A 576716-nucleotide genomic window follows, 5' to 3' on the forward strand; every position below is an offset into this window, starting at 1 on the left:
GGCCCCTGCGCTTTGGAGATCCTGCTGGTAATGGGGCAGGTTCTAGCCATTGAATGCTGATTTTGGGCCCGGGAAACAAGCACAGACTGGTGGGACCGCATAGTTTTGCAGGTGTGGGACGATTCCCAGTGGCTGCAAAACTTTCGCATGCGTAAGGGCACTTTCATGGAACTTTGTGACTTGCTTTCCCCTGCCCTGAAACGCCATAATACCAAGATGAGAGCAGCCATGACAGTGGAGAAGCGAGTGGCAATAGCCCTCTGGAAGCTTGCAACGCCAGACAGCTACCGGTCAGTCGGGAATCAATTTGGAGTGGGCAAATCTACTGTGGGGGCTGCTGTGATGCAAGTAGCCAAAGCAATCATTAAGCTGCTGCTACGAAAGGTTGTGACTCTGGGAAACGTGCAGGTCATAGTGGATGGCTTTGCTGCAATGGGATTCCCTAACTGTGGGGGGGCGATAGATGGAACCCATATCCCTATCTTGGCACCGGAGCACCAGGGCACCCAGTACATAAACCGCAAGGGGTACTTTTCAATGGTGCTGGAAGCACTGGTGGATCACAAGGACGTTTCACCAACATCCACGTGGGATGGCCAGGAAGGATTCATGACGCTTGCGTCTTCAGAAGCACTGCTCTGTTTAAACGGCTGCAGCTGTTTAATTACTTCCCAGACCAGAAAATAACAGTTGGGGATGTTGAAATGCCTATAGTTATCCTGGGGGACCCAGCCTACCCCTTAATGCCATGGCTCATGAAGCCATACACAGGCAGCCTGGACAGTGGTCAGGAGCTGTTCAACTGCAGGCTGAGCAAGTGCAGGATGGTGGTAGAATGTGCATTTGGCCGTTTAAAGGTGCGCTGGCGCACATTGCTGACTCACTCAGACCTCAGCCAAACCAATGTCCCCTTTGTTACTGCTGCTTGCTGTGTGCTCCACAATCTCTGTGAGAGTAAGGGGGAGCCCTTTATGGCGGGGTGGGAGGCTGAGGCAAATCACCTGGCCGCTGATTACGCGCAGCCAGACACCAGGGCGATTAGAAGAGCACACCAGGAAGCGGTGTGCATCAGAGAAGCTTTGAAAACGAGCTTCATCACAGGCCAGGGTATGGTGTGACTGCTGTGTGTGTTTCCCCTTCATGAACCCCGCCCCTTTATTGACTCCTTCCCTGTAAGCAACCCCCCCCCCGATTACAGCTTGCTTAAGGAAATAAAGTCACTATTGTTTAAAAATCATGTATTCTTTATTAAAAGTCATTCCCTGTAAGCAACCCACCCTCCCCCTTCAATTACAGCTTGCTTAAGGAAATAAAGTCTCTATCGTTTAAAAATCATATATTCATTATTAAAAAGTAATTATAAAAAGAGGCAGAGAACTGACAAGGTATCCCGGGTGTGGTTTGGGAGGAGGATAGGAGGGAAGGAAAAGGCCATTAAACACATTTCAAAGTAATGACAGCCTTTTGGTTGGACTGTCCACAGGGGTGGAGTGGGCGGGTGCACAAAGCCTTCCCCCACACGTTCTTACACCTCTGGGTGAGGAAGATATGGAACATGGTGAGTGGTGAGGGTGGTTACACAGGGCCTGCAACGGCACTCTGTGACCCCGCTGCTCTTCCTGAAGATCCACCAGACGTCAGAGGATATCAGTGTGATTACGCAGCAGCTCCAGCTTTGCATCCCGCCACCGCTGATCTTCCTGCCGCCACCTCTGATCTTCCTGCCGCCACCTCTCATCTTGAGTGTCTCTCCTGTCCTCACGTTCATCCCTCCTATCCTCACGTTGGTCCGTCCTGCCCTCACGTTCACTAGCATCTTTCCTGTACTTTGCTACCACGTCCTTCCACTCATTCAAATGAGCTCTTTCATTGTGGGTTACTTCCATGATTTCTGAGAACATTTCGTCTCGCTTCTTTTTCCTCCGCCTTATCTGAGAGCGCCTTCGGGATGTAGTAGGGAAGCTTGAAAAATGTGCAGCTGCATGAGGGAGGGAACAAAGGGAGAGAAGTATTTAAAAAGATAAATTTTACAGAACAATGGTTATACTCTTTCTCAGTGAACAACACTATTCACCTTACATTGCACATGTGATTTCACTACAAGGTCGCATTTTGCATCTTAATATTGAGTTCCAGCGGCTCTGGTATTACAGATCTCACAGATGCAGGTCCAGGCATCAGAATTCAGCCTGCATGCAGCCATGGTAAGCCATTGTCTTTCGGCTTCTCCAGCCTTCATATACACAGTGCCCTCTGATGCTTCTTTCCTGTTAACATGCAGCAGCAGAAGCCAACCCCCCCATCCAATCTCTAGGATGATTGCTTTACCCCTCCCCCCATCGCATGGCTGGTATCATGGAAGATCACTGCTAATCATCCCCCTTTCCGCCCCCCACCGCGTGGCTGGTAGCTGGGAAGATTCCTGCTAGCCAAACGCAAAAAAGCTCAGCACTATCCTTCCTCCTCTCCCCCCGCTTGGCTATGTGCAAGGAAGGATTTCTTTTAAGCAACAGCCAAGTAGGAAAATGGCCATCTCTGTCCCCTTAATTAAATTCCTGAATTTCAACCAGGTTACCATGAACGATATCACTCTCCTGAGGATAACACAGCGAGATAAAGAACGGATGTTGCTTGAATGCCAGCAATCACCGGGACCATACGCAGCTATGCTTTGTCATGCAATGATACCCGATTACTTGCTACATGCATGGCATGGTAAAGTGTCCTACCATGGTGTATGGAACAAGGCTGCCTTGCTCAGAACCCTTCTGCAAAGGCTTTTGGAGTACCTCCAGGAGTGCTTCATGGAGATGTCCCTGGAGGATTTCCGCTCCATCCCCAGACATGTTAACCAATTTTTCCAGTAACTTTACTGGCTGTGAATGCATCCCAAGTCCTCATGGCAAATCAATCATTAAAAAATGCTTGCTTTTAAACCATGTTTTATATTTACAAAGGTACACTCACCAGAAGTCACTTCCATGGCTTCACTGTCTGGGCTAGTGGCTTGGGAGGGTAATTCCGTCTGGGTCACAAAAAGCTCCTGGCTGTTGGGGCTAACGGAGTGCTGTGTGCTCGCTGCAAGGTCGTCGTCCTCTTCCTCCTCCTCCTCCTCATCTTCCCCCTCCGCAGAATCCTCAGCCATGGTTGAGATTACAACCCCCACCTCAGAATCCACGGACAGGGTGAGGTAGTGGTGGCGCAGCCCCCTAAAATTGCATGCAGCTCAGCGTAGAAGCGGCATGTTTTCGGCCCTGACCCGGACCTTCCGTTTGCTGCTTTGGTTTTCTGGTAGGCTTGTCTGAGCTCCTTAACTTTCACTCTGCACTGCACTGAGTCCCTGGTGTGGCCTTTTTCCATCATAGCCTTGGAAATTTTTTCAAATATTTTTTCATTTCATCTTTTGGAACGGAGTTCTGTTAGCACTGAATCCTCTCCCCATATAGCGATCAGATCCAGTACTTCCCGTGCGGTCCATGCTGGAGCTCTTTTTCGATTCTCAGGAGACTGCATTGCTACCTGTGCTGATGAGCTCTGTGTGGTTACCTGTGCTGATCAGAGCTCCACGCTGGCCAAACAGGAAATGAAATTCAAAAGTTCGCGGGGCTTTTCCTGTATACCTGGCCAGTGCATCCGAGTTCACATTGCTGTCCAGAGTGGTCACAGTGGTGCACTGTGGGATACCGCCCGGAGGCCAATACTGTCTATTTGCAGCCACACTAACCCTAATCCGATATGGTAATATCGATTTTAGCACTACTACTCTTGTCGGGGAGGAGTACAGAAACCGATTTAAAGAGCCCTTTATATCGATATAAAGGGCCTCGTAGTGTGGACAGGTACAGCGTTAAATCAGTTTAACGCTGCTAAAATCGGTTTATACGCGTAGTGTAGACCAGGCCTAAGTGATGCTCTCTGTTGATCTGCTCAAAAGCTTCAGGCACACCAGGGAGCTGTGTCTCCCTACTTAATCTGTATCTTTCAGTCTTTCCCCAGATTTCAGACATCAGAATACACTGGTTTGCTTGTTTTTGATTCAGCCACAAGACCAATTGCTCTCAGCCTTACCACTTCAGATTGTGATTTTGTCAGAACTCAAACTAAATAAGGTTGTTTGCTCAGAACCAGGATGTGCGATCTCTAGGAAAAAAACAGGGTACTGCTGTTTAGAGCACAATGGGGTCTTTTTGCAAATGGTAAAGAACAGGACAGAGTCAGAAGACCTAGGTTCGCTTTCCATCTCTGTCACAGACTTCAGGCAACTCACTTAGGCTTTTGGCCCTCAGTTTCCTCATCTATAATATGAGGAAAAGTAAAACTCACATACCTCAGGAAAGAAGTAGTGTGAGATTTAATTCATTACTATTTTAAAAGTGTTTTGGAGATCCTCAGGTGGAACGCACTTGACAAATGCAAGTGCATCATTTAGGAAGTGACACACTCACCTGAGTCATTACTGAACTAATACTTTGGCATAGTGTTTTCTAGCTGGGACTAGCAAATGAGCACTGAAGTGACTCCATCTGTTATTTGTCGATCAGTTTGTCTAGTACCTGAAGAGTATTGGATTTAACGGGCTTTTATGACCTGAATGCATTTAGCAAGCAAAGCTAAAAAGACATTTAAAATGCATAGTATCCCCCTACAAAATGAATAATAATTTCTAGATTTTTAGCTTTACCTGCAATTATTTAGATTTTACTGAATGCAGAAAGCAAAGACATTATGTACTAGAAAATGCAACGTGTAGCAAGTGTTCTTCAATGTAGATTAGGTGACAGTTAGAAACAGCCATAATAAAGCTACCTCAATTTACAGATGAAGTTTCCTCTTTTTATTGGGAGTGATATTAAAACAATTATTTCCAAAGGACTTGTTTTTCTCATTAATTATGCCTGTGCTTGGCCAGTCAAGATCTACAATAAAGCCGTGCTGCTTCTTTAAAATGTTGATAACCACCATACTGTGGGCCTAAATCTATCATTACACTTCGTTTCTTCCACGCATGTGGTCTTTCACATCACTGTTCACTCTCATCACAGACAATAGTATGTTTTAACAATTATATCAGTAAAACAGGTGTGTGTGATTAGCAGTCTAAATTTTGAAAAGATCCAATTATTTCTTAAAACAGCTTTTCTATTCATTGCTTGTAATACATTTCTGAAAGCTTGAGAACATGAGGTCAAAAAGGGGTGCAGACTTTCCTAGCATCTAGGGGACTTTAGCCAATGCTAGCAACGTGGGATAGTCTGATGTGGCGGGGCATCATGCTGAGAATGGTGGATCAGCAGTTGATTCTTAGTGCTGTTCCCACCTTTGGGTGGTCCCAACCGCTTTTCCTCATCTCCCTGTGTTGAAGTTAAAACCAAACAGATTTCACTGATCCATTTGAGCAGAGGCCAACTGCACTGAGATGGTAGGCACTTCTGCAGTATAGGTCAGTGCTCCGCATCTGGACCAGGTTCTGGATCACGAGGGAGGGTCCTCTTGCTCAAAGCCTGAAGCCAAATTCATGCATTGTTCAGCAGGTGAAAATAGTCACGTGGCTGTCTGTATCACATCAGATCTGGCTGAAGAAGGATCAGCAGGTTGGGAATATGCTGGAGATATGGCCTTTCCAAGGCAGAAAAGATTACTTTGTGTGATCCTCCACACTGCGCCTCAGTCTGTCACGTGGGCAGAGTTTTAACCCTAAAGATTTTCCTCAGCCATATGGTGGGGAAGTGGTCTTTGTGTTAATCAGTCAGCTGGCAGGTCAAAATGTATCTAAAAGCTGCCAAAAGGACAACCACCCCCCGCCCCGCAAACCCTAACTACTATGAGAATTATTAATTTTCTCAGCTCTAACATTTTTAAAATAAGTCACTGTGGTCACTGCTGAATTGTGACTCTTCCACAGGCACTAAGGAGGAACAGGCGCAGTTGGTGCTGCATTCCCTTATCTGCCCACAGGTAGGGAAGCCGTGAAGACACTGAGGATGCATGTACAGCCCCAATGGAAGTGTTGACCAAACATTTTTGGACTCATGGCATGAGTCCATACATACTAGAAGAGGGTATCTGCAGAGCTTTAATTAAAAGTAAATACAAACCAATTAAAAATTAGTCTTCCAGAATATTACTGTGAAGCCTTCAGGAACTGCTTATCAACCTGTACATCAATTCAAATATACCACATATACTCGATCATAAGCCAGTTCACTTATAAGCCGACCCCTCCAAGATGGATAAGTAAATATGGAAAATTTTTATAACTCGTTCATAAGCCGATCCTATAATTCAGGGGTCAGCAAACTTTGGTTCCCGGGCCATCAGGATAAGCCACTGGATGGCTGAGATGGTTTGTTTACCTCGAGCTTCTGCAGGCATGAAGGTAAACTTAAGAAAACAAAGTGTCCTGGCATGCCAGCTGCTTACCCTGATGGGCCGGGAAAGCAACTTGTGGGGAAATTTTTTTGGGGGGCGGGGGAGAAGCTGGGGGTCAAGGGAGTAACCCCTGTGACCACCCCCACACTCTCCCCATCCCATCCTTTCCCATCTTATCTGGGGAGGGCCAGGGGAGGATGTCTGTGGCCTGACTGGAGCTGCTCCGGCAGGCTGGGCAGTGCAGCCATAGCCTGCTCCGGCGGGGCAGACCGGGCGGCACAGCCACAGCATGTTCCAGTGGGCTGGGCCATTCTCCAGCAGGCCAAGTGACATGGCCACAGCCTGCTCTGGGGGATGGGGCCAAGCGGCACGGTTGCAGTCTACCAGCCCTGGAGCTGGAGCTGCAACTGCTTCGGAGGCTGGGAGGACAGCAGCATGGCCAGAAGTGGAGAGATTCTGGCCCCGCCTCTTCCCTTCTGTCTCTGCTGGCTGTGCTGCCCCTCCTTGCTCCCTCTGTTGTGGGGAGGGGCTCCTTGCTCCCTCTCTATACTTGTTCATAAGCTGACTCCCTTCTCTGGTGCTTCCCTTTTTTACTAAAAAATTCAGCTTATGAACGAGTATATACGGTAATACTTTATGTGAAGTTTAGTAAGATTACCCAACTTTTCTTAAAGGATGTTCAAGCAAACTTTGTCTATCTAATAAATAGTACCATAAGCAACTTTATCATACCCAATAGTACCATAAAGCAATTTACCAGCTGGTTTTGAATTTAGTTCTTTAAAAAAAGAATACATTTTATTTGTGAAATGAAATGATTTGGTTCTGAGCCATTCTAAAATAAAGTCTTACACGTTCATTAGACTTTCACTGTATAAAAATGTACAGTGGTTTTATTGACATGTACATTCCATTATGTTTACAGCTGCAAGATATGAGGCACACTCAGTATTGCACTTCATTAAAATTTCAGGCTCAAACATAACTCAGAAGTTTAAATGAAACTGCTGTTGTAATTTAGTAATTCTTATACAGGACAAACATTGATATTCTTTATATACAGCGTGATACTTGTTACGTTTATGCCTTCCTAACACAATTTTTTTTTGTAACAGTCTAGGAAATAAACGAGAATACTCCTCTTTCCCACCCCCACCCATGATGCAGTTACAATTGTACAGGATTACAAAAAGTCAGTATACAATAATCCGTTTTTTCTTTCTTCGTCTGAAAATCAGCATCATTCATAGTCCACAGACACAGAGATCCTTTAATAGCAATTATTTATTTGTATATGTCCAATGCTTCATAGCCGATGACTGTAATAGCCACATGCAACCATCTCACAATTTTTGATGTCTTAGTTCAAAAGAATGTCAATTTCTCACAGCATGGTAAATGGTATTTGGCATCTTTCTTGCACTGTTAATTGTTCCTTTTAGCTGGGTTATGAAATGGTCCCATCCTCATCCTGACTGGACTTTATATTCTGTTTAGGACACTTGTGGGATGAGGACAACTGTTTTGCTCTGGTAAAAAAATCACTAGTCTAAAAAGTGTGTGCATTTCTGCAAACCCCACATCCCAGAGCAAATTCCTCACCAGTGGGTGGATGGACAACATGAAGTGGACACTCTGTTCCTTCAAGTTGTTTGCCTTTTGGACCTGCAATCAGATTAAAGGGAAAAAGGCAGTTTCAAAACGTCCAAATCGTATGTGAATAAAACTGTACAAGTATTGAAAAACACAGTATTAAATAGAGAAATCTGTTTGAATTTAAAGGACACCAATAAAAAAAGATTTGGGAAAAATGCAGTTAGTATAGGAAAAAGTAGTAACAGGCCTTTCACTTGACCAACTTCTATCAGGCATTTAAAAATAAGAACTTTTATAGGATGAAGAATGAATAATTGTGAGCAGTTTGATTAAGTATAACAAAAAGGGCCAGAACTGTTGGCTTCTACAGGTCAAGGATTAAACACAAATTTGAAGAAACCCCCCCCCCAGACTATTAGACTGCTATTTAGTCATTGTAAATTTTCCATAATTAATTTGGTCTACTGTCAAAATTTTATTGAAAGAAAATTAAAATTTCTTTAAATGGATCTTCAATACAGTGAAAAAAGTTTCAGCCCAATGTGGAACAAAAACCTTTACATCTGAATAACATATACTTGTTAAATGAAATTTCACCTGAAGAACAATTTAGGAGTTAGGCCAACAATTACTTCCCTGGCATATAAATGAAACATTAAGCAACGTAATAAAGTATTTATTGCCCTTTCCCCTCAAATTATCTAAGTAATCTTCTAACACTATTTGAAAAGCTATAGGGAGCACATGAAACATAATATTAAAATTCATAGTTCTGGTGAGACCATCAGATCCAGTGGCACATGATGAAGCCAGGAACTAAGGGATCAGTACAGTTCAAAGTGCTTTCCTTTATAGTTGCAGGATAAGGACTCAGGTTATGTTAGGAAGTTTGTTTATTATCTCTTTGGTCCATGTGGTAAGCATGCAACTCCAGTAGTGTGTGGAGGCAATTTGCTGAAGAAAGGAAGTTTCAAAGTATCTAATGATGTGTTGATTTTACTGTGATAATAGCATTGCCCATTTTGGAAACCAATATTTCCAGAAAGAAATGGATCACAGAACAAAGTAATCCATATTATGAAGATTATCTCAAATGTTGATCTGAAGACATCACATGATTAATTTTGCTATATTTCTAAAAATTAGCAAGATCAATTGTAATAGAATAACTGGCAGACTAAATAATTTTCTCATCATTTAGATTGTTAAAACTATTCTGTAAAAAAACATTACCTGCAGGACAATGTGGAAGTTCTTCTTTACTGATGCTTGTCATTCTTTGGAAATCATCATGGCAAGCATTGCAAAAATGTGTTGTCCCAAAGCAGAAAAACACAGCTACTGAGCAGCAGTACCGACATTTGTACTCCAAGAAATCTGTACCATGTTTGGGACACATCTGCATAGAAAGAAAACAAAAAAGTGCTGTTAACATTAGAAACCAAACTGTAACATTTAAGCAACATATTTACGTATGTGAAACATCTGTCAAAAATTAAACAAATGTGTATTTTACTATTAATAAACCTAATTGCTGTATAGCTCAGATAACTATTTAAAAGTCTTCAAAAGAAAACAAAACTAGTCTGCTTACCTGTGCCCTTGAAACATCAGAGCATGCACCACAAATGAGCTCTCTTGGATCATAATCATCTCCTTGTCCAGCCTCAGCATCACAACGAGCTTCACCACCAAAATATGCCTAAATGTGACACACAAATGACTGAAGATTAAAACTGAAGAAATTGGGGACAGTTTATATTCCTGTTATCAAATTCATACGCATGGAGATGATGATGATAAAGGCTCTTAGTACAATCTCTTTATTAGGCTCTATAAGGTTAAACGCTTAAAAAAAAATCCTTTTTCGCCATGACCCTCAAAATGGCCAAAAATTATCCAGCAATCCAACATATCCCACATACACGTCTTTAATATGTGCAAAAGATTGCAGGGTTTGGATCATGGGACGATTTTTTGGCCATTCTATGAGTGCATATCAAGAAGGCGGGGGCAGGGTGGTGCTGCTGAGGTGTTGTTGGAGCTGAAGGGAAGCTTCTCCCTCCTTTCTACTTTACCACCTGCCAGCACAGTACTCAGATCCAAGGGAGGGGAAAATCCTGCCCCAAGGGGCTGTGAAGCTGGCCTGAAGTGCCACTCCCTCTGCCTTAGCCCTTGCAGCCAAGTCCTAAATGGGCAAGGTAGCAGAGAAACTGCTCTCCAATTGGGCGGAAAGCCACAGGGCGGGCAAAGATAGCAGAAGTGACCAGTAGGAAATGAGCTGCTCCTTCCTTTCCATGCTCAGGCTCCTGCTGGCCAAGGCATTTTGCTGCTCTCAGGTTTTGGTTTTATGGCACAAAAGCACACTGGGAAGCCATAACACACACACTAAGCAGGGCTGCCTCCTCTGTGGAATTTCCTTAAGTGTTTTCAGACACTGCCATTGATTGGTGGGTGGGTACCCCCATCTTATTAGCTGCCCTTTCCCCATTTTGCAGCCTCCAGGGGAAAGAGCTAATCAGAGCTACTGGATATACTGAATTATAGGACTCTTAAGTAAAACAGCAGTTGTTTCCTGCTATCTCTGCACTGCCTGAAATTCACCCTCTTTCTGCCTAGGGGGATGTGGGTGGACTGACAGTGATATTTTCCTCCCCTCCCCCTGAAAGAGAGAGTCTGGAAAGAGATAAGGAAAGGAGTCTCCAGGCCACTGTCCAGGAAGGAAAACTCTTTTGGAGCCCTAACCCTGCAGACCAGAGAGAGGAGACTAAACTGTGTGCTCAGGTGTTAAACATTAGGAGTGAATGAGAGTTCAGGAATTAAATAAAATCACAGGTGTCAGTAGCCTGAGGATAACCAAATGACAGATTAGGGGTGATTACTAACCTACTGGAGTGGAGTCAATACAGAATAATACAGAGGGGATGCATATCTGGGAGAGCACAGAATGAAATATGAGAGCGTACAGCATGCTGAAAAGAACACATGACATGTAATGGGAGCAGAAGGTGTGACGGGGGAGGAGGAGAGGGAGAGGCAGAAAAAGAAAATACCTTTATTGGGAGGGGAGCCAAAAACTGAATTGGTTGAGTTGCAATAGGGAAGTGAGCATTGATTAATTGTGGGAGGTGGGAACAAAACTGAACAGGGTGGATGGCAAGGGGAGTTTTCTAACAAAATAGGATGCCCACATTCTTTTGACATGGCGCCATCCTCTGTTCAGCTAAGGTATCTGATTTCTGAACCACTCTCTTTCCACGGTAGGTTTCACAGGGCCAGGGGCGTCTCTTTTTCTATATTATTTTTTAGTGCTTTTTGGATTTTACAGTGCAGCTTTTCTAGTTTTCATACTCTATGAACAAAGAAGTGATGTTTTGGCAACATTACATCAATTTAATCTGAGAAAGTGCTAGCAGTCATACCTTTTTGCATTTGTAGCAAACATAATAAGCATATCTGTTCATGGCATAGCTAGCTGGGTCATTATAAAATCTAACGCCAGGTGTTGTGATGGCCTCACTCTTGTGCAATCCTTCATACTCCAACCTCATTAGAGCTTTCCTCTTCACGTCTTCATAGAGTTCTTTGATTGGATCAAGCAAGTCCTTTAATACCGTATGATTAATTTTTTTCTAAAATAAAGAACAACTGATAAGAAACTTGGAATACTGTACTACTTTCATTATAACAATAGTAGTATTTGTTTGTATCACGGTAGTGCCAAAAGGCTCCATTGTGCTGGATGCTGAACAATCATAGAAAAGAATACAGAATATATATTTCAAGGAAGGGTAGCTACATTAGATGATTGTTCTTTTCAGCTACTGCACTCATGGCAAACAGGAATACCCTATTACCTCAATTTTTTGAAACTCAGATCCATAAGCTTGAGGGTTGGTCTAGCTTACATTGGGCTGTAGCAGCCACAGGGGGCTAAAACACACAGCAGAGGATCAGTGTAGCATAGGAGTACCTCAGTCACACACTATTTCTCTATCCATGCTCCCTTTTCCCTTCTTCATCAGCAACAAGTAGGGTATGTGACATAAGAACCCTTATATTGGATCCATGCCACTGGAAGATCACCCCCTACACAAGCTCCTATCATGACTGCAAGTATAGAAGTCCAGCACAGTGGAGTTGCTAAAGGCCAATACATTCAATGTACTTATATTCTAATATGCCCCCTTTTCTGGCAGCTTCATAGAGGTGACTGAGCCATATGCACACATGCTATTCATTACCATTCTTCTGTGGTATTAAAAGACAGGTTAAAAAGGCAGTCCTGCTGCTTGAGATAATTTAGGCTACACTGAGGGAAGTGTGGAGTGTAGAGACTTAAAGGTCTTCACTTACGTTGTAATGGCTACATTGCATCAACTCTTGGATTATTACAAACTGATAGATCTAAGTATATAAAAATAATTAAAAAGGACTTCTGCATTATTTTCATTTTTTATGAGAAACCATGTTTCTAGGCACATTGGGCAAAAAAAATTAAAAAAAGGACCCTCTCACCCACAATTTATGGTTCTTTCCTTTCAGCTATGTTGGAAAGGATGGGTTATTCATTTTGCAGTAACTTGAGTTCCTTGAGATGTGTAGTGCAGGGAATCTCCCGTTGTGCACGTACTCCAGGCAGAGCAGAGATTTTTTCCCTAGCAATGTTTGTCTGGTCTGTGCATGTGCCCCTGCTCTCCTCATTCTCATACTCTGCAGAGTAGATAAAGGGACTGCTGGACCACCACCATTTTAGTTTCTTCTCTACTGCCAATTCCCAGTAGGGGGAAATCAGGCAGAGGGTAAGGAGGGTGAATAGTGCACTACACACAGGGACAACGTACCTTGAAGAACTCAAGTTACTAGAAAATGACAATTCGAGTCATTGTCCCTATGTGTAATGCACTTCAGATGATTCAGAAGCAATATCTCTATTGAGGAGGTGGGTGTCTGGAGTCCTACGACACAATGATTGCAGAAATGCCCTGCCCAAAGAGGCATCTGAGATAGCTGCCTGCACCCGTTCAGTGTCTAGCCAAAGTGTGTACAGAGCTCCAAGTTGCTGCTTTGCAGATGCCAGAAGCAGGACATCTGTAAGGGAAGCTACTGATGTTGTCAGAGCTCTTGTGTGTGATCTTACACGTCCTTCAAGGGGAACAATGTTCAGTTCATAGCAGAGTAGGATGCACCCAGAGACCCATTTGGACAGCCTCGGGGCTGGGGAGGGGGAAGAGGAGGGGAGACAGAATGGCCTCTCATTTCATTTGTTCTGCAAATGTTATAAGGAGTCTTGGAGACCTTTTCAATGATTTTGTACTCTATAGGTAAGAAGCAAGAGCCCTACATACATCCAGTGAATGCCCTTTGAAGAAGTCCCAGTCCAGTCCTTCCTGATACTGGATGCCTCTGATGGTTGGTGTAAGAGGGGGGAACTTCTGCCTCTTTTTAAAGGGCTTGGGCAGGGATCTTTCCCTGTTGTCCTTACGAGAGGACTTAAGTCTCCCTTCCCTCTGTCTGCTCTACTGAGTCTCTTATAGCTGACGGGTTGTCAGTGGTCTTGGAACTGGCGGGGACAGAAGAGGAGGGGCTAGCTAGTTTTATCTTCTTCAGGTTGATGTACAGCAGGGTCTTGCCAGCCTCAGGTTGTTCCTGCCTTTATGGACTCCTCCATGAGAGAATTTTGGGGTTGAAACTCCCTCAACTGCTTGATCCTATTTGGGAACAACATACAGATACTGCAGCTGGAAGGATGCACGTTTCCCGCAGGCAGTACAGACAGAGTCTGTGGTACTCTGTGCCCTAGAAGGGTTTGTGGCACTTGATGCAACTTTTAAAGGTTGGGGATTCTTGGCATACTTCCCCAACTGTAGGAGAACTGGGATTGGGCGGGCAAAAGAGGGGAGAGTTTAGAAATCTCTGTCCATCCCAGATGGAGGGTTCCAAGAATTAAGGAACCAAACCTATAAAAACTATAATATATTTCAACTTTTTACAGAGTGAAGCTGAAGAAGTTAGAACAAATACTGAAGCTCTGTCCTAGACCATGAACAGTAAGACTGAACTAAACTGGTGTTTGTCCAATATGCCCTTTATTCCTTTGATGCGGAGCATAAGGAGATGTGGGGTGCATACCTGAGGGACACTGCTAGGGAAAAGTCTCTGCTCCTGGGTGCATGTGCAACCGGAAAGGCAGTCCATAGAGGGACAAGCACTCGAAGAAGAACTGAGGGCTTGTCTACAAAGGCGTTTAATGCATGGCTAGCTAGGATGTGAGCATACAGCTCTCCAGCCTGCTGTGCACTAAAACTGGCCATGTGGGCCCTGCTGCTGCATACTAAAAATTCCAGTGTGTTTTGACATACAGCTGCTTGAAATGGAAGTATGTCAAAGCACACTACAGAACTTCTAGTGTACAGCCGTAAGATCTACACAGTCACTTAGCATGTGACAAGCTAGTGCATTGTAGATTTAAAGCCTGGCTTGCTGCACACTAAGTCTCTGCATAGACAAGTTCTGGGAATGAAGATGAGCACTATCTAATGTCCATCATAAGTAACATTAAAGTAAGCCCTTGTAGATACTCTGCGTTACAAATAGTAAACACATCACCCTTACCTTGCAAATAGGACAAGACATAAACCCAAAAGTTATCCTGGGCCCAAGCCATCTGTTTTCTAGTACGCGACGACAGCACTGCAAGTGGAATACATGACTGCAGTCCAACTTTAAGAAAAAAGGAAGATGTATGAGTAACTACTGTATTGTAAATTCAAAAGTTGCAACAGCTACTGTAATGAGACACCATTACATTTGAGTTTTTGATTTTAACTAACACTAGGTGTCAAATTACAAATGCATTTAAAATCTTAACATCAGAAAAGTCTTTCCACCGATGAAAAGAAAGAATATTAATGGCCTTTAAAATCAGTTATGCAAAAGTTTCAGTTTTGTAATACTAACCACTGGACATATGAAATCATCAAAAGTGACCAAAGTAGCATACTAACTTAAGTGAAATCTTCAGACATACAATGTACAACCTCTACAAGGTCTATGCATATGTCCTTTTTTGGAATATGTTACAAATTGCTTGTATAAGAAATGGGCACAATTTTAATATGATCTGTCCCTTGCATACAAAGAGTGGTACATAAGGAAGGAAAGGGTGGTGATTTAAAATGCTTTAAAAAATACTTCTAAATGAGGTAGATTTTCAGTTACAAACACAATATTCAAAATAGAGGAAATGTACACACCAAGATGATCCTACTTGCAATTTCAATCAGTTGAGAGAGCAGTAGTGCTAGACATATAATGAGCAAAAAGTCCTGTGGCACCTTATAAACTAACAGACAATTTGGAGCATGAGCTTTTGTGGGTGAATACCCACTTCGTCAGATGCATGTAGTGGAAATTTCCAGGGGCAGGTATATATATGCAAGCAAGCTAGGGATAATGAGGTTAGTTCAATCAGGGGGGATGAGGCCCTGTTTTAGCAGTTGAGGTGTGAAAACCAAGGGAGGAGAAACTGGTTCTGTAGTTGGCAAGCCATTCGGTCTTTGTTTAATCCTGAGCTGATGGGGTCAAATTTGCAGATAAACTGAAGCTCAGCAGTTTCTCTTTGAAGTCTGGTCCTGAAGTTTTTTTGCTGCAGGACTGCCACCTTAAGATCTGCTATAGTGTGGCCAGGGAGGTTGAAGTGTTCTCTTACAGGTTTTTGCATATTGCCATTCTTAATATCCGATTTGTGTCCATTTATCCTTTTCCGTAGAGACTGTCCAGTTTGGCCGATGTACATAGCAGAGGGGCATTGCTGGCATATGATGACGTATATTACATTGGTGGACGTGCAGGTGAATGAACTGGTGATGGTGTGGCTAATCTGGTTAGGTCCTGTGATGGTGTCGCTGGTGTTGATATGTGGGCAGAGTTGGCATCGAGGTTTGTTGCATGGACTGGTTCCTGAGCTAGAGTTACTATGGTGCGGTGTGCAGTTACTGGTGAGGATATGTTTCAGGTTGGCAGGTTGTCTGTGGGTGAGGACCGGCCTGCCACCCAAGGCCTGTGAAAGTGTGGGGTCATTGTCCAGACTGTGAATGGCTTACCAACTACAGAACCAGTTCCTTCTCCCTTGGTTTTCACACCTCAACTGCTAGAACAGGGCCTCATCCTCCCTGATTGAACTAACCTCATTATCCCTAGCTTGCTTGCATATAAATACTTGCCCCTGGAAATTTCCACTACATGCATCTGACGAAGTGGGTATTCACCCACGAAAGCTCATGCTCCAAAACGTCTATAAGTCTATAAGGTGCCACAGGATTCTTTGCTGCTTTTACAGATCCAGACTAACACGGCTACCCCTCTGATACTAGACATACAATGTGATCCTCTGCACACTGACATTATGTATTCTTTGAAGCTTATAAAAATGTATCCCTTCAAAGGAAATTGTAAACTCTTAAAAATTTAACAATGTTGTATAGAATTCATGTATTAAATAACAAAGGCAAACCTGGATAGCTGGTGCCGCTGAAAGTGCTTCAGTAAAACAAATCATGCACATGTCATCAGCGTCTTGTTTAAGAGCTGTGGCGTTCTTATCACAACCATGCAGGCATGGCAAACAGTGCTCTTCATTCTTAACACCTCCACATGGATGACCACAAGGATGAGTCTTGCTACAAGCTATCTTAGCATACTCCTAATAAAAAAGGAATTCTTAAATTAACATTTTTTCTAATCAAAGAATCATTTTGTACACTACAATATATTTATTCTGTTGCTTCTTGAAGTAGTCTTTCTACCTGCAATGAAAACTCAGGTTAGGGAGCAGTGACAGTAATTGTCTAAGTATAATACAGACATCAGTATAGTTAGGAATACATCAAGTTCTAGGACTTTGAAGCGAAACAGATGTTTTAATTTGCTTTTGCTATGTGACACCTGAATAGTAGAACCCTAATGAAACTTTAAATAAAGAAAAATTATTTTTGATCACACACTTTACAGAACCTTAAACTATTTTTCTCTGTTCTTCCTGTGTACATATTTTGTGCATTTGTTAGCAGTTTTTATATGGTTAGATTCACGGTTTACCCTGTATAATCAGTCCCTTAGTTATTTTCCCATTCACAGTAACGGAGGTGAGAAGAAACATTTAAAAAATAAGAAAAATGGGAACAGAAGGCCACATAAATGGCAGGGAGAGTAACTATTATTCACAATTCAAAATTATCTGGATAACAGGGCCTTTAGCTTTTATCTTGTACTGCTGGTTGTAGACTCAACTATATACTAATATTTCATTTTCATGAGATAAAGTGAGGTTTGTATACCATACCTGGCAATCTGCATCAGAACAGACACTGCCTACTGCTGATAACTCTGTTCCACTCCTACAACCACAGAAACGACATGCTTCAGAGCTGCTGGTAGTTGGTTTGCCTAAGCCCACAAAACAAACGAAAAATCAGAATTTTCCAAAATGAAGCGTTTATCAACCAACATACTAATAATAGCCTTAACTATTCCATGAAATCGGCAGAAAAAACGTAATTACTAAGGAAATTCAATGAATCTAGACTAAACTGTCTCATGCACGGGCTAGAAGAACTCTGTGCTCGTGGGATTTTCACAAGTAACCATAGAATCACCTCTCTAAAGACCACTAAACACAACACAAGGATATGAAAAATACTGCAAATTTTTGGCAGAAATACATTATTTATGTGATAACACCTAAAAAAAAGTGTGCCAGCCACCTTATGTACATGTAAAAAAAGATGGTTTCTTGTCTTGAAGACCTTACAACTTAAGAAAAATTAGAGCCAAAGTGGAGAGAGGAAGGCTTTGTTTTTTTTTTAAAAATTACCTCACACTGAACACTTTATTTACTTGATCTCATACCTAGCTAGAACTGTCTTGATTACAAAAATTATTAATCCTAGCTTGATTCACTCTTATTTGGAATTTCAACTAATTTACTTTCTTTCTTACATTACTAAATGTTTTGTATTCTTATGAAATGACATATCAAGATATTTCCCCTTCAAAAGGGGAGTTTGTCAAGTACTTGTCATGTCAGTTACATGAGAAATAAAGCAGGATATCTTCCAAGTCATGCTTAATTTATATATGTTTGCATTCCTAAAGCTTAAACTAGTGTATGGGGAATTACATTTTACAAGTAAAAAACTGTTACCCACCTTTTAGTAACTTGTTCTTCGAGATGTGTTGTTCGTGTCCATTCAGAGTAGGTGTGTGTGTGCCGCATGCACGCCAGCTGGAAGATTTTCCCCTTGCAGGGCCCGTAGGGTCGGCCCTGGCGCCCCCTGGAGTGGCGCCACTACGGTGCCCTATAAAGGGGCCCGCTGACCCTCCACCCCCTCAGTTCCTTCTTGCCGACACTCCGACAGAGGGGCAGGAGGGTGAGTATTGGAATGGACATGAACAACACATCTCAAAGAACAACAGTTACTAAAATGGTGGGTAACTGTTTTTCTTCTTCGAGTGGTTGTTCATGTCCATTCAAAGTAGGTGACTCACAAGCCTAACCTTAGGTGGTGGGGTCAGAGGTCACTGCCAACTGAAGCACTGCACGACCGAAGGTGGCATCATTCCTAGCCTGGTGCGTGATGGCATAGTGCGACGTGAACGTGTGGATGGAGGACCATGTGGCAGCTCTACAAATCTCCTGAGTCAGGATCTGAGCCAGGAACGCCTGTGCCCTGGTAGAGTGGGCCGTAACCAGAGGGATAGGGGCTCTAGCTATATGATAGTATTCCCGTATGCAGGCTGCGATCCACGAAGAGATCCTCTGAGAGGAGACTGGGAGCCCCTTCATTCTATCTGCCACCGCGATGAAGAGCTGGGTCGACCGTCTAAACAGCTTTGTCTGTTCAACATAAAAGGCTAGGACCCTGCGGACATCCAGGGAATGCAGCCTCTGCTCCTTACTGGAAGAGTGTGGCTTTGGATAAAACACCGGTAGGAAGATATCTTGTCCCATGTGGAATTGGGAGATGACCTTGGGGAGGAAAGCCGGATGAGGTCTAAGTTGGACCTCGTCCTTATAGAAGGCTGTGTACGGGGGTTCGGATGTCAGCGCCCTGAGCTCCGATTCCCTCCTGGCAGAGGTGATCGCTACAAGAAAAGTGACCTTGTATGACAGGTACAGCAGCGAGCAGGAAGTCAGGGGATCGAAGGGAGGCCTCGTGAGGGCGGAGAGGACCAGGTTGAGGTCCCAGGTAGGAGCTGGTTGATGGACATGCAGAAACAGCCTGTCCAAGCCCTTGAGGAAATGACCAACCAGCGGGTTTGCGAACACTGAGGTACCCCTTTCTCCCGGGTGGAAAAGCCGAGATGGCCACTAAGTGAACTCGAACCGAGGAGAGGGAAAGGCCCAACTGCCTCAGGTGGAGCAGATAGTCTAAGATAACGGGAATCGAGGCCCACAACGGTTCCTGCCCTTGCTGAATGGACCAGATGGAGAAGCGCTTCCATTTGGCCAGGTAGGTGGCCCTGGTCGAAGGTTTTCTACTACTGAAAAGCACTTGTCTGACCTGTTGAGAGCATTGCATCTCCACCATGTTCAACCATGGAGCATCCAGGCTGTGAGGTGGAGTGACTGCAAATTCAGGTGGCGGAGGTAGCCCTGGTCCTGCATGATCAGGTCCAGCAGCAGGGGCAGCGTCAGGGGCGCTCAGGTGGACATGTGCAGGAGCGACGTGTATCAATGTTGGCGCGGCCACGCTGGTGCTATCAGGTTTTCATGGGCGTGATCCCTGCGGATCTTGAGAATTACCCTGTGTATCAAGGGAATTGCAGGAAAGGCGTAGAGTAGCCCTTCCTTCCACGACAGGAGGAAGGCGTCCGACAGAGACCCCGGGCTGTGACCCTGGAGGGAGCAAAACTGCCGACACTTCCTGTTTTCCCTTGAAGCAAACAGGTCTAACTGGGGACGATCCCAGAGTCAGAAGATTGAGCGCACTACATCCCGACAAAGTGACCACTTGTGACCCCGGAAAGAATGGCTGAGGGCGTCCGCCAGGCTGTTCTGTTCCCCTGGGAGGTAGAACGCCATCAGGTGGGTAGCATTCTGAATGCAAAAGTGCCACAGCACGAAGGCTTCCCTGCACAGGGGAGAGGAGTGTGTACCCCCATGTTTATTGATATAGAAGACCGCTGATGCGTTCGTTGTTCATGAGGACTGAGACACATCTGCCGGCCAGGTGGGATTGGAAGGTAAGACAAGCCAGGTGAACAGCTCTCAGCTCCCTGACGTTGATATGTAACTTGAGGTCCTCTTGCGACCACAAGCCCTGTGTCCCGAGATCCCCCAAGTGTGCTCCCCATCCCCGATCTGAGGCATTCGTCACTAGGGAGAGGGAGGGTTGAGGGGTGGCAAAGGGAACACCCAAGCACTCCTTCAGCAGGTCAAGCCACCATTGGAGAGAGCTCAGCACCACCTGAGGAAGAGTCACCACTAAGTCCAGGGGATCCCTGGCTGGGCGGTATACCATCGCCAACCAGGATTGTAGTGGGCGGAGCCGGAGTCTGGTATGGCTCGCCACATAGGTGCATGCCGCCATGAGGCCCAACAGCTTGAGGCAGTTTCTTGCCATGGTGGTCGGGGCACGGTGCAGACCGAGAATGATTTCGGACGTGGACCGGAACCTGGACTCGGGAAGATACGCTCTGGTGTGTGTTGAGTCTAGAACCGCCCCTATAAATTCTATCCTTTGGGTAGGAGACAGGGTGGACTTGGCCTTGTTTAAGAGGAGGCCTAGCTCGAGGAAGGTCCGCCTGATGAAAAGCATCTGAGCTTCCACTTGCTCCTTGGAGCAGCTCTTTATAAGCCAATCGTCCAAGTAGGGGAATATCTGGATACCCCACCTGTGCAGAAAGGCTGCCACGACTGCCATGCACTTCGTGAAGACCCTCGGTGCTGCTGATAGGCCAAATGGGAGCACTGTGAACTGCAGATGGGCGTCGGCAACGACAAACCTGAGGTACCGACGGTGTCGGGGGATTATGGCAATATAGAAATATGCCTCCTTTAAGTAGAGGGCAGCAGACCAATCTCCCGGATCCAAGGAGGGAATGATCGAAGACAGGGAGACCATGCGGAACCTGAGCTTTTTCACAAACTTGTTCAGCCGCCGCAAGTCCAGGATGGGTCTGAGGCCCCCTTTTTCTTTCGGTATTAGAAAATACCGGGAGTAGAAGTCTCTGCCCCAAGGAACTTCCTCCACTGCCCTCGCTGTGAGGAGCGACCGCACTTCCTGAATCAGAAGTTGCTCGTCAGAGGGGTCCCTGAAGAGGGACGGGGAGGGGGACTGGTGGGGCGGGAGGGAGGGAGAACTGGATAGAATATCCCCTCTCTACCGTGCGAAGCACCCAACTGTCCGACATGATTCGGGACCAGGCACGGTAGAAGGGGGACAGACGTGACCCAAAGGTAGGGAAAGAACGATCCGGAGTCCTGATTGGTAGGCCGTCCTCGACTGTACCATCAAATACGGGGTCTAGGCCCCGACGTCGGTCTTGATTGGCCAGATGCCTGGCCGGAGGGGTGGTGTTGGTGGCGCCTCCTGTCCTTCCTGCCCTGTCTGCGCCCAACCTCTGGACGATTCTGAGGCTAGTAAGGGTGCAGGGCCGCTTGCGGCCTAATCTGTCTACGCTGGGTTGCTGAGGTATGCAGGCCCAGCGAGCGAAGCGTAGCCCTCAAGTCCTTTAGACTGTGCAGATGCTTATCCGTTTTGTCCGAAAACAGTGTCTGCCCTTTGAAAAGGAGGTCCTGGATAGTCTGCTGGACCTCTTGGGGGAGGCCCGAGATCTGGAGCCAGGCTCCCTGCCTCATGACCAGGCCTGTTGCCATGGAGCATGAGGCTGAGTCCGTTGCATCTAGGGCAGCCTGGAGGGAGGCTCGGGAGATGAGCTTTCCCTCTTCCACCAAGGCTGAAAACTCTGCCCTCGAATCCTGGGGAAGGAGCTTGGTAAACTTTGACATGGCCGAACATGTGTTATGACCATATCGGCTTACGATAGCCTGTTGGTTGGCTATTCGTAGTAGAAGGCCCGCCCTGGAGTACACCTTTCTACCGAAGAGGTCGAGCCTTTTGGCGTCCCTGTTCTTTGATGTCGACCCTTGAAACCCTTGACGCTCCCTTTGGTTGGCCGCGTTTACCACCAGGGAGTCCGGGGAAGGGTGGGTGTACAAACGCTCATGTCCCTTAGAGGGCACAAAATAACGCCTCTCTGTTTTCTTGGCAGTAGGGGCCAATGAGGCTGGCGTTTGCCATAAGGTGCAGGACGTGTCCTCTATGGTCTTGATCAACGGTAGGGCCATCCTGGATGGTCCCGATGGAGCCAGGATGTCCACTACCGGATCTACGTCCACCTCAATTTCCTCGGCCTGGATTGTGAGGCTCTGAGCCGCTCGCCTGAGCAGTTGCTGAAGGATCCTAGTGTCTTCCAGGGCCGGTGCTGGGCCATGCCTGCAACTGCCTCATCTGGGGAAGAAGAGGAGGAAATCACTTGGATCGGACTGTCCTTCGGCGGTTCCAGCCCTTCGGGGTCTGGTGGCACACAGTACCGAGGTTGCGGGGCCGGTATCGGTTCCAAATGTGGCACCACGGCCGGTACCGGAGGCGCCAATGAACAGCTTGGCATCTCTGGCGGCACCTGTTGAGCCCGTACCTTGGTTGCCGCCAGTGCTGATGCCCGGCTAGGGGGTGCTAAACTTAGATGCGGCACACCCCTGCCCGGCGACGGTGCTGGTGGAGGAGGCAACTGCGCTGGGGCCATCGATGCAAATGCTCTGGCCCACCGACTGGTGGTAGGCCCAGGGGGTCCAAAACGGCCACTGGGAGGGTGGTTGCCATTGCTGCTGCCACTTTGGTGGGTACCACTGGTGGCTCACCCCCGAAGTCAACCTCCTGCTCCGCGACCAGCTGGAGCAATAGGAGTCCGCTTCTGAGTCTGAGGTCTCTGAATAAGAGGACCTGGGAGGAGCGGCACCCGTTGTTGCCGGAGAGCAGCGCAGAGGCAGGGAGCTGTCTCTCTGGTCCGGTGCCACCCAGGTGGCACGGGACAGAGAGAGAGGCGACAGCATGGCCCGCTTGTCCCTAGACTGTACTGGGGGACGAGCTATGGTCTGCAACTTCCTGCCACAGTGTGGGGAGGCCGGTACCGGGAATCTCAGCAGGTCTGAGGCCGCTTCGAATGCCTCTGGTGTCGAGGGGGGACGCAGGTCTCTGCTAAGGCCCAGGGATCTTGGTCGCTCCGGACTCGACCGCCCTTTCTCCGGTGCAGGAGTCAACAGAGCAGCCGGAGGCTGGAGCCCAGCCTGTCCACTTGTACCAGCAGACGGCGTCGGTCTCTGGAGGGGCGATCAGTCCCTCACCGACCTCTTCTTCTTAGCGGGCACTGGGGAAGCAAGCGGTGCCGCACTGAGGCCGACTTCTTATGACTCGATTCTCTCCGGTGCTGGGTTTTAAAGGATGTTGGCTGGGCCCTAAGTCCTGATGCTGGTGCTGGGGTGCTCCGCACCTACGATGACATGCTGGGCATGGCGTCGGCTGGCTCCGGGTCCGAAGGTGGCTGCAAGGCAGCCTCCATCAGAAGAACTTTAAGTCTTTATGCTCTGCCTTTGAGAGTTCTGGGATGGAAGCCCCTGCAAATAGTGCACTGGTCCCTTTGGTGGCTCTCCTCGAGGCACCGCAGACAAGCAGAGTGAGAGTCACTCTTAGGCATGAACTTTCCGCAGTCCTTGCAGAGTTTAAACCCTGGAGACCCGGGCATGCCCCGGCGGGGCAACGAGTAGGTGGGGGGGGGAACTCCTAACAGCAAAGAACTATGTACAACTAATCTAGATAGACTAACTAAATACATGAACTATATACACAAGGTTTATGGACACTGCTAAACTTGCTATCAGCAAGCGAAGTTCCAGCTAGCCATCACCGGCAGTAAGAAGGAACTGAGGGGGTGGAGGGTCGGCGGGCCCCTTTATAGGGCGCCAGGGTCGACCCTACGGGTGCTGCTAGGGGAAAATCTTCCGGCTGGCGTGCACGTGGCGCGCGCACACCTACTTTGAATGGACATGAACAACTACTCAAAGAAAAATATCAGTTTCATCTTTAAAGACCACTAAACACAATGAAAGGAACAGCATCCCTTGAGGAGGGAAGGGGGAAATGGAACAACATGAAATATATATTTTTCTTTGTTTCACTAAATCTAATTAAAGATAAAGTACTTCTGATTCTTGGGACACCCCACCCACCAACCCCATGCTATCAAAGTTAAAATTCAGCTGTTCCGCACACCACTTAAGGGTAAGATAACAGAGCACCTTTCCTATTAATTTGTGACCATAAAAGGAATAAGCAAGCAGGTACGCAGCTGGCTTCTCTTATTATTATAGATGTTGCACAGGGGCCAACGTATCTGAACAATCTGATCACTGTGAAAAGGGTTGTAATTAAGGGCTATGGGATGGCTGTATTTTTACCACTCAAATGCTCTGTAAATGTAACATAATACTTGGAATGTAATGACTATCCAAATGCCAAGCTGGACACTGTCCACAGCTCCACATTGTTGTGGTCTTTTCTTTCTAGTAGTAGTTATTGCAGTACTATGTATATGGGTAATTTAGAAGTGTTTATATTTTAGTGCAGTGGAAAAAGTTTGTTTTTGGAGAAATTAGCATTAACACTGTTCAAGGGCACTGAAACTATTATTTAGATTTTTTTTCTAATTACCCAACTCAATTTTGTTCATGATAGATTAGTTTCTTTTCTATATGGTGTGCCCACCTTCCCCAAAAGAAAATAAAAGCATTTTATAAATCATTTAAATGTAAGTACAGGTAACAATTATTTATGGGTTACTGCTCTCAATTTGTAATACCCCCTTTGATGGAAGTGGAAGTTGCACGAATGGATAAAGAGTGGTAATATCAACTCAAGAATCCCCCATTTAAAAAAATTCTAGCATTTCAAAGAGCTAAATATCCAATTATTATTATTATTCTTGTTTACTTTACTGTAGCACCTAGGAGTCCTAATCTTGATCCCATTGTTTCAGGCACTGTACATAAACAGAACAAAAACATAGTACCTGCCCCAAAGAGCTTAAAATGTTTCTAAACTCAAGCATCCACTTGGTGTTGCAAAGCACCATCATCATGCTACCACCAAGGCAATGTATAATTTGCCAGGATTTAGTGTTTTGTTTTAAATAATAAAACTAATAAAGCATTAATGTAAAAATTCAGAGAGTAGCATTTTCAGAAACTGATCTTTTGGGGAAGTTTAAGAAAAAGTAATCAGGATGAGTAAGGAACAAGAAATATCTGATTTTTACCTGTTTGTTCTCTAAATTCCACCATAGCCTTCATAGTTTTAGAGTCTGCTAGTGCCATGAGCCAGAAAAGTTTGGTCCTACCACAGCCTTCATGAAGATCAACTTTGATAGCTTCTTCCTCTTCTTTAAATACCTATCCGTTTAACCATATGGGTATTATATAGTACTATTATAAAAAGCTGAATCAGTAAGCAATTATAAGAAACTTTAGTTTTGGCATCACCTGTAAATTTACATTTTTTGTCGCAATTCTCATGGATGCTATGGAGTCTGTATTGCAAGTTTTAAAAATACAACTTTTATACATTTTGTAATTTGTGTGCATGCAAGGAGTGGGATATATGATATGATGATTTGGAACACACACTGAAGGGTAAAAGCTACAAATTAAAACCTGGATTGGCCAAAGAGTCAACAAAGAAAAACAAGAACACTGAAAAGCAATGCACCTATGCTAAGAATCAGAATGGTGTGAAGACTCCCAGAGAAAGCTTTAAACTTCAGGAGGCCTTAAATTACCCTACAACCTCTTGTGTGAAGTAAAATTGTTTACATCTAAAAAATCAGTATAGGTTTATAAAAGGTATGCTCTGGTATGGCAACAAATATGTTGAAAACTGTTCTGTCTTAAGGTTTCTTATAATGCCCATCACTGTAGTAACTAAACACTTTCCAGGTAAGTTACAATTAGATAGCGAGCCCCCAAAAGGACTTCATGCAGTTTTCTGCCTTTCCTGGTTAAGAAGGCTCTGCTTGAATTGATTTTACATATATTATTGTAATGAAAGTGAGCGCGCCTGCCTGTGTGTATATATAAGATCTCTCACTATCACAGAATACATACTGTTCTTGTTTGCAACAGAAGTAGAAAAATAATATTTTTGGGTACAGATTTTTTTTTAAACTTTTGTCTCTTTGTTAAATAAAAGTATTCCCATGTTGTTTGCCCTGTTCACCATGATCATCTGTGACCTACTAAAAACTGGCCATGACAAATTATTATTTGTTAAAACTGACTATGACAGTGATGTAAAGTAAATATTTCAAAATAATCCCTGCCTTAAGAGTCTCCAATCTAGAACAAAAAGTAAACCGTGGGCAATGATTTAAAAATATTTTGTTTTCCAGTTGTGGGGGCTCATGGAAGAAAATCCAAAATTTCCAAATCCAGGAGGTCCAAAGTTAGGTTATTAAATCCATAGTTATGTAAATAAATTCAAGTGAGCACCTCTACTTCCATTTTATTTCAGTGGGACTCTAAAGATCAGGATGCTTTTACTGGTGTCAAAACAAGAGTTTAGGAACCAAATTCTAGGCCTGAAAATGCTGGAATGTGTTGGAGAGGGATATTCAGGAGGAGAAGGTGATAATAACTGGGAGGTTGTTCCTTTCATGATAGAAGGCACAAAAGACAGCAGTGGGTGAATGAAAAATGAGGTGCTGAGGCTCTCATAGTAAGTAGAGAGAAGGGGGAGTGGTAGAACGTGAAAGATCTTAGATCCACAATATAGAGGCCAGAGTGTAGTTCTGCAGGGATTTGAAGATGAGAATTAGAAATTTAAACATGAATTTAGATGTAACATGGTCTGATTGGCAGGCATTTTGGACAAATTGGAAAAGAAGCAATATGGCACCAATGAGGCTAAAGAGGTGGTGATTACAATCACCAAGGAAGGAGCTGACATGGGTAAATTGGTACAGAAATTAGGGTTAGTTTTTGAAACGAAGAAAGATATGGCATGATTTATTGACATCATAGGTGTGTGGAGAACAGGAAAAGGAATCAAAGGTGACACTAAGATTGCAAACCTGAAAAACAGGAAGGAGGCGATGTCAACAGCGGTGGAGAAAGGAGAACAAAGGGAGGGCACAGAAAGAAAAAGAAGGAACTATATTTTGGCCAAGTGAAATGTGAACTGGCAAGATAAGTCAGACAGATATACAAAGGATCAGGGGATACAACGAGAATTTTTTTTTTTTTAAGGTTCTTGGTGGTGCAGTATGAATATTACAGCACACTTGTATCTGAAGAAAAGGCGCTTGAAAGAAGGGGATGAGGGCAGGGCAAATGGTGCTCACAAATCAGGATGGGATGGAGAGATCTGTGGTGAAGAATAGGTGAGTAGCCTTTGAGTGAGTGATTGGGGTAAAGGAAAAGAAGGAAATAGGGCAAGGGAAATGGAAGTGAGGAATTGGAGGGGGAGGGGGAGAGGGAGAGGGAGCTATAACAAAGTCATGAAAAGTATGGAAGGCCTTAAACTGAGAAGGAAAGGATTGAGGAGCAGAAAGGGCATCAAAGAGGGCAAACAATTCATTGTGTTCACAGGCATGGACTCTATGTGAAAGGAGAAGTAAACATAACATTTCTGAGGGAGTAATGGATGGATTTTTATAGTTAAGGAAGTCTGAATGGTTCTTGGATTTTTCCAGAGAAATTCAATGAAGTTAGAATAGGAAAGAAGGAAACGGGGATTATGAGCCAGGTTTGTGGGATTAGGAGCTGACATTACAGTCCTATTCATAACAATGTTCTTTAAAGGACAAGAAAATCAAGTAGAATCAAATGCAAAATTAAATGCAAAGTTATCCATCCCTTTTAGAAAGCACAGAGAACAGTTTGTAGATCGCTTGTTCTCTACAGCAACAACAACAAAAAGCTATTGAAATGCACACTACTTGGTGTGCTTATTTACTCTACCTGTCTCTGATGAGTTTTCGTTCGCCGATGGAGATGAAGGAATCTGTCACAGTCTGTACACAAATTCCCACAGGCATTACATAGAATGATTGCAGCGGTTTCACCATCATCATGGTTATCGCACATCGGCTGAATAAAGAAGAAAAATAGTGGAATAATTCCCTATACGTTAAACCTGCTTCCCTCAACTCCCCTCTCTCTGTGGGCATCCCATAAAGGAAGGTAGAAAATTAAAACAGGACAATTTGAACTTGTTTTAGACTATAAATTGTCAACTTTGAAATGATCAATATCTAAAAACAGTTATGCCTGGCAGAAATATAAGAAACAAAAGTGCAGTAATGCATCCAATCCCAGATTTGCTTTGTTTAATAAAAATTAGCTCATATTCATCACTAAAATGTCTGAGAATCTATTTTCAAAAAGAGTGAGACAAAAGTCTTGCTGTGCTGTTTGACGTGTTACTCATATTTTGGGAGCATGCTATACTTGATAGAAAAAAATTATGAAAACTGATGATGGGGAACCCTCAAAGATCCATCAAAATGGCAAGATATCTACCTTTAACTTCCCTGATATGTTGCCTTTTCTGTTAAGATAAATAATCAAGGCTAAGTTATTCCACAGTACAATGTGAACAAATTCCACGGCAACAAACCCTAAATTCCACTGTAACATTAATTTATTCTACTGCTATAAAACACTCTCCATTTCCATCGCTACTGCAACACAAATACATCCTCCTTCCAGCTAGGTATGCAAGGGAGTGGGGAACTGGAAGCAGACTTCAGCAGCTATTCTCCCTGACTGCTGAACTAGTTCTTCATCTGCCTAGTTCACAAGCCTGACTTCTGACTTTCCTTACTTCCTAGCTGCAAGATGGATTCCAGCTCTGGCTCCCCAAGCCCTGTTGTCTGTCTCCATTGAACAGTGCGAAGAGCCTGCACTGTAATTCAATTAACTTCCCCTTGGGGGAAAACAGGGGAAAAGAGACAGCTGCAGTCAAGTTCTGGAAAGACAGAAAGCAATCCTTTTTTGTGTCCTTGAACAAATGTTTGTGCCATGTCCACATTAACATTTACAAATATGTAACCGCCTTGCATTAAGTGACGACTAGTTAATCTCCTCTGCTGAAGCTGTTCCACTTTGTATAATACACTTAGTTATTAGAACAAGGACTTGAACTTGGGTCTCCCACTTTCCATGTGAGTGCCCTAATCACCAGGCAATAGGGTCATTCTCACTCTCTCTCTGACTCCCAATGACTGTTCAGGTATTTTATACAAAGTGGAACAGCTTTAGCAGGATAGAAATAAACCAACCTTCAATTACCCTATAGCCCAGTGCTTAGGGCACTAATCTGGGAGTGGGGATACCCAAATTCAATTCTTGTTCCATTATCTATTTAATTATTTATGCAAAGTGGAACAGCTTCAACAGAAGACACTAAGAGAGACTACGACAAGATATAAAGGGGAACACCATCACTTCTTCCTCCTTCTCTTTTGTGAATCTGGCCCTTTAAAATGCATAGAAATAAAAACATTTCAGGTTGAACAAAACATTCTGCTCAACCTGAAATGGACTTTTTGCCCACTTTTTTGATCGGCCAAACATCCGGAAAAAGTTCAGATGTGGCTCAAACCCGTAAACTGAAATATCATTCACGCAGCTTTAACAATACCTCATTATTATTACCAGAAAAGAGTAGGTCCAGGGTAGGTGCCTCCACTAACATCTTCTCCAGTGAAGACTGGTGCAAAAAAAATAATTTAACGTCTTTGCAATGTCCTTATTCTCCTTAATTGCTCTCTTTAATCATTGATGGGCCAATCGAACCACCAGTTCTCTTGAAGGCTTTTCTATTTCTGATATATTTAAAGAATATATATTTTTTCACCTTTTGCTATTTGATCTTACCATATTATATGTTTGATCTGCCATATTACATGTTCCTTTTTCCTGGATTTCCCCCAGGTTTCATTTTCTGAACACTGTCTGGCTAGTATCACCTCGTGAGGAAATCTGAGAATGTTTGTTCTACATATCATGTGCTCTCTTCAAACAAGCAATAACGATGACAAAAAGTAAATTCAATGTGATCCAAGTTTAAAAGAGAAAAAAAAATCTTGAATTTGAAGTCTTACCATCTGTTTTTGCTGCCCATCCTTTCCCATCCATCTTCCAGAAGACAGTCTATCTACATGGTCCTGATCAAGCACGCACAGGGATGCTAGGGCTAACCAGAGCTGTTGAAAGAGAGGGTTGTATTATATAAATATTCCAAGTAGACACAAAAGACTAAAATAAAGGTAATTCTCATGGTTAGAAATAAATACCATTTTCAACTGCCTTCTTTTCACGTCAATCCACTTAGTATGGATTCTTCTACCACATCACATAAAGAGAGTCAGGCACATGAATAAAAGTTACTGACTTCTGGGTGAAAATCTCAGGACTAACCCATCTCTCCCCAGTTTTCCCACCTTAAAATTATATTAACATATTAATTAACTATACAACAGAGAGGCAGAGAAGGCAAACTAATCATAGTACACTGTAGAGAAACATGGCAGATAAGGCACAACCACTGCCAAACTGAACAAGCTTTGTCAATACACTTAAGGAATAATACAGAAATAAACAGAGAATGTCAATATACACTGCTGATAAAGAATACCAATAGAAAAAAGCTAGTTACAGCAGGAATTCACAGAACAGCTGGGTGGTCTGTGTGAATTGTCCTAATCGAGAGAAATACCATTGGCAGATAAAAAGTTGTTTTTTATGACTGATTCAAGTTACTTCACACTTTAATATATCTAAGTGGCAGCCTCAAAAGTAAGTGATGGTTTCAAACAGGCAGAACTCTCTGAGAACTCTGGCTCCTACTACCGTTTTCTTTGTTCACCTGAATCTTACACAAAGTACCTGTAACAGGGACTGGAGATGGCAAATGTGGGATGACCTTTCATTTGGAGATAAAATGGCATCTTTCGGGCTGCTCGCGAATCACTTATCAAGATTCCTGGGAAACAGCATTGCCCTAATGAGGTACATTTTTTAATCCATTGAATTTTACTTTTGACGCCAGGAACTATAACTTTGCTTTATTATCTTTCAATTCATGGATTTTATTGCACACTTGCCAGGAGAAGAAATCTGGTGTTTGAAGCTACTCTATAAGTCCTAACGGAAGTATGAAGGTGATGGCATTATCTCGTATCTTTTCCATGATAGGGGACTAGGACTCAGTGACACTCAAAAATCAGAGAACGGATAAGGAAGGAGATGAAAAAGGGAATTAGCTTAATGTTTTAATATAGACCTTGATAGCAAAATACCTGCAGCTGCTGGGGACTTCCCTCTTCACACAACTATTCTATGAGAAGAAAGAATTTGCATCTTCTGGAAGAGTAGAAATGCCAGCCACTACAGCCAAAAATATTTGACTAGGGCTCTGAGACCAATCTTCCACCAAGAACACTAAATCCCCAACTGTTTAGTCAAAAAGTATAAAATACTTTTGCTACATGAATTATGATGATGAAGTTACGTCAATCTTAAAAGATGGGGCTGGAAGAAGTTTTAAAAGACGTCACTTAGCAGTACTTACTACTTAATCTAACTTTTTTATTTTTAAGTGAGAGGAGCAATCCTGGAAACTGTATCATGGGGCCAGGTTTCAACAAATGATTTTAATTTTATTTATTTATTTTTAAAATGAAAGAGGACTACAGAAGAAGAAAAGGCTCAGAAACATAGTATGTCCCAGGGTGAAGTTGAACACAGACAAAGTTTGGTTTAGCTCTCCAGAGGCTTTTTGCTGCTGAGTAGTGTTCTTCACAGCATAAAAATATGGAGATTTGTGGCCTATGAATATTAGGAACCAGACACAAGCATAAAAAAATAGTTTGGAGTGTTGAAAGCCCAAGGGACAGAATAAATGAATTTCCTCTAACCATGGATAATTTAGTTGAGGATTCGTCCCGCTCTGAGCAGGGGGTTGGACTAGATGACCTCCTGGGGTACTTTCCAACCCTGATTTTCTATGATGCTAAGAGTAGCATTTTTTCTGCTGAAAGTCTCTCAAACCAAGCTTCAGAGATTAGTTTAACTGAAGGCAAACATTTCTAGAAAGGAAAAATGAAAGGAAGAAGGTAACTCTTGTTCATTCTGTGGAGGATGCTTAGAATTGCTCCAGAAAAATTCTTCAGTTTGACTAATGTGCTATATTTCTTTCATACAGAAGAAAATTGAAATATGTGGACAATCTTGAATCTGAACAAACAAGATATATGGAAAATCCTTTGTTGACTAAAATGTTGAATATTTTTACTACCAACAATTTCACAAAATATTTTATGTAAATTGTTTTAACATATCTGGTGTTGATAATAAAAGAAAATTATCTTCTTATTCTGTATAAATATTTGGCATGCATTATACATATTTACCATTTTATGTATTAAACACTTTCTAAGAAGTATATTAAACACATCTATGTTCATTTACACAGTTTTCAAAACAAAAAATAATAACACTAAATTGAAAATGTCAGCCTGAGACCACCAGCATTCTTTAGCCCCCCCAAAAAACAAAAAAACTCCCACATACTTTCCTCTTGCAGATAAAAAGCCTGAATTAACAGAAGCCTTGCAATGTGCCTTGAAATAAAAAAATGTAGGTGCTCTCAGATCAAAGAGTTTTTTAGGTCTCTCTGCATCCAGTTCCAGACATACAGTTCTAGATACTGTCAAATAAGATGGCCTTGATTAGATATCACAGTATGACCTTGAAGATTTAACCTGTAAAAAATTCCTTCCTTCTCTCTGTGAAATCTCTTGGTGCCTTCCTGGTTCAGCAATGATCTCTCAGTGTGCATCACTCTGTGACATCAAATATCATAGATTACCATGAGACTCAGATATCTATAATGTTGCAATCTTCAGTGAACCAGAACCAGAATATTTCAGAATTGGGGGGAAAAAAAGATTAAAAAAAAGAGTTTTGCACATGTATTTAACTTTACTACATATCTAACTTCTTGGGCTTACAAATCTCAGTGGCAAATGCATTCCTATTTAATAAGTTTTAAATAGTAGGCATTTTCAACATCATCTAAAATTTACAAAGTTCTCTTCCAAACAGTACACATCGATGCTAATTTTTAGTGGAGTTCAGTGTGACAGAAATTTTCAAAATATTATTTGTTCTGAACAATGGGAAATATTTCTATTTAGCAGATAGACCTCTGTGTGTTTACTTTTCACTGCACGAATGCCAAGTGGAACAGTATTATTTCTCCACACTGTAGGAACACACACAACTTAAGAATTAAATGTTACATGTTCTGTGATTTCATACAATGATATAAAGGTTTTGCTCTGCTATTATCGGGTTTTTGAGGTATTTTATCCATGTTGCAGAGAAAATATAGAATCTTCAACTTTGTTCATGGCAGATAAATAAATGAAGGAGAAACATTTAAAACTGTATTTAAGTTTAAATGTTCATTATGTTACTAATCTTCTTAAAAAGTGTTGCTGTTTACCTTTATTAAAAACTGTACATACATTAGTGTTACATAAACCATACTACTTGTACATAATTAGTTATAAATCAGAGCTTCAAAATGGAGGTACACAGTACCCTGAAACTGTTACATACAAAATAATACATATTTACTGGCTCTGTCAACCACCACCCTGCACACAATACGCAGGATACACATCATAGAACATATCCTCAGCATAATACAGAGCAGGACTTAGCAATTGTAATTTCTGTTCCCTGTATATAAAATTTACTACTGTGAGGACCTATGGAACCTAACATTATGCTAACCTTTGGAAGTGCCATTAGTAGGACGCTGCTGTTATCAAAAGTGTGCAACAAATTGATGTATATCTGACAAAGTCCTTACCCTGGTTGTTGCAATGCATCGCACTGGTGATCTGTATTCATCTTCCATTTTGGTTAGAGCAATGATGGTTTCAGCAATAGCATTTTTTGTCACACGGGACCAAGCTTCGGACAGGTGACCCTGTTAAAGAGACAATTGTAGATAATTGTTCTAAAACTCATTAACATATTACCACTTTCCTCATTAAAGTATCAAGTAGAAATGAAACTGCAACTAAAGGAACTCAACTGGAAGCTAGAAATATGGGAATTTAAAGTAAAGTACAGTGGTAACAATTAGAAAGTCAGCATTCTCGAGCAAATGCTATTCAGTTATCAGCTATTTCTTTTTCTAAGCACACAGAAAAATGGTTAGTCTCAGATATCTATGTGGTAATTATTGGCAAATGCCAACTTTGGCCTTGTCCACACTTGCGACGGCATGTAGGATACATGTAGCTCCATGCTGCAGTGAAAGGCGTCCAAAATCACACGGCAGTGAAAGGTTCCAGCAGGGGGAGGCAGAGGGGAAAGGCTTCAGCAGTGGCAAGGCTCCTGGAGCCTTTCCCTGCTGCCAGAGTGTTTCATTATGGTGGGAAAAGTCTCCAAGAGTTGGAGACTATGTGGCCAGAAGCAGCAGTGTAGACATGGGACGCACTGTTTGGGCTTGTAGAAAGCTGTGTATGGTATGTACCCTAGGGTTCAGGCATGTAAGGCACTCTACTCTACTCTACCCACCTAAAGAGTGGCTCACTGTCTACACCAATATTTATGCCTGAGCTAGCTGGGCATCCAGTGTCTGTATTCTACACATTGCCACAAGTGTAGACCTACTCTTTATGTAGTACCTCAGCAGATTATGTTCCCAAGGGTATCAGTGACATGAACTAAGAATCATCTAGAAAGCATGACAACTGGGGGAGGGGTAGATAACCCTCACTGATCTAAGAACTTGCTTTGGGAGCACAGAAGGAACTGCGATAACATTCCATCTTAGCAATAAGAGAAAGGGAAAATACAACAGGAATACTTACTAGAGGGAAGGGAGGAAAATGTAGAACGCAGCAGCCAGTGTCAAATGATCACCTTAGGGCTGACTGCTGCATTACTTGTCACTCATCCCTAACATTAACTATTTTCACTGATGGATTCCTCCTCTCTATCAAGAAAAGTGCTGCCACCTCCCAGAGAGAAACATAGAACACCATAAAACATTCCTGTAACTCACACTGTACTGCACTCTCTTAACTCCGACCTCATACTTTCAGTAAAAACAGAACAACATGAATTTAAAGAGTAAACCATGTGAATAGCACAAACACACATGCATTCTGCAGAGATTGGAGTTCAATGTTTGCATTACAGTGCAAGTTCAGTTTTAGGGACAATCCTCCAAGCCTGTCCCTTGAGGGCTGGGAAAAAGGCAACTTGTTTCAAGAGTCCATGAAAGAGCAGGCCCCTCACACACACAGCTCTCTCTCTGTCCAGCATAGCTGAAGGTCACAAAGAGAATAAGTGTATATATGAAACTAATACATAAAACCACAATTATAAACACTCTTTAGAACTGTCTGTGTCCCATGTACAGGTGAAAGTAAAACAGTGGTTGTCATAACATTTTTCCCAGATCTGGACCTTAGCGTCCAAAATATGGGTGTTAGCATGAAAACCTCCAAGCTTAGTTACCAGCTTGGACCTGGTAAAGCTGCCACCAGCCAGGAATCTATACAGTGCCTGGCGCACTGTGGTCTCCCCAAAACCTTCCCTGGGGGACCCCCAGACTCAGATTCCTTGAGTCTCACAACAAAGGGGAAAAAATCATTTCCCTTCCCTGTCATCCCCTCCAGGTGTTTCCTCCCTGGGTTCCTGGAGAGATATACAGAAGCAAGCTCCGTGAATCTAAACAGAGGGACTCCACCCTCCCTGTTTCCAGTCCTGAAAAACAGAAGTACCGAGAGCTAATCTCTCTTCCCCCCTCACCCAGAGGGTATGCAAAGTCAGGCTTAGTAAAATCTAACACAAAGAGATTTTCCCCTTGACTTCTTCCTCCCACCAATTCCCTGGTGAGCTGCAGACTTAATTCCCTGGAGTCCCCACTAAAGAAAAACTCCAACAGGTCTTAAAAAGAAAGCTTTATATAAAAAGAAAGAAAAGGACAAAAAAATGGTCTCTCTGTATTAAGGTGACAAATACAGGGTCAATTGCTTAAAAGAAAAATGAATAAACAGCCTTATTCAAAAAGAATACAATTCAAAACATTCCAGCAACTACACACATGTAAATACAAAAGAAAACAATATAAACCTTATTGCCTTACTATTTTTGTACTTACAACTTGGAAACAGAAGATTAGAAAGCTGGAGATAGAAAAATCACTCTCATAGCCGAGAGGGTCAGACCCAAGACAAAGAACAAAGAACTCACACACAAACTTCCCTCCACCCAGATTTGAAAAAGTCTTGTTTCCTGATTGGTCCTCTGGTCAGGTGTTTCAGGTTACTGGTGTTACCCCTTTACAGGTAAAAGAACATTAACCCTTAGCTATCTGTTTATGACAGTGGTGTTCGGTTATTAACATTTTAAAAATTGAAAATAATACTGATGCATAAAATTATGTAATCAATGTTGTCATACGTAATGTGGACATTTACAAATCCAGTGGCTTAAAACTGATGTACTTACTTTTCATTAACAGGGAAATCACGAATTTTTGTAAAAATATAGTAACTAACACACATTCTTCCCATCCTTAGGTACCCATTAACTAATAAAACGAATCCTATGCATTTCTATATTATAATTTATGTGCTGGAGGAGGTCTGAAAAAAGGTGAAAATCTGACTTGAAAGAAATAGATTTTTGAGCTATCCTTAGGAAATAAAAAAGTAATTTCACTAACCTCCTAAACTCCAATCTCAATACACTAGAAATGTGAATACACCAAACTTCCCTATCTGTAATTTATATTTCTTATTTCTCTCTAAACACCATAGACTGACCAGGTAATTTTAATTATTTGTACTGTCAAAATGAAATCTGTAATGCAATCTTAACTATGGTTCTGTAATCAGCTCAACTTCAGTAAAAGGACTGACTTTATTCAGGAAAGTTCCATTAGTGACTAAATTGGTGTACAGAAAAATGCTGAAAGTGATAAAGATTAATTCCCAATATTTTAAGGCAAGTCAGAAGACTGAAAGACAGCCCCAGTTCTAGGTGAAAGCCTGTTTGAAATAGCTCTCTCTTTCTTATATGTGTTTTACATACAGAAAATTATATTAAAAGAACATTATTTAGGGTGTAAAGTCACACAGTTAAAAGTTAGAAAATACCAGAAATAAAGCTTCCTCTGCAAATATACATGTTCAAAACACAGCACCCATTGACTTCAGTTGCAGCTCTGAGTGCTCAACACTTCTGCAAATCACACCCAAGGCTGCTGAGAGCGGGTTTGGGGCCCAGTGAAAAATTTTTTTAGGCCCTCCAGCAAGGACAGACTGACTAAACAGGGCCAACAAAGCTGGGCCCCGGGCCCCCTTCTGGACTGCCAGGCCCTGGTAATTTGTACCGGCTTCCCCACACCCTCGTCAGCCCTGATCACGCCCCAGGGTCTCAAGTCAGGCACCCAAAAATGAACATCACAAAATTAGTGATCACTTTTAAAAAGTTTGGTGCAAGTGACTTTCCCAAGATCACACAGGAGCTCTTTGACAGAGACAGGAGTAGAATCCAATTCTCCAGGGCAGCATTCAACTGCCTTACCCATAAGGCCATCCCATCTCTTCCTGCATTACCCTGAGTCATTCACTACACAATCCACACCTTAATGTGCAGGTGGCAGAATCTCCCTTGGCACCCTGGAGGTTGGTCCTAGCTGGCACCACCAGAATTGTAGAAATCCTGGACTACAAATGCAAAGATTGGGTGGATCCTATAGTGCTCAGCCAGTGCTAGGGGCTGTCCACCCCATGTGTCCCCTATCATGTGCTCCAGGAGGTGAGGGCAGCCTTACATCCTGCTTCTTTCGCTTTCCTAGAGCAGATCCTGTGGGAAGGTGCTCCCTGCCTGCCTCCCCTCCATGTCCTTTGGAATTTGTTATGAGGCCCCTGTCCAGCGAGTCTCCCTGGCCTCCCCGACATGCCACCTGAGTTGGCTGCAAGGTATCCAGCTGGTCCACCTCTGAACCATACCCAAAACCATCTGTATGTGCTCATGTTGAATCTCAAGGGTCTGGAATGGATCATGACTCTGAGTCCTGACCCTGAGATCCACAGGAAGAATCAAATGCACCCAGCACAGAGGAGTTATTTTTTTCTTCTCTCTCAGCAAAAATGGTGACACCCTCTTCTAACAGATGGAATCATTTCCACAGTAAGTCAGACAAAGAAGGACCTGTATTTTTCAAGTACTGCTTAATGAAATATGTATTTCCAAATGCTATCAGAGTGATCAAATGCATTGTTGTATATATGAAATGTCCTGTAGACATTAAAAGTCTTTCTTGAGTAGAAATAAAGTTTAAAAAAAAAAAAGAGTGAGACACAGGACACTGAAAGTGGTTGCACTTGCAACAAATGTTCTCTATCCAGAAGTCCTCCTTCTGTGACATCAGAATCTGGAAGACTTGTACATTCAATTCCAGTTCTTCAGCCATCAGGAACACAACAGATATTTCAACCTACTTGTGATTTTATCTGATCAGAATATGACCATATAGATCACATTTGCAACCACTGTTATATATTTGCAACAAATCTTATACAAAGATTGTCAAGTAAGGTGTCTATGGAAAGGTTATGATTTGCTGAATATGATTATGCTATTTGTATGCATGTTATCATTTTTGTATTTGAAGCTATGACTACTGGCTCTGTACCTGGATTTCAAATGTTTGCTCCTGGGTTAACATCCACAAGGTAATTAGCCTGCAAATCTTGGAAGGACTATTCAAATTGAGTGGGTTACCAAATGAACATTTAACTCACAATGGCAGACGCCCATCTACCCTGAATGGACTTTCCTGTGAACGTGCTGTTTGAGGTTTAGGCAATGGCTTATACTATGTCTAGGCAGAATCATGCATTGACATGTGACTTGCCCAAGTGACTGCAAACACTAATCTTGTCACCTGTTATTTTCCACTAGCTGTGCTGAAGGCTTTGTTTAAAACAATGGGTTTCCCTCCACATGGAAGAAGCTACAAAAGGCCCTGGAAACACCTCCATTTTGCCTCTTTCCTGCTCAAACCTCTGGACCATGGACTTATACTAATGGGAGCATTTTAACCAAGGGACTGAGGTCCTTCCAATAATTTGGAAGCAACCAGAGACTTGACTGAAGCCAGTGATTTATTCCATCGTTGATACAAGCCTGAAACAACAACTTTGCAATTATTGTATGTATTTGATTCCTTTAACCAGTTTTTAACTCTCACTTTTCTTTCTTTTTATAAATAAACCTTCAGGTTTCAGATACTAAAGGATTGGCAACAGTGTGATTTTTGGGTAAGATCTGAGTTGTATATTGGCCTGGGCATGTGGCTGGTCCTTTGGGATCAGAAGAATCTTTATTTGATTAAATTGGTTTTAAAGTCTCTCTAAGTCTATTGTTTTTGGTGGTGATAGAGGACTGGAATGCCTAAGGAAACTGCTGCTCTGACTTCTTGCAAGTATGGTGAAAGAAGTTTACTTTTGTTGTTGGTTTGGTATATCTCATGGAAGAATAACCTCCAGTTCTGGGGTGTGTCTGCCCTATTTCTCAGCAGTTTGTCCTGAATTTGGTATTCGCAGTTGTGACCAAACGAGGCACGGTTACACTATTATATCCAAGGACTCCCAACAATAACTTAATTTATGGACAAGATGATACCTGAATATCAACACAAAGTTGACCAAGCTCTCACAAGAGCCAAAGAAGCTTTTGGTATTCCATTATAAGTCACTGAAACAGTTATTGGCAGGCAGCATTTAAACTATTAGGCCCATCATACCAGTCACCCAGAGACATTCTTTGAGCCAGCTTTTTCTATAGTCAAAAGTCATACATGTAATAGTTTGCCAAACTAATAAGCAACTGGCAATAGGGTCTTAGAGTGGGAAGTGTTGGGCAACCTCAGCAATAGGTGGCTCTACCATCTTTACCTAAAATAATTACATACAAATATATAAAAATAACATTACATTTGCAAAGTCAAACAATCAAAAACTAAAAATTCAATAATTAAACTTGCCAGTGACAGTTCAGAGGTGCTGTGCAACTAACAACTTCCTTTGAGTTCAAATGGAGTTTGAATGCTCAGCACTCCTGAAAAATCAGATTCTGTGTATCTCACATTGGCCATCTAACAAATGAAGAACAAAGTGAGCTACTACTTCCGAAATTTTTGTCTAAGTGACTTATTCAACAATATACAGAAAACGTGGGCAAAGCCAGAGATAGAATCCAGTTCTTACTGGTTCCAGTTCAATGCCTTAACCTAAAGACCGTCCTCTCTCTTCCTGAGACCTCTACCTCATTCACAGTGCACTGAATGAAGGAGGGTTCCTCTGGAAAAACACAGTATATGAACTGTTCAGTAATCAGAAGTGTTTCAACATCAAAGTAACACTCAGAACATGGAAACTTACTGCTGCCATGTCCTTAATCAGCTTAATAATGATTTCTGAAATCTGTGTAGGAGTTGAGCCCTTCATCCACCAATGACTTTCACCTCGGCGAATATAGCTGCAAAAAATAATAAATAAAAAGATAAATGAAATTAATAAAGGTAATGCTATAGTGCAGGGGTCCCCATCGCGGTGCCTGTGGGTGTCATGGATGCCACGCACTGGCCAGTGGACAAGCATCCGCCTAAATGCCGCCGAAATTTGGCAGCGATGCTGCTGGATGACACTACTTGCCGCTGACAAACAGCCTCACCCAGAGGTGTTGCCGTCGAACTTCAGCAGCATTTCAGCGGATGCTTGTCCACTGCCACGGTCCTCAGTGGCTCATCATCTGGCGCCTGCCAGACAAAAAAGGTTGGGGACCACTGCTTTAGTATATTTCAAAAGTAATTAAAGGAACATTATACTTATTCAGTACCTTGCTTTTTATATCAACATAGTAACATTTTGTGTCAAATTCAATAGTTCAATATTTGCGCCCTACTATTAGATTTTCAGATTATAAAAGGGAGAGATAAATAGTGTATTTTCCTTTAAAATCTCTGGCTTTTGTTTTATCTTTAGCTTGACAAAATATAGCTTTTACCAACCTGGAATTGAAAATCATTGGAAGTGTAACTGTAGTAACTCCTTTCCCTGCAGCAGTGCCAGCAGTTCCAGTTATAGCAGTTCCTTTGGCTTTTAGCTGTACAGTGAGTGCTTTGGCAATGCATCCCAGGAACATGTCCAAGATACCCAGTTTATTCCAGTCTCCTTTTTCCGTTGAGTGAATAATATCACTTATGTCTGCTGGTGGCAGAGACTTCACTCCTATGATACTAGCCAAGCGACTAGGGGTCACCTCTGGCAAAACACGTCTTAATAATGATGTGACCTAAGCAGAACCAAATAAACATAAATTTAAAGGAGATAGCTTTGAAAATTCAGCTATATTCAAAAGAACCTTTTACTTCTTTCTAAGCTATTTTAATATGCCATTTTCATATGAAGAGTTAATCTTTTTAACTCCTAAACCATCTTTCGCAGGAATTTGTTTACTTTGTTACTTTGTTTCTCAGGAATGTGTACTTTGTAAATTTTAATGTGCCATATAAATTTCAAGCATAATTATTACTAATGCAGTTACTTATAGGAAAATTGCAATATAAAGGAGTATCCAAGCAGCTTATGCAAATACAACTAAAAGCTGCTATACTGAAAATCTGATTACTTACACTGGAATACAGAATGCAACATAGCATATAAATTCATAATTAAGGCTTGAGACTTTCAAAAGCACTATGTGGTATAATAAGAATACTTACTAACAAGAACGTAGGGAGATGTAAGAAGCAAAGCCAGGCACTAAATGGTCATCTTAGGGCTGACTGATGCTTGTCTGTGCAAAATGTGAAAAGCTAGCTATCAGAAACATTTGCTGAGAAACACCTCTCTTAGAGTTGGTCTAAATTTGCTCCATCTAAGTATTGAGCAGACATAAAACTGCTATTACAGGAACTCAAAGGAAGGAAACCTGATCTGCAATTTTTGGTTGCAATTAAATTCAACATTTTCCAGTAGAGGGCATTCAGCCGCCACAATTAGTTGTTATACTAAACAATATCTCTGCCCTCCCCCAATATCTTACCTTTCATTAATTTTGTAAGTCTCTTGCCTTTGGAAAACATTCAAACCTAGACAAACTTCTATCATCAATAGTACAATAAATTTCCCTATTCTAATACAACACTGGTTTGTCTGGTTAAAATAAAAAAAACAGTGAAATTAAAAAACAAAACAAAACACCAGGTTAAAATTGTAATGTTAACTTGGTCACACTGCATACATACTAGTACAATATTTATCTGTTTCTATTTTAATATATTTCTGTTTATGTTGTTAAATGTAAAGATAAAGTACAAACGATTTGCAATGTGACCAGGTTAACATTACTTCTGGAAACTTAACTCCTCCATTTCCTGATTTTCAAATTTTAAGCTATAAACTGTAGAGCCTTAACATTGCACTGACCTAGTTTTCAGTTTTTAATTTATATTTGAACATAAAAATTAAAATATAGTGTTAATATTAGATGCTAAATTGTGCTTAATATTAGACGTCAATTAATTTTTAAATCTCTGAAATCAATGGAAGTACTATTTCTGGCTGAAGATAGTTTCTGCAAGGGTGGATTAAGTGGGCAACATACATTTGTTTACACATGAAGGTATCATCTTCGCAGAAACAGATGATTTTATTTTAAATAAAGGCTTGTAATATGCAGTATGATGTATTACACAGTGTAGCAAAACCAGAGAAGAGACTCCAAAAATACCAGTATCTACGTTTTCTCCTATTGCTTATAACCAGGTAATTTTTTTTGCTTGTATTTCAGTGATACAATAAAATAAAATTAACATTAAATCACAAATTGTTCCAGCAGCAGACATGTTACTTGTGGGTCTTGGCAGAAAGAAAGCGTAGTGATGATGTAAAGGGAGCAGTAATTCTGTAGGCTTTCCTAAAATCGTACAAATACTCAGACGCAACCAGCCAATCTCTTATTCCCCTCCAAACCTAACAATGACTATGATGGGGTGTACCACCCCTGCACTGGAGAGGTGAGGATTAAACTGCTCTGGACCCAAGAAGCCATGCCCACTCACCCCTGCCGGGCATGCGCCCAGTGGAGAGAGCATTCAAAAGGGAACAGCACAACTCAGTTTGGGCTGATTAAGGAGAAGAGTGGTTGCAGCAACCTCTTGCCAGGAAGCTGCCAGGGCTCCAAGCTGCCAGCGTCGAGCCTCCCAGCTGTACCATTGGAAGCCAGCTGTCTGTGGGAACTGAAGGGGACGACTTGCTGTTGTCAGTGGAGGAAACTCCAGAGATGAATCAGAGGGAAGACAAGAACTATCCTGTGTCCAACCCAAAGACGACATTAGAGGGACTGGAATAAAGGTAGGAAGGGACCCAGGGAACATGCTTGGGGGTATCAGGACTTGAACCCTGTGTCAGGGTACACAGTTTCAAAGGGCCTTGGGGCGAAAGCTGGTAGAGTAGGGTGGGCCCGGGTTCCTCTACCTGCCCCATGCTTGCTAGTGGGCCCTGTGATATTGCCACCAGGCAGGGTGGCCTTTGGACTCCTGCCAGTGGGTGACATTACTGTGTAATATTGCCACTAGTACAAGTGGCCCTGGGACTCTCTCCAGTAGGCAATTCTACCCTGTGATAATGCCAGTAGGCAAAGTGACCTTTGGCGTCTGACCATGAGCAGTATACCCTGCAGTGTCTCCATTAGGCAGCACTCTTGACCTGGCGCACTCAACCACTCCACGGCGACACTGTTCTTCATTAACAGCTGCTTACATACAGAATTTCAATTTCCAAACTACAATCATTTTTGCTGTAGCTATGTCTAAAGAAGTATGGCTAGACTTTTTTGAAATAGGAAAAGTAATGGCTCTCAGATTTTAAAGAAAAAATTCTGCTTTCTGTATTTGAATAATTTTGTAATAGTGCTATGTAATAGCATTCTTTGCAAGTAACAACAAGCAATTGAAACAGCTATTTTGTAAATGGATTTTACTTGTTTTACATTCACTAACAGGACCAGATAAAGGTATAGGCACTAAGAAAATACCATATTGTAATAATTTCAGAATCGGAGCGTCAACGTTTTCTTTTTAATTAAGCTTCTAGCACTTATGATTTTGGAGAAAAGCTTGAAAAAGTGACAAGTACAACTTACGTCTGCCTGAATCTGCAAACAATCTGAAAGAATTGGCTCAGAATGGTATGAATTCCTCTATGAATATCATGGGGTGTTAATTTCAACACCCACTGCTTCTTGCCAACACCATCTAAACAGAGTTGTGCGTGTGGCAGGAAAAGTGCCACTATCTCAACCAGCCCTCCACCCCCCTGAACAGGTACACTCAGACACCTGAGGGGTTCCCCTGCTGCACCTTTGCCAATCTAGGAGAAAGAGGTGAAGTCTGCTGCCACTCATGTTATCCATGAGGGGAAGAGGGACCCCATTATCACTTCTGTAGCAGAAAAAAGGAGCCTCATTCTGCTGCCCTAGCCTCTCTAGAATAGGGCAATGTGCTGTCTGTCACTAGGACTCCAAGTTGGTGGAGGAGGTTGATGCCACAGGATCACTTCATGAGGGTCAGAGCAAAGGGGGTGCAGCTGAAGGCGCTCCCTCTAATGGTGGATGTAGGGCCCCAGACTGTCTTAATCCAATCTTGTTCACAATTTAAAGGTTGTGTTGAACTGATGATTGTTAGGACTGACGATTAGTTTGGGGACTTTCTTTACATAACACTGCACTTTTCTTCATGTTATTTACACATATTTCCTGTGTGTCTTTTCTTGGTAAAATACTACCTAAGTAATATATCTGAAAAAAAATGAATGGAGAAAATAATTCTCTTCATATTAAAAGGGCTATTGCACTGTATTAATCTGTACTGCATATATTTTTTGTATTTAAAACAAGTAATTCTCCCCCTCCTCTATGGGCCTGTCACATAACCATGCAACAAGACCATTAGATCCCTGTGCTAATCTGGGAAGAATTTCCACTGGTGTAGATTTTGTAGAAGGCAGTTCACATTGCCATAAAAGACTCGCATCGCAAACCTTTTGGGATGAGATGGGTGGGGATGCAGAGTGAGATCCTGAGTGGGTGATACCATCCACAGACATCTGGGAATATATACTGAGTGGTCAACAAATGTCATAGTTCTGATTGCAAAACCAAATTCTATTATACTCTCTGTTTTCAGACGCTCATAACTTTTTGAATAATTTTCTAGTAAGGCTAACTGTCTTCCATATGTAGTCACACTACAAAAGTCTGCTTTTATTTTATTTGAGAATATTTCATATCTCATATTTGAGGACATTTTGAATTTGACAATGAAAATTATACACACATTTTGTTTAATGAAAATCAGAAATGAGGCAAACTACTAAACTGAATAAAAAATCAGTTCACATACATTCTGTACTGTCAAGCATATTATGATCTAATTTTTAGCACTGGATTATTTTGCTGTAAGCACTGCAAGAGATAAAGAGTAGTTAGCACACTCACCTGTCTCTGTACCCTGGGAGAGGCAGTGTGCAGTAGTGAGAAGAGATCCTGGAGTAGAGTCAGCTGCTGAGCCAGGTACTGACGACCTACATTGGAACCACTCAGTGCCAGAACCATGGACAGCAGCTCAAAGCAATAAGCATCAGAAGAGGCATCTTCATCATTAGGCTGTGAGTTGGCATTCTCCTTGCTAGAGATTGCATGCTCCCATTCCTCACGTACACGGGTTGCTTCCATTCGGATGGCCTGGACTATATGAGCACATACCTAACCAAACAAATGCCACACACAGAGTAACTTAGTAAGAACTAAAAAAAGGCAAAAACACCTACATGACTGCAATATAAACCAAAAAAAAAAAAAAGCCCATAAAATTTTGCTGATTTTTTCTATTACTCCCCATTATAAATGCAAATTAGGGATAAAGATGTACCTATAATACTGAATTTGCTGCCTCAGTTTTTCACAATATCACTGAACTGTGTTTTTATTTAAAATCCAGGAACACACATTACTAGAAGTCAAAAGATATCTATATCTTCCCAAAAGAGAATACCTCCTTAAAACCACTTTATAATCACTTTTCTAACCACATATTTAAGAAATCTTAGAGACCATAAAAAACCCTTATTGTTATGTACAGTAGAGTCGCATCATACACGCATTTAACTTATGTGAATTCAACTATATACGCTCGGCAAAAAAATAAAAAAGGAAAAGTAATAATTTAAATACAGTAGTGCAGCCGAGATTCTGCCCAGCATTCCACTTAATGAGCGTATGCCCCAGAGTGAGCGTGAGATGGGAGATGTGAATCTGCTGTTCCCTCAGTCAATCTCAGTTCCTGCGTGCCTCTAATAGTGTGAGCATCTCACGACGTTGAGTGTGATTCTAGTATTTAAAGATACGTATTTTTCATACAACATGGCCACTAAACGCAAGCCAACTACTTCATCTGGTGCTCAACCGAAGAAACAAGATCTGTTCCAATGCTGGAGAAAAAACTGGCTGTGTTGGACTTACTGAGAGACGGTATGTCAGTCTCCAACGTGGCATGTAAATATGGCTGCAACGAATCTAGCATCTGAGCCATCAAGATTCGACAAAGAGAAATTCGTAAAGCTGTGACATCAAGTGCTCCAATAACTGCTAAGATGATGAGCCAGGTGCGTGAGAAAGACTGAAAAGGCATTAAACTTATGGCTGGAAGACATGAACCGTAAATGTGTGCCTATTGATGGCAACACATTGCGAGAATAGGCTCTTAGCCTCTATGCGCTGTTCAAACCTCTCGCCGAAGAGCGACAGCCTTCTGATGAAAAGGAATTCAAAACCTGCCAAGGTTGGCTTAACAGTTTAGGAATCGCTTCAACCTCAAAAATGTGCAGACTACTGGTGAAGCTGCATCTGCCAATGAAGAGGCAGCAAAAGCCTACCGTGGACAATTAAAGAAAATCATAGAAGAAAAGGGCTATCTTCTGGAACAAGTTCTTAATGCTGATGAGACTGGGCTCTTCTGGAAAAATTGCCCAACTCCACTTACAGTTCGAAATAAAAAAGACAAGCCCCTGGCTTCAAAGCAGCTAAATACCGTGTGACTGTGTTGTTTTGCGGCAATGCAGCTGGGCATTTAATAAAGCCAGGCTTGTTCTACAAGGCTGTAAATCTCCGTGCCCTAAAAGGCAAGAACAAAGATCTCCTGCCTGTGTTCTGGCAATCAAATAAAAAGGTTTGGGTGACAGCAGCATTATTTCTGGATTGGTTCCAAAAGTCTTTCATTCCATAGGTCAAGTGGTACCTTGAAGAGAAAGGACTTGACTTTAAAGTGTTGCTGATTTTAGAAAATGCTCCTGGTCACCCTAATGCACTCCGGTTTGCGCATAATGACGTTGAAGTTGTCTTTCTCCCTTCCCAATACCACTTCCATCCTCCAACCTCTTGACCAAGGCATGATTTGCTGTTTCAAGGCCATGTACACGAGGCTTATGTTCTCACGGATACGTAGCGCTATGGACGCTGATCCCAATCATAATGTGATGGAGTGCTGGAAGTCCTTCAACATTGCCAAACTTATATTAAACAGGTTAATGAATGCAATCAAGCCTGAAACAGTCAATGCAAGTTGACAAAACCTATGGAAAGAATGTGTGAATGATTCTAAGGGTTTCCCGATCATTGACAAAGAAGTGAAATGTATTGTTCAGGTGGCCAGGCAAGCGGGTGGTGATGGCTTCGTCGACATCCTTGAGGAAGAAATTGAAGAATTAATTGAGAGCCACAGAGAAACATTGACTAATGAAGAGTTAGAGGAACTGACAAAATCGTCTACAGAAGATGAAGATGACGACGATGAATAGGAAGAGCCAGCAAGTTGGAATCTTCACACATTTGCTGAAGTGTTCCAAGCAGTGAAACACTTGAATGATTTAATTTCTGAATACGATCCTCCTATGGAATGACGCCTCAAAATCACACGTACTATTACGGACTATTTGAGATCGTATCAAGAAATGTTTAAGCAGCTCAAGAAACAACAGCGAATGTACTTTATGGGCAATTTAAGGGATTTTCAAGGGTAATTTTGACTATACACAATTTTCACCTTACGCGCTGACTTTAGAGCCTAACCCCCGCGTAAGATGCGACTCCCCTGTATACATACACATTATTAAATGCCTATAATTTACCCAATAATGTGTTAAAAAAAGTAAACTTATTTAAAAGATTTTCAAGCCTGTAAGGCTTGGCTTTTCAAAGGTGCAAAAGGGAAACAGGCACTAAATCTTGTTGAAATTAAATGGGAGATGGGTACTTAGTTCCTCTCAAGCTCCTTTGAAAATCTCTGCTATAACATTTATCCCACAGAAAATGGCTAATCTTACTGTGTGAAAGGAGAATTTAGTTAAATGAAAAATATTAAGAAATTTCTTAAGGTTATCTCAGATGCACAGTAGCCATCTTTCTATGTCTGAGTAAAAAAAATAAATTAAAAAACAAATGAAGCTAAACAAAACCCCGATCCAAACATCTGAAGATACTGTGGGTGGGATAGTTTCCGAATCCAAATCCTGATCTCCTTGCTGGTCCCTGCCCATAATCTAAGAATTCTAAACTTATTTTTTGGTGGGGAAAGGGGAAAGAGTGTAAATAAGTACCTAAAACTGGCAGCTGAGACTCATCTGAAATATTGAACGAGGTATGCCAGCATTAACTATTAGTAGTAAATATTAGGACAACTTGATTCCACTTAACTATAATTTTAAAAGAAGGTTCACAGGATAAGGTTTTATTTTTAGTTACAGTTCACTGCTAAATTTTAAAGCCAAATTATAAATCTTTAAACATGTAATTTATAATAGAAACAGAGACTTAAGTATGAAAAATACTATAAGGATGAAAAATACTCAAGCAAAAAAATGTTAAGCAACAAAAGATTTATAATTATGCTCTTTTCCAGTAGTTACAATTTAAGGTAAACATTTAACACCTCAAGAACTTTATTACACAAACCTGTTTTTGTAAATTTGTTAGTTTGCTCCTGCTGAATATGATTCCAACCATGTGCTCTTTCAGATCTGCATCTGAAGTTGCCTTTAATAAAAAGCAGAAATAACATTAGATTAAGACTTTCTAAAGCATTTTTAAACTGTTGCACCAATGAATGTGGAATATTAAACTTTGTATGCTAAAAGTGAGCAGATTTTTGTAACATACTGATGTGTAGCAAAATGTTATGTAGCCGAGATAAAGCAATTAGGAAAATTGATACAGGCCAGCGGTGCTTATTTCCATCCTGTTATGTATGTAAAATATCAGTGCACAGATACATCTCCAGAAAGCTCAGACAAATGAAATTCAGTCTTCTAAGACCCACCCTTACGAATTCAACTTAATACTGATCACCAATGATCAAGTCTTTAGAAACTAATGTAACATGGACCAATTTTACAATCTTTAATGTATTTTAAATTAAATGTCTCCAGAAGGAGAAACTCAACAAAAATAAAAAAATATTCCATGATTTATAACAGGGATCGGCAACCTTTGGGGCCACAGCCCGCCAGGGTAAGCATTCTGGCAGTCCGGCCGGTTTGTTTACCTGCCGCATCTGCAGGTTCGGCCGATTGTGGCTTCCATTGGCCACGGTTCATGGGGCGGGCTGAGGGATGTGCTGGCTGCCGCTTCCTGCAGCCCCCATTGGCCTGGAGCCGCAAACTGCAGCCAGGGGAAGCCGCAATCAGCTGAACCTGTGGAACTGGTCGATAAACAAACCAGCCCAGCCTGCCAGGGTGCTTACCCTGATGTGCCGTGTGCCAAACGTTGCCGATCTCTGATTTATAATATGTAACTTATGACCAAGGCAACAAAAATCAGACAGACAATGTACTTTTCAGGATCTACCATAAATCATCTGCAGTTAATTTAGCACTTGTGAAATGTGACGAACTGACAACACTGGAAACAGAAGTCCTGCCTTGTCACTGGGCCTTAATTGCGCTGCCACTGGACCTTAACCCCGTTCTGGATTAACTATTTTAAGCAGTCATAAAAAATAACTTGCTCATTGGACTAAGGGCACATCTTTCCAAGTGGGCCTGGACCACTTAAGAACCATCCAATGAAAACTATATTTGTAAGTTACTAGTATTGTTAGTATGATTTGTACCAGTGATACTCAGACCTCAGTGGTTCAGGAGCCAAATTAGCAATCAACATTACCCAAAAGAACCACAATAGCATGAATTAATTTCATTTACACACAATCTCTCTCTCTATAGTATATTATTCTCACAGCAAAATGACTGACAGAGTATTCTACAACTGGTTATTAACATAGTAAAGCATCCTGATTGATTAATAATTAAATCACACCATTTTTTAATATCATGTGCTGCGAAGAGCCATAGGAGACACATTAAAGAGCCACTTGTGGCTCCTGAGCCTGTCTGATATCACCGATTTGTACCATTATTACTATGACTCCTTAATGAAAACCTATAGCCCCAATTATGATCTGTTCATCAAAAATATTAATTACACAAAAATCCATCTAATTATGTCTTTTTTTTAAAATAGGCAATGGCAGCAGTATAATATTGCTGGGATATGAAGAATATCTAAAGTAAGAGGATCAAAAAAGACTGAAAAACATCTGGGACAACTTATTTCAGTAAAATAATAATTGTAGAACATAAATAATACATTGTGTACTTTTTCTTCTCCTTCCGGGGAAGACAGCAGTGTTTTTTCTTCTTGTTCTGGGGTTGGCTCAGCATCTCCAGAGATGAGTTTTCCAAATACCTGTGAGAAGTTACAACAAAGGTTAAACAAAAGTTCAAAACTAGGCTCATATGGACATAAAACTCGAGCTGACAAATAAGGAGGGTCATATCGTCATTCTTTGTAGTTTAAAACAGATCAACATTGCTTAGTTTTGTACGCCATGTATCAGATTTTCTGATTGCTGACAACAATATAGTAAAGGGGAGTCTGAACTGGCAGTCAGCACCAGAGAAATTTCAGCCACTAATAACATTTGATTAAAATATGTCACTGTTTTAAAAAGCCTGTCATTCTACATTTACAATGTCTAGCTTGCTCTCCAATTTCTGTGATATCTATCACCAACACACATGATGGAGATTCAAAATCTCTGAATTTATATTATTTATATTCCATTAGCACTGAAAGGCCCTGATCAGGATCTTTATGCTATGTACTGTATGAACACAAATAAAGACACTCTCTCCCCTGAAAAGTTTACAGTCTAAAATGACAAGACAAACAAGAGAGAGAGATCTAGCATACTTTTTAAATGGAGGGTACTAATGACGTAGCAGGTGTGGACAAAAGGAAGGAATGGGAAAACCATGAGAGAGGAAGGATATAAAGTAGTATGTTGTTGTTAGTGTAAAGAAATGAGGTTCTGCAGCACAGTGGAGTGGTTAAATCAAAGAAAGGTAAAAGAAACAAACCAACTATAAGTCAGTACAATGGAGAAGCTCCAGAAGGAAATTTAGTTCATTAATATGTTTAATCACTGTATGAAGTAGTAATTCTTCAAGTCCTTTTCTACCCTAGCTTACTATCACTATCACCACCCACACACACAGGGGAAAAAAAAACAGCCTTCTTTTTAAAAGGAGTAATTAAATCTCAGCAGCTTTCATGTTCTCCAATGTTTCACCATATGAGATAGTTCCAATGTCCTACCTGGGATGTAATAAGGCGGAATACTCGCAGTGTCTCAGCTTCGCAGTTTCTTTGCTGAGCTACACTTGCTGAGATCTGGCCTGCAATTTTAATGCTTTCACCATCTTTCCATCCCAGTACTTTCACTTGTCGAACTCTTAGCGTGTTCTCTGGGCCCTTCAATTCAATTTTGATGATGTGATTATCTCCACCAGGAAGTTCACTTGTTACCCAACCAATGTGTCTTGAATCCAAATCAACCTGATGAACAGGAATATAAAGATGTGAATTTGAAACACAGTATCAGGCTCACCGAGTCACCTACTCTCGGTGAATTACTGGTACAAATTATCCAGCACACATTATAGAAACCAATTATAGCTTACATGACACACAAATGTCTGTTCTGAATAACAAGATTACAAATCTTTTTTATTATAAAACTATCAATCTTCACAGGTTAAGATTTCAAAGTCTCAAATTATAAATAAAAAAAACCATGTAATTATTCATTTTCTTCTCACTTTTAAAGCCCAGTTTAAAAGAAATCAATAAAAAGTAATTTTTGTTGGTTATCCAATTGAACCACAGAGTCTATTTCATGCTCTCATCAGCAAGTTATAAATGTGTAAATCACTGATGTAAATAAAGTACTTTCACCTCCTGTAAGAAAAGTAGTTGTCTAAAATATAAAACATGGTTAAAAGCACTTAATTTTTCAAATTCTGTGTCAGACCAAAAAAAAATACAGAAATACGGGTTGAAATTCTGATCCTATTGAAGTCAGTGGCTAATCTCCCATTTATTTTAATGGAGCCAAGATTTCATCTCAATTTTTTTTTTTTTAAATCACAGAAAACAGTATTTAGATTCAATTTAAAACAAGATTCAGTATTCTCTGGAGAAAAAAGTTAATGAAAAGCAATTATCATTATACTGTTCGGATAAGTCATCCCACAAAAAGAAACTAACCCGACAGTAATTATAATTCTTTGAGACGTGTAGAGTGAATAACTGTTTCTTCTTCTGAGTGCTTATCCATATATGTATTCATTATGCCTATCAAGCAGTGATCTAGATTGTAGGAGATAAGTGCTAGGAGTCTATCTACATAGTCTGCATCTGACAAAGTGGGTATTCACCTAAGAAAGCTCATGCTCCAGTATGTCTGTTAGTCTATAAGGTGCCACAGGACTCTCTCTCTTGCTTTTTACAGATCCAGACTAATATGGCTACACCTCTGATACTATCTACAAAGTGAATGTTGCACGTCCCTGTAAAAATTAGCATCCAATTTGGATGTCTCCACAATAGAATAGTGCTGGGAAAATGTATGTATTGAGGACCAGGTAACTGCCCTACACATGTTCTAAATGGGGGCACGTTTCAAGAAAGCAACTGTTTTTGCCTATGCTCCAGTCGAGTGCCCTGTTGCCTGGGCCCTCCCTAGTTGAGTGAGCTGTGACCACTTAGTGAGGTAACTGTCTCACTTTACTTGGCACTGATGAGACCTCAGCAGGAATAGTGTCCAATTCTGGGTGCCACACTTTAGGAAAGATGTGTTAACAAGATATGTCATTTTTATATGCAGCAACATTTGTAATTAGTTACCTGCTTTATTCTGCAAAGATCTTCTACTGCCTTGCCAGTCAAAAAAGTAATTGAAGTCACTTTGTTCTGCGACAGACAAACAAAATAAAAAAGACAAATAAAAAATTAATTCTGAAAGTGAGTAGCATTATGGTAATTTCTTCCATATTAACATTATGGAGTGCCTTTTCAGAGACACAGAATTAATGGAGTTGCACATATCTGTATGTCTAAGGCAATCTAAAGTTCTCATTACATACAAAAGTAGAAACAAGAAAGTGTATAAATAAAAAAATGAAAGTGATTTTATATTGAAAACTTAGGACAAAGAAAAATTACAGAAACGTTCCAATTAAATCTGCAAACTGTTCTTTTTGCATCACTATGTGCACTTGAAATGAGGACGTATACGAAACACTGCAGACTTACAGATCTAGCACTATGTTACACACTACATGCAAACACCCTGTGTACTCCAGGGCAATGCTGCTGGATTCTGGGGTACTTCATACACCAGACTAGAGCTACCGTAGCAGCTTCAGATATATAAAAAAGTTGAGGTTTTAAATTAAATAAATCAGTGTAGTATTCATTGTGTCATTTAATTTTATATTAAGTTCAACGTATTTTACACAGCCCCTAAATTTAAACTTTCTGTGTGTTACAAATAATGTGGCATTTTTCAGGAGAAAAAGTAGAAATTGTAGCAATAGGACAGGAGACAGTCATGCTCTTCTGATATTTGGGGAGGCAAAGGATGCCATTTGAGATTGTCGGAACAAACTCTCCAAGTGGATGTTTTTGCAAAAAACAATTAGGAGGAAAACAGTTAATAACGTGGATAGTTAAATTCTAATCCTTAGGTTTCAGAGTTAACAACCCACTGAGAATGAGGCTTACAGAATCACTTTACATTCCGTTTATGTTTGGAACGTTTTCTTCATAACCAAAAAAGTTAGAAACTTAATTTCTCAAAATGAGATGAAGATTCTGGAGTAAAATTCTGAACCAAACAGGATGCCAAAAGTGGTGGGCACGAGGAGGACTCTGTAATAAAAATCTGTAAGTGAATAATACACAAGGCCCTGGGTATGCCCTTTAAATAAAGACAGAATTTTTCTCTTACCCCAAGATCTCGGGAGTTGTCTACATGAACAGACACATAGCGAGCGTTGATTCCTTTTACACAATTAATTGTGATGTTCTTAGTTTTATTTTTATCTTCATCTCCTGACTCCCAGAAGGTTTCTGTGGACCCATCTGTCAAACTGCCAATCATGGCAGGTCGGCTTGATGTTTTGATGTCAACAATGCTGGTTAGATCTTTTAGGCAAATTACTATACACAATTCCTGTAACAAAAAGATGGATTTAAAACTTCAGAAATGAAGCCCAAGTAAAAAAATGTCTAACACACTTTTTAAAAAGAATACTTACTAAGATGAATACATTCTCTAAATTAAAAGAAGAAACCTGTGTACAACGAGTAAGTTATATGATCAAAGCTCCTGGGTTATTGAGCTCTAGCCACCAGGGGAGATACTATGGAAAACAGTTTCAGTTGCCAAAAAGTGTATTAAGAATTGGAAACAATGCTCAGCTTACTCTCTCCTACTCAATTCCCATATCCTCTCTTTACTGTACTTTCCTTTGTAGTTGCTCATTAAAGAGCAGCAATGTGCGCCTTCAAAAGAACAAAAGAAGAGAAGAAATGTGAGAAAGAAGTGGAGGTAGGAAAAACATGAGTTTGAAAAGCAATTTTTGAATGAATTTAAATTCAAACATAAAAGGCCCTCCGACTCCTGACTCAGGCAACCAGTAACAGAAAGTAAGGATGGTCACTACTCCAAAATACCAATTTGAATAAGATTCAGGTTGAGGGGTAATATTTGAATCTTTAAATCTAAATATAACAATCTGAATATCATCCACAAAGGCCCTGATTGTGATAGATATTTGTTACTGAAATAAAATATTTAAATAAACTGCAATTTTATTAATACATTTTATGTAATAAAGTATTATTGCTAAAAACTAGAAAACTGAAATAGCTCGACTATAGTGCTGAAGGTTATCTACTAATTCATTTTCATCTACAACTTGTGATATTTACTGATATAAAACTTGCCTGACTCATGGCTTCAAAGCCAGACTGTATACTGATACTAAAGCTCTCCTCACTATCTCCATCATCAGATTTGGACAAAATGTTGTTAATATGGTGAAAGACATTGCTCTGATGCAGGAACTGGTGATCAGACTGTTTGAATTTGAGGCTCCAACATCTGAAAACACATTAAAAATAAGTTTATTAAAGGTTTTTTCAATATTAGTGCACTTTTGCAAACACCATTAGTATTTACATTATTTTAATTACTGCATAATTTTTAAAATTTAAGCTTATATAAACATTTTGAAAGGAAACATCTGGATCAGAAACATATTGTACATCATTTTGAAGAAGGCAAGAAGAAATATTCGTTAGCACTGCAAAAAGTCTGAAGCAGGAGTATTTGTTATAGCCACACGAGAGTTGAGTTCAATAATAATTATTCCATATATTCCTTTATGGTAGTTATAACAGCAAAATGAAGAATACAGAAAATTTTGTGGAACAGCTAAATGTGAGATTTTTCAAACAAAAGGTATTAAACTATATACGGCTTATGTATGTACACTAAAGAACAGAGTAATGTAATTATTTTTACACTAAAAGTAATGGATATGGTACAAAATTTAAAATCAAATATATTTTTCCTCTACAAACCCCTTGTTAATGTCGGAGTTAAAGAAATATCTTTTTTCTCCTTTTAAAAATAGCATATCCTGGCACTTCAGACTTCTAAAATACATTGCAAAATCTTCTAAGGAGTTAGTTTACAATGCTTGGATGTCTTGGGCCTTTCATAGTTTTCCCCTATTTTGTACCTACCTTAGGGCCATTTGTTGCAATGAACTACCGCTGGGGAGAGACATCATAAGATCAGAGATGGTCTGCAGCAAACGATGGAAAGTGTGGGGCAACGGATGAGCTGCTTCACCAGCAATCACTATATCTGACAGTGGATGTTCACATACTCTTGTGTCTTTCTCCTAAGAGTCAAAGGAAATATGTTACACTGGTTCTGTTAACAAGAGGCTTTCATAAAATTATATATATATATATGCATATTTAGACAAAAACAATGTTAAAACAAGAGTTCAGGTTAAGAGTTCATATAAATAATTTAAAATAAAATATATCCCAGGGATGTTGGAATTATCCCCAAATGAATTGTTCTAAACTGCCGGAAGGACAGAGGTAAAGTTAACATTAAACAAAATCTAAAGAGGATAAAATATAGAAATGCACAATTAGGATTGACAACATGCAATAAACATATGACTAAGCATTTTAGAGTTTGTGGTCCCTCATTAGTTTAAACTGATATTTTAAAGTTCCATTAGATTTTTTCTTTCCATCCCCCCGTGTCCCTACCAAGCAGAGTTAAAGCTGTTTGGGTGCCCTAAATCTGCAATGCTATACCTTACCATACTTAATTTCTTTTTTAAACTTAACTCTGAATTTCCTAGGTTTATTTAAAAAAACCCTTGATTTTGAGATAATTACAACAGTCTTAAAATGTATTTTATCCTAAAATTACTGAAACATTTTAAAACCTTCATACCAACTTAATGTAGTTTCTGTCTGGAAATTTCCCAGGGTTTTTTTAAAACAAAAAATTTCACATATGAACACTGAACAAGAAACTGAAAAGAGAATGTTAACATGTGATATTTCTAATTATTTTTACATATGAAATATCAACCTTAACTTTTTTTGAAAAATTAAACAGGTTATGGCCCTATTCATCCATATGTACCAGCTGTTCTATGCCACTCTGGAGCAGTAAAAAGCAGCAGCCCACTGGCCCATTAAGCTGTTTTTACAGATGCCTTTTTCCCCCTTTTTCTCGTCAGTGTAGCATAAACCAGCTGGAGTCTACACTCATTTCTCCCCTCCCTGTCTACCAAACTACTCATGCTTCTTGTACCTCTTTACAACCCCTTCAACACATCATCCTAATCTATGCCCTACTTCCCATCCCCCATATTCTGCCTGCATGCATTCCCCTGCATGTTCCTATTCCCTCCTGTGCCTCACAATTTGCTACACACCCTACTTTCCCCCATGATTCCCCTGCTCACATATACACTAGTGTTCCCTTCCCTCGTCTCCTTCCTGTTGAATACATCTGGTGCAACAGATAGCTTTTGGAAACAAATATTTAGGATTTCTGGACATTATTTGACATTTTTCATAACCAAATATTGATCTGTCAGTAGAGGCTGATGTATAGGATCTTCTATTTTAGAGAAATTAACAAAAAGCATCCTATTTCAAAATGGTCACCACTTCCCACTATTTCCCATGAGAATGAAACTACTGAAGATGGTAGCTTCCTATGCAGCCAGGAGGTGAAAAGGAACACATTGGCCTGATCCACACATAAAGGCTTTACCAGTATGTCAGCTGGAGTGATTTTTTTTGCTGACAGTTATGCAGTAAAAGCCCTATTGCAGATGCAGTTATACCTATATGAGAGCTCCCTTATACCTTATAGCAGGGGCTGGCAACCTCTGGCATGTGGCTTGCCAGGGTAAGCACCCTGGCAGGCCGAGACAGTTTGTTTACCTGCCGCGTCAGCAGGTTCGGCGGACCGTGGCTCCCACTGGCCGTGGTTCGCCGTCCCAGGCCAATGGGGGCAGCAGGAAGTGCTGCGGGCAAGGGATGTGCTGGCCGCGGCTTCCCGAGAAAATGACCTCTCCTTTCATACGTTCTGCCAATGATGAAAAAAATCTAGGCGACTTTCTAAATGATTTTGTCCTATGCAGGTAAAAGGCAAGAGTCCTACATATGTTCAGTGAATGCCACATCACTTCCTCTCTGCTAGACTGAGGTTTAGGTTAGAGCACATGTAAACAGATATCCTGATTGATGTGAAAAGTCTGATACCACGTTAGGGACAAAACTTGAAATATAGTTTTATGGACACCTTATCTTTGTGAAAAACTGTAGTGAGATTGTCAGCCATGAGCATCTCTGGCTCCCCAAATCCTATGGCTGATGTGATAGTGACAAAAATGCTACCTTCATAGAGAGATGTAGTAGATAACAGAATGCCAGGGGCTTGAACAGTGACATGGGTTCACAGTTTTATCAGACTGGAACAGGTTTTGCCAGAAGGGAAGATTCTAGTCAGACCCTTCAGTAACTGGGCAGAAACTGCGTAGGAAAATACAGAGTAGGTGTCACTGGTTAGTGAAACATGCTGATGGCTGCCAGGTCTATCCTGAGAAAGTTAACAGACCGCTCTGAGGATCGTAAGGATAAGTGGTAGTCCAGCATATCTGAAATCTTTCCTTACAAGGGAAAAATCCCTTGTTGGTTACATTCAAAATTAACATCTTTTCCACTTTGCTTTGTAACATTTTCTGGTAGAGTCCTTTCTATTACTTCTCAGGAGGGAGGGCCTGGACAACAGCCAGACAGGCTTTTTTTAATTCCATCCAAATATTCAGTCTTCAGGTAAAACATGGCTCGATTAGGATGCCAAATCCATCCTTTGTCCTGGTAATTAACAGTTGACATACCAAGGTAAGGCAGAGAGGTGGTCAGGTGAAGAGTTGCAAAGAATGGTTGAGCCCAACCTGGTGCAATGGAGATAACTTTTGTCTTGCACCTGAGGTAGGAGGGGAATTGAGGGGAATCTATATTGTTCCTGACCATTATATGCGAAATGTGTCGCCCAGAGAGCCTGGACTTTAACCCAATTTGGACCAAAACTCCTTGAACTTGTTCCCATGGGACACAAAGGGAACCATGAATGGGAGACCCAGATGTGAAACACTGCCAGGAGCATCAGGTTGTGTAGTTTTCACTTATATTCTGTGGATAAATGTCTGTTTAGAAAGTCTATCAGAGTATTCTGGATTCCAGGCAAACAGACGACAGTCCAGGTAACCTACATGGGAGTGACCAGTTCCTGAGGGTGATGACCTCCACACAAAGCTGTGAAGAGCATGCTCCACCCTGCTTGCAAATGTAATGGAGCACCCTCAAGCTGACAGATAACACCTGGACTGATTTGCCACAGATGTGAGGAAGGAATTGTTCACAGATTACTCTGACTGCTCTTAGCTTCCACACATAGACATGAAGCATAGACTCCTGAAGAGAGCACATCCCTTGCTTTATCCGTCATTCCGTGTATACTCTACAACCTAAGAGGGATGCGCCTGGGGTTACAGTCTTTGTTGGAAGTGGGGACTTGAACTGCATCTCCACCCCCCAGCTTTCCTCTGTTCTACCCCCATAAGGGAGATGTCATAAACAGATAGCTAAGGGTTAACATCTCTTTCACCTGGAAAGAAGTAATCTGAACCACCTGACCAGAGGACCAATCAGGAAACAGTATTTTTTTCAACTCTGGGTGGAGGGAATTGTGTATCTGAGTTCTTTGTCTGTCTGCCTGTATGCTCTCTCAGATGAGGAGTGATTTCTATTTCCTGCTTTCTAATCTTCTGTTTCCCAGTTGTAAGTACAAAAAGATCAGAAAGGATTTATATGTTTTTTTTGTATTTACATGAATATAGTTGCCGGAGTGTTTTAAATTGTATTCTGTTTGAACAAGGCTGTTTATTCAATATTCTTTTAAGCAATTGACCCTGTATTTGTCACCTTAATACAGAGAGACCATTTTTATGTATTTTTCTTTCTTTTTATATAAAGCTTTCTTTTAAGACCTGTTAGAGTTTTTCTTTAGTGGGAAATTCCAGGGAATTGAGTCTGTACTCACCAGGGAATTGGTGGGAGGAAGAAGTCAGAGGGAACTCTGTGTGTGTTAGATTTACTAGCTTGATTTTGCATTCTTTCTGGGTGAAGAGGGAGGTAATTCTGTTCTCCAGGACTGGGAACGGGGAGGGTGGAGTCCCTCTGCTTAGATTCACGGAGGTTGCTTCTGTGTATCTCTCCAGGAGCACCTCGAGGGGGGAAGGGAAAAGATTTCTTTCCCTTTGTTGTGAGACTCAAGGGTTTGGGTCTTGGGGTCCTCAGGGAAGGTTTTTGGGGGGACCAGAGTGCCCCAAAACATTCTAATTTTTTGGGTGGTGGCAGCCGTACCAGGTCCAAGCTGGTAACTAAGCTTGGAGGTTTTCATGCTAACCCCCATATTTTGGACGCTAAGGTCCAAATCTGGGACTAGGTTATGACATGAGTGGCAGCGTTTATGGGAAAGATAGAATCCAGAAGCCAGTAGGAATATTATATTTTTCTTTTCTCTGCTAGGGGCTTTTTAGCAGAGAGAAAGTTTGGTTTTAAAAGGGAACCAGAGAGAATTTTTTTTTCTACTCTCTCTGGCAGTTTTTGGCTTGCATATTAAGCAAGGAACCATTAAGCTGTGACAAACAGGTCTTTTGTGACAATAGCACTCCCATTGAGAGTCATTACCAGCACTATATAAATGCAAATAAAGTGGTTTTTCTGGTTTACTTTACATTGAAAACAATTAGCTAGGAAGAAAGGGAAAAAGGCTCTGTTGCTAGGCAGACCCCAGGAGGCAACAGAGCCTGCAGTTCAGAAGATAAACACTGGAGGGCACCCCAACACAAGAAAACAGGAACCATGCCTACCAAGGGAAAAATTGAGGCCGAAGAACAATTCAAAGAAGCTGAACACAGGCGACAACTGGAAATAAAACAAAAACAGATGGAACTAAGAGAAAGAGAAAGAGAGGCAGCCTACCAAAGAGAACAAGCAGCCAGAGAGGCAGCCTACAAAAGAGAGCAAGCAGCCAAAGATGCAGACCACCAAAACCAGCTGGAACTCCAGAGGGAAGCCCACCGACAGGCCATGGAATTAGAAAAGGCTAAGCAAAACACAGCCAACCCTAACAACCCTGCACCAATGATTATTCCACAGCACAGGAAATTTCCCACCTACAAGGCAGGTGATGACACTGAGGCCTTCTTGGAAAATTTTGAAAGAGCCTGTCTTGGGTACAGCATCCCTGAAGACCAGTACATGGTAGAACTGAGGCCACAGCTCAGTGGACATTTAGCAGAGGTGGCAGCTGAAATGCCTAAGGGGAACATGAACGACTATAAACTTTTTCAAACCAAGGCCAGATACAGAATGGGGATAACCCCGGATCATGCTCGTCGGCGTTTCAGAACCCAAAAGTGGAAACCAGATGTGTCATTTCCCAAACACGCCTACTACGTCGGGAAAAATTATGAGGCCTGGATATCAGGACACAATGTTAAAACCTTGGAAGAACTGCACCTCCTCATACAAATGGAGCAGTTGGTGTTCCTGAGGACATAACACAGTACATACAAGATGGAAAACCCAAAAATCTCGCTGAGGCGGGGGAGATTGGAGCCAGATGGATGGAAGTGGCAGAAAGCAAGAAAGCTATTGTCAAGAGGAACGAATACCCCAGGGGGCACACCGACCATAAACCCTACAACCGAGGACAGCCAAAGACCCCACATACAACCCAAGTAAAGCCACAGACGCCCTATTCTTCCACCTCACCAGTCTCCAGTAACTCACCTCGGCCCAGTGACCCATCAGATGGAAGATGCTTTAAGTGTAATGAACTGGGACATATCAAGGCCAACTGTCAAAGAACGCCATCCGAGTGCAGTTCATTACACCACCATCACCCAAAAGATTCCCAGGCCCAGATGCCTCTCAAATACCCTTGGAGCGAAGGGAAAATTTGAGAGTGGGCGGAAAGAAGGTTACTGCATGGAGAGACATGGGGGCACAAGTGTCAGCTATCCACCAATCCTTCGTAGACCCCAAATTCATCAACCCAAAGGCCAAAGTGACAATTTACCCCTTCATGTCACAAGCTGTAGACTTGCCTACAGCTGAACTGCCTGTCCAGTACAAAGGGTGGTCAGGAATGTGGACTTTTGCAGTCTATGACAATTATCCTATCCCCATGCTACTGGGGGAAGACTTGGCCAACCAGGTGAAGCGGGCCAAGAGAGTGGGAATGGTTACATGTAGCCAAACCAGGCAAGCTTCCAGACCCATTCCTGTTCCTGAGCCGTCCACAGGCACCCCGTCTGTGTTACCAGAGACCCAGACAGAGGTAATGGACCCGGATTCCATGCCAACCACTGAAACAGCCACAGCACCTCCAGTCCCAGGCCCGGAACTGGAACAGCAACCAGCACCAGCAATTGCAACCACATCTTCAAAGTCAACGCCAGAGGGCACCAACGAGCCAGAACTGGCAGAAGCAACAGACAGCCATACCCAAAAGGCTCAGCCAGAGCCTGAAATACCCACAGGTGCACCAGCGGAGAGCGGTTCACCAGCAACGGAAACAACCCCATCACCTACATCGCTTCCAGAGGGACCAAGCCCAAGTCCACAGTCTGAGGAAGAACTGGTGACCCCAGCCTCAAGGGAACAGTTCCAGACTGAGCAGGAAGCAGATGACAGCCTTCAGAAAGCTTGGGCGGCGGCACGGAGCACCCCACCGCCTCTCAACTCTTCTAATCGATCCCGGTTTGTTATAGACCAAGGACTTTTATACAAGGAAATTCTTTCTGGTGGACACCGGGAAGAATGGCAGCCGCAAAAACAGTTGGTGGTTCCAACTAAGTACCGGGGGAAGCTCTTAGGCTTAGCCCATGATCATCCCAGTGGCCATGCTGGGGTGAACAGAACCAAGGACCGGTTGGGGAAGTCCTTCCACTGGGAGGGGATGGGCAAGGATGTTGCCAAGTATGTCCGGTCTTGTGAGGTATGCCAAAGAGTGGGAAAACCCCAAGACCAGGTCAAGGCCCCTCTCCAGCCACTCCCCATAATTGAGGTCCCATTTCAGCGAGTAGCTGTGGATATTCTGGGTCCTTTCCCACAAAAGACACCCAGAGGAAAGCAGTACGTACTGACTTTCGTGGACTTTGCTACCCGATGGCCGGAAGCAGTAGCTCTAGGCAACACCAGGGCTAACACTGTGTGCCTGGCCCTAACAGACATTTTTGCCAGGGTAGGTTGGCCCTCCGACATCCTTACAGATTCAGGGTCTAATTTCCTGGCAGGGACCATGGAAAAACTGTGGGAAACTCATGGGGTGAACCACTTGGTTGCCACCCCGTACCACCATCAAACCAATGGCCTGGTGGAAAGGTTTAATGGAACTTTGAGGGCCATGATACGTAAATTCGTCAACGAATTCTCCAATAATTGGGACCTAGTGTTGCAGCAGCTGCTATTTGCCTACAGGGCTGTACCACATCCTAGTTTAGGGTTTTCACCGTTTGAACTTGTGTATGGTCATGAGGTTAAGGGGCCATTATAGTTGGTGAAGCAGCAATGGGAGGGGTTTACGCCTTCTCTAGGAACTAATATTCTGGACTTTGTAAGCAACCTACAAAGCACCCTCCGACACTCTTTAGCCCTTGCTAGAGAGAACCTAAAGGATGCTCAGGAAGAGCAAAAGGCCTGGTATGACAGACATGCCAGAAAACGTTCCTTCAAGGTAGGAGACCAGGTTATGGTCTTGAAGGCGCAACAGGCCCATAAGATGGAAACATCATGGGAAGGGCCATTCACGGTCCAAGAGCACCTGGGAACTGTGAATTACCTCATAGCATTTCCCAATTCCTCACTAAAACCTAGAGTTTACCATGTTAATTCTCTCAAGCCTTTCTATTCCAGAGACTTACAGGTTTGTCAGTTTACAGTCCAGGGAGATGATGCTGAGTGGCCTGACGGTGTCTACTACGACGGGAAAAAAGACGGTGGCGTGGAAGAGGTGAACCTCTCAACCACCCTGGAACGTCTGCAGCGGCGACAAATCAAGGAGCTGTGCACTAGCTTCGCCCCATTGTTCTCAGCCACCCCAGGACGGACTGAACGGGCATACCACTCCATTGACACAGGTAATGCTCACCCCATTAGAACCCCACCCTACCGGGTGTCTCCTCATGCCCAAGCTGGTATAGAACGGGAGATCCAGAACATGCTACAGATGGGTATAATCCGCTCATCTACCAGTGCATGGGCATCTCCAGTGGTTCTGGTACCCAAGCCAGATGGGGAAATACGCTTTTGCGTGGACTACCGTAAGCTAAATGCGGTAACTCGTCCGGACAACTATCCAATGCCACGCACCGATGAGCTATTGGAGAAGTTGGGACGTGCCCAGTTCATCTCTACAATAGACTTAACCAAGGGGTACTGGCAAGTACCGCTAGATGAACGTGCCAAGGAGAGGTCAGCATTCGTCACCCATGCGGGGGTGTATGAATTCAATGTCCTTCCTTTCGGCCTTCGAAATGCACCCGCCACCTTCCAGAGGCTGGTAGATGGTCTACTAGCAGGACTGGGAGAATATGCGGTTGCCTACCTCGATGATGTGGCCATTTTTTCAGACTCCTGGCCCGAACACCTATTACACCTGGAAAAGGTCTTTGAGTGCATCAGGCAGGCTGGACTAACTGTTAAGGCCAAAAAGTGTCAAATAGGCCAAAACAGAGTGACTTACCTTGGGCACCAGGTGGGTCGAGGAACCATAAACCCCCTACAGGCCAAGGTGGATGCTATCCAAAAGTGGCCTGTCCCAAGGTCACAGAAACAGGTCCAATCCTTCTTAGGCTTGGCCGGGTACTACAGGCGATTTGTACCACACTACAGCCAAATCGCTGCCCCACTGACCGACCTGACCAAAAAGACCCAGCCAAATGCAGTTAAGTGGACTGATGAGTGTCAAAAGGCCTTTACCCAGCTTAAGGCGATGCTCATGTCTGACCCTGTGCTCAGGGCCCCGGATTTTGACAAGCCATTCCTAGTAACCACGGATGCATCTGAGCGTGGTATAGGAGCAGTTCTCATGCAGGAAGCAACAGATCACAACTTCCATCCTGTCGTGTTTCTCAGCAAGAAACTGTCTGAGAGGGAAAGTCACTGGTCAGTCAGTGAAAAGGAATGCTATGCCATTGTGTACGCCCTGGAAAAGCTACGCCCATATGTTTGGGGACGGCGGTTCCAACTACAAACTGACCATGCTGCACTAAAGTGGCTCCATACTGCCAAGGGGAACAACAAGAAACTTCTTCGTTGTAGTTTAGCTCTCCAAGATTTTGATTTTGAAATTCAGCACGTCACAGGAGCTTCTAACAAAGTAGTGGATGCACTCTCCCGTGAGAGTTTCCCAGAATCTAGTAGTTAAAAAGTGTTCTTAAAATGTAGAAGTCTGTTAGTTATATACTTAGTAGTATATGTAAAGGTGCATGTGTTGTAGTAATCTGTTTATTTTAAAGTTCTAGAAGGAAATCGCCGCCAGTGAGCTTCCCCACTGTCTGCAATTTGGGGGGCGTGTCATAAACAGATAGCTAAGGGTTAATGTCTCTTTCACCTGAAAAAAAAAGTAACCTGAAGCACCTGATCAGAGGACCAATCAGGAAACCAGATTTTTTCAACTCTGGGTGGAGGGAAGGTTGTGTCTGAGTCTTTGTCTTCTGCCTGTCCCTCTCAGCTTTGGGAAGGATTTTCTATTTCCTGCTTTCTAATCTTCTGTTTTCAAGTTGTAAGTACAAAATTTAGTAAGGCAGTAAGGTTTCTATTGTTTTTCTTTTGTATTTACATGAATATAGTTGCTGGAGTGCTTGGATTTGTATTCTTTTTGAATAAGGCTGTTTATTCAATATTCTTTTAAGCAATTGACCCTGTATTTGTCACCTTAATACAGAGAGACCATTTTTATGTATTTTTCTTTCTTTTTATATAAAGCTTTCTTTTTAAGACCTGTTGGAGTTTTTCTTTACTGGGAAACTTCAGGGAAATTGAGTCTGTACTCACCAGGGAATTGGTGGGAGGAAGAAGTCAGAGGGAGATCTGTGTGTGTTAGATTTATTCGCCTGACTTTGCATACCCTCTGGGTGAGGGGGGAAAGAGAGATTAACTCTCGGTAATTCTGTTCTCCAGGACTGGGAACGGGGAGGGGGGGAGTCCCTCTGTTTAGATTCACAGAGCTTGTGTCTGTGTATCTCTCCAGGAGCACCTGGAGGGGGGAAGGGAAAAAGGATTATTTCCCTTTGTTGTGAGACTCAAGGGATTTGGGTCTTGGGGTCCCCAGGGAAGGTTTTTGTGGGGACCAGAGTGCCCCAAAACACTCTAATTTTTTGGGTGGTGGCAGCCGTACCAGGTCCAAGCTGGTAACTAAGCTTGGAGGTTTTCATGCTAAACCCCATATTTTGGATGCTAAGGTCCAAATCTGGGACTAGGTTATATGACAACCCACAATTTCTGTAAGATACTTTATGAGTAGCATGCTAAAATCTCACATACTTGCTCTGCATTTTCTTTATTCGCTTTGTTCTCCTCATCCTCATCTTCTTCAGGTTCCACAGGGGCAGGAGTCAGCGAAGCCACGAAATGCCATAAAATATCATGAAGAGAAGTTGTTTGAATGACATTACAGAGAAGCCAATTAAAAGCCTAAAACAAATGTAGATACAAAATTATAGTTTAGGTTAGGAAAGTTGGAGGTATGGACAGAGTTCAACAAAAAGATTCATTTTAAACATTTCACACTAGGAGAGGCACCAGTATTTTGAAAAGTTATAAAAAACACTGCTGCATAAGCCCTTTTATTAAGCTATAAACTATTTCTTACAATTATGTAAATATATAATAGGGAATACACCACACTGATGGCTTGTACATAAGACAATGTGCAGCAAGCTGGGGGGTAACTCTACAGTGCTCTAGCCTGTCACACAGTAATTGATCATGTGGACTCTGTTACAGCACAGTACTTTAAAACAAAGCTTGGAGAGAAAAAAAAAAGTCCCTTGGATACATTTAAAGATTAGAGAGATACTGCTGACCAACCAAACTAGCACATTTACAGTTAACATTCTATTTTTATCATTCAGATTTTGCAGACATTGTTATGGCTACTTAGACTTGTTTTAAAACTTGCTGGAAGTCTCAGTTTAGGATTAGTAAAAGAGCATTATCTTTTTTGTATTAGTATTTAATTTAATATAAAAATTTGTTTCAAAACTTCTCTGGAATTAGGACAAGTAACTGATGTGTCATTTTTATTACAGTTAGATCCATTAATGCATTAATACCTCCATAGCAAAGACTCGGCAAGCAGATTTCCGTAAGGCTTGTTTCATTGCTATTTCAAGCCCTTCCAGATCATGGTGCTGGATTACAAATGCCAGAACTGGCCACTGGAAATTTCTCTCTCCTTTAGAAAGAGAGCTGTGGGCGGAGATTAACCGAGAAAGTTCAGGAGATGGATGTCTCAGGAGAGATGATCCCACTTCTATTTAAAAGTATAAAAATATATACATATTAGATTCTTTGTGTAATTGTTTTTACTGCAGCTATAAAAATCAAAGTACTAGTTTGCTAGTATTTATAAAATAGCAACTTTATTAAGGATGTTCTATTGTAGAACAATATGATACAATCCTTGAAGTGAAAAAATTGTGCTTTACTTCAGGGTAAGCAGACATTAAAAATCTGCAAGAATTCTTCCTGAGCTTTAAAACCAAGCAGAGAACTCCCAGGAATTCATTTCAGACCTGAATTAAATCCTGAGCCACTCTTAACGCTCTGCATATTTCTCATAACTTACATGTGGTTAATATTTGACAAGCTATTAGTATTTGGAACTGGGTGAATAATGGAATTTTTAGTTCACTGTCAATTCCAAAATATCAAAAAAATGTTTAATTTCAGATTGAAACTAAAACAACATTTTGAAAGCTTTTCAGTGAATAGAAAAAGTTTTGAACTAGGTCAAACCAAAACATTTCATTTTGGGGCATTTGACAAAAGCAAAGGAGGACTAGATTCACAAAGTGACCAGAGACTGAGAAGGAGGAGGTTTTTTTAGCCCAGCAGTTAGGGTACCCACCAGCGAAGTGGAAACCCAGATTCAATTCTCCTCTTTGCCTGATGTGGAAAAGGGACTTGAATAAACTATTCACTGAAAAAAGTCTGCCCAGCTCTATTAATTACATATATTTGTAACAAATGGTAATTTTTTTTCTTACAGTCTTTCACTAAGGAACTGTAACCCTATGATCTATCCTTAAACTCCATTTACTTTTTTAAAAACTAAAATAGACATTTTAGAAAAGTATAAATACTTTTTCTGCTTTAAGATGTCTATTTTTACCTGCGTCACCACTGTTGACTCTTCTTCTGGGAATGGCCTTAACCCGTGCAGGTAAAATCGAGTGCTGTTTGTCATATTCCGATGCAACAACTGAGTATGATCTTTGAAAAACTGTGCGCTTTGCCAGATCTGTATCTGTTATTGGACTGGTCTCCAAACTGCAAAGAAAAGAAATCAGTGAGGTCATAAAAACTTTTTTTAAAGTTTCACTGATGACATAACTCAGACAAAATTGAGACTACAGTATTACTATTAAAAAACTAAGCTTTAAAGACTGGAAATGAAGCAGACGAGAAAGCAGCATACATTTGAATAATGGCAATACTATCGCTGTATGAAAATTTACCTTACGCAACATAATAGTAATAACTATATGAACTCATAGTTGTTCATATAGTATGGCCAAAGAGAAATCTTGCAAATTCTTTCAACATAAACATTGCTAATATGCGTATCTTGTATTTCTTACAATATATAATTGTGATATAGCAAGGTAAATCCTCACAATCCAAATATCTCATGGGGGGAGGGGCAAGGAGAGGCATCCAAAGTATTCAGATGACAATTTCAGATAAATATATGATGTAGACAGATTTATAAACTCTATGGGCCTCATACATGAAATTTTAAAGTTTGTTTAGTGGGGGAAATAACGTTTCCCAGCCAGTTCTGATCTGCTGTTGCCAATCCACCGGAATGTTTCACTCCCTCCTACTTTGTGTGAACTTTCTTATGGTCTACAGAAGAGCTCCCACTTCCCACTCTTCCTACAGGGTTTGGGAGAGCCCCATTACCCCAAGTCTGAAAAGGAGAAAGGTGGCTACACCAAGGTGATCCTGAGGATCCCTGTTAGAGCAGAGATTTGAGATCAGTTGACCAGATATCTCATTCTCTTTCCAGAAGATGATCATGGTTAAATGTTGAGATTCAAATTTATTTTTATATGTCAAGCTTCATGACATAGAAATAAATATATAAAAATGTTGTGGCTGATTATGTCCTCCTGATATACGAAATATCCCAGATTTTGTTTCCATTTTGTTTGCTTCAGTGTCAAAGTTCAGACTTGAGGCAATTCTGTGTTAAATCAAGTCATATAAATTAGTTTAAAGTTTTTAACAGAATTGGAGCTCGTGTTTGAAAAGATATGAGAGACCGTTGTCTTTCTGGAAACAAATACAATTTCTGGTCGCCGATAAGCCAAACATATACACAAGTTATGGCTATAATTCAAGGGTTGAGCTGACTTGGTATTTTGGCTACCTATTGCAGCAACAATTCCCATTACCCTTGTGTTCACTTCAGTGCTGTGCTAGTATGTTAGCTAACAGTTATCAAGAACTACACTAGCATACCTTGGTGGCATGGATTTCATGTTACTCTCTGGTTCCTCAAAGACATTAGGACATGCATCAGGAGTGACTGATATGTATGGTGCAGGTACTGAAGTTGAACGCAGGTATCTCATCTCATCTTGGAAGAGGTTGTCATCCTGATAGCTAACAAAGTTTTCATGATGATGCCTGCATTAAAGCAGATATTTAAACTGATGATGATGATTTGTATTATCATAGTGCTCAAGAATCCTACTGGACCAGAACCCCATTGTGCTGGGCTTTGTACAAACCCAGAACCAAAAGACAGTTTTCAAAACCAACCAACCAACCAACCGACCCTTTCCAGTCCAATTAGCTAGCAATTACTGTCACTTACCATGTCTGTATACCTACTGCATTTGAGCCTAACCTGGTTGTGGCCTTTAGGAACTGAAGCAACGTAAATGTTAATATGATGCTGAAGTAGTGAGCTAAAGAATAGCCTATCTGGATGTGTTTATCATTTGCTAATGTTTCGCAAACAGCAGGGCTTCTCAAGATGATGTTACTTATTGTAGAACCAAATTTCCTCCTTCATCCTGAACCACTTTAGAACTCATGAACATTATATATTAAATTGAAATATACTGGGAAATACAAAGGGGCACATGCTTAAATGCTCTGAATTGAGAGGAGAAGGTAGGAGGGGGACTATGTATACGAGGCTCAAGTCATAATATGAGTCTTATTATGGAGTTCTGCTACCAAGTTCTTAAATCACTGAAATTTAAGTTTTAAGATATATTCATCAAGCATTCAAAAGTGTGTAAGGGCATTTCCCATATTCAGTAGCTCTGATCCCTGGAGCAACTGCAATCTAAACAGACATGACAAAACCATGGAAGATGGAGAGAAAGTCAGGGGACAAGATAATAAAGAAGCATGAGAATGCTTCTCGAGAGCAGCATACTTTTATATATACATTTTAGTTTAGTATATCAAATACACATTTTATTTTTATTCAAACATTATGAATAAATGGATTTATGAACTCATGAGTAGCTTTCATTACCTTGCTAAAGTTTGCAGATAGAGGCACGACATTTTAATGGGAAAGTCCTCAGAAATTCCTTCTTTAACACTGGGAAGCTGAGACTGGAATGGTTTTGCAGGATGATAGCACAAAATACTGGGCTCAGCAGCACTGCTCAGGGACAGCAAGAACAGAGCATTGGCTTTAATCACTTGATGAGCTTCCATGGTTGGCAAGGCACGAGGAGTCTTAACTTGCATTGGCTTTCTCCTGTATTGTTTAACCTAGAATACAAAAATGTTATATGTTTACATATTATTTTATTATAAGTAAGGTTAAGACTTAGTCATCGGTATTTTTAGTAAAAGTCATGGACAAGTCACGGGCAATAAAGAAAAATTCACGGCCCATGACCTGTCCACGAACTTTTACTATAAATACCTATGATGACTAAATCTTTAAATCTCTGCTCCTAGGGCCCCAGTGCTCGGGCGGAGGGGGCTACTCAAGTGCTGGGGGCTGACTGCCCCCGGTAGCATGCTGCTCTAAGGCCCCCAGGAACCTCTCTCCCCAGGGACTGCTGTTAGGTGTTGATTATTCACTAACTGGGGGCTCGCTGTCTTGCTGGATCCTCTGTTCATTTGGGTCAGTTTCAATCAGTTAATTAACGACCCAGTCATTCCACCCAGACTGCTATGTGACACACACGCACACACTTCCTGTCTCATCTCCCTGTTTTGGGAGCAGTGTTAAACATTTTGCATCCACTTAGAAGCAATGCAACACACAGAGGGAAACTGACACATGCTTAGGATTCATAAAGCTGTTACAGAACATTCCCACTTTGACACACATGTTCACATACAATTTTTTCCACAGGGCTGCCTTGTTCAGTGGATAGCATAGACCATGCTTTGGGAGTGAATACGGGTTGTATAGTGAAGGACACCGTTGTGACTGTAAGACCCCTTGCTCATTCATTCAAGAAATTGGAAGGTGTGTAACGAATAAAGCAGGGGATGCAGGAAGAGAAAAGATGGTTTCATGGTTAAGGCAGTTAAATGCCCTGGAGAACTGAATTCTATCCCTGCCTCTGTCACAGAGTTCCTTTGTGATGCTAGGCAAGTCACTTAAACCAAACTTTTCAGAGGTGTCCCCTTAGCATGCTCATTTTCTGGGTTCCCAATGTGAGGCCCTGTGGTCTGATTTGCACAGCGCACTCTCAGCTACAAGTGAAGTCAATGTGAGCTATGCTATGAAGATATTAAGGCTATATCATTTGAAGTAGTCTGAAAAATTAGACCTTATGCATACCAAACTGGGCATCCCAAATTAGTGATCACTTTTGATTATAAAATCCCTGTGCCTCAATTTCAAACAACTCACATCAGTAAACTGAATTCTAGCAATTCCTAACTTGCAAGTGCTTGATTTTGAAACCTTTACATTCTTTGAATGTAATTTTTTGTTGCAATTTTATTCACATAGCACTTAAAACGACAAAACACAGAGGGGGATTACAAAGGAAATAAAAATGATACAACAGACAGGCTAGAGAAAAAGTTTCCTTACCCATTAATATTCTTTCTCCAAGATTTTCTATATCAGGCCATATACTTGGATTATAGTTCCTCCCAACCACCAGATGGAGGACAAGAATTTAGATAATGCCATATCTTCCCTTATAAGAGTCTAGCTATCTCAGCTTTCAGTTGAATATTTCAGAAGCAGTATCAAGTACGAATGTAACCAATTTATCAATAACCATTAAAAAAATGTTAAACAATTTCAGTTTGTCAGGAACTCTATCAAAGTTCTTAATGAGTTAGGCACTCAGATCTTACAAGGTGGTGGATGGGACTGGTATAAAAAGGCTTTAATGAAGGAAAATAAACAGATAAAGATAATTTCCCCCTCTCTCTTTGATCTTCTATAACAGATGATATGCATGGGATCTTCCAAAGCATCTGATAAGCCAGTCTTCTTTGGTCTTGTACACACAATAGCAAAGTCATGACTACCAACTGTACTGGGTTCACATGAATTAAGGACCTTGCATACCCAGGTTCAGACTAAACAGGAGCCTGAATGGGGGTGGACATGGACATGTTCACCAGTTCCAGGGTACCATGATCTCAGTCAGCCTGGAGTTATAAGAAAAAAAGCTCCTCTTGATTTGGCTAGCCTTCTATAAGACTATGTTGATCATGGGCTGGGGTAGGAGGGGAATGTACATTTGGCTGAGGTCTACTGACACTCAAGGTAATTTGTTCTGCTTGCTCCTGCTTTCTTGAATCTGAAGTATTTTTTTCCTGGGTATAATGAGATTTCATTCTCCTGATTCAGTCTCATCCAGTCAGGTGTGCTGGTTCTCATCCTCAGACTCTGATTGCCAACTGACTGGTAGGGTTCTTTTTGGCTTAAGCCATCAACAGGTCTGTTTCCCTGAATACATCTTGACTTCTTATGCCTCTCTGGTGACAGATGTATATTACAGATCATGGCGATGTCCAACTGAACTTTTATGGATTAATATATTAGCTTTCCCTGGAAGTGTAACATAGTGATCCTCACAACCTTGGACTCTAACTTGTTTATGGAAGACTTCTTTGAACCAGTGATGAATATTGCAGCAATGTTCAAAATTTTTTTTCCACCTCAGTGGATGGTTCATTGAAATTTTCCTCAGTTAACTATTAACTCCATGACTCTTGAAGATATTTGCAGGATCTTTGAGGTTCTCTCTTAACTCCACTTCCAACAGGAAGACACACTAAAGAGAGTGTAATGTAGAAGCATATTCAAGGCATACATTGAAGCTCACTGCCATTGACCCTAGCACCTGCTGACAGTTCTATACTGTGCTCTTTGAGTGGTGAATTAAAAGTTTTGACTTGGTTCTGCAGCTTATTCATAGAGTCCTACACAATAAATGCCCATTTAGTATATCGTGAATTCTTCAGATACGCAAGGTTGGGCCTGAAGGAGGTCGTCTTGTTTATCACCAACCCCTGCCTTCCCAAATAAGCCCTACTGTCTTCCACTGATGAACTGGCTGAAGCGTCTGAACCAGCTCAGAGCTGCCAGTTGTCCAGATATAGGCTATAGCTTGGTCCAGGATAGCAAATCACAGTTATTTCTAGTGAGACTGCAACACTGGCATATGCAGGAACATATCCTAGAGATCCAATTGGCAAAAGAATTTGCCTTAGTCTCCTCCTTGAATAATTGTTTTAAGTGATTCCATCTGCTTACATTGGCTTTGACCCAACTGTGCAATAAGAGCATGTTATTTGCCAAATAATGACTTATTCCAAAGACATTTACCTACATTGCTTGCAAGATATTAGCTTCTACATTAAAATATGTTAGCATAAAAAGAAAAACTAAATTTATAAATTTGAATCTGAAAAGAAATAAATACACTGTAAAATAATTTGGATTAACAACAACTAATCAGTTATGACTTCTTCCCCTTCTCCCACAAGGAATAAATTGGATCTTAAGAACAAAACCAGAAGTGTTCAATTTTTTTTATCACAGTATATTAAAACTACTTCTAATATAAAAGAACATTTAATGACATTGAAATATCTTGAAATTCTAAAATTACCAAGATAACCTGAACTGATAATACTAACACTGGAGAAACAAATAAATATACCTTCTCTCTTGCTGCTGCTTGCTTTTCACGGAGGTATTTTTCTCTGCATCGATCACAAACCAGATACCAAGTGCTTCCTCCTATACCACCATCACCACAATTACCAGCCCATCCTCCGCAGAAGTGTCCAATGCTATTATAACCTTGACCACCTGCATACCGGCCACAACCTTGAAATAATGAAGACAAGATCCATAAACAGTAACTTTACTTTTAGGAATAACAATTAATGCTTCTTTTCCTATCTGTAAAATAGGAAGGAGGAGACTCATTTCCTTTCCCTTAGCCTGGCTTTATTCTCTCTAAATTTCTTGAAAGCTATATTCTGAAAGCAAATGGTGGTGTCCAATACATGGAAAGTTTTTGCTTTTTAAAATCTGTTGATCAGAACAGCTTTTTAAAAGCTCGAGATGTATATTCATTACTTATTAATATCACAGTAGTGCCCCAAAGTCAAGAGACTGTGCAGACACACTGGAAGACAGTCCCTGATGCAAAAGGCTCAAATCTGAAAATTGGAAATGTTGTGCAATCTTCATGATAGGTGGTGCTACCACCCTGCCAATAATTTTCTCTCTCTTCATTTGCCAAATACATTTTTAATGTAAGTGAAAACTAAGTAGCTTTGTTTCTTTTTGTGTTCAAAGGATATCAGTCAAATGCCTGCAATGTATGCTAACTGCTCCACAGCTAAAAGAGGGAGCATAAATTTCAACCAGATTCTATATTTTTGCTTCCCGCAGCTCCCATTGGCAGAGAACGGCAAACTACAGCCACTGGGAGTTGCGGGTGGCCATGCCTGTGGACTGATCAACATAAACAAAATGTCTCACGGCCCGCCAGCGGATTACCCTGATGGGCCGTGTGCCAAAGATTGCCGACCTCTGCTTTAAAATAAAATTTTAAGGAATTCTAAAAAATAAAAATCCAACCCTAGATGTAATAAAACTTTAAGGTTGAAAAATTAAGCTCTTAAAAGTTAGGAAATGTCAGAAAATAAAATGGATATTTTCAGCTTTAAAAAAATTACTTTTCTGTATGAAAATTATGTACATACTATAGCTACTGGAGAACCTAAGATTACTGTAACTGAAGTAAGTTAGTAAAAAACCAGTATTTTCAGTTTGATGACTTTGTGTTGTTGATGTTTCTTTGTGTATGGCCAGTTTCACCCTTGGTGAGAAGGCCCTTATAAAAACATCAACAATGAAGCAAAAATATTTATTTTCAAGAAGAGGATTTCTTTTAAAGTTCTTTTAAAGTTCAGAAAGGGTGTTCTATCAGAAACTAACCTTTTTTTAAATGCCCATGCTGCTTTTTGTAGAGTCCTAGTCTGAAATAGCATGCACATGTAAAGATATGTAGGTGATAACATGCACTGAACGCTTCAGGATTCCCTTGGTGATCACAGTGAATGAAACAGGACTTCTATGGAGCCCTGTCTCCTTCATACACGTCTTAGTATAGAAGCATATTTACTATGAAGTAAAGTAAGCCAGGCATGCATATATGACATAATTTTCTAAGTGAAGGAAGGCTATTTAAAAAGTGCTAAAAATTACACAAGTAGTATTATGAATGCACAATGTGCAGTTTTCAAACCTCTGTAACCTCTTCCAACGAAAAGTTTCATCAGAGCACTCCAGGATACTTCACATAGAGGATTATTTCTCTGTCAAATTTTAACTTTCTACCCCTCCCCGCAACCCCATTTTAGAACAAGTGCTGCTTGACAAACATTACAAAAATAGCGGCAAAAGTAAACTTTTCCCCCCCACTCTTCTCCCATTTGCAAGAGGCTGAATAGTTTTTACTCAAAGTTGTCAAAAATCTTCACTCTTGTCCAGAGAACAGGTCTGGAAAATTTTAGTCTAAAGTTTCAGAAAGTTATCGATGACTGAAAACATGGAAATGGAAATGTTTGGCAACCTAGAGCTCCTTCTAAAGTTAGGCTTTAATTTTTTTAATTGTGATCTCCTCTTATTTTCCCCACACAGTCACAAACTAAGATTAAAATTGTGTTGCCAAATAGGTACTGTAAATTCAGCTTTTTAACTGCTTTTAGGTTCTGATTCAGCAAAGCACTTAAATACGCCTATAACTTTAAATGTGAGTGCTTAAAACTACTCATATGCTTAATCCCTTGCTGAATCAAGGTCTTCCATTTCTTTATTGTTTTAATTAACACAATTCCCAATATAGGTAAGGAGGCCTGATTTATTTTCATAACAATAATGACTGTCAAAATACAAACTATGTAAAAATAAACTTTGAGTGAGGACTGGGTTATGGAAAAAAAATAGTCTTACCCGGATGAGCTTGTCTCATGTGGTAAGTCACTGGATATGGATGGGATTCTCCACATAGCTCACAGATGGTATCTTTCTCAGGTCCTCCCACTGCAAGTTGGGCCATCTCACCAAAAAGATTTCCCCTTGGCCTGGCCTCAGCCTTTTCTTTTTTCTTTTTTTCCTTTTTGGTTTTCTTGTTGTCTTTGTCGCTTTCTTTCTTCTTTAACACTGCACAGGAACCAGGGCTTGGGAAAATCATATTCTGGGATGCTGCTTTGATAGTTGCTAAGGAAATATCTTCCCAGAAAGCTACCAAATGCTGCAGTGTTAAGGGAAGAGGAGATTTAGATTTCATAGTATAATGACTGGTTGTTTCAAAAGAGGTAATTTCAGTTTTTCCATCCTCGCATTTCTCATGCAGAGGTGGTTCTTTAAGCATAGATAGGACCTTGTTTTTGTTGATGCTGCCCATTTTAGATATGTCTGGACCATGAGGTGCAATGTTAAACATATTAAGAGCAGATGATATTTCCAGTGAGTGTCTATTTTTCAATTTGATTTCTTTTTCCTCTATAGGTTGATGATTAAGACTGTTTCTTATTGGTGCATGCTCTTTGGTAAGCTCTGGATTAAACTTCAAAAAAGATGAACAAGCCATAGCATCATGGACTATTCCTTCATGCCACAGGAAAGAAGCAAAGACAGCTCTGGCACATTCTGCAACAGATGGCGACATTGCTTGCTTGGCTGGCTCTACAGATTTGGATCCATCTCCTTTGAAAAGTAAGCCAGATTTTTCCTTTTTGGATCGTGTGTGCCTACTGGCACACTTACGGCTCACTTTTGGAGAAGCTCTCATATCTTGCTCATCTTTCAGTGGTGCTTTTCCTATGCTAAAGTGAATTTTATTAGAACTATCATCCACAATTTTGAATTCTGTGTTATCATCACATGTGCTATCTGTAATGCTATTAGTCTTTAAAGTACTTGAAGTGCAAACTTCAACAACTTCACTGTGAAGGTTTTCTTGTACAACGTGAGGGGAAGGAGCTCTATTTTCAGTTTCAGTCACAGGTTTTGCATCTTTTGATAGAGTTTTTGGTTTGGGTGAAGTGGACCGTCCCCTTAATGGCTCTGTTAACGGTACTTTTTTTTTGCGAAGTGTGTCTGGGTCTAGTGTGTAAGAATCTGATTTGGATCGTTCCCGAGGAGGATCAAGCTTTGTTTTCACAGGAACTGAGGCTTTTTGAGGTAGAGTCTTATCATGCGGAGATGATGATCGTGGTGAACTAGCAACAGAAGTGCTGGATCTTCCTGCTGTGAGTGGCTGTGGCTTTGGCTTTGGTGAGGAAGACCGTGTTCCGGGGCCTGGAGATTCAGGTCTTAGACCAGAAGTTGTCCTCCCATCAGATTTTAGTGTCTGCAAAGTGTTATGGTTTGGAGATAATGATCTGCTATGAGAATCTGACCTCAACTTTGCAGCATCTGATTTCAACATAAGAGACTCACTGGCAGATAAGCCTTCTGTGTTCCTTGGTTTTTTCTGGTCAGCAACAGTTCTCATCACACGTCCATCAGGTTTGGGTGACTTGCTCTCAGCCCTGTGTTTTGATATGTCTGATTTTCCAGCTGGAGAAACTGGTCTAGCAGCTGCTGTGAAATTCACTCTGTCACCTGTATGGTACATTTTATAGGGAAATTATTAGTACATTTTGTAACTCATACCCATTACAACACAAATTAAAAGATACAGAATTGAACACAAAGATAGAATTCAACCAGGTGCTTCTGTTAACATCCCAAAGTGCTAACAGAGCTGGAAAAAAGGATTTTCTTGAAATAATTATAATGCAACCATCAATTACTTAAAACTACTTTGCAAAGGATGCGCAAATCTATACATGAGTATGCATTTAAAACATGTACAAGAAAATATTTAATAGAAAATGCACTACTTGTGAAATTACCTAGAGATCAAAAGCACTACTACACTACATGGAGAATTTGAGTTCACACCTTCCACTGACCACCGATAAGAGAAAGTAATTTGTTTACTTGGAAGCTAGAATATAAAGCATTATTAGCTAAGTTTACCATAGCTAAGATTACCAAAGTCACAACAGAATTATTATTTATTAGCTTTACATATGTTAGACTGACAACAACTATGGAACTTGCTGGATGGTCTCTTGGCTACTTGTTTACTTATCTTCCATGCTTAAAAGACAAAAAGTGCATATAGAAAGTAATTGAAACTACACAAAAAAATTAGGAAAAGAGGCATGTTCCTGACATGTTGCAAAAGAGTCAGGCTCAAGTTGGAGTTGCCATATTATTAAGGTCAGTTGAGAATACATATATGTAACGACTCTTGTCTACTAATTCATCTTTTTTGTTTTGGTGCAGACTCAGTAATTGGTTGTATTTACACCAACTCATTGCCAATCCCTTATCTGATAGAACTATGTAATTGCTTTTTATAAATGTATGGAAAATACACGCATACAAGGCTGAATAGTGTAGCTCACAAGAAGAAAGTAATTTGTGTTCATATTGTTTTCTATGAATGGATGCAGTTAGTCCATTCTGCAGGATGGCATTTGTAAACAGTGCTGGCAAGCTATTGAGTAATCATGAATAAATCTAGAATACTGCCTCGTTCCTTGGCCTTATACAGCAATTTCCTTGCTCATGTGATTAATTCCACTGATTTCAATGATTGTAACACTTGTGATATACAGCATGATACAGTCAGTCCCATAAATAATGGCTCAGCATTTTGAATTCAACCAGCACAAAATTGACTAATTAATACTGTATTAAATGTTATTTTTCCATTAGTTTATTTATAGACTAACTAACATGAAAATGACGCTCTACCTGTCTCCCAAATTTCACTAGTTTGTTGTCTGAATATTCATACATGTATGACAGTACTCTGGTTTATAGTATCTTAACTGGTTGTAAACCAACACTCCATCTTCAACACACAAGTCATGAAACCATTACAGTTAAATGAGCAATAATGAGTTGTTATATTATATGAACACTCACATATATCAAACTTTAACATTAATTTTGAAAAAGTGTTTTATCAAGTGAATGGAATGAAAATGAACGGAAGAAAAACAAACCACTTTTCCAATGTAAAATTTGAATAACCTGTCTGTGTTTGCATGCATACCCACCCTTTAGTTTGTGAGAGAGAGATGAAATAGCAGAGGCAGGCCCAGCTACATCACTACTTTTGTAAATGCGCTCACGAGAAGCAAGGCAGCGGGATGGAGTTTCTATAGTGGAAAACAGTGGCACAGAAGCAGCATAGATTCAATGGAAAAGATTAGCAAAGATAAAAACAAGCAAAACAAGCATTTCAAATGATGTGTATCTACTCTGCTAAATATATTGTATTTCACTGCTAAAATACATTCTCCTAAACATGTTTTATATGAGAATGTTATTTAAATTTGGAACATATTTTTTAAAAGGTTTACATTAATTTTTTAAAGAGTAAAAATGAAATGTTTCATGATTTAAATACATAGTATGAAAAACTGATAACCAAGTATCTGTGGGACAGACAGTAGGGTTTATAGTTTATTATAATAACAATGAAGATTGATATAATAATGACTATCTTAATTGTGTTGCAATTTAAGATCTTTTTTATAATCTATAAATTTACATGCACGCATGATTTAGAATTGTAATATGGCATTTCTGCGTAGCAATAATCAAACTGTTCTTAAATGAAACTAAAAAGAATATGTGGGAAATTCACCTCTGAAAATCCCAATTACAAAAACAAAATAAAGTTACATTTTTAAAGGCAGTTTTAGTGCTTTTATTGGAATTATTTTTCCTTTTATCTATGCAAAAAAATACAACAACTCAGTGATGGTGTTTATTTTGTATAACCTAACATGCATAACATGAACTTAACTGATCAGTATTGCAGAATGACATGACTAGGATTATAGAAGATTCTAATAAACAAATTATGGATTTAAAATTGTATCCATATATAGTCTTTATTTATAAAAACAGAAGAGGAGTTTGGCACGTCAACTCTCACACTTCTATAAGAAAAGTCCTTTATTAATAATGCTGTCAAAATTGTGACGGGCAAGAATTATGCCTTTAAAAACACTGGGTGAGATGCATTCATGGTATAACTCCACGCTTAACTTCACTGAAGTTATATCAAGGATGAATTTGCTCCACTGAATCAAAGTAGCCTGAACTATCTAAAATAAATCCATAAAACCAAGGAAATATTTCCATACATATTAAGTGTGCCAAAATTTAAAAAAAATATAACAAAGCTCTAGACTTGTGAAATGTAAGTGACATGGAAATGTTAGCATGGAATTTTAGCACTAACTCTACTACTGTCTTGCAGTAAAATTCAATTTTTAACCTTAACTCTTAGCTTGTTCCTTCAGTAAAATTAAATCAAAGTTATTGTACTAACAGTCTTTAGAGATTTAATTTGCATATGCAGCAGAAAACAGCATGTTTTAGAAAAGCTTTTTTGCAGAAGCTCAAGAGGCAAATGTAATTTGAGGAACTGTGGTTCCAACCCACGTATTTCATAAAAGATTTGTTGCCTGTGTCTCTGGTGTTCTAGTTACTAAGGTATACAAAAAGGTTAAGTATAAGTATCTCCCAACTTAAGTTTTTAGGGTAGTTGTTGTAGTGGTTAAGAATGATGGAGTTCACATGTACTTTGAACACTTGAAATAACAATCCCCTTCTTCAAGACAGAACAATAAAACAGAAATGATTACATTCACCTTCCCAATCAAACATTAGCATAAACTCGAGATCAGTGAATGGAAGTTCCCCTCATAAAGCTTATTATTTCTTATTTGAAAACTATTTTTCCAGGCTATTAACAAAGATGCCAGATCTTGGGTACTCTGACAGTTTATTTTACAAAGATAAAATAAACACTAATTTAAAAAAAAAAATCACACTAGGAAAAAAGCATACGTGTATGCTTAGAAACAAACTTTTTACAGTAATGGATATCAAAATAAAGAAGGATTAACAAAGATTAGAGGAACAGTATTGTCAATAAAAATTAAAACATTTTAATTTGATATGTAAGCATTATGCTTTTCTTACCAGAACATGATTTTCTGTTCCTAATATTTGTGTCTGTACTGGTAACTTTTCATCCTATATAATTACAAGTACTGTATTTACTTTTCATTAAGATTTAGATCGTCAGTTTCTGATTAAGCTGTGTTGCCCCTGGATCAGTGCAGGAAGGAAATTATAGCTCAAAGAGTCAATCTTCATCCCAGTCTCCCTGTTGCCTTTGGGATAGGAATAAAATGCAACTGATCTATACTTGCCACAGCATATGCTCCAAGACACACTGGCGTAACTACACATCCAGGTACACCTCTACCTCGATATAACGTGACCTGACATAACACAGATTTGGACGTAACGCGGTAAAGCAGTGCTCCGGGGGTGGGGTGCGGCTGCAAACTCTGGTGTATCAAAGCAAGTTCAATATAATGTGGTTTCACCTGTAATGCAGTAAAATTTTTTGGCTCCCGAGGACAGTGTTATATTGAGGTAGAGGTGTATATTGGGGGGCGAAGTCAAGCATGATGGTGGGAGGTAGTGGCTCTGAACAAGCACCCTACGTATGGTTCCCCTGCACATGGGCTGTCTTATGCCCATTTTACTCCCTTACACTAGCATGGAGAACAGGCCACAATATGACTGCATATTCTGAAATATTATAATATATTTATATTTCTATAGATCCCAAAAAGAACAGAATGCAGTGGTAGTAGAACACGGAGCCTCCTTCTTCACTAATTCATGATTAAGAAGAATATACTGAATTTTACAAAATAAATGAATGTTAAAATATTAAAAAAGGAGAGAAGAATTAGTCTCTGACAGTCGTCGTAAAGGGATTAATCTCAACACAGGAAAGTTGAGGCGTAGTACCAGTGGGAAATATATCTTATTACCGAGGGGTAATAGTGGGAACTATATCACTCAAGCTATTTAAATCTGGACAAAGAACTTGAATATATTCAAGAAGGCTGCACAAAATGACCTAACAGTTCTTAACCAACTGTAACATTTGAGTAAATTATTATTCAAACTGTTAAGATATATCCAAAAATCAAGCTTAATGCAATTTATGCCCTTCTTCCAAACTTTATACCACGGTTCATGTTTTGGAATTTACAAAATTTGCCACAGAGAAAATAAGCTTCACATTCAGATATTCTAGAATAATAAAGCTGTAAAAGCCCAATGCCACATTTACTGTTCCCCACAAAAATATTTGATGTGTCAAAAATATTTGATGGCTATTACATGCCACAGTTCCAGATCTTGGAAAACAGTTTGTGAATTTCCCTCACTGGGGCATACTCAACGCTCTTAAAATATTTTAAGTTCTCTAGGAAAGGGATCATTTCTTATTTGTACTGTGAGCACTAGTACAAAGGGTGTATGTGAAAAATATTAATAATGCAGCTGCCTCTGATGCAGAAAAGAGTCAAAGTTCCAGAGTTGTAGCCACCCCGTATCTATTTCCAGTATGCCCACTTCTAATTCCCCTTCAAATTTCCTTTATGAAGTAGTATTTTTGATTTAAAAAAATACTCCAGCATAGATGTTAATTGTTTTCTGTGATAAGAGAACATGCCTGGATATTCCAGTTTACAAATATCCTTTTTTTAAAAAAAAATACCTAAATCTAGCTGGGTCCATTACATTAGTGAGCTCACTTCTTCCAACCAAAAGACTTGATGGTATAGTCTGACTGGCTGCTTCCTCCAACCCCCATTACCCATCTCTTCATTTTGGTGTCATTCTGCCTGTCCTCTCCATATGTCACATTCTCTTAATATCTTCTCTGCACTCTTCCTTCCATATCTCATCTCCATTCATTAATCCCCTTATGCCTTCCTTCTTTCACCACCTATTTAGTTTGGGATTTTCAGAGGAGCCTAAGTGTTGTTATTAAATACTTATTATGATGCTAGCACGCAAAGGTCCCAATTAGGATTAGGACTGGGATTAGTGTGCTGTACAGTCAAAGAAGAGATGATCTCTGTGCTGAAAGGCTTACAGTCTACAGACAAACAGGCAAAAGATGAGAATACAATATACAAGCAAACGAAACTGGTGAAGAATTAATACAGCTTTGTTAGTTACATGTACTGTATTTTTTTAACAGGGTGTACAGGTAAGACGGAATGGAAAAGAAAAGGAAAAGAAGAGTAGTCACAATTTGTCATGATCACCAGGCTGGGTTTTGTAGGCATTATGAAAGAGGTGAACCTTAAGGAGGGATTTGAAGGAGGATAGGGTAGTGTTTGTTTGGATTTTATCAGGGAGTTTTCCCTATGCTTAGGGGCAGCATGGGGGGAAAGCATGGAGTGTTTATGGGAGAAGTTGACTGATGGACAGTAAAGGTTAGAAATACTGGTGAAGCAAAGGTGGGGATCAATGTTATGATACATTACTAGATCAGGTAGCAAAGGCTTTGACTAAGTAATGAAAAGATAAAGACAAGAAGTTTACCTTTAATGTAGAGCTGAAGAGGAAGCCAGTGGAGGCACTCAAAAAGAGCATCCACATAATCAGAACAACGAGCCAAGATGATTTTAGCAGTAACAATCTGAAAAGTCTAGAAGGGACTAAGGCTGCAGTAGTAAAGGCCAAAAATGAAGAGGCTCTTGTAGTAAAGATGTGAATGATGAATACTTGGATAAGAATTTTGGCTATGTAATCAGAGGAATGGCTGGATTGTGGCAACTCCAGCTGGTAGGTGCAGAAGCATCCAAAGCAGGGACTGCTGCACTGAGAGGGGAGAAGGTAAAAAGGGGCACAGCCATGGCCACTCCTTCCCCTCCAGCAACTCTTTAGACCCAAAACTGTGCAGGGGAGATCACTCCCCATTCTGGGGACACTAGGACTTGGGTTGTGCCTCCTTCCCCCTTTGTGGGCTTGGGAGATAACTATAAGGAGGAGCCATCCAGTAGCAACAGGAGCAGCCAAACCAGGAACCTTTGGTTCTTTAAACATTCAGACAATTGTCCACAGTTTTGACTGGACTTTCTCTGTCCTGTGCTGACTGGCTGTTTGCTCCAACTCACGCAGCTTCCATTTCCCCTAATAGTCTCGTCTCCTCAGCTGCACCCCACACTTGCCCCTCTTCTTCATCAGGGCTGAAAAATGTTCTGCTACAAAAAAGTCCACTGAGAACTGCACTCTTTCAAATTGGCTATCATCTCCCATGTTCTTAGGCCACAGGCAGCTATTATAAATGGCTGCTGACTTCACTCACAACGGAAACAATGGGAGGTAGTGGCCATTTTGAAAAACAAGGCACATTAACTGAAAGCTGCTATGGCCTCAGTTCCCTTGGGAACAACAGAAGATGGCGACTATTTGGAAAAAGAGCAATTCTCTATTAATTTCTCTGAAGGAGGCCATTTTAATGTACCAGGTTCTATTGAGAGGAACTTTTGGCTATGAAAATTAATAGCAAAAATGGCCATTAATCCTAAATGATTATTTTCAAAAGCTACCCATTTGACCCTACCGAAAGGTGTGTATGTGAGGGAGGTGGAGTGAAAAAGGGAGGAAAAAATTTGAGGACTGATAGGAAATTCAAATATACACTCCAACTTCTTTGTGCTCCTCTGGCAATGCAAAGCAACTAAAAAAAAGCTTAACTGGACAGTATGCTCTGGTTTCTTCGTGCTACTCCGAAGTAATACCATACAATAATCATATGATTAAGGCACTTCATCATCTGTGGTCCCAAATTAGGTTGGAATGATTTCTGAAGGCATTACATTTCCCCATGTCCATTGTGTCCCTATAGGGCAGAGTTATGGATGTTTGGGTGCCATAACCATGAACTGTCTGCAGCAATTAGTCCTTCATGCCCCTCTCCACAATTTAAAGAAATGCTGATTAAATCTACGGCGGTAAAGCATGTGGACTCCAACACACTGTAATTCAATATTCTTATTTGTTTATGGTAGTGCTCACAATGTTCTAGATTTAAGGAAGGGGTGGGCAAACTTTTTGGGCTGAGGGCCTCATCTGGGGGGAAACTGTATTCTGGGCCGGATCAGGGGGTTGGGGTGCAAGAAGGAGTGCAAGAAGGAGTGCAGGGTGTGGGATGGAGTGCAGTGTGCAGGAAGGGGCTCAAGGCAAGGGATTGGGGCAGAGGAGGGTTGCAGGGTGTATGAGAGGGCTCAGGGAAGGAGGTTGGGTGCAGGAGCGGTGTGGGGTGCAGGAGGGAGCTGAGGGCAGGGGTGCAGACTGCGGGAGGGAGCTCAGGGTAGGGAGTTGGGGTGCAGGAGGGGTGCAGGGGTGGCAGGGGGCTCAGGGCAGGGGTGCAGGGTGCAGCAAGGAACTGGGGTGCAGGATGGGTGCGAGGTGCAGGCAGGGGGCTTAGGGCAAAGAGTTGGGATGCAGGAGGGGTGTGAGGTGCAGGCAGGGGGCTTAGGGCAGGGAGTTGGGGGGTGGGGTGCAGAAGGAGTTCAGGCTCTGGCCTGGTACCACCTACCTAAAAGCAGCTCTGGGGTGGCAGCTGTGCACATCAGGGCCAGGGCAGGCTCCCTGCATGCCTGCCCTGGCCCTGGCCCCAGCCCCGCGCCGTGGCCTCTTGGAGGGGAGGCGGGGGGGTTGTGCATACGCAGCCCTTGCCATGCCTCCAGGTACCTCCCCCAAAGCTCCCATTGACCAGGGTTCCCCATTCCCGGCCAAAGGGAGCTGCGGGGGGTGGTGCCTGGAGGCAAGGGCAACGCAGATGGAGCCCTCTGCCCCCCCACCCAAGAGAGCAGCGCGGGGCCCATGGCGCCATGGGGGGCAATCCCATGGGCCGGATCAAAAGGCCCTAGGGGCCAGATCCGGCCCGCAGTCTGTAGTTTGCCCACCTCTGATTTAAGGTGTACCTGATTTAAGGTTCTAGATTTAAGGTGAGCTTAAAAGTGCCTCGGGAGCAAGTACACTGATGCAGGTTGTGCGTTGGACTGATTGCTGGGTTGCCATTTGCGTGGTTAGGAGACAAGTGTTGTGTGAGGTGTGGCAGGGAAAATGTTTGCCATAATTCCAAGTTCAGCTATTTCTAAACTCCATCAGGGACCATATAGAGTTTATATTATCCATTAGACTGTTTCTAGAGTTCAAGCTACATAAGAGTCCCTGTACAAACTAAAGGATTATCAAGAGAGTGTCCCTTTACTCATTGTGTGCGCAAGTCCGACAGAAAGGACTGTTCTTGTGCAAGGGAGGAGAAAGAATTTTGGAGCGCATGGAAAGAAATCAGTTTGGTCACACCGACCGTCCCCTAGTACTGCCAGAACACTGAGCTCTTAGCAAATATGAACAACATGAAAACTAAACATATATAAAATTAAAAATTGAGGAAGAAGAGTAAGTATAAGTAGATGTGTGGAAGCCCCAAAGCACTTATACATAATATTAAATTAAATTAAAAACCATCTAGGATTAATGCAATGTTTAGGGCCATGAAAATCTAAAAGTTTAATATGGTAGCAACCTCACCTGTCACACCACAAGTTTTTATAGCATATGTTAACAGATATATAAAGCTTTACATTTTAATAGGGAAGAGACTACAAAGTACTACGTAACAGGCAGTGTTACCAATGGGAACAAAACAACCTCGGCATTTGGAATATACTGATTTTTCTATGCTTGACTTCTCAACATCAACACTGTTAACTATAGTTTGGGGCAGAATTTATGCATGAACATTTATCAAGAGGAAAAACCACACTACCACAAAACCATGTCTTTTCAACCGGTACCTATACTAGAGTACAGTTCTGGGTTAATTCTAATGGTTCTTTCTCCTCACCCAGCGAAACACTGGATCTCAAATTGCATAGGCTGTCATATACCTACCTATAACTCAGCATGCAAGTACTCTGAATCTAAGATATTTTGCATGTGGTATTTACAAGCTTTGCCACTGCAGTAAAGCACCCTTAAAAAGAGTGAACAAACACATTCTAATCCATATGGACAAAACTCAAGATTTTAAACTAAGTTTAAAACCATGGAAGCTTGCATTTAAATGTCACTGATATCTACAGAAATATAAGTCAGAAGATTCTAACAGCTTCAGCTGTTTTAAATGATCAAGTCACTGACTCCTTTTGATGCCTAAACTCTACCTGAATATAATTATTGATTTCAATTTTGTAATGCATTGCTGCAGGAAGTGCTTACTGGCTAGAGCACAAGATTTAAAAGCAGAACTCCTGGATTCACTGTTCCTAGATCTGCAAATGGCATGGCTGTGAAAGTCTAGGAAGCATCTCTTAACCAATCTTATCTGTAAAATGGGTTTGATACTTAACTACATCACAGAGGAGTTGTGAGGCTTAATTATCTGTAAGGACTTTTGGATCCTTGGATGAAAACACACACCCCGTTATTACTCATGCTGAATACATGGATTTTGGAGGTTTCAAATAGAAAGAGGTGGAAGGAGAGAGATAGTTTCCATGAGAATAATGAAAGGCACAGAGCTGGTGAATACCCTATTTCATAATGAAATTAGGTGATGAAATATTTATTGCATTGTATACTACAATATCTTGATATGAGTGAGAGACATTTTAGCCTTTACATATGTTGTCTAGAAAATACCCTATATTGGAGTTGTAGACTGGGATTTTTTAAAGGCTAAGCAAATTAGATTTTAACAGGATTTCTTTGTCTAAATCTGTCAGGATTCTAAAAATCTCAACTGTGTTATTTAATTCTGGGTGTTAAAACTGAAAACCCAGATCTCTGAAAAACATGACAATTTGGTATTTTAATAGACACAGTTGGCCTAACAAAAATAAGTTAATTAAATAATTGTTGATAGAAGTAATGCTTAATTTCAAAAACTTTAAATTACTTGTAAAATAAATGAGATATTTTCCTTCACTCTTGAATGAATGACAATATGAATGTAGCTTTAAAAGCCTCCAGATAGTATATTGAGATAGATCTTTAGGTGAACTGAGTGCAAACAAATCAACACACAGTTCCAAAAATTGAGAAAGTTCTCAAGCGAGAGAAAATTACTTGCATACAGTTCTTAATTTCTGAAGGTAACTTTTATAATATATTAAGTCTTTTCAGTTTCACTCACCGCTGCTGCATCTTGTCTTAAATTAGACTGTACGCTCCTCTTTGGGGGAGGGGCCATGCTTTCCTATGTATTTGTACAGTATCTTGCAGAATAGGGATCCAAACCCAACTGTGGACTCTGGACTCCACTGGATTAAATAATATAAAATCAGGGCAACTGAGCAAAATGGTTTGAAGGGTTGCACTAAACAGGGATTCCAGATCAGGCACTAACACCTTAGGGACATTTTATCTTCGCTGTTTCTTTGGGAAATTGTGGTATATGTGGGTGGTCTACCAGTGGCCACTTCACCTGACAGGAAAGGATTCATCGTAGAATCAAAGTGTAAACCCATAAGGTGCTAAAGGAACTGAAAGATCAACTGTATAGATTACCATTTAGCCCACTCCACATACTTACATCAATTGGTTATGCAGATCTTTTAAAAAGGATCCAGTTGGGCAGCAAGTAAGGAACTGATGACTGTTTTTGGAATAGCCACCTCTCTTCTTACTGTGTTCAACAATCACAGTGCTAGATCCAAGTTTCATTTGATTTCTCTGGTTGACTGTTCCTTGAGGAAGCGGGTCTAGTCACATTAAAGGACAAGTCATTTTCAGCATGAGATGGAAGGACCAATGTGTCTGATGCAGATAGAACCTGATAGGCCCCGGCTCTCCCACCTTGATCTTCAGAATGACTCCTTGGAAGTGTTATGGAAGATAAGATGTACAGCAGATCCTCTGACCTGTCCAATTATAGAGCATTTGATGTCCCTATTCTCCAGTCTTTTATCCTAGAACCCTTCTGCCTTGTGGTTGTCTGCCATTCCAGGCACGATGAAGGGAGAATGTTATTCAGCAGATGATTGCAAAGATACTTCAACTGCATAAAGAAAGTGTCTTCTGATTTAACTAGTTGTCATTTAGCATGCTCTTTAAGTGCATTAATGGATATCATATGTTCCTCTGCCCATCAGAACAGAAGTACTGACACCTCATTAAATCCTTGGATGTCTTTTAGGCACATTGCCTGCTGCTGTAAGCCACTGTGGTGATGACAACATCACAAGCATATGCTGATCCTCCAGCAAGGACTGCAGTTGTAGAAGGTCAACTAGATAACTTGAAATTCAAGTAAGTTTAAAGAGCATTATTTTTCTTCACTGATGACAATCTTTTGGCCTATTGCAAAGCAACATCTACCTTCAACCCAAGGCTGGTATTGGCTGTTAGTTCTCTTTTTTGTATCTGACTGAATAATTCCTGGGAAATACACCAGTGTAGGAAGTCCTAAATTTTCTCAACCCCTAGCGATTCTCTGCCATTCTGGTGTTGTGTTTTGCACATTTGGAAAGGATGATATGTGAGGAGGGATCTCATTTACCAACACAGCAATTTAACATGACTAGCTACAATGCTAACGAGACTTTGTGATTACTTAAAACTATAAATGTCTGTAGTTTCTTATATCTGCTGTCAGGTATGTGATGTCTTCTGACCTGTTTATGATCACTACCCATATGGAAAAGATAGTGTAAGGGACAAATTGTTATTTTGGATGTTCATGAAAGACCTATTTTCCTGCAGGGCTCTCAGTGTTGTTTCCATGGTCTGTAACGTACTACAGAAATCCACATCCTGAATGTGGATGCCACCTTAGAACAGATATAAAGGTATTCCTTTTCACTTAAAATTAGCAATAACTGTGACATGCACTTTGGTGAATATTCACAAAATGGTCATGAGGTTGCACAGGAGAGCTTTAAATTGATATTAGGAGAGGTACAAAGAAACATCTGGAATTATCTGTTATGTATCAAAGAGGTTTTTTCAGGTTTGCCTTTAAGATCAGTGGACAATCTGGCCAGTAGAACTGTCAGAACTGCACCTGGAATCATATGCATCTTTAGTGTGCTTGAGGGTCTTAAAGACCAGTGGTCTCCCCATTACTCCAAATTTATCTCAACAACATAAAAAAAGAATATACTACAGATAATCTGAAACTGGTTATGGTGCAGATAGGCAACAGGTATTATTGTGTACAGCCTATCAACTTCCTGAAATAATTTTGCTATTTATGACTGAATTACGTGATTTCCCAGGAATTTCTCCAGTTCAACTGAATTCCCTCTTGATGAGCACACAAAGGATCATTTGTCTATATAGAAAGATCTGCTAAATTATGCTGAAATGAGAAGACTCTTCCAATAAGAAGGGATTCTCAATCTCTCCCAAGTAGCCAATGGGATGGCTTGGAGCTGAAGGAAGGGTAAGCAGGGTCGTGGTGAGACTTTCAACCCCTGAAACTCCTGTTTCCACACCTCCCACTATTGATTTCCTAGTCTCTACTGATTTTGGAATATCTTCAGGAAAGAAAGGAACTGGGATACATACTGAACTATCTTAACTCTCCTCTACTGCTAAAGGGGGAAGACACGAGTGATTGCTTTTACTTTTCAAAATTGTGTGTCACACCACTTTGTGCAGGCCAGTGCCATGAGATGCTCTTCTTGTTGGTCTGCTTTACAGATAGAGACAGATATTTCCTAGTGATGGTACTGGATGCAATATAGAAGGATTATCTTATTTAATCAATTATAGTTCCTGTTATGAAGGATAATGCAATTGTAATTTTGTTCACAATCCTTAGACTCATTTGGCCTTAAGTGGGAGCAGCATTTTGTTTCCCTGTGTAATACTAAGGAGGTCTGAACAAACTAATAGGCTTCACTGTAGTTTCAAAGTACTGATAGAAGCCTGCCCTGCACGGGTGCCTCTGAGTTTTCAGATGCTGACAAATTCTATTCCTCAAGTGAGAAGCAATCTGAAATGTTTGGTTTTAACTTAAAGTTTTTTCCTACTTGCACTCTTTATAGTATTTTGATATACAAGATTTCCTGTATATCATGGGGACTGAGAAGGGAGACATTCCCTCAGACATTCTTTTTGATTTCATGAGGATAGTTTTAGTGTTCTTTTATGCAGTTGTGGTCCAAAGAGCCACTGGCATATCCTCACTATGCTTTATAGGGATTTGTGGGGGCCAGTGTAGTAAAGGTGAAGGCAGCCCAATTTCCCACTATGATCAGTCAAAATTTTCATATTGGGAAGAACCACTATGAGAACAAGGTGGTTGAGAGATAAGTGCACTATAAATATTTAAGTAGATTAAAGAAAATACTGACTCCTATATCCACCAGAGAAGAGGATTCCTTGGTAACATACTTTTTGTGAGGTATTTTACTTTGTAAGTCTTCTGTCTTCTTGCAGTCTCCCATCTTGAAGCTGTTGTCCTGTGCTCTCAGAGAAAGGGATAATACTTCACTGATTGTGAATAATGGTGGACAGAAGGGAAAAGAGGTAGAAGACGGTTTATTAGAAAAGTGGAGAGTTGAAGAAGTAAAGAAAATCTGGAGAGAGGGAAAATAGGACAGTCCTCAATAGATATTAAGAAGTTTGTCTGACATGGAAATGGGATCCCTTTTCTGCCATGTAGTGGCAAGCACATACAGCAGAAAGATGGTGAGAGGCATCAAGTTCATAGAAATGCACAGCTCTAGCTGCTTCCTGTCTGATCAACAGAGGAGTCTTGACATAACAAGGTGAATCAGAAGACATGGCCCATTCAAAGAAGAAAAAAGAGTATGACAGCTGAAGTATCATCCCAGAACTATGGGGGATGATATAATTTGAAAAGGCAACAGTAGATACTCCACCCACCCATATTCAGAGATACCTGGAATATTAGATGACTTCATCTTTGACAGGAAAGGGTCAATGGTCATTTTTAAATGCAATTTGACAAATGAGTTAAAAAAGCAAACCACCACCCTAGAAGATTTTTGTTTTTTAAAGAAAAGTTTAAATTTCCTTTTACTGATTGGAGGGTGGGGGGTGGGGATGGGGGAAGAGGGATGGTAGAAATGAAGAGTGACACAAATGAAGAGAGATCATTGTGGTCTAGCTCCCCATGATGAAAGATGTGGAAAAAAAAAAGAGCAACTTACTCAGGAAAGCAAAGCCCAACAAAAAATTCAGCCTTTCTAAAAAGTGTTTTTAGGCAACACTTTGTGTAGACAGACATGCCCCAAGTCCTCCAATTCACTGTGCCACTGTGGCAGTCCAGTGACTTCAACAGGGCTCTATGCTGATGCAGCAGTGCACCTGTTTGCAGAGACTTGCAGGATCCAGGCAACAGAAATTACCCATATTTTAAATAATGTGATTTACTTTACCATACACAAGGACAGATCAACTAAAGGAAGGTATGTATCAGTAAAGACAGAAGGGAGGCTCACTTCCATTAAAGAAAAATATTTTCAAAATGATAAAGAAAAGTTTTATTCAGTTATAAAATTGCCAATTTTATAGTTAAATTCCTCCCTGATACTAGATGACTCAGAGGATGTCTAAATGGCTTAGTATTTCACTTCCAGGTTATTCTTTTGACTCTGGCATAATCAAAAAGTTATTGTTCTTGAAGGCCTTTTGGTGAAGGGTTTTTTAAATGACCTGGAGATCTCAGTCTAGTTCTCACTGTATAAGTACACACATTACAGACCACTATCACAATTTACATTCTTGATTTATTCTCAGTGAGGACACCAACAAATGAAGAGGAAGAAACTGAACGGACTGAAATGGTTTCTATAAGGAAGTAATAATAAAGGCACCTCTGAAGGACAGTGTGTGTGGGAGGCTTGTATTACTGCTACCCCTACTACACTTGTTCTGTAGATAAAGATAAATACCTCTCCAGGGTGATCAAATCTGCCATCCATAATGATCTCTAAATTGACTAAAAGCTTAACAGTTTCTCCTCCATCCCATCAGCAGTTAATGTTTAACAATTTTTGGTCCCAATGGTCATGAGCATGCCAGTGGCTATCTATGCTAGACAGAAATGCTTTTCTTATTAAAGTTTCTAATTAATCAATTAAGTTGTCCCAATTCCAAGTTTCAAGTGTGTTAACGAAAAATTATGACAAAGTAAGGAATGTAGGAGGCAAACAAACATTTTAAAATAGAAAACTGAAATGTTTATCTGCTGTAATCAAAATTTCTTCAGATGTTACAGGAATTACAATATTTTGCATTGTATGCAATATTTACCTTTATTATCCTACTGCAATACACTATATTAGAGACACACTTTCATAAATATACTGTCTACACTGCAGAAAATATATACACAATCAATACAGTAATTTTAATACTGAAATAAAAATAGCACAAGTATGCTTCTCTGGGAGCATTAACTCGTGTTTCTGAATAAAAAAAATTAATTCAAAAGAACAAAACCAGACAGATGCACTGATGGATGATTAGTAGCTGGTAAGCAACTAAGACTGTTATAGCAATGACAAAGCTTCAGAAATGGACAGATGAGGCAGGTAAGGCTGACAGACTTACTCTGAAGCTGAGGCTGCTGGAAGGAAAGGGGCTGTCCGAACACAAATGGACTGTGGATTAGGGAAGAGGGAGGTTTTGCAGCTTGATCAAAGATGGAAGAAGCTGGGAGATTAGGCCGTGACTGAATGGAATTCAGTATGGCACTCAGTTGGTCACCTGCAGTGAGCAAAACAGTCAAAACTACAACCTGTTATTTTTCATCCTCCACAAAGGCAGAGTAAATGGTGCTGAATGAAGTTTAGATGAAGATAATTGATAAAAAGTGCACTAATCTCTGACATCATAGTGAGTTTTGATTCCAAAACTCAAGATACGGCACAAACGTTTACACAATTGAAGAAAAAATCCCTTAGAACCATAAAACAAACATGGCTAAATGTAGAGACCTCACCCCATGAATGGTGATGCAAATACTGAAGAATATGAACAAGGTTTGTAAGAATCATGACTTCTTTATCCTTGTTATTTAAAACATTACAAAGTGCATCTCAAATCACCCATATCTTGCTAAAAACAAACAAAAGCAGCCAAACACAAAAAAATCAGCTACCATTCACAGAAATACACAGAAGTACAAACAAAACTCTGAGATGAGTATAGCCAGATGAGAGGGTTAAGATAATAAAATATAATTAAGCTTTGGCAGGTATCTCTCTCTCTCTCTATGTATGTGTGTGTGTCAAGTTTAGGAAAGTACTTGCTTGCTTTTCCACGTATCTTAAAAGAACACTGTCAAGGTATTTTTCACAGTTAAAAAAAAAGCTCCCCATTATTTACAACCATGTTTTGATTTTAAACTGAAATGCGTTTCCTTAAGAGAACTCTATCTGCATATTGGATTGGCCACTGGAGGGTATCTCAGGAAAGTTGTGATTTTTTTTGTTTTGTTTTGAAGAAAGAGCATGTGTTTGGAAAAAGGAAAAGAAAGAATTACAAGCATGTTGCAAACATAAGGTGCATACAATAATAAATCATTAAAGGTCAAATCTTGAGATGTTAGCAGCAATAATTTTGGCCCCTATCATCTACCACACTCTAACAGTGTTCCTTTAAATACAGATTTTGATATCCCATATCACTTTTGACAATACTACAGAAGCACTAGCGGAAAAATAATTTTAACAAACAGGAAACAGATAAACAACTCACTTTAAAACTGAAGTTTTTTAGATTTTTTAAATAAATTCTCCAAAGGAAAAAAAGACTAGAGGATTCTAATAATTCCTACAAGATCCAAAACACCAAAATTAAATATTTTCCTTATTCTGTCTAATACTATATGTTTGTTTTACAAATTAGAAACCAAAATTACTATGAAAGAAGAGCTGGAACTGAAGCATCTATATCCAAACGATTACCTGTGGGTAACAGTAACCATTTTTATTTCAGTGTTACAACAAAAACCTTAAGAATCACTACTTCTGCAACTACTGCCCCATCCCACATTACATTAAAGACAACTGATACGTTTAGTGCAGAATTCATAAATTCAAAATGCCCATCTTCAGAACAACGAATTCTAGGTCAAGAGTTGTATTATACTTTTTCTGTATATAAAAATATCAATGAAAGAAAGTTATGTCAACTAGTAATTTTTAATTTATTTATTTATTTTAAATAAAACTACCACCTCCATGTTCGCTTTAGGGGGGAAAAAAACTATTTAAGAATGTGTACATTTTTAGAATTCCAAAATAACTCAAGATCCATTATCTTTGCTTGGCACATATTTTCAGCAGATGAGATGGTTACTCACCTTGTGCAGTAACTGAGGTTCTTCAAATGGTTGTCCCTGTGGGTGCTCCACTTTAGGTAATTGGCGCCCTGTGCTTATAATCAGAGATTTGCAGTAGCAGTGCCTAGTTGGGCCACACATATGCCATAGCTGTCTTGTGCTGCTCCATGCAGTTATATAGCTGTGCGCAGCCAACCGTCCCCCAGTTCCTTCTCCAACTCAGAGAATCAGCATGACATTCCGAAGTAGAGGGGAGGAGGGAGGTTAGTTGAGCACCCACAGGGACACCCATCAGTTACTGCACAAGGTTAGTAACCTTCTTCTTCTTCTTCTTCTTCTTCAAGGAGTGTCCCTGTGAGTGCTCCACGTTAGGTGACTATTGGGCAGGATCTGTCAGTGGACAGAAGGGGCTTTGGAGTTGGTCTACTGATGGTGAACAACACTAGAGTCCAAACTGAGCATTTGCTGTTGATTGTTGTTCTAAAGCATAGTAGTTAGTGAAAGGATGGGCTGATGCCCAGGTAGCTGCTTTTCAAATGACGATAGGTACATTACTCAGAAAGGCTACAGATGCTGTTAACAGTCTGGTGGAGTGTGCGGACTCCCGGTGGGGGTTGCAGATTGTTGCTTTGATAGCACAAATATATACATCCAGTTATCCATTTGAATAGCCTCTGTTTTGAGATGGTTTGGCTCCTTGATCATTCTGTTATGGAAACAAACAGTCTAGGCGATTTTCTGAATGTTTTTGTTCTTTCTATGTAGAAAGCTAATGCTCTGTGAATGTCTAGCGTGGAGTGAGGCCTTCCTCCCATCAGCATGTGGCTTCGGGAAAAATATAGTTAAGTAAATGGGATGATTTAACTGAAAAGGGGAGGCAACTTTGGGTATGAACTTAGGGTGCGGTCATAGGATTATTTTATCCTTAAAGAATGTTGTATAAAGTGGGTGTGCCATTAGGACACCGAATTGTCCCACCCGTCTTGCGGATTTGAGGGCAATGAGGAAAGCCACCTTAATTGATAAGTGCAACAAGGGGCAAGTTGCAAGGAATTCAAGCAGTTTTCCCATGAGACTACATAGAATAAGATTGAAGTCCCACACAGGTATAGGGTTTCTTAGTGTGGGATAAGTGTTTTCTATGTCTTTAATGAAGCATTTAATCATCGGGTGAGCAAACACAGTGACTCCGTCCATCTTGTCGTAGAAGGAGGTGATGGTAGCTGAGTGTACTCTGATGGAGCATGTGGATACCTCCAATTTTTTAAGCCCCAGTATATAGTCGAGGATTCCCGGCAGTAGGGCTGACTGTGGACAGATCTGTTTGTCCTGGCACCAAGTGCAGAATCGTTTCCATTTATGGATATATGTCTTTCTTGTGCTTAGTCTCTGAGTGTTCAGTAGTACATCTTCACTTCAGAACAGTCCTTCTCAACCTGTCAGCCATGAAGTAACCAGGCCTTGAGGTGCAGTACTGCAAGGTTGGGGTGACAGACGTGTCCTGCATCTTGTGATAGAAGGTGAGGCACTAAGGGAAGGGCTCAAGGCGGTTTCACTGCTATCTGACGCAAGTATGGGAACTACGTTTGTCTGGCCCACGTGGGTGCAATGAGAATGACCCTGGATTTGTCCTGCCTGATCTTGTGAAAGACTTGGCTTAGGAGTGGAGTTAGAGGAAATGCACTCATCAGTGGTGCCTCTCATTTTAGGAGGAGAGCATCGCCGAGGGAGTGGTGTCCCAATCTGGCCTGGGAGCAATATTGTGAGCGCTTGGCGCTCTGAGCTATTGAAAAGAGATCAATGGTGAGGAACCCTCATAGTTTGAATATGGCTTTGAGAATTCTGGGATCAATCTCTCACTCATGAGTTTGTGAAAAATCCTTGCTTAGTTGATCTGCTGTTGTATTCAGACATCCCGGAAGATAGGATACTTATATCTCTATGTTGTTGGCGATGCACTAATTCCAAAGACGTATTGCCTCTGTACACAGGAAGTATGAACTTGCTCCCCTTTGGCGATTTATATAGAACATGATGCTATATTGTCCTTAAGGATCTTGATGGCATTGTTCTTGATTAAAGGGAGAAGGTGCTTGCATGCATTTAGGACTGCCCTTAGCGCCAATAAATTTATGTGCAGGTTGGACTCCGCTGGAAATCAGCAGCCTTGGATCGTATTGTCACGTAGATGTGCCCTCCAACTAACTAGGGAAGCATCTGTCGTGATTTTCATGGTTGGAGCTTTTTATTGGAAAAGGACTCCTGAGCAGACATTGTATGGTTGTGACCACTATGTTAGCGAGTCTTTTATCCTGCATGACATTGTGAGTAGTCTGTTGAGAGAGTGTCTGTGCAGTATATACACTGTTCGAAGCCAGGCCTGTAAGCATCTCATGTGGAGTCTGGCATATTTTACAACAAATAATGTTGTTGCCAACGTGAGCCCCAAGAGTTGGAAGCATGTTCTGGTAGATGCTTGTGGGCTGTCCATCGCCACTGAAATTAGGTTGACTAGAGTGAGAAAGCTTTGTTTGTGTAACATTGCTATTGCTGTGAGACAACTGAGGAAGGCCCCTATGAATTCCAACTTTTGGACAGGAACCAGTGTGGACTTTTGTACCTTTATTTGCAATCCTACATCCATGAACAGGGTTATCATCATCTATGTGGCGTTTATTGCTCCTTGCTGCATTGGTGCCTTTATCAGGCTTTCGTCTAAGTATGGAAATATCATCACTCCTTGTGTGCGGAGGTGAGCTGCAATGACAGTGAGAACCTTGGAAAAACCTCTTGGGGCAATGGACAGGCCGAAGGTTAGTACTCTGTATTGGAAATGCTGTTTCCCAAGAGTGAATCTCAGGAATCCTCTGTGTGACAGGTGAATGGTAATATGAAAATAAGCGTTCTGGAGGCCAAGGGCTGAGAGCCAATCTCCTTTTTCTAATGCCAGAATTATTAGAAACGTGTTCTCACAAATTCTGAAATGTGTTCTCACAAATTTGTTGAGTTTTTGTAAATCCAGGATGGGTCTCCACCTGCCATTTTTTTCTGAGTTAGAAAGTAATGGGAATAAAAACCTCTCCCCCGTGTGTGGCTAGTATGAGTTCCACGGCACCTAATTGTATGAAGTGATTTATTTCCTATTGTAACAGGTGGTCATGAGAGGAGTCCCTGAAGAGGAATGGGGAAGGGGGTATGGGTAGGTGGGCTAAAAATAAATGAGATGGAGTAGCTCTTCTGGATAATCTCTAGAACCCATTTGGTCTGTCGTGAGGGTGTTCCAGACTGGTAGTATGCTAACAGACGGTCTCCGAATGGGCAGGGGGTGTATGTGGTTCAGAAATCAGAGTGTGGGGAGGTCTTGTCCCTCAACTACACATTCAAAATGATTGTCGGGAGGTGGATGGTTGAGACATCGAAGATTCATCTTGGTTCTGCCAACTTGTTCTGTTTTTGTTTACACCATTGGTTGTACTGTCTTTGTGACTGGGAGTATGGTGTAGACCGGAAACTCTGGTTATAAAACATGCTCCATTTCTTTTTATTTGTAGGTATGTATATGCCCAGGGTATTTAAGGTTGCCCTTAAGTTCTTTAAGGTGTGTAGAAAGTCATTGGTTTTTCAGCAAATAAGATTTTTGCCCTTCAAAGGGTAAATCCTCAACAGTTGCTTGAACCTCTCTTGGGAAACCAGACAGGTGGAGCCAGGATGCACAGTCCCTGACCATGGAGGTAGTGATGGACCATCCTGCCGTCTCTGCAGAGTCAAGAGAGGCCTGTAGGACCATCCTGGCAATGGGAGACCCTTCAGAAACATTTGCCTAATACTGGTTTTCTGTCCTCAGGTAAACTTTCAATACATTCTGACATTTTAGCAAACAGATTGTGTGTGTATTTTGCTAGTAGGGCCACATAATTGGCTATGCAGAACTGGAGTGTGGCAGAGGAGCAAGCTTTCCGTCTGAAGAAGTATAGCCTTTTCCAGTCTTTAACATATGGGTGTCGCTCTGGACTGGTGTAGTTTTCCCCTTTGGTTGACTGCACAAGAGAGCTTGGTGCTGGATGGGTGAATAAAAATTCAGCTCCTTTTGCTGGCACGTAATACTTTTTGTCAGACCTCCTACATGAGAGAGGGGCTGTAGCAGGTGTCTGCCAGATTATTTCTGCAGGCTCCATGATAGCATCATTAATTGGTAGGGCAATCTTTGCTGCTGGGGATGCCTCGAGTGAACCTGTGTTGGGTCTCTGGTAGTTGTGCGAGCAAAATGTCCAGGGATTCAGCTACCCACGGGGTGGGGAGAGAGGTAGCATTATTGTTTCGTCTCTTGACGAAGATCAGATGTGAGTGGGTGGCAGAGTGTCACCTTCAGCTGTGTTCTCAGGCTCCTCAGTCTCTTCCTCTTGTGTCTCTGAGGGTCCTGGGACAATTGGTGAAGGAGACCGTGTTGCTCTGGTTCTAGGCGGATTAGGGGGGCTAAGGTATTTGGCCCTATACATTGCCCAAGGATCCAGTATGGGTGGGAATGCTATAGGAGGTGTTGATCATGCCAGCTCCGCATGTCTGTAGATGTTTGTGATGATAAGGTCCATGTTTTGGTGAGGAATGGAAAGGAGTGTATATTACTGCCTCATCCTCTTCTTCCTCATCACTGGAGATAGGAGGGGCCGATCCATAGGAAGTGGTTACTAGGCTTGGTCCCAGTCTAGAGGGGTACTGTTGGTATCAAGTAGAGGAGATTCCCACTGGGAAGTTTGATTTTGTTGCATGCAACTCCATTAGAGCTTGCCCACATAGGATCTTTAGCTCCTCGGAAAGTTTTGGTACTGGATGTCCCTGGTGCCCCGTGGGCCTGTGCTCTGGGTGCCGTCGGTATTGGGGCAGATTTTTCATTTGGGATCTCATTATTTTAGGTGATTCTCTGTGTGGGGGTGAGTGTGGCCGCCTTTTGGTAGCCTTTCTAGGAGCAGGCTACTTAGCAGCTGTTGTTGAAGCCAATCCCATCAGACGCTGCTGCTGGTGAACATTGACCAGGAGGCATCCTGGACTCAAGGTCGGAGGCTGGTATGAGGGATCTCTCTATCATAAGGAGCTTCAATTGGAGATCCCTGGCATTCTTTGTCCAGGCTGCCAGTTTTCTGCTGCCAGTTTTGGATAATGTGTGTCTCACCAAGGCAATGGTGTGTGTGGCCATCAAAGACTGGTATGGAGAGTTTGCAAGTCAGGCAGCATTTAAAGCCAGGTGAGCTGGGTGTGCCCCAGAGAGAAAGTTTTCTGGAGAAAGAACAGGAATAAATCCTGTTTTTATTTCTTTCTTCTTTTTTTTTTTTTTTAAAGTAATAGCTGAGTATCTGCCGAGGAGGCAGAGGTAAAAGAGAGAAGGAACATATATATATATTTTAGAAGAAAAAATAAAGTAAAATATAAGATATGAAGAGCAAGGGGATAGGGTAGCTAACTACAACTAAGTTAACACTATCAGGAACAACTATGAACTATTAAGTTTATCTGAGGTAAGAGAGGCTGTCACTCTGATTCAACCAAAGGAGGTAGAAAAGGAACTGCGGGACGGTCGACTGTGCACTGCTATGTAACTGCACAGAACGATGTGAGATGGCTACGGCGTGTGCACAGCCCAACCGGGCACTGCTACTAAAAATCTCTAATTACAATTACCAATTACAAGGTGACAAGTGGAGCACCCGCAGGGACACTCCTCAAAGAAGGATTTATGATGTTCTTAGCTGACATTGGAGATATTAGACTAGTTATTCTTTCTGGGTCATTATTGTTTTTTTGATAGTTGATATATCAAGTACTTCGCTATAACAAATCTCGCAAACAAGCCTCATTCTCTCCTATATGTAAACAACTTTGTGGAAGCCAGTCAGTCTTTTTTCTCAGCCCATTTTTATAAGTATGTTTTATCTCTTTTAAAAATGTCTAGAGTAAAATGTTTTAGATGTTACATTCAGTATGACTTATAAATTGGGTACTTTTAAAAAAATCCATTAGTGCATTCATCTTTTCATGCTGGAATATCTAAACTGGCCAGGTGTGTACCATATATTTTGCTGAAGGGCAAAAAAAACAAAGCTAATGTGTCTCTTTTGACAATTGGATTGGAGGACAGAATGAGATTTAAGAGATTTTTGTCACCTGTAAATTTATTTTTTCCAATTAACATATAACTCTAATCTGTCACTGATTGTTTCTTCTGGGTGAAGAACATAAGCTTTTCAAGTGTGTGATACAATGCTTGGGATGTAAGGCTCATCCATTCCATTTATTTTCAGAAGAGTATTTTTAAAATTGTAAGAAAGAAAGGTTACTCATCTATAACTGGAGTTTTGAATAGTTTACTAGTACAGAACTAAGCTCTGGGTACATCTACACACTAACACCAAAGCCCTTTGGAAAGTGGGCAATTGTGGGCCCACACAGACTCATCAAGACATGACAGTGTTCAGGTTGAGATTATATATAAACACATAGCTCTAACACACTTATTTTTTTGACCCCTTGGAATTCAAAACAAACTCTACAGAACTGGGGATGTATGGCAGAAGATGTGGTCTGTTCTAACAAGTAACTTGAACTCCAGTTAATGGAAGTAACCTTTCTGCTCCTTCAAGTATAGTAATTACAGATTCTGCGCTCTTGGGAAATGCACAAACAGTACAAGATAAGAAGGTAAATGAAGATACCTATCTATTTAAAACAATGATTCAGAGCTGCTCACTCAAACTGTGCATTAGATTTTGAAGCTAAATAAAAACTCTAATGTTGCATAAAAGGGTTTGGGAGCTAGTAACAGAATGAAGATCTAACTTTTCCATAGCTCGAATATTCCAGTGGCATGCCATAGAAACCACCATGGAGCTAGTCAAATGAATCACAACACATTCATGTATACCAGGGAACTTAGCAAGTTTCTCTTCAGGATTTTATTCATTCTGACAGACCTTGAGAGGAAACTTCCTTTCCTTTAATCTTATCACAGAAAATTACCGTTAATGTTTTATTCTTATTATACAATTCCTGTGCTCAGTGGCAATCTGTAATACTGCCCCACAAATTGACCATCTCTTGCATTTTTGTGTGCTTCAGGACCGAGTCACCATTTTGAAATGAGGATTGCTAGGCTGGGGAAAAAGAGTACTTCACAGAGTGATCTCAGAGGGGAAATTACTCCGCCATGGGCTAAATAATACCGAAAACATCAGAAAAAGATTTAATAGTAGAGGCAAAGAAAATAATGACTTCTTACATCGTACACTGTGAAAACAATTAAAAACAAAAAAAAAAGAGGGAAAAACTACCCTGGAGTGGGCAAAGCTTAATTTTCTAACTATGAAAATGCATGAATTTTCTCTAATCTTCATCCAGAAAAAGGGATCCCATTAGGGATAGATTGAGTTATAATAAAGAATAGACAAACATTCACATATTAAAATTTTAGTAAAATTATGTAAATCCTGTATTTCAATGTAAACAGTTTTACACAAGATTGTATGAACAGTGAAAAATAGTTAATTTAAAAAGTTTAGAGAAAGCCCTCTTCTGTCCTCCTTTTTAAAAAAAATTCTAATTACTAAAAGCATCTTGAAGACCAAAACTAAGTTACCCTACTCCTGAAGTGTGCCCTCAGCTCTAGTTAGCTTTAAACGGAGGTTCACCCCGTACCCAAAAGCACGTGTCACCAAGACCAGTGGTTCTCAACCTTTTGGGACTCAGGCCTTATTTGTAAATATTTATGGCCTGTTGCAACCCAGTAAATAGCCTGGAGGCTCTGGAGCAGAGGCATTTTAGCACCTGGGATGAGCAAGCATATTTGTCCCCCTACCAGAGGCGACATAGGAGGTGCTGGGTCACCCCCCCAATTTTTTGGTTGTGCCTCCCCCAACCAAGACAGACTGGATGACCAGCTGAGGTGAGTCCACAGGTGGAAGTGGCGCTCCCTCCACGAGCTCCGCCCCTGGGTCTGGCCCGAACCATTTCCCGCCACCTGGGTCTGGCCTGAGACATGTGGCATCACCAGCTGCCCCACTTGCCCTGCCCTGGTTATGATCCTGCCCTGGATGGGTTGGGTCCAGCCCGGCACCCCCCTCCCCTACAGGTGCATCTCCTGCTACTCCTGTGCTGTGAGGCTAGCTGGGCTTGGCTCTCCGCTCTGGGTGCTGCAACCCCTGGAGTTGCAGTGCCACTCAGATTTGGCCCAGCCCCCGACTGGACCAAATTTGTGAGAGTGGAGTTGTGACCTGGCTCATGGGACTGCAGTGCCCCTCACTCAAATTTGGCCTCCCCAGACTCCCATCATCATGACTGCTAGGCCAAACCTGAGTGGCACTGGGACCCTAGAGGTTGCAGTGCCTGGAGCAGAGAGGCGAGCCCAGCCAGATCTGCGGGACAGGAGCCACAGGAACTGCCACATGACACTCTGAAACGTTCTGGTGACCCAATTTTAGATCCCAACCCATGAACTGAGAAACCCTGACCTAGACCACAGAAACAGAAGATTAGAACAGCAAAGCTCCATGTTTCAATGATATTCCTCAAGAACCAAGAGTTTGCTGCAGATACAAGGTGATTTGCCCTACTGTTATTGCCCAAACATGAAGCTGCATTTTTTGTTTTGTTTTGTATGTTGCTGTGATTTATTGTACAATACCATCTGGATAAGCTATTTGGGTCATATATTTATCAACCTAAACTCTAAAAGTCTACATATACAAAGCAATAATCCAATTTAACAACTACTAGCATTATACTCCATATTAATATTCTACTTTAATGTGAGCTCTCCAAGCATAAACTAGACAGAGCAATTTTGTACTATTAAAATAATAATAATAATAATAATAATAATAATAATAATAATAATAATAATAGGAGATATACCAATCTCCTAGAACTGGAAGGGACCTTGAAAGGTCATCAAGTCCAGCCCCCTGCCTTCACTAGCAGGACCAAGAACTGATTTTTGCCCCAGATCCCTAAGTGGCCCCCTCAAGGATTGAACTCACAACCCTGGGTTTAGCAGGCCAATGCTCAAACCACTGAGCTATCCCTCCCCCCATGCTTAGCGTGATGCTTCGTATTATAACGATCTATAATCAAAACATCAAACCTAATCTTCTATCTAGTCATCAAATGTAAAAGCCCTTTTTAAAAATTAAGCTTATTTAAAGCAGATGGCCAGAATCCTCATGGCTTTCTTAAAAGAATTTTCCAAACTAATGGTTTTGAAGCCTAATTTGAACAATACTGGATGTTATCACTCTTTCTGGTTCAATGCATAAGAATCTGTAATTCTTGTATTATCGTTCTGTGGATAACACAGTAGGAATTTACAGGACATTAACTTATCAATGAAGCTATTCAATAGTGCAATTAAAGGGACCAACATAAAACTCCCAGTAAGTCTAAAAGCCTTCCCTTAACATCTATGTAAAGCATAAATTTACATGAGTTACAACATTACTAACTGCATAAAATACAGTAGAAAATGCCATTGCAATTCTCAGCAACTCGTTTCACCATAATGATGGATGGTTTTGTGGGGGCACATCTGTGGGTGTCTCCAATGTCACTGATATCTACTCAAGTCCTGGAAAACGAGTAGCAAAAAATAAATAGGCAAAAGTTTGAAAAGATACTATTTTGTAAAATGTTTGTAGCTATAAACTTACCTTTGTTATTTGCAAGACCATAATCAAATCCTTGTCCATTGCTACAAGCAGACCCCTTACTGAAAGCTTGTATTGAAAAAGGGCTTGGAGGAGGTGTCTGAGCATTCTGATCTAGCAGAACTTGCTCTGTAAAACAAGTCATCACTTCAATGTTAGTATTTCTTTTATCACTGATTTGCAGTGGAACAATGAGTCAAGACAAAAGAATGATTGCTTTTAATGTTATTTTTCTGTTAGGCCCCAAACATACAGCATAAGTGTAAAATCTTTTGTCACTTATGTCATAAGCTAGCTTATACACTACTGAAAAAGGGCACCACATTTATGCTGCGTGTTCAGGAATATAATGAAATCCAGTTGTTCATTATGCTTTACTTAATATTCTTAACAGACTGATGGAGCTGTGAGGCAATTACTGTAAAGGAGAAAATACTCAGCTGGTTCATCATCATCTCTTTCAACAACCATTTCTCTTATCCCCATTCTGGAGAGTCAGTAATACAAACGATTATTTTTGTTAAAACATACTAAATTCAAATTTATTGGTTTGCAAATATGTCTACACTCTTTGGGGAAGGGACTGTCCATGCTCAAACATCTGTAAGCTATCTGACGCATTGTACGAACTAGCATAAACAAATAACTAATATTACTACAAATAATCATTGAAAATATGTGCGTAGTGTTGATACACTAATATGCATAACAGCACATATCAGCCATTCTTTTGCACAACCAGGTAAGACATCTACTGTCTGCAACAGCTATATTTTGGAAAATCTGACTTACTGAGGAAGGGAGGAGGATCAAATTATTTCCCAGTAGCTAGACAGAAAATTCCCCTAATTCATTTGCATGTCTTACCATCATTTAAAGGATCTCATTCATTTTAAATTGCAGGTGTCAGGAATTAAAAATATTTTAAATGTTATAATGTTAATATAGCGGTTTCTGATAACCAAATTATTAAAACAGATGGGAAATGAGTTTCCAGTTGCTTTAACTGGTATCCTCTGGCTGCTAACACATCTAACAGTACTACATTTTAGTAAAATGGCTCAAAAAGTCAATTTTAATTAAAAATATTAACTATAATTGGTGCTTCTTATGTAAATTGTCAGAATACAGAACTGAGCAAAATGAATATAACAAATTCAAAGCTGTTTGAACATGTATGACAAAGCAAGACATAACACTAAATAAAAATGTAGTAGCAAAATCAAAAGCAGACATATAATTTTAGCTCAGTTGAAAAAGGAAAGAAAATATCAGCCAAATGAAAATTATGCAATTATTAGGAGAAAATGTACCGTTCTTTTAAAAACATAAAGAGATGAAATGTTAAAACATGAAAAAGTGTCTTTTGAAGACAACGAAACTTGAAAGAAACACATTTTTCCTACCTGTCAATTGATCTTCTTTGAATTCTTCTGAATCAGTCTGGTATTGTAGGATTTACCTCCTCCCGTCCTTACTCCCCCCCCAAAACCAAAACAAAAACCAAGAAAACCCAACTCCAACAGTTCCTTTGGGCAATCTGAGTCATATTTAGAATAATAGATTTTAAGGTTCAAAGGGAGCATCATGATCATCTAATCCAACATCCTGCATATTGCAGGCCACAGAACCTTACCCACTCACTCTTGTAATAGACCTCTCACTTCTGTTTGAGTTACTGAAGTCCTCAAATCATGGTTTAAAGATTTCAAGTTCACAGAATCCATCATTCACACTAATTTAAACCTGCAAAGGAAGGGGGAAAACCCCAGGGTCTCTGCCTATCTGACTCTGGGGAAAAATCCTTCCTGACCCAAAATATAGCCATCAGTTAGACTCTGAGCATATGGGCAAGAAAGCAGCAGTAAGTTTCTGGTAGCTAACATCTGAACAGGAAGCAAAGCATCATCCCACACCCTTAAATTCATGTGTTCTAGACCCAACCTCACAGAGCATAGGTGAGTATCGGACTGATAGAAAAGTAATTAAAGAAACTAAATTTACAGGTAGAAAAGTTTTCCTAAAGGCTTCACTTCCTCTGCATAAATTCAGGACTGACAAAGAGCAAAAAAACAAACAAGGGAATTGATGTAATCATCTAGTGCTGAGACTCAAGGAGCTCAATATATTTAGTTTAACAAAGAGAAAATTAAAGACTGACTTGATCACAGTTTGTAAGTACCTACATGGGGAACAAGTATTTGATAATCAGCTCTTCAATCTAACAGACAAAGGTAGAGTAAGATCCAGCAGCTGAACATTGAAGCTAGACAAATTCAGACTGGGGGAAAAAAAAAAACTGTGTACATTTTTGAGGTAATTAACCATAGGAAAATTACTTGGGGTTCTGGTGGATTCTTAATCTTTGGCAATTCTAAAATCAAGATTAGATGTTTTTCTAACACTTATGCTCAAATTAAAACACAAATTATTTTGGGAAGTTGAGTGCTCTGTATTATGCAGGAGGTCAGACTAAATGATCACAGCGGTCACCTCTGGCTTTAGAATCTATGATATAGTAGTGTTCGTGGAAGCGGGGGGGGGGGGGGAGGGGGAGGGAAGGGAATGCATGGGCCCATCCCTGAGGGGAAGGGGCATGCTGGCAGCACAGGGCTGGGCGGGCCACTGTGCATCTGGCAACTTCCAGTTTGTAAATAGTGCCCTGTATTGGGCTGGGCAGAGCAGGGAGGCCCCTGCCTGTACCAAAAGGAGCCATAAATTTAGAATTAATATACTGTTTATTTTCCAATAAGTATACAATTTGTTTGTTAAATCATTTAAATAATTTGAAATAGATACAGGAAATTGTGACAGTCTGTATCTCTACAGTCATTCATTTTATAAAACTATGATCAAACTTATACAAAGTATGCCTTGGGAGGTATCATTTAAAAACTCAATCCGCTGATCATTATTATCCAACGTGTGGCAACACTGTATGTAAAGTTGTAAGAGTTGACTGTATGACTTTACTGAGACATGCTCCAAAGTTAGAAAAGCAGGCACAAACCAACGAGGAGTCCTTGTGACACCTTAGAGATTAACAAATTTATTTGGGCAAAGCTTTCACGGGCTAAAACCACTTCTTCAAATGCACAAACCAGTTTCTCAAAGATAAAAGGCAAACTGTGGCCTCAGCTAGGTGTCAGCATAACCAAGTGGACTATCACTTGGTTAAATGGCCATTCTTTGGCAGAAAGAAAGGAGTGAGTGAGAAATTTACATCTTGGCAAACAGACTTGCTGTTGCCTGAACCCCAGGTGGAGACGAGAAATGCTATGGAGAACAGAGGACACAAATCTCCTCTCTCCCCTTATCTTTACTCCCAGCATCAATAATGGTTGAAAGACAAAAGCAGCATCGCTAGATTAGAAGAGGAGTCTTGGCTGAGAAATCCAGCCAGACTGTTGTAAGCATAGGGGGGAGAGAAACATTTTTGCTTCAAATTCACTTAGCTTGTTAAGTTAGGTATTAGACCTAAAATAGGCACGTGACCCTGTTTTGCCTTCAGGGTCAGGAAGTATCAGGAGTAAAAGCCCTTTCCCCTGAATGAGGGAGGGACCTCTTCTATATCTCCTACAAGGAGGAGTGATTGTATATCTTGCAGTAGCACAGCCTTGGGAGTGAGGTTCCTGAAGAGGGACAGAGAAGGGGAAGAGGCAGAAATAAACTGCATATATATCCCACTTCCACCATGCTTAGAAACCAGCTATCTTATGATGTGGACTGAAGTGGGAGAGGCAGTTAGTAAAACTGGGGAAAAAAAACATTATGCCACTCTTAGAACTGACAGACTGCTCTCAACCATCAAAGTGAGCTCTTGAAAGATGCGACCTGCCTTGAACAAGCAGCTGCCCAAGCAGAGGGTGGTGGTGGACGTCTTTTCTGCTCCTTCCCCTTGGCAGGTCTTAAGCTTGTGTGGCAATCCCCTAAAAATACTGGGACTGATGAGAATGGAATGCCTTCAGCTTCACTGCTGGGGTTAAATGCTTAGGGATTTTAGGGGTGCTCGAGTCTTTGAGACTATGCAGAGTCTCATTTATGTTTTCTGAGAAGAATGATGGCCCTTCAAAAGGTAAGTCCAGAACTATCTGTTGCATCTCTGAAGTAAAGCCAGAAGAGTGCGCCAGGACAAGTACTTCATTGTGATAGCAGAGGCCATGATGCAAGCTGTAGAAACTGATGCATTCAGACCTGCCTTCAGAGTTGTTCTGGCATACAACTTGCCCATCTCCATTAAAGACTGGAACTTTTGTTTTACCTCATCTGGGAGCTTCTCTTTGAATTCTGAAACTGTAACCACAGGATGAAATCATAATGCTGCAGCAAAATTTGCTGGTCTGCAATGCGAAGTTGTAATCCACCTTTGGAATAAAGCTACTTCTCAAGTAAGTCCAGCTTCCTGTCCTCTATTTTTTGGGGTTGATACCTGGTGCCCTTGTCTTTCTCTCTCATAGTCTGCCACCCCTACAAGGGAGCTTGGAGGGGCATGATTATATAGGTGCTTGAACCTCTGAGAGGAGATATCCATTCTTCCTGAAGTTCGAGGCAGGGAAGCTGGAGACCGCCAGAGGACCTTGATAGGACTAAGATTAGCTCTCAGTACAAATGAGGCTTTCTAGCTGGATCTGCAGATACCAAAATGTCCATCAGCTTGTAGGTGGATGTCTAGGATAACAGCCATCCTCCTCAACAATTCCTGACGAGTCTTAAATCATCAGAAGATAGACAAATAGACTCCATCACAATTGCTTCGTTAGGGGATGAGGAAGAGGATGTCAAACAGTACTGGAGGATGGTTCAGTTCCTGCTCCTTTTGTGGCTGCTTGTGAGAGGGATCCTGAATCTGTTCGGTGATGGGCTCAATACTGCCGCTAGGGTGTCTGTGGCGTTAATACTCCTGAAGACCAGTAGATGGAGTCAGCTAAGGTGACTATAGGGACACTCTTGACTGAAGGAAGAAGCCCCACTGGTTCCAAAAGGGCCATTCAGACAGTCCTGGTCCCCGTCTGTGTGTAACCCAAGTATACCTTCTATAAACCACTTGTGGTACTTAGGCTGATACCAGGGCTGACAGGTGCCATACTCCAGATGACAGAACTGGTCAGGTTGAGACACATAAGATCCCACTTCACAGTCTGCTGAAGAAACTGTTTCTTTTTGTGACCATGGTGGTGCCAGCCATCAGTACTGGTGAAGAAGGTTCAGACTTTGAAGAAAGGGGAGCTAGGGAGACAGAGCCGGTGCTGGGCATAAGCAGACTAAGCAATTGCTTAGGGCCCCAAGCAGCTTAAAGAACCCCCTATTCATTATTAATATGTGTTGTGTGTGAGGAAATCCCCAAAATATTCCTGCTTAGGGCTCTCAATGGGCTAGCACAGGGGTGGGCAAACTATGGCCTGGGGGCTGAATCCGGCCTTTCAGATGTTTTAATCTGGCCCTCGAGCTCCTGCCAGGGAGCGGGGTCTCGGACTTGCTCTGCTCCATTTGTGCTGTGGCTCTGTGCACCTACGGAAGCAGCAGCATGTCCCCCCTCCGACTGCTAAAAGTGGGGCAGCCAGGGGACTCTGCATGCTGCCCCGCAGCTCCATTGGCCAGCAACTGTGGCTAATGGGAGCTGCACGGGCGGCGCCTGTGGATGGGCCAATGCACAGAGCCACCTGGTTGCGTCTCCACGGAGAGGGGACATGTTGCTGCTTCCAGAAGCTGCTTGAGGTAAGCGCCGCCCGGAGCTTGCACCCGATTCCCTCCAGCACCCAAACCGCCTACCCCAGCCTTGATCCCCCTCCTGCCCTCTGAACCCCTCGGTCCCACCCTCCTTCAACCCAGAGCCCACACCCTCAGCCAGAGCCCTCACCCCCTACCCGCCCCAACCCCCCCGCCCCCAAATTCCTCATTTCTGTCCACACCCAAGAGCCCTCGTGCCAAAAAGTTTGCCCACTCCTGGGGTCCCACAACATCTGTGGCAAGATCATCTGTGGCTTCCCCCTAGACAATATCACCTTCAGAGGTACTCTGATGGCTGCATTTGAAGGAATTGCCCAGTATGGAGGTGAAGGCGCTGGGTGCCAGTGCCGAATGAGTCTCTTGAACTGTTGGTGATGGTGGCACAGAGGAGTTTAACAACTCTCTTGCAGCCACAAACACCTCAGGAGTAGAAATGACCAAGAAGCAGCTATGGTACCAGGGCATGCAGCCAGCAAAGGTGCTTCGGGAACTGTTCTCAACAGCACCATGCAGTTCTCTGAAGCCAGTGAACTCCCCTGCTTAGAGGCGTGCTCTGGTGTATGTTTCTTCTTTGAATGTCCTCCAAAGTCAATTTCAGCAGCATGTATTTTAATCTGGCTGCCTCCCCCTGTCTCCTCCCCGCTCTTTTTTTGAATGGGGCTTTAAGCCCTTACAAATGCCACATCTGTCACCGATTTGAACCTCTCACAAGCACTTAAGACAACAGGGGTGAGGGTAACTATTAGGTGTTGCCTTATCACAAGAATGGCAGGGCTTGAAAGCTGGAGCATGGGGTGGGTACCCAGACTAGGCATCAGAACCACGCAAAAAGAACAAACATTTATTTTAAACTAACCAACCAAATGCTAAACTAAACTAAACATAACAGGTGCTATTTATAGATTTTGACTAAAAACTTGCAGAGAGCTGGGACACCTACAACAACCTTCATGGGTGGTAGAAAGGAATGGGGGGGGGCAAGGGGGTGTCAAGGCAGCTTGATCCTTTAGGCCTGTATGTGGTGCACATAGCAGCAGGGGCACTTGTGCTGCCCTGACTAGTGCCACTAAGGGAAAAACTCAATTGTGCACTGAGCATACAAACACCTGCAGTGGAATGCACATGTGCAATCAGTCAAAGAAGCACAGTTGTTAAATATTTTCTATCTTTACTGTTCCTTTATTTGCTCACTACACATTATCCAGCTCTTCACAGAATTGGGCAGGCCTGCTATACAACAGTATAAGTTTGTTTTCTGCCTATCATAACAAAATAAGACAAGGTTACTTTGGAATGCCCACAGATGACAAAGGACAACATTACAGGATACCAGAATAAATACAAAAAGGATTACAGAAGATCAAGGCTACTTTCATGCAAATACGAGATAAAATTCCATAACAGAGCTTGTAGCAAACATTACAATTCTATCACATTTAAATCTAAGTACAATGATCAAAAGTAGTCCAGTTGACTCCTTAGATCCAAAGAAAGCCCCAGTATTACTATTCTAAGTATAGTGTCCTCAAAATGGAGGAAATAAACTGATTTTAAGCAGATGTAGCTGTAGTGTGCTTAGATCCTAAATTAGGTTAAATAAATGGCACATTAAAGATCTATTTTGGTTGGGGTACATACAAAAACACATCTTTCTGAGAAAATATCCCACTCTACTCGCGAATTGATCATGGAGGTAATCAAGCTAGCATTTTCACAGGAATTGACATTGATAAGGAAAAATATTGTTCTAGCCAAGAACACAAGCTCAGAGACCTCTATCAAAATCCACAGAACTTGCTCAAAATATGCTGGTTGTAATGACCTTAAACATGATTGTATTTACTGCATTTTCTGGAAGCCATCTTGCCGGTCCTAAATTAACATTCACCACTCCTTTATTAGAATAGGTAAAACAGGAAGCACTGAACAAAAGAACAATAGGTTACCAACTACAGATTTTTCCTCATTTCATATATGGAGTTCAAAATTTGTTAGCAGTTTTCAGCAGGGTACTCTTGTGGCCCCAATCCAATGGTTGGGATTATATGTTAAACTCAAAATAAAAAATTCTAAGATGCTGTACAAATTCATTCAGTCCATTTTTTCCCCCTCTTTCAGGTGGAGACAAAAGTAGATTGAAAAAAGTTGCCTCAGGAAGTTCAGGATTGGTTGTCTGAAAACTGAATCCCCATAAACAGAAGAAAGGACAACACTCTAGTTGAGGGGTTGGCAACCTCTGGCACGTGGCTCACCAGGGTAAGCACGCTGGTGGGCCGGGCCAGTTTGTTTACCTGCTGCAATAGCAGGTTCGGCGGACCGTGACTCCCACTGGCTGCGGTTCGCTGTCCTAGGCCAATGGGGGCGGCGGGAAGTGGCGCAGGTGAACGATGTGCTGGCCACGGCTTCCCACAATCCCCATTGGCCTGGGACAGTGAACCATGGCCAGCGAGAGCCGCGGTCTGCTGAACCAGCGGACGTGGCACGTAAACAAACTGGCCCAGCCTGCCAGGGTGCTTACCCTGGTGAGCCGCATGCCAGAGGTTGCTGACCCCTGCTCTAGTTCATAATTGGTAGAGAAGAATGACTCAGAAAACACTTATAAAAATGTCATGTTTGCAAAATCTAAATGTCTGAAGATTGTACTGTAAAATTTAATTAAAAAAAGTCTGCCTTCATATTTTCTCCAATTGAGTTACATCTGAAAGACGTAAAACAGTAACTTATTGGGTTATTTTATAAGTTACTGTTTTACGTCTTTCAAACTCAGTTCTTAAAACTTCCCCTCCCCGCACTTTATTTTGGCAAACACTTTAAGTAGTTAATTTTAAAAAAAATTAAAACAACTTGCCATCTTCGTGTCGCAGATACTGGTTTCCACCTCTGTCTCTAGCTAAGGACCACGCCTCGCCTTCATCACTCTCACAGAACTCTACCATGCTGTTCTTATCCATTTGTACCCATGTACCTTCAGAATTAGTCACCTGGTGCACACACACAAAAAAGAAGTTTATTCACTTTTCAAATAATCTAGTGCTCAGATCCAGCAACATGCTTCAGTATATGAAAAAATATGCTCATTTCCATCATGATATTACAAAAAACATGTTTCTGAAATTAAGGCCACAGCCTGAGGTAGAACAAAAACCAATTCCATGTATGGCAAGTTTAAAATTATAAATACTTTCACAATATTAGGCCAGTTTATATTTGGAAAAAAAAAGTTCAATATTTGACCAACCACACAAACCCAAATAAGCTCTTAGAAGGTGTTATCCAACAACTTCCATGCTTTTTTGAAACACCAAAACAAATTGTATTGTCTAGTTATGTATGAAATATCTGTAAATTTGCTAATTATGCTCCTGATGTTTTTTGAGAAAAATAGCATGACACACTACATCCTCAAGCCCATCTCAATAGGAAAATTCCAAAGCATGACAGCAAGTACAACAACAATTGAATAAATACAGTGAAATGGGATCATTTTTGAACTGATCACAGCTCTGGAAATGATTTCTCCAACAAGGTGAATTCACTTTGATACCTATGATCAATAAGTGAAACAGATAACCTTATTTTGCAATGAATCAACCATACTGTAACAGAAATATATAAATAAGTATAGGTAACTGTGGTATTAGAAAATTCAAGTTTAATGTAACTCCAATTAATGAACACTTTTCTACAAAACAAAACACATAATTGAATTAGTATTTATAATATAAACCAAGTTCAAATGTTAACATTTAATCACCAGGGTTGGAAAAGCAAACCTTGTGTAGGGGAAGATGCTTTTGTTGTGTTTACTACTGATATAAACTGGTATCTATGAAGACATGAACTGAAGCTACAAGGATCCATACCTCGCCTACTGCCTTGACTTTGTTTCCCAGAACTAACATTCCAATTGGGATACCTCTAAGGTTAGGGCAGCTTCTGATGTTGTGACCTGAAGGGCCAGTCTTCACTACCTTGTACACTCCAGGTCCACCTCGAAGGAATGGCATATCTTGCTCTTGCATCACTGCTTCCTGTGTGCAACGTGAATTTATGTCTTTGAAAAAGTCATCAGTATTAGACCTAGGCTCCTGAAAAATTTAAAAAAGCAAAAGAAAAACAGAATAGAACCTGTTAATAATGCATTTGCACTTTTTAGATGAGAAACACCTCTTCCCTAAATCTGGAACAGTTAACTTCCTAACCTAGAAAGAGAAAAAAAACTGGTCATAATGCCAGTTGAACTGTAACTTTCCTTTCCAACTGATTGTTTTAGCTTGCAGAGGTACACACATCTCAACTACTGCAGTACCTGAAATGAACAGGCACTTCAGTGGAATATAAATTGTTTAAATTTGGGCCACTAAATATATAGATATTTTCATATGTGCATTTTGACATAAAATTATTTTCATGAAGTATGTTTTGTTTAGTACTGTCATTTATCAGCACAGAGAATCCAAATATGAGATTGAGTATCTTGGAAATATAACAGCTAAAAGTAATCAGTGATTAATCTGGGCATGTGTAACAGAGACATATATGCTATCTGGTTTCCAATTCATATGTGCTTCTTTCTCTGAACTCAATTTCAGGAATATATTGTAAACACTGAATAAAGGTAAAATTATTACTACTAAGGCCAAGTGGAGCAGTAACCCCATGTTTCTTGTATGCACATAATAAAATACTAGTGTGTATTCATTATTATTATATTTTTACTGTGACAATCAGAGTAGCATTGCAGACTTATTTTGCTTAGAATCAAGCACGGATGAAGGACAAATCCAGGCCTGATCTGATGTTATACTTCTGAGGTATGGACAATTCCATATGTTTAGAGTTCCTAGACAACCCTCCAACCCTCACTGTAGATGAAGAATACTGGCAGGGCGCTTCCACTGGCTGTAATTTAATAAAAATTCCAGTATACATGAAGATAATGGGGAGGAACACTAATACACACTTTTTATCACAAAGAAACAAATATGAAGCAGTAGCAATGACCGATGTACTTTAAAAACCAAGAGGTGTGACCTGCATACAAAGATCATTTGCAAGTGTGGTTAATTTCTTTATTAAAATCACAATTTTTGCACTGTTCAGTTTTCAGCTCTATTTGGTGTTGTTTCCTGTGTTTTGTGCCCACAATGTTATAACACCCCTCATAACATGTTATAATAGCTTTCCCAAGAAAACTACTGCAACTGAGCCATTATACAGTATAAAGTTGTTCTGCAAAGAAGGGAATTTTCAATCCAAGTTGTGGCATTTTCTAACGTAAATTGTTTCAAGGAGAAAAAAAGGCTAATGTTCTACAACTAGAAGCTAAGCAATTTTGTCAATTAAAGTTTCTATATATCTACAGAGCAGCAAAGCAGTTCAGTGTTGCTGCAGTGAAATGTGTATTTTTAAGTTGCTAAACCAATATGCGTAATTATTTGAGAATAATTTCCATTAAAAAGATTCTATGGAAACTGTTGCCTAAAAAGCAACAATAGCCTTCCAAATAATTTACAAAAGCATCTGAGAGATATTTAAAACACTTAGTCATGTATAATGCAACTGGATATTTTTCTACGAATTACGACACTTCTGAAATAGATTAGTAAAGAAGTTAGTGTAGCGTTCATCGGCATGGGTATTTTTAGTAGAAGTCATGGACAGGTCACGGTCAGTAAACAAAAATTCATGACCTGTGACCTGTTCATGAGTTTTACTATATATCTTAACTAAAACTTGGGCCGGGGGTGCTCTGGGGATGATGGTCTGGGGTGCTGGGCGGGGTGGTTCGGGACCCCCTCTGGTGCTGTGTGTGGGGGTCGGTGGAGGGGGATAGTCGGGTGCCAGGCAGTGGTACGTGGCCCAGGACCCCACTGACACTGGGGGAGGGTTGGTGGACCAGGCTCTAGGCAGCCCCTGAGCCAGCTGCACTGGCCGCTACAGAAGTCACGGAGGTCACAGATTCTGGTCTCTTCCGTGACCTCTGTGACAGACACGCAGCCTTATTCATCAACTGTGTTTATTAACATTTTTGAGCTGGCCCAGTTCATAAGGCAGCCTATTATGTTCAATTTACTGATTTTTGCAATGGACTAAAAGCAGGGAAAGAAAAGTTTAGCAGTATACCTTCCTTATCTATAAACATAAGTGACTGGAAGGTTCTCTTCTTAATGTTAAATGGCCAATGCTTGTGAATACAATATTGTAATTAGGATGTACTATATTTAAAAGAAAATGGATATTTTTGTGTTGCTAGAGGTTCACAGTAACCATCATTAGCATTTTGAACTAAATTTTTCAATCTAGAGTACAGTGAGATTAAAAGAGTAGATACACAATTCTAGAGTATGGTATTAACATACCTAGCATTTCCTGCGAAAATACGTCAGAATACAGCAGACTTTAAAAGGTTATTTAATATAAATGTATTTATTAATGTAAAACATCAGGATATAATGTGACTGTTCTTGAGAGTTAACTCACCTGGGGGGGGAAAGCTTTAGAAGTCCTTGAAAAAAAGTCCAAATCCCTGACTCCTTGGCTAGCATTAAAGACATTCTGAGCAACAAAGTTTAAAAAAAGACAAATATCAACAAGGAAATGGGAACAAGAGAACACTGGAAGAAGATGCTAGAGACATTGTAATTCAAATTGTCTGCATTCTAACATCAATATTAAAATAAATTGACTTTTTTAAATGAAGTCACTTGAGTCCATTGCTCATCATTGCAAATAATCTGTTAAACAAAAACAGATTCGTATGTCAAAAGCTCTAAACGGATGTAGTGTGTCATGCCATTTACTGAAATAAGAGCCAGACATCTGTTAAAGCTTGAGACTTGTGCAAGACAAACCCCACACTCCTGTCACAGTGAAACAACGTATGTTCCAGTGCAAGCCAGATTTGTTTTATGACAAGAGAGTCTGCTGCTTTCTAAAGATTATTTGAGTGAATTAATGTGACATGGTTGAATGTGGACTTTCAGCCACCCAGTGCGTAACAGGAAAGATATATAAAGTATTAAGCTGTCTTCAAAAAAGTTGGAAAACAAATTGCTACACAGTACAACCTCACTAGTGGGCATACTTAAAATTTGCATACAAAAATAGTACCCTCTCCCCTTTATACCAGAAGAAAACCGAAAATACAGTGCGATAGGAGGGATTATCACTAAGAATTTATTAGTAGTACAAAATATACATTTACTAGTACATTATAAAATACAATAAAATAAATGCATTCTAAAATAAATGAACGAGTTTTAGCAAGCTGCAATTGCTGTCCCATTCAGTAGGTATTAGTGAGGTTCTACTGTACATTTTAAATAACTTTCACAACGCAGCTAGGAAAATATTCATTAATCTTCGGGAAGAAAACATAAAACAACCTATTCTCTCACATTAATATACAAACTATTTCTTTCCACTTCAAAGAAACTCTCCCTGCTTCTGTCATATGCAAGCAAAATTTCATCTCTATTTAATGCAGAGTGTTAATTAACTATCATGAAAATGAATCTATTCTGCAGCATCTCTTTGGAATAGCAACACTTATCTAGACTAACAAAACATGCTTATTATTAAAATCACGTTTCCTAGGCCTATTTTGACAAGGAAATTAAATGAAATCCTTGAACAGCAGTCATATTACAGTTTAACAATGATATATAAGAGAGGTAATGAACTGTCAGAGTTTAAAAAAAAGTCATACAGAAAGCTTCTGACAGGTTTTTCCAAACATTGCTTTTCCAAGGTTGTACATATGTTAAAAACAATGTAAGCAAAAAATCAACTAAAATAAACCATCTCAAACAGAGATCAAGTTTTACTAACATGAAAAATCTGCAATTTTAAAACACTAGAACAGAACAATACCAACTCTGACACCTTTTTAGAATATATTATATTCATGTAGTGCTGGAACAGGCACAACATTTATACACAAAAAAGGTGGCTGATGTCCTTCCTGTTAAGGCAGAAAGATGAAATATAGACCCAGACATTTGGCATAAATCTAAGAGAACTATTAAAGCCTATATTTGTCTGATCAGTTTATTTTTTAATTCAATTTATTTTAACAGATTGAACGTCTAATTTTGCCATTTATTCTCAATGTCTATTCTTAACAGAGAAATGCAGACTCTCCGTACATAAAACAACATCAGAAATGATTTTTCTGGTGCTCTCTTTCAAGTTGCATATTATTATTATTGTGTTATAAAGCTGTATGCGAATGCATTGAACACAAAATTATCAGCAGGAAAAAAAGCAATATAATTGCTGTGCAACAATGAATATACCAAACTTATGGCTTATAATATGCTGAATGCCAGTTTAAAGGAATGTACATGCATGTGTATGTTGGTTTAAAAATGCCTAATAAAATTCTGCCAGAGTGAAAACGTTTCCATATTGAAGAAAAAAATTCAATTGACAGACCAAACGTGTCACATTTTAGCCCTTCTGCTGCCATTTGTAGACTCTTAATTCCTATCTTTTCCTTTGCAAACCAATTTTGAACAAAAAATCTCATTCTTAATGAAAAAATTGTGTGTAAAGATTTGAAAATATTTACATGAAAATTACTTAAAGAACAACATTTTAGCAGAGAATTTGGGGAGAGTTTAATTTTAATTCATTTGAATTTTCTGAAGCACTGCAATCATTTGTCTATCTTAGACTGTGCTTTTATTGTGAAAACAACTCTAAAATGACATACTGGGAATCAATTTTTATTGTGCTTCAATGATTTGATATCAAATTCCCTCAGATTACAAGATACTTTTTCCCCCCCAATAAACTCTGCCAATTAAACCTGTGATCTGGAAGTTATACCGGATTCTTTTCTTCTTATGCCCTGCCACTACAGTAAAGGTTCAGGAGGCCAAATTCTTCCTGCAGACACACCTATACGAACCTGTTGACTTACAACGGGCACAAGTGTAACAGAGCAATGTCTGGCTTGCAGAAGACAGTTTTTCTCGTTAACGAATGAAATTTAAAATTAAGTAATTGAGAGATACACAAACACAGAATACCATTTTCACAGTATCACTCTTTAAAGCAGAACCACACTTGAAAATTATATTAACCTAATCTCTAAGAAGAGAAACCTAAATTTCTCCCCATTACATATTGGTCTATGGTTCATATATCTTTTTGTTATTAGTAATACTTTGTATTTATATAGCATCTTCTATAAGAGGGCCTCCAAATCCTTTCTGTACATAAACTAAACTTCACAACATCCATACGAATTAGGTATTATAACCATTTTACAATGAGAAAACCAATATATAGGGAAATTAAGTAATTTGTCCAAGACCACAATCCACTTGGGCCAGAGCCAGGAATAGAACCATGGCCTCATGAATTCCAGATTCTCTGCTTTAACTACTTCTGACACTAAACTGAATCTTTTAATTGAAATGTGCAACATAATAGTGTCAGCAATTACAATACTGTTCTTCAACCAAATGTGTTGTTGTTTCTAGTCCAAACCCCATTTTCTATGTTTTGAAGATGTATGAAAATTCTCTACAAACTGAAATTTGGCATAAATAAATCTTAGCCCAGAATGACTTATCTCCCAATCGTCAAAACATATTAATTACATTTTTAAAATATACCTGTACAGATTTTTAAACTTTACAGAATTTTTCTCTATATATAATTTTAAAATGGTATTTTAAAAAATAAAATTTCATAAATCAGTATCCCACAGCATGCAGTAGCTAGATATTATTGTATGGCATGAGTAGCCCTGAGCAAGAAATGTTAAGATCAGTAAAATCATGGGAGCTAAAGTCTAATCCAAGTCTTTTAATTGCATAACAGAGTCAAACCCTAGGGTGGGGATGAATTTTCACTCTAAGTAGTGAATGAGGACTGTCTTCGAGCACACAGGAAAGGAATCTTTTCACAAATACAGTTACATCATCAAAGAATTTAAACATAAAAGGATTTCAGAAGTAAAGGTTCACCCAGCATCAACTTGGCTATACTGAACTTACAACATGCAGTACAGAATTAACTGTCCATTAAATAGGTAGTATGTAAAAATTCATTCTTAAATTTAGTCATGTTCACAAAGAAGCTGAAAATAGTATATCATGGGCCAACCAAGCATGAAAAGGCTAAGAGAAAATTATCCCAGTGCTCTGCATTCCTTTGCTCTGCATTCAGTAGTACATAAGAATGTACATAGTGATCTAGAATTTGGTCTTCTGATACTATAAAGTTTAAATGACAAGTTTCAGAGTAGTAGCCGTGTTAATCTGTATCCGCAAAAAGGAAAGGAGTACTTGTGGCACCTTAGAAACTAACAAATTTATTTGAGAATAAGCTTTCGTGGGCTACAGTCCACATCATCGGATGCATGCAGTGGAAAATACACTAGGTCTTACTGTATTTTCCACTGACTGTATTCTCCACTGCATGCACCTGATGAAGTGAGCTGTAGCCCAATAAAGCTTATGCTCAAATAAATTTGTTAATCTCTAAGGTGTGTGGCAAATTGCCGGTACTGTTATGCTGGGTCTCGCGCTTTCTCTTCTTTGGGGAAGGTTCAGGGCGCCATTGCTTGCCTCTGAACCGGCATTTTAATTACCCTACTAGTGTCCTTGAGGAGGGGAGTGGAGAGGGGGGGACCTGGGCCCGCCTTCTTCTCCAGGTCCCAACCCAGGGGCCCTGAGGTTTGTGGTGAACCACTTGAACTAGTGGTTCCTTCCCCTGGGCTACTTCCCTCTCCTGCCCTTCAGCTTGGGAAGGGGCTTCTTGCCCTCCTTTTACACAAGCCTGGTGCCCCTTACCTAGGGTTTCTTTTGGATTTCTCAGCCCACCGCAGCACTCCTCCAAACTTCCCTTTTGTCTCTCTTCAATACTGTTCTCTTCTCCAACTCCTTCAAACTGCTCTCTGCTCCAACCAAACGTTCCTGCTCCAACTCCCACACTGTCTGACTGAAGCAGGGGTTTTTATCACATGACTGACTGCTGGTGCTCTATTTAATCTATAACAAACCTTCCTCCCCTTGCAGGGAATAAGGCTCCCTGCTAACACTCTCCTGCTGCCCTCTGGCCACGCTGTATCACAGGTGCCACAAGTACTCCTGTTCTTTTTATAAAGTTTAAATGTGTCTCCAAACTGCGAGCCTTTCCAAAGTCTGCCATGACTGCTACAATAATCCAGTTCACTGTGATTTAACAAAAAACACACACACACAAACTCAAAGGAATGGAAGGATAGAACCTTCTTAAAATAGTCCTTTGTCTCTGGAACAATCCCACAAAGAAAATTAAGAAGAGTCCTACACTATCAAGTGATGATGCATGATTCAACTTTTCACCAAAACACTTCAAATAACCAACCAGAGGAAAATATCAGTTTCATGTTTAAAAGTATTAAAAAATTTAAAAAACCAGTAATTCCCTTAACATCAGAGCTCAAATGGCATCAAAATGAGTCCACAGTCCTCTATCATAGAAAGTTTACCAAATATATTTCATCTCAACTTTCAATTGCATGAATGTTTCTATTTGCCATGAATTTTATAAGCAAGTAGCCTTAAACGTAATTTGATAGTCCTTAATTTTTCATGTTCCATTGTTTTTGACATGTCCATTCAACTTTGAATATTTTATTGTGATAGCAGTGACATTAATTCTCTTTGGCGAATCACTTCATTTGAGAGTGAACACAATTTACATTCTACAAAGGAAGGAAAACACTTTGCTGTAAGAGAAAATGGTCTTGAACTATCTACAAATACTGACAAGCTGAAACTTGCTGATATAAATACCTGCTTTTCCAGTGATGCAAAATAACTTATAAACTGAAGACTGTCTTTTACAGAGAAATAGAAACACTATTAATTAATAGTAAATAAGACCCTATTTGAATCACGTGATGATTGTCCAAAATTTGTGGTTGTAAACCAGCCACGGAAAGTCACAGAAAAGTAATAATGTACCTTATTATTTGTCATAATAAGGTCCATTATTACTTTTCCATGATTTTCTGCTGTGGGCTGACCTGGGCTGAGAGTGGAAGTTCCCGCTATTGGCAGCCCATTGTCAGCCACCTGGGGGCTGAAAGGGGGGCTCCCGCTGTTTGCCGCCTGGGGCTGACAGCAGCTGCCTAGTGCTGACAGTCGTGGCAGCCAGGGCTCCGTCAGCACTGGTCACAGCAGGATTCCCACTGTCAAAATTGCAGTGGAAGCCTAATATTGCAGGGTCTGCAATATTGTGAATTAAGTAGGGCCTCAATAATAAATTATAAATATCATCATCAACTATCTCACTATGGGTGATTAACATGAAATCCTGTGGAGATAGTTGTATTCCATAGTATTAAGTACTGCAATAATTGAGCAGAAGTGTAGAGCCACTTTTTAAGGTTAAAAAAATAATGTGGGTTAGCTTTTGAATAAGTCTTAAAATGATTGTTTCCACATATTTTACTTCCATGGATTCTGAATCAAGGTAATTCACTATGCCTGTTACCATAGTATCAGGCAGTGGACTGTGGGGAGAGAACAAGTTACTTACCTGCACAGTAACTTGAGTTCTTTGAGATGTTTTGTCCCTATGGGTGTGCAGCTGTAGAATGTGGGTGCCCCTGTGTGCTCTCAGCTGGAAATTTAGATTAGCAGTATCTATGGGTTCCCACCTGTGTACTATTCAACCCTGTCCTCTAGAGCAAGGGTGTACAAAGAGGAGTGGACCCAACTAATGCTCCAGTTTCTTCTCAACTATAGAGCCTAGAATACTCTGCAGCAGAGGAAAAGGAATGATGGAGATGGAACACTCAACATCTCAAAAAAACTCAAGTTACTGTGCAGGTAAGTAATCTCTCATCCTTCTTCAAGTATATATCCTTATGGTTGCTAAAATGTAGGTGACTCCCAAGCAAGAACGCAAATGGAGTTGGATGTTGAGGAGGCAGATCCAACATGGCTCAGACGATAGCATTATCAAAAATGGCTTCTATCTTTGATGCAGATAGAATAGCATAAAGTTTGGAGAAAGTATGAACTGAGGACCAGGTTGCAGCTCTTTACATTTCCAGTATGGGATCGTCCTTAAGAATGACTACAGATGTGGACTGAGCTCTGATAGAGTGGGCTGTCACTCTGGCAGAGGGGACACATTCCAGCAGTTTTATAGTAGGCCAGGGTGCAACCCGAAATCCACGCTGATAGTCTCTGTGTGGAAACTGACTGTCCCTTCATTCTTTCAGCAAAGGATATAAATAGTCTGGGTAAAGCCCTAAGGTTCTTTGCCTGTCCAGATCAAAGGCAAGTGATCTTGTAATATCTAAGTGTGGACACTAGCCTGTTTTCCTGAGACACTGGACTTAGGGTAAAACAACAGCAAATGGTATCCTGATTGATAGGAAAATCTGATGAGACCTTCAGCAGAAACTGAGGATGGTGGCACAGCAGAAGACAGTACATGGTGGCTTGGTCACCAACTCCCCGAGTTCTCCCATCCTTCTGACTGAGGTGATAGCTACCAGGAATGAAGTCTTCAGGGAGAGATGAAGGAATAAACGGGTACTAATAGGCTTGACTAGGGGGTTTCTTAACACGTTGAGAATTAGACAGACGTCCCATTGAGGTATGGGGTTCCAGACACAAGAAAATAAATTAGATAAGTCCTTAATAAATCTTGCTGTGGTAGGGTGGGCAAAGCCAAAAGGCCCTCAATAGGGAAATGGAAGGCATACAGCTACCAGTATGCCTTAACAAAGCTCACTGACAGTCTGTGTTTTTTTAATTTCAGCAGGTAATCAAGGATCTTCAAGAAACTTCAGAAACAGCTACAGCATGGCAGGAGCACCAGAAAGTAAGTGTTTCCACTTCTACCATAAATTTTATATGTGGGAGTCATCTGACTGCTCAAAAGTACAGCCTGGATTTCTGCCAAGCAGCCTAACTCTAAACGAGAAAACTATTAAGGAGCCAGGCCTTAAGGCTCAGTGACATGAGGCTGGGATGGCTCATGGTGCCTGAGTTCTGTGTCAGGACATCTGATCTCACAGGTAGGTGTTGAGGCATCGCCAAAGATAAATGAACTAGATCCGAATACCACACGTGTCTTGGCCATGAAGGTGCTATTAACATGGCCCTTGCCAGCTCCTGCCTCAATTTGATTAAGGTCCTGACAATTAGTGGGTATTGGATGGTAAGGGTAGAGAAGGAGGAGGAGCCAGGGGAGTAGGAGAAGGTCCGTCCCCTAAAGAACCAGAGCTGCATACCCCAATGGTGCAGAAGATTTGGTATTTCATATTTGTTGGATTTGCAAAGAGATCCACTCTGAGGTGGCCCCATGTTTAGCAGATGCTGTGAAAAAACAAGTATCAGAGGGGTAGCCGTGTTAGTCTGGATCTGTAAAAGCAGTAAAGAGTTCTGTGGCACCTTACAGACTAACAGACGTATTGGAGTATGAGCTTTTGTGGGTGAATACCCACTTTGGCGGATGGAACCGACGAAGTGGGGCATGCACCCATGAAAGCTCATGCTCCAATACTTCTGTCAGTCTATAAGGTGCCACAGGACTCTTTGCTGTGAAAAAACAATTTTTTGAGCTCCCTCAAGTGGTTCTGATGGAAGTTCCTGCTCAAGGAATCTGCCACAGTGTTTTGAGGTCTGGTAGGCTAACTGGAGATCTCTATGTGGTGGGTAGTCTATGATTTCCATAGTTTTAGTGACAATGCATAAGGACTGGGATCTGTTGTATCAATTTAGATGGAATATATGGGCTAAAGATAGCCCATATATTCCAAATATAGCCAGTCACACTGTCCAACAGTAAACAGTGTTAAGTAAGGTTCAGAGTTTGTCATACAGAGACCTCAGCCTGCTTAACAAAATGGCAAATGCATAATTAAACATCCTGTTAACGTTTTATTAAAGATAAAGAAAGAAAAACAGTTACCGCATTTGAAATGTACAGTATAAAATGAGCTTTCATTTTACCATCCCTTGTTCCCTTTCCCTTTAGTGGAGAGAATTCTTAGAAGGAAAACCCCCTTATCTGACAGTCTCTTAGACAGAATTAAAGATGGTAATAAATATCCTTCTGGGGAAAAGAGAAGACATTAGTTAAGATGAGCTGGAGCTGTTATTGTTAAGTTAAATTCTATTTTATCCCAGATGGTGTTGGGAATTCAGCTGGAGGTAGCAGAGATGGTGATGATATTTGCTTACCTCTCTCTGGCCTGATCAGACCATCTCAAAATTAGAATGACAAATGCTGGGGTCCCAGGAGATGGTGGGGGTGGCAGACATGATGGTGAAGCATGCTTCAGGAGCCTCTATCTTTATGTCCTATTTCCTTCCTGAAGTCTCTTTAAGGACCCCAAAAGGGACTGGTGACTGGAATTCATCCCATCATAATTTTGTCAACCAGCTGGGCTAATATAAGAACCTAAGAATGTCCATACTGCGTCAGACCAATGGTCCCTCCTGCCCAGTTTCCTGTCTTCGAACAGTAATGCCAGATACTTTAAAGGGAATGAACAAAACAGGGCAATAGTCAAGTAATCCATCCCTTATCAACAACTGGCAGTCAGAGGCTTAGGGGAACCTGGAGCATGGGGTTGCATCCCTGAACATCTTGGCTAATAGCCATTGATGGATCCATCCTCCATGAACTTACCTAGTTCTTTTCAGAACCCAGTTATACTTTTGGCCTTCACAGCATCCCCCGGCAATAAATTCCACAGTTTGACTATGCACTGTGTGAAGAAATACTTCCTTACATTTGTGTTAAACCTGCAGCCTATTAATTTCATTGATGATCCCCGATTCTTACGTTACATGAAGGAGTAAACAACACGTCATTCACTTTCTCCATACCATTCATGATTTTATAAACTTCTGTCATATATGCCCTTAGTCATCTCTTTTCCAGACTGAACAGTCCCAGTCTTTTCAATCTCTCCTCAAACAGAAGTTGTTTCATAACCCTTCTCATTTCTGTGGCCCTTCTTTGTACCTTTTCCATTTCTAATATATCTTTTTTAGCTTTTTTGACTGCTGCTGCACATTGAACGGATATTGTCAGAGAACTATTCACAGTAACTCCAAGATCTCTTTCTTGAGTGTAACAGCTAATTTAAATCTCGCAGTTTTGTATGTATAGCTGGGATTATGTTTTCCAATATTCATTACTTTACATTTATCAGAACTGAATTTCATCTGCTATTTTGTTGCCCACTCACCCAGTTTTGTGAGATCCCTTTGTAACTTTTTGCAGTCTTCTTGGACTTAACTATCTGACACTCCAATTTCACCTAATTTCCAGTTCCACAGTTTCTAATTTTACCAAGCACGATTTTAATCGAGTCCTTGAATTCTATTAGCATGACTTTTTTTTGTTTAGACTAATTTACTCTCTCTCTGGTTTCTTTACACCTGTTTAAAATATTCATTATTCAAAAAATTAAAAATTCTGCACCAAAAAATAGTTCTGTCTATAATATTTTAAAATTCTGCAAATTTTGTCAAATAAATGCGGAGGCTCCAGCATGGCACTGGGGAGCACAGGCCACTGGTTGCACAGAGGTGGGAGATCACTGTGCAGCTCTCCCCAGGGACACGTGCTCAGTGGTGAGGCTGCACCCAACCCTGACACAGTGCAAGGACTTGCCCCAGAAACACCCCAGGGCCCTGCCCATCCGTGCCAGGTGCAGGCAGGCAGGCTCAGCAAGGCAGGACCCAAGTGTGGAGGATTCAGGCGTGGGTTGAGAGGATTCTGTGTGGGGCAATCTGGGTGCGGGCGGCTCAACGGGGGATCTGGATGCAAAGGGGGATCTTGATGCACAGGGGCTTGTTGGGGACAGTTCTGGGTGCAATGGTAATGGGACTCTGCTGGGGGGGTCCAGGTAAAGGTGGCTGGGGCTCAGTGGGGTGTGTGTGTCTGGGTGTGGAGGGGGATAGAGCTTGGCAGGGGGGTATGGGCGTAAGAGGCTCAGTGGGGAGGGGGTCCAGATGTAGCTGGTTGGGACTCATCAGGAAGGTCCAAGAGTGGGGTGGGTGGGGATGAGACTCAGTGGGAGAGTCTGGGTATGAGGAGGTCTGGATACACAGGGATTGGGCAGATGGGGGAGAAGCTCCCTGTACAGGGATTGCTCCTGCTGCTCAGGATCGATGGGTGCAGGAAGCTGGGGGAGGGAGTGAGAGGAGGGAAGGGGAGAGTTTGCAGAGCTTCCTTCAGTGGGGGAGAATATCTGGGGGTGGGTCTGACCCAGCCCCAGATGCTGTGCAAGGGAAAAGGAAGTCCTGTCCCTTTTGGTTTTTAGATAGCTAAAAAAGCTCCTTGTGCAGTCATACTGGCCTCCTGTGGCTCTTCTTATCTTTCCATAGCTTGATGTTGAGCTTCTAGTATTACATCTTTATGGGAATGCCAGCCGCCTTTGACTCCTTTTCTTCATAACTGGTTTTTCCATGGGACCTTGCCTACTATTTCTGAGTTGGTTGAAATCTGCCTTTATGAAATCTAGTGCCCTTATTTTGGTGTTCTCATATCCTCCTTTCCATAAGATCTTGAATTCTATCAGATCACAATCAATTCCTCCCAAGTTCCCAACCACCTTCATATCTGCAACTAATTCACCTCTGTTGGTCAAGACCAGATCCAAAACGGATGACAATCTAGTTGTTTCCTCAAATTTCTGAATCAAAGTTGTCCCCTACACATGCTAAGATACTATGTTTTGCTGTAACAGTATTCCAACAGATATCAGGGAAGTTAAAATCCCCCATTAGTACTAGCTTATGTGTGTTAGCTATTCTTGTTACTTGCTTGTAGAATGCCTCATTCACTTCCTATTCCCACCATAGCATCGCTACTGTTCTTTCCCTTTTATTCCTCACCCAGAGACTCTCAGCAGGTCTGTCGCTCCCTCAGAGCGAGCGTATACATTCTTGAAGTACAGCGCATAACCACCTCCTTTTCCCTCATACCTATTCTTTTGAAACAAACTATATCCCTCAGTGCTGGTACTCCAGTCATGGGAGTTGTCCCAGCAAGTGTCTGTAATGCCAATTAATTCATAATTTTCTTCATATACCATGACTTCCAATTCATCCTGCTTATTCCCCATACTCCTTGCATTTGTATATAAGAACATAAGAACGGCCATACTGAGTCAGACCAAAGGACCATCTAAGCCCAGTATCCTGTCTTCCAACAGTGGTCAGTGCCAGATGCCTCAGAAGGAATGAACAGAACAGGTAATCATCAAGTGATCCATCCCCTGTCACCCAATCCCAGTTTCTGGCAAAACAAAGCCTAGGGACACCATCCCTGCCCATCAAAGCTAATAGCCACTGATGGACCTATCATTCATGAACTAATCTAGTTCTTTTTTGAACCCTGTTATAGTCTTGGCCTTGACAACATCCTCTGGCAAAGAGTTCCACAGATTGACTGTGCGTTGTGTGAAAAAAAATATTTTGTTTGTTTTAAATCTGCTGCCTATTAATTTCATTAGGTGACCCCTAGTTCTTCTGTTACAAGAAGGAGTAAATAATATTTCCTTATTTACTTTCTCCTCACCAGTAATGATTTTATAGACCTCAATCATATCCCCCTTAGTTGTCTCTTTTCCAAGCTGAAAAGTCCCAGTCTTATTAATCTCTCCCCATACAGAAGCCATTCCATACCCCTAATAATTTTTGTTGCCTTTTTCTGAACCTTTTCCAATTTCAAAATATATTTTCAGAGAAGGGGCGACCACATCTGCATGCAGTATACAAGATGTGATTGTACCATGGATTTACAAAGAGGCAATATGATATTTTCTGTCTTATTATCTATCCCTTTCTTAATGATTCCCAACATTGTTAGCTTTTTTGACTGCTGCTGCACACTGAGAGGGTGTTTTCAGAGAGTTATCCACAATGACTCCAAGATCATCATACTGAGTAGTAACAGCTAATTTAGACCCCATGATTTTAGATGTATAGTTGGAATTGTTTTCCAATGCTCATTACTTTGCATTTATCAACATTGAATTTCATCTGCCATTTTGATAGGTTTCAGAGTGGTAGCCGTGTTAGTCTGCAACAGCAAAAACAACAAGGAGTCCTTGTGATGTCTTAGAGTCTAACATTTATTTGGGCACAAGCTTTGGTGGGCTAGAGTCTACTTCATTAGATGAATGAAGTGAAAAATAAAGATGAAGTGGGCTCTAGCCCACGAAAGCTTATGCCCAAATAAATTTGTTAGTCTCTAGACTCCTTGTTGTATCTGCCATTTTGTTGCCCAGTCACCCAGTTTTGAGAGATCCTTTCGTAGCTATTCGCAGACTGCCTGGGATGTAACTATCTTGAGTAGTTTTGTATCATCTGCGCATTTTGCCACCTCACTGTTTACCCATTTTTCCAGATGAATATGTTGAACAGTACTGGTCCCAGTACTGACCCCTCAAGAATACCACTATTTATCTCTCTCCATTCTGAAAACTGATAATTTATTCCTACCTTTTGTTTCCGATCTTTTAACCAGTTACTGATCCATGAGAAGACTTCCCTCTTATCTAATGATGGCTTACTTTTCAAAAATCTGGGGAAAGAACGGAGACCTCCCTACCTGTGACTTTCTTTTGACAACTTAGACAAGTGCCACAAACACCCCCCTCCTGTGGATCTGCTGATCAAACCCACCATCCCACCCCATCTCCCTTCGGGTGCCACTATACACTTTATTTTTTGAGAACTTATCAGGCATGCATATCCTAAAGATGGTGTCTACAAGATTAAAATCGACTGCATAGGAAAGTGGTGGCGTGGTATTAACACTTCATCATGGGAAGAGGAGGACTTGTGTGATGGAAACATCTCTTCCATTGGCAGCTGTTGTTCCTCCTATTCTACTACTTGTGTTAGGGAGACATGATACCAGTGACTGTGGTGCCAGCGGTGGTTACGGCACCGACAGATATACCAAAAATGGTCTCTTCCGGTCCCCATAAGAGGCTAAAATTCCAGTAGCCTCATAGTGCTGCCAGGTAAGGGAAGGGACCCCGGGGTATTCATGTTCTGAATGCCTGGGGCATCTTCTGGATTCTAATGAGTCCTCCTTGGGGTACACTTGAAGAGGCATAGGGTGGTAAGGTAGTGTGTTAAAGCTTTGCAACAAAATTTCTGAGTCCAAAGGCAAGACCCCTAGGTATTGGCCCCAGCATCAGTAACGGAGGCCAAGAAGGTGATAGACAAACGGAAGGATGGATTGGTACTGGAAGGTTGGCTCCTTCTGTCAGGTGTAAGGGGTTGATGACTGAAAGCGTAGCAGTACTGGAGGGAAGAGTCTCTTCGTGGCCCTTCGGGGAGGACTCTGGGTCCTCGGAGATGAACTGATTCTCATGAGACAGGAGTCTCATGAGGGTATTAGAGGGTTATGGTAGTGAATAGTCAGGACTGGGAGTGGTACTGGACCCTAGGTGGGGACAGTAACCAAGCTGGCATTGAAGATGTCACCAAAGCAGCCATTAAAGCCATATCTCTGTGCTCTGAATGCATACAACCCAAAGAGAATAGTACTGGAGAGGGAGCAGAGGTTCAGTAAGAGCTCCAAGGGAATGTCAATATGAGTGCTTTAGGCTTTTTGAAGCCTTTCATTTTAGCACAGTCTCAACGCCTGGAAGATGTCACAGACAATACTGGGGATGGTACCCCATGGTGCTTCTTACTGGTAGACTTACTGGGGTGGATCATCATCTTAGGTGGTATTGATGCCTTGGCATTGGGGTTTGTTGAAATCTTAATGGTATCTATTACTCGACATGACATCTCCCTGCAGTCAATTCTAAGGGGTGACTTATACTTTCTTCTGAACTTGCTTTCAGGGGAATGAGGCACTCTTTTCTTATAGTGCGGTGTCTGAGGCAGCCTTGGTCACATGTACAGCCTGAGAGGATGAGGCCAAAGTAGGGGGGAACTGGGACCCTGTGGCCCTTAGGGAACATTCCAACATCACTCTTCTTTCTTTGAGAAAACTGCTTTTAAACCTCATGCCAACCTTGCACATGGACGGGATGTTTGAATGTCTGAGATACCAGTGACAGCTGGAGTGTCTGTTTCTCCAGGGGAAACATCTAAAGCAAGTCTGGAAAGGTCTGAATCCTGGGGCCTTTGGCATACCCCAAAGTTATGCCACTGAGCAAAATGACTGAGGAATCTGTCCTAGCTGGACATTAGGGGGAGAAGTGGCAACATACCCCGCCCCCCCAAGCCAAAACTATATTAACAAAGTAAAAACTAAATAGTAAAGTAAAATAAAGGCAAGAAAAGAAGCTTCTAGGAAGCAGTGGACACCACAGTTGCTTCGTCTCAAGCTGCAGGCATCTGAGAAAGTACAAAAGTGGCAGCAGGGCCTCTCTTCCCTATAAACTCTTGCTCTGGAGCTCAAGGTTGTATGCACAGGAACGGATACTGCTAATTTAAATCTCCAACTGAGAGCACCCAGGCGAGTGTACATTCTACAGTGGCACCCACAGGGACATATACTCGAAGAAGACAATGTGTTTCCAGATACTTCCATTGATGTGATTTCTATTCGGAAAGATCCCAAAATAAAGGTGGTGTTCTGTCATCCTATGATTTTATTGGCAAGAAGGAAAAATCTAAAGGTTTTGGTTTCATGATGTAACTGATGTATACATTTAGATACTATGAAGCAAGAGAAGGCATTATCTACTTTCAAGTTCTAGTGCTTGTGACTTTCTTCTTAAAGCTACACATCCACATTTTGCTTATTACTATTATAAATTCATTAGCATTAATTTTTTCCTCAAACTCTGGGAAAACTCTTTTGATGGCAAGAAATTGCTGGCTACTGTGAAGACAACTGTGAAATCCACAGAGACTGATCAATGAAAAATTAGTAGAACCTAAAGAGCATTCTAACAGTGCAAAATTTTTACTTCCAGTAACACCACTATTTCACCTGAGATGGCTTATCAATTGTATGTATTGCCATAAAATGGGTGTAATAATATTCTGAAAAAGATTAAAAGGACCCAAACATGAAATGAGAAACTCCTCTCTCCATCTATAACACAAATAAATATTAAGCTAATGTGTGCAAATCAGAGCCTCAATGGGCAGTGTTATGAATCATTAAGTTTAAGACTTGTATAAAAAACAATTGGTGCAGACCACATACTCTCTAATATGATTGCTCTTCTGTGCACAATTATAGTCATGGTCCCTGCTTTGTTGTTTTTTTCTTTTTTTGGTGGGGGGAGGGAGGAGGGAGAATGGGGGGGGAGGGGGCTGAGAATGTTTAGCATAAAGGGCCTTAACCTTTCTACACTCCACCCTCATTACACAATAGCCCTGAAGAATTCAAACAAATATAAAGGCAATATGTAGTACAGTGTGGTTTACCTCAGGACTGAACAGTTGCAGCCTTAATTAAAGAAAACCTTGTAATGAGGACAGAGTGTACTGCTAGTATTCTTCAAAGGCACCTTTTACTTACATCAACAGGGACCAGAAGGCTCTTGCCAAGATGCTGGTTAAAAGAGAGGCACCAGGCTTCAGTGTAACCATTCATGTTAGGAACATACTTCTTTATTGTTTCATCATTCAGTCTCAGCCATACACCATCATCATTGTGGATCTATGGGAAATAAGCAACAAAAACGAGCCATGCCTTCCTGCAACTAATACATAGCTAGCAAGGACTAAAAGATTTTAGACCAGGCAGACAATGGTAACATTAGAGATAAGCTCTTTGCTATTATGGTAGGAGACATGGAAAGATAGGGAAGCGTGTTGGAGAATTTAAAGCAGCAAAGAATGCCAAAGCAGTATGAAGAATATGTTTTAAAAAGCTAAGCTGTGAAAGTCACTTGTACTTGGCAGTGAAAGTAAAAAAAAATACTAGAAAAATTCATTAAGAATTAACATCAGGTCTTGCTTCATAAAAATTCTCGCCACCTTTCACTTTTATGTTTCATTAGCACCACCTTGGCTTTTATAACTTCAGTTAAACATGAAGTTACATTAGAAGGACGGTACATGCACAATTACTCACAATGTGATAATCTTTCAGAAATGTAAATGAAAGATTCATGAAAATACTTTCTACAACTTCAAAATTTTAATGTAGTGTTTAATATATAGATTAAATGTTAGAACAGCCAATCTCTAGAGATACCATAGCAAACGTTTAACATGAGCTTTTACTATTACTACTCCACTTCTTCAGACTGCAGTCTCAAAGTTTGTTGTAGGAGTCTTAAAAAAAGTAAATAAATAAAAATAAGTAAAATGACATCCTGAAAAACTGGACTGATGTAAAATACAAAAATGTAAATATTTGATGCACATTTGTTTAAATTACAGATAAGTCAACGTCTATACATGAAAATTAGATAATTTATTTACATAGATTATTTACATCTTCACCCCCTTTTTTTCTTTTTTCCCAAACAGCAGTTTCTTATGAATTACCTCGTCAATAAAAGTGATGGCTCCATTGACTTTCACTATGCCTATTTGCTCACTCTGAAGGGAAGGGTGGCTACGGATACGAAGCCCTGCACTGTCCTTGGCCACAAATTTGCGAACCTAAGAAAGGCAAAGGCAGACAGTAAGGCAGAAAAAAATTGGAAGAGAATTCTCAAGAGTATACAGAAATAGGTTCAACAGATTCTGAAATGTTACAGTGATGAGATGGCAGTCTCAAGAGTTTGTTGCTAGTTTCCCATGGCTGCTGTATAAATTTTCTGGTTTTATTTATAATGGATAAAAAAAAATCTTATAGCAAAACTATGCTCAACTAAAAATATCTATTATATGAACATAAGAACATCAGAAATTTCTATGAAATATCTTCACTTTTATTTTTTTAACGTTTCAATGTTAGTTTTGTTTTGTTTTTTTTAACAGGTCCATAAACAGCAATAACTGTACAGCACAAGATCACCGTAGTTTCTATTTGGTGGAGCATCTCAACATTACAGCTTTGGTGAAATATTGTTTCTAATTGATCTCTGTCAAAATCTGACTAGATAATGTTTCAAACATCAATCTGAAGCCAGTAGCTACCCCTCGTTGTATCTGTGCAGTAACCATCCAGTTGCTTAGCCCTTCCTGATAGCAAGTTTACATCAGGCCTTCCTTATTGCTGCTTTGATTTGCAATAGTACCTATTGCACCCAAATCTTCATACTGCCATTCTTCTCCCACCCTACCCCACTATCAGATTTCTGCCCTATGCTGGGTGAATTTAAACTCTTGAAGCTTAGTGGTTTAAGATATACATACATAGTCTAAGGAGTATGTGTTCTTCCTCACTCTTGCAATCTATATTTTAAAACTACGTTTTCCAGCATAAACAAACTTTTCATGTAAAAACTGACAATACTGTAACACAAAATCTTTACTGGACCTTTGAATCATGTTGATATGAAAAAAAAGTATTCAAGCTATTGAAGCCTTCTGAAGTGCATTAATCCTCTTTGTAAAAGAAACTATATTAAGTTCCTAAAAGAATTTGTAACGCTTTTTACAAACATTTTCATTTGAAAAAATCCTTATAGAAAATAGTAATAAATTAAATTAAAGCAAAATATGATCTTTACATCATCTTTTCTGTACATCTATTTACTTCAAGATACTATATTTAGCATTTTGTTCATATTAGCAATCCTCTCCCTCAAGGGATCTAAAAAAAGATCTCTCTTCCAGCAGGCAGCACAAAGGCCATGTCTACACTACTAGCTAAATTGGCACTGCTGCACAGTGGTGTCAATTTGGCGAGTCTGGTGAAGACATGCTAAGTCAATGGGAGAGCGCTCTCCTGTTGATGTCTGTACTCCACCTCCCCAAGGGACCGAACCTATGTCGACAGGAGACACTTGGTGTAGACACTGCTGTAAGTTGACCTGAGTTGTATTTATCTTACCACCACTGATCTTCATAAAATGCACAGTGTTAATTCACTACTGACAGCATCCCCAACTTGTTGCCAAAGCTATGGGAACTAGGATTGCTGTATTAGCACCCAAAAAGTGAAGAAGTGCAACAATTCAAATGGTGGAAGGGTAATATCTTGGAATTACAGATTTTAGTTCCAGGTAGACACAATCTATGATGGATTTAACACTATGGCTCAGAGATATGCAGATGACTGAGGAGAGGTTGTTTTCCCTGCAGCAGCCAATTTCAGGGTTTCTAACTGTAGTTAGAAGTAGATGAGGTTTAGAACTGTTGACAGACTAAAGGAACTACAATATACTACAGATTAGAAGGCTCCACTGATTCAGCAATGACCTCCTCTTTGCCCATGATGCCAGCCACAATGCTCTGTTAGTCTCCTTATTCCCCACTCTGGCCCCTATGTACTTGTCATAAACAGAGAGTTAAGAGTTAATGCCTCTTTTACCTGTAAAGGGTTAAGAAGTTCACCTAGCCTAACTGACACATGACCAGAGGAACCAATGGGGAAACAAGATGTTTCAAAAGGAAGGATGGAAGTTTTCCTTTGTTGAGAGTTTCAGTTTCAGCCGGAGTGAAAGAAATCAAGGAACCAGCCTCTTATCAGAGTAGTAAGTTTTAGAAAGGGATAAATAGGTTTATGTTTATTTTTTTTTGTACTTGTCTTGGTGCAAATTAAGGGAATTATCAAATTGGGTATTCTTGTGTTTAGTAGATTTTTGCCCAGGGGAACATCCTCTGTATTTGGAATCTGTTGTCTGTGAGAGTAGCTGGTATACTAAACTCTCCCAGAGAGTTTTCTTTTCTGGTGAACACAGATCCAAACCCCCTGGATCTTAAAACAAGGAGAAATTAACCATCCCCCCCTCCTTTCTCACACCAACTCCTGCTGGATCCAGATCCAACCCACTTGGATCTAAAAACAAGGAAAAATCAATCAGGTATTAAGAAAACCCTCTGGGAGAGTTTAGCATACCAGCTACTCTCACAGACAACAGATTCCAAACACAGAGGATGTTCCCCTGGGCAAAAATCTACTACACACAAGAATACCCAATTTAATAATTCCCTTAATTTGCACCAAGACAAGTACAAAAGAAAACAAACATAAACCTATTTATCCCTTTCTAAAACTTACTACTCTGATAAGAAGCTGGTTCCTTGATCTTTTTCACTCGGCTGAAACTGAAACTCTCAACAAAGGAAAATTCCCCTCCTTCCTTTTGAAATGTCTTGTTTCCCCATTGGTTCCTCTGGTCAGGTGTCAGCTAGGCTAGGTGAACTTCTTAACCCTTTACAGGTAAAAGAGGCATTAATCCTTAACTATCTGTTTATAACAGTACTGAATGTCCTCTATATCAACCAGTGGTCAAGCCACAGCTCTTCTCTTAATTTAAAAAAAGTTATTTCTGACCAGTCACTTCTTCCATGGAGCCCACAAGAAGTGAACCAAATAAAACATTCCAATAATCCCTTCTTCCCTCCATCCACAAAATCCTAAAATTATTTATTCCTTCGATTTACTGTGGCGTCTACTCTCCCATTTACTTACCTTATACTTCTCCTTCTGGTGCAGTCTCAGAGTCGATGGGAGAGCCATCTGCGATTGATTTAGTGGGTCTTCAATAGACCCACTAAATCAACCCCTGCAGCATCGATACCTGGGTAAGTGTAGACATCCCCTGAGCTTCCAAATGGAGCCCACCATCTGTCTGTTTCCATTATATCATCTCCATTTTGTGTCTAGTACAGTGTCAGGCACATTGTCGATTCACTGAGTTTTGTTCCATATTGATTCCAAGCCATATCCTCAAGTATGACAGTTTTTGCTTGTTTTGTAAAAAAGTGTTAGAAATATTTTTATGTTTTGTCCAAAACAGCTCTAGGTCTTCTAAGCCAAAGACGCTTATGTGCTCATGAAAAACAGGTCTGGACTGCAAATCAATCCCTATCTACAAGTATGTTCTGATCATCAAGTTTAACTGTTCTCAAACTAATATCTGGACTATTTTTGGAGAACCATGGCCTCCTACTCAAGTATGTGGCAACGAATATCAATATGTTTATATGACCTTTGAAAATAAATGAGTTTGGGGGCAAAAAGCAGTTGAGGTGTCCACACCTGTCACAGTGTACCATCCACTGCCAGAGCCCTGCTGTTACTCATTCTAGAAAAGTATTTTCCTGACTTTCTGTTTGGGGCTGATACAAACAGGTCTACCAGAGGTTTCTGCAGCATGGAGGATATCCAGTAGAAGGTCTTATTGTTCAGGCTACAATTCCCCTTAACTTATGGGCTCCCTCTAGGTATGACACAGTTAGCATAAGAAGTTTTTCTGCTGATGAGGAGAATTTCTTTGCTTCCAATATTAGAGACTGACTTCTTATTCCTCTTTTCTGGTATCCTACATGAGTGCACAATCATCAAAATATGTTACTGTACCAGTTTTGCTGCCCTCAGATGCAGTTAGTTACTGATACTGGTCTTCTCATGGTTGCGCCAAACACACTGAAGCAGGATCTACAGGTTGCATCTGTCCTTACGGATTCCCTTGATGGAATGTAGTGGGGAATTTCTTGCCTATTCAATTACTCTGATTACCAACACAATCATAGAAAAAAGAGGTACTTGTTTTGAGTATCCATACGGTCCAGAACTGGATGAAACGGACACAACCTTCACTAACGAAGATTTAGAATAGAAATCTGGACCTTCCATTTTAAATACTGGAAAAGGAAAAATGAATTCAGAATCATGTTCTTTCACCCATGTTTCAACCTCTTTGGGGTTCAAGTACCTTTAGGATTAGTCATGTTGGCTAAGAAACTGGAAGATTTCATAGCTTTTCTGCAAAATATTTTGTTTTAATCTTTTCTGATTCCAGTTCTTTACTGTTAATTAGACCAAGCAAGATTCCACTGACAATGGAATGTTTTGTCCAAAATAAATGTTCAGGTTTCCTCAGCCCAAAAGGGTGATATGCTCACGAAAAACAAGTCTGGACTGTGAATCAATCCCTATACAGAAGGGATGCATCCCTATATAGATTAGTATGCTTTACTACTGTCAGCACCCTGTAATCAGTCCTTTCCTTCTGCAACCTCTTGCAGTCTTTTTTAAGTTTTATTCCTTTCTAAAGAAACCCTTGACTCTGTCTAAATGAGAGACAAGTGTCTCTCTTCAGCTGAAATGAAGTAATTAAATTCTCCCAGTGGCAGGGTCATGAAGACTGATAAAAGGGTCTGCATTTGCAACTAAAGATGTTTCATGTACTTGTTGAACGCTTGGCAAACCATTACTTTGGTCAGATTGCCTAATATCTTTAGAACCATGAAAAAGATGGAGGACACCGCAAAACAAAATGCTAAAATGAAGATGTATAAAGGCTTCTCTCTGTGGCACACAAAATGTGAGGAGGAGCACATACGTAAATTTCTGGGGCTGTTTTGGTGGCTTTTAATTCTGCAGAATCTGCCTCTCTGGATCCAAGATGAAGTCCAGAGCAAGTTCTTTTGATATTAGTTTGAGCAACCCTTTGTTAAAAATGATCCATGACAACAGCAAGGGTCATTCTCTACCCCATTGGGTATCTAGAACAGTTGCTTTTTTCCACTCACTCTTCTCTCTCTGAATTGCTTATATCCAGTGCACTTCACAACATGGCAGATGCTGGAATTTCTTTAGCTAGATTGGTAGCCAGATTTGTATTTGCAGCCACAAGTATAACATTACACCAGAAATAATGGAATACTTGAGAGTTCATGGATGTGATGGCAGTGGCAGGTCCGGGTGCGTGCCTGGGGCAGCAAGCTGTGGGGTGTGCGCGCGCGCGTGCGTGCCCTGCTGGTCCCTGTGAGGGCGGCAGTCAGGGAGCCTTCGGCGGCATGCCTGCGAGAGGTCCACTGGTCCTGTGGATTTGGCGGCAGGTACACCGAATCTGTGGGACCGGCGGACCTCCTGCAGACATGCCGCCGAATCTGCGGGACCGGGGACCTCCCGTAGGCAAGCCGCCAAAGGCAGCCTGCCTGCCGTGCTTGGGGCGGCAAAAAAGCTAGAGCTGCCCCTGTGTGATGGGGAGGAAAATAAGGGGGACAGGGGGAAAGAAGGAGAGGAGCATGGTAGGCAGGTGAAATGACAGAGAAGACACTGAAGCAAGAAGGATAGAGAAGTAGCAAACAACCAATTAGCATAGGAGAAAGAACATTTGGGTAAAAGCTGTAGAGCAGTCTGAGGACATCAGTGGATATAGGTTCCTGCTGAAACTGCTTCTGCAGATGCACTGGCTGACTCACATCTCTGGCCAGTTTCAACCTGAAGTTCTCTTTTTCCCTAGCTCACAAGGCTGAGGGGTGTGTGTGTGTGAGAGAAGAGGGGTGTGTGTGGGGGAAGCGGCTACATTTCCAAATCTTATGTGAGCACGTGTAGAGGGTTGGCCAGTAAGGGAAAGTTAAAAATTGCAGATAGGGTAAGTTTAAAAGTGGGGCTTGGGGAAGAAATAATTTAGAGGAGAAGGAATAGAGAAAATGTGAGAGGAGGTAGAGAACACAATTCAGGGAGAGGGAAACAGACAAATATAAGATTTTATTTCCAGTGACAGAGAAGAGAGGATTACTAAAAAATAAATGTGGTAGTCTCTCTACATTCTTTCGTGTCTCATATAAATCATAGTGCTGAATAAAAAAAATTACCATTCCTTTGGTAAACTGTCTCAGTGCTGTGTAATGACAGGCGTGGAGTCAAACCACATGGAAGCCAGTTACTGCATGAGTTTGCAATTTGAGAAAAGAGGTTAACTAGAAACACATTGAAATTCCCCTCCTTTTTTATGTGCGGGCATTCAGTACATAAAGGTGACCTGCAAATAATTTAGTTTAGAATTACCATTTTAACACACCAAAATGTACAAAGAACCCAAGTTATTTGGATTCTTAGTTCTCCAAACCTTGTTTGGTTGAGGTTCTGCTTTTGGTTTTACAAGCTGTGTTCCAGGTGGTATCATCCCTTTTGGAGGGTCTTTTACTTTTACTTCTAATCCAGCATCTGTAAATAAACAAGAGTTAAAAATGAAAAAGTTAAACAAAGAAAAAAAGACCATTTTTAAGGGCATAGAGTTCCACAAGAGATTAATTATCCATCATTATTGGCATGGTTAGGTACTATACTATTAAATGTTATGTTGCTCAGTCAGCATAAAATTACTACTGAAGGTACAATGCAGCATAGGCTGCCTCAGGATATGAATACTTAGTGTGCTCAATTGGCTAAAATAAACCAGATGAAATTTTTTTTTTTTATTCCTTGGCTGAGAGGAAGGGGGAAAAAAGGGGGAACGGAGGGGCCGGGGTGGAGGGCGCGAAGAGAAATGTTTCTCAGAACTAAAGTTAATAGACACAGTATATCTGGCAGTCCCACCCTGCAGATTGGTCTTCCCCATGTAGTTCTGAGATTAATTCAGCAGGGCCCACCTCCTGTCATAACTACCAGACCAGTGAAAGCCTACCAAAACAGGCTATCCTGAAGCTGTACTAATATTAAAAACAAGTATACTAAGACACTACAAATATAATTATCTACAAGCAAGGAAAGAGAATTTGCAATCTATCACAGGGTGACTAGCTCCTTTAAGTAGTAATAGTTCCAGGCCCACCTATGATTCCCTCTTTTCTCCTCCCAGATGGGGAAAATCATCAGATATAGGACAGGCATGTCATGTGGCTAAATCAAGATGGAGATAACAGAGAAGCCTCTAGAGATTGAGAGCCAGAGGGGGAGGAGAGAGGGCAGACAGCTTGGAAAGGAAATCTATCAGCATAGCCCCTGTAGGAAGGCTGTGGGCTGCTGAACCAAGAGGAGATCGGTTAAACAGGGCTGGAACCAGGCTACTGATGGGCTGGGGGAAGCTGGCCTTAAATCACAGTATAGGCCCCAAGAAGGAAGTGGGACTCCTGAACCAAGGAGAAGAGACTTTGCCCAAGTCATAACACAGGCTCCCAAAAAGAAGAATTTGGAACTGAAGGGACAAACAGTCTGTATTCTGAAAAAGACAAAATAAATAAGACCCCACAAAGAATATTTGAGTACTTAAGTATTCTGGCCTGTGAACAAGTTATTTCAAGAACATCAGTAGCTGAGGGTGAGGTGCCTGCAGGACCATACCATGGCACAAGGTGTGCGCGCCATGGGATGGCACCAGGCCAGACAATCTGAATGAGATTCCATCTGCAGATTAGTAATTAAATTAGAGTAAGCTTGAAGGCTATGCTTTTAAGAATCCATTAATATGAGGATCTTCTGAGAGGAATTATCTGGGTTGCAGCCCAACGGAAGGCTCTCACAGACACCTTGTGCAGAGGCCAGTCCCTAGACTACCTTGCAGAAACTGGAGCAATTGGTAAATATCAGATTTCTGATGGTTAATCTCTTTATATTTGGTACTTATCTGGCTCACATTATGTCAGTACCCAGCCCGGGCAAGCTAATGATCCAACCAGCAAATTTGGGTGATACATTCTGGTCATGTGCCACCTGAGGCATGTTGTGCATACACTAAGAAAAAGAAGATTGCTCTCAAGAATCTGAATGCATCATAATTTAGAATGTATTTATCCTCATCACCCCTGAGAGTTAGAGAAGTATTATCATACCCATTATATAGATGGGCAGCTGAGGCACAGATTGACTAAGTAAATTGCCCAAAATCACACAGAAAAATCTACTGATTCCCAGGTACTTACTACCTTCTCCATATATCATTTACATCTTAGCATTGACCTCTCTCATCAACAATCTGCCAAATTCAGTTTTGGATTAATTTAGATGCATTATAAGTCCTTGATTTATGAGAGTGGTTCTAAACCGGGGGGGGGGGGTGTACCCCTGGGGATATGCAGAAGTCTTCTAGGGGGTACATCAACTCAGCTAGATATTTGCCCTTACCTTTACAACAGGCTACATAAAAAGCACTGGCGAAGTCAGTGAAAACTAAAATTTCATACAATGAGTTGTTTTATACTGTTCTACATATGCTGAAATAAGAGTACATTATTTATAATATTTATTTTTAATTATGTATTTATTTTATAATGATATGGTAAAAATGAAAAAGTAAGCATTTTTTCAGTAATAGTGTGTTGTAACACTTTTGTATTTTTATGTCTGATTTTGTAAGCCAGCAGTTTTTACGTGAGGTGAAACTTCGGGGTACACAAGACATATCATACTCCTGAAAGAGATACAGTAGTCTGGAAAGATAGGGACCCACTGGTTTAGGACATCTGGGCTTTACCAGGACCCGTGTTTTTATTTTAATTAGATTTTAAAACTGCGCCTTGTTGGTCAGCTTGGTACAGTTAGTATTACTGAAAACTGCTGAGATTTATTTATTGCGATAATCTTGGTAGCAGTAGATTAAAGGAAATGGATACAGAAACAAAACATTATTCCTGGATTAGCATGTCCAGACTCAAGTGACCTGAATTCTGAGTTCCCAGAGTAGAATTTCTTACTCTTTGTCTAGAATATGACAGAGTTTTATCTGATATTTCCATGGCATACATTATCTCATCATATACATGCTCTTCTTGGTATACAGTAGCATTCCTAAGTGCACTGAAGACTGAGGACCCCAAGAAACTTCTTGTAAACTGTGTTATCACGGTTGATTTTAGTGGGCTGTTCCTGGACCTTGCTTTAATTAAGGAGAGAATACTTCCGGTCCAGAAGAGCACTATCTGGGTCATCAGCACTTGCATGAAAACTCTGGAGGTAGAGAAGAACACAAACTAAAGTACCTTGCATTGATACTACATCATATTTAGATAGGCTTCATCCAGTCTCCTGATATGAACTCCTTTAAGCAAATTTGTTGCCACTATGTCATCCAGTGAGGCCATGTGAAACTTCACGTTTCACATGTTTATTAGGAATTTAAGAATAGAGCATTCTTGTGCTGTGGAACAACTTGGAGGACCAGGAGTCATTCTGATTACCTGCTATTGATTTACCTCCTTGTAGTTCTGATATATCTCCTTGTTCTCACTCCTGTCTCAAAGCAGAGAGAGAGACAGAGAAGCTCGCTAGGACTCTGATGCCCAACTACCAGTTCGAGGTCTCCATTACAGAAGAGGAGCCAAGAGCCCATAGCTCCTTCGCGGGTCTTGTAATTTGTCTAGTTCTGCATGGCCTTGCCTGAGCTGGGATAGACACAGAAGGTCACTTCTACCTCTATCATATCCTTGTCTCCTTTTCTGCTTCAGAGAAGGAAAAGGAAAATATGAATAGCTTAGGAGGCTCAGGTGAAGAAGCAGGAAGAACAGAAGTAGTGAGGGGAAAAAAAAGAAAAAAACTGAGTGGGGTAGAAAGGCTTGTGATCCCAAGATAAGCTAAAAAGGGGCAGAAAGCTCAGAGAAGCACTCTAAGGGGTTGTTTCTAATATGGAGGCACAACATTTTGGTGGGCTAGCAGTGACCCTGAAAGGTTCAACTGTGAATTCCTGTCTCTCCAAAGGCCCATACACTGTGAAGAATTGGCCACACATGCTTTGGCTTAAGAAAATAGTTGCTGACTGTACAAACTATTGCTAAGGTCTTCATTAGTGGGAGAGACACTGTTCTCAGAAGTCATATAACCTGCATTTCTTTTAGTGTAATTGACATTTTTTTTAAAAAAGAGATCAGTTTGGAATCTCAGATCCGCAAAAGAATCTCTTTAAACAGACACAAAAAATAACAATTACATTTTAAAAAGAGTTCATGTACATACTAAGTCTCCATGACTGTGCACATCTTCAATGAATCAATTTGCTGATTCCCACTCTCAAACTCAAGCCTCTCCTCATTTTCATGGTTCTCCATAACGTCATCCGTGTTTACATTTCTACACTTATCTTCTCCTACAACTCCTCTCTTTCCTGCCTGTTTTCTTCCCCCAATCCCACTTCCACACTTCTTTTTTGCTGTACTTTTGAGCCTGAAATAACATATTCACGATTATGTACCAACCAACTACTCTCCCCCTAAACAGACTACTAAATTCACCTATTATGAGAAGTATTCAGGTTCTAATGGCTAAGACTTTATTTTTTCCTTGAAAATGTGCAACTTCCCCAAAAAATTGATCAAAACATCAAGTTTAATAGGGCAGCGTGAAATTTTAGACACATTTTAATGAGCAGGATCCACCTAACAGTGCTTTATCAAGTTCTAGCAGTGTTTCAGTTCATACTTGTAGAAACAGGGCATTTCTATTCTCATTTTAGTTTGTTGGGTCACTTTTTAAATCTCCAAGCATTAAAACACAACCAATTTTAATTATAAAAAACTTCTTCGAAATTCTACAATAGTATTTCATTTAGTTGTACTAGGCTGTATAGATCTGATTCTCTAAATACTAATGTAGGAAGTACTGAAAGGTTATTTTACACTACTTTAAAGAGTTTTGCAATTGGTTGGCTGATAAAAACAACCATTCTGCTCCATGCAGTCAGGCAACTCCTAGGGACAACTCACTTTGGTGTTTTTCAAGCTCCATGCTTCTAGTACAATGGCAAAAACCAGTCATATGCAAGATGAGCATTCACTTGGTCTATCTCAGATAAGCATTTACAATGATGCTTAATGGTTGCACAATATATTTCCTTCTTAATGTTGTACTTGATATTTTGTGATAAATTTACATAGTCACATGCAGATCTCTTAAAAAAATATGTTGCAGTTGAAATATTCTGCATGATCGAAAACACAAAAAACCAAAGTTCAACCTGTGATTATACCAAGAGAAGAAATTCTGAAGACTGGCCCTGAGCCTGCCAGATGTTGCATCATAAATATCTACCAAATTAATTTACATAATTACTTAATAAATACCCCCCCCAAGGTTCTTATACCAGTAGAAACATGACGATTTGCCATTTTTAACAGATACACTCCATACGCAATCCTAGATATATGAATATGAAACCAGTAGAGTTCACACTGGTGGTAATGAAAAACTTGCAAGTTTTATCTAATATAGACATATTCCCTTCAAATTCTGTAGTATTCCCATGTAGACTCCCCTATGCTTTAGCTACAAGACATAACTAAATAAAAATTATAGTAGTATTCAAGGTATCTAAGACAACTGGTAAGTACTTTTTAAGTACTACCAACAAGTACGTGTCCAGGTACATGAGAATTCAAAAGTTTTGAGTGGCGTATTACCATATGTAAATATTTCCACCAAATAAATAAAACTTTTTTTAATCTTGTTGCATACCATTTTACAACCATAAAACAGGTTGCAGCAGACTCAAGACATTTCTTCTCACACACTACTAGTGACTACATGTAGCTTTTACAATCACCTGGAAATCATACTACAGGTAATGCAGCACATATATCCAGAGACAAATATTTTACTTTTATACTTCAGATATGGAAATATGCTAAATTCCCAGATACAGCCACTTTTTTTGGTCTTCCTCATTTATGCTCCATGTACCATAACTCACACAGTCGTTCTCTAGAGCCAGTAAAGTAGCGAAGGGTTTGCAGGTCATGAAGGAAACCAAGCCATTCAGAAGTGGGGGCAAAATTAAAAACTTCAACTATTTGAAAAGATTGAGACTTGCCCCCTCAACTTTCAAACAGAGGAAACAAGAGTATTTGTAAGGAGGGTTGAGACTCCTGGTTTCTTAAGATTTTTTCCTCTCCTACACTTCTGTTAGGTACTCCTCAAGCAGCGTAAACAATAAACCTTCCTTGCACACAAGACCACTAAAAGCAACATGAAAAAGAAGAAAAAAGAAAGCAAGAAAACCAGGCCTTCTGTCCGAGAAAACAGTATTATTCTTAGCATTCAGATGTGTGGAATCAACCTCAAAGAACTCAGGAGCATAGCAGTTGACCACCTCCGGCACATTCACAATTACTCTCACATTTCTCAAGTGAGTGTCTGAGGGTTTTCATTGCACATGTGCAGCAAGAGAAACTGGTAAGTGAATTTCTTTTCCCCAGGTTTTTAGTTTTTCATGGCAGTCAGTGTCACGTTTTCCATAAAATCAGGAATTTCAGTGAAAATATTAGTTTAACACAGGGTTACACTTCTCTTTTCTGTCTTGTTTGTTCCATGCATCTTCACTTGAGCTTCAGACCGTATGCCCTTTGGCTCAGTGATCTGATTGGTACTGACCAATCTGACTGGTACTATCTAGTGCCCTGTACATTTACAACACTATATAAGTGATTAAATTACCTACTAGGATCCAAATTCTGATTCTCTTTTCTTTTCCTCTGCAACAGTTAATCTCAAACACCTATAAGGAGTGCAGAAAAATCATTTGCTTTAAAAAGATTTGTGAGGTCATTAACTTTTGCAGTGAAAAAAGAATCCTGAGCGCTAGTTGTCTTCAGTAAAATCTATACAGATATTCTACTACTGAAACGAAAGCTTAACTTAAGAAAAACTATTTAAAGGTGAATTAAATTAGTATTTTATGAGAGTTCCATACAGTTGGTTTAAGCTCCTTCTGAAGGTACACTTCTGTCAGTCATGTCTTTACTTTCAGCTTTTTGATAACAGTATGCGGGGGAGGGGGAGAAGGGAAGAGAGAGGGAAACTAGATAGAATGCTCTTGGATCCCCCAAAGCAGTGTGCTAATTTTCATGGACATGTTACTTACACAAATCTTTGCACACCATTGTGGATACATACATGTTTAAGCACTTGTGGTTACTATACAAGATTAATGAAAATTAGATACCTATTTCAATACCATCTATGGTAACATGAATGGTGTAAAGACCAACAGCTCCCGGGGTCCAATTTGCACAGTAAGTGCCATCGTTATTGACTCGGATCAACATGTTTTCACTGGGTCTAGACAAAAACAAAATAGACATTGAAATAATTAACCAAATGTTAATATATTTAAAAGCTGCTGAAGCATTCTATTTAGAAGGCATTCTGCTAATTTATTTCTGCTTTTTCCCCTCCATATGCTCCCAAACTACACTGACTTTTGTGGTCTACCAGGGACATTTCTATGGAAACAGGATCTTTGATCCACAGGAATTCATCTACTCAAGCTTATGCTCTTTGAGTTGTTTATTATGAAATCATAAACTTCTACAGTAATTGAATGAGATATATTCAGAAAGTGAATTTAGGTGAGGAATAAGCAATTGACGCAAACAAACTAAATATAAAAAAGATTGATTTTATGGAAGCATCCCAGTAATTTTAAGAAAAACGTGCTAGATTTTCACTGTTTTCCCCTACACAGAATATTTTTCAGAGTGTTGAAGTCTGAAGAGTTCTTTAAACAGAAATTACAATAACTACTGTAATAATAAGCCTATTCACATAAAGCTCTGATATTAACATGATTTTTAAAAAGTTGGTATAACATTTACTTTTAATTCCAGTCAATATGTAATTGTCTGCAAGACTGTTTTTTTTTACCTTTTAGGTGTTGGTGAGGCAAAGCGTAATTCTTCAAATGAATAATTTTCATATACCTACAAAGCAGAGAATTAAAAAAAATGTTCAGCTAAAACAAAATCAAAACTCAGTCAATGCTATTATACTACTACTGTAAACATTTTAAAATAAAAAAAATAATTTCTCAAAACATGTTACTCTAATTGCTCACATAATATAAGTGTGGAATAAGGAACCAGCAATAGATACACAGTGTACACAAAGATACACATTTTTAAAGTGACCTTTTTAGGTGAGAAAGGTAATTATTGATCATGAAAGGTGCTGATTAATAGCACTTGGGGCAGGGAGGGAAGAATAAAAGTATGCCCAGTTTCCACATTGCTAATGTACCTGACCCCAATTCTGACGGGACCACTCTCAAGTGGTAAGAAGGTAGCTAATCCTCTATCCTCAATCCATTCTTGATTCTCCTACTAAATCTGCCAGCAAGGGTTTGAATGAGTTGCATTTATATGAGGTGGACACCTGTCAACTGTGATCTGGAATGTGTATGAAGGCTCATTTCTCCTCTGGAAGAGTGAGGGCTAGGATAAAACACAAGCAGCTGAATCTCTTGGTTGACATCAAATTCTGAGGAAACCTTAGGAAGAAAGCAAGACTATGGATATAGTGTCACTTTGTCATGCTAGAATACTAGGTACAGAGGGTCAGCCATCAAGGCTTCAAGCTCCCTCACTCAGTCCTACATCTTGTTCAGCCAATCACGGAGACAAACAAGTTTGTTTACATTTATGGGAGATAACGCTGCCTGCTTCTTATTTACAATGTCACCTGAAAATGAGAACAGGCGTTTGCTTGGTACTTTTGTAGCCAGTGTTGCAAGGTATTTACATGCAAGATATGCTAAACATTTGTAAACCCCTTTGTGCTTCGGCCATCATTCCAGAGGCCATGATTCCATGCTGATGATGGGTTCTGCTCGATAACAATCCAAAGCAGTGTGGACTGATGCATGTTCATTTTCATCATTTGAGTCAGATGCCACCAACAGAAGGTTGATTTTCTTCTTTGTTGGTTTGGGTTCTTAAGTTTCTGCATTGGAGTGTTGCTCTTTTAAGATTTCTGACAGCATGTTCCATACCTTGTCCCTTTCAGATTTTGGAGGGTCCTTCAGATTCTTAAACCTTGGGTCGAGTGCTCTAGCAATCTTTAGAAATCTCACATTGGTACCTTCTTTGCGTTTTGTTAATTCTGCAGTAAAAGTGTTCTTAAATCGAACAACATACTGGGTCATCATTTGAGACTGCCGTAACATGAAACATATGGCAGAATGTGGGTAAAACCACAGAGCAGGAGACATACAATTCTCCCCCAAGGAGTTCAGTCTCAAATAAACAACACATGTTTTTAATGAGCATCATCAGCATGTCCTCTGGAATGGTGGCCAAAGTCTGAAGGGGAATACAAATGTTTAACATAGCTGCCACGTAAATATCTTGCAACGCCGGCTACAAAAGTGCATTTTGAATGCCTGTTCTCACTTTCAGGTGACATTGTAAATAGGAAGCAGGCAGCATTACCTTCCATAAATGTAGACAAATTTGTTTGTCTTAGTGATTGGCTGGACAAGAACAAGGACTGAGTGGATTTGAAGGCTCTAAAGTTTTACACGGTTTTGTTTTTGAGTGCAGTTATGTAAATTAAAAAAATCTACATTTGTAAGTTGAACTTTCACGACAGATTGAACTATAGTACTTGTATGAGGTGAACAGAAAAATACTATTTCTTTTATCTTTTTTACAGTGCAAATATTTGTAATAAAAATAATATAAAACGAGCATTGTTCACTTTGTATTCTGTGTTGTAATTGAAATCAATATATATGAAAATTTAGAAAAACATCTAAAATATAATAAATTTCAATTGGTATTTTATTATTGTTTAATGGTGCAATTAAAACTGTGATTAATCGCAAATAATTTTTTTTAATCAAGTTAATTTGTTTTGAGTTAATTGCTTGAGTTAGCTGCGACTGACAGCCCAACTATCAATCCAAGCATAAGACATGAGACAAGGTGAATACAGGCAGGCAGGCGAGCACCAGGAAACCGTGAGAGAATATTGGTCAGCATGACAGGCAATGGCGTTAGCTCACCAGCTGTCTAACCACTGTCAATTTTTTTTTATAGGTATCATGGCAAAGAAGAGTTTTATGTAACTGTTGTTCTTCGAGATGTGTTGCTCATATCCATTCCAGTTAGGTGTGTGCGCGCCGCGTGCACATTCGTCGGAAGACTTTTTACCCTAGCAACACTCGGTGGGTCAGCTGGGTGACCCCTGGAGTGGCGCCGCTATGGCACCGGATATAAACCCCGGCCGACCCAGCCACCCTTCTGTTCCTTCTTGCTGGTTACTCCGATAGTGAGGAAGGAGGGTGGGTTTGGAATGGATATGAGCAACACATCTCGAAGAACAACAGTTACAAAGGTGAGTAACCGTCTTTTCTTCGAGTGATTGCTCATATCCATTCCAGTTAGGTGATTCTCAAGCCTTACCAAGGTGGTGGGGTCGGAGTGAGACGTGGCACAGTGCAAAACCGCTGAGTCAAAGGTTGCATCATCTCTAGACTGTTGGACCAGAGCATAGTGCGAAGCAAAGGTGTGGATCGAGGACCAGGTAGCTGCACGACATATCTCCTGGATTGGTACATGGTCCAGGAAGGCAGCTGATGAAGCCTGAGCTCTGGTAGAATGTGCAGTGAGATGGCCCGAGGGAACATGAGCCAGGTCATAGCACGTGCGGATGCACGCCATCACCCAAGAGGAGATCCTCTGGGAGGAGACAGGTAGGCCTTTCATCCGGTCAGCCACAGCAACGAAGAGTTGGGGCGATTTCCGGAAGGGCTTCGTCCAGTCGATATAAAAAGCGAGCGCCCTACGGACATCTAAGGAGTGTAACTGCTGTTCCCGCCGAGACGAGTGAGGCTTCGGGAAGAAGACCGGAAGGAAGATGTCCTGATTGGTATGAAAGGCCGACACCACCTTAGGGAGGAACGCTGACTGCGGTTGCAACTGTACCTTGTCCTTGTGAAAGATAGTATACGGTGGGTCCACTGTTAGCGCTCGAAGCTCGGAGGAGACTCGTCTGGCCGATGTAATGGCTACTAAGAAAACTGTCTTCCAGGACAGGTATAGCAGCAAGAAAGTTGCCAACGGCTTGAACGGTGGAAGCATAAGCCTGCTCAGGACTAGACTGAGGTCTCAGATAGGGGCAGGGCGGCGTACCTGGGGGCAGAGGCGCTCCAGGCCCTTGAGAAATCTAGTAACTGAAGGATGGGAAAACACGGAGTATCCACTCTCCCCTGGATGGAATGTGGAGATGGCCGCCAAGTGTACCCTCAGAGACAATATCGCCAGGCCCTGCTGCTTAAGGGACCAGAGGTAGTCCAAGATAGTGGGGATCGAGACCTGAGAGGGAGTAGTATTCTGCGTTTCACACCAGCAGGAGAAATGTTTCTACTTGGCCAGATATGTGGACCGAGTGGAAGGCTTTCTGCTACTCAGGAGTATATGTTGTACCAGAGCGGAGCAGCGTAACTCCGAACTGTTTAGCCACGCAGAAGCCACGCCGTGAGGTGGAGGGCTTGCAGGTCCGGGTGGCGAAGATTGCCGTGGTCTTGCGTTATGAGGTCCGGGTGGAGAGGCAGGGTAATTGGGCTGGCTATGGACAGGTTGAGCAGTGTGGTGTACCAGTGTTGTCTGGGCCACGCTGGCGCGATCATGATTAGGTGCGCTCTGTCCCTGTGGAGTTTTATCAGGACCTTGTGAACCAGTGGGAACGGAGGGAAGGCATAAAGCAGCCAGTGCTTCCACGACATGAGGAATGCATCCGAGCTTGATCTCGGTGAAAGACCCTGGAAGGAGCAGAACACTTGGCATTTCCTGTTCGTGCGAGAGGCGAACAGGTCTACGTGGGGAAAGCCCCACTTCTGGAAGACCGAATGAACAACAACATCTGGTCTTATCGACCATTCGTGGCAGAGGAAGGATCTGCTCAGCTGATCCGCTAGAGTGTTTCGAACCCCTGGGAGAAAGGATGCTACCAGGTCTATCGAGCGGGCTATGAAGAAGTCCCAGAGTCGGATAGTCTCCTGACAGAGGGGGGAAGATCAAGTCCCTCCCTGTTTGTTGACATAATACATGGCCGTTGTGTTGTCTATAAACACTGAGACAACGGCCGTGTAGATGCTGCTGGAATGTCTGGCACGCCAGGCATATCGCTCTCAGCTCTTGAACATTTATGTGAAGCGTCAGCTCCTGTGGTGACCAAGGGCCCTGGGTACGAAGGTGTCCGAGGTGAGCCTCCCATCCGAGATATGACACGTCCATTGTTAGGGACAGTGAAGGTTGTGGCGGATGGAACGATAACCCTGCACATACCAGGGAGGGTGTTAGCCACCAGTCGAGGGAGAGTAGGTTGCTCGGGGAAATGGTGACTATTGTGTCAATCGGGTCCCTGCCTGGACGGTAGACCGAGTTGAGCCATGTTGGAGGGGTCGGAGGCAAAGCCTGGAATATATGGTCACATAAGTACAGGCAGCCATGTGACCTAGGAGACCGAGACAGGTGCGAGCCGAGATCGTCGGGAAGTTCTGCAGACCTCGAATGATCGTTGCCATTGCCTGGAATCGCGGCTGGGGTAGGTAGGCCTTGGCTAGATTGGAGTCCAGGGTAGCTCCTATGAAGTCTAGCCTTTGTGGGGGGACCAGTGTTGATTTCTCCACATTGAGCATCAAGCCCAAGCGTGTGAATAGGTCCCTGACAATGTCTATATGCTGTCTGACCTGTGTCTCGGAGGTCCCTCTGATGAGCCAGTCGTCCAGATACGGGAATACGTGTATCCAACGTCGGCGGAGGTGTGCGGCGACTACGGCCATACACTTTGTAAACACCCTTGGGGCCGTGGAGAGGCCAAAGGGGAGGACCGTGAACTGGAAGTGCTGGTGGTTGGCTACAAAGCGAAGGTACCTCCTGTGTGGAGGAAAAATGGCAATGTGAAAGTACGCGTCCTACATATCGAGGGCAGCATACCAGTCTCCAGGATCCAAGGACGGGATAATGGTCCCTAGGGAGACCAGGTGGAACTTCAACTTTATCATGAACTTGTTGAGGCTTCACAGGTCTAGGATGGGCCTGAGGCCTCCTTTCGACTTGGGGATCAGAAAGTACCAGGCGCAAAACCCTTTGCCCTTCTCGTTTTGCGGCACCTCCTCTATTGCTCCTACGGTGAGGAGCATCTGCACCTCTTGTAGGAAGAACTGCTCGTGAGAGGGGTCCCTGAAGAGGGACTGGGTGGGAGAGTGGGAAGGCGGGATGAAACAAATTGGAGGTGGTATCCTTGTTTCACAGTGCGTAGGACCCACAGGTCTGAGGTCAATTGGGACCACGCCAGGAGGAAGTAGGAGAGGCGGTTGGAGAAGGGAGGAAAAGGATCCTGTCCTGAAACTGATACGACGTCCTTGGTCGTACCTTCAAAAGGTAGACTTAGGCCCTGCTAGTGGTTTTGAGGAGCAGTGGTTTTGGGCCCCTTGGGGTCCAGACTGGCGTCTACAGCCACCCTGCCCGCGCTGTCTACTAAAGTCTTGCCTGTGTCTGGGCACAAAGTACGGGCGGTGAGTCTGGGGACAGAAAGATGTGTGTTGCGTCACGGGTGTATGCATACCTAAGGAGCGCATGATGACCCTGTTGTCTTTCAGGCTTTGTAGCCTGGGGTCAGTCTTCTCCAAGAACAGACCCTTACTGTCGAAGGGTAAGTCCTGGAGGGTATATTGTAGTTCAGGCAGCAAGTTGGACACCTGTAGCCATGAGATGCTCTCATGGTGATACCGGAGGCCAGAGTTCTGTTTGCAGAGTCGGCCGCATCTAGAGAAGCCTGGAGGGAGGTTCTGGCCACCTTTTTCCCCTCCTCTAGGAATGCAACGAATTCCTGTCGGGAGTCCGGGGGGAGTAGGTCTGTATATCTACTCACCTCTGCCCAGGTGCTGTAGCTACAACGGCTCAGTAGAGCCTGCTGATTTGCCACCCGGAGCTGTAGGGCGCCTGCTGAATACACCCTGCGGCCAAGTAGGTCCATTCGCCTAGCCTCCTTTGACTTTGGGGCTGGCGCCTGTTGGCCATGGCACTCCCTCTCGTTGACCGATTGGGACAACCACCAAGGGGGGTGGACATATAGATACTCGTGCCCCCAAGAGGGTACCATGTATTTGCGCTCGACCCCCTTTGCCGTACGGGAGATGGAGGCTGGGGACTGCCATAAGGTGTCTGCATTAGCCTGGATGGTCCTGATAAAGGGCAAAGCCACCCTAGTGGGGGCATCTGCTGACAGGATGCTCACTACAGGGTCCTTGACTTCCGGGACCTCCTCCACCTGGAGGTTCATGTTGAGCGCCACTCTCCTGAGGAGATCCTGATGGGCTCTTTGGTCTATTGGAGGCGGCCTCGAGGAGGAAGTCTCTGCCACTGCCTCATCTGGAGAGGAAGAAGATGTAACGCAGGGTACGAGCGGGTCTTGTGTGGCCTCTTGCTCCTGCGGTGGTTCCTGCTCCAGTGGCACCGGGGAACCCAGTGGGTGTAGTAGTCCCGGGTGGAGGACGACGAGTAACTGTGGCCTCTGGTGCTCGGTGCTCTGATGAAGTGGAGCAGGCTGGAACTAGAGGGGCACCTTGGGCCTGGTGGTACGCCCAAGGTGTCCAAAAGGACCACTGGTGAGGTCCTGGGTCCTGAGACTGGGCTTCTTGAAACACTCCGGTGGGCACATCGGAATCGCGGTCTTGGCCATAGTAGCTGTCCGCGTGGGAGGACACCGACGTATGCCTGGATGGCCATGGAGGAGTGGAGAAGCCTTGTGCGGATGTTCCAACGGACATGGCTCCCCTCGGTATCGGGGACCAGTGCCGGGATGCATATCGGTACCAGGATCGAGAGCGGAACCTGTGACCAAATCGGTGCTGGGAGGTCGACCGAGATCTCTAATCTCGGCATCGTGAATGGCTTCGGGAGGCACAGTACCTGGAGCGGTGCCGTGAACTGGAGCGGTGCCGCGGGTAATGAGCCGGTGAACGAGAGTCCAGCTGGTGCCATGAGTCTGACCGGTGCCATGTGGTAGAACGGTGCCGGGACTGCGAACGGCATCAAGAGCGGGAGCGCCGTCTGGACCTGGAGTGTCTGCGGGACCATGATCGTGAGCGGTGCCGGTCAGCTGCGCCGACAGAGGGTGGTCTAATCAAGGTCGGTTTGCCTAGGGATTGGATTACCCTCACCGGCGGTGCCGGGGGTAGAGGCAGTGCCGAGTCTGTCAGGGTGATCAGGTCCCTCGCCGCTGAGAACGCCTCTGGCGTGGACGGCATGGTGAGCTCTACTGCGGCATGCGCCGGAGAGCTAACAGGCGCCAGACTCGACGGCCCTTGTGGGACCAGAATCGACAGTGCCGATTTAGTCGGTGCCGCAGTGGGTGTCGCAGCCAGGCGGTCCGACTTAGGCGTACACTCTGGCTGCGGTGCGGTCGGTGCCGAAGCAGCAGGAGTCTTGGCCTCTCTCAACCTCGGGGAGAGGGAGCGTCGTTGAGCTGACTTCGGTGCTGGCAACGTTCGGTGCCATGAGTCCTTGGGCGTACTGGTGCAGTCTGGTGCCACGGACGCGCTTCTGCTCACCGACTGACCAGCGTTCGGTGCCAAAAGTGGAAGGGTGAGGGCCGCCTCCATGAGGAGCTGCTTAAGCCTGATGTCCCGCTCCTTTTTTATTCTTGGCTTGAAAGCCTTGCAAATGGGGCACTTAGCTGTCAAGTGCAATTTCCCGAGGCACTTCGAACAGGAGTTGTGCGGATCTCCTGTCGGCATCGGCCTGTGGCAGGCCGAGCACGGTTTGAAACCAGGTGAGCCAGGCATGGGCTCCAGCACCGGGTGCAGGGAAGGGGCTAGTCCCCGAACCCCACTAACTATTACTAAACTAACTATGCTAGTAAAGAAAAAACGTATAACTATATATATAAAGAATTATAACTATATAACTATATACACGATAACGAACGAGAACTACGAGTAGCTAGGGAAGTGGAGGTCAGCTAAGCCGCGCTCCACTGTTCCAAACGACCGACACAGGCGGTAAGAAGGAACTGAAGGGTGGCTGGGTCGGCTGGGGTATATATCCAGTGCCATAGCGGCGCCACTCCAGGGGGTGCCCAGCCGACCCACTGAGTGTTGCTAGGGTAAAAAGTCTTCCGACGAACATGCACATGGCGTGCGCACACCTAACTGGAATGGATATGAGCAATCACTCAAAGAAGAACAGAAAGTTAGCTTTGCAGATGTTTATGGAAAGCTCCTCCCAAGTGTGAGGGGCTGTATGGGAAAAAACAACAAGGCGCTTATTTGAAAATTTAACAAGTGGATGATGAAGACTGGCATCATGAGCCAACTGGAGACAGGAGTTGACATTTTGATAGCATGTGAGAGATGATAGGTAGGGTGGAGACAGGCCATGAAATGGCTGGAAAGTGAAGATAAGTAGCTATGCTGGAAGTTTCCATGAAAAAAACCCTAGAATAAGACGGTTACTCACCTTTGTAACTGTTGTTCTTCGAGATGTGTTGCTCATATCCATTCCAGTCAGGTGTGCGCGCGCCGCGTGCACGTTCGGAGACTTTTTACCCTAGCAACACTCGGTGGGCCAGCAGGTCGCCCCCTGGAGTGGCGCCGGCATGGCGCCTGATATATACCCCTGCTGGCCCGCCCGCTCCTCAGTTCCTTCTTGCCGGCTACTCCGACAGTGGGGAAGGAGGGCGGGTGTGGAATGGATATGCGCAACACATCTCGAAGAACAACAGTTACAAAGGTGAGTAACCGTCTTTTCTTCTTCGAGTGCTTGCTCATATCCATTCCAGTTAGGTGATTCCCAAGCCTTACCTAAGCGGTGGGGTCGGAGTGAGACGTTGCGGACTGCAAAACCGCTGCGCCAAAAGCGGCATCGTCTCTAGCTTGCTGTACCAGTGCATAGTGTGATGCAAAGGTGTGCACAGAAGACCATGTGGCCGCACGGCAGATATCCTGTATGGGGACATGAGCCAAAAACGCGGCTGATGAAGCCTGAGCCCTGGTAGAATGGGCGGTCAGGGGTCCCGTTGGCACACTGGCCAAGTCGTAACATGTCCTGATACAGGACGTGACCCAGGATGCGATACGCTGGGAGGAGATTGCCATGCCTCTCATGCGTTCTGCTACTGCCACAAACAATTGTGTTGAACGCCGGAAGGGTTTTGTTCTCTCAATGTAGAATGCGAGAGCTCTTCGGACATCCAAGGAGTGGAGCTGTTGCTCTCTTCGGGATGAATGCGGCTTTGGGTAAAAGACTGGCAGGAAAACGTCTTGGTTAATATGGAAGGCGGAAACGACCTTAGGGAGGAACGCCGGGTGCGGTCGCAGCTGTACCTTGTCCTTATGGAACACCATGTACGGAGGGTCCACGGTCAGAGCCCGAAGCTCGGAGACTCGCCGGGCCAATGTAATAGCGACTAGGAAGGCCACCTTCCAGGATAGGTACAGCAGCGAGCATGTGGCTAAGGGCTCGAAGGGGGGCGCCATGAGCCTGGTTAGAACCAGGTTCAGGTCCCAAGTAGGGGTAGGCCGTCTGACCTGGGGGTAGAGCCGCTCCAGGCCCTTGATAAATCTTGACACCATTGGGTGAGAAAAGACGGACTTGCCAGCCTCGCCTGGGTGGAAGGTGGATATAGCCGCGAGGTGGACGCGTAGAGAGGAGATCGCCAAGCCGTGCTGCTTGAGAGACCACACGTAGTCCAAGATGGTGGGGACTAGTACGGCGAGTGGATCGTGGTTGTGCTGACTGCACCAGCAGCAAAAGCGTTTCCATTTCGCTAGGTAGGTTGAACGCGTGGAAGGCTTCCTGCTGCCCAACAACACTTGTTGTACTGCATCGGAACAGCGCAACTCGGATTGGCTTAACCAGCCAGGAGACATGCAGACAGATGGAGGGATTGTAGATCCGGATGGCGCATCCTGCCGAAGTCCTGTGTGATCAGGTCCAGCCAAAGAGGTAGGGCAATCGGATTTGCCAGGGAGAGATCGAGCAGCATGGTGTACAAAGGTTGCCACGGCCACGCCGGAGTGATCAGGATGAGGCGGGCCTTGTCTCTCCGGGCCTTGATCAGGACTCGATGGACGAGAGGGAAGGGTGGGAAGGCATAGCAAAGGCGACCCGCCCACGGTATGAGAAACGCGTCCGACAGGGAGCCCGGGGAGCGACCCTGCAGAGAGCAGAACACCTGGCATTTCCTGTTCGATCTGGAGGCGAACAGGTCTATCTGGGGAAACCCCCACCTCTGGAAAATGACATAGAGGACGTCCGGACGGATGGACCATTCGTGGGACAGGAAGGATCTGCTCAGGTGATCCGCCAGGGTGTTCCGCACTCCTGGGAGAAAGGAGGCCACTAGATGAATAGAGTGGGCTATGCAAAAGTCCCACAGACGTATTGCTTCCTGACACAGCGGGGAGGACCGGGTCCCGCCCTGCTTGTTGATGTAATACATGGCCGTTGTGTTGTCCGTGAATACCGCAACACAACGACCGTGCAAATGGCGTTGGAATGTCTGGCATGCTAGGCGAACAGCCCGTAGCTCCCGCACATTGATGTGAAGAGTCAACTCTCTCTGTGACCACAGGCCCTGTGTACGCAGGGTCCCCAGGTGCGCCCCCCAGCCCAGCGATGATGCGTCCGTTGTCAGGGACGCTGATGGCTGTGGGGCGTGAAACGGGAGGCCCGCACACACTTGGGAGGGCATTGTCCACCAGCCTAGGGAGCCTAGAACATTCGGTGGAATCGTTACAATTGTGCCTATGGCATCCCTGCGTGGTCGATAGACCGACGTTAGCCAGGTCTGCAACGGGCGCATGCGGAGTTTTGCGTGTCTGGTGACGAAGGTGCATGCGGCCATGTGCCCCAGGAGAGCGAGGCACGTTCGAGCAGATGTGGTCGGGAAGGCCCGCAGGCTTGTGACCATGGACACTATGGCTTGGAATCGGTGCCGGGGGAGGCTGGCCGTCGCGAGGTTGGAGTCCAGCACTGCCCCTATGAATTCTATGCTCCGCGTAGGCACCAGAGTGGACTTGCCCGGATTGATGGTCAGGCCTAGGCTCGCAAACAGCTCCGTGATGATGGCGATGTGTCCGGTCACCTGCTCTTCCGACGTGCCTCGGATGAGCCAGTCGTCGAGGTAAGGGAAGACATGGATACGACGATGTCGCAGGGCAGCAGCGACGACCGCCATACATTTGGTGAACACCCGGGGGGCCGAGGAGAGCCCAAAGGGGAGGACCGTGAACTGGTAGTGGTCCTGATGCACCACAAAGCGGAGATACCGTCTGTGCGGGGGGAAGATCCCAATGTGGAAGTACGCATCCTTCATGTCGAGAGCGGCGTACCAATCTCCTGAATCCAAGGAAGGAATGATGGTTCCTAATGTTACCATGCGGAACTTGAACTTTTTGATGAATTTGTTCAGGCCTCGCAGGTCCAGGATGGGTCGTAGGCCCCCTTTTGATTTGGGGATTAAGAAGTACTGGGAATAAAACCCCTTGCCCCTTAGCTCCCTTGGCACTTCCTCTATAGCCCCAATGGACAGGAGCTTGTGAACCTCCTGGACGATAAGTTGCTCGTGAGAGGGGTCCCTGAAGAGGGACGAGGAGGGAGGATGGGAGGGGGGTGGAGAAACAAACTGAAGATGGTAACCAAACTGCACCGTGCTCAGGACCCACGATCCGAAGTCAGCTGGGACCATGACGGTAGGAAGTGGCGGAGATGGTTGAGGAAATGAAGTGGATCCAGAGAGGGGATTGGTAAGCTGCTCTCGGGCGCACCTTCAAAAGTTTGCCTTGGGTCCCTGCGGTGGCTTTTCGGACCTGACTGTCGTCTGCGATTTGGCCGGCCTCGCCTCCGGTTGAAGTCTTGTCTGGGGCGAGGCGGGGGGTAAGTGTGCTGATGGTAGGGGCGGAATGGCCTTCTCTGAGTCTGGGGCGTGTGCATTCCCAGAGAACGCATGATGACCCGGTTATCCTTTAGGCTCTGTAGCCTGGGATCCGTCTTTTCAGAGAAGAGGCCCTGCTGATCGAATGGCAGGTCCTGGATCGTGTATTGCAGCTCCGGCGGTAGTCCGGAAGACTGCAGCCACGATATACGGCGCATGGCTACACCCGACGCCAGAGTCCTCGCTGCTGAATCTGCGGCATCTAAGGACGCCTGTAGCGAGGTTCTGGCGACCCTCCTGCCCTCTTCCAGGAGAGATGAAAATTCCTGGCGTGAGTCCTGAGGGAGCAGCTCTGCAAATTTGCCGACAGCCTCCCAGGTGTTGTGGCTGTAACGGCTCAGGAGGGCCTGCTGGTTCGCCACACGGAACTGAAGGCCTCCAGCAGAATAAATTTTACGTCCCAGCAAGTCCATGCATCTGGCTTCCCTGGATTTTGGAGCAGGAGCCTGTTGGCCGTGGCGTTCCCGGTCATTGACTGACTGTACCACCAAGGAGCAGGGAGCGGGGTGTACGTAGAGGTACTCATACCCCTTGGATGGTACCATATACTTTCTTTCCACGCTGCGGGCAGTGGGTGGAATGGAGGCCGGAGACTGCCAGATGGTGTCCGCCTTTGCCTGGATCGACTTAATGAAGGGGAGGGCTACCCTAGTCGGTGCCTCCGCCGAGAGGATGCTTACTACCGGGTCCTCTACTTCCGGGACTTCCTCTACAGGAAGGTTTATGTTTTGGGCCACTCGCCTCAACAGGTCCTGATGTGCCCGGAGATCGATCGGCGGGGGCCCTGATGAAGACGTGCCCGCTACCGCCTCATCCGGGGACGAGGACGAAGATACCCCAGGGAGAAGCGGTTCTTGTACTGAAGCCTCCTCCAGAGGGGCCTCCGTTTCCCGGGAATCCTGCTGCCCCATGGTATCCATGGGGTCTTCCTCCGTACCTGAGGGGGGGGGGCCGACTGATTGTGGCCTCTGGTGCACGACGCTCCGGTGGGTTGGAGCGAGCTTGTCCCGAAGGTTCGCCCTGGGCTTGGTGGTATGCCCAGGGCGTCCAAAAGGACCATTGAGGTGGACCCTGGTCCGTGCAGGTGTGCACATCTGAACCCCCGTAAGAGGAGCTGTCCATATGGGACGAAGCGGACGAGTGCCTCGAAGGCCAGGGAGGAGCCGCCGATGACTGTGGCAGGCCTCTGCGCATCCCGACGTCGCTGCGCGGTGCCGGTGAATGGTACCGGGAGTCATGGAGGTACCGTGATCTAGACCGGGACCTGCTACCAGCTCGGTGCCGGGAGGTCGACCGGTGCCGGCCGCTGCCGTGCCGGGATCGGCTGTGGTATGAACGTCGGTGCCGCGATCTAGACCGGTGCCGAGAGTAGTACGACGGCGACCTGGATCTCGAACGGTGCCGCGAGTACGACCGGTGCCGCAGGTAGCGGTCTCGGGACTGCGAGCGGCGTCTAGATCTCGAGCGGCAGCGCTGTGAGTGGTCCCTCGATTTAGATCGGGACCGCCGCTCGGTAGTGCCTGGCGAATGCGGCCGTACCATGGCGGGCTTGCCCAGCGATTGTATAACCCACACCGGCGGTGCCGGGGGTTGGGGCAGCTCGGGCTCTGTCAACGCAATGATGTCGCGTGCCGCTGAGAAGGTCTCCGGCGTGGAGGGCGCGACGAGCTCGACCCCTGTCCTCACCGGGGAGCTGAATGGCACCGGACTCAACTGCCTCTGAGGGGCCGGAGTCGACGGTGCGGCGATGCTCGGTGCCGCGGCAGATGACGGTGCGGGGTGGTCAGATTTTGAGCCACGCTCTGACTGTGGTGCAGTTGCAGGCACCGCAGGAGCCCTGTGATTTTTGCTCCTCGGGGAGAGGGAGCGGTGCCGGCTAGGGTGCCGGGCCGGTGCCGAGCGGGAAGTTGGAGCCCTCGCCGGCGCCGGGCGGTCCGGAGCGGAGGCGACACTTGGTCCCGGTGCCGGAGTCGGTGCAGACGGTGGGGGAGTCAGCGCTGCCTCCATCAGGATCTGCTTCAGGCGACTGTCCCGCTCCTTCTTAGTTCGGGGCTTGAACGCCTTGCAGATCCGACACTTGTCCACAAGGTGGGACTCGCCTAGGCACCTCAGACAGGAGTCGTGCGGGTCTCCTGTTGGCATCGGCTGATGACAGGCCGCACAAAGCTTAAAGCCGGGTGAACCGGGCATGGGCCCCAGCACCGCGGGGAGGAAAAAGGGGCGAACCCCCGATCCTCAGTATAACTATTTACAACTATACTTACTTAACTTTATAACTACAACTAACACTATAATAACTAAACTATATACACTAGACTACAGAAGAGTGAAACGCTAGGGAGGTGGAGAACGGCTAGGCGTGCTCCACAGTTCCAACGACCGACACGGGCGGTAAGAAGGAACTGAGGAGCGGGCGGGCCAGCAGGGGTATATATCAGGCGCCATGCCGGCACCACTCCAGGGGGCGACCTGCTGGCCCACCGAGTGTTGCTAGGGTAAAAAGTCTCCAACAAACGTGCACGCAGCGCGTGCACACCTGACTGGAATGGATATGAGCAAGCACTCGAAGAAGAACTGAGACTTCCTGATCTCTTTATGTCTGAGGAATTTGACGAGGAATTACATAAATTATGTGAAGTAGCAGGATGACAGCTCCTCTAGCCAATGCCAAGAATACTGTCCAGTGCCATGTTTCCTCCTCCTTTTCAGGAAAGCCAAAAGAGGGTCCTGACGTCTAAGAGTGATGCCGGTAAACGAGGTGCCAGCTCTGGCCAAGTCTGTAGGCATCAACTGAGCACTGACAAATTTATAGCTGGAAAGCACACCGGCTCACTTATATGTCAATATCGTTCAAGACAGGTGTTAGACTTACAAGGAGATGTTTAGACCAGTGGTTCTCAGCCTATAACCATTGTGGGCCACATATGCAGCTCTCTGTGTGTTGTGTGGGCAGCATCCATACAATTTTTATTTATTTTTTATATATATTATATATATAACCTGTATGGCCCTGAGCATATCACATGGGCCGCATCTGTGTGCTGACTGGGCCACAACTAGTACACGGGCCACAAGTTGACAACCACTGGTTCAGACTATAAAATGCTCATAAATTTTTGTATTAGCTTACTTGTAACGTCTGTATTCCATGCTACAAAGTAAAATATAAGTTTGTTTTATAATTGTAAAAATGCCTTTTCTGAATTTGTGAACTCAGATGGGAAGCGTCTTCCCCTGCCCATCCAGGAGAACTATCGAAATAAAGTGGGCCATCGTAGGACAAAAGCTTTGTTGACTGCCTTGTCCACCCATTGAAAGTGCATGCGGAAGGGCCTTGTCCCATTGGTTTGAATATTGGAAGAGGGAAATAAAGATAGTTGACATGAAAGCTTTTAATCTCTTTGCTGTTGGACTCTCATAAGGGCTAGAACTAAGAAACAAAAAGCAGAGATCTGCAATGTCAACCTTAGCCCTGAAAAGACATTCATTGCTGACTGATTACTACATCTCTGTCACCTTTTGGAACCATATGCTGAACTCATTTGTGCATACATATTGCCTGCTTTAACCTGTAAATAACTCATTTCTTCTTTCTAGTTAATAATCCTTAATTAATTTACTATACGGTTGGCTACAAGAGTTGTCTTTGGTGTCAAATCTAAGCGATCAATTGATTGGGGTTCTTAGGACTGAGAGCAACCTGAATATTTTGTGACTTTTGGGGTGACCATTTATCTCTATGACCAGCTTGCCTGCGTGGCAAAATAGACTGAAGTGCCCAAGGGGACTGCCTGTGACTCCATGGTAAAGTCTGTTATAGTGATCCAGAGTTCATATTTGTTTCTGACTTGGTGAAATTTAATTAAACAATATACTACCAGTTCTGGGTGCCTGTCCTGTTTTTGACAGTCTGGAATAGGCACCCTCAGTCATAAACCACTCCAGACAGCCTGACACTAAAAATAAGATGTCCCTGATTGAACTGAAAGACTGAAGCAAAGGAACCTCTAAACCAGTGCTGGAAGCGGTGCCCATTGGCCTGGAGCAGCGTACCGTGGCCAGTGAGAGCCGCGATTGGCTGTACCTGCGGACGAGGCAGGTAAACAAGCCAGCCTGGCCCGACAGGGGCTTTCCCTATACAAGCAGCATCCCAAGTTTGGGAAACACTGATCTAAACTGATGACATTCTTCTAAAAATATTGCTCTTAAAGTTCCACCATTGCCAAGAAAATCTTGAAATGAATGGGAGGGTTTTTTTTGTTTGTCTGAAAGAATGCCCTGAAAACTAAAGCTGACTTCTGCTCCACAGAATTCAGACACTTAGTAGGTAAGCCCAATTTCCTTGGAATGTAGGCAGGACTAGAAATATACATGTCTCGTTTTCAAGATGATGAATCTGAAAGACAAAGTGGCTTCAAGGCTTCTTACAAAAGGAAAACCTTCATATAGATCTCTGACCTTATGAGCTTTAGACATAAAGGCCCCAAATACAGTCCACCTTACTACTGAGGAGTGTCCTCCTTCAAGAATGCAGCAGCATTGAGCACTTTAGACTAGAGAGGGGTGGGAAACTGTTTTCTGTCTCATCAATATCTTCAAGTTGAAATTTTGTCCTATTATAATGGCAAAATCTTGTAAAATATTAAACTGAAAAATTGATTTTTTTGGGGGGGGAGGGGTCAAGTGAAAAGGTTTTTTTGGATTTTTACCTTTTCTTCCTTTCTTCCCCAGGCTAATCAGCTCAAATTTCTAAATGGAAAGTTCTTTCAAACAAACAAATAAAACAAAAAAGAACATTTTCCATTTAGAAAATGTCAAAACAAAAATGTTTAGATCATTTCAAAGCTTTTTTCTTGACGTTGAGCCAGGAAACCAGTCAAATTCAACCCTGTTTCTTGAACCCTTTTGGTTTAAACAAATTCACATTTTTTGATGACAAGTGATTTGTCAAAATATTCCTGACCAGCTCTACTTTGGTTCACAGCAGACAACTTAATGTCACTCCACAACATTTTAAAAATCATTTTGATTTTTGTAAAAAATCAAAAATCTCTAGAAAGAGCAATTATATGTGATTACATAAATCCAGATACCCCAAAATAGAAAGAGAGGTATAATGAATAAAATGAGATTTGTAGATCTTGTATTCACTTGTATATAGTCTCTTTCTTTTCCTCATGGAGAACAGAATAACTGTCATTGCTGAAATGACAGTAATTTACCTTCATCATTGTAATAGCAATGTAGCGAGCTTCTTTCACTATCATAGGTTCATATGAAGCATCAAGTTTTGGTGAAGGGTGTCCTCCAAAAGTCATATCGGTGCCAGAGGAAGTGGATGCTGCAGGACTGCCTGGTATCCGTTGGAGCTTTTTCAGTTGTTCTTGTTGCAAAGATGTTTTTTTCTGCGAAACAGGAATAGCCTTGACCTCCACCTGCCAAAATGCAATAAGAAGTGAAAAGATGAACATTTTTTTGGTCCCTCATTTCCATTTTCATATTATTTTTAAACTACTTACCATCTCACCCCTACTTTCCCACTACCACTTTCCCGAAATGCCTTTATTTCCTCCTCCACAAACTTTACAACTCTTATTGAATAACTCTTCCACTCTGCGTATTAATGATTGGAGCAACCTGTTCAGCAACCTCATTTGGGTCTAAAAAGCCTCTCACCCCAATAGGATCTCAGCCCTACCTCACCCCACTCCACGTACCTGAATTTCTGACAAGTACTATTTGCTATGCAACTTTCAGATGAAGAGTAGACAAATAATCTCGAAGATTAGTTTATTTTTTAGTATTTAAGCTCTAAAATGATTGAGTCCAGCCCAGCACTGATTATAGTGCAATTAATCAGAACTTGAATCTATTAAATGGGAGTTTGGCTTGAACGGGGAGTGCTGAATAAATGAATACCCATGGACACCTGCAGTCAAGTTAATTTAAAACATCACTGATTTTAATACACTCAGTAAGGAAATCATAATGAAATTAAAAATCCAGAAATTACTTTTGCAGCAGAGATCAACATTTTCTTATCACTGGTCTAGGACACTGCTTTCAGACAAGTTTCCTAAAGTGTTTTTAAGACTCACTTCCAGGAGTCTACAACCACGAACTATAGATTGATTCGACAGATATAAACTTTCAACTGTGCCATCAAGTTATGCACATGGCTAATCTGAATCTCATGTGGTCTTTCTGTTATGGCCTTACCTTCCCATCATCCATCTCTCTTTATTTTATGATACCCTCACTTGTCATATCACATACAAGTTTAGATTGTAAACTCTTCAGTAAAGACCCATGTATTTCTGTTCCTTTCTGAGCCATGTTGTTTCTGTTCTGTACCTAGAACACTTTAGAGTTCAGTAAATAAAAGTCCTGAAAAAGTTTGTACTAGTCCAAAGTGATACTGGGACATTAAAATGTAGATGAAACCTGACTTGAATTATTTTTATTTTTTTTGGTTAATTTTGAATTTCTTTGAATAAATTCTATTACACTTAAGTAAAAGTTAATATTTGAACAATTTCTCTAGCTCCCTTTCACAGGAATTCTGGGAAGAAACTGGGTTCCAAATGGTGCTCTCACAAGTAGTTTTGTATGCCAGGATTTTTAGGCACTGCAAAGGCCAATTATTAATTGGATGGTGGGAAAAATAAAAAAACTAATAGTGCCAGCCAGGCACTTTCTCCACCTAATTTAACTGAGTGACTATAGGTTCTCTGAATATGGGATCCTCTATTTAAAGTATGGGTCTAGTCTCAAAAGCAAGTCTAAAAATGGCATGCTCATATCTTGCTGATTTTATATCACATGTATTCACTTTATATGTAAAATCCTGTTTTAAGAACATAAATACATAACAATGACAATCAAGTGATCAGTCCCATCTTCCAGTCTCAGCATCTAGCAGTCAGAGGCTTAAGGATACCTGCATCCCTGACCATCTTGGCTAATAGCTATTCATGGACCTATCCTCTATGAATTTATCTCATTCTTTTTTAATCCAGTTATAGTTTTGGCCTTCACAAAATCCGTGGCAACGAGTCTCACAAGTTGAATGTGTATTATGTTAAGAAGTATTAATTTCATTTGGTGACCCCTAGTTCTTGTGTTATGTAGAGGGGTAAATAACACTTCCATAGTCACTTTCTCCACATCAGTCAAGATTTTATATCTCTCTTCCAAACTGAACAGTCAGTCTTTTTAATCTCTCCTCAGATGTAAACTGGTCCATACCCTTAATCATTTTTTTTGTTCTTCTCTGTACCTTTTCCATTTCTAACGTATCTTCTTTGTGATGGGGAGACCAGAGCTGCACGCCAGTATTCAAGATATGGTCATTCCATGATTTATATACTGGCATTATGATACTTAGTGTCATCTTATCTATCCCTTTCCTAATGGTTTCTACATTTTGCCAGCTTTTTAGACTGTCACTGCACACTGAGGGGATATTTTCAGAAAACTACCCACAGTGACTCAGAGATCTTTTTCTTGAATGGTAACAGCTAATTTAGACACAATCATTTTGTATGTATAGTTGGGATTATGTTTTCCAATGCATATTACACTTTGCATTTATCAACATTGAATTTCATCTGCCATTTTGTTACCCAGTTTTGAGAGATCTCTTTGCGACACTTTGCTGGCAGCTTTGGACTTGCCTATTTTGAGTAATTTGTCCCTTTTTCCAAATCATGCATGAGTATGTTGATCATCCCCGGTCCCAGCATAGATCCTTTGGAACACTGCTATCTACCTCCCATTCTGAAAACTGATCATTTATTCTTACCTGTTGTTTCCTGTCTTTTGAAGGAACTTCCCTCTTATCCCATGATTGCATATTTTGCTTAAGAGCCTTTGGTGAGGGACCTTGTCAAAGGCTAACTCCCTAACTTTCCTAACTTGCATGCTGAAAGTTGGTTCTTTTCTTCTCACGCATCACCATCAATAATAAAGATCATACAGGCCAAATTAGGTCCTTAGCCATACCTGCATAAATCCATTACAGACTAGAATGATTTAATCTGGAGAAAATGGGGTTGAGCAAGTGCAATTAACAGCATAATCGAGACACAGTGGTGTTGCACAGATGTAAGAAAGTGCCACAGAGTGTACTCAAATTTCAGAATGCCACTTTCTGCACTAATCAAGTATTTTGAGTGTGATGTCAACCAGAAATGCTGACAAATTTACTGCAGGATGAAAACAGCCAAGACTATTCTAGTTCATACACAATTACCTTCATACTGGGAACATGAACAATATCTCCATATTGGTCTTTTGTTTGCACGGTAATAACAGTTGGCCAACCACATCGTATATCATCCTTGTTTAGAATTAAAGATGTCTTCTGAGGATCAGCATATGAATCTGGCTGAAGCCATCTAGAACAGAGTAAAGTTAAAAAACATTTAACATAACAGTAGAATATTTTGTACTACCTTATAATCATAATAAAGAAACACAAAGACATAACAAAAAGCCCTATAGTCAGACTTGTTATTAAGGAGCAAAAAATAGAGTAAAGTCTGAAGGAATTAAATATTTTTCATAATGACCATATTAATAAAAACCCAAGGGCCCAGTTAACAAGGCCTTTATAATATACAGATACTAATAAATGGCATAGTTATAAAAATGTATTACTACAGGATAAGCAAGAGGGCTAAAACATGTAGTTTTCAAATTCCAGTACATAATTAAAAACATGATCCTAAGCAAAACAATGCCTAGAAATGGCTTAAGTTCTATATTTTATTACAGTGGTTAAAAATGAAAATAATGCAATAATAGGCTCGTTCATATAGCACACAAATTACCTTGCAAGCCGTCCACCACTAGACCCTGGTACACAGACTATGAAATCATCCAAAAATGACTGTTCGTTGCTTTGCATTTGAAGTGGAAGGTTTCCTTCAAGAGCTTCTAAGATGGTTGGCGAGTGCGACAGTGCCAAACCTTTTCCAAGAATGCCTGAGTGAGATTTACACACCTGTTTAAAAAAAAAATTATTTCCAGCTAAACAAATCTCTTACATGTTGATGTTTTCCATTATGTGACAACACTGGTAAAACACAGATTTTTGGGGCAGGATTCCACTTCACCTGGAAAGCAGGACACCATTGCCATACTCTCAGTGACAGTAGAGTGATCACGGAAAACCTCTTCTCCTTTGTATAAAAGGAGGAAGGCCTTTTCCTAACAGAAAAGAGGGGCTGCAGCAGTGCCAGTGTGGACCCAGGGCTTGCAGCAGAGTCAGTCACCAGGCAACCTAACTAGTACAGCTGGCCTGCAGTAGGGCTGTCTAATTGGCTACATCGCCAGAAGACTGACTCAAACCCAGAAGTAGCAGTAGTTCAGTGATTGCTCACAGCATTTACTCATGGCTGTGAAAGATCCTGTGCCTACCTATTCCCAGCCTGGGACCCAGCCCTGCTCCTGCCTTGCCTCACAGCAAGTAACCCAGTTCTGACCCTGGGCTCTGGTTCTTCGCTCCTGACTCCAGCTCCAACCCTTGGCTCTAGAACCTAGCCACTGACTCTAGATCTGATCCTGGGCTCCAATTCCTGGCTACTGTTTGCTGCTCTAGCCACTAGACCTTATTCCTGCTCTAAGCGCTGGGCACAACTGCCCATGGGCTTGTTACTGACACCTCCTCTGATATCTTCCGTTTTATAAGGGAAATCTTGATACTTTGTGTCATCTCACAAAAGATAAATCCATTTCAGGGTCTGGGGGAGGAGTGCTGAGAGGGAAAAAAAAAAAGGTAGATTTGACTCTCCTAGCAGAAGAGTCCTCTTCACTTCCAGGAGAATATTGCAAGTAGGTCTTCTACTTGCATCAGTAAAAATGTCTCAAAACAAATTAAGTAAGGGGCTGGAGATACAGCCAATTGAGAAGAATCCATCTTAAGGAACTTATTTTTGATGGGGTACAATATAAAAGATCCCTTCTAGGGGGAGGAGAGAAGCTGGATAGGCCAGGGAATTGCCTGGATCCAATGTCTCACCTCAGAAAGTGGCTCACCTCCTCCCATCTGAATTCCTTGTCCTTTAACTGCTCTCTTCCTTCCTCCCATGCGGGGTGGGGAGAAAGAGGAGAGTCTAAAGAATGGCAAGAGTACCCAGTTCAACTGTACTCTCCTTTGTGCTAGTGACTAAGTGAGGAAGGAGCTCAGAGCAGTGGAGTGCCACAGTACTGTTGCATATCATTCGCCAGCAGTGTGCTAATACAGGTTCCCTCTGTCCTGCTTTAGTGGCCCATTCAAGGGAGTACTGAAAAAAAAAAATGCTGCAGCCAAGGCACGGTGTCATGATCCTGAGGGTCATCATGATCCAAACCTCCATCCAACTGCTTACGAGAATCAGCTAGAACTGGAACTCCCTGAAGCCCTGCTCAGATAGAAGGTTCCAACCCTGGGCCCCAACTGGTCAAACACGGGAGCTCCTGAATGGCTGGCTCACTCTACTTAAGTTGGAAGGAGGAAGTAGTCATTCATATAACTAGGCTCCATCCTGCTTTGGAATGTTCACCCAGTGCTACCCACAACTGTTTCCTAACCCTGACCTCCTGGTTTCCTGATTCAACATGATTCTTGGTATCTGATTCTTGCTTCCTGACCTCCTCATTTTGAACCCCAGCTTGCAAGAGCACCTGGCCTCTGGTCCTAGGCTTGGCCATCTACATCCCAGCACTGAAAGGCATGGCTTGTTGTTCCTGAACAGGTTTTTCTCTTCTAGATTTTCCCCTATTTTACCATCTTGGTAGCTGAGGCAGATTCAAGGCCCCCTAAATGGTGTTAAACTATGGCACTAGCTACTTCACTGTAAACTTGGAAGCAATGGGGGCATCTGCCTTCAAAAAACTCAGAAGGGAGGGAGATGATCATTTATCCTGACTTGCCATCAGCTGTTAGCTACACAGAAGGTAAGCACACAACTCAGCCACCTGTATGAGTTACAGTCACACCAACAATACTCAAAGAAAAATAACAATTTTATAACATCAAAAATATATTTAATAAAAACATATAAATAAGCCACAGCTCCATTCTGTAATATTTATGTTTGAATATATGTTCTGAGACTCTTTACTATAATGAGTTTAATGTAAATATTAAACAGATCATAAACACTTCCATAAAATCCTTTTACCTTTCTTCTAAATACTATCGCACAAGTACTAGGATGCCCTCCTTTTGTCCATATTCTCATATTCACTCCTCCCCCGGTTTAGGAAAACATTCCAATCAATGAGAGCATCCAACAAGATAATTTACTTCCACATAATATGACAGTTTAAAATCAATTGGTAATAAATACTGCTTTTTATGAAAATGAGACCCCAGTTCTAACAAGTAAATAGATGCATGGCTCCATGTAAGACACTATGGTTATGTCTACACTGCAATTAAACGCCCACGGCTGGCTTGTGTCAGTGGACTTGGACTCACAGGGTTTAGGCTACGGGGCTGTTTAATTGTGGTGTACACATTCAGGCTCAGGCTACAGCCCAGGTTCTGGGACCTGACAAGCAGGGAGGGTCCCAGAGCCCAGCCTTCAGCCCAAACCTGAACACCTACAATACAGTTAAACAGCTTCGTTGCCTGAGTCCTGCAAGCCCAAGTCGACTGACACAGGCCAGCCAGGGGTGTTTAATTGCAGTGTACACATACCCAAAATAAACCAAGAGTGGACAATGGACCTATCTAATGGCTGTCAAATGATAATTTGGGCTCATTATTGACCTATGCTGTGTTCCAATGTAGACCCTAAAAGGCTTTGTATCCCACTGTAGTGGGGTGGCTGCCCCACTCCCACAGAACAGAAGTTAAAAGCAGCCCTGGAGAGGGCTGCAACTGGGAAAAAGGAGTGAAAGTAGTTGAGGGAGTAGCTGACCACAGGTGTGGCCAGCTCAGTCAGGCCACAGCTAGCCCTATAAAAGGGCTGTGAACCATGAGCTGAGTCTCTCTCTAGCCTGAAGAGAGAAGGACTTGGCTGCCTGGGAAAGAAGGGTACCGGAGGTAGAGTAGTGCTGGAGAAAGGCAAGAGGAGCTGGGGAGCTCCAGCCTGGTAACTCCCCAGGCTGCAGGCCTTGCAAGGCCTAAAGAAGGTACTGGGGCTGCAGAGGTACAGTCTGGGGTTAGGCAGAGGAAGCTGGTCCAAACCTCCTTGCCAATGATGAGTGGCCATGACAGTCTGGCAGTTTGCCTCAGTGATCGGGGGCTAGATGATGACTGGCAGTAGACACTGAGGCAAGGTGGGTGTAGAGGGTTGGGGTTCCCCTGGGAGGGGAGACCCAGCATGTGGGGGTACTGCAGTGGGCAGAACACCAAGGTAAAGGGGCACCGGGGTAAGGGAGAGACACGGGGGCCTAAGGCAGGCAAGGCACCAGCCTGTAGAGGGCGTGCGGTGCTGGATAAGAGCTAATTTCCAAGATGACCAGCAGGAGGTGCCGCACCAGTGAGTCTCGCTCCACTACACCCACTTATAGGTCAAATTCCTTCACCCCATTCCTGTCTTTCAGTGAGACTGTATTTCATTTCAGATTACCTCCCTCTTAAAACAGAGAACTAACAATCAAAAATAAGATAATACAGAAGAATCTCTAGGCTAAGTCAATCAGCTATTAAGAACTACCAAAGGATGATTTTAGTAAAGCGCTTTTGATACTGTCTCACACAACATTCCCACAAACAAACTAGGGAAAAGCAATCTAGATGGAGCTACTATAAGGTGGGTGCATAACTGGTTGGAAAACCGTTCCCAGAGAGTAGTTATCAGTGGTTCACCGTCATGCTGGAAGGTCATAACGAGCAGGGTCCCACAAGGATCAGTTCTGGGTCTGGGTCAGGTTCTGTTCAGTATCTTCATCAATGATTTAAATAATGGCATAGAGAGTACACTTCTAAAGTTTGTGGACAATACCACGCTAAGAGGGGTTACAAGTGCTTTGGAGGATAGGATTATAATTCAAAATGAGCTGGACAAACTCGAGAAATGGTCTGAAGTAAATAGGACGACACTGAATAAGTACAAATGCAAAGTATTCCACTTAGGAAGGAACAATCAGTTGCACATATACAAAATGGGAAGAGACTACCTAGGAAGGAGTACTGCGGAAAGGGATCTGGAGGGTCACAGTGGATCACAAGATAAATATGAGTCAATAGTGTAACACCGCTGCAAAAAAAAAAAAAAAAAAAAGCGAACATCATTCTGGGATGTATTAGCAGAAGTGTTGTAATCAAGACATGAGAAGTAATTCTTCCACTTTACTCCGTGCTGATTAGGCCTCAACTGGAGTATTGTGTCCAGTTTTGGGCACCACATTTCAGGAAAGATGTGGACAAATTGGAGAAAGTCTAGAGAAGAGCAACAAAAATTATTTAAGGTCTAGAAAACACGATCTATGAGGGAAGCCTGAAAAAAATTGGGTTTGTTTCGTCTGGAAAAGAGAAGACCGAGATGGGACATGATAATAGTTTTCAAGTATATAAAAGGTTGTTACAAGGAGGAGGGAGGAAAAATTGTTGTTCTTAACCTCTGAGGATTAGGACAAGAAACAATGGGCTTAAATTGCAGCAAGGGAGGTTTAGGTTGTATATTAGGAAAAACTTCCTGTCAGAGTGGTTAAGCCCTGAAATAAATTGCCCAGGGAGGCTGTGGAATCTCCATCATTGGAAACTTTTAGGAGCAGGTTAGACAAACACTTGTCAGGGATAGTCTAGATAATACTGAGCCTTGCCATGACTGCAGGGGACTGGACTAGATGACCTCTTGAGGTCCCTTCCAGCCCTATCATTCCATGATGACAAGATGTATGCCTTCCTACTCTTCCTCCACCAAGAGGCAATGTCTCCAAAATATGTCTTGGGAGAAGTCACTTTCAAAAATGATGAGTGCTTTCGGGTGCTCAATGAGACAACTTAAAGGGGCATATTTTTCAGAGGTTGTGTGTTTAGCATATTTTTTTTGAAAAATCAGACCCCTCTGAAGTGTCAAGTTGGGCACATAATTGAAATATACAAAATTACTATTCACTTTTGAAAATCTTAGCCAGAGCTATCCACTCAATCATGTTTATACTAGTAAATAATGAAACACTATGACCCACTAGCTTGATTTAAGAGCCTTTTCTTTGAAGGTTTCAACGCAGTTTTACTGTATTTACTAATAATGAATTAGCTTCCTTCATACTGCCAACATCTTCCAAACAGGTTTCTTCTCTGGCAATCAGCAAAAAGAAAGTGACAATGGAAGTTAGCACCAAAATGCCTTGCGATGTTTAAAGCAATGCTATACCTGCAATGCAGCCTCTTCAAGAATCTCAAGATCTTCTTCAAATTCATTAGCTGTTGTACAAATAAATAGAAATGCATATATGGTTAATATAAACATCAAGATAAATCTACATACTTTTAGTATTTAAAATTTGGATCTAATTCCATTTAGCAATGCATTTTATATGAGAACCTTGTTATGAACTTAAAAAATTTTACTCATTTTGCTCAGCTCAGCAGTGTGAAAATGTTCTAAGGTTACGCAGCACTTCTTAATGAACAGATAAAATAATACTTTCATGCAACACTGTAAACATGCAGTATGGTATAAATCAGTGTACAAACAAATATGACACTAATTTATATAAAGAAAAATTATTCTTATATCTTTAAATGTATGTTCTCCAAAACAGTATGTCTGGCAATTCTGTATATATGAGTAGGTGGTCTACCTTCCAGGGATTTTGGAGGCAGTTAGATCTGACTTCCAGATGGCAGTAGTTAGAACCTATCCACCAAATACTACTCAGAGGAGCTTATACAAATAACTGTTTTAAAAAACATAATAACGATAATGCTAGCCAATTATTAATTCTTTTGTAAAATTAAATCCAAATGTGTTCAAAGTAACAGTATTCCATACTTCTTTCTCAGAAACATAATTCTAAACTTTGATTCCAGGGTGGTCAGAATTCACAAACATGCTGTTTTAGAGAAAAGAAATGTACAGGTAAGGACAATATTCTTCGGCCCTTTCAAAAACGTCAGGCAATTCTGCACACACACGATATGAGATAAGAGAGGAACAGAAAAGAAGGACTCAAGTTCTAATGCATTAAAAATGTCCACAAATATAGACATCTGTATCAGAAGCTAAATCCACTCAGTATAATCAAATAACAAAGAACGTCCATTAAATATATTGATCCAGGCAACTGTAGCTGTTTGGTATGCTACTTTGCTTTTTCATTCTCTTTAATTAATATAGGCGCTGTGTCTGTAGAGTATGGTATCATCAATCTTGTGGAGTGTGCCATCTTGATACCTGCTGCAAGATCCTAATACAATGGTGGGCAAACTGTGGTCCGCCAGGGTAATCCACTGGCAGGTCACGAGACAGTTTGTTTACACTGACCGCCCCCAGGCATGGCTGTCTGCATCTCCCATTGACCAGGAACAGGGAACCGTGCTCACTGGGAGCTGCGGGCAGCTGTGCCTGCGGAGGGTAAACAAACTGTCTCGCGGCCTGCCAGCAGGTTACCCTGGCAGGCTGCGTGCGGCCCATGGGTCACAGGTTGCCCACCACTGTCCTTATAGTGTTTCTCGAATGCTTCAGATAGGCAAATGAAAAGTGACCTGCAAAAAGGGTCATTAGCCACTTCTTCCTTGTGTGTTCCTTAATGATTGATGTGGAGTGTGCTGAGAAAGAACAGTGATAATAAAAACAAATAGTAAGATACCTGAACATTTGTGAAGTACCATTAAAAAAATGGAGAACATAGCTCATACCCTGGTACTCTACCTGTAAATGGGGTGAGTTGGTCAGATTTAAATACTAGATTTCCTTACTCCCTATACATAAGGGAGTAGAGCGGGCAGCAAAACAGCACTATTTATCTGTGTTGATTAATTTTTAGTCTTAAAGTGAAAACAAATTTTATCTCCAACTGGAAGCAATCTTAAAACTCACAGAACATTAGTAATTCACAAAATATAATATAAATTCACAAAATATAATATAAATCAATTATCATGGAAAAAATTATCTTCTTTAAGAGAGACTTACCAATGGGAAGTGCCAGATCTTTTTTCATCAAAGCAGCTGCACATGCTCCTCCCAGATTGGCCAACTCTTTCTCAAGCTGTATAATACCCTTCAAAAATAAGAGAAGAATTTAAAGTCAAAGGTAGTTTCAGAAAAGAAAACCTGAATAGCTGTATTAATAGAATGCCCACACACTACTGAAGATTGCGAGACACAAAAATACTGTGCTCTAGTTCAGGGGTGCTCATCCTTGGGTCCTAAACAGGTTTCACGGAATTACAATCACATTCCTTGCTTTACCGATATAAGAGAGGAGAGTCCTGACCCTTTTTTTTTGTTGTAACATGGAATCACAGTAGAAAAAAGGTTGAAAACAATTTCTCTGATTAACAGGATTTATTAAATGTAGGTGGTTGCTAGGCTTTTACACTCAGCAGAATCACTCTTACCAGAAGATAACTGTTTTCTTTAGCCTGTAGCATTCACTTAAAAGAGTGGGAACTTGGAAACATACTACTAGATAAACCAACTGTAGATACATGCATTAATACTTTAAAGCTATGTTCCCTCTAAGATGTGTTCATGTATGCAGCATCCATGAACTCACTCACGTATGCAACTTAGAGGTACCATTACTCAAAGGGCTTCTCCCTTTCTTACCCTACTGGGTGAGGGGGACTCCAGACTCTCCTACCACCCTGCTGCTGGTCCTCAGGAGAAGCCCCTTACAGCCTCTTCCCTGTACATTGGCCCTCAGAGAGGGTAAAAAGCTCTGGGGCTCTTCTCCTCGTTGATGTTGCTGCTCTGCAGGTGGGTTGGAAATGAGAACCCCTCTTCCCTCTTGCTGGTCCTTGTATGTGGCAAGATCCCCTTCTTCCGGGCTGAGAAAGGAAGTATGGTCTCAACCTCCTTCTGCTGTGCTCCTGAGGGAGTCCCAAATTTCTTCCCCACACTAGTTTCCCCAGATGCTAGGCTCCCTTTCCTCCCAGCTGCTCCTCTTCTAAGGTGGGAAGGGGAGCATTGTTCCTCCTCAGTCAGAGGAAAGGGGACTATTGTGCTCCATTCCAGTTTCTCCATTTCTCTGTCTGTGGGACACAAAAGCATCTGAGCTCATGTTTTATACTTAAGAGTGCAGTCTTTTCCATTGTGTTCAAAGGGTCTGTTTTTTTAAGTGCTGAGTACAATGCCAATTTAAGTTAGAGCGTGCTGCGGGTTGACTCAGCACTTCTGAAAATTGGGTGCACGGGTTCTAAACTCAGGAAGTTATTCATTCCACATACAGGAAAAGGAAACAAATAAGTGGGAACAGTTAACTAGAGGAGCTTCCAGGGTAGTGATTTCCTTCAGAGATAGATAATATACAAAGAAAGACCAAAATTTCTTGGCCCAAAGAGCCCTCCAATCTAGAATCTTGATTATGCCACACCTTCCATAGATGCAGGCTAACTCATCTGTAACTAGAGGGTGTGTCTTGGACTCAAGTCCTTATGCAACTGAGATCAAGTGGACTCCGATTACAGATTCTGAAATGTGGAGCATACAAGTGGACTGACCAACCAACTGCTGCTTCCTACATCACCTTCACAGAATCATATTCTCTTTCTGCCCATGTACTAGTCTTGACACTAAAATAATGTGTTTATGTCTAAACGGCAAGGATACCCTTCTGCTTTGTACATTTTTTTTTAAATTAGAGACTACTTGTTGATACCCTTATTTGCATTGAATAGCACCATACTCTCTGAGTATTCCCATGAACTTCAATGGGATTGCTTGTTGAGTAAGTTTCTATTCAGTGTGATCAAGGATATCAGAATCTTGTCCTATGGGAGAAAAGAGAAAAAAACAAGACGAGATGAATACATTGACCCCTTTGAAAAATACAGCCAGATCAACCTGTGCGCCCTGGCCAGCTTAACTAAGTCCCCAGGTGGTAGACAATCAGCTCCGCAGATCTGTGCAACATTCCTGAATCCTTGGCATAGGGGATTCCTGGGGGGAAAGGTGTGGAGCTATGGATAGCTGGGTGAGTTAGAGCAGTATGAAAGATGCTCTAATTTACATTGAGGACAGCAAAGAATGTGGCTAATAACTAAGGTTAAGATTTTGTCATGGTTATTTTAGTAAAAGTCATGGACAGGTTATGGACAATAAACAAAAATTCATGGAAGCCCTTGACCTGCCCCTGATTTTTACCAAGAATAACTGACAAAATGGGGAGGGAGGGATCCAGCACCCACTACTGCTGAGGCTCTGGGGTCCCCCAGGTAGTTGTGGCGGCTTGGAGATCCAGAGTCCTCCCACTGCCCATAGGGGCTGAAAGTGCCAGGGTCCCTCCCATTGCAAGCAGCAGCTCAGAGCTGTGGGGTCCCTCCATCACACATGGTGGCTGGGAACTCCAAGTGGTGCCCCTCCCCACAGCTCAGAGCTCTGGAGGGCCACCCATGCAACTGGGAACTGCAACTGGCGAATCAAAATTGAGTAATTATCTGACGGTGGATGGCACACACTGATTGCTGCCAGGTGGTCTTGTATAGAACTGAGGGAGAGGCCAGTCATTTTGACAGAATGCAGATAGTCCAAAATAAGGGGAATATTTGCTGACGTGGGATTTGTGTTCCAGCTGCATACAGATGGAAAAAACTCTTCCACTCAGCTGAATAATGTTACCTAGTGAACTCCTTTCTGCTGTTATTAAGGATGGTTTGTACGGCTTCAGAGCAGGAATGCTGTAAGTCTGACACCCATCCAAAAACCAAGCAATGAGATGAAGTGCTTCAGGGATGGTGTGACTGATACTGCATTTCTCCTGGGTCAAGAGATAAAGAAAGGAAAGGATACTGATTGAATGATGAGATGACACTAAATGGAGATTTGGGAAACAAATTTATTTGAGCCAGTTGGGGGTGAGGATGACGACTCCTGCAATGCCCTGTCCTGTTGAAGTTTCCACAGGATTTGAGGTAGGAATGCTAGAGAGGAAAGGCATAGTTCAGGTTTCCTGACCAGGTCAGAAGATAGCATCGCCCTAAGAGTGTAGACCTAGAGCTCCCCTAGAACAGTAGATGTTGCATTTCCTGTTCATTTGGGAGGCAAACAGATTCCAGGTGGGGTTCCCCATTGAGTGAAGATACTGTTCACTACCGAATCACGCAGCTCCCACTAACTATCAATAGCAAAATGCCTAATGGGGGTGTCTGCCAACACATTCTGAGTTCACAGAAGGTAAGATGAGGACAGAGTGATTCAATTCCTAATACACAAATTCCATAAGGCAACTACTTCTATACACAAGAGAATGGATCTTACCCCTCCTTGCTTGTTGATGTAAAAGTTGATTATGCTGTTTAACGTTATGAAAACATGATGGAACTGGATAAACTGAAGAAAGGCATTGCAAGCCTATCAGACTGCACTAAATTCCAAAAGACTGATGTGCATCCTCGTTTCTCGGGGTGTCCAAGTGCATTGTGCTGTATGTCTGTGTGGGGCCCCCCTCAGCTCAACATGGAGGCATGTGTAATTACTATATTGTCCGGTAAGGGGGATAGCAAGGGAACACTCACATGTAGTTGATGGGATGACTTTACATTACAGATTATATTACATTAGCGATTACGTTACTTTGGAAGGAAGCATCACTGTGGTATTCATGCTGTGTTTGGTCAGCGAATGAACGGTTTGGAGGCACGGCTCTAGGCAATCTAAGAAGAGTCTGGCGAATGGGGTAACAAGTGCATGAAGCCACACGTCCCAGAAGGAAAACAAGTTCTGACTGGTACTTGAGGGTTGCAAATAACCTGGTCTATCAGGTTGTTCTGGCATGAAACCTGTCCCTTGGTAGATAAGCTCTTGCTGTGACTGAGTCCAAAGTCACTTCATGAAGTCTGTGGTCTGTATCAGAGTGAGGATATACTTTTCAAAGTTTACACTGGCTTCAAGAGAGAAAAGGAGCTGAAGTATTAATGAGGTCAATATGCAGGCCTCTTGAAATGTCCTGGAAACAAGAAGCCAGTTGGTGAAATAAGGGATGACTGTCAGACTTTTCTATCTGAAATGAATTGCTATTACCATGATGACTTAGGTAAAGAGCTTGGGATCAGTGGCAAAGCCAAATGGAAGCATCCTTTACTGGAAGTGGTCTGGGCCCACCATGAAATTGAGAAACTGCTTGTGAGGGGAGATGAATTCCACGTCAACGTACGTGTCTGTCACAGAGAGAGCTGTAAATGGAAATATCTTTTTATGGGGTGGGATTATGGAAGCAAGTGTGATTATATGAAATTTCAGCTTGCAAATAAAGTGGTTGTGATTACAGAGTTGGAGAATGGGTCTCTAACCACTCTTCTTTCTGGGTACTAGGAAGTACATCAAGTAAAAGCCTGTTCCCTGGTGTTGGAGAGGTTTCCACTCTATTGCTCCTCATTGGAGGAGGAACTCTACCTCCTGCCTAAGAATCCCCTCATGAGAATGGTCCCTGAAGAGGAATGGGAATGCGGGCTTTGGAGGAGATAGGGAAGTAAACTATCACATAGCCAGATTGGATGATGTCTAATACCCACTCACCATTGTTATAGCACTGCAGCTGTAGAAACAGAGTGCTAAATGACTGTTGAAGAATATGTGGGTATAGGGTAGTGGTAGCATAACTGATGGTGTGCAGTTTTTGAACTGCCATTATAGATGTAACACGAAAATTTTAATAAGTGCACAAGAGAGACTTGAGCAAAATACTCGTAAGTAGGACCAAGCAGGTTTGTTAGGACAAAAGTAAAGTTCTATGACAGCAGAGGCTCCGTAATAGGAGAAACCTAGAGAACATAGGGGAGAGAAGTCCTTGTTCTTAACAGAATTGCGTTGAGCAGATATTACAATCATACGTCAGAGTGGCACCTTTCCTGGGTTACAAAAGGATGACTTGAACCATTCAAAAACAGAAACAGTCCACTTTAGTCAGTAGGCTATCTTCCACATTGTAAGGTGAGTATTTCTAGGTTGGAACGCAGAATCCTCCCTTGTGATTAAGACAGGACCTCTGGACAGACAGGTAGTGATTATGGTGGCTCTCTGGCAATCTGAAGATACCAGTGCTAACAAGGTCACATTGAGACTATTAATATGTTAACTCTATCCTAGGGGTTGGCAACCTTTCATAAGTGGTGTGCCGAGTCTTCATTTATTCACTCTAATTTAAGGTTTCACATGCCAGTAACACATGTTAACGTTTTTAGAAGGTCTCTTTCTATAAGTCTATAATATATAACTAAACTAGTGTTGTATGTAAAGTAAATAAGGTTTTTAAAATGTTTAAGAAGCTTCATTTAAAATTAAATTAAAATGCAGAGCCCCCCGGACCAGTGGCCAGGACGCAGGCAGTGTGGATACCGCTGAAAATCAGCTCATGTGCCGCCTTCGGCACGTGTGCCATAGGTTACCTACCCCTGCTATATCCAAACTGCTATTCCTTATGACCTTGGGTAATGGGGGAGAAGGTATACAGAAAAGTGTTGGATTGAGTCCTGCCGCATCACATCTAAGAGGGAGCTTTTGCTCCTGTATACTCTTCTGTGATAAACTTGGCATCTGGTAGTTTTGTTGGGCACAGAGACGTCTATTACTGCATGGCCCCAAACGTCAAACAGTGCTACAGTCACCACTGGTTTCAAGGACCACTTCTGTTGATCATTGTATGGCCTGCTGAGCAAATCTACCTCCATCTAATCCACGCCTGCAAGGTGAAATGCAATGAGGTTTAGCTTTAGATGAAGCACAGCCATAGTTTTATTGCCTCCACAGATAAGAGCTGGGAATGCACTTCTCCATGTTTATTGATATAGCACACAGTTATAGTGTTGTCTCTAAGCAACTGTATTATATAATTCTGCAGGGATCCTCAATAGGCTTTAAGGCCCCACTGCACTGTTCTGAGCTCTAGCATGCTGATATAGAACCTGGACTAAGGTGTTTCAACGATCATGTACCTAGAGGTCTTGGTACTGTGGACCCCAGGCCAAACTGGAGGTAACAGTGGTGACTGTGATGGTAGGTGATGGGCAATGAAGATTTTTCCTCCTCCCCAGATGATGTTTTCCCTGTTCTCCCACCAGTGAAGCTATTGGAGCACTCAAGGTTGGATGGCCACTTTCCTTTGAAGGCCGTGTACATGCAGTGTATAGTGGATCACTGTGATGGAATGCACCCCTGTATTCCCACCGTTTATACTACAGTAATCACCTTTGTATAAAATAGCCTTCTAATGTATCATTTGATAAAGAATAACTCACTAGTCAATAATATCATGATGAAGTGTGTGTAGCATCACTATATATAAAGTTATAAACAAATTGAAATTGGGTCTCAAATGCATTTACCAGACAAGTCTGGGGAGTGGGTAAACCAGTTTCTCAAAGACAAAGGAGAAGCTTACACCTCTAGCCAGGTGTCAAAGCTGATGGGCAATCACCTGTCAAGTGGCAGTTCTTTTGCAAGCAAGGGGGGCAGAAACAAATAGATCTGCACCTTAGCAAACAAAAGAACACTTTCACCACCATATTCCTTGTCTCTACCCTCACAATGGGAATGAACTTTATCTAGGAGTAACCCTAAAGAAAATATATTTCAAAGAGTGACTAACTATAAAAGTGAGGGGAAAAAAACCATGCCAAGTTACATCTCCCTATCCATCTCTTGCTCTTTCACCTAAGACCACAATAGAAACCCCGCCATTTGATTTTGGGAGAAATGCTGACCTGAAAATTGGTCAGCCATGTTGCTGGGAGCATGTGGTAAGAATTTTATCTTGAACCAAGTCTAGCTGGTTAAGTTTTAGTCCTAGGAAGCATTTTACTTTTATTTCTCTAGTCATTTCTGACTTTAATGGCTTATACTTGTACTCACTTAAATCCTATCTCTTTGTAGATAAATAAACTTGTTTTATTTTTAATCAAAACTAATTCAGTGTTGTGAACTTCATGGGTACTCCTTTTCAAGTACCAAACTGTTGCATACTGATCCCCTTAGAGGGGCAATGGACCTAATATATTTGGACTGTCCAGGAGAGGGTTGAACAGTGCAGAACATACATTTTGGGGGGAAATTTGGGAGTGGGATTGTGTTGGAGTCACCCTGCAACTAGCAACCAAAGGCTGCTGGAAGCAAAAGTGTGTCTGGTGGGATCCTGAAGTCACAAAGGATTTCTGTTTATTCTCTGTGGCAGCAAACAAACTGAAGTGGGTGGGGTGGGGCCTCTCTTAAGAGTGTGGTGATGCCAACATTACACAAGAACAATTGAAATGGGCCATCCTGCTTACCACTACAAGAGAGATTTTTTTCTCATGCTGGTAATAGCCCACTTTAATTGATTTGTCTCGTTAGAGTCGGTAAGGCAACTCCTACCTTTTCATGTTTTCTGTGTACATATCTTCCTACTGTATTTTCAAGTCCGCGCATCTGATGAAGTGGGGTTTCGCCCACGAAAGCTTATGCTCAAATAAATTTTTTAGTCTCTAAAGTGCCACAAGTACTCCTTGTTCTTTTCACTTCTATAGGTATTACTGAGGCAACATATTCAGGAGGATTTGAGAGAATATTAGATGTTCAGAGGTTTAAAGTATCTGTAATTACACTAAGAAAAACGTATAAGGAATATTAATCCCCATTCTTCATAACATCAGACAACACCTAGTGTTTGAAAGAAACTTCTCTCAATAAGCAAATTACTGCATTATTTTCTATTTTAGGGGTTTGTATACCATCTTCTGAAGAGTCTGGTATAGTACAATGATGGGGAAAAAGAATAGAAGACACTGTTCCTACAATGACCTAAGCCAGAGACGGGCAAACTACGGCCCACGGGCCACATCTGGCCCAGCCCCTGAGCTCCTGGCCCGGGAGGCTACCCCCAGGCCCTTCCCTGCTGTTCCACCTTCCCCGCAACCTCAGCTCACTGCACCACTGGCGCAATGCTCTGGGTGGCGGACTGTGATCTCCTGGAGCAGTGCAGTTGCAGACCCGGTGTTCTGTGCGGTGCTGTGGCGACAGGATGGCTGGCTCCACCAGTGCTCCAGGCAGCGTGGTAAGGGGATAGGGAGTAGGGGGGTTGGTTAGAAGACAGGGGAGTTTGGGGTGGTGGTCAGGGGATGGGGGTGTGGATAGGGGTTGGGGCGGTCAGAGGGCGGGGAACAGAGGGGTTGAATGGGGGCAGGGGTACCAGGGAGCAGTCAGAAATGTGAGGAGAGATTGGATGGGGCGGCAGGGGGCAGTCAGCAGCAGGGATTCCAGGGGCGTTCAGGGGACAGGGAGCGGGTGAGGTAGATGGGGCAGAGGTCCCGGGGATGTGTGCACGTCCATAAGGGAACGAGGAGGGGTTGGATGGGGAAGGGGTTCTGGGCGGGGGGTGTTCATAAGGGAACGGGGAGAGGTTGGATGGGGCAGGGGTCGGGGGGGGGAGGGCAGATAGGGGGTGGGGGCTGGGCCACGACCTCCTCCCCAACCGGCCCTTCATACTATTTCCAAAACCCGATGTGGCCGTCAGGTCAAAAAGTTTGCCCGCCCCGATGTAAGCTAATAAAATGTACTTATAGATTTATAATTATTACAGAGCATTCCTAGATTTTTGATCTCTCAGCATAATGGAACTGGGGTACATGTCTTGAGCAGAATTACAGGAGATACAGAGTAGTTTTGATGCAATGAATAGATGATTTTTTAATCAATAATAGAACTTCACAGTGCCTTACAAGTCCACAGACTGTTCCACCTGTTAAAGTTTGAGAACCCTTGTACCGTAGGATAATGCACATGTAGCGGAACAAAAAGGTATGAAACAACAAATCTCCATACAACTACAGTTCAAAAGATACGTTGAGACCATTTTAAAATATCATTTTGCTAATATGTTGGCAAAAATGTGACTAAAGAAGGGAGGAATAAAATAAGTTGCCTGTAGAAAAGCAATTTTATTTAGTGTAATTTTAGTAGCTTCGCTTATTCTCACCTCATCAGATCCTGGACTAAATTCATATCCAATTGCAAAACACTTGAAGCCATAGAAACAGGCCTTTTCATCTTTCACGTAGTCTGATGCAGTCTCCAGTGAAAAGAGTGCTTCATTTCCTAACATGAAACAATGAAATTAACATAAAATAAATAAATCTATGTGAATTCCTCCTTTTTCATCCACTTTTATATCTCAAAAATAAATATGAATATTAGCCTTTAAAACATAACAGGTAGAAGAAACACCTGCGCAAGCTGCATATCTATACCATATAAAAGAAAGCAAATAATTACTCCATGATATCCAACCAATTGCTATAATTGGCCCACCTTTCTAATCTGAGTCCTGGCTTCTCTTCAGCTTTACATTCTAAAAGCTAAACTGGATAATTCAGTCTCATTATTTAAGATAGTCAAACTTAGACTTTTGATGACTAAGTTAAGTTTACTTCTCTGGAAATTACTAAAATTTAAGTTGACTTTTGTTAATTATACTCCAGAACCCTCCATTTTATTTAAACAGGCAGTTTATAAAAACTCTCATTACCTGGCAACACTAAAACCATGGTAGGCCATCCAGATGTGCCTGAAAATTTCTTTAGTTCAATCCATGAATTAAGATTTTCATGAACAGGAGTTTGCTTTTGTCCAAATCCTGAGTTCTGGACAATTCTGACAGGAATTAGCAAGCGAAGGACATCTTCTGATTGAGCTGTGCCACACTGAGCATCAAACTCTATTGTCATCCACCTGACGCATTCTGGGAAAGTCACCTAAAACAAAAACAGTTGGAAAATAAACACAAAAATCATTGTACACTTCTAATTAATTTTGGTTTAAGTATCTTTCTTTAAACTTAATATTTAAAAATGGTCAAGTATTGAAAGATAAAGGAAAGTTACTTATCTCTACAGTAACTGGAGTTCAAGATGTGTTGCCTATGAGTGTTCCGCTTCTGGTATACATAGACCATAATTCAGAACATGTTAGCCAGCAGTGTCAGTTAGATCAGGACTATGCCCATCATATCTTAGAGCCCCAAGCTGCTCTCCCATAAGGGCATACAAGGGAGGAGCAAACAACTGATGCTCAGTTCCTTCACCAATGCAAAATCAAGATGTAATTAGACTCGGTAGCAGGGGAAAAAGGAGGGTGAGTCATGAAACATATATAAGTCACATTTTGAAGGTACTGTCGGGATAAGCAGTTTTCCTTTCTTTGAATGCTTGTCTGTGTGTTCCACTTATGGTGACTCACAAGCAGGTAACAATTATTGGAGAAGAGAAGAAGGATTCTAATTAAATAATGACTTAGGCATGGCTCTGTCAAAACAAGCATCAGATGTAAATTTCTCTATGATGGAAAAGTGCCTGGAATAGCTGCTCTATGTACAACAGCTATGGAAATACCCCTAAAAGATGCAGATGCTCTAGTCAAGTGCACTCTAATTTACCCTGGAGGCTCTAATTTAGCTAATTTAGAACGCATTAATACTGTCTGACACCACCTACATGTGGTTCAGATTGCTTGCACTTTAAAGCTTTCAGCAAAGGCAATGAACAACCTAGGGGATACTCTAGATGACTTTGTTCTGTGTAAATAAAATACTAGGACCTGGACAACATCTAAACCGTGCAGCCTGGCTTCCCCTTTTGATGACTATGGGTTTTTGTTTTTTGGGGGTGGGGGCGCACAGGCAAATGAATGTATTGGGTCATATCAAAATGAGAGTTACAGAGAAACTTAGATGACACCTTAATTATCTCTGAAAAAGATCAGATAAGGAGGACCAGCTATAAGGTCTTGAAGTTGACCCACTCATGACAAGGTTATTGTTACAAGGAAAGCCATCTTCAGGGAAAGATGAGCTAACAAATGTGTGATTATAGGTTCCAATGCAGAGCCTACTGAACATTTAAGGATGATATTAAGATTCTAGGACAGGGGTGGTCCTAGGATTGTAGGAAATAGCTGAAGGAGTCTTCAAAAGAAATATGATCATGAGATGAGGAGAAAAAAAACATGACTCAATCAGCTGATGATGAGCAAAAATGGATGCCAAAGAAACACAGAGAATATATAGATAATCCAGCTATTTTCAAAAAGATAGTCAATATTCAAGGATATGAGGAATCTCTGTCTTTGATGGGGAGAGGCTAGGCTAGGCTAACCACATAGAAAAGCACTTTCATTTTAGGATCTTTTCTATTCTGAATCAAGATATTCTGCACATCCATACAGCAAGTTTTCTCCACATCTTTTAACTAGAGAGCTTCCAGGCCATGAGATAAAGAGAGGCAAGAGATGGATGAAGTTGGTCTGACTGACCAAATCTGGCAAGAGAGGAAATGATATTTGGATAAAGTCTGAAGATCTGGAAATGAATACTGCCTTGGCCAGGCCGGAGTTAGGAGAATGACTAATGCAGAATCCTGGCTGATTTTCCTCAAATCGCAAGGGATTAATAGGATTACAGGATAGGCATAATAGAGACTGTCATTCCATGGAATCAGAAAAGCATCTGTCTTCCAACTGGGGCTCTAACATCTTCCGGAGCAGAAACCTGCATTTCTTATTTCCTCTGATTGTAAACAAATCTGCATGGGGAACACCCCAATGCCTGAACATTGACTTGATGACAGAGTCTTTGATCAACCACTTGATGTCCTGTATAAAGTGGTTCTTTGTGCAAGTGTCTGCTCAGATGATCTAGCAATATGTCATGAAGACCCGTCAGATTAATTACTGATTATCCAGTGGTGGATACACCAGTTCCACAGCACAACAGTTTCTCTGCATAAGGGAGTAGATCTGGCATCTCCTTGTTTCTTGACATAGAACATTGAAGTGGTATTGACCATCACTATTTGGTTGTTTTGGGCCTTGATGTAAGTCAGACAAGCCAGACATACAGCTCTGAGCTCTAGGATGTTGCTATGCAGACAAACCACCTCTCTGGATTACCAGCCTTGTACTGTGAGGGCATCCAAATGCTCTCCCCATTTGAACATAAAGGCATGGGGCACTATACACTTTACAGGAAATGGCAGGGAGAAAGGAACACCTTGACATATTTGCTGAGTGTCCTTCTACCAGTCTGGATCTGAATGTCTAAGCTGTGCAAACTGGAATGATAAAAAGACTTCAGCTATCCTCGGGCAACAACTTAGATGAAGCTGGGACAGGGAATCACAAGCGTCCATGAGGCTATATGGCCTAGCAAATGCATGTGTGTCCTTATGGTCATCTCAGAAGTCTGCCGGCCCTGGATGATCAGTAGACACTTGTTGAATCTCGTTTGAGACAGATACACCTCCACCATAAAGGAGTCTATGAGGGGCTACAATAGATTCTATTTTCTTTGTAGAAATTAGATGTTATTTGTTTTGTTTATTTTTAGTCCCAACCTCAATAACAGGTACAGTAAATATTGATTGTGACCTGCTGAGGAGATTTTCCATGAGCTAGCCAATTCCGAGGTGGGCTGCTGCTACCACTATACACTTTGAAAAAATTCTTGGAGATGTTGATAATCCAAAGTGGAGCACTTTGTATTGCTAATGTGAGTTACAAAGTACAAAACGCAGATTTCCTGTGTGCTTGCTGAATGGGCATATATATCATGTAGATCAAAAGCAGGATTTTGAGGTATGAAAGCAAGACCTATTACTCTACTCATATCTCAACAATCTCACCAATGGCCTGAAACATCTGTACAAAATGTATGGGCAGATGGTTATTGCTGTTGATGGCCTGTAGGTGGTGTCGCAGGGATGCAGGTCTGACTTGTGATACTTCAGGTAGATTACTGTCTTCTAGTGTGCTGAACAGACCACAGTGCCTAATAAGGCCAGGAGGAGGATATATAGGGATAAAGAGTGGGAGGAGGATATAGCAGGCAGGGGGTCTGAAATATATGGGTCATAAAAAAGGGACCTTTGGAGGGTGGAACCACTCCCACTTATGTCCACAGCAGAACAGATAAAGGAATGATCTCCCTCAAATTGAGCAGCAGACCTGATTGGGGTCTGAGAATTATGTTGTGCTGGAAGCTTTTTAGATGATGCTGGAGATAAACCCAATATGAACAAAGAAAGCAAAAGGACAGACAGAGGCAAATCTCTGATATAAAAAACATCAGTACTAAATTCAATGGTGCCAATATAGTCAGTACCAAAACTATTGGTGCTGAAGTGTAAGTGCTACTTACTAGTATGAGGAGGCCTTATTAGCAGAAACAGAGAGATCTGTCCCCTGTTTTGGTCCTCTCAAAAAACTTTTAGTGGGAGACTCCTCTTTTGCTCCTTACAGAAGTTGAGCAGGGGTTTCTCTCTCTCAACATGTGAGGAAGGAGCAGCCACAAAACATGCAAGAAAATGCCTCAGAGGGATAGAGATAGTCCTGGAAGACGAGGACATAACAAAGCATTCTAACCGAAGATTACTCCAAATCAGATGGATCCTGTCTCTGTGGACCAGAGGCAGGTCTCATGGATTTATCCAGGAGATAAGTTTTTAATCTTGCCTCCTTGGATTCAGCAGTTTATTACTAGTACATTACAAAGTACATTTGTTCTTTGTACAAAGTACATTTTGCCCTCCCCAGGGCAAAATAAGCACGTAGAATGTCTATGGTTGGGGTAGAGCTGCCTCATACAATGAACAATATTTAAAGCCAAGAGATTTTGACCATTTTGGGGGGAGGGATAGCTCAGTGGTTTGAGCATTGGCCTGCTAAACCCAGGGTTGAGAGTTCAATCCTTGAGGGGGCCATTTGGGGGACTGGTCCTGCTTTGAGCAGGGAGTTGGACTAGACGATCTCTTGAGGTCCCTTCCAACCTTAATAATCTATGATTCTATGACTTCTAAGGCTGACTCCTGGTACTGGCTGAATGAAACAAAGAAAACTTGCCTGAACTGAAGCCTACGCTAAGACACAATATGATTCCTATCAACTGTCAAACTATATTAGAACTATCCTATCCTGAGAGAAGATATTTACAATAAATTGGAAAAAGTGGGAGCAGAAGTGCAAGAGGCCAGAAACTAAGTCAATGCTATGTCTCAGGCATAAGCAGTGTAAAGGAAGGAAGTTGTGCCACCTCCTTTATGTCCTTCTGCGGAGAGAGGGTGCTAAAAGGCATAAAAGGCACAGGCATGGCCCCACGGACATCACTGGCTAAAACATTCTGATCTCTGGCACATGCACACCAGAAATGACACACACGTAGATAAATACTCAAAGAAAAACAGGTTATTTTTATCTAAAATCAAACAATTGAATCAAATGACTGACTTCTGGGGACCGTAGGAAGCTAGTCTGTAATCTCGGTTATCCTTATTAGATTCCAATCATCCTTGAAAAGAAATCCAAAAGAAGGTGGCATGAGAATAATCTTTTGTACACAGATTCATCTTATTTGCCCATTTTCCAGACCATTTCCCCCTTCTTTTTGCATTGCTCTAAGGGCTCCACCATTCTCTACCAAATCAAGCATAAGATTCTTGTCATCATTTTAAGCCCCTCTGCCACTTATTCCTGCTTTACCATGCATATTCCACGCAATAACCACACAATAATGATTAATGGATTTAATGTTTTTTGTCTCAGAGTAATCTCTTTAAAAATCAGGCTAATCTTTACTTTGTGAGATGGCCTTACCTAGACTTTACTTCATGTGAGTGCCTTATCTATGCAATTCCATGCCTAGTTCTTTGGACTTCTTTTCATCTTAACCTTGAAGTCTGAATTTCCTAGGTTTCTAATGTTTGCTTTGGGATAATTACAACACCAACAGAATGTTTTTTCCCCCCTAAATTACTGATCCGGACTGTCAATATTAACACCAGTTTAAATGGTTTCTGTCCAGGATTTATTTTTCAATTTTCAATTTCATATATAAACACTAAACAAGAGACCCAAAGAGAATGCCTCCAAAGTTGAACATATACAGCATCAATCTTAGATAACTTTTTGAATACTAACTTTTAAGGACAGATTCAGTGGTATGCTTTGGCTGTTTTGTGCTCTCCTAAAACAGTACAAAGTAGCTGAAGCACCCTGGTGAATCTGACGCTTAGTATGTCAGCAGGTAGCTACAGAACTTTGAGACAAGAGAGAGATAGTATTTTACCAAGGAACTCTTTACACATATGTACAGTCTTCCTCATCAAGTCATTTCAATCAACAGAAATAAGCATGCAAATTAACTGGAGAGGAAAGATGATGATTGGTTGAGTTGCCTCTAATGTTACAACAGCCCCATTTAAGATCAACCTAATCTACTGACTTGGAACTGTACTGCTATAACAATTACTAGTAAGTTAAATTTCAATGTCATTTCCTGAAATGTAACCTATGCATAAAGTCATCTATTGGCAACATTTGAAATAGTATGCCAAAATATTATTGAGATCATAGTCACATAGTGTGCTAAGTTTCTTAAATGAACCTTTTTATATTAATTTTAATGCAAACTAATTACAAGATTTATTTGTATGTTGTCTGGAACTTCAGGGGTTCCATGTATGGAGAAAATATTACAGAGTCAGAAACTCAACTCCTGTAGGAAGCCCAGACAGTTTAAAGCTCATGTGATTATTTCTATTTTCTGCATCAGCTGCTCTGCTCTCTAAACAGAACATCTTATTTTCAAGAGCGGCAGATATGACTGAATTGCAGCTTGTTGTTTCAGTACTTGTAATCTTCTGCTTCATAGTTTTGACTTCATTATGAAACACATCACTTCTAGAAATGAAAATGTTTTATTGAAAACTACAGACAGGACTTAATCTCTGAGAATTCTGCATCCTAAATGGTGGTCAGATTCAAGGCAACTTCAGGAATAATTTTAATTGCCACATCTACCAGCCAACAAAACAAACTAGAGGTGCTATAGCATCGGGGGTCTCCCCTTGCTCAGAGCTAACATTACTTATATTCAAAGCTCTGATATTAGATTTCATAAGAGTACATTTTTACACTCAATAAGAATGTTGGGGATATGCATTTGGACTATCTTTCCCTATGAGAAACAAACTTGTGGAGTATTATCCACTAGGTTCATGAATAGGCAGGAGTTTGCCAGAAGCTCACAAGGAAGGTGTTTCAGTCGAAGCAAAGCATTGCACGACTCCCTAGCTTTGTTCCTTTAAACTTTGAAAATGTGACACGTATTAAACTAGCCTTTGTCTGTTTTGATTCATAAACAAGAAATAAAACCTTACATTGTTAAAGAAAGCATCTAAACACTCACTCACTGCTGAACAGAAAATAAATCAGATAGTATGTTACAACAGTGAAAAAATCAGGAAACTGAGTTGCAGCAACTGTTAAAAATGTGTATACAAAATGAGAATTTAACTAAAAGATTTAGGTTATGTATAGCTTTGCATCGGCTGCCTCAGAACAAGTACATGACTCGTAGCATGAGATTCATATATATATATAATCAAATAACAGTGCAAACGCCGTATGCTCACATCATAGAGACAAACTAGGTAACAACTTTAGAAGTGTTTTAAAAATCTATGCATACTTCCAGTTTATGATATGTATTAAAAATCGCATACAGACATAGAAATGGTCCTTACCTTATAGTGGGTAACACAAGCTGGTTTATAAGGGTGTTCACTTTCTATGACAGCATAGTGATTAGAGGTAGTACCAGCTGAGAGCCCTTGTTCAGGTTGGTTTCCTGTGGTGCTGTCTGTAGACTGATTGGGGTTAAAGGAAGGAGGGGCATACTTCTGATTCAAAACTGCTACAGAGGGAAGTAACTGCTGTACTAGGCCAAAGACTTCAACAGCAACCTATAGAATATAAATTATTATATGATATTGGAAGGAAAAAGTCAAAAAGCGTATAGTTCTCTACAGTACTTTTTTTGAATAGTCTCAAAATTAACACTATCATAGTTCAGTCATGTCATTTGATTTACTTTAAAAAAAAAAAAAACCTCAAAACGCCCTCCTCCTCCCCTTCGTGCTTCGCCCACCATCCCAGAGGACATGCTTCCATGCTGATGATGGGTTCTTCTTGATAAGGATCCCAAAGCATGCAGGCAGATGAACATTCATTTTCATCATCTGAGTCAGATGCCACCAACAGAAGATTGATTTTCTTTTTTGGTGGCTGAGGTTCTGTAGTTTCTGCATCAGTGTTGTTCTTCTACGATTTCTAACAGCATGTTCCACACCTCATTCCTCTCAGATTTTAGAAGGCACTTCAGATTCTTAAACCTTGGATCAAATGCTATAGCTATCTTTAGAAATCGCACATTGGTACCTTCTTTGTGTTTTGTCAAATCTGCAGTGAAAGTGTTCTTAAATCGATCAACATGTACTGGGTCATCATCCGAGACTGCCGTAACATGAACTACATGGTAGAATGCGGATAAAACCACTGAGCAGGAGACATACAATTCTCTCCCAAGCAGTTCAGTCACAAATTTAATTAATGCACTATTTTTTTTTAATAAGCATCATCAGCATGGAAGCATGTCCTCTGGAATTGTAGCCAAAGCATGAAGGGGCATACGAACATTTAGCATATCTGGCACATAAATACCTTGCAACACGGGCTAAAAAAGTGTCATGCGAACACCTGTTGTCATTCTCAGATGACACTGTAAATCAGTAGCAGGCATCATTACATTATCTCCCATAAATGTAAACAAATTTGTTTGTCTTAGGGATTGGCTGAACAAGAAGTAGGACTAAGTGGACTTGTAGGCTCTAAAGTTTTACATTGCTTTGTTTTTGAGTGCAGTTGTGTAAAAATAATCCACATTTCTAAATTGCACTCTCACTATAAAGAGATTGCACAACAGTACTTGTATGAGGTGAATTGAAAAAATACCATTTTCTTTTGTTTGCCTTTTTTACAGTGCAAATATTTGTAATAAAAATGATAATATAAAGTGAGCATTATACACTTTATATTCTGTGTTGTAACTGAAATCAATATATTTGAAAAGGTAGAAAAACACCCAAAAATATTTATTATAAATTTCAATTGGTATTCTATAATCGTTCAACAGTGCGATTAACCGTGAATAATTTTTTGAGTTAATTTGTTTTGAGTTAATTAACCGTGACTGACAGCCCTAGAAAATGAGATACTGAATAAATAATAAATAAAAGTGTAGTTACTATATAAATGCAGTATTTTCCCCTTAAACCATATGCAAATCTCCTACAGACATTAACTATTGTGAACTTAGGCATATACAGTCTTGAATTTGCATCCCTGCCACTGAGCATAATTAAACATGAAATATGTCCCTCTCCTCCAACTGGGTTTAATTAACATCTCTATAAACATTGTAAAATTTACTTCATACATATGTTTCTAGATTTTAAGCCTATTTCAGAGAAGGGCCATATACATTTGCCATTGACCTTCCAAAGTATAATGCATGTACAGTCACAGCCATATGCAGATGATTAATCATCATCATAGGCCATAAAAGTTATCAACTGGGGGGGAACCCCCCCCAAATGGATGAACAGAGAATCAACCTCACATATGAATTTGCTAGAGAGGGGCACAGATTTCACCAAGCCAGAAGCAAAGTTATTTTCATATGAAAAAAGCAGGAAAGTAAGTCTTAAAATGTGATTTCTTTGTTTTAAAGATCCAGAATCACAGCAATGTTAAAATTTTAAAGTAAACAATGAAATCCCATGAGGTTATTGCTTAATCTGTGAATGATGAAATAATATCAAATTGTATCAATAAGCCTCAGATTTTTGTTACTATGGGGTGACCAATGCATTGCAGAAGATGGAAAGCGTCCATCTTAAAGAATCTTTCATTATTTTTTGGTAAAATTAGTTTTGAGGCTACAAGTTACAGCCATGTGGACTGAAGATGTTATAACAGCAGAAATTAAATAGAGTATTCAAGTAGTCAGGGCCTGATGCAATTTATCATAGGGTACTTAAAGAATTAGCTGAGGCAATCTTGGAACCATTAGCAATTATCTTTGAGAACTCATGGAGGACAGTTGAGGTCCCAGAGGACTAGAGAAAGGCAAACATAGTACCTATTTTTAAAAAGGGGGAACAAAGAGGACCTGGAGAATTACAGACCATTCAGCCTATCTTCAATATCTGGAAAGATTATTTATTAATTATTAAACAATCAATTTGTAAGCACTTACAGCAGGGGTTCTCAAACTTCACTGCACTGTGACCTCCTTTGGACAATAAAAATTACTACACAACCCCAGGAGGGGGGACTGAAGCCTGAGCCAGCCCGAGACCCCTGTAGGGGGGAGCCAAAGCTAAAGCTCAAGGGCTTCAGCCCCAGGCAGGGGGTCTCTAACCTGAGTTCCAATGCCGAGGGCTAAAGCCCTTGGGTTTTCGTCCTGGGACACAGCAAGTCTAAGCCAGCCCTGTTGACCCCATTAAAATGGGGTTGCAAACCACAGTTTGAGAACCGCTGACTAGAGCATAATAGGGCTATAAGAAATAGCGAACAGAGATTTGTCAAGAACAAATCATGCCAAACCAATCATAATTTCTTTCTTTGATAGGGTTACTGGCCTAGTAGGCTGGGAGAAGCAGTAGATCTGGAGAAAGAGGTAAACAGTGAGGATGCAAAGTCTGCAGACGATACTAAACTGCTCATGATTAGTAAAGACCAAAGCAGACTGTGAAGAACTTCAAAAATATCTCACAAAACGAAGTGATTGGGCAATAAAATGGCAAATAAAATTTAATGTGGATAAATGTAAAGTAATGCACATTGGAAAAAATAAACCCAACTATACATACAATATGATATGAGCTAATTTAGCTACAAGTAATCAGGAAAGAGATCTTGGAATCATCGTGGATAGTTCTCTGAAGACGTCCATGCAGTGTGAAATGGCAGTCAAAAAAGCAAACAGCATGTTAGGAATCATTAAAAAAGGGATAGAGAATAAGATGGAGAATACAGGATCTCCTCGCTTAACGTTCTAGTTATGTTCCTGAAAAATGCCACTTTTAAGTGGGATATTTCCCAGGGAATGCCTTACTGCTAAATGAACTAGCAATTGACTGAGCCCTCAAGGGTTAACTCTCACAACACTCTACAAGGCAGCAGGAAAGGAGGGAGGGCAGACAGAGACACATACCCTGTGTGTGAGAGAAAAAAATGTGCATTTCCCTTTAAGTAGCTGACTCCAGGCTTAAGTACACTGCCTTGTTAATTAAATCAGCTTGCTGAGACCTGAGATGGCAGCTACTTCTGAGAAGCTCCCTCCCTCCGTCCTGTGTCCCCCCTGCTCTATGGACGATGGGGTAAGGAGGGTGTAGGAGCAGGGGGGAGGGGGAGACTCCCTGACATTAGCTCCTCTTTTTCCCCCTCTCCCCATGCAGCAAGGAGTCGTCTCTGGGATCAGCTCAAAGGCAGAGAGCAGGAGCAGCACATGGCAGTGGCGGGAGGGACAGCTGCTGCACAGGGAATTTGGGGAGTGGGGAGCTGATAGGGGGAGCTGATGGGGGGCTGCTGGTCCGTCCTGGTTCCAACCACCCACCAGCTAACTGCAATGGGCTGCTCTTCCTGCAAGCAGTGGACAAAACAGGTGGCTGCCAAATGACATTAGAAGGCAGCATTTCATAACTTTAAACGAGCATGTTCCCTAATTGATCAGCAACTTAACATCGAAACAACCTTAACCGGGACGACTTTAAGTGAGGAGTTCCTGTATCTTATTGCCCTTATATAAATCCATAGTACGCCCACATCTTGAATATTGCGTACAGATGTGGTCTCCTCATCTCAAAAAAAGATATACTGGCATTAGAAAAGGTTCAGAGAAGGGCAACTAAAATGATTAGGGGTTTGGAACGGGTCCCATATGAGGATAGATTGAAGAGGCTAGGACTTCTCAGCTTGGAAAAGAGGAGATTAATGGGGGATATGATAGAGGTATATAAAATCATGAGTGGTGTGGAGAAAGTGAATAAGTTATTTACTTCTTCCCATAAGAACTAGGAGCCAAATGAAATTAATGGGCAGCAGGTTTAAAACAAATAAAAGGAAGTTGTTCTTCACACAGCGCACAGTCAACCTGTGGAATTTCTTGCCTGAGGAGGTTGTGAAGGCTAGGACTATAACAGGGTTTAAAAGAGAACTAGATAAATTCATGGAGGTTAAGTCCATTAATGGCTATTAGCCAGGATGGGTAAGGAATAGTGTCCCTAGCCTCTGTTTGTCAGAGCATGGAGAAGGATGGCAGGAGAGAGATCACTTGATCATTACCTGTTAGGTTCACTCCCTCTCGGACACCTGGCATTGGTCACTGTCAGTAGACAGAATACTGGGCTGGATGGACCTCTGGTCTGACCCAGTATGGCCATTCTTATGTTCTCATGAAATGCAGTCTAGATGAAATTATTATAAGGTGCATGCAGAACTGGGTGAACGACTGTAGTCGGAGAGTAGTTATCAATGGTTCACTGTGTAGTAACTATGGCCAGAGCACTAGCAACTGCTGCAGGTTTGAGTTACTGACATGCTATTAGGGCCTGCAGCTGTGATGCAGCAGCATGGAATGTTGACCTGGGAAGGGAACAGCTCACTGGAGAGTAGGTCAAGCTGGGGAAGGGGCTTGAATGACTTCAGAAGGGGAGGCAGTTGGAAAAAGTTGTTAGGGAAGAAGAATAATCTAGATGCTGAGTTAGTGGATGAACTGGGGCTAGGGTACAAAGTGAGGTTAAAAAAACTGGATATATTTAGTTTTGAGACTACGGGGGAACCTGAAAGTATGACAAGAAGTAATGGGCTTAATTAGCGGCAAGGGTGATTTAGGTTAGATATGAGGAAAACCTTTCTAACTATAAGGGTAGTTAAGCTCTGGAATAAGCTTCAAAGGGAGACTGTGGAATCCTCATCAATGGAGATTTTTAAGAACACAATGAACACACACTTGTGAGGGATGGTCTAAGTTTATTTAGCTGGTCCTGCCTCAGTACAGGGGGATGGATTTACTGACTTCTCAAGGTCCCTTCCAGCACTACATTTCTATAAATCTATGAAAAAGTGGCTAAGAAAATACTGCTATAAATTGGTCTTTTAGATCATAAGTAATATTGTGAGACAACAGCAGAAAAGGATAAGGGTAGAGAAAGGGCCTACAGACAATTCTTGTTACCATGGCTGAAAAATCCTAGCAATTTGGGGCAGCTTTTAATGTGTCAAGTGTTCTAAGGTTAATCAGGAATTCAAAAGAATAAACAAACACAAAAGTGCCTTTCAGACCACAGCCATCTCTTATACAGCATTTTAAAAATATATCTGTACAGGCTACCGAAGAACATACCTTGGGAATAGCTGCAGCTACTGGTCCTATGTAGGCAATTATAAGGGGAAGCAGCATTGAAAACAGACTGGAAGAGCTGAGCAATTCTGGAATGTCTTCAGCTAAACAAAGATTATTACAATAATTAGATATTCTTTACAATGAATGTACTATAGCTCTGACAAAATTATTTTTTTCTGTTTTGCCTACTGTATAGAAATGGTTCATAAAATAAAAACTTATGTTTACACTGATGCATTTTCAGTATAAATTCTTTTTATCATAAAGTGCACCTTGTTTCAGAGTCAACTTAAGAGACTGCAAAATTCATTTTAAGGTAAAATTCTCATTTAAAACATTCACGTTATAAAAAGCTTCATTTGTTAGAGCAGAAATAAATTATTCCGTCGACTGATTACTAAAGGTATAAAAACTGTTTAAGTTAACAAAATCTGCAACAAATTTCTAAAATATGGTCTAATATTTTAGAGTTAATTAATCCTTATTCTGAAGCAGTAGCCCAAACACCACTTTAATTATTTAAGACCAACAGATAATCTCCTCAAAATGGAGATTTATTGCGAAAATGCTCAAACACATTATCTTCAACAGTTTTTCTGATAAGCACAGTAATGAAAAACACGCTGTAATTTATACAGTAGACAGTGGTACCAGATCGGGGGGCGGGGGAATGAAAGGGGGCCAGGGCCCCTCTCACTTTTTGAAAATGGAGGTTGTGGTCCGTCTATTTTTCACTGGGGCAGACCTTGCCCTCTTCCCCTCCTCTTCCCTGTGAGGTCCTAACCGCTAGCCAGGCCAGTGTGGAGCCCAGCTGGGAAGCCTGGGCAGCTATCGGGAACCGTCGCATAACCTCAACTTGTCCTAGGTGGGGGACCAGAGAACACGGACACAGGTCGCGGTTCCCCACAGCTGCCTGTCCGGCTCTTATCATGGCCAGGCTTCGGCTCTGCAGCTCCCTACAGCCGAAGTCAGGTTGAGCAGTGCTGACAGCTGCAGGAAGTGGGTCCCTCCCCACCTGTCCTGGACAGCAGCTCCATGGGGAGAGCAGGGGACTGCTTTCAGCCCTCCACTCCCTGGGCGGGAAGTGGATGGGCTCCCCAACCCTGTTCTGGCTTGGCCAGGGAAAGGGTGTTGGAGGGAGGCCCCCTCACTTTTGGGAAGGCTCTGGCACCCTTGACAATAGATTAATATTCCTGAGGGGCAGGAGGGGAAGAATTATATGTTAATACTATCTATATTGTAGAGACACTGATCTCACTACCATTAATTCGTGTTGCCAAAGAATAAAATTAAGTTTCAATTAGAAAAAAAGTCTTACCATCTACAGCAAGAGCTCTGTGTAACAGGTCTTTGGCAGCTCGTACCACAGCACTCACAACAGAAATAGCTCTGCTACAGTTTTTATCTTCTTCATTAGCTTTACTTAAAAGCTGTGACTGTAGATCTCCATCATACTCACTCCTGGATAGCAGATTAAGTTCAAATGAGCTCATAATACACAAAATTTTACCTTTAAAAGATATTACATACACTTGACTTTTAAAGTGAATCTTGACAGAGGCTTATTTTAAATTACACAAAGAAAAACAGCAAAAAAATTAACAAAATAAATAATACCGCATGTAGTGAGAGATCATGGAAGAAATATTGGGAGTGACAGCTACATAAAAATCTTCCCAAATCAATTTATTTTGATTTGAAGAGAAAACATATCAAGTTGAAATATATTGCTCTATTTAGATGCTTTCTTCAAATCTTCATATCACAGAAACATTCTAATTGCTATGCTGGACTAAGTCAATTGTCCATCTACTCCAACAAAAGATTCTATCAGATTCACTACAGGAATTTATAAAAAACTTCTATAATGGAAATTTTAGTGATATAACTTTCTTAGGAAATGTTTTTCCCTCCTAACAAAAGGAATGATTTTATGATGAACAGCCCTGGATGGGCAAATTTCCCTACAAGATCTAATCTTTTTCAAAGAAAAAAATTATGCTAGGACATAGTGCCTCCCTATGAATTAATGGAGCAGTACACAAAACCTTTCCAGTCATGCACATAAGGTGCTAGACAGCTCAGTAGACACTTTGAAAGCAGTCATTTGATTTTTTTTTAAACACACATTTTATTTTAAACCCAAACTGAAACTATATCCAGATTCTGAACAGGTGGAAGGTCTCGACTGTCAAACTGAAGAGAAGTCATCAGGTAAGGAAAATGTCCCATTCTCTCCTAGACTCTCTATGCTAGCCCAAAACACTTGAGACTTTCCAAAGTAAGTCTAGACCATTAAGTGGAACAAGCATCCCACAATGCCCCACATAATGCTCCTTCTGAATACTGCTTCGCAAGAGGCCTGGGCATCCATTCAATAGTCTTTGAAAAAGGCATGGAGTGATGCCCAAGTGACCTCTTTACACCAGCAAAAGACGTTTACGCCAATAATTCTGACAAGGAGTTCTTGAGTGATTCTGGGACTTCCTTCCTGCTACTGATGTAACCCTCACTGGGGAGTTATTTTATCCAATAAGACAGGGTAGATTTGGCTGTTGCTTTTTCCCTTCTTAAATTCTTTTTTCATGAAGGAAAGCCTCCTTGACTCCCTGAACTTCTGAGTTCTCTGGGACACTCAATGTTCTGATCAATCACAAACTAACAGTATAATCTTGGTTCCTTACTGTTCCTTGGATTAGGACACAAAGGAGGAATATTTATAATTGGGGTTAAAATAAAGAGAGACACTTCAGCCAAATCTCTGGCACTGTCTTAAGCACTTCCTCCTACTAATGAAACACAATGAAAGAGGCTGAATTTTTGGCAGCCAAGGACAGGAATTTAAGTGAGAGAGACCATAGAAAATTCTATGTAATGACTCAAATGGCAGTTTGGCAAGAGTGTTCAGGATCAAGCCTAGTTATGACAGGGGTTCTCAAACTGGGGGTCGTTCCCTCTGAAGCACCTGGAATGGCCATTGTCAGAAGACAGGATACTGAGCTAGATGGACCACTAGGCTGAGCCAGTATGGACATTTTTATGTAACATCACTTACTGCCATTTAAAAATTAGATACATTTACTACCCTCCAGTCTCTCAGTGTAGTAGCTGATTTTTAACAGAAGTATATCATTTTGTTAGCAGCTTAGTTTCTTCAAAATCTTGGATAAATATCTGTTCCTAAAGACTTGTTGCTATTTTATTTATCAGTTTGTTTTAGTACCACCTCTCTTGATTTTTGACAGTGTCTCATTTTTATTAATTGATAAGAACACATGTCCAGACTAGGTATCTCCCCAGCATACTCTGTGGTGAACGATAACAGAAAGAAATTATTTAGCTTTGATACACTGTTCTTATCCTCAGCTTCTCCCTTTACTCCCTGAAAGTGCAGACCTGTCAACTATCTCACAGGATTCCTGATTCTGATGCAGAGAATTTAAAAGTATTCCTTTATCACAGAGGGAATGACAACAATTCCTATATTGAGATGTTATCAAAATGAGGCCCTAGGTGTCTGAAGTTGGACACCCAGAAAATGAGAAACAGAGTTAGTGGCGACCTGCAAAAAAAATAATTTAAGTGACGCTCCCAGTATTACACAGAAGTCTGTGGCAGAGCCTTCTCTTGGGTGGCATTCAATGGACTTAACCACTTTCTCTTCCTGTAGTCCCCTGCCTCATTCTTAACACACCTTTCAACGTCTAAAGCAAATGAGGCAGAAATTCTATAAACAACAGAGTCATTTCACTATGCAATCTGATTCTTTGAGGGGTGGGGAGAGTACAGGATAGAGGAATAGTTCTCAGAGAGTGATCTCATTCCAGGAATGATCCCCCTCAAAATGTTGTACCCTGCATGAAAAGATAGAGGGAAGAACAAATGCCACTTGCTGATGCTCCAGAATCTGGCTTTAAAAGCCAGGATAACAATGGACAAAGCAGAAGAGCTAAGTTACCACAACATTTGCCAGACTGGAGCACAGAATCTGAAATGAGGGCAGAAGAAGTGTAGCCTTGCACCCGAGCCTCATGGACAAGTCTAAACTGCCTCCAAGATTTGATAGCAGAGAGGAACAACCCAAATATCCTGGATCAGAGGGACAGATTATGATCCAGAAAGCCAGCTGTTTTCAATAAAACAAAAGCTAAAAACAACATAATTGAGTTGGAAGAGCGAGATTGTTCTAACCAAAGCTGCTATCTCTACAAAATTAACTTAGATTTGTCAGTTCCAGTGAATTCTCATAAATGGATTTATGTTAAGTTTTTATGAAAAAACATGTTTTAATCAAGCATGAGCACTCACAAACCTGTAATAAAGAATCTGTGGAATCTGTCCTCGTGTCTGGTTTGTGCCATTACTGCTCAGACTACATGTACTGAATGTAAATGTCACACCATCTGGACACTGGACTGTGGTCATTCCCCCATCTCCATTGGCAGTGCGGCTTCCATAGTTCCTCAGACGGACTGCATATTTCACATTTTCCTTCAACACAAAAGCCAGAAACAGCATACAATATAAGACTGGTACACAAAATTTGTTTCATAATAGTTTGTAGTATTCATGTTGAAAGCACATTTCTACTTAATATAATTTTATTCAATTATATAAAAACAGTACATGGTCAAAAAGTATTTTCTACACATTAACTTTCAACTTAAGGGAATACTCTAAAAATAAAAAGTAAGTGGAAAAAAGCGTGGCATCTAGTAAAAGTCAGAAATTGTCTGCCCTTAAAGTTTTTGTTCACAGTGATGTAAACTGTATTATTTCTGGTTTCTTTAAAAATAACTAAAAGACAACATACCCCATTGACTAGAAACTCCAGAAAATTAGCTGCCAGTATATATCTAAAAAGATTTTAACTAGTACACAAGTTACATTCTACTGAACAGTAACATTCAAAAATAAGATTTAATTCATTTTAGAATTTGAACTTGATACTTATTGGGTAGCTAATGAAATGACAGTTTTTTCTAGATATGTTGTGTTTTTTATTTCTCAACAAAACAATACAAATTTAAATGAAGCATGTATTTTTCACATCTATATAAGAAAGAGAACTACGGCTATTTTTCAATACTAATTTAACTCTAATATTTAATTTTTTAAGAATAAAAATCCAGCATTTACTGACAATAAATGAGGAATTACACAGCTTTTCCTTTTATTTACCTTCAGAGGCACAACTTTGTCAAGTCTAATTTCAGATATGTCACTGGGGGAATCATCTGTGGTATATGTTCCTTTTACTAACTCTAAGGATGTCCATCTATGGGAATGAGTCAAATCTCCAGCATGATCACTCTAGTTTGAGGAAATATAAAATCAATTTTTAATTTGTATAAAAGGTAACTATCTATTCAGATTATGCACTTACTCTGATAATTATACTTTCAAAGTTACTATGTCAGAACGCTGTGTACCACAAATACCACTGTTTCTAAAGAGCTAAAAACCCTTCAGCAAATAAGAGCTTAGGTCAACCTAGCTACGTCACTTAGGGCTATGAAAAATGTCTCACCCTCTGCGACAGAAAAAACCCCTTCTGTCACTGTAGCAAGTGTATATATCACAGTGCTGCTGCAGCTCCACAGTTGTACCGCTACAGTTTGTAAAGTAGATCTAACCTAAGGCTCTCCTCATAAAAAGTGATGTCTAAAACAGAGAATTTATTTTCCCACAACTGCATGCTCCTACCATTCAGAACCCAAGTTCTGTGCCCAAAAGTGAACAATTAGGACTACAGGTGCACCAAATCACACTTTGTGTCTTCACTAGAATGAAGGTATCACCACGATACTTCTGCAGAATGTGTTTTCTTGGGAGCAAAAGACTTTATTCCAGTTGCAAACAGATTTCTGCATAGCAGCACTTTGAATTACCTCTGGCTGTAGTCTATGGCTTTTCTTTTTGGTACAGTATTTTCTGTGATAGATTGGTAGGTGAGCCCTCCATAGCATGTTGCACCCCAGACCAAACTCTCGTATATTGTTTGCCTTTTTTTGGTCAATTTTCTGTCTATGATATTTTATATCCTCCTTCGTTTTTTCTTTTCTGTATATGTTGCTTTCAGAAAGATTTCCTCCTCTATTCCCATCCCCCATTATTTTGTTTCCCTTCTTCTGGGGGGTTCCCTCTGGTTTCTCCTGTCCTACAGAACCCAAAATCTCCTAGGTGTTTTCCTCCCTTTTCTCACTCATCAGAAGGCTACATGCCACATAGGAACTGATTATCTATGGACAGATTCAGAGGCCAGAATACATGTGTTTTGCATCTGAGATGAGTGCCACAAAAACAAAGAACAAAAATTTGGGGTGATTTACTGATTAATTTTTTGTAGTACAGTAAGGCTCCGAGGCCATAAAATACCAGGGACCCACTCTGCAAAGAGCTAGTACAAACACATGGTAAGAGACAAGCCCTGTCCTGAACATCTGAGAATCTAAATCAAAGGATGAAAGGAAATATTACCCCTCATTATATAGATGGTGATCTGAGTCAGAGATTAAGAGCCTGATCCAAAGCCTATTGCAGGGGTCAGCAACCTCTGGCACGTGACTTGCCAGGGTAAGCACCCTGGCGGGCTGGGCCAGTTTGTTTACCTGCCACGTCAGCAGGTTCGGCCGATCACTGCAACCACTGGCTGCAGTTCGCCATCCCAGGCCAATGGGAGCGGTACGAAGCAGCGCAGGCAAGGGATGTGCTGGCTGCTGCTTCCTGCCACTCCCATTGGCCTGAGACAGCGAATCGCAGCCAGTGGGAGCTGCGGTTGGCTGAACCTGCCGACGCGGCAGGTAAACAAACAACCCCGCCCTGTCAAGGTGCTTACCCTGGCGAGCCGTGTGCCAGAGCTTGCTGAACCCTGGCCTATTGAAACATATAGTAGGACTTCTATTTATTTCAGTGGGCTTTGGATAAAGCTGTAAGTGACTTCTGAAGGTCACAAAAGAAGTCTATGTTACAGATGGGAATTAACGCAATACTCCTGAGTCCCAGTGCATCATTGTAATAAAAAAAAAAATCCTCTCACTCTCAAGAGAATATCTGACCCACAATTGTGCACACATGAGCATCTTCCAAGTATGGTTCTATTAGGGTTAATGGAGAAAGCAGGGGAAGATGGACAGCTTTCAGAAGCCAACTGCTGCTTTACTCATAGTTAAAGGAGCACATTTGCAAGGAGGAAGGGAAACAACTTTACTCTCACTACGATTCTGTTTCAGATTTCCCTCTGCCACACTTCCCCTCCCCGAATAGGCTGGCATTCCCACCCCTCAGGCTGGAAAACAACATATCTATATACTGATAAAACTCAGCTGAAAGGATATGACCTCCCTTTACCACAGCTTCTCTTTTTCTATGCTTTAGTGCTATAATTGTATTTATGAAATCCAAATAATTTTAAGATTTTATTTGGAATAATGCTACTAATATTAATACTAAGTTGTAACATACTGTATTGGTGCACTGATATCTTGGAGAGTAAAAATATACGTGTCCTACTTTACCATATATTATTTTTGTTTGGATTTTTTTTTTAAAGTGCAATACTTACATCATCAACTAACACCTCCAGCTCATATTCATGAATTCCTCCTCCTCCATAAACAGAAAACCCTACAACAACTACACCAGGTTTGTCCACAGAGAAACAGATTGCATCTGGGGACCCATTACCAGTATTCCAACTTCTTCCCTGACTTGTTTTAGTGAATCGGTTTGTGCTGGATTTGACAGAATGAAGGGAATTAAGCCCATCAACCTGTAAAGAAAGAAATATAAGCAACAACTAGAATATACTTTGTTTTAATGGAAGAAAGCAAAATTATCTCAATTATATAAATATTTTTAACTTAGTAAATTTAGGAAGCAGGTGTTAGAACGTCAGAGACTATCACAAAAGAGGACTTTATTGCGACTTTAGTTAAAAATAAGAAGATTTATAGCAACCATCTTTTTCTCAATTTGTCTAAAATATCTGACTAAATATTTTTAACAAAACTAAGCAGGAAATATTTTAGAAACTTTAAAATGGCAAATTTGCTTGAAATTTCTTTTTAAGGAAAGATATACAATATGGTAATACCATGTATCACTTCTGTCACTCTTAGCAGATCAAATGAATCACTTTATTCATTCTTAAGGGGTCAAAAAGTTCAGCTGATTTTTGCAGCTTTTGTGTTAAGAATGGATATGGCAAAATTCTGCAAGTACTGTTGTACTACTAAATGGAAAATAACTTACCTGTAACTGGAGTTTCTTTGAGTGTGTGATCCCTATCTGTACTCCACACACTGTATTCATGCTCTCTATGTGCATGAGAAAGGAGAATTTGCAAGTAGTGTCTGATGGTCTGCATCCGTGCCCCAGTGTACCAAGATTACAAGGGAAGGTGCAGATCAACTCCCTCCCCAGTTCCTTCTCTATCGTGAACCCGGACATAATCCCAAGCAGAGGGGAAGGAGGATGAGTAGTGGAATATAGATATGGACTACATATCCCAAAGACCCTCCAGTTACAAGTAAGTAACCTCCATTTCTTCCTGAATACTGGTCCCTATGTGTATTGCACATGTGGGTGACTGCTAAGCGGTATTCAACTAGGAGGGTGTAAGGAGGCGCCCTGGCTCCCCGCTGCGCCTGAGAGGGACGAGCCAGAGCAGGTGCCTCAGTGGGCGGAGTCAGCACGGCCTGTCCCCGCCCCCCGGAAGTCAAGGGGCGGGACAGGAAGTATAAAAGCCCAGCCCCAGTGCTCAGTTGGGTGCAGGCTGCCGGAGAGGACAGACGCTGGTGCCTGGGCTCCCGCCGGGCCGGACCTGCCCCGCGCCCACTACCCAGAGGAGCGCTGGCCTGACCTGCCTCGCGCCCACTACCTGGAGGAACGCTGGCCGGACCTGCCCCGCGCCCACTACCCAGAGGAGCGTTGGCTGGACTTGCCTCAGACCCGGTACCCGGAGGAATGTCGGCCTGACCTGCCGTGTGCCCGATACCCCGAGGAGTGGCCTGAGCTTCCCCACGACCGGTACCCGGAGGAACCCATGGTCTGGGACCCACCAGACGACGCTGGCAAGGACCAGGTACCCAGAGAGGGAGAGGTTGGAAGTAGCCCAGGGATAGCCGACCCTGGTTTGGCTCCTGAAGAGCCCGAACCCATGTCAGTGTGTTGCGGCCAGGATCCCCACTGACCGCAGCGGGTCTTGACCTTTGCTAGGGTCCCGGGCTGGAATGCAGTGGAGTGAGAGGGCCTGCGTTCCCCCGGGTGGCAGACTCCCCCTCTTCCCGCCTATTGCCACTGCTCTGCCCTGACCCAAAGGGCCAGAGCTAATTAGACTTGTGTTTGGTGCCCCGCTCGGACCAAGGGCTGGGCCCCTTTGACTTTGCCACCGCTCTGCCCTGACCCAAAGGGCCAGAGCTAATTAGACTTGTGTTTGGTGCCCCACCCAGACCAAGGGCTGGGCCCCTTTGACTTTGCCACTGCGCTGCCCTGACCCAGAGGGCCAGAGCGAACTAGACTTGCGTTTGGTGCCCCGCCTGAGCCAAGGGCCCGGGCTGATACTGTGTTTGCTCAGCCCCTGCTAGAGGCCTGAGCCTGAACTATTACTGCCCGTCCTGTCCAAGGGCCCGGGCTGATACTGTGTTTGCTCAGCCCCTGCTAGAGGCCTGAGCCTGGACTATTACTGCCCGCCCTGTCCAAGGACTGGAGCTTCTCTACTTTGAGAGCCCCGACCCCGCCTAGAGGGCCAGGGCTCTACCTTGTTTACAGACCTTGTACCCCGCTCAACACCTACCGAGGGGCTAAGCCTACCCGGACTGCAGTGCGTAAGGAGGCGCCCTGGCTCGCCGCCGCGCCTGAGGGGGATGAGCCCCGACACGACCGGCTTACAGAGGGGGTACAAGGATGCAGCAGTATAGATGTATAATACTACTGTCCCAATGACTGGGTCTGCAGAAGAGGCTGGGACTAAAGCATAATACTTCATTAAGTTGTGGATGAAACCAGGGCCGGTGCAACCATTTAGGCAAACTAGGCGGCCGCCTAGGGCACCTAGTGGTTGGGGGCACCTAAAAGTCTCCTCAGGCGAGGAGGTGGAGTGGAGGTGAGCTGGGTGGGGGGATGCACGGGGGGGCACGTGGGGAGGGCTACCTGCAGTAATGGGGGAGGGGGCGCACAGGGGAACAGCTCCCGTCCCAGCTTACCTCCACTCTGCCTCCTCCACTGAACACACAGCCCAGCTCTAAGTCTCCTCCAATCAGCACCGCAAGCCTGAACGATGAGGGGAATTAGAGCAGCGCCGGCATGCTCAGTGGAGGAGGCGGTGCTGAGGTGAGCTACCCAGGCAGGGTTAGCTTCCACGGGGGGGAGATTCCCCAGGCAGAGTTAGCTGCCGTGGCGGGGAGGGGGAGGGGGGAAGTCTCCCCAGGCAGGGTTAGCTGCCACAGCGGGGGGGGGGGGGTAGCTGCTGTGAGGGGCTCCCCGGGCGGGGGACTGAGTTAGCTGCTGTGGGGGGGGGGGCGGGGTTAGCTGGGTGAGGAGGTGAAAGGTGGAAGTTTCGCCTAGGGCGCAAAACTCCCTTGCACCGGCCCTGGATGGAACACAAAGGCTGCCCCACCAATGTCCAATGTAAGTACTTCCTGTAGAGACGCTAATGAAGTTGCCTGTGCTCTAGTGGAATGGGACCTCACTAGGTCTGGAGAAGGAAGATGTGCTAACTGATAGCAAAGGATGATACAGCCAGAGATCCACTTAGAGAGTCTTTGAGCACACAATGCTTGCCCCGATCACTCGCTATAGTGACAAATAGTCTAGACAACTTCCTAATTGATTTCATTCTTTGCAGATAAAATGTAAAAAGCTCTTCGGAGATCAAGGGAATGAAATTTCCCCCCCGCAGTGGAAGCACAAGGTTTTGGAAAGAATACTAGTAGGCGAATTCATGTGATACTTGGTGATTACCTTAGGGATGAATTTCAGGTGGAGGCAAAAGGAAACCTTTTCCTTATGAAACATGGTGTATTGCAGATTAACCATGTGAGTTCCCAGTTCACTCACCCTCCTGCCTGACATGATGGTAAGGAGAAAGGTGATCTTCATAGACAGGTGGGGCATTGAGCATGCAGCTAACAGTCCAAATGACAGTATGGTAAGTACTGAGAATACAAGAGTAAGGTCCCATTGGTGTGTTGGCTTCATTACTGCTTGGAAGGTCCTCATGAGGCCCTTTAGGAATCTGGTTTAAGCAGGTGAATAAAAACAATAGTCCTCCTCCAGAGGGTGGAAGGCACTGATTGCTGTTGAGTGGACCCGCTGCAAGCCAGTAGAAAGGCCTGATTGTCTTGAGAGTGAGGAGGCAGTCAATACTAGGGATACCTGCACAGTCTCTGGAGAGAAGAGATTTTGTTGTGCCCAGCTAGAGAAATGTCTTGATTAAGCCAGATAACATTTTCTGGTGGAGTCTTTTCTGCTGTGGTTGAGAATACTCCGACTGGACTCTGAAAATGAACACTGTAGGTCTGATGCCTATCCAAATACCAGGCTGTGATGTGGAGCTAGTCTGGGTTGTCATATCTGATCCCACTATTCTCCTGATTCAGCAGATCTGGGAAGGGCTAGATGCCGATGGGAAGATTGGTGAACATTTGAAGGAGGTACAGAAACCAGAATTGCCTGGGCCACTTGAGTGCTATCAGGATTGAGCAACTTCAGCTGAGCCCAAGGACTAGTCAGGCCAGCCTCCAGGCTGATTAAAGAGCTCAACTGAGTTGTGATAGGATTGCCTGATTGACAGGTCCATTTGATTGGCTGAAGAGAGCCAGCAGGCCTGCTGTTAAGCTCAGCAGCATCTGGTCACCAACTACTCAATGCTTTTTGCCCATAGCTGTGATCACTCTTGCCTGTGCCTGCTATTGTCTTTCTCTAGCCCTGATCCTATCCTGCTCCAGCCCTGCGTTCCCTTTCCAGCTCCTGGCTCTGACCCTTGGTCCCCAGCTCCAGTCTCTGATGCCCTCAATCCAGTTCTAACTATTCAGTAAGACTGCTGACACCTGCCCCTGCCAGGTGCAATGAAAATGAATTGTGAATCACCCACTTGTGGTCTATGGAGATGTGTCTGCTGAAATTGTCTGCCAGAGAGTTTTGTGCATGAAGGAGGTACATCACTGAAAGGGTGGAGTAATTCCAGATCCACCAGTTCCATAATTGGACCATGTCTATACAGAAAGAGATTTTGCTCCTTGTTTGTTTGTTTATAGAGAAGACAGTCATCATATTGTCTGACATTATTCAGACTGGGCAGGACCATGGATGTGGGAAGAAAGCACTTCAGGTCCTTTGTATTTCCCGTAGTTCTAGGTGATTGATATGTGATCAGAAAATTTAGGCAGATCCAAGTCTTTAGAGCCCAAGCATAAGAACTCAACTTATTTGGAGGGAGTTAGAGAGGGATCCCTTCTTTTGGGATCAGATCTAGAAGGGGATCTGATCCTGCATTTGTGAAAGTGCCCCTCACTCTCATGAAAAGCCTGAGAGCTCATGCTTGGAGGGGCACTGCTTGCAGACGGAGGCCTGCGTACGGGTGGGGGGAGCGGGGTACTCCTGGTCTAGATCTGATTGGGGTCTCACGGCTTTTTCCATGAGGTGCTTCCTCTGTTGAAGCTCTCGTCCCTCTCAAGCTTGGGGTCGGAAAAAAGTGGCAGATGCTGCACATGGCAGAAACATGAGCCCCTCTAAGGCAACAAAGGCAATGTTAGTGGTGACTGCTGACCAAGAAGGAGCCAGTTCTTAAGCCTCAGAACTCTGTGCACAGTCCTTCTTCCAAGGGGAGAAAATACGGAGAGTCCCCAAGGCAGGGAAAAAACACTCTATACAACTTAAAAAGTCTACTAGAAAAACGCTAAGAAAGGACAGTTACCTGTTCTGTAACAGGCGTTCTTCGAGATGTGTTACTCAGGTGTATTCCACAGTAGGTGTGCGTGCTCACCATGTGCACCCGTGCTGGAAGTTTTTCCCTTAGCAGTACCCGTAGTGGGGGAGCCCCGCTGCGACCCCTGGAGTGGTGTCTCTATATCGTGCTATAAAGGGGGCTGCGCGCTACGCCCAACCCTCAGTTCCTTCTTGCCAGACAACTCCAACAGAGGGGAAGGAGGGCAGGATGTGGAATACACCTGAGCAACACATCTCGAAGAATGCCAGTTACGGAACAGGTAACTGTCCTTTCTTCTTCGAGTGACTGCTCATGTGTATTCCACAGTAGGTGACTCCAGTTATACCTGATGGAGACGGGTAAGAGTTTAAGAGTTACCGGGGTGGAGCACCGCCCTACTAAACCTGGCATCACCCTGTGTTTGGGAGACGATTGCCTAGGGCGATGAAATGGTATGGACAGAGGATCATGTAGCAGTCCTGCAGATGTCCTGAATAGGGACATGAGCCACGGAGGCAGCGGACGAGGCCTGATGTCTCGTCGAATTAGCCATCACTATAGGAGGCGGGGGAACCCCTGCCAGGTCGTAACAGGTGCATATGCACGAGGTGATTCAGCGGGAGATCTGCTGGGTGGATAACCGGTTGCCCCCTCATGCCCTCAATAGAAGCAATGAAAAGTTGAGGGGATTTACGGAATGGCCTGGTTAGGTCTAAGTAAAAAGCCAGCGCTCTACGCACATCTAGCATGTGCAGGCGTTGTTCCTCATTGGAGGAATGGGGCTTATGGCAGAGGACTAGGAGAAAGATGTCCTGATCCATGTGGAAAAGCCGAGACTACCTTCGGCAGAAAAGCTGGGTGCGGGCGGAGCTGGAACTTATCCCTGTGGAAGACAGTTTACGGGGTTTGGAGGTCAGGGCCCTAAGCTCCGAGACCCGGCGAGCTGAGCTGATAGCTACCAGGAATGGCACTTTACATGATAAGTGGGACCAAGAACTTGTGGCCAAGGGCTCAAATGAAGGTCCTGTGAGGTGGGAGAGCACTAGGTTCAGGTCCCAGAGCGGGACCAGGGGGTCTGGCATAAGGGAATGCCCGATCCAGCCCTTTTGGGAATTGGGAGGTCATGTGGTATGAAAACACCGAGTAGCCCTGCACTAGGGAGTGGAAAGCCGAAATGGTCGCCAGGTGCACCCTGACGAAGGAAGGCACCAGCCCTTGGGTCCTAAGGGACAGGAGGTAATCAAGGATAAGCTGGATAGACGCAGAGGAGGGGGAAGAACCCCTCTCCCTCGCCCACCTGGAGAACCGATACCATATGGCCATGTAGATTTGACATGTGGATGGTTTCCTGCTCTCGAGCAGGACCTGTCTAACATTCTCAGAATACCTCCCCTCCTCCTCATTCAACCACGGAGCAGCCACGCTGTCAGTGGAGCACAGCCAGGTTGCGGTGGAGGAAACATCTTCCTTCCTGGGAGAGGTCTGGTCGGAGTGGCAGCCTGCACGGGGGAGCCACTAAAAGCTGCAGGAGGGACCCGTACCAATGTTGACGGGCCCAATCCGGGGCTATGAGGATAATCCAAGCCCCATCTGCCTTTACCTTCTGTAGGACTCTGCCTATCGGGGGAAGGGTGGGAAGACGTAGAACAGGTGGCCTGACCATGGGATTAGGAACGCGTCCAATATCACCCCTTCGCCCTCTCCCGCCCTGGAGCCGAATCGTGGGCATAGGCGATTCTGGATGGTGGCAAACAGATCTACCTGGGGAGTGCCCCACTCTAGGAAGAACTGCCTGGCCACCTCCCTGTTTAGAGACTACTCGTGCTGTTGGGAGAAGAACCTGCTTAGGCGATCTGCGAGTGTATTGCGCCTGCCGGGCAGGTGAAAAGCCCTGAGAAGGATGTTGCGGGTTATACAGAACTCCCACAGGAGCTGGGCTTCCTGGCACAAGGCCACGGAATGCGTGCCCCCTTGCCTGTTGACATTATATATAGCAGTCGTATTGTCCGTGAGGACTCTGACCATCTTCCTCCGCAGGTGCTGGCTGAAGGCTACGCACCCCAGGCGTACCGCCCTGAGCTCCCTGACTTTTATGTGCAGATGCAATTCCAAGGGTGACCATCTGCCCTGGGTTTTGAAGCTCCCCACATGGGCTCCCCATCCCAGGTCCAAGGCATTCGACACCAGATCTACTGAGGGAGGGGGTTCCCGGAAGGGGATATCCTGAAGCATGTTGCTTGCATGGGACCACCATTGCAGGTCGGCTACTACATTGGGTGGCAACATGACAACCTTGTCCAGGTCGTCCCTGGCCTGGGAATACTGGGAGGCCAGCCAGAGTTGGAGAGGCCTCACCCTGAGCCTGCCATGTCGCACCATGGAGGGGCATTCTGCCATATGGCCTAGGATTTGAAGGCACACCCGCGTTGCTGTCACCAGAAAGGCCATGACCAAGGTGATGAGACCTTTAAGCGTCTCGAACCTGTCCCAGGGGAGGGAGGCCATGGCTACCAGGGAGTCTAACAGCACCCCTATGAAGTGTATGCGCTGAACTGGGACTAACATGGACCTTTCCCTGTTCACCACTAGGCCTAGACTCATGCAGGTATTTAGCAGGAATTCCATCTGCACCTGCACCTGGGACAGAGACTTGCCCTGAGCAGCCAGTCATCCAGGTAGGGGAAGATCTGCAGCCCGTTCCTCCTGGGGTGGGCTGCCACCACCGCCATGCATTTGGTAAAAACCCTGGGAGCCATGGAAAGGCCAAAGGGAAGGACTGTAAACTGGTAATGGTCTGTCCCTACCAGGAAGCGGAAGAAGTGCCTGTGACCCTCGAAAATGTGGATATGGAAGTATGCATCCCGGAGGTCCAGGGATGCGAACCAATCCCCCAGGTCCAGGGACAGAATAATAGAGGTCAGGGACACCATACGGAATTTGCAGCGAACCAGAAACTGGTTGAGATTCTGCAGGCAGAGGATGGGCCTGAGCCTGCCTTTCACCTTCGGGATCAGGAAATACCAGGATAAAACCCTTTGCCCCGGAATTCCCGAGGTACCCTCTCCACCGTGCCTAGGGCAAGCAGGCACATCACCTCCTGATTTAAAAGGAGGGCGTGTTCTGGGTCCCCAGGGACACCCAAGGATGGAGGATGATGTGGTGGGGTTGCATTGAACTGCAGCTTGTACCCCTCAGAGATGGTATGGAGGACTCACTGGTCTGACGTTATATGGGACCAAGGCATTCTGAAGGCCGATAAACCATTGCCAAAAACCAGCTTTATTAACTGGGGGGTTTCCCGGGCAACAGGCCAGGTGCCCCCCGCAAAGTCAAAAACGCCTCTTCTCTTGCCTTTTGCCCTTCAAGGGGCTGGGGCGTGGGGCAGAATGGGACTGGCGCTGTGACCTGCGCCTCTGATCCCTAGGCCTTTTAGGTGGGGGCTCGTATCTGTCCCTTACGAGGGGAGCTGAGGGCTGCGGGGCCTGGGTTTGTCCTTGGCTGGCAGGACATACAGGCTGAGAGTCTGCAGGGTGGTGCGGGAGTCTTTCATCCTGCGCAGACGCATATCCGTTTGGTCCGCAAATAACGCTTTGCCATCAAACTGCATCAGGGCTGGGATTCCACGGACAGCCCTGACAGCGAAACCCACGACGCCCGTTGCATGGAGATAGCCTAAGCCATTGAACGTGCCACTGTGTCAGCTGCATCTGAAGCCGCCTGGAGAGCTGCTTTCGCCGCTGCCGCACCCTTGTCAACTAGAGCCTTGAATTCCTTCCTGTCCTTCTCTTAGGAGGAGAGCTCGAATTTAGGCAGAGACCCCAACAAGTTAAAGCCATACCTGCTCAGGAGTGCCTGATGGTTTGCCACCCTGAACTGGAAACTTGCAGAGGAATAAACCTTTTTCCCAAAAGGTGTCCAGCCTCCTCGCATCCTTGTCCTTGGGGGTGGGTGCAGGCTGGCCGTGTCTTTCATGGTGGTTGACCAACTACACCACCAGTGAGTTCGGGGTAGGGTCAGTGTACAGATACTCATGCTCCCTTGTTGGCAACAAGAAGGAACTGAGGGTGGGGGTGAGCGCGCAGCCCCCTTTATGGTGTGATATAGAGGTGCCACTCCAGGGGTTGCAGCGGGTCTCTCCCACAACGGGTACTGCTAAGGGAAAAACTTCTGGCACCGGTGCTCGTGGCGAGCATGCACACTTATTGTGGAATATACATGAGCAATCACTCAAAGAAGAACTATAAAAACACTCTTTACAGAATTATTTACAATATATGTACACAGATAAGACGACTGAAACAGCTTTGGACACAGAAGATTCTTCTAAGTCAGGCCATACAGTGGAAAGAAGGAATTGGAGAGGAGGTTAATCCACACCTTCCCTCACACCCTTGGTGTAGTATATACTGCCATTCGAGACATGGCTGGGAGGAGAGTAGGTTGATGAAAGTTTAAAAAGATTTCAGTCAAGCTGCCCACTGGATGAACTTTGTGGGCTAGAGCATGTGCAAAAGGGACTCCTCAGGTGAGGAGCTGTAACAATGTTGCATCCATGAAAGGCTACATGGGATAATGATTGAAATGCCACATGTAGTCATGAGGTAATCAAAAGGCACTTGTTAACCCATCATATCAATGGTCATCTGATCGTTCATGTAAATGTTATCTGAACCTTCCTTGATTAATAAGGTTCAACTATTAGTGAATATAATCTGTAAACTCCTGGCCATGAGTTGAGAGTTATCTGCTGGCCAGGTTGCTCCACTGTGAGGTCCAAGGGGCCCCGGATGGGTGGGTCCATCAAAATGGAGGAAACCCAAAAGTGCCTCAACACTCCTCATCAGACTGAGGTGAAACTGAACAGTTCCTTATGAATACTGTGCAGGACAGGAAGCAAAAGACAATTAGGAGAGTCCTTCTGCAAGGCTTGATATAGGTAGTTAGAAACTCAGTTTGAGAAAATAATGCCCTTGTGGCAGAGGTGACTAAATTAAAAGACCAACTGGTGGAGGCCGGTGAAGGGAAGGAGGATGTATGCCTTAATAGCCAATAACAGTTATCTGGCTTGTGTTCAGGAACAGGAATAAACAGTGGTCAAATTGTCTTTTAAATGAGATGACATTTAATTTTAACTCTATCTGAACAGTATTATTTGTAAATTCTCAAAAAATTCATTCTGTACACAAAGGGTAATTGCTGTAATTTTGGGGAAAATGCACTGTATTCTTCAGCCATAACAAAAGAGAAAGTTACTCACCTTGCAGTACCTGAGGTTCTTCGAGATTGGTGTCCCTGTGGGTGCTCCACTCTAGGTGACGGTGTGTCCCGGCGCCATTGATCGGAGATTTTTGGTAGCAGTGCCTGGTTGGGACGCGCACACTCAGTTGGTATCTCCCGTCTCGCTGGAATCTTCCTGAGTGCATGCGCCCCACACCCTCTTCAGTTCCTTCTCTACCATGGAGAATCATACTAGTACTCCAAAAGTAGAAGGGAGGAGGGCAGGGAGTGGAGCACCCACAGGGGGACACATCTCAAAGAACCTCAGTTACTGCAAGGCGAGTAACTTTCTCCTCTTCTTCGAGTGCTGTCCCTGCGGGTGCTCCACTCTAGGTGAATGTGTAGCAGTAGCCACTATGATTGGTGGGACTTTGGAGATGCGGCAGTGAGTACTGTAGATAGTACTGTATGGTCTACTATGGTGTCTGCCGTGGTGTCTTGCGTGAGGGCATAGCGTTTTGCAAACTTGTGTTCAGATGGCCCGTAGCTGCTTTGCAGATGTCAGGAATGGGAATATTGTGTAGGAAGGCAACGGATGTCGACATGGCTCGAGTGGAATGAGTTCTGATGCCTTCGGGCGGTTGAAGATTTTGCGCATGGTACATGATCTGATGCAGTCAGAGATCCACTTGGATAGACATTGTTTAGAGATAGCCATATCTTTTGATCTTTCGGTAATGGAAACAAAGAGTCGTGGGGACTTACGAAATGGTTTAGTCCTGTCTAAATAAAAGGCGATTGCTCGCCTGACGTTGAGAGTATGCAGGGTTGCCTCTTGCGGAGTCTTGTGAGGTTTGGGATAGAAAGTAGATAAGTATATAGGTTGGTTGAGGTGGAAGGTCGATACCACCTTAGGAAGAAATTTAGGATGTGGTCTCAAAAAGTTACTTTGTCTTTGGAGAAGATTGTGTAGGGAGGGTGGGTCATTAGGGCGCTCATTTCACCAACTTCCCTGCTGATGTTATGGCAACTAAGAAAGCCACCTTCACGGACATACGGAGATGAAAGGAGATAGCCAAGGCCTAAAATGGAGGTTTCATGACAGCATGAAGAAAGAGGTTAAGATTCCATGCAGCCGCTGTTGGGTAAATTTCAGGGTAGAGATTTTGCAGGTCTGTGAAAAAGCATTTTATGGTGGGGTGGGTAAAGAATAAATAACCGTCTAATAAGTCATGGAAGGTGGTAAGCGCCGCCAGGTGCACTTTGATGGAGCTGAGCAAAAGTCCATCCTGTTTTAATTTCAGGAGGTAGTCTAGAATGTTAGGGAGGGTAACATTATTGGGTGCTAAGTGATTACGTGAGCACCAGAGGGCGAAATGCTTCCACTTCTGCTGGTAGGTTTTACGAGTGGAGTCTTTCCTACTGTGCAGGAGGACATATTGGACTTGCTCAGAACAGGCTAGTTCATGGGTTTGGAACCATGAAGGAGGCAGGCTGTGAGGTGGAGCTTTTGGAGCTGGGGGGTGAAGAACCTGTCCATTATCCTGGGAAACGTGGTCTGGCCTGTTGGGAAGAGCCCGTGGATGACGGGAGGACATGCAGAGTAGGTAGGGATACCACATCTGTCTTGGCCAAGCCGGGGCAATAAGGATGACCCAGGTCTTGTCGTCTGCAATCTTCCGAAGAACGCTGTGTAACAGAGGGATTGGTGGAAGGCATACAGGAGGGAGTTGTTCCATAGGATGAGGAATGCATCTCCTAGGGATGCAGTCCTGAGTCCCGCTCTGGAGCGAAATGGAACATTTTCGATTCTGGGTCATGGCAAAGAGATCTATTGACAGTGTGCCCCAGAGGGAGAAGAGCTGTTGGAGTACTGCGGGGTGCAGTTCCCATTCGCGTTGTGTCAAGAAGTGCCTGCTGAGTGCGTCGGCAGTAGTGTTGTGGCAGCCTGGTAGGTAGGAAGTGACGATTTGTATTCGATGTCGTATGCACCAATTCCACAGTTGAATGGCTTCCATGCAAAGGGAAGGTGATTGGGCTCCCCCTTGTCTGTTTATGTAGTACATGCATGCTATGTTGTCTTTTAAGGCCCGAAGAGATTTGTTCTTTATGAGGGGAAGAAAGTGAAGGCATGCTCACCTCACTGCTCTGAGCTTTAGGAGATTTATGTGTAGGTGCGTCTCCGATGCGGACCACCGGCCTTCTGCCCTGTGCCGCCCTAGGTGTGCTCCCCAACCGATTAGGGAAGCGTCTGTGGTGAGCATGAGCGTTGGGGAACATTGCTGGAAGGAAATCCCCGTGCAGAGGTTTTCTGGACTTGTTTACCAATGTTGGGAAGCTATAACATTGGGAGGAGGAGTTAGGAGCATCCCTAAGGTGTGTCTGTTGGGTTTGAAATTGGAATTGAGCCAGTCTGGAGACATCTCATGTGTAGCCTGGTGTGGTGAACCACGAAGGTGGTGGCTGCCATGTGACCAAGGAGCTGTTGGCAGAGTCTTGCCTGTGTCCTGGGACGAATAGAGGGCGTGCATTTGAGCTGCGTGATAGCGAGGATTCTGTGATATGGGAGCAAGGCCCTGCTCTTGATTGAGTCGAGATAAGCTCTGATGAACTCTATCTGTTGTTTAGGTGTCAGGGTGGATTTTTGGATGTTTATTTGGAGGCCTAGGCTGTGAAAGAGGGAGATGGCAAAACGGGTAGCTTGAAGTGTCTCGCCACAGGAGTTGCCCTTGATGAGGCAATCGTCCAGATAGGGGAACAGTGTGACCCCGTGTTTGCAGAGGTGAGCCACGACCACAGCTAGAGTCTTGGAAAAAAAAACTCTCGGTTCTGTGGCGGGTCCGAAGGGAAGAACTCTGTATTGAAAATGTGAATCATAGGAAGCGTCTGTGAGCTGGATGAATTGATATATGAAAGTAAGCATTCTGTAGGTTGAGAGGTGTAAACCAGTCCCCTTGATCCAGTGCAGGTATTATTGTGCCCAGTGTGACCATCTTGAATCTTTGTATTCTCACGAATTTGTTCAGTCGGTGTTGATAGAGTACAGGTCTCCATCCTCCGGTCTTTTTCTGAGTTAGAAAGTAATGGGAGTAGAAACCTGTCCCTTGATTTTGCATTGACACAGATTCCACTGCACCTAGTTGTAGAAGATGCACCACTTCTGTGCGAAGCAAGTGGTCGTGAGAAGGGTCCTTGAAGAGGGACGGGGAAGGGAGAAGGGTAGGAGGGTAGGAGAAAGTTTGTCCTTATCAAAAGAGAGATCCTCCACTTTGGTCTGCAGTTCTCTGGGGATGCCAGATGCAGAGAGCCATGAGGATCTGTACATAACCACAGCAGTTGGTTACAGACTCGAGGTCCCTTCCAGCCCTAGAGTCTATGAGTTGCAGTTGTATGGGCTGCTGTGTCTGTCGTGTCTAGAGATGCCTGTAGGGCCGTTCTGGAAATCAGTTGGCCCTCAGTCAGGATTGATTTGAAGTCTGCTCTCCTATCCTCTGGGATGTAGGAGGCAAATTCAAAAATTTATTGTAATTATCAAAGTCATAACTGGCAAGGGGAGCGGAATAGCTTGCAATTCTGAATTGTAGTGTGGAGGACATATAAACCTTGTGGCACAAGATGTCAGGCGTCTAAGGTCCTTGTCTTGCGGGGTGGGTCGATATTTGACTGTTTCGTCCTCTGTGCAACTGCATCCATGACAAGGAGGTTCGGTGGTGGATGAGAAAATAGGAAGTCAGCGTCCTTAGCAGGGACATAGTATTTACGTTCAGCCTTTTTGCAAGTTGGTACTAAAGACGCTGGGGTTTGCCAGAGAGTGTCAGCCGGCTCCAGGAGTGCTTCGTTTACAGGGAGCGTGATTTTTGAGAGCGCAGATGGTTGAAGGATTCTGAGGAGTCTGTGTTGCGTCTCCTGAACCTCTTGAAAGGGGGTATCTTGACTGAGTGCCACCCTCCTGAAAAGTTCTTGAAATTGTTTACAGTCGTCCACGGCCATGGAGGCAGAGGGAGGAGGGCTCCATCCAGGGCTAATGGAGAGTTAGGAGTCCGTGAGTCAGGATATGGTGCGTAACTTGCATACTCAGGAGGGGGCTCAGGCACCTTAGAAGTGGACGGAGAAGGAGATTGAGGCACAGAAGGAGGATGATTGGTAGGAAGATGTTGCCAAGGGTACCACCGAGGCCAAGGCATAGGGTAGGAGAACCCAGGTGTCACCCATGGGGGGGGCGAAGTAGGGAAACTGAGGCTGGTGGCCTTGAGCCGTGACCTGAGGTGGCAGAGGTGCCTGTGGAGGAGAAGCAGGAGGGGAGATCTCCACTTGCTGTTGCAAATCAAGTTCACCATCAGTGAAAACCAGTTCAGGTGGAGAGAGCGGTGGTTCAAAAAAATGAGCCCTCTGTATCTAGGAGCGGAGAGTGAGGCTCAGGGGGCACTGAAAGGCCATATTGAGTGAGAAACTGTTGCTCCTGCTCCCTGGGCTGAGCTGAGCCTGCTCTCTGGTCTAGCTCATTAGCAGGAGAAAGTGAAAGTGACAGTAGTGCTGCACACTGCTTGGAGGTGCCCTGCAGGGGGTCTGCTACTGGTGCCCGGGTGGAAGATAGGCTCAGTGCCAATGTTCTTCTCCCTGAAGGGGAGGATTGCGCTGCCGGCACCGCGGCCGTTTGCGGTGCCCAGGAGCAGCGCGTTGCTGGCACCACGGCCACTTGCGGTGCCGAGGGGCCTGGAGCCACAAGGACCTTCCTGACACGAGAGGTTGGGTTCCTGCCTCTGCGCTCTGTTGAAGCCACGGCTCAGGCACTAGAAAAAGCTGAGGCACCTGCCTTTGGTGCTGTCAGCACAGAGGGTAGAGATCTTGCGGGAGACTCCCTACCCTTGTTAAAGTCTCACCTGTGAGACTGTTTTGCTTCTTGCCTCCGCTCCAGGGAGGGTGAAGCAATGCTGCCCACTGGTTCCGCTCTGGCTGGGGAGCGTGTGGGAGCAGGTTTAACCTCTCTCGTCTCCAAAAGTGGCTGTAAGGATTTTTCCATCATCAGCATTTTGAGCCGCAGATCCCTGTCACGACGAGCTCTTGACTTGAGACTCGCGCAATGGAGGCACTTCACAGAGACGTGGGTGTCCCTAAGGTACTTCACACAGTATGAGCGCCCATCTGTCCATGGCATGGATTCCTGACAGGAAATACATCTTTTGAATCTTGAAGCTCCTAGCATTATGAATTAGAGATGGCTGAGGAGAGTGTCTCAACGGGAGACAAGCCTGAGGGATTTTTTTTTTTTTTAAACTAAGTAACTAACTATGTAACTACACTAAAGGAAGGGAAACAACTGGGACGTAACTAATAACTATTTCTATGTTCTTTGTTACTGTTTCCTATAGAGACCAGGGAAGAAAAGGCAGCACTGCCCCGAGTTCCGTCTTCGGCCGAGGACTGTTGAGAAGGAACTGAGGAGGGTGTGGGGTACACGCACTCAGGAAGATTCCAACGAGACAGGAGATACCAACTGAGTGCGTGCGTCCCAACCAGGCACTGCTACCAAAAATCTCCGATCAACGGCGCCGGGACACACCGTCACCTAGAGTGGAGCACCCACAGGGACAGCACTCGAAGAAGAATGGCTAATTGTGAACAGCACTTCAATAACAGAGAGTGATTACACAATTTAAAAAGAAATATTTTGGTGGTTTGAGAGAGAGACTTCCTACACATATAATGAGGAACAGCAGTAAAACCAGTAAAAATTTCCACACAGGTAGAAACATTAAGTGTGATCACAGTAAATATTACATTCATAATGTACAAATACTGTAAAACACCTATATCAAAGATAATTTTACAGAATCATTATTACCTCAGATCCCAGTGCAGAAGCTGTAAGTTCACATACAATACTAGCAAGAAGTCCACAGGTATTGGAAACCAGGTGTGAAGAGAAGAGTTCATTTTCTCGTCTAAGACTGTTTCTGACTGGTAATACAACAATAACCAGCATTTTTTCTAGCACTTCCCGAAAGCTTGTCATCCCTGAGATACTTTCCTCATTCTGTGGTATGAAAAAAAAATTAGAAATGACAAGCTGTATCTCTATATATAAATCAGCTTGTAATAAAATAAATTACCTGTAATAATAATTGAGGCACCCCTGCCTTTCTAAATTAGAACCTCAGATCACTTTAAAATAAAACCTTAAGAAAAAATTTTGATGCTAAATTCACATTCCTACATTTTGCATGAGCTGTGAATAAGATGATTAGCAGATTTATCTGGTAAAACTTCACACACATCAACATACAAAATATCCTTTATACATCACTGCATTTTTTGCATTGACTGTGACATTTCTCAGAACTACAATGGTAATGCACGTTTTAAATTTTGATTCCTTAAAAAAAGATATTCAAAACAGTACACTATCTCAGCAATGCTCATATGTAGTAGGAAGTACAAACCAGTTACAAAAAGAATCCCAATCTAAAAATTGCACTGATACTCTGCAATCCAAGGTAAACACCCACCCCCTACTCAAAAAACTCCAACGTCTATCTGAAACGTGGGTCTACTTTAACAGAAAAAACCTTCAATTTTTCTGAGAATAAGATTTTACCAGTTCAACCCCCCATACCTCTACATAAAAGTCAACTTGTAATGAAAGAATTTAATTATCTTGCAATAATTGAGGTATCAGTGCCTTTTTAAAATTAGAAAATCATAACTTAAAAATCAGGACTTAAGGAAAATGCTGACTAATTCATGTTTAGTGTACAATCGTAGCAATTCAACAATTCATTCAGCCAGACATAGATTTACGTTTTTGTCTTCTCAAATACAATAAAAACCAAGTTTTATTAAGAATATTATGCTATAACCGGAAAGAGAATTCCTAGATAGGCTTGTGCATAGTCACAATGGTCATAACAGACCCTTATAGTCCACTACCTCATCAATAGCTATATCCCAGCAATGAAAGCTCTCTCTACTGGAGGAGAATGTCTCAGCTTTTTTCATATAACATTCATCATGAACCATACAACGAAAGTCAATGCAGAGATTAACCAGATATGTATCAAACAGTCTGCATGTCTTCTCTGTCCCAGAAGCTTCTGCTTTTTGTAAAGGTATGTCTACATTGCAAAGTCAACCCAGGCTCTGAATCAGCTTTACACCCAACCCCTCGTACCATCCATACACACAGTCTTCTGAGAGGTGCCAGAAGCCTCTCAAGATGCAAGCCTGCTGACTAGCTCAGGGGCATGAGTATGAGTCCGAGTCCATATCCCACTGTGGCTAAAGTCCAAGCCTGCTAGCTTTGCGGTGTGGATGTAGGCAAAGCCCAGGTCACCAGGCTTGTGTTTGGAAAGACCATCAGTGCTATCCCACAATCCCATAGGCCTGTGTGTTCTGAACCTTTAATCCCCAGACTTTCCCACCTGACTTCCAGGAACTGGAAGCAACCTCCGGGTTAAAACACAACTGCCTGGCATTTAACCCTTCCTTCTTCTGAGCTCCTCAGGTAACTTTATTGTACGTTAGCTATTCCCACAACTAAGCAGCAGACTAACACTCAGCATACCGTTAGCTGGACAGAGGAACACAGCAAGATTCTGATGAATCTGTGGTGTGAAGAGAACAAGAGCCATTGTTTCAGCAAGAACACAAGAAATGAGAATGGGTACATAAGCATCTTGGAGAGACTGGCAGTACCTGCACTCCCCCAGAACTCCTCCCAGAACTCAATGCTGGGAGCGAGTTAAATACTTCAAGAATGCCTATCACAAACCCAGGGATAGGAACCACACACCTCATGGAACTCCCTTTCTACCTGCCCTTTCTACAATGAATTTGATCAGGCGCTGGGGACCACACCAAGAGGCCTGAGCAGGGATGGCATGCTTATAACCACAGAGGCAGAACCAGAGGAGTGCCTGCAGTTGCTGGATCAACCCCTCAAAGTAACCCTGTTGATGCCAGTCCCAGATCAGGATATGCTGACAGAGCAGCTGCAGCACATCATGGGCCCATATTCAGAGGATCTCTTTGGGGATGGCCCTGGAGAGCACCCATTTCTGGCTGGTGATGCACGTGAACTTCTCACAGAGTATGTATACACAGTTCCTGGCAGCAAGCCTCCCAGCTCAGGTCAACAGACTCAGGCTTGCACTACAGCTAAAACATATCTGTGGGTATTGTGGGTTGGGCTGGAGCTCTGGCTCTGAAGCCTACAGATGTGGGTTGACTTCAGAATCCAACCTTTAGCCAAAGCCAAAACTTCAAAAGCCCTGCCTACACATCTAGAGTACTAGCCTGAGTCCAGCAACTCAGGCTGGGAAGCTCACTACCATGGGCTGTGTAGACATACCCACAGAGTAGGAACTCTAGACGGTTGGTTAAATTCCGGAGCCAGGCATAGTTATTATGGCTCTTCTGTAGCTCAGAAGCCCACTGCATTCATAGATGTGATCAGACACCAGAAGCTAAAAAATCTCCTTAGAATAGATGGATGGCGCTCCTCTGCTGCTCTGTAATAAAAGTTCTTGTTTCTATCCAGGCATTTCTAGGACAACAATGTCTTCCAGACTGTGTCTTGCCTTAAAGGACTGTAAAATGATCGTAACAGGGTCCTCTTCATAGGAAACCTCAGCATCAATGGGAAAAAATAGGAAGACTTGTTCACTGTTTTTACTGATTTTGGATGTCAATTTATCATGTCTCTTGGCTTAAAGCATGGCTTGCAGGAGCTTCTAAACCGGCCAGTGAATGAAAGATGAATAAAATAAAACCAGTCCATATAAAATATCATATCATGTGACCTTGAAGTACTGCAGCCCTGGAAAAAGAGCAATAGTGTCTTCCCCACCCCACACCTGGGTCAGACAATGTGCTCTTATTTTTCTTAGCACATCCTTTCACTTCGGCTGGATAGAGACAAGGAACCAGGTGCTGGGGGAAGCAGATTCTCAACTAACATGCAAGAAGAGTCCGGAATGAAATGATGCAGGAATTCTGGCCAGGGCTGACGAACAGCTTGATTACGAGAGAGAGAGAGAGAAGGCTACAGACAGAGACAGGCAACCTACCGGAGGAGAGACTGGTGGTGCAGTTCATGCAATATTGCCAGAGATTGAGGAAGGAGGACAGGGTGCAGCACCAGGAGCTTTTTGAGCAGTGTCATGCCACCAGGCTACAAGTTCTAGCTCCACGTGCTGAGTCCCCCTCCATGCTACCACATCCTGCAGCCTATGCAGTCAATGAACAATTCTGGGGTTGTCTGGTTCATGATCCGAGCAATAAACAGTTCATGGAACAATAAAATGTATCCTGTACATTAGTCTGCATCTGTTCATCCACAGCTTATGCATGCAAAGCACACCAGAATGGGCAAGGAGAAAAGGAGAACATGGGAGAACTGCTGTGATGCCACTGTATATAGCTTGGCCATTTTGCACTTTTTTTCCCACTTTCTTTCTGACTGTTCCCATTTACTGTCTCTTTCACCTTGATGGCACCTGGTACGCCTGTAAGGTTTTAAAATTATTTACATGCTTGTTTTAAATAAAGAATTCTATTTGCAAACAAGAACATGTTCCAAGGTTCTATGATAAGGTTCCTTTTAATGAATGTATTAAAACACCGTAATAGTCCATAAGATACACGAACAGTTGTATTAAATTTATAAAAATAAACTCCACTGCAGCAGTCCATAAACTGTATGTGGAGGCACATGAAAGGGGGGTTACTTACCTGTATTTTAACTGGAGTTCTTCAAAATGTGTGATCCCTATCTGAATTCCACTATGAGGGTACACATGTGCCTGAGACCGGAAGATTTTTGCTACCAGCGTTTGTTGGTCTGTGCCTGCATTGTTCACCCCCTTGAGCTCTGGATTGAGAGCAGTGCAGACCAACCACCTTCTCCAGTTCCTTCTCTAGCACAAATCAACGATTAAGTCTGCAGCAGAGGAAGGAGGATGGACAGTGGAATACAAATAAGGACCACATATCTCAAAGAACTCCAGCCAGAGCACAGGTAAGCAATCTCCCCATTTCTTTTGTATATTCCATTGTGGGTGATCAATGAGCAGTGTCTATTGCGTTGGTGGGTGTGAGGAAGACTAGAACACTGCAGACGGGAGCACAGGAAGTGTCAGCTTTCAAGGCTCGTACTAAGGCCTAATATCCGGAGAAGGTATGCGCTGACTTACAGGTTACATTAATAGAGACATCTCTCAAAAGCTATTGAAGCTGTCTGAGCTCTGGTAAAGTGGACTTTCAAATCTTGTAGTGGAGCAGTGTTAGTTCATAACACAGTAGGATGTACCCTCAGATAAATTTGAGATGTCTTTTCAGACAATATGGCTTCCCTGCCATCCATTCTGCAAATGATATGAACAACCTAGGCCATTTTCTAAATGGTTTTTATCCTCTGCTGATAGAATACCACTGCTCTATAAACATCCAGGAAATGCTGATGTCTGTATTTGCTAGGTGTATGAAATTTCAGGAAAAAGTTAGGTGATGGGCTGATGGAGATGGAAGTCTGAAATCACTTTAGGAATAAACTTAGGATGCAGTCTCAGCATAATCTTAACTTTGTGAAAGACAGTGTATTGTGGGTTTGCCATAAAGTCTCCCAGTTCATTCATCCATCCAGTGGAGTTGATGGCTTCCAAGCAGATGACGTTTATGGAGAAATGATATAAGCAGCCAGACACCAATGGTTCAAAAGGAGGCCTTGTTAGCACTGAGAGGACCAGACTGAAGTCCCAAGACAGAAGAGATTTGCTTACAGCTGAGAAAGTTCTAACTTTAGTCTTTCAAAAAATGAATTGTTAAAGCATGGACAAAAATAAAGCAGCCATTGATCAGAGGATGGCAGGCACTGATAGCTCCCAAGTGGACACCTATTGAACTAAGTGAAAGACCTGAGATCTTCAGGGAGAAGTAGTAGTCCAGGATAGTAGGGATGTTGATTTCTCCTGGAATTATGTCATAACTATTGGCCCAGATGGAAAACCGTTGACACTTGGATGTGTAGTATTTTCTCATGGACTTTTTCCAACTGTTGAGAATAGCATAAACTGCCTCTGAACAAGCTTTTTCTAGGCTAAATGCCAATCAAAAAAAACAAGCTCCTATTCTCTCACAGGGCTAGAAAGGCTAGTGGAGGGAGTCTACCTCCTCTTGTGTGGGAGGGAGACTAACTTGCTTATACTGTTTCTGTTTGGTGAGTAAACTGTGTGAAGTCAGTCATGCAGTCAACCATGTCTCACAAATGTAGGATGCCCCATGACACAGGAGGATGAAACAGGAGCACACCTCCATCTGTGGGCTTAGTCTGAGTTGCACAGCAAGCTCTGCTGTGGCCTGGAACCTGTACTACTGAAGATACACTTTTGGCTGTGATCAAGTCTAGGCTCACTTCTACAAACACTATGGACTGGGTTGTGTGTGATTAGGGTGATTAACCACGGGAACAGACAACCAAGGCAGGTGATGCATCCTCCATTTCTTGATGTCCTCAAAATCAAGACTGGATGCCTTTATGGAAGATGTACATTAGACAAACAGAACACAAGTTACTAGGTTTAATGCACAGGTAACTGGGTCAAATGTAAAGGTCTGTGATATACAGAAGTCAAGCTAAATGATCCCTTCTGGACTTAAACTCTATGAATCTATGAAAATCTGTCAGTATAAGAGAGTATGAGAACACCATGCAATTTTGCAACTTTAACTATCACAACTGCATGAAGTTATTTGTATTAAGGAAAACTGGAGTCACATTGCATTATATAAATACTTATCTATAGGTATCTATATTATGCATGTACTATCTAGCCAGCCTTGCTGCTTTTCGGTACTATGGACAGCAAAATTACTTAAAGGTAAAAATTCTTTACTGAAGATATTTCTTGATATATTCATCGTTTCAGGTTTGTGCTTCTACTATAAAACTGGTGGGTATTTTTAGCTAAAAAACTATTAGTTTGCACTAGGAATGTTGCACACTACCTTTTCTCTTCAAATATGGCTAAGTTTATAAAACATCCTTGATCTTAGTGACTCCAACCTCTACAGAGTCTTTACTGTAGGTAATGAAAGTCATTACAAACATTTTAAAAAGCGAAAACAGAGGGCTATGAAAACAATCAAGATGGGGAAGTCTCTCACGTGACAGAAATATATACATATTGCATATACAAAGGCACAAACAATAACTTACTGGAGAAATCATTACCAACACCACAATATCATTCCATAAAACATAATCCATCTTGCAAAAAATGATCTTGATTCCACCCCCACCCCCCCAGTTTAATACCTTGTTTTATTGTCAACAGGAAATTGAGAAATTGCACAATTGCACTTTTTCAATTTTGAGCAGTATATGGATTTTGCAGGAGAGTTTCATTTATAACTGCTTTTCTTTCAAGGATATAAACCTTTAGTTTGAGAAATATTCCCCTCCTGATGAGAGTACTCATAATGCGAACAAACATGAACAGCAGTTACAACCACTCATCAAGAAACTATTTATCAAATCATCTCTTTTTACATGCAAGTCATTAACACCCTTTTTGAAAAATCATTGAGTTAACATGGGTTTAACCTTCCTTTTCCATTCATAACTGATTTTACTAAATATGGAGCTCACAACAAGCATGATAATTTAAGCACCTTAACATTTCTCCTTTGCATCACAAAAATAGTGATTGAAGACAGATTTCCAAATAAATGCACCACAAAAGACAAAAGTGATAAATTAGATTAATCTGATATCTCCAGAGTGGTGTCATGAGTGAGCTAATCATCCATTTAGGGGAACATGTGAACTCCCAAACTGTGCAAGAAAGCCACAACCATTACCCAGCATTTTGTGAAAACAATTGGGACTGATGCCAGCCTCAAGTCCTAAACGTACTCATGATGTTCCTCCTACAATTAATCTATAATTAATCTTCCCTGTGGTGATAGGGAAGTTTCCCTATAGGTAAGCATCAACAGCATCCAGGGCAAGAAAGAGAAAAGATGTGACCATCTTGAATTGATTCAAGTCCATAGCACCAGAATGGGTTGGAGTTTGCCTGTCTTTCATTATCAGGAAGAAACTGGAATAAAAGGCTCTCTTTGCCAGAAGGAATTTACTTTCTGCTGTGCCCATTCTTGATAAGGCCATACCCAAGAGTGTACCCAGCGGCCAGGGGCAATCAGCAGAGGTTGGGCTTTTTAAAAAATTTCATCTTGCAGGTAAACCATAATACTCAAGACCCATGTGTTCTAAATAGCTAAGGACCACAAATAGGCATGGTAAAAGGCCCCAATTTCTCCTCCCCCCCCCAATAGGGTGGTTTGGCAAGCTAAAGCAAGAAGCTGACTGTCTAGATGTTCTGGACCCCTTAAAAAGCCCGTGTTAGGTGCCTGTGGACAGGGGATCTAGAATCCTTTCATTTCTGCTGCTAGTGAACTGATTTGTCTATGTAAGGAGGTACTGGACACTTTGAAAGCCAATTATTAATGTAGAAAAACATATCACCACCCCCACAAATAGTGGTGAGGAAAGTGAAATACACCCAGAACCAACTCGGGTAAACATCTACTCTGCCTTCCACAGAGAGATTTCTGCTGTTTCCCAAAGCAGTTCTCCCCAGTGAAGGGTAGTTCTTCAGGTTTCTTCTTGAACTTTTGGTGGAACCCAGACAACTGCAGCGAAGCATATTTTCAGGTTTCCAACTGAGAGATGAGGCAGCAGCTCTCTTAATCCTATCACCCATATGAAAGGCTTCTTATACAAGATTCTGGGCCTGGGCCAAGTCCATGTCTTCCTGACCAATCCTTCAAAACATCTAGCATCTGTCATGTTACTAGTGGACGAGAAGCTGGATATAAGTCAGCAGTGTGCCCTTGTTGCCAAGATGGCTTTTCAACATTGGTGAGGCCTCATCTGGAGTAGTGTGTCCAGTTTTGGGCCCCACACTACAAGAAGGATGTGAAAAAATTCAAAAGAGTCTAGCGGAGGGCAACAAAAATGATTGGGGGCCTGGAGCACAAGGCCTACGAGGAGAGGCTGAGGGAACTGGGATTGTTTAGTCTGCAGAAGAAAAAAGAATGAGGGGGGATTTGATAGCTGCTTTCAACTACCTGAAAGGGGGTTCCAAAGAGGATGGATCTAGACTGTTCTCAGTGGTACCTGATGACAGAACAAGGAGTAATGGTCTCAAGTTGCAGTGGTGGAGGTTTAGGTTGAATATTAGGAAAAACTTTTTCACTGGGAGGGTGGTGAAGCACTGGAATGGGTTATCTAGGGAGGTGGTGGAATCTCCTTCCTTAGAGGTTTTTAAGGTCAGGCTTGACAAAGCCCTGGCTGGGATGATTTAGTTGGGAATTGGTCCTGCTTTGAACAGGGGGTTGGGCTAGATGACCTCCTGAGGTCCCTTCCAACCCTGATATTTTATGATTCTCTGCTGATTCATTAAACTACAGTACTGGTTTTGAACATATACTATTATTGCTTCAGGACCCTGCTTCATTCATTGTGGAGGCTGGGTGGCTTGTTTTCTTTAAATCCTTGCTTATATGAGGTCCTCTGACTCATTCATTGCACATCTTTCAATCTCTGTACAAAGCTGGGATCTCCCAGGTACCAGTCTCAATCACTTCTCACTCCTGCTTTATTTATGATCCAAAAGTGGTATGAGATCATTCATTAAAGCCTATCAGTCTCACCAATCATGGGGACACATTAAAAAAAAGCCTTACTTAGCTTACGTGGTCATATGTGCAAAGTCAATAAAAAACTGATTATGAATGAAAAATATATAGTAAAACTAATAGCAACAAAAGGGTATTTTTTTCCCAATGAACTCAAATGACTAAACTACTTTTGATTCAACTTTCCAACATTTAATTTTCTCTCCAGTTGAGAACAAATGTGGGAAGTTTCAGCCTAAAAGATGAATGTTTGACAAAGTTGTAAGCATCTGAAATAAGCCACTTAGACTGGAAACACGTAGGCAATCTTGGCTACAATCCTATAAAGCAGACCCAAATTACCTTTCCATTCTATTGGTTTGCTGTTACAAAAAAATTAGATAGATAGATTTCAGAAAATTTCCTAACCTGACTAAGTTTTTCCATATGGGCTACCAAGAGAGGGAAACGGTGGGCCAGTGCAGAGTCATTCTCGGTGCTGACTTGTTTGACCATGGATCGCAGCAACACCTCTCCATCATAAGTGATAGGAAAGATAGAGGTCAGCTTTACGGAAGTATGACACAGGGCTGACATTACAGCTGCAAGAAGCCGGCTACTTGATGTTTTGAAGTTTGCTTCCTGGATGTCCTTTATTTAAAAAAAAAAAAAAAAAATTAAATAGTAAGTGAAGTATAGGTTTTCCAATTCATACTATTATTTTGTGCACATTCTACAGTACATACTTACATGGCCCCCATCACAATAGTATCAGAGAACCTCACAATGCCTCTGTGAAGTAGGGAAGTACTATTATCCCCATTTTACAGATGGAAACTGAGGAGCAGAGAGACTAAGTAACTTGCCCAAGGTATCACAGGATATATTTCAGGCAGAACTGGGAACTGAATCCAGATCTCTTGAGCTATAGTCTAGTTCTTTAAAAAAAGGACCATCCTTCCATTCTCACAGTAGTTTCCTCTCTCTTAGGCCTGGTCCACACTACAGCGTTAAATCGATTTAAACAGCGTTAAATCGATTTAACGCTGTACCCGTCCACACAACAAGGTACTTAAAATCGATTTTAAGGGGTCTTAAAATCGATTTCTGTACTCCTGCTCAACGAGAGGAGTAACCCTAAAATTGATATTACTATATCGATTTAGGGTTAGTGTGGACGGAAATTGAAGTTATTGGTCCCATTCTTTTACTGAGCTACCCAGAGTGCACCGCTCCGGAAATTGATGGTAGCCTGGGACCATGGACGCACACCACCGAAGTAATGTGCCCTAGTGTGGACGCGTAAAATCGATTTTATAAAACCTGTTTTATAAAATCGATTTTATTAATTTCGATTTTACTCTGTAGTGTGGACGTGGCCTCAGTAACATTCAGGTTACTGCGCCACTGAATATTAATTTTTGTGCAAGAAGCTTCTAAATCACAGTAAAAGGCTTTTTCCAGTGGCACTTTAGTTATTAAATCTATTTTTAAAATGTTTGCTATAAGTAGCAAAGCATAAAAATGTCAATTCTCTCGCATATTTTACATTACCTTCACTCTTTGGATCTCAAACAGTTTTTAACTTAAGTTAAATGTTATTTTATTTCCCCAAATTCATGATGTCATCAAATTGGAATTTTTAAACTTGAAAATTATGTCCTCAGCTGAGCAATAAACTTAAGCATATGAATAATTTTAACCATAAAAGTTGGCCTTAGTAGGTTTAAAAAAATCAGTTTCATTTACAGCTATTCACATTAGTTGATAGCTTCAATAGGGACCTACTGGGACTGTGACACTCCCATTTATTTCAATGAGAGTTAGTCGCTTAATGAACTCCCATTGAAATAAATGGGAGTTAGGCAATTAACCTGCATAGACACTTCAGAAAATCCCACTAGGTGACCATTTGCATCTTCAGAAATCTAAATACCTCTGAAAAACCAGCCTGTGGTGACCAGAAACAATCTGCCAATTCACGAACTACAGTTAATACTTCCTTTGTTCATTGAGTTTTCAAAAGCAAAGCCGGTGCTTATTTTTTCGTATGTATCCAGCACTTAAGATATTTTAATTTAATGAATAACAATATTTTGTGCATTTTCAACTACATATTTCCATCCAAAGACAAATCCCACAAACACATATACCAAATAAAAAATCATATAGTAAATAAATGCATCCTACACATTTTCCAAAATATTGTGTCTAAAAGGTTATCTATAAAAGCCCTAAGAATTTGTTTGTCTTCCTCCTTTTCTATTACACCTTCTATCTGAGACTACACTTACGTCAGTGTCAATTCATAAGATAAGCCCCACCCAGAACACTGTACCTTAGATCATAAAACAGAGGTTATAGGATTTATAGTATATTTATAGAAGTGAATAGCAACTCAAATTGTAAAAGCAGGATAAAAATTAATATAACTAAGAAAAGTGAAAAAGAAAGTAGAATAGGAATCTTATTTTTGTGTCTCTTTAGAGCATAGCATTGTAAGAACTACTGTTCAGTGATGTTATTTAATGTATACCTGATCTAAACAATTCAGCAAGTCACAGAGGCAAGCCCATTGTAGAGCTGGTGTTGGACAGAAAGAGTGAAAGCAGGCTGTGAAAGTGTTATGACATTCTTGAAGAACAGCTTCTAGAAGACTCAGGGGCTGACTGAGATATCCTTGGGGGTCATTGTCCAGCTTCACCATACAGTGATCAACTCCTTCAGATAGAATTCTTCTCAGCAAGGTTCTTGTTTTTCCAATGCAGTCTGCTAACTTGGTAGTTTCCTCTACAACAGCCTTAGCACTAGCTAGAAGGTGATAAGAAGGAGGACATTAAATTTACAATTAACAAAATATCTGTGTATATTCTTGCCTATTAAAATGTAAATTATATTCAGTAGCTAAACACAAAAGTTACACAGGAAGTTAAAAATAGTATACACATTTTTAACAAGAGAATTTAAAAATAGTTTAGTAATTGTATATATCAACACAAAGCAAGACAAATCAAAATTAAGCAACATTAAATATACAAAAGAACTTGAATCTTTTCAGACCTAGATTCTAATGAACCAAAACAAGGATACACAGATGCTACTAAATTTTAATAAAGATGCACTTAGCCTGCAAGAGTGAAAACAGTAGACACATCTGCTTTCAAATTTTAACTGATTATGCTTACTAGCAAAGCAAATACTATGCACAGAAACTGGATAACAAACCACAGGGTAGTCCTGAAGGCATAGCTGTCTACTTAGTCATGAAAATATATTTTGACATAATTAGGAGATTAATCAAACATGTGCAGTTATATATTCCATTAGGCATATAATTGATAGTGCAAAAGTTTTCTATTTCTGAATGTATCAATCCCCGCTCTCTTAAATTGCTCTACTAAAAATATTTCAAACTGTGATACAGCTGCTAAAAATCAATTAATTGAAAATTAAGCTTATTACTCAAGTTATTTCCATATTGTATGTTACCTGTCTGCTGATAAATGAGAATTACATGCAAAAGACCAAAAATATTACCTGACATGGGGTATATCTCACACGTGTAGACTCTCAGCAACCTAAGACAACAAGTGCCCACAAAACGCAACCGCTCTAGATCGAGAAGGGTAGCTGTATACTGGAATCCCTTCAATCCCCGAAGCTCCTCAACTCCTAGCACTAGGGTTGTCCAACTCCAATGAAGAATGCTCAGCAATGACTCAAAGCATTCCTATTTCAGGAAAGGAAAAAAAGTCAAGTTCAACTTTCTAAGGAAGATTACAAACTAATGGCACCTATCCACATCGGTAATATAAAAACTTAAAACTTCTTACATCAATACCCACACACACACACACACACACACACACACACACTCTAAACCTTACTAACCACATTAAAGAGTGTTTGTAATTTAAGGATGAGAAAAGAAAGAAATGCAGGAGGTAATTCACTATAACAACACAGATAAACCCCCAGCAGCCTGCATTGTATATAACAATGTCTGTGAGTGGAAACTGAAAACTGAAGATAAGCCCCTCTATCATACATAAAATATTCAGGTGGTCAACATAGATGATAGCCCTAATTAATTTATAATGAATTAAAATAAGCTTTCAAAAATTGTTTTCAGTTGCTGAATAAGTACCATGGACAATTTTCAAAAAATACTTATTTTCAACTGAGCACATCCTTGTCTTAATGAAAAAGAATCTATAACTACATGCCTGGTGCTGTCAAAGCCAGAGCTTACAAGCTAACCAGGTTTGAAACTATGTCAGTACTTGCATGGGATACCACCTAGGAATACTTAAGATCTCTGGGGGGGGGGAAAGTGTTGGTTATTTATAAAGTGCCCTAACCAGAAAGGATGTTCCCATCCCAAATAGTTTACAATTCAGGTTAAGACATGATATGAGAAGGGATGACAAACACTGGCAAAATAAGGAAGGAGAACATCCAATAAAAATCATGTGATTGCTTTGCTTAGTAAAGCAGCTATCTTGAAATATACATAGATTTGGTGGAGAGTGATTGTTAGTTTGTTTTAATGCTATTATTAAAAGAAAGCAACAAGGGTTTTCTGGCCACATGGAAAGTTTTAAGGAGAAACTGAAAGGAGGACAGCAGATAACAGACTGCGTAATTAAAGGAGTTCCAAACACAGATGGCCACATAAAAAGAGGACATTAAAAAAAAGGCAGCAAATGTAACAGGGTGGGCTGCCTCCCTAGTGCCCCTTGTGGCCAGTGGTGCCCTGCCTCTTTTTCCCCTTCACTCAGGCTCCTCAATAATTCCATTAAGGCTTCTGCCCAATAAAAAATCCTCTTCTTGAGGTCTGACTTATTAGCATAAAATAAACTCAAAACAAAGTATCTTCAGCCTCAGTCTCACACTGGACACAGCAACTCCTTGAGGACTGTCTTCCTTACAGAATTCAAACACTTTTCTGCTCCAGTTCCACCCTAGGCACAGCCCCTTCTCTTGACAGTCTGACTTTTTGCTCTCCCACGACTTCTTGCCTGGAGTTTGGCTCTCTCTGCCTTCTCCAAAGCCTTCTTCCCCATTAGTGCCTTCCCTCTGCTGAATCAGGGCACTGTAGGAACCTTCTAACTCTCTGCAGCGCTTTCAGGCATCTGTCAACATCAAGCTGCAGTCTCTTTTCTCTTTAGGCCCTCTCCTTATCGACCCCAAGACTGATCTGGGTCACCTGGCCTCATTCTCCCCACCTAGAGAGGAGAGTTGGGTCATGGCACAGATGGGACTGGGCTCATTTCCCCTTAAAGGGGCCAGAAACTCTGTAACAGTGAAGAAAATTAAGATGTGGAAGTATACTCCTGGAGGCTGAACCTTTCAGACGATTATTAGTTGCCAAGTGCTGATCGTATGCTCGGTGCTGTACAAAACAAGATGTAAAGTCGTGTGATGAAATTCAAAACTAAACTCACCATTTACAACCAATAAAGATCCCATGGCACTTTTTGTAAGAGAAGGAGTGAAATGGCCACATTTTGACTCCCAAATATTTTGTTTATGTAAGGGTCTCCTTGGGCATTTCAACTATTCTTTATTCTGTCTTAAACTGTTCTGCTGTGCTGATATGCAGTATTCAACAGATGGGGTCTTCCACTCCAGAGGTGGCTGCATTTAAGTGCCCCTATGTATATTCCTCACCTCACAGAGTGTAATGAGGCTTAAGTAAGAGCTTTGAGATCCACAAACAGTATGTGCTCTGGAAGTGCAAAGTAATTAATTTATTCAGGAGAAAAACTAATCAGTAACTACTTAGGAATCAGTTATATTCTGAAGGCAGCACAAGATAAAAAATAGTACTAAGTGCCTCAGAACTGTGTGGCATCATTAACAACTTATTAGCTGGTGAAGACAATGATTTGTGATATCATCAATACACATGAATATTTAAACATCAAAAGTGAAGGCAATTTTCCAAACTAGCTTACTCATTAAAAGGTAAAAACATACTGCAATAAATATGCTATTATATGATCTGGACAACCACAATGATAATCAAAGTTTACTCGGACACGAGTTTGTATTGGAATGTTGAGGGAGAAGTGAAAAAAATCGCCTAATACACTAATACATCAGGCTTCCTCTCAATGTATGTGAATTTTTATTAAGTTATAGCTGAAAATACAGTAAAATTGCAATTTTTTTCTTGAAATCTTTAGATTTTGCAATCAGAAAAGAACACATAGAAAATGAAGACTGTAACTAGTACTCACCACTGATACAGTTCTTGCAAATGACCTCTTTAAAATATGCACAGGCTCACTGGTTTGCTGTTTTCCTTTTGATGCACTGCCATCACTTGTTGGCAGCCTGCAAGCAGAAGTTGAGAAATGAGATAAGAAAACCTGATTGTGTTTTTAAGCATGTTTTGTTTTAATATACTGGTTAGCAATGATGCAGTAAAGGGCTTACCTAGAAATATTGACTTCACTTCATTTCTAAAGTAACAATTCTTCTCATATGAATATATCTGCCAATTTGGATTCTGCACTACTAGGAAAAAGGGCTGTCCTTCAAGCAAGCACTGAGGAGTTAGGCTGCAATTATGTCATGGAAGTTACAGAATCTGTGACTTCCAGAGACCTCTGTGACATTTTCTGCTCTGGGGCTGGAGCTGTCAGCAAGCAGCCTCACAGCTCTCAGCCGCTTCTGGTGGTGGTCCCCCAGCAGGTCCTGGCCACCAGGCAGCAGGGGGGCCCAGAGCTGTCCAGTTGCTGTGGGTACTGGACCCTCCTTATTTGTCAGGGATATTTTTAGGAAAAATCAGACACGTCATGTGCTTCCATGAATTTTTGTTTATTGCTCATGACAGGTCTGCGATTTTTACTGAAAATATCCATGACAAAATCTGAGTTTTACTAATGAATTTTTCTGTTTTTATTATTGAAAAGTTTTTCTGCTGGCCTTGAGAACACAGAAAAATACAGGACAAGGCACATGACCTCAGGAGCAATATCCAAAGATTTGCTTAATTCAGGATCCTTTTGTGGTGAAACAGAATTGAGATGAAAAATTAACACGGGGCGGGGGGGAAATTGCTCAGTGGTTTGAGCATTGGCCTGCTAAACCCAGGGTTGTGAGTCCAATCCTTGAGGGGGCCATTTAGGGATCTGGGGCAAAAACCTGTCTGGGGATTGGTCCTGCTTTGAGCAGTGGGGTTGGACTAGATGACCTCCTGTGGTTTTTTTCAACCCCGACATATTCTATGAAACAGAGGGAACTATGGATTGGCAGATACATTCCTATGAGACCCAAATTACAGGTAGAATAATGTTGCCCGGTTCTCCAGCAGTGCATTTGATAATCCAGATTCAAGACTACTGAGACATAGGCCCAAAGTAGTGTCACACAAAAGAAGGAAGCAGATGAACACAGAGAGAGAGAAATGATGATTTAGGAAAGAAGAATCATCTGCAGGCCTTTGCATCCCAAGGCTGCAGACTTGGCTATCTAGATGGCAATCCTTAATAAAGGTGAAATAGTGAGGATTAGGTGGCAGGTTTGCAGAACTTTGATTCTGACCTGCTTACATATTAATTATACAACAAGATTAATCAATTCAAACAAACATCTAAACTGTCAACACAAAGGCCCTATATGCTCTCTCTTCTAGCATCTGAACAGGTCATCCAAATTATTGCATTTATCGAAGGGAGCCCTGCTAGACAGAAAATTCTCTGAGTCTGTGGAATAAAGAATACAGAGGTTTTTTGGATTGAGGCACAGACATGGTAAAGATACATCTTTGCTGAAGTGAAAAGGGAAATTCATCCCAGAGAAAAATCAGGAGAAGATTGTCAAGGCTATTACACTTAAGTGAGATTCCAGGCTGGAAGGTAAACCTTGACATGGGATTTAAGATTAGAAAGAAATGGAAAATATGAGGGTGCATCACAAGAGGATCCTGTCTCCCAGTAAATCCCAAAGTGAAGACTTGTCCATTAACTCAGTGACCTAAAGATGATAATTTTAGTGTTTAATGACCTAAAGACCCTTTCCTTAAGCTGCCAAGCACTGTTTTCCAGGATATTTGGAGAAGATTAAATTATTTGCACAAATGGGGAAAAATGCACCTTACTAGTGCTTCCTATAAAGTTTCAGGTTTGTATCAGAAAGACCAGTGAAGCATGTCCAAGGAGAGTGATATTTTCACTTGTGGAATGGAGAAGTAACTATCTAAAGAGGCCTCAGGAAAATGGCTTCATGATCAAGATGGGCAAAATTAGAACCAATATGGGGTAATCCTTCACAGACTTCCTGGAAACACAAGGAGTCACAGAAGGAAGAGGTGTATATATAAGAAAGCGATTCCCCATGCTTGATTGGAAAACAAGATAAGAACTTCTGAAGTTTTGACAGGAGGGAAAGTCAAAGAAATGCTGTTGAGAAGTGGTATTTGATGGTTCACCCAGTCTACAGAAGTGTTTTAGTCCCTACTATTTAATTGAATCAGTTATTGGATTCTACAAGGAAATGGCCTTGGCTTCTCCTCCCTCCCTGACCATGCTGGCAATGTACAGCCATCCTGTTGTTCAACCCCGATTACGATGGAATTGCTAAGAAAGCAAGGAGGGGGAATGGCAAATTTAAAGTTCAATGGCTTTAGGCTGTAAAAGGCTGATACAGAAAAAAAAAATTTCTTAAGGCCACTTGTCCTCATAGGAAGTGTTCTATATCTGGTATCCCAGATAGGAAAGCAATTTTTGAGTTACTAGGGTTCTTGGTTTTATGTGACCCCACAACCTGCACTTTGGATCCATGCTCTTCCCACTGCTGAAGAGTGGGGTCCATTGTTGGTTGAGCTTGTCAATTCCTCCTGTGCAGAGGGCAGGTTGCCAGCTTCCCTTTAGGAAGCTACTGTACAATCTTAACTCAAGAAACCAAACACTGGACATTGACAAACAACCAACTATTGGCCAGCAACAAACCTATTTCTGGCTAAAATTATTATAGTGAAATAACTGAGCATTTAGCTGCCTTCGAACTCCACAATCTGTGTCAATCTGGATACCTTTTTGGATAAATTTGGTTGTACTGCTAGATCTCCTAGTCACACAAAGATCAGGTGTCCAGGAAAATCTTATTAAATTTGTCAAAAACAACGAGGAGTCCTTGTGGCACCTTTGAGACCAACACATTTATTTGGGCACAAGCTTTTGTGGGCTAGAACCCACTTCATCAGATGCATGGAGCGGAAAATACAGGGAGCAGGTATAAATACATGAAAAGATGTGAGTTGCCTTACCAAGTGTGGGTCAGTCTAACGAGACATTTCAATTGACAGCAGGATACCAAGGGAGGGAAAATAACTTTTGAAGTGGTAATGAGAGTGGCCCATTTCAGACAGATGACAACAAGGTGTGAGTAACAGTAGGGGGAAATTAGTACAGCGAGACAGGGCATGGGTTAAGGCTAGTTATCTGAGGCTCAACCACTAAAGATGAAGTGATATTGGAGGGAAGAAACCAGAAAATATAGCGACAATTGTATTTGTGCAGCTGCCCACCTGCTACCCTGGTTGCAATTTGGGGTCCAATTACATACCACTATCTGTCTGATAATCATGTACCAGCAGTACCTTTGTATGAAAAGGAGGTTGCCGCCTTTTTTAGGATGCAGAATTTGGTATAATCAACTATGCCTTGGTCAACTTGAAATTTGGCTGCTGCAATATATTTCACATGGGGCTATATCCTAAATTCATTTAGTGATTCCTGCTAGCACAGAATATGGCAGTTCACTTGTCAAATGGTGTTTCTCAGTGGGAGCAAATTACACTAGTGTTCCAAAGTTTGAGCTGGCTATCTGAATTTCCAGATGATATTTAAAACGTTGTTTTTGACATGTAAGGCCTTAAATGGCTTAGGATCTATCTGAGAGACCACCTCTTTCCCAAAGGCATATTGCCACAGTTGCAACCAGTAGAGGCATCTGAATTGGACCCCTACTGGTTTATGAGAGAAGGGCTGCCAGCACTGTATTATCTGTGAAAGCCCCTCTCTCCACTCTGGATTTACTCCCCTTTATTCCCACCACTCAGTCCAAAATAAATCCAGTCTGTTGACCTACATGACGTATTGCAAAGCCCATGCTACTAAGCAGAGCAGGGCAAAAAAAAAATGCTGGTATTTATAGACAGGGCGAATTAATCTGACTCCATTTGGTTATTTTTCACGTATCTCCTGATCCAGAACAAATGGGCACTGCTAGTGTTAAGGTAATGCTTCTTCATTTGTAAACTTCTGTACATCCAGTCTGCCTGGTAGAAGGTTTTAATTTGTAACTGCCAGTGCACGCAGTGCTGGCCTTTGAAATATTCCAGAAACTAGCTTTTTAATTCAGTGACATTTATGCATAGGGTAGCATTAGTGTTAGAGCAGACGTGGGCAAACTGCGGGACCATCCTGCCCAGCCCTTGAGCTCCCAGCAAGGGAGGCTACCCCCCGACCCCTCCCCTGCTGTCCCCACTCCCCCACAACCTTAGCTCACCGTGCCGCCAGCACTCTGGATGGCGGGGCTGCGAGCTCCTGACGGGCAGTGCAGCTGCAAGAGCCACCGGCCTACCCCAGTGCTCTAGACTGCGCAGCAGCGTGGCTGGATCCAGCTGGACGGCGCGGCTGCCAGTCCTGATGCTCTGAATAGCATGGTAAAGGGGGCGGGCGGTAGTTGGATAAGGAGCAGGGGGTCCGGGGAGGCAGTCAGGGGACAGGGAGTAGGGCGGCAGTTGGATAGGGGGTGTGGTCCTGGGGGAGGGAAGTTAGAGTGTGGGGTCCCAGGAGGGGGCAGTCAGGGACAAGGAGCAGGAAGGGGGTTGGAAGGGTTGGGGGTTCTGAGGGAGGCAGTCAGGCAGTGAGAGGGGGCAGAGGCCAGGCTGTCTGGGGAGGCACAGCTTTCCCTACCCGGCCCTCCATACAGTTACGGAGCTCTGATGTGGCCTTCAGGCCAAAAAGTTTGCCCACCCCTGTGCTAGAGATTACAATACACAGCTTCATATTGCGCTTCCATCAAAGTGTTCGCTAAATAAAAATGGCAATTTTGATACAAACATATAGATCTAATTTATATCTCATTTAGCACATCTGTAAAAACAATGGTAGTTGTGGAAATATATTCTAACAATATATTTTGGGAATTTTATCTCTTCAGTGAAGTTACAGTATATGACGACATGGAAAATACAAGCCCCTTAAAGCTTACATCAAAGAGAAAAAGATTCTCCATAAACTTTGAAAAATGTGTTATTCGTCAAAATCGAAAGAATGCAAAGTTGTCAAAAGCTACCAGTGCTGGACACAATTCTGTGATGTAGGCAGCAGAAACCCGGAAAGATTAACTGTACTGGTGGCTACTAGATACATTTTCTAGTTTAGATGATGTGCCATCAATACTCTATCACAGGGGGTTGCTTTCAGAAATACACAAGCAAGTCGAATTTAGCACATATTACTCCCGGGGGAATTCTGCACAGCTGCGCACGCACAGAATTCATGCCTCAGCAGACCTCTTTACTTCCCTGTAGAAAAATGACGACTTTCTGTCAGGGAAGCAAAGTGAAGCCACAAAAGCGGTTACACGCCCCACCCCAGCTGTGTGGATGTGGTGTTTCAGGTGTCTGAAGCAACCAGCAGAGAAGTAAATCATTGGGGGAGGGGTGGACAGCTTGGCTGGTGCTGGGTCAGATCCACCCCTCACCTGCCCAACCCCCATGTATCCAGACCCCTCCGCCAAGCTCTCCACGCCCAACCCCTCACTCCGCTGAGCCTTACTCCCTGCATGTGCAACCTCCCCACCATCGAGCCCCTCATCCTCGAGCTCCCCCCAGCAACCAGACCCCTCCACCAAGCCCCATCCTCTGCATCCAGACCCCTCCTGCTGAGCCCCATCCTACGTAACCAGACCTCCACCCCTGCACCCAGCCCACCGCCCACTGAAGCCCCCATCACACTTGAAGCACTACCCCGATGAACCTCCACCCCTATGCACCTGGATCATACCAACAAGCCCCCCGCACCTAGAACTTCATCTAACTGAGCTCCAACAAGCTGCACCTGGACCCCCACCAATCCTAACACCCCAATCCCCTCACACCCAGAACCCCCCTGCTGAGCCCCAACCACCATCATCTGGACCCCCCTGCACAGTCTCATTGTCCAGGCACTTGAACCCTCCCACTGAGCCACTCACACACAGGTTGCCTGACACTGAACCTTCTCCCCCAACACTAAACCACTCCATACTTGGATCCTGTCAGACTGAAACTGCCTGCCCATAACTAGTGCGTCTGGTACAGAGGGGCAGGGCCCCAGGGGGGTTCTGAGACATGTCCAGCCCTTGCACTGTGTCAGGCTCAGGTGCAGGGGGAAAGAGGGGACCCTGCACTGTGCTCTCCCACCTCCATGCAGCCAGTGGCCTGTGGTCCCACTGGCATGCCGGAGCCTCCACATATATTGACAAATAAAATTGGCATAATTTTAAAATACTGTGTACAGGATTTTTATATTTTTGGAGCAGAATTCCCTGAGGAGTAACGTGTCACAGTTGTACTGAAACAAAGAAAGAAAACAGACTGAATCAGAACAAAGAGCATCATGTTCACCTGTTTCTATAGCCATTAGAATAAGCACAATATCCAGAGACTGGTCTGCTCCATTATTTGCTTGAGAAACACACATGAGAAAGACAAGCAACTTGATAAAACAAACATTTGAGAGAGAAACCAATCAAAGGAAGGCAGCACTTCAAAAAAGAGACGATGACATGTTGCACAGAATACCTGTGGAAGACATGATTTCCAAGGATGCAATTTATCACTCAACCTCTCTTACTTCCTGTCAATAAGTCCAAGCTGCTACAAAAAGATATAAAGCCCTGTTTCTTTCAGATGTAGAAACTGCAAGCTATTCCAGTAGCAAAATAACAGGCAAGATTAGGAAAAAAACACACGATGGTTCTGCAATTTCATTCTATGAACAGCATGGTCAAGGAAACACTATCATTGTTCTGTGCAACACTAACATCAGTTGATGCTCTCGAGACTGCTAGTAATCTGAAGCAGGAATTTAAGAGTCATCCAGATGTTTGGGGGATGTTCTTCTGGAGAGTCAGCCTGATTAAAAGTTTTCAAATGAACAAGTGGTTTTGGATAACACTGCTTCAGTCCTTCAGTCTGAAAAAGCCAAAATGAAAGCCTCAGAAGCCAAAGCCAGGTCATTGTATGTTTAGAGCGGTCAGCTACTTTTGTGCCCCAATTGGTACGTAAGAGTGGCCATACTGGGTCAGACAATGGTCCATCTAGCCCAGTATCCTGTCTTACAACAGTGGTCAATGCCAGGTGTTTCAGAGGGAATTAATAGAACAGGCAATCAACGAGTGATCTCTCTCATTGTCCACTCTCAACTTCTCACAATCAGAGGCTAGGGACACCCAGAGCATGGGGTTACATCTTTACCCATCCTAATAACCATTGATGAACCTTTCTTCCAGGAACTTATCTAGTTATTTTTTGAACCCATTTATAGTTTTGGCCTTCACAACATCCCCTGGCAAGGAGCTCCACAGGATGACTGTGCACTGTGTGAAGGACTTTGTTTTGTTTTAAACCTGCTGCCTACTAATTTCACTGGGTGACCCCTGATTCTTGTGTCATCACAGAATCATGGAATATCAGGATTGGAAGGGACCTCAGGAGGTCATCTAGTCCAACCCCCTGCTCAAAGCAGTACCAATCCCCAATTAAATCATCCCAGCCAGGGCTTTGCTAAGCCTGACCTTAAAAACCTCTAGGGAAGGAGATTCTACCACCTCCCTAGCTAACCCATTCCAATGCTTCACCACCCTCCCAGTGAAAAAGTTTTTCCTAATATCCAACCTAAACTTCCCCCACTGCAACTTGAGACCACTACCTCTTGTTCTGCCATCTGCTACCATTAAGAACAGTCTAGATCAGGGGTCGGCAACCTTTCAGAAGTGGTGTGCCAAGTCTTCATTCATTCACTCTAATTTAAGGTTTCGCATGCCAGTAATAAATTTTAACGTTCTTAGAACGTCTCTTTCTACAAGTCTATAATATATAAGTAAACTATTGTTATATGTAAAGTAAATTAGGTTTTTAAAATGTTTAAGAAGGTTCATTTAAAATTAAATAAAATGCAGAGCCCGCCGGACCAGTGGTCAGGACCCAGGCAGTGTGAGTGCCACTGAAAATCAACTCGCGTGCCACCTTTGGCGCCCATGCCATAGATTGCCTACCCCTGGTCTAGATCCATCCTCTCTTGAGCTCCCTTTCAGGTAGTTGAAAGCAGCTATCAAATCCTCCCTCATTCTTCTCCTCTGTAGCTCCCATTCTTCTCTTCCCAGTTCCCTCAGCTGCAACTCATAAGTCATGTACTCCAGCTCCCTAATCATTTTTGTTACCCTCCACTGGACTCTTTCCAATTTTTCCACATCCTTTTTGTAGTGTGGGTCCCAAAACTGGACACAGCACTCCAGATGAGGCCTCACCAACACCGAATAGTGGGCAATGATCACATCCCTCAATCTTCTGGCAATACTCCTACTTATACAGCCAAAACGCTATTAGCCTTCTTGGCAACAAGAGCACACTGTTGACTTGTATCCAGTTTCTCGTCCACTGTAACTCCTAGGTCTTATTCTGCAGAACTGCTGCCTAGTCACTTGGTCCCTAGTCTGTAGCAATGCATGGGATTCTTCCGTCCTAAGTGCAGGACTCTGCACTTGCCCTTGTTGAACCTCATCAGATTTCTTTTGGCCCAATCCTCTAATCTGTCTAGGTCCCTCTGTATCCTAGCTTTACACTCCAGTGTATCTACCACTCCTCCCAGTTTAGTGTAATCTGCAAACTTGCTGAGGGTGCAATCCACACCATCCTCCAGATCATTAACGAAGATAGTGAACAAAACAGGCCCCAATACTGGCCCTTGGGGCATTCTGCTTGATACCGGCTGCCAACTAGACATGCAGCAATTGATCACTACCCATTCAGCCCCCTGATCTAGCCAGCTTTCTTCCACCTTATAGTCCATTCATCCAGCCCATACTTCTTTAACTTGCTGGCAAGAATACTGTGCAAGACCATATCAAAAGGTCTGCTAAAGTCAAATGTGAAGGAATAAACAACGTTTCCTTTTTCATTTTCTCCACAGCAGTCAAGATTTTATAGACTTCTGTCACAGGAGTTTGTCTTGTGGTTGACAGCTAAGTAATAATTCAGCCAGCAATGAATATCATCCTTCAGAAGATGTTCAAAGGTCGTGTCACTCAGTTGCAGAGTTAATAGCATTTAATAGTTCCAAAATTATCACACCACTTGCTACCATGGGTTTTGGTCTTGCAATTTTATTGACATACTACACCTTCATGGATTCTACATCAATTATGAGCATGTGAGTGCTGCAAAAACTGGGGCAGAAAAACTCCAGGGAGGTGTGTTCATTCCAAATGGAATTGTACCATTTCATGCTCGTAGAAATCTAATCCATGAAAAAGGAGATAACAGACATCAACGCAGAGACTACTGATGGAAAGAATACCTTCCATTCAATGGCTAGATTAATATTTCAATAACAGTTTTCATACAGTCCTGCATCACAAGAAATATCACTGAAACATGGGAAAGAAAAGTCACTTACTCTCCCAAGGCAATCAGAGTATTTTATGCAGGTTGCATCATTTGAAAAACCTAGAGTACATCCAGAACAAACTCATCATGAAAAAGCATGAGAGAAAAACTGTTGTTGCCTATAGATGAACATTGTCAAAGATCTCTCCTGGTGTCTTATGAACTACCACCTTGTGATGTCCTACCAATACCAAATGACATTGATATGGTTCACACTCAGGTGATTCCATTTTAAACTGGTTTCAACCACAAGCTCGCAACAAAGAAGAGTACCTAAACAGAACTTGCATATGCACCTATTATGGATGCCAAAGCAGCTCACATGGCCATTGTCTATATCATAGTGCGGAAATGTCAGGAAATGTCAGCAATTCTAGGACAGCACCATGCTGTTCAGACCACGGAGCAGCAGCATGCTGTTGCTTAGCAATTGGAAAAAAAACTTGGTACCAATATGATTCACCTGGGTGGCTTTCACACCTTGTGCTGCTTTATTGTATATATTGGGAAATTTGGGGGAGATGCAGGATTGCTATATTTTCTTATTGAGTCTGATATGTATGCAAACTGTACTGCAGATCAAACACTTTCTGGAAAGCAATTCAACCCATGCTCTGTATAGCTTGACTCTAGCATCTGAGACCCCAAGCGCTCTGAAATTTTATTTGTTACATGGTACGAGCTGGGAGAGGATACTTGTACAGTTCCAGCATTTGTCTGGCAAATATTGGCTGCCAAAATATGTACTTGAGTCTGAAGACATTAAGTCCTTACAACAATACTTCATTAAAGAGTTTGGTGATGCTGTATCTCAGCATATACTAACACAACTAGAGGAACTTTATACATTGTGGTATGTCCAGTCTCCAACATTCAAGTTCTGGGATCAATTTATCCAGATTATGCAGATACTACTTCTAAATGTCTGTGCAAAGAGGGGTTTGGAAACCTCATCTATACACAGCATGACATGTTGCCGTACTTCTTTACAGCAAGCAAGCCCAGCTATGCCAGGTGGATACCAACCTCCATTCCTGATCTGTTAAATCTCCCTGAAATAGTCCATGGTGCCTTTAAATCTGCAGAATTTGATGTGCATGAGACTCCTGGTTCTTTCAGTGGAATTAAGAGTGACATGGGGACAGAGAAAACTATCACAGACGCTAAAAGGTCAGCAGTGGAATTGTAGGACCGACAAGAAAAGGGTAAGCCCTGGTTAGATGGACCCTCACAGACATGTCCTGGGTGAATATGCAAAAATTATGAGAGAAAGAACTGTCCTAACAAGAATTACACTGGTCTACAATTTTTGAGAAGTCGTCTGCTTCAGAGATAAAATGTGCTATTTATTATGTATTTTGATGTGCTGAATTCAAATATGACAATTAAAACAATTGACTGGCTACTGTTTCTAAGATATTTAAGGTTTTACATTTTATGTCTATATATATTGTGTAGATAGTAGAGTTTTAATCATAAATTGTAAACCTAGGTCTTTTCATGTGTTTATGGTTGCTTTACATGATAATATTTCACCTGTCCTGTTTATGTAACATTTTAAAAATCAACAAAAGGGTTATATAAATAAAATTTATTACGAAACAAAAGGCAAAAAACTATTCTGTACATAGTTTAGTCCTATTCAGTGTCTACTCGGCGCTTCTTGGCTTGTCTCCTGTATTCATTAAATGGAGCATTACTTGTCACTGTCCAGCAATAGTCTGCAAGCATTGATGGGCTCCATTTGCCCTGATAGTCTGCCAGGAGATTCCACTGCTGTAGTCTGGAGCCCAACAGCTCTGCCTTACTCTTGGGTAGTTCCAAATCCCTGACAAGGTCATTCAGTTCATCTTGTCTTATGAGGTGTGGTTCAGAGGAGGAGGATGGGAGAAAATGTGGGTCCTGTGACATTGATGGTTCGGGACCAGAAGTTTCATCCTCTTCCTCTTCCTCGTCTGACTCAAGTGAGAATGATTCTGGTGCATCAGGAACCGGCAGTCCTTCTCAGTGGGGTACTAGGCGTATAGCTGATGGAATGTTTGGATAATGCACGGTCCACTTTTTCTTCTTTGACACACCTTTCCCAACTGGAGGCACCATGCAGAAGTAACAATTGCTGGGGGGATCTGTTGGCTCTCTCCAAATCATTGGCACTGCAAAAGGCATAGATTTCCTTTTCCTGTTCAACCATTGGCAAAGATTTGTTGCACAAGTCTTGCAGCATAAGTGTGGGGCCCACCTCTTGTCCTGATCTCCAATTTTGCAACCAAAATAAAGGTGATAGGCTTTCTTAACCATAGTGGTTATACCGCGCTTGTGTGATGCAAAAGTCACTTCACCACAAACATAGCAGAAGTTATCTGCACTGTTCACACAAGTATGAGGCATCTCTGCTCACTTTGGTTAAACAGAAATGTGTCCCTTTGCAAAATCAAACACTGACAAATAAGAGGGCACGACACTATGATTTCTAGAGCTGATAGAGGGCAATTTGTTCAGCAGAATGATGTAAGCTTCGTTATGATTGCATCATCAGTGACTTCTAGGAATAACATGATGCAATTCATATCATGTATGATGCAATACCAGCTTCAGATTGCATCATTCATTGTTTTGCCTCTAAAGCAAGTACTGTCCAAAGCCAGTTATAGATTTATTCATAGATCCAGTCAAAGATGTATTTTAGTCATTTCTGGTTTAAATTGAGATCCCTTCCCTTTACAACTCACTTATCCTCTGCCATTCCCAAGTCAAGGGTTGTATATACTGACCCAATAGCATATCTTGAAAACTAGAGCCAATCAACAATTTTAAGTATCATTTTCGTTCTCAGTGACCCAGAATTAGCAAAGTTGGACTACATTTATTTCAGAAGCATTTTGGCTGTAGAGCAGTGTTAGTGAAGACAAAATCCACAAACCACCCCTTGTCTCTGTATTCAAAAGGGACGAAGAGCATATTACAAACAGCAACGAAGAGTCCTGTGGCACCTTACAGACCAACAGATGTATTGGAACATAAGCTTTCATGGACGAATATCCACTTCGTCAGACGCATGTAATGGAAATTTCCAGAGGCAGGTATAAATATGCAGGCCAGAATCAGTCTGGAGATAACGAGGTTAGTTCAATCACGGAGGATGAGGCCCTCTTCTAGCAGTTGAGGTGTGAACACCAATTACAGTTATTGTGAAAAATGTCATCAATATGACAAACCCATTTGACCCTGTATCACATCCAGAGGTGCTTAACATATCTAATGGACAGCATGTAACATCAGATGTACAAGAGCATCTAGTGAAAATAGATGTTGGCGAAGAACAAATGGAGAATTTTGTGAGAAATGCACTTGCTTCTGATAAGACACATGGTTTCTTCAGTCCAGTCAAGAAATCTGGCATCAAAACATTTGCTAATATGATCAAGATGACGAAATTTAAATCCAACAGGGAGGGACAATCATGGCAGCTATCAATCCAAAAATTGTTTCCCATAAAGCCCTGTCTTCAGCAAGATGCAGAGATGATGTTTCAAATGCAACTGGTCTTAATCATCCAATAGGATCCATGCTTTCATGCTGATGGAACAATGATAAGAACAGACAGAGCTGAATTTTGACATCAGCTGGAAGCTTTCAAGCTAAAAGAGTCCAGGAGCTAAGAGCATGCAACAAAGAAACCAGTGTATATCAGAGATGCTATGGCTGTCATACAAACAATGGCTGGGAGACAAATTCCACCCATTTGATGAATTGGCTCCTAAGTATTTAATGTAGGTCCTAAAAGGATTTGACAAAGCTAATTCTGTATCTGAAGTCTGACTGATATGACAATAACAACTCTGAAAAGTGCAGAAAGACAGCACCAGACAGGATCTAAAGTTGGATGGAAGAAATACCAGGTGATTGGTGGATTTCCTATGTCTTCATGGAAAAAGTTTCGAAATGTGGCACCCAACAAGTAGTCACTTGTAAAATTCCACTGTGAATATATGGTTCACAATGCACCTGAGAGTGCAGAACCACACCCAGCACAAACACTCCTCCTAGCTTGAGGCTTTTTCAATGGTGAAGTAGCAAAGTCCATCAACAGTAGAGGTGCTGAAGAAGCCCAAGACTTGTACAGCATTCAAGAGGTAGTGAACACAATGATGCTTCTGCATGCTGTACGTGCCAATACGGCTCTTGGGTCCCTTTGTGTCAAACGTACAGTAATTAGGTCAGACAGTACAGATGTTTTAATCCTTGCTCTTCACTACTTTCCAAAAAATGGAACACACCAATAACCTGGATTGAAATAGGCACCGTTACCAGCACAACTGAAAAGCGTCACTTCGTAACCTGCACATGCAATGTATAATACACTCACTCCTGACTTCTGCAACATACTTCTTGCTATAAACACCACAGGATGGGACTCTGTCATCCCTATTTGGTATTGGGAAAAATCTGTGTTTAATGTTGTCAAAAGAAAAGGAGCTTACCTCTTCAAAGATCCTGTCAAACTGGGGGAGAGAGATGGATAAGCTGCAATTTCTGAGGCAAAGAAGTTGGCAGCAGTGCTGTATGACCAGAGAAATTAAGAAAGTGAGACCCATAGAGACCTGACTCGATTGCACCTCAATCTAGCCATCAAAAAGAACAAGTCACTGTCCAAATTCCCCCCATGTGAAGATAGTTTTGAAGAGCATATCAGCAAACAAAGATTTGGATTTCTTTGAGCTGAGGTAAACCAGATACTGGATCATCCTTGCAACATGGATGGAAAAATGTGGATGATGAACTACATCCTGTATTTTTCAAGGGCCTAATAGTACCTTAGCTTCAAGATCTTTTTTGCCTGGACCCCTAAGGACAATCAACTGTGCCTGTAGTCACAACAATCCTCCCTGCACAGAACTATGTACATGCTAAGACAATGAAGACTGTGGTAACCTATGCACTCTTGACAGAGTACATAAAAATGATGAACAAGATGATAATATTGACTAGAAATGTCATCATTTCAATGATACTTGTACAAACTCATTATTAGATTTTGTTTTACTCTTTAGATTGATGTGATGCTTTGAGGTCACAAAGAAATCCAACCTTATGTCTTGAAATAATACAGTCATTAAACTAATAGAAACGAATGCAAATATTTCAAAGTGGTTATTTTAACATGTTATGCTGTTGTTTATGTCCATTTTATGGAAATAGCACCACTTGACATTTCCACATCACATCTCACCCTCACTGAAAACATAGTAAGTTTTCAAATGATATGCAGGTGTGCAGAGAGGGTACATTATGTCAACCAAATCAGTGGTGTGCCACTCACCCATATTACTGTACTTTTAAAAGTTGCTTCAAAAGTGCCTAGCACCTGGATAGGTGGATTTTTATTTCTGTAATATAAAGTAAAATATAGAATTAATTGACATTGGAAATACAACTATCAATTTTACTCTCTTGAAATATTACTTTCTCTATATATAGGGATCCATCTGAATCTTGAAACTTTGCAGGAAATTTCTCTTTCTTGTAAAGACAGAGAGCGAGCTTCTCCAATCTTGGCTTTCAGGCTTGATACTTTGTTGTTGTTTTAAGCTTCCTAGACTTTTTTTTTTATTCTTTAAAGGTAGATTAATGTGTCTGAGCTTTGTCTTCCACTTTTTGCCTCAGAGGAGACAGAGTATCTGAAATGGGGGGGTCGGGAGATTTACTGAATGAATAATGAAATAGAAAAGGCTGGGAAAGAGATGCAAGGCCTTCTGAAAGAGCAGATAATCGGGAAAATGACAGGCTAACAAAAGCTCTCCTGGCTAGCAAGTTCACTGAATGGAGCATTTCATGTAACATTTCAAAAAGAAAGCACTGGAGTAAGAAAATGTGGAGAGGAGTAGACTGAGGACTCTGAGAAGACTCAAAACAAGAGGGAAAGGAGATCTGGAGTCCCTTGAGATTGTGAAAGGGGGGCTTGGAAACCTCCAAGGCTAGGAGAAGGGCTGGGCCTCAAAACAGAAAGCCCAAAATGATGTGATTAGGAAGAGAAGAAAATATAACACAAGGAACACTTAAGAGAATATCAACCAAAGAAAATTATTCAGTGCTGCCTCAGTATCTTTTTAAAGTTTGACCACCCTTCCCAGCACTGTGAATCTAGAGTGCCATATATTTAGGGAATATATTACATCCTAAGAAAGTTACACAAATGGAAAATTCTCTTTTGTAGAGGACAGTACGGTGCATAGCTGATGAGGCTAATTTTTTTTAAAAACTGTCTTTACTTCAGCGATATCTTTGTAAATTGCAAACTTTTCACTCATTTGCTAGTTTTAAATGAACTAACTAAACTTGTATGTAAACTCAATTGGTCACATTCATTTGACCTTTCAGAGAACGAGAGAGAGACTGGAATCAAAGTAAAACAGTAGGCAAGATTCACAAAACCACAAGAACCCTAAAGCTACTTCTACAGTACAGCTTATGTCGGTATGACTTATGTCCTTCAGAGGTGTGAAGAAACCTCCCCACAAGAAACCTAAGTTATGCCGATATAAGTGATCGTGTGCTCAGTGTTATGATGGCAGGAGAGCTTCTCCTGCTGACACAGCTTCTGCCATTTGCGGAGGTGGTTTTATTATGCCGATGGAAGACCTCTCCTATCAGCACAGAGCATCTTCACTAGACGCACTGCAGCAGTGTCAGTGCAGCTTCACCGCTGTACATGCAGATATGCCCTACGCAAGATTTTTGTAGCCCATATTTCAATTTTTATACCTATCATACTTTAAGGTGTCAATTCACTCACACCAAGGAAATCCCCAAATAACATTCTGATCTTAGCTAACATTGTTGTATGCACAAGGTGGAAAGCAACAGTCAGTAAAACTCCCAACTAAGCAATATTTTCCTGTCATACATATTTACTGTTTGTTTTGTGGTAGCACTTAGAGATACCAATTAGGATCAGGGCACAAGTCTGAAAGACACTGAAAAAAATCCAGAGTTGCTTACTGTTTGAGAGAGACTGGCTTAGGCTTTACTGACCACTCTTGTTGTCTACTGGTCATTGAATGTGCGCCAAGAAATCCAACATACTCAGAATCAAATGCAAAGTCTTATGATTGAGGCCTAAAATACTTACAGCTGAAGCTCTGTGAACCACAGAACAAAATGGTGATAAATTGCAGTATATGCAGTTTGCCCATAAGCTTTAAACCCAATTACATGCCAAACATAATACAAAAATACATAGTCAAGGCCTGTGGTAAGCACCATTTCAGTATTTTCTCTAAGAAGCGCTGCAGCACGAAATTCTGTATGGTAGTTTTTGAGAAACAGCCTACAGCAATAAGCCTGCCAAAACATTAAAGACCTTCAATCTGTCACAAAAATACACTATTTTAGGGGAAAAGACCAATATACACAAAACTAGCAGCTAAACTAAGGATAAAATATTGTGAACATTTAAATACAAAATTTCAATACTTAACACACCACGACAACCTTTTAAAACCAGATGGAAATAACTTTTGGTATGACACATACTTTACGTCTTTTCAGCTATAACTTAATTTTCCCACAAGTTTTCAAACATCAGTTTCCTAACCCACAAAAAGGCCCTAACATGCACTGTAGGCTTATCTTTACAGTACTTCCATTAAAAAGAAGATTCCACAACCTGACCCAAAAATGGATGAAAATATTACCTGTATAGTAACTGAGGGATCTGTCCTGCATTAACATCTGTACCATTATTTGATTTCTTGGAACTCTTAAACTGGAAAACAACGCTGAAAGAAAAAAACAACTTTCGTTCAAGTAATATGAGATGCTTTCTTTCATACAAATATATGAGACACACAAAAATAAATTACCCATCATCTGTTGTAATAGAGGCCTGTCCATGAGATCCACAATCACTGCTAGGGCCTGACACTCGTGCCCAGGCTACATACCACCAACCAGCTTGCAAGAGAACTGGTTCATCAAACATCATTGCATATTTTTCTCTGGGGGAAGCAAAGTTTGAAAAAATGCCTGAATTAATTTACAAATTAAATTATATGAAATTCAACAATCAGCTTGAAAAAAAGACAATCCAAAGTAAATATCCTAAACCCAAATGAACCAGAAGGATGATGATAAAATGAAATATCTATTTCCACTCTCAACTTTACACTACTTTGCATTGTGCTGGTGGCGTGTGGTTGTTTTGTTTCGTTTGTTTTTTTCAGAAAGGCAGGACCATCCACTAAACTAAACTTGGAATTGTTCTTAAAACATAGCCAATGTCCTGAAAATCAACTACAGATTTAAAATGCTGAATAGGCTAATGAATGCAGTTAGTTTAACAAAAAACAGAATATTAACATTATTTGCAATAATGCATAGTAAAGAACATGGACAATGCACATTTTTACTACAGCTTTACAGCATTTCAGGGAAACAGGTCTTTTTATCAAGAATTTCAGAATATCACACAAATTCTAAGGAATATGTTAATATAAACATACTCATATGAAAGGAACTAAGAACGTGACATGAAAGGGTGTCAAGATACACAAATATGGAACACACAGAAAATATGTACAAGTTAAAATCCTGGTCTCATTTAATTCTGATGATTGGATTAATAATGAATACAGTGGACTTCAATGGGACTAGAATTTCATAGAATATCAGGGTTGAAAGGAACCTCAGGAGATCATCCAGTCCAACTCCCTGCTCAAAGCAAGACCAATCCCCAGACAGATTTTTGCCCCAGACCCCTAAATGGCCCCCTCAAGGACTGAACTCAACTCTGAGTTTAGGAGGCCAATGCTCAAACCACTGAGCTATCCTTTCCCCCATGAATAACTAATTAACCTTTTTTAAGGCATCTTCTAATCTTAGAAAATAACCTTAGAAATGTAAACTGAATGTAGCCCTGCTGCTGTGACAGATGGTAAGAGAGCTGTTATTACAAATTTGGGCCTGCAAGAGGACTTTTTCTCACTTTAGCTCAGTTCAGCAGATGAGTGAGTGAAGAAGCCCCTGCAATGACACCTGCTGAATCCTCTGAGCTACCTGACTCCTCCTACCTTATGCATAAAGGGACTAAGGAATGATGATCAGCATTTCCTCCAGGCTTCCCGCTCTCCTGGACCAAAACATGGTTGTTCTTCATATCCTAACTGGCTGAGGCCAGGCCCAGAGTATTTTGACAATGTGCAGCTTAACAATGGTACTGCTCTAAAGCTGCCAACTGCACTCACCCAGTTCTGGAAGTCCACTCTCTGGGCACAGAGAGAACAGAAGATATCTGGCTCCTTACCTGGACCCTTCCTAGACAAAGGAAAGGGACAGAACCGCCAGTCCCTCCACAATCTAGGGGATGGATGCAATGTTGCAAATGAAGCAAAGGTGAAACACCTGCTATGAGAGGAAGAACTGAGACATGACTAGGGAAAGACACAAAGCAGCAACCATGTATTATGAGGTGGCCCAACAATGGGCAAGGAGTTGAGACAGCTACACAACTTTAAAGAGAGACGACTGTATGGGAACAGATTTAGTGGAGCTGTGAAGAGAACTGATGAATTAGGTGAGGGGAAAGAGAAGGAAAAGCGAACTGATAATCTGATGATGGGGTTAATAGTGAGTGAATGAAGTTATGACTGAGTTGGGAATGTTTTTGGAATCAGTTCATGAACTGGTGATTGAGCAGGGATTGACTAAAGACAGCAGGTTGAAAAAGAATGGGGATGAGCCAGAATACCTGTGACTTATTCATGAGGGTATGAAGTAATAAATGAATGGCAGGTTGGTGTAGAAGTTTGATGCGCGTGAGAAACAGGTGTGAAGTATGCTCTGGCAGAGCTCTGACCTTGTTCTGTGGGTCCTGCGCTTCCAGGCAGTTTATGCTAGCCTCAGAGGCTCACTGCAACCCTCCACATAGCCCTTCTCTCTCTAGGGCCAGGGTACCGTCTACAGAGTCCTTTTCATCATAAGCCAGCAAGGAAGTTGGTGAGAGAACTCCCACAGTCTCTGTTGTCCCTACAGGCTTATTCAACAGTTAAGTCTCCTGTCCTGAGAGAGGTCTGTCTTCCCTTCCCAGGAGGTGTTTCTATAGTGGCAGGTTGGGGGAAACTCGGGCCCATGCTCTACTCCGGGTTCTGGCCCAGGGACTCTTAATGGTAGCAGCTGTTGTTGGCAGCCGACCTTTCACTGCGAGAGTTGCTACATTTCCCTGGGCCACTTCCTCACAACTTCCCCGCTTCTCTCTCTCAATGCCTTCTTCACCCTTACCTTAGGGCTCCCTTTCCAGTGGTTTCACGGTGTCTTCATTCCCCAGCTCCTCAGCTGCACTTCCTCTCCTCTGGCTCCCTGGCTCTCTTTGGCTTGACTGGAGTGAGCCCTTTTATAGTATCAGAGGGGCCTTAAATTAAGTCAGGTGCTTAACAGCCTCACCTGACTCTTTGCAGGTTAACTGGAGTCAGGTGTTCCCATTAGCCTAACAGCTTCAACTGATTCTTTACAGGCTAATTGGAGTCATGTGTCCACCCTAGCCTGGAGCAGCCCTTGCTCTGGTCAGTAAGGGAGTAAGGCCTGATGCCTGAATCTAAGTCAGCATACATTATGCTATCAGCAACAGTCAGACCCTGTCAAAAACAGGTGCTTGCCTGCAAGCCAATGTCCAGTACATGAACTCAGCACCAATATTGCTAGCATTGCAAAAACACACTGAATATGTAAACACATTCCAGCAGAGCAGCACTAGAACACACCAATGTAGCATACGATAAAATAATTTGACAAAAATGATGAATAGAAATATTTTATCTGAAACATCAATAGAAAAGTACAAGGGCAGGTAACAAACATATCATGGAACATGTAAGATGATCCGTAAATTGCTTATCCCAGATTGTTTGTTTCAGTCTATAAATGTTAGGATATCTTGCTTTAACCCTTCATCTGGCCTAGGGGGCAGTGGAAACTCCCGCCACAGACTGAGCTGGTCCATTGTCACCATCATGTGTTAGTGTACCTGTAAACACTGAGATAATCTAAAACAACTGGGATACCAGCAAAGTCTGAGGAAGACTGTGCCCAGGTGGAGAAACGTTTCAATTTAGCTCCATAGCAACTCCTGGCGGATCCTTTCCTATTTTGATTAAGAATGATTTGGACAGCTGTTGAACAAGAGTATTCAAGATCTGATGTCCATTCAAACATCAAACCACGAAGTGAACTGGATTTCGATAGGAAGGCAGCAAAATCTGACATCCCAGAGTAAGGCTATTTGAGAAGGAACGGATCCTGACACGAGGACTGACTGACATTCTCAGAAGGTCTGGGAATGAAAATGATCTGGGCTGGTTGGGTACTAGGAGAATGACTCTGACCTTGTCTTGAAGGACCTTTCTCAAGACCTATGGTAGCAGGGAAGTGGGCAGAAATGCATATCTGAATTGGTCTGTTATCTATTACGGCAAGAAAATATTGCCCTGAGAGTCATGGCTCATAGCTGCTCTGGAACAATAGAGAGACAGTTTCTTCTTTGTTTGGGGTGTGAAGAAATCCCATTGAGGTGCTCCCCTCTGACAATCTCCCACTCAGGACAGAACCGTGTATTTCCCACTTGTGGTCTGCAGAAAAAAGTGTCTACTCAGGTTGTCTGCTACAGAATTTTGAATACCTGGAAGGTAAGTGGCTTAGATAGTGATGTGGTTTCTGATGCACCATTTCCAAAGCCTGACTGCTTCTATGCAAAGGTGAAGGAATCTTGCTCTACCTTGTTTGTTAATATAAAAAGCCTTGTTCTGACATTACTTGGACAAGGAGAGAATGAATGAATGGGAGAAAAGCCCTACATGCCACACAGACTGCTCTTAGTTCCAGCAAGCTGATGTACTGTCTGGCCTCCTGTGGAGTAAGGACCTTGTACAATGTAGTTATTCAGGTCAGCCCCCCAACGGTGGAGGGATGTGTCCATTACTATGGTAGCACTGTGGGTGGGGGTGCTGAAGAGGAAGCCTACTCTCACTTGATCCAGGTTCGATTACCAAGTAAGAGAGGCAATGACCCTCGTGGGTACCATCACTCTGGTGCTCATGTGGTCCTTGTCGGGTGAGCAGACAGATGGAAGCCAGGCCAGTCGGGATTGTAGATGAAGCCTGGCAAATGGTGTCATAAGTACATGAGATCACATGACTCAAGAGAGAAAGGCACACTGACCATAGTCTTTGGCAACTAATCCGTACTATTAGATTGCTCATTAAAACAGAAATCTTTCTGTGGGAGGAAAGCTCTTGCTGAAAGGGAATCCAGTGTGGCTCTAGAGGTTAAAACAGACTTATTTAATCACACAGACACCCAAGGTTGCTAGAAGATGGAGTGGGAACAAAGTCACTGATTTGTCCTACTAGGACCCAATTGTCCAATTAGAAGAAAACTGTGCAACTCTGATGTCTCATCTGGGCTGCCACCACAGAGAAAACTTTAGCAAATATTCTGGGTGCTTTTGCCAATCCAAAAAGAAGGGCTATGAACTGGAAGTGTTCCTGACCTATCATGAACCAAAGGAACTTTCTATGGGATAGATGACTATCTACATGAAAACAGGTGTCCTTCAAGTTGAGAGCCACAAACCATATTACCTCCTGTGGAATTACTGATATTGGTGTAACCATCCTGAATTTCAACTTTGGAATAAAGATGCTGCATTTATGAAGGTCTCAAATCGGGGTCTCTCCTGTGTTTTTTTTTGGGGGGGGATTAAGAAATGAGGGGAATAAAAGCCTCTCCACATGATACTGAGGTGGTATTCACTCTATTGCCCTTCATTGGAAGGGAGAGTCTGCCTCTTGTTGAAGAATCTCTTCATGAGAGTCATCCCTGAAGAGGGGCCAGGAAGAAAGTTTGTAGAGAAGGGCAGGAGAGAAATTCAATGGAGTAACCTTGATAAATAATTTCTAAAATCCAACTGTCTGTGGTGACAGAGTTTCAACTGTGGTGGGAAAAAGTGAGAGATGGCCCCCAAAGATAAGCAGGGAAGAAGTGGGTGTCATCAGTAATGGCTGGCAGTTCTCAACAGACGCATCAAAGAGTGTCCTGGGCAGGTGGCTGGGAATGGGCAAACATCGTGGCAGCAGAGGGAACTGAAAAGTGAGGTCTCTAATTTCTGTCATTTATGAGGAGTCTCAACTGGACACTGATGACAGAATGTTTGTGGAGGAGGCAGCCTGGTTCATATACCTGCCTGTGATTTTTTTCTCTTCAGGGTCGGAGTACAAATTCCCAGGGAGTAGAGTGTAGGGCCTCATCCATCTTCCTGTTAAACAAATCTGACTCCTCAAAAGGTAGGTCACTTTATGGTGTTCTGGACCTCTGCAGGGAACCCGGAAGATTGAAGCCAAGACTTACACTTCATACCTAAGCCAGTGGCTATGCTTCTAGATGCTGTGTCCACTGCCTAAGTAATAGCTTATAAGGATATTTTTTCCTCACTGGTTTGGCTTCCTTGATGAAGGACTGAAACTGAACTCTGTCCTCAGGGGAAGCTTGTCTTTAGAGTCCAGCAACCTGGAGCAACTTTTAAAATAGTATTTTGCTAATGAGGCCTGAAAGTTAGCAATATAGAATTGTAGGCTGGGGGGGGGGGTGGGGGAATGACCTCTCTTCCCAAAAGGTCCAACCTCTTTGAGCCATTGTCAGCTGGGATGGTTTTCTGATGTTGTGACATTGGTCTCTTCATGACTGCTTATACCAACAAGGAGTTGGGAACTGGATGGGAGAAAAGAAATTTGGCTCACTTATCAAGGACAAAATATTCTCTCTCAGCACCTTGGGTGTGAGTGTACAAAGAAACTAGGGTATGCCAGATCACTATCGCTGGCTCCAGGATAGCCTCAGTAACAGGGAGCACATAGGCTGCAAAGTTGGAGTTAGAGATCCTGGACCTCCTCCCAGGGGATCTCAAGTTCACTGGCTATCCTTCACAGCAGCTCCTAGTACTGTCTATGGAGCAGTGGTGGAGATAGTGAGGATAGAATAACTGCTTCATCCATGAACAAGGATGAGATTCCAGTCAGTACCTGCGGATATGGATCAACATCCTCCACCTCATACTCTGACAGATGCCAAGTAGGTGAGCTATGGCATGACTCAAAGATGGATCCAGGGCATCCGCCATACAGGTCCCATGGGTGCCAGTAGGCTAAAGAAGGGGATAATTGGCTCAGGGGGACCCTGTGGAAAGCATAATTGCAAGGAGGGAGTCTGGATCTCCTTAACTGTGCCAGGACTGTGACTAGCTGGAACATATGATTTGTCAGTCTGAAAATTGCTCTCTCCCTATTCGAGGGGCAGTCAGTACCAAACGGCAGATGTCTGCCCAAGGGCTGGAGAAGAGATATCTTCTGTGTCACCAAATAGTTTCATCCTCTGGTGCGGAAATGGCTCTAGGGAGGATGGGCCAAAAAGAGAGGGGACTGAGAATAAGGAAGGAAGATATCCTCCGGTGAAGTATAAATGTCCAGATGTCTCAGTGTTTGGGGCATTCTGCTGAATGGGACCAATGATTCCAATGTGTCCCAAGAGTTCACAGTTGGGTGATTCTTCAAAGGAAGTGCCTGGTACTGCACAGAAGACAGGTCCTGGACTGATATGGTTATGTTCACACAGCAACTGCAGCTGGTTCTTGCCAGCTAATTCGGGCTGGTGAGGCTCGGGCTGTTTTATTCCTATGAGGTGGGAGGGTCCCAGAACCTGGGCTCCAGCAGTTTACATAGCAATGAAACAGCCCCAAAGCCCAAGCCTGAGTCAGCTGGCATAGGCCAGCCACAGATTTTTCTTTGCTATGTAGACATATCCTTAAAGCCCATGGATATCGATGCCTGAGGGTTTTCAGATGTCCCAAGCTCTTACGATCCATGAGCAAAGGCTCACCCAACCTGGATGGGATCAGGAAGGGATGTCATCTTTTATGACGAGACTTGTACAGTGATCTGTCCTCATGATCATGAGAGTGCAGCCTACTCTCCAGGGAAGCCATTAAATGAGGAGTCCTTGGGCTTAGCAGCAGTAGCCTCCACTCCCAAGCTTGCGCTTGGAGCAGTGCTGTTTAATTGATTAGGGGTTCACTAATCATCAAGTGCACCTGACAGGAAACTGGGGACCTAGGACTCAGACTAGTAGGGGAGACATTATTGTGTGAATTGGTGCTTATGTTAAGTGTGATAGAAATTTTGCTTGGAGAGTACGGCCAGAGGGGTTTCCTTTTTTATTATTATTCTACATCAGGGGTCGGCAACCTCTGGCACATGGCTCACCAGGGTAAGCACCCTGGTGGGCCGAGTCGGTTTGTTTACTGCTGCGTCGGCAGGTTCGGTCGACCGTGGCTCCCACTGGCCGTGGTTCGCTGTCCCAGGCCAATGGGGGCGGCGGGAACCGACGCGGGCGAGGGATGTGCTTCTCTAAAGAATATTTAGAAATAGGAATTTATAAACCTACTCTTAAAATACTACTCATAATGCATGCCCTGTCACAAATCTAAAAAAACTAAGATATTATTAAAATTAAAATTCAATAGTTTGTAAAAGGTAGTAAGAAACAAACAGGATGAATATTACTTAAATTGTATGATTTGGATACTTCCAAATATATGGCGAAATAAGATACCTCTGAAAAATGCTGAGAGAGCAAGAGACACACACCCAGAAATAAAATTTTAGGAGGCAGGACAGGTGTGAGCAACTAACACAGAAAAAGATTCTGTAACTCTGAGCCAAATTTGGTTTCTTGTCTGAAAGATGAATCAAAGCAACAATATCTTGGTAAGTGTGCAAAGACCATGTGGAAGTTTAGCAAATCTCATTAACAGACATTGGTTAGAAAGCTAGCTACTCCAATTGACTTGGAATGACATTCAAGGTCTAGGTAACTACATTAAACTGTAAGAAAGGTAGTCAGCCAGGTATTTAGACACAATTCCCCATGAAGAAAGCAAAATCAACTGAGTCAATATCAAATGAAACAGAAAACTGGGTGTGCTTTTGAATAGCTCCAACAGACCCCAGAGAAAAGCCTAGGAACCTTCTCAAATTACATTTATGGAAAAAAAGTTCACAATGGGGAGGAGGGTTAACTGAAAAATATTGGCAGAATAACTGATTGTTCATAGTAGGACAGTCCCTACATTTGGCAAGTATTTAGGAATTAGCAGCTCCCCTCTTATTTGAAGAATATAATGTAAGATTAATTATCTTTTAGACAACCTCATTATCTTGATTTGAAGCTATTACTACCCAGTGACTGTTTTGTTTTGTTATTAAAAATGGGAAGTGGATTGTTTTAAATCCATTCAGTATTTCAATAACCCAAGGACAAGTTATAGGAAAGAATCTTGCCTATATTCAGAAAGTACATGAAAGGCCAAAGCAGCTGCAATTGAACTATAAGAAAAGTTGTTTTTCATTCACATGGACAATAAATAAGGCAGTCAAAGCAGTTTTTTGTAGAGCACTTTCTATTTGCAATTATATGCCCTCCTGGTTACACTCCTTTTCAGTATCTAAGTACAATTTCTGTTCAAAGGGAGGCTGAATATATCACTAGGTAACTGGGCATGCCAGAATCCAGACCTAAAGGTACAGATGTACTTTTGGAGGGTGAGTTGAGTTGAGTATTGTTACAGAAATGTCTCATTTCTAGTTCCTTAAAATGTGTGTAAATTCATCCCTCCTCCCCCTGCTAAAAAGTCTCCCAATTCCAGCTGTCTTGATATTTCAGTGAAGAATGCTTCCTTTTTCCCCACTCCCAAAATGGATCAAAGCACAATACAATGTCATCAGTTCAGAGAAATGTATCAATACATTCCACATTTGGACCTTCTAGTATATATATAAAAAAGTGCCCTTCTGCTACAGCTGTGTTGGTCTGGAGGAGGAAGGCTTTCACTTTTCCATTTGATATCTCAGTCTCCCTACAATATCTGAACTGGGGTTTGTTTCTGGTTTTTTGGTTGCTATTTTCACTGTTACCTTTCTTTTTGTTGAAGATAATAAATGCAGCACCACATGTTAGAGAGTCTAACAACACAGATCACTTAGCATACCTTCAAAGTATGTTTAAAATGCATACCAAAACAAAACTAACAAGACGGCAAGCCTCTTTAGAGAAAGTAAATAAAATGATTTACCTAGCAGCACAATCATATGCCAAGACATCAGTTTCAGCAAGAAGGTCCCCATCAGTCTCATGATCTCCCCCATCTGGACCCAATTCAAACAACTGCAAAAATAAAGTAAAATATTTCTCCGTTTTTACAAATTTCATTCTACCATTCTCATTTGCTTGTCATTCTTTCTTGCCTCTCTTTATAGCAGGGGTCGGCAACCTCTGGCACGCGGCTCGCCAGGGTAAGCACCCTGGCTGGCCAGGCCAGTTTGTTTACCTGCCACGTCGGTAGGTTCGGCCGACCACGGCTCCCACTGGCCACGGTTCACCGTCCCAGGCCAATGAGGGTGGTGGGAAGAGGCGAGGGATGTGCTGGCCACGATTTCCTACCGCCCCCATTGGCCTGGGACAGCGAACTGCGGCCAGTGGGAGCCACAGTCAGCTGAACCTGCTGATGCGGCAGGTAAACAAACTGGCTCAGCCCGCCAGGGTGCTTACCCTGGCAAGCCGCGTGCCAGAGGTTACCGACCCCTACTATATAGGAACACTATTGAACAGTGTACTACTATTAGTAAATATAAAAAAACAGGTATTTATGTTACAGTAACTGTAGTTTTTGGAGTATGCATCTATGTGGATCCCATTCTAGGTGACTGGCAATCGGTTTCTCATCTAGAAAGTGGAACTGAGGAGTCTTATCTGCTAATAACTAATGACTATAATACTGCCTTTCCAAACCTGGCTTCTAATCTTGCTGTCAAGTCAAGAGCATAGTATTTAAAGGAGAAAATTACCCCGAAGCAGCTGTTTTGCACATCTTAGGCATGGGGATATTTCTGAAACATGCAGAAGAGGCATCCTGAGCTCTCACTGAAGAAACCTTAATGTTTGGTAGAAGGGATATGCCATCCACGTGACAGATTCATACACATTGGGTAATTAATTCTTCAGCAGAGCTATTCAGACTAACAAAAAGATGGGAGGCCATGTAAATAGTGAATATAACAAGGGCCTAGAAACATCTAAAGTATGGCCTTTTCTCTCTCCTGGACAAAAATGGAATTTTGGAAAGAAACCTTTAGACTAATTGCTTGGTTTCAACTGAAACGTGAAACAACTTTGGGAATAAACTTAGAATGAGGTCTCAACTCCACCTTTTTGATGAAACAATACAATTAGCCATGAAAGCTTGGCATTCACTGACATCTGGCTGTTGTGATACCCACCAAAAAGGCCATTTGGAGAGTAAAGTGGTTAAGAGAACATTCAGAGAGGGGGTCCAAATTCAGTTGCCTGAGACCTGCAAGGAAAATGTTGAGATCCCAAGAGGGAGGGAGTTCCCTAACTGATGGGGTAAGTGTAATTCAACCCTTCTAAAAATCTAGAAACAAAAGGTGGGAGAATACAGAGCATGACTGAACCAGAGTGTGGCATACTGAGACTGCTGCAAGGTGAATTTTGGTTGAACTAATGGAGAGGCCAGAGAGTTTTAGTTGCAGAAGGTAGTCAAGGATCTTGGGGAAGGGGCCTTCAAAGGGTCATGGTCATCCTGGGTTGTCCAGACAGCAAATCTTTTTTCACTTTGAGGAGAACTAAGAGGATTTCTTATCCCTGTAATGAACAGGCTCTTTAGTAAACCTTAGCCAGCCACATCCAGACCCAATCTGTCCCCAGCTCTGTGATGTTGTTTGGACAGTCCTGAAGTGATACAAGGACAGAGAGCTGACATCTGGAGAAAATCTGTTAGCCAGAATTGTCTCTGTCAGTGAGAAGCTATCAGGATCAATGTATCCGCATCCTGTCTGATTTTCCCTATTACCCAGGGTGCCAAGGGCATCCACAGAAACGTATATAAGACCTCAAGGGCGTGGTATGAGAAATTCATCTTGAATGGATCTTAGGCTCAGGCATCCATAGAGCCACAGGCAAAACTTTGCATTCTCTCTGATGCCAAATAATTCTGTGATAATATTCTCCACTCCTGAAACATCAGTGAGGACGTAGCTCTTCAGAGATCATTTATGACTGGTGACACATTGACTGATGAGAAAGACTGCTAACTTGTTGCTCGCTGGAAGACCACCAATTGTGGTCATCCCATTAAAGTGACACCATGATCATTTTCTGGTTGTCTCTCAGTGATAAATGGGCAGCCCTCTGCCTGTTTACATAATACATTGCAGATGTGTTGTATATAAGGATCTGTGTGACAGAATACTTTAAAGTTAGAGGAATGCCTTGCAGGCCAACATAATTGCCTTAAGTTCCAGGATGTTTATATGGAGTCTCATCCTTTTTGGAACATATTTCATTCATTTAAAAGTGGTGTAGGGTGACTCCGCAACTTGTTCCTGGAGCAACTGTGACAGGTGTCTTTATAGATGGATGTGTAGAGAACATTCTGGGCATACATCCACCAGTTTAGAGATAAGATATAAGCTGGGACTACAACATGTGCATGTACTTGATGTTTTTAAAGTTGATACACAAAGCTTAGACAGTTCCAAAACAGATGTAAGTAATGTCCGAATAGTAATGTCACAAGTGAAAATCAACACATTGGCTAAAAGTTTGAGACAGGTTTGTACTGGGGTTGATTGGACAGAATGGAATTTCTCTTACAGAAGATGTGTATTTGCCATTCTGGAGGTGATCAAAGCTCCTATGAATTCTACTGTCTGTGATGGGTGGAGTGACAATCTGTTATAGTTTATCAGACCCAGCTCTTTGAACAGATTGAAGATGGTGTTCAAGACTGCGGTGATATCTTTCTCCTTCTGATCAGCCAATCATCTAGATATAACTAGACACAAATGCTTTGTTTTCTTAGATATCAGCTACAGCATTTAATACTTTCTGTACTGTGGCTAGATCAAGTGGCTGTACATGCTTGAGGAGAATGATGGGCAGATGGAGCATCAGTCAGGCACATGGCTCTCACTGACAAGACAAACAATGGCTATGATCGTCTGTAAAGGGGTGAAACAGTCATAAGACAAGCACAGGGTTTAAAGTACAAAGGGTTTGAATCCACCACTGAAGAGGTTTTGGCACAAAGCAAAGAATTAATTTTTGTTTTCCTTCTTAAGGGAATTGAATTTAAGGCAAAGTTTTAAAAGAAATAAAGGGGGAATTTACAGGAAAATAGAGCTATAGAAAATGTGCTAGGAAATAGCAGGCAGGCACAGTTTGGGCCTGCCTCACTGCCATGTACAGTAAGAGGGAACTCAAAGATGCTGGCAGGTGCTCTGTGCATCATGCCATCAGGTGAAGAGGTTCTGAGGCATGCAGGGCAAAAGTGCGACCCAAAATACACTGCTGTTCAAAGATTCTGATTTCACATGCATGAGGCATATGCACATCTCAAGAGTGAGCCACAGAGAAAAATGAAGAATCTTAGCTCTTACTGATCACTTGTAGTTCTGATTCTCTGCACCAATCCTAGTCATATGGCTATCCAATTTGTTAATATGGGCACAGTTTCAGTTTTCCCCACTAGAAATGTTATTAATGATCAGAGCTTGTAAATCCTTAAACAGAGCCTCTTAATAATCCCACTTGTTTGAAAGATGAAGAGATCTCAGGCAGCATAACTAAGTAACTGATGGCATGTGATTGACATACTGTGAACCAGAAAAAACAGGTTTTAAGTAAATTAGATAATCTAATTTGTTCCTTTCCTTTCAACATCGTCTGGGGCATGTCTGAAATCCCAACAGGAATTAATAATTCACCAATATAAAAAAAATCAGTTAATGACAAAAAAAATCATGAATGACAACTCATAAAAGTATGACCATCTTGAAATCTGGATTGTATGAAGTTACATTTGAGTAAACCCATAATAGAGAGTAATATTTTGAGTAACTCAGTGAAGACCTAGAAAGTGAATAAAAATGGTTTGTGCCTTTTTGCTTCTGTATAGTAAGTTCTTTTAAACAGTTGTTTTTCCTGTCTGCTTTTTTCCTTTAAAATATCAAGTCTTTTCTTCATGATACATTAATTGAAAATCAGTAATTTCAATACTGACATCAGTGGGGCTACTCAGTGCGTAAAGGTAGTCACAAGCATGTTTCTAGGATCGGGCCTTAAGATCATAATCTCTTTCCGGCACAGATGGTATGGTCTGTGTGTGTTTGCATAGGGCCAGATCAACTTGCAGGTCAATGAAAACATTTTGACGACAGAGTTCTTTTGTCATGACTAGGAAAGAAGATGGGACTTTTTGGACGTTATCACATTCTCTTTCTGGAAGCTTACTATTGCAGCTCTGATAAGGCATGGATGGGTTCCAGAAAATTCTGGAAAGCTTTTTGGAGAACCTATGTTGTCTCCATTTTCACATAATCAAAAAAATCAGGAAGAATTATCATTAGAAAAATTGCCTGATTTTACTGCACAATTTAGCAAATGAATGGCAATTATTAAATGCACTATTTTAACTGAGTGTTGCCCTCAATTGCCTCCTTTTGGAATAGTCTAGTACTCAACAAAATTTTGTTTATAGTTTTTACCATGTTTTAGTTAGATGGCAACCTGTATAACCAAGCCTATTATTTAGGTTTGAGGAGCCTTCTGGCAGTATATTCAATAACACTGCACTGAGGGCGTATTTATTTATTGGGGTGGGTGCGACAACATAAGGCTCACCCATTCCCAGCTATAAGTATGACAGCATGCTCTTATTCAACATTAAAGTTTCTAGTAGCCCAAGCTGTAATGTCTAAGAAAAGAGTAACACCATATCACCACCACTTCAAAAATACTATCTGAATTTTCCTTTCATATTGAATGATACAAAAATCACTTCACCCACCATCCATGAAGAGCTCCAAAAGTTAACAGAAATGCTACTTCGAAATTAAGGACAAGTGGTAAAGCATTTAATTTAAATTTGGCCAGGACCTTAGTGCCAATTCCCCTGTTCTTGAAAAAGTTGCATAAGATTTTAAAGATGAGTGGCAAACTCTCAGTTTTATATCTCCCCCATACTACAATCATCATGAGGCACTGAATCAATATTGCCTCAGTGGGGAGCCTGATTCATATTCTTCTGTGGGTTTTTTTATTTTTTGATGGACAGCTTTTACAATTGTACAGCATGGCTCCTTCCACTCCATTAGTATAATCATCATTAATAAACCTTATCAATTCTAAATTACATTTCTAAACTCAATCTTAAAACAGTATGTTTTGAAAGAGATCATCTCTTACCTTTATTTTAGCAGTGTATTCACCCCTACCTCCAAAAAGGCCAAGACCACCAAGTAAAATGTCAGTATCAGCATAGAAGCGGATAGCTTCCACTGAATGGGCTGAATAACCCCAACCTCCTCCATGACCTACAAGGAACAAATAAATTACAGATCTATATAGAACCAGATTTGTGTAATGAAAGTCAGTTTGTGCAGCATGATTATACTGAGTACATACTTTCAAATCTGTTAACCACGCTATAATCTTCCTTGGAATAAACTTTCATTACTGCTTGAGTCTCCTCCTCTGTGTTTGCTACACCCATTTTTAAGTCCTGCATAGCAGCCAATGTATCAAGACAGCCTGAAAGAAAATAAAAAGAAATATTCAATTTCTGTAACTGGATACCACAATCGACGGAACTATGATGAAAATCTGAATGCTCCTAAAGAAAACAAGGTATCAGCAGCACCATCATCTTTCCCCTCACCTACATAAATGTACTGTGGCAGAAGAATAGTACTTTGCCTCCAATTACGCTTGAAGAAGTCACTGTGGTGAAATAAATAGCCTTACCACTGAAGACAAATCTTTTTACTAAGAATGTGCTCTCAACAGACTAAGAAATATTTGACTAAACCTGTTATGTGGACAATGGCATACAACCTCTCAACAACAGCCTTACATACACATTCCTCCCCTGGTGTCAGGTATGCTTTATCTACATAAGTGAAATGAAGAGCTAAAGCAGAAGTTTCTCACCTGACTATCAGTCTCTACATATTCTTATCAAATGGGTCAAGATTCAACAGTAAGATCAGGATGGAGAAATTACATGTAGAAAACAGATTAGCTGTAGGAACAGGCATCCTAGCTGAAGTTAAGTATAGCTCTATGCACTTTTTAATCCATTTGAGAGAGCCTTTGCTTAGAAATAGAGCTGGTCAGAATTTTTCTGGCAAAATTAAGTTCTGTAGGAACATGCTGATGTGCTAAAGTGAAATATTACAGGGTCAACAGCTCCATGGCTGGAATCTTGTCTCTGGGTAAGATGTCAATAAGAGATCTGTTGACTCCACTGTAAAAGTACATTTTTTCCAGATTCATGCTCTTCATGTGAAGATGGCAAACTGTCTGAAAATGTCAGGTGATGACATGACAGTAAATCCTATGTTTTCATCATGTGAGGGGATATCTACATTATATCCATCAGCAGATTTATCAGTGTACTAAGGGACATCCTCTTCCAAAATATCCCATATCCTAGTCTTCCACTGTGGATGTGTCAGGTTCCTGAAAGGGATAGCAAGCTGAACTTGTATAATCTGTAGGTATCAGAACAGTCAGTACTAGTGCCAACAGTTGTGGTGCCTTCACTAGTGCCACAGAAGTAGACACATCTCTTCTAGAGTGCGAATCAGATGATGCCCAGGGTTTTAGCTCAGATGCTTCAATAAGGGCCTACATTGACTCTTGTATGAAAGGCCATGTAAGCACTGTATAGGATCTTGAAGCATCTCCTTCCAGGAGGCAGGCATCTGGCAGAGGGTGAAAAATGGGCTGAAATGTACTGAGACACAGCACATGGCATTGGGGACCCATGAGCCTGCATTATAATGCACCAAGGCTGTTCCCTACTACTTCCATAAACATGGAGAATCTGGCCAGAGGGCTGGAAATGCGATGCGACTGCAAGAGAAGGATACCAGGATACATGCCAGAAGTACCAAGTCATGAAGACACAGTGTCTGGATACTGGAAGAAGAGCGCGATCCTCTGACATCAGTGCCAACTCTTCCTGCACAGATTCATTTGGCAACAGTGGCTCCCAAATTGGGCTGCTTGGTGTGTGTGTGTGTGTGTGTGTGTGTGTGTGTGTGTGTGTGTGTGTGTGTGTGTGTGTGTGTGTGTGTATACATATATATATACACACACACACACACACACACACACACACACACACACACACACACACGTACGTTCTCTCATGCCAAAATGTTTCCTCTCCTCATTTTTGAAAGAAATTTTGTGGAGGTAGAAGTCAGAGCTAACAAGTAGGGTTGGCACTGGTATAGAAGCAGAGTCTGTACCTTTTCTGGGTGGTCCTGATACCAAGGCAGAAGCTGGTGCCATCAACGTTACCATTGGTGCCAGCATCAGGTTATGGGAGCTTCTCTTGGATATGGTGTTGCTGAAGGGTGCTGACATGAGATAGTGACTCTGGTAGCAGGCAATGAAACTAAACCCAAATCCTTCAGCCAACTCTGATACCAGCAAGTGCCTCATAAGCACAGAAGGCAAGGACCTCAGCAAAAAAATAGGGATGCCCTGGGTATACACAAGATTCTGTTCATTGGGAAGATATCTTGGCTTCAGGGTCTCAGAGGACTTAAGCCAGTAGCCTCAAGTCCCTGCAGGTAATTGGCTTGGCAGCTGCACTGCGGAGAAGGATATGGGAAATGTGATGGATCACAACCTCAGCATGAGTTAATACGATGCTGTTGCAAAAAAAAGCAAATGTAATTTTGGGTTGCATTAACAGAGGCATGGCATGCAATTCACAGGAGGTGATAGTACAGCTCTACTCAGTGCTGATTAGGCCTGAACTGGAATATTGTGTCCAATTTTGGTCACAGCTGTATAGAAAAGATGTAGAGAAACTGGAAAGAACCTAGAGGTGAGCAACAAAGATGCCCAAAGGGCTGGAATGCAAGCCATATAAGCAAAGGCTGAAGGAACCAGGTATGGTTAGTTTGTAAAAGAGGAGATTAAAGAGGGACAGCATGCCTTGAACCCCGCCAGAGGGCAGAAGCCACGAGCTCCCCTCCCTGCAAGTCTGTTACACGGAGAAAGGGGTGGGGACAGTGAGCCCCGGGAGCTGCACTTTAACTGTAAAAGATCTGTATGCAGCTCATGAGCTGCAGTTTTGCCACCCCATCATACAGTCTGACCTGCATAACACAAACCACAGAACTTCACCCAGTAATTCCAGCATCATGCTCATATCTTGTGGTTGAGGTGAAGAACATTTTTAGAAAGACATCTGATCTTTATTTGAAAGTTTCAAGTGAGAGAGAACAAAAAGACCCATTGTTCAGTTGTTCAAATGGTTATCGTCACGGTTAAAAATGGTTATCCTCACTTTATTTTCAGTTTGAATTTGTCCAGCTGGACACTATTATCTCTTTTGCTTGCCAGATTACAGAGCCTTCTATCAAGGTGAAATTCTGTTTTACCTGTGAACTTTCATTCTAAGACCCTCCATATCAGACAGTTGTCAGTCAGCATGCCCTATCTCATTCAACTGGTGTATGTAACACATACAAGGTTCGTGCACACGTGCGTGTGTGTGTGTGTATATAATGGATCTCATTCTTCCTCTGGAATCTGCTATACCATCTTACAGAGGGTAACTTTTACCCTGGGGTCTTAAAGGTACTTCTGAACAGCAATTTGGGGGCGGAGAGAATTCATGTCCTTGGGAGGTTGTGATAAACAACATTTATTCTGTATTTTGTAGATTGTTCAAAAAACATTTCCAAGACCATTTTGCATTTGCTACTCTAACCATTTAAGTAGTTCACCCACAGCCTAAACCTTGATAGCATCAGCAGTGAGACTGAAAAGGGGGACAAACCCATTTGATTTGATTATCATTAATAAGTATGTTTGGCAAAAGGGCCACAAATGTGTTTGGGAAAAAAGGAATCAAACTCAAAAACTTGGAAAGCCACCAGACTAATGGTATGTCTCTATTACCTGCCAGATTGGCGGGTAGTGTTTGATGTATCGGAGATCGATTTATCGTGTCTCGTCTGGACATGATAAATCAATCTGCTAATTGACGCCCGTACTCCACATCGGCAGGAGGAATAAGCGCAGTCAACGGAGGTGCCGCGGCAGTCAACTTGCCACCATGAGGACGGCCAAATAAGTCGAACTAAGATACTTTGACTTCAGCTACGTGAATAGGATAAGATACAGTTTCTTAAATTGAGTTCTATCCATAATGCTGTCTTCATAATAGTATTAAGGCATAAAAGATACATAAATAAGAGTGCTTTCCAACAGCCTGAAGGGTATAACTGAAGGGAAAGTTACTTGCCCTGTGCAGTAAATGCAGTTCGAGATGCGTGCGCCCAGGGGTGCCCAACTTCAGATGTGCTTACACCTCATGTACCTTTGATCAAAAATATTTGGTAGCAGTCCTCATTTGACCTGCACATGCACTCTACATTTCCTTGTGCCATGCACCGACACTACATAGGCCTGTGCAGCCAAACTGCCTTCAGTTCCTTCTCCATCACAAAGTCCCCAAAGGAAATTGTGAAGCAGAGGGGAATGAAGGACTGTAATAGAGCATTCATGGGGACACACATCACAAAGAATCCCAGTTACTGCACAGGGTGAGTAATCTCTCCTTATCTGAGTAGTGTCCCCATAGGTGCTTCACTTCAGGTGACTATCATGGAGCATTCACAGCAGGAGGAGGGGGCTTTGGAGTCATGTCTAAGACTAACAACAAGGCTGCATTTCAAATGCAGCATCTGATCTTGAAGACTAGACTATCGCACAATTTCTAGAAAAGGTATGTACTGACATCCAAGTTACAGCCTTACAAATATCCAGAACCAAAACATGTTTGAGCAGCACCAAGAGGTAGAGAAACACCTCTTGGAATGGGCCAACATCCTAAGACGAGGCTGAATGTCAGCAGATTTGTAGCACTATATAATACAATCAGGAATTCCCCTGGAGAATCTTTGGGTAGAAACTGCTGAACCTTTAGACCTATCCACAATGGATACACACAATCTGGGTGAGCTTCTAAATTACCTCGTTCTGTCCAAATAAAAGGCTAATGCCTTCGTACCATCCAAGGTGGGAAATGGACTGATGAGGTTTTGGGGGAAATATCAGAAGATGGATGACTGGGTTAATATGAAAATCAGACAACAACTCGGGTTAAAGTTTTAGAGATGGACAAAGAAACTGTGTCCTTGAAAAAAACTGGAAATGGGGGTCCACCATTAGATCTCTTATTTCTTCAACCCTATGAGCAGAGGTAACAGACACAAAAAGGCAGCCTTCATAGATAAATTAATGAGGGAAGAGGGAACAATTGGCTCAAAGGGATGATTCATAAGACATTTAAGTACTTGATTTAAATCCCAAATTGACAGTGAGTTCCTTAACCTTGAGGGGGGAAATTACCCAATCTTCTGAGAAACCTCATTTGTGGGATGAGCAAAAAACTGAATCCTTCAATCGAGGAACAAAAAGCTCTTATGGCTGTCAGGCACACCCTGATGGAACTCAAATAATCCTGTCTAACTCTAGAAAGTAGTTCAAAACAGTCAAGAGAACTAGTGAGCAGGTGGAGAACATCTCTGATCACACCTAATGCTGTATCTTTCCCATTCATGAAGATAAGTGAATCTTGTGGACTCCTTTCTACTGTTCATTAATACCTGTTGTACCGCCTCAAAACAGGAAGTCTCTAGGCCTGTAATCCATCGAGGAGCCAAGCTCTAAGACGAAAAATCCTCAAGTTGGGATGGAACATTCAACCACCATCCTGAGAAAGGAGATGAGGAATGGATGGAAGAGTGACTGCGTGACAAACAGCTGGGTGAATTAGGAAAGGATACGAGATCTGCCTGGGCCATGTGTGAACTATTAATATGAATTTAACCTTGTCATATCTGATTTTGATCATCACCCTCAGAATCAGGGGTGGTGGAGGAAATGCATATAGAAGGCATGGAACAAAAAAGGTGTCTCCCTCTCCTGCCCCGCAACAAAAATATTTGCATTTCTTATAACAGTGGCAAAGTCTATTTTCAGAACTCCTCAACTCAGAAATATTTGATTGAGCATTCAAGAGTCCCACTCCCATTGAGTCCTGGGAGGTGTCTGCTGAGGTAATAGACATAGGTATTTCGTACCTGGGAAATACGCAGAAGAAGTTACTCACCTTATGCAGTAACAATGGTTCTTTGCAAAGTGTCCCCCTATGGGTGTGCCACTGTAGATTTGTTTGCATCCCTGCACTGACTGAAGAACTTTAGTAGCCGTGTCTGTTAGTCCTACACATTCACTGTCTCTCCTTGAGCCCCACCACTAGGGTAGTTACTCTGTACGGGCTAACTCCACTCACTACCTTCTCTACCAGAGTCATTGCCAAGAACTCCAAAATAGAGGGGAGGAGGGTGGGTTGTGGAGCAGACAGAGTGACACACATCTTGAAGAACCATCGTTACTCACCTTGTGCTGTAACTTCTTCATGTAGTATCCCTATAGGTGCTCCACTGTAGGTGACTCCCAAGCAGTATCCCCTCTGGAGGGCAGGGACTTCTAAGTCAATTCAAGTACAGGTGACAGCACTGTGGAGTCAAAGATGGCAAGGGAAGCAGAGAGTTTCCAGCAATCACAATGTTCTGTGAAGGCGTGGACTCATGCCGTCGCTCTACAGATCTCTGAGATAGGGGCATTCTTGAAGAAGGCAATGGATGAGGAAATTGACCTTTTGAAGCTTGCATGAACAGTATCTGGAGGGGTCATACTGCAAACTTGGTAACATTGTCTAATATAGTTTGGAAAGCCTTTTGGCTGATATTGCCCAGCCCATAATGGAGAGGAAAAGTCTGGGGGACTTCTTGAAAGCATTCATCCTGTCCAGGTAGAAGGCCAGGACTCTTCTGACATTTAGAGTATGTAAAATAGCTTCTCTGTTGTCTTGGTGAGGCTTGAGTTAGAAGGTTTGAAGATCAATCAATTGGTTCAATTTAAGGCCATCAACCAAGAACGGCAGCTAGCAGCAAAGACAATGCTAAGGTCTTCCCTTGACAAGGCCGATACTGCAGCCAGATACATATCAACGGTGGGTAGTGATGCGACATGCCTTTGACCACCACCTGTTGGGCTTCCCAAAGTAGTTGCAGACAAATGAAGATCTTCCCTTTGAGGGCACTGAGCTCTTTGCAGAGAAATTGTTCACGATGCAACTTGGCCAGCTGCTCAGTAAAATTGTTCAGTTTCAAGTAATTCTCGTAATCATATTTTGCCATAAGCGCTTGGTAGCTGGTGATCTGAAACTAAAGCATGACCAAGAAGTACATCTTCTCCCAAATCAGTTCAAATGCTTCTAATCCCTATAGTAGGGAGTGGACCTCGTGGTGTTGACAGCCATGAGAACTGACAGCGTCCACTACGACAGAATTGGATGGAGGGTGGGAGAAGAGGAACTCTGCTTCTCTCACAAGGTCATAGTATTTGTCTACTCGCTTGCAAGTCTGTGCAACTGACGCTGGGGTCTGACATATGGTTCTCGCAGGGTTGAGAAGGGCCTCATTGATAGAGAGGGACACTTTTGAAGAGGAAGATGAGTGAAGGATGTCCATGAGTTTGTGGTGCATATCCTTGACTAGCTCCAAAGTCCTGGACATCATGGCTAAGAAAGTGTGTCTCAGGGGCTCACGGAAGGGACTAGAAGCCCAAGAGGCATGGGGGTGGTATGCAGCCCAGGGGTCCCAGTATGGACACTTGGTTGGCGGTGCCTATGGATGGGCCATAAGAGGACGGCCGTGGTGGACCATCTGAAGATATGCCCAGTGGCCCTGTTGGTATCAGGCCCCATAGAGAGTTTGGAGGGAGTCCAGAGATATCCCCTCCTCTGAGTCTGCACTGGTGAAAGGGGGAGCATTGCAAGGCAGTAGGGGAGACTACTGTGCCAGGCAAAGACTTGGTGCAGAAGTCCCAGTGCTGAGGAGAAGAGACTCAGCATGTCAATTACATGGAGGTCCCTGAGCTGTCGGAATTTGGTGGTGCCGAGTGACTCAGTGCCACAGTAGTGTTGAGGGAGACAGAGATCTTGTTCACATCGGCCATTCAGGTACAGGATGAGGCGTCAGTACTAATGGAATATCATGTACCGGTGGTGCCTTCGAGTATTTGGTCCTGTCCTTCTCTTTGGGTGCTGTTGACTCTGTGCCCGTACCCACTGGGTCTGTGGGCACATCAACAGTGCCTACAATGGATACTTGGCCTGTCTCGGTGCTGATGGTACCAAGGCTACCAAGCATGTTGGGAATCATTTTCGGCTTGCTCGCAGTTCGCTGTGGGGACTTCCTGTCCTCCTTTTTGACTTATGAGAGAGGCCAGCGGCAGATTTTTTTTTACCCCAGGGCCCCTGGATGTTGTGGGATGCGGGGAAGACTCATGTCTGTGTGGAAACTCCTGGTACAGGTCCAGAGAAGGTTTGAGAGTTGCTTTCATGGATATAATCCTCTTTCTCAGTTCTCTGTCCTTGGGAGACCGAGGCCTAAGCAACTGACAGAAAGTGCACTTTTGAGGAACGTGTCCTTCCCTAGACAACGAATGCACTGTGAATGCATGGTATCTGAGATGGGGATACCCTTGCTGCAGCAGAGACACTTCTTGACACTCGGCGAACCGAGCACAGGCCATTGGGGAAAGAATGGCCCCCAAAAAGAAGGATGGAAATAAAATCAAATCCCCACGGGCTGACTAGTCTTGTGGCGGGGCACAAGACGAGACAGTGCATGTGCAGACCTAATGGACACTGCTACCGAAGTTCTCTGATCTGCAGCACAGGGACGCAAACACAACCACAGTTGAGTATCTATAGGGACACTACTCGAAGAAGCAGCAGAGTTTAGGATGCAGTTGCCTAAGCACAGTTCCAGAGTTTTATTGCTTCAGCACAAAGAGAAGGCAATCTGATCCCTCCCTATCAACTGATATAGAAAATGCAAACTATGTTGTTTGTCAAGATCCTTATGGACTTGTTTCTGATTCAAGTTAGGAAACAGACAGAGGCATTCCTGACTGCCTCAACTTGTGAAGGCTGAAGTGCAAGAGTGCCTCTTGGGTTGAACATTTGTTCTGAGTGGTACTGGCCCCAGATGTGCTTCACAATCTATCAGTGATGCATCTGTCATTATGGTGATGGAAGGAGGAGTTTGAACGAAGGGAACTCCTGCATGGATCCTGACTGGGACTTTCGACAAATTGAGTTGTGGAAACAATTCTGACACATCAAAATGTAGCCTACCACAAAGCATCAAAAAGGTACATGCTGCCATGTATCCGAGCAATTGCAGACAACTTTTTTGTGATGTGTGTGGGTTGGTTTGAATCTTTGAGATTAGACCTATTAACACCAGGAATCTGACTGCAGAAAGGTAAGGCCTGGCTGATATTGTGTCTAAGGAGGCCCCTATTTGTTGTACTGCAGTCCAAGTAAATTTCTCAGTGCTGAGCTGCAACCCTAGCTTGTGGAACAGAGACCACTCTTTGCGATAAGAATGGCAAACCTTGTTGTAAGATTGGCCCTTATATAGCCAGTCATCAAGATAAGGAAACAGCTTATCTCCAATCCCTGGGTATAATTCTGTGACCACTGCTAACACCTTCGAAAACATCCTTGGGGCAGAAAAGAGACAGAATGGGAGCACTCAATTCCAGCAGTGATCCTGACCTATCAGAAACCAAAGGAATTGCTTGCAAATTGGAGGAATCACATATGAAAAATAGGTGTCCTGAAGGTCAAGAGCCAAAAACCAACCTCCCGGATGGAATTATTGCTGCAACAGTCAACATCCTGAATTTTGGGGATTTCACAAAGTTGTTTAGGGGGTCTCAGATCTAAAATTGATCTCCATCCTCCATTCTTTTTCAGGGCCAGGAAATAGTTGGAGTAGATGCTCTTCCCACTGTGTTGAGCCAGAACATTTTTACAGCTCCTATATGCAAAGGAGGGAATCAACTTTCTGCCTTAAGAAAGGCTCATGAGAGGGGTCCCTGAAGAGGTGTGAGTAAGAGGAAAAGGAGGTAAAAACAGATGGAATGCCCCAATCTTGTAACCTCCTACATCCATTTATCTGATGTAATCTACTCCCAGGCAAACTGAAACAAGAGATGTGGTCTCCAAAAAAGGAGGAAGGAGGCAGAATGGTGCACAAGCAGCTCAGTTCTATGGGACTGTTTCAGGACCACGACCAACTTATCATAACTGCCACTTAGATGTTGATGAATAAACAGTCTCTTCTCTGATATCGTAGTTTCTTTTTGAGTGCTTCATAAGGTCTCTCAAAAGTTGGAAATTATGTGAGGCAGCATCTCTGTGCCATCTGGGATTTACTAAATCTTACTTTGTACACAAGTGTGTAAATCCCAAGAGATCTCAAGGTAGCTCTAGAATGCTTTAGGGCAGAGGTTGGCAACCTTCGGCACGCGGCCCATGAGGGTAATCCACTGGCGGGACATGCGGATGTGCTGGCCACTGGTTCTCGCAGCTCCCATTGGCCTGGAACAGTGAACCGCGGCCATTGGGAGCTGAGCGGGGCCGTGTCAGTGGACGGTCAATGTAAACAAAATGTCTTGTGGCCCGCCAGTAGATTACCCCGATGGGCCGCATGCCGAAGGTAGCTGACCCCTGCTTTAGGGTATGCAAGTATTTGTCTTTGGATTCCGCAAAAAGTTTGACACTATCTGTCAAACAGATAACAGGAGTTAATAGAACAGAAGTACTTTATATCTCTTTTGCCTGTAAAGGGTTAATAAAATCAGTGAGCCTGGCTGTCACCTGACTAGAGGACCAATCAGGGGACAGGATACTTTCAAATCTTGAGAGAGGGGAAGTTTGTGTGTGCTGTTAGATTTTGCTTGTTGTTCACTCTAGGGGCTCAGAGGGACCAGACGTGCAACCAGGTTTCTCTCCAATCTCTCCGATACAGGCTCTTATATGTCCAGAATAGTAAGTACTAGGTAGATAAAGCAAGTTAGGCTTATGTTTGTTTTCTTTATTTGCAAATGTGTATTTGGCTGGAAGGAGTTCAAATTTGTATTTTGCTGAAAGGATTTTTATTTGTACTTGTATACTTAGACTGGGAGGGCATTCTCAGTGTCTATAGCTAAAAGACCCTGTACCTATTCCATTTTAAATTTACAAAGATAATTTTTACTGTTTTTTTTCTCTCTTTAATTAAAAGCTTTTCTTGTTTAAGAACCTGATTGTTTTTTTATTCTGGTGAGATCCCAGGGGACTGGGTCTGGATCCACCAGGGAATTGGTGGGGAGAAAGGAGGGAAGGGGGAGAGAAAGGCTATTTTCTCTCTGTGTTAGGATTAATTTCTCTCTCAGGGAGAGTCTGGGAGGGGGAGAAAGAAGGAGGGGGGAAGCTGGATTTTCCTCTCGTTTTTAAGATTCAAGGAGTTTGAATCACAGTGATCTTCCAGGGTAACCCAGGGAGAGGCAACGGTGAGGGAAAGGGTTTACTTCCCTTGTGTTAAGATCCAGAGGGTCTGGGTCTTGGGGGTCCCTGGGCAAGGTTTTGGGGGGACCAGAGTGTACCAGGCACTGGAATTCCTGGTTGGTGGCAGCGCTACAACTACTAAACTGGTAATTGAGCTTAGAGGAATTCATGCTGGTACCCCATCTTTTCGACGCTAAGGTTCAGAGTGGGGAATTATACCATGACACCATCAAAGGGAAAGTCCTCAAAGATGTCTTGGACCTCCATTTCAAAATTCTAAAAACTGAAGCCAGGATACTGTGCATATGACCACTGCTGCGGCAACAGATTGAGCAGCAGTGTCCGCGGCATCCCAGTGAGACCTGAAAAGACGTTATGGCTAACAGTTGCCCCTAATTGTAGCCTAAGACAGCTCACTCTGTTCAGTTGGTAAATGTTCAATAAAGGTGAAAAAAATGGTGTAATTTGAGTGGTTGTATATAGCCATGACAACCTGACAGTTTGCTATTCTAAACTGAAGTGTTGGGGATGAGTAGATCTGGCAGCCAAATCAATTAAGACGTTGTTGATCTTTATCATACAGAGGGGCTTTAGCAGGATGTGAAGTCTCTGAAACAGTCCTAGTTGGAGGAGAGAGACTTTAGAGCAGGCTTCTTCTGAGGAGAATGGGCTCTCTTCTTCTAGGTCTTCTCTGAGGATTCACCTCCAACAGATCCAAGTGAATGGGCTGAAGTCAAACGGGCACTAAGTTCACTCCCAGACCGACATCTGAGGTGAGCGGATGGGCATCCTGACCTGGAACTGAAGCTGGACAGGGAGAATGCTCCATTGTTAAGAGTCAGAGTCTTTTCTCATGATTCTTCCTAACTCTGCCCTTAAACTCAGACCAGAACTTTTGAGACCAATTCCTCTGAAACAAAGTAAATAGAAATGAGAGACAGACAGAGAGGCTAATAGACTATTTTTGAATAGAAAGGCACACTAATACTCTGTCTCAGGCTGAGGCGGATGAGAAGGAACTGAGAGCAGTTCCACTGTGCAGCCCTATATAGCCTCCGTGGAAGGCATGAGGATGTGTACGGCATATTTGCAAGTCGAATGAGCACTATTACAAAAAAAATCTCTGATCTCAGGTGTATGGGGTGTAAACACACCTGAAGTGGAGCACCCATGGAGACACTACTCAAAGACAACACAAACACAAACACACATATACAGCAGAGTGCATTTACTATTACTTTACAGCTTTTTGATTCATCAACCATAAATGTATACCTAGAATGTGCAAAGCTGCATGAGACCTGGTGGTTAGAGCTTTGGATCCTGTTGGAAGAGCAAGTTCCGGGCTTAGAATACTACATCGGGATTGCATGTCTGGAGCTGAGGGAAGCCTGGAATCAGCAACAACGGCATTGTAACTCCACAGTTCTCCAGTATTTGGTCGAAACCTGACCCAAAAACACAAAGTAAAAAAAAAAATATTTTAATGTAGCAAAAAAATTAATTTAACAAAAAATATTAACTGAACCTTTTTTAATATCTAAACTTTCTAAACTATTTTAATATCTACTGAAAACTACTTAATGATAGTTCCGACTAGTAGAGGATGTTATGATTGCAATCCACTGTACCAATGAAATATATGTTATGCAAGATAATCACTATTTATTACAAAAATGTAACAAAAGCCCCAAACATTCTTAATAAGCTTAAATTCAAACAGGTTAGATTATTTAAATTTTCAGAACATCCAAAAAATGTCCTAAGCATGTCTCAGAGCTAACAAGAGATGTTAAAATGGTTGTTTATTTCAGGAGCTTAAAACTGAATTACAGATGTAATACAAGAAGTGACAGTACCAAACAGTAGGGGATGAGGCAAAAAATAAAAAGCTTTAAATTGGAAGCCATAAGGTTACTCAGTTTTGATGTAAATCTTGGGGTTGAGGGGTCCCAACATATTTTCGCTTGTTTTTTTCAACAGACAGTACCTTCTTGTGGATGACCCATATGAAGAGGTTTCTTTAAGGGAGAATGATATGGACACAGTAACTTAGCAATGGATTGAAAGAATCTTCTGTGTGCAGGGGCAGCATGGACTAAGATGGAGAAAGGGAATGAAACGAGTAAGAAGTATTTGTTATCAATGGTATATCAATGATGATAGTTAAAATTGACACAAATTATTTCACTGCTCAAAGCATGTTAGTAAGGAAAGAACAATAATATTTTGAAGACCTATAGCATCTTTCCTCTCCATCTGATTCATGAAGATAGAAGGGTAGGTGGAAACAAACAAAGCCCTGAGAGCATATAAAAGCCACACTGAAGGAGAAGCAGATCCCATAGATCCAAACAGGTCATCTAAACAGATACCATAGATTTGAGCAGGGCATCTAAGCCCCTGTGAAAAGGATTAAATCCTGCAGAGCCCAGATGGCCATTCAAGCCCTGGCCCCTAGTCAGATTGCATCCTTTCTAAACAAATGTGGGCTAACTGGCTTCCTCCCTAGGTCTATAGCTGCTACTCCTTGTCCTTCCTATAGACTTTTTGACTCAGGCAGAAATTTATACAACACTTCCACTTGACTCATTTTCAAGATTTTCTTCACAATCATGATGGCTAGAAACTTCTCTCTAAATGAAAGCTGCGATTCTGATGTCATCACAGAGCCTTAAGCATATAACTATTGCCTTAACTCATCTCTGCTCATAGGTGTATCTGAACTCTGATGAAGCGAACTCAGTCTTGAAGAGACCATCACAGCACACATTTTGAATATATGAAGGTTAGTTACCTGTAACTGAGGTTCTTCAATATGGACTTTGCATATTGACACTCGTGGGATGCTCTGACTGATGCAGCCCAAATGGTAAAATTCTACGAGCTATAGCTGTTGAAGCATCCACGCGGCTCCCTTACACTCTCCTCCCTACTCCTACAGAAGTCTCGAGTTCTAGGGCAAGAATTTAAAAGGAGTGTGATGGCCCACCACCTCAGTTCATTCAACTGCAACCCCCAGTCCTCTGGTAAGTAGGACTCTGAGGTAGTAGGGAAAGATGGGTGGGGAGTGTCAATATCCAGAGTTCATCTTGAAGAAACTCAGAGTTACAGGTAAGTAAACTTCATTTCTTCCTTTGAATGTCCTCTGCATATTCCTACTCATGGGATGGATTAACAAGTACTCTGACCCAAGGGGGTGGAACCTGGCGTTCTAGTTAAACAAGTTGTGCATGACTGCCTTGCCAAACTTTGCACCAGATCTAGATTCCAGATCTAAAGAACAAGGATTAGTAAAAGTGTGAACAGAACTCTGGGTTGCTACTGTACATATCTTCACCAGAGAACTGTATCTAGAGAAAGCCATGCAAGCTGCCTTTGATTTTTCTGAATGAGTTCTGCTGCCTTGAGGAAAGACGGTTACTCACCTTTGTAACTGTTGTTCTTCGAGATGTGTTGCTCATATCCATTCCAGTTAGGTGTGTGCGCCGCGCGTGCACATTCGTCAGAAAACTTTTACCCTAGCAACTCAGTGGGCCGGCAGGTCGCCCCCTAGAGTGGCGCCATCATGGCGCTTGATATATACCCCTGCCGGCCCACCCGCTCCTCAGTTCCTTCTTGCCGGCTACTCCGACAGTGGGGAAGGAGGGCGGGTGTGGAATGGATATGAGCAACACATCTCGAAGAACAACAGTTACAAAGGTGAGTAACCGTCTTTTCTTCTTCGAGTGATTGCTCATATCCATTCCAGTTAGGTGAATCCCAAGCCTTACATAGGTGGTGGGGTCGGAGTGAAATGTGGCAGAATGAAAACTGCTGAGCCAGAGGCTACAGCCTCTCTTGACTGTTGAACCAGGGCATACTGCGAAGCAAAGGTATGGACCGAGGACCAACGGAGCTGCGCGACAGATCTCGTGGGTAGGAACACGAGCCAGCAAGGCGGCAGATGAAGCCTGAGCCCTGGTAGAGTGTACGATGATGTGGCTTGGGGAAATATGAGCCAAATCATAACAAGTGCGGATGTACGCCATCACCCAAGATGAGATCCTCTGAGAGGAAAACAAGCAAGCCCTCCCTTTGGCCCGCTACCGTGACAGAGCTGGGGCACCTTACGAAATGGCTCTGTCAGTGCAATATAAATGCGAGCACTCCACAGATGTCCAAGGAGTGCAATGGTTGTGCCCATTGCGTTGAGCTGTGGGTAACCTGAAAGGCGGAAACCACCTTAGGGAGGAAAGCCACTGTAAGAGCTCTGAGCTCGGAGACCCGTCTGGCCGATGTAACAGCTACGAGGAAAGTTGTCGTCCAAGACAGGTATAGCAGAGGGCCAGTCGTGAATGGCTCGAATGTGGGAGACATAAGTCTGGCTAAAACTAGGTTGAGGTCCCAGGTTGGGGCTGGGCGGCACACCCGAGGGTGCAAGCGCTCCAAGCCCTTGAGGGACCTCGAACCCATAGCGGAACGTCCACCTTAGCCTGGCTGGAAGGTAGAGATGGCCGCTGAGTGTATCCTCAGCGATGATACCGCCAGGTCCTGCCGCTGAAGGCCAGAGGTAGGCCAAATAGAGGGGATCGAGACCTCAGCAGGAGCAAGATCGAGCGTATTGCAGCTGTAGAAGAAACGCTTCCACCCGGCCCGGTACTTGACCAAGTGGAAGGCTTCCTGTCACCCCAGCTCAGTTACGCAGCAGCCACACCGTGAGGCGAAGAGGCTGCAGGTCCGGGTGACGAAGCCTGTTGTTGCCCTGAGTGATGAGGTCTGGGTGGGGTGGCAGGGTAATTGGGTCGGTTATTGACAGGCCGAGCAACATGGCATATCAGTGCTGCCTGGACCACTCTGGAGTGATCATGATGATGCGCGCTCTGCCCCTGCGGAGTTTGAGCAGGACCTAAAGAACCAGTGGGAACAGTGGGAAGGCATAACGGAGTTGGCCTTTCCACGGCACGAGGAATGCGTCCAAGATCGATCCCGAGGAGAGACCTTGGAAGGAGCAGAACATCTGGCATTTTCTGCTCTCGCGGTGAGCAAACAGGTCTATGTGAGGAAACATCTCCACTTCTGGAAAGCAGAACGCCTCACATGGGGCAGAGTGATCACTCGTAAGACAGGAAAGACCTGCTGAGTCAAAGCGCCAAGACGTTCCGAACGCCTGGGAGAAAGGACGTCACCAGCTCCATTGAGTGGGCCATGCAAAAGTCCCGGAAATGGATGGCCTCCTGACAAAAAGGGGGGAGGACCATGTCCCCCCCTGGTTATTTATGAAGCACATGGCCGTTGTGTTGGCTGTAAACACCGAGATACCACGGCCTCACAGCTGCCGCTGGAACCCCTGGCACGCCAGGCGGACTACTCTCATTTTTGGGGCATTGATGTGAAATGCCAGCTCCCGAGAAGACCAAAGGCCTTAAGCTCGGAGGTGACCATGAGCACTCGAGCAGAGAGATGACGCGTCCGTCGTCAGGGGCAGTGAGGGCTGGGGCGGATGGAACCGCATCCCTGCCCACACCAGGGAGAAAGTTAGCCACCACTCTAGGGAGCCTAAGGTGCTCGAGGGAACGGTGACTACCATGACCATTGGCTCCCTGTCCGGGTGGTACGCCGAGGTGAGCCGGACTTGGAGAGGACGGAGGCGGAGCTTGGCATGTTTGGTTACAAACTTGCGGGCAGCCATGGACCCAGGAGACTGAGACAAGTACGAGCCGAGGTCGTTGGGAAAGCCTGCAGACCTCAGATGATTGTTGCCATCGCCTAAAACGCAGTTGTGATAAGCAGGCTCCGGCTAGGTAGGAGACCAGGATAGCCCCTAGGAAGTCCAACCTCTGCGTAGGAACCAGAGTGGATTGCTCTATAGTAATCATCAGGCCTTGACCTGTGAATAAGACCGTGACGATGCCCACACGCTGAGTGGTTTGTGTCTCAGAGTCTCCTCGGATAAGCGAATCGTCCAGATACGGAAAAACGCATATCCGACATCAGCGAAGGTAGGCGGCGACTATGGCCGTAAACCAGAAGTACTGATAGTTGGCTAGAAAGCGGAGGTATCTCCTGTGCGGAGGGAAGATGGCGTTGCGAAAGTACGCATCCTTCATATCAAGGGCGGCATAGTAGCCCCCAGGAAGCAAGGATGGAATAATGGTTCCCAGGGATACCGTGCGGAACTTCAACCTTATCCTAAACCGGTTGAATCCGTGCAGGACTAGGAAGGTCTGAGACCTCCGTTCGAGTGGGGGACTAGGGCATAACGGGAGTAAACCCTTTTGCCCCTTTCGTCAGTCGGCGTCTGCACCTCTTGTACGAGGAATTGCTCGTGAGAGGGGTCCCTGAAGGGGGACAGGGCTGGAACAAATTAGAGGTGGTACCTATGTTCCACCGTGCGCAGGACCCAGCGATCTGAAATTAACTGGGGCCATGCCAGAAGAAAGCGGGATTGGGATCCCGGCCGGTGACTGGTACACCGCCCTCAGGCGCAGCTTGGAAGGTTCGTCTTTGGTCCCAGTGGTAATTGCGAGGGACCTTGACCTTGGCTCTTTAGGGGTCCTGACGTTCGTCTGCGACCACCTTGGCCTCGCCATTTGCCAAAGTCCTGTCTCTGGCTAAGCACAGAGTATTGCGGCTGGGGACAGAAAGGCCTGCGTTTGGTCGCTGGCATATGCATGCTGAGAGAGCGCATTAGGACCCTATTGTCCATCAGGCTTCGCAGCCTGGGGCTGTCTTTGCCGCGAAGAGGCCTTTACCAACAAAGGGTAAATCCTGAATGGCATACTGCAGCTCCGGCCGGAGGTTTGAAACCTGAAGCCATGAGATGCACCTCATGGCGACACCAAAGGCCAGAGTCCTGGCTGCAGAGTCTGCTGCATCCAACGAGGCCTGGAGGGACGCTCTGGGTACCTTTTTCCCCCGTCCTCCAAGACGGCAGCGAACTCTTGGCGGGAGTTTTGAGGGAGAAACTCCATAAACTAAACTACCTTCACCCAGGTGCTATAATTATAGCAGCTAAGCAAGGCTTGTTGCCTTGCTACCCAGAGCTGCAGGGCCTCTGCAGAGTACACCTGGCGGCCAAGCAGGTTCATTCGCCAAGCCTCTTTCGGTTTCGGGGCTGGCGCCCGCTGGCCATCGTATCAGAATCGTGGTCCTGAGCATAAGATCCGTGCATGTGGGATGACACGGATGCGTGTCTGGATGGCCATGGAGGTACTAAAAGAAGGCACAGGCAGAGTCTCTGACTCTATCGGACCTTGCCCAACTCGGCACCGGGGACCGGCACCGGGAGGCGTACCGGTACCTGGAACGAGATCCAGACCCGCAACCAGAACGGTGCCGGGAGGTCGACCGAGATCTCGAGGCTCGGGGAGAGGCTACAGGAGTCAAGGTACCTGTCGCGGTGCCGGTAGTCGGAACGGTGCCGATAGCGGGTCGGCGAACGGGATACCGACCGGTGCAGCGAGTGCAACCAGTACCGATGAGGAAAACAGCACTGGGACTGCAAGTGGTGTCGAGTGTGTCGACAGGACCTGGAGTGTCTGCGGGACCGTGATCATGAACGGTGCCCCTCTGCTGTGCTGACAGAGGACGGTCACATGAAGAGACTGTATTACCCGCACCGGCGGTGTCGGGGTCAGGCAGCATCAACTCTGTCATGGCAATGAGATCCCTCGCCATTGGTAATGTCGCCGGCGTGGAGGGAACAGCAGGCTCAACCACAGTGCATACTGGGGAGCTGTCAGGCACCGGATTCGACGGCCCTCATGGGACCGGGATCGACGGTACCGAGGTCGTCGGTGCCTCAGAGGTGTCGGTGCTGGGCAATCCGACTTAGACGAGCTCTCTGGCTGCAGTGCCGTTGGCACGGAAGCAGCAGGAGCAGTAGCTCAACCACGGCGCGTGCCGGGGAGCCGTCAGGCACCGGATTCTACGGCCCTTGTGGGACCGGGATCGACGGTGCCGACGTCGTCGGTGCCTCAGCAGGTGTCGGTGCCGGGCGATCTGACTTAGACGAGCTCTCTGGCTGCGGTGCCGTTGGCACGGAAGCAGCAGGAGCAGTAGCTCAACCACGGCGCGTGCCGGGGAGCCGTCAGGCACCGGATTCTACGGCCCTTGTGGGACCGGGATCGACGGTGCCGACGTCGTCGGTGCCTCAGCAGGTGTCGGTGCCCGGCGATCCGACGTAGACGAGCTCTCTGGCTGCGGTGCAGTTGGCACGGAAGCAGCAGGAGCAGGGAGCTCAACCACGGCGCGTGCCGGGGAGCCGTCAGGCACCAGCAGGAATCGTAGGCTCTCTCGACCTCGGAGGAAGGGAGCGGTGCCGAGTCGACTTCGGTGCCAGCGACGGCCGGTGCCGAAAGGCCTTGGCAGTACCGGCGGGGTCCGGTGCCTAGGAGGCGCTTCTGCCAGCCGCTTGATCATCGCTCGGCGCCAAAGGTGGAGGGGTAAGTGAAAGTCCCGCTCCTTTTTGTTCTCAGCTTAAAAGCCTTGCAAATGGGGCACTTAGCTGTCAAGTGTGAATCCCTGAGGCACTTCAAACAGGAGTCGTGTGGATCTCCCTTCGGCATCGGCTTCTGGCAGGCCGAGCCCATTTTAAAACCTGGTGAGCCGAGCATGGGCTCTGGCACCGGGTTCATGGAAGGGGCTACTTCCTGAACCCCGCTAACTATTACTAAACTAACTATGTTAGCAAAGAAAAAACGTATAACTATACAAATATATATATAAAAGGATTATAACTGCATAACTATATACGAGAACTACGAGTAGCTAGGGAAGTGGAGGTCAGCTAAGCCGCACTCCACTGTTCCAACGACCGACACGGGCGGTAAGAAGGAACTGAGGAGCGGGTGGGCCGGCAGGGGTATATATCAAGCGCCATGATGGCGCCACTCTAGGGGGCGACCTGCCGGCCCACTGAGTTGCTAGGGTAAAAGTTTTCCGACGAATGTGCACGCGTGGCGCACACACCTAACTGGAATGGATACGAGCAATCCCTCAAAGAAGAATGGATAATCCTTTCGATTTATATGCTTCATAAATACCAAATCTAACCCATCTAGACAGATTCTGTATATAAAAACAACTTTTCCCTTGTTTTTTGGTCCACAAGCTCTGAACATCTTGGAAGACTGTCTAAATGTTGTAGTCCTATCTAAATAAAAAGACAACACTCTTCACATACAACATATGTAATTTAGCATCCCCATCGTGAGTACGGGATTTGTGAAAGATGACTGGTAAAATTATAGATTGATTTATGTGAAAAATCAGAATTTTTTTGGTAAAAACTTAGAAAGAGCACAAAGAACCACTTTATCCTCATGAAAAATAGCGAATAGTAGATCAGTGATTAATGCATGTAATTCACTTATGCATGTTGCAGAAGTGACTGCTATCAAAACCACTATTTTTTACAGACAAATGAAATAAAGAATAGGTTCAAAGGGGGAAGGGGGTGTCCCATTAATTGTGTTGTAATACATTCAGATTCCAAGAGAGCATAGGAGTTTGTATTGAAGGATACAAATTAAGGCTTTTTAAAAACCTCTTAACTGTATCTCATTAGCGAAAACTGATTTTCCCTCTACAGGTACATGCTATGCTGACATGGCTGAGATATGAACCTTAACTGAAGATAAACAAAATTATGCTTTAAATACAATAAATATTCTAATACATAATTAGTTGTTGCCATATAAGGATCCATGCTATACATGGAAATCCACAATAAAAACCTTCTCCATTTAAGACCATAGCACTTTTGTGTGGATTCTTTTCTAGACTAAAACAATACATTGTGTACTTCTAATGAAAGCCTTTCTTCTAGCTCATCTAAAGATCTATTCCCCAAGCAGTCAAGTGAAGAAACCAAAGGGTCAGATGCATAATTTCACAGATATAATGCTGTAATATAGTCTATTACTAACAGAATAAGACGGTTACTCACCTTTGTAACTGTTGTTCTTCGAGATGTGTAGCTCATATCCATTCCAGGTAGGTGTACGCGCCGCGCGTGCACGTCTGCCGGAAACTTTTTTACCCTAGCAACCCCAGTGGGCCGGCAGGTCGCCCCCTAGAGTGACGCCAGTATGGCACCAGATATATACCCCTGCCGGCCCGCCCGCTCCTCAGTTCCTTCTTGCCGGCTACTCCGACAGTGGGGAAGGAGGGCGGGTGTGGAATGGATATGAGCAACACATCTCGAAGAACAACAGTTACAAAGGTGAGTAACCGTCTTTTCTTCTTCGAGTGATTGCTCATATCCATTCCAGGTAGGTGATTCCCAAGCCTTACCTAGGCGGTGGGGTCGGAGTGAGAGGTCGCGGCCTGGAGAACTGCAGAGCCAAAGGCCGCATCATCTCTGGACTGCTGAACCAGGGCGTAATGGGCAGCGAATGTGTGAACCGATGACCAGGTCCCCGCCCTACAAATCTCTTGGATTGGTACGTGGGCAAGGAAAGCCAGCGATGATGCCTGTGCTCTGGTGGAGTGAGCAGTCACACGGCCCGTCGGAACGTGGGCCAGGTCGTAGCAGGTCCTGATGCAGGAGGTAACCCAGGAAGATAACCTCTGGGAGGAAATCGGCAGCCCCTTGACCCGGTCCGCTACCGCCACAAATAGCTGGGGGGACTTGCGGAAGGGTTTGGTCCTGTCCACATAAAATGCTAGCGCCCGACGGACATCTAGCGAGTGGAGCTGTTGCTCCCTGCGGGACGAATGGGGCTTTGGGAAAAAGACTGGGAGGAAAATCTCTTAGTTAACATGGAAAGCTGAGACCACCTTAGGAAGAAAGGCAGGGTGAGGTCTCAGCTGTACCTTGTCCTTATGGAAGATGGTATACGGTGGGTCCACTGTGAGGGCCCTTAGCTCGGACACTCGTCTAGCTGAGGTAATGGCCACTAGGAAGACGGTCTTCCACGAGAGGTAGAGCAGAGAGCAAGTAGCTAATGGTTCGAATGGAGGGCCCATGAGCTGAGTTAGGACCAGGTTGAGGTCCCATGAAGGGGCCGGAGGACGGATTTGTGGATAGAGCCGCTCTAGTCCCTTCAGGAATCTCGCCACCATAGGGTGGGAGAAGACAGAACACCCGTCCATTCCAGGATGAAACGCGGAGATGGCCGCTAGGTGAACCCGGAGGGACGACAACGCCAGACCCTGGGTCTTGAGGGACCAGATGTAGTCTAAAATAGTGGTGACGGGAGTCTCCATAGGGTGAAGAGCTTTCTCTGAACACCAACAGGAGAAACGCTTCCACTTAGCTGAGTAAGTCGCCCTGGTGGAAGGCTTTATACTGCCCATGAGAACCTCCCGAACTGGGGTAGAACTGCACAACTCGGAGCCTGTCAACCACGCAGGAGCCATGCCGTAAGGTGTAGAGACGGAAGGTCCGGGTGACAGAGCCTGCCGTGGTCCTGAGTGATCAGGTCCCGATGAAGGGGCAGGGTAACTGGGTTGGCTACTGAGAGGTCCAGCAACATGGGGTACCAATGCTGTCTGGCCCATGCTGGAGCTATGAGAATCACCCGGGCTCTGTCTCTGCGCACCTTGAGGAGAACCCTGTGTATCAGCGGAACGGGAGGGAATGCGTAACACAGGTGGGCTGTCCATGGGATCAGGAATGCATCTGCTTAGAGACCCTGGTTCCTGACCCTGGAAAGAGCAGAATGCTCAAGACTTCCTGTTCTGCCTGGACGCGAAGAGGTCCATCCGGGGACGACCCCACCTCTGGAAGAGTGAGAGGGCGACGTCCGGACGGAGGGACCACTCGTGCGAACGGAAGGATCTGCTCAGCCAATCCACTAGAGTGTTCCGCACTCCCAGGAGATAGGAGGCGGAAAGGTGAACCGAATGGGCTATGCAAAACTCCCAGAGACGCATTGCCTTGAGACAGAGAGGAGAGGACCTGGTGCCGCCCTGCTTGTTGATCGGTGAACACCGCAACACAATGACCTTGAAGGAGATGGACAAACGCTTGACAAGCAAGGCGGACCGCTCTCAACTCTCGTATGTTGATATGGAGGTTGATCTCTTGAGGTGTCCACAAGCCATGAGTTCTCTGGGTGCCGCAGTGTGCCCCCCAGCCCAGATCTGAGGCGTCCGTGGTCAGGGAAGCCGAGGGTTGGGGCGGATGGAACGGGAGCCCTGCACAGACTACGGACTGGTCCAGCCACCAGCGAAGAGAGTCCAGCACCCTCTGAGGAACGGTGACAATTGTGTCCAACGAATGTCTGGCCGGTCGATACTGCGCAATGAGCCATGATTGAAGAGGCCTCATGCGGAGTCGGGCATATGCCGTTACGAACGTACAGGCTGCCATGTGGCCTAGAAGGGCCAGACATGTTCGTAGAGAGGTCAGCGGGGCCGCCTGCAAACGTAGAATGATGGCCGACAGCGACTGGAACCTGGGCAAGGGTAGCAAGGCCCTGGCCAGGGTAGAGTCCAGAACGGCCCCGATGAACTCTATCCGCTGCATGGGGAGCAGAGTAGACTTGTCCACATTGATGACGAGGCCCAAGGCCGCAAAGAGGGTGCTGATCCTGTCGACATGGTCGCGGACCTGCAGCTCCGATGTGCCTCGGATCAGCCAGTCATCCAGGTAGGGGAAGACGTGAATGCGGCAACGTCGAAGGTGTGCGACGACGACTGCCATGTATTTTGTAAACACCCTCGGGGCCGTAGAGAGGCCAAACGGAAGGACCGCAAATTGATAATGTTGGCGGTCGACCACGAAGCGGAGGAAACGCCTGTGTTGGGGGGCAATGGAGATGTGAAAGTAAGCGTCCTGCATGTCGAGGGCGGCGTACCAGTCTCCGGGATCCAGGGGTGGGATGATGGTTCCAAGGGATACCATGCGGAACTTCAACTTCACAATATACTTGTTGAGTTCCCGCAGGTCGAGGATGGGCCAAAGGCCGCCCTTGGACTTGGGGATTAGAAAGTAACGGGAATAAAACCCCTTGCCCTTCTCGTTTTCTGGAACCGCCTCTATGGCTCCCTTGACAAGGAGCGCGTGCACCTCCTGACGGAGGAATTGCTCGTGAGAGGGGTCCCTGAAGAGGGACGGGGATGGTGGGTGGGAGGGTGGGGGCGAAGAAAACTGCAGGCGATAACCGGCCTGCACTGTACGCAAGACCCAACGGTCCGACGTTACTCGGGTCCACGCCGGGAGGAAAAAAAGAAAGGCGGTTGGAAAACTGCGGGGAGGGATCCGGAGGGGAAACTGGTACTGCGCCCTAGGGCGCACCTTCAAAATGAAGGCTTAGGCCCTGGAGGGGCCTTGGCGGAGCCTTGGTTCTGCCCCGTTTGACCACCAGACTGCCTGCGGCGGTTGTTCCTGCCTCGGCGCCTAGAGAGGTCCTGCCGCGGGCGGAACTGAGGGTACGGCCGCCGCTGCTGCTGCTGGTTCTGCTGCCGGAATAGCCTGCGCTGTGTCGCCGGCGTATGCATGCCCAGCGACCGTATTATGACCCTGTTGTCCTTGAGGTCTTTTAGTCTAGGGTCTGTTTTATCCGAAAACAGGCCCTGGCCTTCAAAGGGGAGGTCCTGGATTGTATGTTGGAGCTCCGGTGGAAGGCCAGAGACCTGCAGCCAAGAAATTCGGTGCATCATGAGCCCCAAGGCTAGGGTCCGAGCGGCCGAGTCGGCAGCATCAAGGGAGGCCTGTAGCGATGTTCTTGCTACTTTCTTGCCCTCGTCCAGGATGGTGGAAAAGTCCTGGCGGGCGTCCTGAGGCAAGAGCTCCACGAACTTCCCTGCCACTACCCATGAGTTGAAAGAGTATCGGCTGAGGAGGACGTGCTGGTTTGAGACCCGGAGCTGTAGCGCTCCAGCCGAATAGATCTTGCGGCCCAGGAGGTCCATTCGTCTCGCCTCCTTCGACTTGAGCGCTGGGGCCTCTTGCCCGTGGCGCTCCCTATCGTTCACCGACTGGACCACCAACGAGCAGGGTGTCGGGTGAACATATAGGTATTCATAGCCCTTCGAGGGGGCCATGTACTTTCGTTCCACCCCTCGAGCGGTCGGAGGGATGGAGGCCGGTGACTGCCAGATGTTAGTGGCGTTGGCCTGGATTGTCTTTATAAAGGGCAAGGCCACTCTGGTGGGCGCATCGGCGGAAAGGATGCTCACCACCGGGTCCTCAATTTCAGACACCTCCTCCGCTTGGAAGTCCAGGTTCTGTGCCACCCGGCGGAGGAGGTCTTGGTGTGCCCTAAGATCCAGTGGGGGAGGACTGGAGGACGAGGTACCCGCCACTGCCTCATCCGGAGAAGAGGACGAGGAAACCCCCAGCAACAAAGTGTCCACGGGGGGTTCCGTGTGGGGCTGCACCTCCGTTTCTGGAGGAAGCTCTGGGTCCCGGTGACTGGACCTGCCGTCTGCTTCCGGGGAGTGAGGGGGTCTAGATACTGTCACCTCCGGCGGTCTGCGTTCCCCCATAGGGCTGGGGGTAATGTGTTGCGGACCCTGGGCTTGGGAATACACCCATGGGGTCCAAACCCCCCACTGTTGAGGCCCTCGCTCTTGTGGTGGAGGGTCCTGGAACAGGGCCGAGTGTCTGTCCTGTCCCATGGCATAGGCGCTGTCAGTCTGGGAAGAGACCGATGGCTCCCTAGAAGACCACGGAGGCACTGAGCTTGGTTGGTATGCAGCTCTGTGCGCCGAGACCGACGCTCCCCTCGGTGCTGAGGCCCGGTGCCGCGACCCACATCGGTGCCGGGATCGGGACCAGGAATGGCGTGATGACCGGTGCAGAGATCTGGATCGGGAGCGATGTCGGTGCCGGGAGCGGGACCGCGACCTTCGATGAGCGCGGTGCCGGGACAGCAGCGGAGACCGGGACCTGCCACCGGCGCGGTGCCAGGAGGTCGACTGGGATCGGGACCTACCACCGGTTCGGTGCCGGGAGGTCGACCGGGGAGCCAAACGCCAAGGTGAACGGCTCCTGGAGTCTCGGTGCCGGCGGTGAGACGAGCCCAACCGGGACCGTGCAGATGGCGATCGGTACCGCGAGTACGACCGGTACCGCCTGGGAGAACGGTGCCGGGACTCCGAGCGGCGCCCCGAGTGCGAGCGTTCACGCCTCCGGGGTGATCGGTGCCGGGACTCGGGAGACAGCGCTCAAAGCATCGGCTTACCCCTGGAGGTTACCCATCCCGGGGATGCCGGCTGAGGCTGAGATGGTTCCGTCAATGCGATCAAGTCCCGAGCCGAGGCAAAGGTCTCCGGCGTAGACGGTACCCGTAGCTCGACCCCTGATCTTAAGGGGGAGCTAGGAGGGGCTGAACTCGACGGACCTTCCAGGCCCAGAGTCGACAGCAGTCCTGTAGGCGGTGCCACGGCCAGGGTAGGTGCCGGGCGCTCCACTCGGGCCTGCCTAGATGGTGTTGCAGACGCCGAGGGACGTGAGTCTGCTCCCGGTGCCGGAGATGGTTGGTGCCGGGGAGTCTTGCCGGTGCCGGCGCGGTCCGGTGCCAGAGTAGAACGGGCTGACTGCACCGCCGGTGCCGGAGACAGAGCCGCTTCCATAAGGAGAGCGCGAAGTCTTTTGTCTCTCTCCTTCTTAGTGCGAGGCTTAAAAGCCTTGCAAATGCGGCACTTGTCGCTAATGTGCGATTCCCCCAGGCACTTAAGGCACGCGTCGTGGGGATCGCTCGTAGGCATCGGCTTCTTGCATGCCGAGCACTGCTTGAAACCCGGTGAGCCAGGCATGGGCCCGGTGCCGGGGAGGGCAACGGCCCACCCGCAAGCAATGTTAGATAACTATTTACAAGATTCTAACTAACTACTATGCTAACAGTCTATCTACTACTTAACTAAGAACTATTTACAACTAAAAATGACGAACAAGAACAAGAGAGCTAGGGACGTGGAGGTCAGCAAGCCGCACTCCACAGTTCCAGCAACCGACACGGCGGTAAGAAGGAACTGAGGAGCGGGCGGGCCGGCAGGGGTATATATCTTGTGCCATACTGGCGCCACTCTAGGGGGCGACCTGCCGGCCCACTGGGGTTGCTAGAGTAAAAAAGTTTCCGGCAGACGTGCAGGCGCAGCGCGTACACCTACCTGGAATGGATATGAACAATCACTCGAAGAAGAATGCTTTGTTTTTGAGTTGACATAGAAAATACATTAGAGCTATTCTGACTGTTACCAGTTCTAAAGTATTGATGTGTAAGTTCCTTTGATGAACAATGATCTCTGACCAACAATTCACTGTTCTGATGGGCTCCCCATCCTAGGGTAGATGTACCCATGATCAGTATTACTGATGATGTAAGGGATTGAAAAGGTACATCTTTCATTGCAATTTGATTGTCTGTCCACCACGTTAAATGATATGGAATTAAAAATTTTTCAGTGAATATTGTCTAAACCTGGTTTGTAATTCTTTGCTAACTAGTGTTGAAGACCTCATCTGAAGACTAGCATAAGGAGGCACTGCTGTGGTTGACGTCAACAGACCTAACAACTGAAGGACGAAAAGAATCAATTGTCTCAGTAACCGACAGAGGAAATACATACATCTTTTTATGTTGATCTCTCTCCCCTCTGGGAGAACAGCATTCTTCACAGTTGAATCCACTATGGCTCCTATACAAAGAACCCTTTAAATAGGATTTAAACATAGCTTTTCCCAGTTTACTGGTAATTACAGACTGACAAATAGTGAATATATTTAATTTACAAGATCTCTTCCCTAAATGACACTTATTAAATCATCTAGGTACAAGTATACATACATCCCCTGCCACCTTAGGTATACTGCCACAACAGACAGGCATTTTGTAAATATCCTGGGTGCTGCAGATAACTCAAAAGGGAGGGCCTTGTACTGAAAAATAGTCGTCTCCAACAATGAAACCGGAAAATTTCAATGACATTCTTTAGAGAAATGTGGAAGTACGGGTCTTAAGATCAGAGTTGCAAAACAATCCTGGAGGGAAAGAGGTGGTGTTAGAGACAACATGCAGAAGTGAAGTTCTTTTATATAAAGTGTTTAATTTCCTTAAATGCAGACCTCTTTCCTCTGTGATCTCATGAAACAACCGCTACTACACCTAACTATAGTAGAGATTGGAAATCCTTTTTTTTAGCAAATCAAGATGACTGATCTCTGTCCAAATATGAAGTGGGTGGCTTGTTGGGGGGAGAGGTTCTGAACTGAATTGTATAACTGTATAAAAGAATTTGAATATCCATCTGTCCAATGTTAACTCCTCCCACTGCTGAAAGAAAATGGGACAACTAGTCCCCAAACTGCGGATTAAACAATGCCCATACTGGCTGGCTCGAAGCCCCGTGTCATTATGTCAAATCTGATGCACGGCAGAAGATGAAGATGACAAAAAACTTTCCCTTTATTATTGCAAGGTTTAACATTCTTCCTCCATTGACGTTGGTATTGTGAAGTATGATGTTTTGGATGAAAATGATATGCTCTTCTCTGGTAACTGTAATGATTTGGAGACAAAGATGATGGATATTGCCTTTGATACTTGTTTAATGAAGTAGAATATGACTTCTTCCCTACTTAAAGAAACCTAAAGATCTAGCAGATCTTACATTTTTCATGCTCTCCGGTACCTCTTTAGTCTGAACACTCAACAGACTATTCTCCTTCAAAAGGAAGGTCCATGAGCCTCATTTCTGTCTCATAAAGGAGTCCCACCAATCTTAACCAGGTGTGTCTCCTTAGTGAGACAGCCAAAACTACTGATCTTGCTGAAATATCTGAGGATTCAAAGTGACTGTCAACTGTTGCTTAGCAACATTAGGTCCTTCAGTCAAAATAGCATTTGATAACCTTTGGTGGTCCTCTAGAAGCACATTAAGAAAAGGACATTTTGCTCCAGAAATGGTATTGGTACCTAGTCATGACAGCTTCATAGTTGAATATGCACATGCTGATTTTCTCTGAAGAAAATGTATTTCTTCCTAATACATTCAGCGTCTTCCCTTCTTTATCCAACGGAGCAGAGTGAGCTTGGGCACTTTTTGATCTGTGAAATGTCACTTTGACTACCAATGAATTAGGAGGCAGGTAAGTATGAAACATAACAAGTCCTTCAGAGAACTGATATATCATCTTTAGAGAAAAGCTGAGTGGTTGATATATTTCATAACAAGGGAAATATGATTAGTTATCTAACCACTGACCCCAAAATACCACAGAGGATGTGATGATTCCTCCACAAAAACAGAAGGAATAAGTTAGCATCTTTGACATTCAAGATACTAACTCCTGAAAGGCTATAGCATCTTCTGATGATGATGATACTGAGATGTTCTCCACATTTCCATTTGGAGAAGACACATCCCTTAATTCTGAATCAGAATCTATCAGCTCCAGCTTGTCCTCATCTTTTACCAATTTCCTTAGGTGAGTTCTTCTGAGGAAGCTGTATTGGATGGTCCTTATCCATTGGATTTAACAACTGAATGTCGTCCTAATATAGTTTTGCTGAAAGCTGTCCTTACACCTTCCTAATAAGGTGCCCAAAATGGCCAGTGAGACCATCTTACTTAAAGGAGGTATCTATCACACAGGCCAAAACCACACTGGATAGATCAAGCTGGAAATATTTCTGTGCCGGCGGATCCAGACCACCTGCACTGAACTGGTTATAATAATTTTTTCCTGGTTCTAATCTGTAATCTGTATTTCTCTTCTAGCTCCAAATCACTCAAGGCTCAGATGGGACTTGAGACAATAACCTCCTTGAAATGGAGAGCAGAGAACAGTTCTTCTCCAGGGATCTTAATCGAATGCAGCAACACAGTGCTGCTGACTCTCAGAAAAGCAGTCAGTCTGATTGCCTGCAGCAGCCCAAGTAATGTGTCCTAAGAAGCAGTACCAAGCTTAACTGTCAATGGAGCCACAGATGGATCCATATGATAAACTACTACTTTAAAGGTATTGTGCCAGTTAACAAACCCTCATCAGTTCTCTTAACTGGATCCTTAGATCTCACCATAAGGCCAGGCTCCTCCAGATGTGATATTGTCGGATCTGTACAAGGACAACTCCCAACTCTGAGCTGAGATTTTAAGTCAGATCCCGGATCTATAAATAGATTCTGTCCTTGTAAATCTCTCTCTCAGATTGGTTCTTTGTATTGAGGCTGACATCAAGGCGATCTGCACATTTTTTCTTGGTACTGAAACCAATACTTTCTGAAATGGGACAGCTATGGAAACAGTTTATCACTGATCCAAAACTTTTCTTTTTTGGATCCTTAACTATGACAGATCCTGCATCTGACACAGAAGCTGAATCTGGTTTTTTTCCCCAGCTAAAATGACTGGAACCAGTGTGGACTACAACCACACTCTGAGAATCTGCTGCCACTGTACGCGATTCCTGCAATAAAACTGACTGGAGCCTATTTCATCTCTCGCACTCTTAGCCCTTGCGATAAACAGATTGTCAAGTATCAGGGGGTAGCCGTGTAAGTCTGAAGAAACGCATCTGAAGAAGTGGGTTTTTTACCCACAAAAACTTATGCCCAAATAAATCTGTTAGTCTTTAAGGTGTCACCAGACTCCTCGTTGTTTTTATTAAGCAGATTAGATATTCAGAGGGAGAACGATCTTCCCCCAAGCATGCCAAGCATCTGATATGTGCATCTGATGCTGGGACTACTGCTGGTCACAGAAACATCTTTTGAATCCAGGCTTCTTAATCTTCTGATTCAACATGTTATCCTTTAGCTACCTACTTCTAAGTAACAATATGTAACTATATGCACTTAGGTAACAACTGACCAATACAAACTATCTAGCTACTACTCCATAAGGATCACACAACAACAGTGTAACCCTCCAGCTGATCATGGTTGAAGGAACTGAGGTGATGGAATTCCACACAACTTTTAAACTCCAGAACACCCAGAGTAGCCCAAGGGGATGGGGAGAGCAAGCAGAGGGACCAAGGGAGGCACATAGACACTCCAATGGCTACTGCTAGTAGAATCTTACCATTCAGGTTGCACTGCACTGGTTGGAGCATTCTATGAGCGGGAATATACAGAGGACACTTGAAGGAAGAGCTATAATCTATTGTGAATGTCCTCTTATTTTTATGTCTCAAGTGGGCAGAGCTTAGAAGAGTACCACTTCTTCCCTCTACTGATCAGCTGTGATCAGTGAGACTGCTGAGGAAGATCCTTCAGTAACTGAATTGAGAGATTAAGACATGAACAAGTGGTTTAACTGTTGGGCAAGGCAAGAAGATTCAGATACGCAATACATTGTCAGAAGAAACAGTAAAATCTGAATAAGGCTTGAACACAACGCAAGGAAAACAGATGGAGGAATTTAAGATTACCAAATATTTTGAGCCTGGAGAAGTTGTTGAAAATAACGAGACCAAATGATGTGATGAGAATTCAAGAGGAAAAAGAGCTCTGTTTAGGCCATGTTGAGCTCGAGTGGACAGCAAGCCATCCAAGAAGAAAAAACAGAGATACAGTTTGTCACAGGGTATCTGGTTGCTCTGATAAACTGAGTCTTATTGATAGGTAAGTCCAATTCAGTTAAAGAGGGCTAGCCTACACCTGGGCCTAAAAAGGGCTGGTAGTAGGCAGCTGGAGGGAGGAAAGACTGAGATAGGTTGAGCCCTGGAGAGGAATGGACAGAGCAAGCTAAGCCCTGTGGAGGAAAAGCCACACTGCAGTGCAGTTAGCTCCTACTGTGGGTCCCTAGAGCAAAGGGGCCAAGAGGCTCAGGGAAGCAGCTCTGTGGCTGCTGTTCCAGGATGGGAGCAGAGCTGACTAAGGCTGGGAAGTTGCCAGGAGCAGGTGTGCTAGAGACCTCTGGGAGGGCTGACCCTAAAGCCTGGGACCAATGACTGAACTGAGACTGTTTTCTGTTTAAAGAAATAAATCTCCTTGAAAAGACTGGGCATGACAGCACATGCTTTGGAGCCAAGGAGAAGCAAAAGGCCTGGCACATATATAAAGGAGACTAAACAGAAGCCTTCTTACGATCGGTAACAGAAATGATAGTTGATCCTATGTGAGCAGATGATGCTACCCACAATTGTTCTAATAAATTCAATCTTATTTCTATACTGATGCCCCCTTTCAGTGACTACAAACCACACTTGCCTCCAAATAACATCATAAACAGGATCCAGACATACTCCAAACCCTTGAAGATCCTCCTGTTCAGAATCATTAAATGTCTTGCAACTCCCATCTACTTTATTTATCAGAAGACATTTAAACGGAGGCGGTTCTGACATAGAAGCAGGGACCAAACCTGGAAAAAATAGACAAATAGTCCATCTGTCAATGCTAGCCTCCAGCTCTGAAATAATGATAATACTGTAAGGAAGAGTACACTCATAGTACAATATCTAATAGATGTGATGAGATGTTTTTAACTGTGCTAGAACATTAAAAATTTAAGAGAAACATGGAGGATTTTTATTTGTATTAATAATAAAATCACATTTGTAAATCAATTAAGAGTACCATATAAAATGTAAATATCCTAAAAGTAAAATGGAGTGTCATAAAAGTTTACTCAATTTGTATCTTTTACTTACTACCTCCACTGCTTGCATTGTAATGTTTCAAATTCCTTCACTAAATGTATGTTAAATGAACTAATTTACAATACCGTTGAAGAGCTCTTACCTATTATATGCCTGCTTGCAAAGATCTCAGACGTGGCTAGAACATGAGAGTTAATGAGAGCTTCATCAATCCGAAGAAAAGTCTGATCTCCACTTGCTCCAATCCAAGTAGCTTTGCGTCCATATTTAGATCCAATATTAGGCATAGGTGCTGGCTTTGCATTCCAGTAAGGCATATCCAAAATTGGTCTGCCAAGCTGTCCCTTCTAAAGAAAGAAATCAGTAATTAGTAAATACTAGCAAAAATAGTTTCAGAGGGATAAAATAGCACAGTTTCAACATACAAAATGGAAAATTGGAAAAAGACCCATTTAAAGTTTACTTCATAATGCTATCATACTGTGGCATGTGGCCTCGAGGGAAGGGGCGGCACAGGGGGCGGGGCCACTGTTCAGGCACCACTGTCCCCACACACACACACACACACACACACTTTTAGGGAGCTTCCAGTACTCCTGGGATGAGGTATTCTCTTTTATTGGACCAACTTCAGTTAGTGAGAGACAAATTTTTGAGTTTATAGAGAGCTTTTCTTCTGGTCTGGGAAACTAACTCAAAATATGTCTGCTAAATGCAGGGTTTCAACAGATTGTTTAGCATACATAGTTAAATATTCAAACGGACCACTCAAAGTGATGTGGCCTATTAACACCACTCTAGTCATACGGAGAGAAGGAAGAGGGGAGGAAGTAGCTGGGGAAGGGGGAGGTTGTTAGTGGGTTTCAGATTGTTGTAATAAGCCCTAAATCCAGTGCCTCTATTCAGTCGATGATTTTTAGTGTCTATTAAAGTTATGAATTTAAGCTACAGCCTACAATTTTTAACCTTACGTTAATCTTACATGTTTGCATCAGCCCTACTACTGGTGTGAGGAAAAAGGAGGTGGTGCCTCCAGGACTGGCGCTAGGGGTTTGACCTCCCTAGGCGGATGTCAATTTCATCGCCCCGCACGCTGGTCCCGCAGCTCCAGTGGAGCTGCTGCAGTGGTGCCTGCGGAGGGTTCGGTACTCCGTGGCTCCGGTGGAGCTGTCGCAGTCGTGCTTGCGGGCGGTTCACTGGAGCCGCGCGAGCAGCCGACCGTCCGCAGGGACAACTGCAGCAGCTCAACCGGAGCCGTGGAGCACCGGACCCTCCGCAGGCACAACTGTGGCAGCTCCGCCAGAGCCACCTGCCACCCATTCCGGCAAAACAGTGCCCACCAATTATTCTGGCGCCCTAGGCAATTGCCTAGGCAGCCTAAATGGTAGCACCAGCCCTGGGTGCCTCCCACAACTCCCCTTGCAGCCCAAGCAGAAGATCTGATGTGAGTCAGGAGTCTGCTGAACCATAACAATCTTCTCCATGCATTATCTTCTCATGTAGAAATATTCTACAGGTGCCATGAAATCCCACCACGTTAGTTTGCAGACATTTTTGACATTAATGCCAATTAGAAAAAAAAAGTTCCCCTTGTAAACTATGTAAATTTGATATGGGAGACACTAAGGAACAGCGGGAGATTTTCAGAGTCATGTTTTTCTAATCAGATTTAAAATAAAGACACACAAACACTTAATATGCACAGGCATAAGTTAGGTATATGCAAATGTGTGTAATTGTGAAAAAAAATTCTAACAACTATTAACTATAACTCTGAGTGTGCAATATATAGATAAAAACTATTTCCAAAAGTAAAAAGAAATGTTTCCTTACAGAGAAACTTCCAAATGTGAAGACCTGTCCATCCATTAAGAGAATGGCTGTATGGTTGCTTCCTGCAGTAATTTGAGTGCTAGGACCTGGTAATGCCTGTACCAGAGTGGGACATCCCCTATGTCAAAATAAAACCACACCAGTATCAGTGCATCTTTATGCAATATTTAACACATGCAATACTAATGTTAGTAACAGCGCAGCTGATCACAAAGTAATATTGTTATTGTCATTTGTCAGATATTATCTGGAATACTATTTGTATTACCACGCAACTGAACATCTGTCTAGTATTCTGGTCCCAAGCATGGCTGGCAAGACTACTGGATGACTCTCTGTCCCAGCTCTCTAGGGAGGGGCAGAGAAGATCCTGGTTCTGCATCTTTCAAATGGAGGGAAAGGCATTAGAACATCCCTCTTTCCTCCACAGTCCATAGATACTAGGAAGAATAATCTCACCAGAAGACCTGAAAAGTCTTCTGTGTACCTCCCAAATACAGAGGTGTTTAAGGAGTGTTCAGCTGGAGTGGAAGTAGTGAGTGTATCTGAGGGAGAGGACAGTAGTGGTGAGTGGGGGGAACCCTGAAGTGATAGATTAGAAAAGAAGCATTGAGATTGAGAGGTGAGAAAAAAAATAACATTGAGGTGAGCAAATTAAAGGCCTGACATTTCAAAACTGACTTCAGTGGGCTTTGGAGCATGGCCTAAGTGCTTGCCTACACTTGCAAATTGTTTCAGATTAAGGTAGGGTCTAAACTGAAAGTGGAACAGCTATTTCTGAATAAACTCATATGCAGAGAATCCTTGATGACTAGAGGGAAGGACAATGGAAAGATTAGGCATGAGAAAAAAAAAAGAGAAGAAGAGAAAGAGAATGCAGGTAAAGAAGGACACTGAATATGAAAGCAAAAATAAAGATACACAAAAATATATAATTAAGGAAAGAAAATCTCGAACCGAGGAGTAAAAGTGGTAATGTACAAGTGAAATGTATATTAGCAAGTTAATTATTTAAGATGCTGTAGAAAACTCAGTTCTTATTGGTCAGCAATATGCTGATTTGGACAGACATGGTTCCCTCTGCACAAAGGTTATCATTCTAAAATAGTTAAAGCAGCAAAACACTAGATATTCTGATGATAATCCAAAACAAAGATGAAGGAAATTTAGGCTTTATTATATTCTATAAATATAAAGCATTAAGTGAGTTAATGTGATGTTAAGGCTAGAATTTGAAACACTGAAAACATGGGAAAGTAAAGTTAGGAGCTTACAGGAACATTATCTCTGCAACTGCACAATCCTGTAAATTTTATGGTATAGATATAACAAAATGAACAGTAAATATATTAAATTACACATTTAGGGCTCGATCCTGAGGTGCTCTGCACCTTTCAGGACCAGGCACTTAAATATTAAAGCAGGAATAAAATATTATATACTTACACACTGGCAATATATATATTAAAAATATAGTCTTTTGTCTGACTAAAAAAATGCTCTAGAACCCTATTTACATTAATTCTTATGGGGAAATTGGATTCTCTTAACATCATTTCGCTTACAGTAGCATTTTTCAGGAACATAACTACAATGTTAAGCGAGAGTTACTGTATACTGGCAAAGCAATCCTAGGATGTAGATGTGGCCTAAATTATCTCTTGACTCTAATATGTGCTTCCACTATCCATACATACTTTTCTTATCCTCTTCCTCTCTGACCCTGTCCCCCTAACCTAGTTTCCCTTCATATTTTGTTTCCATTTAGTTTATTGTCTCATAAGCCCATCCAAAAAAAACCAAACTGTGAAACATGATGTTTGCTGCTATCCCACTGTTCACTTTGCTTGTGTGTTCTCTCTCTTCCCCCACATTGTGTCTGTCTTGCTTATTTCAATAATATGAGCTTCAGGGCAAGGGCCATCTACTACTCTGTGTTTGTACAGTGCCTAGAACAATGGGATCTCATTCTTGGTTGGTCTTTAGTCACTATTGTAAGAGACATAATATAAAGAAGTTTCTTTACTGAAGTTCTTAAGGGCATAAGGATTTCAGCACATATATTTTTACCTTGTGGAACTCACAAACTTGGCAGATTTTTTGGCGCTAAAATCTTTATCCACTGCAGTCTTAATACGTCTGGAAAACTACAATGCATGAAGGGAATCTGCAAAAACTTTAAAAAACATTTCATCTTTGGGCCCAGACAATGTATAGAAATTTTCAGACCAAAGAAAAGCTACACACTTTGAATTGTATGATAGTTTTCATAAACTACAGTTTTTGAAATACTTTGGGGATTGAAACTTTCCCTGCTTGCTATCTGCTAGAAGGCAGGTACTGTTTGTTCTTAAAGTCTGAGCAAAGTCCCTTCCTGCTATTTTTTTGACTAACTCGTAATAGAAGGAAACACTTTTCCCCAGAGTAAAATTCCTGTAACCATTTTTTTAAAAGACATAACACAACATATAGATCTTCATGTGAACAGTTCTTTGAAGACTAAATGCTTTTAGCTTATTCTAGAGGAAAAAGTTGAAATAGCTGACACTGATTCTGAATATGTGCAGGAGACATTTTCAAAAAATTTTTAGCAGAGCTTAAGGAAGTCCTGCCCTATTTATGTCACTCCTGAATATTCTCCCTGCCTCATCTAAGCAGGGAGAATATATCCATTATATGTAATCCAATTCACAGGTACGGAATGAAATTCAATAGTACAAATATGTCCTTTAACCTATGTACAACATACCTGCAATTAACGTCTCCATGTCCCAGCTGCCCATGCTGCCCATATCCAAATGTGTAAACATCACCATTCTCCATCAAAACCACTAAAAATAAAATGTTGTGTTTTAAGAATATTTTTTTCCTGACAATTTGAAGGACCTCACACATCCATAGTTTGATGTGTACTTTATATTACTAAAAATATTTGTAGATGGTAACAATTTTACCCTCCTTGGCTTTAACTTATTACGTTCTTGATCCTGCAAAGACTTGCATACAATTAACTTTAAGCCTGTGAGTAGTCCCACTGAAGCCATTCCCTGGTAAAAAAAAAAAGCTATTGAAATGTTTAACACTAATTACATTTTTCATCTGTTAATTTAAACAAAACTGATTACAGAACTAACCATGTCAAATATGTTTTTGTCCAACAGTTTAATTACCAAAATCAAATTTTCATTTGAACAAACAAAAAGTAGCAATCAGAGCAAAATTAGAAAAAGTAACTGCTGGATTAAATTACCAGGTAACTGACTGCCATAAGCATTTATTACATTTGTTTGCGTACTAAGAACCTAGGCAGACTTATTCTCATCTTTCTGGGGAAAAATATTATCCCACCATTAAAATCCACTTTATCAAAGCCACTAATTTCCCATTCACCTCTGTATTTCCTAATATGTCTTGTTTCTGTGTGTTTGAGTTTCTTCACAGCGAGTTCTTTAGTACTGTACAAAACACAATTCTGTACCTGCCCAATAATATTGTCAGCATGAAACAATTTTCTTGAATAAAACAAGGATAATATATTTGCACAGTTGCTTTTGTGATCATAACTGTACTTTAAAACACATTTTTTCCATGCTAGAGATAATTTGGGAGCCTCCAATCAATGCTGGTTATAATGCTGGATTATAATTTGTTCCAATGGCACTCCAAACTAACTACAAAACTCACTAAAATTATTATAACAATAAATATTGCCTTGTGGTCAAATTCTGAACCTACTCTTTTTGGAACTGAGGGCCCTTGGAAGCATAACAGATGCAGTTCCACCACACAGAGGTTAATAATATATGTGGTCCCATGAGTTACCCATCCCCTGCACAGTTCAGAATTAGAGTGGCAACTGGCAGGAAGAGTGGAGTGGAGTAGCAGTAGAGGATGGTTTCTTGATCACTGTATGTTTTCTTAACCCTCTTTCAATGGTGAAGAGGACTGAAGTTGGCTGCAGATGTTAATCCAACCTAATCACTCCTTTGCACCCCCCCCCCCGAGATGGCTAATCAAACTATCCAATAGAATGCCGAAGCCCAGAATTACAGTAGAATCTCAGAGTTATGAATACCAGATTTACAAACTGACCAGTCAACCATTCACTTCATTTGGAACAGAAGTACACAATCAGGCAGCAGCAGAGACAAAAAAAATACAGTACACTACTGTATTAAATATAAACTATTAAAAAAAAAAAGGGAAAGCAGCATTTTTCTTCTGCATAGTAAAGTCCCAAATCTGTATTAAGTCAATGTTCAGTTGTAAACTTTTGAAAGAATCACCATAACATTTTGTTCAGTTACAAACATTTAAGAGTTACAAACAACCTCCAATCCTGAGGTATTCCTATTTCTGAGGTTCCACTATACCCCAAACATATCAATGATTTGAAACTTACTTCGGTAAGGATTAACACCACCTTTCCTCAGAGAGGGCAGCTCATGGTAGTTATACGAGTGGAAGGGCATATGATCACATTTTTTTCAACAAGTGCACGCATTAGATAAAAGCTGTAGCTTTGTACCTGAATGGTGAAACCCACAACTGACTTGTACTGCCCGGAGTTCACAGTCAAAATGGACAGCCCCTGGAGGATAGGTTGTGATTTTGCTGGCATCCTTCTCACCCCTTTCTCCACTTCCGTCTACAAACATAATTCATAGTTATATTCCTATTCTTTTCAAGAAACAAAATTTAAGAATGAACAATGAGCAAGGGTGGGAAAAGAAAACACTGAACAAGGTAACAGCAAGAACAACTTGCAATACAGCAGATTAAAGAGGTCAAAATGCATATACTGGTAATAAAGCAAATTTTGAGATACAATCCACTGATATTCTATTTGCAAACAAACAATCTGCTAATGCACACGGTTCTGGACTGGGGGAAAAAACTATTAACCTAGTTAACTTCTGCAGAATGAACAAGTTAATTTAACTCAGCAAAACAGGAATTAATATAATGTATATGTGTTAAATACACACACTTGTTGCATGAAAATGGTACTGCACCTCCACTTCTTTAAGAAAACGACAATCGTTGCGCATATAGTTCTGTCAGGTTACAAACAAATTAGCCATTCCCCTATCTCCTCTTTTTTATACAAATACAATGGTGTGTATAAGAGATTTTCTACATGAGTCTGAGTTGGCCATGTTACTTCTGTTTTACAAAATCATAAATGCAGTTCATCCCAAACAAGTGCTGGTTAACTTTTTGTCACAAAACCCCTTGAAATTTGTTTAAGATACATTTTTCAGAATCTATTTTAGTGGGGGGGTTTTAAAAAAAATAGCACTACTGCTTTCCATGTAAAGACAGGTTGCACTAGGTACCATGTACAGACTTAGAGGAGACAAAATAAAAATAATATCTTTGTAAATGTCTGGAAATCAATTAAAATACTTTTTCTATAAATTAGGGTGTCATTTTAGGATACTATAAAACAGATTGGCAATGAAGTTGTATTTGCACATGGAGATGAGGGAAGGCGCTTGCATAATAAATGCAGGAAGCTAGCAAAACAGAAGAACAGGTAGAAAGCTCCTTGTCATTAGACCAGCTGGTAAAGTGAAGAGAGCTGGTTGGGAAAGCTCCATGGAAAGAGTGTGAGTATAATTACTATCCTTTAATTTGCTAGTCTTGCCACTGTTCCTGGCCACCATGGCACCAGAGCATCCTGCTGTTGCTATTACTACAAAAGGTCAGTAAACACCTGGAGCTACTGTTCTGCCATGAAGACCTTAAAAAGCCACAGAGCTTTGTTTTGACAGGAACTAGTACTGAAAAGCAAGAGAAAATTCACGAAGTGAGCTAGAAAATTGCCCCATCTATTTTATGATTAAAATGACCACTGCTTTATTACCAAAAGTTGATGGAAACCAAACTATTTGCAGCAAGCTTTGAAAACATACGTGTCACTACTTTTGACATAGGTCTTCTGTTACCTAAATGTAATTTTTTACTGAGTAATTAACCTTTGTAAACCAGAAATATCAAAAAAAAGGCTTACTTATAGATGCTAAACCTACAGAAAAATCAAACAGAAGCCTTGAATTAATGAATCTAATATAAACAATATTTTAGCAACTGCAACAGATACACATTGTGCAAGATCATAAAATTAAGACAAGAAAATGAAATGACAATGCATATGCCAGACCTGAATTACCTGGTCCAATGAAAAAATTAGAAAGTTGTGTAAAATTTCTTTAGTTTTATTTAAACAAATGAGAAAAGACACAGAAAAATAAAATGACATAATGTATCAAAGAAAAAAACAAAGATGATATAGGGTGTCAAACATTTTTACTTTTAAAGTAAACAAACATAAAATGTGTTTTCTTTCTCCTCAGGTTACAGAAGACTAACAAGAAAAGAGCAGAATAATTTTTGTGCATTTCTCTGAAAACAAAGATTCAGTGGATGGAAGAAATGACTCGGGAGGATGGGCATATGTCCCTCCTAGTCAATAAGGAAGACCAAATACCTTTGTGCTTGTCCCGCTTATGCTTTAGCTGTGCTGGATGGGGTCTGATTCTGGCTAGAGCCTGCTCTCGATGATTCATAAAAATAGGACCAGGAAATACAAGGGGGCCTGAGGAGAAACATTTTGCACATGCATAGGAAAGCTCACAAAATGGAAACAGCGTGTTCAAACAAAAAATAATTCAAATTAAAAGCGTGAAAAAATGACTCTACTTCTACATTGCTCCTGCACTTTACAAGGTCAAAAATAAGTTAATCTGATAATTCTTGAAGACAAGACCAACATATTATTCAAAGATGCAGTAATTTTCTCAAATAAGATACAGATTTTTCCCTTATTCAAGTCCATTGGACTACACGAGTTGTAAGCTGGAGAAGAATTTGGCCCTAAATAGTTAACATTCTATCTTACAGCTGAAGAAATTTTATATACCATACATTTCAGGCTATTCTATTATACTGCAAAGTATTCATTTGGCACAAAATATTCAAATATCACCATATCAAGGCTAAAAAAACAGAAAATTATATGGTTGGTCATATTTTCTAAATTTGAAATTCAGAAATAATGTCCATAAAATTATCAACTACCTAAAGACATTCTTTGTAGAGAAGTGGTTATATAAAACTATGAACTTTGGTAGTTCGTTATATTGACATATTTACAAAGGAATGCTTCAAATCTAACAAATTATGTTTCTTTTAAATGACACAATTTGGAGAACATATTTACACTTGAATATATTACTTGCATTATTTATTTTAAAGATCCCAGGACTACACTTTTTGTTTAGATACTCTCTCCAAAAATGTGATAAGACATATTAAAATATCTTGTAGCTGCATTACGTAAAACTTTAAAAATAATTCTGTATCAAACTTTTTTTGGCTTGTTTATCACGTGTTTTATTTTTCACCATGTATTCTTTGTAACCAGAGACATTCAAATGTAGGGACTCATCCTTCTCCCACTGAAGTCAATGAGTTCTCTCTTTTGAGGTCAATGATGTCAGAATTTGTGTTTACAGTCCACTGCCCATACCCCTTCCCTCCTTTGAGCTTCTTGAACGGAGCATAATCTCATTGACTTGAATACTATTTCATTCACACTTTCATGTTTGCAAATATTCCTAAATTCCATTGTGTATATCTGAATTCTCTTTCCTCCACTCAACTAAACCAGCCCTCATGAAGAATACCAATCAACTCTTCCTGACAATCTCCAGGCTTCTCTTCCAGTGTAGTCCCCCACAATCTGTCTTATCTTTATCAAGGTCATTTGCACTTTTTTGTATCAGTTCTCGCCTCAGATTTCAGAACTCTGAAGGCTTGACTCTCCTGCTATTTCTCCCAACCCCTTCCTTTTGTCACTCTTCGGTAGTTTTTCATCATCATCATATTTCATTCATCTCACTATGTTGGTGTAGCAGAGAGGTTTGCCTCTTCTTCTATCACAAATATACTCATTGTCATAGCTTTAACATCTCTATCCCTGCAACTTAGATATTATTCTCTACTGGACACTCCCTTTCTGTTCAGTTTCCTATTTCCCATATCCTGGATCTCCTGCCATATGCTCAAATGCAACATATCTAACACTTAGCACTTCTTTATCCCCACATCTCTTCTGCATCTAAAACTCTCCCTGTCCTGACTCTCACTTCTGGTAATATTTTTCACTCTTCTCCTTTTCTTCTCATACAGCTTCTATCATTACATCAAGTTTTATCTTCACTACATCATCACAAATCTAACAGTCCAGGGGGAGTAGGAGCCAGGGAAGAGAGAACTGACAAAAGGAACATGGGGGGAGGAAGGTGGGCAAACTGGATCTAGCGGAGCAAAGAGACTAGAAGAAGGGGAGGGAGAAGGAGGATGGAGAGAGAGAAGGATTGGCTGAAGAGCCAGGGGAGGAGAACTGGGACTTGCAGGACAAGGGGATAGGGGAGAAGGCAAGAACTGGGACATGGAGTCCAAGAGCTAAGTTACAGATTAGCTCGGCACTAAGATCGGGAGTGTGAAGAGAAACGTGACAGATGGAGACTGGAATCTGTTTGGTGAGAAAAATGTGACTGGGACAAGGAGTTGGGTGGCAAAGAGACAGGCCTGGGACGGTAATGGGCAGAAAGGTCTGTGAACACTAGAGCACACTTCCACCCACAGCCTAGAATGGAACCAAGATTACAGAGTCTTATCATTCCCCCACTGTCAGCAAATGCGTGAAATTCACTCACAAAATGTCTCTCATCTCCCTCTAGTGCTGGTGCACACAAGGATGACAACCTACTACTGCTATCACTGGCTCTCTTAGCTCAAGTGGCAGAGACCTGTATGGGACATTTTAAGGTTCAACCCTGCTGATGAATCATGTCAATGAGATGGAATTTCTGGGTTTTCTTTTCCAGTTTCCTTTTTCAAAAACCTACGAAATTACACACACTAAAATTATTAGAAGAACATTAGGATTGAAAAATCAAGCACTCGAAAGTTAGGAAATGCCAAAAGTAAGGTTGGCTAGGCAACTTTAATTTGGATTCTTTAATTTACGCATATGTATTATGGTATAGTCTTTAATTACATGGTTATCAGTTCCTCCGCTGCCTCATTCTCTGCAGAAGTTGGACCTGCTCTGAGATGAATCACTGTTGTGTAGAAGGACATTTGTCTGGAGAGCCCTTGCCTCATCTTTTGCAAAACGATGTAGTATATAAGCCAGTATGTTGCAGGAAAAGAAAGGAGGATCTCGTGATTAAGGGCTCATATATAACATATATGGAGATCTAGATTCCACCTCTGCCTCTGCCAAAGAATTCCTACATAATATTGGGCAAGTTATTTAAAACAAACACTTTTTCATAGGCTATCACTAATTGTGTGTTCCTTGTTTTATGGATGCCCAACTTGAAACCCTCAGATCTGTTTCACAAAAGTGCTAAGAAGTCACAGCTACAAAATGACGTCCACAGGAGCTGTGCTTTGAACACATTAAGTGCTATATAAGTACTCTAAAAAAAAAAATCAGATACAGTGTGTCTCAAACTGGGCAGACAAAATTAGGGGATACCTCTCACCTTAGTCTCTATGCTTTAGTTCCTCATCTATAAATGGGAGTAACAATAGCCCTTTACCACAGAGGATTGTTGTGAAATTAAATAAATTAATGTTTGAGTAGCAATCAAATAACATAGTGATGAGAAAAAAATCCCAAAAAAGTTAGTAGCAATTGGACATCTAACATAGTGAATGCCAGTGAAAATGAGGTAGGATCAGATGCTACAATATGGAAAGACCAGGTTAAAAATTACTTAGACAAATTAGATGTCTTCAAGTCACCTGGTGAAATATATCCTAGAATACTCAAGAAGCTGACTGAGGAGGCATCTGAGCCATTAGTGATTATCTTCAAAAAGTCATGGAAAACAGGAGAGATTCCAGAGGACTGGAAAAGAGCAAATATACTGCCCACCTATAAAAAGGAAAATAAGGAGAACTCAGGGAATTACAGACCAGTCAGCATAACTTCAATACTCAGAAGGATAATGGAGCAAATAATTAAGCGATGAACTTGCAAACATCTAGAAGATAACAAGGTGATAAGTAACAGTCAGCATGGATTTGTTAAGAAAATATCATGTCAAAGCAACCTAACAGCTTTCTTCTACAAAGTAACAAGCCTTGTGGATAGGGGGAAGTGATAAATGTAGTATATCTTGATTTTAGTAAGGCTTCTGATACTGTCTCACATGACCTTCTCATAAACAAACTAGGTAAATGCAATCTAGATGAAGCTACTATAATGTGGGTACAGAACTTGTTGAAAAATCGTTCCCAGAAAACAGTTATCAGTGGTTCACAGTCAAGCTGGACGGGCATATTGAGTGGGGTCCCGCAGGGATAAATTCTGGGTTCCATTCTGGTCAATATCTTCATCAGTGATTTAGATAATGGCATAGAGAGTACACTCAACGATTATGGATACCACCAAGTTGACGGGAAAGGAGAGGATAATAATTCAAAATGATCTGGACAAACTGGGAGAAATGGTCTGAAGTAAATAGGATGAAATCCAATAAGGACAAATACAAAGTACTCCATTTAGGAAGGAACAATCAGTGGCACACATACAAAATGGAAAATGACTGCCTAGGAAGGAGTACTGAAGAAAGGGATCAGGGGGTCATAGTGGATCACAAGCTAAATATGAGTCAACAGTATAACACTATTACAAACAACACCCCCCCCCTCAATCATTCTGGGATGTATTAGCAGGCGTGTCGTAAGCAAGACACAAAAAGTAATTCTTCCACTCTTCTCTGCACTGATCAGGCCTCAGCTGGAGTATTATGTCCAGTTCTGGCCACCATATTTCAGGAAAGAGGTGGGAAATTAGAGAAAGTCCAGAGAAGAGCAACAAAAATGATTAAAGGTCTAGAATACATGACCTATGAGGGAAGATTGGAAAAACTAGTTTGTTTAGTCTGGAGAAGACCCAGGGAGGTTGTGGAATCTCCATCACTGAAGGTTTTTAAGAGCAGGTTAGACAAACACCTCTCAGGGATGGTCTAGATAATACTTAGTCCTGCCATGAGTGCAAGGGGTTGGATTAGATGATCCTCTTGAGGTCCCTTCCAGTCCTAGAAATCTATGATTGTATAATCATTATGTATTCCTAGCACGGTTTGAATAGTGTGGAGTAATAAGGCTTGTGGCCACACACTGAACAATGAGGATAAAACACAATATCAAATAGCTGCTCACTGACTGAGCACTGGTCATTCTATTCACTGTATGAAGAGGTCCTGTAGAAAGAAAGTAATATGTGATCACGTAACTGAAGACTACACCATAATGCATACACACAAGGGGTCCAAATTAAGGTTGCCCAAGCAACCTTAATTCTGGCATTTCCTAATTCAATCATGCCTTCAAGACATTCTTTTAATATAATTTTGTATATGTAATATACAATGGCATGCGTATGCAATTTCAACAGATAAACGTCTTGTAAAGTTGAAGCGTATACAAGCAGGAGCATGCAATAAAGTTCCTCCAAAACCACAAGAGTATCAATACTGCTGTGATACATATTAAAGAGTGGATTCCTGTGTTTCAGAGTTTTTCATAAGATATCACTATATATTAACATTTGTTTGTTTTATACTGGTTAGTATGCGAGAGGTTTCAGTTTGAATTCACATGGACTAGGTAAAGGGAATCAAATGTCAAGGAAATAAATTTGCTTTAAGCAGGGTTACCAGATAGCAACTGTGAAAAAACGGGATGGGAGTGGTGGGGATAGGGGCAGCGTGGTAACAGGCGCTTATGTAAGAAAAAGTCCCAAGAAACAGGACTGTCCCTTTAAAAAGGGACATCTGGTCACTCTAGCTTTAAGTAAACATCAGAGTATAGAGCCAAAGAACTCAGCTTTTTCTTGATCAAAAGTAAATTACGTAACGGTTAGGTGGGTTTGGTTTGGTTAGTAAATACAAGATCTTTCACATACTATGAAAAAAATGCAATACTCGATACTGGAAACACATAATATACTATGAAAAAAGTACAATAGAAGATTCTGGAAGCAACAAGATAATGCATTTAACTTATATAACTATTAAATTAACTTCATCAAGTTAACTTCATCAAACTAAATTAAACTTCATTTAATGAAAAAAGTAACACGTTGAATAATTTATTCTGCTGGAAATTAAGATGGTTATTCAGCGACATGTAATAAGTACTATTGGAAACTATTTCAAGGAAAGGTCAACAAAAGTGACATCTTGGATAAATGCTAAATAGATTTAAATATTTAACCTGTTATAATCCAACTGCAATTACCATGTGATTTTTTTCTTCAAAAATAGTCATTTTATTGTCATATTACTACCATTTTAAAAGCTGTGACGTTTCAGCCATTTTAAAAATAGTTCTTAAATGTTCAGCAGTAACTGGTTAAGTAGGCTACTTTATTGCATATTAGAAAACCATTAGCCATCCATTCTTGTATGGAGTGTTGTAAAACTGTGTTGGTCTCAGGATATTAGAGAGACAAGGCAGGTGAGGTAATGTCTCTTCTTGTACCAACTTCTGTTGGTGTAGGAGACAAGCTTTCAAGCTTACACAGAGCTCTTTTTCAGGAATCAGAGAAGAACTCTAAGTAATCCTGAAGCTTTTCTCTTATCCCAACAGAAGCTAGCCCTATGAAAGATATTACTTCATCCACTCTGTCTCTCTAACTAGCCACCCACTAATTAGACAGTGCTAGATTATGCTGTCTCAGTGTCCAGCAGCTTTGGCTAAAAGTGTGATGCAACCAATTTCCAGATTTTTTCTTCTCACTTTAGGACAGTTACTACTAAGATTACAGACTTCCTTTAATATGGGAAGAAAACAAGCACGCCAAAATCTAAATCTAAATGAAACTAAGTACCCAATTTTATACCACAGTGAGGGTAATCTAAGGGTTCCTGCATCAAACTGAGAATGCTAAGAACTAAACTAAAAAGCAAACAAGGAGCATTTACTCTTACCATATCTTATCACACTGATTTCTAAATATTTTAATTCCTTTTTAAGAATGGTAAGTTTAAATAAGCCTCCTCTCTTACGCTTCTGAGCAACAGAAGAATCTTTGAACTGAAAATAGACTGGCTGAAAATCCTAGGCTTCTTTTAAGTAATAAGTATTACTACAACATCAATCGTGAACTTAAAAAAAAGTATCAGTGGAACAACTGTAAAAGTAAGCTAATCTAAGGCACCCCAATCTCAACAGTGTCCTGCTGCACATGACGGGGTATCTGACTGCTTCATTGCCTGCTTTCCTAACAGAATGTATCAGCCCCAAGAAGAGCAGGATAAGAACTTAAGACTGGCTCTGCCTGAATCTACAGAGTCTCTAGATAAGGATGACTCCCATCCCCAACATGGCCAACCAAGGCCACCTAGGAGAAGAGAAGCTGAGAAATTCACTACCACTCATAGCTCTTTAATTCTCTGCACTAGCCTTGAAGTAGTAGGCTAATACAATCTAGAGATTGCACTAATTTGCTCCAGCCAGCTGCAGTCACCAAAAGCCCATACGCCACTTGGGGACAGTCCAAACTCAACACGCTCTATCCAATTCTCCCTCCCTGCTCCGGAGACAGCCTTTGAACCATGAACAAGTAGGAGAGAACTATTTCTGCCAAGCCAGAGTGGTCACCAAGAGACTTGTGGGTGATTTAACTTTTTTTTTTCCCCCCAAACTGCTACATGAGCTGAATAGCTCAAATATCTGCCCCCAAATTATGGATGGTGACCACCTGAGTTATTTTGAAACAACACATTTGAACCTCAGGCTGAAAGCTTGAACATGACAAATCTAACCAGGAATGATAGCCACTAACACATCATCATAAGAAACCAACAGACCATCATGACAAACTGATATTTTAATCATGTAGCTGAAATGGAGATATGCAGCCACACCCCAGTATATACATATTAGTCCAGTAAAATTCCAATTTACTGGACCTCCCCAATTAGATAATTAGCAGTATATTGCAGCTAGTCCCTGAGTCTACAAGCTTCAGTTTTGGTAAGCTGTAAAGCTCTTTAATGCTGAAACTGAACTCCTGCGAAGCTTAAAAATTTTGTGGGAACTCTGAGGTCTTGTCTACACTACAGGGAAAAGTCAATCTAAGCTATGCAATTTGAGTTACATGAATAGCATAACTCTAGTTGATCTAGCTTAGATCTACTTACCGCAGGGTCCACACTACACAATGTTTCTCCCGACAACTCCTCTTACTCTTCTTGATCCAGTGGAGTACAGGAGTTGACGGGAGAGCAATCTGTGGTCGATTTAGTGGGTCTTCACTAAACCCACTAAATCAACCACAGATGCATCGATCGCCATGCAGCAATACCCCAGTAAGTATAGACAAGCCCTGAGTTTCAGTCACGCAGAGCTCAACAGGACTCAAGTCTAAGGATGCCAGACCATCCAAACTAAATCACTTTGATTGCCTGATTGACAGCAAAATATACAAACACAGAGAACTCCCTCTATTAAAAACATACAAATTTATAAATTTATATATAAGCATATCTGTACACACAATTATACAGATTTTATTATATATATATATATATATATACACACACACACACACAATATCATACCCTTTTTTAAAATATATAAAATGTGTCCATTCCGAAGGTACCTGGGATGGATGTACTAATTGCTCTATGACAAAACGTTTTAAAAATTACAAGAGTTGAAGAAAATCAGAACTAAACTAAAAAGACTCCACCTATATTTCTACCCATTTACGCCAACTTCCCAACCCTCAGACAGCAGCTTATTCAAACAATGGATCGTGTCCCATGCCCCAAAGGTCAAACATGGGCTCTGTCATACCTACAAGAGAAGTGAGTTCCCCAGAACTGTTGACTCACACAGTTAAATTGGCTTCAATCAAAGAAAGAGGCAGTTAAGACTGAAACCATTCAGAGCCCTGTAGATCAAAGTAAACACCCTGAACTGCATACAGAAGTAAATAAAAAGCTAGTACAACTTAACTAACCAGTATAATATTCCTTGAAGCTAATATCGCAAGCTAGCAGAAAGCTGTATTCCAAGATAGATTCAGCTTCCAAGAGACCTTTAAGAGTAGCTCTCATTCAATCCGAGCTAGCAAGAATGTGTCTACTTGAGCTGAGCATCCCACCCCTAGCACCAACTACAGATGCAGATTAGAACCCTGTGGTACTCCACAGAGAAATCCCTCTAAGGTGGGCTAAGGATTACATAAGCAATCCTCTGCGACCTCCCAAGGAAACATGTAATTCTATCTACTCCAGCTGTCATCCACAGAGGTGTCAACAATATTTCATGGTCCAAATATACAAAAGGCAGTTGATAGATCTAAGGAAATTGGCATGGACACTTGGACCACTCTCCATCACTAAAGAGATGCAACCTGGACTGTGGGACTGCTGAGCCCTCCAAACCCACCAACCTGTGCTGCTGATGTCAAGCAATAAGCCTCTGACAGGCATTGCACTTACACAGCCATCCACAAGCAGGAACACACCCAACTGAGTTACATGAATAATCTCCCAGCCATGCATGAACCATCAATGGAGAGGCTTCAGCAACACACTGTTTTAGGTAAAATAGAAAATAAATTTATTAGCTACAGAAAGATAGATTAAGTGATTACAAGTAGAAGGCATAGACATCAAAGTTGGTTACCTAAGGAAAAAAAATAGAACAGAGCCTAAATTCTAACTTAAACAGACTGAGCAAGATTTGAACCAAGCAATGTCTCTCCCTAACAGATGGTACAAGCAGTTTACATTCCTCAGTACACAGACTGGACCACTTTCGAGCCTGGGACCAAACCTCCCCAGTTCAAAGTTTTTTTCTTGCAGACCTTCCTCCACCTGTTAGAAAGATCATTGCCATGACCTGGGCTAGCCCATCCCCAGGGTGTACATCCCTTCTCCGAGAAGCCTCTGGGATAGCATATTGTGCGTGGATAAGTCATTAATGACAATCTGGCCAGTGATGGCTACGACTTTGTTGTAACTGAAAAGCTGGCCATGGGCATTCCCAACCTCACAACATAGTTCATTAACTCATAATAATACTTCATAACTTTACATACAATGATAGTACATACAATCTAACAGGATATTAATGTTTAATAGCTCAACATTTTTAAAATGATACTTCACAAGACATACATTGTATAAAACATATCATAATTATACGAGAGTGGTGAATATGGGGGTTCCAGGGTGCTACTTTGAGGTACAGAGTATCACAAGATGATAAAGCAGTTAGTCCTAACAGAGCATCCACTGAGTCCTGTGTGATTAAATAATGCTCGGTGAATGTGTGGGAAGACATGCAGGTCACTGCTTTACAAATGTCTGTGATTGGTACACTGGTCAGGAAAGCTATTGAGATGGAAAATGATCTCATGGAGTGCGTTCTAGTCCGTGGCAGCATTTGCAAATCATGCTGATGATAGCAAAGGTTAGTACAACTGGAGATCTATTTTGAAAGCTTTTGTTTAGATATCGCTGACCCTTTTGATCTTTCAGCAATAGAAAGAAGTGATCTTGGTATCTTTCTGAAAGGTCTGGTTCATTCAAGATATAAGGCTTAGCACTCTTCTAACATCTAGCATGTGGAACATGGCCTTCCGTTTATTTCCATGTGGTTTAGGGTAGAAGGATGGAAGATGAATAGGCTGATTTAGGTGGAATGAGGAAGGTATTTTAGGTAGGAACTTTGGATGTGTTCTTAATGTAACTATCTGGGAAGACTCTACAGGTAGGTACACCACGAGAGCCCCTATTTCCCCATTCTTTAAGTGGATGTGATGGTCACGCGAAAGGCCATTTTCATAGACAGAGATATGAACAAGCAGGTTGCCATAGGCTGAAAAGGGAGACAACTGAGGCATCGTAGTACTATGCTGAGGTTCCAAGGTGGAATGGTATCTCGTACTTCAGCAGTCCTGGGTGGTGATGGCAAATGGGTAGGTACCGCATGCACATCCGGGGGTGAGATGTGTACTGCAGCAACATTGGTACGCAGCAGTGGCGACTTCAGTGCATCAGACACTAGTGTATTGGGAATCTAAATTTATTGGTATTATGGAAGTAATTTGCTTCAGTATCATCGGAGACATTTGCATCAGTTCTGTTGTTGACAATGCTGTCAGTGCTGGGATCACTCTGAGTTCCACAAAGCATCCAGCAGGTGGCACCGTAGATGTTGTCAGTGCCAATGTACTCGGTGCCGCATGTCTATTCGGCGCTGTCGGTACCATCTTTAAGACTCCAATACTTTTCTTACCCCTATTACCTGATTATGTCATCTTGTCCAGTCCTACCCTCTTGAGGTCCTTGAACTTACTGGTGACAACGTTACCAGAGGCCCAGGAGGCGTCACAGATATTCAGTCTCATACTTGTCAGTGCAGAAGTTACTGATCTCTAAGGGACCTCTTTCTTTTTGGCGGTTCCTTTTTAGGCAAACTTGAACCTTGCTTTTTAGTGTCTTTTCACAAGGACTCTGTTAGTTTCTCTTCGTAACTAGCAGGGAGGATGGCACGGCTGATGTCAACGCCAAGAGCAACCATTGTCCAGGCAGGGTTCCAGGACCAGGGTCTAAAGATGAGCTCTCCGTCAGTTTTAATTTCAGCTCATGGTTTTTCTGAGTCTGTACCTTACGTGTAAGACAATACATACGTTTTTGGGGAACCCGCGCCTCTTCCAGGCAACGAATGCAAAGGGAGTGACCATCACTGACCAGGATGGCCTCCCAGCAGTAGAAGCACCATTTGAATTTGGAAGATCTGAGCATAACACACCTTTATAGGGATTACTTCTCTGAAGGAAAGATATGTAGAAACTACTATTCTAAATCAAGGGGGTAACGATAAATAATGAAAACACATTTTTTTTTGGAATGAAGAAAAAAGAACGGGAACTCTAAATAACTAAAATCCTAACTGAAACACTGTCACTATGAAAAATGAGATCACAGACACTAAGAACTCACTAAAAAGGGCTCTGTTAGGGACTCCATCTCAGGACAAGAGCAGTTGAGAAGGAATCGAGGGCCATTTGGGTGAAAAGCGCTATGTAACCGCCTAACGTGGTACACAAAGGAGGGAGTGCATGTGCAGCACAAGCAGGCACTACAACTGAAAATCTCAAATCCTAGGTACAGGGACGCAGATACACCTAAAGTGGAGCATTCACAGGGACACTATTCGAAGAAGAACCACTAATTCCCCCAATCTTATTCCTATTTTAGCCCTTACACGAAGTGAACACATTCCAATGAGGAAGATTTTGGGAAGGAAATACTCATACATCCCCTCACAATACCTTCATGGCTCTCTTAGGTATTTGATACAGCACTAGCTATCTGAAAACATATGGACTGACAATGGGTCAGCAGTCTTCTCCAACAGTTATCAGTAATACATGCACAACAGAGGACCCCATTCTTTCTTAAATCAAAGACTACAAATACTTTCGTAGCCACCAATGTCGTATTGAACAGCACAGCATCGGAGTGCTGACTCGGAGCCTGTGCACCTCAGGTGAAATCTCTAATGGTGTTAATCTTTTCATTGTCTAATCAAAGCCCTAGACCTAAATTCTCAGCTGTTTTTGTCTCCCATGCTCACCATTATAGGCTTAATAGAAGCCAAATTCTCAAGCCATTACACAGCAGTATTACTGAATCCTTGCAGGCCTTTTCTGTATTATAAAATTGAAGTGGTATATTGATTTTTTTTAATCTATTGAGTTCAATTAGTGCAAACCTCTACTGAAGAGACACTTAAACCTGATTTTTGTTTCACGTTTGACAGTTTTTAAAAAGAAAGAAGGCTTGTTTCATAAGGCCTAATCCGTTTTTAGGAATGGTGTGCCTTTATCCTTATTTTAGCCTCAACTCAGTAACAAATAATCTTACCTCTCCCTTCCTCCAATCTATGCCTCCTGTTTACACGCTGCCGCTTTTCCTCTTGCCGTAGCTGAAGGTGCTCTTCAATATTAACCCCAGGAACAGGAACAGCTGCATCAATTAATACATAAAAAATACAAAATCTATGTTTAAATAATATGATGAATGTGACAAAACCTAGGAATAGTCAAGAAAATCAACGCTAAGGCTCAATATTTTGTCCTTTATAAGCTCCATTGAGATGTTTACGAATAAGGGAAGGAGGCAACATAATGATTTCAGAATGGACTGTCAGCCTCAATTCTGGATTTCTTTACTTTCATAAGTCTGTCACAATTTCAACATTTAATAGTTTTCTGTACTTCCTATCTATCAGCTAGACGCAGTTTCAGAGTTTAAGAGGGTTTGGTTGTTTTTACTTTTGCCCCAAATTTCCAGGAAACATAACATAAGACAACTTATATGTTGACAAATTCTATTTAAAACAATAGTGATCTATTTAAAATTTTCTTTAGGTACAGCACATATGACAGCAACATGAAAATGAAGACCACAATGTTTCAATTAGCAGCTCATTTTAGAAAGAGTTGCATATTTTTATTAATTCAATTAATATAGATCAAGATTGTATAGCAACCGTGTTATTTTTGGCATGTTGATCAATTTAATACCAAATTATAATTCCATTACAAACACCTATTTTCAAGGTAAGATTAATACAAACTTAATTGCAGGCATAAGGTGACACAGAGAGACTAATATTAAAATACCCATAACCTTATTTAAAATATGATTCTACTCTGAAAAGTGACCGTGAAAATAGCATCTTCTATCCAACAGATCTCCTTGATTATATTCAGCGTTACATCTGCTTATTTAAGTGACAGAAACAGGAAGTTACTTACCTGTAACTGGAGGTTCTTTGAGACGCGTGTTCCCAATTTGGATTCCAAATGTGAGTGTGCATGCATGTCACACACCAGAGCCAGAAGGTTTTCCTAGAAGTGTCCGTTAACCTGCACGTACATCGTACATCCTATGTGCTCACAGTCGAGGGTATAATAGTCTGTGTGGGCTGACGACTCTCCAGTATCCCTCTTATTGCTCAATAGTCCAATCCGCAGCAGAGGGAATGCAGGGCAGGTATTGGAATCCAAACAGGAATCACACATCTCAAAAACAACCAGTTACCTTTTCCGTAACAGGTGTTCTTCGAGATGTGTTACTCATGTCCATTCCATATTAGGTATGTGTAGTCACCACATGCACTGGTGCTGGACGTTTTTCCCCTCAGCAGTATCCGTAGGGGACCAGCTCTGGTGCCCTCCAGAGTGGCACCTGCATGGCGCAGGATAAGGGGCACCGCTGGCTCCCCACAACCAGAGTTCCTTCTTGCCGGAAACTCCAAAAGTGGGGAAGTAGAGCAGGTCATGGAATAGACATGAGCAACACATCTCAAAGAACACCAGTTACAGAAAAGGTAACTTTCTTTTCTTCGAGTGCTTGCTCATGTCCATTCCATAGTAGGTGACTCCCAGGCAATACTCATGGAGGTGGATAGGAGTTCACGGACGTGCAGATTGCAGCACAGCTCTGCATTGTCCCTGGCATAATGAGCAGTGAACGTGTGAACCCAGCATTGTCCCCAGCATAATGAGCAGTGAACCTGTGAACAGAGGACCATGGTGTGGCTCTACAGATGTCCTGGATAGGGATGTGTGCCCAGAAGGCCGCCAAAGATGCCCACGCTCTCGTCGAGTGGACTTTGACAATCAGCAGCGGCGGAACCCCGCCAGGTCATAACAGGTCCTTATGCACGAGGTAATCCAACTGGAAATCCTCTGCGAGGACACTGGGTGACCCTTCATCCTATCTGCTGTAGCAATGAAGAGTTGAGTCGATTTATGGAAAGGCTTGGTACATTCTAAGTAGAAAGCCAAGGCCCTGCAGATGTCCCAGGCGTGAAGACGCCTCTCTTCACTGGTCTTCTGCAGTTTGGGACAGAACACTGAGGAAGATGTTCTGGTTCATATGGAAGGTGGAGAGCACCTTTGGCAGGAAGGCTGGGTGGGGCCACAACTGACCCTTATCTTCGTAGAAAACTATGTATGGAGGTTCTCAGGTCAAGGCTTTATTTTCAGAGACCTGTCTTGCTGACGTCACCGCCACCAGGAAGACAACCTTCCATGACAGGTGGGAAAAGGAGCAGGAACATGTGGTTTAAAGGGTGGGCCAGTGAGCCTAGAAAGGACCAAGTTAAGATCCTACTGTGAGACAGACGCCTGTACCTGCGGGAAGTCTCTCGCCTGTCATGATCCCCTGAGGAATCCGACTGTCATTTCACAGGAAAACACTGTCTGTCCTTGGATCGGCAGGTGAAAAGCAGAGATGGCCATGTCATACACTCTAATGGAAAAGCGTGTCAGGCCCCAGTTCCTCAAATGAAGCAGGTAATCCAGGACAGCCTGTATGGAGGAACGCGAGGGAGAGATGCCCCCTTCAGATGCCCAGCAGGAAAGCCTCGTCCTCTTGGGCAGGTAAATCAGTCTAGTTGAGGACTTCCTACTTTACTTTGCAGGAGGAGCTGTTGGATTCCTTTCGAACAGGTTTGCCCCTCCTGGTTCAGCCACTCACCATCCATGACAAAAGGTGGAGGGACCCAAAGTTGGGGTGTAGGAGTTGACCATGGTCCTGTGACAGTAGGTCCGGTCAGCTGGGCAGGGGCCAGGGAAGGGCCACTGACTGGCTTATGAGCGTGCTGAACCATGTCGGGGTGATCAGGACTACCCGCGCTTTGTCTCTTGATCTTCACCAGGGCCCTGCTGATGAGCAGAATTGGAGGGAATGCATACATCAGGCTTCATGACCACAACAGGAGGATGGCATTGGACAGAGAGTCCTTATTCAGACTTTGCAGAGAAAAAAAAATGGTGGCATTTCCTGTTCTGTCTGGTAGCGAACAGGGCCGCTCAGGGAGTTTCCCACCTTTGAAAGATCATGCAGGCTATCTCTGGATGGAGTGACCACTCATGGTGAGAGGAAAAGTCCCTGCTGAGCTGGTCCACAAGCTTCCAGGTGGATCTCATGGCTCATGCAAAAGTCCCATAGATGGAGCTTCTCCTGACAGAGAGCCAACAAGCATGCTCTCCCTTGACTGTTGATGTAGAACATCTAGGCTGTGTTGCCTGTCCGGACTCATACCACCTTGCCCAACATGTGGAGCAATAAGACTCCACACACTAGCCGGACTGCTTGGAGCTCTTCAACATTTATGCACAACCACGCTTTGTCTGGGGATCACATCCCCTGAGTCTGGAGGACGCCAATATGCGTCCCCAACCCAAGATCTGAGGCGTCCAACACCAACTCGATGGAGTGGGGAGGGTTGTCAAACAGAACCCTTCCAGGGCTGTTCTGTGGTCGGCCCACCACCACAGCAAGTTAAGTATTACCTGGGGAATAGCAACAATCTTTTCCAGGGGGTCTCGGGACTGGGAAGAGACCATCACCAGGCATTGTTACAGGGGATGCATCCTGAGCCTGGCATGACGGACTACGTAAGCACATGCTGCCATGAGGCCCAGCAGGCGCAGACAGACCCTGGGTATAGTCAAAGGGAACACACAGACTTCCGTGATGTGGTTCACCAACATGTGGTATTATAGGTGGTCATCTGGTGGAGAGAGTGAGGAAAGAATAAATGCCTCATCTGGAGATGAGGATGCAGCAGTGGAGACTGGCAGTACTGGTTCCATATCTTCTTCCTCCTCGTACACCGATGGTGCTGCAGGACGAATGGGGGATGGCTGATATGAGGCGACCAATGGTGCTTGGCATCCCTGACAGGGATTTGAGTGTGGCCATTGCTGGGCTTCATGGGTAGCAATACCAGGCCTCTGAAGCACAGTCAAACTTGTGGATAGTGCAATCTGGGGCGTGATTCCAGATTCTGATATGGAACAGGAGAAAATGAGGACTGTCTCTGAGAAGCCCTCAGACATGGAAGATGGGGAAGTAGGGGCTGGGGGGAGGAGGAGAGAATACCGTAAGTACTGGAGGGCCGCATGTCACAACAAAGCGGGTCTTTCTGGTAGCAGGAGCAAAGGTTCATCCAAGGGGAGGATAGTGATGAGTGAAGGTCCAGAGAGGAGCAGAAAATGCAGATGGGAAGAAGCAGTTCCTCCGTGGACAGAAGCGGTTCCAGTCATCTGGGAGTGCAAGGCAAAAACCTCTGGAGAGATCAGAAGGTCCACATGGAATGAACACAGGGCAGTTTGGATGCCTGTGCGGATGGATCCATGAGCAACCTCTCACCTGACCTGGTGGAGCTCATGGAAGAAACAATGAGCTTATGAGCAGTCGTGAACCAGGATCTGTTCTTACGGCCATGGTCATGGTTTTTTTTCCCCCTCACAGTGGGGCTTCTTTGTTGCCTTCGGTACCAATGGACCCAGTGCCTGGGAGGTGCTGGAAAGGGCACTCAATGCCAGTGATAGATGCTTCACCATCAGTTCCACTGATCCCAGATCCGAAGGCGCCTGGGGGAGCATAGCCTCCTCCATCAAGAACTTTCAGAGGTGAAGTTCTTGAGCCTCCCATGGTCAGGTCATTAAGGATTTGCCGACAGGATAGCTGACCATAATGTGGGCCCTGCCGAGGCAATACAGACAATGCTGGTGCTCATCACTCAAAGAATGAGTGAGGGCAAGAGGCACAGTTCTTAAAGCTGGGAATGAACGTCACAGTCCCCAGCGGGGAGGGAGTCTCCAAACAGGGGAACAACTACACTAACTATAGCTAAGGATAAAACATGTATAGAAAACAAAAGCTTAGCTAGAACTATGTACAAGAATGGATGAAAAGACCACTCTCTTAGCTAGGCTAAGAGTGCAAAGGAACAGGAGTTCTGACTCAGGGAAGTGGAGAGGCGTCAACCCACACAACCTATTACACCCTCAGCTGCGAGCATAAGGGGACGTACGACGCACGTGTAGGTCAATGGACACTGCTAGGAAAACCTTCCGGTTCTGGCATATGAGACACGTGCATGCCCATGTTTGGAATCCATATACAGGGACCATCACTCAAAGAAGCACAAGTGTTTACTGATTTTACTCCTATTGGGATCATAAAGGCAACAAAGCTAAGCGGTGGAATCTAGTCTTCCTTGTGTATCAACAGAAGTGTTCACAGTATTCCAACAGCTTACTTAGGCTCTGCAAAACTATCATCAGAACTACGTACAATAAGAAAACAATCCATCTTCAGAGTCAGACTACATGTAAATTTGCAGGACTGCCAGTTAGAAAAAAATATTCTTAATTGTAAACTAAGCAGAATCAATTTAAAAAATCAACACAGAAGTGGAACTCTATAGTGCCATTTCCACAGATTCAAATTTCAGAATAAAGAATCCTAATGTGTCTCATCTTTTTAAAAAACTGATGGTAGTCCAGACTACAAAATATGCCCTTCAGCAAGTAGCAGGAGAATTTCTCCTTCAGAAACAGGCAGCAAATAATTACAGTGCTATAACACTAGCACCCTCCAATGCTATTAGGGCATCACGAGTACACCTGATAACAGGAATCATGGGGCCTGCCTTTCCTACTCAATCAATGCAGTAAGAGAAACACCTGTAACATTTTATATCTTTTTAAATCCCACTGTTGCGCTATGTATTTCAACACTGATTTCTGATTCTGAAGAAGCTAGCACTTGGCAAGGAAAGAGGAAAGAAAAGTAAAATTTCAAGTATCTGAAGATGTTAGTTGTCACACACTAGAACCCAAAAATTGGTCCTGGACTAAATCACCCAATTATTAACTCTACGTTGTATTAAGTTCTGAACGGGTACCTGAATAAACCACAGTAAGAGGAAGAAGTTGAGACTAGGAAAATCAGCCTTATAAAATTATGGAATACAATATTAAAAACATTTTCTATAATAATAAATCTAATCAGAAGTCATAGCCCCAAACTTTGTATTTAGAGAAGTCATTTTGTTTTTTTTAATTTATTCTTTCCGGCTTCAGCTCTTAAATATTAGTTTGGTGATACATAATCTCACTTTCTTCCACACAAAGTTAATTATTTTTACATTTCTGCCATCTCCCACTTTCTCCAAAAATTTTGGCAGGAAAAGTTTTTCAGTGCTGGGACTGAACACCCCATTTTTATATAAAATCCTGTTGTACCAATTTCTGACAACAGACTTTTGGTAATCCTCCCTTCTTGAGCTAATATGGAGGGAGAGGAACAGCCCTATGACACCTGCAGTGTCATCACAAGGGGAAGTGAAAGTTCAATGTATCAAAACAGTGCCATCATGCAAGTGGAGAGATGAAGTTCAAATGTTAGGTCCAGTCACTTACTTTACTACGATACCAAGGAAAAAAGTCTAAGCAATAATTTACTCGTGAAAAAAAACTACCGCGCTAAAACTGTCATGAAAGACCATAGCTCAGCAATGTTACTGCAAAACAAGAATGAAATTCCATGAAATTAAGACACAAAATTTTACAATGAGAAAATCAAAATGCATACAAAAGTGATAGGATCGTACCCATTTCTTGACCAACTGCTATTTTTCCCTAGTTACAGTAGTATGTATGGGGACTAAAAGCTATGCCACTGGCAAATGTCTGTTTACCAGTTTCATCCCACTTACCTAGTAGGAGATCTAAAGGTATCATCTCTTTCACAGCATCAAGAATTCCTCTTTGCCTTGCCTCTTGACCATCCAGCTCTCTAGCACAGGCCTTGCAACAACCACATGCAGCACAGCCAGACTCACCAGAGCCACAGCCACATATTCTACAGAACACAAAGAGGTTTTATTCATAATCTACCAAGACAAGCAATATTGCATAGATATGTATTTGAAATACAGCTGTAATAGAACAGATTGGACCAACATCTGTCAGTGTTGATCTAGGTTTATTTTGTTCTGCCTCTGTGCAAAGGGCTGGACTTGATGACCGCTCGAGGGCCTTTCCAGCACCACATTTCTATGGTTCTACAATAACCATTCATATTCCATTTTATTTTTTAAAAAATAAATAAATAAAATAAAATAAAAGTTATAACCAAAGCCAGGAATCCCATACCTTAGATAGCAGCATTTAATGTCATTAGGCATACCAAATTACAGTTTATGCTCTTTCCTCCTTTCTGCTTTTGAGAGAATTATTTTGAACATAAGAAATATTTTAAGTCACCTGTTACCATTACTAAAGTGTTTATGAAAACATCACAGAAGTTAAATATATTCTTGGTTTTAAAAATAGATGAGCAATATTTTCTTTAGATACAGTGCTATTTAAGACTGAAGTCTGAAGTGAAGTAAAGTAAAAATCCATTTTGATTACATTCTGTAATCTACAATACTGTATGAAAAATAACTGCATGAATGTATTTACTTACCCTCCAGGTACCCTGTCTGGACGCCCACTACTAACGCAGCTGGCTCCATAGCCTGTACAGTCCCCACACACAGTGCATACCATGCACTGCTCCAGCTTCCATTTATGCATGCCTGGAGGACACATCATGGACTTCTCATCTTTTTCATCCAGTTCTTCTTCTAAGTCTTCATCCATTGCTGTTGCCATGTTCTCAACTACAAAACCTATTGAAGAAGATATTGAAACACTTCAACAATTCACATCAGTTATGTTAAAATACATAGTGCTATAAGGAAAATTTTAAACAATGGCAGGTCAGATGAAAATTGGACCTTTTGATGCATACAAGTGTTACATATATATCAGAGTTACCAAGTTAGGGACAGACTTTCAAAGGCTCAAATTTTACATATATAATTTTGGCAAGATGAGTGTATAAGTCAGGTACATGCAAAATTCCTTGGAAAATTTGACCTAGAACCGTTTTAATCTTTCCCTAATAGCACAGCCGCATGTAGAAAAACATGGGAAACAAGCACAATCTAGTCTATCATTTTGTTTTTATTTCTAATTTGTTCATTCTTGTTTTCTTTTGTACTCATTTGTATATTTGTAATATACTGTATAGTATATATTTTACTTAAATATAGATATCATAAAAAATGTTAAAAGAATGTCAAAGTTTCAAAGTCACAGTTAAAAGTTAAGGAATGTCAGAATTAAGGATGTCAATGCAACCTTAATTTGGCAATTTTGTGCACATAAATTACAAGAGTCTTTAAAAACATGATCACATACTATTTTTTCCACAGAACTCCTGCCTCATTCAATGAGAGGATTCCCCACCTTCTCATCCCAGTCTCTTCATCTAGTTAGCCCCAGACTTCATCCTGTTGGACTCATCATCCCTATCAGCCTCCTTTCCCAGCCGGTCCATGGCTGTCCTCATCCAATTCCGTCTTCCACCCCAGCTCCCAATAAGCACTCTCCCACACCTGGCTCCTTGCCCAACCAGCTCTAACATCACACATCCCTTCTCATGTGGTTACTTATCTGATTTGTCTTCACCCTTCCCCATGTCACAGTCTATGCTTCTCACCCTAAGGTTCCTTGTTCCACTCTACTCCTCCACTCTGGCCCAGCACCTCACCCTTTTGCATTTCAGTCATGCACTTCCTCCTCTTCATCTATGCTGCCTGAGACCCAGCAGAAGGAACAGTGAAAGCACAGAAGAGATTGTCTCTCCCTGCTCTCAGTTCCCGTGCCTGGAGCCACAGTACCTGGGATCAACAATTGCAGGGAACATCCTGCTCAGCCCCAGGATGAGAGATGCACCATGTCCAGTATAGATGAAATTTTTGACAAACGTAACTGCCATACTAACAAATAGAGCTCATTGGAAAATATATCACAGGACACTATGATTTATTTGGAGTGGGAGAATCTATTTCCTTAAAATAACCTCTTCAAATACAGTAACTACTTAAGAGCTTTGCTTCCCCAACCTCTCAATCATATGATAATGCCACTGAAACCTTATGTCTCTGCTGGCACAGAGATGTGTGTGATCTCTATCCGTATTCCACTGAGGATTATGCGCATACGCCCCGAGCCGGAGCTCTTGAAAGTAGGACTGTTCGGCAATCTGTGCACGTGCCCCGTGCTACCTCATGGTGTTACCCGAGGAGATATAGGGAGCAGCGACTGCCAGCATCTCCAGTTCCTTCTCTACTGCAGATCTGTTGCATCTGGGGTGGGTACGGTGGGTACAGAATACACATATGGACCATGCATCTCAAAGAACCTCCAGTTACAGGTAAATAACTTAGTTTTCTTCCTCGAGTGACAAAGTAGTGACGATTGTATTCTACTGAGGATACGTGGGAGGATGCTGCAATGAGACTGTGGAATGGAGGACTGTTGCTCTGAAGGACGCATCTGTTGTGGAATCAAACACTAGAGCAGAGTGTGTGGAGGCGGTGTGTACCTAACTCCACATGGCCACCATACATGTGTCTGCGAGGGGTACATTGTGGAGTGCAGCTGTAGTTTCTGCTTGTGATCTCATACAATGGGCCCAAATCCTTTCAGGTGGGGATTATCCCGATAACTGATAGCAGCACGTAATGCACCCAAAAACCCCCTTGGAGATTTTATGGAAATGGATTGCCCTTTGAGCCTCTCCAATATGGCTACAAAAAGCCTAGAAGTTTTCTGAAATGGCTTTGTCTGCTCAAGATAAAAGGCCAAGGACTGTGAATAATCTTACGAGTGAAGCCTTTTTTCTCCATTAAAGACATGAGGCTTGGGGAAAAAGTAGGTAATGGTATGGGTAGGAATTTGGGGCGAAGACGTAGAGAGATCTTGTTTTTATGGAAAGCGGTGAAGGGGTGGGGGTGGGGAAATCAGCCATCATGGCTTCCAGTTCACCATCCCTCTAATTGATGAAATGGCAATGAGGTAAGTGACTTTCATGGAAAGTACTGCTAACAGGCAGGAGTCCATAGGGTTGACAGGGTGGTCACCAATGAGGTGAGGACTAGGTTACAGTCACAATGGGGAGGTCAATAGGCTGAATAGGAGGATATTTTCATAGAAGACCTTTCCAGACTCATACAGTTATGGAGTGGGTAAAAATTGAATTGCCGTCCACTGGTAGGTGAAAAGTACTAATGGTAGCTACTTGTATTTAATGGAGCTGAGGGCAAGTCCCGAGTCTTTCAGATACAGGAAATATTCCCAGATTAGTGAGATACCCACCGCTTCAAGGACAAGACCCTGTTGTGTAGCCCAGGAGGTGAACTGCATCCATTTGGCTTGATACAAGCATCTTGTGGAGTCTTTCCTGCTGCTTGAAAGGACTGCTCACAGTGCCAAAGAATATTCCTGAGCTAATGGAGGTGTATCAGTTGAAAGGTATGCGGGTTGCGGTGTCTTAGCCTGCCAGTGTGTTGAGTCTCTAGCTCCAGGAATGTCCAAAGCATGAGTGGAGGTTGCTTCTACACACAAAGGAGAATTGGAAAAGTCAGAAGGGGGCTATCAGGATGGTTGTTGCTTTCTCTTGTCTGATCTTGTGGATTACTCGTGGTAGGAAGGGTAAGGGGGAGGAGGCATAGTTTGTACAGTCCAACCAGTTGCCTGACTAGGGAGTCCCTGTGATTAGGCTCCAATTCCTCATCTTGAACAATATTAGGTGCATTTGGTGGTGCTGTGGGATGCAAAAAGATCCCTCACGGGGGCTCCAGTCAAAGATGTCCATGATTACAGAGTCATGCAATTCACATTCATGGTCAGTTGCAAAGTTTCTGCTGAAAGCATTGGCAAACAAATACTTTCTGGGTGCTCAGTAGATAGGCTACTATCAGAAGAATGTGGTGTCCGATGCACCATTCCTATAGGCATATAACTTCTGTACATAGCATTTGGATCTCATTTCCCCTTGCTTATTTACGTAGAAGAGTGTGGTGACGTTGTCTGAAGTGAGAACAACGTGCCAGTCCTGGATGGCTGGCAGGAACGCCAGGCACTCTTTAAGTACTGCCTGGAGTTCCAATATATTTATGTGCATCCTGGCCTCCCATGTTGTGCACGTGCTGTGTGTCATGCAGTCGCCCATGTGGGATGCCTCTGTTATGACTGTAACAGTGGACAAGGACAGGAGGGACATAATTCCTGAGCAGACTCATAGTGGGTTCATCCGTCATTGCAGTGAGGAGAGAACTTCCGGTGGCATGTGCAGCAGAGCATTCATCTGCTAGTGCATGGGGGAATTAGACCCTCTTGCAGCCAGAGTTGAAGGCCATGCAGATATAAGCATGTAAATAGCATGACATACATGCAGGCTGCCATGTGTCCCAAGAAAGAAGAGTAAATTTTGTCCGAAATCCAAGGGTTGGAGATCACCAAAGAAATTAGTTCCCTTATTTTTTAGAATCTTTCCTGTGGAAGGTACACTCGGGCAGAAGTCACATCTATATGAGCTCCTATGAACTCCAGGAACTGAGTAGGATGTAAGGTTGATTTCTCAACATTGACACTGACCTCAAGGGAGAAAAGGAGTAGAAGCAGTTGGGATGCTGATTTCTGGGCCTCTTCCTTGGACCATGCTACTATTAGTTATCCAGATAAGGGAAAATGAGGGTCCCTCTGACATCTGAGATGAGCTGTCACCACTGAGAAAACTTACATGAATTCTCGGGGGCAGTGGTAAATCCCAACAATAGGACCCTGTATTGAAGGTGCTGAGGTACCACTTTGAGCCTCAGGAACCTTTTGTGTGTCAGGTGTATATCGATATGGAAGCAAGCATCCTGCATATCTAAAGTCACAAACCATGTACCTTTTTCAAGGGAGGGAATGATTATTGCAAGTGTGACCACACAGAATCTTCGTTTGGAAATGGAATGGCTGAGGTGTTGAAGATCCAATATCAGCCCCCATACTCCATTTTTGGGGGGACTAGAAGGTAGCTTGAGTAGAACCCTGTTCCATGAAAGCAGTCTGTGATTAGTTCCACAGCTCCCCTCTGCAATAAGGAGTAAACTTCTAGTTGTAAGAGGTCATCGCATGGGTGTTCCAAGCACATGGACCATGGAAGAGGGTGAGATGAGGGCATCAAAGTAAATTCTATGACATAGTCACCCTGGAAAATATCTAGGGCCCGTCTGTCCATAGCTATTGCTTTCCATGAAGGCAGAAAGAGTTTGAGACTGTCCCTGAAGGTGGTAGGATGGATATTGGTTTATGGAGTGGTTGACATCTCTGTAAGAACACTCAAAAAACGCTTATGTGACAATTAGGTGAATTGACTAGATGACTGGCAGTCAACATAAGCAGATATGGTCTGTGAACCTTACAGCACTTTTGAGAAGGCTCACAGGTGTATTAATGGTATAGTTGTGAGACCCTCTAAAAATGTGATTGGGGCAGGAGGTAGAATTTCCTCTTGGTGCTGGTATATAAATACCCAGAGATCTTTAAGTGGCTCTACAGTTCATTAGGGAGTGGAGGAATTCATCCATCTTCTAACTAAAGAGGTGCAATCTGTTGAGTGGGAGGTCTATAGTGTTCTGCACCTCCCTGGGGAAGCCAAAGGTGCGTAACCAGGATTCCCTCCTCATGTCAATCCCCACTGCCAAGACACAGGAAGTTATGTCTAAGGAGTTCACTGTAGCATGGACCTGGTGAGTAACTTGCCCTCTTGTAGAACTGCCTGGAACTATCCAATCTTGCAAAGGTAGATTGTCTGCGAACTCAGCCAATTGCCCATAGTTAATAAAATCATACTTTGCCATCAGGGCTAAGTAATTTGAAATATTAAATTGGAGTCCAACCGAGGAGAAGACCTTTCTGCCTATGATATCTAGGCTCTTACCCTCTCTATCGGGTGGGGTGAAGCAGGGCTGTTGTTGCTTGGAATGCTCAAAAGCCACCTGGATGACCAATTAGTTCAGGGGAGGATGAGAGAACAGGAACTCTGATCCTTTGGTGGGGACATAATACCTTTTTTCAGCCCCTTTCGGGAAAGGTGCACATGTGGCTGGGGTTAGAGGATGGCCTCATTGATTGGCAGGGTAACCCTTACTAGTACCAAAGTGTGTAAGATGTCAAGTAGCTGATGTTGACTGGCTTGTACTTCCTCTAATAGGATCACCAGGGCATTGCCTATTCTCCACAGCAATTCTTGGAACTTACGACAGTTGTCTAGTGGAGAGGAGGGGATTAAAGAGGTGGCTGCATCTGCAGGAGATAAGGGATCTCTCTCTAGATTCACTGGTACCATTGGAGTCGGGCTAACTGGTGCATCATCCAGTGCCACGTTGGAACACCTGCCTTACGAGGGTTGTGGTGATGAGGTGAGGGAGTCCCGGATACCAATTCTGTGGGTCGGGCAAAGTGGGGATGTGAGAACCTTCCGGTAGTTGTGCTTCTGGAACAGGAGCAATAGATTGTGTCAGACATCTGTATTGTCCGAATCAGATGCGTCAGAAATCCTGCCAAATGCTGGTGGCGTAGGAAACAGAGGCAGCAGGAACATATCGGGGGGAAGTGGGTATTCACTCACGAAAGCTCATGCTCCAATATGTCTGTTAGTCTATAAGGTGCCACAGGACTCTTTGCTGCTTTTACAGATCCAGACTAACACGGCTACCCCTGATACTTGATATCGGGGGAAGGATCCCTTTAATTTGGTGACCGGATCTGAGCCAGTGGAGACCTTAGTCCTTCCAGCACAAACACCACATCGGGATCTGGAGTGCTTCTATGTCCCCTGAGGGGGAAGGGGAGAGGGAGTCAATGGTACCCGTTCCACTGAAGAAGCTGGTAACAGGAACTGCATCTGTCTGGAGACAGACTGTTCCCAGGATGCCAGTGGGCCACAAGTGGTGGAGTCGCAGGATCAAAGATTATCAAAGGTGGATCCAGAAATTGGTGTGGTTGTTACTCGGTCTTGTGAGACTCGGAACACGTGGCTCCTTCATGGACAGAACTAGTGGACAGTGCCGAATCCTTCTTAGACTTGGAGGAAGACTTAGTGTCATGCTTATGCACATGCTTCCTTGGTTCATGGGTGGCCCCAGCGCGGGATCCGTAACACTGATACAAGCGGATCCCAGTGGCAAGGGAAGTACTCTTCACCTGTTCAGGACAACGTATGGGGCGGTTCCTGGGCCAAGATCCGATGACAGTTCCATGGCAGTCTCCATAAGGTTCTCCTGAGGTGGAGAGTCCAATTCTCTTGAGAACAGGCAGGAAAAGAGAGGCAGATACTGCATCTTGACGTGATATGGGTTTCTCCCAAACTGATGGAAAATGAGTGAGGGCAGAAAGCACAGATTTTGAACCCCAGAGGCTTCAGCAAACACTGGGGAGAGGGGAGCGTTTGCCGAGAAACACTGCCAAAGTAGTGTCACAAGTCCTAAATCTGGTACAAAAGAAAAAATTCAAACAAAAATAAAAAAGGGAATATAGAACAAAATAATACATCTAAACAGTATTAAAGATATTTAGAAAAGTTTTGGAAAGTGCATCACAAAGATGATGGGAAAATAAAAGCTTCAGCTCGAACCATGTGCCCTTTATCACCTCAGGCGAAACCACAAGGCAGCTCAGGGCGTACGTGCGGACTGCCAAACAGTACCACCTTCAGAAGTTCTGACACCAGGCTCATGCATATAACCCTCAGTAGAATACAATAGGGACCAGCACTTGAAGAAGAATATATTGTTTCTAACACAATTTGAAAAAGAAATTTATCTAAGTTTTTATTGTTATTTTCTAAAAACAAGCAGCTCACCTTTTCCTCCCTGGCTCATGGAGCCTGTGTCTCGTCCACACTGTCCTTTATTATTCACACCAAATGTCCAAATCTCTCCATTCTTCATTAGCACACATGTATGAGCTTTGCCCATAGCTACCTGAGTCACAAAATGGCCTTTCAGATCTGTTACTAAACCTGTGAGATAAAATATTTGGGTGATGAACAGCATTCTCTCTCTCTGGATCAGACATTCACTATATCACAAGTACTGCTGAAAAAACATTTAATTTTTTTTAAATCGGGAGTAGAGGTAAGGTGAGAATGATGGAATATTGGAGTTAGTAAAACACATGCCTGATCTACACCTAAAGCTTAGGTTCACATAGTTATGTCATACAGTGGTGTGAAAAATTCATACCCGAGAAATGTAGTTAAATTGACATAAAGCCCCAGTACAGACACCAATTAGGTTGCTGGAAAAAAATTCTTCTGTCGACCTAGCTATCACCTCTCAAGGGGATGGTCTAACTACAGCTATGGGGGAAAAAACCCTTCCATCACTGTAACAAGTGTCTATACTACAGCCCTACAGCTGTAGCTGTGCTGCTGTAGTGTCTGTAATGTAGACAAGGCCAGAGGTAGTGAAGAATAAGCAAGGAGGGAAGAACAGTCATAACTAATCTGTCCAGTCAATACAATAAATGTACAAGTTTTTTATTAAGTGTTTTCATACAGAACCATAATCCAATTGGAACAAAAATTTCTCTAACATTTCATTTAAACTGGCATGTTTCAATGCCAAATAACTGCAACCAAACAATATTTTAAAGACATGTGTCTCTTACATCTGTACTTAATTGGCATTATTTGGCTTCAAATAATGTCTCTCAGATATCAACTTACTTGTGTTGTCAGAGTAAATGGCATCTTTTCCAAACATATAGAGTTCTCCATCTTTTGAAATGACAGAACTGCTCCCATTATTGCATGCTGTATATACAACAATCTTTCCTTCCATTTTAATGATCTTTTTAGGCTTATAGGGTTTTGACTGCCGTCTGCTTTTAGCTTTAAAAGAAAAAGGCATTTTACAAATGTTTCACCAAAAAGTGAGGGCAAAAAGAAAATAAGCTTTTCACTAGCTAAACTATGAACATTTGTTTCATAATACAATAACGTTTCCTTAGACTATGCCTACAAAAATCTGCTTGCTGATTCTCTCACTGAAAGCAATTTTTTGGTTAGTTTTTTTAAAATACCATTAACTTATTCATCATTAATGGAATGGTAGGCAAGCAAAATCTGTGTCCAGGCCAGGGGTCGGCAACCTCTGGCACACAGTTCGCCAGGGTAAGCACCCTGGCAGGCCGAGCCAGTTTATCTATCTGCCACATCGGCAGGTTCGGCAGACCGTGGCTCCCATTGGCTGTGGTTCGCTGTCCAAGGCCAATGTGGGCGGTGGGAAGCGCTGCGGGGCAAGGGATGTACTGGCCGTGGCTTCCCACCACCCCATTGGCCTGGGATGGCGAACCACAGCCAGTGGGAGCCGCGGTCCGCCGAACCTGCTAACCCAACAGATAAACAAACTGGCTCGGCCCACCAGGGTGCTTACCCTGGCGAGCTGCGTGTCAGAAGTTACCGACCCCTGGTCTAGGCTGACATATTTTCATGATGACTCTACAAGGCTTCTTTAGTTGGTTCGTTTATACTCAATGTAACAATAAGTGATCCTAAAAAGCAATATTTGCTCACAAAAAAGTTTTTTGTTTGAAACCGAAAAGATGCATAAGCAAAATCTGAAGTCATTTGTATCATAGTAAGTCTGCAGACCAAATTTTTATTATTTAAAAATCTTGATTTAAAAGTTAAATCCTCCAGCAATCTGTCCGATCAAGACGTGATCATGTTCCCATTTAAAGTCTCATTAAGCTTCAAAAGAAGGCACAATATTAAACTTCCCTAATAGTTGTGCTAATTCTATCAATATTTTAGCTAGAACTGTAACAAGATTAAGCCCCAATGAAAACCAACTGACAATTATATTACTGTTAAGATTTCCTGCAATTGTTCAGAAACTGTAGAAATTGCAAGTAAATTTTGAACAGTCTGTCCTATTTTACATCATAAATATGTATCTACTTATTTTAAAAGCTTCCTCTGGACACATTCAGCAAAATCAAGGTTGCAACTGCAGTTTAGTTTTAAAACTCTCACTGTCTCCTAACTTTGCCACCAGAGTTTTGGGGCCCCTTTCTGATGCCACCTGAACCACAAGAGAAAATGTTTGGGACTCTTAATCCCACCAAATTTACTGGATCCCCCGCTTGGAAACCCTGCAAGGGGGGCAGGTCACAGAGCCGGGCTCCAACTCATGCTCAATATCTACACTACAATTTTTAGCCATGCAGACTAAGCCGTGAAAGCCTGAATCAACTGACCTTGGCTCTTAGACTCGGTGCCACAGGTTTTTTTTCCACTGCAGTATAGAGGTACCACAAACACACAACTTGACAATGCCATTTTGAGAGAGTCACCGTTCAGACTAGAACTAGACTACGGCCATGTCCACACTGCACTTCCATGGTTAAAACTTTTGTTGTTCAGGGGTGTGAAAAAACTACACCCTTGAACAACAAAAGTTTTAATAACGGAAAGCACCAGTGGAGACAGCGCTTCGTCGACAAGACCCGCTCGCCTGTCAAAGCTACCACCCCTCACAGGGGGTAGTTTTATTTGGTCACCGGGAAACCTCTCTCCCAGCGACAAAGAGCAGCTACTCTGCTTCCCTTACAATGGCGCAACTGCAGCAGCACAGCTGCACCATTATTCAGTGCGTAGTGTAGACAGCCTAAGTTTGCATAGTCAGAACAATGATCTTAGCAGCTGCTCTTTGAATAGACCGTAGACAGTCAGATGGGTGGCAGAAGGCCAAAAGGTATTCTTCTGTACTCATTCTTCTAGCACACTTCTTGGATCTGAAAATTAAAACTCTTTACACTGTTCCTTTATTAATCAATAACCTAGCAACTTCTGTTTAGAAATGTAATTTCACTATCGCTTTATTATTGAAGTGCAGTAGTGACCAGTTAAGGTGAGCAAAACTTTGCTGTAAAAGGAATACAAATAGACAGATTTGAAAATAGCTAAGCCAAATCAGAGTATGGGTCAGACTTTGTGGTACAAATGAGATCATAAGGTCACCGAGTTCCTTCTCCAAATTCCTTGGTTTGAAGTTTTCAAGTAATGAGGAACCAGACAAGTACAGTACTTAGGGTAGGTAGTTGAGAGTTGGCAGGTTCAGGGCCTGCCACAGGCCCTCACCACTGAAAATAGAATAGGGAGCTAAAAATGGACATGCTTAGTGCCTATCACACAAAACTGAGACTGAGAAAAAGGGCTGAGAATAAGGAAATTTAGGGGATACCACAGGTACATCGGGCAGAGACCAGGAAGAGCTGAGCCTTGGGAAACTGCTCAGGCCCCACTCCAGTCAGACTCAACAGCAGCTCCTCAAGGAAAACCTCTGCTACAGAGAGGCTGAGTGAATGACCTGCCCACAGACTCAACCTGGTCATTTAAAGAGAGGCCTGTACCCCAAAGCACCATGAATTCAAATCCTCTATTTGCTTGACTTCTGTGATGAGTTTTATGTGAATCAGTTCTAGGGACATGAGGGGGAAAGGAGTTCAGGAGAGCTGGCTGATTTTAAAGAACTCTTATTGAGGATGCAGGAGCAAACCATCCCTATGTGTAGAAAGAATAGTAAATATGGCAGGCGACCAGCTTGGCTTAACAGCGAAATCCTTGCTGATCTTAAGCACAAAAAAGAAGCTTACAAGCAGTGGAAGCTTGGACAAATGACTAGGGAGGAGTATAAAGAAAGGCATGCCGGAGTGAAATCAGGACAGCCAAATCAGAACTGAAGTTTCAGCTAGCAAGGGATGTTAAAAGTAACAAGAAGGGTTTCAACAGGTATGTTAGCAACAAGGTGGTGGTCAGGGAAAGTGTGGACCCCTTACTTATTGGGGGAGGCAACCTAGTGACAGAGGATGTGGAAAACGCTAGTGTACTCAATGCTTTTTTTGCCCCATCTTCACAAACAAGGTCAGCTCCCAGACTACTGCACTGGGCAGCATAGTATGGGGAGGAGGTGGTGACCAGCCCTCTGTGGAGAAAGAAGTGGTTCAGGACTATTTAGAAAAGCTGGATGAGCACAAGTCCATGGGGCTGGATGTACTGCATCCAAGGGTGCTAAAGGAGTTTGCTGGTGTGAATACAGAGCCATTGGACATTATCTTGAAAACTCATGGTGATCAGGGAAGGTCCTGGATGACTGGAAAAAGGATAATGTAATGCTCATCCTTAAAAAAGGGAAGGAGGAGGATCCAGGGAACTACAGGTCAGTCAGCCTCACTTCAGTCCCTGGAAAAATCATGGAGCAGGTCCTCAAGGAAACCATTTTGAAATACTTCAAGGAGAGGAAAGTGATCAGGAACACTCAGCATGGATTCATCAAGGGCAAGTCATGCCTGACTAACCTAACTGCCTTCTGTGATGAGATAATGGACTCTGTGGATGAGGGGAAAGCAGTGGACGTGTTATTCCCTGACTTTAGCAAAGCTTTTGATACAGTCTCCCACAGTAGTCTTGCCAGCAATTTAAAGAAGCACGGGCTGGATGAATGGACTATAAAGTGGAAAGAAAGCTGGCTAGATCATCTGGCTCAACGGGTAGTGATCAATGGCTCCATGTCTAGTTGGCAGCTGGTATCAAGTGGAGTGCCCCAAGGGTCAGTCCTGGGGCCGGTTTTGTTCAATATCTTTATTTATGACCTGGAGGATGGCACGGATTGCCCCCTCAGCAAGTTTGCAGGTGACACTGAACTGGGAGCAGAGGTAAACATTCTGGAGTGTAGGGATAGGATACAGAGGGATCTAGACAAATTAGAGGATTGGGCCAAAAGAAATCTGATGAGGTTCAACAAGGACAAGCGCAGAGTCCTGCACTTAGGATGGAAGAATCCCATGCACTGCAACAGACTAGGGACTGAGTGACTAGGCAGCAGTTCTGCAGAAAAGGGCCCAGTGGTTACAGTGGACGAGAAGCTGGATATGAGTCGACAGTGGGCTCTTGTTGCCAAGAAGGCTAACAGCATTTTGGGCTGTGTAAGTAGGAGCATTGCGCCAGCAGACTGAGAGACGTGATCATCCCCCTCTTGGCATTGGTGAGGCCTCATCTGGAGTACTGTGTCCAGTTTTGGGCCCCACACTACAAGGAGAACGTAGAAAAATTGGAAAAAGAGTCCAGCGGAGGGCAACAAAAATGATTAGGGGGCTGAGGCACGACTTATGAGGAGAGGCTGAGAGAACTGGGATTGTTTAGTCTGCAGAAGAGAAGAATGAGGGAGGATTTGATAGCTGCTTTCAACTACCTTAAAAGCGATTCCAAAGAGGATGGATCTAGACTGTTGCAGATGGCAGAACAAGGAGTAATGGTCTGAAGTTGCAGTGGGAGAGGTTTAGGTTGGATATTAGGAAAAACTTTCACTAGGAGGGTGGTGAAGCATTGGAATGGATTACCTAGGGAGGTGGTGGAATCTCCTTCCTTAGAGATTTTTAGGGTCAGGCTTGACAAAGCCCTGGCTGGGATGATTTAGTTGGGGATTGGTCCTGCTTTGAGCCAGGGTTTGGACTAGATGACCTCCTGATGTCCCTTCCAACTCTGATATTTATGATTATTAGATCTCCAAGAACTTTACAACATTATCCCCATTTTACATATGGGAAACTAAGGCACAGAGAAGTGAAGTGACTTGCCCAAGGTCATGAAGCAGACCAGTGGCAGAGATGGGAATAGTCTCAGTTCAGCGGTCTTCCACTAGGCCACACGGTTACTATGTGATTCCTCAGTGCTCCTCCCTACTCCTGCACATTCTGTTATAGCGGAATGGTGAAAATGGTTGTGTTTTGATACATTTGCAATATATAATTGCTAAGAAGGACGATGAGTAAAATCTTATTCATTGTCTGTGCCCCAAAATCCTGACCATTTTAATACATGATAGTTTCCCTCCCACTGAGCATTTGAATGTGTAATTTATCTTTTCAAAAATATTTTCAGTACCTTCTGAATATTCTGCTGTACTCGTATTACATTTCTTAAAACATACACACACACACACACACCCTGTGACAGAGGCAAATTTTCTCCAAGTGTTTACAGTTTATTCTCAGATTTCTGCACAAGGTGTGTTTTAAAACTTCAAAGTTGCTAGGATTGGAACTTAATTAAATTGTTTTTTTCTGGGGGCTGTATCAAATGACCCCAAATATAGATCACTAACCCCAGTTTGAACTCCCATGAGACATAGGAAATGTGAAGACAATTTGTATGCATGCAAATTTTAGATTTTGAAGATTTATGGTTTAAACAGGAAGGGCTTCCCCAATGTTACCTAGAACAGAACTGGTGCTCCATTATATTACTATAAGATTCCTGGAGTTCTACACATGGATCAGAAGCATAAAAGGCTCAGAGAGGTGGTAAGTGACCCATTCATCTCAATGAGAATTCTCTGCTGAAAGAATATCACATGGAGAGGAGTACAGCCTGAAACCATAGTTCTGAGACATGTGAACGATTCCAGTCTTGTCAGTGAGTACTCCCTTCCCACCTCATGAGTGCTGAAGAGTTTTGATAAGATACCAAGCTTACCCATTTTTTCAGCTCCTAATTTAAGTCTCACTGTATTCTTGGTGCATGTTCCAAGCATGCCTGTTTAAACTCCTCACCCAGAGGGACAGGATTTACCCAGATCTTTTCTCACACAGAGGGAAGGACTAGGGAGAGAGGTAGACACCCCAAGAAAGGCAAGACCCCGGCCCCTCAGAACTTGGCTCACATGAGGAGGGGTCAAGGGTGGGAGGGAAGACCCCTAGATGGGTAGAACCCCCCCAGATACTGATACACACATGGGGCAGGGATCAGACCACGGGGGGGACAGCAGGAACCCCCAGAACCCAACACATGTGGGGGGAAGGAGCGGGGCTCAGACCACCCCAGATAGACAAGTCCCTTTCAGAATCTGGCTTACATGGCAAGGAGGAGCAGAAACAGATAGGCAGATTACACCCCTAATCAGCAGCTTCCTAATCCCTCCCCTAATCAAACCTGCCATCTTCTCTGTTCCAATACAATTCCAAATCAACACTTCAACTCCTAGTCCAGTGGACCTTCACTGCACTCTGTCAAGCACCAGTGATCCCAGGATGGCTTGCTGATGGTTTGCAGAAGTTAATGGAAAGTTAAGCTTCTGGGATCTTTCAGAGAGTATATCTACACTTGGAGCTGCAAGTGTGATTCTCACTTCAAGTAGACTCACACTAGCCCTCATTGAGATAGCAGGCAAAAAAGAGTGTAACCTCAGTAGCAGAGAAAGTGTTAGAGGCAGCACAGCCACAAACCCACATGAGCACAGTGAGTATGCATTCAGCACAGCTAGCGCATGCCACCACTCACTGTTGCCCATGCTACTCTAGCTACACTACTGTTTTTAGTGTGCTAGCTCAATGAGAGCTAGCACAAGCACGTCTACGTGAGCTCTGATTCACAACCAAAGCTCCAAGTGTAGACATACCCTGAGGGTCTCCTTAAGGGCTGGGATCAAAGAAGCCAGTATTAAGATTGTATAGGAAGTGTCTCAATTCTACATTTCCTTGTTTTCCAACATTTATGCATTAAGTAACATTAATATTCAAGGGGTCCAGTGGCACCTTAATGATGAACATGCTTGTGAACATCGCTTTTTATGTTTGCTGCTGGGTTCAAACACAAACTTGTGTTTACTTGCAGATACTGTGCACAAGTATGTTGATGATACGTTCGTGCATTGCTCTAGTAGCCTACTCATTTTTCCTTTCACACCTTAAGGACTGATTAATACTGATTTTACTCGTATAATTTACAAGTACCAATTCTATATTAAGCCATTGATAATACAATAGTAAAACCTACTTGATTCACCATCCTCTCCTTTACTAGCAGAGCCTGTAAAGAATATACTTCCATCCTCTGCAACAAGTAAGGCATGCGAACCATCATGTCCGACTGAGAACTGGATAATCTTTGGAGATTTCGTGACTGGCAGCTCAACCCATTTTCCTGCTGAAGGACCACCTTGTTTGATTCCCAGGCTCTGATATTTGCCAGTGTAATAAATCTGAAAGAAAAAAGTTATACTGTTCTATCATGTCATAATACTTCAAACGAAACAATAATTGAATCTAACAAAAGCAAGATTCAAAATAAAGGGGTTCAAGGATTTTTCCCATTTCATGATTTAATGATAAATAAGTTAAAAATTAGCCTTAATAACCACCTTCGAAAAGTTTACTATAAATGATAACCAAAACCAGACATATTTTGAGATACGACCTAAGCAAGATGAAATAGAACATAACAGAAACATGCATTTTTCCCCCAAGATACTCTATGCCATAGCGCTCTTCCTTCGTTTGCTCAAAAAAACTTTTGATAGTTAATTATGCATTAATGCACCCAAAACTACATGAGGATTCATTGATTACAGGAGCAGATTAACAGAAAAAGATGGTTACTCACCTTTGTAACTGCTGTTCTTCGAGTGCTTGCTCATATCAATTCCAATTAGATGTGTGCGCGCACCGCGTGCACGTTCATCGAAAGATTTTTACCCTAGCAACACTCAGTGGGTCAGCTGGGTCTCTCCCCGGAGTGGCGCCGTTATGGTGCTGGATATATACCCCTGCCGACCCAACGGCCCTTCAGTTCCTTCTTACCGCCCGTGACGGTCATTGGAACTGTGAAGCGCGGCTTTGCTGATCTCCACATCCCTAGCTACTCGTAGTTCTTTGCTGTTTATTGTGTGTATAGTTCGAGTTCTCGTAGTTATAGTTAGTATTAGTTACTGTATTTATACTAAGTGTATATAGTTTAAGGGGGGGGGGGTCAGGGATTAGCCCCCTTTCCTCCACCCCAGTACGGGCCCATGCCCAAGGCACCGGAATTCAAACCGTTCTCGGCGTGCCAAAAGCCAAAGCCAATAGGGGATCCCTACAACTCTTGCCTCAAGTGCCTAGGGGAATACCACCTTACCAATAAGTGCCGCATCTGCAAGTCGTTTAAACCAAGGACGAAGGAGGAGCAGGACTTTCGACTGAAACAGCTCCTCATGGAGTCGGCACTTAGTCCTGCAGCGTCGGTACTGAGCTCCCAACAGACTGCTTCTGTAAGGAGCGCCCCTTTGGCCCCGGACCACTCCGGTTCCGAGAAGGAGCCCGGCACCTACCCCACCAGCACCGACATCTGCTCAGCACCACTCCCTGTCCCCGAGACCCAGGAAGCATCATAGCGCTCCAGCTGCTTCAGTGCCACAGAAGGAGTGCTCTTCAAAGACAGTTCGTCCGGCACCGTCCTCTGCCACAGCACCGTCGACTGTGGTATCTCTGACTGCAGCTCCACCGAGCGCGGCACCGTCAATTCCGGTCCCACAAGGGCCATTGAGTCTAGTGCCTGACAGCTCCCCAGCTCATGCTGTGGTTGAGCTTGCCCTCTCTTCTACACCGGAGACCTTCTCCACGGCAAGGGAGCTCATTGCCATGTCAGAGTCGACATGGCCTCAACCCGTGGCACCGCCGGTGCGGGTCATACAATCCATCACAAAACCGGCCCTGGTAAGGCCACCTTCCGTTGGTCCAATAGAGAGATGTCGTTCAAGATCATGGTCTCACAGATGCTCTCGATCACGCCGTTCCTGCTCCCGGCACCGCTCGCAGTCCCGACACTGCTCTCCATCACAGTACCAGTCACACTCGTGGCACAGTTCGACATCTCGTTCGCCGGCTGGATACTCCCGGTACCAATCCGACTCACGGCACCACCCTCAGCACCGTGTATCCCGCAGTCACTCCAGACAAAGGAGCTCGAGATCTCGGTTGACCTCCCAACACCGCTACGGTAGAAGGTCTCAGTCTCGCTCACGGTACCGTTATAGCTCCCGGTACCGCTCCCCGGTACCGCCCTGGGATCGAGCATCCAGAACAGTGGCCCCCTCCCAGGGTCTATCGGCACCGCCATGGCCATTGAGACACACATCGGTGCCATCGCAGGCTGGTAGCGCATCCTATCCTCAGGAGCGTGACTCTGACGTCCCCAGCCACATATTCCCAGAGAGCCAGAGCCACAAGCAAGGGCCTCATCACTGGTCCTCCTGGACACCATGGACATACCACCAGTGGTGAACGAGAGGGTGCGTCATGGCCAGCAAGCCCCAGCTCCTAAGTCAAAGGAGGCTAGACGCATGGACCTCCTAGGCCGCAAAATATACTCGGCCATGGGCCTCCAACTTAGGGTGGCAAATCAACAAGCACTCCTAAGTAGATATAACTTTAACACGTGGGTGTCCTTGGGGAAGTTTACAGAGCTTCTTCCCCAGGAATCCCATTAAGAATTTAAGGCCCTACTTGAGGAGGGTAAAAAGGTAGCAAGAACCTCCCTTTAAGCCTCTTTCGATGCAGCAGACTCTGCAGCCAGAACCCTGGCGTCAGGAGTGACGATGAGGCGTATCTCCTGGCTCCAGGTATCAGGCCTTCCCCTTGAATTACAGCAAACTATTCAGGATTTGCCCTTCGAAGGCCAGGGCCTGTTCTCGGATAAAACTGATCCCGGATTGCCAAGTCTGAAGGACAATCGCGTTATAATGCGCTCGCTGGGTATGCACACACCAGTGACCCAACGCAGGACCTTCCGGCCCCAGCCACACCACCCACCTCGGCCGCATCAGGACTTTAGCAGAAGGCGTGGTACAGGGAATCATCGGAGACAGTCTGGCCCTCAAGGAGGTCAAAATCAGGCGCCCCCTAAACCACCAGCGGGGCCCAAGCAGAACTTTTGATGGGATGCCCGAGGGCGGCCCACCAGTTGCTCTACTGGATCCTTCTCCTCCCTTTTTCAACCGCCTCTCACAATTCCTCCCTGCCTGGTCCCAGCTAACTTCAGATCGTTGGGTCCTGTGCACTGTGGAAGTGGGATACTACCTCCAGCTTGTTTCGTTTCAACCCCACCTTCCCACCCTCTCTCCCCCCGTCCCTCTTCAGGGACCCTTCTCACGAGCAATTCCTCTTACAAGAGGTCCAGTCACTCCTAGCCATGGGAGACGGAGGAAGTGCCAAAAGACATGAGGGGCAAGGGGTTTTATTCCCACTACTTCCTAATCCCCAAGGCAAAGGGAGGTCTACGACCGATCCTAGACCTGCGAGAGCTCAACAAATTTATGATAAAGCTGAAGTTCCGCATGGTAACCCTGGGGACCATTATCCCGTCCCTGGATCCAGGAGACTGGTATGCCGCCCTCAATATGAAGGATGCGTATTTCCACATCGCAATTTACCCACCACACAGATGGTACCTCCATTTTGTGGTCAACCATCAACACTTTCAGTTCACTGTACTTCCATCTGGTCTTTCTACAGCTCCACGTGTGTTCCCAAATGCATGGCTGTAGCTGCCACCTCCCTCCGGTGGCGTCGGGTACACGTCTACCCGTATCTCAATGATTGGCTCGTCCGAGGGACTTCCCAGTTACAAGTGTAGCAGCACCTGAGTATCGTCAAAGACCTCTTTGGGAGCATAGGCCTGATGATCAACACGGAGACGTCTACTCTGACACCCACGCAGAGAACAAACTTCATAGGAGCGGTTCGGAACTCCAATCTGGCCACAGCCTGCCTCCCGCAGTCACGTTTTCAAGCAATGGCTTCAATTATTCGAGGTCTTCAAACCTTCCCGACAACGTCAGTGCGTACCTACCTCAGCCTAGTAGGTCACATGGCCTCCTGCACCTTCGTGACCAAGCACGCGAGGCTATGCCTCCATCCCTTTCAAACCTGGCTTGCTTCAATATACGAACCAAGCAGAGACAGCCTGGACTCGGTGCTCACTACTCCCCAGAAGGTTCTGGGCTCCCTAACCTGGTGGCTAAACCCCACTCTAGTCTGTGCAGGGATGCCATTCCACCCACCGCAACCCTCGATGGCCCTAACCACGGATGCGTCATCTCTGGGTTGGGGTGCCCACCTCGAGGGCCTTCGCACTCAAGGCCTCTGATCGCCTCAAGAGCTGGCTTTGCACATCAATGTGAGCTGAGAGTGGTCCATCTAGCATGCCAGGTGTTTTGAGACCATCTCCAAGGCCGTTGTGTATCAGTGTTCACGGACAACACAACGGCCATGTTTTACATAAACAAGCAGGGCAGAGTACACTCCTCCCTCCTTTGTCAAGAAGCAATCAACCTCTGGGACATTTGCATAGCCCATTCAATCAATTTGGTAGTGTCTTTTCTCCCAGGAGTCCAGAACACTCTGGCAGATCACCTCAGCAGATCCTTCCTGTCTCACGAGTGGTCAATTCATCCGGACGTCATCCATTCTGTTTTCCGGAAGTAGGGGTTTCCCCACGTAGACCTCTTTGCCTCCTGAGAAAACAGGAAATGCCAGGTGTTCTGCTCCTTCCAGGGATGCTCCTCGGGCTCCCTCTCAGACACATTCCTGATCCCGTGGAAGAGGCACCTACTCTGTGCCTTCCCACCATTTCCACTCATCCACAGAGTCTTACCCAAGCTCCGCAAGGACAGCGCCCACCTGATCCTGATTGCCCCAGCGTGGCTGAGGCAGCATTGGTACACCATGTTGTTCGACCTCTCAGTGGCAGACCCGATTCCCCTGCCATTCTGGCCGGATCTCATAACACAGGTCTTCGGCAGGCTTCACCATCCAGACCTGCAGTCTCTTCACCTCACAGCATGGTTGCTGCACGGTTGAGCCAGTCTATGTTGCATTGCTCTGCCTCGGTCCAACAGGTGCTCTTGGGCAGTAGGAAGCTTTCCACTAACATGACATATCTGCCCAAGTGGAAGCGTTTCTCCTGCTGGTGCACTCAGCGTAAGTCAGTCCCCAGGCAGGTGTCCGTTCCTACTGTCTTGGACTACCTTTGGTCCCTGAAACAACAGGGACCAAAGGTAGTCCAAGACAGTAGGAACGGTCTCTTCCATAAAGCTGCATCTGGCAGCCATCTCCGCCTTTCACCCAGGGGAAAATGGCCGATCAATCTTCTCTCACCCCATAGTTTCAAGGTTCCTCAAGAGATTGGAATGTTTGTACCCTCAAGTCAGACGCCCGATCCCTACCTGGGATCTCAACCTGGTGCTAGCCGAGCTTATGGGTGCTCCTTTCGAACCACTGGCCACCTGCTCGCTGCTGTACCTTTCCTGGAAGATAGCCTTCCTCGTCGCTATTACTTCGGCAAGACGAGTATCTGAGCTTCGGGCCTTGACAGCGGACCCCCGTATACGGTATTCCATAAGGACAAGTTACAGCTGCGACCACACCCCTCCTTCCTCCCTAAAGTGGTGTCCGCCTTTCATGTCAATCAAGACATCTTCCTCCCAGTCTTTTTCCCAAAGCCGCATCCATCACGTCAGAACAGCTGCACACCCTAGACATTCGCAGGGCTCTTACCTTTTATATCGAGAGAACAAAACCCTTCCGAAGGTCACCTCAGCTCTGTATAGCTGTGGCAGACCGGATGAAAGGCCTCATCCCAACGAATTTCATCTTGGGTAACATCCTGCATCCGTACATGCTATGATTTGGCTCACAAAGTACCAAGGAAAACCAAAATAAAAACAAAAACGGATTCTTTAACTCATCCAGTTACTCAACGTCAGTACAGTGTTTCCCAAACTTGGGAGGCCACTTGCGTAGGGAAAGCCCCTGGCAGGTCAGGCCAGTTTACCTGCCACATCCGCAGGACTAACCAATCATGCCTCCTATTGGCCGTGTTTTGCTTCCCTGGGCCAATGGGAGCTGCTAGACGCAGCATGGGCCAAGGGACATACTGGCTGCCACTTCCAGCAGCTCCCATTGGCCTGGAGCAGCGAACCGCGGCCAATGGGAGCTGCAATCAGTTGGACCTGCAGACGCGGCAGGTAAACAAACCAGTCCAGCCCACCTGGGGCTTTCCCTACACAAGCAGCATCCCAAGTTTGGGAAAACACTAGGTCAGTACATAATGTACTTTTGGTACTTAGTGTCATGATCTGGTACAAGGCACATGGTAAAACACTGACAAAATGAGTTAAAGTAAGAAGAGTCAGTCTGAACATTGCTCTTAAAAAAATATGAATTTATACATCATCCAATACCAAAAAATTCTCTTTTTTTTTGGGCAATCTTGTAAATAAAAAGGAATATAGGACAGAACAAGAAGCAGTGGTCTCAGCTTGCAGTGGGGGAGGTCTAGGTTGGATATTAGGAAAAACTATTTCACTAGGAGGGTGGTGAAGCATTAGAATGGATCACCTAGGGAGGTGGTGGAATCTCAATTCTTAGAGGCTTTTAAGGCCCAGTTTGACAAAGCCCTGGCTGGGATTATTTAGTTGGTGTGGGTCCTGCTTTGAGGGGGGATTGGACTTGACATCCTGAGGTCTCTTCCAACTCTAATCTATTTTAAGAACTGCAATACCAAAATCAGACCACTGTTGCATCTGGTCCCAGTAGCCTCTCTGCAGCAATAACCAGTACCAAGTTACAAGAGACCTTACAGTGCACAATTATGAAATAACCTGCCCACAGAGGATGTTTCTTCTTAAACCTCACCAACTTAGTTATTGGCTTATGCTACAATACACATAAATACATTAAAAAATATATCCTGTGTAATGTACTCTTATCCGTATCTGAATCTCTGAGTACTTCCCACGCAATTAGTGGTCACTAAGCTGTCTATCCTGTGCCACTCTTCACATATCCTCTGCGTTAAGTCCCATAGGTTTTCCCTCTGAGGATACGTCTTACCTACCCGACATGTTGGCGGGTAGCAATCGATTGCTCGGGGATTGATATATCGCGTCTCATCTAGACGTGATATATCGATCCCCGAACGCGCTTATATCGATTCCCTAACTCCACCAACCCGGAGTTGCAGAATCAACAGGGGGAGCCACGGACATCGGTCCCGCGCCATGAGGACGGTGAGTAATTCGATCTTAGATACTTCGACTTCAGCTACATTATTCACGTAGCTGAAGTTGCGTATCTAAGATAGATTTTCCCCCGTAGTGTAGATCAGCCCTTAATAGCACTCAGTGGAGGGATTCTTTCAATCCACCTGTTTTGCATGTTTCTCTAGCTGCTCAACAGCACACCCATCATGGCAGATAATCTGGCTTTATTCTTTACACACGTCCCATACATTTCCATTTTCTTTTCTGGATAACTTTGGCCTAAGGAGTTGTTGAACTGTGACAAATCTTGGCATTTGTTATAAACTCATTCCATTTATTAAACTAGAATTTTTGAGGCATTTTGTTTTGGAAGGCATTTAAATGTCTGTCTGTAGATTCAGTGGGATTTCCAGTTTTTATACGCATTTTAGGCCTGAAATATCCATATGTCTATTCCACCAAGCTTTGGTCTTCAATATCTTATGGGAATTAATTCCACAGGTTAAATCCACTCTACCTAAGTTAAGTATTTACTTTCTTCCTTTCAGACTCTCGTACTACCTCCTGAGGCAGCAGGTTCTGAAGCGGTCTTGCAGTACATTTGGCCACTTCTTTGAGACAGTGTTGCAGGCATCACATCCTTTAGCTAAGTGCCATTCTTAGTGGCTTAGACAGTTCTTTTACAGACTCACCTGAATCATGGAACATCAAAAGGCAAGAGGAAATAGGAAGTAACTGTTATTTACTGTAATTGTGGTTTTTTTGAGATGTGATGCAAACATGTATTCAACTTAGGTATGCACATACCTAGCACACTGGAGCTGTACAGTACCTGTAGAGGTGCAGCATTCCCACGTCCTGGCTGTGGCTCCTCCCCCAGCTATATGAGGTGATACTGCCCCAACAACTCCCTCAGTTCCTTTGCACTAAAAGCTCAAGAGTAGACTATGATACAAAGGGGATGGAGAGTGGGTCATGGAATACACATCTGCATCACATCTCCAAGAACCACAGTTACCGTAAGTAACTGTTCCTCCTTCTTGGAGTTGATGCAGACATATACTCCACTTAGGGCTTGTCTACACTTACGGGGGATCGATGCGCAGCGATAGATGCATCGGTGGAAGGTTTAGAAGACCTGTTAAATAGGCCACCGATAGCTCTCCCTTCGACTCCTGTACTCCACCAGATTGAGAAGAGTAAGGGGAGTCAATGGGAAAGCATCTCCCGTCGACACCACGTAGCATGGACTCCACTGTAAGTAGATCTAAGCTATGTTAACTTGAGTTACGCTATTCACGTAACTCAAATTGCATAGCTTAGATTGACTTTTCCCTGTAGTGCAGACAAGGCCTCAGTTCACTCACAAGCAATATGGAAATGTCACTGAGGAACACTATCGGCGTTGCTTGCGTTCTCGTCGAATGAGTTTGTATCTGCTGAGAATGCATAGCTGAAGCTCTCATATACAATCTTGGTACAAGATATTATCCATCTAGAGATCGTCTGTGCAGAGACCCCTTTCCCTTCTGTGAAGTCCACATATGAAACGAACAGGTGATGCAAAGTATGAAACAGTTCGGTCCTGTTCAGATGAAAGGTTAGATACTGTTTGACATCCAACATATGGAGGTGCTGTTTCTCTGGTAAGGAATGTGTCTTAGGGGAAAAAAAAAACAGATAAATATGCCACCTGATTCAGATGAAACTCAGATCACCCTGGAAAAAACTTTCCCTGTGGTCAAAGCATTATTTGCCCTTGAAGAAATGCATGTAGGAAGGGCCCACCATCGGGGCCTGCAACTGACCCAGCCTCCTTGCAAATGTAATGGTTATCAAGAATGCAGTTTTCGGAGACAGGAGGGGCAGTGGACAGGATGCAAGCAGCTCAAATGGAAGGCCAATTAGAGCCACCAGAACCGCATTTGGGTCCCACAACTGGACTGGCTCTCGGACCTGATGATGTAAGTGGAAAAGCCCTTTCAGAAATCTTAGTGTGAAAGTAGAATGAATTATATTGTAAAAATAAGAATGGATTAAAGAAATGTCGTATGTACCTTTAAGCAGAAATAAATGTTGAAATACAGGTGCCAGGAAAAGAAACAGTAGGCATAAACAATGGTGCTAATGGCGAAACATTAACAGAAGATCGGTAATAGTAAGGAAATAAGATATGAACGCCTAGCCCAGGTACACTTATCAGATTTTGCTTCTTTTGTTATCTTGTTAAGTTCTCGCCTTTTTATCTGTATAAATAAGATAGTTTGTGTCTTGCATGGTGCTCACATTTATCTGGATGATATTAGCAGAGCGCTGTGCTAATAAAACAGAGTGGTCTGAAACTGTGAGTCCTGAGTCTAACTCTGACAATTTGGAGGTTCCACCAAGATGGCAACCATCTTCACTGGGGCTGTGTGATTCCTGACCATTTTTGTAGGACAACCATGGCAGCTGGCACCTGGGCATTTGGCCCGAGCGGTCCTCCACCAGAACGGAAAGGTGCACAACCACAGTGAAGTCTACGCCATAGATCCTGTTGGTTCCCACTCTGTTCTGGTAGGGATCCCAGGATCTGACATCAGGAATCTGGTCACGTAATTATTTCTGTTTTGTCTGGACTGAGGACTGTCCTGTCTGTGTGTCTATCCGTACTCCTGTGGAGTGTTTGAGTGTGGGTGCTGTCTCCGTCCGGGGATCGGCCGACCAAGGGGTTTCTGTCCCCGCGGTCTGAGTGAGTGGAATCTGCACAATCGCAGCCGCACCGCACTTTGGGTAAAACCCTTGGTGTGAAAGCAAGGGCAACTGAGACAGTAGCCTGTGGGCTCCTTTTGTGTGTTGCACCGGGCATCGCTCTGACGAACCCAAATTTACTTCTTGTGCGATTGGTGTGTGAAGTCCTTCTGTATGGGTAACCAGATATCTAAGTCGGGACAGTTCCCTAAACGAACGCCGGCTCATTTTATGTATTTAGGATGGGTTCAGACTCCTGTAGGAAGGGTCCGGACTCCTGTAAATTTCTGGAAAAATGGTCTAGGCTAAGTCAGGGGGATCCCAAAACTCAGTGGCCACTGTTAAAATCTTGGAACAAAGACTGAGTGGAGGTCTTAAAGGACAAACTCGGCCAACCTAAAACTAAGTTGGTTAAAGGACAGGTTGATTGTTTCATGCAGTGGTGGGAAGAGGCAAATCATAGGTGGACAAAATCAAAACTTGCCTCTCTCAATTATTCAAATAGTAAGTTAAAAGCTTTATTAAAAAGCCTCCTCTCCCACCACCAGACTGAGCGCTCCCCTTTACCCCGTTCTCCAAACCCTGGATGGATCCCAACCCCCTTCATACTCCCATCTCATTGTAAAAAGGACAAAAAAGCCCCTTGTTCTGTTCCCCTTTGTTGTCTGCCTCAAAAACTGATTCTTTAGTGTTCCACTACCAATTCAGCAAGGAGGGTGGGCTCCTCAACTAGCCCCAAGGAGGGTGGGCTCCTTAACTAGCCCCCACCCTTCCTGGTCTCTTATCTTGAACATTTCTTTCAAAATTGTGAAGTGACCAAAACAGCACTCTCAAATGGTTCACTGGAAAAAGCAGGATCGGGCCCAGTCAAGCAGGCAAGCAACAGATAAAGAAACAGGTTGAAAACCCTAAGGGAATAGTGTCAGGAGTAAGAAAAGCAGTAAGTGCAGGCATGAACCCCTGGAACAATACTTAAAATGGTGAAATCTGAGGTGATAAAGGTGTCATTTTGGGACATAAACAAGTGATTTAAGGAAAGAGAGTGAAAAGTTAACTCTACAGAGGCTGGAGAGAATTAAGCAGTTAAACTTTGTGAAAATGTTAAAAAAGGACCATGTTAAAGAGAAAGAATTCTTGGTTTCTTTGCAGCCATTCCGAAGGGAAAATGGGCCCTTTTCCAGAAGAATGCCTGTAAATAATCCAAATATATATACAGCTATGTAAAAACAAAGCAGTGTAAAGGAATGTTAAGGAAAAGAAAATGCGTATGTATCTATTTGTCTGTGAAAATATGTAAAGTTCTAAGAATCTAAACCAGCACATCTGGTTTGTAAAACTCCTGTTTTGTAGGTGTAAGATAAATAGATTTTGTTTTTGTTTTTAATGCCACTACAAATTCATTTGACTCTTTTTTAATTCAAAGTTGCAAAACTGACAGACCTTTTTGCAAGACACAGGTAATTAGTGTTGTTTGGCTTTGGGATTTAGCATTTAACCCTTAAGGGGTAACTTGATTCTTTACAAAATTAAAATGTTTTTTAAAAAAAGACCAAGTCATGGCTGCAATAGGGCAGTCAAAATCAGGAGAATAGGTAGAGATTCTGGAGTCTTGTTTGTTTGTTTGTTTTGGTAACAATAGCAGATAAGAGCTGTAATGAAAGAATAAGAAATTAACAGTGACCCTCTGAAGCAACAGCAGAGGTGAGGTGCACAAAACAAGAAGAAGCAATGTTAAAAACACCGAGCCTTAAAATGGCTCTGTGTAATCAGATTGTTACTTTGATAAGAGTACATGAAAACTCTGTAAGAACAAAAGAAACAGTTACACCTTATGTAAAAATTAATAGGGCTAATGTTTTTAAAAAGTTATAGTATAGAAAGAATGTGCATTTTCCCTAGGACATGTGCAGTGTATATCGTAGAAAGGAGTAAAAAAATGCAAATGAAACGTGCTGCTGAATTAAAATCCTATTAGGGCTCCAAAAAGAGCCGCAATAGGCTGTGTTTTCTTTTTCAGATCCCTGTGTGTTAAGACAGAGAGTCTCTGAGCTCTGCTGATAGCTTTGAATCCAAAAGCCAAGCCTGTGTTGATGCAAATTACCTAACTGATAAAGAAAGGTGAGAACTGCCAGCACAAGAGAAGCTGCAAATGAACATACCTGGTCAGCAAACAAATTGCCTACATAAAAGGCATGGTATAACAAGATACCTTTAATAGATTTGATGCTAATGTTATTGTTAATATTAAACATTAAAATAAATTTTATGTTAGTAAGTACCCGTGTAACAACTTGTAGTGTGTATGATTTTTGGAAAAATCCTTTAAAGTAATATGGTAATGATGCTTCTCAGCTATTACCTGTGAATAAACTTAAAGCTTAACACAGCAGGAAAAACATTACAAACTTGGTCTGCTATATAAGAGGAAAAACTTGAGGTACACCACCTCATGAATTTAATAACTAAACAGTGGAATAACTTCCGCATAACCCTTAAAAAGTAGAACCCATTAAAACCTGGCCTGCCTATAGAACAAAAAACACAAGAAAATATGGGGGTAATTCCTCTGTTTTGCCTGCAATCAGCAAGGGTATTTGTAAAAGAAAGGAATCTTAAGTAATAATCAATGCCACCCCAAAAGGGGTAGAAAAATGTTATTTTTGTCTTTCAGATAATCCAAAGTACTGTATAATGGGCTATGTGTAGGTGTTAATTCTTGGGGAAAAGTGTTTAAAAAGTTTTAGCAACCCACCAGAAGACAAATGTAAATGTAATTTAAGTACTGTGTTTACCAATAATCACATTTACTATTTGCCACAACAACAACAAAAGACTCTCAGCTTACTGTAAGCACTGATTTAGCTGAGTTCTCTATCAATCTTGGCACTGAATGGCAAACAGTTACCAATCATCTGTTAAAAGGTAAAAAGGTAACATAGTTCCTAGGGAAAAAAAAAATGTGGAAAACTGAGCCATTCATATTATACACACAAATGGGGATATGTTAAGAATTGCAAAGAATCCTGTGGCACCTTATAGACTAACAGACGTTTTGGAGCATGAGCTTTCGTGGGTGAATACCCACTTCCTCAGATGCATGTAATGGAAATATCCAGGGGCAGGTATATATATGTGTGCTAGCAAGCAAGCTAGAGATAACGAGGTCAGTTCAATCAGGGAGGATGAGGCCCTGTTCTAGCAGTTGAGGTGTGAAAACCAAGAGAGGAGAAACTGGTTCTGTAATTGGCAAGCCATTCACAGTCTTTGTTCTCGTTATCTCTAGCTCATGCTCCAAAACGTCTGTTAGTCTATAAGGTGCCACAGGATTCTTTGCTGCTTTTACAGATCCAGACTAACACGGCTACCCTCTGATACATGTTAAGAATTGCCACTGCAGAAAAACATAACAGCTTACCATTGGTATAACATTTTCTGGATGGTCTCCCACAACTACTGGTATACTAATGTTACTACCCCTAATTGTGTTTTTGGTTTTAAATTGTATGTGTTTAATTGAAATGTTTAAAACGTGCTGGTGGATAAAACAAATGTGTGCAAAGCTAAAGCCACAGGCCCAAATCACCTCCCAGTATTTTCTATTATGTGGACTAAATAAGAAGGGACACTGGCGATTAATCATCTTAGTGTCAACAGGGGGATATGTAGGAGCAGGATTTTATAATGTCCCATAAGAATTAAAGTATAATTTGATTTCATCCTGCTAGCCACCTTTTTTAAATAGCAGAAAGAAATGACCCCCTGGGACTATAAGATTCTGTTTTCCCCATATGCATTACAAATTGGGCCCTCTCTAACTCTAAGATTTAAGTAGTAAGAGACAGGATTCTCTATTGTGTCTATGTTAAGTAAATTAGAGAAACATTGAAGGCCTGGGTCTCAATATAAATTGTCTTGGTTATTAATTGTAAAACTTAGCAAGGTTTAATTTGCAATGTCTTTTTGTTCGATATAAAATACTGCTGTTTGTATTCTCAATCTGTTTGTGTAAATGTGGATTGCACGCATCAGGAAAAGATAAGGTGTGAAGGCCATTGTTATAGCCAGAGTCAAGGCAGAAGTAGTAAAGAGACTTAAAGATCATCAAAGAATTATCAGGCACTGCTTACTAGCCAGATGGCTGTTAAACTGTCTGGCATTGAAGAGTGGATACATGCTTCGCAGTGTAAGAATGCACCACCCCCAGCAAACCAATCATCACCTCAGGACCACGCAGTCAATTTTGACTCCAGAAGAAGACGTAGAGGAACAGCCTGCAATACCTTACAATCTACGTTCTCCTAAGGGTTGCCAGAAGGAGACGACAACCAAAAGCAAGGCCCAAGAAGAAGCAGTAGCGAGCCCAGCGCCTGCTGCCTGGTGGACATAAAACCGTGACTGCGGTTCCCTCAGTTGAGGTTGTCAGAACCAGAAGGGCCCTGTCTCCAACATGCGCCTCTGGTGATGCCTGTTCCTCAGCTGCTGGTGTCTTAAGGTCTGGGGAATCCACAATGACAATTCTTTTATCCAGCAGCAAGTGTGGATAGCTCAGACCCCTAATATTTCTAAATGTTGGGTCTGCAGCCACATCCCAGCCCACTCAAGCTGGTGTTCCTGTCCTAGCTATCTCACTCAATTCCTCAGACCTCACTGGAGGACCTCGTCCGTTTAACACAATATAGAACAGCAATGACACCTGGGAAGAGACCATTGGCAGTTCCTTTATCCCACTTGGGAGAGTAATAAACCATGCAAAAAGGCTCCTGAGGTTACAAGCAGTAGTTAAAATAATGGCAAATAAAATTGGAGAAAGTTTAGAAGCCCTGGCCAAAGAAACATGGGCGATCTGACAGATGGCCCTTCAAAATCATCAGCCATTGAACATAGTGCTGGCGGCCAAAGGAGGGTACTGTGCTCTCATTGGAAAACACCACCAATGAGGTAACAGATTGCGCTAGCCACTTAGAAGAAATCGCATATCTTCCCCATAAAGAGCCAAGTTCTTTATGGAAGTGGCTAAGTAGCCTGTTCAATTTCTCTGGCATAAGAAACTGGTTGTTTCAGGGAACCCTGACTATCCTGTTTGGAATCCTAATAATTTTTGTATGTTTTCAGTCAGTCTCCTGTTGTATCCAAAATTGTGTAAGGCGTGCCACAGAGGTGACTGCCCCAGAACAGAGTGATAATATGATGATTTTGAATATCACTGATGAACAAAGAGATAAAGAACGGTTAATATGTGGAACCCAGTAAAATGTTGGTCATGGCGAAAGCTTGACCAAAAGGAGGGATTGTGAAAGTAGAATGAATTACATTGTAAAAATAAGAATGGATTAAAGAAATGTTGTATGTACCTTTAAGCAGAAATAAGAAATGTTGAAATACAGGTGCCAGGAAAAGAAACAGTAGGCATAAACAATGGTGCTAATGGCGAAACATTAACAGAAGATCGGTAATAGTAAGGAAGGAAGGAAGATATGCATGCCTAGCCCGGGTAAACTTATCAGATTCTGCTTCCTTTGTTATCTTGTTACGTTCTCGCCCTTTTATCTGTATAAATAAGATAATGTGAGCACCATGCAAGATGCAAATTATCTGGATGTTATTAGCAGAGCGCTGTGCTAATAAAACAGAGTGGTCTGACAAACTGAGTCCTGAGTCTAACTTTGACAATTGTCACCGTGGCATCGGAAATAAATTATTTCTCCTAAATAATGGGATGAAACACTGATATTGCTGCCAAAACGCGCACTCAGTGAACTGAGGGTAAGGCCTGATTTCTAAAGATGCAGTAGATACTCCAAGTCCCTGTTGATTGGGTCCCACAGACAAAGAACAGCACCAAGAACCTCTTCCACTTCACTAAGCAAGCTCTCTTAGCAGAGGACTTCCTATTGTTGAGTCAGACTTGCTGGACAGCCGCCAAGCACTACTCTACCTCTTCATTCAGCCATGCAGCAGCCACACCATGAGGTGCGTGGAGCTGATCACAGGATGGAAGGTGTGGCCATGGTTCTGAGTGAGGAGGTCAGGACGGAGAGGAAACAGTATAGGAGCCTGAACAAGGAGGTATGTGAACCAGCGCTGTTTCAGCCACACTGGAGCAATTAGGATAAGCTTGCCCCGATCCATTTTGAGCTTGAGGCTAACCAGAGGAATGATCAGAATCAGAATAGGGAGAAAGGTGTACAACAGAGTTGACTATGTGCTACATTCGAAAGCATCAGAGGGAGCCCAGGCTGAGCCCTCTACCCCCACCCCAGAACAGAATAGGCAACACTTTTTGTTTTTCCTCATCACAAACAGATCAATCGTGGGGATATCCCACATCGCAAAGACAACCTGGAGGACTCTCGCTGTCAGGGACCGCTCATGGAGAAAAACCTACTGAAATGGTTCGCAAGACAATCCTGCATCTCCAGCAAGTGGACTGCTACTGCAGTGATGTCTTCTTCGATGCAGAATTGCCCCAGGTAGATGGCCTCTGGGCAGAGTAACCTGGAAAGTGCTCCTCCTTGTTTTTTCACATAGTACATCGCAGTAGCATTATCGGGGAGTATGTGAACCACTATGTGTCTGATACAGTCCCAGAAGGGACAATATACACTGTGGATGTCCCAAATGTTGATATGAGGTGAGGTTTCCTGTTCCAACCCCAGGCTCTGCACACACTGAGTCCAGATGCATTCCCCCCCCCCCAGTCCAAACCCAAAAGGGAGGCATCAGTGACCAATAGCTTGGTTGGAGAGGGCTGAGTGAAGGGGACTCCTCAGTACACATTGCTCAGAGATGCCAAACAGCTCAAGCGTTCTAGGACTAGTGGAGGAACACAAACTAATCTATCCAGAGAACGTAAGGCAGGACAGTAGACCATCCTGAGACCACATACGAAGAGGGTGAAGGGACAACTTGGCAAACTAGATCACTTATGTCCCAATGGGCTCAGACATCCTAACTGTCGTGGAGGGCTGAGATTGCAGATCGAGGCAGAGCTGTTGAATTGCCTGGAAGCAGCTGGTTGGAGGAACGTTCTCAACCTCATGGAATCTAACATGGCCCCAGTGAACTCAATTTTCTGAGTGGGAGCAAATTATAACTTTCTGGCATTTAAAATGAGCCCCACTTGGTACAGCACAGACAACATGATGGTGATGCTGGCAAGAACCTCCTCTCTAGAGCCGCCCCTCAGTAACCAATTGTTGAGGTACAGGAAAATATGGATTTCTTTCCTCCTGAGATATGCCATGATCACAGCAATGTATTTAGTGAAAAGTCGGGGGCAGAAAAGAGGCTAAATGTTCTTCTACCACAAACGAAGAAAGTTTCCTGTGGCTCATGAGCCTCTTCAGAGAGGTACCTGCCCCAGAACAAGAGACAGCAGCGCTCTCCAAGCCCAAGGGTGCTCTTTAGGTCAAGGAGAGTCTCAGTACCAAATCATGTCACATGGCCTGTTCAAGCAGGTTCAAACTACCTCGCCGAAACCAGAACTCTGATCTTAGGGAAATAAAATATCTCCCTAAACTGTTCAATATGAACAGGAGTGAAAAAAAACTCAACAGTTATCCAAACTGGGGAAATTAAAATAGGTAATACACAAGGTCAAACAAACAGTAACCAAGATAAAATGTTTTCCCCAGCTGACTTTTCCAGCTAGACCACAGACATCAGCTAATATGCAGTGTATCTCTGAGGAAAGTGAAAATAGGAACGTTAGCTCAGCTCAATGGAAACTAACCACAAGGAACAGGCTTAAGCCAACTGAGGGTACAAGAGAAAGCCATCAGGTTTAAACTCTAAATATACAGCAACAAGCAACCTGTTAAGAACTTGTGGAGAACCACACAGCATAAAGAAAGTTTGTAGAAGTATCTAGTGTTTGCAGATAAAAAAATTAAACAATTGCTAATTTGCACAAGACAAACTTCACAATAAGGTTGATTTTAGACATACAATTTGAACTAAACTGTTCTCATGGAGTTCCTCAGGATTCCCATTTAAAAATACCAGCCTCTTTAGAAGTTAGTATTCCAACAAAAAATATGCATTGATATTGCTTCCTTAAAAGGGCACTGACAAGGTACAAAAAAATTGAACTATTCACATTGAAATCCATTTTGAGTTACTAAATTTTACAAATTATTAAGTAAACAAAAAAGCTTTTTAAAACTGAAGAGAATTTTTCAAATTTAATTCACTTTTCACCATCTGTGGTATTTCTTTTCTTCACTTCATCCAATTTGGATTGAAGATAAACTGATCACTGTGATACCACACAAGAAATAAAAAGTAAAACTATTTAAAGTAGTGTATGGAATTCAACCATTACAAAACTGTTTAAAAATCCTGTCTATTAAAAAACCTGCTTTCGTTCACATGTAAAAAAGATTCATGAAAACATGTCTAAGCTTATTGAGTGAGACTCACCAGTCCAGAAAGCATTTGGACAAAGCTCTGCTAACCAATTTAGTGATGAAAAGGACGTTACACAGACCTTCCACACTGAGAAGCATTTGATCCACTGTATGCTTTGTAATCTCTCCTCCACCCCTACCCAACCCTTTTTCTGGTAAACACAAAACCTAAATTATGACATAAAAATAAAATTTGATAGTACGGCTAAAAAAGTACATTTAGGGTCTAAAGACTGTTTCTTAGCTACTCATTAGGAAAAATGTCAAACTTATACGCAAGATTTAAAAAAAAAATCTGTTTACAATTACTATGCAACACTATAACTCAGTGGCTCTCAACCCACGGCCCAATTAGCAGATAGCTGTGACTCAGTTGTGTGCTACAAAAACCTCAAAATTTGCGGCTCTAATATGAAAGGGGGTGGGGCTGGCTAAGGGGGGGGAACATCATCAGGCAGCCTGCTGAAGCGCTCCTGCCAGCATGGGGCCAGGGAGTGCCAAGGGGAGCAGAGTGTGGGATAGTGAGTCTCTGGGCAGGTTGCAGGGAGAGGGCATTCTGGGAAGTGAGGTGGTGGAGGGCACTGGGAACTAGGGGTTTGTTGCAGTGCTACAGCAGCCCCATGTTTTAGGTGTGCAGCAGGAGCGGAGTCCAGCTGCCCAGCCCCACATCCAGGGCTCCGCTCCTGGACCCACTCTGTGGAGGAGTCTCTGGGCGAGGGGCGCTGGGGATAGGGAACTGTGGGGAGCTTGTGGGGGGAGGGATGATGTGGTTCTAAACCTACAGCCCACTTAACACACTGTGGGCTGCATATGCAACTCACAATGATAAATATGTTGAGAACCACTGCTGTAACTAATAGTGCTACCCCCATTAAAGCAACTGCATCATTTTATGGCCCTTTCCTCTGTACCCCAGCAATAACTCTAGACATTCCTTTGGATTCTAGCTGAGGAGCCCTTTTCATTTAGAAAAGCCAGAAGCTGCTTTAACACTGAGATTAAGTAGATGACAAAGTTAGAGAGTAAATTTTAAGGCAAGTTTTGTGTACATTCTACTATGCAGACATACTGAGTAAGAACATATAGGTTTTACTTGTAATTTCGTACTTAATTTTGGTAGGACTGAAAAAATGTGGACATATGATATTTGGTTAATAAAAGAATAATCCAATAATTTTTGTTGCTATAAATTTGTTTAGGAGAACGTCATAAAAAATTAAATTGCTATATGAACACTTACTGGTTTGTCTTTTCTACATCACAGTGAAAGCAAATATATAAAAACTATAGCCAACTGCCAATGCACAATAGCATAATATATTTTTAGAAGCAGAAATGAATCTTTTTTTCCAAAACCAATATATCAAATCTAATTTCCATAACAAGATCTGGTAGCATATTATTTATGCAATTTAATATCAATAATGAAATATTTCTAATACCTTTCCACTAGCAGTTTTCATTAGTGCAAATTCTCTTCCTGCACCAAGAACAGCTGATTCTTCATCGAACCCTGTACCTGAGAGCACAACAAGATGTAAATTAGATATGCAAATTTATATGCAGTTAGTTTTAAAGATTTTTTTTTCCCTTATATGCTTCATCCTGCATGGCTGAAGTAGAAGCAGATTTTGTGATTGATGTTAATTGACAATATGATCAGTACCTCATAAAAAAATTAGTTCAGGAAAGCTCTTTCAACGTGAACTAATCCAAGTGAAATGAAATTTCAAGTTTACAATTATACCTCTAATTATAGAAAAAAATCAGAGCTAAAATAAAATATATTTTCCATGAACATTTTCACAAAGTATACCTTCAATTACTTTCACTACAATGGGAAAGTTTTAAATCAATTCCAAAAGGACAGCTATGTTTCACTTTAAATCCAAATGGATTCCAAGTGTAGAGGCATGGATAGTGTTCTTTTAAACAACAATACTTTTTTACATAGGATAAAGCTGATTGCTACAAACCAAGATGCGTATGGGTTTAAGAACTACGAAGGTCCATGTTAGTAGTCATCAGTATACTTGTAATGGAGCCACAGACCCTGGAATGGGGTGGGAGTACGAGGAAGAGGGAGCATGGCACTAGAGTGGGATTGGAGAGAAGCAAGCGGGGAATGGGGCATTGGAGGCAGCGCAGGAGGCATGGTCTCAGGGAAAAGGGGCAGGATCTTGGAGAAGGGGCAGCACGAGGGGCGGTTCAGGTGCCAGTGGCCCCTCCACTTTTAGGGAGCTTCCACCACTCCTGAATGGAGCTGCTCCCCTTACTTGTTCTTGTTCACTTTTATTTGTTTGAATTACAGTACCAAGTTTGTACTATAAACTACTTATAATGTTGAAAGACGACATAACAAAATGAAGCCTTACTGATAATGTGCAACTCTTTCTCCAGATCAAATAATGAGATACCACAGGCATGTAAGCACTTTCTAGCAAGTTTAAGCTGCAGTTCTTGTTGCAATACTGGTTCCGTACTTGTTGCAAATATTCGAACTACAAAGCCATCCTGTAACAAATAAAATACCCATTTAAACCATTAAACATTTTAGTTCGTTTTTGTGGCACAAGTAATCTCACCCTGCAAAGAGCATACTGTGCATCCTTTAAAACAAATCAGCAGGTAACATACTGATAAAATTATGGGGTTTTTTTAGGATAGAAAAATGACTAATAATTGGTGAAAGAGTGTAAAAAGAATAAAAGACAAGTAAAATGTTTTAGAGACAGACAGACCTGAAGAGATAGACCTAAAAAAGGTACTTTTTCAAACACATGACGACTTCTCCTTCAAATGTATTAAAAAACAAATCAAGAGACACAAATTATTGAAACTCATAAAACCGTGGCACACGTTGTCTTTTAATGTTTATTCACTCAGCAATATTTTTACTGGTTATCTTAGAATAGGGTATGGATGTTTTGTTTCTTCCGTGCTGCAAAAGTCATGCTGACCAATTTTTAGTCTTGGCAGCTTCACAGTGTATGTTTATTAAAAGGCTTTAAGTAAACATTTTCTGGTTCATTTCGTAACAGCTAAGTAGTAAGCGTGCTTAAGAAAAGCAACAAAATGATCAGAGTCTGATACTTCTCTTGTTACAAATACCTTAACACTGTCAGATAATACAAAACACATACTTTTACGCTAACATGAAAACTGTAACATGACTTTTTGGGGTACTTTTGTAACTGTTGTCCATAGGCATTTCAGGATACATATTACCTATCTTAACAGATCTGTGTGCGCCCCTCAAATAGAAATGAATCAAGGTTAGAATCAAAACTGATCTATTTGTGTCACAACCTATACAATTGGGTTTTTCCCCTCATATCAACTTCATTTTTCTTCTTAACAGCAAAACAGCCTACAAGGAAAGAGAAATGTTAGCTAAGAATCAGAGAACAGACTACACTGACATGAGAGATTAAAAGAATGTAGGTGTTGAAGACAACAAGTATTCAACAAGCTATCCTACTCCAATTTTCAGCAGCTAAAAAAATTCAGCGGTGCATTCAAAGAGTCAGGTCAATCTGTGCAATGTGAAGTTCAATCCGTTCTTCCATTTTTACCGCTGAAAATGGAGGGGGGATTAAAAGCATTACTTTTTTTAAAAAAAACCTTGAAAATTAGAAGGTGTTTTAAAATATAATGATAAAGTAGAGTAGTAGATGAGTTTCCTCAGTTGCCATTTGGAAAAGATCACACACAAAATTTAAATATGGTACAAACTATTCCACATGAACACTACCATCAAGAACTTGGCACAGCAAAAAACAAAAAAAAACAAAAAAAACCCCAAAAAGACACCCTATCGCATAAATGCACAAAACAGATCTGAAATAGAATCCCATAGTCAAACCTCCCCAAACTTTGAGGAAGTTCGGCTCTGTATCTAGGTCCAGACTTCATATCTCCAGATTTTACAAATAGTTTTACAAAGTATAGCAATGCTAAAGGCCTTTAAAAAAAAAAAAAAAAAAAAAGAATAAACTGTATAGAAAATCCGTAAGAGTAGGTAACTATTTTTAAAGGATTATCCATGAAGGTAGATATTCCTAATAGTAGTATAATACTTTGTACTTAATGCCTTGCAGCCAACCACTTTACCAACATCAGAAGGTTATACCTCAAAACCCAAAGAAAGGAAGTATAAGGACCACATTTTACAGATGAGAACCTGAAGGAAAGGTTAAATGAACTGCAACAGTTACACAGGAAATCCATGGCAGAGTCAGCAAGAGAACACCTAGATGACTTAACACATTGCTTAACTCATTTTTCACAAGATAAACCTTTTCCATATTAATAGCAGTCCCTGCTGAAAGGTCTCACCCAAAGGACTGAATCAATGAATTTGTGTAGGGGGCTTTAAAAACCAAATGTTTGTTTACAGTGTTTAATTTTACTATAGGATGAGCAGCCAATCATGGTTTTGCTATTAGATTGTTAATTTCATTAGAGGCAGCATTGTCTTGCTTGGCAGCAGAAGGGGAAACAATTATCCATCATTTCTTCAACAACAGAACATGAAACCTGATACCACTCCCAAATGTCACACTGGAATTCAATCCATCACATTACGTGTACCATTTTTTCCTACCTTATCTGAAGGAAACCTGTTTTTAAAAGAAATACATGGAAATCATCATAAAGTGAAAAAACTCCAAAAGGGACAATAGTTAAAGCATGCCCCTTTAAGCCTCAGTGTTCTTTTGAAACAGAACATGCTTTACTGAAAAGCATCACTCAAATTACCTTGAAAATATACTCATATACAGCATGACCTAATGGCAAGGAATTCCAGCCAGCCACATTGCAACAAACAAAATCAAAACTATTCAGCCCACAAAATCTCATGCACAGAAGCAGAGCTACCAAACCGTTTGTAAAATATACATCTGAAAAGGATGTTTGCCACAACTGAAAATGAAGTAGTATGAAAGCTAAGCTCTTGACAAATGCCTGGTAATTTTTCATTTTCTCTAGCTACGTATTTTTCCCTTTATCTACGCTAGCCAAAAAGAGTCCCTCTTTTTATCTGGAAGACACTCACTTAGTTCAGTGACATTTTTGTTGGCTGAAAAAAAAAAAACCACACAAAATGTCTACTCTAGACATTGAATACTTACATCTCTAGAAGCTGCTATCTGATTAATATACTCCCCATCGGTAAAAAGGATGTTCTGCCCTTCTGTGTGGCAATCTGTGTAGGAAGGAAAAAATTAAATATTCTGCATTAATTCACCTCAATTAAAGACATTCTATTCTGTACCTTTGCCAAAGCACTACAACTGGTGTTAAAATGACTGCCTAAAAAGCAATCATATTTAAGAGCCCATTTTCGCAGAATACAAACTAGACTTTTTACATGTTGTTCCTTACTAGGATTTTTCTTTCCAACAAATTTTCTTTTCGTGTTTTAATACATGAAACTTCCCCCAAAAAATGCAATGTTTACTATTATCTTTTTCTATAATTATTAAACCATACAGTATCTGGAGCAAAGGGAGTTTCCACACTACTAAATGCTTAGCACAAGAGCAGTCTATATGTGATGGGTAACCCAGACTACTATGAACAAGTTTAAAATCTAACGTTGTCTATTACGGATATAATCTTGCAATTTTAAGTAAAAACATTTTATTGGAGCCAGTAGCTTTAAGGAGAAGGCCACTCAACTAGATTTTTTTTTAATTGGTATTCATAGCACAATTATTAAGGTTGCCTGACACTTCCCATTGTAATACCCTGTTTTTAGTTGTTTATATGTTGGCCAATCTTTACCCATTTGAGCTAAAAAAATTTATGCCAAGTGTTTGCCTCAGGCTGTGGTCATGAAGTCACCTTGTCCTTGAGAACTGTGTGTAAGGAGGCTCTACCATCAGAGCCTGCAACTCACACATACTCCTTGTGGATGTTAACACAATCAGGTATGCAGTTTTCTGACACAAAACCAGAAAGGGACAAGACTCCAGGGGATCGAACAGAGGTCCCATTAACGCTCCTAGTACCACAGTAATGTCCCACAAAGGAACTGGCTCTTGGACAGGAGGATGGAGATGAAGAAGCTCTTTTAAGAATCTTGTTACCATGGTATTGGAGAAGACTGATCTTCCTTGAATAGGCACTGAAATACCCATATTGCTGCGAGATGCACTGTTAGTGAGCCAAATGCAAGTCCCAATGACTAAGGGAAGCAAATACTCCAAGATGTTCTGGATAGAAGCCAGCATCAGTTGAACTCCAAAGGCTAATGACCACACTGAAAATCGCTTCCATTTCACTGAACAGGCCGTTCTGGTAGAGGGTTTTCTATTGTTGGGTAGGACCTGCTGAACAGCCACCAAACACTGCGCTTCCTCCTCATTTAGCCATGAAGCAGCCATGCTGTTAGTTGCTGGGAGCTGAGGATGGGATCCAAGGTATGGCCATAATACTTAATAATTAGGTCAGGATGGAGAGGAAGCAGGATGGGAGGCTGAACTGATAGTGCAAGAAGGTCAGGCAACCAGCACTCCTCAGCCACACCAGGACAATGAGAAAGAACATGGCACGACCCGCCTTCAGCTTGAGGATGACATCTGGGATGATCCGGATCAGGTCAAAAGCTTAGAGGAGAGCTGACTGCCAGCTGAGATGGAAAGCACTGGACAGGGAGCCTGGACAGAGGACCCTTCAAGAGCTGAACAGATGACATTTCCTGTTGTCCCTCATAGCAAACATATCAATTGTTGGGATGCCCAAAGCTGGAAAGACGACCCAGAAAACACTAGTCTTCAGAGATCACTTGTGATTCAGGGAAAAATTCCTGCTGAGGTGGTCTGAGAGATGATTCTGGACCCTGGAGAAATGACTGGCTAATGGAGTAATGCTCTCCTAAATGTAGAACTGCCACAACATAACTACCTCATGGCAGAGCATCCAGGAGTATGCGCCCCATTCCTCGTTCACATAATACACTGCGGTGAAAGTTTTGGTAAGTATGTGAACCACTGAGACCCTGATACAGTCCAATGAAGTGTGACATGCACTGTAGATGCCTGAATGCAGATATGCAGAGAGAAAAGTCTTACTCCAACCAGAGACTTTGAACTTTCAGTGATCCTAGGTCCCCAATCGCTCAGGAGGGGGGTCGGTGACAACAGAGCTGGTTGATAAGGGGTAGTCCAAGGGAACACCCTGGCAAATGTTCTCTGGAAGCATCCACCACTGCAAGGACTCCAGGAACAGTCGAGGAAGGCAGGCCAACCTGTCCAGGGGGTGAAGAGTCCGATGGTAAACCGTCCTGAGCCACATTTGGATGGGATGAAGACAATCTTGCAAAGCTGACCACCAGCGTGCAAGCAGACATGTGGCCCGGAGAATTGTATGGGAAGGCTGAGACAGCAGACTGATTCAAAGGTGAAGCTGGTGAATCACCAGAAAATGGTCAGTCAGTTGGCAGAAATGGTCTCGAACTCAGAGTCTATTCCAGCCCCAATGAACCGGATTATCTGAGTGGGAACCAAGGTTGATTTCTTAATGTTTAGGATGAGATCCAGATGATCGAGCAAGCGCAGTGAAGTGGCAACATGAAAAATTTCCTTTCTTGACCTGCCCCACAATAACCAATCATACAGATATGGAAAGATATGGATTCCTTTCTTCCTAAGATATGCTGTCATGACAACCATGCATTTGGTAGAAACCCAAGGGGTAGAAGATAGGCCAAATGGAAGCACCATGTAGTGAAAATGAAGCTCTGCTACAATAAAATCAAAAGAATTTTCTATGGCTTTAAAAAATAGCCACATGAAAGTAGGTATCCTGAAGCTCCTGGGCAGAAAACCAGTCATTCGGAGACAACGCGGGGAAGACAGTCAGAATCTCACAGATATGATATATTTGTTGAGGAGGCGAAGATAGAGAATGGATCCTCCCTTGCATTGGGAACCACAAAGTACTGGGAATAGAAGCCATGACTCCGGTGTCCCAACAGAACCTCCTCCACCACTCCCAAAGCCAGCAGAGGGCAAACCTGCTTGACAAGCAGTATCTTGTGAGAGGATCCATGAAAGATGGGTGGAGAGGGATGGACAGGAACTAGATGGCATAGCAGTCTGCTGGTGCTTAGGATCCTGTTAGTGATGACAGAGCCCCAAGCATTGTGAAAGCACAACAGCCAGCTCGAACACTTATCTGAACCAAGCAGTCAATATGGGCACTTGGGACATGCAAAGGGAGGGTGTGTAGACTGGATGAACACTAGACCAGACTGCCTTCTCCTATGGGGTCTATACCATTATCTGAGTAGTCCCGCTGTCTCTGGGGCAGGAAAGGCTGCCCAAATATGTCCTGTGAATAACACTGCTGCTGATCTTGATCACTGTTGTACTGCCAGCTTACACAAACTCAAGGAATGTAGGGTAGCCATAGAATCCTTGAAGAAGTGCAGAGTGTCATCTTTCTTGTTTGAAAATATCACTTGGCCATTGAAGGGCAAATCTTCTATGCCCTGCTACACATCATGAGTAATGCCCAAATTCTGCAGCCAGGAAGCCCTTCCTACTGACATCGCACTGTCCACATTGGCAGTCAGGTCAGTGTAACTTACATCGCTCGGGGGGGGGGGGGGGGGGGGGGGGGGGGGGAGCTTATTCACACCTCTGAGCGACAATACTTATACCAAAATAGGTTGTAGTGTGTGTGCTCAGCCTTGGAGTTATGCTCTAGTTTCACCAAGCTGGTGGAACAGATGTAGGAATGTCTGGGTGAAATAATATGGCCAAAGTTATTTAGAGGTCAGACTTGGTGACAACGATCCTTTCGATTAATTACTTCTCTAACAGAGCCCTTTTCTGTTGATCTTCAGGGTATTGTGTGAAAGCTCTCTTAAAAATTATTCCTACCACTCTTGGTAATGTCTAGAATTTCATACCTGGTAAAGTGACTGTACCATCTTGTTCCAAGGTTTCAGGGTTTATTCTTATGGCTGTTGTACTGTGATTGTTCACATCTCTATACAACAAATAACTCTGGTAAATTGAAAAAAAAAGACAGAATGAAAGTATAATCTTCATGAACACTTGAAAAGGAATATTGTCAAACTGAAAGTCATTTACTTTTTTTATCTTTAGCTATTTGTTTTCAAAAACAGATTTTTCTCACCTTCAGGTTCACAACTTATTCTCTATGCTAATTCTAATACAAACTGAAAGTTGAATACACTCTGGAATTCCTACTTCCTTGTGCACCAGTACGGTGACATTGTGCTCTGGAAGCCACGTGCTCCCTCTCTAGTATTCTCTGTCTTCATAGGAATAAGATGCAATTACAGTAGCAATTACCATATCAACTGTTCAAATCTGCATATTAGAGATATGAATGTAGCTGTATTAAAAAGTTAACAGAATTTTTGAGTGTTGTTTATGGTTATGTATTCCTATTTATACCACAGTGGCACCTATTAGGTAAAAAGAGTGTGTGTGGGGGGGTCACTGTATTTCTTTTCTCCTCAAGCACTACAGTGAAGATTTCTCCAAAAAGGACATAGTAATTCTACTGACAGCAACCCCAAAACACATGGTTACAGCCAATAGTTTGTGGTCACATTCCTCCTCTCCTCTCAACCGTTGCAGGCTGTGTGAGGGAGATGCTTCACAACTATAGATTTCATCCTCCATGGTTTCCCTAAGAACAGCATCTCTTCACCTCCTAGAGAAGCCCTGTACATAACACTAGCCCAAGTATAGAGCACTTCTGCGGAGTGCCCATGGACCATCCAATACACATATGTACTCTCCCAGGCTGGATCACAAGTTTCTTCAGATGCCAACCTGGGAGGTTTGAGTAGTACAAATATGAAATATAGACAACATTGTCTATGGCAGGGGTCAGCAACCTCTGGCACACGGCTCGCCAGGGTAAGCACCACGGCGGGCTGAGCCCGTTTATTTACCTGCCATGTCGGCAGGTTCAGACGATCGCAGCTCCCACAGGCTGCGGTTCGCCATCTCAGGCCAATGGGGGCTGCGTGAAGTGGCGCAGGCCAAGGGATGTGCTGGCCACGGCTTCCCGTCGCCCCCATTGGCCTGGAGGGGCAAACCGCGGCCAGTGGGAGCCGCGATCGGCCAAACCTGTTGACGCGGCAGGTAAACAAACTGGCCCGTCCTGCCAGGGTGCTTACCCTGGCAAGCCACATGTCACAGGTTGCCGACCCCTGGTCTATGGAAAAGAAATGTAGAAATAGTGAAGACTGTGCTGACCACATTCCTCTGCGACAGAAAAATCCTACAAATGGAAAACATCTTCCTGCATTGATATTTTGTGTTAATACATATTTTGATAAAATATTTGTTAAGATGTTAAAAGATGCTGCACCATACAAATGGAATAAATTTAATGTATTTTTAATAGAAGTATTTAATTTAAAAGATGTAAGACTGAGTAAATAAGCAATTTCACAAAGCGGTAAAGAAATCACTGGATTATTTGAGCTCAAAATGATGAAGACGTAACAAATCTTGTTAAGAATATAGTTCAAAAATAAAGGAAGAAGTAAAACAGTACTGAAAGAAAATCTACTGGTAACTAAACATGCAATTTTTGGTTATATTAGAAATAGTAATTGAGCTTTCAATACAATAGTCTAAAACAGTGTTGTACTGCTAACACTGTAATAACTGTAAAGCCGTGCTTTTAATATTTTTTCGCTTTATTGCCTGAAAGGGAAATACAAAATGTATTAAGTTTTATTACAGAATTCAGAAACAAGACAGCGTAAGATCTTCAAATTCTTGAGATATTGCAGTATAGTCTGCCTACAGCAGACATTGTATTATCCCTTTTCTATCTGCCAGCATAAAAAAGGAAAAAGAAAAAAAAACAAAAAAAAGAAAGATCTCCCCCCTATCCACAACAGAATTTTTAACTACACTGGACTGGCTTTATTACGTTACAGTCAGATAGAAAGGAACAATGTAATACTTGTATAAAGCTGTCCTAAACTGTGCTACATTTGAATTAAATATTAAGTTATTTCTTTTATGTTTTTTGTTTTATGTATTCTCCTACCTGAGCATACCCTAACCAAGACTTTTTTTCTTTTCTGTTTTTGATGCGGGATGTAGAATTGTATATATGACCCTGTAAGGTAACAAAACAGTTATTTTGACAATTGTTAGAATGACAGTTTTATAGTTAATCTTTTATCATCTAGAAACATTATCTTCTACAGTGATGAGAAATGAGAAAGGAATAGAATAAGAAATGAGAAGCTGGTGAACAACACACTACAAGAATTTTAAAATCAATATATTTAAAAAATAATTATCATCAGTATTACTAAGTTACAAGACAATCTAAAAGTCAAGCAAGACACCATAAAAATGTCATTTAGATTAAATTTTCAACTACTATCATGAGTTTTCAGGAGTCACATTACCCTCACTGTCCCACTGTAGCCAGAGCCAATTTTGTAAAGTCCATCTTTGCATAAAAGGTACAGGAAGAAACCATCATTCTGAAGTAGACAATGGTCATCTTCATCTACAGAAATTTCTTTCAGTGGCCACTTGTGCATCAGGGCTGCTTTCTTTATCCCATTACTGAACCAGTCCTGGATTTGGATTTTGCCCACCAGAACTGCCTGTACACTCCGCTGAAGAGAGTTTAAGATAGTTGGCACCTAAATGGTAAAAAAAAAACCTATGAGATGGTACAAAACATTACAGTTTAAGCAACAAATAGAGGTAAAAATAAAGCTTTAGTCACTAATCCTGGCTTTGAAAAAATTAGAGACACGATGTGGGTGAGGTAATATTTTATTGTAACAACTTCAGCTGGTGAGAGACACAAGTTGGTCCAATGAGAGACATGACCTCATGCACCTTCTCTCTCTCATATCCTTGGGCCGACACAGCTACAACTACACTGCATATCTGAAAAGGCTGTTTTGCTAAAATTTAAGCCTTAATTTATGCTTTCATTCTTACTAATGAGAAATACATGAAAAGAGGTAAGATTTACTTCCTACAAACTCCAACTGATTCACTCCATAATATGCATGGTAATCCAAAATGGATCTCTTCTTCTCTATCTGAAAACTGATTTAAAGAGCGAATGAAGCCAGTAAATTTGAATGGATTTCTGTTTGGCCTATTGATTTTTTGGTTATACAACTTAATTCAAAAACAAAACACAAAACTTCAGAGCCTACAACTCTCCTCACTCAGTTCTTGTTCAGCCAATCACGAAGACAAAACAAGTTTGTTTTCACTTTACAGGAGATAATGCTGCCCTCTTCTTATTTACAATATCACCAGAAACTGAGAACAGGCATTTGCATGGCACTTTTGTAACCAGCACTGCAAGAAGTTTACATGCCAGATATGTTAAACATCTGTACGTCCCTTCATGCTTCAGCCACCATTCCAGAGGACATGCTTCCATGCTGATGACGCTCGTTAAAAAAACTGTGTTAATTAAATTTGTGACTGAACTCCTTGGGGGAGAACTGCTCTGTTTTACCCTCATTCTGTCATATATTTCATGTTATAGCGGTCTCGGATGATGACCCAGCACATGTTCATTTTAAGAACAGTTTCACTGCAGATTTCACAAAATGCAAAGAAGGTACCAATGCGACGTTTCTGAATAGATAGCTATAGCACTTGACTCAAGGTTTAAGAATCTGAAGTACCTTCCAAAATCTTAGAGGGATGAGGTGTGGAACATCGCTTTCAAAAAAGTCTTAAAAAAGCAACACTCCAATGCAGAAACTACAGAACCTGAATCACCAAAAAAGAAAATCAACCTTCTGCTGGTGGCATCTGACTCAGATAATAGATATAAACATGCAGTGGTCCACACTGCTTTGGATTTTCACAGAGCAGAACCCATCAGCATGGATGCATGCCCTCTAGAATGGTGGTTGAAGCATGAAGGGACATATGAATCTTTAGCGCATCTGGCATGTAAATATCTTGTGATGCCAACTACAACAGTGTCTTGCGAACATCTGTTCTCACTTTCAGTTGACACTGTAAACAAGAAGCGGGCACATTATCTCCTGCAAATGTAAACAAACTTATTTGTCTAAGCGATTGGCTGGACAAGAATGGACTTGCCGAATTGAAAATTTTACATTGTTTTATTTTTGAAAGTTTTATTTTTACATAATTCTACATTTGTAAGGTCAATTTTCCGGATAAAAAGATTGCACTACAGTACTTGCATCAGGTGAACTGAAAAGTATTTTTTTTTCTTTACAGTGCAAATACTTGTAATAAAAAATAAATATAAAGTGAGAATACAAAGTGTACAGTGCTATGAGAGGTGTCAGAGTAGCAGCCGTGTTAAACTTGTAAATTTGTTAGTCTCTAAGGTGCTACAAGTACTCTTGTTCTTTTTGCGGATACAGACTAACACGGCTGCTATGCGGAAACCTGTCATTATGCAAGGCACTGCATTTACCCATTTGGAGTGGAAATCTATCAACTTCATGAAAAAACTCGAATAAATTTGTTAGTCTCTAAGGTGCCACAAGTACTCTTGTTCTTTTTGTATTTTATGTTGTAATTGATAACAATATATTTGAAAATGTAGAAAACATCCAAATATATTTATAATAAATTTCAATTGGTGTTCTATTATTGTTTAACAGTGTGATTAAAACGTCAGTTAACTGTGAATAATTTTTTTTAATTGCATGGTTAATTGCAATTAATATTTTTAATCGCTTGACAGTCCTAATTTCTGTATTAGAATGCTTCCAGGACTCACGCATATGACCAACCAAAATTCTTGATGTAGAATAGATTTAGTACAACACCTGAATAGTCTGACAAGCATGACTGCCATTATTGGTGAGAATAGCAGAGACTGCCTGCAGTGTTCTTCCTGTTTCTCCCCAGGCAGCTACCAAACTGAACAGGCAAGCGCAGGAAAGTGCTGTCAAAGATTGTCCAGTACTGTCATTCACTCCAGTACTACGAACAGTTATTTCCAGAAGAAGCTGGAAGAGAGACTCTGTGAATAAAATATAACAATTACATAGGCATAACAAATCACCAAATCATACTAAGCAATTTTCCAATTATGTAAAATCAGTTAATTAAAATTTAAGAGACACAATATATGCATCACTCCCCTGCACATTTTGAGTTATTTTTATCCTACATTAAGTTATTTAACTGAAAATTATGTTTGGTCATCTGCATTTCATATCAACATAATTATTAAAAATTAAGTAAATTAACCGATTAAACCAACACATACATCCAACACAAGATTCATCTCACATGCCTTGTCAATCAAATTTAATACCAAAACATGCTTAGACTCCTCTGTCATGTTTAAATCCTTTTCAGTTACAACATATACACTAATTCCTCACAGTCACACTTCAGTGCACAGATTTAACTCTGATGTCAGGTAGCTTAATCTAATTACATACATATGTCTGGCACCAAGTAACGTATAAACTTCTTTGCTATCTCTACCTTCAACAACCCAACAAATAGTTCTCCCCTGCAGAGGATTGTGGAAAAAAGGTTACCTACCATTCATAACTGTTGTTTTTCAAAATATGTTGCTCGTGTTCATTCCATTCTAGGTCTGCGCGCACCAACATGCACGGTCAGAGATTTTTGTCTTAGCAGTACCCGTGGGGTCGGCTGTGGCGTCCTCTACAATGCCAAGCTCGTGCAGCGGTACACAGGTGCCACCAACCCTACATCCACTCAGTTCCTTCTTGCTGGCAACTCCGACAGAGGAGGAGGAGGGTGGGTAATAGAATGGACACGAGAAACATATCGAAGAACTAGTTATGAAAGGTAGGTACGTAATAGTTTTTTCTTCTTCAAGTGCTTGCTCATATCGATTCTATTCTAGGTGACTCAGGAGCAGTAACCTCAGAGATGGCTCACAGACCACAGTCTTGCAACTTGCAGTACAGTTCTGCCACAGGCCGCGTCATCTCAAATTTGCTGGATAAGTACATAATAAGATGCAAACATATGAACAGACTACCAAATAGCAGCTAGACAGATTTCTTGAATCAGCACTTATGACAGTAAGGTTGCTGATGATGCCTGCGCTCTAGTCAACTGAGCCATCATGATACTCAGTGGAGGCACCTTTTGCCAGCTCGTAACAGTAGCAGATGCAGGCTGTGATCTAAGACAAGATTTTCTGGGAAGACAGTGGTAATCCTCCATTCTGTCTGCAACAGTAACAACTGCGTTGACTTACAGAACGGTCTTGTGCTACCAGTGTAGAAGGAGAGTGCCCGTCTGACATCCAGGTTATGGAGCCTGCGCTCCTTATCTGTGTTATGAGGCTGAGGACAGAAAACCGGTAAGTAAATATCTTGACCAGTGTGAAACTGGGAGACAACCTTGGGCAGAAAGCCCAGGTGCAGATGCAGCTGGACCTTGTCCTTTTAAAACTCCGTATAAGGCAGCTCTAACATAAGTGCCCCAATCTTGGACATCCTACAAGCCAAGGTTATAGTGACCAACTAAACCATCCACGAAAGAAGCAGGAAGCAATGGGTTTGATTGGGGGAGGGGAAAGGGGGGCACATGAGCCTTGAGAGTCCCAGATTCAGGTCCCAAGGGGGAACCAGATCCCAGACATATGGGTAGAGACACTCCAGACCTTTCAAGAACTGCTCCATCATGGGATGGGCAAAGACTATCCTGCCTTGAAACAGAGGATAGAGCACCGAAATGTCTGCCAGGTGTACCCTGACCAAAGAAAGCGACAGGTCCTGTAGCTTAAGGTGCAGCAAATAGTCTAGGATGACCTGCAGCGGGGCCTCTGCAGTGCGAATGTGTCCATCTGAGGCACAGCACATGAACCGCTTCCACTTTGCCAAGTAGGTAGCCCTGGTGGAGGGTTTTCTGCTGTCCAGTAGGATCTGCTGGACAGCAGCAGAGCATTCCCACTCAGCTATAGAGTAGCCAAGCAGTTAGGTGCAGTGACACCAGGGTCAGATGCAGCAAATTGCCATGGCTCTGTGACAGCAGATCCCTCTAACGAGGCAGCTGCAGCAGGGTGGCTGCTGAAAGACTCATTAGCATGCCGAACCAGTGTTGATAAGGCCACACTGTCTTGTTTCACCTTGAGCAGGATCCTGTGGACTAACAGCACAGGTGGGAGGGTGTACATCAGCACTCCTGACCATGGAATCAAGGTGGTATCTGACAGGGAGCCTTTGCCCCTGCCCTGAAGAGACAAGAACACGTGGCACTTTCTGTTCTGCCTGAACAAGAACAGGTCCACCTGGGGAGTCCCTCACCTGCAGAAGATTAGGGTGACCACCTCCGGGTGGAGTGACCATTCATGACGAGATGAGAAGGTCCTGCTGAGGTGATCTGCCAGGAAGTTCTTTGTTTCAGGCAGATAGACAACTACCAGATGAATGGCATGGCGCCCACAGAAGTCCCAGAGGCTGAGCACTCCGCCCCGCAACAAAGGGCTGAAAACCTATTGCCACTCTGCCTATTGATGCAATATATACAGCGGTATTGTCCATCAGAACCTGCACCACCTTGCCTGTCAGGTGGGGTAAGAAAACCTGGCAGGCTAGGCGAACCTCTCTGAGCTCCCTGACATTGATGTGAAGGGCTAGATCGTTTAGTAGCCAGCAGCCCTGGGTGTTGAGCTTGCCCAGGTGGGCTCCCAAGCCCAGATCTGAAGTGTCCAAGACCAGGGTGAGCAACAGGGATGGGGTCACAAAGGGAACTCCTTGCAGAACCAACCTGGGATCCAGCCACAAGTCCAGTGACAAGAGGATGTGGCTCAGCACTGTGACCACTTGGTCCAGGGCATGTCTACTGCGGAATTAGACCAAGGCAAACTACACCCGCAGAGACCTCAGATGAAGTCGGGCATGGCTGACCCATCAGTTGCAGGCACGTGTGGGCTGTGGTAAGCAGGTGGCTCTTTACGCGGTAGATCAGGTCCAACATGGCCTGAAAACGCACTTCCGGAAGGAAGGTCCTGGCCTGCGTGGAGTCAAGAACTGCTCCAATGAACACTATGCATTGGACTGGCATTAACGTGGACTTGTGTGTTTATTAACAGGTCCAGGTTGCTGGAGGTGGACCGCATCAGATCGAGGTTTCTTTGCACCTGCTCCAGAGAGCTGCCCTTGATGAGCCAGTCGTCAAGATCTGAACCCCCGACATCTCAGGTAAGCCGCCTTCGGCGCCACGCATTTTGTGAACACTCTGGGAGCCAAGGACAGGAAAAAGGTTAGCGTCGTGAACTGGAAGTGGCACCCGGCCACTATAAAATGCAGGAAACGCCTGTGACCCAGGAATATAGTGACATGAAAAAGTGTCCTTTAAGTTGAGAGCAGCGTACCTGTCCCCCCAGATTCAGGGAAGGGATAATAGAAGCCAAGGAGGTCATGCAGAACTTCAACTTAATAAAAGACTTGTTGAGGCCTCACAGGTCCAGGATGGGTCTGAGGCCTCCTTTGGCCTTCAAGATTAGGAAGAAGCAGGAGTAGAATCCTCTTCCTACCATGTTCTGAGGAACCTCCTTCATAGGCCCCAAGCCCAGGAGCTTCTCATTCTCCTGAGCAAGGAGTTGCTCATGAGAAGGGTCCCTGAAGAGGGATGGAGAAAGGAGCTGGGAGAGGAAGAGGCAGCCAAAAACTGCAGGGAGTAGCCCCGAGCTACTATGTCCAAGACTGAGCAGTCCAACTTACCCTGCGACCAAGACAAGCGGTAGGGAGACGGGCGGTTGAGAAAAAGGAGGACAGGAGCTGGTTGGCTAACTAGGGTACCACTCTCAGGCACACCCTCAAAATGACCGCTTCTGCCCCCTAGATGTTTGGCAGGCCCAGGCTGGGTGGATGAACAGGAGGAGGAAGGGCGCTAGTGCTAAAACTGGCATCCCTTCTTATAGAGCCCTGATGGGGTTGCCAGGGTCTTGGCAGTGGAGGTGGTTGGAAGGGCTTCCTGGCTGATTGTGGCATGTGCATGCCCAAGGAGCCAAAGGGAGCTCTAGTATCCTTCAACCTGTGCAGCCTGGCAGCCAAATTTGCTTAGCAAAAAAAGATCAGCTCCATCAAAGGGAAAGTCCTGAATCAAGGTCTGCCTCTCCTGGGAGAGGTCCACTGTCTGCAGCCAGTAGCTGCATCGCACGACCACCACCGATGCGACCACCCCATCCACTGAGTTTGCTGTGTCCCAAGCCATCTGCAGGGAGCATTTGGCTGCCACAGTACCCTCCTCTACCAGGGTGCCAAACTTCTGGGCCAGACCTTGAGGAAGAGATTCCTGGAACTTTTTGAGATGGTCCCAGAGATTCAAGTTAAATCTGCCCAACAGGGCATGATGGTTTGCCACTGGGAATTGCAGGTTGGCTGTTAATTTTTTCTCCCAAATAAACTGAGCTTCTTTGCTTCCTCATTCTAGGGAGTGGAGGAGGAGGGACCTGGTTTGTCCTTCTTGTTGGCTGCAGAGGGTGGGTATAAAGGTATTTGAAACCTCTGGCTGGAATTAAATATTTTTTCTTGGCTCGTTTAGAGGTGGGACGAATAGTGGAAGGGGCCTTGGCTATCCTGAGAACCCCTTCACGCACAGGCAGGGCGACTTGGGTGGGGGGAAGAGGCCAAGAGGACACTGAAGATGGTGTCCTCCTGCTCTGCCATTTCCTGCACCTTGAGCCCCAAGTTCTCGACCACGAGCCAGAGAAGGGCTTGATGCTCCCTGATATCATCCAGTGGGCTAGTTCTTGAAGGTCCCATGACCGGCTTGTCCAAGGATGACGAGGAAGATTGGACTGCTGGGGGAAGTCCTGAGGTATTGACCACCATTGGAGAAGGATGCTTAGGGGTGGGCACAGGTTCCTCCGCCCCAACCTCTGAATCGGCTGCCGGTACCAGGCCCAGTGCCAACTGTGCTCTGCTGCAGCTGCCAAGGAATGTTGCAGAGGGGGTATCATCATGACCGGTATGCCCCGCGGACTCCAATAAGACTACTGCGTGTTGCACTGTGGTGTCCCCAACAAAGGAGAGGGTTCCAGTGCCCAATCTCATCAATGTGACCTGGGCAATGGGATAAACTGGCCCTCTGTACTGGAGGGATCACCTTCTGGCAATCAGAGAGGGGCGCTGATACCCGTGTTTGTTTACTGGTCGCGGCCACTGTCGACTGTTGACCAGGTGTAGTAGACCGTTGACAGTACCATGGAGAGCAGTATCAAGACAGGGAACACTCTCACTGCACCAGTGAACAGGACTGATGCCTGGAGGATGACCAGCAAGAAGATGAACAGTGCCGAGAATAATGAGGAGAGATGTTCACCCCGTGCTGGTGAGTAAGTGCCACGCCACCGCTTCTCACAGCTCCCATTGGCCGTGAACGGCAAACCACGGTCACTGGGAGCTACGACTGGCCGTACCTCCAAACGCTCAGGTAAACAAAGCGTCTCATGGCCCGCCACAGACTTACCCTGAACAAGCCGCAAACCAAGTATCGGAACCCCCTGTGCTAAGGCAAAAATCTCTAACGACTATACACATGGGTGCACGCAGACCTACAATGGAATCAACATGAGCAAGCACTCGAAAAAGAAGTAAGCAGTAGCAGAGAGCGAAGCTGAACTGTATGAAGCAGATTAGGCAGTAGAAAACAGTGTGTACAGGGGAACACAGGAATGGAAGGAGGTTGTACAGGGGAACACAGGAATGGAAACAGAGCTATTGCAGAGCGGAACAGCAGAATTAGCTCAGCTGCAACCTATCAAGGCATTGGCCTTTGAACAGCCTCACACCTAGCAGCCGCTACCTGGTGCAATACATTGCTTTGGTGCTCTGAAATCGGATTCCACACTCACCCAAGACCCGTGGCTCTCTCCTTTACTCCCCTTCCAATTTTTTTGCTCAACCTACATGCACCTTGCTGCCCAGGTTGAACCCCTGGTTCCCCAGAATATATTTGAGGATTGCAAGGCTGAGTATCAGAGAACAGGAATAGTTAATGAATCATAATTCCATCAGCTTGTTTTAGTGAAGTTAAATTAAATTGACCAATAAGGATTAACAACATAGTTGAGGTTCATATTTTAGGACTGGCAGGGATGGTCTAGGCATACTTAATCCCGCCTCAACATGGGCGTGAACTAGATGCCCTTTTGTGATCCCTTCCAGTCCTACATTTCTATGATTGACCTATCTTGGAGATCTTATAACCTGTATCTGTGTAGCTGTGGTGAGACTTTTTAAGATACATGGGTCCAAAAACCAAATTTGAGAGAAGAGATTAAAATTTAGCTTCTTTAATAATGTTTGGTGTGCCAAAGTTACAGTATCTGACCAAATTTTATTAATAATTCAGTTGTCCCTGAAGAGTTGAGTGTTAAATTTAGAGACTGAATTCAAATATTAGTGAAGGATTTTATCCCTATTTTAAATGTAACCTGTAGCACAGCCGTCATTATGGAGAAACAAAGGATGCCTTTATAAAATGCCATTTGGTATTCTCTTTTTGCCCAGAAATGAGTATTATCTTGTAAGTACTTATTAATATTATTCCTAATTTTAAGGACTGATATGTTTAAAACATGAAGACTCCATGTAAAACTCTACAGATCCTGCATGAGCTTTTCCACTTAGTTGTTAGCTTGTTGGAAGCAGAAATACCAGAGATTAACAAAACAAAAACATATTATACTATACATGGCATCTTTCATTGCAGAGGATCCCAAAAATATTTTGCAAGCCATTGTGTATACACTGTGTACATAGTAATCACTTTACTCATCACTGAAATCAACCACCCATTCTCAGGTATAACAGCAGAAACCTAAGAAATTTAACTTACGTTCTCTTTTAAAACTCACTGTTACGCTTCAGTAGTATTATCTTACAGTTGCCAAGCAAAAGCCATTTTTACACTTCTAGTATCCAATATTGGCCCATATTTAATAGATGCTGATACCAAAAACTAAGAAAAGTAGTTACAACAGAAGTCTAATGAGCCAACTTAAAAGGCACCCACCTACATCTTAACCGCTGAAGCTCTCTTTCATACACTCAGGCCTGTAACCTGGTGTCATCTTTGACTCAACCCTCTTACCGGTTTCACATATTCAGGTCTTTTCTATATTTTGACTTTTTTCTTAAACAGCATCTCTAAAATCCAGACATTGCTTAAGTCTATAAGAACAGGGCTGCTAAAATCTTCTTGGGTCATCATCCCTACCACATCAACCCTTTTTTTCAAGTGCCTGACTGGATTCACATTAAATACAAACTCATTGACTTTTACTTTTAGGGCCCTTCAGAACTTACCCCTATCCTACTTAACTGATTTAGTAACTTCCCATTATACTGACTTTGTCATATGCTCTAGAAGCAGTTTCCACCCATCAGTCAGGTTCTCCCTTAAATATCTTCATGCTTCTTCCCATGCTGCCCCTTATGCACAGGGAGAAAACTCCTTGAGGGAATCCGAACAACCACTACTTTATCCTCCTTCTCACCCTCCTTAATATTCACCTCTGCCATAATACCTATGAAAAACCCAGCCTGAAGATCATGGAGGTAAGCTGTAACCATTCCTCCTCTTTCCTTTTCCTCTTCCCTTCCTCCCTACCTGTAACCCCAATTTAAAAATATATATATAATACGCATAAAAAGCTGTGCCAATTCTTCACAATAATCATTTGCTTGTACGTTATATCCACATCCTCTACCTTTCATCTGTTTATGTCTTCAGATTGTAATCCCTTCAAAGCAGCAAATGTCTCTTTTCTGTGTTTGCTCAGCACCTGCACAGTAGGTTCTAAGCCTTTGGCACTATCATAATAGAAATGAAGCAATGAGCAAAAAGGGAATGAGATTACAGAATCAGGGTTTGAAGTACAGGAGCCAGAAATCAAGATCAGCCTTACTGAAGCCAAAAACATCTTGAAATTCACTGCAGGGCACTCTTCACACTTTCAAAAGGGTAAAAATATCTTGTAATCAAAGGCAAAAAAAAGTTGATGAAAAACAGAATCCACCTAGACACACTGCCATTCATGCACAGGTGGATAACCACCATCTTTATCAGACTTTTCCATACACAGGTCTGAATTCATTCAAGTTCTTATACCATGCTCTTCACAACAGTACCTGAGTGCCTTCCAAAGATTTAATAAAGTGACAAACATTTACCATGTATAGCTCCCTCTCTATTCTACTCTCCACACTAATAATGATCAAAGTAACCTGCGGAATCCAAACGTAACTAGATTTGCCTCATCTCAACTTTCTTGACAAACATTGGGTAAAGCTGTTAATGAAGGTCTCCCAAGCAAAGATCTAATCATGGCTTAGATAAGTACGACTTGTTCATCAGTCACAGGCCCAAGATCTCTCTACTTGCTTTAACCAAGCATGAAATACATTGGTCCATCTCACAAATGGTTTGCCACAACTATTCAAGCACATATGAATCCCTTGCAAAATTCAATAAACCACCAGTATAAGATTTGTGTTCCTCCCATCTAACTCTGACCCTATTTCTCAAAGTAATCATCGAAGCAGCCTAATAAGATCAATTTCATCTGTAAAATAATTTTAGATGGCAACTTTTGGGGGGAGAAGAACATGTGATTATAGACATGTTTGCACACCATATAGAACCATCAATAAGGACCATTCCCAATAGCAACACACAATCTATTGCATACCAGCAGCACTCCAGATTACTCATGACTAGAGTTGAGCAAAGAAAAAAAGTTATCAAAGAGTAAATTCTCCAAAAAGAAAAGAGAAAAAAAAAAACACATTTTTCAGGGCACTTATGACTATTTGCAAATTTGGAACAAATTCTATGAATAGTTTTGCCTGCCATTCCCCCCCCCTCCCCAAAGTGTTTTGAATCAACATTTTGTTTCAAAAATGTTGTTTCAAGTATACACTCAAAGCATTTCATTTGACCCAAATTAAATTTTTCAGTTTTTGTTTCATGAGGGGAAAAAGAAGTCAGTTTTGATTCAAAACAAAAAAAACATTTTTTTCAAGGTTTTGCAGTTCAGCCACTGAACCAAAAAATATATATATTCAGTCGTGTCTAATCAACACTGCCCAGTAGTTCCATTGATCTACGAGAGGAAGGATGGCTCAATGCCAATGGTTCCATCAAGGGACTTAAGACCCAGGTTCAATTCCCAGCTCTGTCACACAATTTCTGCATAACCTTGGGTCACAGAGACCTTAGTCTCTCTGTGCCTCAGTTCTTCATCTGTAAAATGGAGATAAAGCTTCTCTACCACACAAGGTATCATCAAGATAAATGCATTAATAGATTTTGGCGTTCAGATATGTCACTGATGGAGAATGACAGATTTAGATGTGCTCTGTAATAATTTATTAATACTATATGTCAACCTGGTAACTGGGGTGTTTTCTGTAAGACTTTATTGGTTTAACTCTGTAAGTGTCTATCTGAAGGGGAAAAAAAAGTCCAGAAAGAAAAAAAATGGCTCAAGATAAGCCGCCCCTCAGCAAACACTGGAGAAAGTTAATGGACAGTGCTAGAACCATTTGTCTCTGAGGACTCCACCTCAATCTCCAGCTAAGCCTCTGGAACTGGCTTTGATCAGGAGGACCAGCGATAACTCAGGGCCTCTATCTGTACAACAATGAACTCTGGTTGATGATATGAAGTTATTCTGAAATTTTCATGATACTGTTGTATCATGGAAAGCCTATATATGTGTATCCACCACTGTGGGCAAGACCTGCACCAGATACACACCAGACTGAGGACATGAAAAATTAAAACAAAAAACAAACAAAAAAACCACACACACAGACAAAAAACACAACTCTTAATGGCTGGTCAGCAGATTAAGGGAGTTTGCTGGGGGGGGAAGACACATCCTCTTGTCTGATTAAAGGGGAAGTTTTAAAACGGTGGAAAAATTTAAGGCAGAACAAAGAAAGCCACATGTTTGGAAGGGGGCATATAAACATGGAAAGCTTTGAGCAAGACATAGAAACCACTGGGCAAGAGAAAGGAAGGACACACCAGCCAAGAAGAGAAGGCAAGCCAACCTGAAAGACTCTGAGGGAGAAGCAATCCAATATGCAAAAGTCCAATGAGGCAGGGTCACCTGCCTATCTTCCTGAATACAGATGGTCCCTCCAGATTCTGAGAGAGAGCTAGTGAGGGCATTGCATTTAGAGTGTTCATTATTTTCTAAACGATCTGTACTCTTGTGTTTTATCTGCCAAGTAAAAGAGAATTTCACATTTTCCAACTCCACACAAAGTGTCTCTGTGTTATATGCTTCATTACTACATGCCTCTTGAGACAGTTAAATGATTACCAAAGATGTGCGCTTCCAGGCTGAGTTCTAGGAGGGCTGTATTTAGGCTACTGAGCTATCCTGAGGGTCAGCATTGGCTCTGGGTGCCTAATGCAGGTGGACGGAAGGGCTCTATTTCAGTGAAGGGGTGGCATACAGACAGAGGCGGTGCCCAGGTAATGTGCCAAAGAGGCCAAGGGATGAAGTAGTGATGTATCCCACTGAGACCAAGGAATTTAAACATACAGGAAACAGCTGGGTCCTTTCACAACAGTCTGGGGGACAGCCAGGAGGAGTAGCCCAACTGGATCTGTGACAGGGTCAAAGACTGGGAATACAGAAGAACAAAAACACTATATTAGGGTTAAAAAGGGACCATCTCTCAAACATAGGTGGGAGTTGTTCAGGGGAACCATACTAAGACATAAGGACCCTTCTGGAAGCACCTAAAGTTAAGCCACGTTAAGATTACCATTAGAAGGGCTTTTAGTTAAGACAGGCATGCATGTAGACTGTAGTTTTAAAGTCTTTTTTCTCTAGAAGCTTTACTCCTACCGCTAAAATAAATACTTTCATTGAAAAAAGGCTTTCTGATCAATGTACAGTATTGTTGACCACAGATGGACCTGCAGTATCAGGATGATTGATACTGTAACCCAAAAAGTAGAAGAAATACATAATTCCAAACCAGGACAGGTAAAGGAATGAGATTTTCCACCTAAAAAGGTGCCTTCAGAGAGATCACAATGTGAAGCATGGTGCAGCTAACCCTGTAACCATGATAGGGACCATACAAGTACCTATGACAGGCATACTTAACAGATGTTATGGCACAGACAAAAACATTTTCTTCTACTTGACTATAGCTAGGCAGAGGAACACAAAATTCTGATGCAACCAATAAAATTCAGAGAAAATCCATCATTATGTACTAGTTTTTTCCCCACTATATTACTGTACACTTGGGAACTTTTAGCACTAACCAGCTGGTTCTACACAAGCCCATTAGTGCACAATTTAGTGCACTTTAGAATTCACCCCCTTCTAATGCACATTGCCAGGCCGCGTGGACAAGCCCAAAAAATAGTCATTAACAGTATTAAATATTAGATTAATTATGCCCAATATGCCCAACTACAGATGAGAGACTGAAAGATTAAATGTAACTAAAACATGTCAATTAAATGACGAGTTGAATAGTGAGACTAGATACAAGAAAAATCTGACAAATTTCTCTCATTTCCCATCCTATCCAGGCATATCATTAGTACAATGGGATTTTCACAATAGTGGAACTTCAAGCGAGAGCGTCCAAGATCATGTACAAAAAGAGACGTTTGATTCCTGTAAGATTTCTGAAACACAACAGCATGGAGCACACTTCTACAAAAGGCAGAATCTGCTAGGATTTATATATCTTATTTGCCGTCTCTTGGAATCTGTGTGCAGATGACCACACACCCACCATGTAATTTCTGATTTTTTCAGTTCATGAATTAGATGTTAGTCTGGAGTGCATTGATTTACTCTATATGGTTAATGCCTATATTTAGAAGCTTTTTGATACGTCTTCCATCTAATAACTGAAGCTTTTTGATTATTTGTCCACTTGTTGTTTACATGCAAATTTAACAGAGATATGGCTCTCCTGAAAGAATTATTGGATGAAGTTGTCATAACTCTCCTACTCAGATCTGAACCTTAGAGTTCAGAACATGAGAAGCTAGCATGAGACCTCCAAAGCTTAATTACCAGCTTAGATCTGATATCGCTGCCACCAGTCAGAAGATTCCAGTGTCTGGCTCACTCTGGTCTCCTCAAAACCTTCCCTGGGGGACCCCAAGACTCAGATTCCTTGAGTCTCACAACAAAGGGGAATAAACCATTTCCTTTCCCCCTCCTCCCCTCCAAGTGTTCCATCCCTGGGTTCCTGGAGAAATATACAGATTCAAGCTCCATGAATCTAAACAAAGGGATTCCACCCTCTTTACTTCCTCCCAGATTTCCCCGCCCTGGGTATCTTAGGATACTCCCTGCTTCAAGTCCTTGAAACATAAGTACCGAGAGATCTAATCTCTCTCCCCCCTCACCCAGAGGGTATGCAAAGTCAGGCGTAGTAAATCTAACACAAAGAGATTTTCCCCCTCCCTTCGTTTCTTAGCCTTAACCAGTGAAAAACACTCAAACAGGTCTTAAAAAGAAAGCTTTATATAGAAAGAATGAAAAAGGACATAAAAGGGTCTCTGTATCAAGGTGACAATATACAGGGTCAATTGCTTAAAAGAAAAAATGAATAAACAGCCTTATCCAAAAAGAATACACTCCAGCAACTACACACATGTAAATACAAAAAAAAAAAACAATATAAACCTATTGTCTTACTATCCTTGTACTTACAACTTGGAAACAGAAGATTAGAAAGCCTGGAGATTCCTGTGGTCACTCTCAGAGCTGAGAAAGAGAACAGACCAAGAACAAAGGACTTACACCCAAAACTTCTCTCCACTCAGATTTGAAAAGTCTTGTTTCCTGATTGGTCCTCTGGTCAGGTGTTGTTTCTTACCCCTTTCCAGGTGAAAGAGACATTAACCCTTAGCTATCTGTTTATGTAGTTTCCCATTCCTCCATAGGCATCCAACACGTGTCATTGTTTTTTCTGTCAGGTGTACAAAATGTGTGTGGAATGTTGTGGTCAATGGAGACTAGGTGTGTGTGAATAAATGCATGAGCTAGGCAAATCACCACCATAGACAAGGCTCTCACTTCAAACCCTGCAGGCTGACAGAGGTTCAAAGGATGGCTTAGGCCTTGGCTACACTGGAGAGCTGCAGCGCTGATAGTGGCTTTACAGCGCTGCAACTTACTCACCGTCCACGCTTGCAAGGCACATATAGCGCTGTATCTCCCTGGATACAGCGCTGGCTGCACTCCTCCTCTGCCTGGGGAATAACGACTGCACCGCTGGTGATGCAGAGCTGCTCCGGCAGTGTGACCACCAAAAGCGCTGTTATTGGCCTCCAGAGGTATTCGGAGGTATCCCAGAATGCCTGCTCAGCCACTCTGCTCATCAGATCAAACTCTACTGCTCTGGCCTCAGGTGACCCACCCTTTAAATGCCCCGGGAATTTTAAAAATCCCCTTCCGGGTTTGCTCAGTCAGGTGTGGAGTGCAATCAATGAATCTTTCCAGGTGACCATGCCTCCACACACCAAACGAGCCCCAGCATGGAGCAATGGTGAGTTGCTGGACCTCATCAGTGTTTGGGTGGAGGAAGCTGTGCAGCCACAGCTGCGCTCCAGCCGTAGGAATTACCATACCTATGGGCAGATATCAAGGGCCATGCTGGAAAGGGGCCATGACCGGGAGGCGGTGCAGTACAGGATTAAAGTGAAGGAGCTGTGGAGTGCCTATTGCAAAGCCCATGAGGGAAACCGCCGCTCTGGTGCTGCCCCCATGACCTGCCGTTTTTACAAAGAGCTGGACGCGATATTTGGGGGTGACCCCACCACCAATCCGAGGACCACAATGGACATTTCAGAGCATGGGAGGGGGGTGGAGGAGGAAACCGAGAGTGAGGGTACTGGGGTGGAGGGAGACACCCCGGAGTCCCAGGAGGCATGCAGCCAGGAGCTCTTCTCAAGCCAGGAGGAAGGTAGCCAGTCGCACCAGCCGGTACTTGGTGAAGGACAAGCAGATGAGCGGGTTCCCAGTAAGCAGCTTTTATTTTCAGGATGGAAATGTTTCGGGAGAGGAGGGAGGGTTAGGGCTGCATGCATGCCTGCCTGCCTAGATGTGTAACAGCCCATTGATGTGGTCTATCACGTTGTGGTAATCAGCCTCAGTAATCTCTTCAAAAGTTTCTGCCAGAGAGTGGGCAATGCGCTTGCGCAAGTTTATAGGGAGAGCCACTGTGTTCCTTGTCCCAGTCAGGCTAACGCGTCCGCGCCACTGTGCCACGAGGGGTGGTGGGACCATTGTCGCACACAGGCAAGCTGCATAGGGGCCAGGGCGGAATCCGCATTGCTGTAGAAGACCCTCCCGCTCTTCCCAGGTGACCCGCAGCAGCGAGATATCTTCCAGGATTAACTCCTGTGAAAAATGTTAGGAGAGTGTTCACTGTAGGTGCTCCCTGCAGCAGTTTGCTTTCCCGAAAGCACAGTAACCCCAGCACATCCCTGAAGCAATCATCCCCCCTTCCCAGGTGACCCGCAGCAGTGAGATAGCTTCCAGGATTAACTCCTGTGGAAAATGTTGGGAGAGAGTGTTCACTGTAGGTGCTCCCTGCAGCAGTTTGCTTTCCCCAGTGCACAGAAACCCCTGCATAGCCCTGAAGCAATCAGTCCACCTTACTCACCATTTTGGGGCTCCTGTGGGTTACGCGCACTCTCTTTGGTATGGGAAAATTATGCTAAAGTGAAGACTGTAAACTCCTTCAGTGTTTGGGAATAACTGTCTGAGATATAAACAATGCTGCCTCTGTTAACTGTTGCCTTTTTTTCCTTTCCACAAGCGACCTTGAATTCTCAGCTGGCCGTGTTAACACCAGCTCAAAGACTGCAAAACCTGCGGAAGAAGCTGCGAAAAAGCAAAGATGACCTGCTGCAAACAGTTATGGATCACTCTGCCAGAGAGAATAAAAAACTGCAGGACTGGAGGGAAAGGGAAAGCAGGATCTGCCAGAGAAACACAGCGGCCAGGAAGAAAAGCACAAAAAAGCTGATAAGCATCCTGGCGCGCCAAGTGGACTCTATTCAGGCGCTCGTAGCCATGCAGGCAGAGCACTACCGCACCACCACCACCCCCCGTCCCAAAGCTCTTTCCCTTGTGCCCCAATGTCAGCTCCAAACCCCCTTCCCCAGTATCCAGGTTCTTACCACCACCAGCTGCCTCCAACACCTGTACGTTCACCAACCAGCCCTGAGAACTATGACCCTTACCCTCTGCACTCAACCCCCATCACCATGCAGTATAGCGATCCTGAAGTGCAGCAGTCATTGCACAGCACTCCAGACAAGACATATTCAAAACTGTGACTGTACAGTGCACCATCTCACCCCCCTGCCCTTTTAGGTTCCCAAAATGTTGTGTGTGTCAAGAAAGTTATTTTCTTTTCAATAAATGAATTCTTGGCTTTAAAAATAGTCTTTATTAATGCAGAAAGTCAAAGATACCTTAGCCCAGGAAAGAAACAGGCACTGCAAATCAGTTAGGAAAAACAGATTCCTACTAACATTGTAACCACTGCACTTCACTCCCATGCAAGGCACCAAACATTACTGTTGGTTTTCAGCCTCAAATTCCTCCCTCAAGGCATCCCTGATCCTTGAAGCCCTGTGCTGGGCCTCTCTAGTAGCCCTACTCTCTGGCTGTGCAAATTCAGCCTCCAGGCGTTGAACCTCAGAGCTCCATGCCTGACTGAATGTTTCACCCTTCCCTTTACAAATATTATGGAGGGTACAGCACGCGGATATAACCGCAGGGATGCTGCTTTCCCCCAAGTCTAGCTTTCCATACAGAGATCGCCAGCGCCCTTTTAAACGGCCAAAAGCACACTCCACAGTCATTCGGCACCGGTTCAGCCTGTAGTTGAACCGGTCCGTGCACCTGTCAAGCTTCCCTGTATACGGTTTCATGAGCCAAGGCATTAAGGGGTAAGCGGGGTCTCCAAGGATCGCAATGGGCATTTTGTATCAGAGAGGTAGCTGTGATAGTCTGGATCTGTAAAAGCAGCAAACAGTCCTGTGGCACCTTATAGACTAACAGATGTTTTGGAGCATGAGCTTTCGTGGGTGAATACCCACTTCGTCAGATGCATTTCAAAGTCCCCTACTGTGATCGCCAGTCTGGGAAAAAAAGTCCCTGCCTGCAGCTTCCTGAATAGGCCAGTGTTTTGAAAGATGCGTGCATCATGCACTTTTCCAGGCCAGCCTGTGTTAATGTCAATGAAATGCTGACAGTGATCCACAAGCGCCTGGAGAACCATAGAGAAATATTCCTTCCGATTAACGTACTCGGATGCTAGGTGGGGTGGTGCTAGAATAGGAATATGCGTCCCATCTATCGCACCTCCACAGTTAGGGAAGCCCATTGTGCAAAGTCATGCACAATGTCCTGCACGTTCCCCAGAGTCACGGTTCTTCTTAGCAGGATGCGATTAATGGCCCTGCAAACTTGCATCAAAACGACTCCAACAGTCGACTTTCCCACTCCAAACTGGTTCCCGACTGATCAGTAACTGTTTGGAGTTGGCAGCTTCCAGATTGCAATAGCCACCCACTTCTCCACCGGCAGGGCTGCTCTCAATAGCATGTCCTTGTGCCGCAGTGTAGGGGCGAGCTCAGCACACAGTCCCATGAAAGTGGCTTTTCTCATCCGAAAGTTCTGCAGCCACTGCTCATTATCCCAGACTTCCATGATGATGTGATCCCACCACTCAGTGCTTGTTTCCCGAGCCCAAAAGCGGCGTTCCACGGTGCTGAGCATTTCCGTGAAAGCCACAAGCAATGTCACGTCATACGCGTCAGGTGACTCGCAATCATCATTGGACTCCTCATCACTTTGGAGCTTAAGGAATAGCTCAACTGCCAAACGTGATGTGCTGGCGACACTCGTCAACAAAGTCCTCAGCAGTTCGGGCTCCATTTCCCACAGAAATCACACTGCACAGAAACCGTTGGGAGAGTCACAATGGCGCCAAACGTGGACGGAAAAACAGGGACTGCTGGGATGCAAAGCGATACATCATGGGGCATTGGGACAGGAAGCAGAATGACCCGCACCCTTCCATCCCCTTCCCACAACCTACGGTGCCAAAATGGGACAAGGTGCTCTGTGGGATAGCTGCCCATAATGCACCACTCCCAACAGCACTGCAAATGCTGCAAATGTGGTCACACTACAGCGCTGGTAGCTGTCAGTGTGGCCACACTCCAGTGCTGTCCCTGCACAGCTGTATGAAGACAGCTGTAACTCCCAGCGCTGCAGACCTCCAAGTGTAGCCAAGGCCACAGTAAGAATATTCAATACCAAATTGCATTTTCAAGCCTCTACTTTAGAGATTTTTTTTTTAATTTTCTGAGAACTAGTGGGTTTATTCCCCTTGTAACAGATGAAATTACAAAAATATGTTTGTGAAGTGTGCTTGTTTTAAAAGCTGAATAAAAACCTTGGCCTATGAATAAATCAATAATCTGAGTAACTCTCGGCTGAAATGAGCTCAATTCCTCTAGAGAGGCACCCTCAGTTGAATTTATTTCAAACCTTGAAAAAGTCTGAGTTACTGGATGACTTTGTTGAAGAATGAAATGATTCAATCAGTTTGAGAAGTGTCTTTTCAAGACACAAGAGTCCAGTATATGGATATACCGGGGCCTTTAAAACCTTTGAAATGTCGTCCCTGTAAAGACATGATGAGCTTCTCAAAGATTTAGCTTTTTTTTAAGGGCTGTAGATCAATCACAGTTAACTCATGCAATTAACTCAAATGAACCACCATTTTAAAAATTAATCGTGATTAATTGCAATTTTAATAGCACTGTTAAACAATAGGACAACAATTGAAATTTATTAAATATTGTGGATGTTTTTCTACATTTTCATGTATATTGTATTCAGTGTTTTAACTAAAATCAACATGTATATTATTTTTTATTCCAAATATTTGCACTGTAAAAATGATCAACAAAAGAAAAAAGTTCAGTTCACCTCATATAAGTACTGTAATGCAAGCTTTGTCAAGCAAATGCAACTTAAAAAAAATCTGTATTTGTGTTACATAACTGCACTTCAAAACAACGTAAAAAACTTCAGAGCCTACAAGTCCACTCATTTCTACTTCTTGTTCACCCAATCACTAAGAAAAACAAGGAGATAATGCCGCCCTCTTCTTATTTACAATGTCACCAGGAAGTGAGAAAAGGCATTTGCTTGGTACTTTTGTAACCTGCACTGCAAGGTATTTACATGCCAGATATGTTAAACATTTGTATGCCCCTTCATGCTTCGGCCATCATTCCAGAGAACATGCTTTCATGCTGATGAAGCTCGTTAAAAAAATAATGCGTTAATTAAATTTATGATTGAACTCCTTGGGGAAGAACTGTATGTTCCCTCTTCTGTTTTACCCACATTCTGCCATATTTCATATTATAGCAATCTCAGATGATGATCCAATACATGTTGTTCGTTGAAAGAACACTTTAATTGCAGATTTCACAAAATGGAAAGAAGGTATCAATGTGACATTTCTAAAGATAGCTACAGCACTTGATCCAAGGTTTAAGAATTTGAAGTGCCTTCCAAAATCTGAGAGGGATGAGGTTTGGAATATCACTTTCAAAAGTCTTAAAAGAGCAACACTCTGATGCAGAAACTACAGAACCTGAACCACCAAAAAAGAAAAAGAAAATCAAACTTCTGCTGGTGGCATCTGACTCAGATAATGAAAATGAACATGCATTGGTCCACACTGCTTTGGATTGTTATTGAGCAGAACCCATCATCAGCATGGACGCATGTCCCCTGGGATGGTGGTTGAAGAATGAAGGGACATATGAATCTTTAGCACATCTGGCACAAATATCTTGCAACCCCAGCTACAACAGTGCCATGCCAATGCCTATTCTAACTTTCAGGTGACATTGTAAACAAGAAGCAGGCAGTATTATATCCTGCAAATGTAAACAAATTTGTTTGTCTGAGGGATTGGCTGAACAAGTAGGACTGAGTGGACTTGCAGGCTCTAAAATTTTACATTGTTTTATTTTTGAATGCAGGGTTTTTTGATACATAATTCTACATTTATAAGTTCAACTTTCATGATAAAAAGACTGCACTACAGTACTTGTATTAGGTGAACTGAAAAAATCATTTTTTGGGTTTTTTTATAGTGCAAATACTTGTAATGAAAAATAAATATAAAGTGAGCACTTCACACTTTGTATTCTGTGTTGTAATTAAAATCAATATATTTGAAAATGTAGAAAGCATCCAAAAATATTTACATAAATGGTATTCTATTATTGTTTAACAGTGCAATTAATCAATTTTTTTAATTGCTTGACAGCCCTACTTTTTTTTTTGTAAACTATGTCTTGAAAATAAACATACTTGTGATCACATGCATTTCTTTTTCCAGTTCAGTTGTTGAACAGGGACGAAATCTTCCTCTTTATTTACTGTTTACTTCTTTTTTATGTCAGTTACAGTATTACAAAGCAGTAATGTGTAGCTTGATATACAACTCATAGACTCAGACTAATAGGTCAGAAGGGACCAATCTGATCATCTAGTCTGACCTCCTGCACAAGGCAGGCCACAGAACCCCACCCATCCAATTTTATAACAACCCCTATCCCAGGATCGAGTCATTGAAATCTTCAAAACTGGTTTGAAGACCTCAAGCTGCAGAGAAACCACCAGCAAGCGACCCGTGCCCCACGCTGCAGGGGAAGGCGAAAAACCTCCAGGGCCCCTGCCAATCCGCCCTGGAGGAAAATTCCTTCCCGACCCCAAATATGGCGATCAGCTAAACCCTGAGCATGTGGGCAAGACTCACCAGCCAGCACCCAAGAAGGAATTCTCTGCAGTAACTCAGTTCCCATGTCATCCAACATCTCCCCGCAGATCATTGAGCAGACCTATCTGGTGGTAATCCAAGATCAATTGCCCAAATTAACAATCCTATCATAACATCCCCTCCATATACTTATCAAGCTTTGTCTTAAAGCCAGGAAAGTCTTTTGCCCCGACTACTTCCCTCGGAAGGCTGTTCCAGAACTTCACTCCCCTAATGGTTAGAAACCTTCGTCTAATTTCAAGTCTAAACTTCCTAATATCCAGTTTATACCCATTCGTCCTCGTGCCTACATTAGTACTAAACTTAAATAATTCCTCTCCCTCCCTAACGTTAACCCCCCTGATATATTTATATAGAGCAAGCATATCCCCCGCAGCCTTCTTTTGGCCAGGCTAAACAAGCCAAGCTCTTTGAGTCTCCTTTCATAAGGCAGTTTTTCCATTCCTCGGATCATCCTTGTAGCCCGTCTCTGAACCTGTTCCAGTTTGAATTCATCCTTCTTGAACATGGGACACCAGAACTGCACACAGTATTCCAGATGGGGTCTCACCAACGCCTTGTATAACGATACTAACACCTCCTTATCCTTGCAGGAAATACCCCGCCTGATGCATCCCAAAATCGCATTTGCTTTTTTAACAGCCGTATCACATTGGCGACTCATAGTCATCCTGCTATCAACCAGCACCCCAAGGTCCTTCTCCTCCTCCGTCGCTTCCAACTGATGCGCCCCCAACGTATATCCAAAATTCTTATTATTAGTTCCTAAATGCATAACCTTGCACTTTTCACTATTGTATTTCATCCTGTTCCTATTACTCCAGTTAACAAGGTGGTTCAGATCTTCCTGAATAGTATCCCTGTCCTTCTCCGTGTTAGCAATACCCCCCAGCTTCGTGTCATCCGCAAACTTTATTAGCACATTCCCGCTCTTTGTGCCAAGGTCAGTAATAAAAAGGTTAAATAAGATCGGTCCCAAAACCGATCCTTGAGGGACTCCACTAGTGACCTCCTTCCAGCCTGACAATTCACCTTTCAATACGACCCTCTGGAGTCTCCCCTTTAACCAGTTCCTTATCCAACTAACAACTTTCATATTCATTCCCATCTTTTGCAATTTGACTAACAGTTCCCCGTGCGGAACCGTGTCGAACGCCTTACTGAAATCTAGGTAAATTATATCTACCGCATTTCCTTTATCTAAGTAATCCGTCACCTTCTCAAAGAAGGAGATCAGATTGGTTTGGCACGATCTACCTTTAGTAAATCCGTGTTGCAATTCGTCCCAATTACCATTGACCTCTATGTCCTTGACTACTTTCTCCCTTAAAATTTTTTCCAAGACCTTGCATACTACAGACGTCAAGCTAACAGGCCTATAATTACCCGGATCACTTTTATTCCCTTTCTTAAAAATAGGAACTACATTAGCAATCCTCCAATCATACGGCACAACCCCCGAATTTACCGATTGCTTAAAAATTTTCGCTAACGGGCTCGCAATTTCACGCGCCAATTCCTTTAATATCCTCGGATGGAGATTGTCCGGGCCCTCCGACTTCGTCCCATCGAGCTGTTCAAGTACGGCCTCTACCTCAGTTGCGGTAATATCCACTTCCATATCCACATTCCCGTTTATCATCCCTCCATCATCCCAAGGTTCACTAGTCTTATTAAAAACTGAAGCAAAGTACTTGTTTAGATGTTGGGCCATGCCTAGGTTATCCTTGATCTCCATTCCATCCTCAGTGTATAGCGGCCCCACTTCTTCTTTCTTTGTTTTCTTCTTATTTATGTGGCTGTAGAACCTTTTACTATTGGTTTTGATTCCCTTTGCAAGGTCCAGTTCAATGTGGCTTTTAGCCTTCCTCACTTTATCCCTACACGTTCTGACCTCACCAAGGTAGCTTTCCTTGCTGATCCTGCCTTTCTTCCACTCCCTGTAAGCTGTCTGCTTTTGTCTAATCCCCTCTCTGAGTTGTTTGCTCATCCAGTTTGGCCTACGACTCCTGCCCATGGTTTTTTTCCCCTTTCTCGGGATGCAGGCTTCCGACAGTCTCCGCAGCTGCGACTTAAAGTAATTCCAGGCCTCCTCCGCATTCAAATCCACTAATTCCTCCGTCCAATCCACTTCCCTAACTAATTTCCTTAACTCTTTAAAATTAGCCCTCGAGAAGTCAAAACCCTAATCCCAGATCTACATTTGTTTATCCTTCCATCTAGTTTGAACTGAATCAGCTCATGATCACTCGAACCAAGGTTGTCCCCTACCACCATTTCTTCTACGAGGTCCTCACTGCTCACCAACACCAAATCTAAAATGGCATCTCCTCTCGTAGGTACTTCAACTACTTGATGAAGAAATCCATCCGCTATCACATCCAGAAAAATCTGACCCCTATTATTCTTGCAAGTACTCATCCTCCAGTCTATATCTGGGAAGTTGAAGTCCCCCATAATCACACATTTCCCCTTTGTGTTTACTTCATTAAAGACATTAAAGAGGTCTCTATCCATATCCCAATCAGATCCCGGCGGTCTGTAGCACACGCCAAGCACTATCTCAGGGGAAGCTCTAGTTGCTTTTTTACCCAATGTGATTTTCGCCCAGACAGACTCTGTCTTATCCATTCCATCGCTTCTTATTTCGCTACAGTTAATGTCATCATTGATGTACAAGGCTACTCCACCACCTTTGCCTTTCTTTCTGTCTTTCCTAAACAGCACATAGCCTTCAATACCCGTGCTCCAGTCATGAGTACTATTCCACCAGGTTTCAGTTATCCCTATAATATCCGGTTTCACTTCCTGCACTAGTAACTCCAGTTCCTCCATCTTGTTACCTAGACTCCTCGCATTAGTGTACAGGCCTTTTAATTTTTGGCGTTTGGCATCAGTGACATTCTTTCCCCCGTCGTGCAGAGACCTTTTACCACCAGCATCACCCGCTACTCTGGTTTCTCCACTATTTCTCCTTGGATCAAATCTTGGGACCACAAGGGTATCCCCTCTCACTTTGTTTACTTTCCTCTCCAGGTTACATTCCGGCGTGGAGATCTCCCGACCATCTCCCAACCATCTCCCCCAACTTCCTAGTTTAAAGCTCTCTTGATGAGGTCGGCGAGCCTCCATTCTAGAATTCTATTTCCCTCCTTGCTTAGATGAAGTCCATCCTGAGCGAACAGTCGTCTATCCGTAAACGCTTCCCAGTGACCGTACATCCCAAAGCCCTCCTTATAACACCACTCCCTAAGCCATCTGTTGATCGCCATAATCTTGTCACTCCTTCGTCGCCCCGCTCTAGGAACCGGCAGAATCCCACTGAAGATCACCTGAGCCTCGATGTCTTTGAGCCTCTTCCCCAGTCTGGCATAGTCCTCCTTGATACAGTCCAGCGAGTAACTAGCCGTATCATTCGTTCCCACATGAAGGATAATCAACGGATTCTTACCCGCTCCCGCTAAGATCGTATTCAGCCTCAGGTCCACATCCTGTATCTTAGCCCCTGGCAGACAGCACACCCTTCTGTTCTCCCGATCAGGTCTAGTTACAGGCCTATCCACTCTTCTCAGTAAAGAGTCTCCAATCACGTAAACTTGCCTTTTCCTGGCGACAGTGCGATTCTGTGGTCTATCCCCCACAGCAGGTGGTCGCAATTCCTTACGATTTGTATTCGCCCTTACAGTCCTCCTAGGGCTCACACTTGGTGTCGCCTCCATCGACTCCTCCCCTCTTTCTGCAGGACTAGCTGCTCGCCTCTTCTTCCTCGCCCTTTGTCCTTCAGCAGCCTGCTGTGCTCCATCTTCATTTCCCAACTCAGCAAACCTGTTCCTGAGTTCTATGTCTCCATCACTGGCCCGTCTTTTCCTCTGCCTGGTTCTCCTAGTCACATGCTGCCACCGTCCACTTTCCTCACCCAGCAGCCCCTCCTCAGAGTCCTTTGGTCTTGCTTCTATCCGCTCGTCTGAGCTTGTCCCCTGCGCCTCATCATGTCTGTGTTCCATCAACTGCTCAAATCCCCTTCTAAACTCAGCCAGAGTTTCCACTGTATATCAAATCCAACTTCTAGTACTTTTTCCTGCAGTACATCTCACCATAATTAGCAGTTTCATGCAAACGTACGTATCAGTTATATTGGTTATCTCTGCAAGCGAATATCTAATGTGGTATCAATAGCCAAGGAGTCTGAACAGGTTTTAGAACAATACATGTTCAAGTACAAGCATGGACAGCCTGAGTTTCTTACTCTATTACTATGGTTAAGACTTTTTTTATGATCATTTCTATAGTGTAATTAATTCCACTGAAATACACTTCTTTTGCTACTCTTCATATGCAGAGCTGTTAAGAGGTTGACCAACATGTTTTAAGTACCACCAAAAACGAAAGAATCAAAATACTGATTTTACATTTATTAGTGAGTATGCAATGATACCATTGTTCAAGACTGATAAAACAAAACGTGGCATGTCTCTGTGTATTATTCCACTTTTATACAATAGATAAATATACAAATTTTTAGCATGCAGTAGTAGTATAGGATAGTGGCCTTCCACAGTATTGCCTTTCCTCTGAGACCAATGTCTTAGAGGATTAGTAAAACCAAAAAGAACCTCAGTTAGCTGGACTTTTTGATTTCTCTATCACTACTGTATACCAATAACCAGTGAAGTGAATGACATAAAAGCACAAAATGATATCCCCCCTATATACAAAGAGATCTCTCTTTTACAAAGATAATCGGTCAGAGTGTCCAATTCCCTTGAGGGAGTCATGGCCCCAGAACAAAAATTAAATGCATCAGCTTGTAACAGAGAACCAAATACAAATCCCTTGTATAAGTAATCTATTTTAATAGATTAAAACACACCATCCTCTTCTCATTGCCTAATTATTTTTTTTCTTTTTTTGCACCAAACATAAGCTAAAGCAAAAGTATGAAATATTACCTAGAACATCAGGAGGCTCTGACTGGAGGCCTTCTGGCTGCTGACCCTGGAGCACATTAAGCAGAGCTTGCAGACTCCTGAGACACAGTGATGGATGAGAAAATCTTGTCTCCTTGATCAATTCAAAAACTTCACATAGTCCAACTTCAATGATCTAAAAAAGTACAACACACATTTTTAACAGAAAACAAATTATCAGGATGCTTTGATCAGTTCAGCCATAAAAAAATTTACATAATGGTATGAATTTCTCTTTAGCTTAACACACAAACTCTACCTTGTAAATATAGAAGAGCATGGCAGTCCACAGACAGAAATAAACCACATTCTCAAACGAGTGTAATTTTGAATATGAAACAGACACAGTTTTTCTAATATGAATGTGTGTCTACATAATTAGATATTTAATATTTAAAACCCCCTGAAAGAAGCTGATTGTTTTCAATTTTTAGATCGTGTCACGGCTACAGGACAAACTGTACCTTGGACCTCTATTTCCTCTCAAATGCATCCATTCCTTGTGTGATTGGCCTGGCTTCCTGCACCTCACTCTGCACAAAGTCATGCAGTCCAACCATACTTAAACTGGATCTCTGGGCTGTAGACCCTCTGGTTACCAACCACATGAATGGCACAGGCCCGATTTGGTTTTAGCACCTGTAATAGCTTCTATTGGGGAGTCTGCGATAGCACAAGTTTAGTGACACAGAAAACGAAGGTCACTTATAACTGGAGTTCTTTCAGATGGACTCTGCACATTCACACTCAGATTAAGGCTGCTGTTGCAGCTCAAAGGGTGTAATTACCTCATTGCAGTGCTGATCACTCTGCTCACATGGTTCCTAACAGTGTTAGCTTTTGTAACTACCACCACACCCTGAGCAGATGTTTTCAGAGAACTACTCACGATGACTACAAGAGCTCTTGCTTGACCAGTGGTAGCTAATTAAGATAGACTCCATCATTTTGTATGTATTATTGGGATGTTTCCCAATATGCATTACTTTGCACCAATCAACACTGAATTTCATCTGCCATTTTGTTACCCAGTCGCCCAGTTTTGTGATATCCTTTAGTAACTCTTCACATCTGCTTTCGACTCAACTGTTCTAAGTAATTCTGTATCACCTGCAAACTTTGCCACCTCACTATTTACCCCTTTTTCAAGATCATTTATGAATATGTTGAATAGGACTGGTTCCAGTACAGATCCTCTCTCCATTGTGAAAACTGACTCTTTATTCCTACCTCTGTTTCCTATCTTTTAACCAATTACTGATCTGTGACAGGACCTTTCCTCTTACCTCATGACTGCTTGCTTTGCTAAGAACCTCTGGTAGGGGACCTTGCCAAGGGCTTTCTGAAAGTCCAAGTATGCTATATCCATGAGATCATGTTTGTCCCTATGCTTGTTGACACCCTCAAAGAATTCAAATAGATTGGTCAGATAGTCATTACAAAAGCTGTGCTGGCTCTTCCCCAACATACTGTATTTGTGTGTCTGATAATTACACTCTTCACTATAGTTTCAACCAATTTGCCTGGTGTTGAACTTAGGTTTACCAACCTGTAATTGCCAGGATTGCCTCTGGAGACTTTTTTTTAAAAATTGGCGTTACACTAGCTACTGTTCAGTCATCTGGTACAGAGGCAGATTTAAGCAATAACTTGCATATCTGAGTTCCTTCAGAACTCGTGTGAATACCATCTGGGCCTGCCGACTTATTACTGTTTGATTAATCAATGTGTTCCAAAATTCTTCTACTGACACCTCAACCTGGGACGGTTCCTCAGATTTGTCACCTAAAAAGAATGGCTCCGGTGTGGGAATCTCCCTCACATACTCTGCAGTGAAGACTGATGCAAAGTATTCACATAGCTTCTCCACAACAGCCTGGTCTTCCTTTAGAGTGCTCCTTTAATACCTCAATCATTCAGTGGTCTCACTGATAGCTTGTCGGGCTTCCTGCTTCTGACGTACTTAAAAATTGCTATTGGTTTTTGTGTCTTTTGCTAGTTGCTCTTCAAATTTGTTTTTGGCCTGCATAATTATACTTTTACACTTGACTTCCCAGAGTTAACGTTCCTTTCTATGATCCACAATAGGATTTGACTTCCACTTTTTAAGGGGTGTCTTTTTGCCTTTAACTGCCCTCTCTTACATTGCTGTTCAGCCATGATGGCATTTGTTGGTCCTCCTAGTCGTGTTGGTGTTTTAAAATAGTTTCTATGCAGCTTGCAGGAATTTCACTTTCGTAACTGTTCCTTTTAATTTACATTTAACTAGCTCTCATTTTTGTGTAGTTTCCCTTTTTGAAATTAAATGCTACTATGGTGGATATCTCTGGCAATTTTCCCCATACAAGGGCGTTAAATTTAATTACATTATGGTTGCTATTACTTAGCAGTTCAGTTATATTCACTTCTTGGATCAGATCCCGTGCTTTAAGACTAAATCAAAAAATGTCTCTCCCCTTGTGTGTTCCTGGAATAACTAGTCACTAAGAGTATGTCTACACTGCCCATGTTACAGCACGGCCACAGCAGCACTGTGACCTGGGCAGTGTAGACAAGCTTTATTACCAGGGAAGAGCGCACCCAGCAATTTTAAACCCATCCCCCCACCCCCCAATGAACTCCCGGCAATAAAGCACTGTCTATATCGGTGCTTTTTAGCACTAAAACTTATGTCGCTCAGGGGTTTTTTTTTCACACCACTGACCGACAAGTTTTAGCGCTGAAAATGGAAGTGTAGACACAGCTTAAGTGTCTACAAGTTTTATTTCTGCATCCTGAATCAACATCTATCCAGTATACAAGGATATAGTACAGGGGTTGGCAACCTCTGGCATGCGACTCACCAGGGCAAGGACCTTGGCGGGCCGGGCCACTTTCTTTACCTACCGCGTCAGCAGATTCGGCCTCTCACAGCTCCCATTGGCTGCGGTTCACCATCCCAGGCCAATAGGGAAGCGGGAAGCGCTGTGGACCGAAGGATGCACTGGCTGCAGCTTCCCGCCTCCCGCATTGGTCTGGGATGGCAGACCACAGTGGGAGCTGTGGTCTGCCGAACCTGCTGACATGGCAGGTAAACAAACTCGTCTGGCCCGCCAGGGTCCTTGGTTTAAAAACTCCTCTGTGACCGTTTCAGTTTTACATGCCAGAACTTTTGTTTAGGTGGAGCCCAATCTTCCTGTATAGGCTCTTCCTTCCCCAGAAGGTTCTCCAGTTCCTAATAAACTTAAATCCTTACTCCCAACACCATGGTCTCATCCACACACTGACACTCTGCAGTTCTGCCTGTCTGGCTGCACCTGAACATGGAACAGAAAGTATTTCAGATTCTTGTACTATGGAAGTCCCAACCTCTGACTTAGCTTACATTTGGTCTTCAAGACCTCTCTTCTGCCCTTCCCTATCTCATTGGTATCTATATGTACCATGACCTAGGTTCCCTGTAAGCTGCGCATCTATTAAGGGCTGGCAGGTCCCCCAGCCCGGCGCAGGCCCACCGGAACTGCCACGGCTGTAGAGAGGTGGCCAAACCCAGCCCCACCGGAGCTGCAGCAGCCGGGGAGAGGAGCCCCTCCCCCGGCCCAGTCCAGCCCAGCCCTACCAGAACTGGTGTGTCACACATCACCCCCTTATTGGTGCACAGAACAAAATTCATTCTGCACATAGATGGGAAAAATTAGAGGGAACACTGACCATGACCACCAGCTCCTCCACAACAGTGCATTCCAAGAATAAGACTACCAACATGGGGATTGAAATCCCTACAGTATCTTAAGAGAGGACCACAGAGGTCCTTCTTCCAACAAGTTGAAAGACAGTGCTGTAGACTTTGAATTCCTCATCTTCTCTAACATTTCAGTTTTCTTGATGCATAATCCATCTCCTTCACAAGGAAGGTCTTCTACCTACAACTTGCTTTCTGGAGGGGCAGTACCACATCTCTTAGACTCATGGACTTTAAGGCAACAAAGCACCATCATGATGATCTAGTCTGACCCCGTGGACACTACGGGCCACAGTCTCTCATCCACCCTGTAATAGACCCACAACCTCTGACTGAGTTAGTGAAGTACTCAAATCTTGATTTATAAGACTTCAAGTTACAAAGAATCCACCATTTACTCTAATTTAAAATAGTAAGTGACCCATTTCACATGCAGCAGAGTAAAGCCAAAAATAACCAGGGTCTCTGCCAATCTGACCTGGGGGGAAATTCGTTCCCAGCCCCAAATGCAGAAATCAATTAGACCCAGAGCATATCAGCGACACACACAAGTGGAAAAGAAAAGAACTCAGTGTAGTAACTCAGAGTCCTCGTGATCTAATGTCCAATCTTTGGCCATAGGAGATATTTGCAACTAGCAGTCACAGATGGACCACATGCTATTGTACGCACTCTCCTGATATCAACCCCCTCAATAAACTTATTGAGCTCAGTCTCGAAACCAGGATATTTGCCCCCAACAGTTCCCTTAGGAGGCTGTTCCAGAACTTCACTCCTCTGATGGTTAGAATTTCAAGCCTAAACTTATTGATGGCCTATTTGTATCCATTTGCTCTTGTGCCAACATGTACCCTCAACTTAAATAACTCCTCTCTCTCCCTTTTATTTATTCCTCAGATGTATTTACATAGAGCAATCATACCTACCTTCAGCCTTCATTTGGTTATGCCAGGGGTCAGCAACCTCTGGCATGCGGCTCGCGAGGGTAAGCTTTATGGCAGGCCAGGCCAGTTTATTTACCTGCCGTGTCGGCAGGTTTAGCCGATCGCAGCTCTCACTGGCCGCGGTTCGCTGTCCCAGGCCAATGGGGGTAGCGGGAAGCCACGGCCAGAACATCCCTCGTCCACGCTGCTTCCCACTACCCCCATTGGCCTGGGACAGTGAACCGCGGCCAGTGGGAGCTGCAGTCCAGCGAACTTGCCGATGCAGCAGGTAAACAAACTGGTCCGGTCCGCCAGGGTGCTTACCCTAGCGAGCTGCATGCCAGAGGTTGCCGACCCCTGGGTTATGCTGAACTAGACAAAATCCTTAAGCTTCCTCTTGTAAGATAGTTTTCCACTCTTCTGATCATCCTAGCAGCTCTTCTCTATTACCTGTTCCAGTTTGAATTCATTGTTCTTAAAACATGGGAGACCAGAATTGCACACAGTATTCTAGATGAGGTCTCGCCAGTGCCTTGTATAGTAATAACACTTTCCAATCTCTACCTGATGCATATCAGGACTGCATTAATCTTTTTCACGGCTACATCACACTGGCAATTCACAGTCATCCTGTGATCGACCAATACACCCAGGTATTCCTTCTCCTCTGTTGCTTCTAACTGAGATGTCCCCGGTTTATAGCAAAAATTCTTGTTGTTAGTCCCTAATTGCATGACCTTGCACTTTGCACTATTAAATTTCATCCCATTTTTATTACTCCAGTTTTCAATATCACACAAATATTGTATGATATTCTTTGTCTCATCCACAAATTATTAGCACATCCCCATGTTATGTGCCATGGTCATTAATAAAAATGTTAAATAAGATTGGTCCCAAGACTGATCCCTGAGGAATTCCACTAGTAACCTCCCTCCAGCCTAACATTTCACTTTCCAGTATGACCCATTATAGTGTCCCCTTCAACCAGTTCCTTATCCACCTTCCCAGACCATATTAATCCCTATTTTGTCCAATTTAACTAATAATTTCCCATGTGGAATGCATTACTGAAAACCACGTAGGTTAGATCTACTGCATTTCCATTGTCTTTAAAAAAAAAAAAAGAGCACGTAGTTAATTTCTCCAAGAAAGATCAGAGTGATCTGGCACAATCTACCTCTTTTAAAACCATGTTGTATTTTATCCTAATTACTATTTACCGTTATGTACTTAACTACTTTCTCTTTCAAAATTTGTTTCAAGACTTTGCATACGACTGAGGTCAAACTAATGGAATCACTTATTTTCCCTTTACTAAAAACGGGCAAAATATAAGCAATTTTCCAGTCACAGGGTACAACTCCAAAGTTTACAGATTAATTAAAATCCTTGCTATGGGACTTGCACTTTTATCTGCCAGTTCCTTTAATATTCTTGGATTGAAATTATATGAGGCCCTCATTTGGTCCCAAGATGTTTCAGTTTAATTTCTGCTTCCATAACCTCATTTCCATTAGCCACCCTGCCACTACTCCTAAGAGCCTTATTATACCCTTATTTAAAACTGAGGCAAAGTGTGCACTTAAATGTTGAGCCACACCTAGATTATCTTTAATATCCACCCCATTCTCAGTGCTTAGCAGTCCCACTTCCTTCCTTGTTTTCTTTTTCTTTATATGTCTAAAGAACCTCTTACTATTGTATTAATTTCCTTTCAAAGGTCCAACTCTGTTTGGCTTTTGGCTGGTCCCACCTTTTCCCTACACTTTCTGACCTCCAAGAGTCATTTTCCTTGCTGATCCATCCCTTCTTCCATTCCTTGTAAGCTTTCTGCTGTTTCTTAATAACCTAAAAGCAGCAATGAGTCCTGTGGCACCTTACAGACTAACAGATGTATTGGAGCAAGAGCTTTCATGGGCGAATACCCACTTCGTCGGATGCATGCTCCAATACATCTGTTAGTCTATAAGGTGCCACAAGACTCTTCGTTGCTTTTACAGATCCAGACTAACACAGCTACCCCTCTGATTCTTAATAACCTGTTTAAGATGCTTGTTCATGCTGTTTGGTCTTCAACTCTTTCCCACAATTTTTTTCCCCTTGCCTGAGATGCAGGCTTCAGATAGTTTCTTCAACTCTGATTTAAATAATTCCAAGCCTCCTCCACATTCAGCTGCTTAAGTTTTTCAGTCCAGTCCACTTCCCTAACAACTTCCCTCAATTTTTTAAAGTTTGCCCTTTTGAAATCAAGGATCCTAGTTGCAGACATTTTTTTTTAAAAATCCTTCCATTTAGTTTCAACTGAATTAACTCATGATCACTTGAACCAAGGTTGTCCTTTAGAACCAGTTCTTCTATGAGTTCCTTAACACTTAACAATATGAAACCTAAAATGGCATCACCTCTTCTTGGTTCATTGAGTACCTGGTGAAAAAAAATCTGTCGGCTATCACATTCAGGAACATCCAGGCCCTACCATTATTAGTAGCATTTGTCCTCCAATCTATATCTGAGAAATTAAAGTCTCCCATAAATACTACTGGAAATTTTATGATTATCTCATTGAAAATATAAAGAAGTCCCTACCCATATATCCAAATCAGATCATGGGGGTCTTTAGCATACCCCAAGCATTATCCCAGTGAAGCCTCTTTTCCATCTTTCTTCACCAATGTGATTCTGACCCAAAGAGATTCCCCATTTTATCCAATCACTTCTAATTTCTGGATCGCCTACTTTACCATTAATATACAATGCTACTCCACCACTTTTACCTGTATTTCTGTCTTTTCTGAACAGAACATACCCTTCAATACCTATATTTCAGCCATGACTACTATTCCACCGTATTTCTGTTATCCCTAGAATATCTAGTTTAACTTCCTGACCCAAGAGTTCTTGTTCATCCATTTTGTCACGCAGGCTCCTTGCATTGGTGTAAAGACATCTTAGTTGTTTCTGCTTGGCTTCACCAAGATTCCTCACACGACTAAGTATAGTCATTCTACTACCAGTATCGCCTGCCTGACTGTTAGTGCCAATATCCCAGACAGTATCTGTTCTCTTGATATCCATTCTCCTATCCTCTGTTGTTCCTTTCTCCATCACTATATCCTCTGTTACTTGATTTTTTCCCCCACTCAGGATTAGAACCAGGCATGGAGATTACAAGAGTATCTCCCAACCATCTCCTGTGAATTCCTAATTTAAAGCACTTTAATCAGTTGTGTCAACCTCCATCTCAGAAGTTTATTTCCCTCCCATGAAAACACTTCTCTGTCTGTGAATGTCTCCCAGTGGACAATTATCTCAAAGCCCTCTATATAGCACCACGGTCTGAGCCATCATAATAATCTTGTCTCACCCTTTACTCTCCTCTTCTAGGGACAGGTAGAATCTCACTGAACATCACATTAGCCTCCATTTCTTTAAGCATCCTTCCCAGCCTCATCTAGTGTTCCTTGAAGCGTCCCCATGAAAATCCAGAAGTATCATTTGTTCACATATGAAGGACAATCAGTGGACTCTCCTCTGCCTGTATTAGGCAGAAAACCTTTCCCATACTGGGTTCTGATATCGCAACATAACTGCCTGGTTATTAGCCACTGTTTCTTCAAGGCAAACAATGGCAAACACTTTTTTTAACCAGTTGCCTCCATCTATTTTCCCCTCCTGCTGGAGGATGTGAAATGCAAATCTCCTCCTCTAGAGCTAATGACTGCTGCCACTACTAACAACTAAGGCTTAGGGCATGAACAAAGGAGAATCTTTTATATAGCAAATAATGTAACTTAGGGTTTTTTGGTTTTGTTTTTTTCAAGAGGTACACTGCATTGCTTTTGCAGGCTGCAACAGTTCACCTACAACTGGAAGAAAGTCTTCACTCCTTGACAGAACACCCAAAACGTAAATACAGAATGGGAGTGTTCTTCCAATGTTATAGATGGAAGTTTTAAAGTCATGGCCATCTTATCTACAAACTTGTGGAATTGTAAAGTGCCCTCAGAACGAGAAGTAGTGATAGCCACCTCAACAATTCATTTGCTGATGAGTCAGTTTCCATTATTGGCTCCAGTTGCTGGTACTCTGAGCTGCAGGCTCTCCTTCTGCTGACTGAATTTCAGGGATCATAAAGTGACAATGCTCTCTGAAGACAGGAGAAGTAGCCAGATCTGGGAAGCTCGGATACAATGGGCAAGCTTTTCCAACAGCGTCTGTGCAATCTCTCTGTGCTGCTGAAACGACACTAATAGGATCATGCATCCTTTGGTGGAACTTGCCAGTAGTAACACCACACAAATTCTAGGAACATCTCATATTCTAGAAAATAAGGCAGCACAAGCCCAAAGTCCAGAAGTACTCTTTCCTGAATGTGAAATCTCAACGGGTCCTCTGAAAGCCTAACTCAATCCAGTTCCTCTGTAGATCGAACAAGCACAGACTGCAGATTCAAAAGACAACTAGAGAAACTAAAGGACTTGGCATGTTTAGCAGAAAAAGGCAACATCATTTCACCGTGTGAGCTCAAAGGTGTTCTTGGGGGCAGCAGGCAAGTCTCTGGGAAAAATGAGATCGCTTATCCCATCTCTTCTGTTTCACAGAAGTCGAAATATGAGAAGGATAATTGGTTGGAGCTTTCATCTTCTCCACTTTACCTAACTGGTCTCGTGGCTCTAGTATGTAACCTGACTGCAGATTTGTGTGGTTAATTTCAACTACCACAGTAACCAATGAAGCTGTGTGAATCGGTGATGATGAAACTACTGATACTTCCAGAGCAAACTTTAGATCAGATGCTGTCCTTAGAACCCATAACTGAGATTTACACAGGGATTTACATCTAATTTTTCAGGTTAGGATCTGATGCCAAAAAAAGCAGATCTGATTAATCTTCTGGATGCAATATGTCCCTGATAACAGAAGCCTGATCTCTTGCCATCATTTTTGGAACCAAAAGACGACTGATAAGAAGGCTTTTCTTGGGGCTCGGCTCTTATCGCAGAAGCCAATGCCAGTGGTGCCTTAGAGGCTTTCACTATCAGATCATATGAATTAAGAACTGCCTGTGCAACAATCATGGAATTCAATTCCAGGACCAAGGCCAGTGTCTTCATTACTGGGCTTCTTAATCCAACTGTGTCCAAAGCAGACACACGTGTTTGTCTCACAGAATCATAGGACTGGAAGGGACCTCGAGAGGTCATCTAGTCCAATCCTCTGCACTCATAGCAGGACTAAGTATTATCTAGATCATTCCTGACAGATGTTTTTCTAACCTGCTCTTAAAAATCTCCAATGATGGAGATTCAACAACCTCCCTAGGCAATTTATTACAGTGATTAACCACTCTGACAGGATGTTTTTCCTAATGTCCAACCTAAACCTTCCTTGCTGCAAGTTAAGCCCATTGCTTTTTCTCCTATCCTCAGAGATTAAGAGGAAAAAATTCTTCTCCCTCCTCTTTGTAACAACTTTTTATGTACTTGAAAACTATTATAAGGCTGAGAGGCAATATCTTTTCCAGACTAAACAAATCCAACTTTTTAATCTTCCCTCACAGAGCATGTTTTCTAGACCTTTATTCATTTTGGTGCCTCTTTTCTGGACTTTCTCCAATTTGTCCACATCTTTCCTGAAATGTGGCCCCCACAACTCGACACAATACCAGCTGAGGCCTAATCAACGCGGAGTAGAGTGGAAGAATTACTTCTTTGTCTTGATTACAACACTCCTTCTAATACATTCCAGAATGATGTTCGCTTTTTTTTTGCAACCATGTTATCCTGTTCATTCATATTTCGCTTGTGGTCCACTATAACCGGCAGATCCCTTTTCGCAGTACTCTTTCCTAGGTAGTCTCTTCCCATTTTGTATATGTGCAACTGATTGTTCCTTCTTAAGTGGAATGCAGTGCATTTGTACTTATTCAATGTCATCCTATTTACTTCAGATCATTTCTCCAGATCATTTTGAATCATAATCCTATTCTTCAAAGCACTTGCAACCCCTCCCAGCTTGGTATCATCCGCAAACTTTATAAGTGTACTCTCTATGCCATTATCTAAATCACTGATGAAGATATTGAACAGAACTGATCCCTGCAGACTCCACTTGTTATGCCCTTCCAGCATGACTGTGAACCACTGATAACTACACTTTCATCATAGAAAGAATATAAAATTCTTCCATCAAGACTAAAAGACACACAGCAGTTTAGGAAAACAGCAAATTTTGCTCCAACATCTATTTACAGGAACCTCCAAAGAATTTTTCTTGCAGATCTACATTTCAAATAGAAGCCTACATAAAACAATTTGGTTTGCTAGTTGGCCTATCAGAGTTCAGAAAACAAAACCAGAGATTTCACTGAGGTTTATTAATGCATCTTGTACAAAAAGCACAATAAATTTCAGCTTGTTTTCAACTACCAGCTTTACTGTCTACTGGAAAAGTATTTTGGATTTAAATTAAAAACAAGCATTCCAGAGGCTTGTCTATACTTAAAATGCTACAGTGGCACAGCTCTTCAGTACAGATATTATCTACAACAGGGGTCAGCAACCTCTGCCATGTGGCTCGCCAGGGTAAGCACCCTGGCAGGCCAGGCCAGTTTGTTCACCTGCCATGTCGGCAGGTTTGGCCGACTACAGCTCCCACTGGCTGCGGTTCACCGTCCCAGGCCAATGGGGGTGGTGGGAAGCCACAGCCAGCATATCCCTTACTGCTTCCCGCAGCCCCCATTGGCCTGGGACAGTGAACCACGGCCAGCAGGAGTCGCAATACGCCGAACCTGCTGATGCGGTAGCAGCAGTCAAGTGGCTCGGCCCACCAGGATACTTACCCTGGCAAGCCACGTGCCAGACGTTGCCAACCCCTGATCTACACCAACAAGAGGAATTCTCCCACCAGTGAAGGTAATCCGCCTCCCTGAGAGGCAGTAGCTAGGTCGACAAAAGAATTCTTCCACTGACCTAGTGCTGTCTACACTGGGACTTCGGTAGGTTTAACTACACCACTCCAGAGTGTGGATTTTTCACACTTGTGAGCAACATAGTTATGGTGATCAAGTTTTCTAGTATAAACTAGACCTCAATCGCAGTCTTAAAAAGCTTAGCATCGGAGGAGCTGTGAAAGTGGAAAAAGTCAAGTATAAAAGTTTTTCTTCCAACTTCCATCCTTCTGACACTTTGACAAACATGGAGATATACCGATCTCATAGAACTGGAAGGGACCCTGAAAGGTCATCAAGTCCAGCAGCTTGCCTTCACTAGCAGGACCAAGTACTGATTTTGCCTCACATCCCTAAGTGGCCCCCTCAAGGATGGAACTCACAGCCATGGGTTTAGCAGGCCAATGCTCAAACCACTGAGCTATTCCATAAAAGATCTTTATCAATATTCTCTATTTAGCCCAGTATCTTATTCAAAGGAATTAAGTCTAGTAATTATTAAAATGAGACTTCAAATCCTCTGCAACAACTCTCCTCATTTATATCAAATTAACAAAAATGCACTCAGTGGCCTATGCCAATCCAGTATTTTATTTTTATATATACACACACACACAAAATATCAAAGCAATTCACCTATTCATGAAGATAACATTTGCAAATGCACTTAAGTGATTTAGGAGTCTAGGTTCCATTTTCAAAAGTGATTTAGGCACGTTGGCTCCTAAATCTTAAGGATTTTCAACAAGACACAGGGCTTATCTACCCAGGGATACTGTGCACCAAGCTATAGTGTGAATCAGCTTGCTTGGACAGTAACTCACCATGTGAACAGTGCTACAGAGCAGTGAAAGTCCACTAAACTGCATCCTTGGACTTTAATTGCACCGTAACACAGTCCATACCACAAGTAATGCACAGCGGTTGGTAATGCACAGGCTGTTCGGTTCCAAATGGTCCATATTTTCAAAGGCACTTTGGTGCCTAATGATGCAGATATATAGCTAAGCAATTTATATGCCTAATTCCAAATTACAATGGAAATCTGGCATATAGGTGTGTAGGTGTTTGTTAAAGCCCCACTAGATGACCAACTGCATTTTTAGGTACCAAAAGAACTGAAAATCTAGTGCCTAGATCACTTCTGAAAATTTTATCCACACTGTTCTAACATTGCCTCACTCTGAAAATATTTCTAGAAACTGCAAATAGTATTTAAAGATGTTAAAACAGCTTGTTTTTTCACATTTACACAGGTAAGCTGTCACTCATACTATTTTGATCAGGTGACAAAGTCAATAAATATGGAATATTCTCTACTTTAAAAAAAAATTACAAATCCCTTCCCTCGCAAGTAAACAATTCAAGGTAGGCAGCATTTACAACTCCACCTTCGGAAGCTATCAACCAAATTTACAAAGAAAACAGGCCCTATGCCTTTATATGGGAATTGCCATACTGGATCAGATTCACAATTCACCTAGCTGCATATCCTGTCTCCAGAAGTGGCCAGCACCCCATACTTCAAAGGAATGTACAAAAAAAAAAAACACACTAGGTATATGTGGGGTCATCCTGCCCCTCAAAGATGTTAACTTAATACTTGTAGTTAAGAGATTGATATATGTCCAAAAACAGAGTTTATTGTCTCCTTCTGTCCTTCATTAGCAGTAACTATTACAAAGTATCCACATAAGCATCCAATCCCTCTGAGCCTTACTAAGTTATTAGGCTTAAAAATCATCCTGTTCCAATTTTCCACAATTTAAGAACTGTGTGAAAAGTATTGGTTTTATCAGTTTTCAATTTACCACTCTTACATTGTGCTGAACGTCAATCCCCTTGGCACTTCTGTTTTGAGACAGGAAGAACAGAAGTTCCCAATCTTTCTTCTATAGGCTCTCTCTTATTTCCTTTCTGACAAACAACAGGTATCTTTATACTCTCTTCACAAATGTTTTTCCATGTCCCTAATCATTTTTGTCCCCTCTAATTCTCAAATATCCTTTTGGATACAGGGTCAGCAGTACTAAAGCCATACTACTGATTTACATAATGGCATTCTGTTTTTCATATTATTCTTCATCCCACTCCTTATGCATCCTAATATTTTGTTTACTTTTTTGACTGAAACTACACATTGAGCAAGCCTTCAATGAGCTGAGATATATAATTAATTTAGAACCCTGTAAAAGTGCATTACTATCACCAATCCTTCCCCTCCAACATGCATTACTTGGCATTTGTCAACACTGAATTTTGTCCGCCATGTTGCCCAATTATGTACTGTGGTTAAGTCCCTCTGAAGTTCACCAAAATCCTCTGGGCTTGCAAGCTAACCTTTCATGACAAAATATCTGTAAACTCAAACAACTGTAAGATTCCTGTTTTCCAGGCAACAATAAGACCAACATAAAAAACGCAATTTTAGTAGTATTTAATTCAACCTTATCATAAGAAGTCACATAAAAAAGAACTATGTGAAGCTGCTCTGCTCAACTCCCTTTGAGCTCACATCAGGGAAGGATGACAGGAAACAATATTAATAGATTACACATATTAAATAAACACTAATTGGTGGGCAAAACAGAATTCACAACAGGCATACTCAATAGCTAAATGGAACTGGTAATTGGACATATGAGGAAATAAAATATGCAGGTAAGAAAAATGATGCAGTTTAACCATTCCCACCAGCTTTTCTTTCTAATATTCCACTACTGAATAGCATCCTATTATACACTCGTAGCAAAATCACTGAAGTCATTAAATTCTAAAAGCTATTATTACTGAAGTATTCTGTCCACAATCTTAATAAAACAGACCGACAATCAATCAATGCCACAAAACATTGCAGCCAAGAGCTAAGCAAGATTTCAAAAAAGAACAAAATATTTATATGGAGGATGAAAATATCCAGTTATATTACATGGAATTGAAAAACTAAATGTTTGGAAGTAATATAAACCCTCATAAATCAGAGAATAAGCCAACTTCTAACTGAGGGAGTTAAAAAGAAATTTCTATGGGTAGCTTATTTCCAAGTGACCACCTCAAAGTTTCTTGCAGTCCTCTGAAACATCTAGTACCCACCACTGTCAGAGAAAATACTTGCCTAGATGGATACTGGTCTGACCTGATATGACAATTACTGTGTTCCTAATAACTTGTCAAAGTAAAAGAATCCAACTGAGAAAGGGTTAAATTAATGTTGATGAATAAAACTGGCAAAGATGTGCCATGTAGACTATGTAATTACACATGAAGAAGTATCCAGGGTCACTTGCCTTTGGAAGCTTGAGGGGGGGCTCTTTGGACTCCTCCTCTTCATCACTATCTGAATCCCCACTTTGCACAGTATTCTTTGAAGCCAAAGTTAAGGATGTTTCTTTTTTCTGCCACTCCAAAACACAATGGCGGACATTGCAGTAAACATTAAAAGCTGAAGGGTTGCTGTGTAATTTGATATCCGGTATGGTTATTGTACTCTCCAAGTTTTCTGTCTGAAAAACAATAAGGTTTTATTTTTGGCTGAAAGTTAATTCTTCATTTATAAAGTGTATTACTTTTCAAATTTCACTGAAGAGAAATATCAAAGTCTCACTATCCCTTTACCCAGACAATGGTAAAAAGTGGGCTAATATTTTATTTTTTCAAATATGGATGACCAGAACTCCATATGGCAGAGAAAAGCAGCACATCATTTATAATACACAGTGATAAGCAAGTTTCACCAGCACGTGTATCTTTCTTTATCATAACCCTAAATAACACACAAGTCTTCAAATTAGGAGATTTTACACTACACCGTATGCTGCATAATCTAGCAATAACAGGAAAACCACATAATAGGATTTCAGAATCAACTAAGACATTTTTGACTTTTTATATTTAAATGTAATTCATACAACACTGACATACATTTGGGAATCTACCTCATGAAAACAAGCAGGAGACCCTGGAGGAGTTTTAACCTAAACAGTGGCACAGAAGAATAAATTTAACACCAAAATGTGATTACGGTCAGAAAGCTGACTGCAGGAAAGGCACATTCATGCTAAGCAGATGAGACCCCTGTATGTGTATTCAAAAAAAAATTTTCTGACAAAATTTCATTTTTACTACTGTGACAAAGTTCCTCCTGTGCCTTGGTGGGTCCTGCGCTTTCTGATGGATTTGCTCACCGCAGAGGTTCACAGCAGCCCTTAGTGAGGATAAAAAAGGTGCTGGGGGAAGGCTATGGGGAAATAGCCCAGGGAGTTGTAGTTATCACACAGCTGCTACAGGAGATGCAGACAGCTGCTATCCACAGGGCCCTGGTCTGGAACCCAGTGTAAAGCCTCCCCCCAGCACTTTCTTTATTGTCACGACAGGACCTTCCTCCTGAAGCCTGATAATGCTTGTTCTCCTCAGTCCTCCAGCAGCATGCCTTCTTACTCCCTGTTCCTTGTGCACCCCTCACTAACTGTTGGAAGGTCCTTTTCAAACCAGGTGTCCTGATTAGCCTGCCTGCCATAATTGATTCTAGTAAGTTCTTAATTGGCTCCAGGGTGACTTAATTAGCTTGCCTGTCTTAACTGGTTCTAGCAGGTTCCTGACTGCTCTAGGGCAGCCCATTCTGGACACTCAGGGAACAGAAAACTATTCATCCAGTGGCCAGTATATTTGCCTTCCACCAGACTTGGTTATCCAAGTCCTGTGGATCCTCCCCTTAGGCTGTGGGGAGGTCCTTTGGCAGGGCTACCGATAAGACCAGACTCCTGCACCCAACAGGTCTGGGTCTGTCACACTAGCTCTTACTCATTAGAGCTGCAGAGCAAATATAAACAGAGGAAAGCCAAAAAATTTTCCTGAGTCATACACTAAACAGAATGTTAACTATGTTCCAACAAATCCTAGAGAAGAGAGACTGATTTTGAGATCTCATTTTGCAACTGCCAAGCCAGAAGTTAAAGCCATCATCATTTTACCAACTAGCTTTGCAAATTTGATATGGAACTCACTGAGACATGAACATGAAAACACACAATGCCAGTTTTCAGAGCATAACTGCTTTTTTAATAAAAATACTTGGAAAAAAAATAGACAAATCTGTTCTGCCCAGATTGTCATGTCTCATTCAAAATAAAACAAGCTCCAGATTCAACACAAAAATGTAATTTCTACAGAATCAGAAAGTTAAATAGCATAAAAATTAATAAAATATATATACACACACACACACTTTCAGAGTTTGTTGCAATGATTTATAAATCAAATATACATTCACCTCAGTTTTCAGCCCTAAAGCTGAATAAACTGGCCTTAATTATACAAATTAAGAGCAATTTACTTCATAAGCAATGCTTCCTCTCTTACTGCAAAACAATTGTAGGGCACATATCAAGGTTCTTCGGAGCATCTTCTGCATAAAGCCTTGTTTACTTCATTAATGTCAAATGTTATTGCAATACAGCTACTGTACAATAAATTTTAACATCTCCATATTTAAACTCATTCTCATTACAATTGCATGTGGCTTTGATCTATATATGTTGCAGTACCCAATCCTCTTTATAACTAGGTGGCCAAGTCATCTTACTTTCATTCAGGCAACTTCAGAAGTCAACCCTTTTAGCACTAGACTAAAGTATTACAGGCTGTTTTCTTGCATCTTTACAAGGAGCTGACCAACTTTCAGAAATTGTCTCGTCCTACTTTCAGTATTAAGCATTATGTTATTTGATAGTTTAGGTTTCAAATCTTAAGTATTCCAACCCATCTGTCCTTCTGCATTGAGCTAACACTGCCTCATTCTGCAGAGATACTCCAACTAGAACCTCATCGATACAGCAGAGAGCTGATGGCAGAGTATTTTCCATGAAAGACCATTCAGTTTGGAGAGGAAGTGTGGTCCAATGGGCTGGGACTTGGAGACTTGAGTTCTAGTCCTGATTCTGCCACTGACCTCCTGTTTTACCATGGGTATATCCCTTCACCTTGTCGTGCCTCTATTTCCCCTCCCACATTCCATCTTGTCTATTTGGACTGTAAGCTCTTTGAGACAAGGAGTGTTTTGTAATGTGTTTGTAGAGTACATAACAAAATGAAGCCCCAACACGTTACTGTGATAAACTTAAATAATTTTAGGAATAATCCACTTGGTCCTAAATTTATTAATCTTGAGGACATACTATAAAAGTCTATCTTTTAGAGCAGGAATTCAGTGCGGGCTAGAGGGCTAGGGGTGCAGCTCTGTTGATAAAATGAAAGATGTTGATTTGGTTGCCATTATCTACATAAAGGTGCTCATATTCATAATCTCTGTATAAACAGCAGCAAAGATGCCAAAAACCAGATATAAGTGAAAAAATGCCACCACACAATTCATTAAAGACCTAATAATTATAATGTCTACGGGGTATGCTAAAAATCACCTATCAAAAATGTTAATAGCCAGACTGGCTCAACAAGGTCTGAAAATGAAGGTTACTTGTAGCCAGAGTTCTTCGAAAGGACTCTGCATATTCATAGTTATGGGTATTGCACCACCTAACCGCACCCAAAAATAAAACCTTCTCCAAGCAGTAACTGTTTGAGCGTTCCTTTGCCCTCTCCTATACCTCCCCTTAGTGTCTCTGGAAGTTCCAAGGCTATGTAAGAGGGTGCAGTTCCCTTTACCACCTCAGATTCCTCCTCTGCAAAAGACAGATGGAAGTGTGACGACGCAGAGTCATCTTGAAGAAAAGACGGTTACTTACCTTTGTAACTGTTGTTCTTCGAGATGTGTTGCTCATATCCATTCCAGTTAGGTGTACGCGCCGCGCGTGCACATTCGTTGGAAAACTTTTACCCTAGCAACTCAGTGGGCCGGCAGGTCGCCCCCTAGAGTGGCGCCACCATGGCGCTTGATATATACTCCTGCCGGCCCACCCGCTCCTCAGTTCCTTCTTGCCGGCTACTCCGACAGTGGGGAAGGAGGGCGGGTGTGGAATGGATATGAGCAACACATCTCGAAGAACAACAGTTACAAAGGTGAGTAACCGTCTTTTCTTCTTCGAGTGATTGCTCATATCCATTCCAGTTAGGTGAATCCCAAGCCTTACAAAGGCGGTGGGGTCGGAGTGAAATGTGGCAGAATAAAACTGCTGAGCCAGAGGCTACAGCCTCTCTTGACTGCTGAACCAGGGCATACTGCGAAGCAAAGGTATGGACCGAGGACCAATGGAGCTTCGCGACAGATCTCGTGGTTAGAAACACGAGCCAGCAAGGCGGCAGATGAAGCCTGAGCCCTGGAGAATGCACGGTGATGTGGCTTGGGGAAATATGAGCCAAATCATAACAAGTGGGGATGTCCGCCATCACCCCAGATGAGATCCTCTGAGAGGAAAACAAGCAAGCCCTCCCTTTGGCCCGCTACCGGGACAGAGCTGGGGCACCTTAGGAAATGGTTCTGTCAGCACAATATAATGCTAGCACTCCACAGATGTCCAAGGAGTGCAACGGTTGTGCCCATTGCGTTGAGCTGTGGGTAACATGAAAGGCCAAAACCACCTTAGGGAGGAAAGCCGGGTGCGGTCATAACTGCACCTTGTCTTTGTGAAACCTAGTGTACGGCGGAACCCCCGTAAGAGCTCTGATCTCAGAGACCCGTCTGGCCAAGACTAGGTTGAGGTCCCAGGTCGGGGCTGGGCGGCGCACCCGAGGGTGCAAGCGCTCCAAGCCCTTGAGGGACCTCGAACCCATAGAGCGTGAGAACACTGAACGTCCATCTTAGCCTGCTGGAAGGTAGAGATGGCTGCTGAGTGTATCCTCAGCGATGATACCGCCAGGTCCTGCCGCTGAAGGCCAGAGGCAGGCCAAATAGAGGGGATCGAGACCTCAGCAGGAGCAAGATCGAGCGAATTGCAGCTGTAAAAGAAACGCTTCCACCTGGCCCGGTACGTTGACCAGGTGGAAGGCTGCCTGTCACCCCGACTCAGGTACGCAGCAGCCACCGTGAGGCGAAGAGGCTGCAGGTCCGAGTGACGAAGCCTGTCGTTGCCCTGAGTGATGAGGTCTGGGCTGACAGGCCGAGCAACGTGGTACGTCAGCGCTGCCTGGACCATTCTGGAGTGATCATGATGATGCGCGCTCTGCCCCTGCGGAGTTTGAGCAGGACCTAATGAACCAGTGGGAACAGTGGGAAGGCATAATGCAGTTGGCCTTTCCACGGCATCAGGAATGCGTCCAAGATCGATTCCGAGGAGAGACCTTGGAAGGAGCAGAACACCTGGCATTTCCTGCTCTCGCGGTGAGCGAACAGGTCTGTGTGAGGAAACATCTCCACTTCCGGAAAGCGGGACGCCTCACATGGGGCAGAGTGATCACTCGTAAGACAGGAAAGACCTGCTGAGTCAAAAAGTTAAGACGTTCCGAACGCCTGGGAGAAAGGACGTCGCCAGCTCCATCGAGTGGGCCATGCAAAAGACCCGGAAATGGATGGCCTCCTGACAAAAAAGGGGGGAGGACTATGACCCCCCTGAATACTTATGAAGCACCTGGCCGTTGTGTTGGCTGTAAACACCGAGATACCACGGCCTCGCAGCTGCCGCTGGAACCCCTGGCATGCCAGGCGGACTACTCTCATTTTTGGGGCATTGATGAGGAATGCCAGCTCCCTAGAAGACCAAAGGCCTTAAGCTCGGAGGTGACCATGAGCACTCGAGCAGAGAGATGAGGCGTCCGCCGTCAGGGGCAGTGAGGGCTGGGGCGGATGAAACCGCATCCCTGTCCACACCAAGGAGGGAGTTAGCCACCACTCTAGGGAGCCTAAGGCGTTCGAGGGAACGGTGACTACCATGACCATTGGCTCCCTGTCCAAGCGGTACGCCGAGGTGGGCCGGACTTGGAGAGGACGGAGGCGGAGCTTGGCGTGTTTGGTTACAAACTTGCGGGCAACCATGGACCCAGGAGACTGAGACAAGAACGAGCTGAGGTCGTTGGGAAAGCCTTCAGACCTCAGATGATTGTTGCCATCGCCTAAAATCGCAGTTGTGATAAGCAGGCTCCGGCTAGGTAGGAGACCAGGATAGCCCCTAGGAAGCCCAACCTCTGCGTGGGAACCAGAGTGGATTGCTCTATAGTAAACAGCAGGCCTTGACCGGTGAATAAGACCGTGACGATGCCCACGCGCTGAGTGGTTTGTGTCTCAGAGTCTCCTCAGATAAGCGAATCGTCCAGATACGGAAAAACGCATATCCGACATCAGCGACGGTAGGCAGCGACTATGGCCGTAAACCGGGAGTATTGACCGTTGGCTATAAAGCGGAGGCATCTCCCGTGCGGAGGGAAGATGGCATTGCGAAAGTACGCGTCCTTCATATCCAGGGCGGCATAGTAGCCCCCAGGAGGCAAGGATGGAATAATGGTTCCCAGGGATACCATGCAGAACTTCAACCTTATCCTAAACCGGTTGAGTCCGTGCAGGACCAGGAAGGTCTGAGACCTGTGTTCGAGTGGGGGACTAGGGCATAATGGGAGTAAAACCCCTTACCCCTTTCGTCCGCTGAAGGGGGACAGGGCTGGAGCAAATTAAAGGTGGTACCTATGCTCCATCGTGCGCAGGACCCAGCGATCTGAAAGTAACTGGGGCCATGCCAGGAGAAAGCGGGATCGGGATCCCATCCTGTGACTGGTACACCGCCCTCAGGCGAACCTTGGAAGGTCCGTCTTTGGTCCCAGTGGTAATTGCGAGGGACCTTGACTTTGGCTCTTTAGGGGTCCTGACGTTCGTCTGCGACCACCTTGGCCTTGCCGTTTGCCAGAGTTCTGCCTCTGGCTAGGCACAGAGTATGGCGGCTGGGGACAGAAAGGCCTGCGTTTGGTCGCTGGCGTATACATGCTGAGACGCATTAGGACCCTATTGTCCATCAGACTTTGCAGTCTGGGGCTGTCTCTGCCGCAAAGATGCCTTTACCAACAAAGGGTAAATCCTGAATGGCATACTGCAGCTCCGGCCGGAGGTTTAAAACCTGAAGCCATGAAATGCACCTCATGGCGACACCCAAGGCCAGAGTGCTGGCCGCAGAGTCTGCTGCGTCCAACGAGGCCTGGAGGGACGCTCTGGGAACCTTCTTTCCCCCGTCCTCCAAGACGGCAGCGAACTCCAGGTGGGAGTTTTGAGGGAGAAACTCCTTCACCCAGGTGCTATAATTATCGCAGCTAAGCAAGGCTTGTTGCTTTGCTACCCAGAGCTGCAGGGCCCCTACAGAGTACACCTGGCGGCCAAGCAGGTTCATTCGCCAAGCCTCTTTCTGCTTCTGGGCTGGCGCCCGCTGGCCATCATATCAGGATCGTGGTCCTGAGCATAAAATCTGCGCATATGGGATGACACGGATGCGTGTCCGGACGGCCATGGAGGTACTAAAAGAAGGCACAGGCAGAGTCTCTGACTCATTCGGACCTTGCCCAACTCGGCACCGGGGACCGGCATCGGGAGGCGTATCGGTACCTGGAACGAGATCCAGACCCGCAACCAGAACGGTGTCGGGAGGTCGACCGAGATCTCGAGGCTCGGGGAAAGGCTACAGGAGTCAAGGTACCTGCCCCGGTGCCAGGAGTCGGAACGGTGCCGATAGCGGGTCGGCGAACGGGATACCGACCGGTGCAGCGAGTGCGACCAGTACCGAGGAAAACAGCACCGGGACTGCCAGTGGTGTCCGGCATGCCGACAGGACTTGGAGTGTCTGCGGGACCGTGATCATGAACGGTGCCGCTCTGCTGTGCTGACAGAGGACAGTCACCTGAAGAGACTGTATTACCCGCACCGGCGGTGCCGGGGTCAGGCAGCATTGACTCTGTCATGGCACTGAGAGCCCTCACCGTTGGTAACGTCTCCGGCGTGAAGGGAACAGCAGGCTCAACCACAGTGCATACTGGGGAGCTGTCAGGCACCGGATTCGACGGCCCTCATGGGACCGGGATCAACGGTACCGAGGTCATCAGAGCTTCGGTAGGTGTCGGTGCCGGGCGATCCGAGTTAGATAAGCTGTCTGGCTGCGGTGCCGTCAGCACGGAAGCAGCGGGAGCAATACGCTCAACCACGGCGCGTGCCGGGGAGCCGTCGGGCACCGGATTCGATAGCCCTTGTGGGACTGGAATCGACGGTGCCGACGTTGTCGGTGCCTCAGAGGCGTCGGTGCCGGGCAATCCGACTTAGACGAGCTCTCTGGCTGCGGTGCTGTTGGCACGGAAGCAGCAGGAGCAGTAGCTCAACCACGGCACGTGCCGGGGAGCCGTCAGGCACCGGATTCTACGGCCCTTGTGGGACCGGGATCGACGGTGCCGACGTCATCGGTGCCGCAGCAGGTGTCGGTGCCGGGCGATCCGACTTAGACGAGCCCTCTGGCTGCGGTGCCGCTGGCACGGAAGCAGCAGGAGCAGTAGCTCAACCACGGCGCGTGCCGGGGAGCCGTCAGGCACCGGATTCTACGGCCCTTGTGGGACCGGGATCGACGGTGTCGACGTCATCGGTGCCGGGCGATCCGACTTAGACGAGCTCTCTGGCTGCGGTGCCGCTGGCACGGAAGCAGCAGGAGCAGTAGCTCAACCACGGCGCGTGCCGGGGAGCCGTCAGGCACCGGATTCTACGGCCCTCGTGGGACCGGGATCGACGGTGCCGACGTCGTCGGTGCCGGGCGAACCATCTTAGACGAGCTCTCTAGCTGCGGTGCAGTTGGCACAGAAGTAGCAGGAGCAGTAAGCTGTACCACGGCGCGAGCCGGGGAGCTGCCAGGCACCGGATTCAGTGGCCCTGGGGGACTGGAATCGACGGTGCCGATGTCATCGGTGCCTCTGCAGGTGTCGGTGCCGGGTAATGCAACTTAGGCGAGCTCTCTGGCTGCGATGCAGGTGGCACGGAAGCAGCGGGAGCAGGGGGCTCAACCACGGCGCGTGCCGGGGAGCCGCCAGGCACCAGCAGGAATCGTAGGCTTTCTCGACCTCGGAAGAAGGGAGCGGTGCGGAGTCGACATCGGTGCCGGCGACGGCCGGTGCCGAAAGGCCTTGGTAGTACCGGCGGGGTCCGGTGCCGAGGAGGCGCTTCTGCCCGCCGCTTGAACATCGCTCGGCGCCCAAGGTGGAGGGGTAAGTGAAAGTCCCGCACCTTTTTGTTCTCGGCTTAAAAGCCTTGCAAATGGGGCACTTAGCTGTCAAGTGTGATTCCCTGAGGCACTTCAAACAGGAGTCATGTAGGTCTCCCTTTGGCCGCGGCTTCTGGCAGGCCGGGCCCATTTTAAAACCCGGTGAGCCATGCATGGGCTCCGGCACTGGGCTCATGGAAGGGGCTACTTCCTGAACCCCGCTAACTAAACTAATCATGTTAGCAAAGAAAACACGTATAACTATACAGATATATATATAAAAAGGTTATAACTGCATAACTATATACGAGAAATACGAGTAGCTAAGGAAGTGGAGGTCAGCTAAGCCGCGCTCCACTGTTCCAACGACCGACACGGGCGGTAAGAAGGAACTGAGGAGCGGGTGGGCCGGCAGGAGTATATATTAAGCGCCATGGTGGCGCCACTCTAGGGGGCGACCTGCCGGCCCACTGAGTTGCTAGGGTAAAAGTTTTCCGACGAATGTGCACGCGCGGCGCGTACACCTAACTGGAATGGATATGAGCAATCACTCGAAGAAGAACTCTGGTTACAAGTAAGTAAACTTCATTTCTTTAAGTGGCTCTACATCCCACTCATGGGATTGTTCAGCAGTGCTGAAAATAACATAGAAAAGGGACCAGAGTCCCAGTTTAATAGAGACTGAAGCACTGCTTTATCCAATCTAGCATTGGCCAAGTTAAGAGCATAATGCTTAGAAGGGTGTGTACAGGAGGACCAGGTTGTAGCCCCGCACATTTCAGTAACTGGATCTTGCTTAAGGTAAGCAAGAGAAGCTGCCACAGCTGTAGTAGAATATGATCATGCTGACATAGGTACAGGAATTTGTTAATGTGTAACATTCAACAATACATTTTTAATCATTCTAGTGTCTGGAAAGATATGCTAAAACTCATGTGGATTACAGAGTAAAACAGAAATAGTCTCGATTTTCAAAAATTAAAATATCTAAATATGCAAGAGCATTCTTGCATCCAAAATACATAAAACAGATCCGTCTTTATTAATATGCAGTTCTGGGAAAAAATACCAGCAAATTCATCATCTCATAGGAAAATCAGACACCATTTTTGGCAAAATCCTGGGATCAGGCCTAAGAACCACCTTATCTTTTTGAAAAGGCATAAATGGTGACTCAGCCATTAAGACATTTAATTTGCTCACTCTTCTGGCTGAGGTTATGGCAATAATGAAAGCCATTTTAAGAGATAAACAATACAATGAACAATCATACAAGGATTCAAAAGGTGAGTTCCTGAGTGAAGCTAAAACCAAATTAAGATCCCAAGTAGGGATAGGATTTCTTAAAGGGGGACACAGATCAGATAACCATATTATGCGCAAACAGCAATCTACCGTCAACTAAAAATGTCAAAGATGAGTTAGAAAACTCTTTAATTTTAAGTCTATTAACTACTCTAAAATACAAAGCATAGAAGCAGAGACTACTACTAAGATTTTTGCCTCACCCACGGCACCAATCTGGTCCATTTCAAACAGTAGTTAACACTTGTTGGTAGACCGTTTTCTAGAGTTATGCAGTATATCCTACTCCAACAAGGAACATGACCACTCAAGAGTAGGTATGGTCAAAGTCCAATTGCCCAAGCAGTCAGGTAAGGGACTGTGAATCTAATGGAAAAACCTGCCCTTTTGCTGTTGCAGCTCTCAAACAGCATGCAGGTCCCACCACAAGTGTCCGTGTTACAATACAGCCGTGATCCAGCAACTCTGACCCCAGCAGCCTGTCTGCAACACACCAGCAACACTCTGGCTTCCAGCTATTGCAGCATTTCAGGCTGGGAATCTGACAAAAAGTCAATCCAAGGTGGTGTCTGAAAAACACTTCTGCAAGACTAAGCAAAACCCTGCCTTCTCTTTAAGGAAATGTATTGTCATTGGAAAGCCAAAGCTCCTCTTTAAATCTTGAACAGAAATACTTTCTATAGGCAACTTTTTCTCCCTTTTTAGTGCCATCTCTTAATTTTCATATTTTCTTTTACTTTGCTCATTCTGAATGTCAAACTAACATTGACAATTTTATTTCTCTTTTTAAACATGTTTTCAGAACATTCAGGTAGAATAACCCTTCACTCTCACATTCAAAAACTTCTTAAACGGGAAAGATGAGGAGCTCCTCTAGGAAGATAGGACAAATTAATGTTCTATGCTTTGATTTTTTTTTTTAAGTCATCATTTCTTCCCTGTACAATGGAATCTTATGATTACGGTGGGAGGCAAACAGATTGGAGATTAAGTCCTTTACAAACAGATAGAACATATCTGGGTACAGTTCCCATTCTGAATGATCTATTTGTTCCTAACTAAGCCAGTCAGCTCTAACATTCATTTTCCCCTTAGATGTGAAGGGAGCAAGAATAATCTGCCTAAGTCATTAGCAACTAACCTTCTCTTTATAAGAGTGTTGACCTTGCTCCCCTTCACCTACTGATGTAGGACATTACCGAAGTATTTGTCTGTCATGACCAACGTCCAAATATGGGAGCACTAAGCAGTTTGTACTGTTTGTGATCCCTTTTTGGAGCGGATCCCCAGAAAGTCCTTGACCTAGTATGAGCATCCCATCCTTCCAGACTGGCATCTGTGGCAAAAACTTCCTGACTGGTTTGCCTATCCGGAAGCTTGAATCAAATTTGCTTGAAACCCACTATCTGAGGGACTTAAGTATCCTCTTGGGTATACACCTTTGCTGATGGGTGGAAAAGAGATTGGTGAGGGAGGACAAGGGGAAGCTCTGTAGCATCCTCACATGAGCATGGGTTCACTAAAGATTATCCACACAAGAGACTACTGATCTCAGAATAGACAGTGTGTGAGAGTGGGTACTACCCAAGAGGGGCTGACCAGTTTTGATAAGATTCCTCAGTTTTTCCTGTGATATGAAAAAAAACTTTATAGAGAACAGCCCCTATTCTCCTCTGAGGTGGGAAATCTATTGCAAAAGGTGTTAAACTATTATTCTCCCAATTTAATCACAGAGCCATGGTTCTGCAGCATCCTGACTGGTGCTGGCTATAGCTCTGACTATAGATAAGGCTAGAAAAAGGAGGTCATCCAGGAAAGAATAGGCAAGAATACCGTTCCTAGTATTAACACTACTGGCATTTTCATAAATATTTGCATGATTGCTGATAAACCAGAAGATAAGAGACCTGTACTGGTAGTGCTGTTCTCTAAGAGCAAAGCAGAAGAAGCACCTGTTAGACAACCAAATTGGGATATGGAAGTTGACATGAATAGATCTGAAGGATTCCCTAGAGTACCCTTGTTGATAGCGGCTAGCGTGGTTTCCATCTTGAGTTTGTTTTTTGTCATGAACCTGTTGAGATACCTTCAGACTGAACTGCCTTGTAGCCTTTTGTCATTTTTTTTTTTTTTTTTTTTTTTTTTTTGGACTAGGAACAAGAAGATGGAGTGAATGCTCTGGTTCCTCTCTGGAGAATGAACAGATTCTATTCCTCCCATTCAGAGGAGATGAAGAATGGCCATTTGTATGTCTCATCTTTTCTGCATATTCTTTAGCAAGGGAAATGGGATAAATTTGCCCCAATTTGAAAAAAAATCCAAAAGACTATCCCTGTTGCATTGTTTCCAAAATCCATTTGTCAAGGGTGACCACTTGTCAGAATACTGCAAACTGAAGCAGCTGCCAACTACTAATTTGGGGCTCCTCTCTACACTGGAGTGTCTGCTATACATGCAGTTTGTTTCGAGGAATCTGAGATTGAACCAAAAAACACACCTCTGCCACCACATGCTCCCCAGCATCTGTTTCATTTTCCTCTTAAGTGTTTCCAGTGGGATTTTCTATATTGGTCAGTGTAAAAGGACTACCCTGATATGGGGTAAGACCTGTAGTCATTCCTATCCTGCTTGTTAGGAACTAAGGTTTTTCTTGATCTTTCCAACAAGCCCACTACCAGCTTATCCATAGGTTTGCCAAACAGCTTCCCCTCATTTCAAATTTTGAAATGGTTGAGAGCAGTTAATCTGTGGATCTCTCTTTCACTTCCAGGGCCACGTGGGTCAGCATACTATCACACTGTAGCTCTTGGCTCTGGCTGAGTACCAGAGGGCAATGAGGGAGACATCAAATATGAAGACTGCTTCTAAAAGACATCTTTTTCAGAGATGCAACTAGTTTAAAAGGCCTTTCTGTGCTTCAGAGGTATTTCAGATTGTCAATCCATGCCAGAATTCCTTTGCAAAACAAACTGATGCATCTGACAAGTCCTCAAAATGTTTCTTTCCTGCTGATTCTGTTCTCCTAATCTGTGAAGTCCTTTGGCAATAGACCTTCATCTGAAAGACTGGCTGTGTCAAACTAGAAGGAAAAGAGTATCAACATAAGGAAATGCGACCATATTTGATTTTCGATTGGGCACATCACAGCATTATTTGGCCATGCTACTCTGCGTTTTGGTCTTGCCTGTAAGCTCCCTTCCCTCTGTCACAATTTTTTCGAAGGGGAGGATTTACATAGCTATATTATTCTAGCCTGGATTCAGAACTACATTGCTTAGTGGTCTCATGTTCTCTATTAGACTGGCTTTCCTCCTTTACTCTTATAGGGATTTCCTGTGGAGGCAAACACAATATAGATACTGTCTTTAAGCATAGTGATAAAATAATCAGTAGGAAGAAGTTTGTCATGAACCTCCTCCTCTTTGTGACATAGAGCAGAATCTGACCAGGTGGGAGAGGTAATATCTTGAACATATGGATACACGTCATTTACCTTGTTTCGTGTTTTCACTTTCAATTTAGTCTTCTGTTTCCTTTTCAGTTTTTTCTTGCTTAAAATTTTCTTACTCCTGAAAAAGTGAAACATTCATAAGAATAAAAATAAAATTTTAACTGGAAACATGTTTTAGTAGATACTTGGCCCTGTGGCCTCTACTACCACACCCGCACACAAAACAGCAGCAGCACCTGGAAGGAGTTTGCTAGGGTCAAACTATGACTGTTCCAAGAGTCCTATGGGTAAGGCTGCAAGTTTGTCACAGAAGTCACGGATTCCATGCCTTTCCGTGATCTCCATGACTTCAGCAGCAGCTGGTGTGGCTGGCTCCAGGGCTGCCCAAACAGCTCAGGCAGTCCCTGGGACAGTCGCACCAGCTGCTGCTGGGACAGTCACGGGCCATCACCCGCCACCCTCCCCCGCCCCCACCCACAGCAGCAGGAGGAGTTTGGGTGTGGGAAGGGGCTCAGGGCGGGGAGCTGGGGCATGAGAGGGAATGAGGAGTCTGGGCGGCGCTTACCTTCGAGGGGTCTCCCCGGAAGCAGCAACATGTCCCTCCCTCTGCTCTTAGCCTCGTACACTGCCTCCACAGCTCCCACTGGCCACGGTTCCCAGACAATGACAGCTGCGGAGCTAAAAGCTTAGGGAGGGACATGTCGCTGCTTCTGAGAAGCCATTCATGGAGCCTGCCAGCCCCTCCAACTCCCCCCAGCACCAGCTGCCCATCCCTGGACTGCTCCCCCCGAACTCACGGCACACCCCCGGATCACCCCTACCAGCACCTGTGCTCCCCCCCAGCCAGCATCCCCCCAGCACTCATAGCACCCCCCAGATCACCCCTACCAGTACCTGTGCTCCCCCAGCATCTGTGCCCCCGTCCACCCCCCCACGAGCACCCACAGCACTCCCAAGATTTAGTCAGGGGTATAGTATAAGTCATTGACAGGTCACGGGCCATGAATTTTTGTTTATTGCCCATGACCTGTCCATGACTTTTACTAAAAATACCCGTGACTAAAACATAGCCTTACTTAGGGGTATGTGATTCCCAAAGCAATCAGCACCTGCTATACCTAACGGTGCAAAGAATGCATCAATGATATTTAAGTTATACTTCATTATTCCACTGAATCCAGTGGCACTCTCACAGAGCTTCCAGAACAATGGCCTCTCCTCTCCCCTTTCTAAGCAAGCTTAGATGTCATATCAAGAAAAATATAATTGTTCCCTGTCCACATTAGCATTTTCACCATTGCTAGCCCTGATGGTGATGAACTGTGCTGGACAAATGATGGAAAGAATTGCAAAAAATTCTGAGTACAGACACAGCCTTTCTGTACTTCTGTCAGGATACAATGTGTACATTTTAAGTAAAATATTTAACATAAGTCAGATCCAAATCCTCCATACAGGAAAGATGGCTTTGAAAATGCATGACCAGCCAGAGACTCCAGATGGAAGGAGAAACGACAGAAGTAGCTACAGCAGGGACTGCTGCACTGAGGAGAGAGGCTAACATGAGGTCCATGAAGAACCACATCTCTCCACACCATTCCTTGGTTCCAGAACTCTGTAGGGGAGACATCCCTATTCTGGGGATACTAGAGCTAAAATAATGGTCTGGTACCACACACCACCGACACCATGTGCCTGAGGGGGGGTGGGAGGGGAGAGGAACTGCAGGGAGGAAAGAACCAGAGACTCCAGCTAGTAGGAACAGCTACGGAAACTGTGAAAACAAGGACTTTAGGACAAGCAGAACATTTTCTACAGTTATGACTGTACTTTCTCAAGCTTGTGCTGATTCACAGTTTGTTCCAACCATCTCCATCCCTCACACCATTTTACACATCCCCCTCTGCCAGGTCTCATTCACCATTCCTTTTCAACATTGCCACTCCCCATGAAAAAATAAGTCATGCAACTAACATGAAATTTGCTGCCATCACATAGTTCAGTGTGTGTGTGTGTGCGTGTGTGTGCGCGTCGTCTATTTAGACTGTAAACTCCTTGGGGCAGGTGCCATCTTTTTCGGTGTCTGTACAGTGCCTAGTATAATAAGTCCTTAGGCACTACAATAATAAACGTAACATTCTTTCATGCTGCTCTTTGTTAACAAAGAGTTCTGTAATTTAGAGCACAGCATTGTTGAATAATTAAGCTATGGGCAACAAAAGAAAGAGGAGATCATTTATCAGGATGCACTAAATACCTTATTCAGAACAAGGCTGTGAAACACACTTTCTTGAAGTCTGCCCTTTGTATGCTATGCTCTACAGTCTCAGTAACCAAACTCTAGAAAGAAAGAGGAGAATCTTCTCTCTTCCAGCAGCTAGAAGTTGTTGCCATCTAAAATTTGTTGCATACCCTCTAGCCAGAACAAATACCAAATATGGAGCCCCAAGGAGGGTCCAGTGAAACCATCCTGCTCAAAATTCCACCACCTTCAGATTCCCAGTTGTTGGCTTGATGCTAGGATGAGATGAGAGACTCCTTATCAAGGTACTTCAATGGTTTTTGCTGGCTGGCTGAATTTGTTTAAACCTTGATGGCAATGATAGCAAACAGATTCAGTAGCAGTAACCAATTCCATATATAATCATAATTGACTGTTCCATCAGCTTTTCTTCCAAACTAAATACACATAAATGCAATTCTCATTAAAACTGGCTCCACTGTTGCATCCAGCTCTTTAGGTAATAAGGACCTGACTGCTCACTCTGATGCTGACAGTAGTTTTTCCACTGGTTTTGACAACAACAAGACTGCACCATAAATGTGCAAAACTAGTCAAATAAATTATTGTCTCTTTAAAATAGGCACATAGAGCTTAGAAACACTGTTCATGCGAGAAAATTAGAATGTCACGTAGAATAGATGCAATTAAAGAAAAAAGTGAAGCGCATGCTGAACACCCCTACTCCATCTTATTTCAGTTCATGGCACAATTATTATTAAAATTAGATGAGGCTCACTCACCTCAATCAAATGTATATTTAAGTCATGCATGTAATGCTATTTTAAATTATCAAACCAACCAACAATGGTCCCAATCATCTCCCTCTTGATTTGAAGAATCCTGCATATATGGAGCTCCTGCTGTTAACACAGAAAGGGAAGTTCAGAATTGTCAAAGGACCATCCTTCTCCAGAACCTGCAGAGTCCTCTCCATGAGGAGCAGAGTTAGGACAAGCTGGAGAAAATACACATTATGGAAAAATTACAGTTCCAGGCTACATATCTCACCCTATTCTGAGTGAATCGGGGCAAGCATGGCTCCACAGGAGCTAAAACACCTATCCTTGTGCCCCATACTGGGGGTACATAGGGCTGTAATGGACAAACAGTTCTCGGTTACTTCTCTACCACAGAAGTTCCGTGGAGACCAAACGCCAAAGCAGAAAGGATGGAGAACAGGTTGTAGAGCACTCATACGGACAAACAGCTAGAAAAACTCCAGTCACTGTATAAGTTAAATAATTTTTTCTTCTTCAAGTAATGTCCCTGTGGATGCGCCACTTCTGGTGACTCCCAAGTAGTACTCATTAGAGGTGGTGAGTGCTTTCAAGAAGGAACTAAAACTGATTGGAAGACACCAGTCCCAAGCACAGCATCTATGCAAGATGCACGCACTAGAGCAATGCTTTGAGAAATGTGTGGATGGAGGCCCATGTGAAAGCTTTGCAGATTTCTGAAACAGGAATGTCTTTTAGTAGGGTAACAGAAGTGGCCTGCAATCTGATGGAATGGACTATATATAGCTTTAGAAGGCAATGGAATATTGGCAGCTTCGTATCAGGAGAAAAAGTCTCTGGGGGCACGCATGTTCCTGCAGCTCTATCTGTGACAGAAACAAATAATGGAAGAGAGGCCTGAAAGGGTCTAGTCCGATCTAAATAGGAGGACAACAGCCTTCTAACATGCAAGGTGTGAAAGATGTCATCCTCCCTAGTCTAATGAGGTTTATGCTGAAAAACTGGGAGATGACTAGTCTGATTGATATGAAAATCCAAGGTGACCTCAGGTAAGAACCACTGATATGGCCGGAGGGATACCTTGTCTTTAAAGAAAACAGTGTAGCCACTGGGTGTTAATGGAAGGTTGATAGCAAGAAGAGAGGGGATGCAAATTAGATATGGAATTGATACCCATCTCAGCTAAGCTGGTGCAATTAAGACAACCTTGGCTCCATCCTACTTGATCTTGTTTAAGACTGAGGATGAGAAGTGTTGGAGGATAGGCATGTGACAGATTCTGCAAACAAGAGATGAGAAGGTACCTCCGAGGGAATGGCTACCTAGACCACCTCTTCAGGAAAACTTTGCACACTTCATTTTGGTGATTATGGCAAAAAAACAACCTACTTCTGGAAAACCTCAACTGAAAAATATGTTTGAGTATGGACTTGGCAAGCTCCCACTTGTGATCCTGAGACAAGCAGCTGCTGAGACCATCACCTATGGTGTTGAGGAGGCCAGATGGGTAAACAGCTGAAATAAGGATGTGGTGGGCTACATACCAGTTCCATAACTTTACAGAAAGGGAAAAGGCTCTCTCTCCCCTCTTATGTTTTATGTTGTATGTACTGGCCTTGTTGTCAGTCTTTACTCTGCTGGACTCTCCCGTGATCACAGGCAGGAAGTCAGATGGCAGGCAACTCCACAGGGTATATGGAGAGTACGTTCCTGGAATGTTCACCTGCACTGAATAGTATGCTCCTGAAGACGAGCTCTGCATCCTAGAGAGGATGCATCTGAAATTATAATGGTGGTGGGGGAAGAGGCTGGATGGGTGAAAAGGACCCACAGTAGGGACTGACTGGGGGAGAAGCCATGAGACAGAAGAGTGCTGCCTCTGACATTCAACAAAAGAGCTAGGTGCCTTGGAAAACTGTTGATGTCAGGCTGCCCAAGAATCCCAATATGGCTAAAGGGAAAGACCAAAGGGAAAAGGGGGCGGCACCCCAGACACATCATACCAGTGGGGATGTGGAACTCCTCAATGCTATGTCATGAAGTGTCCCTTAAAAGAAAAGGCTCCAGGCATATCAGACCTGGGTTTATAACTGAAGTAATTTTGAACAGAAATTAGGCAGTGAGAAAAACTGTTGTCTATTGTGGCACTCTGTACCTCAAAGCAGCACCCTAGAACTGCATATATTTCATAGGACGCATGTCATGTAAGATATCATATGAAAGGCCATGATATGCTGAAACCCATTGTTCTGTCAAAATATGTATATCACCGGTGTGTATCTAGTTATGGGATTTTACTATATGGTTGTTACTGAAACATGCTCTAAGTTTGCTAGTGATATATAAAGGAGGTGATCCCCCACCCAGGAGGGTGTTCAACAACCATTAATCAGTAGGAGTTGTAATTAAGGGATTTACAATTCAATGACAGTTGCACAAGACCACAGCAGGGGGAAATCACTCAACCCTATGACTCAGCAAAGCCCACCAGGACATGTCTGGCCTACTATTTTCCAGGTACACGGACTGAGGCTATAAAATAAGGGACGGTGGCATCATGCATTTCTCCTCCCCCACCTATGCTGGAAAGACAAAGATTTCACCTAAGGAGATCAGTCCCAGGCTTGAGAAAAGGCTGTGTATTAAGGACTGCAACATCCAATGGGGTGAGAAATCTGCTTGATCTAATTACTGCCTAGTCTGATCATGTTTAATATTTAGACTGTGCACTGACTTATTTTCTTTGGTAACTATCTCTAACCTTTTATGCCTACCACTTAAAATCTATCTTTCTGTAGTTACATCTGTTTTATATTTTACCTAAAACAGTGTTTTGGTTGAAGTGCTTGGGAAATGCCAGCTCAGAGTACAAAGGTTTGTGCATGTTCTCTCCACACTGAAGGAGGAGAAGACTGGGTAATAAACTTACACTGGTCAGGCTTCTGACCAGGGCAAAACAGTACAACTCTGGGGTGCAATGTTGATGAGCTGGCAGCAATTGGCTAGTGCCTTTCTCCATGTGATTCATGTGTGAATTAGGGAGCATTCATGCAATCTCCAGTCCTGGGGGAATTCTTTGCCACAGCGCATGCGCAGAAACATGCCCTCCGCGCCCCCACACCCCACCCTGGCAGTTTCTCTTTGCTTTCCCACAGAAACTATTTTTCTGGGGGAAAGCAAAGAGAAGTTGCACTTGCCTTGCCAGGGAGGGGTTAACGAGCACTGGTGCATCTGTTCAGGTCAGATCAACCCCTAGAAAAAAAACTCACCCAGTCACAGGAAGCTTTGCACCTTTGGGGGAGGGCTTGCGGGGGCGAACTGGGTGCAGAGGGTGAGGCTCGGTGGGGGGGTCCAGGTGCAGTAGGGAGTAAGGTTCAGGGGAGCAGCTCCCCGTACACAGTGACCCCTCCCCCCCGTTCTTGGCCCCATTACTCCTCAGCCACAAGGGGAGGGGTCACTGTAAAGGGAGCTGCTCCTCCGTCTACCCAACCCCTGTGCATCTGGACCTCCCCTCACCCAACCCCACCCTCCACTGAGCCTCACACACACACCCCTGCAACCACAACCCCCCTACACTCAGACCTCTCCACAGCCAAAATCCCCCTCCCCCCCCCCAAACCTCTTGCACCCAAACCCCAACCCCTTGAGACTTATCTTCTGCATCAGGAGCCCCACACACCTAGACCCCCACCCAACTGGGCCTCAACCTGCTGCATTCTGACCCCTATGCCACAAAGCCCCACTCCCCCAAAACCCAGATCTCCTCACTGAGCCCTAACCACCTTCACCTGGATTTCCCTGAAAGTACCATTACCCTGAACCCAAAACCCTCCAACAAGCCCCTCTGTATCCAGATCCCCCCTGTACCTGGACCCTTCACCAAGCTGGCAGTCACATAGAACCCTGATACTGCTGATGGAATTCTACCCCAGAAAGTTTAAAATGTTAAAATTCTGCAAACTTCTGCATTATTTTGGTATTTTATTTCAAAATACTTTTCAGCAAAAAATTGAAAATGGTGTGATTAAACTGTATTATTTTGACAAATAAAACATGCAGAATTTTGCAGAATTTTAAAATATTGTATGCAAAAATTTTAATTGTTTGGCACAGAATTCCCTCATGAGTAAATCTAGCTGGGTGTGGGGCCCCACATGCTGCTATGCTGAGTGACAACAACGCCTGGAGGGGCTTGCTGATTGTCAATAGCAAAGCACTGACAGAGAGAGACCAGGTTGGCAAGTTAAGGGAGCACAGCAGTTCCCGGTTGCATCCCACAGTCCAAAAGGGGGACAGACAATGATAGCGTAGGAGGTTGCCCATTCGCAAGGAACCAGTCAGTACTGGTGAGTGATGTGGCAGGTAAAGCAGGTCCTGGGACTGGCAGTGTTCCATCACTGAAGAAAGACTCAGATTCAGAGATTAATAGGTCTCTGGAGAAAATGAATTCCTGAAGTACTTACTGAGTGGTTCTATGAAGAACTCTGACAAGTATTAGCAGCAGCAACTTGTGATATTGAGTGATGCAGAATGTGCCAATACCAGCTGACTGATGGATCTGGGTACTGTATGCAGCAATGAGGAAGTGGAGGTCACAGTTGGTACCACCTGGAGTCTCCTAGTACCTTGATCCTGCTTACATGCTACCTAATGCTAGGTTTAGGTATAGCGGGACTCTCAGTACAGAGAATCCTTGAGACCTCAGCAATACCTTTTGTGGCACTTCCAGTATGGCAGGTCTCTTAGGGCCCAACTTCATTTTGATGAGATTTAGGGCTTCTCTTGACAGAGAACCTCATGCAATCACTTGCAGATCTAATCAAGCTGCAGAGGTAACGGGACACTATGATCACTTGGAGATCACTGTTGGGGGGAGGAGAAGGGGCAGAGTTCTGGGTCTGATGCTTGCCAGAGGGAGTGTTCCACAATGAGGAGTATAAGCTTATCTCCCTGTCTTTCCTGAAATGACTCTTGAATCATAAACAGATCATGCCCTTGGATAGCACTTGAGTATCCCTTAAGGAGCAGATACAGTGCAAATGGCCATCTTTAACTGGTAAGGACTCCCAGCAGTAAGCCAATGCTGGATTCCTGGAGATTTAGGTATGATCCCCCCCAAAAAGGCTACTTCAGGAAGGAAAGTTCCCTCAAGAAGGAAGAATGGTGTTGGGGGTGAGGAAGGAATGTCTGCCTCTCCGGGGAAAAAAACAAACAAAAACGATTGAAACCAATTTATTAGTACAAGTGAAACTAAAGGTTAAGTACACTATCAAATATAAATGGCATAGTTGGCAAAATAAAGGTGGCACCACTAGACACTTTGTTTCAGGCCAAGGCAGTTAAGAAGGAACTGAAGGTAGTTCATCCATCATAGTCCTACATACCCTCAGTACAGGACACGAGAATAGATAGAGGGCTTCTGTGGATCGAGCAGGCACTGCTGCTGAAATTCTCCAGCAGAAAGCAAAAGAGGTGCATGCATACCTGACCTGGAGTACCCATAGGGCACTAATCAAAGAAAAGTTAGGCTCAATTCCAAAGTGATTAAAAATGGCTGGGGGAGGGGAGTAATCCATTTTTATTGGTCAGTCATTTCCAGGTCAAATTTGTTCAGTAAGCAAGCAGGAACATACCTGTGAGCTCAGCAAACACAGCCTGGCCTCTGAAAAATGAGCTGTTTTCTTTCTTGTTCACATTCATACTGTGATTCTGCAGATACAGTACTGTCTTCAAGGTAGAATTTGGTACTGCAATTAGAACTTAACTGTAAAAGCTCCCTGTTAACCCAAATTTAGCATGAAAACTTTTTTCTGAAACTGAATTACCAAGCAACATGCACATCTATATTAGGTATTTATATGTCCATCATTACCATAGAATCAGAGCACCTCACAATCTTTAATGGATTTATCCTCACAATAACCCATTGGAGTAGGGAAGCATTATGATCCTCATTTAACCCATACAAATTGGATGTACAAGTAGACTAAGCAAACTTCCTAAAATCACATGAGAAATCCATGGCAAAGTAACTCAACCCAGACCAGTTACCATATTATTGGACCACTCTTCCTTCTTTATGTTGCTGTAAAGAAAACAGTAGACAAAAATAAAATGTTCAATTCCTTCCCAAAATAAAGTAAAATCAATGAATGTAAGGCAGGAACAAAGCACTGTGGAACTTCACGGAAGTAGAATCTCTAGTGGGCTTAGAGATACTGGATTTCCTAAGTCTAAAACTGAGCAGCCCCTATTATCTACACATACAAGGGCAATCCGTCAGTAAATAATTGGTGAATATGAAGAAAATTCAGAATTTTTTATCTCGACATTCAATTGTCTTTGTTTCCATATTCGGTTATTAAATCTACAGTCTATCTGAAAAAATGTTTTAGGGACCATGGATGTTTTTGGTCCTTCCTGTGAAACTGTCACCACACTGAAAGGCTAGTATAGTAGAACTCCAGAGTTACAAACTGACTGGTCAACTACACACCTCATTTGGAACTGAAAGTACACAATCAGGCAGCAGCAGAGACAAAAGAAAAGCAAATACAGTACAGTACTCTATTGAACATGAGCTACTAAAAAAAAAAAAGTGTTACCTTTTCCATAACTGGTGTTCTTTGAGATGTGTTACTTATGTCTATTCCACAATAGAGGTGCATGCTCACCAAGTGCACCGGTGCCACTTTTTCCCCTAGCAGTAGCCATACGGGAGCACTCCTACCGATCCCTGGAGCGGCGCCTCCATGGCGCGGTATAAGGGGTGCTGCGCACTCTCTCCACCATCAGTTCCTTCTTGCCAGACAACTCCGATAGTGGGGAAGGAGGGCGGGACGTGGAATGGACATGAGCAACACATCTTGAAGAACACCAGTTAGGAAAAGACAGTTACCTTTTCCGTCTTTGAGTGACTGCTCACGTGTATTCCACAATAGGCGATTCCAAGCTATGTCTGTTGAAGGCGGATAAGAGTTCACAAATTCTCAGGATGGGAGCACAGCCCTGACGAACCCAGTGTTTTCCCTGATCTGGGAAACGATTGTATAATGCAAGGTGAATGTGTGAACTGAAGACCACGTGGCAGCCCTACAAATCTCCTGAATGGGGACATGGGCTAAAAAGGCACCCGATGAGGCTTGCACCCTAGTCTAGTGTGCCCTCACAATTGATGACGGAGGGATTCCCATCAGGTCATAACAGGTACGGATGCACGAGGTGAGCCAGTTGGAGAGCCGCTGAGTGGAAATCTGCCAACCCCTCACACGTTCAGCCGAGGCGATGAACAGCTGCGAGGACTTCCTGAACGGCTTAGTCTGTTCCAGGTAAAAGGCCAGAGCCTGTCTCACATCCAGCGTATGGAGGTGGCACTCTTCGCTGGATGCATGTGGCTTGGGGCACAGGACCAGCAAGAAGATGTCCTGACCCATGTGATAAGCAGAGATCACCTTCGGGAGGAACGAAGGATGTGGGTGGAGCTGGACCTTATCTTTATGGAACACTATGTACAGGGGCTCAGAGATCAGGGCCCTAAGTTCCAAGAAGCGTCTAGCTGACCTTATCACCACCAGGAAGGCTACCTTCCACGAGAGGTGTGACTAGGAGCAAGTAAGCTAGCGGCTAAAAGAGGGGGCCCATCTATCTGGTTAGCACCAAGTTCGGGTCCCACTGTGGAACTGGGGGCCTAACGCATGGGAAGAGACAATCCAACCCTTTAAGGAATCGGCCAATCATAGCATGGGAAAATACCATGTGCCCCTGCACCAGTGGATGGAAGGTCAATACGGCCACCAGTGCACTGACGGATGAGAGCACCAGGCCTTGGGCTTTAAGGTGAAGGAGATATTCCAAAATGAACTAGATCTGGGCAGCCATGGGAGAGACGCCCTGCTTTCCATTGGGAAAAATCAAGACCACTTTAGCAAGTAGGCTCAGTGCATGGAGAGTCACCTACTTTCCAAGAGGACGCGCTGAACCCCTTCCGGTCATGTCCTTTCCTCCCAGCCTAACCATTGAGCAGCCATACCATGAGGTGGAGTGCCACTAGGTTGGGGCGGAGGCGGCAAACCTGGTCCTGGGAGTGCAGAACCAAGAGGGGTGGCAACGACCACAGCGGAGCTACCGCCAGGCTCGTAAGAGTCCTGTGCCTATGTTGCCAGGGACACACTGGGGCAACCAGGAGGACCTGGGCCCTGGCCGTCTTTATCTTTTCCACGACCTTGTCAATCAGCAGGAACAGGAGGAAGGCATGGAGAAACTGGCCTGACCAGGATAGAAAGAAGGCACTGGAGATAGCACTCAGTCCCAGCCCCCCCCCAGACGAGAACCAGGGACACAGACGGTTCTGTCAAGTCACGAACAGGTCCACCTAGGGAGTTCCCCACTCTTGGAAAAGTCTGCACACCACCTCTGGGTGAAGAGACCATTCGTGCTGAGAGGAGATGTCCTGGCTCAGGCGACCTGCCATGAGTTCCGGGCAGAGAATCAGGCCCTACCATGCCCGTTGATGTGAAACGTCAAGGCAGTGTTGTCTGTGAGAACCCAGACCACCCTGCCCACCAGGTGCGAGCAGAAGGCCACACACACTAGTCGGACAGCTCCGCGTTCCTTGATGTTTATGTGGAGGGCAAGGTCCTGGGCAGACCACAGACCTTGGATCTGAACGTTCCCCACATGGGCTCCCCACCCCAGGTCCAATGTGTTAGACACCAGCTCCATCCACGGGGGTCTGCCTCTGAATGGAACCCCACAGAGCATGTTCCCCAGGGAGGACCACCACTGTAGGGAGGCGATCACTGGCTTGGCCACAGTGAGGACCTTGTCCATCCTGTCTCTGGCCTGGGAAAATACCGAGGCCAACCAGAGATGGAGGGGCCTCATCCATGGTCTGGCATTGTGAACCACATATGTGCATGCCAACATGTGACCCAGAAGCTGGAGACACTCTGGCCGTCATCACTTGAAATTCTGCAACTGTGTCGATGAATGCTTTTAGGGTCTTCAACCTGTCTGGTGAGAGGGAGGCCCTGGCTGACATGGCGTCCAGGACTGCCCCAATAAACTTTATGTGCTGTACCGGGACTAATGTGGACTTGCAGTCATTCACCAATAGGCCCAGCATAGCACACATGGAAAGGAGGAGCACCACGTGATCCCACATCTGCGACCAGGGACTGCCCTTGACCAGTCAGTCATCCAGATAGGGGAAGATCTGGACCCCACAACATCTGAGGTAAGCCGCCACCACAGGCATAGACTTTGTGAATACCCTAGGGCAGTGGACAGGCCAAACAGGAGGACCATAAATTGGTAGTGTTCCTGCCCAACCATGAAACAGAGGAAGCGCTCATGCCCCTCGAATATATGGATGTGGCAGTACGCTTCCTGCAGATTGAGGACAGCATTACAGTTCAGTCCCCGGAATCCAGGGAGGGGATGATGGAGGCCAGAGAGTCCAGGCGGAACTTGAGCTTTACCATGTACTGGTTCAGGCTTTGCAGGTCGAGGACAGGCCTGAGCCCCTCTTTGGCCTTCGGGATAAGGAAATAGCAGGAGTAGTATCCCGTGTGTTTGAACTCTGCTGGCACCATTTCCACTGCTTCTAAGCCAAGAAGCCGCCTCACCTCCTGCTCGAGCAATGCCTCATGAGAGCGGTCCCCCAGGAGGGACGGGGCAGAGAGTGGTTGGGCAGGGTAGAGGTAAACTGGAGGCTGTAGGCCCAGGAGAGGGTGTTGAGGACTCATCAGTCCAAAGTCAGCCACAACCACTCTAGGAGAAAAGCACACAACTGGTTGGAGAAGGGAAGCGTTATTGTGGGTGGATGCCTGATGTGAACTGGTAGGTCGCCCCAGGCATCCCATCAAAACTGACGTTTCCCCGCTTGTTTGCCCTTGGAGGACACCCAGGCTGGGGGGCAGACCAGGACTGCCTCTGCAGGTGTTTCTTATAGTTCCACGACCTTTTATAAGGGGGCTCATATTTAGAGTGGGTGGCATGGGAAGCAGCCTGCTGCAGCTTAACCTTAGGTATAGCCAGAGCGGGAACAGAGACCGAGAGTCTTAAGCGTAGTGCGGGAGTATTTCAGGCCGTGTAATTTTATGTCCGTCTCTTCCGCAAACAGAGCCTTGCCATCAAACGGGAGGTCCTGCAAGGAGCTCTGTGCCTCATTGGACAGCCCAGACAGAAGGAGCCACAATGCCCTTCTCACGGACACCGCAGAGGCCATGGACCATGCAGCCATGTCTGCCGCATCTGATGCTGCCTGCAGGGTTGCCCTGGCAGCCGCTGTACCCTACTCCACCAGAGCTTTGACCTCCTTTCTGTAACGCTCCTGGAGGGAGTCCTCAAATTTGGGCAAAGAGCCCCAAGATTGAACTCATACCACCAACCCAGGAGAGCCTGATGGTTTGCCCCCTGTAACTGGAAACTCAAGGACTAATAAACTTTCCTCCCAAATAAACCCAGCCTCCTTGAGTCTTTATTTTTCGGAGTAAGAGCCAGTTGGCCCTGCCGCTCCCTGTGGTTGACTGATTCGACCACCCGGGAGTTAGGAGCAGGGTGAGCGTATAGATATTCATGCCCCTTGGCAGGCACAAAGTACTTGAGTTCCACTTTCTTTGAGATGGGGGGCAAGGAGGCTGAGGTTTGCCACAAGGCATTTGAAATTTTTGCCATCCCTTTGTGGAGTAGAAGGGCCACCCTGCCTGGTACCAAGGCAGATAGGATGTTGAAAAGGAAGTCTGAGGGCTCCTCCACCTCCTCTGCCTGAAGGCTGAGGTTAGATGTCACCCTTTTCAATAATTCCTGGTGGGCTTTAGAGTCCTCCTGTGGGACAGAGGGACGAGGAGACATAATCATCTCATCAGGGGAAGGTGAGGAGGCGGGTGCGGTATTTTGCATGTCCACCGGCACCGGAGGATCCACCACATGGTCACCCTCTGGGTAAGGCACCGATGATGCACGTCCCACCGACTCCTTTCTTGGAGGCTGGGAGAGGGAGGTAGACAGCCGTTCCAAGGCTCCATCCACCAAGCAAGCCCACATCAGGGGAGGAATCGGCAGCCATGGGGTCCACTGGTACTGACGGGATCAATGCCGACCATGAGACCATGACAGTGACATGGAGTAACGGTACTGCCAGTAGCAGCTGCTCTGCAATCGGCTCCAGTGGGCAGATCCGTGACAGCAATCGACACCCAGGGCTGCAGGAGCAGTGTCACGGCGGGGTCCTGGAGCGAGATAACAAAAGGGAACAGAGTCGACGTTTGCGTCGCGACTGGCTACAACAGGTTCTAGTCTCTGAAGGGCTTCGGCATCATCTGCCTCAGTCTCGACGGTGTCCGCTCCTCAAGGTGGATCAGTGCCTGGAGTGTCTGTCACTTGGCACCCAGCCAGACAACCTGGCCTTTTTGGGGGGGAGGGGATGTCAATGGTGACCTGCATGGACTATGCACGGGACAGTCGCTGAGCGGTGAACGAGGTCGGGAACATTTCCTCAACTGTGACTGGTACTGAGCCAGGAGCAACTGTGGAGATCCCAGAGTGGCTTATCTCTGGACCGTGGAGCCAGTGTTGGCGGTGCCCTGGTACCGGCATGGACATAACGTCCCTGGCTGCTTGCAGGGCCTCTGGCATTAGAGGGCATCCAGACATCTAGGGAAGCCTGCTCCAAATGGGCCGGGATACTCCGCTTGACCTGAGTCAGAGGCCTAGAGACCAATGGGAACCGAGGACTGCCTAACATGGGTCTAACCTTTCGCCCAATTTTGCTCTGGTGCCACAGTAGAGAAGGCCTCTTAGCCTTCTTGGCATGCCCCGCAGACGGGGAGCTGCGCCAACTGGTAGATGGCACCCGGGAGTTGCCGCGCACTGACACCGCAATACCCGGTGCCGACTCGGAGCAGCGCACCAGAGTCGAAGTCAACGCCAACTGCATCAGGATGGCCCCGAGCCAAATGTCTCTCTCTCTCTCTTGGGCCAAGGCTTGAACAACTTGTAAATCTTGCAGCGATTGCTGAGATGGGTTTCACCCAAACAGCATAAACAGTCCACGTGCAGATCGCTTACTAGCATCAGTTGCCCACAAGTGCTGCATGACTTAAAACCCGGGGCACGAGGCATGCCCCGGCCAGGGCGCACTAAACTAAACTAAAACTAATCAAACTACTTTAACTACAGGCACTAGTACACTGAACAAACAAGAGTTCTGGAGGGAAGCTGCAGACAAGCTGGAGCAGAGCAGCTCCAAAGCACCTTCACTGGCAGCAAGAAGGAACTGAGGGTGGGGGAAGCGCGCAGCGCCCCTTATACCGTGCCGTGGAGGTGCCACTCTAGGGGTCACTAAGGGCAGTCTCCTAAGGGTAGTGCTAGGGGAAAAACTTCCAGCACCGGTGCACATGGCGAGTACACACACCCATTGAGCAATTACTTGAAGAAATTAAGGGGAAGTTTAAAAAAGCAATTTGTGAAGGTAAGGAAACTTTCTGTGCTTGTTTCACATAAATTAAGATCGTTAAAAGCAGCATTTTTCTTCTGCATAGTAAAGTTTCAAAGCTGTATTAAGTCAACGTTCAGATGTAAACATTTGAAAGAACCAAAAAACATTTGTCAGAGTTACGAATAACCTCCCTTCCCAAGGTGCTCAGAACTTGGAGCTTTTATAGTCTTCCCAAAGTATTTGGTAAGAGTAAAAAACCTTGGGACACACCCAATAAAAATCAGAGATGTAACCTAAATTTCTAATCCATAACTTCATTTTTGTCCAACATAAGGCAAAACTGAACATGTAATATTACAAATCATTAATAGGTGTCAAGACAGAGGTGTGATTGATAGGTAATTTAATTATAGAGCAATACACAATAACCATACCTCACTGAACTACCTATAAAAATATCCCTGCTGTGACACCCACCAACCCCCAAAAAGGCTGTATTTGCAGTACAAACACAAAGCTGTCAGGAGAACAACTATTTAAGTCAAGTGAGTTCAACATTTATTCAGAGTCCAGCAACTCTGTAGTAATAGGTAGTCAAACAACAACGCTGACTCCCAATATTTTAAAACGTTGTAAATTACACCACTATTGGAGCCTGGCTCTGTATTTTTCAGTATCTGCCAGAAGAACAAATGCTGTCTCCCACAAAGGATAAATAGGGCCTGTTAAAAATTAAGGGGGAAAACCAATACCTTCCACCCCTAGAATACTGAAGAGAATAAGCAGAGGGACCAACAGAAGAAAAGGGCATTTACCCAAGAAGCAGCCTGTACTGAGCCAGAGTTTTTAATTCCATTGCTGAGAAATCTTTTCAAATTCTCACTGTTCCCTCCTCTCATCATGGTTTGAACCTGACCTCCACACCACCTGGAAGTTGCTTTAGGATCCAGGGTCACACCAAGGAATCTGATGACTCTGCATATCTCTGGTGCACTACTTGAAAGTCTCCTCTCACTTGAAGAAGATGAGATTCCTCTTGGTGGTTAGCTGCCTGGAGAATGCTTAGGCAGGAGATACTTTCTAGATCTTCAATTTGTCTCCTTTGGCTTTAGCATTTTTAAATGTTCAGTTGGTTGTCAGTGCCAAGTAGCTTCATTACAATGCCTCTGGATTTAACCGCAGTTAGTAAACTGAAAGAGACTTGGAGCCAAGACTCCATCATAATGGTCCCTTACAATCTTTCTACATACAGAGTGTGTGTGTGTGTGTGTGCGCGTGTGTGTGTGTGTGTGCGTGCGTGTGTGTGTTCCTAGTTTTGATATTAGAAACATCTTTTGACCTAAACTTCATTGTCTCTCTTTTTGCTCTGAAAAACGGTCTGTACTGCTCTGTTATCTGATGCTGGACTAGCTGCAGTTTGGTTCTCATGCTATGACTCACCAGTCATCTGGGTCTTGCTCCAAAGATTGAAAAGGGATCTGGACAAAAGAAAAAAAATCTTTAGGACTGGGCAATGGTACATGCCCTTTTATGATTCTCTCTCTAATTATTGTGTTGGCAAACACTCTGTTTTACCCATAATAAGCCACTTAATTAAAAAAATCCAAATCATTCCCTCATTTAAGTTTTCCATCTGTCTACATTGGTCTTAAACATGAATATTATTTGAAACAGACTGTATTAAGAGTCCTGTATACTGCAGTTGTACGTTTAGTAATAAAAAACAAACATGAGGCAGATACGTGACATTTCAAGGGCCAAGAATACATTAATTTTTAGAACTATCTAACATACTATCCACTCACTGGAGTTTTATGTATTTGAAAAAAGAATTTAATGAGAAGGGAGCTTGTTGCTTGTCCCCTTTATTTTGCTAAAAATGAAGTTTCAAAATTAGTGACAGAAGGGGAGAAGTGACTACAATCAGGAGAAGAATCTGATGTACATTTTTAAGATCAGTGTGTCAAATACAAAATTTTCTCCTGGCCCTCACATGCAGCAAGCCCCTTCAAATACAGAAGTTGTTCTAGCTGCCTGAAGGTCTTTAAGTTTCAACTGGAACCAGTATCATCTTGCTACTCTTACTCGATATCCCCTTGCTTATATATCCAAGGATTGCATTAGCCCTCTCAGCTACAGCATTACACTGGGAGCTCATGATTAAGGCTCAGCGTTAGTCACAGAGGTCACGGACTTTGACCTCCATGACTTCTGCAGCAGCCAGTGTGGCTGGCCTGGGAGCCACCTGAGCTGCTCAGGCACCTCCTGGGCCAGTCACATGGGCTGCTATTGGGGCAGTCTCGGGGCCCTCAGCAGCAGGAGTTTGGGTGAGAAAGGGCTCAGGGCTGGGGTGCGGGGCGGTGGGGCTCCCCATAAGGACGACAGGAACTCCCCTCCCTCAGCTCCTATCTTCACATCCTGCCTCCGCCCACAGACACTGCTCCCACAGCTCCGATTGGCCACAGTTCCCAGCCAGTGAGAGGGGCAGAGCTGGGGCTTGGGGTGGAGCAGAGGCAGCATGTGCAGCTAGAAGCTAGAAGTCGCTGCTTCCCAGAAACCAGGTAAGGAACCTGCACCAGCCCCACGTGCCCTCCCCCACTCCCTTTAGTGAGGGTGCAGCGAGGCAGTGTGGCTCACCTCCCCCTCAGGGAGGGTCGAGCCCCGGTGTGACCCGTCTACGGAGGGGTATATAGTAAAAGTCATGGACAAGTCACAGGCTGTGAATTTTTGTTTACTGCCCATGACCTGTCTGTGACTTTTACTAAAAATAGCCGTAACTAAAATATTGCCTTACTCATGATCAATCAGTTATCTACAGAGACCCTTAAACCCTTTTCATTGTCACTATATCCCAGGATACTATCACCCATTCTGTAAGTGCTTTGCATGTGGATATATTAAGAATGTATATATGTTTCAGAGCTGTTGATAACTAAGGTCCACAGGATCTTGAATGCATATGGCTCAATGTGCTAATTAACAAAGCCAATAAAGGGGAACTAGTGAAGGGGAGGAGATCTGCAACAGACCACCAAACCAAGCTTGTGAACAGAATGAGTTACATGCTAAGTACCTATCTAATATGTGAAAGACATGGGGGACTTCAAATTAGGAGATATATGCTGGAGGTCTCAATATAGCTAGTAATAAATCAATTTGTGTTTAGATAATTTTCTAAACACAAACAGGTGTTACACCCAACACAAAGTAACTATTTAGGACCTCATTATGATGGACAAAGATGAATTAATCACTGGACTGGAAACTGCTGGTAGCCTAGGAACCGGTGCCCATGACCATACATTCAATATGGTCAAACCGAACAATCCCAACATTATTTACACTTGGTGTTTCCCAAGCTAATTTCCCAAACTTAAGGAAAAGTTTAGCTACAAACAGGCGAATGAGAATTTGGAGTTCTTTAAGAACTGCCATGATTCCACAATCAAGGAAAGAGGACAACTTTGTCTAAAAGCTCCTCCTGATTCAGTGGCAAATTGAAGGAAGCAGTTAGAAATAAAAAAAGGAACATAGTAAAAAGAAAAAAGGCAAAAAATATAGTAATAAATATAATTAGAATTATGAACTGCAGAAAACTGATAAGGAAAGCTGAACACATCAGGGGAAAAATCAGATAGGGCTAAGAAAAAGAAGAAGGAGAACTTAAGTATATTAGGAATGAAAGTATATTAGCAATGGTACAGGCCCATTAATAGATGAACATGGTAAAGTTGTTAATAAAGAAAAGGCAGAAATGTTCAATAAATGCAGGATGGTGTAATTTGTATGGCATAAAGATGATGTAATTTCCAGTACATTAGTAACAAAGGAGCATGTTACATCTATTAGGGATAAATGCTTTTTAAAAAAAAAAAAAAATCAGCAGGCTCAGATAACTTGCACCCCAGAGCTCTAATGAGTTGGTTGAGATGATCTCTGGACAGTTGGTGATATTTCAAGATTATTTTTTTCTTTTTTTTTTTAATTACCAGGGAAATAAATCCCAGAAGCAGGGTGACCTGGGTAACTATAAACTCATTAGCCTGACATCAATGCTAGGCAAAATAATGTAAAGTCTACCGCAGGGCTTAATTAGTAGAGAACAGGAATAAAATTAATACCAGACAACATGGTTTTATGAAAATAGGTCTTGTCAAATATATCTGTTTACAAGTTTGGTATGATTACAAGATTATAAAGGTAACTGCACACATGTAATACACAAACTTTTGTAAGGAGTTTGACTTAATATCACATGACATTCTAATTTTTAAAAAAGATCACGTTAAATAGATTAAGAACCAGCAAACTAACAGATCTCAAAAAGTAGTTGTCAAAGGGGATGTTTCTAATGGTGTTCCTCAGGGCTCAGCATTAGGCCTGATGCTATTCAGAATTTTCCATCAATGATCTGGAAGCCAATATAAAAATCACTGTTGATAAAATTTGCAGATGACACAAAGACTGGCACAATGCTAAATAATGAACACAGGGCAGTCATACTGAGCTATCTGGACTGCCTGATAAGCCAGGCCCATTCAAATAAAATGCATTTAAATACAGCCAAATTCAAAGATATAAATATAGGAAAAAGGAGCGGAAGCTGCACTTACAGAACGGGGGACTTAATCCTGGAAAGTAGCGACTCCAAAAGAATTCAGAGCTCATAGCAAACAAGCAACATAATGCCCACCCAGTACAAGGCTGCAACAAATGGGCTAATATGATCCTTAGTGGTGTAAACAGGAGAGTAGCAATTAGGAGTAAAGGTATGTACAGGTCATCAGTGAAAATGACAGAGGAACACTGCCTCCAGTTCTGGTGTCCATATGGAGAACAAGCAGAAAGCAGCCATAAATATGAGTCAAGGACTCATGAAAATACCTTACAGTGAATGATTTAAAAGAGCCTAATCTGTTTAGTTTATTGAAAAGAAAATCAAGAGGTGAATTCACTAGTGTGCAAGTACCTTTATGGGAGAAAATATCAGAAACTAAAAGGTTGTTTAATCAAGCAGAGCCCCAACCACAGCTGAAGCTAAATTAACAACAGAAGTTAAGCGCACACTTTTAAAAGTGAGAGTGATTAAACCACTGGAACAAACTATCAAGGGAAATGGAGGCGTCTCCATCCTTTGATGTCTTCAAATCAAGGCTGGATGCCTTTCCTGAAGATAGGTTTTAGTTAAATTATGCTTCAGTCAATTATAAGTTAGTGGACTCAATAAAGAGATAACTGGGTGAGATTTAATGGCCTGTGAGATACAAGCAGATAAGTCTAGATCAGACTTCTCAAACTGTGGTCCGTGGACGAGCTCCATTCAGGTGGTCCATGGATAGTTCCCTCTAAGGTGCACACCTGGGTGGCCACACACAAGAGAATGAAGGGCCACCCACCTAGTTAGTAGAGCAGGCATGGCTCCACTAATTAGGTGTCTGGACTCTGGAGAAGACGCACATGTAAGGTGAGATAGTGGCCTTCGGGGGGAAGAGGGGGCAGTGGAGTGAGAAGCGGGGGTAATTTGGGATATGCAGGGCTGCAGCAGGCAAAGAACGAGGTGATTTTCCCCAGCTCCAGGGTTGCAGTTCCAACGAAGATACGGCCCTCCTTCCCAGCCTCAGCTCGGGGGCTGCCATGGTGGGGGAGAGAGGACACATCCATCACATTAGGAAGGTAAGACTACTGATATTAAAATATGTGTCGTGTGTTTTATTTGTAGAACAAAATAAAAGTTAATTATTATTAAGGGTTTTTTATATAGCGCTTTTATCCAAAGCACTTTACAACAGTTAGCTAACGGTACAAACAACATTTGGAAAGATCATTAAGTGGTTCCCCAAGAACCTCAGCAATTTTCAAGTGATCCATGAAGAAAAATAGGTTTGAGAACCACTGGTGTAGACCACCTAATGAGCCCTTCCGGCCTTAAATTCTATGAATTGTGAAGACCTGAAAAACTGGTTCTAAAATGTGATAGCTAAGTGTGTGGTTCTCATTTTCTGATGCTCATCTTAACACTCACAGGTGGCTTGACTCAAAAGTGCTGAACTCTCAACTTCAACTGAAGTCAAGGAGATCAGCAGGTACTCACTGTACCTGATTTTTCAGAGGTAATGTCTCAAAATAAGCACCCAATCACTAAGATAAAATCAGAGGATTCTTTTGCACATTGTGGACAATCTATGACTCAGTTCTTTGGATCTATACATGGAAAACTACATCCTATTTCAAAGCTCCTGCGATATAAATTCATTAAATACTCCAAGGTACTAAGATAGTATGATTAATAAGTGCAATGGAAAAGCCCCTAAGATAGTTTAAAAAAATCTTATTCAGTGTATATTTGGATGGGGTACAGTTAAACCATGGTCCTAAAAATTGAATGACGAAAATGAAGAGAAATATTGAACAGCTGTCTCATTCAATAAGCACCGAGCATCCAGTATTACAAAGAGGGCAGGGTCCTACGGAAAAAAGAGTAAGTGATCGTGTCACTAAAGATTATATCACAACTCCATATGTACATGGAGGCAGAACTGAAGTTCCATTGGCAAATTTAATTCCGGCATTTTCTCACTTTTGAAAAAAATTAACATTAAAAGAATGTAGTTTTTTGTATACAATGTCTATAGGACCACAGATGTACATAACACTCTATGAAAACAGATTAAGACTGGATTCTCTGTACTAAGAGATTATGTAAACTAATATGGGGAGAGAAGGAGATGAAAGCACGGGGAGAGAGCGGAAGAGAAAGGAGAGAACTATGGGGTAAGACAGCAACTTGGAAGACACATGTATGGCGCCTCCAAAGTTTTCTGATATATTTTTAATGAGACTCCAATGAAGGAGAGAGAGATTTAAGAAGGAATTAAAAGAAGGAAGTATGGCTGATGGAACTAAGTGGAGCATTCCAGGGATAGAAGACATAAAAATAAGGCATTTTTCATATCTAGATATAAAAGTATTCCTCAGATAACATAGATCTGAAAAACAGAAAAATTGATTCAAGAGCTTTTATATCACTGATTTGAGATTATAAGTAAAAACACTCTACCCAGTTCATAAAAGATCTCCCTCCATTTCAGATTCTGCCTATACCAGCCAACCACATGGAGATGAGAAGCCAGAGATTCTCCAACAAAATCACCTGCATAGTGAAGGTGCTGCACATCATGCAGAAGAACCTTGAACTACAAATGCTTACTCTGAAAGAAAAAAAGACTCAGACTCACAGACTCTAGGACTGGAAGGGACCTCGAAAGGTCATCGAGTCCAGTCCCCTGCCCTCATGGCAGGATCAAATACTGTCTAGACCATCCCTAATAGACATTTATCTAACCTACTCTTAAATATCTCCAGAGATGGAGATTCCACAACTTCCCTAGGCAATCTATTCCAGTGTAACTGATGGGACAAAAGAACTGGACAAGTAAGCATTCTGTGGGTTACTAGTACATAAAGTATTCAGAGTCTGACCACCTGAATCATGAAGTACAAAAGTCCTCTTCTGGGCTGATGTCATATGGGTAGACACTAGGGCAAAACCTTAAGTGTGATCCCCTATTAGAAGAGATGATTATTTTATAACTGTCTTTGCCCCATCTCTTATCAAGTCTTGATATATTTCCTCTATTCTTAACTATGAAGAGAAACATGAAATCCCCTTGTGGGAGTCTGAAGGAGCTGATCTTAACCACCACATTCCATTAGTTACAAAATTAATATCTCCCTAAGTCTAACTGGACTAGGAAAATAGATGAATTTTCATTGCAGGTTACTTGACAAAAGTTGACAGTCGAGCTCAGTAGGACTGACATCATTAGAATTTCAGATGGTATTACCACAAACACAATACCTCAAGACTACAGAGCTCTGCAGGACATGGTTTCCCAAAAAGGGAAGGGTCATTTACATTGTTTTTCAAAAGCACTGTAAGTGCTATTGAAGATTTTAACACACATTAAAATGCATACATGTTTCAGATTTTTTTTTCCCTGTAGCTAAATAAATCTGTTTTTAATATAAAGGACAAATTAGTTAATGTTAACCAAGACAATTCTTAAATTGTCATACTCTTGCTTTCCACAGCTTTTTGGTAGCAGGAAAGTACATACAGCAGCACTATAAATGCATTTTTTGTGTGTAAGAGAATGATAGGAGGGGTGCTGAGCTTCCTATAGCATCAATACATAAAACTGTAAGCTGTTTAAATGTCACTATTAGAGCATGCAGAAATTAACATTACAAGTCTTCTAAAGCAAAGACAATTATTTGAAACTGATTACTGTAACTTCCAACCACACTGCAAGGCAGGAAGAAGGGAGCCAATCCACTAAAAGAATGTGAAAATGGCTGGATAGCAAAAAGCAGTGTATTCCACAAACAGATACGCTGAGGCTTTCCACCTCTTCATACATATATGTTTGTCTTCTTTATTTCCCCTCCATACAGAATTTTTTTTAAAAGAAAGATGTTGATACAAAAAAGTAACTCTTATTTAAAAGATTAGGTAACAATCACAGTTTAGGGCCAAAAGGGACAACCAGATCATCTAATGTGACCTCCTGCATATAACAGGCCACCAACACCCCACAGCACTCATACACCGACCCAATCACCAGTATCTTCTAATGAAAACAAGCCTCCAATATTAAGGAAAAAACTGATGTATCACAATGTGCTGCTCACAATACTTATCACTCTTCAAAACAAGATATTTCACTCCATCTTTTAAGTTAGTATTATAATTTATAATACACATTGGGAAGGAAAAACTCTATTTTAATACTTACAGAATACACTGTTGACAAAACATACTTCCTCAAAGCAAGTACAGGGGAAAAAAAAAAAAAAAAAAAAAGACCGCTGCACAAACTTCCTATCCTGCCTCACTTGCATGCCTCAGCAGTAACTACAGAGAACCACCTTGAGAAATGAGAAGGCAGTTTGCTCTCCCTGTCCACTCCTTTACCTCACAGACAGCAAACAAAGGCAACATGTCATCACTTAGCAACATGAACAGGTAACTATGAGGGCTTGTCCTGAAACCAGATTCATTTTAAAATTGCCATGAAACAGCTGTCAAAGTGAAACTACTTTTGGTCATTTCCAAAATAAACTAGATTTGAACTAGAGTTTAAACACAAATGGTTTTACATATCCCTTTATTATTAATCTAACCCAGCAGTTCTCAAACTATGGGTTGGCACCCCCAAGTGCGTCACAACCCTATTTTAATGGGGTTGCCAGGGCTGGCATTAGACCTGATTTGGGCCAAAGCCTGAGCCCCAGTCCCACCACCAAGGACTGAAGCCCTCAGGCTTGGACTTCAGCCCTAGGCAGCAGAGCTCAAGCTTTGGCTTCAGCCCTGAGCGGCGGGGCTCAGGTTACAGGCCCCTTACGCAGGGCTGAAGCCCTTGGGCTTTGGGTCCCCCAGCCAGGGTAGTGGGGTTTGGGCTTTGGCCATCCCTCCTGGGGTCACAGTTATTTTTGTTGTCAGAAGAGGGTCATGGTGCAATGAAGTTTGAGAACTGCCGAAAATCCCTACACAATGCAATTTCATCAAATCAGCTCATCCTCTCCAAAATAAATGCTTCCTGTCTAAAATTTAAAATATTTTAAAGAAAGTGTTAGTAATCAAGACTACAAAAACAGACAAAAATGCCCTTTAGCATTTCTGGATTTCTAGTCAGGATTGTTCCACCTCTTCATTTGCCAAAACTAGATTCTTCTAATTTCCAAAGCTCCATATATAACCTCTATGTTCCCACTGTCAACCCAACACTTCAAATCATATTTTTTAAATTACTCAATACCTCATTTCATTTTGAATCACTCATTGAACAGTTTATCACTTTAAACTGCTTTGACTTCAGAAGTAGTTATTCAAATTATGATTTTCTACATCCCCTTCCCTCAAAACCCCTTTCCAACATTTATTAAATTTTACAATTAATCAGTTTACTTGATTCCTCCACTACCTTAGCCACTAATGTATTTTTAAATAGCACGGTGTATCAACTTTTAAACTCTTAAGCCTTGTCAGAATTTCTACCACCCACTTTTTAAAAAGTGCACATCCTCTTGTAGTACATCTTGTGCACTAGAGTAAGACAAGAAACAGGACTAAAAAAATAAAGGCATTCATCTACTGATGAGCATTAACTAACATTACAATAAAATGAAAAAAATAAAAAATGTATAAAGTTATAATTAAAGAGTCTGCTACTGGATCACTGATTCTCAAATATTCAGAAGTTTCAGTTTGTTGAAAGCCTCATCTCTCTCACCAGAAGTTAGTCCAGTAAGAGATATCATCTCACCCACCTTGTCTCTCTAATATCCTGGGATCAACATGGCTACAACAACACTGAATTCAACAACTTTTGTCAGTTTTCCAATAATATACAATTATCAGTGCATAATGTTCTCAAGGTTTTTCCCCCCCACTTTGAACTTTAGAGTACAAATGTGGGGACCTGCATGAACACTTCAAGCTTAATTACTAGCTTAGATCTGGAAACACTGCTATCACCCAGAAATTTCAGTGTCTGGGGCACTACCTGTCCCCCCAAAACTTTCCCCTCCCTGGGCCGCCTTGAGGGACTTCACCAATTCCCTGGGGAACACAGATCCAAACCCCTTGGATCTTAAATCAAGGAGAAATTAACCATTCCCCCTCCTTTCCCCCACCAATTCCTGGGAAGTCCAGACCCAATCCCCTTGGATCTTAACACAAGGAAAAATCAATCAGGTTCTTAAAAAGAAAGCTTTTAATTAAAGAAAGAAAAGGTAAAAATTATCTCTGTAAAATCAAGATGGAGAATGCTTTACAGGGTACTCAGATGCATATAGCCCAGAGGAAACCCCCTCTAGCCTTAGATTTAAAGTTACAGCAAACAGAGGTAAAAATCCTTCCAGCAAAAGGAAACATTTACAAGTTGAGAAAACAAACATAAGACTAACATGCCTTGCCTGGCTGATTACTTACAAGTTTAAAACATGAGAGACTGATTTAGAAGGATTTGGAGAGCCTGGATTGATGTCCCGTCAGCGAACAACCAAACAAAACAAAGAGCACAAAGAAAGACATCCCTCCACCAAGATTTGAAAGTATCTTGTCCCCTTATTGGTTCTCTGGTTAGGTGTCAGCCAGGTTTACTAAGCTTATTAACCCTTTACAGGTAAAACAGACATTAACCCTTAACTATCTGTTTATGACAAGCCCCCCAAATCTCAGACAGTGTGGAACCACACTGGCGGTGATTTCTTCCTAGAACTTTAGAATAAACAGATTAATAAAACACATGTACCTTTACATATACTAATAATTATGTAAAACTACAAGACTTCTCACCTTTCAAGGACAATTTTTAACCAGTTGATTCTGGGAAACTTTCACGGGAGAGTGTATCAGCTACTTTGTTAGAAGCTCCTGAAATGTGTTGAATTTCAAAAATCAAAATTTTGGAGACCTAAACTCCATCGAAGCAGTTTTTTGTTGTTTCCCTTGGCAGTATGAAGCCACTTTAGCGCAGCATGGTTGGTTTGTAGCTGGAAACGCCATCCTCAAACGTATGGGCGTAGCTTTTCCAGGGCAAACACAATGCCGTAGCATTCTTTTTCACTGATTGACCAGTGGCTTTCCCTCTCAAACAGTTTTTTGCTGAGAAACATGACAGGATGAAATTCTTGATCCGGTTCTTCCTGCATTAAAACTGCTCCTACACCACGCTCAGACGCATCTGTGGTTACTAGGAACGGTTTGTCAAAGTCTGGGGCCCTTAGCACGGGGTCAGACATGAGTGTTGCCTTAAGCTGGGTAAAGGCCTCCTGACACTCATTAGTCCACTTAACTGCATTTGGCTGTGTTTTTTTGGTCAGGTCTGTTAGTGGGGCAGCGATTTGGCTGTAGTGTGGTACAAATGGCCTGTAATATCCTGCCAAGCCCAAGAAGGATTGGACCTGTTTCTTTGACTTTGGGACAGACCACTTTTGGATAGCATCCACCTTCACCTGTAGGGGAGTTATCATTCCTTGACCCACCTGGTGTCCAAGGCAAGTCACTTTGTTTTGGCCTATTTGACACTTCTTAGCCTTAACAGTTAGTCCTGCCTGCCTGATGCGCTCAAAGACTTTTTCCAGGTGTTCTGCCCATGAATCAGAAAAAATGGCCACATCATCGAGGTAGGCAACTGCATACTCTCCCAATCCTGCTAGGAGACCATCTACAAGTCTTTGGAAGGTGGCGGGTGCATTTCGCAGCCCAAAAGGAAGCACATTAAATTCATACACCCCTGCATGGGTGATGAAGGCTGACCTTTCTTTGGCGGGTTCATCTGGCGGTACTTGCCAGTACCCTTGGTTAAGTCTGTTGTAGAGATGAACTGGGCACGTCCCAATTTCTCCAATAGCTCATCGGTGCGTGGCATTGGATAGTTGTCGGGACAAGTTACAGCATTCAGCTTACGGTAGTCCAAGCAAAAGCGTTATTTCCCCATCTGGTTTGGGAACTAGAACCACGGGGGGAGGTGCCCATGCACTGTTAGGGGGTGGATTACACCCATCCGTAGCATGTTCTGCATCTCCCGTTCTATAGCAGCTTGGGCATGAGGAGACACCCAGTAGGGTGGGGTCCTAACTGGGCGAGCATTACCTGTGTCAATGGAGTGGTATGCCCATTCAGTCCATCCTGGGGTGGCTGAGAACACTGGGGCAAAGCTAGTGCACAGCTCCTTGATCTGCTGTCGCTACAGATGTTCAAGGGTCGAGGAGAGGTTCACCTCTTCCACGCCACCGTCATTTTTTCCTTCGTAGTAGACATCTTCAGGCCACTCAGCATCATCTCCTCCCTAGGCTGTAAACTGACAAAGCTTTAAGTCTTTGGAATAAAAGGGCTTGAGAGAATTAATACAGTACACTCTAGGCTTCAGGGTGAGGTGGGGAATGCTATGAGATAGTTAACAGCTCTTAGACCGTGAATGGCCCTTCCCACAACGCTTCCATCTTATGGGCCTGTTGCGTCTTCAAGACCATAACCTGGTCCCCTACTTTGAAGGAACGCTCTCTGGTATGCTTATCATACCAAGCCTTTTGCTCTTCCTGAGCATCCTTTAGGTTTTCTTTAGCAAGGGCTAAAAAGTGTCGGAGGGTGCTTTGTAGGTTGCTTACAAAGTCTAGACTGTTCGTTCCTGGAGAAGGCGTAAACTCCTCCCATTGCTTCTTCACCAACTGTAATGGCCCCTTAACCTCGTGGCCATACACAAGTTTGAATGGTGAAAACCCTAAACTGGGATGTGGTACAGCCCTGTAGGCAAAAAGCAACTCCTGTGACACTAGGTCCCAATCATTGGAGTGTTCATTTACGAATTTAAGTATCATGGCCCCAAAGTTCCATTAAACCTCTCCACCAGGCCATTGGTTTGATGGTGGTACGGGGTAGCAACCAAGTGATTCACCCCATGAGCTTCCCACAGATTTTTCATGGTCCCTGCCAGGAAATTAGTTCCCGAATCTGTAAGGATGTCAGAGGGCCAACCTACCCTGGCAAAAATGTCTGCTAAGGCCTGGCACACAGTTTTAGCCCTGGTGTTGCTTAGAGCTACTGATTCCGGCCATCAAAGTAGCAAAATCCATGAAAGTCAGTATGTACTGCTTTCCCCTGGGGGTCTTTTTTGGGAAAGGACCCAGAATATCCACAGCTACTTACTGAAATGGGACCTCAATTATGGGGAGCGGCTGGAGAGGGGCTTTGACCTGGTCCTGGGGCTTCCCCACTCGTTGACCCACCTCACAAGACCGGACATAATTAGCAACATCCTTGCCCATTCCCTCCCAGTGGAAGGACTTCCCAAACCTGTCTTTGGTTCTGTTCACCCCAGAATGGCCACTGGGATGATCATGGGCTAAGCTCAAGAGCTTCCCCCAGTGCTTAGTTGGAACTACCAACTGTTTTTGAGGACGCCAGTCTTCCTGGAGTCCACCAGAAAGAGTCTCCTTGTATAAAAGTCCTTGCTCTATAACAAACCAGGATCGGTTAGAGGAGCTGAGAACCGGGGGGGTGCTCCATGCCACCGCCCAAGCTTTCTGAAGGCTGTCATCTGCTTCCTGCTCAGCCTGGAACTGTTCCCTTGATGTTGGAGACGTCAGTTCCTCCTTAGACTGTGGACTTGGGCTTGGTCCCTCTGGAAGCGACGTAGGTGATGGGGTTGTTTTCGCCGATTGTGAACTGCTTTCCACTGGTGCACTATATGATATTTCAAGCTCTGGCTGAGCCTCTTGTGTAGTTTTTGTTGATTGCTGCTTCTGCCAGTCCAAGACCACTGGTGCCCTCTGGCGTTGGACTTGTAGATGGGTTTGCAAGTGCTGGCAACAGTTCTGGTGCTGATTGCTTTTCCAGTTCCGGTTCTGGGACTGGAGGCACTATGATTGTTGCAGTTGTTGGCAGGGGATCCGGTTCCACCACCTCTGTCTGGGTCTCTGGTAATGCAGACGGGGCCCTGGTGGACGGCTCAGGAACAAGGATGGGTGTGGAAGCTCGCTTGGCTTGGCTGCGTGTGACCATTCCCACCCTCTTGGCCAGCTCCACCTGGTCGGCCAAGTCTTCCCCCAGTAGCATGAGGATGGGATAATTGTCATAGATTGCAAAAGTCCACATTCCTGACCAGCCCTTGTACTGGACAGGCAATTCAGCTGTAGGCAAGTTTAAAGATTTTGACATGAAGGGGTAAATTGTCACTTGGGCCTCTGGATTGATGAATCTGGGGTTCACTAAGAATTGGTGGATAGCTGACGCTTGTGCCCCGGTGTCTCTCCACGCAATAACCTTCTTTCCGCCCACTCTCAAGGTTTCCCTTCGCTCCGAGGGTATTTGAGGCATCTGGGCCTGGGGATCTTTGGTGTGATGGTGGTGTAATGAACTGTACTCGGTTAGGGTTCTTGGGGCAGTTGGCCTTTATATGTCCCAGTTCATTATATTTAAAACATCGCCCAGCTGTCTGGTCACTGGGTTGAAGTGGGTTGCTGGAGACTGGTGAGGTGGGACAATAGGGTGTCTGGGGCTTTCCTTGGGTTGTAGGTGGGGTCTTGGGGAACACCCTCTAAGAACTCCTCCATTTGCACTAGGAATGACAGCTCTTCCAGAGATTTAGCATTTGCTCCTGATATCCAGGCATCCCAATTTTTCCCAGTGTGGTAGGCATGTCGGGTAAATGACACATCTGGTTTCCACCTTAGGGCTCTGACCCTCTGACGGGTATACTTAGGTGTTAGCCCCATTCTGATTCTGGCCTTGGTTTGAAAAAGATTATAATCGTTCATGTGGTCCTTAGGCATTTCAGCTCCACCTCTGCTAGGGGTCCACTGAGCTGTGGCCTCAGCTCTATCATGTACTGGTCTGCAGAGATGCGGTACCCAAGGCAAACCCTTTCAAAATTTTCTAAGAAGGCCTCAGTATCATCACTTGCCTTGTAGGTGGGGAATTTTCTGGGATGGGAAACAGTACCTGGAGAAGGGTTGTTAGAGTTGGCTGGTACATCTGGCGTAGCCTTTGCTAAGTCCAGTTCATGCTTTCTCTCTCTCTTCCTCTCTTCCATCTCTTTTTGTTTTATTTTCGTCTTTTTTTTAATCTCCATCTCTTTTTGTTTTATCTCCATTTTTTTTGTTTCATTTCTATTTTTTTTTTGTTTGTTTCATCTTCATAGCTCTCCTGTGGTCAGCCTCTTTGGCTTTCTCTTCTGCGTCCAGCCTAGCCACTTCTAGTTTGTTAGCAGGAAAATGAGTACCAGTAAAACAGTTTTCTTGTGCTGGCCACACTCCACTCTGCAGCTCACTGAAACCTGGGAGGCACTCCGCTCAGAGCTGCTTGGTTAACAGAGATTTTCTAACTAGCTATACCCGAGAGGTAGAAAGAAAGAAAACAATTGAACTTTTAAATTCCTTTTTGCTGCCTGCTTGCTCACAGCTTGCAGTCTCCTCTTAACAAAGACCCTTGTTAAAAACTTAACACCTCTGCCCTCAGGCTGCTTTCCAAGCAGCTAGAAAGGAGAGAAAAAAATCCCACCGGCTTTTGGTTCCTAAAAATCTCCCACCGCTGCCACCATGTCAAGGTTTTTTTCCCCCCCACTTTGAACTTTAGAGTACAAATGTGGGGGACCTGCATGAACACTTCTAAGCTTAATTACTAGCTTAGATCTGGTAACACTGCCACCACCCAGAAATTTCAGTGTCTGGGGCACTACCTGTCCCCCCAAAACTTTCTCCTCCCTGGGCTGCCTTGAGGGACTTAACCAATTCCCTGGGGAACACAGATCCAAACCCTTTGGATCTTAACACAAGGAAAAATCAATCAGGTTCTTAAAAAGGAAGCGTTTAATTAAAGAAAGAAAGGTAAAAATTATCTCTGTAAAATCAGGATGGAGAATGCTTTACAGGGTACTCAGATTCATATAGCCCAGAGGAAATCCCCTCTAGCCTTAGATTTAAAGTTACAGCAAACAGAGGTAAAAATCCTTCCAGCAAAAAGAAACATTTACAAGTTGAGAAAACAAATATAAGACTAACATGCCTTGCCTGGCTGATTACTTACAAGTTTAAAACATGAGAGACTGATCTAGAAAGATTTGGTGAGCCTGGATTGATGTCCCGTACCTCTCTGATCCAACAGCAAACAACCAAACAAAACAAAGAGCACAAACAAAGACTTCTCTCCAGCAAGATTTGAAAGTATCTTGTCCCCCTATTAGTCCTCTGCTCGGGTGTCAGCCAGGTTTACTGAGCTTCTTAACACTTTACAGGTAAAAGAGATATTAACCCATAACTATCTGTTTATGACAAATATAATGTAAATTGGTCTAATAGTGTTAAGCCAGAAAAATAAAAACTCTGAACAGACTAACCCAGGGGTCAGCAACCTCTGGCATGCGGCTCGCCAGGGTAAGCACCCTGGCAGGCCAAGCTGGATTGTTTACCTGCCACGTCCGCAGGTTCGGCCAATTGCGGCTTCCCGCTCCAGGCCAACGGGGGCTGCGGGAAGCAGTATGGGCCAAGGGATATGCTGGCCACAGCTTCCTGCCACCCCTATTGGCCTGGAGTGGCAAACTGCAGCCAGTGGGAGCTACGATCAGCTGAGCCTGCAGATGCGGCAGGTAAACAAACCAGCCCGACCCGACAGGGCTCTTACCCTGGCAAGCCACATGCCAAAGGCTGCCAACCCCTGGGCTCGCATATCTTATTTTACAAAAGGAATGGAAAATTTGGTCATACAATGCATGCACTTTTCACAAGAAACACCAGTGTCTCACTATGTTATTATTATTGTTGTATAATCTATAATTCAGTCCATTATTTCTGGCTAAATATGACTCATGTATTTTCAACCTGCATTACAGCACTGTAAGCAGTTCTGAAGCAATGAAACTAAAAAACTTCTGAATCTCAAGGTAAAAAGCAGCCTAATGTTTTCAAAAATGAAAGGTGGTGTTTGGCTTTTAGTGTGAAAAACAAGCAGAACTTTTCAAAGTCTGAAGGTAGTAAGCATCTTTGTAGACATTCTTCATCAAATTGCATGGAAGTGGGGGAGAGAGACAAAAAAAACCCTTGCAATAGCAGACAACTTGAAACAGAGGATGTGCAGATATACATTAAGAGGGTTGGATGTGCTGATCTAACAGTGTCCTTTGGCAACCAACCCAAAGAACTGATTCAAAACCAAGAAATCAGCTTATTTTCATTAAGCAGTGTAGTATGGAGGTACAAACATAAGGAGCAGGAAAGTCCAACATTGAGGGAAAAACAGCTATCGATTAATGTTAAATATACTTTATAGCTAAGGCTGCAAGACTGTCACAGAAGCCCCCAGCAGGGTCCTGGGCACCCCCACCCCCAAGCGAGGTCCCTGGACTGCCCCCCACAAAGCACCCATAGCCTCCCACCCAAGTCTTAGTCACGACAAGTATTTTTAGTAAAAGTCTTGGACAGGTAAAGGGCCTGTGAATTTTTGTTTATGGTCCGTGACCTGTCCATTAGTTTACTAAAAATACCTTTGACTAAAACATAACCTTATTTATAGCAAGTGAGTCAAAACTTAACCGAGCTTTTAAAAAACTAGGCTCACTTTTCAATAATATGACCAGATCACAGGTTCTCAAACTGTGGGTCAGGACCCCAAAGTGGGTCGCAACCCTGTTTTAATGGGGTTGCCAGGGCTAGCTTAGACTTGCTGAAGCCCAGGGCCAAAGCCCAAGCCACGGACAGTGGGGCTCAGGTTACAGGCCCTCTGCCTGCGACTGAAGCCTTTTGGCTTCAGCTTCCCCCCCACACTGTCAGGAGCAGTTGGGCTTGGGCTTTGCTCCCCTACACTCCCTTCCTGGGGCAGTGGGGCTTTGATGGGCTCAGGCTTCAGACCCCCCTCCTGGGGTCGTGTAGTAATTTCTGTTGTCAGAAGGGGGTCGCAGTGCAATGAAGTTTGAGAACGGTGGGCAAGAGTACTGGGGAAGGTTTCAAACGAAAACAGCACTTTTTATGTTTCCTAATATTGCAGTAATCATAAAAATAGAGGTTAAACTTAGATTTACCAAAGTTCATTTGTCTTTTTAACTAATCTTAGTTTAATTCACTATCAAGAAGTTTTACATTAGACATAGCACTATGTCAAATTCTTTAAAAAGAATTTGTCTAATGATTTCTGATAACGGTGTATACTACAACATTATTGTTAAAATACATAAGAAATATTAAACATCTTTACCTCTGCTTCAATACCTATTACTGAATCTTTTCAGCATGTGATACATCACTCACTGCTTTTAGATGGCAGCTAGTACAAATAACCTCTGAGTATACATTCATAAATTCTATATAGATTATTCAAGAATCATATATTTAACTTTGCATTGGCAGTGCTTGGTCAATCTAATATAGCTTTGATTTCTAACTTTTCAAAACAAAGTAAAAAGCAAGCTTTTATCATAAATCTGACTATAACAGAGGCATTACTTACAGCTTCATTGTTACAATTGAGTTTAACTGTGCACTTAAAAAAAGATTCAGTATCTCCACTCCATTATGCAAGAAAATTAGCATATCATGTCTCAAGTTACAGTATTCTCTGAATACAGAATGAAATTTCTGAGAATTTACAAATCAACTCCTAAATTTGGTCATAATTTAAACTATCTGAAATGGGTCCTTTAAGAAATTACTTACCCAAATGATTTTAATAATGGAACAGCAGGCTTCAGTTAAAAACTCACATATAGTCTGTTAGCTTAATTACAACCTAATGCAGTCAAAGTTGTTAGCTACTGCATCTAGTTATAACTAGAGTTGGATGAAAAATGGATACTTTTTAGCAAATATTTTAGAGAAAAATTTTACCCTGTTAATCAAAAACATTCAAAGCTCAATTTTTCAGCCAGCTCTACCTATGACTAATATTTTAGAACACACAACTCTTCTGACAGGGGTAACTCAGACTATCACCACTTTTCTTCTACAGAGAAATTGCATGCCACAACTATTTTGGTTGTAATGAGTTAGTAGTGAGAGAAAAATTGTGTTTTTTGGGTCAAGAGTTCTGACTGGGAGAGTGCTTAGCTGTTGTCACTGCACTGGAAACAACTGTGCCTGCTCTTAAAAAGCATGGATGACACTAGCAAATAAGGGCTAAATTCAGCAGTACAGTACTCTGTACTTGCTTACAGTGCTCCAGTGACAAAGCAGCTGTAAATCTTATTGACCTGACTAATATAGTCTGGCTTCTTTGTGCTCCTCCAAAGTGATTCAAAGCAGTCAAAACATACCAGTGAATCTGGACTTAATTTACAATTTAAAAATAGTTTAAGACTGATAGAATACACATCTTGAACTCTGAGAAACCACAAGCTATCATTTTTAAGGTTCATGCAAGACATTTTTAATTTTAAAATAATAAAACTATGTTAAACCAAAGTTCAAAGAGAGAGGACATAACTGGAGTTTAAGAGTAAAAGTCATGGCAATCACTGTAATAATTCCAAAACCAACCATTATAAACCTGAATTCAGAATTAATGTTAAGCTTACAGGAAATCCAAAGGTTTTAAGGTGTGGAAACATATAGCTGAGACACCCGAACAACTCTCAAGACACTTTGCATTAACCATATAATTAAGCCTGAACCTGAATTTCCTAGGATGAATGTTTGTAGTCCCTTTACAGGTTAAGCTGATTTTTAAGGCTCATGATGAGAAGAAAATATTAAACAGAGAAACATGGAAACACAGAATTAAAGGCATAACAAGAACAGCAAGATTTTCACAGATGCAGTCTGAAATATGACAGTTTCTTGGTTATATAGATGGGACAGAATGAGATGGTGCACAAAAACACACTAAAGATCAGGGCCCAGAGACGCCTACTGGCCACAGATAAATCAGAAGGTTGCAGTATTCTTGTAGTTTGCAAAATTACTTCTCTCATAGACACACTGGCTACAATTATTGGATTTCCTTTGCTTTCGAAACGGGGACATAATTTGAGTAAGTAAAGTCAAACTGTAAAAAAAAAAAAAAAAAAAAAAAAAAAAACCACTTAATTTTAATGTTTCACCAGCATACACTTGTCAAGGAGTTGATTCACAGAGCTAATATTTCTCTTATGACTGGCTCTACTCACCCTATGTCACAACTTAATTCAACTCAAGAATGTGAATAAATACAGCACCCTTCCACTTCCTGTGTTTAGGAAGGTCTCCAAATGGAGACAGGTGAACATGTCACTGAAATCCTCGGCAATCTCCTAGGGTAGGAATGAAAGATGAGGGCAGACCCTACTCACCGGGAAGGTGAAACCGAAGGGATTCATTGCAACATTAGCCCTTGTTGCACATGAAGAAGCAGCCACCGGGGGTCCCCCACTGTGACCCAGCCTGGGGAGAGGTGAGCACCTTACTCGCTCCTGTCCCTTAGGTCATTTTCATGTGGCAGCCCCAACATCCAGCTCCCCAAGAACTCATTGCTGACTCTGAGCACAGACTCCACAGCTGTCATGGAAGCAGCAGGGCCTAAGCTGTCGGTGTACACATTAACGCCTATCCCCTTCAGAGCTGAATGGGAGAATCAGGCACTGCAGCCTCCCTGTGCAAGATGCAACATTTGCACATCCCTAAACTGCAGCCCCTGGCAAGAAACAGCCACATGCAGGGTCAAAGCTGCCCTAATCCCAAATGTGTCTGTATGTATTTTGGTTGGACCAAGCCCCATTCTGCCCCACCCCAGGTTCGGGGAAGTAACCCACTGCATACTGTCTCAGCAGCATCTCAGCAGCTGCTGCCACCATGCACTGACTCCCACTCCCAGGGTTAAAATGGAAGGTTAGAACCCAGCTTGCACCAGCCACTTTTTCCCCCCGACAGCCCCACAGGCTTCTGCCTAACTGACCCCAGAGCCCACATGGGACCCACATCTGGCCTCCCCTCTCCCCACCACTGCTGCAGATTGCCCCATGCAACCTCAAACAGCTGCTTCCAGGCAGGATGGAGTATGTAGTTTGCCTGTACCCCCATTCCCACCTTCCTAGCACATCACATGCTCCAGGTGCTGCTGCTGGGAAAGAAGACAATCTGGTGTGATAGCCCCCACCCTGATCCTGCACCCGCTCCACCTCTCCCCACCCAGCGCATAACAGACCGTGGGGGAGAGCACCTGTCTAGGATGAAGAGAACAGGTTGGAGAATGGGCCTCAAAGCGGGGACAGGGGCTTGGGGGAGAGGGAGAGCACGATACCTGGCACAAAGACAGAGTACCTGGCCCAGGGTTGTGGAAGAAGCAAGCTTAGGTGGATAGGTCCCCAAGGAGGCATCATCTTGCCTTAAGTCAAAGTACCTGGACACAGAAACGGCTCTGGGAAGAGAACAGTGACTGGGGAATGAGCACAGTACATGCCTGTCCATGGCAAACTAAAGCTTAGATGGAGGGCCTCACTCCTGCCCAGGAGCCGAAGGCACCAGCTGTTTTATCTGCTGGGGGTTAGAGAGTAGGTGCAACACATGCCAAAGTGGATCTGGTTGAGGAGAGTACCTTACCTGCCCCAGAGAACTGGGTAGAGCAGGATGCACATTAAGCATCCAGTGAGCTGGCTGAGAAGGATTACATGTACTAGGTTGGTAGCAAAGACAGGATAGATAGAGGGAGTAGCAGTTCAGAGACACAGGTATGGGCAGAAGAGATGGGCACCTTATCTAACTGGGAGGTCCAAGTGGTGGTACATCCGCTGAGTACATTGCCTCAGGGTGAGGGAGTAATATCCACATGGATGACCTCAGTTGCAGGCTGAGTGCATTACCCACCCAGGTGGGGAGACAACAAATTAGACATACTACCTATCAGAATCACCCTGCCACAAGTAGTCACTAGGCCGGGTGATTTGTTTGGGGGACTCCAGCAAGGGAGTGAGCTCTGTTCCCAGGTACCCACCCCCCTTGGAGGAATGTAGGAATGGTATTTGCATAGATGCTCTAGTCAGGGAGGCCTTACCTACCCCAGACCCTCGGGATTTGGGGTTACCACCTTGCTGGCTGGCTCCTTATCTAACTCTGGGTCCTGGGAGGCTGGGCGCTACCTGCCCGTTGACTCCAGATGGGCGCATGGCGAGTGGGTGCATTACCTGCCCAGGTGGGAAGCCGGGGGTTCCCTCTGCGGACACCCTAGGTAGCAATGGGGGCACATTACCACCCTGAATGGTCGCATTAGTCCTCTATCATAGGACCGCCCTGGCAGCTAAGAGGAAGAGTGCATGACATGCTAGGGAGCTGCCTACTGGCTGAGGGGAGGTTGTCCCGCTTGGCCCGGGAGTGGGAGGCCTCGGGGTGCGTTACCTGCTCGCGTGACTTCCCGGATCCCTGTCGCTCAGCGCCGCCGTGTAAATCTTCCGGTATGTGTCTGCCAGGGCCCGCCCCGAGAGCAGCAGCTGGTAGCGGTCCCTGCAGCCCGGAGGTGGCGGCCCCGCCGCCCCCGGCAGCGCCCCGAGCCCCATGGCTGAGCCCTCCTCGGACCCCACGGCCCCTGCCGGGCAGGAGCCGCGGGAAGAGGAGAAGAAGAAGAAGCCGCCCTCGGCCCCCGTCTCGGTGGCGGCGGCTCCTGCGGCGGAGGCGGCCGCGCACATCCCTCTCCCCGCCCTCTGGCGGCTCAGCTGCCTCCCCGGCAAGACACGGACACAGGCGGCTCCCGCTGCCTTCACCGCCGGGGCCCGGCCATGGGGAGGCCGCGAACGCCAACACCGGCCCCGGCGCTGCTCATCCACTCGGGCCGGGGCCGGGGCCGGGGGCGCAGGGACACCTCTTCCCCCCGGGGCCGCCGCCGCCTCCGGCTGGACACCCGGCCGCAGCGCCCGCGCAGCCCCCTGTTGCCGGCGGAGGCCGGTCCCGGAAGGGCCGCGCTGGGGACCCGAGCGAGCTTGTGTATCCGCCGGGGGCGCGCGCCCTACTCCCGCTGCAGGGGGCGAGGCCGGCACCGCTTCCCCTCGCGGAGTTTCTCTCGCCGCCGCCGCCGCCTTCCGCGCAGACACTTCAGCCCCACCCCCTCCGGGTGTCAGACACACACGGCGCGACTGCGCAGGCGCGGCAGAGCCCTCAACGCCCCCTCCCCGGGAAATCCGGGAGCGAGCTCTTCAGTTCTCACAGGCTCCCGCGGGCTCGCACCTGCTGCGCCGGACACGCGGTTCCAGCCCCCAGGTGCCGCCACCCTGCCCCGGCGAGCGGCGGACATAGGGGAGACTGCTGCTCACTCGGCCTTCCCCAGCCCTGTGCGTATACATATGCAAGTGCACTCGTCTACATGCACAAAGCACGCATCACACTAATGCCTGAGGGCCCTAGCAGATCAGGGCTTAGTTGTGGTCCGTACTTTATAAACATGCAGGCACGATATGGCAAATTCTCGCAGTTGAGACTTCAAGAAAAACACCAAATATTACATGCATCCGACGAAGTGAGTATTCACCCAGAAAGCTCATGCACCAAAACATCTGTTAGGCTATAAGGTGCCACAGGATTCTTTGCTGCTTTTACAGATCCAGACTAACAGGGCTACCCCTCTGATACTTGACACCAAATATTACAAGATTTGGCAACACAGTCAATGCTTTACATTGTCAGTGATTCCAGTCGCAGCATTTAGCCCTTGATAGAGTCTCAGCTTTCATTTTACAACAACCTTTCTAGTCCTTATAGTTGCAGAAATAACCTTAAGTGAGCATAATCCAATGGAGTAGTAGATTCCTGAGTCTGAAACAATGCATTTAAGAAGTGTGAACTGTCCTATTCATCTGTGAATTCCACAATTTTCTAACCCCAGAATTCATCATTTTTTCCATGGAATTCCCATTTTTGCTGCAGCCAGGGGCCTGCCATTTTCTTTAATCTCTCTCTCTTACCAGAACCTGGCTGCTGTTGCCTTTTTATTTTCCAGTTTTCCCCACAAATGGTAATTAACTGGATAGCAAAACAAACAATTAGTCAGATTTGGTGCATGACTTCCACTACTGTCACTCCAGCCATCTTCCTTGCTTTCATTTTTTACAGATTACTGCTAAACCATGATGGCCTATAAAGATAAGGCAAGAGGAGAGGATGCCTAGGTTCCACTTCACTGATACTTAGGGTCCTACAAAATTCACAACCATAAAAACCTGTCATGGACCATGAAACCTGGTCTTTTGTATGCTTTTACCCTATACTATACAGAAAACATGAAGAAGACCAGCATTTCTCAAACTGGGGTCCTAACCCAAAAGGGAGCTGCTAGGGGGTTGCAAGGTTATTTTAGGTGGGTAGCGGTATTGCCACCCTTCCTTCTGTGCCTTTAGAGCTGGATGGCCAGAGAGTGGCGTCTTGTGGCTGCAGAGCAGTGGCTGGTGGCCAGGCACCCAGCTGTGAAGACAGTGCCTCACCAGCAGCAGCGCAGAAGTAAAGGTGTCAATACCATATCATGCCATCCTTATTTCTGTGCTGTTCGTGGTGGTCGCACTGCCTTCAGAGCTGGGCTCCTGGCCAACAGTCACCGTTCTCCAGATGCCCAGCTCTGAAGTCAGCGACGCCGCCAGCAGCAATGCAGAAGTAAGGGTAGCAGTACTGCAACCCCTCGTGCAATAATCTTGTGACACCCTGTCATAAACAGATAGTTAAGGGTTAATGTCTCTTTTACCTGTAAAGGGTTACAAGCAGTGAACCTGGACCACCTGACCAGAGGACCAATCAGAAAACAAAATACTTTCAAATCTCGGTGTAGGGAAGTCTTTGTTTTGTGGTGTTTGTTTGTCTGTTGTTCTCTCTGGGTTCTGAGAGTAACCAGATGTACCTACAGGCTCTCTAATTTTCTGTTCAAATAGTGAGTACAAGTACAAAGGCGGTTTAGTCTTTTTGATTGTTTTCTTTATTTGCAAATGTGTATTTTTCTGGAAGTATTTTAATTTGTATGTATGCTGGGGGGAGGATTCTCTCTAATGTCTATAAGCTGAAAGACCTTGTAACCTTACCATCTTAATTACAGAGACAACTTTTATTTTTTCCTTTATTTTATTAAAAAAATTTCTTTTTTAAGGCCTGATTGATTTTTTCCCCTCGTTGAGGCTCAAGGGAATTGAGTCTGTATTCACTAGGGAATTGGTGGGAGACAGGGAGAGAGAAGGAAGGGGGGAAGGTGGAATCCCTCTGTTTTAGATTCATGGAGCTTGAATCTGTATTACCTCTTGGGGAGCGGGGAAGAGGAGGGGGCAACATGCGCTCCTCTCTGTTTTAGATTCAAGGAGTTTAAATCACAGTGATCTTCCAGGGTAACCCAGGGAGGGAAAGCCTGGGAGAGGCAATGGTGGGGGAAAGGGTTTACTTTCCTTGTGTTAAGATCCAGGGGGTCTGGGTCTTAGAGTCCCCAGGGAAGGTTTTGCGGGGACCAGAGTGTACCAGGCACTCCAAGTCCTGGTTGGTGGCAGCACTACAGGATCTAAGCTGGTAATTAAGCTTAGAGGAATTCATGCTGGTACCCCATCTTCTGGACTCTAAGGTTCAGAGTGGGGATTTATACCATGACAGACACACCCCTACAACTCCTTCTTAGGTCAGGATTCGTACAATTACAACACCGTGAAATTTCAGATTTAAATAGCTGAAATCATGAAATTTACAATTTTTCAAATCCTATGACTGTGAAATTGACCAAAGTGGACAGTGAATTTGATAGGGCCCTACTGATACTGAAGTTAAAATGTCAGTATATAGTTCTGCCAACCCACAGATAGAGTGAGGTTACAGAAAGACTATATTTTTTTAATAGAATTTAATGTTTTCTACTCAGTCCCTCCGAAACACTCCTAATTATACGTATTTCAGTACAGTTAAAAATTGTGTTTCTGTTTTACTCTCAAATATACATATCTATACATTTCAAATATTGACAGGTATGGTTTCAAGTAGATGTTATAAATCATTCTCCATATTTCAGTCTTTCTTCATTCAAATTGTAACAAAATTCACTGTATAGCCCCTGTGGGCTACATTGGTCCCTTTGGCTTCTTCATTTATAAGAGTTCTAAATCACATCATTTCTTCTCTATTCCCACCACTAGGATCCTTGTTTGTGCCCATCTGATCATTATTCATTTCAACTACTGTAAGCTCCTCTGTGTTTACCCAAATCCCATTTTGCCCTGCTCATTTTCCCAATACAAAATGCAGTCTCTTATATAACAATCTGCTCTTTTTATTTCAATCATGTCTCCTTTCTTAGGGCTTGTATACACTGGCAAGTTTTGTCACCAAAAACTGCCTTTTGGTGACAAAACAGCGATAGCATACACACTGCAAAGTCCAGAGCTTAGCAGGCTGGCTTCCCAGTGAAGGACAAGTTAGTGATGCTGAATATTGGTATATTCTAAGTGTAACTTGTTTTACTCACATACATACTGTAGTCCTGGAATGGAGGTGCTCAATGCACTGCTGGAAGTTGTTCACATATTTGTCTGAGGAAGGCAATATAGGAACCTTAATAGAATAAACTACAAAGAAGCATGCAGGGAATCCCTTCTTTCAGGTATTGTAGCTTAATACCAAATACCTAGTTGCTCAGGGAGCAACTCTACCTCGAAAATCCATCTACTCAGTGACCAAGATGTGATGCTGTATAGCAAGTAGGATTACTACCCATCTGGGTTTTACCCAGAGAGTCCGGTTTTGGGTTTCTGTGTTCAGGTGCCATTTAGGGTGCCAGGTGCCCAGTTTTTGACCAGAAAGTCTGATCAGAGCAGGGGCAATGCCTTGGGGGGGAATAGGCAGAGAAAGGGGCAGGGCCTCTAGGGAAAAGGTGGAGAAGGGAGCAGGGCCTTGAGGGAAGAGGTGGAGAAGAGGTGTGGCCTTGGGTGGAACTGTCGGGGCATGGGTAGGGTCCTGGAGAAAGAATCAGGGAATGGGGCAGGGCCTTGGGAGTCCAGCTACCAGTAATGAGAAAGATGGCAGACCTAATAGACAGGAAGAATACTAACACAGCCACCACTGTTACAAAATTGCACTAAATTTGATACAAAGTATGTCATGTAAGGTATCAATGGAAAAGTTGTAATCTGATAAATATGATTATCCTGTTTTTGTATTAGTATCTCAAACTTGTGTTGTGTCCTTGAGTGACACCCCCTCCCCCAGAGAGATTTGCATCAAGGCCCATTAAGGACAATCCGCTCACCCAATGAGCCCCTTCTTGAGATGTTTCAGAGAGCTCTGAGGCAATGGCTGCCCAATGATTCAGCAAGGCATGTAAGGACATGTGACAAGGACAGGTGATCTAAGACTCCATCTTTTGCCTGTAACTTTCCATACACTTAGGTTTTGTCTACACTGGACTTTCATCAGTAAAGCTTTTCTTGTTCAGGGGTGTGAAGTGTAACCCTTCTGCCGCTCTGAGTTGGCAGCAACAAGGGCCAGGTTCAGTATCCTGGGGTTCCATTTCAATAACACAATGCATAACCGGCTCGAGCCCCTACCCAGTGACCCGGGCGCCTCTAGGAGGCAATACTTCCCCTCTCGCAAGCACGGAGTCTGAGTGTAGCAAAATCCTTTTACTAAAGGAGGGAAACAATGCGGCATCACATTGGAGAAACACCACAAACAGGATTATAACACAAACCATAAGCAAAAACCCACCTCCAAGTACATTTGGCAATGTCCTTTCCCCCTTAGGGTCTTAAGTCCAATCACCCCAAAATTCAACAATCCGAAAGTCTCTGGTCAGTGCCACCCCAGAGTTCAAAATAGAAATGAGGGGGCACACACAAGGCATTAAGGGGCACCTCACGTGGGCCAGGGCCAACTGCTCCACCTCTCCATCGAGTTCTGCTGCAGCCTTCACCACTACCAGCTCTGCTACACCAGCTGTGCCGCTCCTCCAGCCAACCCATGAGCCACTCCAGCTGTCCCTGCAAACCACTCCACTCTGCTCACTGTTCCATGGGCTGCTCCAACATGCTGCAAACTGCTCCGCTCTGCCAGCCACTTAGCGATAGGTCTTCAGGCTCCCTCACTAGTTAACACAGCACGCAATGATCTCAGCTCAGCTCTTTTAGTGATTTCAGCTTGTAGTAGGGGAACCCCAGTGCTGGTGCACCATTGGCCCAATGTGAATTCAGCTCAGCAGCCTCTAGATGGACTCCTAATGGAATCAAAATTAGTTCTGCTCTTTAACAGTGGAGAGAGGAGGATGTGCAATTGGTGTTCCAGGCCCTCAAAAGGGGCCCATACCACCAGGTACACACCAGTCCCCAACCTCTCTCAATTCACTGGGTTTTGGAACCCATGTCCCTTGTCTAGCAAGTACTACTTAATTGAGGTTGAGCCATCACTGTCATAAAAGCAGCAAAGAATCCTGTGGCACCTTATAGACTAACAGACGTTTTGGAGCATGAGCTTTCGTGGGTGAATACCCACTTCTTCAGATGCATGTAATGGAAATATCCAGGGGCAGGTATATATATGTGTGCTAGCAAGCAAGCTGGAGATAACGAGGTCAGTTCAATCAGGGAGGATGAGGCCCTGTTCTAGCAGTTGAGGTGTGAAAACCAAGAGAGGAGAAACTGGTTCTGTAATTGGCAAGCCATTCACAGTCTTACAATTACAGATTACAACCGCATCTGCTCTAACCCCTCAGACAGAGACCAACACCTACAAAATCTCCACCAAGCATTCTCAAAACTACAATACCCACACGAGGAAATAAGGAAACAGATCAACAGAGCCAGACGTGTACCCAGAAGCCTCCTACTGCAAGACAAACCCAAGAGAGAAACCAACAGGACTCCACTGGCCATCACATACAGCCCCCAGCTAAAACCCCTCCAACGCATCATCAAGGATCTACAACCCATCCTGGACAATGATCCCACACTTTCACAGGTCTTGGGTGGCAGGCCAATCCTTGCCCACAGACAACCTGCCAACCTGAAACATATTCTCACCAGTAACTGCACACCACACCATAATAACTCTTGCTCAGGAACCAATCCATGCAACAAACCTCGATGCCAACTCTGCCCATATATCTACACCAGTGACACCATCACAGGACCTAACCAGATCAGCCACACCATCACTGGTTCATTCACCTGCACATCCACCAATGTAATATATGCCATCATATGCCAGCAATGCCCCTCTGCTATGTACATCGGCCAAACTGGACAGTCTGTACGGAAAAGGATAAATGGACACAAATCAGACATTAGGAATGGCAATATACAAAAACCTGTAGGAGAGCACTTCAACCTCCCTGGCCACACTATAGCAGACCTTAAGGTGGCCATCCTGCAGCAAAAAAACTTCAGGACCAGACTTCAAAGAGAAACTGCTGAGCTTCAGTTCATCTGCAAATTTGACACCATCAGCTCAGGATTGAACAAAGACTGTGAATGGCTTGCCAATTACAGAACCAGTTTCTCCTCTCTTGGTTTTCACACCTCAACTGCTAGAACAGGGCCTCATCCTCCCTGATTGAACTGACCTCGTTATCTCCAGCTTGCTTGCTAGCACACATATATATACCTGCCCCTGGATATTTCCATTACATGCATCTGAAGAAGTGGGTATTCACCCACTAAAGCTCATGCTCCAAAACGTCTGTTAGTCTATAAGGTGCCACAGGATTCTTTGCTGCTTTTACTGATCCAGACTAACACGGCTACCCTCTGATACTTGACACTGTCATAAAGCCATCTCATAGTTCCTCATTCACATAATCAGGGTGACAACACTTTATTCCTCCTGCCCCAATAACAAAGAAATTGGGGATCCCAGAGCTGTCAAAATAACCATCCCAGGCTGCCGTGTGCTATGCTAGGTGGGGTGGGTGTGCCAATGCAAATACCTGAAATTCCTTTCCGCACTCCCTGAAATCTTTCCACACTCCCCATAATTCACCACCAGATGTCAGGGTAGAGCTCATCCTGACTCTGCTTACAAAAGCAAAAAACAACAACCCCAGAAGACCAAAAGTTTTACCGATGAAAGCAAAGGAGACCAGTGTTTCTCAAATTGAGGTCCTGACCTAAAAGGAAGTTTGCAGGTCACAAGATTATTTTAGGGGGCTTGCAGTATTGCATCCTTACTCTGTGCAGCCTTCAGGCTGGGCAGCTGGAGGAGCGGCAGCTGCTGGCCAAGCGCCCAGCACTGAAGACAGCACCATACCAGCAGTAGCACAGAATTAAGGGTGTCAATACCATACCATGCCACACTTAGTTCTGCACTGCTGGATGGCCAGAAAGTGGTGGCTGCTGCCTGATGGCCCAGCTATGCAGTCAACAATGCAGAAGTAAGGATGGCAATGCCATATCATGCTATCCTTACTTCTGTGCTGCTGCAGGGGGTGGCGCTACCTTTAGAGCTGGGCTCCCAGCCAGCACTGCCATTCTTCAGCTGCTCAGCTCTGAAGTCAGCAACACTGCCAGCAGCAGTGCAGAAGTAAGGGTAGCAGTACCGCAACCCCTCTACAATAAGCTTGTGGACACTCCCTCCCCCAACTCGTTTTTGGGTCAGGTCCCATACAATTACAACACCATGAAATTTTGGATTGAAATAGCTGAAATAATGAAATTTACTATTTTAAAAATCCTGTTGCCATGAACTTGACCAAAATGGACTGTGAATTTTGTAGGACCCTACTTATGTGTGATGAATCTGGTTTTCAGTAACTTCTCATCATACAGACCAGAAGTCTGGGTGGTGGTGGGGGCTGGATTGCCTAAGGAGACTATGCTTTGGCTTCTTGTTAATCAGTGTAGTGTTACAGTAGCTCACTTTTGTTACTGGGTTGGTGAACTCTAATGTTAGAATTACCATCAGTTTTGCGATGTGACTGCTCTGGTTTTTTTCAGTCTGTCTTGAATTTGGCATTCTCAGCTGTGACCTGCACCAGGCACAAGCAAACTTTCACAGACCTATAAGGTCAGAAGGGAATATCATAATCATCTAGGCTGACCTCCTGCACATTGCAGGCCACAGAACTTCACAAATTATCTCCTGAAATAGACCCCTAATTTCTGGCTGAATTACTGAAGTTCTTAAATCATGGTTTAAAGACTTCCAAGTTATAGAGAATTCACCATTTACACTAGTTTAAACCTGCAAATGACCTGTGCCCCATGCTGCAGGAGAAGGAAAAAAACCCCCAAACCTCAGGGTCTCTGCCAGTCTGATCCAGGGAAAATTCCTTCCTTACTCTAAATATGGTGATCAGTTAGTCCCTGAGCATATGGATGAGACCCCACCAGGCAGGTACCAGGGAAAGAATTCTGTGTAATAACTCAAAGTTGTTTCCATCTAGTGTCCCATCTCCAGCTGTTGGGGATTTTTGCTTCTGACAATTGCTGATGGGCCACATGCCATTGTAGGCAGTCCTATCAGACCGTCCCCTCCATAAACTTATCAAGCTCAGTCTTGAAGCCAGTTAGGTTTTTTGCACCCAGAACTCCCCTTGGAAAGTTGATGGTTAGAAAACTCCTCCGATTGTTAGAAACCTTCGCCTAAATTTGAGCTTAAACTTGCCAGTTATATCCATTTGTTCTTGTGTCAACATTGGTGCTTAAATAAATTCTCTTTCCCTAGTATTTTTCCCTCTGGTGTATTTGTAGAGAGCAATCATTTCCCCCCATAGCCTTCTTTTAGTTAGGCTAAATAAGACAAACTGTTTGAGTCTCCTCTCATAAGGTAGATTCTCCAATCCTTGGATCATCCTAGTAGTCCTTCTCTGCACCTATTCCATTTAGAATTAATCTTTATTAAACATGGGAGACCAGAATTGCACACGGTATTCCAGATGAGGTTTCACCAGTGCCTTGTATAATGGTACTAACACTTCCCTGTCTCTACTGGAAATACCTCATCTGACACGTCCTAGAACTGCATTAGACTTTTTTACAGCCACATCACATTGACAGCTCATAGTCTTCCTGTGAGTAACCAATACACCCAGCTCTTTCTCCTCCTCTATCACTTCCAGGGCCAGTTCCAGGCACCAGCAAAGGAAGCAGGTGCTTGGGATGGCCAATGGAAAGGGGTGGCACATCTGGGTCTTTGGTGGCAATTCGGCGGCGGGTCCCTCAGTCCCTCTCAGAGCGAAGGACCCGCCGCCGAATTGCCACTGAAGAATGAAGCGGTGCGGTAGAGCTGCTGCTGAAGTGCTGCCGATTGCAGCTTTATCTTTTTTTACTTCCTCTGCTTCACTGCTTGGGGCGGCAAAAAAGCTGGAGCTGACCCTGATCACTTCCAACTGATAAGTCCTCAGTTTATAGCAAAAATTCTTGTTAGTCTCTAAGTGCATGACCTTCCACTTTACACTATTCAATTTCATTCCATTTCTGTTACTCCGGTTTACAAGGTCATCCAGATCTTCTTGTATGATATTCCAGTCCTCCTCCATATTGGCTATACCTCACAACTTTGTGTCATCTGCAAATTTTATTAGCACACTTTCACTTTTTGAGCCAAGGTCAGTAACAAAAATGTTAAATAAGTTTGGTCCCAAGACCAATCCCTGAGGAACTCCACTACAAGTAAACTCTCTCCAGCCTGACAGTTAACCTTTCAGTATGACCCGTTGCAGTCTCCCCTTTAACCAGTTCCTTATTCACCTTCAATTCTCATATTAATCCCCTTTTTCTCCAATGTAACTAATAATTTCCCATGTGGAACTGTATCAAGTGCCTTACAAAAATCTGGATAGATTAGATTTACTGCACTTCCTTTGTCTAAAAAAAACCGGTTATCTTCTCAAAGAATGAAATCAGGTTGGTCTGGCATGAGGTACCTTTTGAAAAAAACAGATTGCATTTTATCCTGATTACCGTTCACTTCTATGTCATTAACTAGTTTCTCTTTCAAAATTCCAAGACCTTGCATACAATTGAGGTCAAGCTAACAGGCCTATAGTTTCTTGGATCACTTTTTTTTCCCTTCATAAAAATAGGAACTATATTAGCAATTCTCCAGTCTTAGGGAGAAGACCCCCAACTTTACAGATTCATTAAAAATCCTTGCTACGGGGCTTGCAATTTCATGTGCCAGTCTCCTGCTGCTCAAACAGCTCCCTCTCCACAGAATCTTGCATAACCCAAACTAACAACAACAGCATTAGAGAGACAAGGTGGATGAGGTAATATCTTTTATCGGACCAGCTTCTGTTGGTGAGAGAGACAAGCTTTCGAGCTTACACAGAGCTCTTCTTCAGGGCTGGGAAATGTATGCAGTATCACAGCTAAATACAAGGTGGAACAGATTATTTAGAATAAGTAGTTAACACATATTATGATGTATTATTTAGCTGTGACACTCTGAGTACATTTCCCAGATCTGAAGAAGAGCTCTGTGTATTTGTCTCTCTCACCAGCAGAAGTTGGTCCAATAAAAGATATTACCTCACCCACCTTGTCTCTCTAGTATCCTGGGACCAACGTGGCTACAACACCGCATAAAGAGCATAGGTACATAGAGAACATGTCTTCCTAAAACTGAACATCTGCTTGCAATCCAAGAAAAAAAGTAGAATACTACATGTAACAGCAACACCTGGTAAAACTACTATAACAATTTATTAACTGACAGATACAGTCTTTTTAAGAAGTAATTATAATTGATGTTTGAGTATCAAGTTGTAGAAAAAATGTAAATAATCAATTTGTGGTTGTTATGAGTGTAAGTTGACATGCATTGGAGGCTCTTGTCATTAGCAGTTATATATCTAGTTCTGGATCATAAAAAGATTTACACCCAACTTGACTTATATGAATGTTCCCATTAATATCAATTAGACAACTCACATGATTCAGATCATATGTGTAAGTACTAACTAGCACAATCAGACAAAAATATTTTTCCTTTTTCAAAACGGGTTTGTGTTGTTACTGTTCTGTCTCTCATCAATATTATTTAGTTGGGGTCTGTCATAAACAGATAGTTAAGTGTTAATGTCTCTTTTACCTGTAAAGGGTTAAGAAGCTCAGTAAACCTGGCTGACAACTGACCAGAGGACCAATGGGGGGACAAGATACTTTCAAATCTTGGTGGAAGGAAGTCTTTGTTTGTGCTCTTTGTTTTGGGAGTTGTTCGCTCTTGGGACTAAGAGGGACCAGACGTCAATCCAGGCTCTCCAAATCTTTCTGAATCAGTCTCTCATGTTTCAAAATTGTAAGTAATAGCCAGGCAAGGAGGGTTAGTCTTATTTTTGTTTTCTCAGCTTGTAAATGTTCTTTTTTGCTGAGAGGATTTTACCTCTGTTTGCTGTAACTTTGAACCTAGGGCTAGAGGGGGTTCCTCTGGGCTATATGAATCTGATTACCCTGTAAAGTATTTTCCATCCTGATTTTACAGAGATGATTTTTACTTTTCTTTCTTTAATTAAAAGCTTTCTTTTTAAGAACCTGATTGATTTTTTCTTGTTTTAAGATCCAAGGGGATTGGATCTGGACTCACCAGGGATTGGTGGGGGGAAAGGAGGGGGGTTTGGATCTGTGTTCCCCAGGGAACTGGTGAAGTCCCTCAAGGCAGCCCAGGGAGGGGAAAGTTTTGGGGGGGACAGAAAGTGCTCCAGACACTGAAATTCTGGATGGTGGCAGTGTACCAGATCTAAGCTAGTAATTAAGCTTAGAAGTGTCCATGCAGGTCCCCACATTTGTACCCTAAAGTTCCGAGTGGGGAAGGAACCTTGACAGGGTCAGGCTTTGTTGCAATGAAATCTGCATTTCTTTATACTTAAGTGGGTTTTGTAAATTGTGATAGGTAGCTATATTGTTTTAATTTACAAACCTTTACATGTTTTTGAAACAAAGGGATTTTTTGGTTTGGGAATTTCCTAGGTTTAACATCTTCACAATTTTCTTTTATTATTTAACCCCTTGCCAGCTCGGTGTCCCTCTCTAGTCGTGGCTAGGCCACTTAGAGAGTGATGAGCCTGCACTAGCCCTAGCTAAGTGAGATGTAGCTTTTAAGATCAGGCAGTAGAGGTTGTTACTTTAACTTCAAGAGGTCCCAGGTTTGATCCCCACCGATGATGTCTGAGGTGGTCAATATTATGTGTAGATAAAATATAACAGTTTAAAAATACTTAAATTGTATGACCAGATTTTTAATTTAAAAGAAGAGCACTGGCCAGGCTAATGACATCTGTGGAGCTCTGCTTCAGTCTGTGGCTGATCCAATGTCCACTGATGTCAATGAAAAGACTCTTATTGACATCCGTTGTCTTCAGATCAGGCACACTGGTCCCAATCCACAGAGGTATTTAGGTACTTAAACCCCAGACTTAAGAACTTAAGTCCTAGTTTTAGGCTCCATGGGATCCACAAAGCTCTTAGATTCCTGTAGGTGCCTAAATTCACTTGGCACCTAAGTTTTCAGAGTAAAAGTTTCCTTGGCATCTAAGTCTCTGTGTCTGAGCAAATGCACACTGCTACCCAACTCTAGGCATCTAGATGCCTATATCCCAGAAAAGCCCCAAAGCAATTCACAAATCAGAAGAAGATGGGCATTTAGCCACCTATCCCGCTTGTGGGGCTCAGTCCAATAGTCACGCTCAGAGGCCTACCAGATTGGCTCTCATTCAGAATCTGGCCCAAGGAATACATGGTGCTATGCATATTATAATTTTTAGACCAGTGGGATAGGAGTGCTCACCAAAGACGTGGGAGACCCAGTTTCAATTCCCTCCTCTCTACCAGAAGGGGAGAAAGTATTTCAAACAGAGATCTTCCATGTCTCAGGAGAATACTCTAAACCACTGGTTCAATGACTAAATATTTATCCACAGTAGAACAATCCCACTGGTTAGCTTAGGCAGCTCTCCACCTAGGCTGCTGGTTTTTGTGGATTGCATTCTAAGATGCCCATCTCTCCCCATTCATTGCATAAGGTCTAGGCATCTAATTCAGGCTTTATGGATCAGAGTTTCTGTGATTTTCTAAACACTGCAATGCTCAGCAATGCAAACCTCAATCCATTTATGGATCTGGGCCACTATTCACACCTGACAACAGCTGCATGTTAAATACCTAACTATGCTGGCCATGCATGCATGCACACTACAGCTTAACATTACTTTGAATATTGTTTCACAAAAGTGCTAAAAATTCAGAGCAGTTTCAGACCCTGATCATGCAATGTGTTCTATCATGCAGACCACCAATACCCATGCAGAGCTCATTGTAAAATTGGGGCTTACAGGTCAAACTTAAGACTAAAACTCAGGTTTTCTGGTACCATACACAGTGCCTAAAGACACTAGACCACAGTGTCTCCCAGCCCAGTTCCTGAACCTCTGATCCTTAGTTACCACATCTGGAAAATGTGGCTAATGCTAATTCTTTGCTCTTGTGTAGTGTATACTTATGTGCAGATGCAAAGCACTTTACCAAAAGCAGGAAATCATTAGTAGCCCATTTTACAGTTAGCCAAAGTGCAAATTTTTGAAGCAATATATATGGTAGGCCGAGGTCTAGGCAATAAAATATGGGTCTGCTACCCCACAGATCTGGGTTCTGTTTCTAGCTTTGGAAAACAGACCTCTGCACATTCTTCTTAGGGGAAGGAGGTAGTTTGATTAGACATGGATGACTAGTTCTACCAAATCCTTGAATTTCCTTTCACTTTTAAGATTAGCCTTTCACCATCCTCACCTGCCCCAGCAGCTACACTGCAAGTAAAAATGACACAATTTTTTATCTTCTGCTGGTTTTTCCCACTCTCTTTCCCTGTGTGTAGTTGACTTAAGAAGGAACAATTGTATTTCTCCTTCTATTCTTTAATATAAATAATTGAAGACCAGGGCCGGTGCAAGAAAGTTTCGCACCCTAGGCGAAACTTTCACCTTGCACGGCTCCCCCACCCCCCAGCCCTGTGGCAACTCCCCCCCCCTCCCTTTTTCTGATGGTAAACTATTTTGTTCAAACTTTTCAACTATCTCTATTGGTGAAGTGCCTTATGCTGTAACTTATTTCAGGGAATTTGAATATGCTACATTAGATGGCATTTTTCCATAAGCTTGGGTGAATGTTCTTCTTTCTTCTGCATAGGCAATTCTTAAAGAAACTTCTAGCCCATAATTTTATACATGCCTCTGTCATCTCTCTTCCTAATCTTCTCTTCTCTAAACAGGCCTTGTATTCTTATTGTTTTTTACTCTTTTGTCATACAGAAGCCCCCCATGCGTCTTGATAGTTTATCTGTGTTGTATTTTTGCTTCAGAAAAGGAGATTAAATATTTTGGGCCAAATTCTGCTCTCAATAACACTAGTTAAAGTCCAGTGATACCAGTGGACTTGCAGCAGTGTAAGTGAGACCAGAGCTTGGCTCTTGCTCTTTAAAAATAAATAATAAATCCTCATTGTTGCCAGATAGCAGTTCACTAAAGAGGTCTAGAGAAAGGACTGCTAATCTGCACTAATGACAAAAATGTCACTGCTTAAGCACTTTAATGTATTTCCTACGAGGCTGATCCTGATCTCTAATGTATTTATCAATATCACCCTAAAATTGGAATGACTGGTATATCTGAGGGACACAGGCATCTTCATGCCAAACTTTAGCTCATACTATAGTTAGTAGACTAACTTTAGACATTGTACATGGATTTTGTCAGCATCTGTGCTTGAATGATGTCCTGCACACATACATGACTACAGCCCCCACTGTGGATTTTCCAACTCCAGAATGATTTCCCACTGATTAGTAGCAATCAAGCATTGTAAACTTCCAGAGTGCAATCACCACTTGCTTCTCAACTGCCAGTGAAATTTTCACTCTGCTGTCCCTGTGCTGGGATGAACTTGGCACACAGATCCAAGAATATGAGCTTTCGCATCCAAAAGTTCTGCAGCTCCTGCTCATTGTCCCAAACTTACTCAGCTTTTTGCAGTTGCTCTGTGAACTCCACCACCCACCTTTCATTTGGTTTCATTGCGTTCCTTAGCAATCTGTCCTCAAAGAACTCATCATGTCCCCTGATGTTACAGTTCTTGCAGTTCTGCAAATAGTGGAGGATTGTGCATTCTCTGTTTGCAGCATTCAACCCCATATTATGAACTATTCACTTGCAGATCAAATGTACGATGGGTAATCTGTTTTGCCATATCAGTATGTCTTTTACCCCATATTAGAAGCTGCACATTTGCTTGCTAAATCTCTCTGTATGTGGATAGTGTCTATTGTTCTGCTCTAAAACTTAAGTAACATGAAATGTTTATATATAATCAAAGAATGTATTAAGCATGTACAACAAATTTAGAAGATAAAGGTATTTTGGTGGGTTTTAATTATAAGTAGTTATAAGTGGCATTCTAGAAGTAATAGGAATTGTCTGGCACAAGGAAGAAGGAATTTTGAAAGATATAAACCAGAGTATAGCTTTGGATCATTAAAAGAAACTGCTTTAAAAGGATGAAATTCCAATTAATAGTGTCAGCTAATGTTGAAATACAATTCTTGAAATAAACCAAACATAAGAAGCCTCCGATTAGAAAATGATTGAAGAAATTTGTTATTCACCATTGCCGTCTACTGGATACCAGTGGAAGCAGCAGAGAAACAGAGAACTGAAATCTGACTATTCAGTTGGCACATTTCCAAAATAAATCAGCAGGCGGCCCCTCCAGTGAGCCCTGAAACCAGGAGATGCATATAAAACTGAGGTCACCATGTGAGACCTCAGCATTGACTAAACCCATGAAGAAGCTGCAGAATCCCCATTGTGACAAACATCCAGATCAGCCATATGGAAAGGGCTCTCCTAACATCCCAGGGTTAAGAGGGTAAGAAGTGGTCAGATTTCATTTAGAAGATTGTATTTCTCCTTCTGTTTTTTAATATAAATAACTGAAGACTATCTTGCTAAGTCTGCTCTCTCTGGGGAGGCCTCAGGAAACAATGCTTTAGATATTAACTAAGGTTATATGAATACCTCCTTTATAAATCCAAGCAAATTGGCCTAAGGGAGATTTGAACAATAACTTTAAGCAATTGCTGTTCATATTTAAAACTTGTCCCTTTTGGATCAAATCTGTTCCAATAGCAGGGACCACATTCTAAAGAGTATATTAAAGACAAGCATATCTTTACTCCTTGGAGAAATACTGGAAGGGTGACAAATGCGTTAGGTATTAAAGGACTGATGATCTTAAATACTGAGCCTCAACCCTAGACTTTGACAGTTGCTTACAAGACTGTATAGCTTGTGCAGTACATACCTAGAACATCGGTTGTGTCTACACATAATTAGTGAAATGTTGATTGTATACTTGTGGTTCTGGGTGAATAAATACATTGTTGATTTGGATAACCAATTTTCTGATTTGAGAAATATTGTTCAAGTTAAAAGATGACCTGAAAAGAACCCAACACTACCGTTAATTAGTAAGCTAAAGCTCCGTGGACTCAATAATAAGGAGTTATCCTGTTAGAGTCCATTCTAATATTGGCTATACCACTCAAATTGGCAAATCTAGTTTCTTACGTTTCAGGTTTTAAAACAAACTGGCATCTCAGCAAATTCATAAAATTGACCCCCTTTAGGATTACAAAATCTAGTACTAAAGATTTCATTATTTGTTACAGACTTATCCCATTCTGTCACAATACCTCCTACTGATGTGCTCATAACAAACTCTGGCATATACTAGTTGTGTCTAACACAATTAGAATATACATTAATCATTTATTAATCCTTTGTGAATGGAACTTTAAAATAAAATGTGACCCAAATTAGTATTTATGAAGCATTTGATGACCCTCTGGTTATATGTAGGCTTTAACAACAATACATTTAAAATAAGCAAACAAAAAGGATCTGACAGGTAAGACCCAATAGCACCTACATACTAGCAGCAGTATTCGTTTTACAGTATGTGCAAGTGAATAGTAAACATTAGTACATCAATGATTAGCTCTGATGAAGCTACATAGTCCCATAGAACCTCAAGCATACCACAGGCCCTTCAGTTTCATTGCTGTTGGGCAAGTATCTGTTTTATGCTGGAGATTTGAAAATGATTAGCGATATGAATGCGTAATGAATAGTATTTGATTTTTACTGCTTTTAGCAACAAAGGTTTATAACACAGCAGAGATAAATTTAACTTTCCTATACTGGACTGAATAGCATGAAGCTTAAAAATAAAGCTTCAGTATTTTCACATCTCTTCTCTTGTGTTAACTGTGTTAACAAGCACAATAGAAAACAAACTGATAATCATGGCTGGCCGTAGACCAAATGGCACCCCAAACAAGGAGCATCTTTGGTGCCCCCACTCCATTTGTTAAACTTTTGAATACCTTATTTTTTATTGCATTTGTAGCCCATTTCACTACTTTGATGCACAATTTGCATGCATGATTTATCCCTGTCATACAAGGCAATAAATTTGCACACTAGGATATGTAAATCTGTATATATTCATGCCATATATAAACAAATAAAAAAATTGTTTCCTCTCAGCTTACACAAACTTTTTAATTTGAAGAATAACTGAAATGTAGTAACATCAAGCAATTGAACTGTGCACTAACACTGGGTGGACCAATATTAAACAGTGTTACAGTAGGTGACTGTCTTAGAATGTTAACCCTAGTCCTTTAATTCAAAAGGTCTCTTTTCTTGCCTTTTCCTTTGCAAACTGAAGCACAGCATCAGAGAGATCCAAAGACTGGCCAATGTCATTTTCAGGTGATAAAATAGCAAGCAATGTTGGTCTCTTGTCAGCCTTCGTCGATCGAAGATATGTTTTAATGAGCCTGAGCTTCAAAAAGCTGTGCTCACCCCTTGCAACTGTGACTGGCAGCACAAGCAGAATCATCAAAGCTATCCACACATTAGGAAAAGTGTCCTTCAGCTCTGCATCGTGAATAAAATGGAGAACTTGGAGTGGAGAGTGCTTCCCGTATTGCAAAATGTGATGGATGTTGTCCAATTTGACATAGATGTCTTTATCGTTGACACCCAAATATTCCCCATGGGTCAGCGTCCAGTAAAGGTCCATACAATTGTCCAAGAGTATTTTCCTGTCTATCGGCAGCTTACTAAAGTCATACAATACCTCCCTCTGAAATCTTTTTGTGGTGCTTCATTTTCCAAACTTTTCTTCAATGGACACTCAAGCAGTGTCAACGAGCAAGCAAAAAAACCCCTCCTTCTTTAATTTTTCTGCTGAGCTTCCCATCATCTCATCTCTGCCCTCATAACCAAACGGTCTCTTCTGATGAATATAAGTTTTCTTGAAGACAGGCTCAGCTCCTAAGTTTTCCACCATTTATTTCGCAGCAGTGATGGCGTCTTTAAATCCATTGTCTCCATAGGCCACAACAAAATCAAGGCAGCTTTTCATCAAAGAAATAGTAGTTGTGGTTTCCATCAACTGAGTTTGTAATGCCTTGCTTATAACATTTACTTGAAACAGAATATCAAGCCAAACCACAATTGAAACCAGAAACTTGAAGTCAGTGATCTGGTTTTCCAGGGTTTGTGCCTTGTGTCGCATTCTGGCCTATCGGGAAGTCATAAATGTCAGTCACATGGTACCTCCCTGGCCTTATGCTGTCAATGTGGCTCTCTCAGCAAGTGTCACTTAGTGTCTTCACAGTCAGATTTGTAACACTGTCCATGAGGCTCGTACGCCTAGTAGCTGATACTGAAATCAGGACGTATATCATTTGCAGTACTTTGAAGAGAGATATTGAATCTAAAGAAGATGACAGTGCATCTGACACAACCAGGTTGAGGGAATGGCAGCCACAAGGTATGAAGAAAGCGCCTGAATTCAGCGCAAGGATCCTTGCCTGGATGCCACTGTGTCTTCCCTTCATGATTGTGCCATTGTCATAGCCTTGGCCTGGACAGTCCTGAAGCTTTATTTTATTCTCATTCAAAATGTTCAACAGTTCTGTTAGGTCTTTTCCAGTGGAGTCACCCACAGACCAGAAACAGATAAAGTGTCCCTTTACTTGGAAAGTTATTACCAGTAATTGTACCCCAAAAATGCAAGCAACAATTTGGCATTCTTGTCAAATATTTTGCAAGAAAATCAGAACACTTTGTCAGTTGATTTCAAGTAAACTATCTGATGCCAATTTAGTTTCTCACCATTCTCGAACACTCTTTTGCAATGTGACTTTGAGAAGTGTTGCTTCTGCTCATTTACTGGAAATGTTATATCCTTGATTTTGCCCAGCCCATTCAAAATTGGGGAATCAATACCGGCAGAGTTTGGTGCAGAAGAAATTGAGGAGCGAAGTGTAAATGATAGAAATCCTATTACTAAGAAATTAGCAGATTTACATGAAGTTAAGGAGTGGAAATGTGAGGAAAGTGATGGAGAATCTTCCAGTTTTCCTGGTGGCATAAAGGAGAGTGATAATAAAGAAGAATGTGGCTCACATGAAAAGGAGAATAATGACAAAGAAAAATCTGGTTTCCATGAAAAGGAGAGAAATGATAAAGAAGAATCAGCCTCACATGATGACAGAAACAGCAGTGAGAAAAATTGCACATCACAAATCTATACATCAGACTGTGTTAAGGAGAGAAAAAGTCTGTTTTCCACAGTCTTAGAAAGTAATTAAACAATATGTGTTAAACATGGCAAAAGAAGTAACAGTATTTCTTTTATATTGTTGTGTAGATAGGGATTTGATATTTATCTCTGACGTCTCAAATATGTTCTTTATTAGTCATTACTTACAGTCTTCAAGTCTTAAAATACAAGCACACTTTCACAATTACAGAATAAAACAAGGTTCACAATATCCAGAAAGCTGTAAATAGGGATATTTTCTCCTGACCGGTGAATTGCCATTGGTGATATTGAAATGCCAGTAGTGAGCCTGGGGGACCCAACCTACTCTTTTTTCCCTGGCTCATGAAGTCATACACTGGTCATTGTGACAGCACCATGGAATGATTCAACTATCATCTTAGCAGGTGCAGAATGACAGCTGAATATTCTTTTGGTAGACTGAAGGGACGCTGATGGTGTGTACTCCCAAGATTGGATCTCAATGAGAAAATAAATGAGTGAGATCTCAATGGTTATAGCTGTCTTTGTGTCCTTCATAATATCTCTGAGGCAAAGGGAGAAAAGTTGGTACCAGGGTGGAGGTGGACCAGCTGTCTGATGACACATGGGCTGTTAGAAGATCTCAAGATGGAGTTATGCGGCTGAGGAGAACCTTGAAGAGCACTTAGTGGTTGGGCATGCTAATGTGGTATGGTGGACTGTGGTCTGGCTGGCCCTTAAGTTTTGGGGGCTGTTTGGAGTGGTGTAGTGCTTGGTGTACATTTATGACACTATCTCTTTTCTTGAATCTATGAATTATGCAGTGCGTTTATAAATTATTACACTGTTTCACTTAACATATTAGTTCTGTGGTCCTATGCAATTACAAACAGTGTGTGCTTTGAGTAGCAGTCAACATTCTGCAGCATATGCTGTAAAGTAATAAATACATTTATTTTCAATAATAGAAATATCTTGTGTCCCAAAATTGTGCAAAAAATGCAAAGGGCAATTAAGTGGCAAGCCCTTGATTGTTGGAACTGTAGATCAACAAGAGTCTGCAGCATTTGTGTTTGCTGCCTGAGAAGTCCCATTATATTCTGGTCCACCTCCTTCTCCTTTTTCTGGGTTTCTCTCTTTCTTTCTCCATGCTATTTGCAAAATTAACCCTCTAGGCCCTCTGCTCATGGTCCGATGCAGCACTGGCTTGCAGGATCTCGCTTGTCCTCTTTTCTTTATTGTCACAGTCAGGCATTCTGTAGGAGTGGAGGGGGTACTCCTCAAAGCTGCAATGGCAACAGCTACAGATAGAGAGATGTATCATTGAATTTACAGTCACAATGGAAAGGGAAAGATAAGTTTCTAATTTTCCTTCCTTTATTCACATAAGTTTTTTAATAGATGTGCTTATTGACACTTCAGCTTTGGAGCACCTCTTCAGAACACCTCTGTCCAGCCACAGCCATGGTGAATATGGCCACCAGGGGTGAGGGGAGACAGGGGGAAAATGAGAAGGGAAGTTTTCAGTCACATGAAACAGACTTTCAGACTGTATTTCCATGGGTACAAGCCTAGGGCAATGGTAGTCAGTGATGGCACCATTTCCCACAGATAGTGGTGGTTTTGGCTGATGTCTCATTCCTGAGGGTAACAAAGGCACAGTGAGCACAGCTGTTCCTGGCATCCCAAAGCTGCCCAGGCCTGTATGCTGCTATCCTGTTGACTGCAATGGTGCGGAAACGTGTCCTAGCATGAAGGAAGAAATAAGGCTGCCATTCCTACGTTCTTTTGGGAGAGGATTGCAGAGTACCTCTGTCATAAATATAAAGGAAAGGGTAACAAGCTTTATGTATGCAGTAACATCAAATCCCTTCTGGCTAGAGGTAGAGAATCACTTACCTGTAAGGAGTTAATCAGTTCCATTAACCTAGTTGGCACCTGACCAGAAGGACCAATGGGGAAAGAAGATACTTTCAAATCTGGGGGGAGGGAGGAGGTTTTGTTTGTGCTCTTTTGTGTGTTCCCTCTTGAGACAAAGAGAGAGACCAAGCAGGTAATCCAGCTCCTACTAAAATGATACATCTAATATTCCAGAAATTGTAAGTAATAGCAAGGAAATGCATTAATTATCTTTTGTTTTAGCTTGTGAATTTTCCCTATACTAAGAGGGAGGTTTATTCCTGTTTTGTAACTTTAAAGTTAAGCCTAGAAGGGAATCCTATGTGTGTTAAGTCTTTTTATTACCCTGTAAAATTACCTTCCATTCTGATTTTACAGAGGTATTTCTTTAACTTTTTTTTTTTATAATAAAGTTCTTTTAAGAACCTGATTGGTTTTTAGTGTCCTAAAAACCCAAGGGTCTGGTCTGTGCTCATCTTGTTAACCTATTCGGTTGGTATATTATTCTCAAGCCGCCCCAGGCAAGGGAGTGAAGGGCTTTGGGGGGATTTTTTTTTGGTGGGGGAATAGGGCTCCAAGTGGTCCCACCTTGAATGTTTGTTAAATCATTTGGTGATGGCAGCAATACTGTCCAAGAACAAGGAAAGGAATTTGTGCCTTGGGGAAGTTTTAAACCTAAACTGGTGGAATATAAGCTATGGGGGTCTTTCATGCGGGTCCCCACATCTGTACCTCAGAGTTCAGAGTGGGGTGGGAACCCTGACAACCTCTATGGAAGTTTCATTGAGATCTCTCAGGAGGATACAAATACATCTCTTTATTCATAAACAAACTGCTCTATATCCCTCCCCCAGCACCTAATGCTACAGGGGACTGAAAAGCAGATGAGATAACCAGATCGATTGTTAGCCTCCCTGACCTTCACTTTCATGCAGCACAGCTGCTGATCCCTCTCATATCGCTTTGCCTGTGTTCCCTGTGCAATTTTTTGTAAAGGTCCATGTTTCTATGGCCAATCTGTAGCTTTGCCTACACAGTCTTTTCTCTCCACAGGCCCAGGAGATCTAATATCTCCTGTCCGCTCCAAGCAGAAGCACTGTGATAGACTGTACCCTTATCTTCACCCTGTTTAAAAGTCCATGATAATTTCTGTACTAAGTATACCTTGTGAGGTATCATTTGACAACTAAATCTTCTGAACATTATTGTCTTAGTTAAATGTGTGGCAACATTGTACATAAAGTTATAAAATTCTATTGTATAACATTGCTGTAACATGTTCCAGAGTTAGAAAAGGAGGCACAAACTAGATCTTCAGACACAAAAGAAAAACTGATAGCTCTGCCAGATGTCAGTGTAATCATATGGACTAAATGGGACTATCACCTTGCTAAGCGGCCATTCTTTGACAGGAAGAAGGCTGTGAGAAAAAACTTTACATATCGGCAATGGAACAGCTATGGGTGTCTGTGTAAAACAGTCTGGCTGTCACCTGAACCCCAGCTGGAGATAATCCTCAAAAAGGAGAGAAGGGTATAAGAATGAGAAACAGAGAACCTAAATCACTTCTTTCCCCTCATTTCCATTCACTGCAGTGACAATGTTTGAAAGACAAAGAAAGCATCATTGAACTGTGGGGGGGGGGGGGGGAAGAGGTCCTGGTTGAAGCAATCCCACCAGACTGCTGTAAGCTTATAATGAGAAAACCTGTTTTGCTTTTAAATTCACTTAACTTGTTAAATTAGGCATCCGTTTGCATTTTATCTTTTTATTTTCCTTGTAACTTATTCTGACTTTTATGCCTTGTTACCTGTCATCGCTTAAAATCTGTCTTTCTGTAGTTAAGAAACTTGTATGGTTTTATCTAAACCAGTGTGTGTTTGGATTGAAGTATTTGGGAATCTCCACTTGAGATAACAGAGTTAGTGCATATCATTTTCCATTGATGAAATGATGGACTTTCTATGAGCTTCTATAGTCCAAGAGGGTGCTAGGCAGTACAAGACACACATTTCTGGGGGACGAGGCTGAGACTAGGAATTTGTTGGTGTCACTCTCCAATATAATTCATGAGATGCTGGCCAAGCCATTCATGTAATTCAGATGGCAGTGATTTTGCATGCTAGAGGCTGTGTGTGAGCAGGACCAACAGTGGTTGCTCTCACAGCAAAGCAGCGTAAAAGGCACCCAGGTTGGAGAACTGAGGGGACACAGTTGTTCAGCAGTCCAGATTGTACCCTGGGTAATGTCACAAGCACCTGTAGTGCATGGAGGAGGCATCATTAGTTGGATAGTTACACTCAAGAAGGGAGAGTTGCTAGGTGTGCTCGACAAGGTGAGAAATTAGAAAAAGGCACTTAAAAATACATGGGGATTTTAAGACCAGAGTGATCACTTTTGTGCACTGTGGGACAGCTGCTGGAGGACTGTTAAGGTGGACATGAAGATAATGAAGTACTTTCCAACCTATTAACAACTAAGAAGGCTGTTAACATTTACTAAGGATAAGTCTTTTAAAATCAGCAGGCCTGGATAACTTGCACTCAAGAGTCCTAGAAGAGTTGATTGAAGAGGTCTCTTGCCCATTGGTTAATTTTTTAAAATAAATCTTGGAATACTGGGGAAGTTCCAGAAGACAGGTAGTGTACTATGTAGTGCCAGTATTCAAAATATGCAAGCAATATGACCTGCATAACTATAGATCAGGATTTCTCAAACTTTATTGCATCACAACCCCCTTCTGATAACAAACATTATTACACAACCCCAGGATGGGGGACTGAAGCCTGAGCCAGCCTGAGACTCGCTGCCCCAGCTGGAGGTCCAGAGCTGAAGCCTGAGTCCCGCTGCCCTGGACAGGGGGGCCAAAGCTGAATCCCAAGGTTGGTGGGGCTTGGTCTTGGGCTTGAGCCTGGGGCCCCAGCAAGTCTAACACTAGCCCTGGTGACGCTATTAAAACAGGGTCGCAACCCACTTTGAGGTCCTAACCCACAGTTTGAGAACTACTACTATAGACATCAGCCTTCCATCAGTCCTGAGCAAAGTAACTGAAAATCTCATACAGAATTCAACTGATAAAGAATAAGAGGATAGGAGTACAATTAGTGCCAGTCAACATGATTTTATGAAAAACAGGTCATGTCAAACAAGTCTGATTTCATTCTTTGAAATTGCAAGCTTGGTTGACAAGGGTAACTGCATAATTGCAATATCTATACACTTTTATAAGGAGTTTGACTTAATACCACATAACATTCTGATTTTTAAAAATTAGCACCATACAAAATCAATAATGCATATGTTAAATGGACTAAAAACTGACTAACAGACAGATCTCAAAAAGTGGTTGTCCCTGAGGGAACACTAATCAAATAGCGGTATTTCTAATTGGGTTCTACAGGGCTCGGTACTAGGCATGATGTTGTTTGACATTTCTATCAATGGTCTGGAAGTAAATATAAAAATCACTGCTGATAAAATTGCAGATGTCACAAAGATTGGTAGAGTGGTAAATGAGGACAGGGCTGTCATACAGGGAGATCTGGATCACAAGGTAAGCTGGGTCCATTCAGCCAAATGGATTTTAATTCAGCCAGATACAAAGTTATACATCTAGGAATAAAGAATACAGGCTATGCTGACAGAATGGGGGATTCCTGAAAAGCAGCAACCCTGAAAAGGATTTAGGGGTCAGAATGGAAAAACAGCTCAATATCGTTGCCTCTTTTTGACCCAAGCAGCTAATCAAAGTTTGGGGCTCTGTGAGTGTTTCAGTTGGGAGTGGAAATTAGTGATAGTCAGTTATGTCTTTGATGCAGTTTGTTTATTTACAAAGAATGTATAAAGTCTCATATGTCTGGATGCAGAGGGAATCAAATAGCAAGAAACAGCTTATTTTGCTCACAGCAACAAAAGCAGTCTATTCAGCCTGCTCCTTGCACCAAAATAACTCTCCTTAGGTTTCTTCCAGGGTTAGCCATGTGCTTTCACCACCTCCTTCAGATTCTCTCTCTTTCTTTCACTTGGTCTGTTCACTTGGCCCTCCTCCCCTCCCCTCCTGGTCCAATACCCAGTCAAACACTCTGTCCACCTCATGGTAGTTTCTGGATAGCCTCTATTAGGCTTTGTTTTAGGCGTGGCCCCTTAACTAGCTCTTACAACTGACTTAAATGGGTGACTCATTCATACAGCAATTTAAATATGTTTTAACTTGACCCATAACAAGGTTTCACCCAGCTTGTAACAATATAAGAGTTCATATTGTGGCAAAAAAAGGGCTCATGGGATCCTTGGATATATGAACAAGGGAGTAGTCATTAGGACAGGGGTTGGGAACCTCTGGCACACGACTTGCCAGGGTAAGCACCCTGGCAGGCTGGGCGAGTTTGTTGACCTGCTGTGTCATCAGATTTGGCCAACCGTGGCTCCCACTGGCCGCGGTTCACTGTCTCAGGCCAATGGGGGTGGTGGGCAGGGCCGGTGCAACCATTTAGGCAAACTAGGCAGCCGCCTAGGGCGCCTAGTGGTTGGGGGGCGCCTAAAAGTCCCCTCAGGTGAGGAGGTGGAGTGGAGTGGAGGTAAGCTGGGGGGGGTGCGCGGGGAGGGCTGCACGCAGAAACGGGGGGGGGCACGCAGGGGAACAGCTCCCCGTCCCAGCTTACCTCCACTCTGCCTCCTCCACTGAGCACAGCCCAGCTCTAAGTCTCCTCCAATCAGCGTCGCAAGCCTGGGCAGGGAGGAGAATTAGAGCAGTGCCTGCGTGCTCAGTGGAGGAGGCAGAGCCAAGGTGAGCTGGGGCGGGCTACCCAGGCAGGGTTAGCTTCCGCTGGGGGAGATTCCCCAGGCAGGGTTAGCTGCCGTGGTGCAGGAGGGAGAGGGGGAAGTCTTCCCAGGCAGGGTTAGCTGCTGTGGCGAGGGGGGGAAGAGGGGGGAAGTCTCCCCAGGCAGGGTTAGCTGCCGTTTTGGGGGATGGAGAGGAGGGAAGTCTCCTCAGGCAGGGTTAGCTGCCGTGGCACAGGAGGGAGAGGGGGGAAGTCTTCCCAGGCAGGGTTAGCTACCGTGGTGGAGGGGGAGAGAGGGGGGAAGTCTCCCCAGGCAGGGTTAGCTGCTGGGGGGGGACAGGGGGAGTCTCCCTGGGCAGGGTTAGTTGCCGTGGGGGGATAGGGGTTAGCTGTCAAGGTGGGGGGGCGGTAGCTACTGCGGGGGGGTCTCCCTGGGTGGGGGGCTGAGTTTGTTGCTGGGGGGGGGGCAGGGTTAGCTGGGGGGGAGGAAGGAGGAAGTTTCGCCTAGGGCGCGAAACTGCCTTGCACCGGCCCTGGCGGTGGGAAGTGCCACGGGCCGAGGGATGTGCTGGCCACAGCTTCCCACCTCTGCTATTGGCCTGGGATGGTGAACCGCGGCCAGTAGGAGCTGCAATTGTCCGAACCTGCTGACACGGAAGATAAACAAACTGGCCCAGCCCGCCGGGGTGCTTACCCTGGCGAGCCGCGTGCCAGAGGTTGCTGACTCCTGAGTTAAGCACACATTTTTACCAGTGAGGGTTACTAACCACTGTAAAAAACTACTAAGGGAAGTAGTGGATTCTTTGTCTCTTGGCATCTTCATATTAAGACTGGATCCCATTCTTGAAGATATGCTGTAGTCAAATACAAATTAATGAGCTCAGTACAATGGTAAATGGATGAAAGGCTATAGTTCAAGGAGGTCAGATTAGATGATCTAATGGTCCCTTCTCGCCTTAAAATATATGTATCTATAAAGCCCTTTTACCAGCCTTCCTGTGTTCTCCACCCAGGACTGCTGCTAATTGAGTTGGCTTTCCCTAACAAGCCTAGATGTGGCAAGGTGGGGATGCTTGAGCCCATAGTAGTTCATTAAACCTTTCTTCGCCAGTGCAGACTTTACACCCATCAGATGCAAGAAAATTGCCCTCTCTGTAGCTTTTTTCCAAGTAACTTCAATGTAGCATTAACAGGTAAAGTAACATTTCAAATATTGATTAGTTCTGTAGAGGATATCAAAGTTATTTTCATAAACATTAGTTTATTAAAGCAAAGATGCTATCATTATAGGCACTGTGGAATTGGGATAACATACAATACTGGGAACCATTTCGCATGCTTCCAAAAACTTGGTCACACTACTATTTCTATGTTGAAATTTTGCAATTAATAAGGAAAGGAAGTGGAGCTATTCCAGTCACAGATGTAGTGGTCTCAAAATACCTTAAAGGGAAAGTGCACGAAGCTACATTCCTTTTTACAGCAATTTGAAAGACAGTAGCTGACTCAACTAATTGTAGTGTAAAGGAATACAGTAGTATACCTTCAAGTGGTCTGTGAGTCCTCTAGTAGTGCTCCGTGTGCTCTATGTTATAGAAGCCATCAGAAACCACTCAGAGCAGCTGGATGCATTACCTTAGGCTCTGTATGTTTGTGTTTGGTTAATAAACATGGTTATTTGGGAGCCAACTGTGCCTGTGTAGTTTCTTCATATTACTTTTATTGTATAAAGAGCAAAAGACACAGCACTAATCATAATATATATTTTATATTAGCTACAATTATCATAATGTGTTTGTGTTTCAAATTTGTCTAAAAACAAAATCAGGGTCCTTATAGACTTATTTCTAGCTGTCCATGTAATTTCTTTTAAAACATTACAGCTGAATTTGCAACAATTTGTTAAATGTTGTTTTGGGCTGATGTTTACATGAATATCGTATGCTTATCAAGAAGTACAAAATAGAATACAAGTAGAATATTTGGTTGAGTTTTGCTCAGAAATAAAGTCTTGGCCATGGGAGTAGCACATACTCATCTCAGCATAACATTACAACGACTTGTGACTTGGGATGGCCCCATGAAGCATTCTTCATCGTAGCCAGATAAATCCAGTTCCTTACTCAAGTGCCATTTGCAAAATGGAAGTGGGATATGTATGTAACGTGTCAGAATATTGCACAGTAATAAAGTTTCAGGTCAGGGAGTGGAATATCCCAGCTACTTCAGAAAAGTCTAATGGTCACAGGAAGATGCCAGTTGGGGTGACCTGAGAAGCATTTTGTCACTCATAGCCAGTCAAAACCAATTCCTTATTTAAATAATTAATTACTAATATACATCGTAAAACACAATAATTTATTTTGGTGAAATTTCCAAATATTGAATTTTACATTGATTTTTTTTAATGTTCTCCTTTGAATAAGGATCTGGGTAACACAAATAAGGAATTGGTAACAAAGAATCCACTTCAGCCTCATACACTGAAACTGAATTATTGACTTTCTGAAGTTTTAAAATAAGAAGTTAATATTTCTCAGGACTTTCTTGGTAAGATAATTTTTTTTAGCCCTCAGCACATGTAAATTGGCCATATGGAGTAGGCATAGGTGCTGACTTCCCCTCTACCCGGGGGGTGCTTAATCCTCCCCTCTTCCCCAGGCCCTGCCCCCACTCCAACCCTTCCCCCAAGCACCACGCTCAATCCGCTCTTCCTGCCCCCACCCTTCCCTCATTCCACTTTCTTGCATTTTTTTAAGCAAATGGGTTGATGATGCTCTTATAATTTAGGCTCCTTACAATATTTCACTCTTGAAGCATCAATAAGGCCAATATGCAGTCTTGACTCATGGTAGATTGAGGACGATTTTTTACCAAGGCTAACTTTCTAAAGGCAAGTACCCCTTCAGAAATCACAATCAGAATAGAGATAAAAATCCTCTGAGCAATGCAGGTCCATGGGAAAACACTTTACAGTCCTTTTTCAACTTGATTGAATTCACTGTTCCAAATAGTGTCTCCCTCTCAGCTTTCAACAAAATCCTTTCTATCAAATCTCTTGGGTGACAAGGTGAATTAGGTACTATCTTTTATTGGATGAACTTCTGTTGGTGAGAGAGACAAGCTTTTGAGCTTACACAGAGCTCTTTTTCAGGTCTGGGAAACTAACCCAAAATGTCACTGCTAAATACAAGGTTTTTTGTACAGATTGTGTAGTATAAGTAGTTAACACATATTTCAAGGGGTAAAGTGGCCTGTTAACACCCCTCCAGTCATAGAGAAAGAAGGAAGGGGAAGGAAAGCAGCTCAAAGGGGAGAGGTTCTTAGTGGGTTACAGATTGTTATAATAAGCCATTAATAAAGTGTTATCTATCCAGTCCATGATTTTTGGCCTTATTTGGGGTCAGGTTCCAGATAAATGAAAACATGCTGTTGATATATTCAGCTGTTTCAGATCTTCTTGTAATTTCACACTATTCAAGGATTGTGACAATCTTGCATACAGGTTTCACAGAAAGTACTGCAAACGGCCCCCTCTCCCTCAGGTTTACATGGAGTCTATCATAGTATTATATGCATTTTCCCCGTGTTATTGTCTTTGGAATTTGTGTATATGAAGGGGCTACAGAGTTCAATTTAAAGTGGGATGGATCCACAGTGCCGCCCCCCCCCCCAGCCTGCCCTGCCAGCCTATTAGCCCCTACACCAGGGATTAGCAACCTTTGGGATGCGGCCCGCCAAGGTAAGCCCCTTGGTGGGCAGGGTCGGTTTGTTTACCTGCCGCATCTGCAGATTTGGCTGATCTTGGCTCCCACTGGCTGAGGTTCACCGTCCCAGGCCAAGGGGATCTGTGGGAAGTGATGGCCAGCACATCCCTCGCCTGCACCGCTTCCCACCGCCCCCATTGGCCTGGGACGATGAACTGCAGCCAGTGGGAGCTGTGATCGCCCAAACCTGCAGATGCAGCAGGTAAACAAACCGTCCCAGCCAGCCAGGGGGCTTACCCCGGTGGGCCGCATCCCAAAGGTTGCCAATCCCTGCCCTACACTCATCCCCCTCTCAGGAATTTCAGCACCTGAAGGAATTCCTTAATTGTCCCTTTCTGGGAGGCCCTGCATCCCCAGCCACACTCCTTACCTAACCCCTCCCTGCTGGTGACCCTAGGCCTGGGATCAAGTTCTATTTCTCAGCCGGTCTCCATGGCTGAGAGAAGCCTCCATGGTTTCAGCAGCCAGCAAGTGAGGGCCTGGCATGTGGCACACTTTCAGATAGGAGCTTGTAGTGAAGTGGAGTGGCCTCCCTCTGAGCTAGAGGGGAGGGACCATGCTCTGCACCTGGCTGGCCCAGCCCTCCTACCAGAAGTTGAGAGGCAGGTCAGGAAGTATAAGGGGGCAGAGCCTCCAGCTCAGTTGGAGGGGAGTCATATGCTTGCCCCTAGAGGAGACTGACTCTAGAGAGGAGCTGCTGAGATTGCTGGTGGCCAAATACCTTGAGGAAATGGAGCACCCCTGGATGCCAGAGCCTCTCCCTGGATTGTGGTAGGAAGAAGCCCAGGAAAACCAGTCTTGAGTCTGGTTTTGCTGTCAGTGCTTGGGTTGGTGTGTTTTGGTGGGATTTCTGCTGACTCAGTAGCAGAGCCCTGGGCTGGGACTCAGTGGAATATAGTGGGCCTGAGTATCTGTGGCTACCTGATCATCTTAGGCCAAGAGGCTGGCATTTGTCCGCTGTTTATCTGCACCAGGAGACCAGGCGAAAGACTTCCTATTGCTTGGCCCTACCCAGAGGGCCAGAGCCCCACAGACTATAGAATTCCCTAAGCAACTGGGCTGACCCCACAGTGAGGTGGAGTGGCCTCCCTCTGAGCCAGAGGGGGAGGGATGATAGTAGAAGCACTCTAGAGCTGCTTTAGCTATAGTGGTGCTGCGACCCTCTGCACCAGGTTGCAGCCCTAGTCACTCCAATTTTGTCTGGCCACGTCTGCATCATGACAGGGGCCAGCTGGGCCAAACCTGAACAGTGCTGGAACTCCATTCAACAGGTTGCAATACCACTTGCTCAGATCTGCCAGGCCAAAATGTGGCCATGTGATGGCCCAGGTGCCTCCCTTCAAGTTCTGTAGCCTTTTATACCTTTTTTTGGATGGTGGGGAGTAGACATGTTTCCCATGGGCTTGGGGATGCTCTCACATGGAGGGCCTGGGGAAAACTGCTCCTTTTTCTCCCCTACTCTGGACAGCCCTGATGTGGCTTGTAACAACAGTGTTTCTCTCCAGCATGTGGAGATACAACCTCTGCCATTTTTCTTCTGATTGGAGGTGAGCTTGAAAGAAAGCCTCCAGCCATACCCCTATGTAAGTCCTTTTGTTTTTCAGGGAACAGAGATCCAGATCCACAAAGGGAGTTAGGTACCTAAACCGCAGTTTTAAGTGCCACTGCAATCTACCAACCCCATTTGACTGCCACCTAACCTTGTAGGCACCTAAACTCACTTGGCACCTAAATTTCCACTATAAAAGTTCTCTAGGTGCCTAACTTTCTGCCTCTTGGCACATGCACTGCTGCCTCACTCTAGGAATCCAGACATCTAAGCCCCTGGGCAATCCTCTTGGGTACCTGTCTCAGCCTTTGTGGATCCCATTGATGTTTCAGTTGTTCCAGTGATTTTTGGATTGGTGGAGAGAACATGGTGAAATAAACCAAGAGACAGTTGATCAGAAGAAGGTCTCAGAGTTTTTTGTTCTTTGAAAAGAGGAAGGAGCAGGACCCATTGGTCAAAGATGGCTTTTGTGGACCCCATTCTTGGGTACTTGTCTCAGCCTTTGTGGATCCCATTATTGTTCCAGTTGTTCCAATGATTTTTCTAGGTGATTAAAGATTATGTATTGCAATGCCTAAATCTCTTTGTCTAGGACTAGCTGATAGGTTTCTCTCTCCACTGGGTATTTATATTTATAGCAGAAACAGAGTCTGGTACAATGGTTTCTGCCCTGAAACATGTTTTGGGTGGCAAGATGCCATATTCAAAAACAGAAAAATCTATTTTCTGAACTGTGTATGTTTGTGACGTAAGACTGATGCAAATTTTTAACAGAAGGTAACTAACCATCAAAACCATCACAAGAAATTTTTAAATCAAGATTGGATGTTTTTCTAAAAGATGCTCTGGCTTAAACAAATGAAGTCAGGGAATTAGTATGACCTTGTTATGCTGGAGGTCAGAAAATATGAATAGAATCATCCCTTTAGACCTTACAATCTATTAATCTAAAGATAGGATCAAACAAAACGGCTACCAGATCATAATTTTTTAGATTCAAAAGTAAAGGCTTCTGCAACTAGAGCTACTGTTACAATGGGAGTCTCCCTGTGGATCGGCACAAGAGTCCAAATAAGAAGTATCAAGTGAACAGCCCTCCTTCCCCCTCATCACAAGGATCTGCCTTCAGCTCTTCCTCAACAGTCCAGTTCCCATTCAGTGACAGGATTTCTATACCTCTCTAAGTAGCACAGTAAGAGCACAGCACTTCCCTCCACCCCTGACTGAAGACCGGGGTAAGTGAAGCAACTGTTCACTCTGGTTTTACATTCACTCCTCTTAGCCCTGGGGCTTCTTCTTACATGACCCTGTTTACCTCTCTGGCTCCTCCACTGTCTGTCCTCAGGAAAGGCCTGCTCTGGCTAATTCCCCAGTTTCCACATCACGGGGAACAGCACCTGAGTATTCTGGAATCTTGCCAGCTACTATCCTTCCAGCACTTCCCACTGGCTTCCTTTAACTGGAGCCACACCCCAACTTTTTCTCATTCTACTTGCCAGAAAGTGTCTCAGCCTGTTGTTCCTCCTGTCAGGTCTCCCACTCTGTCAAAGGTATTTGATAGTAGGTGCAGCTTCTGGGCTGCTGTCTTGTGATCCTCGGTCACATCATTCAGTTGCAAGTTAGAGCTGAGGCCTAAACCTTGAGGTTTGACACTTTAACTTTATTTTACCACTTTTTTTTTTGCAAGAAACTCTTTTACCTTGTGAATTTTCAGATTATTACTGAATGGAACTAGAGTACAGTTCAGTAACTATTTCTATTTATATAAAGGACTGTTACGCTAAAATATGTTTTGCATATGAGCTAGTATAATTGATTGAGATCTGTGCAGCTCTAGTCCTACCCTGTAAACATATCTGCTTAACTTTGCTGCTGTGAATAGTGCCATTGAAGTCAACAGTGCTATTTGCAGTAATAAAGTTAAGCACATGCATAAACATTTGCAACATCTGGGCTTTTGTTAGTTAAGTACTGCTTCAGTTGGTGCAAAAACCATTGTTTTTTCTGGGCCCCCAAAATAATGCTAATTGCTTAGTCCTTTTAATGTCTCAGACAGGGTATAATAGATTTTAAAAAATTCAAGATGTATAATTAATACTAATAATACTTGGCATTTATGTAGTCCAACACCTGCCCTGCCTTTGGGCAGTTTTTATGCTGGCTTTAAGGCTTGTGATTTCAGCTATTTGGGGATTGACCTGTGATGGGGCAAATGGTACTATTTTGCACACTTTGCACAGCTGTAAATTACTCCAGAGAGTGTCAGGCAGTGGAGATTCTGCCCACGAACAGGTTAGAACAATGACATGGAATTAGGAAACTTTGGATTCCTACAGATTTTTCTCTCTTCTTGCTGGAGGAGTATTGATATTATTTTGGAGGGTACTTTATGAACAAAATTTGTTTTGGGCTATAGTATTATGCTAAGACAGTGTGGATCATTCAGAATACAGTATATCCTTATGGCACTTTCTATTTGTAGGTGAAACATAGGACTACATTGACTATTCTGCAGGATATTAAACTCCATGTGGTACAGTTTCAAATTAGCACGAGCTGTCTCTTTCAGTGTATTGAACTTCTACTTCCGTATGAAAGTTTTCCTTTCAAATATAAAAAGATAAGACTATTTCTACAAGAGCCAGCTCTAGGTCACAGGAGGATAAAAGGCAAATGGGTCAGCAGCAGAACTGAAAATACCTAATTCTCTACTGTAACAGACCTACTGATTTCACATGAATTTGGCTTAGCTTTCCCTTCAGGAACCAGTAAGATTTTGTTACTAATCAAGGGAACTTCTGAAAAGTTTCCAGACAATCACCAGGACATGAGAGTTCTATTCTGCCCTATAACTTGTATAGATCTGATCCAGATTTTTTTGAATAATGAGCTGCAGTTAGGGCTTTTACCTCCTATTGTCCAATTTAACCATGCAGGCTTTGAGGATATCATTTTGCAGACACGGTTTACAGATTCCATAAATAAATATGAACTTACTGATTTACCAACTACATTTATATAAGTCCCAGGTCAGCAGAGCACATAAGCATGTGCTTAACTGTTTTGTTGAATAAGGGCCTAAATGTATAAGATGAAATCCTGGCCTCATTAAAGTAAATGGGAGTTTTGCCATTGACTTCAGTAGAGTGAGGATTTCACTCATAAACCTTTGACCCTGAAATTTTGAGAATTTTGAGGTGAGAATGACTTAAGACTGTTCTCTATCTCAATGGATTTTCTGCCTGCATCTGACCTCACTCCATTACATTTCACTCCACCTAAAATGCTGGTGCTATAAAACCACCTTCCTATCCTGCTACTTAAAATTACTCCCTTCTTAAAATTCTTTCACTGGCTCCTCCTCGCCTTTAACATTAAATTTAAACTCCTCATCTTCTCTTGCAAGATCTTGCGCCGCTCCCATCGTTGCCCTCATTTCTTCCTTCTTTTGCTCCTTCCAAGTTTCCTTCCCATCTGCCCCTCTGTGTTCTTTTTTAGTTCTCTTCTGTATGGCTTCTTCCACACAACCTGCATGGTTGAAACAGTCTCCCTCTTTTGTGCCAAAACACCTCTTCTTAAACTACACATCTTCCATAAATTTTATCAAAAATGGCATCTGTAAGATTATTTCACCACAAACTCATAATGGTACCTGATAGGAGAGAGGATTTTTTTTTTTATTTCTGTACTAGATTGTGAAAACGTTAGGGAAAGGAATGTGTTTTATTTGTGTGAATAGCACAGAGCACACTGTCAGTGCTAATACATTTTATTGTGTGAGAAAGTTGCTTATATTAGAAACTTTGAAAACATGCCTTGCAAGAAAATGCATCAGAAGTTAAGCAGAAACATCCCTCTCCCCACCATACATCCTAAAGGTAAAATGAGTTTAAGCGGAAGAGAAAAGAGACTATGGAATGGGTATGTAAAATACTAAGAAACTATATACTGAAAGAGATCAGCAAATGTGATTTTAAATTAATAATCAGAGAACTGCTGTTGCAGACTAGATTAACTCCTATGCTTCAGTAAAAATTTAACGTAAGGCACTCTTGTAATTTAAGGGATCCTTAAATTTTACAAGACCAGTACAGATCCTAAAAGAATACAAATTAGTGAACTGGATTAGTAAAAGCAGCAAAGAATCCTGTGGCATCTTATAGACTAACAGACGATTTGGAGCATGAGCTTTCGTGGGTAAATACTCACTTCGTCGGATGCATGTAGTGGAAATTTCCAGGGGCAGGTATATATATGCAAGCAAGCTAGAGATAATGAGATTAGTTCAATCAGGGAGGATGAAGCCCTGTTCTAGCAGTTGAGGTGTGAAAACCAAGGGAGGAGAAACTGGTTCTGTAGTTGGCAAGCCATTCACAGTCTTTGTTTAATCCTGAGCTGATGGTGTCAAATTGGCAGATGAACTGAAGCTCAGCAGTTTCTCTTTGAAGTCTGGTCCTGAAGTTTTTTTGCTGCAGGATGGCCACCTTAAGATCTGCTATAGTGTGGCCAGGGAGATTGAAGTGTTCTCCTACAGGTTTTTGTATATTGCCATTCCTAATATCTGATTTGTGTCCATTTATCCTTTTCCGTAGAGACTGTCCAGTTTGGCCGATGTACACAGCAGAGGGGCATTGCTGGCATATGATGGTGTATATTACATTGGTGGATGTGCAGGCGAATGAACTGGTGATGGTGTGGCTGATCTGGTTAGGTCCTGTGATGGTGTCGCTGGTGTAGATATGTGGGCAGAGTTGACATCGAGGTTTGTTGCATGGATTGGTTCCTGAGCTAGAGTTACTATGGTGCGGTGTGCAGTTACTGGTGAGAATATGCTTCAGGTTGTCTGTGGGTGAGGACTGGCCTGCCACCCAAGGCCTGTGAAAGTGTGGGATCGTTGTCCAGGATGGGTTGTAGATCCCTGATGATGTGTTGGAGGGGTTTTAGCTGGGGACTGTATGTGATGGCCAGTGGAGTCCTGTTGGTTTCTTTCTTGAACTGGATTAGTGATGAAGAAAATGGGAGATCCTCCTTTATGCACATTGTACTTAAACTAGTGTCTCGTCTAGCTTTTTAAGTTAACTTTACAGGAAAAATATAAATTAACTATATTGTTTCCTTCCTTCAGCTCTGCTTTCTGCTATATAGAATTGAGTTTAGCTGAAAATTCAAGACTGAATCTTCCATGGAATCAAACAGCACTTTGAGTTATTAAGTGTCTATTTTCACTGCACAGTTAGCCTAGCTTGAGTAACTCAAGTTAACTTGAGAGGAGTGAAAGCAGCCACCCTGCAATATAACACTTTGGCACTGCATTCATGTGTGCACTAAGGCTTTTGGGGGCATAGTCCATGGTACTTTGCAATGCAATAAGCTGCTCTACGAATTCTTTCCTAGTGAATTGTAGTAAAACTTGTCTGTCCTTTCTGGGCACACGTGGAATTGATGGACGGCGTGGGCGGACTAGCAGCACTTGAGTTGAGCTAGCTTGCAGTCGTGTTAGCAGCTGATGAGTTGTGCTAACTCCTTTTAAGCCTGTACCCCCTGATGGGCCAGTCAACTTGAGTCAAAAGAACCACTGCACTTGTTAAGGGATTTTGTGCATGGATGGAACTCAAATTAGGGGCAACAGTTGAGTTAAAACTTGATTTAACTTTGCAGTGAAGACAGGCTCTTAGTGATGAACCTCGCCTGGTGCAGTTGGTAGAAGGTGGCAATAAGAAAATAAAAGTCAAGAAAAGATTATAGTTATTTGACATTTTCTTAAATAAATCTGAAAACAGGGTGTGTGGAGGGATTGCTGAGTGGGAAGACTTAATTTTATTAAACTAGAAATTTGAGGTTGTCAGTCTGAATAAGCTATTGTGGGAGAGAAAACTCTATTACCAGACTATAATGCCATGACAGCTTTATAAGGCTCTTTGCAATCAATACATAGCCTTTTGAAGTCACAAAAATGTTTTGTGGCCCTTGTGTGCTCAGCTGAACAGACTAAAAGTAATTCCCACTGTTCAACAGCTGAGAGTTGTGAAGATGCTCAGATAGTAGAGAACACTGTGTCTTTTGCCTCCCCATTAAGCTCACAGAAGTTTCTAAAAACAGTGTAATATCCCCTTGCTAGTTCTAGCAAGAGGCAAAACTGTAGTTCAGTGACGTGAGCCTTTCAATCAGCATCACTTAATGGGGAGTGTTTCCAACCCAAAACCCTCTTCGTGTGAGAGTGCTTTCCAGCTGGACATAGCTTCTTCCTTTCTCTCCCAATCAATATTTGAGTTGAGGAGGGAAATCTTCCATTTGATTGGTCCATTTCACAAATCCAATGGATCAAAATCAAATAGAGAGCTATTCTGGAGTGTACAATTACTAATTCAACTGGGCAGGGCTTCTCGCAGTCCAGTTCCAAATGAAATCCAAAGGGGCTTTGTATAGTCCAAAAGTCAAATAATTCTGAATGGGCTTCTTCCAGCCCTGATTTCTAAATCAACTGAAAGGAGAAACCATGTGCAAACAAAAATTCCTCACTTCTTCCAGAAACGCCGGAGATAACCTTTCTTCAGTCAGGGCTTTTCCCCTAGGACAAGTTATGTCATGCTGCTAGGCCAGGGATCGCAACCTCTGGCACGTGGTTCACCAGGATAAGCACCCTGGCGGGTTGGGCCAGTTTGTTTATCTGCCGCGTCGGCAGGTTTGGCTGATCGCGGCTCCCACTGGCCGCGGTTCGCCGCTCCAGGCCAATGGGGCAGCAGGAAGCTGTGGCCAGCACATCCCTCACCTGCGCCACTTCCCGCTGCCCCTATTGGCCTGGGATGGTGAACTGCGGCCAATGGAAGCCACAATTGGCTGAACCTGGTGAGGCGGCAGGAAAACAAACTAACCTGGCCTGCCAGGGTGCTTACCCTGGCAAGCTGCATGCCAGAGGTTGCCAACCCCTGTGCTAGTCTCTTTAGTGCACTCTTTTCTTATATTTCCCTTTGGAGTACATTAACTCACTTCTGTTGACCACACACGTTTCTTCCTCCTGGCTGGGCTCCCTGGCAATACCCGCACTGAAGGGAAGGAAACAGCTGTTGTAATTTCTCTGCATATGGAGAGTGGGTTAACCCTATTTTTTGCCAACAATGGGACATAATGATACAGCCTATCACAGCTTTTCATTTGCTTACTGCTTTGCTCCATAAAGCAACTATTTGTCAAAGGGATTTCGTCCTGAACTTTTGCTCCTTTTTTATTTTTTTCTGGCAGACTGACATCTATGAGCCAGGGAAAATCTCAAACCCTGCTCATGAAAGGATATTAAGGGTGTGATGAGGTGGAGTGATAGGCAGGTTGAAGACTAAGGTCGTTTCAGCAGTAATATAACTGGTAGGGTAAGTTCCAATAAGGAATGTAAGTAGTGTAACTTGCATCAATTTATCATGCATTTGCTGTGCAAAACAATTGTAATTCACAGCAATGTGATATTCTGTTGGGATGAAATTCAGGTGTGGGATAAATGAATGAATCTCCTGCTGAAATCAATGGGAGTTGAACATGTTTATAGAAGGGATTAATTTGGTCTTGGGAATATTGGGGATGGCATAGGTGTAAATTAATGTGTTTGTGATGGAGTGCTGGTTTATCTTACACCCATCTTAAGTTGTTTTTCCTGCTGTAGACCCCAATTCAGCTGCTGAACTGGGGCCATTAGCCCTACCAGACAGAAGTCCCATTTAAGTGAAAAAGGAAAATCAGGAGGAGTTTTGCATGAATAGGGAGTGCAGGATCAGGCTTAGAGGTCCGCTTTCTAGCACATTATCAGGACATTGTGGGGAAACTTAACTAACGCTATCCATGCTGTACCAGTTTTCTGAACAGAGGGTTGGAGTGTGATCTTAGTTACTTTGGTGTAAATCTGAAATAACTGTAAGACAGGGGTAAGCAACCTATGGCACACGTGCCAAAGGTGGCACGTGAGCTGATTTTCAGTGGCACTCACACTGCCTAGGTCCTGGCCACCAGTCCGGAGGGCTCTGCATTTTAATTTAATTTTAAATTAATTTTCTTAAACATTTTAAAAACCTTATTTACTTTACATACAACAGTAGTTAACCTTCTAAAAATGTTAACATGTATTACTGGCTTGTGAAAGCTTAAATTAAAGTGAATAAATGAAGACTTGGCACATCACTTCTGAAAGGTTGCCAACCCCTGCTCTAAAACAATGAAGATGGTTGGGATTTACACCAGTGTAAATGAGATTATAATCTGTCTGCCGGTCTGTCAAACTGGCAGGGAACAGAGGCAGAACTGTTAAATCTCAGATTTAGATTTTATTTTTTTTGTAACTCTACCTCTAAGTAAGTACGTTGTTTTTTTTTGAAGACTTACATGGGATTTTGAAAATTTGCCTTACAAAAAAGATAAAGATGAAGCAGCCACTTAAACAAGCCCTTCAGAAAAGTACATCTTTATTGAAAGGCTCTTTAACACACTACCAGCCCAGGTATAGCACACTCTTGTATCATGGCTTCTTCAGCAAATTATCCAATCAACTTGCATTCAGTGGTGTTTAGCTAAAGTAGAATTTTATAGAACAGTTTATAAAGTTTTAGAAAGCGTTTACTTTTTAGTGCAGTTTCTGGAAACAAACTATTTAACTCCTGATACAGTGCTTTTACAACCACAGCCCAGCTGAGATCTGTCACAGCTCTAAATCAATTGAACGTTTTGTCCTATGAATAAAATACATGTAAATAAAAACTACCAATTCTTTTTCTTTAGAGACTTGGTTCTCTATTTAGAAATAATTTCAAAAGAAAACCTACATTTTTTAAGGGGAAAAAAATCTATATTTCAGGATCAGACCCTTAATAATCTGATAATTCTTTGCCTAGAGCTCGATCCTGCTTGAAATCAATGGAAACTTTACCAATGCCTATTAGTGAAGGCAAGATCAAAGTAGTGTGTCTTGCACTTGGAGCAGAAAGAAATGAGGTTGTGATGGTCCTTTAGTTCCTGTGGAAATTCATTCCATGCACTCGGGCCAGCCCCGAAAGAAGCTTTGCCTCCTCCACAGATGAACTTTACCCTAATTAGAAAGAGTTGTATCATTCTATAGGAGCAGAGTTGTTGGCCCTAGTCTTCATCTTTGAACTTAAGGCCGTCTTTTAGATATCTTGGGCCAAGGCTACTGAGAACCTTGAAGATAAGGACCAAAACCTTAAACTTGACTCTACCAAGGAGAACTTTTTAACTAGTGTCCAGTCTACCTCATACTATTAACTTATTATAACCAATTGAATTGTAGCATGCAAATTATTGTAGGGGAAGGATGATGAGTGGTGGAGTTACCTTTGTCACAGTGGTCCCACTGAAAATATTAGGTTGCAAATGTACATTATCCACAAAAATTCAATGAGTGTTAACTAGACAGAAAGCTGGAATCTGACAGAGTAATCATCTTCATCTTCAGAGAATTCCATGAGGAATTGTCCTCTTTGAAAAGAGATGTGGCTTCACTGCCACTGGGACAATGCGAAGCAAAACTACGTTCAAGGAAGATGGCGGTTCCCTATATTCCCAGTAGGTGAAGAAGAGCACTGTAAAGACTTGCTGAAAGGAGTTAGTGGCCATCTTCTTGACAGAAAGCCTTTGATCTCAGTCCCATTCAGAACAAAGAAAGATGACAGACATTCTGGAAGAGGGCAATTCTTTATGGAATTCTCCAAAGATTATTCACCAGCCTCTGCTGAAGGAAAAACTATCAAGAATGACTGTAAAAAATGACCATTAATCAGTTTAAAAAACCCTTCAAATATAGTCTATGCACAAGATTTCAGTGAATTTTAATTATAATTCAAAAATCACTAGAGACAAAAAAAGGTTCTAACTCAAGGTGCTAAATTTCTTATGAAGCCCATTTTAAAATAAATTTAAACTCAAATTAATTGGCAAACTCACTGGTAAACCCTCAGAAAATTCCCTCTATAGTCAGTAAGTGCTGTAATGCTAACGAGGAGACACTATTTTTCACACATATCAAAGAAATTGAATCCTTGATTTAAGTGTAAAAACTTAACTCAGTCTTTACTGAGCTATGACAGGTGCCTCCCTGATCTTCCTTTAATCGAGAAAGATAAAAATATATTAGAAATTGAGGAAAATAGGGCTTTTGTTGTACATTTACTGAAAACCAGTGGAGAAACATTGTTTGGGGTAAAATGATAATCATTGCCAGAAAAGATCTCTGAGGATAGTGGTGTATTTTTTCCAAATTACCTTATATACTCGTTCATAAGCTGAATTTTTTTTAGTAAAAAAGGGAAGCACCAGAGAAGGGGGTTGGCTTATAAACGGGTATAGAGAGGGAGAGGTGGGACACAGCCCCTGCCCCCAACAGAGGGAGCAAGGAGAAGCAGCAGAGCCAGAAGGGAAGACGTGGGGCTAGAGTCTCTCCGCTTCTGGCCACTCTGCTCTTCCCCCAGCCTCGGAAGCAGCTGCAGCTCCAGGGCTGGCAGGCTGCAGCTGTGCTGCTCAGCCCAGCCTCCCAGAGCAGGCTGTGGCCATGCTGCCAGAGCTCACTGTGGCCGTGATGCCTGGCCCAGCCTGCTGGAACATGCTGCGGCCATGCTGCCGGGTCTGGCCTGCTGGAGCAGGCTGCGACCACACTGCCCAGCCTGCTGGAGCAGCTCCAGCCAGGTCAGAGACATCCTCCCCTGACCCTCCCCAGATAAGCTGGCAAGGGATGGGATGAGAAGAGTATGGAGGTCCCGGGCTAGAGGTAGGGTCATGTGGGGGGTGGTCACAGGGATTACTCCCCTGACTCCCAGCTTCTCTCCCCCCCAAATTTCCCCACCAGTTGCTGTCCCAGCCCGTCAGGGTAAGCAGCTGGTGTGCCAGGATGCTTTGTTTACTTAGGTTTACCTCCATGCCTGTGGACGCTTGAGGTAAACAAACCATCTGGGCCCGCCAGTGGCTTATCCTGATGGCCCGGCAGCCAAAGTTTGCTGATTCCTGAATTATAGGGTCAGCTTATGAATGGGTTATAAAAATTTTCCATTTTTACTTATCCATCTTGGGGGGTTGGCTTATAAACGAACCAGCTTATGATTGAGTATATACAGTAATATGTTTACATAATGAAAGAAAAATTCCAGTGATTCTTTACACCATGTGGGGGAAATTTATTTTTACACACACACTAGTATGAAATAAGTCTTATTCTCTCCATGCTAAACAAAAAGTAGGTTTTATGTATTAAGAAAAGCAATACAAAGATGAATGACTCTTCTAGAGATAGTATAGTTTGTTTAGTGCACAGAGCAAAGTGCATTTTGGAAAATAATACAGTATGATTTCAAATATTAGTGGCATAGTAGAACTACAGTTATCAAAATAACCATATGATTTGTATTTTGAAGTTCATCTTGAGGCTAGCTTTCATTGATATAATGTAGGTTGCCTCCCTATATGCTGATCTAACTGTGGTTCCAGAAGTAACAAGATTATGCTATGGAGACTTACTCGATAATATTTACTACTGTTTCCTATCTCTCCCTACACCAGTGGACTTTTGTTAATTTAATTTATTTTTGTGTTGGGCACCTGCCATATCTCTAGAGATTGAGTAATATTCTTCTACTGAGCTCTCTTCAATGATAGCAAACATAGGCTGAAACAATAACTGTATGGTTTTTGTTTAGAATTATAGGCTGACATTTTCAAAGCTGCCTAAGGGATTTGGATTCCTCAGCATCAAAATCCATTGGCCAATTTGGAGAATCTTAGTCATAGTGTCATATTAGAGGTGATATGGTAATGATCAAGGAGGTCTTCATTATCCAATCACATAGCCTCTGCAATTCTTTATAATATTTAACTCAACTGCAAATAGTGAGGAGGATTTAAAGATGGTTAGCTCATATCAGACTTTCCCAACAGTTTTATGCAAAGTACTGTGGTACAGTAAATTACTCCCTGGGCAACCTTTTGAAAATGGGTCTGTATGAGGAATAAGTCAATGCAGAATTTGCTTCTATATCTTAAGAAAAGGGATTTTCTGAAGCACTAATTTAATTGATATGAAAATCTGATTGCATAATTAGTATTATTTCTCCATAACATTTTCATATGAAACTGGTATTACATTTTAGAAAAAAATACATAAAAGCATTAACATATCATAAATAACAATTAAATAACAGTTAAACTGCATTGTAATATCTTAACAAATTATCCTTAAACCTCTGTAACTGTCCCGTCCTCCCCCAAAAATGTCTCACTAAAAAGTAAACAGTCATGATCTAACACTAAAATGGGAGGAGAATTTTATAAGAAAAGCTGGCTATTAATGACTAGGCATACCCAAGAAAGATTAAAATATATTAGGAAATAGCATTTAATTTTTCTAAATTCAGTGCAAGCATACATTTACTGAAAAAAAAACCAAACCAGTGGAGATATATTAAGCTTGAAGTAAAATGATAATCAGCTTGTGAACAGGTTACAGTTTGGGCTGTATGTTTTTTGGAATGGCAAAGTTATCAAAGTTCGGATTACTATGCAGGCTGGCAGTCTGCTAGTGAATTTACAAAAGTATATACAGAATTTTGTATTACAATTTCCATATTTTTAATGGAATGAGTTATTTCAATATTTCGTAGACTGTAATATGAAACCCTGGAAAGTTGTTTTACATGATTCTTAAATGATAAATGATGTAAAAGTTAATGCATATTGCGAAAGCAGTGGCTGAAATCCAGGGTTACTCCTTATATCTTACGCCCTATGATTCACAGACCCTGGCTGACCTTTCTCTTTGTGGCTGTTTGATTCTGAAGGTGTTGGCTTGTGAATTTTACATGTCCAAACTTCTATTCAATCTTTCCCCATTTGCTCTGCCTTTATTTTTTGCAGAGATCCAGAATTAAGTTAAGTATTGGGATTCAGGTTTTTTCCCATTCCAAATGTAATATGTTCATAGTCCAGAAATTATAGATTATTTTGAGTTTAATAACTTTTTCTTACCATAGCTATCATCTCCCAAACCACAGATAGCGATATAAGGTTGCTTTTCTTCCATTTGTGCTCCAGAAAGACTTCTCAGTGGGAAGTACATAAGGTAGAGCACCTTCTTTCTGTTTAAAATACAACTTTTTGTCACATCACATTTTTATCAGAGTTTTCTGATTGTTTGAATTTTTTTCTAGCTTCACAGATTACCTACTTAAGGATTTTTTTTTTCAGTGGCAATACAAAGAAAAGGAAAATTGAAGACTTCCTTTCGGGAGATGAGAGATGGAAGATGTCAGATATCTGTGACATAGGTTTGCAGTCTTGCGATTTCTTTTAGATGCAGGGCTGCCCCTGAATGCTCAGGTAGCAGTTCTGGCCAACAGCATGTTTTTCCATCTGCATCTGGTGAGTAAAGCACTACCACTTCTTTCTGATCTGGACCTTCCCCCCATTATCCTGAGATTTATCATCATGAGATTGTCTTGCTTCATGAACAGCATATTAGTTATTCAATGACACAGTTTAGAAATTGAAACTACTGAAGAACAAGATTGCTGAAAATTCTCAACTGTCATTGAAGCCAGCATTTGACAAGCTTGAACCTCCAAAGAAAAGTCATGGCATGACAGAGTCACAGCATGAGACCGAGATAGGAACACCTTGGTTCTGTCCTAGCTGGCTTTGCTACTATCTCTTTTTTGACTTTGTCAAATTACTTAACTCTTTTAGGACTGATTATGCACTGCCTTGCTCCTTTTGTAAGCCATCCATACTTGTGCAAAGTGCATGTAGAATGCTACTAAATCAAAATTTTCTATTCACGTACATAGGTGATAATATTTCACTTTGCATAATAGAAAGAACTCTACAAAGTTCAAAGCAATGGACAATCACAACTTTTGTCTCTATCGCGTCAGTAAAATGAGGATAAAAATATTTAGAAAAACTTTGGAGGAGTGTTGTGAGGATTAACCAAATTAGCATTTTGTGAGTGTTTTAAAATTAGAGGCAATATGTAAGTACTAAATAATTAGCATCACACCAAACTCAACTCACTGACTAGTTTTTCAGGTTTTGAAAGAGTTACTTGTCAGCATTCAACTTTGACATTCTTCTGAGAAGCATGTACAAATTCTTTCACAGAAGAGAAATAGGAGCAGGGAAAGTACAAATTTAAAGACCCTGGACAAAATTCTGTTCTCAGTTATGCCACTATAAAGCCTGAGTAACTATTGTCTTAGGTGGAGTTGCTGCGGTTTTAGTCCACTCTAAGAAAAATCAGTCTCTGGCCCAGAATGTGGGCGGTTGCTCTAAATCTGAGTTCTAAAACATTTTTTAAAAGCTAGGGCCAGATTCATAGCTGTTTAACGCCATCAAATCAAAATTCTCCATTCCAGGATTTATACCAAGGATGAATCTAGATTCTAATATTTATTTCTTATTCTTTTGCTCCTATGCCTCTAAATCCATCAGTACAGATCATATCTACCAGAAGAGAGATTTATTCAATAAGTGATTGATCCTGCTTCCATTAAACTCAGTGGCAAACCTCCCATCCATTTCTATGGTGGTATTGTAGTACTGTGGTTTGCAATAGAATCTTTTCTGTAGAGCTGGGGTGGAGGGAGTTTCTTTTCCTGTGAAAATTTTTGAGAATTAAAAAATTCTCCATTCCACATTGGGACAAACTTGAGACCTTTTGGAGTGTGTGTGGGCTTTTTTTTTTAGAAAAAAGAGCCTTTCCCCCATGATCACCAATAGCCTGGTGATTAGGTCATTCGTGTGGGATGTAGAAGATACAGGTTCATTCCTCTTCTGCCTGACTCAGTCCAGAGACTTTCACTTGGGTCTCCCACATAAGTGCCTTAACCACTGGGCTATAGAGTCAGTCAGTCTCTTTCTGGCCCAGGAATATTTGTTTATACAAAATGAAACAGCTTCAGCAGGAGACACTGACAAACCACTGTTTTAGTAGTTTTTTCTATGTGTTTCCAGATTATATGCAGTGTATAATATTAGTAACAATCTGAATTAACAAACGTGTTACATACTTAATACTTTAGTTTCCTTTTAGTATTTATGAACAGCAAGATACATGTATTCCCTGATATACTAGGAGATAGGCATCTATTTACTTTTGTGGATCTGAGTCCCAGTTTTAAGAACCACAGTCATTCACAGAATCCCTGATCTACTGTTGTTTAAACCTGTAGACACCTAAACTTATTTAGTGGCTACACTTTGCTGCAAAAGCCTCTGGGCGTGCACACTTTAGATACATGGGATTATTGTTTAACCATGCAGTGCAGATCCTCAGCTTGTAAAGCAGCATAAATCCACTGACTTCACTGCAGCTACGCCAATATATACCATCTGAAGATATGGCTCATCAGGTTGTAAGATACATACTCCTGGTAACCAGTAAATATTAATATTCCTATAAAATTTAGCACTTGTCATTTTAAAAGGGCTTGTATTTCCTCAAAAATGCCCAGAGCTGGGTTCATGTGCAATCCATGTGCTGAAATTTGTTTGCATGAAACAGCCCTCAAATAATTCGAAGCGGTGAACAAATTAATACAAATCAGAAACTTATTCACAAACAATTTGTAAACAGAAAACAAGGCCAAACATTGCAAATTGGTTTTTGAAAAATAGTTCAACCAGTTCTACTTTGTAGGCATCTGCCCTATCTGGGCACCCTCTCTCTTTTTGTCTCACTAGTGTGGAGTTACTTAAACAGATGCTGTTTATCCAGATAGCTAATTAGACATCTGTCAGTAAGTGAGGCCCATAAGGTGGTGCTTTTCTCCCACATATTTCTATTTTGTTCTTCATGCCCATGATTTTTTGTTTCCACAAGGCCATAATTACTATTGGAGATCAGAGAGTTTTCTTGTTTTTCTGTAGATTCCTAAATAAATTGTGCATTGCTATTAAATCAATTACTGATCAGGTAGAATTTGAGTCTTTTTGAGGGCATGGCTAATTATCAAATACTTACTGATACTTATGAGCAGCAGGTAGTACTCTTCATCCAGAGACCCAATTACTCAAACTTTATACGTGTTAGCCTGATTCTCTGCTGCCTTGCATGTTATGTATTGGTCATTTATGCCTTATGCCATAAGGCCCTCTCTATATTAAGGAATTTCATAGCAGTTTAATGACATCAGTGTAGACACATTTCTTCAAACCCATAATGCAGGCATGCTGCACTGGCACAAAGTGAGATTTACACCAGAGCAGCTTAATCTGATAATTTACTGAAGTAGACTGGGCTGATGTAAAACCAACATTGTACTGGTGCAGCACATCTATATTAGGGATATGAATTTGGGCCAACAGAGTGGAGAATTTTTTGATCAGCTAGAGTTTCATACCCACTTTGGCCCAGTATAAATGACTATAGTAGACACAAGGCTGTGGAGAATCAGACCTGCAGCTCCTACCCTGAAAACAAAGATTAACAAAGATGAACACTAAACATAGGACCAGATACTCAGCTGGTATAAATTGGTACTGCACCACTGAAGTCAGTGTTTGGAGAATTATGTATGCAAGAGTCTAGCCCTCATGATTGTGGAGAAAAGCTTGAAAATGTGAAGTGGGTGCACCCAAAGGCACAGAAACCAAAAGACAAGCTGAACCCTATTTTTTTTTATTACTTTGGGAGGTCTGACATGATTTTTGAACATCTTGGGCTGGTGATACTGGACATAGTTTACACATAGTGTAGTATCTGATAGCGGTTTGCTGAAATAAATTTGGCATTCTCTAAAACCTTGCATACATCAGTCTTTAATGATATTTCTTTCTGAAGCCTGTTGAGACTTAAAACTGAACTCTCTTGCAAGCCATATATAGTATAATAATTCCAGAGTTTCTTGTTACTATCTCAGGAATGATGCCAAAGTTTGCCCACTTTATGCAAGGAAATGCTAGGTTTTGATTTATGCCTTATGTTCCTCTTAGGTCTGGGTGAGATCCTTGGCACTGGTAATTAATAGGATCAAACTGACCCTTTCATTCTCTTGTAGACAGTATAAACTATAGTAAATCTTGGAGCTTGCAGAAGCTGGCAGATCTGGCTTCTGTAACTGTCTGACCTGTTCAACCCCAAATCAACACAAACGTGACAGATATATTTGTCCCTAGGGCACCAGTGCAAGCCTCTAATAGGCAAGTGGGATGGAAATTTCATGTAAACTATGTGATCACCGTCTGTGGTCAAAGTTATTTCTAGTGATGTATAACATCTTGGTGCTTATGGCTGCCTAGTAAAACTTATTGGTGCTGTTCCTTGGCTAAAATGCATTGCTTCATTCTTTTCCAGACTGAAAATAGGCCAAGTAACTTTTATCCATGTTCACCACTGGTCCCAAGGCACTGCATCATTACTGCCAGTGAGTTCTGATTATCCAATACTTCTATCCTACCTGGTGATAGCAATTAGCCCTCTTTGTGGTAATATACCTTAATTAGTAGTGGCCAAATTAACTGAATGGTGTCAAGCAGAACTGCCTCTTCATATTTCACTTATTTTAATTCACTTGATATTGTCTGTGCTGCTGATTTGGAAGCTAATTGCTTCGTGGTCTATTGGACAAGAGTGTAGAGAGTACAAACTGCATCGTCATACACTAAGAGGAGGTAAACCATATGTACTGTAGAGCTAAAGGGATGGAATTGATATTTCAGAGATCAGTTGAACTTGCTGAAGAAAACTCCTACCAAAACAAGACACGGTTATAGAGCAGTGGTTCTCAAAGCCGGTCCGCCGCTTGTTCAGGGAAAGCCCCTGGCTGGCCAGGCTGGTTTGTTTACCTGCCGTGTCTGCAGATTTGGCTGACTGCAGCTCCCACTGGCCTCAGTTTGCCATTCCAGGCCAAAGGGGGCTTTGGGAAGTGGTGTGGGCCGAGAGATGTGGTGGCAGCCCTTCCCGCAGTGCTGATGGCATCCCTCCAGAGTAGCTAAAATGCACTATTGCCCCTTAGTGGAATCACTTCTGGCCATTTTTGTCTGGTGTGGAGAACTGGAACCTTGCCAACCTCCTGAAAGGATGGTATTGTGATCTCACTTTATACAGGCAAGGGACCGTGCAGTGATTGTAAGAGCTTCAGACTGATCACTTTGCTGTCCATTCCAGGGAAGATGTTTGTGCATGTTCTGCTTGCACACTGGGAACTTCTGCTACTTTGGAAGTGTTGCTCCCAGTAGTCAGGCTTTACAAGGAACAGGTCCACATTAGATGCTAGTTAGGCCCTCTGCTTGTTGTTGGAGATACACCATGAGTTCAGGAAGCCCCTGTGTGTAGCATATGTTGATCTTAAGGCTTCATTTGATTCAGCTGACTGTGTCACACTATGGAAGGCCTTAATGGGCATAGGTGTCCCTAGCACTCTGCTGGACTTGATTAGAGAACTGCATAATGCCCGTGTACATCTGGGGAATGGGATGTATCTGTAATTCAGTATCTGATGTCAGGCTGGGCTGAATCTTGGCCTCTGCACCTTTTTGTTGGGCAATGGATTTCATAATGCAGCATTCTGTCAGGTCCATAGGCATTAAGATTGGTGATCTCTTGCTCTCAGACCTTGACTATGCTGATGATGTTGCTCTTCATTTACAGAGCCCTGACAGGTTTCACGAGACACTCCAGCAAATGGAGGAGGAATCAGCTAAGATTGGCCTCATGTTTTGTGGTCAAAGACAAAGCTGCAAAATCTAGAACCAGGTTCACCTGTGACTCCTATCTCTTTGCATAGCAAAACGCTTGAAGCAGTTTCCAGCTTTTGCTATCTGGGCTCTATACTCACCAGTTCTTCCAACTCTCACATGGAGGTTCTCCACTGGATTGGCACCGCAGCATCTGCCAAAGGTCATCTACAATCAGGGGCAGCCCTAATCTAGCTGCTAGCAACTGGTGCCCTAGGTGAACCATGCAATCGGCGCCCACCACTCCCAAACCCCAAGAGCAGATCTAGGCTGAGGTTTTTGGTAAACTGGGAAACATTTTGCTCCTTCTTTCCTTTTCATATTTTTAAAGCATTTTTTTAAACAGAGACTTAATTATTTGGTTTGTCCATCTCCATCTGTCCAACCATTGTTTCTGAGATCAGATAAAATAGACATGAAATTTTCAGAATAGATTTGTACATGAGAGCTAGATGATATTTCAGTCCAATTTCTAATAAAAATACATTAAAAATGTTAATTATTTTTATCATTACAAATCAAAAATCATCCATTACGCTATCCTTTTTTAACTGCCATTACCACCACATCCAATATAGAAAGAAATAAGAAAATTCTTCAATGAACTTTAACCTGTATTTACAGAACACTCTGAATAAAAAACACTCCATGGTCTTAAAACATGACTTTTCCTGCTTTAAGTTCTGAAAATTCAGTCACTAGTTCCTTTAGATTCAATTTTCCAGCTATTTCATGCTCCATTGACATTGTGGCAAGTCCAACAAGTCTCTCTTTCACCATTGTTGATATGCAGATGTGTTTCTATCAATTTTAACTTTGAGAAGCTATGTTCCCCACTACCTATGGAAACTGGCAAAATAAGAATGCGTAGAGCTGTAAAAAAGTTTGAAAAACTGTCTGTGAGTTTATTTTCACAAACAAACTTCAGTACTTCTTCAGGAGTGGAATGTTTCTTAAGTCATCTTGAAAAAGCCTGAAGCTCACTACACAAATCTGTAGCATCAGTGTCTTTTGAATTTTCATGAGTCAATGCTAACTCCAGTTTTGTACAAAATTCTCTTATCTGTTTTGCTGTTTTCTTTTGCAAGCTGTGGATATCATATAGAAAGCCAAATATTGACTAGCTGCTACATCTGTTGAAAACCTTTCATCAACCAAGTGAATAGTAGTATCAAGGACTGCGAAGTAGAAATTCACTTTGAACCTTTGTTTTGGGTTCTGAATGAATGTGTCTAGTCCTTCATACAAAAACTGCTGTTTCTTTTGCCAAATTCTGGTTCAAATTCTATTGGAACGTGTATTTCTTCAGCAAGCTCAAGAGAATCTACCAGTGTTCTTTTGAGCCCTTTATCATTTCTGAATTCCTCCAGAATATTTTTAGTTTGCTGCAGTTTTTGGATAGCAGAATGTATGTTCAAGTTCTTTTCCTGAAGCTGATTACTAGTGAGGTTAATCTCAAAAAAGATATTATACTACAAAATGAGTGAAGTCAGAGATTTGAACTTGGAAAGGCCAATTGCAAGAACTTCTGCCTCTGAACGTGCCGTGTTGCCAGATGATCCAGTAAAGGTAGTATCATAAAAAATTTCAGTTAGGGCATCATAAATGTTTCCAAGTTCATAGTGAAGAGGCTTCAAAGCATCAGTGTGACTCTCCCATCTTGTCTGACTAAGTGTTTTCACAGTTAGAGAATTCACATGGTGAGTCAGAATCTCCCAATGGTGTGTTGAGCCTGAGAAAAACACATAAACATGTTGCACCAGGTCAAAAAAAACTGCTTGCCTCCAAACAGCATCTAGCAGCATCATTAACAACCAAATTCAGAGAATGAGCACTGCAAGAAATGAAAAAGGCCCTAGGATAGATTTCCATCATTCTCCTTTGCACACCATTGTCTTTACCCTTCATATTACTCCCGTTATCATAGCCTTGGCCTCATAAGTTTTTAACAGATAATGACATTGTTTCAAGCTCCTGTAGAATAGTTTCAGTCATAAATGCTCCAGTCGTCTCCTTCAGTGTACGAAACCCCAAAAATGTTCCTTTATGAGCACTTCAACATTATCTTCATCTGCAGACTTTTCCATATCCGCAAAACGAATGATCATTGTCATTTGTTCAACATGACTCACATCTGGTGTACAGTCCAGTATTATTGAAAAGTATTTTGCAGAATGGGCAGCTTCTACAATTTTCTTTTTAATGGCATTTGCTAGGATTTGAATCAGTTCATTCTGCATTTTTTCCTAAGTAATGAACCTTAGTTTCATGATCATTATTTACGTAGATGTTCCTTCATGACTGGATCAAACAAAGCTAGGTATTCCAACAAATTTTAAAAGTTTCCATTACTTGGAGCGTATAATTTTTCATTTCTTCCTCTTGTAATGCTGACCAGAGAATTTTCTTTTATTTCCATCCTTAGGGAAGGGAAATTCATGAACTTGTTCAGGTCCATGTTCCATGAGAATTTGCCACACACTGTCATCATATGTGGGCCATGAAGCTGGGTCCCCATACTGTAACTTGTTTGTAACATCTTCTTCCTTTCTTCCTTCAATTTCATTTACTTCAATTACTGCATGTGTCTCTGAAAGTGAATAAATTTTCTCCACTTCCATATCAGTCTGATGCTGTGAGCTGCCTTCATCTAGAAGTAAGTTTCCATCACCTTGAGTTTCCAAATTGCTTTTTTGTGGATGTGAGTATCCTCCTCCATAGGTGCTGACTTTGTGGGTGCTGTGGGGCTGGATCACCCATGGGGAAAAATTAGCGGGTGTTCTGCAGCCACCAACAGCCAAACTCCTCCCACCACCTCCTTCTCCTTCTCTCCCTGGGAGCGTGCCGCATCTCCTCTCTTCCACCTACCTCCCAGCGCTTCCTGCCTCCCCGCCGCCTAACGGGGAGTTATTGCTTATCAAAATTGTGGAGTGGGTCATCTTGACTCTACATTACAAATTGGAAAAAAATTGCTAAAATATTTATTTTTGCAGTAAATAAAAGATTTGACATATTAATACATTCTCAGAAATGTAGATAAATGAATTATAATTCATATTCCCTCCGTACGCACACAGGAATTGAAATAACGACATCTTCATTTTTATTTGTATTTTTTCATCTTTTTCATTTTTTTCCTTTCTTTTTTAATTTGATTTTTTCCCTCGAACTTGGTGCCCCATTTAACTTGGCACCCTAGTTTGACTATATGGATGGGCCGCCCCTGTCTACAATGAATATGGAATCAATATAATCTCAGCACAACAACCTAGTTAAGGATCTAATCGAGCAATATCCTCACCATACTGTTGTATGGCTGTGAAAGATGGACACTATGCCACTCATACTGGGCAAAGCTGGAGGCTTTCCACACAATGCCAATGTTCTATACTGGGCATAAAGTGAAATGACTTCGTCTGTAATGCAGATGGTTGTAGTTGCTCTGGCCTACAGACTAGTGGGGCCATTATGCACAGGCGGTGCCTTTATGCTTTTCAGATATATCACGAGAATGCCACAAGACATTCCAGTGAACGCTGTTCTCTGGGTGGCTTGTAACATCTGGAATAAAATTCCACCAACCGGGGGTGGAGGTGGCCCAGAGGCAGACCCTCTATTACATGGGTTCATCAGTCTTTTCCAATGTCAGACTCTCGGGCTGCCAAACCCTTGCGCCCACACAGGAATGAACTAAATGGCAAACGATTGCTACCGGCCGACTGTTCGGCTAAACGTTGAAGAAAAGACTATTTTATACAGGTAACATCAGAATACTAGATAAAAACAAAACAGGTAGAATGCTGTGGTCCTCAGTCCATCAAAACTGAGTGAAGACTGAAGGATTTTGCCTCCTGCATTTAACTATATCAAATGGTTTGAAAGACCAATCAAGAAATTTCTACATGCATTAAGAATAACATAATTATATATTTTGAACTGCTAATCCAATGAGGGGAATATAGGTGATCTAGATGTTTGTATCCCTTCCCTTCCTGTTCCTGGAGGCTTTATTCTTTTACTCCCCATCTTTATATTTCTTATCTTGTTTTGTGATTTGATTTTTACTTTTTTTAGTCCCTTGCTTTTGCTCTCCACTTCTGCTGCTGACCTGTCTCCCTTCCCCATTGTTCAGTCTATTTTTTGGCCTGGTGTATCTTCCCAGCACTCTGCCTCGATCCCCCAGGAACTTGGTAACTTTTAGTTTCCATTTGTATTTTTAAAATGTAATGAAGAAGCTAGTGAACCTTGTGTCTGATTAAGAGCTCAATTTTGCTCTCATTCAAATCAAACCTTTGTTGGTCTCAATGGAAGCAGAATCAGTTACTACAATTTAAAGTGCTAAACAATAGTGCAAGCAGAAAAGTCAGGGCCTTGAGGAAGTGCATGGGGCAAACTTCTGACTGTGAATAGCAAAAGAGTGAGTACTGGAGCCATAGGCAACAAAAATGAGAGAGGGGGAAGGGCAGGAAGAAGGGAGGAAGGGGAGGGAAAACAGTAAAAAGTATAAGAAAAGGGAAAGAGGTTTAAAACAACAGGAAAAAGATAAAGGAGAAGAGGCTAATGGAATCTAGGGAACAGAAGCACCAACAATGTGGAACAAAAATGCTTATAGATTGCCTTAAATATTTAAAGTAACTTTATTACATTTACAACTATATGAACAAAATCTGGATTGTTTAAATAACTGAATTTTTAAACATTAAGCTAATCTTGCAAATGCATTATGAAAATGTGCCAGCCCAGACACAATCAACTTGCCTACTTACGCCAATCATGATGAAGATTAACAAAATGAATATTTTACCCCTACTGTAAAAATAAGAAAATCCCAACCAATTACTGTATTGCCCATTTTATAAATTCTACTGTATTGAAGGAATCGATCTTATCCAGTACATCAGTTCTGCTTGGAGTTTAAGATATCTAATTATTTAGTCCATCCTGACCTTTAAATCAGTATTAGTATTGCTAACAATATTGCCTCTCTTTCGTCCAATCTCACTATTTTGTTAAGTTTACACACATTATAAATAAGCATTACCCTCTGCTATGCATAGAGTAAGCCATGTTGATGAACACTGATTTTATGTCTGTAACAGAACAGAGGTTCCTGTTCACTCTTAAAAAAATTGTTTACACAAGATCTTAGACATACGTGTAATGTTTTCATAAAGCCTCGAAGGTTTACGTTGTCTAACTTGCAAAAGTTCTAGATCATCTGTGCTATCCGCATTCTTTATAAAATAATATGCAGAAAGATGTATCATTTATGAGACTGCACACAAGATTTTAACAAACATTATCTTGTCTTAGCTTTCATTTGTTTTTAAAGTTAATCCTTTTATTTTCTAGAGTTTTTCAGAGTTAATATCATCGTTCTTATGTTTTCTTTTATTGGCAACTTAAGAATGAGTTTTTCACCTAGTATCTTCAAGAGATTACTGAAAAAATCTTAAACTAGATTTAATCCTGAGTGAATAGGGTGTGAGGGGAAAAAATAAATTCACAATGTTCATGCTTTGGAATAGAGACGGGTAGCTTTCCAAGCTCTAAATTACTGTATGTGCAATTACAAGCCCTATTCTCAGGAGAGCTGCCTATTGACCCACTGGTAGTTAACAGCACTCCTGGTCTACTTTAGTAATGCAATAGAAAAACATTTGGACTTGCACCATGCAGTTAGGTAATATTATTACATCAGATCTAAATTCTGATATTAGATTAGGGTGAGAACATTTGTCTCTGGTTTCAGAGGCTAGGGAAGGTATGTTAACCTAGCTTATTTTTTATTTCTTCAGCAGAAACATGAAAGTACCAGAAAAAGCATATTTACAATTAGAACAGCATGTGGCATACATACAGCATACATCTGAGGGTTTGTTCAAGAAGACACTCTCATTTCAGCATTATAGCAAGATGTGAATTTGTAAAAGATAACTAGCAAAACGTCATTGGTGTATTTATTGTCACTTTGTTTTTGCAAGTATAATGGAAATATTCCATGAAAGTTGAGTGAAATGGGAGTGACAAGGTGGGTAAGGTAATATATTTTATTGGACCACTTCTGTTGGTACAAGGCATGCTTTTGAGCTATACAGAGATCTTCAGGGTGACAGTCATTAGAAATCAATCATTTTTATTAGTTCTTGACTCATACAGATTAGCAATGGAAAAGACCTGCTTTAGTGAGTCAACTAGTCTATCATGCTGCCTGTGCAGGATTGTTCCCTATAGAATATTTCCTAGTATTTATATTAGCTGCATTTTATTATATCAAGTGATGGAGCTTCTACCCCTTCCCTTCAAACATTTCTACAGTCTAATAAATTCACTGGTCCAAATCCTGTTTGCCTTGTTCTTGCATGTTGTGACATGGAAGTTATGTAAGCATCAGGAGCTTTTTCCATAATATTCAGGCTAAATCTTACTTTTTAATTTAATCAGTTTTCTTAGTCATGCCCTTTTATGGAAATGTACAGCATCTGTTCTGACTCTGAGGTCTTTTGTAAACGAACACACAAATTTAGCCATCTTTTGGATTAATACAATGGAACTTGTACCCAGGGCTGTCTCTAGCGGGGGTGGTGAGGTGCCCAGGGTGGAATACACTGTAATAGATAAAATAAAACAAGTTTTTTAACTACAAAGAGATTTTAAGTGAGTACAAGTAGCAAGGCATAAAAGTCAGAAATGGCTACAAGAAAAATAAAGATAAGATTACACTGGTGCCTAACTTAAATAATGGTAAATTCAAAGCAAAGTTTTCTCCCCACATTTTCTCAGCAGTCTTACTGACAAAACTTCTTCGGAGAGGAGCCCCCTCCAGTCCAATATCTACTTCCTTTAGTCCTTCAGGTGCAGTGAATCAATGGATGGGGAGGATCTCTTGGGGTGTTTATCACGTCTTTTCAAAGAAGGGGTCTCAAAGGCCCAGCCTGCGGGCCATCTGCATCCCAGAACCTCCCCACTGTGACCTGTGGAAACTTTAAAAAAGTTCTTTCATCCGGCCCTTGTGGCTGCCAGCTGAAGGGGGCAGGAGGAGAGCGGGCAAGACAGATTCATACATCACTCTCCCCAGCGTTGCTCCATTCTGCTGCTCCTGGGACCCTTCCAGGGGTTGCATTCGGCAACATGTCATTCATAAAACTTTTGGGGACATTCATCTTGGGCAGCTCAGCTCCCTGCAAGCAGTTCCCTATCCCTGCTGCTGCTGGTGGAGCTTTGGAGGAGAGACCTATGCAGATGGCTCTGTCTGCTGCCGGTGCCACCCCCTGCAGCTCCCATTGATATTTGCCTGATGAATACTCATGACATTTTATCTGTGGTTGTATTTGAACTAAAAGTGTTTTATGTGGCTAGCCTGAGAACTCTTAGTGGATTTCAGTCATCTAAACAGGGACTTGAAAATTATGCAAGTTAACAGTGTGAACAGCAGCTACTGAACAGTGCACTTAAGGAACAGCCACAGCACATAGTTTATTAGTAACATGGGCTGGACAGTGTTCAAATATCACTCCAAAGACTAAATAACAATCACATAAATCAAAGTCTGTTTGTGGATAATTCAAAAACAAAAAAGGGGTGGAATTTCTTGAATCCTGGTCTTTCAGGGCTAGCACCCTAACTAGTAGATTAGCCTATCTCTCTGCTGCATGCTGCAAAAAAAAAGGACCCTGATAGCTGGGAGCAAACCCAAGGCACTGAGACTCCAGTAAACCAGTCCTAGAAGGTTGGGATGGATGTCATGGTTGACAACATGAAAAACTGCACAGCGGTCAGGAAGGAAGGAGAATGAGAGTCAGATGAGAAGATATCACTTAACTCCTAAGAGGTGGCAGTTTCTGCCCCATGCTGGGTTGTAAGGCAATAGCTGCTCTGCATTTTACATTTAACTGAAAACAATTTTGTTTTGTCATTTTTTGTTCTATGTTGAAGAAAATGAAGGAATCAGAAAGTGTCATGTAAGTATCAGATGTGTTTATGCCTCAAATTCTTAGGGTTTCAGCTGTATCCAGGCCAATTCCAGAACAAAAAATAGAAATTGCATCCACAGTGTCTATAAAGTTAACAATTATTGTCATGATTTGTATTATTCACTGGGCACCATCTGTGTGCTCAACACTGTTCAGAATATGCCAGAAAATGTAGTCCCTGAGCTAATGTATATAAAATATGTAGCCCTGGATAAGATGGCTCCAGGGGTGAAAGTAACTTACAGGATTTACCGGTACTGCCAGAGTCCTGAAGGGGCGTGGCCTCATCTGGAAGAGGCGTGGCCTCTCAAGATTTAAAAGCCCTGGGGCACCATCTGTGGCTGGGAGACCCAGGGCCTTTAAATCAACCAGGGGCTCCCAACTGAAGAGGTGGCTCAGAGCCCCCCCAGGACTCAGAGGCAAATTAAAGGGCCCGGGGCTCCAGCCGCCGTGGGGAACCCTGAGCTTTGCAGGGCTGGGGCAGGGATTTAAAAGGCCCAGAGCTCCTGGCCACCAGAGCCGACGGGGATTCAAAGGGCTCTGGGCTGCCCGCAGCCCTGGGGAGCTCTGAGCCCTTTAAATCCTAGCCGCGGCTGAGATTCAAAGGGCTCTGCGCTGCCTGCAGCCCTGGGGAACTCTGAGCCCTTTAAACCCTGGCCCCAGCCCGGTTGCCAGAGCGTGGCCGGGACTCAAAGAGCTCTGGACTGCCCGCAGCCATGGGGAGCTCTGAGCCCTTTAAATCCCAGCCGTGGCTGGGATTCAAAGGGCTCTGGGCTTCCTGCAGCCCTGGGGAGCTCTGAGCCCTTTAAACCCTGGCCCCAGCCCGGCCTCCAGAGCCGCGGCCTGGATTCAAAGGGCTCTGGGCTGCCCGCAGCAGCAGGGAGCTCTGAGCCCTTTAAATCCAGGCCCGAGCCTGCCGCTGGAGGCAGGGCCGGGATTGAAAGGGTTCTGGGCTGCTTGCAGCCGCGGGCAGCCCAGAGCCCTTTCAATCCCTGCCGTGGAAGCCGGTGCGGTCCAGTACGCCGTACCAGACCGGATCGGCTTACTTTCACCTCTGGATGGCTCAGATATTTAAGTATGAAGTATACAGTTATTAAGCACATGATAATATCTATGATTGGAGGTGCTGCTGGCAATAGAAGTTTTCCTGGATTAAGAACTGGAAGATTTGACCTTCCGACTTTCTTTCAAGTGGAAGAGTTGCCCAGAGCTTCTGTGCCCATTTATTTTCCTTTCCTGCCTGCAGTGGCCCTGATATAACTCAAAAGTCTCAATTTTTTTCTCAACTTTAAAATGTGGAATTTTCTTGGTGTTTGGTTTTAAACATTCACCTATGAGAATTGCAACTCTGTCATTGTAGTGTGTTTAAGAGCTTCAGGAAAGTAACTAGCCTTTAAACAGAAGTGAAAGCAGTGTTGCCAAATCTTATGATTTTTTCATTATTCTCATGATAATTATTGTTTTCCATAAAGCCCCAGCTCCTGGAGTCAAGTGGATATGTGATGATTTCGGCCTTCATTCTTAAAGAAAAATGAAGTTTCTAGTCCTTGTGGCTGTGGAGGAAGCATCAAAATGTGACCCCAGTGCACTCTAAAGGCTCAAAAAGCAGAAGGCAAATAAAAAGAACACAAAATCTGTTGTTTTTACATAATCTCATGATTTTAAAACCAGTCTCATGATTTTGATGTGCCTGATTCATGATTTTTGAACATTTGGGATTGGCAATACTGTGAAAGTGACTCCTGTTTAAGGTCAGTTTCTAGTTTATTATTTGTAGTAAGGTAACACTCATGGTATTAACTCATGGGGTCTTGCCCTAGTATGATGTTTCCAAAGTTAAATGCTCTGTTCCAAGCTTGGTGAACTGAAAAAAAGTGATAGAAAGTAATCTAGATTTTTCTACAATTGTTTCAATTGTTGTATTCAAGAGTTAGTAACAAAGTAAGAAGATACATTAAAATTTTAAACCAGTGTCCCTTAAGTGACTTGATACAAGATGTGAGAACATATTTGTATTAGAGCTGAGTGGGTCTGATATTTATTTAATTCTCTTTTTTAAGGCCTTGGCTACACTGGCGCTTTACAGCGCTGTACCTTTCTTGCTCAGGGGTGTGAAAAAAACACCCCCCCAGCACTGCAAGATACAGCGCTGTAAAGCGCCAGTGTAAACAGTGCCGCAGTGCTGGGAGTGTGGCTCCCAGCGCTGCAAGCTGTCAGGGTCTGTTTCCCACTTAGAACTTTAGTGTCCAGAAAGTGGGGACCTGCCTGTTTCCTTCTAAGCTTAATTCCTAGCTTAGATCTTATCACGCTGCCACCAACCGAAAATATAGTGTTTGGGTACACTTCCTGTCCCCCAAAACCTTCCCTGGGGGATCCAAGACTCAAACCCCTTGGGTCTTAAAACAAAGGGAAATAAACCATTCCCCTCTCCTTCCTTTCTCCCAGATTTTCCCCTCCCTGGGTTACACTGGGGAATCACTGTGATACAAACTCCTTGAATCTTAAAACAGAGAGGAAATTCACCTTCCCCCCCTTCTCTCCCCCTCCCAGACTCTCCCTGAGAGAGAGACAGTGATCCTAACACAGAGAGAAATTATCCTTTCCCTCCCCCTTCTCTCCTTTCCCCCTACCAATCCCTGATGAGTCCAGACCCCGTCCTCTGGGGCCTCACACAAGAATAAAAAAAAATTAATCAGGTTCTTAAAATTTTCTTTAATTAAAAGAAAAGCTTTTAATTAAAGAAAGAAAAAAATAAAAATTATCTCTGTAAAATCAAGATGGAATATGTTACAGGGTCTTTCAGCTTCACCTAGACCAGAGGGACTCCCCCTCCCAGCCTAAGTATACAAGTTACAGCAAACAGAGTTAAAATCCTTCCAGCAAAATACACGTTTGCAATAAAGAAAACAAACAAATGCCTAATCCGCCTGCTATCTAGTACTTACAGTATTGAATATAAGAGACTTTTTCAGAAAGATTGGAGAGCCTGTATACATGTCTGGTCCTTCTCAGACCCCAGAGAGACAGAGGACAAAGAAAACAGCACAAAACAAAGACTTCCCTCCACTCAGATTTGAAAGTATCTTGTCTCCTGATTGGTTCTTTGGTCAGGTGTCAGCCAGATTTACTGAGCTTGTTAACCCTTTACAGGTACAAGAGACATTAACCCTTTACCATCTGTTTATGACACAAGCGAATCCCCATGAAGAGGTGGAGTACGTGTGGCGCTGCGACCACACTCACACTTCAAAGCACTGCCGTGGCAGCGCTCCCGCTTCAGCGCTTTGAACTTTCGAGTGTAGCCAAGCCCTTAATATAGGAATTAGATACAGTGCTCCTATGAGCTAATTTCTAAGTTTTATTATCTGCAAACCCCCCTACAGTTTTCAGGTGTGTAAAGAGCCCCAGGAATCACGGATAAGTTGTCCTCCCCTCACCCCGCATCAAAATCTGAAATGGTGCCCCTGGCTCACAGAAGAGCAACTAATGAGCTGAGGGCTGGAGAGACCAATTATTAGAGAAGATGAAAAGAACTAAATATGTATAGCTTGGATAAGCAATGACTGAGAGAGGGCAAACTAAATGTCTACGTATATTTGAAGGGTATAAAACTCTAAGAAGGGAGAGTAATTATTCGGCAAAGTTGTTTAGCCAGATGTAAGTGGATGAAATGAAGGAAATTTAAGATGAGTATCAGAAGAAATTTCCTAAGATTGAGAAACTGTGGAAGAAGTTTCCAAAGGAAAAGTGGATTGTGATGGTACATATGAACCCCACACCACTATGGAAAGGATTAGGGAGATGCTTTGCGCTGGAGAGGTCCAACCCCTCTGCCCCTGCAAACCATGCTAAGGCTGGAGGAGGAGTTAAAAGGAGGAAAACTCCACTTGGAGGCAACCCTGCAAAGGGAACAGGCTGTTGAGTGGTTCAGCTCCTAGAGAGCATTCTGAAAGCTAGCAGAGCTCCTGCCCACTCAGAAGGACACACGTGGACTCTGGGTTGGCTCTCTGATGAAATGAGAGGCCAATATACAACTGAAGCTGCCTACATTTTTTTTTCCTTTATGCTTTTACTTAACTACATTTGCTGACAGTAGACTGTTTTGTTAATTTCACCTGGGACCCTGAGAGGGGAAGAAACAGTCGGAAGGCCTTGGCTGGAGGGTAGAATGCTGGCCCCATTAGACTGATATTCCACAGCACCTGCAGGGATGGAGCAATTGGACCCATGAGCTTGTGCTCTACATAGCTCCTAATGGGGGTGCTCTGCCAAGGACATGGAACCTGGACAAAATTTTAAAAATTAGATGGGATAAAGCACTAGATCAGGGATAGGCAACCTATGATACGTGTGCCAAAGGCGGCACGTGAGCTGATTTTCAGTGGCACTCACACTGCCCATCGATCCAGGGGGGCTCTACATTTTAATTTAATTTTAAATGAAGCTTCTTAAACATTTTTAAAACCTTATTTACTTTACAAACAACAATAGTTTAGTTCTATAGTATAGATTTACAGAAAGAGACCTTCTAAGAATGTTAAAATGTATTACTGGTACGCGAAACCTTAAATTAGAGTGAATAAATGAAGACTCGGCACACCACTTCTGAAAGGTTGCTGACCTCTGCACTAGATAAATTCAGCAAACGGTGCTGAAATTGTGCATGTGTGAGTCACTGATGTAGAAGCATGCCAGATGAAACTCTCCATAGAAAGAGTTAAGGTTGCCCCCTGACAAAAATTGCATGCAGCATGTCATTAAGGTGATTGTGAGATTTAAAAAGCACTCCTTTATGGGATGGGGAGTTACAACTTTTCTGAGGTTCTTTTGTGTTGCAGAAGAGCTAAACAAAAGGAGAATTAATGCCCAGACTACCTTTCAAGACCATATGATCCTAGATGGGCAGTATTGCAATAAAGGAGTTCCTGGGTGAAAAGCCGAGACCTGGAAAAGACAACTGAGTCCAGGAGAGACGGACACCAAGCTGTTTCTTGATGACTGTGGAATGGTGTCTTTGCTGGGTTTTTACAAAAGGAAGTTGCCTGTGTGCATTCAAGTCCATCTCCATTCAATTAAATGGGACTTGGACATTCTCTAAATAAATTATACAGGAAATCCCTAGACTGTGCCACCAATGTCTGATTCAACAGGAAACTAACTTTCAGGACTCCAAACACTGCTACCAGTTGGCAAAGGGGCAACACTGGGTCATCAGAGAGGGATCAAGTTACCAAGGAGAGACATTGGGAGCAAGTATTCCTGCTGAACTGAGATGGAACAAATAACTTGTGGAAATCAAAGCAGGCTGGGAGTTCTAAAACCAGACTTACAGAAAGGAAAACATACACAGGTCTTTTCTCAGGTCTCAGAAAGGATTGGGAGATGAGCTGAAAGTAGAGATCAAATCCAGTCACTTGGAAATAAACACTTTATTGAATGAGAAGCTATAAAGGTCTGAAAGAGAGGTTTAGATTTTCCTGTCAAAATGCTTCAAGAGTTTCTGGATGAATCATCTTTAGAGATGAGAAGGTAGTTCGCTTTCATGTCCACATAATCTCTGTTGAAACTGCCAACAAGAGCCATTTCTGGGTTGGACACCTGTCTATTAAAAGCTGCATGAAGACTACAATTTGTTACACTGAGTTGCTAAATAACCATCAGATTGTCATCACTTTCAGATCAATGGAATTCCCCAAAGACAACAGTAAGTAGGAGGATGAGGTTGGGCATTCGTTGATATATATAAAAAAGTTTGCAACCTTCATGCTGGTTCACAGTTTGTTCTTATGTACTTTTGCAATTCAGAGGTTTTGTATTTGCATGCTTTCATGCATTTTTTTGCCCTGTTAACGTTGCAGTTAGTATTGCTACTTTCATTCCTCTTGTAGTTCTAGAGCAATACAATTCCTGTCCTAAAAGGGGAAAAAAAATTATTTAACTCTTAAAGGCACAGATATGGAGTGGAAGCTTGGGGAGTGTAAAATATTTAGTAGTATTATGATTAGTTATATATACAACACTGTAAATATGCATTACTTTCAATATACACATTAAAAAGATAAAGTTCTGACCTGCATAATTTAAAATAAATAAAGGAACATAGATTATATTAATTTATTTCACTTTGATTGTACATGTCTGAACTGGTCTAGCTGCTTCTACAATATTTTGCTCGTGTTAGTATTACTTTTTATGTCTGTTTTTTTTCATGTCTTTCTTCGGAGATATATAGCAGAGAATAAGAAATGACAAATAATCTAATTTGGACAGGAATTCTTTTTTTTTTTTAACTACAGACTCATGATAGTATTAATCTGGAAAAGATTATGTAAATAATACACTGTAGCTTGTTTTTATATTAAAAAGTTGAGTCAATCCAGTCATACTGAATTATGAATGTATACAACATATAAATGGATAACTGTGCTATGAATGGCATATATGCAGCTTTGAGTTGCTCCATTGTTTCCTGAGCTAAAAGCACAAATAGATAGTTTTCAAAAGCTGGGTTCTCACTTAGCCAAAAAGCCCACTGAAGTGCAGTTGTGAAGTCTATGGGACTTTTGCCTGAGTAAAGTCTTCAGGAGTGGGCTAATCAGGTGCCACAGACAGTGATGGGTCATTAATAGTAGAAGACAAACTGTTTATGTAAATAAAGTTAATCCTTTCTACACAGTAACCTATCAGATACACTTATCACAATCCCAAAAGCCATTTGTTTCCAGGAATGTATGGTGAGTGAATAAAATAAGAAAACTGTCACATATGTTATAGGCCACTACGGCTGGCAGATCCTCTGACATACAGGAGAACCATTAGCATCATATTTCCTAGTAGTATTTTATTATCCCTTTGGCAATGCCCAGGGACTGCTTTGATGTTTGGAATGTAATGCATAAAACAGAAAGTGCTATTGCCCAGAAACTGCTTGTAATCTCTCTCCTCTTGCTCTCCCAGCCACTGCAGTATGTGAAGGAGCTGAGAGTAATGTGATAACTACAGTTTCTCCCCATGGGCCAGATTCTAAATCTAACCCTAATAACTATACATATAGTCCTTGGTACAGCAATTAATCCAAAAGGACATTCAGGGCTATGTACTTTCAGTTGCATAGCACTCCCTTTACACTACACATATGGTCTATTATTCTCTGGGATCCTTGCAGGGTGTGCCAAGAGTGTATAGTTTCTTTAAGGCTTAAAGAAGGTACTCTAATAATTATGAAATTATCTGATGTACAGCTAATTGGTCCTCTGATCACCAAATCCTTGCTCTTCCTTATTACAAGTAGAATGCAATACTTTTGCTTTATTTTATTATTAATTGTAGTCAAAGTAAAATAGACTTTTTTCTAGTGCAGTGCAAATGCATGGAAATGTCCAAATCTGTACTCTACATAAATTCAACAAAGACAACCACACCACCCTCACACCAAGCAGATCTTACAACAGACAACTATAAAATCAGATTTGTCTGATTTTTTTAATAACTATTGTTACCTATAGCACCTAAGATTACTTTAGCAAACTGTCATATCTCCCTCTTCACTTCCCCACCTCCTTCATTCCCTCCCTATGACTAGAGGGGTGTTAGCTGGCCACTTTACCTTGAATGGTCCCCTGAAATGTTTGATACTTTTGCTTATCAATCTGTTCCACACTGTATTTAATAGTGGCACTCTCAGTAAGTTTCCCAGACCTAAAGAAGAGCCCTGTATAAGCTTGAAAACTTTTCTCTCTCACCAACAGAAGTTGGTCTAGTAAAAGATGTTACCTCACCCACCTGGTCTCTAACATCCTGGGCCCAACACCGCTACAACAACATGAAATTTCAAGTTGACAGTGACCCTTTAACAAAATGTTAATGGCTCAAACTATGCAATTTTACATAAACCGAAAGATCTTAAACTAATGCTAGAATCCTCAGAGCTTACAAAAGGAGGCTTTTACTTTACAGAAAATGTGTATACTGCTGATGTAGCTGATGGAGGATTATTAAGACTATGCAGAAAAATCATGGATTAATTTCTGTGACACGGAATAAATGGCATTTATCAAATCCAGTATCATAAAGGCAATGTATGTGCATTATATCTGTAAAGTATAAAACAGAATATATATTTGTTAAAGTTATAGCATAGGAGAATAATCTTTTATGGTCACATTGCACAAAGCTTTTAAATTAAGGAGTGAATGAAGGAAATTTGTATTCCTAATTTTTAGTCACTTCACCCATTGGTCCAGAGTCATCTTAAACAAGTTACAGTGCTAGAGACTATATATAGACTATTAAATGGTTAAATGCAAAACATTTTCACCTGTGTAGGTTGGAGTTACACTCTGGTGTGGGTCACTTTTAGTGAGTGGTTTTTATTAGCTCAGTCCTGCTGCCTCTCTTTTATTGCAGTCAAGTCTGTTCCCATCACTTTGTGTGAAATAGGCAGTTGATTAAGTTATCCATATGACTACCAGGCTGTATAACAAAGCTTACAGACACACAATGGTGCTTAAGCTAATGACAATGCCTGCAGAATGGCCCATAGCCATATTTTATTATCTGTGGTGTCTTTTTCCATTTACTTGAGAACTTTTGCTTTTCTTATTAATGTCAATTTCCTATAGAATTATACAACATCTAACTCAAGCAATCACAATTAATAAAGTAAAAAAAATGGAAGTTTTATTATTTTTCTTTAAACAAATGATTAGGTTCCTGAAGTTTTTAAAGATAAAATTAAGCATAAAATTAACTAGTGATGAATTACTCTAAGTAAAAGGCAGTGCAAAAGAAACATTTTGATCAACAAGACCATAATTTATTTCTGGTAGGACACTGAATAATCTGTGTGGGGATGGTAATTTAGATGTCATTGCTAGGTAAGGATTGTATGCCCATAACAATTTGGTCTCCACCAAGAATGCCTTTCTGCAGCTCTTGTCATACAGGACCTGTAAAGTCGCCTCTCTAGTCTTTTATTGCCTATATCCCAAAACATACAAAGAGGAGAAAAAAGTTCATTTCCTGATTCTCTTCTGTCTGTGGATTTCCTGGCATGTATTTATGTGCCCGTGACAAATACATAGTGACCTAGGGTTTCTAAAGTTCTTTAGGAAGAAAGGTGCTATGTTAGTGTCAGATTCCTATTTCATGAAGATTAAAGTATCCCATCTTAAACCATGTAGAAAATGTCTGTTTACTATAAATAAGGTTTTACAAACTCAGTTAAGCAACTCTAGTTGCATATGGGAAAGCATTGTTCTTTCTTTCAAAATTATTAGAACACATTTGATTGTTCAGGATGAGAGTTGATCATGTTATTCATTTTAATTAAATTATAGATGACTTGCATCCTTTTTTCTATCCACTAATTCAAGAACTTTTTGTGATTTGTCTTTATAAATATTTGCTGAATAGTTTAGACAAACTATTTTCCGCTGACTGGTTATTCATAAACTGCTGTGTAACTGGTCACTTGAGTCAGATGGTATGATTTCTATTTCCTGATTATATCACTGAAATATTTACAAACAGGGGAATAACTAATCACTATGGGCAGCATACTTTTGTTTGTGCACAAATACTTTTCTTCATGCGTGATTAGCAAAAAATGCTTGAGGGAAATGCTTACAAACAGGGATCAAAAAGAGGCATGGAACTGGTTGAACCAAACAGCTGTTTCAAATTTGAATACATGTTAAACACTTTTGAGTATTCTTGCCAGCTCTTATTTGAGATGGAAAATTGCTGTAAATGTATAAAATGTAAACAATGCTCCAACTCAACTTAAGAGGTTTTGATACAAGTATATTTTCCTTCTACACTACAAATAGGTTGTATTTTTTTATTTAGTACATGAATTTTTCTGTTTGTTAGTTATCAATGGGTGTTCTTATATAAAGGCCTGAGAATGACAACATGTAAGTGTGCCCATCCAGATGTTTGTGTGCTTCTATTTTCCCCACATGTTTCTGATTAGATTTGGAAAAAAGCAGGCACATACTACCTGATAAATAGCCTTTACACTGTAATACTTGTCACATTTTCTTTTAATCATTTTATTAACAGAATTCCTAATAATTTTACAGAAGCTCCAACAAGAACTACATTTTGTATTTAACTTCAGAGATTTTAAAACAATTAATTTGTATTGATGTATTCTGCTGAAAAGGCAATAGAACAGAATTACACAATGATTGTTACCCAACATACATGGGAAAAAACATCCAGATCCCCACTGAAGTGTCAGTATTTCAATGGAACACCAACACTTTAAATATCACTTCAGAGTACCACTACAAAGAAACCCGAGGTAGCAATCCATAGTGAAAACATTAAATCAGTGTTATCTTTCACACAATCTCACCACTGATGTGAAAATCTTCCCAGCTGCAGCTCCTACCTATTTTAAACTTTTCCTGATTTCATTTGAAAACCTATCCTTTCTTCTTGTTTATATTTAGGCTTGGAAGCTTGTAATACATGAAGGGGGAGAGTAGCTCCCTTTGATGGACACCCAGCCAGCTACTTAGCTGTAAAATCCCTCTTGGTCTGTTCTCTGCTTGCTTTACCTGTAAAGGGTTAACAAACCCACAGGTAAAAGAAAAGGAGTGGGCACCTGACCAAAAGAGCCAATGGGAAGGTAAAACTTTTTAAACTTGGGAAAGAAACTTTCCCTTTGTCTATCGTTCTCTGGAGAAGGAGATGTGGAGCAGCAATGCTGTGTAAGGCTTGAACCAGGTATGAAATTTTGTCTTCCATACCTAAAAGAAATTATTTGGATAGGGAATTTTTAGTTAGATACAATCAAGTTTCTTTTTTTATTTCGGCTTGTGGATCTCCTCTGTGCTAACTCTTGATGCTTTTGTTTGCTTGTAACCTTTAAGCTGAACCCTCAAGAAAGCTATTTTGGGTGCTTAATTTTTGTAATAGTTTCTTTTAAAATCTAACAGCCTAAATTACAGATGTATTTTCTCTTTTTTGTTTTTTATTACATTTACTTTTTTAAAAAACAGGATTGGATTTTTGGTGTCCTAAGAAGTTTCTTCATGTTGTTTGATTAGCTGGTAGCCACAGCTAATTTCCTTTGTTTTTTTTCCCAGCTCTTATCCCCAATGGGGGTGAAAGGGCTTGAGGGTACGCCACAGAGAGGAATTCCCAAGTGCTTCTTCCTGGGTTAAAAGGGTTTGGGGTTTTTTTGCATTTGGGTGGCGGTAGCGTTTACCACGCCAAGGTCAGAGAGAAGTTGTAACCTTGGGAGTTTAATACAAGCCTGGAGTGGCAAGTATTAATTTTTAAAATCCTTGCAGATCCCCACTTCCTGCACTTGGAGTGACAGAGTGGGAATTCAGCCTTGACAGGAATTAGCTTTTTAACCATAAATGTTAATTTCATTGTACATACACAAACCAACAAAAGTATGTCCATTGATGATAATCAAAATGTACAGATCAGAAAAGAAAGAAAAGTTCTATAGGAACACTTATAGGAGTTTCGTTTAAGGAAATGTTTAGGTACAGGCTTAGTTTTAAACAATGTAGGCAGTGTGGCCTAGTGTGTAGCGTACTGGACTAGGACTTAACAGATGTGGGTTCTGTGCTTGGCTATGTCACTGCTCTGCTGGTTGACATTAGGCAAGTCACTTCCCCTTCGAGGACTTCAGCTTCTCCATGTGTAAAACAGAGATACTTACATTTGCTTCCTTTGTAAAACACTCTGAGATCTACTGATGAAAAGCACTATAAGAACTAGGTATTATATTAAGTTATGTGGGGACTACACATGTGCTTTGACCTTTGGCTTGTGTGCAAGTCTTTGCACAATGGGGGCCTGAATTGCACCTCTCACCTCCAGATTGCCTTCTAGTGCAGTATTGCCCAGGTTCTCTTAGTCTAGTGCCTACTTCAGTTCTGATGCCACAACACTCCATTGTTGTCAGCTCATCAGGACATGGTCAGTCTAGCCTAGTATTCAGAGCAGGCAGCAAGCCTAGTGGTCAGGGTCAAAGCCATAGTCACAAGCCAAAGCCGAGGGTGAAACCAGAAAGCAGAAACCACATACCAGAGCTGAGGGTCAAGCTGGTGTCCATAATTGGGAGCCAGAGCCAAGGGTCAAACCACAGATCAGGAACTGGAGCAAAGAGGGGTTGTGACATTATCTGATTAAACTATGACCATTTAGATTGTTGTTGCTACTACAGTTATATAATTGCAGCAAATCTTGTACAAAATGTGGCATGTAAGATGTCTATGGAAAGGTTATGATTCGCTGAATATGATTATATTATTTGTATGCATGTATCATTTTTGTAGCTGAAGTTAGGAATATGAACTATGTACCTGTATTTCTAAGGTGTTTGCTTCTGGGTAGCACCAAGGAGGTGTTTAGCCAGCACATTGTAAAGGAACTATTCAAGTAGAAGTGCCCATTAAAGAACACTCAACTTACAATGAAAGATGCCTATCTGCTCGTAATGGACTTTCCTGCTATGACTAAACGAAGTCATGCATGGACATGTGACTTGCCCATCTGACTCCAAACTCCATCATTTACTTGTAATTTTCCACAGTAAGAACAATGGGATTTCTTTCCCTTGAGAGAAGCTATAAAACGTACTGGAAAATCTCAGTTTTGCCTCCTTCCTGCTCAAACCTGTGGACTATGGACTTATACTAATGGGAATATTCTAACCAAGGGACTGAGGACTGCCAATGATCTGGAAGCAACCAGAGACTTGACATAAGCCAGCAGTTTATTCCAACACTTTGCCATAACTGTATGTATTTGATTCCTTTAACCATTTTTAATTCTCGCCTCTCTCTCTTTCTTTTTATAAGTAAACCTTTAGATTTTAGATACTAAAGGATTCTACAGCGTGATTTCTGGGTAAGATCTGAGTTATATATTGACCTGGGTCTGTAGCTGGTCCTTTGGGATCAGAAGAACCTTTTATCTGATTAAATTGTTTTTAAAGAACCACTCATCTTTAAGTCTAGTGTTTTTGGTGGTGATTCAAGGACTGGAATGCCTAAGGAAACTGCTTTTCTGACTTCTTGTTAGCCAGTGTGGTGAAACAGAAGTTTATTTTGGTTACTAGCTTGTTATCTCATGGGAGAATAACCACCAGTTTTGAGGTGTGTCTACCTTATTTTTCAGCAGTTTGTTCTGAATTTGGTATTCAGTTACGACCCACTGAGGCACAGTTACAGGGGTACAGGGAATAGATGAGACTAGGGGTAAGACAGGCGTATGCACAACAGTAAGCATAAGAATTGAGAAGCCAGGAAACCACTGCTGCTGACTTAAGAGCCAGCCTGCTGGATTCTGCAGCCAATCAGATTGCGTGGCTAAGCAGTCAGCCTGCTGCAGGCTCCTGTACTAATGAGGTTACCTAGAGATTAGCTCTGCTGCACGGCCTGATTCCTGGCAGACATTGTATGTGACGTAGCCCTCCAGCCAAGTCACTGCTGCTTAGCCCATTCAGGGGTTATCAGAAAACTTCCAGAAAAATAGGAAATTCAAAATCTAATTGCCTTCAACCTCATCTCCCAACCTCTGTCTGGCACTAGACATTCTTCTTGTCTTTTATTTTTGACACCTGTGCTTTACCTCTTGGCTGTGGGAAAGGTAGGGGAAACCAGGCTTGCCCTCTCCTCTGGGTCCAGCCCAGCGACCCTGTTTAATTCCTTCAGTCCCTCCTCCATTTTCCCTGGACTGCTTCACCTTTATCTTGATCATTGGTCTCTTCACAAAGTCTGCTTACTCTGATACTCCTGCCTTGACTTTGTAGTTTCTCATGGCTTCTCCTGGGTCAGTTACAGCCAAATTTCCTAAAAGTCAGTCACAGCTCTTCTCTGCAGCAGCTGGATTATATTGCTAGCCATTTTCTCTGCCCCTTGCCTCAGTACCGCTTTCCTTTAAACAGGACTGTCTCCTCGGTTCTTTCTCTGGGACTGAGTTTATACCTCAGACAGCATCTCTGCCTTGGAATAGTCAATATTTCCCTATTTCTAAGATGAGTTTCCCCTCAGCCTCTTTCTGGGACTGGGGTTGTATCTTAGGCCAGTTGTCCTTGAGAAACCAGTATTTCTGTGCTGTGAACAGGTGCTACTGCCCTTGATAGCAGACTAGCCTATCACAAGGCTAGAGTCTAGAAATATTACTATATGTTGTTTCAAAGATTTCTAATAGAATCTTATTTTAGACCAAACCCTGCGAGCCCTACTCGTGCATGTAGCCCTATTGAAGTCAATATGTAAAATAAGGTTTGGAATTAATTAAAATGAAAAATCTTGTCTGAGAGCGAATCAAAACTGGAGTTTGAAGGGAATTATCTTTTTGTAACAACCTGTATTCAGTTTATTACCTAATCAGAAGGAACACCCAGAGAATATAAGATTGGCCATACTGGGTCAGACCAGTGGTCCATCTAGTTCAGTATCCTGCCTTTTGACATTTTTGTTGCCTTTCTTTGTGTCTTTTTTTTTTCAATCATAAGTCATCTTTTTTGAGATGGGATGATCAGAACTGCACGCAGTGTTCAAGGTATGGGTGTACCATGGATTTATATAGTGCCATTATGATATTTTCTGTCTTATTATCTATCCCTTTCCTAATGGTTCCTATCATTCTCTTAGATTTTTTGAAAGCTGCTGCATATTGAGGGGCTGTTTTGAGAGAATTATCCAAATGACTCCAAAATCTCTTTCTTGGGTGGTAACAGCTAATTTAAACCCTATCATTTTGTATGCATAGTTGCGATTATGTTTTCCAATGTGCACTACTTTGCATTTATCAACATTGAATTTCATCTGCCATTTTGTTGCCCACTCACCCAGTTTTGTGAGCTATCTTTGTAACTCTTTGCAGTCTGCTTTGGACTTTACTCTCCTGACTAACTTTGCATCATCTGCAAACTTTGCCACTTCACTGTTTACCCTCTTTTCCAGATCAATTATGAATATGTTGAACAGGACTGGTCCCAGTACAGATCCCTAGAGGACACTGCTATTTACCTCTCTTCATTCTAAAAACTGAACATTTATTCCTACCCATTGTCTCCTGTCTTTGAACCAGTTACTGATCCAAGAAATGACCTTCCCTCTTATGCTATGACTGCTTACTTTGCTTAAGAGTCTTTGGTGAGATTTGTCAAAGGCTTTCTGAAAATCCAATTACACTTTTTGTTCTGTGTAACCCATGTGCCTAATAGGGAGATATCTCTTTAAGAGACCCTTTGGGGGCTGCGGGGTAGTAGTGAGTTGTGTCTGGATCATTATGGGTAGGCTGATTTAGCATTCCACATCCAGAAGCTTCTGGAATTGGGTGTGGTAGTTTTGGGTATGCTCCAATAGGTTCTCTGTCGCTGGGGTCAGATGAGGCAAGCAGTTAGGGCAACTGCTCTACTAAGGACCACGTATCCTATGTGAATTGGGATAAGTTGAGCCCAGGAACAGAAAGCAGGCTGTTGTCACTAACTCTGAAGCATTTTGCAGCAGGGTTTTCTTTAAATCTATACATTTTTAACTGAGTGGTTGGTTAATCAGTTAGCTGACTGGCTAACAGTGATTTCAGCAGAGGAAAAGTCTGCATAGGTTCCAGCTGAAGATTCCTACAAGCAAGTGATAGGAAGATGCTCCTTTAGACTCAACAGGCTGTACAGATTTGCTGATCAAAGACTCTAACTGAGATTTAGGTGAACTAAACCTAAGTTTTTGGGAACTCTCAGTTTCTTATAACTATGTTTATGTGGGGACTGAACTGTTTAGATTTTAATTTTTCTTTATTTATGTTATGTATAACTAGGGTGACCAGATGTCCCAATTTTATAGGGACAGTCCAGATTTTTTGGTTCTTTTTCTTAATATAGGCTCCTACTATCCTCTCACCCCCTGTCCTGATTTTTCACACTTCCTGTCTGGTTACCCTATGTATAACTGTAATGATAATGTCTGTGGATTATAAAATAGCCATGTTATCCTGTAAAAAATAGATTTTGTTTCTTTATCATAAGATTTTATAAAGTTATTTAATTAAATTCATTTCTTTAGTTTCTTTTGGGACTTGAAGGTGGGGAGGTTGACCCTGTGCAATCCTTGCTGAAAATCCTTAGAAACTGAACTTTGGTTCTCCAGCTACTTTTCTATGGGAGTTGGAGGGGAGAGGTGGTTAGGCACCGGAGAAGGGCAATGAAGTGAACTATACTCCATCCAAAGGTTACAAATTGGTGCCTGAACAGACAGGGACTTGAGGATTGCTCAGAGCTCACTTCTGATTTTCTTTTGAGGAATATTGCAGCAGTTAGTTATAAATGCATTTGGTGTTGTTGACTATTATTGAATTAGTATACTGTATTAATATTAAGATATTTCATAGATTTCGTAGACTTAAGGTCAGAAGGGACCATTATGGTCATCTAGTCTGACCTCCTGCAGAATTTCACCCACTCTCTCCTGGAACAAACCCCTAACCTGTGTCTGAGCTATTGAAGTCCTCAAATCGTGGTTTAAAGAAACTTGTACACAGGGGTAGATCCCTATAGGACCATTTTGGTCAGTGATGTGTCCCCTGTTGATAGTACAGCTGAAATTAAGAGGGCTATTAGAACCTTTGGTCATGTGACTAATATGAGGAGTGTGACGGAAGAACAAAAGGATCTGATTCTCTGTGAATTTGAAGACTCACTTTCTGTGATACACAGCTAGGGCAGAAATGGGATCTGACTCCTATTCATTTTGAGGTTTTGCCATTTATATCCACTGGTTCTGTGCCCAGAGTACCTCATAGGGTGACCAGAGAGCAAGTGTGAAAAATCAGGACAGAGGGTGGGGGGATAATAGGAGCCTATATAAGAAAAAGACCCAAAAATCAGGACTGTCCCTATAAAATCAGGACATCTGGTCACTCTAGTATACCTCAGTGCAGGGATCAGGGATATTCTGTGTATTCTGACAGATGGTTCAAGATTGAGACATGTGCTGTGGTTACATCTGTGGGTGATAGATAGCCTAGGTGGTTAACAGATACTACACCATTTATAAACCAAGGTCCAGTAGAAGCCTCATGCAACATCTTTTGTTAGAGAGGGTGCTAAAATCTGCCAGTGAAACTGTGACTGATGCGAAATTTAAACCGAAATGGGTTTTGGGTAATTCACCCAGATCCAATGGAGAGGTAGATTATCCTCTTTTGCTTGTGCTAACCAAGTAGATGATGAAAGACAGAGATTTCTGACAAAGTCAAAAGAAGGAAGATTATTGAAAGTTTATTACCCCCAGCAATGAAGGTGGCCTTAGCAGCTGGTAGCAAGGCATCCACTGTAGAATACTTTGATATTTTAGAGAAGGCATATGGAAGTGTCCTAAATGCATCTGAGCTTAAGGCTCAGTTTTCTGAGACTCATCAACACACTAGAAAACCACCACCTGTGTACCTGACTAGACTACATACATTAGCCCAAGAAATTTTGGGCTAATTTTGGAGATACTCAGTTGGACTCTTATATACAAGATCAATTTTTCCGTGGTTATTGGCATGACTCCTTATTAAATACATTCTTAATAAATCAAGTATCAGGGGGTAGCCATGTTAGTCTGTATGCACAAAAACAACGAGGAGTCTGGTGGCACCTTAAAGACTTACCAGATTTATTTGGGCATAAGCTTTTGTGAATAAAAAACCCACTTCTTCAAGTGCGTGGAGTGAAAATTACAGATGCAGGCATTATTATACTGACGTATGAAGAGAAGGGAGTTACCTTACCAGTGTTGACTGGGCCAATTCAATCAGAGTGGATGTAACATGCAAAAGCCAGTAGGAGAATATTTCAATTTCCCTGGACATTCCATGACAGATTTAAAAGTAACCAAACTTTGAACAAAAAAACTTCAAAAACAGACTTCAAAGAGAAACTGCAGATGGTGTCATACTGACACTCGACTTTGAAGGATCCTCTTTCAGTGCTGCTGAGAGGAAAAATATTGCTGAGACAATCAGTAAGGAAGCTTATAAGGCTTTTGCTGTTCATGATCTAGACTTTTGTGTTGGTGCGTAAGAAGACAGGAGCTCTTAGGATGGTGGTCGATTATAGAAAACTGAACAGCATTACCAGAAAGGATGTCTATCCATTATCCGTGATAGAAGAAACCTTTGCCTCATTGGCAGGATCTAAATGGTTTCCTGTATTGGATCTAATGAGTGGATACTATCAAGTTCCAGTAGAGCCAACTGACTGACTGACAAGCATCCGACGAAGTGGGTATTCACCCATGAAAGCGCATGCTCCAAAACCTCTTTTAGTCTATAAGGTGCCACAGGACTCTTTGCTGCTTTTACAGATCCAGACTAACACAGCTACCCCTCTGATACCTGACTGACTGAAGACAGCTTTCACAACACTGATTGATAATTGGCAGTTCAAAATGATGCCTCAAGGTCTGACTGATCAGAAATCTCATGAGGTTCAACAAGGACAAGTGCAGAATCCTGCATTTAGGATGGAAGAATCCCATGCACTGATACAGCTGGGGACCGACTGCATAAGTGGCAGTTCTGTAGAAAAGACCTGGGGATTACAGTGGACAAGAAGCTGGATATGAGTCAACAGTGTGCCCTTGTTGCCAAGAAGGCTAATGGCATACTGGACTGTGTTAGTGGAAGCATTGCCAGCAGATTGAGGGAAGTGATTATTCCCTCTATTTGGTACTGTTGAGGCCATATCTGGAGTATTGCATCCAATTTTGGTCCCCCTACTACAAAAGGGATGTGGACAAATTGGAGAGAGTCCATTGGAGGGGAACAAAAATGATTAGGGAGCTGGGTCACATGACTTACGAGGAGAGGCTGAAGAAACGGGGGTTACTTAGTCTGCAGAAGAGAAGAGTGAGGGGGGATTTGATAGCAGCCTTAAACTACCTGAAGGGGGGTTCCAAAGAGGATGGAGTTAGGCTGTTCTCAGTGGTGGCAGATGACAGAACAAGGAGTAGTGGTCTCAAGTTGCAGTGTGGGAGGTCTAGGTTGGATATTAGGAAACACTATTTCACTAGGAGGGTGGTGAAGCACTGGAATGGGTTATCTAGGGAGGCGGTGGAATCTCCATCCTTAGAGGTTTTTAAGATGCGGCTTGACAAAGCACTACCTGGGATGATTTAGTTGGTGTTGGTCCTGCTTTGAGTAGAGGATTGGACTAGATGACCTCCTGAGGTCTTTATGGTTCAATGAATACCATATCTAGCTAAGAAGGGGTGTGTTGGGGCAGGAACTTTGTCATGTCTCTCTTCCCCATTCCTGTAGATTTCTACAGAGCCTGTAAGATCCCCAGGGTAGGGGTTAGGTCTCTTCGCAGATCTGTAAAGCACCTAGAATATTATTGGAACAAATGATAACCAGCTCCTGTTTATACGTGAAAACAAATATTACTTTGAAGAGCAAAATATGTAATATATTATCTCCCACAATGTATATCCTTGTGTGTGGGATATGTGTATTAACTCACAACAAGTTTTTTAAATGCGAAGTTTGGATGTCCTCTACTCCTAGGGAGGAGTCACTAAAAATAAGTTGCTCCTACTGGTTACAGACATAGTGCCAGTCAGTATGGACATGGGACCTTGAGAAGCCTGAGAATTGCTCAAATGCAGTTTAAGGTTTCAGCTGCACTTTACTTGAGGACTCTTGCCACCCAGAGAAGCACCATAGATTAGTGCTTCCAACCTCTTCAGCCTGAGGGCTGAATGTATTATTTCAAAAATGTCCAGGGGTCACAATTAAGAGTATAGGAAAAGATACTCTGCCCTGTACCACTTCTTGTCTGCTGCTCATATGGTGCATGGGAAGTGGAAACTACTTACATGACCTCCTGGACTGGGGTAGCTCCCAATGGATGTAAGGCCAAAGTAGCCAGCTCTCGCATGTCTCACGATAGAGAGTGGAGTAACTGGAGCACACTGTGCAAACATGATGTGAAGGACTCTCAAATACAAAAAAGTATATGGGGTGGGACGACATTCCATTGTGATGGCTTCCCCTTTAGATCCTATAAAATGTGATTGATCAAAATGCTATAGAGAGTTAGATAGCAACAGTGTTAAGCTTTCAGAGCATGTATTGCTTATGAGTTCAGTGGGACTACTGACATAAATTTATGTATGCAGTGGTGGATTAGCCACTGGGCTGATGAGGGCCCAGGCTCAGGGGCCCTGGCCAGGGCCCCACACCGCAGCCCCACTCCATGGCAGAAGTCGCAGGACTGAGGAAGCCCATTTCCCCCCACTGCCCTCCCCAGCAGAAGCCATGGGATGGGCAAAGCCCTCCCCCCCAGTGACCCCAGACCTCATCCCTGGCAGAAATGCTGGACGGGCAGGGGAAGCCCCAGCACCCAGACCCCTGCTGTGGCCCTGGGACTGGAGGAGCTCTCATTCCCCGCTGTGGCCCTGGGGCCATGGCGTGGTGACAGAGCTTCTCTGGTTTTGGGGCTGCAGTGCAGGGGGAGGGGAGAAAGAATCAAAAGGGGTTGTGGGGCTGCAGTGGGGGAACAAGGATGTGCCCTGGGGAAGGGACAGAAAAGGATGGGGCTGTGGGTGGTACCACAGGCGGAAGGGGTGGAGAGAGGCCTCCCCACTTGCTCTCACCCAGGGAACTTTTAATCTGCCTCTGTATGTATGTAGTTATAGATCTTGGTAGATCAAGTCTAGGGTGCTCCCACAACTACTTCCCCTCAAAAACTAGACCTCCCTTATCTGCTTGGCAGCAGATTAGGTCACGAAAACAAGCAAATAAACCCTCATTCCTGCAGCCCCCTCCTCCTGAAATCTGATGTGAAGTCTCCAACCTAATGCATATCCTTAATGAAAAAGAGCCACCATGATTCTCTTTACATGCTACAGTATCCTTTGAGCACAGGGAAGGGAAGCAAGTTTAAATGGTAATTTTAAGCTTCTCAGATGTTTTAGTAGGGTTTTTTAAAGGGAACTGTATATGAACTGCTGATAGAAGTGATCTTGCTTAATGGAAACCCTGCATTTGCCCCTGTGGAAGCGGGAGGGAGGGGAGAGATCATTCAAAATGACAACTGATTCTTAGAGTCTTTTGTTAATGATTCCCTTGGAGATTCCTGAAAGCTTTTTTTTTTTTTCCCCATCCTCAAAGATTTTTCTCTGGGAGGGGGAAAGTAATCAAAGATTATTGTTACAAAATTTCAGGCCACCGTTGCTGTGGGAAGTATAAACCTTAAAGATCTAAAACTTTTTTTCATATTGCTTGCAAACACTGGCAATCCCTCTCATTAGAAGATGATGAACTAAGTGCTGAAAGGTCAGAGATGTAAGTAAGTGATGTGAATCCATCTCCCCTATACACTGAGCTCATCTGTTGTAAGTGACCAGGGCCGTCCTTAGGCATAGGCAGAATAGGCAGCTGCGTAGAGCCTCACTCTGCCTGGGGGCACCACTCTGCAAGCAGCCCAGACAGTGTAGAAGCAGGGCTGCTGGGTCCTAGAAAGAGCCAAATGCAGCACAGTCTGAGGAATGGGATTGGCTCCTGGGGTCTCTGGGAAGGGGTGGGGGGTAGGGGTTGGGGAAGGAGCTCACCTGTGAGTGTGACTCTTTTTCCCCCCAGCTGAGGTGAGGTGAGGCAGGCTCTGTGGCTCTGGAACCAGTTTCCTTTGTTGTCCCCCTTAACATCCATTCTTCTCCCCCCCCGCCCCATGGAGCACCCCTTCCTTTCTCCCTCCTCCCCAGGAGCACCCCTCTCTCTCTCCTCCCTCCCCTCCATCAAGGCTGGGTTGGATGAGGTGCTGGGGGATAGGTGGGGGGAGGGCTGGATGGCTGCCTGCTGAGGAATGAAAGTGAAAGTAACTCACTTACTCGGCAGGCAGCCAGGATTGGAATGTCACACAGGGCTTGGCTGGGGTTAGCCAGATGTGTGAAAAATCAGGATAGGGGATTGGGGTACAGTGATCAGATATCCCTATTTTATAGGGCCAGTCCCAATTTTGGGGTCTTTTTCTTATATAGGCTCCTTTTACCCCCCCCCCCATCCCTGTCCTGATTTTTCACACTTTCTGTCTGGTCACTCTAGGTGGGGGTAATTGGTGCCTATATAAGACAAAGCCCCAAATATCGGGTCTGGCCCTATAAAATCAGGACATCTGGATCTGGCCACCCTAGCTGGGGAGCGCCTCTCCCCCGGGCTGGCAGTTGCCAGCGATCCATCTCATCCGGGGATGAGCTGCTGTGGCTCCATGGGTGCCCCGTCCCTGAGATCAGATGCTGTGCTAACTTCACCATGGTCCGTAAGGCTGGTGGTGGTGCCCATTGGCGTGTGATTGGACCTGAGGGTTTGCTGCTGCTGTTGCCACTCTGCACCCCAAGAGGTGGATTTTGGGGTCCTGCAGTTTTCCACCTATCTCCTCCTCTACTGCAGCTGTTGGACCAGCAGGCTCAGGGGTGAGCCAAGCATGAAATGTGTTGCCATTTAGATTGTCATTTAACAACTTGGTTTGCCAAAAATTCTTGCTAACAATCCTGAATCCAATTTCAATATTTTTTTGTAAAAAAATCAATATCTTAGCCAAAAACAGAAAATTAAGTTGTTGACAATTATTAGTGACAGGTTTGGTTTGAGGCAGGGAGTGGGCCAGTTTTCATCAGAGAAACAAAAAATGTTGACTGACTTTCCTATAGCCTGTTACTCCTGATAAGAGCCCTCCAACAACTGTAATATGCTCATCTCCTTACTAGTGTATAAAGCAGGGGTCGGCAACCTACGGCACTGTCATAAACAGATAGCTAAGGGTTAATGTCTCTTTCACCTGGAGCACCTGACCAGAGGACCAATCAGGAAACCGGATTTTTTCAACTTTGGGTGGAGGGAATTGTGTGTCTGGGGTCTTTGTTTTCTGGCTGCCTGCTTTCTCTGAGCTTTGGAGAAGTAGTTCTGTTTTCTAATCTTCTGTTTCTAAGTGTAAGGACCAAGAGATCAGATAGTAAGTTATATGGTTTCTTTTCTTTGGTATTTGCATGAATATAAGTGCTGGAGTGCTTTGATTTGTATTCTTTTTGAATAAGGCTGTTTATTCATATTTCTTTTAAGCAATTGACCCTGTATTGTATCATCTTAATACAGAGAGACCAGTTGTATTTTTTCTTTCTTTTTTGTATAAAGCTTTCTTTTAAGACCTGTTGGAGTTTTTCTTTACTTCAGGGAAATTGAGTCTGTACTCACCAGGGAATTGGTGGGAGGAAGAAATCAGGGGAGATCGGTGTGTGTTGAATTGGCTAGCCTGATTTTGCATTCCCTCTGGGGGAATAGGAAAGTCCTTTTTGTTCCAGGACCGGGAACGGAGAGGGGGAGTCACTCTGTTTGGATTCACAGAGCTTGTGTCTGTGTATCTCTCCAGGAGCACCTGGGGGGGGGGGAGGGAAAAAGGATTATTTCCCTTTGTTGTGAGACTCAAGGGATTTGGGTCTTGGGGTCCCCAGGGAAGGTTTTTCAGTGGGACCAGAGTGCCCCAAAACACTCTAATTTTTTGGGTGGTGGCAGCAGGTACCAGGTCCAAGCTGGTGACTAAGCTTGGAGGTTTTCATGCTAACCCCCATATTTTGGACGCTAAGGTCCAAATCTGGGACTAAGGTTATGATAGGCACACATGTCAAAGGTGGCAGGTGAGCTGATTTTTGATGGTATGCAGCAGCAGGCTGAGCGGCTCAGCCCATCACTGCTCTGGGGTTCCGGCTGCTGCCCTATTTCCAGCTGGGATACCAGCAATCGGCCCCACTCAGCACCTGCTGCCTGCCTGGGGACCCCCAAGGAACCCCAGGCTGGCAGTGGGCTGAGCAGACCAGCTGAACCACTCAACCTGCTGTCAGCCTGGGGTTCCATTCACTCAGCTGGCAGCGGGCTGAGTGGGCTGGTGGCGGGCTGAGCAGGGCTGGTGGGGGGTTGAGTGGCTCAGTCTGCTGCCAGTCTGGGGCGCCAGCAGCACTCAGCCTACTGCTACTCCAGGGTTCTGGCTGCCGCCCCTTGCCAGTCAGGAGCTCAGCCGCCAGCCCCACTCTGCCTCCTGCCAGCCTGGGTGAGCAGAATCCCAGGCTGGTAGTGGGCTGAGGGGAGGTTGGCGGCCGGGATGCTGGCTGGCAGGAGTTGGTGGTCAGAACCCTAGACTAGCAGCGGGCTGAGCAGGGCCTGGGATCCTTGTCTAGGATTCCAGCCACCAGCCCGCTGCTGGTTTGGGCTTTCATTTACTCAGCTGGCACTGGCCTGAGCAGGACCGGTGTCCAAGACCTCAGATAATAACAATAGTTTATTTATATAATATAGACATAGAGAGAAATCTTCTACAAACATTAAAATGTATTACTGGCACGAGAAACCTTAAATTACAGTGAACTTGGCACACCACTTCTGAAAGGTTGCCGACCCCTGGTATAGAGTGACCATATGTTGTACTAAGATTCTCCTGCTTTTTTTTTCCCTGTGAGTCAGTATAACTTTTGCCAGCCCAGAAGTTGGGCAGCCAATGTTTTACGTTTTCACAATGTTTTCTCCAACTTTCATAAAGTAAATACATAGTTAATATGAGTTAAAAAGGCCAGGGACACTTCTTTGTGAAGAATCTGTACAGCAGATCATGCCCATAGACGATCCAGAAAAGAAATTTGAGGTTGAATTTTTTAATGTTGTGATGGATAAAGCAGTATCTGTTGTTGATGAAAGGTTTAATACCTTGCAAGTACACCATGAACAGTTTGGATTTTTATATGACATAACTAAATTCAACGAAATAGGAAAACAAGAGCAACTAATGACAAAGTGCAAGAACCTAGAGAGCCTCCTGAAGCACGGTGATAGTTTTGATTTAAATGGACTTGAACTGTACAAAGAATTGAGTACACTGTCATCAATGTTGCCACATGCAAAATCGGTGACGGACATTGTACAGTTTATTCATACCCGCAAACTTGTTGACATATATCCTAATGTGTACATTGCCACTCGTATTCTACTGACAATTATTGTAACAGTACCATCAGGAGAACGGAGTTTTTCAAAACTAAAGCTCATTAAAAAGTATCTCCGCTCTACAATGAGTCAGGAACGCTTAACTGGTCTTGCTATTCTTGCAATCGAACAAGACACGACTTTGTCTTTGTCATACGATGACATTATTACTGATTTTGCAGCCAAAAAAGCCAGAAAGATTGCTTTTAATTAAAAACAAATCTTTGTTTCAATACCTCTTCATATAAATTTCCAACAAAATATTGATAAATTAAAAAAAATATATTATTTGCATCATTCTGTCATATCAGAATTTTTTCTATAGTGCTGCTTCTTTAGTGCTAGTCCATCAGCATTACAGTGTGCTTAATTAAGTTAAACTGGTTTTAATAACGTGAATGTGGCAAGTTTTCCAATACTGTAAGCTTATGTTTGTGTTGCTAAGAGCAGATCAGGCACAGGGGCACCAGTTTAATAATCTCGCCTAGGGCACCATAAATCCTAAGGCCGGCACTGTCAGTGACTTCATTGCTAATCCATTAATTCTTAAAAGATGAATGACGGTATGGAAGACGCTGTATCTGCAAGTTTGTCTCCTTGGTTTGCTCAAGCTAGAGTTTAAATGTTGAGGTGTCCTTGAAAGGGTGTTTGGCTCTCAGGATACAAAGAGTGCACTCTATCTGGTACAAGTGGAAAGACCAGGGATTTTCCCCACTCAAGGATCTTTTAGAAAATAGTACTCTTAAAATGTTCCTTAACCTCAGTTGGCTTTTGCCCTGCTGATAGACCACAACACGTCTGTGTAAAAAGGGGAATGAAGAGAGTAGCAGGCTTCAATCCATCCACTCTTCAGTTTTATCACTTGGGACAAAGTCAAAACATGCAGCCCCGAATTTCTAGAATTCTTCCAAAGAACAAAAGAGCCACTGACTGCAGCTAGGAGGAAACTTCCCTATAGGCAGATTGTTCCACAATTGTCCATTAAAAGGCTTCTTGCACCTTCCTCTGGCACAGGCCACTGTCAGAGTCCGAATACTGGCTAAGTGGACCATTAGTCTAATGCACTCAGCAGTCTTATGTTCCTCTGGGCATTGTGAAAGAGAGTGTCCTTAAAGTTCATACATTTTGGGGGGCAATTTGTTCTTGAGGAATGGTCACAGAATTGGGATATGATTTTTTAATTTTTCAGTGGGTGGGTGGGGAGAACACCCTGACAATGACACCTCAGTTTAAAAAAACTGAAAACTCCCCCTAGTCTCCCCTCTTCTTTTTTTCCACTTTGTCAGTGAAAAGGGTGATGGGGGGGGGAGGAGAGACACAAATACTATTCTTGGTTTTAAAACATGGACATTTTGTGAAAAATCTGTTTTCTCAAAAAATACTCAACATTGCTTTTACCAGTGCTAATTATGTGTAGTAATTAGTAAATGACTGTAAAGTTCTTTCAACATCTAAATACTATGTTAATTGTAGAGTATTAATATTGGAACAAGTCTAGTGGTGTGTCAGATCTGCACTTAGTTTAAATCAATCATACCTGGTAACGCTGATCAGTTACGTAATCTGGGCCACCATCAGAAACAATGTTTTCCTTAGAGACCAATGCACTTTATCCATTCGTCATGGCAAATTGCTGCAGCTCCAGATGTGCAGTAGCTCACTGTTTATAATGCACTTCAGAAAATTGTGAAATGTGAGTGTCCTTTGCTAGGTTGAATAAACTCTATGTGTACTGACAAATTTGTCAGCCACTTGAGTTGTATATGGATCAGGGCCTGTCATAAACAGATAGTTAAGGGTTAATGTCTCTGGTTCCCTGTTTGTTAACCCTTTCCAGGTAAAAAACATCTGACCAGTGGACCAATCAGGAGACAAGATACTTTCAAATCTTGGTGGAGGGAAGCCTTTGTTTGTGTTTTTTGGGTTTTGTTTTGTTCTCTCTGGGCTCTGAGAGTGACCACACGTACCTACAGGCTCTCTAATCTTCTATTCCAATTTTGTAAGTATAAAGGTAGAAAGGCGGTATAGTCTTTTTATTTGTTTTTCTTTATTTGCAAATGTGTATCTGGCTGGTAGAGGTCTAATGTGTATTTGGCTAAAAGTATTCTAAATTGTATTTCTGCTGGAGGAGGCTGTTTCTCCAATTTCTAGAAGCTGATAGACCCTGTAATATTCCATCTTGAATTTACAGTGATTTTCTTTATTCTTTTTTTTCTTTTATTAAAAGTTTTGTTTTTAAGACCTGTCTGATTTTTCCCCCTTGTTGAGGCTCAAGGGAATTGAGTCTGTACTTAACAGGGAAGGAGAAGGGAGAGGGAGAGAAAGGGGGGGAACCCACCTGATTTCTCTGTGTTGTGATTCAAGGAGTTTGAATCATGGTGATCTCCTAGTGTACCCAGGGTGGGAAAGATCTGGGAGGAAGAAAGGAGAAGGGGGAATCCCTTTGTTTAGATTCATGGAGCTTGAATCTGTATATCTCTCCAGGAGCGCAGGGAGGGAACACCTGGAGGGGAGGAGGGGGAAGGGAAATGGTTTATTCCCCTTTGTTGTGAGACTCAAGGAATTTGGGTCTTGGGGGTCCCCAGGGAAGGTTTTGGGGGAGACCAGAGTTTATCAGGCACTCTACTCTAAGTCCTGATTGGTGGCATCACTACAGGATTTAAGCTGGTAATTAAGCTTAGGGGAATTCATGTTAGTACCCATATTTTGGACGCTAAGGTTCAAAATTGGGAATTATATTATGACAGGGCCAGCCAGAGGATTCAGGGGGCCTGGGGTCTTTGCCGCCGCTTTGGTGGTAATTTAGTGGCAGGGGGTCCTTCCACTCTGGGACCCGTCACCGAAGACCCCACGGCGGAGGGTCCCCGCCGCCGAAGACCGGCACTTCGTCGGCGGGTCCCAGGGCGGAAGGACACTCTGCTGTGGGTCTTCGGGGCACTTTGGTGGTGGGTCCCGAAGGAGGAAGGACCTCCTGCCACTGAATTGTTGCCGAAGACAGGGAGCAGAAGAAGCTCTGGGGGCCTACTCCAGGGGCCCCAAAAAACTCTCGTGGGAGCCTGCAAGGCCCAGGGCCTGGGGCAAATTGCCCCACTTGACCCCCCCCCCCTTCCAGGCAGCCCTGATATGGATTAGGAACATCTCTGCATCAAGTTAAGAGTTTAATGTGGTTTGGATTTCCTCAAGGCAATTATTTTACGGGCTTATCTCCTACAATTGCTAAGGTAATAACTATGTTCTTATATTCATACGATTGTCTTGTTTTCAGTGGTGTGGTCTCCCTCTTATGTTGTCTGTCTCCTTTTGTCATATGTTTTTCTCCTTCTTCCTGTGCATTGGGAATCTGATACTATTCTTGTCTGATGCCCCCATTGTATGCTTTGTATGGCTGTTCTGGGACAAACGTGTGCACTTTGCTAATGTCCTTACTGCACACACTATAAATTTGTCTGTGTCCAAGTCAACAGGAATGGTGTGTGTGCAATTGATGGGATAATCTGACTTCTGATAGATTTTCTGTTTGTAAAATTGTCTTTAATCAAGAACTGATTTCCCACACAGAGCCAGTTCAACCAAATTAATTTATAAGTAGAACAGAAAAAGCATGGACTAAATGGAGAGAAGTGAGTGGAGTGGTCTGTGATAGTCATTCTCCTATCAAATTTAAAAGTAAAATCAACAAGCTTGCACTTCTGTATGGCTCTGAATACTGGGCACTGAGGAAGAGACAGAAGCAGATCCTGAATACAGTGAAAATGAAAATGTTAAGATGGATGCTTGGCATTACAAGGATTGATCATGCTCAGAATGAACAAGTTAGGGGAAATGTGAAGGTGGGGCTAATTCTAGAAAAGCTGAGGGAATCCAGGTTTAGATGGTTTGGGCATGTGGAATGAAAACTGGAAGAATATATCGAACAGGCTGTCAAACTTAGAAGTGGAGGGTAATAGAAAGTTTGGAAGACTCAAAACTAGATGGATGGATGTTGTACAAAAGGATTTGATTAGCTGCTGCGTTCTAAGGAATGGCTTCAAGACAGACTGGAATGGAGAAGGACTTAAAGTGCTGACTCATAGATGGGATTAAGGCTAGAAGACAATTAAATCAAATACAATTTTCTCATTCCTCTTCTTGTCCCCTCTTCCCCCCCCCCCCAACAAAGCGGAGACAGAAGCAGGCTGGGAGAGGGGAAGAAAAAAGAAGTGGGGCTGCGAAGGCAGAAACATTGAATCCCATTATAGTTAATAAGGATTTTTCCCGAGTGAGAATTGGAGGACTAAGTTAGACACATAAATAGATGAAACATTAAAACACATGATTGTCCAGGTACTTTCTTTGGAGTCAGGGTTGGGTCACACAGCCTCCCCACAGAGAGGCAGTTGTGAACACGTTCCTCACCAATATCCCAGATCACATAAGCAATACATGCTGTCCTGTGGCGACCAGAGAAACAGTGTCCAGATAGCCAAGACTTATTGTATCTACTTTATGGCCTGCTTTTAAACATGCCATCTGCTTGGACTCACTAGCTGAGATACTTGGAGCCAGGTCCTCAGCTGGTTTTGAGGACTGAATGGGAAGTCAGGGTCTTTTCCCAGTAAAAACAAAAGGAGTTAATGTTTTACTTGAAAGGAGCTAATTTATTTAAAGGAAATACAGATTTTTGCCGGTGCAAGGAATGAAGGATTGGTTTCTAAACTAGACAGATAACACAGCCTAATCTGTTTATCTATCTGTCAAGTTTGGAACCCCATCCGTCAGTCTGCAATGAGCAAAACCTTAATGAAATTTAGTGGTGGCCTTGCCTGAGCTAGGACTGCAGGATTTGGCTTTTCAATGGTAAAATTCCTGGAGCATGGATAAACTCAAAAGTTGTGTGCAGAACTAGGAACTTTACCACCAAATTATTTAGTATTTTTATTGCAATGGTACCCAAAGACGCAAGTCAGGAACATGGTCTCACTATAAAAGGTGCTGAGCAAAGACCTAGGAAGACACTATCCCTGCCTTGAAGAATCTATAGTTTTATTTGAAACAATATATAAATAAACAACTCTCCCCAACTGCCTCTCAACCTAGCCAATACTTGTTGGCTGACTTTTTGCAGCTATCGCATTCATACTAGACTAGGTATTGAGGTGGGAATTGAAGAAGTAGTTAATAGAGCTGATTGGAAATTTTCTGATGCAATGTTTGTCCATCAGAAGATGCTACTTTGTCAAAAACTACATGCTTTGTGGAAACATGTCAATTTGAATTAAATTTCATTTTGAAAGAAAAATGGATGGGGGAGGCATTTCAATGGATCTAAATTTTCCAGTTTCACCTCTTATTTTCTGTTTAAATCTCTTCTTTTCAATTTTGGAACTTTTATGTTACACAATATATAAAAAAGCCAAAATTGGAATAAGATGTTTCACTCTTAGAATGAAATATTTTGATTTCAATTTGCAGGAAATTCTGAATTCTGAATTTGTTTTCCTTCAGAATAAAGGAAATAGTCAAAATGGCAGAATTTCCCACAAAACAAAAATCAGGTTCCTGCACTGCTAGCAGCCTTTAAGGGTTCTTGGTGTGGGTAGGAGGAAAAGAGTGTTCTATCATAAGTAGCAGTGGGGAGAACCCAGTTCTCTTGTGGAGAAACAGACAAATGGGCCTTTAAGACTGTCTTCACTGACAGAGCAGCAGAGGTGTTAAATGTGAAATGCTGTACAGAGAGAAGAACAGATAAGCAGTTGTGTAGAGTTGTGAAGAACACAATATGGTAGTTGTATTCTTATATCTTTGTAAACCTACCCACTACTTTTGACACTATGATCTATAATAAGGTGTCTTATGGGATGCTTTTGCTATTTACTGGGGCTAGGACTGGGCCCTGAATGATTGGGAACCTATGTGAGGAAAGTCAGAAAATATACACTGGAGTTCCTCTTGTCCTAGCGCGACGTTTACTTTAACTTTTAAAAATAACAAATAGCTGGGGTATAAAAACTGAACAAGACAGAAATTAATTCCCCCTCCTCCTATGAGGAGGCTATTCTAGACCTAGGCTATTCCTGTGATGGTTGGGAACCTAAGTTCCCTCTAAGCTGCGTGGCTGCCCAGCAGTCTATCAAGTGCCACGCACTTCAGGTGCCCCTCTTCCCACTGCCATGCTGCTTCTGCCCTCTGTCTTGGAGACCCTGGCCAGCTGCTCTTGGGAGTTTCCTGCTCGCTGTGCAGAACGGGGGAAGGGAGGGTGCAAATGTCAGGGTGTCCCCCTCCTCCCACCCCTGTAATCTGTCTCCCTAGAGCAGGGGGGGACACAATAGGGCTCTGGAGTGGTATGGAGGGAGCTTGCTGATGGCTGCTGCTGTGTCTGAACAAGCAGATTTCAGACTAGTGAGTGCCGATCTCCTTAAAAGGGCAGCGTACTTAAAGGGGCAATGCACGCACATGAGCATACACATTTCTCTGTCACTCACCTCCCAGCACATACTACTTGTTGTTGTTGTTACTTATTGATAAGTCTCTCAAAATGTGTTTTTAGTTTTTTGACTGGTCTACACATTTCATAATTTGTATTTCTCTTACGCTTAAATGTAATTCTTTGAGTAGGGAGTTCTAACCTGTTCTGGCTGGAGTAATTATCCCTATGGTAACTTTTAAAAATATATATATTATATCTAGGTTTTTGTTTCTACTAGTGGCGCACATCCGCACATTACCTCAGTGTGATGTACTTAACAAAATTCATTGGACACATGGATGGAAAAAATTAGAGGGAACATTGTTGGGAACCCTCTAATTTCCAGCTGAAATTTATTAATACACAGTTTATACCCATTTGTTCATGTGCCAATATTGTCTTTTTAGCTTAAATAGCTCTTTGTCCTCCTTGGTCTTATGCCCCTGCTGTATTTATAGACAGCAGCCACAACCCCTCACAGCTTTTGTTTTGCTAGGCTAAACAAACCAAACTATTTCAGTGCCTTATCATAAGAGACGCTCTCTATTCCCCTGATCATCCTAATAGCCCTTCTTGGCACCTATTCCCACTTGAACTAATCTTTCTTGAAAGTACTTGACCTGAATTGCACACAGTATTTCAAATGAGGTCTTACGAGTGCCTTGTACATTATCATTAATGCTTTCCTATTTCTGTTAGAAACATCTCTCCTGATACAATTGTGGATTCTTTTTTTACAGCACATTACACGGGTAGCTCATAGTCATCCTGTGATCACTGAGGTCTCTTTCTGTTTCCACCTCATGAGTCCCTAGGTCATGTCAGAAATTTTTCTTTTTCCCTAAGTGCATGACTTTGCATCTTATCTCATTTCTATTGCTCTAGTCCTCTATAATCCAATCTTCCTCCTGTATTGATGGTGCCTCCCAACCTTGTCATTAGCATATTCCAAATTTTTGTGCCAAGATCACTAATAAAAATATTAAGATTAGTCCCAATGCGGGTCCTTGAGGAGCACCACCAGTAATTTGTCATCTTCCTTACCCACTTTACAATTTCTGTACTAATCCCCATCTTTGCCAGTTTAACTATTCATTTCCTATGTGGTACCATGTCAAGTGTTTTACTGAAGTGCAGATAAATCTATGGCATCTTTCTTGTCTAATTAATAATTTAGCTTATCAAAGAGAAATTGGGTTAGTCTGGCATGACCTACCTTTGATAAACCCATGTTGCCTTTTATCCTATTTTCTATTTACCTCATGTCTTTAATTATACTTTCCTTCAAAATTTGTTTTAAAGCCTTGTTTACTACTGAGGTCAGACTAATGGATCTGTTGTTGCCTGGATCACTTTTTTTCTCTCTTGTAAGTATAGTTACTAGGTTTGCTGTTCTCCAATCATGTAATACTGCCCCCAAGTTTATATTTATTAAATTATAATTAAGTTATAAATATTTATTAATTTACACTTCAGTTATGCTGGGCGTGGGTGAGGCTCAGCTTATAAGACTTCTGAATTACTTTCAGAAGCTTTCCAGTACTTACAGCCACTTTGCTGTGTCTGTCCTTTTTGACAAAGAGCAAAATGTTCACTGTTTGGGTCCTTAACTTAAGAAACCTTGGGCCAGGTTTCCGTAAGTGAGGAGCTGCAGCTCTTTTAGAAACTGAGCTGATGGGTTCCATGCAGACCTAGAATTTTATTTAGACGGAGTCTTATCTTAACATGAGATCATTTGCTATTTACATTTCTTAAAGTAGAGGTTCTTACACAGTGGTCTACACAGAACTTTCCCAGGACCCACAGCAAGCTTGCTAGTCTTGATTTCTCTTTTCATTGATTTCAATAGGCATGGATGGGCCTGGCTTCTTCTCCAAATTTTCAGATGGCAAACTGCATTAAATAGCTAAAAAGTAAAAACATTCCTAATATTTTGTTTGTAGGCAATCCCTGCAATTGATACAGGGATGTTATGAGATCACAACCTGGTGGACCCCTTGCCTCCCATTTGTGAAGAATAGTGTCCATAGACTCTGTATTAAAATACAGGTCACATTAGGACAAAGATTTAGGAACCTCTGCCTTTAAAATGTAAATGATCATTTCTGAGCTGTAATTGAACAGATTACTATAGCTTCATAGGGGTTGAGGTTACAGTAAATTTAAAATATACCTTGAAGATGTTAAGAACTGAACTGGCTTGGAGTTTTGATACTGTGACCCAACCTATTAAAACCAAAAAGGCAAGCTTATCAAACATTTGTTTTAGACCCATGAATATATTCAGATACCAAATTCATGTTTATGAAGCAACAATGCGTGAAAGGAAATTATTTGCAATCAATGAAGTTGGAGGAAAATATTGACTACATAGCATCTATATTTATAATTGGTACAAAGTAATTTAATAGGTGGTAGCAAGCTGGCTCTAAATCTTTCCTTACATTTTAATAGCACATATCTTCCAAAACTGAATGAACCACTTGATCCTTGTTTGCTTTCTTAACAGAAAGAATTGAACCTGCAACAGTTTGAAGTATCAGTGAACAGAAGAACGGCCATACTGGGTCAGACCAATGGTTCATCTGGCCCAGTATCCTGTGGCCTGTACCTGATGCTTCAGAGGGAATGAACAGAACAGGGCAATTATTGAGTGATCCATCCCTTGTTGTCAAGTCCCAGTTTTTGGCAGTCTGAGGTTTTAGGGATACCCAGAGCATGGGGTTGCATCCCTGACCATCTTGGCTAATAGCCATTGATGAACCTATGAATTTATCTAGTTCTTTTGTGAACCCTGTAATACTTTTGGCCTTAACAACATCCCCTGGCAATGAGTTCCACAAGTTGACTTTGTTTTTAAACCTGCTGCCTATTAATTTCACTGGGTGACCCCTGGTTCTTGTGTATGTGAAGGGGTAAATAACCCTTCCCTAGCCACTTTCTCCAGACTTCCATCACGTCTTCCTAGTTATCTGTTTTCTACAATGAACAGTCCCAATCTTTCTAATCTCTCCTCATATGGAAGCTGTTCCATACTCCTACTCATTTTTGTTGCTCTTGTCTTACTTTTTCCAATTCTAATTTCTCTGTTTGAGATAAGGTGACCAGAACTGCATGCAATATTCAAGTGAGTGTACCATAAATTTATATAGTGCCATTATGATATTTTCTGTCTTATTATCTATCCCTTTCAGGGTGGTTCCTAAAATTCTGTTAGCTTTTTTGATTGTTGCTGCATATTGAGCAGATGTTTTTGAAAAACTATCAGTGATGACTTCTAGATCTTTCTTGAGTTGTAACAGCTAATATAGACTCCATTGTTTTATATGTATTGTTGGCATTGTTTTCTAATGTGCATTACTTTGCATTTATCAACATTGAATTTCATATGCCACTTTGTTGCCCAGTCATCCAGTTTTGTGAGCTCCCATTGTAACCTAGTTAAATCCAAAGACAACTGCTATCATGAGTCATTTTGTATCCTCTGCCAACTTTGCCACCTCGCTGTTTACCTCTTTTTCTAGATCACTGAGGAACCTGTCGAACAGGACTGGTCCCAGTACAGATCCTCTCTCCATTGTGAAAACTGGCCATTTATCCCTACCCTCTATTTCCTTTCTCTTACCCAGTTACTAATCTGAGAGGACCTTTCCTCTTATCCCATGATTACTCATACTGTGTTTTTAAATGTCTTATAAAGCTTTAACTTTTTGAAATGAACATCTACTGTCCAGTGAGTGTCCTCCAACAAAATGTCTGTGGTACGACTACTAGTCTACATGTTCATGGTGAGAAGGGAAAATGCTTTTCCCACAAACCTCCCCAAGACAACAAATAACATTGCATTAAGCAGTCTGAAGTACATGAATGCTGTCTCTGATTTAGAGATTTAGAAACAGACAGGGCATAAATGATTTACTGGGAGGCATTGTGATCTAATAGAATTTTGACAGACTGTATCCTATATTCACCATTTTTAGAAGACTATCATTTTGTACAAAGTAAGCCTTGTGAGGCATCATTTGAGAACTCATAATCTACTGAACCTTATTGTCCTGGTAAAATGTGTATCAACATTGTATTTAAAGTTGTAAGAGTCTACTGTGGAACATACTATTGAGTTAGAAAGGCGGGTCCAAACTAGGTTTTCAGAGACAAAAGACACACTGGTGCCCCAGCTAGGTAGTCCATAATAGTTAATCTGATTATGCTGATGTCACCTAAGTAAGCAGCCATCCTATGGTAGAAAGAAGGGTGTGAGTGAGAACTTTACATATTGACAAAGGAACATGTAAACAGACTTGCTGCTGCCTGAACCTCATCTGGAGATAATCCTCAGAAAGGAAATGGGAATGGTATAAAAATGAGAAACAGGGGCCTCCAAATCACCTCTCTTCTCATCTCTAGTCACAGCAGTTACAACACGTGAAGGACAAAGAAAGCATCATGGAACTGGGACACGGGTCATGGCTGGGAGGCTTTTCAGCAAGTGCAGACCACTGTAAGCGTATGGTGAGATGAAAACCTTTGCTTTGAATCCATTTAGCTTATGAAGTTAGGTATTAGTTTGCATATTATCTTTTTTTTCTTTGTAACAATTCTGATTTTATGCCTCACTACTTGTAATCACTTAAAAACTGTCTTTCTGAAATTAAGTTTTGTTTTATCTAAACCTGTGTGTTTGGATTGAATTGCTTGGGAACCTCCACTTGAGATAACGGGGCTAGTGCATATCATTTTCCATTGATGAAATGATGGACTTTCTATGAGTTTGTATTGTCCAGAAGGAGAAAGCTGGGGAATACAAGATGCAAATTTCTGTCATGCTTTACAGATGCAAAAATGTCTCTGCACTGAGGCAAAGTTCAGGATCTATCAAAACTGAGTACTATCTGTATTGCTGTACAGGTCAGAAACCTGGACCTTTTTTTGACAGGCAGACTTGGCACAGCTAGAGGCATTGCACATGCACCGTCAGTGCTAAATCCTAAACATAAAGTGGGTTTGACTTTGCAAAGTGTGCGTCTCAAAGATCTGGCCTTCCTTCAGTTGTTCATCGTATATCAAAAGTTCTTTGGCCACGTCACCAGGATGGACAAAAATAACATGGCACACCATGCTCTCGAACTCGCCATTGATACATAAAGGGATGCCTTCCTTGGCACTGCCCTTGGAGCTGCACAGAGATTAATAGATTTGCAGGACTGAACCACTGGCACCGACTTTCCAATGTTCTGGGGGGTGCTCGACCCCTGGCTCTGCCCCAGGCCCCGCCCCCACCCCACCTCTTCCCCCAAGGCCTCACCCCTACTTTGCCTCTTCCTGCCCCCACCCCAACCCTTTCTCCCAAGCCCCTACCCCATTCCATCCCCTCCCCTAAGTGCGCTGTGCCCGCTCATCACCCCTCCCCCACAAGCCTCCTGCATGCTGCACAACGGCTGATTGCAGCGGGCAGGAGGTGTGGGAAATGGGGGGAAGCGCTGATTGGTGGGGAAGAAGGTGCTGAGGGGTAGAGGGGAGCTGACAGGGGGTTGCCAGTGGGTGTGTCATGGTATAATTCCCCACTCTGAACCTTAGTGTCCAAAAGATGGGGTACCAGCATGAATTCCTCTAAGCTCAATTACCAGCTTAGTAGTTGTAGCGCTGCCACCAACCAGGAATTCCAGTGCCTGGTACACTCTGGTCCCCCCAAAACCTTGCCCGGGGACCCCCCAAGACCCAGACCCTCTGGATCTTAACACAAGGAAAGTAAACCCTTTCCCTCACCGTTGCCTCTCCCAGGCTTCCCCTCCCTGGGTTACCCTGGAAGATCACTGTGATTCAAACTCCTTGAATCACAAAACAGAGAGGAAAATTCACCCTCCCCCCTCCCAGACTCTCCCTGAGAGAGAAAATAATCCCAACACAGAGAGAAAATTAACCTTTCTCTCCCCCTTCCCTCCTTTCTCCCCAGCAATTCCCTGGTGGATGTAGACCCAGTCCCCCGGGGTCTCACCAGAATAAAAAACAATCAGGTTCTTAAACAAGAAAAGCTTTTAATTAAAGAAAGAAAAAACAGTACAAATTATCTTTGTAAATTTAAGATGGAATATGTTACGGGACCTTTCAGCTATAGACACTGGGAATACCCTCCCAGCCTAAGTATACAAGTACAAATAAAAATCCTTTCAGCAAAATACAAATTTGAACTCCTTCCAGCCAAATACACATTTGCAAATAAAGAAAATAAACATAAGCCTAACTCGCCTTATCACCTAATACTTACTATTTTGAATCTATAAGAACCTGTATCGGAGAGATTGGAGAGAAACCTGGTTGCATGTCTGGTCACTCTCAGAACCCACAGAGAACAACCACCAAAATCTAACAGCACACACAAAAACTTCCCTCCCTCAAGATTTGAATGTATCCTGTCCCCTGATTGGTCCTCTGGTCAGGTGACAGCCAGGCTCACTGATCTTGTTAACCCTTTGCAGGCAAAAGAGATATGAAGTACTCCTGTTCCATTAACTCTTACTTATCTGTTTATGACAGGGTGCTCAGCCCCCACCACTTTTTCCCCCTCAGTGCTCCAGCCACAGAGCACCCACGGAGTTGGCGCCTATGCTGGGAACTTCACTACACAATCACTACCATGGAACCATAACCATGGTTAGTCTTGCTGGCACAGTGGTCCTTAGCAGACTGTGTGCTGATATTTTGCAGGCAATTAAAAGGACTGAACTTGGCTCTTTTCTACATGTTATACACTTCCAGGACACTGTAAAACACATCTCAGTGTTAGAGGAAAGTGCAATCGCACTCTGCTTTCAGAACTAGTAGGCAGTTGGACTAAACACATAGAGTTGGGAACCACAGCATTTTCCACAAGGGCAGAGTTGTGCTGCTCCAGACAATGTGTTTTTTGTTTTTTAATCATGATCCTAAAACTATTTGAAAATAGAATAGGAAATAAGGGAAAGGGTTAATAGCCAATCTTACTATGTGTTTCACTGCTATATTCCTCTGTACTGCAGATATTTGAACAAATGTCAAAATGATATGCTGGTTTGCAGAGCAGCACTGAACTTTAGTCTTTCCCCTTGTATGAAAAATGTTCAGCACCAATTGTGTTTTTGTGTTTTGTTTTTTTTTTAAAGAATACCACTTGATTGAAAGCCCTGGGGCCTGAAATCCTTGATTCTACCACATAAGTAGACTTGGAAGGATTTGGTGTTTATTTTTTAATGGTAAGTGTTAAAGTTCGCCATGCATGCATAAACCAAAAACAAATTTTCCGTAACGATCAAAATTTACAGTCAGGCAAGTAAGATAAATGCTGCTTGAGAACTTAGTTTGATTTAAAGATATTTACTTTATATATTTGGACTTGTCAACATCGCAGCTTGTATTTTAAGTCATATAAAGCTTTAACTTTTTTAAATGAATATCTACTGTCATTAAGACTGACCTCTCCCATGATCTCACACAACTGTGAATTTAAACTGATAGTAGCTATTAGTTATTTTTAAGCATTTTTCTATCAAGGTCTGTTAAAACAAAACAAAACAAAACAAAAAACCCAAACTCTGCCAAGCCAAACAATAAGCAGAAGCAATTCCAGCTTCCCCACCCTACCAATGTATCTCAATCCTTTCCTGGAGGGACTGCCTCTTACGGTGAAAGGAAGAAGCATATTCTTTTTATTTTTTTATTCCGATCATAGTAATCCTGGGTGTCTCTGAAAAGTTTACTAACAAAGGATTTGGGTATGTGATTAACGAATCCATCAAGAACTGAACTGAGCCAGTCATAAATTTTTCACAGTGGTCATCAAAAACCATCATATGGTGACAACTTTAGCCACTAACTATCAAGGTATTGATCCAGCAATGAGCTCTGTGGGTGCACCCCTGCACGTGTGATGTTCCAGTGAAGTTAATCTCCTACAGGTGTGACACTTTGAGCTTGTCTACACTTCTAGCTAAATCAGCACTGCTTCGATCTCTGCAGCAGTGTCAATTTAGTGGGTCTGGTAAAGACAAGCTAAGTCGATGGCAGAATGCTCTCCCATTAACATCTGCATTCCACCTCACAGGTGTGGGTGCTCTGGGACTGGAGCACCCATGGGGAAAAATTGGTGGATGCTTAGCACCCACTGGCAGCTCCCTGCCCCAGCTCACATCCACCTCCACCTCCTCCCATGAGCATGCCGCATTCCCACTTTTTCCCCCTAGCTCCCAGCACTTGCACTACGAAACAGCTGTTTCGTGTGGCTGGGAGGGAGGGATGAGGAGGAGGAACGTGACGCACTCAGGACAATGGCGGGCCGGGGCGGGGATTTGGGGAAGGGGTCTAATAAGGCTGGAGTTGGGGTGGGGACTTTGGGGAAGAGGTTGGAATGGGGGTGGGGAAAGGGTGGAGTTGGGGCGGGGCTGGGTGTGGGGGGGTGGCGTGAGCACCCACTGGCGCCAGGGAACATTGGCACCCATGTTCCACCTCCCCAGGAGGCGGAAGGTAAGTTGGCAGGAGAGTGTGTCCCGTCGACATAGCACGGTGTAGAGTCCGCTGTAAGTTGACCTAAACTACGCCGACTTAAGTTACACTAAAGTTACTGAACTGAGGTCAATTTACAGCATTAGTGTAGTCCAGCCCACAATGTCATTACCAGTCCCCTGCGCTATACAGTGCCTTCAGCACACCAGTAATTAAACTGGCTATTAAATTTATCTAATTTTTAAACATCTTATTTACTGTACAATACATTTTAATTAAACTATTGCACTAATACATAGAAAAAAATTTTAAATGTCAAGTTGTACAAATGTAGTAAGACGGCGCAGAGCCTCATTCCTTAAAAAAAATAACGATTTGAGGCCTGGTGGGATCCCATCATGACACACTGTACTTTGTTACTGCACTTGCGAGCTTTCATCTACTCCTAGGGTGACCAGATGTCCCAATTTTAGAGGGACAGTCCTGATTTTGGGGTCTTTTTCTTATATAGGCTCCTGTTACCCCCCACCCCCTGTCCCAATTTTTCACACTTGCTGTCTGGTCACCCTGTCTACTCCCTAACCCATACATTTGGATCATCACTGTTCAGTCAAATCACTTCTCTTGAACAGTGAAAGCTCAAGCTTCTTTTGTACTTGAAGCCCTTTTTATAAATCTGTTAATATGTCAAATATCTTTCTGGAGTCCATATAGACTAAACCTACCTCTTTACCTTGGATTTCTCCAGATTTGTAGATAAAATTCTTTACAAAACTATGCCAGCTGTATTTTGCCTTGTGGTTGTCATTTTTTTCTAGAACGTTTGTAGTTTTTGATCTCTAACTTTGCCAGGATCTTGCTTACCACCAAGTCCGACTCAGTGGGTTATAATTTCCAAGTTCTTTTTTACTCCTTTTTCTCTCAATTTGGTAAAGATTCCAACTTTTAGGGAGAGGGGAGGAACAGCCAACCTCTCTCTACTGCCTGGGGTAGGGCAAGGCACGAATAGTTCTAAAGAACAATTGTCAGTCAGTAGGGTGGCAGTGGCAAGTGAGAAAGCTGAGATCTTAAAAGACATGGGCTGAGGTCTTGGGATATTCAGATAAGCACCTAAATGTTTAGGCCCTCACCGTGAAGCCAGATCCTTGCATGTGTTGATTTCATTGACTTCTGTGGGGCCTAGGCATGCAGATCCAGTTACTAGGCTGAGGCCTGAGATACTTTTTGGGGTTAAGCTCTCAGTCTCAATTAAGGTTAGTGTCATAAACAGATAGCTAAAGGTTAATGTCTCTTACACCTGGAAAGAAGTAACCTGAAACACCTGACCAGAGGACCAATCAGGAAACCAGACTTTTTCAAATCTGGGTGGAGGGAAGTTTGTGTCTGAGTTCTTTGTCTTGTATCTGTCCCTCTTGGCTATGGGAAGGATTTTTCTATTTCCTGCTTTCTAATCTTCTGTTTCCAAGTTGTGAGTACAAAGATCATAAAACAATAGAGGTTATTGTTTTTTTTTTGTATTTACATGTGGGTAGTTGCTGGAGTGTTTGAATTGTATTCTTTTTGAATAAGGCTGTTTATTCATATTTCTTTTAAGCAATTGACCCTGTATTTGTCACCTTAATACAGAGAGACCATTTTTATGTACTTTTTTCTTTCTTTTTATATAAAGCTTTCTTTTTAAGACCTGTTGGAGTTTTTCTTTAGTGGGGAACTCCAGGGAATTGAGTCTGTGCTCACCAGGGAATTGGTGGGAGGAAGAAGTCAGGGGGAAATCTGGGTGTGTTAGATTTACTAGCCTGACTTTGCATTCCCTCTGGGTGAGGGGGAAAGAGAGATTAGCTCTCGGTAATTCTGTTTTCCAGGACTGGGAACGGGGAGGGTGGAGTCCTTCTGTTTAGATTCACGGAGCTTGCTTCTGTGTATCTCTCCAGGAACCCAGGGAGGGAACACCTGGAAGGGAGAAGGGGGGGAAAATGGTTTATTCCCCTTTGTTATAAGACTCAAGGAATTTGGGTCTTGGGGTCCCCAGGGAAGGTTGTTGGGAGGACCAGAGTGCCCCAAAACACTCTAATTTTTTGGCTGGTGGCAGCTTTACCAGGTCCAAGCTGGTAACTAAGCTTGGAGGTTTTCATGCTAACCCCCATATTTTGGACGCTAAGGTCCAAATCTGGGAATAGGTTATGACAGTTAGTTACGCAAGATTTACTACTTCAAATTAGCTTCATTTTTTCACCATCTCCCAGTCCTTTCAGTGATGTGGAATTTCATCTAGTTTCGCTTTATTGACCTCTGGATTATGGGCCCAGCATGCTTACAATTCACAACTCTGAGTATGTTATGTTGTGATTCAAGCCCTGAACCCAGTGTCTTGTGGCTGAACTAGAGCATGTTTAGATATTTAGTTTCAGCTGAAAGACTCTAAAGAATGGAAAATGTATTATATCCTCTGGTAAACTGTTCCTATAGTTAATTACCTTCCCTTAAAACTTGGATCTTTTGCCTAGTCTGAATTTTTCTAATTTCAACTTCTAACCATTGGATCTAGTTATGGCTTAGTTTAGGAGAGAAAGGCACCCACCAATATCATTTTCTCTCTCACAATGCACCTCAGTAATTCTCAGTGTCAACTACTAGAAAGTAGGGCTGTCAAGTGATTAAAAAAAAGTAATAATTAATTGTGAAATTAAAGTAATTAATCACAATTGATTGCATGATTAATCACACCCTTAAACAAAAATAGAATACCAGTAATTTAAATATTTTGAATGTTTTCTATATTTTCAAATATTGATTTTAATTAGAACACAGAAAATAAAGTGTATAGTGCTCACTGTATATTTATTTTTTGATAAACATTTGCACTGTAAACAACAAAAGAAATAGTATTTTTTCAATTCACCTAATACAAGTACTGTAGTGCAATCTCTTTATCATGCAAGTTGAATTTACAAATGTAGAATTATGTACAAAAAAAACTGCATTCAAAAATAAAACAATGTAAACTTTAGTGCCTACAAGTCCACTTGGTCCTATTTCTTGTTCAGCCAATCACTCAAACAAACAAGTTTGTTTATATTTCCAGGAGATAAAGCTTCCTACTTCTTGTTCAATGTCACCTGAAAGTGAGAACAGGTGTTGTAGCCAGCATTGCAAGATATTTACATGCCAGATGTGCTAAAGATTTGTATGTCCCTTCATGCTTTAACCACGATTCCAGAGGACATGGGTCCATGCTGATGACGGGTTCTGCTCGATAACAATCCAAAGCAGTGCGGACTGACACATGTTCATTTTCATTATCTGAGTCAGCTACCACCAGCAGAAGGCTGATTTTCTTTTTTGGTGGTTTGGGTTCTGTAATTTCCGCATTGGAGTGTTGCTCTTTTAAGACTTCTGAAAGAATGCTCCACACCTCATCCCTCTCAGATTTTGGAAGGCACTTCAGATTCTTAAACTTGGGTTGAATGTTGTAGCTATCTTTAGAAATCTCACATTGGTATCAGTGTTCCCTCTAATTTTTCCCACCCATGTGCAGAATGAATTTTGTTATGTGCACCAATATGGAGGTGATGTGAGTGATGAGGGGTTCGGAGTGTGTGGGGGGCTCAGGACTGGGGCAGGGGGTTGGAGTGCAGGGGCGTGAGGTCTCTGGCTGGGAGTGTGGGCTCTGGGTTGGGGCTGGGAATGAGGGATTTGGGGTACAGGAGAGTGCTCTGGTGCTACGGTGGGGAGAGAGGACTCCCCACAGCTCTCTCTCCCTGCAGCAGCATCTGGGCTGGTGGGGAGAGGTGCCTCTCCCCGCCGTGACAGCTCTGGGGCTAGGGCTGTGGAATAGGTGCCTCTCACCCATCTGCAGCAGGTCCAGGCCGGGGCTGATTTGGGCTGCTCCTCCCTCGGCAGGTCCAGGGCTGAGTTTGAGCCTGGGGAATGAGGCCCCTCCCCTGGCCATGGCAGGTCCCAGCTGGGCAGGTTCCCTGAGTGCCTGTGTGGTGCTAAATAGACTGCTGTATGGCCACACAGCTTAAAGGGAACTTTGATTGGTACTCTCTGCATTTTGTCAAATCTGCAGTGAAAGTGTTTTTAAAATGAACATGTGCTGAGTCATCATCCAAGATTACTATATCACGAAATATATGGCAGAATGTGGGTAAAACAGAGCCAGAGATGTACAATTCTCCCCCAAGGAGTTCAGTTACAAATCTAATTAATGCATTATTATTTTTTTTTAACGCGAGTCATCAGCATGGAAGCATGTCCTCTGGAATGGTAGCTGAAGCATGAAGGGGCATAGGAATGTTTAGCATATCTGGCACATTAATACCTTGCAATGCTGGTTACAAAAGTGCCATGCAACTGCCTGTTCTCACTTTCTGGTGAAACTGTAAATAAGAAGTGAGCAGCATTATCTCCCATAAATGTAAACAAACTTGTTTGTATTAGAGATTGGGTGAACAAGAAGTAAGACTGAGTAGACTTGTAGGCTTTAAAGTAGAGGTCGGCTACCTCTGGCACACAGCTTGCCAGGATAAGCACCCTGGTGCGCCAGGCCATTTTGTTTACCTGCTGTGTCCACAGATTTGGCCAATCGTGGCTCCCACTGGATGCAGTTTGCCACTCCAGGCCAATGGGGGCTGTGGGAAGCGGTGTGGGCTCAGGGATGTGCTGGCTGTGGCTTCCCAACGCCCCCCGCATTGGCTTGGAGAGGTGAACTGCAGCCAGTGGGAGCCGTGATCAGCGGAACCTGTCAACATGGCAGGTAAACAAGCTGGCCCAGCCGTGTGCCAGAGGTTGCCGACCCCTGCTTTAAAGCCTACAAGTCTACTCAGTCCTACTTCTTGTTCAGCCAAGCTCTAATGCAACGAGGAGACTTACACAACACAGAAGAGGAGAATCAGGCTCCAAGTTTAAGGAGAAGGTCCTGACATCAAATCTTACCTTTGGTGTTGCAAATCACTGTAGCCGGGGAGAATGACACCTATCCCACCCAAGCATCTGTTGGATATAGTGGGTATCTGTACTGTCTCTTGAAAAATGAAAATTTTGGTTTCTTTACTTTGGGCTCTTCTTTTGTCATATTTTCTTTTCCTCTTTCTGTAACTTAAATTTTCAAAAAAATTGCATCATTTTGAACTGACAGTTTTCCTTTAAATTAAATGACATCTTGCAGTGAACTTTTATTGTGAAATGGCAGCAGAATATGGCCTATAGTCTTTTGTCATTCAAAAATATGCTTTCATTATATAAGATGCATTTTTATTCATCAGGGTCTTTCTTCACAGACACAAATCACAATCATAGAGCAGATGCTATTCTGCAAAACTAGGAGATATATAATGATTTAAGTGACAGCCACCCATTTATTGTTCCTATAATCTAATCACTATGATAGAAGATTCCAGCTGTATAGAATAGAACCAGTTTAAAAAGACCATATTTTTCATTTACTCTGTCCCTAATATATTTGTATAATTGGCAAAGAAATATATTCTCTGCTGATTAAAACAGATATTTTATTATATTCTCTACATCTTAATATTCTTGTTGCCAGTGGCAACCACAAAAGGAATAAATGCAAACAGCCAATAAAGTTCCTGTTTGTTTTCTAACTGTGAGTACAGAACAATTGAGCTCAGCACCTGGGGAGGGGCAAAGGTGGCTTTCTTGCCATTTGGTCATTGGGGCTGGGGCTTTAGTTCACCTCCTGTTTATGGCAGCCTGTAAAATGTCAGGGTACAGTCTGTTCTGGCCACATACTGGCATGACCCTATAAGGGAATGTTGGAGTGAGGCAGATGACATAAAACTGGTTACACCAACTTTTCACCATCCCAAAAATTTCCCTGCACCAGCTGGCCACTTAGGCCAAGTTTAAGAGTATTTTGTGCAGCCAGAGTGCTGTGAAGGACCCTCACTAGGGCCAAGAACTTGGCCCCAGATTTTCTGTAATTACAAAAATTCTAATAGATTGGCAAGGCAAGATTTATCTTTACAGAAGTCATATTGACACTTCCCCAACATACTATATTTATCTGTGTCTGATCATTCTGTTCTTTATTATAGTTTCAACAAATTTGCCTGGTACCAAAGTTAAGCTTACTGGCTTATAATCACCACGATCGCTTCTGGAGTCTTTCTTAAAAATCGGCATCATATTAGCTACCCCACAGTGGTCAGATACAGTGGCAGATTTAAGCAATAGGTTACATATCACAGGACCCCTGGGGGAATTCTGTGCCCCAAAAAATAAAAACTATGCGCACAATATTTTTGAATTTTGCAGATTTTATTTGTCAAAATAGCACAATATAATCACACCATACAGACAACAAAAAAGATTCAGGAAATGTTTTTTTGACAGATTCTTTTATAGGCATATTAATACAGCACTCTGAGTAATAATTTATTTAAACTACAATACAGAACCATATTTCCTGCACCCCTCAGAAGCAGTGCAAAGGCTTGGGGGAGTCAAGGGTAATGGAGGAGCTGAGGGAGAGGGGAAATAAATGCTGGGAAGGAGCCTGAGTGTGTACTTGGAGAGTTGTTGAGTGTGGATGGAAAAGTATGGAATAGGTTTTTTTGGGGGGGGAGGGATTGCTGGGGAGCTTCCTTCATGCAGACACTGGATGGACCCCTAGCCTCTCCCAGTCAGGCACATCTGCCCCTGTCCCCACAACCCTGTGTGTCCTTGCACCCCCTATCCACATGTATTCCTCCCCCCCGTCCCTATGTGGCCCTGCACCCTCTTCCCTGTCATCATGTGGTCCTGTACCTCCCTCCCCCTTGTGGTCCTGCGCCTCCACTGCCATTCAGCCCCTACCCCAGTCTGTCCTCCCCCATTATCCCTTATAAGCCCCTGTCTGCTCCACAGCAGCCCCATGCTGTTTGTCTTCCCCTAGCCCCTGTCTCCTGACCTGGTCTGACAGGTGCTGTGAAGAAGGCAGGCTCTTTCTCTTCCCTAGCAAGCAGGGAGCTGCTGCTCTCTTCTACTGCCACAGCACCATCTGGTGGGCAAAAGGCAGAACTACAGCAACTTTCCAGCAGCAGCTTTTTACTGCACAAAAATTAATATGCACGGCTCATTAATTATGCACATGCAGTGGTGCAGAATTCCCCCAGGAGTAATACTACAGTTATTCCTGTGGCACCTTATAGACTAGCAGACGTATTGGAGCATGAGCTTTTGTGAGTGAATACCCACTTCGTCGGATGCATGTAGTAGAAATTTCCAGACGCAGGGTGTGTGTGTGCGTTTGTGTATATATACAAGTGAGAATAGCCAACTACAAAAGCAGTTTCTCCTCTCTTGGTGTTCACACCTCAACTGCTAGAAGAGGGCCTCATCCTCCCTGCTTGAACTAACCTCATTATCTCCAGCCTGGTTCTCGCTTGCATATATATACCTGCCTCTGGAAATTTCCACTACATGCATCCAACGAAGTGGGTATTCACCTACGAAAGCTCATGCTCCAAAACATCTGTTAGTCTATAAGGTGCCAAAGGATTCTTTGCTGCTTTTACAGATCCAGACTAACAC

General features: G+C 42.9%; 1 protein-coding gene and 1 long non-coding RNA gene across 15 annotated transcripts; one reads left to right on the forward strand and one right to left on the reverse strand.

The window, feature by feature from the left end:
- Positions 1 to 7228: 7228 nt before the first annotated feature.
- Positions 7229 to 470836, reverse strand: MYCBP2 (MYC binding protein 2). 14 transcript variants are annotated; one of them, XM_030566933.1, is made up of 86 exons: positions 470408 to 470836; positions 432136 to 432211; positions 418524 to 418739; positions 403623 to 403776; positions 378607 to 378803; positions 376219 to 376461; positions 375849 to 375920; positions 373714 to 373810; positions 369926 to 369999; positions 367166 to 367304; positions 366233 to 366309; positions 346629 to 346833; positions 339519 to 339683; positions 338652 to 338810; positions 331374 to 331578; positions 330619 to 330764; positions 323958 to 324059; positions 311468 to 311575; positions 309503 to 309622; positions 307724 to 307805; positions 304975 to 305092; positions 303284 to 303488; positions 302750 to 302903; positions 282933 to 283105; positions 270617 to 270742; positions 270398 to 270525; positions 265206 to 265297; positions 255898 to 256032; positions 255730 to 255813; positions 238611 to 238707; positions 235903 to 236095; positions 234902 to 235176; positions 232795 to 233016; positions 223532 to 223723; positions 207109 to 207315; positions 204726 to 204857; positions 203857 to 204035; positions 200863 to 201005; positions 199545 to 199645; positions 193822 to 194040; positions 186777 to 187002; positions 186228 to 186346; positions 177254 to 177341; positions 175490 to 175539; positions 170006 to 170178; positions 169426 to 169570; positions 166394 to 166606; positions 149097 to 149152; positions 148396 to 148511; positions 141598 to 141695; positions 135167 to 135283; positions 134190 to 134330; positions 118182 to 118256; positions 115670 to 115786; positions 114547 to 114679; positions 105975 to 106100; positions 94551 to 94706; positions 80168 to 80269; positions 76998 to 78653; positions 74689 to 74858; positions 71064 to 71308; positions 70031 to 70198; positions 68676 to 68833; positions 67615 to 67814; positions 66824 to 66973; positions 56402 to 56562; positions 55598 to 55754; positions 54597 to 54821; positions 53492 to 53557; positions 51902 to 52141; positions 50891 to 50989; positions 49199 to 49279; positions 45689 to 45955; positions 41199 to 41482; positions 40570 to 40666; positions 33966 to 34085; positions 30187 to 30288; positions 28040 to 28168; positions 25342 to 25474; positions 17309 to 17412; positions 16481 to 16669; positions 14581 to 14688; positions 11388 to 11597; positions 9560 to 9667; positions 9199 to 9364; positions 7229 to 8034 (listed from the first exon to the last, which is right to left on the reverse strand). In XM_030566933.1, exons 1-86 carry the CDS (start codon positions 470692 to 470694, stop codon positions 7919 to 7921), a joined length of 14259 nt encoding a protein of 4752 aa, XP_030422793.1. In that variant the 5' UTR covers positions 470695 to 470836; the 3' UTR covers positions 7229 to 7918. The 14 variants fall into 14 exon arrangements, with proteins under 14 accessions (XP_030422793.1, XP_030422759.1, XP_030422750.1 ...); XM_030566899.1 differs by having other exon boundaries at positions 50900 to 50989; positions 115562 to 115786; XM_030566890.1 differs by having other exon boundaries at positions 115562 to 115786; positions 470408 to 470827.
- Positions 119392 to 137784, forward strand: LOC115653574. Its single transcript, XR_004000949.1, has 3 exons — positions 119392 to 119402; positions 127373 to 127378; positions 137703 to 137784. It is a non-coding gene; the product is annotated as an uncharacterized LOC115653574 (long non-coding RNA).
- Positions 470837 to 576716: the final 105880 nt, after the last annotated feature.

The sequence above is a fragment of the Gopherus evgoodei genome, chromosome 1 (assembly GCF_007399415.2).
Source record: "Gopherus evgoodei ecotype Sinaloan lineage chromosome 1, rGopEvg1_v1.p, whole genome shotgun sequence".
NCBI lineage: Eukaryota > Metazoa > Chordata > Testudines > Testudinidae > Gopherus > Gopherus evgoodei.

Bases quoted from the DNA above. Each gene is read 5' to 3' on its own strand.
- MYCBP2 (XM_030566890.1), bottom strand. From the start codon at position 470,694: ATGTGCGCGGCCGCCTCCGCCGCAGGAGCCGCCGCCACCGAGACGGGG. The intron at 366,310-367,165 runs GTAAGGCTTCAT...TTGTGCTCTCAG, and splicing joins GAAAGAGTTGCACATTATCA to GTACAGGGTTCGATGAAGAA. The intron at 55,755-56,401 runs GTAGGTACAAAA...ATGTGTTTTCAG, and splicing joins TTGCAACAAATGGCCCTAAG to ATGTTGGAGCCTCAAATTCA.